The sequence below is a fragment of the Strix aluco genome, chromosome Z (assembly GCF_031877795.1).
Source record: "Strix aluco isolate bStrAlu1 chromosome Z, bStrAlu1.hap1, whole genome shotgun sequence".
In the NCBI taxonomy this organism is placed as follows: Eukaryota; Metazoa; Chordata; class Aves; order Strigiformes; family Strigidae; genus Strix; species Strix aluco.
The window spans coordinates 5,955,591-6,427,533 of NC_133971.1; the positions used below are offsets into that span (position 1 = coordinate 5,955,591).

Consider the following 471,943-nt stretch of genomic DNA (forward strand, 5'->3'; position numbering starts at 1 on the left):
TAACTTCTGTGGTTTCAAATGCATTTAGCTTATTATAAAATATCTGAATTTAAATAATCTTGTGTTTCTTCAAGTGTTTACTTTTTTTTCAGAATATTTGATAACACTCTGTGCTGCATATATCTACATTATGTTGCAACTATGAAACAATATAGTTTGTATTGGAAAAATGGATATATATCGACAGAAATGTGTTACAGAAATGGGTTTACTTGATAGACTTTATAAATACTGTGTGTTACTATAGGAAACTTTGTAACAGAAAACGGCTGGGTTTAATCTACTTTTATTGATCTTCTAGAAAAAAAATTTCAAATATTTTCAAATTCATTGAGCCAAACCTAAGAGCTTTAGAAATCTCATTCGACCGTCAGGGCAGCACACGAGAGAAACCAAATTGTCTTGGTGTGTCACCCATTTGCAGAGGCTGTTTCAAGATACTCTGGCTTTGAACCTATTCTCCTTCTAATCCAGGGAGGGACTGATGTTTATTTTCAATGTAAAGAAAATAAATCAACCGTTTCTGTATGATGCAATAAAAATCAGTAGCACAACATGTCCCTTTTTTATCTATAAGGTCTAACACTTTCTAAAATTGCCCTGTGTCTTCTGAATACCTGAACTCTCGCAAACACTAACTAAATGCAAAAAGTAAATCTGTAGAATATTATCAAACTACTATATGCAGAGAATGGAAGCAATACTTTAGACAGAAAAGCAAGATGTAGTTGTAAATCATCTTTGCCTAAATCTCAGATGTTCCCCAGGCATAGATTTGTAATTACCAAATTACGGTTATTGCATTTTTTTAACACAGTGTTCATAGCTAAAATCTAGAATCCTCTCTGCAAGAGAATTTTATTTTCCTGCTCGATTTCAGTCCATTTCACTTGGAATCAAATTATTTTCAAAATTCCTGAGAAACCACAGCCTAAATTTTCAGCAGCCCAAAGCAGAGGTTTTTTGGTAACTTGGGTTGCCTCATGGTGAAATCTTTCAATGTATTAAATGCCTAATGGTGTGGGTGAGTGTAAAGAAGAAAAAGTCAAGCATACCAAGGACCAGAGGCAAAGGATGCAAACTGAAATATAATAAATTCTACTTAAACATAAGAAATGTACTTTTAGGGAGATCAAATATTGTAGCAGATTGTTTGTAGAGCTTGGGGAGTCTCCATTCTTGGAGATATGCAAACCCTGACTGCACATGGTTATGGACAATGTGCTCTAGCTGACCCTATTTTAGCAGAAGAGTTGGACTAAACATCTGCAGATGTCTCTTCTAACCTCAACAGTTCTGCAGTTCTAAGAATAATCCATTGACTCCTGCAAATAATTTGAGTTGTGCAGTTTTTTGAGTGAGGAAGATATCTAATCCTGTTTTAAAGATTACAAAATGTCACTCCATCCTTGGAAAGTTCTTATTTAATTAGTTTTGTTCTTGTGAATAAAATTTATACTTTATTCCCAACCAACATTTTTGTAACTTTAACTTCTAAGTACGTGATATCATAACTTTTTTCAAGAAATATTATGTTAACTATTATTACCATTACTTTCAATGGATTCCTGATATCATTCTAGGTTTCATCCAGAGAGGGAAATGCTCTCATCTTTCAATAAATTCTAGATGGTTTTTCATCCTGTCCCATCAATTTATCCCATAAAAGATGTAAACAACCTCTATTTTTTTACACACAAAATACGAGCATACATGCAGAATGCAGCCATATATGCCAAAACATTCTGCAAGAAAATATTTTGCTTTATAGTGATTCAACAGATAGCAGCTTCTTCATGATTTTGTAGTATAGCATATACATATCCTGTCTTGGCTGAAAGGACAACTGAGTTACGCGTGTTTCCCAATCTTTTCAAAATTAGGCTATCAAACTGATGCAGTGGTTAGCTTTGGAACCACGAGGCTAACTGCCCTAATCTCCACTGGATTTTGAACTCTCAGAGTCAAAGGCCATCCATTCAAAGTTAATGTATGTTCTATCTCAATTCCACTCTATCAGGTTCCCTGAAATGCTTTAGTTCCCAGAATGGCAAGAAATATATCGGTAAAATGTAGGAAGATATGTCTTTTTCAGACCTTAGGTTCCTAATGCAAATCACAACCCTTAATAAAATGTTTGTATTTAATGTGTAATGGAGATACATACAGAATATAACCTTGCACCCAAACAACTGACTGACTGTATTTTGAATTTATTTTCAACACACAGATATTACACAATGTTTTTGAAAATGTTATCTCACTTTTTCCAATGGCGCATCTTTAATTTTCTTTTAAAGTTCATAATAAACTTAGACATGTAATTGTCCAGGTTCTATTACTATACAGAAATAAGATACAAATTAAAGAACACCTTGTGTAGATCAGCACTCAGTTTTAATCTCTAGAGAGCTATACTAGCAAAATGATCTTTCTTAATGATGCTTATAAAACTCTTTTATTTTTTCAAATTACTGCAGAAATATTAATCAATCAGTAGAGGAGTAATTTAGAAAGCTACTCAAGGTGGGGCTTTTTTTTAAGGAAAAAAACCCTTGAATTCCATAGACAAGATTTTAAAAAATTCAGAATTAATCAGAAAAGCTTTTTGCAATGAGAATGAAGGACTACAAAGTGAAAAAAAAAAAAAAAAAAGAAATCTGTACTTTCTACAGATTAAAATTCTTGTTACTATATTTGAGTTCAGAAAATCTTCAGCTCAGTACAGCTTCCAAACAGCTACACTTTTGTACACAACAGCTGAAAAACTGGCTCTGCTTACTAGATTTTCTTTTTTCTTTTTTTTTTTTTTTTTTCCTGTCTCATGGACTTTTCATTAAATATTATTGTACTGCTTTGGCACTTAGTTGTGATAACGTGAAAGCAATATAGATAAGAAAGTAATTTGTTAAGGATGAGGGATTCTCCTAATTGGAAAGGAATAGTCCAAAGAACAATGTTTTGTTGACATGAGTTTAATACCTGACTGGCTTGATAAGGTAAAAAAGACTCCAAAAATTCTAAAAGCTGCCAAAATGTAGGCTTCACAAAGGATATGGTTGAATTCAGCTGAAGTCTATGAGATTCTAATTTTAATTTCAAGAAAAATACACTTATCTTTTAGCACATCAGATGTAATTGTCTGTAATCCACTCAAATGCTGAAGTATTGTTATGCTATAAAATAAATTTGTCATCACTCATAGGTCTTTTGGCCTGCAGAACTTTTGTTCTTAAAATATGCAGTTACAGTTGCAGCCAAATGGACAGGCCAAATAAAAGAAATAAATAAATAGGTCTTTTTTTGGTCAATTACTTCTTATTCGTTCACCCAAAGCTGTCCAAAGAACAGATCGGAAGTTAAATTGTATGAGCTATAGGATATCCTTGAGGCTGGAGGTGAATATTGAGGTTAGAAGTTTGAATGATTGCACATGTTCAAGTTTGTGTGTGAAGGGAGAAGAAAACCAAGAGTAAGGAAGTAGAAAAATGAGGAAGAAGGTGTTAGCATACTTGGGAGGAACCAAAGAATTATAAACTACAGTTTCATGTCAAGACAGTCAGCAGGAATACTACCCTAAAGTATTGCATCTTCTTTCTTACTGTGAGTATTTATTGGTATTTTCCTACCATACTCCCACCACAGCTGTAATGAAAGAGAGGAAGGGAGGAAGAGAAGCATTAATTGATTCAAAAAAGTCTAGGTTTTTTTGCTTTAATGAAATATAAAATAGCTTCATTTTTCCAAATGACTGACTGAAAAGGAAGACTTCTTTTCTGAAGCTGACTCCTGTTGATATTTCTTGAATGCGTTTCAGTCAATTTAACTTCACTCAGACTACTGCAGTGTGGAGAATACCTGCAGAACTCAGATTCGGTAATATAGTCTTTTAATTTTCCACCAATATGGAATTGTCTGGTACTGTTAGCTTTTAAATACCTTTATATGTGAAAAGACTAAGTTATTGATTGTTCAGCTACATATTTTTAAAGTTTAGCTCTAAGTTTCTTTTCAAGCTTGCCTTCTTAACTAGAATTAAATTATAACTTTAAAATGTTAAATGATTAAAAATGAAATTATTCTTAAAGTCTTTTATCCAAAAGCCAATAAGTTAAGAATTCGCAGTATTCTAAGTACTTCTTTTGTTTCAGGAATGTAAGGAACAAACAAATTGATCTACAAGATCTAAATATAATTTTTTAAGAATATTTCTTTTGATAACTAACCAAGCTTTCCTAAAACAAAATAAAAAAACTCAAAACATCAATCTCCATGCATAAGTATCTGATTTTTAGATCAGCATTATTAGCTGATAAGTTAAAATGCAGAAACTTGTTTGCAGGTATCTCTGGCAGAATGTACAAAATATTCAGACCACTAGTGAAAATGAGATTTGGGAGAGGAAAAAGATTAATTAATAACTTCAGCAGTAAACAGAAGTATCCTATTCTATGAATAAAGAACAAGAAAAAATAATTTAACCTGTGCTGCTGATCAAGGTGAATGAACAGGCGAGGATGTGTTTTGTACTGGACATGTAGGATATTCAGGCTCAAGTAATACAACTACTGCACCTGGAAAGGCTTTCCATAGAAGTTGTAAAACATGGCACTACAAGCTGACGTTCGTTTTTACAACATAGTTGTTTATCAATATGCTACAGTTTTGATGCATAATAAAATTCCTGATTTAATTCACTGGAGTCATTCTGAGGACCTGTGAAACGGATGAAATGAACACTTGTTCATCAACACAGAGTGCAGACTACAGCTGCAGAAACCAGCTCTCAATAGATTGCAGGATTCAGAATTGATTGCTAGTGTTATGATTTATCCCAATGTTAATGGAAAAAGCCTTAGAGTGGACCGAAGGGACTTTTTTCCCATAAATCCAGACTTAGAACTTACCAAAGAAATGAATTTTTTTTTTTCAAAAAAACAATTTTCCTCTTGGCCCAGTGCTTCACTCAATTACACAATTTGAGGCAATTTTTTTTCAAATGGGCTATAGTCGTAAACAGATTAACTTTCTTTCAGAGATTAAAAGTTATATTGTGTAATGATCTGAGAACTGCAGTAATAAGGAGGAAGATGGAGAAATGAGTATTTTCATGGGTTAATCTCAATCACAGACAGGTGGAACCTCCACACTGCCTACAGTCTGTGGCGTCAGGGTGCACGGGGCGTCAGCTGACATGTAGGACCTGGGTCAGCATGGCCCATGGCCAAGCAGGACAGGCCAGTGGCATCTCATGGCATCACTGGGGAAGGGGTTGATTGCCCCAGACTGGGATGAAACAGGGTCCTGGGCCATGGGCAGAGTATGGGGAGACCCTGGGGAGGCTGGACAGTAGCAGTGACCCAAGACCTTACCTATGGAGGGAGATAAATCCTTGCAGAAGGGAATTCAAAACACCTGAATTAAGCTACTGCTCTAAATTACCAGCCAGGAAACCAATGCCTCTGTATGCACTGCATAAGAACTTAAAGCAGACTCACCCACAGTGTCTAACCAACTATAAAATATTCGTCTATAAAATAGTCCAATCTGACAAACAGCATTAGAGACAAAAAAAAATCTTCTGGAAGGTAAGTGAACATGACACTTGAATGAGACTAAAAGGCTTCATTCTGCTTCTAAATGAAAGGCAGATATCTCAGTATAAACTACAGAATGAGAGGAAAAAATATTTATCCCAGTTAAACAGTGCTGCTGGTCGTACAGTGTCAGTGGCTTTATGGGATTCATTTGTAGACATCTTCTCTCCAGAGATGCTGATGAGTGAGGTATTGGGAGACTGGGAGAAGGCACTTTCCAAAGCAGGTTTTTGGTGGGCTTGGGAAACACAGGTGCCTGCTGTTCTGGCCACATGGCATTTTGCTTTATGGCAAGCATCCGACAAGCAAAAGCAAGTGCTTCACAAGCACAATGACTTGTTCAGTCCTGGTTCATCCCACCAACAGTGACTTCTCTGCCAGTGTCTTCATCGTGAGATCAGAGTGCACCTTTGTGCAGAGCCCTCTGGGCATGGAGATGGTGCCTAGCAGGGCAGGGTGAGATAGAGACATGTGGCCATGCTGTAGAGGACTCTGAGGTTCAGCATGGAAGGACAAGTGGACATTCCCTGTTGGGTGCCATTGGGTTGAAGTAGAAAGTCAGCTCGAGGTTGGATTTTGCAAGTGACTCAGAGCCTCAAGACCTGACTTTCTGCTAGTGGTGCAAACCCTTTGTCTGCTTCAGTCTGCTTTAGACTCCAAACCTTAGCTTGGCTCAGAAGTTAAAGATAAAAAATTAAACTGTCTTTACATGATCTCCAAGAATATAGTAATGTTATCCTTAGGTTATTGTCCTGGTTTCAGCCAGGATAGAGTTAACTTTCCTTGGGCTGAGAGGGACCACAGCTGGAGGGCTGGGCCCCAACTGGTCATTGGAGTATTCCATATCATGTGACGTTAGGCTCAGTATATAAAGGCGAGAAGTGCTATCTCATTTCCAGTTTCTCGGTTGGCATGGGAGGATTTTCGGTGCAGTTGGTATTGCTGCTGGGGGTGGGCTGCGTGCTGGTCGCCGAGAAACTGCATTATATATTACCTGTTTGGACTTATTATTTTTACTGTTGCTTTGTTACTATTACTAAATTTTTTTTATTCAACCTACAAATTTCTTTTTTTTGTCCCTCCCCTATTTCACTGAGGGAGAGGCAAGGGGAGTAAATGACTGTCCACGTGGTGATTGGCTACCAGCAGAGTTCAAACCATGACAGTTATGAACATAGGCAAGAAAACATTTACACTGAAAAAATCTCCTTCACATCTCTGCCTAAACAAGAAGAAAAAAAAATGAAGTGTTTGTTTGTTTTTAACTTTTTCATTTTTAACCTAGGTTATATTTATCTGTACAGCTGTGGTGGTTTGACCCTAGCTAGACACCAGGTTCCCACCAAAGCCTCTATCACTCTCCTCCTCTGCTGGCCAGGAGAGAGAAAATATAATGAAAGGGTCGTGGGTCAAGATGAGGATAGGAAGAGATCACTTACTAAATACCTTTCGACTCGACTTGGGGAAATTAATTTATTATAGGTCAAATCAGAGTAGGTTAATAAGAAATAAAACCAAATCTTAAAACACCCTCCCCCACTCCTCCTTTCTTCCCAGCTCAACTTTGCTCCCGATTTCTCTATCTTCTCCTCGCCAGTGGCGCAGGGGGGCAGAGGATGGAGGTTGTAGTCTGTCCATCACACATTGTCTCTGATGCTCCTTCCTCTTCAGGGGGAGGACTCCTCACACTCTTCCCCTGCTCCAGCGTGGGGTCCCTCCCACAGCAGACAGTCCTCCATGAACTTCTCCAGTGTGAGTCCTTCCCACAGGCTGCAGCTCTTCACGACCTGCTCCAGCATGGGTCCCTCCCACGAGTTGCAGTCCTTCAGGCACAGACTGCTCCAGCATGGGTCCCCCACAGGGTCACAAGTCCTGCCAGCAAACCTGATCCAGTGTGGGCTCCTCTCTCCATGGGGCCACAGGTCCTACCAGGAGCCTGTTCCAGCACAGGCTTCCCACGGGGTCACAGACCCTTTGGGCATCCCACTGCTCTGGTGTGGGGTCCTCCCCGGGCTGCAGGTGGAGATCTGCTTCCCCATGGACCTCTCTGGGTGCAGGGCACAGCTGCCTCACCATGGGATGCACCAGGGGCTGCAGGGGAATCTGCTCCTGCACCTGGAGCACCTCCTCATCCTCCTTATTCACTGACCTGGGTGTCTGCAGAGTTGTTTCTCTCACATATTCTCACTCCTCTCTCCAGATGCCATTGCACAGGGGTTTTTTTCCCCCTTTTTAAATATGGTATCCTAGAGGCACTACCACCGTCACTGATGGTTCGGCCTTGGCCAGTGGCAGGTCCATCTTGGAGCTGGCTGGTATCAGCTCCATCAGACACAGGGGAAGCTTCTGGCAACTTCTCACAGAAGTCACCCCTCTAGCCCCCCAGCTATCAAAACCTTGCCACACAAACCCAATACAAGGGCCTTGAAACTGGAATTGGGGGAAGAGGCACACAGAAATGGTGTCATCTTTGTGAAATGTGTGCACTTGGGAAGGGAAGGGAGGACAAGGCCAACAATAAGGAGCCTGAGCGTTGTGCAATGATTGTAAGAGGTGGACATGCTGGGTAAATTCAAATTTATTGCTACAATAAATTAGAGTCACATCTCCAAGGTCAACTCTGCGGAACATTCATGCTTCCTTGGCACAATGTCCTGGTCTGGAGCCAGTTCACCCTAAGGGGAATTAATGCATAATGTGTGTGAAGACTGTTTCAGGTTATGACCATACACATGAGCTGACTCAAAAATGATACTAATGCATTGCCAAACCTGGGAACATTTTTTCTTTTCAGTTGTTTTCTTTTACACTTATTGACAGATATATCCCAAAGTCTATCTTTGTAAAAAATTTAACAGCAAAACAATATGTTGTTCCCCATAGTCAAAGGCTGGGGGACCATACAGGAGTGTTGAATGTTTCTTCTGGGCTCAGAGTGTTGACATGCCATAGGTGGCTGTGCAAATGTTAGAAGATATATGAGTGATTTGGGAAGCTAGTAGTCTACTGAATTGGTGGTTTGGGTATGGAAAAGAGTTACACTGTGTGCATAACAAGCAGGAGAATACCGCTAAGCCGTTTGAGGCAACACATGCACAAATTTATGAGCAAATTGAGATTTTTTTGAAAAGAATCGTTACACTGAAACCTAAAGCAAGAGGTGCTTTACTGGTTCGTGTCAATGGACAGGCTAATGCTGTTTTGTTTTGATTTTGTCTGTATATTCAAGGTGCATCTGGTTTCCTCGAATTGGTCTCTCTGCACTGGTTGCTGTTTGTTAGGGTTGTTTCACCTCTTGTTCAAGAGGTTCAGCAGTGTTATTGAAAGGTACATATCTTTTCCAGGAACAGGAAGGGGAAGAAGATTGTTACTCTTTCTGGGAAGAGTAATGACCACAGCTATAGTGAAACTGTCTTAAATCACTGCATTCTCAGCAAAGGTAAAAAGCTACCACCTGTAAAGTTTATTAACAAAATTCGTTTTGGTTTCTGTGGGACTAGGACAAGGCTTTGCGGAATTATCAGCATCATAAAGAAGTGTATTGATCAATGTGTGAAAAGTCACTTGCCATGCTTCTTTTTAAGTAAAAAGTTTTTTTCATTCTTTCCTTGTGGAACTGCAGGTTACGTTCCTTGATTGAAGGAAACCTGCCTGTTCTGTTGCTTTACATTAGTACCATGCAGATTTTCATCCTGCTGGTGCTGTGTAAAGCTCAATGTCCTTCATTTTCATCTGAGCAAGTGACTTGACACTAATGTGAGATTCCTGCTTTTTGCAGAAATGCAACAACAGAACACCTGCTTATGAAAGGCCAGCAGAATTCCAGCAGGTCCCAAAGGTTTGTAAGTGTTCAACGAGGGCAAAGCATTAGAAAATGAATGAGTTAATGAACTTTTACAGGTCTCCAATGCCTAATTATTTCAAACGATGTCCCTCTCATAGGCTAATACTGAAGGAAGTTAACCAAAGTTAATTAGCATGTACTTTGGCAGTCTGCTCAGTTTAATTATTTTGCTACATTCTGTTAGGGCAGAGTATCCAGATAGTAATAATGATAAAAATGCCTTGTAAAAGTGCTTGCTTGGCTGAGGAGGTCCATACTATGAATGACTGCTTTTGTGCCATTACTGCTGAGTGGTGTATTTTTTATACGTTACCTGAGCAGACTCTGTCGCTAGAGCTGCAGCCCATCACCTAACTGCCAATGGAACCTAAGGGGTTAAATAATACTGGGATATATGACCAGCAATTGTACTTGATTGGGACAGTTGAAAGTAAAAATAATACCCACAATATTTCATGTGTTGTAGTCTCTTAAATTAAATGGAAGAAAGGAGTGGTGCTTAATGACACAGTACTCTATTTAGAGTTTCAGGAGATTATGGCCAAGGTCTTTCTCAGCATTTTTGCACCACTCAGAAGGGCCACATTTTGGGGAAAAAGGAAGAAACTGCATGTGACATACAATATGTGTACAGTTTAGGGCAGGATGCAGCTACCATGGCTGTTAGAAAGGTATGGCTAATGTAAATCCCAGCTGTGACATCTTTTTTCATATATAAACTGAAATCCATCTTTTGGTTATGGCTTTTTCATGAGGGTGAGAATTCAGACCAATTGGGTTTTCTGCCAGCCTTAGAAAAAAACACTTGCATTTTTCTTTCACTTGTGAACAGCCCACAGAGAATGGTTTTCAATAGTTAGCAATAAATTACATAAGAGTATCTGTTTAGTAGGAAAAACTTAAAATAAGGTAATTATGGTTCTTATCTGTTTTCTTCTGGGTCACAATGTACATGCTATATTGAGCTGAGTTCCTGATTTTCTTTTTACTGCTGTAAATCAAAACCCTTGACATTTTAGACATGCATTCATAAGGTCAGAGAGGCACCTGAAGACTCCCCAGACAGGCTGTTTTTATGCTACATCTCTTCTCAGGGCAGGCAATGTGCTCGTGTAGCAATTATGGATGTTCACTATTACCAGCACACATCTATTTAGACCAAATAGGCTGCAAGATTTTTGAAGAAGTTTGGTGAGCTGTAAAGCTTGCCTGGCTAGATAAACACTATCCAGCTTTGGGTCTCAGAGATTCAGTGTTGATAGCAAAGTGTCCTCACTTGACTGCTTTTGTTTTCCAGTGAGAAATGTAGAATTTTTTACTGAAAAGATGTCTTGATTGTGTGTGTGAGAATTTCCTCAGTCTCTCCTGACACACAAGCTGAAGTGACAATTTTTTTTTTCCTTTCTGATCCCCAAAACCAAATAAATGGGGATAGCTAGGCAACATGTCTGCACATACAACATTGCATGCAAGATTGAGGGCAGAATGCCAAATGGTGCCAAGATAAAAATGTTCTGTGTTGTACAACAGTAATAATGGCAGGAAGTTAAAACTTTTGCTGTTGTGTTACAACCCTTCAGAGATGAGAATTGATGGATTTGGATCAGAGTATAGATGGCAGTGAAAAGATATTCACCACTGTATGGATCTGCCTTTGTGAGATGATTTATTTCCATGGTCTGCAGCCATGAAGTCTAATACAGCTTTCATGTTCAGAGACCCTCAGGGAAGGAAAGAAAGATCTGTCAGAGAAGTGGTCTTACAACTGGCCACTTGCACAGCTCAGTGTTGAGTTGTTAAATAACATTACTTAGTAAAGTTTGCAACAGTACTTGGAAGGGCTGACAGAAGAAAAGGCACAAAGATGCTAAAGTACAATGACAGATCTGAATGCAAACCTTGCTCCATCCTATATTTTCTTCCTTGTGTTCGCTTTGCCACCTGTCTCTTGCTGATCTATCTCTGAGTGAAGGGTTCACTCATCCCAGGGTAGGCTCACACAGGTTTTTTTTTTTGCTGGTAGAGGTCTTGAGACTTTTGTTGTTTTTTCTGAAATGATCAAACAAACAATAAATAACCTGGCCAGCTCTTCCTGAGAATCAATGATTATGCATGTAGTCAGGAAAAGTGATGAAAAACACTGTCGGTGAACCTGACATTTTCTATTGGGAAAGAGAAATATTTGTGAAATAGACATATTCTATTCTATATTGTGAAATTTTACAAGTGCACAGCAGGAAAGGCTGTGTCTTTGGAGAGCAGGGCTTCAAATCTAAAATCAGTGCATTTATGAGGTAAATACTTATTTGGGAAAGCTTTTCTCATGCTTTAAGAAATTTCTTAATTCAAATATAAAGTGACCCAAACTTTTTTTTCCATGCAAAAATATTCTTTCAAAGGCCTCTGTCAGTGAAAACATGTCTGCTTTCCACCCTGCAGAGCTCCTTGACATTCCCCACCAACCCTGCAGATAACAGCTAAAAGGACTTCTTTTGGAATATTTCCCATTAACTAGCCTGGGGATGTTTTTTTTTAATTTCTCTCCTGTACTTCAGAGATGCTCTGCTCGGCTCTCATTCTCACCTGCAACGCTGTCATTTTTTGAGTTTGTGCCTCAATTACCAGAATGCATTTTCTTTTTCTTCACATTCAGATCCCTTTTTCCATTTGGCAACCATTGTAATCTTATCTTCCTTGTTCTCCATTAACAAAACACATTAGGAAAACCTCTGGATACTTTTAGAGAACAGTATTGATTTACAAACTTCAATGGGAAAAAAATGGTTTCCTTCTGAGAAAACAATCTCCTCTGAGATGTCAGACTGTTTCGACACTGGGTTGAGTGGCAACCTTGCTCTACTCTAACAATTACATTCTAAAAAGCCTCATTGATTAAAACCTGATTCCTCCTAATTTTGATTTGGGACTGCCACACGTCTATTATTCACTCTTTGCAATGGAGCCATTGAAAGCCTACATAAATACCCTTGTAAGTTTGAGAAGAACATGCTTGTAAATTTCCTTTGGGTCAAAAAGATTAATTTGTTCTATTAATTAGCATTCAGGCCACTGAGATTTAAATACAACTTGTAGAATGCTAAGCAAAATAGTCTACCAGGATCTAATATCTACTTTGTTCTACTTGATTAAACACAACATAAGTGCCACTGGACCTCTTGGAACTACATAATATACTTTTATACCCAGATGTCCCACTTTCTCCTTCATTTGCATTTACCCAGACTTTTAAACTACGGTACTTGCTATCAAATCTCCCATGCAGAGAGAAAGTCTGAAAGAAATTAGTTCTCTGCAGACCAGTGTTTTTTTCTTGCCTTTTTTTTTTTCTCTTCCTTTTTTTTTTTTTTTTTGTCCCTCTTTATGGTCTAAATCTCATATAAACTTCAGGGAGAACTGAGAAGCTGTAGTGTGTTTTATTTGTATCATAAATGAAGGGTCAGATATCATCATGCTTATTTACTCCAAGAGGTAGTTTAACTACTCTGTAATAATTAAGGACTTTACAGAGAATACGGTATTACTGAGAGCGAGTGTATATTATCTGGTTCTTAAAATATGGTTCTAAAATAGTTACTTTCAAAAAGCATATCTGATGGATGTGGAACAGCACTAGAGTTTTATTTTTATTTATTTTTTATTTTTTAGGGTACTATTTATTTTTTAGGGTAGAATACTAGTTAAATCTTTTTTAAAGGAGATTGAAAGGTAAGAAAAATCATGTTTGAATTGAAACACTTAATATCAAACTGGTGTAATTTTAAAATGAAACACTGGAATAATTGTTAAACTGAGTAAACTTACTTTTATCCCAGTATTAATCACCTCTGTTGTAGAAATATCAAAAATATTATTCATGAATATTCTTCAAGACCATAAGCCTTCATATAAGTAGAAGTCCAGAAAATAATATTAATTGTATAATAAGTATAATTGTGACAAGCCACCAACAACCGTGTTTCTAATAGGCAAGATGCACTAATTTTCCAAATCACGAATAAGGATAGCAGTGTATCCAATTTTCTCTATCACTAAAAATGAGCTCCTATGTGTTTGTTCAAAATGTGCCATCAAATAAGGAGTTGGCATATCTGTATGAGAAGTACCTGAGAAGACTGAATTATTGCATTAACAGGAAAAAGGTCAACAAGTACCTAGACATGAAATAGCATCATTATTATCAAACACATATGTATGAAACCTTTTAGAAGACATCCATAAAAGAACTATATTGTAAAAGTACAATGTATGATCCCAATTAAATAGCTGAGTTATTGAAACCTTTTGGAAAATATTTTTTTTTCCAAAAATAAGTGACATAACCTTGTTAAGAACACTGATGAGCTTTGCAAGTAGAATATGAAATGTGACATGAGTTCTGTTTCTTATTCATGATTTGAACTTTTCAGCTACGAATTTTGTATTTCTTTCCTGATGAAAGGCAAGTATTCTTCTCTGTATAACAAAATGGAGAAATTGAATTGCAAATAAATTGAACTTACAGTCATACAAGACCTGATCAATGCTGGAGATGAGAACACTCAAGTATTCCATTCGACCACATTAACTTCTGAGGAACACACATCCCATAGTCACCAGCTCTTCTTTCTTGCTATGCTATAAGCATTTTCTACTACTGAAAATGTAACATCAGAGCACCCTTTTTAAAATAATATCTCATTAAACATTAAATAAAGTAATTTAGGCAATGTATTTCCTGTTTAAAACACAATCCAAAACCCAAACATGTATGTTTGTGCATAGGGGAGGGGCTTAGGCAGTTTAGTTCATTCATTAATGTAATGGAAGCCTGGTATAACTCAACAGTTGTGCAAAAAGGACTATAGCTTTTATGATTTATGGGAAATGTGATCCCTCTGTGATTCTGTTTCTGTACCTCGTCAGACATAACAGTCATGGAGGCAGGTGCTTACCATGAAGACAAAGAGACCAGTAATATATCCCCATTCTCTAAGGTCTTTTCATTAGAGTTGTGCATGTCTGCAAAACCACAAGGAATTTATTACTGTGTTCATCCCAAGAAAAAGACAGAGAAGCAGAATGAGACAGAAAAGAAGTGATGGGAAGCTAAGTGGTTATTGGAGAAGCACTCTGTTGGTTATAGTCTGTTTCTATGCTTCCTAATATGAGAAAGGCTGTCATTATTTTTGCTTGATTTCTTTGGAAAAAAATCAACATTTCACCTTCAGATTCCTCATCTTTCATTAACATATAATATAGTCAATCACTAGCATTCTTTGCTATTTTTTAGTTGCATGCAACTTCTGCTTGTAAGATCAGGTAAATCCTTTATTTTTTTTTCTCTGCTCATGTCTCCAGCTGTTCTACCTACACAGCAGAAATCTCTGCCCTACTTTATTCAGACTCCTAAATCCAACATCATCCCTTTTTAACAGCTTGTGAATGGATTCCTGGGAACACACAAAATAGGCCGATGATATGGGGTGAGCCCCTGGGCAAGTAACTGAAATGACAAATCACAAAGGACTGAGCTGGCGAGAACATGTCTGCTGACATTAAGGACCAGGATATGACAAAATAAGTGTGTATATTTAGGAAAGTTTCTGAAATTATAAAAATGTCTTCTATTTGGAGAGTGAAAAAAGACCGTGTGCTTATAAATTTGAGGGACTTAGGATCTTGTAGGGTTAAGGTTGCATTTGTACATTTTCATGGTCATATACATCAATCTGCTATGCACAAAACATCTTCATGAATTACACTCATTATAAATACATTTTTTATTTTTGGTTTGCTAGTCATAATCTATAGTTTTGGAAAATGTAACTTAAAATGTTACAGAAACAAATATTAATTAATTTTTAATGGTCAAATAAAACTGAAAGGTAAGCACCTCATCTACTAGAAACTGAATTTGTCAGTGAAGGATGCAGTCACTACTAAGTAACCTAGGTTTCCCATTGTTAGAACATAAAAAAAAAAATCCCTTATTTAATTAACAACTCATTCATGTCAGTCCAAGTAGAAAGTAATTTAGAGAAAATTGCAGTGTGTATATTACACGGTTCGGTTCTGAATCTTAAGTGAAAATGTCCTTGGAGTTGTACTCAAAAAGGCTTAATCTTAATGTTTTACTGGTTTCTAGAGCTGAAAGATAATCTGGGCAAGATCTCAGGTGGTATAAATAGGTACAGTTCTATACTGTCCAGCCTGTGATTCAATAAGTTGAGAGTAACGTTGCTTTCTGCAGACCAATGCTTAAAATATAATTTGTGTGATCACATATGAAAATCAAATTATGTTCACCAAAAACCAATATCCTTTTGGTCTTTGAGAGTCACAAACTTTGCACAAATGTATTTGTTAAGTGTAAACTCTTCTTTCAAGAAATACAAGAAGTACAAGAAGTAAGTAAAAGAACATTCCCATTTTTTCCAGCTGTATATGTTTTGTGAATTTTCACTCCACCAACAGCAGCTTGATTAGTCTGCTGATCTACATTTCACTTCGTAAAGCTAGCAAAAACGGAGAAACATTGTTTATTGATGTATTACTATAGTTGCTGCAGTGACAGCTTTAGTCATACTCTATGTTGAAAGTCATTAGCCAAATGGAAATCTGAGGCTAGAAAACATTCCTGATGTTCAACAAGATAGTTCAGTTATTTGAAGAACAGTGTGTATTTCATCATGAAAGTGTCAAATTCTTTCCCAGGATAATTCATTTTCAATCAAAACTTTAAAGTTACCTACACTTCCAATAAATCCTAGAAGGTTTTAGAAATTAAAGTAGTGCTACCCAAGTCTTCTCATTGCTTCTCAGTATTGAAATGTGTTACAGTAGTACGTTCTTGCTGTCCAGATCTCTACACCTGCAGGCCCCGCATGAACACAAAATATGTTGCTTGGACACTGTCATATCCACTGCATTCCAGTTCCACATTCTTACACTGGTTTTATATATGTGCGAGAGCAGATAATCAGACTGTAAAACTTTGTATCCTGCTGTAATGTCCGGTGAAATTAGTTGGAAAGACTGTCATTCATTTCATGAGATTTTTTGATTTGGTTTCAATATTTTTTCTTTGTGTGTTAGTAAAGAATATCACCAGAGCATAAACTTTGGAAGAAAAGTAACTAACAATCTATTACATCTACTGCAATGTTGTGAAGCTGCACAAGACTAAAACTGATCTGAAAAAGAAATAGACTCTCAACATACTGTGCTGATACAACCAACACACAATGCCTCTTCTGATTGGTATTGCTACTAAATTAATTGTGTTATTCTATTTTCTGAACATCTGAAAAAGTCTTTTTACCCCAGTGACCCCTGACAGTCCTGTCTTCCTTTGCAACACTGGATGTTTAAATACCATAACTTTTAATTCCAAAATCATGCCTTCCTTTCATTTCGACATTTCAATAAAACTGATCTTGAATGCTATTGCTTTGGATTGTGTTTAAAGAAGAAAAAACAGCTAAGAACTTTTATCAAAACAGTTCTCAGAGACCCATCAACTTTTTGATCCAAATGTAATACAGAAACAGTTTCTGATTATCATTCTCCTTTAAGGTTTAACAACTCCCAAACCAATTTCTCCTTTTTCTTGTCCATATTTTACTGTTAATTTTAATATCTACACTAGAAGCAGAGTGTACATTTTGCCTTTTTACTCCAAAAATGCACATATGACTTGGGCATTTGTACTAAAGCAATCACTGAGCACGGTTCCAACAATCTGACTACTAGAACTTGCATTTTGCATCAAGTTTAATAAAAAACAGTGCAGAAGAAGTCTTTCCTTCTCCTTCAAACAAAATGTAGTGTTTAATGTAAAAGCAACCATTGGTATTCCCATATCAGGAATCCAAGTATGCAGAAAATAGCATATTTAAATTGGTCAAAATTACTCATGTTTTTCTTTCCCAAGTTCCTTGGTACACTGCATTCCTCAAGTATATTTTCCTTAGTGAGATATATATCTTCTTTTACCTGTCAGGAGTATTGTAGGATCATGTTGTGATTACAAACTTTGCATCATTCTGCACTAGAAAGATTTCAAGTTCACTGAACTCATTTCAGATGTTCATTAACCCAGATTATAAAACCTCCAAGATTTCTGAGGTAAGAGTCTAGTGTGTTGATCCATTACGACACATAGACTGTGCATGGGAAAATTCTTATGAATTTTCAAGGCTGATGAAAAATTTCTTCCAAGATGGCCCTTCTGTCTTGTTCAGAAAATTCCAGGAACTTCATTTCAGACATACTCCTGGGCTTTCCAGATATTTGCAAGAAGCATCATAGTATGATCTATATAAAATATTAACATTTATATTAGAGCTCCTTAGCAAAACAGATTAAACAGTAAAACATCAGCCAAAATAAGAAGCTTAGGGTCTTATCCAGTAGAAAGCAGATGTTGGTATACAGAAGCTTAGACTCTCATACTCCCAGGGCCCACTGCTCTTTCAGACAGACCTACTGCTTTGACATTTTTCATATAATACTATACTACTAAAGACTGAAAGCCATTTTTCCCCAAGTGGTTCTTCCCCATTTCACTCATTAGGTGTACAAATCAATTTATGCTTCAGAATGATGTAAATAGCATGTCATAATATATTAAGCTGCAGATATATGTGGAATATCATGTCTTTTTCAGCTGGCTTGACTTTAAATGCCTTTAATTGTGAGGCTTAATAATAACTTATCACAGGTTTACAGAGATAGGAGGAGAAAACGAGAATGTGTTAACATCAAACTGGGAACTTCCTACTACCTGCGGACAGAAGACAGAAGCTCCCAAACCCACCCTACCCAGTCACCCACCAAGACACCCAGCTAGACACAAGCTTTGCTTTAAATGGGTTGTGAAGACCAGCAGTTTATCGACAGACTTCAACACCTTCTCTTTTCTCTCCCTTTCAACCTCAAGACCATTCACAAGCATTCTCTGGAGGAAGTGTCACGGCAGCCAGCTACTCACCCTGGTGTGATAGGATCTACCTGTTGCCTTGTACAAACAACGGTTTATTCTTCCAGTATTGTGCCTAGTACCTGACTTCCATATTTACATACTGGTCAAGGTTTACAAAACCCTGTTTCTTACGTTATTTTTCTCTCAACTATTTTCCAAAAGATGTAAGCTTTCTAAAGTGAGAATTCCCATTTTATTACTGTCATCCTTTTTCATTACTGTCACTTCCAAAAATAATTGAGGGAAATAACTAAACAGACCTCCAGAATGTTTTGTTTACTACTTTTGTGAATATATTTTAATAATTTTATGGGAAATGCAGTTTTTACAGGCTACATTCACAAAACTTAATCAATAGATATTTATTTATGGTGGATTAAAATTTTGCTAATTCAGTGAAACTCTTACCAATTGTTAATTTACTGTTTTATGTTAACCTGCAAAATTAGTACATATTTCTTAGACTGTATTAGAAAATATTTTTAACGGAATGGTGTCATTGTTGTTAAAATTTGTTGAGATGTTTATTGGAAACCTGTTTCTGAAAAAAAAAAAATGTTCTGCTATTAAAATAAATGTCAGGGTAAAATTTGGCAGGCATTTTCTTTGTCCATTAGTAACATTCCTTTTAACATTCCTTATAACTGGCTTGCTTATTACATTACTTATCTTTTATTAATAGTTAAAATACTTTCATTTTCCACAACAGAAGAGGCACATATGACTTATAAAGAATCAAAACCACCCTCAAAGAAAGGTATGCAATCCTGCTGATTTCAGAAGTAGCTGCAAAAAAAAAAACCAACCCAGATATTGTGAGCAAAATTAAACTTCCATATAGTAAATGAAAGAAAATTTCTAGAACCTTGCTAACAGGGTGGTAAATTGAACAAGTTTAAAAGAGAAACCCTGAGGCTGTCCAGATTATGTATTTAAATTCATTGTTCTGGTATCCTTTCAGCAAAGACAAACAAGAATTTTGCTTCAGAACCACAGGAGGTTCAGCATTGGGCACAGTGGCACATTTAGTATCAAACAGAAGTTGGCTTACAGTGCTAGTATTCACCCAAAACTACTTTGTTTTTTATTTCAGTTTAGATGTAGTATAAGGTTAAGGATTTTTTATGTGACTAACATCTCTGCATGGGCATCTACAGGGAATCTTAAAGTGGAGCAATTTATGAAAATAAAAATGAATGAGAAAAAGTTAATCAAAATATGGCAATCTTCAACAAAGGCTTGACCTAAATGAAGAAGCAAATGTTTGGGTCAGGCTAATCAATTTTTTCTTAGTTCTGTCGCACATTCACAGTGCCACTACTTAATCAGTCATCCTGTGACAAAGAGCATTTTGAAATCTCTAATGAGGACAGAGATACAGGGGCTGTCAAATTAACATCCATCTATTTCTCCAAATTTGTCTAAAGCAGCAGCATAGCAGCAAAAGAGCTCAGTTGCAAGTGTACACGATTTATATTGAAGATAAAGACTGTGCATTATATACTAAGCTCCAAGAGAGCACAGCAGCATCGGGTTGACTCATTTATCCCAGTCCTGTCCAGAAAAGCAGATTCCTGCATCTTTCAGCATGCAGCTACATCTAAACAGTGATGTCCCATCCCGCTGTCTCCCCCCAGGCACACCACAAAGAGCTGACCTGCTCTCCAGAGGTATGACGTGCTTGTACTAATTACACAGCTAGGCGCAGCCCTGCGTGAGTGCTGGGAGAAACCAGCTCAGTTTGATTAGTTACAGGCTTTGCAGTACAAATCACAGAAATAAACTACCAAGCCTAAAATGTTCTGACGGCAATATTATCTCTCAGGATGGATTCGGAGTTCTTAAAGAAATATGAGAAGAGGTCAGAGACTCAAGTGAAACTTGAGAAAAGGAGGTGGAAAAATAGTCCCGTGAAAAGGTGCAATGCAAAATAGTGACACCTCTCAGGCTATCAACATAAGGTAAGGATGCAACCCCAAAACAATGCAGTTGGTCTGTTCTTCCCACAATCCTCTATCCTGAATTACTTACTAAGGGCCCCAGGGATTTACTGTAAAGCCAGGAATTGCTGGAGCAGAAAAGAACCAGTATCATCCATGTTTCATTTTTCCCCTGTCCATAACCCTCGTAATTATTATGGATGGAAATAACATATGAGAGCATCTGTGACAGTCTTGCATATTTAAGGACCTTGCTACGTAAAGGATACACTCCTGTGCTGTAGTGGTACTATAAATCTGCTTTTGGGGGACTATTTCAGCATACTTTACGATAACATTGTCAAAATTTGCTAGATCATTGGGAAGTTCTTCAAGGCAAAGTCCACCCAGTTTTTGAAGTTAAAAATTTTAGAATGTATCAGGAGAAAAGAAAGGCTTTGAAAGAAATACAGTTACATAATAAAAAATTAATTAAAAATGTAATTTAAAGTAATTAAATAAAACATTTATTTACAATGAGATATTTTTGTGAGTTTCTCCACTTTTATAAATTTTAGCATTAGTTATATATATTTGAAGTAATGCTTGTGTTTACATGTGTTCAGTAGTTTTCTGAAAGCATTGTTTTACTATAGCTTTTCAATATGACCGAAGTGTAAGCTTAAACAAGGTAAACTATTCAAGATGGACTCCAGAAAAAACATGCATGCTTTATCACAGCTGAGTTCAGCAGAGTGAAGATGGTGTGTCCCTAAGCCACAGAGCCTTTGACACACATAAGAAATACAACGTTTTTCCAATAATCCTATAAGAAATAGAGAGTAAGGCACATTTGACTATTTAGCCACAAAATGCTCTGGCTTTCTGCTGAATGGTATACCTTCATTAAAGAACTTTCATGATCAGAAGTCTGGTTTCAGGAGGTTCTGACTTCAGCAAAATAAATCACCTACCCAGCTGGAAGGACACCTCACACCTGCAAGAAGATTAATGTCTGTCCTCTCTTACCTAGACACTTAGTTAACAAAAAGTGCTGTACAGACTACAGAATGAAGGCCTGATCCTCTATCAGGCCTTTTATGGCAATAAGGCTTTTGTGAGAGTAGAACTTTTCCGAAGTAATGATTGTGAATAAGGCTTAGCTTTATACTTTTAAGGATGCTACACAACTTGGGAAAAAAACAAACAAACCAAAAACAAAGAACAGAGAAAAAAAAAAAAGTAGCCCAAAAAGTTTGTCTATAAAAGTTACTGCATTGTAATACAAGAGAAATGTCCAAGATTTTTAAGTGAGGAGTGTTTTTTTTTTTTAATTTGCATGCTAAGCCTGACCTTCTTCCTTCTTCTTTCATATTGTGGTTTGTGGCACTCCTTAAAGAAGCAAAGTTTTATTACCAGCAGTGGGATCTGGGTTTAGGAGATGGATCACAGGATATGAACTCATGTATTATTCAGCATGTATGAAATGGAGTTTTCAAACGGGTTGAACTCTGTTGCTCCAAGTGGGTTGAATTCTGAAATGAGTGGAAAGTTTATCATTGACTTCAGTAGCAAATGCCTATAATGAAGCTGAATCACTATGAAAATCCCACAGCACATTAATTATATACAGTAAACTGAAAGCTTTTGTTTTTTGGATTGGGCATCTTTTTAATATGCACATGCAGATCACACATTTGGATCTTCCACGTAGTTCTCTTGGTAAAACTATGATGGAAATAAATGATGCTACTAAGAACATTATCAAGATATTTTTATATTTTCAGAAAAAAAAAGAAGAAAAATCTTTTCAGTAGTACTATTTAGAATGGCAAGAGGAACATAAACTTAAATTATCTATAGTGAAGGAATATACTGTTGTACTGGGTGTGGCTGAGCCGGAATTTTTTTTCCCCTGTAGCAACCCTCACAGTGCTGTGTTTTATGTTGGGAGCTGGCAGGGTGTTGATAGCACACTGGTGTTGTGGCTACTGCTGAGTAGTGCTTACACAGCACCAAGGCTCTTTCTGACATTTCCCCCCCCCCACAGTGGGATGGGGTGGGCAAGATCTTGGGAGGGGACACAACCAGGACAGCTGACCCGAACTGACCAAAGGGATATTCCAGACCATATGACGTCTGCTCAGTATAAAGTTGGGAGAAAGGAGGAAGGGGCTGGGGTCACCCTTGGTCCTCCGAGGCAACCACTACACGTATTGGAGCCCTGCTTCCTGAGAAGGCCCGACATCGCCTGTTCATGGGAAGTAGAGAATAAATCGGTTTTCTTTTTTTGCTTCCGTCCGCGGACCTTTGCTTCGCTTTGTTTATATTAAAAGTGCTGTTGTTTTACCCACAAGGGTTGTTTGTTTTTTTTTTTTTTTTCCTATCTTATTTTCTTTCCTCTCTTTGCCCTGTGAGAATAAAAGGGGGAAGGGGGGGGAAGTGATAGAGCGACTTGGTGGGTACCTGGCATTTAGCCAAGGTCAAACCACCACAACTGTGCTGTGAACCCTAATAACAAAAGAAAAAGAATATCAAAACAACATCACCATCTAGTCTACAATCTTATTTGCAGAGTCTGACGTACTTAACAAAGAAAGACACAATTATAGAAGTACTGAATTCTGATTACACACACTTTGAGCCTTGTTGCTTGCTTGTATCCTTACGCATATCACCAGGGTGCTTTCCAAATCACATTTTTACAAAAACACTACAAGAGAAAATCAAGGACATTTCAGATTATTTACTTTAAATGTTAGCAAAAGCTAGTTGTAAAATCCAGTACAAGATTCATTCAAAGCATATCATTCTTACTTTTAAAGAATTAAGCTGAGTTATCACTGTGTCTTGTTGTGCTGAAACAAAGAAGTTACAAGTCAAATAACTCAAAAGATCTTTATTTTCTTTAAGTTTAACAAGCTTTGAAGAAATTTATTAAGATTTTTATTCTAGTGATAATATCTAAAAATGGATAGATAAAGCTTCAAAAGTTATGTAATTAGTTATGGTTAAAAGCTTAAAATACTTTGTCTTGCCCTCTTTTTGTAACAGCAGACCTGAAATTGGTCATTTTCTTACTTACTCTACAGAATTTCAATATCCTGGAGAACAATTTGAGGCCTAACTTTAAAAGTTTCATATCAGAAACAGGAAAATTATTCTGAATATTTAAACCAGTGAAACATAGATCACAAAATTTCATCTGAATATACATTTCTCAATAACTTAATATTACCAGAAGACTAGCACATAACGGAAATAAAGGTATCTTGCAATAGGTGGACCTATGCTCAAATTAGCACATTTTCCCTTAGCAAACACTATTATACATTGCTTAATGCATGGCATGCACAGTCTATGTAACTGTAATCACTCGCAAATTTTCCATGTCAGGACATCTCAAACTGAGTATTTTTTTATTTCAAGATTTTGTCCAAAAGTAACCATAATTTCAAAGAATAACCTTAGGGAGAAAATATGGCTTTCCCCACTGTAGAAGTTCCTCAAGTCATCTGAACCCAAGAAACCCCATTAGAACATAGAACATAGAAATATGGCAAGATGGTTGACCTGGGCAACAGGGGCATATCTATGTGCAGAAAAACTTTCACGTCTGACCATTCTGAAAGCTTGTAGTCATCATACATGAAGTGTGTATGCTTTTTAATAATTAGTGGAAAATACCTGAACCCCTGTGTTCAGTCTATGCTTATGGAGTTAGCAGCAGAAATTGGTGCCCAATTTGGAGCAGACAATGTGTCCACATTTTCTGCACTATCTGTACAGCAGACTTGCACAGCAGAAATAAATTCAGTGGCAGGTCCCAGCACGCATGCTTTGTGACGTTTTACCTGCAGCGCCCGTGCTACAGATCTGGGTGCAATAACATAGCAGGACCTTCTCAGGAGCTGCTACTCACAGCAGAAATGAGACCAGCAAGCCTATCCTTTCTTGCTTTCAATATTCTCCTGCTAAACCAAACCAAGATGAGACAGAAGGCAGCAAACAGGGGTGGGGGCAGCAAAAAAAAAAATATAAATCCTGGAACTGCAAAATATGGGAGGGTGGACAAACAGTTTAGAAGCAAGAAAATTATTGCAGTGAAGCTCGTTGCTGGTTCCTGATGGGACTGAGTCACCTGGGAGGAAGAAATGGGAATAATTGAGCAAAGAGAAGGGGAAAGGAAACTGAGGCAGGTGACATGAAACAAAAGATGATACAAACCAGATTGGGCTTGACTGGACAAAATTTCCCTAGGATTACAAGTAAAATGAGATGTTCAAAGACTAAATTTTGCTGACCTCAGACTCATCAGTGTACGCCCTACTTGTGAAATCTTTTTTCTCCTTTTAAATTACTGGAGGAAAAGTTATCATTCTGATATTTATATAAGTGAGCTGAGAACAGAAGGAGGATTTCTGAGGGTGGGATAATCATGCCTGAAGCACATTAGGAACTTAATTTTTAATTTCATTCCATCGTTTCAAATAAGCTATTTCTCATGGAAGAATATCCTGCAAAAGAAAAAATCAAATGTCAGAAGTCCTAAAGCCAAATGGTTTTAATTCAGCAAAGGCATCAAGAGAAAGAAATATTAATGCAAAACACTTTCAAGTAAATGTGATAGATATTATGTTTAGCAAATATTATTCTGACAATAAGTAAAATATTTCCAAACTTCAGGGTTGATATTCCAAAACAATCAACCAAACCTAAATTGTGAAATGTGTTGGAGTCATTAATTCCATTTTAGAAACAAAGAAAAGAATCTCAGACTTGCAGATGAGCCCAACAAAAGGGAATTTAAGAAGGATTTTCTAGATTTTATCTTCAAGGTTTTGATTGTCTGATTAATTAAAAAAGCAGCAAGAATTCAGTAATGATATAATGGCCTATTTAAAAATCTTTCAGCATTCAGCTTTCCTTTCCCTCTCTAGGATGGTCGGTTTTGTGATGCGCTTTTTCTGTTTCATTTTTAATTTTGCCTGTGCTTTTGCTTCTTCGGACACAAACTTTGATAAACATATAAACTTAAAGGGATGAAGTTTTGTTTTAGGATTCTGTCCAAAGATTTCAAAGGAAGATGTATTAAACATCTGTTGAGTCAGAATCAGTTCAGAATGATTGATGCTTTTCTTTCAAAGTATATCCCAAAGTTACAGACAGGGAGAACATTTTGGGTCTGGTTCTTTTTTTGAGATACTGAAGATCTTTGGGGGACTCATAAACTCCCTTGATTCTCAGGGGCTGCAGAGCTGGACCATGGTTTGTTTTATAGATTACTGCACAGGGCTTGATCCCATCAAAGCCCCATAAAGTGAATAACAAAATCTCCCTGCCAATAATGGGCTTTGAATAGTCCTTTTGCCTGAGATTGCTAAAACAGATTCTAAAAAAACACGAACTGAAGATTTTCCTTGCAAAGTGCCTTTGGCGTGCATTACTGAGATGAATATCTCAACAGTGAATATTTAGGGACTTTGCCAATGAGGAGAAGCCACTCTGTAACATAGATACAGGCGCTCTGGAAATGGATTCACGAAATTAGCAAGGATCTGCTTTGACTTATCAGTAAGAAATGAAGAAAGGGTACATAAGAACAGCCTTACTGTGTCACACTGAATATAAAGAATAACGACAAGGATAAACTATAAAAATATCTCATCGTGGCTAACCATGCATCCTGTCTCTGATAGTAGCCTGTAAGTGTTTCTTCAGAGGAAAACAAAATCAGGTCAGGCAAATAAAGGGCTTACCCAGCTTTTAGCAGACAAACTTCAGGGTTTTTTTGAGGCAGAGACAATATTACATCTTTGATTTTAAGTTGTTTTTAATGAACTTCTCCACCATGTGTTTCTTCATGTTTGTTTTGGTTGTAGGTGTACAGCAGCAAACTCACTTCCTCTGTTTCATCCTAGGGTTGTCTGGGTCTGTTGCAGTTTGAAGAATGACATTGAAAAGCAAACAAAATGGGTGATGATTTAACTTAAAATTCTGCTCACTGGGACTCACAGATAGGGTGATAACCTTAGTGCCTGTCTTGAGTGTAAACTGACCTTGCCCATCAGTCAAATCTCCTAAGAGTACGAGCACTAACTTGGGTTACAGCAGTTCGAAAACCTTCCTGTTCTCTGACTATATGCACAGATATTTAATTTCAGCTCTCATCACATATTTAGCAGCTAATAATCTGAAAACACCTGACAGATCAGCACTCTCTCGTGAATTTTGCTGGAATTCAGCCGATGAGCTGGCCATGAGGATTTCCTTTACTGTAGATGGTGAGAAAAAGGGAGCAATTCATCTCATCCTTAATCTAAAAGCTCATCTAACCTAAAGCAGATTAGATGATTTAGATGTCTGTGTTCTGCAAGTGACTATTTCTCTCCCTTGGCTAAAAAGGGGAATGTTAGTACCTAACACTGCAGGCTTATTAAGTTATGGATGTGCTGGGGACAGTGAAGTGTGGAAGAATTATCTATGTTTTTTCTAAATCATTTTATTGCTAAAAACATTGTAAAAACTGATAAAAATAATGTAATCTATTGCCTTTTTCTGTCAGTGACCTTACATTTTTTCATATGTTTTTGTATTTGTGGTTTGGTAAGCAGTTATTCACATATATGCACACACAGACACACATGCGTGTACATGTACACACACACACCACTGTATATAAAAATTATTTATGGCAAAACACACTTGCACCTAACCTTTGTTTTGGTTTGGGTTTTTTTTTGTTTGTTTGTTTGTTTGGGGGTTTTTTTGGCTTTTTTCGGGTTTTTTTGTTTTGTTGGTTTTTTTGGTGTGGTTTTTTTTTTTTTACCAACTGTTACTGTATTCTGAGAATAGAGGAAGAATGAATGTTTCTCCTCAGACAAAAATCATTCTGACTTAGTATTTTCAACATAGTATGTTGTTAATTATTTATTACATTTTCTGAACAAGTAGGTAGAGTAGATTTCTTTTAGGATTATTTTAGGCTTATTTCCTTCCCTGGAGAAACTTTTGTAGGGGGACACATGCTTGTAGGATAATAACATTCTCTAAATTTTATTAATAAATTTACTATTTTTCACTTGTTATACCACAATTAAGAATCTTAAATAATTAAACTCAAGAACACTATCAACAATTATGCAAGTTAGGATACAATTACCAGAGCTTCCTGACTTCCTAAGTCCAATTCCACATGGAGAGTTGAAGAGGTCAGGGGAGATTTTCCTCCACAGCATGGGATGTTCCAAGCTCTGCCCATCACTGCTTGGTTTATGTTTTTCTCTTCAGTCTCCACTACCATGTTTGATACCACCCCCAAGACTTGCACTGACAATATTTGTTCATTTGTTTGACAGTCACTGAGGCCTTTGGTACCAACCTTTATGGGTTAACTTCTTCTAACTGACAAATTATCCAAAGTAGAGTTCCACAGTGTCACACCCTGTGTCCTGAATGACAGTCATTTGATGACTGAGTTTTCTTCCAAAACCTATATGTTTTGTAGGCCATTATAAGTTTTTCCCACAAATGGAATGAGATATATTCACTTTTCTGAGCCAAGTCATAAAATTAGAAGAACCAATGTTTTGAATAATTCAAAATTTATCAGCCAAACAACTTTTACAATCCTAAACCAAAGCCTGCTGAAGTGGATCAGCATTGATCAAATTCATGTCAAAGAAGACAGAGGGGAATACATGGAAGAAACAGAACAAGAAAGAAACTCAAGGTTCCTATACACACCACAGAAGAAAAAGTGTTGGAAAGTGATTTGCAATATTTAATTAATGTCACTAACTGGAAAAGAGTCATTTACTTAGGTAAGGTTAATTTAATAGGGAATAAGATGTTTGATCCTGTTAACAGACTCTTTAACATTATGAAGTATATCATACACAAAGTATTCTTGATTATTAAGTCAATAAAAATGTTAAGAGGAAAAACGTAGACAGAGCAGTGAAGAAATAAGCATGAAAGATTTTCCGTCATAAAGATTCCTGACTGTGCATAAATGAGGATGTGTTTACCATGCACACTATAGGCAAATCTGCATTGCTATAGCAGAACTGCTTGTGTTACTTAATTTAACTCATTTGGCATTAAATCCTCTATCCCTACAGAGTCAGCATATACTGCAGACACACCCGAAAGAAAAAAAGTGATTTTAATTAGGGTTTGATTTTCCAGTGACACCCTTTATGGACATAAGCTCTTCATCCCAAAGTTCTCCAGTTATTAGACAAGCAGTGGCAGTGGACTCATCAAGATCACAACATATGGTCTGATTCATACAGTAAGTCACAAAACCTGCATTAGCATCACTGAAAGCTGAACTGAGATACTGGATCACAATTTCTAGATCATAAGCTATACTGAATGAAGTATATTTTTATTTAAAGTTATATCAGCATAGGCGTTAACATTATGTTATCTAAGTTTTTCTCATTTATCAGGAAACAAGCCCTCCATTATATTTTCACTCATAAAAAGAACACTCTTAGATAGCATGTTGTTTGGGCATTTATTTCAGAAATAGTTTTCAGAAAATACTTAATATCAGAGCTATTATAAAGGAAGACCATTTTTTATTGTCCTTAACTTCAGGACATCCTCAGAAAATATTTATTTTCAGAAGTTATGTTCAAAAGAAACTGAACAGGGGGTTATAATGTATTTGAGAATTTCTTATCAAAGTTTTTCATTCAAATTTGATACTAACCAAAAATTAACTTTCATAAAAGTTTTTTATTTCATTTCCCTTTTTACATCCATGTCACAGTCTGTCATGGTTTTCGAAATCACATCCAGAGACCTGCCATTGTACAACCACAGGTTTCATCTTGAGAAGGGATCTTTCCAAAACAGGATAGATCATACTAAAATTACATTTGGTAGAACTTCTACTTCATTTCATAACAGCAAAAGGGATTTTAATTTCCAGTGCTGACAGGGATTTTTTTATGTGGGTTGTGCTTGCAGCGCTTCTGAGAAAATGAAAACTACACAAAAGCAGAAAAATAAAAAAGTAAAAAGACTTATTTTTGTAGTAATATAATCTCATGAAATGAAAAAAACCTTCAAGTATGAAACTTAATAAGTAGGCACTAATAGTATGTTCTGGGATTTTTAGGTTGCTGAAATACCATTTATACTCCACTGCCTACTGCAAAGGGAAAAAAGCTGAAGTAGGAATTTCCTGATGTCAGAAGTTCATTTCAGGCTACCTTCAAAAAAATATGATATTATGTTTCACTAACTGAGTTTGAGTTTATCTGCAATTATTAAAAACTCATCTGCTTTCAGATAAATTGATTTAAAATTCACACAGATGTGTATGTTTAGGATGGCTTACAGTTTAAACCACACCAACCCCAAGTCTTCCCTTGTGCTTAAGATTCCCAGACAAAATGCTAACTTGTAGACTATTCAGGACTTCACTGAGACAAGGGGATGGATCTGTACAAAATCAGTTTGATTCAAACCGTGTTCAAACTCTGCTCTTCAAGAAGTATCCAATTTTTTTCAACAAATTCAAGATTTTACTTTAAATACTCCTCCAAGTGATAGCTATCCCCCAGAAACTTCAATTCAGCCTCTCTTTCCCCTCCAAGAGTGAAATTTGACTGAGAAAAACATGACAGACTATGCATTACAAAAGTAGCTAAAATAGTTCCAAATCCACTTTACTTTCTAAATAACTTTCCTGAAAAAAAGACAGGTTTAAGGAAATCAGCGGTTGAGGTAGTTAATACCAAAATGCATCATCTGTAGCAAAAGGTTAATGAATTTGTTTAAAAGTCTCTGGCAATTTGCCCCATAAGTAGCAATTAACAACTGGTCCTTGTGGCTGTTTGTGTAATTTCTGTGGACATGTATTTTCCACAATTGTCCTGTCATAAGTTCAATAACAGTTTACAAATTCAGTTTGAAATATGCACCATATTTTAGGGGGAAACGCACTTTAAACATTGATAGGCACAAAGACAATGTTCTAATTAGGTTTATATGGCCAACAAGGGCCAAATCTGGCTCAGTCATTTATTACAAAATGATTGATTATCTATTTCATAATGACACAGTTAACATTTTTTAAAAAAAAATTAAAAATTTAATAATACCCTAATAAAAAAAACTGTTGTTTTCCTCTGTGCCAAGAAAATTCTGAAAAACTCAAACAACCATTAAGTACTTAACTCCTCCTGATTTTCAACAAGAATTATGTCTAACTTAACCCTTTTGTTTCTGCTTTTCCTTTCTTGCCTTCTTAGTAGATGATATGTAAATTCCTAAGTTGTCTGACTTTTCCATGAAGCAGAGATAAGCAACTGTCCTCCAACTTGGATAAAAAAAACCTTCTGCAGGCTACTGTTCTGGCACAGCATGGAAATTTGCATGGAAATTTCACCAGCTGAAAAACCTTATGAAAAATAGGGAAGGGAAGAAGGGAAGGGAAGGGAAGGGAAGGGAAGGGAAGGGAAGGGAAGGGAAGGGAAGGGAAGGGAAGGGAAGGGAAGGGAAGGGAAGGGAAGGGAAGGGAAGGGAAGGGAAGGGAAGGGAAGGGAAGGGAAGGGAAGGGAAGGGAAGGGAAGGGAAGGGAAGGGAAGGGAAGGGAAGGGAAGGGAAGGGAAGGGAAGGGAAGGGAAGGGAAGGGAAGGGAAGGGAAGGGAAGGGAAGGGAAGGGAAGGGAAGGGAAGGGAAGGGAAGGGAAGGGAAGGGAAGGGAAGGGAAGGGAAGGGAAGGGAAGGGAAGGGAAGGGAAGGGAAGGGAAGGGAAGGGAAGGGAAGGGAAGGGAAGGGAAGGGAAGGGAAGGGAAGGGAAGGGAAGGGAAGGGAAGGGAAGGGAAGGGAAGGGAAGGGAAGGGAAGGGAAGGGAAGGGAAGGGAAGGGAAGGGAAGGGAAGGGAAGGGAAGGGAAGGGAAAAGGGGTCTATGAAATCATCTGGTTTGCTCAAAGGAAATATTATTGGACAATAACCTGTATTCCTCAAAGTCTCATAATTCAATCAACTGTGTAACTCATCTACTCTACTAAGAGTTACTGTGTCACAGGAAGCACCATGCTGGCCACTCGTGGGAACATCAGATCCATCTTAAAGAACAGTTATGTCCAGCAGGTCAGACAGGTTCCTGGAGGGCCATGCTCATGTGGGCTGATACACCACAAACATGACCATTGTGCCTGGTTCCTAAACTAGATGCAGTCCTGACACTGCACTGAACTTGATCTAAAAGGTTGAGCCAAGAGACAAGACATCTTAGAGGAAAATCAGTGGGTTTTGTCCTGTATCTGGCTTATATTTATCTGGTCTGAGACATCAGATTCTGTACATCTACCCATACTATCAAACATCTTTCCATTTTTTATGTTGTCTATCTGCAGTTGCACAGGTATTCAGCAGCAGGAGGCCCAAGATAAACATTTTTACTAATAGATTATTTTCCTAAAAGAAACTTGGTATTCCACAGTTCTATATGTTCTTTCTAACACAAATTTCCAAAATTACCGTAAAGGCCTTTGGCAGAAAGTATTTATAACTAAAGCACGATGCTGGGATAAGCCTAGCTGGGATCGAGTTAATTCTCTTCACAGCAGTCCACATGGTGTTGAGTTTTGGATCTGTGAATAAAACAGTGTTGATAACACACCAGTGTTTTGGCTCTCACTAAGCAGTGCTTGCACAGAGTCCAGGCTTTCTCTGACACTCTGCTCCTCCAGCAAGTAGGCTGCTCCAGCAAGCATTTACTCTCCAGAATATGAGACACAGACACTTTTGATTTACAACACAAGGGGCATACGTAAGACAGTATCTTGGGTGGGGTTTTTTGGGTTTTGTTTTTTTTTTTAAATCAGCTATTATTTTGGTACAGCAAGATCTTTCATTAAGTGATGCACAGCCCAGACACAGTGTCAACCCACTACACAGAGGAAAGACTTCATCCTTTTCTTGGCTTAAGAAGCAAAGTGAACTATGATATTTCAGATGTTTATATGGAATCAGGTCATGTGTCTAGCATGAACTCTGTAGCCTAGATATTCAAGATTATTTTTTCCTTTGTATTTATCCATATTTATGAGATAGATAGTTTGGATCTGGTTCTGACTGTCAAAGGAAAGAGAGAACATTTTGATAAAATTCTGCTTTAAGTATAGTTCTTACTCTTTTTAATGTGTTTTAGCACACTATTAACTTACTCAGTTGGCTAATTAACATTTCCCATGGAAAGTAATTAAGGTCTATTGATTACCCTCTATTCTGCAGGCATAGGAGGGAGCAAAATGGAAGAGAAATCCTAATACAATATACTCACTGTTCTCCAAAGCCATTCACTGGGTATTGGAGGGTTCTCAATTTCTGCAGTTATAATGATGGTAAGAAAGACATCTGACCCATACCAGATATTCTGCTTCAAAAAAGCTCACATTATAGCTTCTGCTACTTAATTCTATCCCTTACTATGAAGATACTATTTCATCCCAAGACCATTATAAGGACATCAGTGTATCACTGTGTTTGAACAAATGCATTCTTCTGAAGTGTTCATTAGCCCGAATTAATGGTAGTTATTTTATTAACTTGAACTTTGCATTCTACAACAAGGCAGTCTGCTAGTGCTGCTGTATTGCTTTCAGTTTGGGAAATAGAGTGGTCTCTTTCTGGCTTGGGCAGAGTGGGATGTACTGTGTAAAAAGCAAAATGCTCTTGTGGTTGTCACAGCATTAAAATTCCAAGCAGAAGCCAGGACAGGTGTATCTGGAGAAGAGCATACCTACATTGGAACTTCCTACAAAACCTGAGGCATCAAGGTGTTAGGAAGCATGTATTGCAGAAGCTGTATGATAGTATATAAAGGAGCCTAGGACTCTGGGATATCACATGGCTAATTTCTAAAGATTATTTGAGAGGGAAGAAGAGGGAGGATTTTTTTTTTTTTTTTTAATTAAAAAGAACCTACTCCAATAATTTACTTCTAATTATCAAAATGTTATGATCCAAATAGGAACAAATGGCAAATTAAAGCTGGAAGAGGCTGCCATATCTTCTCTCTGTTCAATAAGAAATAGAAAGCCAACTTACAGTACATTTGTAAAACTTTTAAAGTAAGTAATAATGTTTTGTCACTAAGATTCTTTTCTATTGTATCTTGCACCACTTAAAATACAGACATAAATCTTTTATAATGTCTATCCAAGTGACTAAGTATCCTCCAGCTTCTAGAGGGGGAAAAACACCTTAAACAGTAAATACATATAATATTGCTCTGTAGAGACTAGTCCAGCCTCAAGGAGTAAGGTGCATCTGTGGTTCTAAAGTCCTCCTCCACAGGGTAACAGGAGAAGAAAATACTCTGTTTAGCACTAGAAATACTAATGCATATAGTGCTACTTTCCCAAATCTCAGGAACAGCTCCAAATTGCATTTTGAACTCTCAAATTAATGAGCAATTGTTTTATGTGCTTGAATAAGAGCAATCTTTATCATATTTGATATTTGACTTCACAATACTAGATGTTTACAGCTAACCTGAAACAAAATTCATTAACGTGTCCTTCACAGAGTGCATCCTTCAATAAGTCTGATCCTCAAAGTTTTACTCAAAATAGTAATTCCCTTTAAAGAGAGCTAAGCAATATTCCTAGGATTACAGCTACAGATCAGGCTCTTTTCCTGAACATATAAATACTGGCTGCTGTCTATATTTTCTTATACAGCAAAAGTAATGCCTCATTAGACTCTGACGTCAGTGAAGACAAGATATTTCCTTATCTAAGCACACTGAATTTTTAGAGGCCTGGGAATTGTTTTCTAACCTGAGTGATGGAACTGTAGGTTTCAGAAAATACGTGTGATTCTCAATGAATTATTCAACGATAGGAAAGAGCAGATAAGTTTTGCTACAGATAAGTTTAAGAAAAGTTCTAATTTTTTTTTTCTTATCAATGGCTTCCAGGTTGCATTAATTAATTGCTATTAAAAGCTTCCATAATCTTTTAATGTCTTCTACAGAGCCAGTATTTCTTCTCATATTGAAAGGACTTAGACTTTTGTCTTTATTCAGCTGTGGGGGAGGACATGTTTTTATGTGCTTTTAGAGACTTTTTTGGGGGATGTGAGGTTACTTAGGGTGAATCTATCATATGGTGTGAATAGCCTTATATTTTCCAGATATCTACTTTTGATTAAGCAGTATCTTTATAAAAAGTAATGACTATTTCTCTTTGCTTTTATGGCAAGCATAGGTCCAGTATGTTTAAGCTTTAACTTTCTTTAAAGGAATCCATTTCTCTGTCATCCAGAGGAAACCTGCAAAGTAGGACAAAATGGCATGATAAAACTAATGAAAATAAATGGTGTGTAACAGATTTCTGTGCTAAAAGTCTTCATGCCATACACTTCAGCAGTTTATATGGTCCATGGGATCATGTGAAGTTAGAAGGTGCAACTGAGGGGGGAAAGGGAAAGGGAAGGGGAAAGGGCAACTCCAAACATAAAACCAAAAAGATTGAAGTATCCTGTTCTTTTTATACTAGAGCATGGTGAATCTTTGCAAAAGTGTGTGTCTAAAAGATGAAGGGACAAAGCTTGAAGGTTCCTTCAGTATCCTTCAGCTCTGCTTCAGCCCACAGAAAAAAATAAGTCTTTTATCTGTGAAGTCATTTTGGGTTTGGGTTTGTTAAGGAAAAAAAAAAAAAAAAGTATAATGGGAGAAACACAGAAGGAAGGCTGGATGTTGGATGTAAAAAACCTAGGAGAATCCATAGTTTGTGTTCACATAGAAGATTACCAAATAATAATTACTGAATGCCTGAAAGAAAAATGTACAGGTAATAACTTGTCTCATCCACACTAATAAGGTGTTTCTATGTTTCTCTGTTATTTGACTTCATGACCGATGACAAATTTTAACAAGCACAGCCCAGGGTATTTTGCCAATTTAAAGCTGTGTATAAGATTTTACCTTTGCTTGTCTCCTTCCATGTGTTTTTACCAGCAGCAACAAAATCCTTCCAAATGAGTGAATCTAATGAAGAACTCTCAGCCCAAATCTAGTGTAGACAATATCATGGTGAACAGCCTGGAAGTATCGAAGTGTATTTACCAGAAGTACTTTCCTGCCTTTCATAACAACTACGAGGATCTAAGCAAAAGCCTCACATCCTATTCTCAGAGAAACGGTCCAGACCTGTCACAGAAACTATTTTAGTGCCAGCAGTGACATCTCTTTCATAGCTTTGAACAAAATTTTTGATTTTTATTATTCTTTAGTCTTGGAAGAGGGTCAACCAAAAAAAAATAAGGCAAAGAAACTCATGTTTTAAGCCACTTTTCTATGATGTAAACCATTTAATAATTTCCTTGTTCTAATAACTATTTTTAAAAGTAATAGAAAAATTTGTAATTTCATACTCTACACCACATTATCAATAGTATTTAGTTAATGAAGAATTGTTGCATTCTCTTCTGCCATATGTTCAACAAATAATATACAAAATAATTTTTTTTATAAATTTCTGAAACTGTATTTAGCATGCTGTCTGCCTACTGTTTGACAAGACATAACAAAGAATCTTAGAAATCATTAACTGAAGATACATTAATCATACATATAGGACAGATGGACAGAGAGAAAGATATTGATACTAATGCATGAACCTGCCAGCATTTTCTTCTGAAAAAAAAAAAAACCTTCTCTCAAAGAGCACAACTGATTTTTTAGCAATAAGCTTCCTTCTTATTTGAAAGTATGGTCCTGACTAGTAGCATCTACATGCTAACAATAGCAAGAGTCATGAATTTCATCTTAAATTCAACCTAACATGTTAAGTTTATTTCAAAGAAGGCACCAACTAAGGATTAATGTTAGTTAATTTCTCATTAAATAGAAATATAGGTCCTTTTAATGCTAGATGATAATTTCAGTTCAGTATTTGACAATACTTACAATCTCCTCTTCCTGCATTGCCCCAGTTCTCCTAATGTTTTTGCAATATCTATTAAAAGCTACTTCTGTGTTTCATTTAATGTAGCTTCCAAGAGTCTCCTATGTATCTATCCCACCGCAAAGATCTTTGCCTGGTCACTAATCACAGAATCACAGAATCTTCTAAGTTGGAAAAGACCTTGAAGATCATCTAGTCCAACCGTTAACCTAACATTGACAGTTCTCAACTACACCATATCCCTAAGTGCTACTCTTAAACACCTCCAGGGATGGAGACTCCACCACCTTCCTGGGCAGCCCGTTCCAACACCTAACAACTCATTCTGGAAAGAAATGCTTCCTAATATCCAGTCTAAAACTTTCCTGGCACAACTTGAGGCCATTGCCTCTTGTCCTATCGCTTTTTACTTGGTTAAAGAGGCTCATCCCCAGCTCTCTGCAACCTCCTTTCAGGGAGTTGTAGAGGGCGATGAGGTCTCCCCTCAGCCTCCTCTTCTCCAGACTAAACACCCCCAGTTCCCTCAGCCGCTCCTCATACTACACGTGCTCCAGACCCTGCACCAGCTTCGTTGCCCTTCTCTGGACACGCTCGAGGAATTCAATGTCCTTTTTGTAATGAGGGGCCCAAAACTGAACACAGTCATCGAGGTGCGGCCTCACCAGTGTCGAGTACAGGGGTAAGATCCCTTCCCTGTCCCTGCTGGCCACGTTACTGCTGATACAAGCCAGGATGGCATTGGCCTTCTTGGCCACCTGGGCACACTGCTGGCTCCTGTTCAGCCGGCTGTCAATCAACACCCCCAGGTCCCTCTCTGACTGGCAGCTCTCCAGCCACTCCTCCCCAAGCCTGTAGCGCTGCTGGGGGTTGATGTGCCCGAAGTGCAGCACCTGGCATTTGGCCTTATTGAAACTCCTCCAGTTGGCCTTAGCCCATCGCTCCAGCCTGTCCAGGTCTCTCTGCAGAGCCTCCCTACCCTCGAGCAGATCAACACTCCCACCCAACTTGGTGTCATCTGCAAACTTACTGAGGGTGCACTCGATCCCCTTGTCTAGATCATCAATAAAGATGTTAAACAGGAGCAGCCCCAAAACCGAGCCCTGGGGGACACCACTCGTGACCGGCCAACTGGATTTAACTCCATTCACCACAACTCTTTGGGCCCGGCCATCCAGACAGTTTTTACCCAGCGAAGCGTGTGCCCATCCAAGCCTCGAGCAGCCAGTTTCACCAGGAGAATGCTGTGGGAAACGGTGTCAAAGGCCTTACTGAAGTCAAGGTAAACTACATCCACAGCCCTTCCCTCATCCAATAAGCAGGTCACCCTGTCGTAGAAGGAGATCAGGTTTGTCAAGCAGGACCTGCCTTTCATGAACCCATGCTGACTGGGCCTGATCATCTGGTTGTCCCACATGTGTTGTATGATGGTACTCAGGATGAGCTGCTCCATCAGCTTCCCGGGCACTGACGTCAAGCTGACAGACCTGTAATTTCCCGCATCATCCTTTCGACCCTTCTTGTATATGGGTGTCACATTGGCCAATTTCCAATCTGCCAGGATGCCCCCAGTCAGCCAGGACTGCTGGTAAATGATGGAAAGCCACTCAGTACCACTCCCATTTACAAAAAAGAACAGAGGATGCATTTATTTTGTCCAGAGCAGGGTGATTTGAGTACATGCTACAGCACACTTGTCTTTCTGACCTTCATTAAGCAGCATGGCTTCGAGCGTTGCTTCTCCTTCCACCCATGGGGTAGCCTGGGCAATGCTTGACTGCACCTTAGTACGCATCCAGGCAGTGTTGACCATCCCATGATGCATCTGAAGAGCCACAAAACATCATATAGAAACTCAGCACTTGTAACAGTCTCCAGCTTATTTCCTAAACACTGAACCAACTCATCTGCTGGAATTAAAGTTCTCTTCTTGTAAATCACCTATATTAGAGACAAATACTCATGCTAAGCAGCTAGACAGAAAAACTATATACAGACTACTTTGAAGTGCAGCATTTCCAGACCTCCTGAGAGATCAGAGGATGATGCACATTTAGTTATGCAAGAAATGCAGCATTTGGCATACTTTTTCCCATGTATCCAGTCATGACAGCTTGTCAGGTACAAGAAAGGATCAGTCTCTTAATTTGCATCATGGAAGAGACCATCAGTGCTGTGTAGGCAGCAGGAAGAGGTAGAGAAGTTAGGCATGGACAGTTTGCTTTTAACACAGCTTAAACACTTCCACATTTGGGGCCTAGTACAAGTAAAGCAAGTGACTGAGCTGTGAATTAACTCTAGAAAGCTATTACAGTATATTTCAAGCCCAAAAAGAAAGGGACTTTTATTAAGATAAAAGGAATTTTATTAAGATAAAATATTTATCTGGCTGCATAAAATGTTACTTAAAATATGTGCATTTGAAGACCGTCAGTTATGTTATGTTTTTGAAAGTGCTCTAAGGTCCTTGAAGGAATGTTTGTTATCAAGTTAATAATGGAGGAAATTGTATGATGCTATGCTGGAAACATAATAGGGAAAGACTGAGCCAGGAATCTAAGTTCCCAAGACTTCATCTTCTGTAAAATGTCTGTGAATAAGGAATTCTGCCTTAACAAACAAACAAACAAACCAACCCTAAACAATACCAAAATCAAAACAAAACACACAACAAACAACTAGTTTGGTAACCTAAGAAAACATGACATGAACTTATTAGCGCTATCTAAACGATTTTCATTTAAGAGACATTTGTGTTGAATGATGGAACTGGGAGAAAAGCTATCCAAAATTTTCCTCCCTGATGGTTTTAATTCAGAGCTATACTTGAACACCTGCAAGAGAATGTAAAAGGGTGCTGCAGACTGAAATCCCTTTATTATCCCTCCTGAAATGGCTTCCAACACAGGAATCTGTGTGTCTCAGCATTTCAGTTACTTCAGGTATTATGGTAGAGTGTTGCACTTCAGTATAATTCCCAATACATAATATTAGATACATGGAAAAAGTTTTGTAGGATAGATGAAGATCTCAGATCATTTTCAGGCACCTCACAGCTACTAATTTTCTTCTTATTCAGGATGACTTTTCACACACCTAAGAGCTAAAAGATAGCAATGATATTTTTTAAACAATTACATCCTCTTAGCAGTTTTTTATGAGAACTATATAGCATAAACAAGTTACAATGTTTATGATGTTTCATGCTTCTGGGAGGAATGTCCTGCATTTCTCACTTATGTTTTCAGTCATGAGTAGAATAGCCACAGCAAATGAGGAACAATTAGGTCTTAATTCGCTTCAGGAGATGCCATTGTGAATTCTCTCTTTCTGTGCAAGAAACTGAGAAAATCTGAGAAAATGTAGATTGCCCATAGATAATCAACTCAAGGCACACAAAATTTAAAAAAAAAAAAAGTAGAAAAAATAATTTTAAATAAGCACTAGAGAGTATTTTAAGAATGGCTGCTGCACTTTTAAGAAATGAAAAAAATCCCAAATTGTAAGTACACAAGGAGAAAATTGCTGTTATCTAAAATTGTGCCTTTTTTTTTTTTTTTTTTTAAATAAACTATCAGAAACTTAAAGCCATTTCTACTTCAGTGGTAGTAAAGTATGCTTGAGGTGGACCAGAAAAATTTTTTCATCAGTAATTAGGTTTGATTGAGTTGGAGGTTTTCTTGATGAAGAATCATTGGATTTTTGTAGATTGTTGTGGAAGGATCTTTTACTTCTAATTATTGTTGAAGACAAACAGAGTGTTTAAAAAGACAAATAATTCTTGTGTAGAGATTGGGAGTTGATGATATATTGGAAAGTAGCGGAACAGAGTTCTTCAAGTTAGAGTTGAGAAAGAATATATTTGCAGTTGAAAGCTTTATCTGTTGATCAATATATCACATGGTGCCCCTCCCTCTTCTGAAGAATTCAGTTTTTATTGAAAGATTTTTCTTAATCTTGTTTTTCTGTAAACTCAGCTCCTGTCTATGATGGTTTCATGGAAAAAGGGAAGATATTGACCACACAAAATGAAGGAGAATAAATGTGAACCAGTGGGCATTGTTTTGCTAGTGCTAATTAGCTTTTAAAACAAATAAGACATAGGATTTCGTAATGCTACCTGGTTTTATAGCAGATGTTGAAGAATGTCTTTCTCTTTTATTAATATACTGTATGTATGTCATAAGCATCCTCAACATTGTCTAGTGGAAACAAACTATGGTTTCCTACATGAAGTTTTCTTGTATTTGTTTTTAGTTTGATTGAGTGCTCTGCACAGATTTTTTAACACCATGTGTTACAATCATTTGTGTCTGGATTAAGAGATAACACGATACAGCCATGTTAAGGAAGGCTATCGATCAACTACGGATCAATCAATCAATCAGTCAATCAAACTATCTTTCAAAGAACAGCAGAGATAAAAGGCTGGCAAATCATAGGTGTAAATACACACTCTTTAAGCAGGGTGTTCTCTACCTTGGTGCAAGACTGATCTCCTTGAGTTACTAAATTAGTGTATATTACTTAGGTAAAATCAAGTTTTTGTTCTCCATTATTCCAGCTAACTTCCATGGTGTTGAATGTAAAATAATTGCCTGTGTTTAAATTCCAAGAAGGAATTTTGACATTTTGTTACACAAATACCCATCTCTCATTTTGAAGTTTGGTTTGCTTTATTATTTGTAATAACACATATCTCTTTCTTGCAATCAACTGTAAAAGTATTCTCAAATTTAAGTACTGGGAAAAAGGATTAAAGATGTTGTAAATATCCCTTCAGTTTAAAAAAACCCAAAACACAACACTTTAATTTTTTAACCAATGTATACTGAAGAGACTGTCAAATATATCAAAGATGGAAGAAAACTGTGTTTTCAGACAGCAAACAAACACAATAATTGCTACTGTGTATGATATTGTATGCTTTGAAAGACATTTCTTCAAAATCTTAGTCAAGAATGTCCATGACTCCAACTCACTAAATGGTGGTGTTAAGTGAATTCTTGTCTTGGTTTGTTTACTTGGACTGCTGCCATTAAATATTACAAATCATTACAAATGGATTATAAATCACACTGCTCTTTGTACAGACATTTTTGGTGTAATAATGATCAATGTAAGTGAAATTCCTGAGGAAAGATGGCCTTGTGTTCTTATTAATGAAGTTTCAGATTTTGTGACTTAATCTGATTACTACACTGAAAAGAAGTTACAGGAACTGTTCCTTGGTTCATAAGAAAGTAGTTCATATTCTAGCTTCCTTTTTCCCTTTTAGAAAAGCAACCCTGAATCAAACAAAAACATATAAGGGGAAGATATCATCTTAAAATAATTATCTCAATGGAGAACTTGTTTAAGTGGATAGAAAGGAGAGGTGAAAAAACAAAAAAACAAGCTGCAAACTGAATACCAAAAGGATTTAAAGTTCATCCAGAATACTAACTATGGACGCTAGTAAATGCTGGTCAACTTTACTGTTACAGTAGTATCTATTATTTTTGTTAGAGATGATATCACCAACTTTACGTGTAATAGTTTTAGTCTTTAAAATTGCTGACAATGTATATTTCTTTCAAGTGATCAAAGTGTTAATATTATCATTTGTTCATTTGTTGTTGTAGATAAAGACAGAGACAAATGTTTATTTTGCCTTTTCTACAACCAATAAATGCATTTTTAAAATGTATTACATTTACATTTACAAAGCATCTGTATTAAAAAGCAATAAAAAAGAGAGTTCTTCCGTAAGCAACACAACTAATTAAGCCTAGTTTTCTACATGTGTTGCAGGGTCTTTTTGTTTGTTTGTTTTGTCAAAATGTACTGCAATATCTTCATGACACTCCAACCATGACAATCGCTGTCCTCCACTATAAGTCACACTGCAGTACCATCAGGTCATGCCCTTCTAATAATTCATTAATACTTCTTCTCCACACCACAGTATTTCAGTCTCCTTCAAATCAGTTTATCTCCTCCCTTTCATTTTCTCAGTCTTTGATGATATTTCTAGCTACTTTCTGTGGTCCACCAATTTAAAGGAACCTCTGATCCTTCTTCTGCTTCCCATGCTAGTATCTCCACCTTTTTTTAATGGAGACAGACCTCCTCACCCTTGTACTCTGATTATTCTGCACCTTCTCATCAATGTGAGCAATTGCTGTCTAAATTATGTGCATGACTTTCTGCCCATTGACAGAAAAATGTGTCTTTATCTGCAACTGATCTTCCCAAAGTTTTGGCACATGCATCCATCTTTCAAACAGATAGAGTCTAGAAGTTATTTTAAATGGTTGAAAAGAAAAAACCTGGAGTTATTGTGGGAACATGGTCTTTCACAAGTCTCATATTGAACAGGAAAATGGGTTAAGAAATATGGATCAAAGGAATATCAAACACTGGTCTTGCTCAAAAAAAAAAAAAATAGAAAAACAAACACCACCCCCACCCCCACCCCCACCCCCCACCCCCCAAAAAAAACCCCACCAAGGAAAACAAACCCTAAAGGAGAGAGGAATTTTGGGAATTTTGGAGGAACTAACCTAGATTAAAAAAGTTTTGGATGACAGGGAAGACTTCTGGGTAGGTCTTGGAGCCATTGAACTCCAGGTTTTCTAAAACTTAACAAAGAAATTCTGTGTTTGCAATCCAAACTGAACATGCTAAATCATGCAGATTTTTTTTTTTCAAGGATTGAAAGGAATTTCTTATTCAGATCATCATTGCTTCTAAATAATGTGAACTAGGTAGATGCAGAAAATTTCTCTTGTGCAACTCACAGTGTGGCAGTTCAGCTTTGGGAGGCTAGAGTGGATCAAATACAGATGTAATTTTTATTATCTCTGATGAGTACTTGGTTCATTGCACCTCGGTGTAAAGGGTGTATTTTTCAACCTTATAATAAAAGAGCAGCATCGGCAGATCCAAATGTACGGGATAAAAAAACCCCACCCATCTCTAAAGGATTGGTAGGTTGGGCCACTCCTTTGATCTTTAGGGAATTTAGTTGCTAGATGCAGGAATGATATGTGAATCAACAAATAACATTTGGCATTGAAGTACAACTCTTCTCCGTCCATCTAATAGAATGTGACTTTTCTTCAGGCTTGAAGGTCACATTTTTTTTTGTATTTCAAATACAATATTTTTGTATTAATCTGAGGACTGAAAAAGTCAATTTAAACCTTGCCTAGGCTGAAGAAGTTGTTTTGGCCCAGAAGATAATCTGGGTGTAAATGGGTCATTCTTACCTGTATGTATATATATGGTTGAAAAACTGGGGTTTAACCACCAACTTGTCAAAGGTTAATGATAAAAATGTTTTTGCAAAGTGTATCTTTGGCTACTCTTACCAGCTTCTGCCTTTTTTTTTCTCTCCTCCCCCCATCATTGTCCCAATCCAATGTAGGGGAGGTTTCAATATGATCCCAAGAGCGAGATTAAGACACAAACGAGGTCAAATGCCACATACCCAAAACAGTTTTTATTATTAAAAGTGAAGAGTCGTAGCAATAGGACAGAATGGAAGGAAAAGACAGAAATCAAGCAAGCATCTGGAATAGAGTCACAAGAATAGTCATCACCATGGATCCATCAGCATCCCGTTGGTCGTCAGTCTTCAGTTCTTAGGTGGTGCGTGCACACGCAGCAAAGTTCTCTGCCGCCTTTTAAGCTCGTTTTATCAGCTGATTTGCGTACTAGATGAGGAAGGGCAGATATTCCACAAACTCATTTCCATGAGAGACGAGGAAAAAGGTGGAGCATGGGTTCTGCATATGCACTGAGGGGGAAACGGGGTGCACCACCCCTCTTCCAATTGAGTTGGTGGTCATACTCACCCTGCCCACCTTTGGTTTTTCCTCTGTTCCCACAGGTTTTTGCAAGCTTCATGCTTCTTGAGCAATGATCCAGCTTCTGGGGCAGAAATGCTCACCTGTTACCAGTTCAATGGTGAAGGCACGAAGTCATTAGCAATGCAAGCATGGTGTCTGGCTTGCACAATAAAGCCACCAAGTATCGAGTTTACACAATGGAGCCAGTGATTAGCGGTAAACATTTGGTTTCACTTAGTCCATGTCTCCCCCTTCGAGGCTTATCTAAGGAGTTTGACAATGCAACTGCAAGGAAGTGGGGGGTGCATCCTTCCATACACTCCCGCTTCCTTGGGTGACATTCCTTAGACTAATCCAAAGGCCAGAGCTGGTCCTTGAGGTTTGTTCGAGGCATTACTTACACCACCCCGTGACTCAAAGCACACACACAAGCAAGCTTTGGGACAATCATTTGACATTTCGGTCTCTCACAATCATGAAAAGACGGATTTTGAGATTTAATATTCTTCTCCTCTATGGCTGTAGTGCTCCAATATTGGTTATTTGATTGTCAAAGCTACAAAACCTTACAGTTGAATAGATGTTAGACACCATTACATCTCTGGTGAATGAGTATACAAGATTTGTAAGAGCTACCTTAATTTGCAAGTTACTAAAATATTTCACTGCTTATATTAAAAAATAACAAATAATGTTTCCATATTATATCCTTCCATATTTTATAATTGAATTTTATAGCAGTAATTAATCTTTCCTATTAAGCTGACTGGAACCAAAGGACTTGAAAGAAAACTACCTTTCTGAAAATTCTAATTCTTGAGTACCACACTGAAAGTAAATACATACAGAAACATCCTTTATCACACTATTTGCTTTCATTCTTGTGTAAGAAAATCTCTTCAACAAGAGTCTTTTCCAGATTGAGAAAAATAGAGGTTGGAAATTGCCCTTGAAAGTGTTCTTACTTAAGAGACAAAACTCTCAATTATAGACATTAAACAAAGTTTTTGATGTGGCAAAACTACCTCTCCAGTAGCACTCCAGGATATCTAAAAGGAGTAAGAGGAGGGACATATATAAAAACGTTGGAAGAAAGAAAACTTTTATTTGGAATATTTATATATTTTAATGTTATTAAGATTCATCCATAGTATTAGAAACATGTAGTCATAATGCATTATAAATTCTGTTGAATAATATGGTCAATGTGCCCATAGAGTGATGACATAAACATTGTTTGTTCTGTGTGCCTATACTTAAATATATTTTTGCTTTCTGAGTTTCTTTTTATTTTCGTTAGAGGAATTATTATTACTGATACTATTATTACTATTACTGTTATTACTATTATTATTGAAACTGACTGCTAGTGGGGTAAAACAGTACTGCAGTAACCTCCTGCTCCAGGAAGAGACGTCCTGATTTTGAACTCAAAAGAGAAGATGTTGCTGGTGATCTGGGACCTGCAGGATCCTTAAAAGATTCCTGTGAGGATACAGATGTCAGTCTGAGGGCCGAAGGAGCTTTTAACTCAGACAACACAAGTCATCTTCAAATTATTTCTTTCCTGAGACCCATATCCAATACAATTAATACCACTAATAGAAAAATAATTGCATGGATAGATCTCCTTTCATCATAAAGCATTTTATTTGTTTACTTATTCTTTTGCCCATTCCCTTTGTTTCTCTCCTGCGCTTTGTGTTTTCAGCTGTGATCTTAAACTGGGAATCCTCCAGGGAAGGGGTTGTTGCTGCTGCACCTTGGCAGAGCCTCTAATGCAGTGCAGCCTCAAACCCCAGCCTCTACAACAGCTGTCTGGAAAATATGTTTTGACTGTCAACAGAGATAAAATCAAATTAGTCAAAATGAAGATTTCTCAAAATTATCATGAGAACAAGAATGCTCATTGGAAAAGTGCAGTCCCTGAGGGGAAGGAAATAGTCAAGATATTTTATTGATATACCAGAGATAAAGCAGCTGTATTGCTTGAATCAGAGTATGGGTAGGAATCTCAGCATCTCGTGTCAGGCAAGTTTTCTATCTGCTGTACCACTAACAATCGGAAAAGAAAAGAGGATCTTGTGTCTTCTTTAGATGAGTATGCCCTTTTCCATCCTGCACAGAAATGAAAAATATTACCTTTCAGAAATTTAACTGGAGCTAGCATATATCCTTTCCTCAACTATATTTTTTTGTGATGAATATCAATTTCTAACACACATCTCTGGGTCTTGACTCAAGAAAAAAACCCAAATGAACAAACCAAATAAAATTTTTAAAAAATAGGAAAGAATAAACCCCATAAACCCAAGAACATTTAAAAATAATTTTATATGACAAGGAAAAGTCATAAATTGAGACAGGATGGCTTTGTCAGTTCAGTGCAGTGGCATAAAAGTATTCCTAAAATCTCTCACATTGTCAAATTCCAACCTGAATGATTTACAAAATGTCAAGATAGGCTGTGAGTTCATCAGAAGAAGAAAGAAAAAGTTTTGGTTAGTTGTCTTCTTGTTTCACACAAAACCAGTAACTGAAATCTATTATGTATACGCAATGTTGATTTGAAATGCATTCCACCATGAGAGATCAGGTGTCAAAAGTCTCCTGGCTCTAATAATATTCTCTTATTTTGAAATCACAAGATCTTTGGCTCATTTTGCAGCTAAGTCTCTGAAATGCAGATGGCACAACTCCATTAAATACTTTATTGTGATTTAATGGTTCCTCCCCTGGGTTCTGAAATTCAGTGTGAATGAGCTGTTAAAACTAACTGCAATATAAGTGCTGAAAGTAAGAGAAAATAATTTTTAAAATTATGTTCCAAATCTCTTTTTCTCTCTCAGAATAAAAAAATTAACCAAAAAAAAAAAAAAAAAAGGAATAAATTCTTCTTATTTATTGGAACATTCTGCAACAGCACACTTGGGGAAAAGCAGTCTCACACACTGTAAGAGCTGCTTATAGTTTAAATGGTTAAAGAACATCTTTGCTAAGAAGGAAATATCTTTTGTAGTTATCTGAAACAAACTCTTTCACCAAGTTCATTCGTGGTGTTGTCCTTGGAATGCTAATATAAATAACAGTAGGATGCAGACCTACTGCTACACAGATGTGTAACACATTTAACTTTGCAAAACTGCAACTTTAGCATTTATGTAAAACTGAAGAAAAAAAAAAAACAAAAACCAAAAGAACACCTTGGTCATTACAGATTTAAGGTAGGAGCTTCAGATTTGCCTCTAAAAAGCTGTATCTGGAATGCTGTCAGCTTTCTTCTACTGCAGCCCTTGCGTATTTTGTAGAAATTCAGCTTCAGCCTCATTTGATCAAGTGGTAGCAACACCAGGGAACACAGATTTCAAAGACTGCAACATATATTGCATGAGAATGAATCCTTCAAGCTTCTGCAAACCTGTCTCACTGGGCTGCACTTCATAGACATTCCTGCAATGATTCAGAGTTCTAATAGGTCCTAATATTGAGGGATGACAGGCAAGGCGAACTTTGCTAGAGATTTCAAAGAACTGTTGCCCCCTTTCCTCTAAACAGCTGTTTAGAATGGCATACACGTTTGATAGTGACTTAATGCTCCTGTTAATGATCATGATTTAGCTTTGACATAAAAAGGAGCACAAACGAGCAGGGCAGAACAATCTTCACTCGCGCAAGGCAGCCAGCGTGAAAATGGAGAAAATAGGAATCATGCGCCAGTGGAGAGAGAGACAAACTTGAGAAGGAGAAAGGTGTGTGTTGACTTGTCTTTGTAAGGACCTGAAGTCTGTTCAATCGGGTAGTCTCTCTTCTGCTGACTGATTTCCTCCAAGTACATATGTTTGCAGCTGGAAGGGGGATGCAGGCCATGGAGAGCACAGAAACATAAAACCCGAGATGACAGTCAGACTCCTCACTACTGCATGCAAAAGCATTTTATAAACTGATGTAGGTAGCAAAGCATGGGGTTAACCAGTGTCACGGACAACCTGGGTGCTCATTGTCCTCTCAAGAACTGCAGGCACCCCGTAGCCAAGGGACTTGCGCTCACCTGAGAACAGCAATCTGACAGCACCACCGCCTGTTGGTGCACGATCTGGAGCAGAAAAAAATTTTCACCCCCATCAGACGACCCCCTATGTACAGCTTGCTGCGAGTGACACTTTACTGGCGTGCATCTTTGCCTTGTTACCTTAACATCAGCAATGCAGAGGAGTGACACTAATGTTTAACTCAGACCTTCCTATGTAGAAAGTAGAGGAACCACGTGGTGTTGGTGACGAGCTGTCTGTAGAGGCAGTGAACAGACACATGTGCGTCAGCACTCAGCTTCCACATGTCTTACTGCTGCCGGAAGAACCGCCGTTCACCATTCCTGTGGATCTAAATTGCTAACTTTCTTCCTTTCACAAGTGAGCAGGGAATAATTTCAGCTGAAATTAATTAGCATCTAGTTCCACAGCTTCAGTGGCGCGCAGAAGGATATGTAGAACAAAATGTAGGAACACCTCATTTCAGGGATTGCTCTCAGGCCTTAGCCTGTGCACCCTTCTCCTCTTTTATATTCTCATGTGCATTACACATTCTTACTATGGGTGGCAAAGGATTCATTTTAAAACATACTCAGACATTTAGCCAATGCATGGGATTCTTAAATATCTTTTCTCTGTAGACAGTAAAGGCTCATTTCCAAGATAAAAGAAAGGGACTCAAAACCAATTATGGCACTGATTTTGTTGCCCCCTCTCTATAAATAGTCAAAAAGAAAAAAATATGTGCTACAGAAGACTGGAAGAAAAAGTACTTTTCTTTTTGTTTAATGGATTTTGAGTGCTTCCTTGCGTTGCACAACCGCTTTTCTCCCTTTCCTGTGATGCAGCATTACATGACACTTCCTTTGAACCAGAAAGGTTTGAGGGAAGCAGGATCTTCCATGCTTTACGCAACAAACACCCATGTTGACTTAACCAGAAACCCTGCATGTTCAAGAACTGGGGGATCAAATTCTGTTTGGGAAGAGATAAAAGAATGAATTGTTCCCTTTTTCAGAGGCAGCGTCAACCAAAAGAATAATTCTGGCAGTGTTGTGGTGGTGGTGATAGACAGATGTAGTATCTGTTCTTTTCTCTGAGGCAAATATACGCTGATGACTTGCAGAATTAGAGTAGCCGGTTACGGTGAATGGTGTGTGACAAATCCCTGACGAACAAAGTACATATTATTAGAAAACATTATGGAAAGTTCTACAGCGTGTGTGCAGCAGTGGCTTTTTATAGCCCTAATTATAACTGAGGTGGCAATATAATCTCTGTCTGTACACCCTGGGCTCTGAGCTTGTCCTGATCTCTCACTGTAAGAAGGCTCAAATCTGGCCAGTGCTTTGACGGGAGCCAGTGATAAAGCTAATCTCCTAAACAAAGCTGGTATCCAAGATACCCTAAAGGTGTTACAGGGTAATTGACAGGTTCCATTTATGTTCACTAGATGACTTCTAAAACGGGCAAGAGGTTGGCGAATAGTAAGGATAAGCTCTTACACTTTTACTACTGCAGCACAGATGGGAGTGAGTCGGTTCATCTTTTGTGTAACAAGTATTAGACCTTATGTCACTACTACTAAACATTAAGAATTATTCCATTTGTTATGCTAAAAATGTGTTCATTTTATGCATTAAGATTTGATGCTGTTGTTCCTTTACTGATGGCTTTTTATCTAAGGGCAGTGTGGCAAATGACATGGCTGCCTACATTTCTAATCTGTTTAATGTACTGCAGGACATCAAAGGGTTAATTTGAGCATTTGCGGTAGGACAGGAAATAATGCAGACAAAAGAGGAGGAAAAATAAGATACTAGGAAAGGAAGATGAAGGAAAAAATGGGGACATTACTAGCTGTGGAATAGCTCTTGCCCAGCATCAAAGAAGCTGACAACGTTGTGTTTTCCCTTTGAAAGGCAGCAGTTGATCTGTCTCTCTGCTTCCATTCCAGAAGATCAATAGGGATCCTTAGCCTAAGCATGGGGCGTTGCAGATTTAGACAGTTTCCACAATCCCTGTCTGGTAATCCTGTTAGGCAGAAATTCATGGTAAACAATGCTGATCATTTAGATGGAAGAAGTTAAAAAAATTGGATGCAGAAGACTTCTTGACCCTGAGTGATTAGTAAACAAATTAAATATTTGGATATTAGAGTGAAGCTAATTAAAATTCAGCAGAAATTATCCTGAAGTGTGGAAACAATACGGAAGATGAAAAGTGGTCTTCGCGTCCCATGTTCATGCAAAGGATGGCAGAAAAAAGGAAGATAGGATGAGTAAGGATTAATATCCGGCAGCTTTTGAGCCCATTTCAATACTAAATTCCAGAAGATGAAGTGCATCATGAATTCACATGACAGAAGGAAGAATTTTGCATTACAGATAAATATCCAAATACAAATATAAAAATGTAATATTTAAATATTGTAGCTAAATATTAAAATTCATATAAAAGGTGAGAATGTCAGCTTGAGCTGCAATGGCTTGTGCCATTCCATTCCCATCTCGTCCATATTTCAGCCAAGTGCCTTCACCGTTGGGAAGTCATTAAGGATTTGCAGATATGTAAGCAAATAAGGGAAAGAGAACCTTCAGGATGTGTGGGGTCCCGGGATTTCCCATATGATAACGATGTTTACATACCTATAGTACTTAAAAATGATAGCAGAGTCAGAAGGCAGTTTTTCCCACTGTCAAGTGAGGCAGTTGCTTCAAGAAAGGTGTGTACAACAAATGACAAAAATCCACTCTTCTGAACTTCAGAGAACAATGAAGGACATCAGGTCAGCCTCTTCACCAAGAAGGTCAGGTCAGCGATCGGTCAGTGTAGGCTGTGACATGCTGCAACCACAACAACCCTGATGACAATGCTGACGATGTAGCACTGAAGAATTGCGGGCCCATAGCACAATAGCCCAGGGAGTCTTGAGTAAAACCCAGGCTAGCACAGTAAATAGCTTTGGCTTGTACATATCAGAAAATCCGTAGTAAGAAGACCTAGATACAAACAATTACTACACTGGCGTTGGAAGGAAGGAACAGTCTGTACCTCGGAGCCATTCTCACAGCTCCGAGCTGGAGCAGGGTACTGCATTGCTCTGTGCTAAGGAAAACGACTGGGCTAGAAGGGAGGTGCTGGCTGAAGGGGAGCTCCTGCAGCATCCCCGAGCCCAGGTCCTTCCCAAAACACAGCGGAGCAAGCCGGGGAGAAGCAGCCCGTGAAGTGGAGTCCGGCAGAGAGGGACAGGAAGAAAGCTGCTGTAACAGTCTGACTACTTTGAGGTGGGGAGATAGATTTTGTTGAATAAACTTATTCATAATCTGAAAACAAAAAGGCATTGCACTTTAGGTAAGAACCAAACATAAAAGCTTTTTGTTGTTTCATCCCTTTCGGCTGAATAAACAATGCCTGGCTTTGAAGAAACTATTTCTGTGTCATTTTAATCAGCTGCTAGTCACAGGCTCTCAGTGGAAAAAGGCTTCCCAGTACCAAATGTAGTTAGGCCCTTTGGATTTGTCTTAATTGGGGAAATAAAGGGGCTACATTATGGGATTATTCCCTCAAGAAAAATCAAAAAAAAAGGCAAGCCTGCCACTTGGGGGTGCAGGCATGCTGGGCTGCCACAGCAGCTAAAGTGCAGTTTGCCTTGTAATTATGACGGCTGGATTCTTGGTTGTAAAACAGAGATAAGCAGTGAAATTAGCACCGTTGTGGAAAAACGATGCATTAATATCAGAAGCTTTGTTAAGGCTTCCTAAATTTCCACTATCTCTGTATTGATAGTAAAGCAACCCTCAAGGAGAAACAGGAGTATTTTCTTTCCAGGCAGTAGTTCTTCAGGGAGATCTCTGGCATGGGGACTGACGTGTAAAATCCAAGTTGCTGTAGAAGTTAGTGAGGCAATTGCAGAGTATGCCTGTGCAGCAAAACGAAGGCATGACTGTAGCCCATGCAGGTGCTGCCAGGTGAATTACGCTAGCACACATAATAGTGAAGGCAGTGAAAGTTTTGGTGAATGCTATCAGCTACTGCATGTCCAGAGAGAGATGCTGGACTAAAGCCTGTGCCAACATATCTTCTCCACTACCGAGGATGTCATTAGTGTAGGGGATTTTTTTCTTTATCTGTCCTAACCTGCTGGATAATTTTGCAGTGCCCCACTACTGCTGGCTGAGTGCCGCCAGAGAGGCTCGCACCTCCCTGATGGTGAAGTGCATGCTTGGTGTGTGCACCTGCGCTCTGCACTCAAGCATAAAATGCTCTGGGATTCTGGGTGTAAAATGCTCTTTATCAAAGTGTGTTATTTCTGGTAATTTCATAGCTTAACCAATGCAAAAAAGCCTGAGCCTTTAAATTCTTTCCTGACAATGCAGTGTGTTGAAACTGAAATACTTTCAATGTCAGAGAAAAAATGCGATTAATTGCAAGCTCGGATGTTAAACTAGAGCTTTAGGGAAGGGCTGTCACCCCGCCACTTACACGCATTTAATGCTAGACAAAGGGCTTGTAAAATGAAATGCTGGAAACTATTGTGAGATGCTAGCCAAAGTAGCCAACAGATTATACGATTTAACGGGTCGTTTCCACTCTTTAATTTCATGATGTGTCTCCTTGTTGACATGCGACCAGCCCGGACATTCAGGTTGTATCTATAGAAATGCTTCTCAATAGCCTAATGCTGTTAAGTGCATTCTCTTCACTCAGCAACTGCATTAACTTTGAATATAATAGTAATCTGGGCTCTTTTACTATGAGGGCATGTAGAGGGGATGCAAATTACAGATATAAAATATCCGAAGAGCCTTTTGACTCGCACTGGGCAATCAGTACTTGCTTCACTCTTGTAGCTGTGTATACACAGGTAAGGAAAAGAATAACACCAAACCTGTGAGCAGTGGTCTGATACGGGACCTTCTTGTCCTCCACCTTGGACTACTGAAATTTCACCACGTCTTGCCTTCTTGCTTTGATTCCGCACCGGGCAGGATGACATCCTACCTGGGGAGGGAGGTGGGAGAGCAGACACTGACTTTTCGTGTAAGTTCCCAACGTGGGTGTTGAGAAAGGGTTTGAAGGCGGCAGCTGAAGCCGCGCGCAGCAAAGCGCAGGGCTTAGACGGTACCTACAAGAGGAAAGTTTGTGGAGGGTACCTGGGAACGGGCCGCGCCCCTTCCCTGAGAGAAGGGGGCGGCCACCCACAGGCCCAGCGACGGAACCACGACTAAACCACGCCACGGGGGCGCAGCCCTGCGCCCCTGACCGAGCCGGCGGCACCAGGGGTGGGGGGGGAGCAGGGGGACGCGGGGCTACGGGGATGGCGCTCGGGGAGAAGCGCTGCGCTTCGCCCCATACGCATCTCCCGCCGCAGCGGAGCGGGGGGGTGTGTGTGTGAGGGGGGGCGGAGCAGGTGCCAGGGTGTGTCGAGCGGCACCACCCGCCGCCGACGCCTCTCCCCCCCTTTCTAAGGAGCCAGTCGGGGCGCGCAGGAGGAGGAGGAGGCGGAGGAAGAGGAGGAGGAGGAGGGGGAGGCCCGCGGGACGCGGCGGGCGGGCCATGCTGGAGGCGCGGCGGCACCTGGCGGGCGCGCGGAGCCGGCGGGCGGCGGGGCAGCCTCCGCGGCGCGGGTAGGGCGGGGGCGGCGGCGGGAGGGACCGGACTCGCCTCGCCTCGCCTCGCCGGGCGGAGGCACCATCGCCGCCGCCGTCCTCCTTCCTTCCTCCGGCAGAGGCGGCGCGGCCGCGGGAGGAGAGAGAGGACCATGATGAGCCGCCCGGTGCTGGCGTGGCTGGTGCTCTGCGGGAGCCTGGCGGCGCCGCGCCTCGCCCGAGGTGAGGGGACGGGGTGCGGTGGGGGGGACGCGGGGGTCGGGGCCGCGCCGGAGCTCTGGCAAAGTCGGAGCCGAAGTGCGCGGGGGAGCGGGGAGGCGCGACCGGCGGGCGGCTCTCAGCCGGGTGCCTCCGTCTGGGCTTTGCCTTTCTTCTGTTTGAAAAAGAAAAAATACTTATCTCTACCTTTTAAGGAGAGGGCGGCGAAAGATCCGTCCTCGGGCATGTTACGTTTGGAAACTGCGCTCAATTAGGAGGGGAAAGAAATGCCGTGAGAGCGTAAATGTGATCCAGATGAGCGGCTGGGAAGATTTAATAATATCCGCAGAGCTGTCCACATCTCTTTTCCCTTCCTCCCCCACCCCTCCCCAGTCACCGCTCTTCATTTTAATTTGAAGGCTGTAGGCTGCGAGCCGCAGATCCAGCAAACCGCGGAACAGTTTGCAAACACGTTCGGGGGGCTTTGGCATCTCGGCGGCAGCGAACAGCTCTTGTCAGGCGACCCTCTTCCAGCCTCCCTCTAACTAGGGCATCTCCATCTAAAACACCAACGGCGCCTTCTCTGCGTCTCATGCCTCCCCTCCCGCAAAAAAAAAAAAAAAAAAAAAAAAAGAAAACAACCCAACAAACCCCAACCCTACTCCGGGAAAATAACTTCAGAGCTCTTGGAGTTCTCTTTATTATTATTTAGAATAATTATTTGCTGCGGGTTGGATGGGTTTTCCCTCCGCGCATTAAAAAAGTTGTCGGAGCTTCCTCTTGCAGCGAGCCGAACATCGTGAGGCGGTGCTGGGGGAGGACCGGCGGCACAGCAGCGGCTCTTGGGAAGGCGAAGGGGGGCCGGGGGTGTCCGGGCTGACTGGGGGGAAGGCGCCGGGAGCGGCGGGACTTCACCTGCCGCCCGTCCCGCCCGGTCCCGGTCCCGGGCGCTGCCGCCCCTGCGCCGTCGGGGAAGGAGCTCAGACCTGAGCAGAGGGGCCGCTGTGGGTCCCCTCCCCACCGCCGCCACCCCCTCGCCCCACAGCACGAAATCTTCCGTGGGTGGCCCTCGTCCCCCGTGGGGGCTGCCCGGTGCCCCCCGCAGAGCCTTTTCGCCCTCTGCCGGCTCCAGACGCGCCCCGGGGGGTGTGTTTGGGGAGGGGGAGGCTGGTTCTGTCCCCGCGTGGGCTACTCGGGGTGGGGGGAATCTCCCGGGCTTGGAGACCTTTTTATCGTCCTAGTTGTATCTTCCCGAAGCTTAGTAGAACAACTGTTATCCTAATGAGTAACGGAATGTTTCCATTGACTTTTAGACCCGTTCCCGTCATTATTCACATTTTTTATTTTAAAATGAAACCAATGTATCAGTAAAATTGAATATTTTATTAGATCTTAAATTATTCAGCACGGTGGCTTCTCAAAATCCAATAACATTCACACAGTTGCAGCGAGCATGTGATAGCTTATGCAATATGTCCTTGTACCTGCAGTTTATGCCCAAAGTCTTTTAAGCAAAAGATACTGTATCTGCCACAGAGTCTGGACTTGTCATAAATACTTTTGCATTGGGCTTGTGTAGGACTTCTCATAGTTCGCACCTGAGGCATTTTTTCATTTAAGTCTGCAGTCTTGCCATGTTTTTAAGGTAACTTCAGAAGACGGAGAACTTCACAGATTTTCTAGTAGAAGTGAAATAGGAAGGAAGAAAATCCATTTGCTCTGTGATTGCTTAAGCTGTAATTGTTGAGTTAAAGGCTTGTCCTTGACTTTCAAAATGAAGCAGAAGAATACAGAGTCTTTTTTTAATGCTGAAGCAGAGTAAAACGCTGCTTGACAGGTCTGATGTACTGGGTTAATTTTGCTTGCTGTCCTAACGTTTACTTTTAATAGATCCTCTCAAAGTTATGATGACTGTAAGCACTGTGAGTAACTGAAACTCTACAGAGAGCAGCTTTTAAACAGTACAAAACTTTTTGTGCATTGTTTGAACATTACTTGCTGATGAGTCCCTTTGTATAATGGTGTATAATGAAAACCTATGGTAGTGTCATCTATGCAGTGGCCAGTTATTCCCTGTCTTCTTCTGGGGTAAATTCCAACTGCAGATCAAAGTTAAGTCCTATAGTTCATTACTGACCTGTGTTTCAAGTCTACTGTTAAAGAAAAATGCCAACTGCTTTTTTATTGGAGCTCTGAAAAGTAATGAGGGGGGTCTAAATCCTGATTATTCATCATATCTTAAAAACCTCTTTTCCTTTTTGCATTTGGAACACATACATAGTATCAGCAAGGGTTTTTTGTTTTTCTTTTATTTTTTTGAAAGAAGAGAGACAGGGGAGTGGGAAGACAGGGAGAGAGAGAGAGAGAGATAGTGGTGATGATGAGAAAGTCATCCCAGTGGAAGACTAGAATTTTCATCTTGGTGTCCAGTCTGATAAATTTGCAATCTCATGCACTGTAATAGGAGTCCGATCTTCAGGGATGTGTTTATATACATGTATATGATGACAGTAGGCTTCAAGGGTGCAGTGACTTCTACCCCTTAGTTTGCAAGAAAGATGCAAGTGCATTTTTAATAAGGAATGTCCTTTTATACATATTTCTAAACAGCTGTAAGGTTTTACATACACTGTTGTTGCTGTTCCTTGGTCAAATTTGAACGCGAGCCAATCTGATACTCTACCGTGTACTGGACAGGCAGTAAGTGCAAGAGTGACTGCAGAGACTACAAGAGGTTATTTCAGATGGAAGAAATAGAGTGCATCTCATCTATAGTAATGCAGGTTCCTAAGTACCACTGTGTCATTTTTTAGGAACAAATAGGCCAATACCTTTCAGAACAGTCGGTGAAGATTGGGATCAAATGAAAGGGAAACATAATTTAAAAGTCGTGGCTGTTTTAGTCCCCAGGTTTACCTCATGGCATGGAGTAAGCTGGTCATCTATGGTAATGGTACTGTAAGTGCACAGTAATTTGGTATATTCCGCATCTATGTGTTAAATGTCTTTGCAACAGGATCTTCTGAATATTCACCATTTGAGTTGTCTTTATTGTGGAGTGATCCTTAAATTGTATCACGCTTTTTCGCTTGGCTTGTTGCTGAATTTTTATGTATGGTTTGTCTAAAAATGATATTGACATTGCCAAACCCAGGCAAATGTAGTTATTTATTTTATGACTGTGTCCTGTCAGCCTGAGATAAATATTTTGGAACTTTCAAAGAACTGTTTCAAAGCTGTTGCTTTTTCTCCATTACAGTGGGAACCTTCACTCTCTCTGAGGCTTAGAAGTTTCTATAAAGCCTCATTCTGCAGCTGGAATGAGCTGCAAGGAGTGAAAGTGCTGAGAAACGAGAGAGGTAAACTGTAGCTTTGTTCTCTTGTAACTATACCAAAGGACTGAAAAGATCACAGAGACTTTGAAAGACCAAGATTCTTCTGTTTTACCGAATGCCTTTGCGTCTTTGGACAGCATCTGCTTCTGTACAAACTGCTGACAGTGTGACCCTGCATAATGATTTTCACTGTTCTTTTAACAAATTACATTTGTATTCAAATTGATTTTCCATGACTGCTCATATAGCCTCCAGAAAGCATATAGCAGATATACTATTGCCTCCTGTACGTGTCTGGTCAGCCTAGGACAGAATTTGATGTCACGCTATGCCTTATTGTAACTGGAATTAACAGACCTGGTGGTATTAGTTGGATTTAAGTGTCCAGCTTCCTCTTTCTCTGCCCTTTATGTCTTTATCCTTTATCCTTTATGTCTTTTTTTTTTCAAAGGATATACTTCATACAAGGTTGTGTATCAATGGTAGCATAGCGAAAAGGGGCACTGTCTTATCTTCCCTCCTCCGCATTTTTCCAATTACCATCCAGTTGAAAAACAAGGAAATGGTCTGCTTTGGAAGTTATTTCAAAAGACAGCCACTTTTTATTGAGAGGTTGATTTTTATGCCTTGAATTAGCTGTTTATACAGCACGTGTCCATACAGCAGCAGTGACAAGCTCACAGCCTGCTATCCCTTCAGTGTAAGTAAAGCTATCCGGAGAAGCGACGGTTAAGAAACTGCAAGAGTCAGAAATAAATCTATGTTATTCTCAAATTTATTGTGAGTCACATAGGAGTTAGAATGTTACTGTTTTCTATTTTTCACACGTTTCAAACTTATGTAAGCCACAGATCCAGGAGTATTTCTGGGATCTTAAAGGATGGTCAGCATTGTATTACCAGTGATATTTGGCTTCTTTGTAGCATACTTGAAACCCATACGTGAGTTTGAAAGAACATGGGTTGAACATCAAAACACTATTAATTTATTTCAACTTTCCAAATCAGTTCACAGTGAAAATATGAGTTTAATTTTTCTTGGTTCAGATGATATATTAGAAGATAAAAGATGAGTTAAAAGATTCAAACCCAAATAAGGGTTGTAAGAACCTTAACATTTGCAAACTTAAAACATCTGGAAAATACTGTCTTATATTGGACGATCGACACACATTTTTCATTTAAAGGGGGCGAAGGGAGAACATAGAGGGAAAGCCAACATCAGCCTGAATTCAGTGTGTTACATCAGCCCAAGGAATAAGTGATAATGGGTCTAGGTTTCCTTCTTTATAGGAAACTTAGGTCTTACATTAGAGGGAGAGCTACTCACTGTGTGTAGTGACAGTAGCGTATGGCTAATTTTCTAATGATATGGTGTGGAGGGGGTAAAGCAGTTTTTGTGCCATTCCTATTGCAGGACCAGAGTATGGACCTGTTCGAAAACAGTAACTGCAACTGCGGAGCTGGATGCTGGATATTACTGAAAGCAGGGGCTGAGCTAGCAGCTGGTGTCTCAGATTTGGAGGCGCAGAATTTATGCATGTGTTTTCATGATTTGGGATTTTAACAAATCTTGATGTTGTGGGAATATACTTGTGGGGTTTTTCTGTTCGTTTCTTTGTGTGGGTTTTTTTTCTCTTTAATCGGCAAGCTGTCCTACCTTTCATCACAGTGGGGGTGTTTTTTCTATTTTAAGTTTTAAAAGCTGAAAAATGAAACAGCCCATGATTATCTAATAAAGTCTCTAACTAATCTAGCTAATAATTACAGTATGTGGCGTGTGAATGCATTATATGAAACACACATGAAAACAATTTTACATACTATATACATACATACTATATTGTGGGTATATCCACGCTTCAGATAGTGTACAGAAGAATTACATCCACACATCTAGTCTGACACTTCTTAAAAGTTTGGATAATGTTAGATAAGACTTCATCGTCCTGTGAACTCAGGATGCAGAGCTCCATATTTCAAGTAAAAATTTGTTATATTCAACAAAACCAATGAACACCTAAGACTTTTTTGAGATTAACAACAGTATTCCTCACTTCCCCCCCCCCCCCCCCCCCCCCCTTTTTAATAAGGGGCCATTTATAAGCAAAGGTTTTTATGACTATAAAAGTTTGTTGAAGTTGTTTGAAAATAGAGAAGAAAGTACTCATTCAGTTATGCCATTCAGATGGAGGATCCTGGAGTATCTTAGTTATACCACTCATGCCAGCAGAATGTCAGGTTTTCAATTTTAGGAGTTAGGATTTTAACCATATTTAAAGCAGTAAACTCAAGCATGCAGATGACATCAGGGAGGAGCAGCAGATGGATAAGCAGGCGCAAGAAGATCTGCTCTCCTTGCGCAGAGCCCGGGCAGGAGCTTTGCGCATCCCAGCAGGAATCCAAAGGTGTGAGGGAAAGAGGTGCGACTGCTCCAGTTTCACCGGTCATATGTGACCTTGGAGGCCACAGGGAAGAGGGTGGGGGGGAGTTGGGGCCTCCATGGGAGGAGGTGGAGAGGTTTGATGTGGGTGCTCCCTGTGGCCTCTCACCACGGGTGGTGTGTGGGAGAGCAAAGGCAGATCTGGAGGTGACACCATGCAGTGTCTGCATCAAGTGGCTACTCCTGATTATTGAGAAATTTGCCAACTAAAAATACTTTATCAGAACATTGCAATTCTGTACATAGAAGAGTTCAACCAGTAGTCAGTCTTCCCTGTTCTACCTCCGTGTTTAGCTTGCCCACCGGGGACACGGACAGCATAGGTTCAAGGTGACTATTAACTGGTTCAGACTATGGATTTGAGAGTTTCAAATTTTTTTATTTTAATACAGAGCAGGCCTTTTTCAGTGTTTTGCAAATAACCTTTCCTTCCTGGCCCACTCCCCTTGCAACTGATTTTCTCCTTAATTATTTTTGGTTTTAAACAACACAAGGCATTTATGCATAGCCAGATTGTGACCCTGCTGTAGGGTAAAGCTACAGTTTAGACATAAGCTTTTTCTTGTGTGTCTTTGAGTATTCTCACAATAGTAACTTTTTGACAGAGGAAAAAAAAAAGCCCTGAAAGAGATGATTGCTTTGCCAATTTTTAGCTGCAGTAATTTTATTTGCCATGCTTCTACGTAGGGAGGCTGACAAAATTTCTACAAAAACTGCTTTTTCCCTATCATTGTCAAGATGCTGTGTCAACCTGTATAATTATGTAGAACAGTGACAGCAGTGCGTAAATAACAGTAATTTCTGCCATCTGATTACTCATGTCTTAGGTTTCTACAACAGTGAAGCTACAACAGACAATATAGGAAATACTTTTGGATAAGACATATATGCCATGTGTGAGTGTGAAAAACAGAAAATAAAAGACGTTTGATTTATTTTATTTTTAACATTTACATCTTTCAGTCCGTCTGTCCCTCATGTACGACAGTCTCTATCACTGCTGGATATCATTGCAGACAACCAGCCCCTTTAATCCAGGCTTCCTCTCTGATTATTCTCTATTACAGTCCCATAGACCATATTGCTTTAGTCTGTTTGCCAGTTTTTTGTTTTTCTAGTTAAGTATTATGTTTGGAGACAGTGGCGTGGGCTCTGAGACTGATTTATTTTTTTTCCCCTCACTCACACCCTTTGCAGCTTGGGCTTTTGAAATAGAGATGGAGAAAATATTATTTGCTATGTAACTTGTCAAGATTCCTTACTTGTGTGAGGAATTGCACAGGATTGCCTTACAAGGGCTTTTCTAGGTTAAAAATGCAGACCTAGTAGCTGATTGCTTTCAGATACTATTTCAGAACTATTTTAAAACCACAGAATGTCCATTTATTTGAACAATTTGAAGGGAAGATTAGATTAATACTGTGAATAGTGTACAGTGTGGATGGGGAAATTATGTTCTGTTGTCATGGGAAGTAGCTAAAATGACCTAGTAGCTCTCTTCCATGGTACATCCTATATATTTCTTTAATGGTGCTTTTGTCCGATTTCTTTGATGTCTTTTTTTTATGGCTTACCTTCTGACCTCATACAAAATGATGCATCATTTATAGGTAGTCCTTCAGGATAAAGATCAACCCCTTTAATAATGGCTTTCATTTTCCTGGGTGTGATCAAGCCCATCCTATTGTAACCTTTTGACTTTCTTCACTAGGCTTCTCATTAACCTGGTGTCCTCATTTAGGTGCATGTTTTCCTTTAGAAAGTTCTCTAAGAAATGCTGTGTTTTGTACTGTTGCACACTAAATGTACATTTACACTCTGGTTCCTTCCTATGGCAGTTTTTTTTAACCTCAAACTCTTCTCCAAATCTGAGTCTTGTGGTTCAGCCCATTTCTAAAGTCACAGTGGACAACCAGAGATCAACAAAAACAGGTAATTGAAGCAATGTCAGACATACTTAGGAATGTAGTCTCAGAGGCGTATCTCTTCTTTCATGAAATTGATTGGGGGGAAAAAATCAAAGCAACATTTGGAGTAAGAACCCTGAAATCAGCTGGAGAAAAGAGTGGTTAACTATATATACTGGCTTAATATTAAGACTACATCTATATTGCTTCACACAGCAAGAGCAGTTATTACTCTAGTATGCCTCAGTATCTTTCACTATAGTTGAATAATTATGTGATAATATGCATTTAAAATGCTGAGTGTGAGTAGAAGTAGGGTAGTAAAAGGTGCAGCTCTGACCTGTGCAGCAGAGCCTCTTGGCCACTGGAGGGGTGAAACAGGGGTCTAGTCTGTAGGAAGCTTCCTAAGTCTCAGTAGTTTGGTACAGCTGAACATCAGCTGAGATGAGCAACTCTGCCGTGTGAGATTTGACAGTACGGCCAAGCCCATCTAATTGCTCCTTGCCACTGACTTTTCCCTCATTTCAGCACTGGTGATGGTCATGCAGAGCAACAGAAAAATTCACTTCTATGCCATGCTAATTTGGTGGTAGTTTAGCTTGTTGGGATGACTTAGGGCAGGACCAGGCAAGCCCCAGTGCTGGTGCAAGAAGGGTGATGGGAAGAGGGAGGGAGGAGCGAGTGGCACAGGGCTCCTCCAGGGGAGGATGTGTCCTCAGCTCGTTCTTTCAGGAGGAAGTTACAGATAGTTTTCTTGGTAACAACTTAAGCATTTTTTGCCAAGAAAAATGTTTCTGAACCTACCCCTCCAGGTGCTTGCTCGCTGTCAATGTGTGAATGTCCAAAACCATTTTGAGCAGGGAGGCAAGCTATCCCACTCTACCCTAAGGCACAGAATGCCACATTTCTCCCTCCTTTGTCTATCACCCACTGTGGAAACCAGCTACAGAAATCAGACCCCTGAGTATCTATTGCATTCTTGTCCACGTTGCCTTGGCATGGCTGCAGGCAGAGGAGCAAATTCTGCATTTCTCCTGCCATCTCCCAGTCCTGAGTGTCTGAATGCTGCGTCACCATCCTGGGGCTAATCAAGTGTTGATTAACTAAACTGTCCTGGTAGGTTATTTTGATGAGTACAGATTACAGTGTTTTTCTTCCCTAATTATTTTATGCCCAATGTTTATCTTATGGATAAGGATTGCTTCTTGGCCATGCAAAGCAGGTGAGGCTCAGGAGCTCCCTCTGTGCTCTCAGTAGAGCAGGAGGAGCTGCCTGCCTTAGAAATACTGTCCTGACTTACTTCCAAGCAAGTAAACTGCTTTAAAACTACTGGTAAGTAGATGAGGTTCTGGATCCGCCACTCAGACCAACTGAAGACTGAGCAGGAAGGAGGAAGCCAAAATGAATGCGTAAAACTGTTACGTCAGGAGGAAAAGGAGAAAACTTCAAAATGTTAATACAGAATTTTTCGGTTATTTGTTTCACATGTGTATGTGTGTGTGCTGAATCTGGCTGCTGGACTCACTTAGACAAAGATGCATCTTTCAGCAAGTAAACAACCTGATCAAGAATGTTGTGACCTTCCCAAGTGGCAGTGTCCCTGCCCTATGGGAGTTGTGCCTCTTCCTAAGGTCTGAGACCAGTGATTGACTAATTTTGACCAAGTAGTCTGCTGCTTGATTGGTTTTTTTTTTGATAGACAAGTTTTCTTTTTGTTTTTAATTTCCTGGAGAAAGCAATAAATAATTAAAAATAGGTACATTGATTTCTTTTCCAGTAATGAGTTGTGGTTATGGCATTATACTTGTAGAAAAATCTGAACAGAATTTTAAATCCCTACTTAAAATTTCCTTTTAAGGCAGAGGAGGGCAGGAGGAATATCCCAAAACTATACCCCAACTTCACTGGAATAAAGATCACTCTGATTTAATTAACATTTATTTAATAACATTGATTTAATAAACAGTTTTCTGAACTAGGCTTTTCTTCTAGAGCAACATCATTTTCAGAACTGAAGAATTGTAGCAAGAAACATAAGAAGTTTTCTTCTTTTATGTTTTTGGAGATTCAGGAAGCTACTCTTTCACCCTATAAATGTACTAGTCTGGCAGATAATCATAAAGTCTTGTGCTAGCATCTTTCATAGCAATCTTTTGTCTCTTGTGTCACATCAAGCATTTTTGTTGTTTCCCTCTCCCCCCGCTTTCTTCTTGAAGTGTGTGTACCTTCCGGATGATACAAAGAGCATCCCTGAAGTCTGAAAACAAAGGTCAATACATCACATAGAAAGGCATCTACCTTTAAGAGAAATAATGAGATTTGATGAGTTATGTCTGCTAAAAGCCGTGATGTTAGGTCTCCTGTAGTGCAAGCTCCCACATTGCAAGCATTGCAGCTGCTTGCATATACATTTCACTGTGTGTGAGAAGTGTTAGTATACTGGTAATATTTACCCAAAGAGTTGCAGGGATCTCACAAACAGGTAATCATCTGGAATTGCTGTTTCAGGAGAACTCTCAGTTAATGTTATTCAGTGTTCTCACTTTATTACTGTATATGCAAGAGATTCTCATTCCTTTTTCATTTTCAAAATGAGGTGTTAGAAGCTTTTAAAATTCAAATTGCAAATGCCCAGTCTGTTTACAGCATGGTATATGAATTTTGTAACAGTTGGAATAATTTTTAAAAGCCTTTAATATAGGATCTCAGAACAGATTTTCTGTAGAAAAAGCAGCTTCAGAAAGAGTATTGTTTTGTTCTGCCCCATTTTCCTGTTAAGACACAGCAATAAAATTACTGAAGATTTTAGACATATTACATCTGTTCTTTGAAAGAGAACAGCGTAAAGACATAAAATTACTGTTCTAGTAGATTACAAGCCGTAGTGTGTATCTGCTGAAATTGGCTTTATGGAAGGTGCTGCTTCTAAGCTGATGTAGTTTAAAAACAAAATACTAACTTCTTTTGGATCATACTCTCCCTGAGCAGTGGAATAACTCTCTATCGCCTCTGCTTTTCAGCCACATAGGCTCTGCTCAGAGTTTGGGCTTTGGGGAGCTGCCTGAAGGCCACAGATGGACATCACTCCACCATGACTGATGAAGAAGTAGGGCCAGTCCTATGCCGTGTACTTCCTGTTGCTGTGTGTGTGGAAGGGGAGAGTATTTAGTCTTGACCCTCTTTAAGACATAGCAGACACATTTTCCTGGTGGAAATGAGGACCTGGAAAAAATTCTATCTGTATGGAGTTTGTGGTAGGTTGGCAGTGTTGTTCTTGGAGCAGCATAGATGTCACCACATGGTCCTGTCAGAGCTCATGGGTAGGCTGGTTATAAATGACAGTGGCATGAATTGTAAGAGGGATGTGCTGGCTGGGGAGGATGGGTCATTTCTGTACTACCATGCCTTTTTTTTGGTGGCTTTTGGCTTTTTCTAATGTTTCTAGAAGTACTTACACAGGACAGATCTTTATCTGGTATTTATGTTCTGCAATATTCACCAAAAAGTGAATGGTGTGATGTTTGTAGACAAAACAGGCTTTTGCGTTCAGTACAGCTATCTCAGGCTTTCCAAAAATTTTCTGGGAGTGTTTCCCTGCATTAGAAATGACTATATTTATCCTTGGTATCTATGTAGTGACCCAGATTGTTTATCACTAACTACCTTGAATTTTTAGACTACAAGTACTGTTGTCTGGAAGAGTAAAGACGAGATTTTTTTTTTAATTATTTATTTATATATTTTTGTTGGAAGAGGTGCACTTCTGTTTGGCTGGATTTTTTGCCTCTTCAAGCTTGAGGTTTTTATGATGTCCTACTTTCCTTTGCACAAATGTTTTACGTTAAGTTCTTCTCTTTTCCTGGAACTCTTCTGGTAATTCAAAGCTTTCTAATAGTTCCAAAAATTAGCAGTGTTACAAGTTGTAATGGCCAAGAACTGGAGTCAGCTGCAACCACAGTACACTCAGGGCAGGAAACACAGACAAAAAGGGTTCGCTGTGTCAAACACAATGTTAATTGAAAGTGTTTTTCAGGTTTATGATTTGTATTGTACCTTAACCTATTGCTTCTTTTCTCAGGACTATTATTTTATCCCTTTTTATTTTCTTTTTTCCATTTGTAATGTTGAACTGACTTGAACTTCTGGATTTTTGATTTTTCAGTTGATGCTTCAGAGACCATGGGCCTTGGCAGATGATAATGCAAGTTTGATATTGAAAGTAGGTTGTTCTTCAGATTTAACTCTTTCAGGAATATAGATTTTTGTGGCTTTTCTTGATTTTTTTAATAACACAAAGACACCTCTTGTGAATATAACAGAATAACTTTGCACCAAAGCTTCCTTAGATTAATGTCTGCAGCTTTGCCAAAACTATTATCTATGTTGCCAGCTGTCACTTCATGTCCAAACTGTGTAATTAAATCTTCAAATCAGATGTGCAGGTTTTTTATTATTATAAACATAGTTTAGGATTTTATGGTTTCAGAGAACCTTCAGGAAAGAGCTGTATTACATCTCATTAGAGTAAATCTCTGAAATTTTGGTTTGTTATATTACATTTTCAGATTTGGATTCCTGTCTCTCAGGCAAAAACAGAGAGAAAAACTGCCAGCACTGCATTAGGTGTGTTGGTGCCTTCATCACTGCAGGTCTTTTTATGCGCTGATTTGGGGCCCTTAATATGGGTTGCTTGCCAGAAATTATATAAAACACCTATCAACTCTTTTTAATACTAAATGGTGAAATCATCCTTTTGCAATAAGCCAGTTGAGTAACACTATGTGTACCTGAAATGAACACCATTGTCTTTCAAATGTAGGTGTTGTAGATGGCCACTTACTCGTGGGAGAGCATGGTTCATTTATGTTTATGTGCCAAATTAGACTGCCTCTGGTATGGGCTGGACCAACATACATCAGAGACAGTTGATGCAACTGCCCCAGCCTCAGGCTGCCAAGATGCTCCGAGTGGTGACGGTGATGGCCTTGCCTGTCAGGGTGTGCTGCCTGCCACCAGGGAGGACAAACTGGAGATTGACAGGGTCTTGCAAAGTCCCCACCAAGCCAACAGCTCAAGTCCTACATTGCAAGGGAAGAGGGAAATCTAGAGGACCACCTCCAAACAAGCTGTGGATAGAAACTTCCATGATGGGGGAAGCTGGAAACTCATCACTTCTGACATCACATCTCAGCCCTCTTCTCCACCTCTGGTTTTGCAGTTACAGGTATCGGCCAAGTGACTGAACAAAGAAGAAATAAAGGAGGGTGATAGCTAATGGAGACTCCCCTGCAGGGAACAGAGGCACCTGTCTGCTCACCTGACATCTTGTCTTGGGTTGGCTTAGGTTTGGGATGATGCAGAAAGACTGTGACCAGTGATACTGCTGGGCAGGCCTGGCAGAGAAAATGTAGGGTCATTGTTGAGTGGGGTGGGTCATTTGGTGTGTCAGTGGGCACAGAAGGCAGAGGCACTGAACACTGACATTGCAGCAGTCCTGCCCAACCAGTCCTGCCAGACTGCACTTGGAGAGACAGGTCAAGGAGAGGAATAACCAGCACTGGGTGAGCATCAGGCTTGGGTGACTGGACACAATCTCACCCATGGGCCAATGGGACAAGATGAACTCCACCTGAGGGTGCTGAGAGCTGGCCAGTGTCCTTGCAGGGTGAGACATCTATAACCTCTGTGAAGTCATTGAGATCTGGGGAGGTCCTCAGTGACTGAAGAAAGGCAAATGTTGCATCCATCTTCCAAAAAGACAAAAAGGGTGACTGAAGGGAAAACTCCAGGCTGGTCAGCCTTGCTTGGTCCCTGGGAAAATCATGGAGCGTGTTTCTGGGCACGTGAAGGAGGAGGTGATGGGGAGCTGTCAGCGTGGGTTTACTGGGGATAAATCACACCTCATCCACCTGATGGCCTTCTGGGAAGAAGTGACTGGTGTGTGGATGGGGGGAGAGCGATGGGTGTCATGTACCTGGGCTAGAGCAAGGTTCTTGACACTGTCGCTGTTCTCACATCCAAGTTGGGCCGTGATGGTCTGGATTGATGGACAGTGGGTCAGATAAAAAACTGGATGGATGATGGAACTCAAGAGGGTAGTAGTTGATCAGTAACATCAGCGTGGATCTTGGTAACAAGTGGGGCATCGCTGGGTTCTGTCTGGGACCTCACCTGTTTAGCATCTTTATCAGTGGCCTGGAGGAGGTGACAAAGAGTGCTCGTCCATCAAATGTGCAAGTTACACCAAACCAGGGTGACCAGTGACCTCAAGGGCAGGGCTGCCACTGGGGGAGGCCATGCTGGGCCACGAGCCAACAGGAGCTGTAAAAAGGACAAATGCAAAGTCTTGCCCTGCGCAGGGAAAGCCCCTGTGAGGGCATGGGTGTTTGGTTTTTGGACCCCCAATTCAAGAAAGACCTGGATAAATGGGGGTGAGGTCAGGGAGACTGCCACATTGGTGGGGACTGGAGCCCCTGCCCTGCAAATAAATAGAGGGACTAGGGCTGTGTCAGCAGGCAAAGGGGCAGCTTCAAGGGCAGAAGAGCGGCCCCCGCTACCTCCAGGAAGGGGGGTCAAGGAGATGAGGGCAGACCCCTCACAGCAGTGCATGGCAGGAGAAAGAGAGTCATCTAAGTGTGACCCTTACTGGGGGGTGAGCATGAAGACTTGTGCCCCTTGTAAGCCCCGTTTTGAATAGCTGTGTGAGTTTAAGAGTCTTCAACTAGCCTTCCACAGAATAACGATTACTTTTTTTTTGCATTTCAGTGTAAAGAATGGGATTATATTTTATTTAGATGCTAGTGAAAATAAAATCCAAGATCTACAGGGTACATCTGGTGTTTTTTGGGTTTGTTTGCTCATTTACTTTGTAATTGTTGCTTATCATTAATAAAGTAGACTAAGCAACATTAAACAAGCTGCAATTTTCAATGTTAAGTTTTTTTGTTTTGCTTTGCAGTTTTCACTTTATAGACTTGCAGTTGTGTGGGCTGGCAGTAAGAACCCAAACCCAAAGATTTACTTCCATTATTAACTTCCTTTTATGTTTGTTTATGAAATACAAATGGAAAAAATGGGTAGCAATGTGTAGTGATTCTTCTTGAACATTTTCCTGCTTGAGATGGTAATAATAGAAATGTCTAATTTCCAGATTGTGATAGAAAACCATGGCTTCCAAGCATATTGGAATGAAGTTATGAGTCTGCATTTTAAAATGCAATCTGGATTTGGCACAAGAGATCTCAGATGAAAACGTCCTGCTGAGATGATGAGATTTATAGATTTAAGATTCAGTGATCATGCAAAGAGTTTAACAACTCTGCTGATATGAGTGTTAAGGGAAGAAATTAAAATGAACTGAATTGGTGATTCATTTTGGTTACACTCTGGGGGAAGAACAGACATTTTCTAATAATTAATTATCTAATTTAAAACCTCCCTGTTTCTTGGCTGAGGTAAGAAATTAGATATTTTGTATAATAAAACAGCTGATCTTTAAAACTAATGGGAAGTGCTGTTATATTTTTCACAAAAACTGTAGTCGCTTTAGTTCATTGGGCTCTGCCTCAAGAAATTAGTTTCAAGCAAATTAGCCAGTAAAATGAATCTACCCTGCACTAGTTTATTAATAAAAGCGGTGTGTAAACATAGCTGATCAGTATATGGCAATCTGCATAAGAAGAGAAATAAAAATATGCATAAATTAAATGGTCTTGATTACTGACCATTAATCATGAGCTATGTTTCTCTTAGTTCAGTATGAAATGTTTCTTTTACTTGAAAAATGAAGACATGTTGGTCGAATAAGCTGGGCAGATTTCATCGCCTTTGATTGCCTTCATTACAAATTGAGAGTGCTCAACAGAATTTGGAATAAAAAAGGCGCAATCTTGCAATCTATCGATTCTGGAAAATGTATTCTGAGATGTAAACATTTCACTCTTTATCACAAAAGTCATCAACCGTGTTCAGGGTTAATGTTCAGATGCCTGTATTTTCCTGTAGTGCCTACACAAGTGTTCTTTCCCAGCCAAATGTACCGCAGTGTGAGAGCCCCAAGTTAAAGGAATGCTTTCTAGTTTAACTTTTTCACTAGGATCCTGAAATAGTAACAGTGCTGCTGATACAGCACGGGTGGCATAACATGTGCAGGATGCATAGATGAAGCAGGACAGTTGCTGATTTCAGTTACTCCTACTTAGTAACCTGGCTGCAAGAATCAGGTGACTGTTTTGTTTTTGAGCTTGATGTCCAGTTGTGCAAGTGTCCTATTGCTGCCTCTGTAATTTCTGATCTAGAGCATGAAACTCCTTTGCAAATATTAAGAGTGATAGTTGGGGTAAGTAGTACATCCCTCTCTTTTTGTAAGAAAGAAATTGCATCAGAAATGAAAGAAATTGCATCAGAAGCAGTGGCATGGCAAAAGTTTGCATGGCAAGTCTTTGAACACCATGGTTAAGTAAGGCTGTCTAATTCTGTTCTCACAGTGTCTAGGGACATGCTGTCTGGCACCACAGCATTGTATGTAGCCAACCGCACAAAAAAAAAAAAAAAAAACCCAAATCTTGCAGCCTCAGGATAAGAGAAAATGCTGCTTGAACACAGATGGAGACTAATGAATTATGAGACTATGATGGTCAAAGTGGCGGTAGTGCTTGTGATCCCCTGGTGTAACTAAAGGTCAGCTGTGTGGTGTGACAAGGGGAGTTTTAAGGATGGGTTTAGAGAAGATGAAAGGCAGCTTTGTTGAACTTCTCAAAGTATCTTTCCAAAGCTAAAGGGCGATGTGGGAGAGAATAAAACACAGGGTGCTTTGCTGACTAATTTTCAAATACATGGAAGGTTCAGCTGGACTTCTTGTTACTGAGTAAGAGATGATATGGTAAGAGACATCCTTTCAAAGAGCTTTGAAAACACAGAGCAGTGACATATGTTGGATGTGATAGGAAAGGGTGAGAAAATGGAGCTATGAAAGGACGGTAATGATCTAGTTAAAGCAAAAGGCTTGTGTAATGCTCTGCAATAGCATTTGGAAAGTCACTGTTCCATTTCTGAAAGCGTGAGTGAAAGATGACAAATTAATACAAACTCAAGCAGATGAGAACCTGGGATGATTAGCTGTGCCAATGGATAGGAAAGGCTGTGTCTTAGGGGTATAATTAAGGAAAAAATTGGCAGAATGTCAGCCAGCATAGCTCCTCACTCCCACCCCTTTTAGAATCAAGCGGCAAGCAAAGTAATAGTGGTCAGTATTGGAATATTATTTTTGTTCCGTATAAGCTATTGTAATTCAGGATCCTTCATATAATGACAGGAAATCAAGGTCTCTGAAGACTCAGAGGGAGTAGTTTATCTGTTAGTGTGCTTCTCGGAGAAGCTGAAGATTAAGGCTCAAATCTTTCTTCTCCTTTATTCACATCTCTTCTTTCTGTCCAGAAATTCAGGCATTCATCAGGAAGAGCTCTTCTGTCTGCCCGTGGGGTGCAAATGCAGGAAGTAAGTGGTCAGAAGGGAAAACCTTTCCATAACAAAGTTTCGAAACCAAGTGGTTGAATCTAGTTGGCAGTGTTTGGAAGAAAAATATGTGTCATAGCCACAGTGCTTGAGCTGACAAAGAGTGAAATGGAAGTTTGAACAATCTGTTATAAAGATCTTTGAGAAGAAACGAAATTCATTCCAGTCTTAAGATCTAGTGCATGTTTTCCTTCAAAAGAAAAGGGTATGCAGGAGAGTCTCTAAAATGAGAGACATGGGGAACTTCCACACTCCCAGACCCACGTGCATGTACAAGCATTATGCTATGCTGGGCTGAGGTCTGAAACCCCTTTACCCTCCATGCTACCAGCCTCTTTCTTTGTACAGGTTTCCAAGGACAGGAAATCCAGCTGCCTTGATCTGGTGTGCTCCGTAATTACTCCAACCTAATGTGGATAATTAGGGGACTGTAGTCTTGGGACAAATCATGTAGTCAACTGAGAGATCATTTCAGATTTAGTTCATGAAGGTCAAAGTGTAAGTCATTTGGAAAAAAAGCAATGAAAGAAAGAAGTATTTTTTAACACTATCAGTGCAAATAATATGCAGAATAGAAAGGCTGGATAATTACTGCATGCAGATCACACCAGTATCATCAGCCTTCAGAAAGCAGTCTGGTGGATGATTTAATTGAACTGACTTAGAAAAGTATTTACCTTAGGCAATATCCACGAATGTTTTAGATGACCATGTGTAATGATTCAATGAACTCACTGGGTACTAGAGCATGTTTTGTGAGAGAAAGAGAGAAACGAATGTGATTTTATGTTAGGCAACATTAGTCAGCTCCAATTTATCCTGCAGGAGAAACAGAACATCTCTGGAGTCAGTTGTGATGAGCAGGAAATCTTGGTAGTTTGAGGCACTGGTCTGCTAACGTAGGCCAAATGGAGGTCATTGGTCCCCATCAGTAAAACTTGTTTGTTTCTTTGTTTTTAACTATTACACTTGCAAAACTTCTTTCTCTATCCTTAGGAAAAAAAAGCTGTGCGGCTCTTTTAAACATGAAAGAAGCAAAGTACTTACGTTTGTTGAGACCATACAGGATCATTTTTGTGAAAATAGATCTCTATCAATTTTGTAAGTGAAGAGTCAGAATTGTCAAGTGGGAATCCAGACTTGTGAGTTAATTTGATATGGGACTGTGACTTCCATTCGTGTTCTATTTGCAGAATCTGTGTGCTACCAAAGGAAGAGGAGGAGCTATCCTTTTTTCTCTAGCTCCCACTTTCAAAATGTTTTAGGTGTCTTATGGTTAAACGGTATTAACAAAGCAGCATGTATTAACACTTAAAAATAACAGAACATCAAGAAAGAGAATCTTCTTACATTGTGTCCCCTGTCTGCACAAACTGAGGAGGGGATAGCATGCTCAGAGAACTGTACATTAATTTGCTCAGTTCTTGAAACAGTTGAAATTAATTTATATTTCCTCTTAAAGGTAAAAATGACTGGTCTTAAGCTATAGCTAAAAATAAACCAGATTAAAATATTTGTAATTTTCTACCTGGGGAAAGATGAGGAGACCTGAGACCTGACTGAAACATAGAAGTCTTTTTGTCCCCTAGCTTTTTGAAGTCTCAGATTGTAATAAGATTTTAGGTGAACATTATTTACATAAATTGAATGTAAGACAGATCTTGCATAGGTTACATTTTTGTTCAGTCCTACTGAAAAAAAATGGCAGAACATCTTTGTAGAAATAGTGATAACAGTCTCAGAGGAAATGAGGTACAGAGGTAAAAGTAACAAGGTTATTTATGCTTTGTCTCCATATCTTTCTGCCAGCAGTTGCTGTTTTCAGAAGGAGCCGTGCTTGCTTCTGGTTGAAAGCCAAAGCCTGGTTCTTGGGCAGTTTTGGAGCAGCTCTGTCTTCCACCAGCTGAGAGTTTGGCCCCAGGCTTTTGAGAGAGAACAGCACCTTAGAGCATCTGCTGTTTCTTTCCTCTGTTTTCTTTTATGGTCATGAATTGCACAAAGTTTTGGTTGCTGCATGAGTAATGACTACTACTTGCAGGAGGTAATGTTTTGCTAATGTTTGCTTCCCATTGCCATTTATATGCTTCTGTTCCTGAGCGTCTGTCTAGCTCATGGATAACAAAAAAATATAAACAAATAATGTTTTGAAATAATCCCATGTAGCCTTAAGAGAAGAGACTGGAAATAGAGTGAATAGCTGTAAAACATCAAGCAATACTATCATAAAGCCAAGATGCATGTGAGTATGATGATACTAGGAAATCTTACTCTTTGAGTAATTTTTCAAGCATCTAGATACGATATTTATTAGTATGAGCTTGCCTGGGGAGTTCCTGCTTGGGCTACATTCCCTGGTTTTTTTTTAATTGACTCTCTGTGTGCTTGCTTCTCCCTCTTCTAATAATGTTGCAACTGAGCTCGTAACTCAAGAGCCAGGACACATTTATCTGTGTCATTCTCAGAAATTAGCAAAGATGAATTGTGATTTAGCAATAGATATGACCAGAGCTGTGTCTTGTCATAAAATTCCTGTATTTTTATTTATAAAAACTCCTCTTATTTTAATAGTAAATATGCTCTGGTTTTAAAAAAGTCTTATTTTTTAATCATATTTCAGGTGAATTATGTGGCCACTTTTTGTTCTCATGGAGCAAGATGGAGCAACCTCTCTTTAAGGTCATCTGTATTTTTGAGTTCATTAATGCTATCAGGGTACAGACTACATGATGATGGTGTACAGCCAGGACCACTCCAGTTTTACTGGTGATGCTTGTGCTGTGGTCACTGGAGCGACCTTTGAGATGAAACAGTTGAAAGAATTAGTGCCATGGAGGAGGCATCTATGGAGATTGTGAGAATGTATGTAGGAGCAGGATCCCTCTTAAGCCAAGCTGAAAGTCTCTCTCCACTTCTCCTCTGTAAGACTTTAGTTTTGTTATGGCTGGGTTTTATTTTTGTTGGTTTGTTCCCCCACCTTTGGTAATGGTGCTGTGTTCTGGTGGATTTGGTTGGAGAAGAATTAGGATTATGTTCATAAGAATTCCACTAAAATTACTGAAACCATGTATCTCAGTGAAAAAGAGAGAAGTGTAACCTTTGATGAATCCAAAAGAAGGAACTTTCTCTGGTTTCTTTTGGAGTTTCTGGTGGTGTTCCCTTCCCACCCCCCTTCCCACAGTCACCAAAGTTAGTAGATCCAAGTAAAACCATCAAATTGCTAGTCACATAGGATAGTTTCAAGATTAGTACCTGAAGGGATTGTTTCTTGATCACCAACAGGTTTCAAATTTTTGTCCTTCAGAATAAGAGGTTTTAAATATACTCCATTGATTTCAGCTATGTTACAGTTATTTTTAAGCCATTTCCCATTTCCTTCATTAACTTCATAGCTGCTGAAGTTTTTAGGAGTAAGAAAGTAAATCATGCTGATTACAGGCTTCCATTAAACAGAAATAGTAATTTTCAGCGCTAGAATTGCATGCATTTTTCGTTTTAAAATAATTAGATGTATATAGTGAGTCAGCTTAAAATTTGCAATTAAAACCACTGAGTAATATAATAGAAGAAATTCTTGAGGCAAATGAGTTTCCAGACTTTCATAACTATCTTCAGAAGAAAATGAATACATATAGTATATATTTTCTTAGAAAAAGATGGAACTGTGCTCTTCATACAAGGCAGAGAGCAAAGAAAAGATGAGAACTAGTATTACTTGTGCCGTAAGAATTGGCTGTTTCCTGAATACAGTGGCTAGTATCAGAAATGTTATCGTCTCTCACTAAGGTCTTCATGATTATCAAGGTATTTCAGAGAAATAAAAACCTAAGGAAAATTGTTAAAATCTGAGTATATTTAATCCTAAAAGTAAATGCATACATTCCTTCTCACATTTGTGAACAAACACCCAGTCATTTCAGTATTCCCTTTGCTGTTTTGTAGATGGAAGCTGGATTTTTGGCTGCACTTCAGCAGCGGCTTATTTAACTGACAGCCTTCTGTGTTTAGCAGTGATGTGGCTATCTGAAATGGGAATGATGTATTTTCTTTCACTAGTGTTGCCACAAGAGGATTTAAATCATCTGGCACAATTTCAGTCGGGGACTATTCCAGCAGAAAAGCCTAAGGACAGCAGAATCATCATAATGATAGACTAGGATAGAGAAGTCAAAGGGAAAAGAGAACTTAATGGTATAGGCAATAATAATATCATCTTAGGCTTTTAAAGAGTAAGTCAAATGCTTTATTAGCAAATGCGGTCCTTAAAATATGTGTACTGGGCTTTTTTGGCTTTATCCAGAAACTCTGTCATACGAACATGTTTGAGAATGAAACTATATCTGTTAAGAAAAAAAAAAAACCTACCAAATGAGTCTATAAACAAATTTGGTAGGTTTGTACATAAGACCTTCTGTAGTACTCCCCTGTAACACAAAGGATATCGTCTATGTGTTTGTTAATAGATCAGGTACCAGCAGATGGGGCTCAAGGTTACACAGTTTTTATAGATTTTTATGAAGACTGAGGACATTTCTGTTGTCCATTGTGACTGTTTATAAAAATGGAGTCTTTCCTGAGTAAAAGTCAACTCTAATGAAATATTGGTTACATTTTTGGGACATTCCACATCTAAATTGAAGTATTCAAAACAGGGTAATTGATGAAAGTGTCCTTTCACTGCATGAAAATTATATCCTGGGACTCTAAATATTTGCATCTGGGAATACTTTTTGTTTTGTGTTCGTAAAGCATTTGGCATGATGAAGACCTACCTCATGACTAGTAAACTGTTTAGACAGTTCATTACCCAGAGCGATAGATGTGTAGAAGACATCATGTGGCTTCCCATGGTCTGCTTAGGGGACTACAGGTGCATGTACTTCGCAGGTCTTTGTTGCATACTGGTTACTTGGGGTCTAACTTTCAAGAATATAAACTCTTGGATCTCCTTATACACATTGCAGCCCTTGCTCCTAGTAAGTCTGTTGCCTCGTGCAGTGCCCAGCTTCTTGTGCAGTCAGAGGAGAAGAATTAGGTGGCTTTGAATTGGATTGACTCAAGCTACCAGTGTAGGCATGTGGAATTGCCAGGGCAATAAACTGAAGTCAAAACCCTTTTCTTGAAACTTTGTCAAAAGTCTACACAGAAGAGATTAACCTACATATGACAGGAATTTTCAGTCCCAGCTGGTTAGTGCTGGCTGCCCCAGTCCAAGCTGGCATGTGCACATACATGGTGTAGCATGATGCTATGTAGTGGTACACCTGCAGTCAAAAAGCAGCACCATACCAACACAATGTGCACTATTGTGTCCTTACTTTCAGCACTGGTGTGGATTCTGTTGCCTTCAGATCTACCTGGGCAGCACAGAACTGCTCAAAATAGATTTTCATGCCTGTTGCACACATGGGTTTTTTAATGTGCTTTAAAAAAATTGCCCAATGAAAACATGAAAATAATCTGGAACGTATAATTAGCATTTATTGTCTCTTAGCTGCACATAACTCCTAACATTATCTAATAACACCTGGACAAATATTTGACTTTATTTAGCATGCTCTTTGCGTTATGTGTAGCTTGCCTGCTAATTAGCCAATGGTCTGGAAGATTGCAGCACTGCTCTAGGATCTGTCACACCTGCAGATAGTCTGTGTGGAGCAGGTCGTTACTTAAAAAAGAGAGCAGAAGTGTCATGGCACACACAGGGAAGTTTTAGAGGCAGTCAGGTTTCTTCAGTTTTGTTTTCTTTAAAGTCAGGGTGTGCATGCACACATATGCCCACTGGAGTGGGTAAGACTATGCATTACACATACAGTAGAGTAGGAAAACTCAGCTCGCTGCTGGAGCCATGGGTGGTGGTGCTCAGCACTGCTTGTGCCAAAGGCACACTGCAGGTCCCTGGAGCAATGGGGCGATGCAGAGGAAGCAGTCTTATGCAGGGTTGTGTTATCTGCAGAAAGCATCCCAGTGTTACTCTTAGCTCAGGGCTGTGCCAGAAGGCACAGACCAGTGCCAGGATTTTGTGTTCTGTACTTTCTGCTTTCATGTCCCTTTTCTTCCTTTTTCCCTGGTTCCTTTTCCTTTCCTTTTTTATCACATAAACACACACATCCTTGGTTTAGTAATGAAATGCAAAGGGTGTTTACTGGGACAGAAGGAGCTGGAATGGCATCCTGGGAGGAAATTTGAAAGCTGCCCTTTGCCAAGTACTTATAAGCCGTGAATCAGCAGGAGAGAGAGGGACTGTCATAAAAAGATCACCAGGCTGTTTCATCTGTGTAAAATCAGAGATGCTTGTCATGTTACTGAACAGCCAAGTGTCTTTTGTTAATTCCTATAGTGTTTTGCTAGGTATTCTGTACTTGGAAACCTTATCAGAATATAAAGTATCTAAATGACACCATTGATTTCTGTGTGGAATTAACTTTTTCTTGTTTGTTTGAATTGTCCAATTAGTAACTAGTCATTTTTTCAAGTTTACAGCCACATTTATAGTTGTGAAAAAATTAATCTTAATTGTTACTGCAGATTTTTTTTTTCATTTAAGAAAAATTACTTAATCTGATAAATGCATTTTTGAATTATTTAGTTCTTCATAGTGGAGCAATGATTTGTGTCTTTGTGAATATGTAAGACTCATTGTCTTATTCTTGCCCTTTCAGTCAACTGATAATCTTGGTCACCTGAGGGTTGAGATGTCAAAAAATGAGAAGAGTTTAATAGTCTGAGTGTGCTTCTCACACAATTCTCTAGTCACATATGGGAGTACGTGAAGTGAATAAAGTAAATACTCAGTAAAATTTTTCATTTTTAAACATGTGGGATTTCTGTTTTTTTTTTTTTTTTTTTTTTATGATGGAAATCACTAAGTGAATTTTAGTTATTCCTGTTAGTCATGTCTGAAGTTGAAATGCTAAGTAGCCAATGTGTAAGTTAAAGATATCATTTTCTGAAGTGTAAACCTCTTAAGTATTATTATGTAAGTTATGTATAGTAGTCCAATTAATAATAATTGATTTGGTAGGGTAGTTGTATCTACTTTAGGAGTTTTGGTATGCGTATGGAGGGAGGTTATGGAAATGAGTGTGTATTTTGACCACTGCATTCAATGACAACCTTATGTGAAGCTTTGGAGAAGGTCTTTTAAAAGTCCTTTCTGTGCTGAGGGCATTCTGTCATTTTGTTTGAAAAGACTGAAATTATTCTGGGAGCTAGAATTTTAGGAAGAGTGCAGAATGCTTTCATTTGAGTTGCTTTGTCATCAATCCTTAAATTGAACGATTTATGTAAGTCTTCCTTGTGAAGTTTAAGTAGCATATATGCCTACATCTCTCCTCCAGTGCAGCTGGAAAGCTAATGATTAGGTCTGCTGTCCGCACCAAGACTAATTGTTTATGTGCCAAAAAATGTGCATGTGTGCCCTTGATCAAAATCAACTGCCTTAGAGAAGATTGGGAAGGTAAAAAAGGTATATGTATTTCATTGAGCTGTTCATTGGAGGTGCAGACTGAATATGACTTAGAGTTGTAGATTCTTTGAGTAGCTCCGTGTTCTCCATGTTGTAAAATGGGGACTGTAGTACCTGCATTGGATATATTTCTCATTACATGGCTACCAGTTGCCCGATTAAGTAATTTCTTTGTAATATCAGCATCAATAAAACTGCTTAGGAGTAGAGGTTTTGAAGGCTGAATGTAACTCCAAGTGTGAGGCTGTGTTATCTAAAACACTGGACCATACTTTTGAATGCACAGTGAATACAACTTTAAGGTTTTTGGTTCCAGATCAGAGCTTCCCAGCTCTGAAGCAAAATGATGCCCTAATATAGACCTGCTCCTTTTGTTGGTGTGTGTTTGACATAAATTATGTATCATTTGCTCTATCTGACATAAAAGAAATACAGTCCTGCCCTCACTTGATTTGTTTAAAATGTGTTGATTTGGTTAAAATGTGTACTGACTGGTAATCCAGCAGTTTGTAAGTCATCATTGAAGTAATATGCAGACATATTTTCAAATTTTCAGACTTTATATATGAATAATTTGCATACATGAGTACTTGTGTTGGTACTGACACTTTAAACATGTAGGAAGAACATCAGGAAAGAACAGCTGTTGAAAGTAATAGGAATGTGTTATGCTCTGCGTTATTCTGAATGCCGCTTGTGTGGTAAGGTCTCTACTCCTCTGTGTGTGCTTAAATTCACTTTTTTTAATGACCATGACTGTATATAATGATCCAGATGAGAGCTCGCTGAGATCTTACAGAATGATACTTTCAGGTTTTCGCATCTCTACCAGAAATGCCTCATCTGATACATCCTTAGTGTGCCACTTGCCTTTTTCATGGAGTGGGAACAGTATGGATCATATGATTGATTAGGTGTTTGATCCCACAGCTCAGAGGAACCTACTAATCCCTAGATATTGAGAATTGGCATGTTGTTCTGGTAAATGCTATTCCATCTGTATTATTGCATTCCTTGAGTTCATCCAATTATTCCTCTGCTATACCAATCTGCCTCAGTATTGATAATATTACCCAGCTTTGTATCACCAGCAAGATTGCTAATGGAAATACTAAAAGACCTATTCAGTGACACGTTTCAGAAGCAATCCCGGTCTTTGCTGGAGTTACTTTTTTTCAGCATGCTCATTATCCACATGAAGTCTGTATTCACCTTACATTTCCTCTGCTAATGATGCTGACAGGAGGCCCCGCTAACACTGGGTTGGTGAATATAACTCCTCCAGCATGTTGCATGAAGACTAGCAGTTACAATTAAATCATATGGAGAACAAGGATATAGTTGACCTGTTACGATAATGATGTATTTCTGGGTCTGTTGTGAAGATGATGGTTTTAGACATGCATTAGACTCATTACAGTTTCGCTGCATAGTGTCTGAGTCCAGAAAAATGACACTCCTAATTACGCAGGGAGATATCTGTTGTCATGGATGTCGGCATACCTGTGATAGGTGGAGCGTGCAATGCAAAACTGAGGGTTGCTGATCATTCTGGAAGAGACAATATCCACAACATATGGCTGTGCCTCTAGGTGTCCTGTGCAATTATGGCATAAGCTTGAGAATTGGTAGGAAAAAAAAAAAAAGAGCAGTTCAAACATGCTCATAAATGCTATTGTCATCTCCATTTCAGTAGGGAATGGTATCAATACAAAATGTATTAACATCATAGAAGATTTTTTAGAAGTGGTTTCGAAGGCATGTTCAAGACAGTGATACAATAGAATATCTTTCTAATCTTCAGCTCGCTTTTATTTTTAGCTTTATCTGTTAGTTTGTTGTTTAGAGAAGAAGAGTCATGGGTGGAGATGGAAAAAGGAAGACTATTGTTCTCTTTCCTCAAGTGAAAGAATAAAGGAGTTTATGTAGAAGGTGGTTGTGAGCACAATAAAAGATATCAGTCTGAAAAAGTACTTGGGGGAAGTGTCAGATGTTCACCAGTCCTTCTTTAGATAATTTTGAGCCTCCTTTTTTGGGCAGTGATAGATTTGTAAGGTTCAGTCGTATTTCATCAACAGCCCTGTCTTTTGCATATCTTCACCTGCCTATCCTGAAGTGAGACACACATCATTTACCAAAAGGAAGAGCAAGACAGAAATTGGGTAGTTGTGGTGCTTGAGCTGATAGACCTCTGAGAGTTCAGGAAGAATGCCATGGGGACACACTTGCAGGGCTTTCTGAATTGCAGAGGACTGGTATTTGGCAGCTTGAAGCACAAACACAGAGTTTATACGTGTGTAAGCAAAAAGTAATGTACTGTGTGGTTTAATACACTCAAACTGTATACATGATGTAGAGAATATACTGATGAGATGTTTATTAGAATACGCTATACACATATATTAAAGAATGTACTATAATAGATATTGAAATAAAGATACAACAGAGATCACATTTTTCTTTATTAACACATCATGTTTAACATAGGAAGAAAGGGTATTTTGGACCCAAGGAGTCTGTGTTCTAATCATAGCTATAAAACCTGTGAACATACATTTGTAGGTAATTTTATTTATGCATATTCAGTTTGTGGGTGAGTTTTGGTATTTCCAAGGCGAGAGTTTTCAAAACACTGTGTGAAGTTAGTCCAGGCTTTCTGGAGCAGGATTATAGACTGTGGCTCCCTACAGCCTCTTTGCAAACTGCAGAAGGAAATCGTTTACCTTAGAAAGGGTACAGCAGCAGTGAATCTGGATCTGTGTCTTTGACTCTTGATGTAAATTTTCAGCATATTTTTTTTTTTTCCTCCAGCTGTTTGTGTAGATTGTACAGCACAGAGTTCAGGAAAGGTTCAGGAAACATAGTGTGAAGTAGATGAACATCTACCTTCCATCTTGTACATTCACATTTGCTTGAGTATGACTGAGCATACTTTTGTTTTTACCCTTTTTCTGGATCATAGGCTCTTTGTTTGGTTTCTGGCTTTCTGGTGTGGGTTTTTTTCATAGACTGTGATGCAGAACCCCAGTCACATCACAAATTAAGTTACTAAAGTGATTGATGTGAGGTTGAGGAGCATATAAGCTTGTCTCTGTAGGTCACTAATGTTGGTTAACTAGGGAATAAATGGTAGAAGATCTTTTTTTACTGGCACCTGCAAGGTCCACTCTTTCCTTCTGTAGCGTTGAACGTTCAGCTGCTTTAGGAATGGGGATGCTGCTTAACTGTTTCACCTAGTCACTGAAGCCTTCAGGCCTCACCTGACCTATTATGTAGTAAATCCTTCATGAAAACTGGGATTAAAAGGAAAACAACAATTAAGTCGGAAACTTTAGCTCAGGAATTTTACCTGCTGAAACTGAACACATTTATTCTGCTAGCTGTTCAGCTTAATCATCTAGCCCATATCGCTCTCACCATGTAGGATTATCTTGCTGCTGAACATGCATTGGTACTTAATGAGGTAAGTAATTTTTAAAATTTAAATCATGTGGCTGCCACTGTTCTCCTTCAGAGACAGTTCCAAGACTTGATGTCAGCAGAAGTCTTTTGATTTAGCTCTGAAAAGACTGGCAGGTTGAGAAAATCTGCTTCTGGTCATTGTAATAAAAATGAAGAGTGGATATTAAGAATTCCTGCACACCCCTTGACTGGTGCTTCATAGACAGTTGCCAGAGAGCTAGTAACTAGCCACAGTATTTGTTTTGAGCTTCCATGGGGTTCAGTTGCTTCATTTAAAGATCAACAGTGTATCCCCTTCCATTTAAATAACCATATCATTTCAAGTGTCATTTTGTGGGTATTGAATGTGAATAAATTAGCTTTTTTCCCCCTATTTTTAACCAAGAACTCGTAGTGTACATTCTTCTGTGTCCTCTTGTCATGAAGGATTTTTTAAATATTAAGTAGTTTAGCGAAAACTTCTCTAATGACATCTTTTGATTGTAAGAACAGATTTTAAACTCTTACTGGTATTTAGCATATTTATAGAGTGGGCTGGCTGATACCTGATGATGGATGATTGTGCTGCATATTTTGGCACAGGGATGGGATGGGACAGGGAATAAATTATCTACAGCCAGCTATTTTCCCAAAATTCCTGAGAAGGTAACCATCTTTGTTTCTTAATATTCTATTCAGTGAATTGATGCACATTTAAAAATTAATTCAAGTAAATGGCATACATCTTTTTGTTTAGGAAAGCAGACAAAAACAATCCCTGGAAATCAGAGTGGTGCAGGGGTGTCTGGCCAACAATACCAAAGAGATGTTATTTATTCCTTGGAAAGAAAACACCAAGAGGAGTTGTAGGTCTGAGGTCTAGGTATTTGTGTGGGCAAAGGAAGTTGCACAAGGTGTTCATGTTTCCCTTTCCTTTTCACTTTGGAACTTTCCTGGAAGAGGTAGATTGAGTCTGTATAATGATGAAAATGGGTCCAATTTCCTCCTTCCTTCTTTCATCACTCAGGAAGAAGGGCTGGTTATTGGCAGTTAAGGCCTGAGGGAAGAGAGGTATGAAGGAAGAGCTGAACTGTGTAGGAAGAGAGGGCACACCTTTCTGTAGTGTATTTCGAAAAAAAAGGGGAAATCAAAACTGTTTTTTCCCCCATATGTATTTGATGCAGGAAAATCATGGGAGAATACTCATGTACCAGGTCTACCCAAATTAAAAGTTCTACCTTGGAAACTTAAGGAGAAATTGAGCAATAAGGAAAAAACATTTCAAAGAGTAAGAGCTGAGACACCTGGATTCAAGCCACTGCTCCTTCTCAGAGAATAGAATAGAATAGAATAGAATAGAATAGAATAGAATAGAATAGAATAGAATAGAATAGAATAGAATAGAATAGAATAGTTTAGTTCAGTTGGAAGGGACCTACAGCGATCTTCTAGTCCAACTGCTGCTGCCTTCTCAGTACTTTCCTCCCTCTTCCTCCTGTTCTCTGTCCTCACTTTTGTATAAGTCAGATAATACTGCTTGCTTAGTGCATAGTGCTAATAGTTCTTCTTTAGCGCTGGGTGTAAATAGGGCTAAGAAAATTAAACATTTTCTCTTTCACAGTAAAGAGGAGCATGGCCACACGGGATAGATTCCTTCCTACACATGTCTCATGATGAATAATATTTCCCATCGGAATGGGAACTAAAAAAACTAATATTTGAAAGTCTGAGAACTATCCTTCTGTTAACTTTAAATTTGCCTTGTGATACAGAATGCAATTACTTTCTTTCAGCGGCTGCAGTGGGAATCAGAGTTTAGAAATTCACTTTATTATTTAAAACGGCTTTGAGCGATAGACAAAGGTTGTTTTCTCTCTCTGAACTGCTAAAGTTAATAGCAAATGCCTTCACACAATTAGCAGATTAATAATCAAGGATTTTAAGACCACTCAAGATTAGGAATTTATCTCTAGGCCTTTCGAGTTCTCAAATGTAATCAGTTTAATTAGTTAGATGATGCCACCTTGAAGAATGTTAAAATTCATTGAGTATTGGGCTGTTCCTGCTCTCTACTTCAATTTGCCTTCCTTCAGAAATGTGTTCTCAGCTGAGTGCTTCATTCCCAGTGAGCCATGCAATAATAGTAAATTTTAGAGATTATTTTAATGATTTTTAAATATTAGTCTAAAGTTAAGGCTTACAGAAATAACTAAGTTTGGAAACTGAGGAAACTTTTAATTTGTTCTGTCCCTGGAAGAAAGCTTTGTGTTTGCTGTTATTCAGCTTCCTAAATAAGTCTCTTCATTTTTTATAGCATTTTGTAATGTCTGAGTTCATACATCTCCTTTCCTGTTCAGCTGCACTAATTTGTGTGGTTAGGAAGAAAAAAAAAATCTAAAGGAATGTTAAATTTGCAAAGTCAGGGAAGCACTGCAAAGGAAGGAAAGAATTAATGTTCTTTGAATGGCCTTTATTTAGCCCATTTTTGTCTTGTGATGCAATACGTGATTACATACTCTTTTCTGTCCTAGAAAGACAAGACTCTTCCTTGTGGCACAAGGCAGTGGTGGGTGTGTTCACATAGTAGTGTATCTCCTCATTCAGTAGCAGGTGGCTCTTCAACAGCTTTTGAACTATCATGCAATGATCTCAACGGTAATGCAGAATTCTGCTGGAGAATGCAGATAACAGTATAGTGAGTTGTTCATTAGTTTGTTGAAATGTTTTGTATGATGATATTATTTGAGCCTAAAAGGACACTGTTAGAGAAGCTTAGAGAGAAGTAACACAGTGTCTACACACAGATACAAGATGCATAAGATACAAGTTGTATGTAGAGCTTACAGATACAAGCTGATATTTTTCCTCATTTTCCTTGAAATATGTAAGCATATGTACCTGCTGTTGAGGTTTTTATGGTCAGTTCAGGGGTTAAAAAAAGTCAAATTTACTAGAAGTTCTTCCTGGATGGAAGATGATCAAAAGATTAAGCAGGGCTTAAAGATTTGCCAATAAAGATATATGTGCTAAGACATCAGAGTGGATTGGGTCGTCTGTGTTGTGGGCATGTTTTGTTCCTCTGCCCGTGCTCTCAGATGAGGTGGTCTTACCTTAGAGTGAATAGATAGAAGTACTTCTTAATCCAGTGTTTTGGTAAACAGTGATGTTTTGGCATGTTTTATTGACACAGGTTCAAAAAGCAACATGGACATACTCATAGAAGAAAATCACTTGCAGGATTTTTCCGAATGTGAAGGCACCTACTCTCACTTGAGAAGTCTTTAATTGTAAATTTCTGGAAACTCAAAGAGTGTAATTCACTGGTTTTGTAAACCTCTGCTGTGAACTGCTGCTAATTCTGCTGAGCTCTCGGATCTGCCCCAGCATGCCTATTCTTATACTTAGTTCCCTGCTACCTGAGCATTCATTTTTCAGCTCCATCAAGACGCACTTCTCAGGCTGCTCTTTGGACCATGCTGCCTGTGCAGTTCTGGTTGGCAGACTGGGAAGACAGAAGTCCAGAGCCCAAACCTGTATGAAAGTTGGGGTTTTTCTTTGTTATTTTTCCCAGAGAAGAGTTGTGGTTCAAAGCCTGTTTGCCTTGTAATCACAGCAGGGTTGAGTATTATTTATTGCATTCTATTCAAAACTTGCTCCTGAAAGAGAATGATTAATTTCCTTGCAGGCTCATCAGTGTTCATCCTTGTAGTACCTTTGCAAGCTTCGTGAATGTGTCTGAAAATATTTCCATAGCAATTCTCTGAAATGAGACGATATCATTGTCTTTGCAGAAGTAGGAAACTGAGGCAGGACACTCTAGCTGTCTGATACTGTCACAGTATTCTGTTTCGTTAAAGAGAATTTTAAGAATTCAGCTCACAGGCCATAGACTTATTGTAGATTTAAGTTCTCATCAGTTTTGCTTACAACATCTGGAGTTCACAAAATGAGCAGCACAGGTAGCAACCAGTTACGAGCAGTCTGGGTGAAACAGAAGGTACCTCCGTGGTTTCATTTCACTGTTTTAACCATGAGATTGTTTCTCCCTTTCCTGTAATTACCTGTGTCACCCATTATGTACCCTGCAACACTTCCAGTAAATGAAAAAACAATGGTATCTCTAATATCTTTCCCTGTGTACATTCCCGATGTGACCTTTGTGAATAACTGTTTTGCTGATCAAAATGGAGAAAAACAAAACAAAAATGATGTTGAGTTCAGACTGTAAATTCATGAGTAACTAATCTGTTAATACAATATAACTGAGCTTGCTCAACTATGACGCACACCAGGTCCAGCCTTATGCCTTCACTGTGGCTAAACAAACATCCCTTGCCTCATTTGCATATATGACTTAAGTATTTTCTTTCCTTAAATATAGTCTGAAGTAGAAAAGCTGAAAAATTTCAGTCCAGTGGAAAGCAGGGTTTAACAGTTGTGTATGAGTGATTAATTTAGCCCAAAATAGCAGGATTGCCTGTTGGAAGTATATGAACCCATATTTAACAACTTACCTTTGTAGAACTGCTGTTGTTGCAGACAGTGGAGGTTGCTTCCTCTATTCATTTTGACATATAAATGATTTTAGGATGGAGAATAATTGACTGGCACACCTTCATGCTAAGTGCTTCTGCATTTCAGAATTTGCAAACAGTAACTCGTTAGTGTCAGGGCACTGCATTAAAGTCACAACATCTTACCACCGTATTCAGATTCTTCTTCTTTCTATATATTTGTGACTTGTCCTACATAAAATCTGGACCTGTTTCCTTTTAAATATTCATTATCAGTACTTACTTGGCAGAAATCTATAGTTTTTCAAGGTGTTTCCACAGCCTTTGGACTAATGTTGTGATGAATGTTACAGCTTTTAAAGCCAGTCGTTTTACTGAGATTGCTACCTTTGCCTCCTTCTATACTGTGTTTCCTTGTGTTCCCCTGAGACACCTCTGTCAAGAATCCCACACTTTCGGTGACAATTGACTGTCTTGACATCCAGACTGTTTCAGGTAGTGGCACTGTGCCTTAGAGGTACCCACCAGCTTCCAGATCCAGAGTGTTCAAGCACACAGACCAAAACAACTCCAGAAGGTGCGTATGCAAACTCCTACCTTTTCAGTCAGTTTGAAATACCGAACAACTACAAAACCAAAACCATGCTGCAAATGGCAGAGCTCCATCCAAATCTCGTATGTGGAAGGCGGTTTGTGTTGCTACATCTGTCTGAGTACATAAAGATTTTAAATTTGTCTTTCCGCTTCCCCAACTGAGAGAGTTGGTAAGTGTTTTGACTTTGTAGAGGCTGTTATTTCCATAATTATCTGACTAGTGCCAGAGCTATACTAGAAAACAGGTAATACACATTTTGATTATTATGAAATTAGCAGGAAGTATAGAAAGGTACTAAAATCTGCTCTTTATGCACATTTGACTGTGATGAATCTTTAGAGGCAGATTTTGGAAATCCACATATTTGATGCAAATATTTCCGCTCATAGTAAGTATCTCTAGTGTCTAGATCCAGAACTAAGAGCTTATTTCTTGCAATATGCTTTCTTTCATCTAGCTATATACATTTATCTACTCAAGTAATGCCAGAAGGGAATAACCCCCTGTTTTTCAATAGAGAAAAAATAAACCATATTTCTTACCAAGGGTTAGAAGAATGGGAGAGGTAGGGGAAGAGGCAAACTGGTAACAGGGGTGCTGGGAGGTTGGAATCTGCGGGTTCAGATTCTTTACAGAGGAAGACTTCTTATGTGTTTTTAATGTGGGTATAAGCCAGCAAATCTAGAAAAATAACTGAAAATACAAATCCTGTAGAATTACTTAGAGATTAGTATTTCCAAGCTCTTCTGGTTAATTTTATTGCATATCATTTCTATTTTAAGTTGTCAAATTTCATATTACTATATAATCAACAAAACGCAGTAGTAAACAGAATGTATTTTCTGTATTTGCATAACAATCTACTTCTTTTGCTTCATCCATTTAAAAAAGGTTCTTTCAAAGACTGACGATGGACAATTACTTATCTTAGCATCAAGGGATGTAAGTGTACAGAGAATAGGGAAAGGCTGTTGTGTGTCTCATCATGCTGAGGAGTTCTCTGTACATGAACTTTTATAGCAATAGCTCTTACAAATTAATCTAAAATGAGTGAAAGTGCCCATGCATGGAGTTATCTGGGAGTACCTATTATAATTAAATTAATGAGCTACTTAATCATGGTGGACTTGCAAGTGTGAACAAACTGTGAGCTCTAGCAGAAGCACTGTATATAGGTGATCTCTTACAATGTGAAAATTCCAGGAAGGTGTTGCACTGTGAAAAAGGAAAATGACATTTAGATAAAGTAATCATGGGACACTCTGGCTGCTTCATTAGTCGGTGCCAACCAGAACCCCATTTTATTCTCAGGTGGCAATTCGGAGTGTTGCAATAGATCTTAGCCATTCAGATATAGGATGTACCCCTCTGTTTTCCAACAGATTCCAAAGGATACGGGAAGCTTCATAAATAATAAAAAAATGTAAGAAAATGCAAAAAGGCTCTCTGCTGAGAAGGTGCCACTTTCAGAATGAAACTTATGGAGGTCTAAGAATGTTAGTGAGGATGAATTTACTCTCTTTGACTGGTCCAAGACTCAGGATTGAAAGGATTTCTTGTCTATTTGGGCACTACCACCACCACCAAAAAAAAAAATTTTAGAGTCTCTGCAAGAAAAAACTTGAGCATAGATTTTCCCGGTGAAAAAAAAGGTGCAAAATGTGGGGAAAAATGTCATTTACTTAGTGGAGATGGGAAATAGGAAAAAATAGTAAATATCTAGAAGCTTGAGCTGAGGTTTCCAATATAGATTTTGTGATAACCTCTAAGGCGGAGGACAAGTGTTCCTTTACAAATGTACTTCTTTCTGAAAAACCCAGCAGGCAAGGGCAGAGCAAGTAATCTGAGGAAAAAGCTATGAAAGCATTTTCTCTCCCTCCAAGGATTTTACTAGTGTCTGTTTCTCTCGAATTAGATGTTTAAGCATTCAGTCAGGGGGATGGAGAGATCTTACTCTGCACTCAATATTCCTTTTTGCCCTGCGCTGCTGAGATCTTTTTTTCCCCTCATCATTTTGTCTCTGGTGACAGGAGGTGCCCAGGCAGGAACCTAATGAACCACATGAGAATGACCACGATTATTATTTTTTTAAAAATCAGGTTGCCTTGCAAGCACCATCTCAATTTGACACTTTATTTCCTTTCTCCCTGTGCCTTTTTTTTTGCCTCTGTAAACAGCAGTTCTGCCCATCCTAGCTCGTAATCCAGGAGGAGGCATAGCAAGAAGGGTGGAAGCAATCTTCTTAGGGATAGCAGCAGGAATGGATTTGAACACTTACTTTCTTAGACTTAGTCTCTGAAATGGGAGGTTTGGGTGGTTCAGTCTTTGATCTATGTAGACAACTGTATAGGCATACAAGAGGGAATGGGGACAGGCAGCATTGCAAGGGGCAGAGAAACTGGGTTTAAGACTTTGCTTGTAAAAATTACTTATCTTTGCAAATATGTCAGTGTTCATAATAGTTTTGCATCTTTGTTTCATGTCTGTTGGCTGTGGTCTCTATTATATGTGCCATTTCACTGCCTTTGAATGTTGCACATCTGTTGAACTGAAGGCATATTTAAATTTGAATTAGTGTTACCAATGCTTTAATAATTCTAACTACATGCAGTTTTAGGTTATTGTCTGCTTATATCTTCATGTTTGTGTGGTTTTTTGCAAATGGCAGATTGAAAGAGTGAAGTTAAATAGCAAGAATCACATCAAGCTGCTTCTGGTGATTTGTATTCAGCTATACTTTGACCAGTCATCTGCAGACTATTACCAAAAGTGAAGAAACATTGAAAGGTACTTTGTTGACATCACTGATAAAAATAACAATTGAGCAGAGAAGTGTCATTTATTTATTGGCTTTATAACAGATAGTTCCTCTAGCAAGTACTGCAATATCAGTGCTGCTCCTGACTACATGGTTTGGATTTCTTATGCACTGAGTCATCCACTTGCATCCAGTGGCTGTTACTAGAAGATAGAAAAAGAATGTAATCTTCAAATAAATGGATTTAGAGGGGGATTTTTTTTAGATAGCAGCACCTGAAGACTTATTTGACTGGTAAAAATATCCCTGAAAAGGCAAAGCAGTGTTGAAAATGTGGAGTGATACAGCTCTGAATCTGTGCTCTTGACGAAGGTCAGACATGTCAGAATTGTAGCAAGTGGGAATCTGTGGAGAGAGATACATTCTTCATGCATCTATTTTTAATTTAGGAGTTTTGTTTGTATTACGACAATTATTTTGAGTAGACCTGTATGAGTTTCTGTTAGTAAAAGAAGATTGGTTTTGCTTGCGCAGTAATGCCCCCAGACTCTTCTGTAGAAGTTGTTTAAAAAATATATGAACCTGAAAGCTTGGCAAACCAATGTGGGACTTAAAAGGAAGTAATCCATTTTAGAAGCTTTTCAAGATGACAATGATAACAATAATTAAAAATTATACGTCAGCTAGACTCTATTTTCTTATGGACCTGAGAAGTGGTTATTACCAGAGACAAGCCCTCCCAGATCTTCTGTAAGAGGTATGTAAGAAGGAATTGGAAGGCCCCAGATTTCATTTGAAGACTTCTCCAATGTCTTCCAGACCTGTCCAGTCTTTTCCACATTCACACTTACCCTTGAAAGTGAAAGGATGGCAGGCAGTGACTGGTACAGTGGAGCCTGTTCTCATCTGCTCTTCTACTTAACTACAATTTTTGGCCATAAAAGAGGAGGGGCAGGTTGGTTTATCTCAGGTGATGTAGTGACTTATTTCCCTGGTGTGACTGCAGGGAAGCTATCCCAAGGCTCAGTCCTTCCTGAAAGAGTTCCTGCCACCATTTAACTCTTGATATATCCCTGAGTAATGCATAGTCCAAATAAACTGTATGCAGTGCTTAGTAGGAATTGCATTTACACATAGATGAGAAAACATGCAATTTTATCCACCTAGGTAAAATGATGTTGTGTATACGTTTTAAGAATAATTGTCTGTTTTTAAAGCTGAAAAGTTGACACAGAATGCAATCCAGCTGAGTATCTGCTAATTAAGCTGATTTATGCAAGTCTGGAAAGCTCCTAGGGAGTAGTTGGTTAGAAGCTGTGGAAAACTAAAAATAGAGAAGTGAGTCCAATTTCATATGTTTAACATATTTAGGTATGGAGAGACATTGGTTCCAAGCAACTTGTGAATTTTGATTAGAGTATGTAATTATTATACCTCTATTTGAAATGTTCAAGCTTGTATAAATTTACCAGATTTACTATTTTAAGAGCTATCTAACATTTTAAAACATGTAACATAAGTACATTTTATATGCTAATATTTGTATGTCATCTAAGAATTACTGGTAGATAGATTTTAAAAATAATCTGTATACAACTATTTCTTATAATGCCTCATTTTTTAAAAAAATATGCTTTTTCACATTAAAATAATAAGAAAACAGTTTAATATCTAGTTAAGACTAAATATTCTCTTTGTTTGCCACTCATCTTGTAGAACTCTCACAAAGTTGTCACCCAAGATTTTATGATAGATTGGGTTGTAATTGTCTGTGTCCTCTTTACTTCCTTCTCAGTGTTCTTCCCCAGTATTCTTAGTGGAATCTAGTCACTTACCAAAAGAGGAAAATATGTTAAATTTGGTTTATTTATGGATAACATATTTTGTTCCCATTAAAGACCACGAAATAATAAGAGATGCTTCATTGGCCATTAATGAAGGTGGTTAACATCAGGTAGTTCAATATATTTCTCTGAAAACAGGTAGAAGTTCATTTTCTCTGTTTCAATGGTGTTAATTATCTAAAAAGTCAAATGTGGAGGTAGTTAATATTTATATGTTTAATATAAATCTTAGATTTAATATTCAGCTCTTCAGTTACTTAACCTTTTACATAGTTCTCATTTCTTAGAAGCTAGAAAGCATATCAATGTGGCAATAAATCTCTAGTACAAAACAGCATGTACAGCTTACATGTTCAATATTTGCGGAGCACCTGGGACCTAATTTCACATCTGCACACTATTTTTGTGTGTGCGTGCAACTGCCTAAAGTGAGTTATACAAATGAAGATGGGGCAGCTACTTTAATAAACATTAGTTTTCTAACTACAGAAAAAACAGGCAAAATTGAATCAGGAAAACATTCAATGTAATCTTTCATTGTGTATATGACTATGTAGTGATTCCAAGATTTGATGCAATTCATTATCGTTATCTTCATAACGAAATAATTCTTAAAAGCTCACAAGACCTCATGGCCCATATGTGCTCAGAGTAAATTATGCTTTTTGGCAGTGTCGGATGTTTTTAAGAGAGAGGCCGTCACCGCCGGGGTGCTGGATGAAGGAGGGCTGTACTCTGCAACACGTGCATCAATTTAGTTCTGCCTGTGGATTTTGGGCAAATTGTCAGACTTGCTCTCAGTTCTGGAAACTAGTTTTTGTTCCAGCTGTTGACTGAAGATAGTAAATCCATAAACACACATCCCAAGTAGGACTTGATGAACTGCCATATTCCTCTTTTTTATTATAGCTGGCTCCTGCCTCTCTTTACTGAGCTGGCTTATCTGCAGCCAAATAACAAGGACAACAATGTAAAAAAAAACAAACAGTGATTTATGTTTGATAGTTCTTTACAGTATCTGTGTTTTACTTGGAAACTGTTTTGACCTGTACTGAATGCTCACATAAAAGATCAAGTCCAAGAGGGAGCTTGAGACCAGTGACTTCTTTGGCAAAGTCCCGATCCTAGTTTTTTTTTCTTCTGATATCATATTTAAACACCGCTAAGCAAAATTTCAGAAATGTTAAAAAAAAAGAAAAAAACCTAAGTTGAAGTAGCAAATCAATTAAATTTTGCAAACATTCTTTATTGCAAAATTTGAGGACAGAAAATAGCAGGTGGTTAGCTGTAAACATTGCAGCATAGACTTCTGAAGTTAGGTGAGACAGATAACACCCTAATGTCATGATGAAAGGACTCTGCCCGAACACTAGGCTGCTTTACAGGAAAATCATGTAGCTCACTGAGTCATTATTGCAGATGGGACTCTTAATACCTGGCAAGCAATGTCATATGTGTTTTTCTACATTCCTAATTCCACTGTGTGATAATGGTTCTTAGTTCCACTGGAATGTAACTGTAAAACTGATGTAATATTTTTGGCTGCCTGGTGAGTTGGGAGAACTTGAAACAGTTCTAGATTCTAGAATTTATGGGGCTCTTTTTTGTGTATGAAAAGACCTGGAAAATTGCTCACAAACAATGTTACACATTTTTAAGGTTTGTTGGGTGAGTAACCACTTCTGTGGTCATATTAAAATTACCTCATAAACCATCTAAAGATGAGAGTGAGGTCAGAGAGTCAGTCACGATCCTGAGCATCTGGATGTGTATTGATCCATCTTTAAAAAAGGTCGTCGCTGTTGTGGTAGCACACAGAACTTTGGATCAATTCTACATTTTGTACAAATACATTTAATGTCATCTTGAAAGAAGAATGGAAGTTTTCAGATTAACTTGAGTAAATGTGGTTCTTCGTTCTCCACTGAATTTGAGAATAATAGATTCTCAACAACTATTTTCTGAGTTTCTTTGAACTGCTTAAATCTGTGCTTTAGTGACAGTTTCAAAGCCATGAGACACTTCTAATTAGAAAACCTTCTTAATTCTCTCACGATTTTTTTTAAATTGTGAGTGCTTGTACAAAAATAGCGAAACAATGAGTGACATCTGTGGATTCTCCTGCATTATATCATGCAAAGTTCTGATGTTCTGGCTGGGGCAAATTTCTTCATTCCCTTAAGGAGTAGCACCGTCACGTAGATGTAGCTATGTGGATTCTGCTGTGCATTTGTAACCAAAATGTTTTAATTTTAGGAAAAGATCTGAACTTGTTGGTGGCATGACTCAGTTTTGTGGTGTGTTGAGATATCATGTTGATAATATCACATTGATATGTCAGTATATCTCCCTTCTGTTTTCCTGGGTTTTTTTGTTTTAAAGGAAGACACTTTAATGGTGAATTAATATTGTTGCGTATTAGTATGGTAAATTTTTCAGAAGGTATTTTCTCCAACGTACCTGCATGCTCCATGTGCATTCCAGACAGTCTGTGGAAGTCTTCAGTTTGCAAAAATAACGCAAGAAGAGGTATTTACAGCAGACATTTCAAAATAAATGCTGTATCGTAGCACGAAATATACAGTATTCATATTTGCGAGTAAGCTAACTTCATAATTAAAGACACTGGTCCTTGAAATTCACTATAGGGAAATAGTTTCCCAAAGGGGAAGATGTAAACCTCAAAGCAAGCTGGCAAAATTTAGAATGGATAAAAACAGTCCGATTGAAATGTCTAGTGCACAATCCTAAAATCCAGCCTGTAAGTTTGAAGCCTTGTCAAAATCTCATTAACTTTAATGAGACTTATGATATGCATTCAAGGAGACAGATTGTAGGGTTGAAGCTCAAATTAATACTGTGTTGTTGTATGACAACTTACTAATAACATTAATCTTTCCATGACCTGTTCCGACAGGTTATTTTGTGAAGAAGACAGGACTTCACATTTTTTTCATTGGAGGAATTTTTGGCTTGCACCTGATTGCCCAGAGAAAATGTGTCAGATAACTCCTTGGGGCTTGTGGAGACATCCATTTTATCTCTGGCTCTATGTGTGTGTGTGGTTGCATGAACATGGGGGTTTTTCTTCCTGGAGGACACAAAGGTGACTTGTGCTGCCTTTGTGTCCTTTATCTGCTTTCCTACTGATTCACTGTATTTGCATAAATAGCATGCATGTTGAGAAATATATTTTTATATTTCTCCTTTGGAAACGAGAATTTTTTGCCACAGAAAACACAGGTCATGTGAAATGATTTTCCTCCTGCTGTTTGGCATGCTGTTAACGTTGGCTCGGTCAGCTGGACTGCTTTGCACCATGCTTGTAGGTTTTGTTAAAAGCTAGATGTGTTTTCGAATAAGAAACAGCACTTATAATTGGGTAGAAGTCTGTGCATTAATTGTGTAATGTAACATGTGAAACATGGTGACTGAATGAAGGCTTCTACTTCTATTTTATGTAAAGTCAGTTCTATTATTTTTGAGAAAGTCAAGTTTTGTTTTACAGAAAGTCAGACTGCCTGATGTGTTTTGATACTGGGCATCTTTGAAAGCCACTTCATCAACCATGGTCTTCCAAGAAAAGTAGATAGAAAGGGGTCACTACAAGGAAGGAAACAGGAAGGAGAAAACACATTTCTAAATTATATTATGGATATTACAAATAATATCCTGGCAAATAGCAAATAACAATATAGGCAAATAACAAAATTCAATTGACATTATTTCCTCAGAAACTCTGGTAGCATTTGCTGGATAACTGATAACACCATATAATCAATGCCAGGACGCCCTTTGTAGCTTTAGAGTGGAAGCGAATATGGGCCCTTTAAGGACCATCAATATAATACTCAGAAGTCAGGATATGATCAGCTTAATCATTCTCCCAGTTTTTCCATTGAGTTTTGATTTCCCCAGTTTGGAAATCTCTGGTTCAAAATGGGAAGTGCTAACCTGAGTAGCTCATCAGTGTGGTTGTTTGGGTGAAACGAGGGATTTGTCAAAGCTGCTGGCTGCAAACTATAGCTTGCGAGTTGGAAAGAACAGCCAGTAATACAAGCATTACAAGAAGGACAACTGTCAATTATTTGATTTTAGTTCAATTATTCCTAATTTTTTCCATTTTTTAAATTGCCAACCCAGTTTTTCCTGGTTGTTGACTGCAATGTTGATTATTTAGGTTTTTGATCTGAAGAGAGAAAGCAATGGGTTTTGCAGATATATGTTGCTTTCCTCTTTCCTCTTTAATGCAGTTTCAGTAACATATTTGCACTGCATGTTTGAAGTAGCCTCTAAATTTTAGAAATTGTTATTGTAAAAAAATTAATTGCTGGCTTGTTGTGAAGTAATTATTAAGAAGCAGGCACACAGGAAAGTCTCCCTGTTGTGAGTGTTTACTGCTGGCTTGTTGCTATGAGTTATTCTATATAACATTCCCCAAAGCTGTTACTTAATGGGGATGGACGAAGCGTTAGATAAATTATATGGCTTGGGCAGTTGATTGTTTATTTGACTCTTTGGGCCTTAGCAAATACAACGAGTAAATTTCAGAAGTATTTTTGTCTCTGCAAAAAATTAATACTTTTAAGTGTTTGTGTTGGATTTTTTTCTGCTCCTTTGGTACATGGCTACTCTAATACTGCTCTTCGCATGTTTAATTAGCACCAGAAGAGTTCAGTCTGTACATAATCCATTGTACATCAACAGTGTTTCTGGTAAAAACTGAGATTAGAATAGAATGGTACCCTCTACCTTAAAGTTTTTGAAAAATCATAATTTCTTTCACATTATGTCTGAAGCCTGAGTCCTGAGGTGCTTATTTTGAAAAGCATAGTTCTTTTAATGTACCTTGGTTTTCTTTACATTCTTGATTCTATTTATGATCACCTTTGTTCTCCAAATTCACATAAGCTATAAACTTAATTTTATAAAGCAGACTCCCAGACTTGAGAGGTTCATCTAATTCCTTGCTTGTATTGAGGTATTTAAAGAAAACACTAAAACCTGTAAAATTTTTGACATATGCTTGATGACATTATGTGGGAGAACAGTCTGTAGCTACAGCATGCTTTCATTGTCTTGCCTGACAAAGAATTGAGTCATATCTATATTTCAGTTTTGTCAAAGTGGTGTTTGGAAGTTGCATTTTCTTAGGTTGAAGCTAGAGTGTGATGGGATGTTTTTTTGTCCAACAGTACCACATTCCACTTGTTCTATAAAAGAAGAAGACTGTCTTAAGAGGTCTGGCTTAAATGGACAGTTAAAACAGGCTCATCTGAAAACTGGTGTTAAATTTATATTAACCATGCAAATGCTTTTAGTGGTAGGATCATCTGTGTAAGAAAATACAATATAAATGTATGATAATATCCTTGTCTGGAAGTATACATTGGGTAAGTGGACTGAGAAGAAAAGGGTATGATATTTCTATTCCAGCCTGTCTTTTAGGTTGGATGGTACTGGGCTACACATTAAAAGAGCTGGCATACTAGCATTAGTAGCCCCCATACTGCAGGTATCATGGATTGTCAGCGAGAACCATTCACGTACAATGGATAACACAGGTTAGATTATTTCTTTATGCATTCTTGCTTGTCTCTTCAAAAACAAATGACCCCCAAAAAACCCCCAAATCCTAAAAGATATAGGAGCTAACATGTGCAAAGTTAAATAGTTTAAAAAGTTCTACATCTGTACCCACAGATCACAGTGGGGTGTGTTACACAGTATTTCAAGGATTAGGAGTTCATGTGAAGTAGTTTGAATAGCTTAGAAATGTGGTTAATGCTGTGCTTTCATCTCACACATCAGGCTTTCATGGAAGTCCTGGAGAGTTATGAATTTCATCATAAATTACTATGATTCATCATACTAATTGTATTTCATCATAAATTACTGTGATTGTTCATTATTTCAGCTGTAGCTTATATGTTTTTCACTGGAGATGCAATTACTTACAGAATGTCACTTGTCACCCCTCACTGTATTAATGATAAATTAAATTTTGGAGCCATTGCAGTGATTTGTTTGTACACTGGCTACTCTTTGCACAATTGAAATCTGGAGAAAGCTAAGAACTTAAAGTTCCCATAGCCTAAATCAAAGGCAGATGTTTGCATCCTCTAGGACCTTATTTGAATAGCTTAGACATAAGGCCAACATTTCTACATTCCCAGAAGCCATATGAGTATTTAGATGCTATTAAAGTAGTTAATTATGTCTTGGAGTGATGCTGTTTCTGGTAACATTCAGAGGTTTTATTAATTCAAATGGTAAGTCAGTTAGATTTCTTGAAAATTAACCTATCAATTTATTTATTTGTATTTATAATACTATTAAATAAAAAACGTTTTGATTTCTATGACAATACACATTCTTTACAGACCAAGTGTGGTTTTCATTTAATTAATTTCTCAGCAACGTGATCATCTAACTAAAATTTCTTTCCATCTTCAGTTTTTGTTATAGTAGCTCTGAATTAATAACAACATCAACACAAGTTCAGAGTAAGATTTTTTTTTTCCCCCAAAAACCAAAATGTGGTAATGATAATTTAACGTCAAGTTTAAGGGAGAAACACTGTTTTCCAAATCATTTCCATGTAGAACTTTATACTGACTGTGCATGAAGTACATTGAGCAATATTGAATTAAAAAAAGGAAAATACATCAGACAAATGAATGTTGTATTTAGCTTTATGTTGTGTTGTAACAACATTTATAGCCATGACAATACAAGCTACCATTCCCTAATAATGACTTTTCCCACCAGCTTCTGTGTAATAAACTTGTAGTTTGATTTTTTTAAAAAAATAATCCTCGTTGACCTTTTAAAGGAACAGAGAGAACAACGTGATCTGATTGCAAAAAGCAAACACTTTAGAATCTTTCCCTAATTATGGGCCAGATAATCCTTTTTGATTTTTGCCATGGAGTGGGTGATAATAACAACAAAACTATTAAATGGCTGAAAATCTGTTGGTACTCAGAGTTTGGCTTATCTGATGTTATCTTTTACTGCCTTCTAACTTCTTCCCCCTTTTTAATTTCTATGCGCTTGAAGAAGAATTGAGATTTGAGATAGGACTAGAGATGAAAGAGACAGGTTCCAGGTGAAAATTATGCTGTTGGCTCATGAGATGAGAAATATTCAGGGATTATGCAAATAACATTCTTCATAGTTTAATGTTCTGGCTGGCAAGTATTCTTGGAGGGACTGAAAAAAATGACCAGGTGCAAGTATGGCGAGATGGCAGCATGACTGAGCTGGAACAGGAGGAATAGTCAATCAGGCAGGGAGTAGCCATGCAGAACCCCTTTCTTCCAGAATGTGCCGAGAACTTCATAATTAAAATAGTCTGTGTTTACTACCCTGTGTTTCCCAGCTCCCCTATCATGCAAACAAATATTGTTTTATGTCTGCTGCAATTCCAGAACGAAAGTTTGGGTTAGGTATGGGTATTTGCCTTCATCTAGCTTTTTTTTGTAAAAAATCAAATTCCTGTCTTACTGTAATTGTTGGAAAAAACCTTAGACTGTACCATGCAGTACCAATGCAGGTAGGAGTGAGTCACTTGTCTGTCATAGTAAACTGGAGTCATCACCTGAGCTTTGTTACAGGTTTATGTGTTTGGCCAGGTTCAGGTTTATTTGCGCTAAACACATGCTTAGTTACACTTGCAAACATCTTGTTCACTCTGTAAGTGTTAAGAGAAGGGGCTTAATTACTTTCCTCACACCACATTTATTCCTGTATCAACCCAGTGACTTCGATGACATTTTTCCCACTTTATTTTGATGCAGAGACAGATAAAAATCAAGGCATGGTAAGTATAGAAAGGGCATGTGTCTGTATACAATTTGAAATGAAAAAAATAAGGATTTATATTGCACACTGAAAAGGAGTTCTCCTTGAGTTTATTCTCAATTGAATAAACATCTTATTTATAACTTGGGTTAATTAATTCATCAGGCTGTTGCACGTAGGCACCCAGCTAAGGAATCACTAACATGTCAGTGATGTATCCCCAAAGCCTTTTTGTGTTAATTTTTTTAATGCCTTTGGCCATGAAGTGGAAGGTAACGACAGGCTTATAAGTCTATCATGTATAATCAGCACTTCCTGGAGGTAGTAGTAATAGTGATAATTTTTTGCCATTTAACATAAAATATATCCCATGATATTTATCTTTATTGGAAAAAAGTCTCACAAGAGTATCATTATTAAAAAACATGTTTCAGGAGAGTCTCACAAACTCTCTAGTCAGGTTTTCAGTCTCACAAATAAGTCATAAAAACATAGGCACGGGCTTCTTAGTGCATTTCATATTTAGAAACTAAAATTATTATGACTTTTCCCAGTTTTTTAACATGCTAATCATGAAACTCCAAGAAAGCCCTGCAGGAGGAAATTTTATTTCACACCTACTACCTCCTGCCTTGAGAATGAGAAGTGACAGCATCTCTTTCACTGTAGCACGTTCCTCTGGTTGCTGGTGGCTTGACAGTATGCTGTGCACAACCTGTGCGCTGGGCTCGCCCCTCTGTGTCCCTGCTGAAGGCCAGGCAGCAGCAGACACAGAACTGGTCACTATGCTGTGCTGGAATTTTTCACAGGACAGTTTTGTGCGTCATTTATCACGCCTTCATATGGAATTTATATGCTCAGATCACTGTGAATTTACTACATGGCAGTAGAGCATTGCAAGTTAAAGATGGTCTGGAATTCTTTCACAAAAGTGAATTTCATGGGAAAATGTCGGAAATTCAAAACATAAACTCTTTGTGGAAATACCGATGTTGAAAAAAGGTTGACCAGAGGGCAAGGTCTGTACTTGTTTCATTCAAGCTTAAATGTTGTATCAGTTTAGACATGAAACTATAGCATTCTAAATCCACTTTGTAGTATTGAAGGTGGAATATAAGATGTGCTGCTTTTAAGGGAGCATGCTCTTAATGCAATACCTGACTGTACAATGTGGTTTCCATGCAGGCTGGTGGGAATTAAGAAAACAAGGAGAAGAGCAGGACACAGTGAGAAGGATGAGAAAAACGTGTTCTCTCTGAACAGCTTCAGACAGGAGCAGAGAGATGCTCTAAATTTAGAGATAACTGTAAATTACTAATTTATGATACTGTTTACCAATTTGTTACTCCAGTTCTATTTTTGGTTTTGTAATCTGGAGTTCAGAATACAATCCAGTTTAAAATAAGCAACTCATGTTTAGCCACATAGATGTTTAAAGTCAGTCATGATACATCCTTGACAGGTTTTTTTTAATTTAAAATTTAAAAAAGGGAGGAAGGAGGGAAGTAAGAAAAGTTTGTTCTTGAATACATGTGTGCACATTCCCGTGTTCAAACAGTTGGGGAAGATACTGGCATTAGCTAAATGGCCTGAATGTGAAAATGGTAATAGTAATAGATGATAATTTCTGAAGGATTATGAATTTGAAAACTAAAATTAGTCATGTGTATGTAAGAGTGGTTAAATGTAAGAGTACCTGTGATTCTGGCTTCTATTTAATTTGGTGTCCCAAGACCCGAAGCACAAAGCCTGCAAGCTGCTCTACACAGAGAGGCTGCTTTGTCTTTGAAGAGCCCCTTTGATGTCCGTGAAGCAGATTACACTTGAAGTCGGGTAAATCTTCAAAATGTTAGGATTATCATAACCCTTCCCATTCAGAAGATCTAAAACCTAACATTTAAGAATCACTTCTTTAGGGCACACTAGCATGTTTTACGAAGGTGCTGTGCAGTTTTAGGATGATTTGCAGTCTGTGCAGAACTGTTAGTATCTGTGGTTATCACAAGGGAAAGCATTGACTGCTTGCCTGGTACAGTGGTTGATCTTCAAGTAGTCCAAATATTTTTCATTTTCATGGGTCAAGCCCTCTGGCCCACTGCTGAGGCATCTAAACCCACTGAAGTGGTCTTTCTTAAAGGCTGAACTCCAGATCTTCATAGAGGAGGATCTGAAATAGCATTCTTTGAATAACCATCTAAAATAATGTGTTTGGCTGTGGGTGGTGTTGTGGGTTGTTTTTTTTTTGTTTTTGTTTTTAATTTTCTGTGAATTCTTACCAGTTGGTAAGATCTCTCTTTTCCTGCTTGGATGGTAGCAGGGCAGTAGGCCATATCAAAGTGTATTGGCATGCAGGAGAAAACATGGTACACTGGCTTTTAGCTCTTAATTCTAACAGATGTTGTATTTACCCCTTGTCCCCCTTAACAACAACAAAAAATTTTTTACTTGCCAGTACTGCCACGTTCAGTGCTAGCAGTACTCAAGTTCAGCCACCATCAGTTTAACCTAAAAGATTCAGACTTTTCCCAGGAGGAAATGAGGGCACACATAAGAGGTGTTCTCACCGGTGCCCTGTGATCTCCTTTCCTTCTGCCTAATGAGATTTTCTGGTCTTGCTTTGCCCTGAGAAATGGCCTACTCAGATTCTCTGCTATAGTCTGTCATTGAAAAGATGAGCGTTTGATACTTCTATATTACATTCATCTGAAACCTAGACCTGCATGGTAACAGTGAGGAGCAGGCAAAAAAACCCCAAAACAAAACAAAAAGCAAGCTAACAGAAAACATCTAGGCACTTGCCAAATTTGTTTAGAGGGGGAAAATCTCATTAAGATCTATAGGTTTCATTATATATAGCCTGGATAGCATAACAAAAGTGCTTAATATACTGCTAGAAGGTGAATGTAGGGAGTGTCAGTCACTTCTCCCTTCACCACAATAGCAGCAAGAAAAATTGGAGATAGAATCATAGAATAGTTTGGGTTAAGATAAGATAGAGAGAAGGAGGTGGGATCCAGCTCCTTATAACTACCCCTTCCCTTTTGACCTGTTGGTGATCTCTATTTGCATCTCCAGCAATGGAGGACAGAAGAGCCAAGCCTTCCCCTCCTACCAGAGGGTCTCTGCTTTCTCTGATGAAGTAGTTCTCATTGTTCAGATGCTGATAGTAGAGGAAAGGGGATTTTTGACATTTACAGAATATGTGTCGCTCATAATAAAACAGGTCTACCTTATAGAGCCAGGCACAATCGCACAGCAGCCTGCACTGCTTAAATCTTGATCCTCTCCTTGGCGTAGCTTTGAGGAATATCAGCTCTTGGACAATGCTTGGTAAAATCTGGAGAATGGTGGGATTTAAAGACTTGGTAGAAGACAGATTGGATGAGTCACCCATGGGGAAAGAGATTTATGGGCCTCATAATGTTTTTGTGTTTGTCTTTTTTTTTATTTAACATTGCCATAGGCCAAGATGTATTTGTTGGTTCTGCACACAGTTTTTAATAATCTGTGGTTTGTTCTGCTTAGTCAAACTTGTATTGCAATAAGAGCAGGATTTCATACAAAAAGCTAATCAATAAGCTTTGGACCTGATGTATGAGAAGAGATCTGATTTCTTTAGGACTAGGTATCTGATGGATTTATGAGGAAGCAGATGATTATGGAGGTAGTGATAATTTTCCTGTTAAACATAGAAGCAATACAGTACCCCAGGAAATATAAGTTCATGGAACTTGAATTTCATGCTACTGAATAGATAAGCATTTTGAGCAAATGCTTACAGCTATGATTTTCAATCAGTGATTTTGAAGATAAACACAGAGGTCTCTAGCACTGATAAATAATCTGCTTTCTATTTTTTTACTTTAACTACTTCGTGATCATGGTTTTTACTCTAATTTACATGCTAATATGTTTTATCTGAGAAGACCTGTTGTCTTCTGACAATGAAACCTACCAGTAGATTTCATGTTTACTTGTATTTATTTATAGCATGTTTTGAGAAAAGACTAGTGAAGTGCAATAGTGTCTGGCTTTGATCTGTGATTATTCAAGATGCTTTCTAGTGTGATGCCTTGTAGATTACTTTCAATAGTTAAACTTTTTGGACAATGTTGTTAGGCTTGCTTGGCAGCTGCTGCAAGGAAAATATTCATATTTCATTGTCTTCTTTTCAGTCACCTACGAGGGTAGATGTATAAAGAAGAATCAGGTTGCAAAATGCTGAAATTGTTGTTTGAAGTGACTTGTCTTGAACTGTGTGCAATATCCTGATGCTTTGAATGCAGCTTTCATAATGTAAATCAATTTATTTCTGAATAACATAGCAGGAGACCTCAACAAGTACCTTTGTCCAGAGTAATAAATGTCTGACCCCTTTTAGGCTTTTTTGTATAACACAAATGCAAATAGAGGATAAATATTTTTTATTGATTTCTCTTACATACATCTTGAATGTTTGATTGAAGCAAAGCTAACAGGAGTTATCTGCAGCAATTTCTGGCTTACTAACTGGGCAATTGGGAATACAACTGAGATAAAACTGATATGCCACTAGAACACACTAAAGGGCTCCAAAGTTTCTAGACACTTCTTAAAATAATAGCTTTAAAACACTTAGCAAGAATATCATAAAAGGCTGTACACAAATAGAAGAGCAAACACTACCAACTGAATGAAGTTCAAATAAAAATAAATTGGGCTAAAAAAGGAAGAACTAATCTGAAATTTATGAGAAATAGAAAATGTGGTTTAAACATTGCTGGATTAAAAAGTAAATGAGACAGGAAATTGGAGGAAAGGATAGAAGCTATACTACAAGGAAATAAAATCCTAAGAAATTGTCTTAATTGTTTTGGTGATACAATATAATTAAGCAATGGAGAAAACAATTCAAATACTGCTTCTGTGGACAATATCAAGCAGGAATAATGCCATCAAATTAATGGAGTTACTTTGGACTCGCACAAGAGTGATACAAGTAGCGTTTAGATTTAAACTGATTCTGCTGATCTTGTTAGAAGTTTTTGTGTAACAGCTCCTGACGTGGGGATCTTGAGCAGCAGTGGCCTGATCCAGGTTTTTGGAAGAGTTTTGCTTTTAACTTCCCTGGGAGATTTATTAGGCCTTAAACCTGCAGGAGCGCCAAGTGTTATGCAAATAATGCTTTTATCATTCAGGATGTTCAGCAGTGGTGTGTGTTATGTACTCGGTCTCTTTGCCAGTAATGAGGCAGTATAATCAGGGGTAGCACTGCCTGTGTGCATACTGGCTATGGGGGCAGCTCTGATAGGGAGAAAACCTAAATTAGAGCAGGGATAATGTCCTAGCCACATAGCGGCAACAAACCGTGGATGTAACTGTCTCATAGCAGGCAATGGTCTGGGGCAGCTTTGTAAAAAAATATATTTCCAGGGAGTTAGTTTGAGGTCAAGATCAAAACAGGGAAATGGCAGCAGTTAACCTGCTGTGATTCTGGTCCGTGGCATGGGGTCCCTGGGCAATACGGAGGCATGCACAGGGCTAGTGACAATAATTTGAGTTTGGGGAGGGATCAATAGCTGTTAAAAAAAAATAATCTAAGCCTGTTCTTGGGGAAAAAAGGAAATTAAAAGTGCCAGTGGCAAACACACAATGCACAATACCATGCAATGCAAACATACCATGCACAAAATAACAGATGATTCCTTTAATGAGACCCACAAACAGAGGGAAAAAAGAAGGAATTCCCTAATGAGCCTCAGGGTTGTTTTTAATTGCTTCATTTGATAAGAAATATGTTGAATTTCAGACTCTACTGTTATATTCTATTTATCGGTCTTCTTTATTGTAGTCCCTTCATTTGTCAAGTTCAGGCAGTAGCAATCTATTTGTGTACCCACAATAACTCTTTTATATTTCGTGTTGGTGAATAACGAGGCTTCTCTAATCACCTGTTTGTGCTGCAACTACAGTGTTCTTTGGTGTGGGCATATATTACTGGATACCAGTGGCACACGATAAAAAATAACATTTTTAAGTTAGGGCATGGGACTGAAGCAGGGGAATCTGGTCTGCATTTTGTGTTTGGGCAAAGAGAGAACGAAAACCAAATGAAGTTAATTGTGTGAACACATTTTAAATAAGTTGATGTATAAGGTCAGAAAGAAGTAGGAGGCTGGTGGGGATCTTGCCCTGCTGTGTGGATCTCGCCAGTCACTGTCGATCAGCAGAATAAGCTGGATTCAGTCACCTGGAGTTTTACACTTGTATACAAAAATGCATTCAGCCCCCAAAGTGTACACTTCTACACTTAAAGCTTTATGCTTTTATGTGCTTTATGTGATTGTTTTCTGTAGGTGTCCTTGCAGAAGAATTTATGGTGAATTGGAAGGTATTTTTAGGTACCTTCTATGTAATAGAGGCAGTATGTGAGAAAGAGCAGCTGTTCTCATTAGAAGGCAAGCTTTACTTCTCAGGAGTATTCCACAAAACATTTTTGTGTCAGCAACTGTTGATTTGTTGAAACTGGAAGACTTTGTAGATGTGTAATATGACAGTTTTGATTAGGAAGTGTTTTATTATCAGTATCAGAAACTCAAATGTGTCATGACAAAGTGTACTGAATTTTCCTTGAAAATCATCTCTAATTTTCAGATTAATCTTTTTTTTTGTAGAAACAAATTCAATAAGATCCACCAACTGAATTTCCAACTGCAATAATTACCATAAATAATTACTGAGAATTGAACAATAAACTCAAATACAGTTGTGAATTGTTTATTTGAAAATGTTATACCTCCTCAAGCTCTTTCAAATAATGCTATTTCTGTATTTTGCAGGATTAAAAACTCTTCAGAGATGACAAAAATTCTGGAAATACCATCTATATCCTTAGAATTTAAACTAGTTCTCTCAATCTGAATCATTCTTTTTTTAATATATTTATTTCCTGTGCTACAACAATCAAGCGGCTTGAGCAGTCTTCCACAGTAGTATCCTGTTGCTTTGATTTAAAATGTAATAATTTTAATCTACTTTTATCTCATACTTGAGAAGTCAAATCATCATTCCTTCATCTTTTCAACTTGAAGGGCTGTGATGTTTTACAGAGTAAAGTGAACTTTCCATGAATTTTTTCCATGAGAAACTGTACTTGCATGAAGTCTTCTGAGAGAAAAAATATTCATGTCGATGAGTGTTTTCCATTCTGGATCCTTTAGTTGTTTCTGAAGATGGTAGTGATCTAGAATTTTATTTTGTATACTTTACGTATTATATACTTTTATGTACCTTATATGCATATGTATATGTGTATTTGTATATAATACATGTGTCGTATTGGTGCAGTGCTAGCACCATACAAATCCATGTAAATATCTTATTCTTGCTCTAAAAAAATAGAGTCTTCTGTTGTGGCATCCCATGTTTACAAATGGTAGGAGTGTGGAAAGTGGAAAAAAGATCAGAAGGCATTGATGTACAGTGACAAAGGCTTATGACTTTAATTGTACCTATTAAATTGTAATTACCTTCCTCCCTTTGTTTCTCTATGCTTGATGAAAAAAGGCATTGTTTTTTATAGATTATATTTATTCATATTACATATTTTTCACCTGCTTTTTAGTATTTTTCCCTTCCTTTGGTATTTGCTGTCTGCCTAGTTCTGTTTTTAAAAATACACACTATACATGCAGATATAGTATTCTGTTAAGTGGCAAAGAGGAGCAATTACATTTTAAACAGTGTGTCATGGTCATCCTATACATAATTAGCCACGTTAACATTACCTGGATGCAGTTAATAAAGCAAAGCTGCAGATAAACCAAAAAAAAATAGCAGGCCAGTTAGGCAAACCCTCCTTTTTCCTACTAATTAAACCAGAGTGGGAGACCAGCTTTATTTTCAGGTCCGCTTAAGACATGCTGTTGAATCTCATGTGTCTGGGATGTTGAAGGGCAGGTCAATGACTTGGCCTTGAGACTAGAAGCAATTATAGTGCACTTCAGTTCTCCAGATTAGATATTTTGGTTGTCTTGCAATGCCAGACGAGAAAATGGTTGTTATAGGAACATTTGTCTGTGTTCAAAAGCTGAAACAGTATAGTTCTTTAGCTTAATAGTCAAGGATCTATATGTGCCATTATTAAAATAACAGTTAAGGTCCCTCTTACAATATGGTGTACTAAAATCATCACATTCTCCGCCACCCCATTTGTGAATTTCTCTTATTTATAGTATTCTCTGCCAGACTTTTTTTTCTCATGCTTTTTCAACTACTATTCCCAGTTCTTCATTTTCAAATCTTATTCCATACCAAGCAACAAGCAGCAAGCACGTTAAAGCTGCTAGCTATCTTTGTTTAGGTTTAGGTTACAATTTATACTAGCAAATAAAAATAAATTAAAAACCACTGCCAAGAATACAGTTTGTTAGTGCAGTGTGGCCATCCTGAGACAAGGTTTTGGCATATGCAAACTGTTTTCTTACTTAACATTCCTGTAAGCCGTCATATAGTAAAGTGGCTTTTAAAGTCTGAGGCAGTCCTTGCAGCACAGCTTTGAGTGCTTGGGTGGCAACAGTGAAAGAAAAACTGGGGAAAGCTGCAGAGCGGTGAGGCTAAGTGGTTGCTTAAGGTCAGGGCTATGAGTGAGAACAATGCAGATGTGCGTGGCACAACTGTGACCATCAAACGATTTTATGTAACCCAATTCACCACGTTGGCTAAGTCCTTGTTTTAGGTGTCTTTGTGTCACATGCTGCTGCATGGAGTAAGTGCTCTCAGAGGTTCACACTCAGTTTGATGCCCTGAGTTAAAACGTGCCTGGTAGATACGTTGTTTCATCTAATTTCATATTGTATTTCAGGAAAATCTAGGGCTAGAAGAAACCTCTTCTACAAGTAACAGAATGTTATACAACCTATTACAGGAGTCTTTATATGTGCAAAAGTTTCAGTTTTTATTCTATTTCTGAACAAGTTCAAACAAATAAGGTAAAAATTGCATCTGTTCATCTTTCCAGAGACTCTTAGCAAAAATTACCAAAAGGATTTGCATCATTCATCCACAGAGCTTGCATCTTACTGCCAGCTGCATCATCCAAAATAAACAGAATCACTTCTTTATTGTAGCTGACAGCTGTAATGCCCTTATTATTTCACATCTTTTACAGGAGGGACACATATCTTCATTACCTAATTATTATTCTGAGTGCGATCAGTAACATCACCTTCCTGTAAAGTCAGAAAGAAAATGATGAAAACCAGCAATACTGTTGTATCTCCTTAGGTGACATGTCTTTTTTGATGGTGACAGAACTTTCATGTCGATAGATTTAAATATCTGTGTGGCCAAAAAATGCATGAAATGAACCTGGTAAGATCAGCTAATTATAACAACGGAAACTTACAGAGTATTCTGCTTTATTCTCTTCAGCTGCAGGGTTTGGTATAATAGAAGAGAAGAGCTCATTGTAGAAAAAGTTCACGTAGGAAAGAGTGTTCAATGCTGGCATGTCTGTTAAAGTGGTCCTCTAGCGTGCCGGTGGGCTTTGGAAGTGAATCCCTTGATTGCCTCCGCATCCTACGCTCACATTGCTTCTGCCTGCAGAGGGATTTTGATGGGCATGAGCTGGGTTCGTTCCCGAGGATGTCAGACTAGAAGCTGTACTCAAGTTGGAGACCATAATGGTTACTTAAGGGTCTGAACCAACGACTGGTCGTTTGCTCACCTTCGGATTGGAAGGGGAGGGAAGTGATTAAATCTGAAACAATATCCACAGACTTCATATAAAGCAGATACAGAAGCCTGACTGCTGCATGCTTTAGAAATACTGATCTGCTCACGTGTGCCAGGCTATTTTCTAATTTAGGCGTAGACAATGCTGACTGCTTCACATGGCATATTTTCAAATATGTTTTTCAGTCTGGAATATAGCTTGAAAGCAGAAAATATTCCTTCATTTTCAGTGTGCGTTCTGAAACTGTTGATGGAGGTGACTGTGTGTATATTTTTTTATAAAAGTATATATGTTTGTATATGTAGACATATTTAAGCGACTTTATGGGATGCACTTGGTACTTACAGGATTTTTCAAAAATTTGAAAAGTGAATTATAAATTTTGCATGTTCCGTATTTTGGATGCCTAACTTGAGATATTAAATGATGCCTATTTCTTCAATAGTGTTGACATGTCTTGTAAAAAATGTGACCAAGTAAGGTATTTAAGAGTGAATATAAAAAAAATAGAAGTAACTAAAGATTGATGAATACTTTTCAGACTGTAATGAGAACATGTTTAGAATTCGTATCATTTTAAGCTATTTCATTCTGGTGAAGATAGGATATCATGAAATGTAATTGGAGTTTTAAAAACTGTTAATGATGAATTTTTAATTGCTCAGCTCTCAAATTTGGATTTACACAGGATAGGAAAAGATGAATTCACCAGTGCTGAGATTAATAATTGCCTAGCAACCAGTGCCTGAATATATCCAATATAGGACAAACAAAGGGAAAACAAAACACATTCATTTCCATATATATAAAAAGTATGAAGCTAAATATATGTGTGTGTATTTATACACCTAGACGCACACTCTGGTGCTTCCAAATTGCTAACCTCAAAAGCTGTGGAGCATAAAAAAGAGAAATGGAAAGGTAAAACTGAGATGTAAAGTGTGCATGAAAATTGGGGATACTTATTTAAAAGTGATAATTAAGTGTTTGTTGGGTTTTTTTAAACCATCTTTCTTCACTGATGAAGTAGAAACTGGAAGGATAACTGTCAAGACCAGTAAGAATATGTGTAGCTGAATTCTCTCAGTCCATAAGAAGAGAAGGAAGGAAGATGTTACCTGTCTTGAGAAGGTCATAAACACTTATGACTGTTCATTTTAAAGGTCAGTCTTATGACTGTACTGCTGATTTGACTGTGTGCGTGGATTTTCTCTCTGTGGAAAGCAGGGGATGGGCAAGAGAGAAGATGCTGTGTGTCTGAGTTGTCTTCTGATCAGGGGGTTGAGGCATTTCCAGAGCCTCGGGAAACATGAATATCTTGAAGAAAGATTTAGGAAGAGCTAATGGTTTAAAGCTCATGTATAGGTTAAGTCAAACAGGAAATCTAGATCCCCATATTGACCACCTGGTGGTCATGGATATAGAAGTGGAGCCTACTAGCAGTTAGTGGAGAAGCCTGCAGTAGCCCAGCTGATTTTTGACCAGTGAAGCTGTATCAGGAGATCTGCAAAACACAGTAATTTCTAGCAAGAAATGTGAAGATTCTATTAACTGAGAATTTTCAAGTGAACGTAGTACTAATATCTTCTGATCAGCTTTAAAAACAAAGGTGAAGTGACTGGAAATGATAATGTATTCCCATCATGACTTGGTATCTCTCTGAAAGTTTTAATTGAATGAAACAACTTAATGGAGGGACAGTTTAGCCTAAGTGCCTTGTACAGAAAGTCCCAATTTAAGCTCTTATTCTTTCCCGTTTCATAAAGCTCTCTCACCCCATAGATCTGAACAGGAACAGACATGCAGGTTGATTCATGTAAGTGTTAGAGAGTTAGAAATAACTGTATAAACGTGACTGACATTAAATGACAGCTGAAATCAAATGAGTATGTACAAGGAGTGCCTAGGTAATTTTTGCCAGCTTTGTAGAGTCTGCAGAGAGAAAAAATGTTGTGGAAGGTTGTGTTGATAGGGATTAGGCCACCTTCATTACAGGCATTTATCAGCTGCTTGTGCAAGAATCATCATTGCTGTTGGCTGAGGTTGGGTGCTAGGGATGGTGTGCCACTGGTACCATCAGCTGATCAGTTTGGGGGAATATATCTCTTTTCCTTTGATGAAACAGTGTCTCAGCTGATGACAGCTTTCCCCAAATCCTCACGGTAGTGTGTGCATGAAAATCTTACACAAGTTGTAAAAATATTCAGCAGTGCGTTATGTAACGATATTCCTCCTTTAATCACTTTTGATCCACTTTTTACTAATAAAGATTTGAAATGACAGGAATAGTTCATCTTTCTCCCCGCAGAGCCAGTTGGCATAGAAATGAACTCTCTCCAACCTATGAAAGAGAGAATAGTTTACTTTTTAAGCTGTTTTCTGTTTCTACTTGTATTTCATATTGTCAGACATCAGATGCTTAAAAATTCTGCAAAATTCAGCAGGCTGAAGTACAGGGACCTACTGCTCTTTCACATTCAAATGAATAAAGTAGCTCATACTGTAGACCTCTAGAAAGGGAAGAGATTATACTTTTTTAAGGCAGAAGGGGATTTATTATGATAGAAATTAATCTCTGCAGACATTACTTTAGGCCTCTATTCTAACCCTGAAAGTAGGGACACACTTTTACAGTATTGTACTATTAGACTACATCCAAAGCTTAAGTCAGCACTTCATCTTCACCCAGGATTAATATTTCAGTCCAGTCCCAGAGTGGTATTCAAACGAGAATTCTCTGGTTAGAATAATCTGATTTTCTTTTTGTAATACCATCTCAGCTTTTCAGAAATCAGCTGGTGCATCCCCTCAGATTACACGACTGGAAAAAGTTAAATTTGGAGAAATGTTTGTGCCTAGTTTGTACAAGTGTGTTGCAGTTCTCCTCCACAACTACAAGGTACTGCTTGTTTAAGTGTATACAGTCTCTTGATCTCAGAGGCTTTTCAGGAGAATCAGCAACTACCTCAATTTTCATGAGACCTGTGGCAAAATCATGAGTTTATTATTCTGAGATTTACATTCTCCTGTAAGTTTTCCCATCCAGTTTATATGCGGACATTTAGAGTTGATATCAGTTTACTCATTTTCTAACACTATTTAAACAGTCTGCCATGAATATTCTAGTTAGAAATTTAGCTGAATCTTCTACCTGTTTAGTAAGCAAATCAGCGTAGAGAACAAGCAGAAAGAGGTAGATGAACTGTTACTATCTAGAAACTTTAACTTCCCTTTCAAATAATAAGGCATACAAGTTAATTATTCAACTGTCTTTTTACCTTCGGAAAAACAAATTGGCTGCCTTACCATTAAATCTGGAAAAAAACAGTTTACAAATTTCTTAAAAGAACTGCAGAGCTCATCTGTTTCCATGTTCACATTTTGCATCTCTGCACAGGTGTGTCTTCAATATGATTTATGGTTCTGCTTCTCAGTAGTGGTTCAGCTGTGGAGAAATAGATTTGAACTTGGACACTGAACAGATGACTCTGTAAATCAGAAAACTATTAAAGCTTTTTTTCTGAAAATTGACTTTAATGTGAAACTACTACTGGTAGCAACTACTTCCTCAGTCTTCTTCTGAAGTTTAGTTGCTCATCTGGGCTTCAGAACTGAGGCTTATTTTCACTATCTCTAGACCAAATTTCTACTGACTGGCTATTTTCTGGGCTGTTTATTCTTTGGTGCCACCTGGAGATTTCTTCTCTCTATCGAGTTTTATTCTCATGAACAGGAATACCTATTCATTTTATTTCTTTAGAAAGAGCTTTTACAATAAGTCTTATTTCACATAGCAATAAAGGAAATTCATGACAAATACAGCTGATGTTTTAGGTAGGAATGATGGTCCATCTCTTCCCATCAATGGTGAAACCAAATGCTTGAGCTATGAAACACCCATTGTATAGCACTCCAGTAAAGACTGTTGTACCTCCCTAACAACATGTGTGGATAGCACCCTGAACTCTTATGTCATTACGTTTGCAACTGTTTACCCGTAGATTTCATCATGCCTTTTGTTTCAATAGGTGTCAGCATCTCCTTGGACTCCTACAGTATCAGTATGTTTACCTCGGTATCAGCTTCTGTAAATTTCACTACATCAGTATGTAATACATAATAGATGTGTTCATATTCATATTTGATGCACTATATATAAAAGAATAAATAGGGTTGAATTTTTCTATGCTCACTTCTATTTCACAGAATATGCTCTATTCTTAAATTATAGAAAATGTGCCCAAACACCCAAATCATCTTTCTTCTATCATTTCTTTCCTTCCAGTTTTGAAAACTTGTGAATCCATGTGGTTTTCTGAAGACATGTTTCTTTCTCTGTCATCATTATGTTGTCTCAAGCAGATGTTTCTTACAGTAACACTTTTGCCAGAAATTATAACAGTTATTCTAGGTGTTATAGTTGAGGGAAGTTGTATTCATTTCAGGCTAATGATTTTGTGCATAGGGACTGAAATGCTTCTCCCATGCCTAATTCAGGATACTGTACCTTACCTTTTGGCAGGTATTCCTATCCCAGGATCTGTAGTGTTAAAGAGTAAATGGTTTTAAGATGGAGTAAATAATTATTTTTCTTTTTTTTTCATTGACAGATGTTAGTGAAATGCAAGCTGATTTGCAGTAGTAATGGTGGCAGTCTGGTGTGTGTGCTTTTACAACAGAGAGTGCTTTATGATGTAGCGTGTGCAGGTGGTTGTGGATGGTGCTCTTCTGTTTGCACAGTGCATCTCCTTTAGCCCTCATACCACAAAAATTGTTTTCATAAACTCTGTGAATTTCTGTTCCTGACAAGGATTGATGGGCTAACTGTTACCATCATGGTGTGCTGCATTATTTATACACAGCAGTTGAGTTCCTTTTTTCAGGTTGTCCTTTGCTGTCAAGCAAAGTATTGCACTCAGTCAAGAATCACGTAACATTTTGTGGGGTTTTATAGGATCAAAAAGTATGCTATATAAAAGTCTAAAGTTTGACAAAGAGTGGATTTACAATTTTTACCCTCCTCCCCACCATTACCTGCTTGTGGAAAGAAGCAATAGTTGTACATTCAGTATTTTGTTGCAAAGGATATGGTTTAAGAGTGGTTATGTGAAGGTATGTCATGGAGCATGATGGACTTAAAGAACAGTTCCTCTCCAAGTGCTTTTAATAAAAGAGATCAAGGTTCACTGATTGAGTTACTCACCATGGACAAAAGCTGTCACAGTCTTTAAAAAAAGCCCAATTCTTGCTATAGAGAGCAAATAGCTCACCATTTTATTTGAGTTTTGCTATATATCTTTTTATGAGTTTGGAGAATTAGGGAGGGTTCTTAATTGAAATTCTGATTTTTAGTATGTATGGATCTCCACTTAAATTTTACTCTTTCTGTCTTGCATTTTTTATTCTTAAACAACTGTGTTTTCCAAAGAGAGGATGGACAATTCACTCAAGGACTTCTTTGATTTAAGAATGTTCTGAAGAAATTAAAGATGTGAGGAAAAATAAGAATTAAATAATCCCCAAATTTAGTATTCTCTAATCATGTAAATGTTCTGTTTGCTCCTCAGTACAGTATGGTCTGAGATGATGTGGATTACATTTCTGCCTTAACTCTTCCATGCATGATGTCGTGCAAGAAGTGGTCATGAGTTCTGGCAGTTTAGGGGTGGGGGGAGAATGTGAGCGTGTCCTTTACTGATTCTCTTTCAAAGATCCTTACACCAAGTCTCAATAGCTTGATGCTATTTTGCTGTCTGATATTTTCCCAAAGATGAAGTAAAAGGCAGAAATAGTTGTAGTACATATTTTATATACAGTCTTGAGACATACTTTAATGCTTGAGTAATCACATAATGAAAAGTGCAGGGTTAGTCAGACATAGTAAAGAAAAACACGAATTATTGTTTTTATTTGACACTTGCATTCTTACCGGACCACTTTCAGAATATTTTAATAAAAGTACAATATTAATTGTCTTTTTTTTTTTTTTTTTTTTTTTTAAATAATGGACTTCCTCTTAGAGGATTTGTTTAATTTACAGAAATTTGTGAAATTGCACAGGCTGTTGCACAAACGGCGTATTACCTATCACTATGGAAAGTCAGCAGCACAGAGCACAGTTCTGTAAGAGTTACTGTAGAGGATATAATTCTTCCTTTGGGTTTATTTTACTCTTCCATTCACCATGACTCTTAAGGTTAAATTCTAACACTACTGTTGTGTTAAAAGTTGTGCCATATGCAACATAGTACTTTAATGGTAACAAACTCCTTAATCAGTTGTGTTAAGACAAAGTGCATCCATATGAGCTTTTCTTAATAAGAACAGAGCCTTTAAAATTAAATTATGTTCATCAAACTCAGTAGAATGTATAACAAAATAGATTTCAATTTTTCAACATGAATGGCCTGTCAAGAGGCACAAAATGTAAATTGAGGGGAATATTGTTGATTCAAAGGTGCTATTTATTTTGTTCTGCACGATTTCACAGACACTTAAATCACAAATAAAGGTGCTCATATTTTAAGTGAATTTTACTAATTTAAGTGTGCTAATTTGTACAGCCTGGTATCTAGTCTTAAGTAGAATTATTGCACGCTTGTGTCTGTGCAGTTACTCATTTCTTTGCATCATATTTGACGTCATACTATGGTATTATTTTAACCATTGTTGTTCAAAGTATAGATTTTCCCTTTTTAGCCCTCTTTAACATTCCGTGAATGAGATAGAGTCACTAATTTTTTGTTGGAGCTTTTTGCCTTTTTTTTTTTGTTTCTGGGTTTTTTCCCCTGCATTTTCTTTAGAGATGTGCTGTACTCATTTTATTTCTGTGATGTGATATAATGACAATTAAAATTTTACACCAGTGACTGACAGTAGAATTTGGGTCAAGGTAGTGGGTCAAAAGAGCACTTAGTGCAGCTATTTCCTGAACATGGACATAAATGACTGTTGTTAGAGGACAGCATCTGCTTCATGAGTCCCAAACTGCAGGTTGGGTTGGTCACTTCAGACTGACAAAGCCAACGTGGATTTTCATACAAATGAAAACTACACAGGTAAGTATGCACACTTTGGTCATAATAGGAGATTTCAGTTTCTGGAAATATAATGGAAAACTGGGGACGCGTTCTGCTTGTCAGTCAATATAAACTTGCAAATGGAAAGAGTATTTTGTCTTTTGACCTTTCTTTTTCTTTCTTATATTGCATAATTGAAACCAGAAGAACACTGAATGAGGAAAGACATAGTAAAAATGTCCCCTCTCATTTTAATCAGAATATCGATACAGATTTGCATAGTAAGTGTTCCTGCTCCAGGTGCTATTTAATTTATTAATTTAATTAAAGGTATGGGAATACAGTTGTCAGAGCATTCAGTTAATAGTACTTGTTCTTTCACAACCAAATGCTGAAGCCCTGTGAAATAAAAAACAAACATATTTTGCTACCTCAGTAATGGAGCAAGCACTGGAAATGAGAAGTCTTGACTTATTTAGATACAGTTAGGAAGACAGATAATTTCTAGTCATTAGATAGATAATGTCTTACATCATTGAGTCTTTTCAGATAGATGTTCTCTGTCACCTGGACAATATTCAAGACAAAACAATACAAAGTACGTAGACACATGACAGTTCTCTGTCATGAAGACAACTTAAAGCTGACAGAATAAAATTAAATAAAATTAAAAATAACCCAGCAAACTAACCCACAACTGGAGTTTTTTGCAACTGATGCACAGAATTCATGAAGGCAGTTTTGTACATCAGGTAAATTTCTTAAGTGATTGTTAGATTTGAATTCTCACACCAGGCACTAATCTCTAGTCTGTCTGCCAGAAAGGTGTTAAAAAATTTTGAGTTCCCTTACCACCACTATAGTCCAAAATGTATTACAATGTCAGTACTACTGACATAAACAGGTGTATTTCTATAACTCTGTACAGTTGCATGGCAAAAGGCTGGCAACTTTTTCATGTAAAAAAGCATACAAAATAATGTACTTAGTTGTTTACAATCATCTATCTTTAGATGTTGCTTTAAGTTGCATTTGCAAAAAATTTTACGAAACAAAACTTTACTGTACAAATTGTTATTATTTCTAAAAACAATACTAGGCAATAGAGAGCACACATCTGTCTTATGAAGCTTGAGATAAATTAAAAATGCATCTAAATATATATTTAATTATATGAGAAAAATATTAAATTGAAGCACACCAATCTTTAGGACTGCTTTCAGTTATCCCGTTGGGGACAGGATGCAATCCTATATTTCCATATATTTGTAGAACTGTGACAGGGTGGAATTCTTCAAGGGTGTTAAAATAGGAGTTGCAAGAATTGAACAGACACTATGCTGTCACTTTTATATCTCCTGATGGCCGTTTCAAATAATACTAGATAGGAAATCACAATAATGTGTTGTAAACTCTGGTAATACTGGAGACACGTTCAAGTTCTGACCATATGAAGCAGCCCTGTGGAGTATCTTTCAGATTTTACATATTACAGCTGTTGATCACCTTGATGCTAATTGATGGAATAGGGTGTCTTCACTGAAAAGAAATTGAAGGGTAAGCAAAATCTGCTTGCTTAGCATTATTTAGGCAGGCTGAAACTACCTACTGTGCCAGTGCTTGCCCCATGTCCCAGGGAGTTTTGAAGCTGGTTCATAGCATAGCATAGTTTTGAAGCGAACTGATTTGTTCTGATTCTGAAATCAAAATGAATTATGGGAGAATTTCACAAAGTTCCTTTGGGACTTGGAGGGGACTGTCGAGGAGCAATGAGGGAGTGTGGCTGCTCAAGTCCTTTAGCCTCCACCCCTGCCATGGAGTTGGTGGGTCATAAGTCCTCGCGAAAGCCTCTCTGGGGACACAGAGTGAACATAGAGCAGCTCTGGTCATAGGGCTCCATATCAAAATTCATTGACTGGGTGTAAACTTACCATTAGAATTAAATTGCTGGAAAGACTTTGATGGCTTTAGTCTGTACTGTCTGTCTGTCAGATTGTGTGATTGATCTTCATGTGACTGACATACAGCCAACGTAGAAGCACTCTGCTGGCCTGAATGCCATGCTTCATGTTTAGCAGAAATACAGCTGTGTGCCAATGCCTGTTCTGGTTCAAATCTATGCTGTTGAGTGATTTAAGAGTGCGTAACTCTGGTGCACATGAGGATGTAACCACAGCCACAGTTCTTTTCTTACAAACCAGGTGATAAGCCAATAGCCTGAATGGAAACCACCATTCAGCTTTATGTTGAAGGGAACCTGGAGTGGTAAAATCCTGGGTAAATTCCTTTCCAAGTATATATCCTGAATTACTTCAAATGAGAGAAAGAAAAAAAAAATTTTTGTTAAATTTTGTTGTCTTTTGCAAGTGAAGAGCTGTCAGTGTGTCTAAGAGAATCACTGCTATACTTGGAGCTTGTGCATAACTTTTAGAGAGTTTTATACAGGAATCTTTTTTTTTCCCCCTTTAACCCTCAGGGGACGTGTGTGACTCCAACCCATGCAAAAATGGTGGCATCTGTCTCTCGGGGCTGAGTGATGACTTCTACTCATGTGAGTGTCCTGAAGGCTTCACAGACCCCAATTGCTCAAGTGTTGTGGAGGTTGGTAAGTGCAAACTTTAAATGCTAGAATAGTTGTCTGAGTATCCCGTTAGTCTGTGGCTGACCAACCAGTGATCGTGTCCAGGGCATTTTGTATAGTGCTGTAGTCATTACATTGTTCATTATTGATTTCTTAACCTTATCTGTGCATCATAGATGTAATTAACAGACAGTTAAAACAGTATCTGACAAGTGTATCTCCAGAACATAATCACTCAGAAAAATTCAGTGCTCTTCTTCACAAAGAAAAAAGATCATAGTTGTGATTTTAAGTGACCAACATTTCTCAAAGATCAATGTAATTAGATATTTCTATATATCCTTTTGCTGATCAATGACCATTTAAAGCTTAGTTTCTGATAGTTTTATGCCTAGGTCCAGAGTAAAGAGTAATTACTTAAACAAGTGAATTTATAGAAACATCATAGGAGAAACCCAAGTAATACATAGTAGTCACTTGCTTGAATTTCAAAACAATTACCCAGCTGAAGGTTGTAATTAATCATTATATGAGTGCATAGAGTGCAAATCAAATGTACTGAAATTTTGTGACATGAGTTTGACTTGGAGTAAACATAAATATGAGTGGTAGCTCTAAAACATCTGGCAGGTCAGGCCTCCGTCTTAAGAAAAATTAAGGAGAAAATCAAAGTGCAAGGGAAAAGATGGCAGACAGCTAATAGTGTCACAGGCCATCCCATCATTTTTGATGGAGCAGAAAAGCTGCAAATTCACCAAGTTCTGATATTGTCCAAAAAAAAAGTATAAAAGAACATATGGTAGAGCAAAACAATAAATTTTCTACCAATCTGTTCCATGGCATTGTGGGAGTTAGGATAGGAAGGTAAAAGATACAGAAAAGCACTGGCTTACAGAAGACATGGCAGTGTCTCTTACTTTGTTAGTATTAGGAAAATACGTGAACGTGGAGGTTCTGTGGCAGTACCTCTTACCTGAAGGCTTTGCATGCCTTGCCTGCATTTCTTCTGATGTCAGCCAAAGGATTTGAAAGCAGTATGACCCTCCAGGTAGTTCATATCGTACGTCCGTGTCTGTGATTCGTCAGCCTGGGTTACGCTAACATGGTTCAGTCTGTGACAGCTGAGTAGTGCTCACGTGTTTTCCTTCTGCCAGCTGTACTGTAGGACACCAGCCTTGGGCACAAAGGCAACGCCAACAGCCTTGCTTCCACATATGTCTCCTTGAAACTGTCACAGCTACACTCAGCACCTCCCCAACACCGCAACCATCCTAGAACTGTGTGGTTTACATTTTTTAATAAATAAATAAAGGCTACTCCAGCACAACCTGAATACACTGTTCTGGGGACTAAGTATATTCCTCTCAATCATGAGATGAGGCAAGCAGAATTTAGTCCAAGAACCCAGGGTTGGTTTGGTTTTGGTTTCGGTTCCTGTTTTTCTGTTCTGAAAATTACGCTACCATTGTTCTGGGAGTGAATTCCAAGTCTCCACAATGTAATTGTAGGGGAATTTGGATTGAATTTGATTTCCCTGAAAATAAGTTTTTTTGCAGACAAATAAGAGAGTGACCAACTTCAGTCTGACACCAACTGCATTATTTTCTGACTGTAAAATGTCATAGTAGCTGGTTATTACCTAACATTTGAGTTGCACAAGGAAATGATTGTTCCCTTGGTGCAGCCACAGAAGAAGCTGGAAGACACTGCCTCAGAATCCTGTTTTCCATCCCTTTCCCTACCATTTTTATGCATGCTTGAAGTGTCTGAATTTAATCTACAGCTGTATATTATGCTACCCTAAAATGGCCTTGACATGGATTTACTGCAGGAAACTTTTGGATTTATCATGTGCTTGGTTGGCAGGAAATTACATTGCACATAACTGGGAGGATGCTGATCATGAGTGGATCTGAGATAAGAGTATATTGTGATAATTGGCACTGTAATTTACAGCTAAATATGAACAGGGCTTTAAAAAAGACACATAACTAAATTCTTCAAACACTTCCAACAAAACCTCAGTTTGGTAAACAGAGTAAAACATAAGCAAATAGAGAGCTTGAGAATATGTGGTAATCACAGCACTTATGCAGGCAGACTATTACGTTTTTAGTTTGCAATCCAGAGGGAGTATCTACTGGACAACACTGGTTAAGTAAAGGACTTATTATTACTCCTGTATTAGCTAAATACAGTGTTAATTTACTTCGTGTTTGTCCTGTATGATTATGCTACATGTATGGATTCAGAGACAAGCTGTTACTTTTTGAAAACTTTAAAAGTAGTTTTTAAAATATTCTTTTACTTTTTAGTAAAGGCCATCTGAGGCTTATTCAGCATTATATTCCCCTACTTAGAGTGATACAAACCACTGAAAAAAACGGCATTTCAAGATAATATTTTGATTTTTCTCGTGAAAATAATGATGAATAGTGTAAGCTATTAGTCAATTAGACTCCATTAATTCGAGCACTGGAGTGTTTCAACTAAAATAATCACTTGAAAGGTGGGTCTGTGAGGAGCCCAGGAGTGCAAGACCCCATGTGATCACTTCTCTCAAGAGTGTTTATTAGCAGATGTAAGATTGAAGAAGAGATGCTAAGAAAGGTTACTTCTCTTTGGCTTTTTAATGAGTTATTGCCCAAAAGCTATTTCTCTTAATCCTTAGTATCTCAAAAAAGCTTCTTGACAATTTCCTGTGTAGTTGAAAACACTAAGTTGGCTGAAAATTAGGCATTTAGGATGTCAGGAGGCACAGAGTAAGAAGAAAAGAGAAGGGTGGGGGAAAAAAACCACACAGAGAAGAGCCTAAGTCAGTCTGTCTCCCCTTGAAAGGGCTGTACAGTAAATTTTAAAAGCAGCTGCGTGTCCTGTGTGACCCTCTCATTAGATGTTCCACTATTAGACTTTATTCAGTCCTGGTGACAGGATACTGTTGATCTCTGGACACTAGCTGGAAAGTCACAAATTTTCAAGGAATGTACCTCAGACAGGAGGATTTCACAGCGAAAGGTAATGAGGATTTTACTTAATCATGTATTAAAGTGAGTAAATTAAAAAAAATGCCTTACAGATAGGAAGTTACAAATTCATGTAAAGGAAAAAAGATAGATGTATAAAAGTACGTAAAGGTAGGAAGATTAAATATTTAAGTAGAAGTCTTACCTAAGTTGACAACAAAGATTCAAGACAGTTTGGGAGCTGCATGAATAGTTGAAGGACTTAAGAATGTAACTCCTATTATTATTTTAATAAAACTAAGATGTAAAACATGTTCACAGCATCTTATTTCAGTCTAAGAAGATTCATTACTGCTGTTTTTTTCTAAATTTACTCATGGAAAATCCTGACTCTGCTGCCATACCTTTCCACTATTTTCTGATCCTGTGAGTGCATCTAAACCAAAAATTTTGTAAGATGTTTGCAATAGTAATTTATACATTTTAAATCAGTAATCCTATTCTCATCCTATTCTTTCTCTAATGGTAATCCTGCCTTATTTCCTGTTTCCGTACACTAAATACTATACATAGTCATGCTTAAAGAATTGCGATTAGACGACAGATGTATAATAATCACCCTGTTTGTCACCCAGGCAATTTCAATGCTCTGTGTATCCTAACAGATTCTAAACATCTGATAAACTGGCAGAGAATAAGGTAGAGGCAAGAAGGAAAAAGTACATTGTGGTTCTTTTCAGTACAGAACATCCTCCAGTGAGGTAGAAAAGGATTTAGCTAAACAGATAAGAGTAAAAGGTAATTCTATCAAGCTTCACAAATAGCAGGATGTTTTCCAAAGATAATAAGGACACTATGGCCTGAGTTACCTCTTTAGCAGACTCCTGTCTATATCTTTGGAAGCACGGATTTTAACCTAGATTGAGAAAGATTCACGTCTAATTAACACTGGTATTGACATGCATTACAGACGAGAAGTTGACAGACTTTACATCATTTAAATAACTCACAAGTGATTCTCAGAAGCTGTGTAATTTACAGAAACACCATGAAATAGAATTGTTAGATACAATTAATAGAAGTCTTTAATACATACTGTTCAGGAAAACTATTAACGTGCATCCTAATCAATATGGGTAGTTGAAAGAAAAGTAGCTTAGTCATGGACAGTGCGTGAGGGGAGCAATGACAGTGTGGCTATATACATTGAACTAATACTGGGGGAAAGTTTTTTGGACATAAAAATTATTCCTGTTTTCTCTGGTGTGTACATAGGGGAAAACAGGAAGAGAAATACATGACTGAACATAAAAGATAAAGGAAGTTTAGTATGCCATAAGGCTATCGCAGTATGTACCGTGAGTGACCATGTTGTTCACGTTTGAAAAATGAGCAACTTAAAACTATTCAGTTTTGATCTTCCAAATCTGAAATTCAATAGCTGTCTGAGAGGATAAACTGGCGAACATGTTTGGTTTATGTAAGTGGAAAAATAAATGATGTACAATGGCAGGGAGGGTAGAGGAGCCACGAGCACATTAGAGAAGAGCTGGGAATGCTCACCAAAGATGCATTCAAATAGGCTGTCAGTACCCTTTTGGAAAGTGTCTTTACCTATTGTGTCAGCTCTCAATAATCACTGAGAGGAACTCATTATTGAAAAACATGGTAAAAATGTCTAGGTGCATTTTAGAAGAGTGGAAAGGCAAGTTAATGATCTTATACAGATAATACAGGAAACTTGGGTCTAAGTGCAGCATGGTGGCTAAGAGAAGGGAGGAGAGCTGAAAGGAAAAAATGAGATACCAGTTTTGCATTACAACTTCATTCTGCCAAGTGATTAAAACTGATTGTGGGGTTCCTTGTTTATCATATTGCAGTGTTTTCTGTATCAGTTTAGTCTTTCCAGTATCCAAAGGAAACTATTGCTTTGACAGCTACTAACTCTGAGCCTGGGACACAGGAATCAAAGGGGTTCTTCCCTTTTTGTAATGTTAAATAAAAATTCAGTAAGAAGGATTAGACCCAGAGTGCTATGATCTGCTGGCTTTACGTCTTTCTTTGCACAACCTAAGTCTCTACCTTTGCTGTCCTGACCTCTGCACTGACAGGACAAGTGCTTGTAAAAAAAAAAAAATCAGTAAGGATAAAATTCTGTCATTGTTTTCCAGTCAGTGTTACAAATGCTTTTTAATGCCGTGAATGGAAGTGACTGAATGATTTCAAAGATGATTTTAAAGTCCTGCAATATGTGATTTTTAAAGGACGATTGTTTGTACCGCACATTGAACATACATATTAAGGGATTTTCTCTCTAAGATAGAAATAATGAAATTAATCCATTCTTACAAAAGATTTCCAATGGCTTAGTGTCATGTGTATCTAGTCAGCAATTGATATCAATGTAGCTGCCTTAGCTCTATATTAGATAGCCTGAAATAACGCAAATTAAAGCACTGGTGATCACAAAATCAGAGTAGTTGAGGTGGGGAGGCATTTCTGGAGGTGTCTAGTCTAACCCCACCTCTCAGGGGAGGGTACAGGTTTTTCAGGGCCATGTCCAGTTGGGTTTTGAATATTGCAAAGGATGGAGACTTCACAGCTTCTCGTGGCAATCTGTGCCAGTGTTTGATCACCTGCACAGTGAAAAAACAACCAACCAATCAAACAAACCCAAAAAACCCAAATATGTTTAAGTGGAATTTTGTGAATTGTAGTTTCTGCTCACTGTGTCTTGTCCTGTCACTGTGTATCATTGAAAAGACCCTGGCTCTTTTATCTTTATTTCTATGAGACTTTTCTTCTCCAAGCTTAATAGCCCCAGCTCTCTTTAAGTGCTTCTCACATGTTAGGTGCTCCAACTCCGTAAAGACTTTAGGGAAATAATCATGTCCCTTACCCTGCTGGCAGTGTTCTCCCTAGTACAAAACAGTACTCACTGAGGATTTTCCAGGATACTAGGAAACAGAGTGTGGACTCCAGATTTCAGGATCTGCTGTCACTGCTGTATGCGTAGTGTCACCCAAATTCACTATATTTATTTCTATCATGACAGAATCTACTTAAGTGACTTATTCACTGTGTTTCTTATTGCCAAGAGGGAGATTTTATTGTATGGCTGTAACTTCTTCAGTAAAGTGTCATGTTTTGCTCTTGATACTGATTTATTATTTGGAAAAATTGCAAAGGAAAGGAGTGTTTCTTTATATTTTTGTTCTTGATATATAATAATTTCAATGGTTCTGTTGGTATAAAGAAACAGGAGAATGGTGAGTTTGGCCCATGTTTATTTGAGTCTAGGAATAATACTCAGGTTTCATGGCCAAAGGTTAGTCTTTTCTGGGAAAAGCGTGAGATGGTGTGAGAGGGGGGACAGAAAGCAAGTTATTCCCTACTGAGTTCTCTGCGGATTTCTTTCCTTGTATGCAAAGAGGGAAAGTGCTAGTTTTCTTGAGCAACAGCTTATTGCTGTAGAGTTCTTAATAATGTCCCAGTTTCCACTTCTGAGCAATGAAAGAAGTTGTTGAGAGGAGCCCTATCAGCATGGCAGCTGATTAAAATGAAGTTGATTTTGTGCGAGTCTGATTTTTGTTTGGTTTTAGTGAGAAATCTCCCCAAGGTATTTGCTAAACTATTTGAAGTGCACTCCTGTACTACTTTCCTTATGATTAGAATTTGCAGTATGAGTATGGACTGCTAAACTTCCTCTTAGTAAGGCTGTAGCAGTTGTATGTTCAGTATGTTGAGGGCATTTCTCGGTGTTGTGTTCTGAAGCTTGTAGCCTATAGTTTCATATTTCATAGCAAGTGTTTTACATGGAATCACTGTAAAACAGGAACTATCACATAATCAGGGCACTTTACGCTCATTAGGAGGTGTTCTCAAAGGTTATGGAATTCTGTTGAAAGGCAGTCAATAGATGTTAATAAAAATAATTTGAAAAATTAAGTCTTAATTTTTAGTTTCTCGGTAGCCTGAAGAGTGCATACTGCACAGAAATCTAAATCGAGGAGACTAAATGAATTTAAGCAGGATGGCTTAATAAATGGCATTAGATGCAGTCCAGAAAATGTTGTAAATGATAACTGTACCATATTTGTGCCAAAACAATTGTCTTTGGTGTTGATTGCTAGTAATCTGTTGTGAAAATATGGGCTTAAGTCAAAATTGGTGACAATGCTAAAATAATGGATATTCACAGAATCATAGAATCCCAGGTTGGAAGGGACCTCAAGGATCATCTGGTCCAACCTTTCTTGGCAAAAGCACAGTAGAGACAGGATGGCCCAGGACCCTGTCCAGCTGAATCTTAAAAGTGTCCAGTGTTGAGGAACCCACCACTTCCCTGGGGACATTAATCCAGTGGCTGATTGCTCTCATTGTGAAAAATTTTCCTCTTGTGTCTAATCAGAATCTTCCCAGGAGTAACTTGTACCCATTACCCCTTGTCTTCTCCATGTGGCTCTTTTAAGAAGAGAGTCTCCATCTCCTTTGTAGCCACCCTTTAAGTACTGGAACATGGTGACAAGGTCTCCCCTAAGCCTTCTCTTCTCCAGGCTGAACAAACCCAGTTCTCTCAGCCTTTCCTCACAGGACAGGCTGCCCATTCCCTTGATCATCTTTGTGGCCCTTGGCACCCTCTCCAGCCTGGCCACGTCTTTTTTGTATAGCGGGGACCAAAACTGAACACAGTATTCCAGGTGTGGCCTGACAAGTGCTGAGTAGAGGGGGATAATGACTTCTTTATCTCTGCTGGTGATGCCCTTGTTGATGCAGCCCAGCAACTCATTGGCTTTCTTTCCTACAGCAGTACACTGGTCACTCATGTTGAGCTTGTTGTCTACCAGGACCCCCAGGTTGCTTTCTACTGGTCCCCAGCTGGGTAGGTCCCAGCCTGTGCTGTACTCCTGGATGATGTTTTCCCAAGTGCAAGGCCTTACACTTGTCCTCCTTGAACTTCATAAGGTCCTTGTTAGCCCACTCTTCCAGCCTGTCCAGGTCTTCCTGCAGGGTGGCTCTCCCTTCCCAAGTGCCCACTTCCCCACACAGTTTGGTATCACCAGCAAACCTCATCAGGGTACACCTGATCCCATCATCCAGATCATTTATGAAGATATTAAACAGTGTTGGGCCCAATATTGATCCCTGGGGGACCCCACCTGTGACAGGTTGCCGGTTTGAAAAGGAGCCAGTTCCCCACCCACCACACAGACCGCTTGTCCAGACCATTCCTCTAGGAAGGGGCTGTGCAGAACTGTATCAAAAGCCTTGTAGACAATGTCCAGCACTCACCCCACATCAACTGGCAGGTTACTTTTTCACAGAAGGCCATCAGGTCTTTCAAGCATGATTTTCTGTTGGTGAATCTGTGCTGATTTTTCCCAGTCATGTTTTTCATTTGACTTGGGATGGCCCCCAGGAGATTCATTCCATAACTTTCCCAGGGACTGAAGTAACACTGATGGGCCTATAATTTCCTTGGAAAAACTCCCAGCACTCGCTAGGTCCTTTATCCTCCATGGAAGCTTCCCACGGAATCCCTCCCAAGTGAGCTCTGAGTGAGCTGAAGTTTGCTCTTCTAAAATCTAAAATCTTTGTCTTAGTATGAACCTTCAGTGTGCTCAGCAGAATCCCAAACTCCACAATATTATGATCACTGCAGCCAGGGCCATCACTAGCCGAGATTTTACAAAGCAGGTTTTATTGGTTCGTGAGTAGCAAGTCCAACAGTACCTTATTCTTGGTTGTCACATCTAACATATGTATGAGGAAGCAATCCTCTACTCATTCCAGGAACTCGATGGATGACATGTGAGCTGCTGTATTGTTCTTCCCACAAATGTCTGGGTAGCTGAAGTCACCTGCAAGAACCAGGTTCTGTTGACCCAAAGCTTACTGAAGTGATCCAAGTATTGCTCTGTTGGCCTTATTGTCTTTGTTTGGAAGTTGGTAGCAGATGCTTACTGTAAGATCCCCCTTGGAGACAACCCCTCTGATCTTGACCCAACAGCTTTTGAGAGGGCTTCTGCAATTGCTGCAGTTGACTTCTGTACATTCAAGGTTCTCCTCAACATAGAACATGACTCCTCCTCCTAATCTTTTTCCCTGCATGTCTTTATGAAACAGCCTATGGTCATCCATTGTGATCATTCAGTCATGTGAGTTGTCCCACCATGTTTTAGTTATTCCTTATGATATCATTATTTTCCGACTGGGATAGGAGCTTCAGTTCCTCCTGTTTGTTCCCCAGGCTGTGTGCATTGGTATACATACACTTGGCATGGTTGGTCTGATTCTCATCCTGGGAGGCAGCTAAGGAACATCTGTTGCTGCTCTGGTTGGCCTGGCTTTTTCCCCAGTTGGTTGCAATGGCGTGAGTGTTGCCATTTTGGACTGAGCTCTCCGAGTCCTTCAGTTTAAAGCCCACCTCGCCAAGCTGGCCAGACTGCTGCCAAAGATTCGCTTGCCTCTTCTAGAGAGGTGGATCCCATCCCTCCCTAACAGACTATAATCATCCTGTTGTGATAAAAGCCAAAATCTTCATGACGATGGCACCAGTCATGAAGCCAGAAGTTGATTTGCATTGTTTGTCTATTTCTGGCTGCACCCTTTCCTCTAACTGGCAAAATGGAAGAAAAGATAACTTGGCCACCAGTACTTTTTGCTGTACCCTCAGGGCTTTGTAGCCTTCCTTGATTCTGCCCAGGTTCCAGCTTGTGGTGTCATTCATGCCCACATGAAAGAGTGGCAAAGGATAGTAGTCTGTACTACTGACAAATTGTGCCACCCTCTCAGCTATATCTCGGACCTTAGCTCTCAGAAGGCACCATACCTCTTGTGACTCCTGTCAGGCTGGCAGATGGGCACCTCCGTGCCCCTCAGCAAAGTCACCCACTACGAGCACTCTGTTGTTTCTTTTTCTGCTGTCCTGTGTGCTGCTGCTACAGTTTCTCCTTGCAGACCTTGCTCATGGGTGTCTACAGCTGTTAAAGCTTCATACCTGGTTTTGGCTGTAATGTGGGAGGGTGAGGACTGAAGCTGAGTCCTGCTTTTATGGGTCACCAGGGTCCAAGGTGCGTCGTTCTCTGTGGTGTCCACCACAGGAGCATAGTTCTGAAACCACTTGTCTATCTTCATCTCAGCCCCTCTAATACTGCACAGACTTTTAACTGTTTCCTGCAACTCGGCCACCCAACGCAACAGATCATCACCCTGTGCGTGCCTTTTCCAGGTAGTTACATTTTCTCCAGGATAAGGGTCTTGGCACTCGTTTCAGTCTAGTGTGTTTACTGAAATCGCTTTTCTTACCACTTTCATCTGGCTGGAAGCATGCGACATATCAGGGGCTCTCTCTGTAGAAACAACAGGTTTAGCTCTAAGGTGAGTGCTCACCATCACGGCAGACACCTAGAGCTCTTTCCTGCCCTGTGGGACTCCAAGCAGGGTGCACAGCCCTTCTTGCACAAACTGCAGCTCAAACCACTGTGCCCTCCTGACCCCTGTTGGCACACCCTGTGGCAGGGCTCCTGGTCGCAGCGCTCCCCGGGGCAGTTCAAATCTCCCATGCCAGCCTCTCTCGCGAGAGCTGCCAGCTCCTGGCAGGGATCCCTGCTCTGCCTTAGTATTCCTGGTGCTGGGAAACCCCTGTACACCTCGATCTAGCACCCAGCCACAGGACTTACGTTGCTGCATCTGTGTGCCTCGCCAACGAGAGTGCTGGTTTCAGTTTCACCGCATTTAAGAAAAAATGAGTTGTAAAATATTGCATCAGCATCAGTAAATTGGGCAAGTAATCCTTGAAACACTTTTCCCGTGAGTGATGCACAACCATGTTCATTTAGACTGGAGCTAATACTTTGTTAAGGGAACCTCCATATTTGAGTACTGAAGCTGAAATTCACTGGAATAGAATCATAGAATCACAGAACAGCTGAAGTTGGAAGTGACCTCTGGACATACCTAGTCTTAATCCCCTGCTTAAGCATGGTCAACCAGACCATGTCCAGTTGGGTTTTGTCTCAATATGAGAGGTTGCAATAGAGACTCCACAACCTCTCTGGGCAACCTGTTCCAGTGTTTGACCATGCTCACAGTAAAAAAAGTGTTTCTTGTGTTCAGGTGGAATTTCCCATGTTTTAAGTTGTGCCCATTATCTTCTTGTCACTGGATACCACAGAAGAGAGTCTGGCTCCATCTTCTTTATACCCTTCCATCAGGTATTTTTAGGCACTTGGGTGAGATCCCCCTGAGGCTTCTCATTTCCAGGCTGAGCAGTCCCAGCTCATGCGGCCTCTCCGTGTATGAAAGATGCTTCAGACCCTTCTACATCTTTGTGGCTCTTTGCTGGATTTGTCCCAGTATGTCCATGTCTCTCTTGTACTGGAGAGCCCAGAACTGGACACAGTACTGCAGATGTGACTCACCCATGCTGAGCAGAGGGAAGGATCACCTCCTTTGACCTGCTGGCAACTCTCTGCCTAATGCAGCCCAAGATGCTCTTGGCAATTGAGAAAAGGTCATTAATACACTCTTGTGTTTAATCAGAATGTATCTTTTATAAAGTATTTTGAAGTATATGACTAATCTTAAAAGTCTATTTAGTACCATTGGTCTCGAGATGACCATCCACAATGTTTAGGGAATGGAAAGTTTAGTACCTTTGTGAGAAACACCCTGTCAAATAAACCCTACACCGAAAATCTTACCACACTTCTTTTTTTCTGTTTACAAATTTGTTATTTGAAAGTACAAACTGGCAAGGAATGCATAGTTGTAGTCACACACTAGAGCATTTGACAAAAGAGCAGTGGAACATACTGAGAGAGATTTTATGCATTTTAGTCTAATTAAAAAGACAAAAAACATCCAGACTCTTGTTGCCACAGCTACTGCTCAGGATGAGACCTTGCTAAGATAAGTGAGGTTTGTGAGCATGGGTTGGTCTGCAAAACACATCCCCAGCCTCTGTTTTCAATTGGAGGGATGAAGCTCTCAGTAGTAGATAATGTTTTGATTAAAACTCCAATACTGATGCCAAGCCTTGCATAGAAAATGTTCAGAAAAGCATGTATGTAGGTCATGGAGAACTGTCACAAAATGGTGAGGTGTGGACTCTCAACCCAAGAGCTACTTAATTGGAAATTCCAAGTATGTGGAATCTAATAAAAGCGTGATGCTCCAGAAACAAGACTTGCAGATCAGTCCTGTCTGGGCTGTGTGTACTGGCAGGAAAGTATCTCCTCGAAGCCAGGTCCTGTCTGCAGCTGACCAGGATTTTTGCCCTGCTTAAGGGGTAAAGAAGAGACAAGAAGGAACACAAAAGAATAAGAGTGGTTTTCCTAGTAATGTGTCTGTGGCCTGACATGGTTTAAACTGGCTTCAAACAAGTAGGTAGAATAAGCCAATTATGTTTTGCCACACCTGCCAGTAAAATAGGCAGCACATAAAAATCTGTGGAGAGCTTATGTTAACACCCAAGGGAAATTGCTCTTTGGATAGGTACTCTAACACTGGCTGTAAAAAAAAGCCTGCAAGTAATTCAACGACTTTGAAAGGAAGAGGTCTTGGTGGGCAACAGCTGTAGCAGATTAAAACAGCTGAATCCAATACATGACACATTGAGATCTAATGGAATAAATATTCTGGTACACAACTTTATGCACATTTCACACCCATTAGTACCTCTGAAGTAGCCCAGTGCCTGTGAGACTTGCTGACATTGCTGCTAGGCTGTTTGTAGTGAAGTTCCATATTATGTTGACTTTGGTGTTCAGTGTTGTTTATTTTTGGATAGTGAGGAAAAGATCTGGAGATCCGTAGTTTCTGTGAGGCCATGCAAGGTCTGGTTACTGTGTTGGTGTTTTCTGCAGAGTCCCATGTTATGCTTGTCTGATGCTCATCAGCTACAGCACGGACTTGGCTCTGTCCTGGACTCCTTGGTTCTATATAAGCTTGAAGAGCTAAGTGTTTAAAATAGGTGTCTCACGGCCTTTTTTTTTTTTTTTTGTGTGTGTGCGTATGTGTGGTTAAAAACATGGAAAATGTGCATGGTTTATGTTTTAAATTACTAGTAGATTGTTAGTGCCCTTAGATCATTTTATTAGATCATTTTTATGTATATGCCATTATCTTTGCCAAATACTAAGTCAGAGATCTGTACGTTCTTGTCCTACTCTTAAGAAATGATGAGTTGCAGAACTTTTCATAGTTTTAAAATACAGCACTCATTAAGAATTATCAGTAAGGCTCAGGGATTAATTACTCTTCTGTTTTGCTAGAAATGGGGTGGTAGCTTTATAGATTCACTTTCTTGTTCCTTTAGTTTCTTGACTAATGTAAAGTAAGTAGTTTTGATGTTTTTGAAGAGAACAGATGACCTACTTTCTCATAAAATTTAGACTTAAGAAATAAATGTTCTTAAAGCACCGCTTCTGTTTGTGTTCCCATTTTATATAATATAGTGCGCTCCTGGATTTTATGCAGAAGGATGTGACTCAACAGCATGGAAACAACTTACTAAAATAAAAATGCCAGAAGGAAGCTGATTCTTTAGCTGAAAAGGCAAATTGGTCTTTAATGAGATGATAATTCTGGCATCCTAGGAGATTCAGATTAGAAGATTTTACACTTCTTAGGCAAAAAACGATCAGATGGAAAATCTGGTGGTGTTCAGGTTAATGCAAGTTCTAAATGCAGTGCAGTTCCAGAGTAAAAGAAACAAAAATTAAAAGCTGAATATTGAAACCCAGAGACAGATGGACATTACTGTTGTTTTTTTCTTTTCTCCTCTAAGTTATTTACCAGATGTTTTTTACAGAACTATTTCTATAAGGGCTCATTAAGCAGAGCAAAATTCATCATGATTTGAAATCACATTTGCTTACCTTCTTCCCATGTATGTTTACTTATATTTAAAATAATGAATTAAGGAAATATTTTTGATACTATACAGAGGTTCATAAACCCTTTTTCTTTACTCCAGTAATAAATATTCTTATGCTCAGAAGCAGAAGAATGAGTGCCGAAATGTTTCTCTGAATAAATTTAATCTTTCTAACTGAAAAAAGTTGTTATTAGTAGCTCAGAAATTTCGCTCTGTAACTCTGTGGGATGTGGTGCCTTTGTATGCTCATTCCCTTTTCATTTAAAATCTTTAAGTCATTTGCTTAAGGGTGCAAGATCTGATCTTTGCTGTTCAGCACTCCATTCCAGATGCAAAACTCTCTTAAGCATTTAAAGCAGTGTAGAATAACGTATCGACTCTGCTCTCTTGCCATTTTTTCTGTTCAGTTCCAGAGAATTAAATGAACTTGTTAAGATTTTTAAACTGGAATATATACCGCTTGTATTGTCTTGAACAAATATCCCTTGTTCTTAAGTATGTTAAAGACTGCGATCTGTTGTTAGAAGTGCACACAACTTTGAATGTGGAATTGTGCTGGTATACACCAGATGAGATTTTTATTTTACTTTTTTCATCAAAGGAGTACCCAAAGAATGCCATTTTACCTGGGTGAGGGGAATAACTAAATGTTTTAGCTCTTAATTGGTTTGGTTTATTATTGTGTTTGGGTTTTTTTCAAATATAAATGTAATTACAGGAACTTCCTAATAAGTTTATGGTTGAAAGTTTTTCCTATTAGACTGCTGAATAAATGCAGGTTTTATTGCAAGGAGTAAACAAACCAGAGGAATTATACGAGACAGTCTAATAAAATGGGAATCAGAATTTGAAAGACCAAAGTTCATTATCGAACCTCTATGAGAATTATCAGTCAAAATAACAGGAAGAAAAAAGTCCTTTCAGTTCTCAGAGAAACACTTTTATTTGATGACCCTTCAGCATAAGTTAATGAGATGTTGGGGTAATGTGGATAATGAATTAACTGAAATGCTGCTATATCCCAGCTCCAGCTGGCTCATAATGAGTCATCTGAGGCATGTCTCACTGATCTTACCTCATGCCAGGGTAAGGTCAGCTTTTTTTCTGGACTTCTTGTTATTTAGTCAGAGGTGCCTGAACTTCATCAGCCCATATCAGCTGTTAATAACCAGGCTGAAGGACCCCCACTGGTTCCTCTCCTCTTCCTTTATCTACCTAGCAAATTATCTGGGATGGTTGAAAAGACACCACATGCCATGTGCTTATCTTTACGTGCACCCCTGGCTGCTGGATCTTGGCACACATAGGGAGAGGTACAGCCACTCTGGTGTGTCACTGGGTGTTATTCAGGATGGGTTTTCACACTTCAGCTAATTAATAGCAGGTAGCCTTTTTCTTTTCTTTTCAGTTTGGCCCCAGAATGGATAATAAGGACTTAAGTGAAACGCTTAGTATATGGAGCATATGAATAATTTTATTTAGAGATACTGGGAGTTTTTCATGTTGTATCACACATGCTTTCTTAATCTGATAATGCTAAAAAATAATGATTAGTGATGATTCAGTCATATTTATGTATAATACTAATGACCAAAATGATTAGGGCATGAGCTTCCATGCTAAATGATAGTTGCAGAATTAATGTTTCAAATGTATTACTTGAGCTGAACACCTGTTTGAGAATTGGCAATGCACCATGAGTTAGGAGAGTCAATATATTATTTCCTATGTTAAAAAAAAGTAATCAATGAGATTAAAATTAATATTTTCAGCTGGTCCCCTCTGTCTATATAATATTAATTTGAGGTACAAACTCTCCAGTCATCCATACCATCGTCATTTTGAATCATGTACTGGACTGTTCACACTGTAAACCAGGCAGTTCTGAAGTTTGGAAAAGCATATGTGAGGGGTTGACTTGGGCATGAGCTTGATTTTTTTTTGTCTCTGAAACTATACAGGGTGACACAGAATTCAAGCTACATGATTTGGTGAAGCCACACTTCAGCTTCCTTGGTATTTATGATGCTGCTCAGCTTATGTGTCTGTTCATGCATAATTGGTGCAAATATGCATAGTTCCACTCTTCTGATCTATGCTTTCGACAAATATCTAATTCAAATATGCATGAACGCATGCAAGGTTTTAATGTTTTTTTCAAATGGGTGGGTACAAGACATGCATATATAATCTACTTGGTTTATCTGTCCATATACAGAAAACTCAGATATCCTGCACTTATTCCCTCCCCCTTTCCTAACAGACTAACAGGGATGGTCAAAATAGCCTGGAATATTTAGGTTTGGCATACAAGCATTTTTGACATAGAGAATGAGATAGAAATAGTCAGACTTCAAATCCTCATGGGGATGCTTCAAATATTGCATTTCAATCTATATACATCTTTTTCTTGCCCTCCCTCTCTACATCAGTGCATCCACACAAACATATACCGTTGCAGAAAGATGTGTAACTATCATTTGGATAATACATTTGTTAGTCCTTTTACTCACCAAAAAGAACATGGAAAGAAAGTACGAGTTTCAGCTATTTATCTTGTGTAACATCTCTCACTCAGGAAGATGGAGTTGGGAGCAGTGCACGTGTGCGTGGATTCGGAACTTCTATTTCAGAGGGAAAATACAAGATATCTGTAAATGCCAGAGTCCTTTCTCTAAATCCCAGCCAATATGTTTTGTAGTTACTCATGGCTTTGAATAGCAATAACTATTTGGCTTCTGTTGACTACGTTTGCTCAACTGGTCTTTCTAGCTGCAAGTGTAGGAAAAACTAGAGAGGAAAGCATAGCTGGTGCTATAACTGCCCTAAAGTTAATTTTTCTTCTAAAGACAACAGTTTTCATGGAGTCTGGTGCCTTTTGTGGTGTAAACAGAAACAGGACAGAAGTAAAGTTTCTCTTGTCCATGCAGGTATCTGTGTATTTAAGTGGAGTGATGCCCATGTTGTGTGAAGTGCTTCACTCTAAGTTTAAATCTGGAAGAAAAAGAGTTGGTAGGAAAGGCAGACAAAACGCTAGCCAGAATTGAATTGATTCTGCTAAATAAGGGGAATCTATAACAAATCAGTAAGTCAGGTACTGCTCTGGTATCGTAAAGATTTGCTGGTTTCTTCACTGTATCAGAGGATGTCTGGATTTTAACCTAAGTTGCAACACTGCCAATTCAGTTAGCTGTTAGAGTTCTGCCGAGGTGTTTGAGTCCGGTTAGATGCTAGTTCATGCAAAGTACATTTTTCAAACACAAAGGGAAATTTTTTTTTTTTTCAGATGCACTGTGAGTCACTTCTAGTATGTATTTGTTAAACCTTTCAAAGTACAAACAACGGGAAACATGTTGAGAGAGTTATTAGAGGCTATTATCAGAGAAAGAGGTACGAATTGTTTGTTGTGAAAAAAGAATAGAGGTGGTATAATGAGATCCATGTAAAAGATGAATAAATAATGCAAGGGAATGCTAAGTTTTGAAGATTATGTCTATATTCAAATTGTGAATTCTTTCTTATTTTTCTTTTTTTTTTTTTTCCTCTTTATCTTTTAATCGACTTCTGTGCTTGTAATGCTACCTTTAGAAACATGTGCTGACAATGACCCAATCTCATTTCAAACCTAGTCTGAAAGCAACAACAACTTAAAATGCATACTTAAGGCTAAGTGAACTGGCTATGAATCAATAATTGATGTGCTTTATAAACAAAAAAAACCAAACAAAAAAAACCCAAAAAAACAAAGCAAGGCAAAAAAATGATGGTAGTCCCCAAACTGTCAGACATGTGGTAGCAAAAGCCATCAATGGGGAAAAAGGCGAGTGAGGTATGTTCTAATTCTCCTTTCTTTCTCTGGTCTGGGGAGCTGTCAGAGAGGTTTGATCCAACCATAAGAAGAAGGTGTTGCTGTGGCATCTCAGGCAAAGAGAGCACTGCTTATCCAGTGAGAGAAAATGGAGGGTATGGAGGCTGGGACTAACCAATACAACCAATTTTCTGATGTTAGGATACTTAAAAGAATCCTTCATGAAAATCATAGAATCACAGAATGGTTTGGGTTGCAAGGGACCTTAAAGATCATCTAGTTCTGACCCTCCTGCCATGGGCAGAGACACCTTCCACTAGCCCAGGTTGCTCACAGCCCCATCCAACCTGGCCTTGAACCCTTCCAGGGAGGAGGTACCCACAGCTCCCTGGGCAACCTGTTCCAGTGCCTCACCGTCCTCACAGTGAATAATTTCTTCCTTATATCTAATCCAAATCCACACTCTTTCAGTTTAAAACCATTACCCCTCATCCTATCCCTACACCCCCTGATCAAGAGTCCCTCCCCCCTTTCCTGTGGCCCCTTGAAGTCCTGGGAGGCCACTCTAAGGTCTCCCCAGAGCCTTCTCTTCTCCAGCTGAACCCCCCCAACTCTCTCAGCCTGTCCTCACAGGGGGGTGCTTCAGCCCCCTGAGCATCTTCGTGGCCTCCTCTGGACCTGCTTGAGCAAGTCCGTGTCCTTCTGATGTTGGTGCCCCCAGAGCTGGACACAGCACTGCAGGGGGGTCTCATGAGAGCAGAGCAGAGGGGGAGAATCCCCTCCCTCGCCCTGCTGCCCACACTTCTCTTGATGCAGCCCAGGACATGGTTGGCTTTCTGGGCTGTGAGCACACATTGCTGGGTCATAGTCAGTTTTCCACCCATTACTATCCCCAAGTCCTTCTCCACAGGACTGTTTCTTAGCTTCAAGTTTGATTTCACCAGGAAGAAGGCCGTGCACATGTTAACCTTGCTGTTTCAGAAGTTTATTCTGCAAAAAGACCTGCATTCCTTGCTGTAACTCATAAAGGATTAAAGCTGTAAGCAAAATTAGACTATGTTAGCTACTGAACTGGTCTTGTGGTCTCTGGCAGCTTGACATATTGTGCCATTTCTTCAGAAATTACAGAAGAGGGACACTGCCTGTGAGGTTGCACTGGGGAGGCCAAAGAATGTGTCTGCAAAGTTGTTTAGTTGCAACATCCAAATGCTGCTTCCTAATGTGCAACTTCCAAATTATGCTGTGTGGGTGTCACCAAGGCTTTCCACCAAGATGTGGTGAACAGTCATGTGCTTTGACAGTATGTCAGATGGACAAAGACAGGTACGTGGTGATCTTGGAAATGGCGTGCCGTGAGATGCAATGAATGATAAGTGCCAAGAAAAGGTGTAGCTGAGGAGAAGGTAATACTTTATTAGAAATGTACCAGAACAGGAGATTTGAGATCTTTTATGTTCAGTTCTTCTCTAAAATGATAGTAATATAGGCATTTATTAAAAAATGCTCATTTACTAGTTTATTTGCTAGTTGCCGTGTCTAGAGTTTTAGGAAGAGTGACAAGCTCTGTTCCAAGATATTTATATACAAACCAACTTGCTGATTTAATTAAAGTGAAAGTTAGATTCTCAGGGAGAGCTTACAGTGAGTACAGGCATCAGTATTTTGGGGCTCAGTGGAATATACTCGTCTAAGTATTAATATTGTTTAAAAGACATCATAAAACCCAAACCACACAATTTTCAGATACTCAAAACCAGTTTTTGTGTTTAGTTCTGCACACAAAAAACATATTCTCATGGTAGATGAGTCCTTCCATTACATAAACCAGCTTTCTGCTGTTGGGAGAATATGAACTAGTAACATGCCTACTGTGGCAAAGAGAGTTACCATCAGTAGTTGGGGTTCTTAGCTACACAGCTATGCCTGAGCAAAGGTTGTGAGAAGTTGTTGCAGCCCTGCGCTGGGACAAGATCTGCATATGCACAGGCACTGGTAAGATCAAGGCTTGTAACAGAATCATGATTGTGGATCAGGCTTTAAAGCTCTGAGAAACAAGTAAATATTTTTTTAACAGCTAAACCCCAGTGTATTAATTACTATTATCTAGAAATATAAACACCATATCCAGTTCTGAATACGGCAAAGTAAATTTGAATTGGCATTAGACTGAACAAAAGGCATTCCTGAATCTGTCTTCTTGGGTTTCTCCATGTGTAAGTAAGGTGGTGGCAGTACGGGTGAAGGCAGAGACATGCCAATGTATTTAAGTACAAATGTACTCTTGTTGAAAGAGAGAGAGAGAGGCATGTCCTGATTAAAAATTCTTATTACTTTCCTCTCCTTCTTAGGCAGGTCAACTTTTTAATCATCAGTTATATTATTCATTATGAACAGTCTAATGAGGCCAGAATTTGGTCCTGTAAGATTAATTTTTGCAGATAGGAAAACTGCGTTGTCAGTGTCATTTGATTTATTCAAAAATATGACTGAATGGGCTATAATTTATAAGGGGAACTATAATGGTCATAAAAAGAAAATATTTAATTTCAACTTCTGCTTTTCCTGGCATGAAATAAGAAACATCTGCAGGAGTCATTAGCTCGTAGCTGAACAATACATTAGCCTAAATCAGCACAAAAGTAAGCAGTGGATTAACTTTGTCCTCACCAGTGGTGTTGCTAGGATCAGTCTTAGTTATACTAAAACAACAGACCCTGACCAATGTAGCATAAACAAATTAATTAAATATATCAATCTCAATGCACGTTGTGGATACTTTCAAAACATCAGTACATTCATCACTTGCCCTCTCAGGGTAGAGGAAGGACCTGAGAACTTTCAAAGAATCCGTAATCCGTAGATTAATTACGTTTCAAGTATTGCGACTGAATATATGAATGCCCAAAGACCATGAAATAAAAAGTTTCCAAAATAAGGAATGTGAATATTAAACTAGCAGGCTATGAATCTTGATATCATTTAGAATTGGGATGTGTTAAGCATTTCTTTCATGCATCTTACAGTTAAATACAGAAAGAATTAAATTACACAGTTCTTGACTGGCCTTGCTGAAATCAATCTGATAGCAATACTTTTACAGAAATATCTGACTCTTGTTTAGGAAAAGGAATATTAAAACGACAATAGTCTGGTTAATCAGAATTGAACTAAATTGCATATTTTTAATACAATTTCATTTGCCACTGACTTTAATTTCATACTCTGTAACAAACAGTATTGTATCTTTGTTTCTCATGAGCTGTGTTCATTCAAAGATGGTCCATAGTAGCGCCACTGTTCTTTGACTTGGAAGCACTAAATCACAGCCCTGTTCATTGCCTACCATTTGCCCATCTTCTCACAGATTTTCTTGTCTACTTCAGCTCTATAGGACTGATTGTCCTGTGAGAAATGTGATGTCTCCGAATGCCTTTGGCGTGCCCAAGAAGAAAGCTACATTTTGTGTGCTGAAGTCACTTAGTGTGGTGGGACAGGTCTTACTGAAACCTGAGAAGTCTACTGCTTGAGTGGGAGAGGCGGTGGGACTTAGGAGTGTAACTTAACAAATCTAGTTTGTACCTTTATGGTCTTCACTACCATATTTGGATAGGAAGGAGACAATTTAGCTTTATAAACACAGAGGTTTTTTTCATGTCGTTACCCAGCATGTGGTACATGAAACACAGTGGCAACAGTCTGTCTGGTGAGAATTGGAGCAGCAAAGAGAATGTGATTAATAGAAAACCAGAGTGCCGTACAGTGAAACATAATGACAATGGCCTACCTGGTGAGAACAAAGTGATGAAGGGAGGATGATTAAAAGGAATCAAAACAGCCTAGCAAAGCAGCTGAGTAGTAGCACCAGTGCGGGGGAGGGAACTGATGCCACAATTCAAGTGAAACTTCAGGAAAATTACGTTTTGCTGATTCGTAAGTGGCATGTGTAATCTGTAGGACTGTATCTGTAGGACGACACTTTTCCACTCTTTGGGAATACAGAAAGTATTGAAGAACCTGGAGAAGAGTCCTCAAAACCTTTGTCAAGGCAAAATGGTGACGGAGGAGCTGAGAGTACAGGTGTCATGCTTCAGGGAGAGAAGAAAAATATGCTCAGTTTATGGGATTGTTTAGTAAACAAAATCATGCCACTCTGTGTAACTACACTTACAAAAGAAACAGTGCATTTAGTAACTGATGATTTAAGCATTTTCCAAAGAATTGAAGCACATTCATAATACTTCTTTTTAAGTTTTTTTTTTTTTTAATGTATGTGCACTATAAAATTTTGAACAAGTATTCAGAGTCCATTATTCATAAGCATACAACTTGAATAGAATTGGATTTCTGATTAGCTATGAGGATTCATCAGTGTTAGGGCCGGAAGCGACCCTTAGGAAATACAGTATGACCTCCTGTAAATCACAGCGTGTCATCAAACCCAAATACTGCTGCATGAAGTCCAAGGAGTCAGACAAAATCTTTGCATTTCTCGGGAGGCTTACATATGTGATATAAACAGAAGGAAGAGGGGATTTTAGAGTAAGGAATTAGATGAAGTGAGAGAAGCCCAGCTGATCTAGTTGGCAGTCTCTACTCTAAAAGTAGCTGAAAAATGCCATTGTTTTGATTGTGCATATTGCAGGGTAATTTTTTTTTTCCTGACCATTTACCTGACTACCACTGTGGTACAACAGAGAGTTACACTTTCATCTAGAAACATCGCTTCATGTTTTGAGGTGAATATCTTCAGTTTACTGAATTTTATTATCTTAGTCAGTACAATGTGTTTAAAAAGAAAACAAAAAGCCTTTCAGCATCAGATTTATTTCCTATATGTAGATAGTGCTCAGGTGCTTCTCCATTTATGTTTCCATCACCTGAGTAACAGAACTCTCTAACCCTTATTTCTGATTATTTCTAGTGTTTGTTGTTCAGGTAACATTTCCGAGGTGTTAATTTTGTCTTTCTTTGATATTTTCAAGTACTTGCTGAACTGTAGACATAAGAACTGGATACCTTATTCCAAATCTGGTTTAGCAATGAAGCAGCAAACTAATGGGGTTTTTTTGAATGGGTTTTTTTATGTTTGTTGTGGGTTTTTTTTTGTTTTTTGTTTTTTTTTTAAAAAAAAGTTTTGTTATGTTTCTATATTCAGGAATCTCATCTACTGTGATATTTACTCATAATATTAAAGAGGAGTGGGTGAGATGATAGAAAGTGGACTGTATGACACACAGCAAAATAATTCTTTGATCAGTGGGTAAATATAGATTGCTGATGAGAAAGCCATGGAGCAAGAAAAGATACTAATCTGGCATTCAGTCATACAGCAGAGTCATTGTCTCTGTCATAGTCATAGACAGGTGGATATTGCAAGCTGTACACAGGACTGGGCAGAGTACGGTATCAACAGTGGTCCCAACTTGACAGAGGAGGAGAGTGCGGGTGTGTGCGTTCGAGCAAAATGTAAGGTTGTGTAATTCAATGTGATGAGCACCCAGAGAGAAGCTGAATATAGAAATAAATTTCCCATAAATATTCCAGTAGTAATGTTGATGAATGAAAGGATGAGCAGTACGAAACCCCACAGTATTTTGATATACACCAGAACTGATCAGCAGCTTAGTGTCAAGGATAAACTGAGGGTTCTGCTTTTACCCTGGACAACTGCAGTAGTTATTTAAAAACATACTAGTACAGGCTGTTATATAATGTAGTGTGCCCCTAACAAAACTGGATGAGAAACGATGTGTTCTTCTGGATTGTTCTGACCATCTTCAACATGTTTTTGGAAGTTGTTCCTCAGCATGGACTCTTTGTGGGTCCAGGTGTATCCTTGGTTAACATAACACCAGATACAGCTGGCATTGTTACTGAAAAGATAAAGGAAGAAGCAATCCATGATAATAATATGAGGTGGTGGCAACCTGTAAATATAATTTTTTGCAGGGCAGCAGCAGGTAACAGGCTCATACTTGCAAGAGGTGATGCAGATCACAGGGACGTGTATGGGATATCCTTTTGAAAGGCTTATAAAAACCTTATTCACCCTTCCCTTTGGTGTAGGAGAACTGGAAGAAGTTTGATATATGAACAACCTAAAGAATTAGTGTCACTAGCATCATAGATTGGAAATAAATCCCCGAACCACATCTAAACTATTTGGGACACTTATTCGTGGAATATCATGCTTGAAGATGTACATAGCATACAGAAGAAAACAAAACAAGGAAGTTTATATCTAGTAAAAAAATCTAATTGATTTGCACAATTTCCATCAGGAGTTTTTTTGAAAATTAATTTTGGCTTTTATTTTTTAAAAAAACATCGCACTTGTCACCATGCAGTGCACAACAAACAATACAGAAAACAGACAAGAAGTACCCTTTAAAGGCTTCAAGGTGACGAAGAAGGGCAAAAGGACTTTTAGAAGATGGAGAGGAAACATGGACAGAAAACATGTTCATTTTCTTGTTTTCAGTTTACTGGTTCCAATTTTTATGGATAACATGGATTTACCGTTAAGTTCTTTAGTCCTCAATGTTATTAGGAAACAAACATGTCTGCCATTCCTTAGTTTTTACCAAGTTCCTCAATCCACCAAAGTGACTGTCACCTTTTAAGTTGCCTGATAAATCAGATATAAGACTATCTGAAGGAAAAGAAAGCTCATTGAGCTGTCCTCTCCCCTGAGGAGCACAGAAGCTTCTGCCAGCATAAAAAAAAGGGAAAAAACCCCTTTCCTGTAACAAGTTTGACCACCTTAACGCACAGTAGCCAACCACAGACCTGCAGCTACTGACCTTCCCCAGACTTGTGAGTCCGCATGTGGAGTGAAGCCTGAAGATTTTTGCACTATAGTATGTTTTGGAAAACAGCTAGGACCTCATTAAGCTTCTCACTCATTGGGGTGTGCATTTGTCATGGCAAAACAGTAGCAAGATTTACATGATCACTTTCTGCTGGGAAAGCTTGACCTAATTACAGAGGAATTAATTATCCTGAAGTTGTAAACTCAGATTTTGTCCTGACTAACTCCAGTATTTTCAGTAGAGTTTCTATCTGCATTATATAGGTCTGAATTGTCCCTTAGTTGTGTGAGTGGCCATTAAAAAAATTCTCAGACTTCAAGATAGTACAGTAAAAGAATCACAACCAGTGGAAGGTAATATAAATGTGTATTTGATTGATTTATTCCAGGTCACCAGGAGACAATAAATTCAGTCAGTCACTTTATAAAGTGGATCTCATGTAAAGACCTTTATTTCATCCAAAGAATCAATAAGAAGATACATAAGCGAAGGAAATTCAGTCAAACATTGGCCATTTCACTTTAGTCACTGACTGCAGATAGCAATTGGACATTTTGCTCTGTCAGCCTAGAGTAGGAGGGCATATATGTATATGTGTATTGTTTTTACATATATAGTGTGTCATCTTGTCCTTTAATGCAGAGTCATGTCTAAAATTCACTAGGTTTAAACATGGAATATTTATGAAGTAGAAGAATTTGATCACCAGATTAATATTTCATTACTACTATTTTTTTTCTATACATCTGCAATGTATCTTGTATTTAGTCCTAATAATCTTTGATGTAGAAAGCTCTTTCAGAATGCTGTACATATTAATTAAAATAGACTTTAAAATACATGGTTTAATTTAAAATTTAATATTCTAGCGAATTTTCTTAAGGGGATTAATTTCTGTTCAGTGAAGTCATCATAAAATTCCTAGTGAAAAAAAGGTTTTGGAGGAGAAAAAACTTAATTTTGTTTGACAAAATATTGTGGGAATAATTTTTGTCTTTTAGTTAAGTCAGTGGACTTATTTCAAGTTTACTTTGTTATTAGATACTGGTATTAGATACTATTTTGTGGTAATGTTAATAATGCTGTGGATGAGCAGTTCAAAACACAATAAAACTGCATCTGTTAGCATTATAGGCATTTAGATTGCCCATCTTTAAACCTGAACCTTTTTTTGTGTGACTATTAACTGGAAAATGCCATGGGGGCCATGCAAATTATTCATGAATGCGAGTTAAATTCAGAAGGAATATTTTACTTTTAGAACTAGCACATATGTATTTGACCTAAAAACTAACAGAAAAAGTTTTAACTGAAAAACTTGGGGAAATATTAATGAAAATACATGAATGAATTTAATTTTTATTTTTATGAGACAATGTTTATTCATGTCTAATTTTGAAATTTTACAAAAACTTTCCAACCATTTAAAAATTGTTAGGTTTTTATTTTGTATCTTGAAAAGGTTGAAATTAAGATGAGGTATTTCACTACAAGCATGAAAGTTTTAGGTTGACCCAAATATAAAGTTTTTCACTTCTGCTTAATATATACTATTTTTTTCCCATTAGGTGAGGAGAAAAAAAACCCAAAACCAAAAGATTATTCTTCAGGTTCTGTCCTGAAGAAAGCAATTAATGATGGAGAAGACAAGCTAGTAATTTCTTTGCCTTAGTGCACTTAACTGAAATGAAAATCAATCACGTTTCAGTGACGGTTTTCTCTAGTTCCTCCAAGTTAAGTATGTGAGTATCTGCCTGTCATTCTCCCATCTCCAGAAACGTACACTTAGAGCACTTAAATACATTTACCTTGAACATTAGAGATGAAGACTATGGAAGCAGTAGGGATTTTTCCATCACTGTTGTCGTAATTAGTCCTTTAAATGTAATGTATTTCAATAATGATAGTATGACAGTCAACATTTCATAAAATGCTTGTTATATTGCTACGTAAAGAGATTGAAAGGTGGCAAATAGTTAAAGGAAAAAAGTTGAGTAACTGTAGAAATACATTTTGTTTCTCTCCCATTGCACAGCCCTTCTGATAATTGTTCTTTAAACACAATGTGATTCAGGGAGTCACAGCAGTGTTGAGGTGCGAAGTGACCTTTGGAGGTCCTCTGATCCAGCCCCCCCTGCTCAAGCAGGGCTGCCTAGAACTGGTTGCCCAGGACAATGTTAAGATGGCTTTTGGATATCTCCAAGGAGGGGGACTCCACAGCCTCTCTGGTCCTGTAAGAAAAATATAAAAATCTTAAGATATTGTCCAATGTCGGGATCTGAAATGGTGAGCACTTTGACATCCCCAGTGAAAGTGCCACATCAGCAGGTAAGAGGTAAGACTATGGGTCTTGTACTCAACAGTTCAGAGCACCATACAGCTTTCTCTGTTTATCCTCCATTTCTGTACGCCTTTTTACAAAGAACACAAGGCATTATGAATCCAGAAGCAAGGATCAAAGTATTGATTTACATTATTCTCACCAGAACCGACCAAGTAAAAAGCATTTGCAACATCTCAAATGCTGAGGAGAACAGATTATATGAATAGTAATCCTTGTTTTTGTGATGGGCTGCAGCGGCTTGTGGAGATGCCAGTGTGTAGAAGTGCTCTAGACTCCATCAAACATCAGTTGGAAGTGGGTAATGCAAGGAGAGGTTTTGGCATCTGTTTGCAGCATGGAAGAGGAAAAATCAAAAGGAATGAAGGGCAGATATTTAACACAGCTCGCCAGAGCCTGACAGCTCTTATTTCTCATGGTGGGTGGTGCTGTTTGGGATTGCTTTTGAATGCAGCCACTGGAGAGGGTGCTAAGCATCCTCTGAAAATGCAGAACTCCACTTCTGACGGAAGGTGCATGGAAAATGAATAAATCTGCTCTGAGGAATGTATGGGAAAGTAGGGGTGAGGTGGGTTTCAGAAAATCCATATACTCAGGATGAAAAAAAACATAAAAATCAGCCCAAAATCAATAGGCTTGGCTTCTACATTAATGAAAATTGAAAGGCATGGAGGAACACCAGAGTGCTGACTGACGGCTGCTGTGAAAATGGTTCTTACGGGATGAAGTCACAGAGGTTGATAAACTTTTGACTTCTAGTGGCTTTATTCATTAAGGTAAAAGAAAAATCTATATAGATTATCTTCACTTGCTCATGAGAAAAAGCCTTGAGTACTGAAGTTTTAATTATTTTCTGAAAAATTAAGAATAGTATCTAGATGACAAATTACGGGGAAGAAATGTAACATTTCTGAGAAGAATAAAGAAACCTCCTGCCAGGTGTATTTTTTTATCTCATATCACCGTGATCTCTCTTGCCTTGTTTCACTGTGTATAGCAAAGGCACGTTAGTGTCAGCAAGAGGGCTGTTTTTACACTTATGTTTAAGCATGCTTCTCTTTTGGCATTTCTGTTCGTTGAAATACAGTTGTCATCAAAGAACTTCTCATGCTCGGTAAAACCAGTCTAGAGCACAGTCTGTTGTTCAAGCCTCCCCAGATTTAAAGGAAGCTTCTTTGTCACTCATATTTTAGAGCAGAACAATGGGCAAGGTTTGAAAAGGTCCAAGTTCAGTACGGGCTGTGCAGACACCCTTAGATAAATTGATATTTTCTATGAGTCATTGTTGCTGGTTTTGATATAGACTTATGATAATAAATTCTTTGAGATCTAGATGAGGGCACTGTTTTATTGAAACTGGATATTATTGACACTGTTTTGCCACAGTCTACGTCATACATATTTTTCAACATATATTTTTCAATATATAAACAATAATGCATTCAAATATATTTATTCCAGTTGTACTGAAGTTAAATGTAAAGCCAATATTAGCTACAAAGGTTACAGTATCTTTCTTCTTTCTTCCCAGTCAGAAAAGGTAGAAGTGAATACTGGTATATCAATCATTCCTTAAGCAGTATGTTCCAGTCTCCAAGTTTTACCTGGGCAATCAAAATATTGTTTTATTCATTTAAAAATACCTGCTTTGCCTTTCTTGTACCAGGACTCAAGTCTTCTCTTTTCTATAGCCATATTCATGCTGGGGAGCTTTATGGTAGGATATTTCCTGTTCCTCATTCCTAAGTTACTAAAAAATGATTAAGAACACATACCACTCCAAAGTGATAAGTCTTCCTGTATTCAACTCCTCTAATGCAACATCCTTCATTTTAGCTGCCATCTGCTCCTTTGAATTCTCCTCTTGGCATGTTATACAATTTACAGCTCAAATTTTCTGTGATGAAGATTGTGTTGCATGGAAGTCATCTCAGTAAAGGAGTATACCGACTTTCAGTCATGCTGAAAAGAGCACTATAGACTTGGATTTAATTTTTTTTTTTTTAAAGTTAATTCTTCTGTAAGGCCTATGAACCAAGCAAGGCATTTGAACTGAAAACTGTATGCCCCTGGTCCTATGCAGTTTTGTTTAATATGTTGTATTTTCTATGAAACAGTGACTACTGAATACTTTTCATTTTGTCTTGATGCAATCTAAAGACTTTTCATATGATGATAAAGTTGTTTTCTGTTTGTTGGTTTATAGAACTTCATTTTCCAGAAAGGATGGCAATACAATCTTTGTAACTGGCATATTAGAAAATTTGTCAAAAACCACAAAGTATTTGGGGAAGCACTGAAAATTGCAGGATACATATTTGTCCTGAAATTTTAGGGTTTGAAAGTTGTTGGGTTTCCTGTGTGTTTATTGAACTTTCTAGTATGTGTTTTAGTGAGGCAAGCTGATCAATCTGCATGTAATTTTCTGGTAGCAGACTGGCTGGTTGAGGTTAGTCTGGGGTGATAAATGGCACAATAGTGTCACAGAAAGTTCATGCATTAAAGTTGGTATCTGGTGCTACAAGGCCATGTAGAGTTGGGGCTTATTAATTTTAACTGATATTTCTTGCTCTGTTTTGAGCATTATTTATTGTCTTTTGAATCTTTCCTCATTCTATTGGATGTGGGATATTGGATATTTTCAAGTAGTATGGCAGAATTCCACCTTCTTATTTCTGATGGAAGAGTTGGTGATGCTCAGACCCTGTTCAGCCTTCACTTATCCTAGTCCCACTTTGTGTCAGCTTGAATTTTTGTACCTTTGAGAAAGCCTTGCTCCCCTCCCTTCCACAGAGAGCAAGTGCCAGGAGTTTCCCAGCTTTGAGTAAACTGTTCTTAAAAGCAGTTCAAACTGCCCTCTCTGTCAGCCTCTGTCATCCATGGATTGAGATGCAACACATTTTCCACCCATAATACAAAAGAATGGTATATCTGTCATGGCACACAGGTACCTTTGACTTGACCTGGATCAAGTATTTGGGTACACATCTGCAGTGAGAGAGCTAATCCAAGTCCAAAACCAGACTCAAACACACCGTGAGCATCTAAGTGGGCTTTTACTCTCGGTTGTGGGTTTTTTTCCCCAAGAGGGAGAATATCCATAAAATAAAATTATTATCATCTTAATTGTTACTTTACAGTGTGTTATATTATTTTAAGATTCTCCATTCACATAGAATAGTCAAATTTCCCTTGAAACACACAAAACAACCAAGTGTAAAAGCTTCAGGCAAGTGACTGAAATAGGAAAATATAAAATTGTTTGGCTCAGAAGGCAAAGCTTTCTGTGTGTAACTATGGGGATATCCTGGATAGATTTTTGCATCTGTAAGTGTAACAGATGCCAGCAGGTACCAACTTAACCATAACTATATTTTACAGCTTTTTAGTATTTAATTTTAAGATTATGAATTTGGATGTTGGAGAATGGTCTTTGACATTTAAAGAAGCAAAGACTACTGTACACTGATTTATGGTCTTAGTCACTTAGCTATTTGCGTACACTTGTTTTTGTACTTTAAACTGCTAGGATATTTTCTGATTACATTCTTTGCTCTTTTGGAACATGCACATCTTCCCAAAACTGCATATGCCAGCATATGTGTATGTATGTAAAATCATGTGATATTTCAAGTTATGACAGACTACTCCTTGTTTCAGGATTACAACTTTAAGTACTGTTGTGCCTTTGGCAGCACTTGAAACCTTGGCAAGAACTGAACCTGACTAAGAACTGAATAATTGTTTTAAAGCTAAATCTTTTTACGCTGTTTTCCTTAAGAAGGACATCCTGCCAAATACTGGGCTCAGTAGATACTCCACTGACTACTACCTTGTTCCACAGAGTTGTAAATGTGAAGACACTAACCACAAAAATCATTACCTAATCTTGTCTTCTGCAAAATATAGAATTTCACTTAGATAAATATTTTATTTATTATTTAAATATATTCTCATTCAGCACCAGGCCCTGATGCTTATTAAAAAAGGAAGACTAGTGAGAATGAATTAGGCGTCTTTATTGGAATGTGTAACACTGTCATTTTAAGACACTAGTATTCTATCTAGATTTTAATAATACCTGAAATTTTGCTCAGATACCCACTTTATATTAGAAATTTATTTCTTGAAATAAAAATTAAAAGAGATGAAATAGTAAGTTTTTCATAGGCTTTAAGTGCTTAAGTGATTACAAACCTAGTTTTCCTCTATTAAGTGCCACAGGCATTTCTAGGTTTTCTTAATTAATGACTTTGTTTTTCGTTTAACATCTGTCATCCAAGCAGTTCATAGTGAGTTATCTCTGACATTGATAGTGAGTTGCGTGGTGTCTTCCCTCTTGTTTTGTTTGTGTTTTTTTTCAAGAATAGTTGGAAACACAACTTAGTTGGCTGAAGCTAGAAGGAGGCACAGCTGTTCCCAAGGGCCTGTAAGTGGTGAAGGATGTGGGCTGGTGTCCCAGTACTACAATTACAATTAACACACAGTAACAGAACAAACCCAACCTCACTGTAAAACTGAGAGATAAAAACCTCTTACTCAGACTAACAGATGTATCTTTGACCGACTGGCATAAATGGGGCATTTTCCAGATTCCTCAGATTCACACATCTTGAAAACAATCTGTTTTTCTTAGGGTTTGCTCCACCTCCTTATAACTATTTGACAAAATAACTGTCAAATTATTTATATCAGTTGTTGCGGTGACAGCCAGTTGAGTTGGTTGAGTTAGTTACTGTGAGTTGGTGAGATAGCATTAATCATCTGAGCTGGGGATGGGAGGTGTCTTTAGGACATTTAACCTGACAGTGGGGGACAGAGTGAGGTTGGGTGCAAGGGGGGCTTTGGTGGAAACACAGCTTGTTTCAGCTCTCTGCTTGACGATGCGTTGCCTCATCAGTCATGCCAATACTGCCCACAGGGCCATGTTGAGAGCCAAAGAAGACTGAGCCAGTTTATGGAAAAATGAACTGAAGACTGTTGAATGGAGAGCGGCTGAAAAGGCAGAGTTCTTATGTGCGTATTTTCAATGAAACATCTGTACCATTAAAATCACATTCTTAATGACTGATGCTGAGTTTTTGGAAAGTCAGTCAGTCAGTCTTCATAGCGTGCAGGTCCTCTGAGATCCTGAGATTTGGTGCTGAGCAGAACATAATTTATTTTTGATGCTGCTTTCAGAAAAATATTACTTGCTCTTGGATCCTACTGTTCACAGGTGGTTCATTTGGATAATGTTGTAGAGCTCTTGCATAGCCTTTTCCATAGAGATAATGTCATATATCTAAGTTTATTCTTTTATATATGAGTTGTACATTTTATTTGAATGTTAAAGGCAAACATATTTCACATTAATGTAAAATTAACACAAGCCTTAGTATAAACACAAAACTAATGTAATGTGTCATGGTATAGAATGTAGTATAGCACACTGTTACACTGAATCTGCCTTCTTCAAGTTACCATGCCTGAAAGTTCAGATTTTTCCCAGACCTATCAAGGCTTCTACCACTGTCACAGAAATAATCAGAAGTTGGGCATAGGTATTCAGTTACTCTTCAAGCATTGGCTTCTTACATTATCTCTCTTAAGCTAATACCTTTTGGACAATAGGTATCCAAATGCTTTCCAAATCTTCCCACGTCTTCTCAAGTTTTTTTCCCCAACAATATTGCAGTGTTGCAGTATTATTCACCTCTAAGGAAAACATGATTAAGTTTTCACAAGTGAATATGAGATTTTCTCTAAGAAGATAAAAACTAATGTTTATGCTGCCATGTGTCTTACTGTATTTTGTCACTGAGGCATTAAAAGGGGAAGAAAAATGTTCTTGAAAGTGCTTTAAAGCTGCACAGTAGTTTAATGTTTAAGGTCATGCTATGCTGTTTTCAGACCTTAACTTGGGGATGTCCGTGACTGTTTTGTCTTGTTTTTTTTTTTTGTTTTTTTTTTTTTTATCAAATACCTGACTCATCTGTGTGAGTCTCACCATTCTGGAGTCAGAAGGAGAAAGCCAGGCTGATGGTGATCCACCAGACAGTGTAGTGAGTCACTAGCTTTTGGCAGCTGAGTTGAGCAAGGCAATTCCAGCTTACTCCCTCTCCACCCCTCTGAAATAAGTAAAGAAAGTAAATTGCAGATAATTACTATGGAGATGAGTCACTGTATAAATAGCTTTTTAAAATAACTTCAAGTTTTAAATCACTGCTGATGGGGAAAAAAAAACCAAAGTGGTATTGTATAGAAAATTTTTGGTGTGGTAATTTAGTGCATTTACTTAATGAGTGGAAAGCAGAGAGCTGACACTGCATTTGAGCTGGTATGGAAAAGCAAAAATAGTGTATTCTTTGAGTATTCAATAGCTTACTGAAGGCTGTTTTGTTAAACATGGTTTATCAAGCTATGGTGGGTGAAAAAAGTCCTGTCAAATACAGCAAGAGATAAGTTCATTTGATTTTTTAAAAAACTGTGCATGAAGTACAAACAAGTTCATAACTGCTTTTTTGTATCTGTTTTTAATACGCATCTTTAATTTCTGTCTACAGTTAAGAAATACAGTGTTGACAAGCAGGTCTTTTGCATTTTACAAAAGCAGTTCTCACTAACTCTGTTCTAACTCAGACAAGAAATAAACATAGTCTATCCCTGAAAGAGCCTAAACCAGCAATCAAATAGTCAAAATTAATTAAATAAACAGAAAAGTAATCGTTTTGGCATTGCTGTCTTGGCATCTGAATGATTTACTTCAGCTGAGATTCAGCTATCCTGTTTTGTTTAGATGTATACCTAAGTGCAGAGCAGTCACACTGAAACAACCATCAGACTAATAACAGAATCCAGTTTTGAATTGCTAATGCTGGTATTCATCCTGATAATTAAGTCTAAGAATATTATTCAAATAGCAGTCTGAAAAAAAATTGTCACTGGAATTAATATTCTTTATGTATTTGGACAATTTTGTTTAATCAGTTTTAATGCACAGTCAATAGTACTTTTAATTACTTGTTGCTCAAGCAGTAGTTGAGCTTGTAGCCAATAAAGATTTTGAACATCTGTAAAATTTAATAACGGAACTTCTAACTGTCATATTCTGTTCTGTTTGTGTAGTCCTCTCTGGTACCTTGAGAAATTGCAACATGCTTGATTGACTTAGTTTGTAGTTTTTCTGTTTACTTCGGATTCTGTTGTTCTTAAGATTGAAATACTCAGTTTCTTTTTTGTGGAATCAGCTGTTATGTTGGTATTGAACTAATGATGTGTCTGATTAGTTCAGTTTAAAGGCAATAGGATGGTATTTTCCCTTTCTTTCATTGTCTTGAAATCCTCTACTGTTACGAAGACATTTTACATAAATGCAGTAATTATACAGTAAAAGAACATGTTATTGAATGTTTAAAAGCTTGATATGATCTTTACATATATACACCTCAAAATGGGTTAATCTAGTTTCAAAATATACATCTAGACACTAAATGAGAAGTTACAAAAGGGAAGGGTTAGCCAGTTAAGTATCCTGTTTAGGCCATTTTAGTTTATGTGTTTCCTAATGTACTGTTCTTGTAATGTCACCTTCTTAAGTATTTTTCTGAACAACAAGTTATAGAGATAAAAATCACCTATTTACCTCAGGAAACTAGTTAGAGACAAGGTGGTTGGCTGGTGCTTCAGACAGTAATTCATTATTTTCTATTGATTGAATTTGTCATCCCCCAAAAGGACACCATGCTGCTCTGCAATTAGAAATAACTGATGTGTCCAAAGTTAATTGTCACATACAGTTGCATATAGAATATTGTACTGAATTATCCAAGGTTTATAGTTGGTCTCAAATGCAGTTGGTGTCTGTTGACAAGGTCTCTGCTATGTCTGATGAAGTTTCATTAAAAAGATGAAAGATCTTCCTGCTCCTTTCCTAATTTCTCACAGCATAATACATGGAGTGATATTGAAGGCAAAGAAATTAATTTCCCAAGCATGGCACTGATCTTTGAGAAAATGTTTGAAATCTTTATCCATGCCAAGTGCAAGCTCTGAAGCCGTCAGGGTGGATCAATGTTTGCCATGGCTGTAGGAGTGTTGTTTGTATGGAGCTTATTCTGCAAGAAATCAAACAGAAGGAGCTTCCATTTCAACTGGTAGAAGAGACTCCTTAAAAGTGAAAAATCAAAAGTTACTAAACCTGTGTTTAGTATCTAAGAGGGTCTCTATATCACATTTATGGAGAGTCCTCTCAGACTTCTAGGTGCTTTTAGAGTATCCAAGTGAGAAACACTTGACTGCTGCTTTTTCTGTCATTGTAAACTTTGCAAGACTGTGAGAAGACCATTTTTATGATGCATGTGTATATAAAACACACTGACTGCAAGGAGAGAAAGAACTAGGTCACTGATGTACTGTTAAAATACAGTTTTGCTGTGAATATGTCCGTTTCTTTCTTTTGAATGTACGGGTAATAGATAGTCTAAAGTCACAGGTGATTTCTGATGGTAACTTAAGGCAATTTAATGGTTATCTATCACCAGAAGGGAAAGGTTCTAGTATGAAGATACGGATTTTTGTTGCTTTACTCAGCCAAAAAACATCTGGAATGGAGAGTCCATCAGGCAACTGCCCCCTGCCCCAACCCTACCAGAAAAACAAAACCTAACCCCAAAACTGCCATTTTTGCCCCATAACTACTTAATTTCAGGATCATTAATTCATTACTGCCTGCACCACGTTGGGAAGAAACTGAAGAGAATAGATGGCTAGATGGAAGAAAGGTGTGGACCATGCCTCTCATTGACTGCTAACCAGCAGCTGCCTTAGCTGTGTTGTCAGATAACAGTCTTCATCAGCTAACCAAATAACTGGGTCCTGCCGTAGATTTTTTTAGCAGGCTTTGCCTTACGAACAGCTCCTTTTTAGTACTGCAACAGCTAGCTTTGGCAGTGAATTTGACTGCAGAGAAGTTGACTGAAACTCTTCTGTTGAGCTTTGCTATTGCAGTATTTGGCCTATCCTGCTAGGTAGATTAGAGGAAGACGTTAAGAATGGAATGTTATAAATGTAAGCTAAGATCTTAACTCATTTTAGCTTAGTTCTCCACTAAGGTGAAACATCAGTTACTCAAGTTGATCAAACTATTTAGGATAAAGTTTTTCATGATGTCATATTGCTCATATATTAAGAAAATGTAAATAATATAACAATTAGAACAATACGGATTTCTTCATCTGTATTTTTCCCCCTCTCCCTTCTCTTCCCTTCCCCTTCCCTTTCCCTTTCCCTGTCCCTGCCTCCCTCCACCCCTGCTGCCTTTTTGCACAGCCTCGCTTGAAGAAGAACCAACATCAGCAGGTACGAATAACTTATGATTACATCTGCATCATGGTAACCATTCCTTGCAAACTACCTTTTTTAAAAAGTCGTTTTAACCAAGTTTATTTTGTGTATAACACATGCTAAATAGCCATCAGTGTTGAGTTCTTTTCTCCTCTGTCTGCTCCCCTTCCTTTTGTCTTTTTTTCCCTTAGTTTGGAGTCAGTAGGCGATATACTTATTCAGTAGTAGTTCAAAATCTTCTCTGCCACACGGTCTTTCCTTTTTGCTTCTTCCTTGGCTAAGCTGGCACATCGGGCTTCACACAACGAACCAGGTCAAAAACAATTAGGAGTTCAAAAAAATCAGTGTTTATGCTAGTTTTTTTTATCTGTCTTTATGCTGGTGAAGCATAATCATCTGCATGACCCCCAAAACTGACATCCTTAAAGACAGTGCAGCCTGGAAGCAAGCAGTGAAGGAAGGGAAGAAGAGCAGGTGCAGAAGCATCCTGCTCAAAGAAAACATTCTGCAAACTATGACCACGATACCTGCTCAGCGAACTTTTATTTCCATTGACAGGCTGCCAAGTAGTGAGAATGGTTAACAGCACAGTCATAAAAATTAGTTTAGGAGCTCCCCGAGAGATGCAAACTTGTAGTGTTTATTCTATTGCAAAGTTTAACTATTTCTAATTAATTGGCAATCCATTAGCTTGGGAGTATTTAAAGAAAAAGAAGACAATATACCAAAGAAGAATGCCCCTAAACAGCTTAACATGTTTGAAATGGCATTGAGTTGTATAAACTCAGTGAGCTAAAACATCAAATGAATAGGGAGTCACTTTATAGTGGCTTGTTAAAAGAAGTAAAGGTCTCCAGAGGACCAAAGGAGAACAGGTAAGGAAAGTGAATGAAGAAAGGAAGACGGCAAGGAAGGATTGAACACTGTTTACAACACTAACGTACAACTTGGGAGCAATATAAGTAATTAGAGTACGGTGGAGAATAATAAATGAAAGGACGGAGAACAAAGCCAAGAGTAGAATGTGAGAGAGGGAGAATATTTAAGACTAGCACTGAATAGAGAAAGAAGCAAAAGGGAGCTTTTAACAGGAAGATAGAGGTGGAATGGACAGAAAGCATGACTGAGATGAGAAGAACCACTGCGAAATAGAAAGGAAGAGTTTGGGAAAGAACTGTAGAGTAGTAACACACCCCTGAGGAGGAATATATATTATAATAATAAAGCATCAGCCTTTAACTATCCATTTCTTGAGACATCTGTCAGTTCTGAAATTTTTGTGAAAAATATCTTAATAGAAACCTATTGCAGCTGTTCAACAGAAGTGTCAGTTACAAAAGGATATTTTTTTTAATAGGAAAGAAAAAAAAAGCACCCTTTTTTCACTTTATGGTATTGGTTTAAGTATGCACATTTTGTAGAGTTAGAATTTAGAGGCATATATGAATACACTGCGGTAACATCCAAGACAAATCTTGCTATCATTGTGCATTGTAAAACCATCATTCCTGTTGTGACCAGTGGAGTGTCTCATGAAGATGTGGCCTCCATTTTTGCGTTTTGAACATCACTGCCGTTTTTGTGAAAGCCCGTAACTGTGAGCTGGCCAAGCTAAGCAGATGCATTAGCTGAAATGGGTAGAAGGAGAGAAGTGGAATTTATAGGACAGCCACCTGGGCTCCACTACAGATCTCTGTTAGACTTTATCAGCTGAAATTTCAATGGTTTCACAAAAGCCTACAGATTCTGTATTCAGTTCCTCAGGAGCCCTTGTCTTTTGGAATGTCAAGTCACATTGTTTGTTTGTTTTTGTATTCATTTAAATGGATTATCCACCACAGAATATTCCTAAATGTTCATAATCTCCCTGAATCCCCCGTTATCTATACCAGCTTTTACACCAGTATTTTTTCAAACACTAGATCAGATACATTTCAAACTCAAATCATGTACTTACTTGTGGTTGATTGAATGAGCTGCACCTAATTGTTAGCCATTCATTTTATTTTACAGTCCTAATGTTTCAGGGTTTGTTGTCATCTAAAAACGTACCACAGTTTTTTCTGCAGTAATAGCTATACCAGTGTAACTTTCTGTATGAAAACTCTTAATGGGAAGATTGGTGACCTTTTCGTGTTAGTTATTCCATGGGAGGATGCTGTTTGCAGTAAGAGTACACGTGGGAGTTGCACTGATACAGCAGTGCAGATAGATATTCCCACACAGACAAATCAACAGCTAGAATTACACAAACATACAACACCAGAATGTTTTTGTTCTTTGATTTGGACAGATGAACAAATGCCTCAGGCATAAATGGTACATGGTAGATCTACAATATGAGACAAAACACATATTTGTAATTATTTGTGCAAATACATCTCAACTGCTCAGAAATTGTTACAAAGGAACATGACTAAATACCTGCAAAAGTAAGTGAATTAATGTAGCAGTGACGCTTTCTGTTATTTAATCTGGTTCTAGGACATTGATATTTCACATCATTAGATTCTTTGGGAATTATTTCTGAAACAATTATTTTCTTGGGAAAAATTTTGATTAATCTGAAGCTTTTTGCAGGAATTAATTTGGCTAAACTTCTCCAGGCACAGAATCATGGTTTTTTCCTATTCAAATTAAAATTTCCACTTTTGGGAAAACAATTCTAATATCTGCCTTGAGTAGCAAACTTTGAATCTTATACTTCTCTGCTAGATATTAATAGAGTATAACCCAACTCTACATTTGCATGAAATGCCACTATGATCAAAATAAGCTATATTTAAGTATAGATACTAATTTTTAGAAATTCCATAATTTAAAACAGTTTGAAACAAAGCAGTGAAGTATGTAGTTAGTATTTGAATAGTCAATATATAGTAGACCTTTGTGAGCATGTGTTTAAGCATGTGTTTGCTAGGTTGGAGCCTCAGTTAGGTGCAGTGAAAGCATAGCCTAGAAGTGTAATATAAATTTTAACAATAAAGTGCACTATCTTGCTCCTGAGGGAGTCAAAATCAAAACCAGACTGTTGCATTAAGAGCAGGAAAAAAGTTTTAATTTAGTGATTAAGGGCATGCATGTGAAAATGAAGTTATTTTTAAACCTTTGTTATAAAGAGATTACTTTTTCTAGCTTTTCCAGAGGAAAATCTATTAATAAAGTGCAACTGTTCTTTACCTAATATTAATTTATATTTTAAAATTTAATAAGCGATACTAGCTCATCAGATGCTTTATAATTTATAGTTTCTATTGATTTTGCTTTAAAATATGACTAGATGGTGTTCTGAAAGTAACAGATTAGTGCGTTCGTATGGGATTGTTTTAATACAATTTATTTCTCTGACTGTATTGACATTTACAAAGCTCTGTGTTCTGCTTAAAAAAGATACCTCTTCCTCAGAGTAGGAAGGCAGTCATGCAGTTTGCGAGATGCAGTGGTGATGAAAAATAAAAGGAAACTGCATCCAAAGCATCATGCAGTCACATAGAGCCTTCCACAGTAATTTCCGTGGGATGTGCCATGTATAGGCAGAATGTAAGTTCTATCAACTACCAGATTTTGCTTTTTTTCCAGAAAAAGCAGCACGTTTTATCCAGTTTGTGACATTTGTCTTAGTGGAGTGTAATTAACCTCCTGATTCCAGTGCTGATCCGGTAGTGTTGGGGAGGAAGTGTGCACACACTTCCAGCTGCAAGGCCCAAAAGTCATCACTTAGTGTTCAGAGTCATTAGAAGTACTTTATGATTGTCTTCTGTGTAACAGTTGAAGTTGAAGGGGAGGAAAGATGAGAAGATTAATTGGAGGGCAATGTAGTATTTTTCCAAACAATACCTTTACTTATTAAAGAATATGAGGTAGGATTAATTGAAGTTAATACACTAATCTTATGAAGATTCTAAACATTATTTGAACATTTGATGAACATTATAAACTTTTAATTGACCTCTGATCAGGATCAAAACTAGAATTTCTTTTCTATCCAATCAAAGGCATGAAACAATACTAGTTCCCATACTCTGCTCTTTGGGATAGTCTAGCTCCCCTGACAACACTCTCCATGAGTCATCTCATAGAAGTGAAGTTACTAAAATTTTACTCTGATTGTCGTAACCAGTACGTTGAAGATAATAATCCTGAAATAATAAATGCCCCTTGAGTATCTCTCCATAGCAATGGTATTTCACAGGGGTTCCTTCAGTGTCAGAATGCTTCAGTCTAATGAACTGTAACTATAACTCATCAAGCATATTTTGTCTAAGACAAAGCACATTTATTTTTTGCGTGCTTTTTAACCAAAGCTAAACCAAGGAGTTTTGCAAATGATCCTCACAGTTTCAACAAGGTTTTCCTTAGCCTTACTTCTGAATAAGCATTGATCTAGATCTCTTTTTCCATTCCAGTGAAATACCTATGGCTTTATGCTGTCATAGACCTCTAAACACGCTCTTTTGAGCCACTTCTGCATGTCTGTTCATTTCTTTTCAGTTTCAGATCAGTTAAATAGTTTTACCAGAAGCTCATGCAACCTGTGAAAGCAAGCTAGGAAAATGTCAAGGCAGTGCTCTTGGAGATTTGTTGCCATGTTTCTTTTCCCATCTATGCATGTAGCATAAGTCTTTTAAAGCTGTTTACTGAAATAGGAGGAGGGTTTTTTTGTTCAAAATTGGTTTTAAGCCTAATGTATCAACTTACGTTTGGTGTCCTGCTGTTTGAAGCTTTGCATCTCAAAAATGTTTCCGCATGGTTTTATGTATTCCTCCCCTCTCCTCAAGGAGTCTGGAATAATTTTTAAAGATATCAAAGAGTAATTCTTCCAAGACACAATGAGACAGAGTACAGCATAACATGTGGCACTTTCTTCAATTGCCTTTACACTGTGACTTTGACTGAAATAATAAATACATGCCCTTTGAGATCATCATTTAACTGAAGCCATTCCTTGCTTTTGTCACTGATTTTTTTTTAAGCTTAGTGTTTCAGGTAACTGGCATTTGTGCCTTTTTATTCCATCTATATACAATATGCAAATGTATTTAGACTTCCATGAGAATAAAAGCTCCTTTGCAGTTTGAATTTCATATTTTTTTGTTTTGAAATTTAGGTGTTGAAGACATAGTAGACTCAATATATGACAGAATTTTCTTCTTCAAAGACATTAGTAAAATGTAATCCCTGCAACAACCTTGTGGCACAGTATGTACATGTGCAGACAGCTGCATTGTATTTCTGTGTGCAACTACTACAAGCAGCCTATTTTTTCCTATAGAAAATAATATTACTCTTCTACAATTCTGTGTGATATTTAATCTGTTGTCTTCCTTGTTTAAAATTTCATGCAAATCACAGAATGGTTTGGATTGGAAGGGACCTTAAAGATCATCTATTTCCAACACCCCTGCCATGGGCAGGGACACCTTCCACTAGCCCAGGTTGCCCAAAGCCCCGTCCAACCTGGCCTTGAACCCTTCCAGGGAGGGGGCAGCCACAGCTTCTCAGGGCAACCTGTGCCAGTGTCTCACCACCCTTACAGTGAATAATTTCTTCCTTAAATCCAATCTAACTTCACACTCTTTCAGTTTAAAACCATTACACCTTGTCCTATCCCTACACACCCTGATCAAGAGTCCCTCCCCATCTTTCCTGTAGCCCCCTTTAGGTACTGGGAGGCCACTCTAAGGTCTCCCCAGAGCCTTCTCTTCTCCAGCTGAACCCCCAAACTCTCTCAGCCTGTCCTCACAGGGGAGGTGCTCCAGGCCCCTGATCCTCTTCGTGGTCTTCTCTGGACCCACTCAGGCAGGTCTGTTGGTACCCCCAGAGCTGGACACAGAACTGCAGGGGGGATCTCACAAGAGTGGAGTAGAGGGGAAGAATCCCCTCCCTCGCCCTGCTGGCCACACTTCTCTTGATGCAGCCCAGGACATGGTTGGCTTTCTGGGCTGTAAGCGCACATTGCTAGGTCCTAGTCAATTTTCCACCCACTAGTACCCGCAAGTCCTTCTCCGCAGGGCTGCTCTCAATCCATTCATCGCCCAGTCTGGATTTGTGCTTGGGATTGCCCCAACCCATGTGCAGGACCTTACACTTCGCCTTGTTGAACTCCATGAGGTTTGCACAAGCCCACCTCCTCAAGCCTGTCCAGGTCCCTCTGGATGGCACATCCCTTCCCTCCAGTGTGTCAATTGCACTTCAGAGCTTGGTGTTGCCGGCAAACTGTCCACTGTCCATGTTGCCAACAAAGATGTTAAACAACACCAATTCCAATACTGGCCCCTGAGGAATGCCATTCATCACTGATCTCCACTTGTATAGAAGTTATGTTAGCAATTTTTTCCTAAAGAAGTAAAAAGGGAAAAAAAAAACCCTTTTAAGAAACAACAAAAGTTGAAGATGCCATATAAAGTAGAGAAGGGACTTACATTGCAAAGTCTATAGAGTGAAGTTTAATTCAGAAAAAGAAATGAAAGGAATAGAACAGAAAAGCACTGTAGCAGAAGTTCCAGAAAGAAAGTTGTACTAGAGATAGCACTTAAAGAGTTACCAATAGTCATAAAAAATAGACATCTAAAATCTTAAGATTTGCTCATTAACCTTATTCTGTGACCACGGTGTTAAGCCATAACTGAAATCTAAATTGCTTCCGAGTTACATATTTTGTTTTGTTTATGTTAGGAAACCTCCAAGTTTCTCTAGCTATTAACACTGGTGCTTGTTTCTCCCCTGGACTTCTTGTTTTTCAGGAGCCTTTTAAAGCAGGGCACCAGAGTATCTTGCCTTAGAACTTATTTGCAGAATAAGGAACTATGGATCAGTCATTGTTTTTGAAAGGAAAAAAAGGATTAAAAATGATGAAAAATTAAAAGTATTTATAAATTAACTAACAGGTATTTCAAACCTGTCTTACTGGACCTGCCCAGATATTTCTTAAGAGAGACCCTATTATTTTTCCTATTGGACATGCTCTAGACTTCTGTAGTAATAATTGATTTCTGTTTTCAATTTGTTTTTTAGATGTCCCTCTTTTATTCATGTAAAACTTTAGATAAATTTTATTTAGACTACTAGGAAGAAATATTAGGAAGAAATTATGTTGCTTCCCTGAGCTCCACTACCTGCCAGGGACTCTCCCTGGACTCAGTCAGAGCCTTACTGTGCAAGGGGCAGTTTCTCATGGAGCTTTCGGACTCGCAAGCCTTTCCTTGATGTAGTGTCCCAGTGCTCACACACTGACTGGTCTTGTGAGTGGCATGCTGAAATGGCAAAGCAAAGCCAACAGCTACTGTCTAGCTCATAATGTGTGATGGAATGGAAGTTATAGACTTGCTCCCATTAAAAGTCTCTTTAACCAAGTAACAAACGATAGGACAAGAGGTAATGGCCTCAAATTGCACCAAGGAAGGTCTAGACTAGATATTAGGAAGCATTTTTTTACAGAATGGGTTGTTAGGCGTTGGAATGGGCTGCCCAGGGAGGTGGTGGAGTCCCCATCCCTAGAGGTGTTTAAGAGTTGGGTCGACATAGCACTGGGGGATATTGTGTAGTTGGGAACTGTCAATGTTAGGTTAATGGTTGGACTGGATGATCTTCAAGGTCCTTTCCAACCTAGATGATTCTGTGATTCTGTGAAAAAGACGTCTATGTCACGGGTTGGCTTTCCCCTTATGGATCTCTGAAATTGACAGGAAAGAGACAATAAAGAAACATATTTAATGTGCATTTGCCAGGCATAAGTACTCAACATTACTAATGTGTAGATTTAAAACCAATATTCACTCTTTTACTAGTTATGAGTAGAATTTTTAATCAATTTTCTGGTGAAATTATTGTTTCCTCAGAAATAAAATTATTCAGGGAACATGGTAAGTTTAAAAAAACAGAATGGAATTTATATTGTAAAAATATGAGCCACATTTTTGGCAAAAAATAAGTGCTTCTTCTTGTTCTAAATATCCTTTCATTTAAAAATTGCCTGAATTATCATTTTTAATAGATTTAAAACACTAGACATAAAATTATTAAAATCCCAGGTTTTCCCTTGTCAGTTTATTTTGAGGTAAATTCATAATATCAAACTTTTAAGGTTTTGATTTTTTGTAACTATTTATGAATGTAGGAAGGTTCTACTCAGCACCATATTAGATAGCTTTACATTAGATAGTTTAGAATAGTTTGATATTAATTTAGAAAGCGGGTAGATTTAAATTGAACATAAAGAAGAAAATTTTTACTGTGAGGGTGATGAGATGCTGGCACAGGTTGCCCAGAGAAGCTGTGGCTGCCCCCTCCCTGGAAGGGTTCAAGGCCAGGTTGGACGGGGCTTTGAGCAACCTGGGCTAGTGGAAGGTGTCCCTGACCATGGTGAGGGAGGTCAGAGCAGATGATCTTTAAAGATCCCCTCCAAACCAAACCATTCTGTGATTCTATGATTCAAATATTAGATAGGTCTTCTGCTTGAACAGAGGAATATTGTCATCAATTTTTCATTGTCATTCCTTCCTCCATGTCAGCAAATGCCTTTCCCATTTGGTGTTGCACTGTTCATCAAAGAGTAGAAGAGATCCAGTTGGTTAAAGTGCTGGCAACATGTTGTTGATTCTCAGACAACTATATTATGAGTTCAAATGAGAAGCAATTGAGACCTTACTAAGATTTATATTTATATAGGAATTATCCTTACATCCTTATATGCTAGCTATACTATGTATTTGCCTTTAAAATAGTTAAGCGATTGTGGTTATGAAATTCGATTTCACAAAGGGTATCTCTTCTTCCTGAAAATAATGCCCTAATGACCTTGTATTGATTGCAAGAAGTTGAAATTGTAACTCCTTTGATGATTATCAGAAAAGAAGAAATAAACAGATGTCCCTAGCTTATTGAAATGAAACTTTCCAACAAGTTCATGAGGTATTTTATCTGCTTACTCCCTCACACTCAAAACCCCAAAGATGCATCTGATCTAGTCTCAAGGACTTCAATTCACTGTCCCATGTACAGCAGCGTCCGAATTATTGTAATTTTGTGACAGCATGCTCTCAGGCTGTCTTTTGGGGCACAATAATTTTGCTGCGGTATGCAAAACTATTCTGTTTCACACATTTCAAAGAGGAAAAGCATCTTTCCATATTATTCTAAGGGAAAGGATTTGCTGTTCCCCCAGGGTCAGTAACAGAGATTTACTCTTTTGCTTAACTTGGTTTACACATTTGTAACAATTCCTTTTCTTTTTCTTATTGAAGTGCATGTTTTATTTTTCAGTGCCTGAAGCTAACTTTTTAATTAATTTTCCATCTATTCCAAGCAAAATATAGACTAAACCAGAACATTATATAAAGGTCATATTGAACCCTATTTTGATGGAAATGAGGCTTATGCTGTAAAAATAGCTCTAGATGCCAGGTGGCACTGAAGGCTATTACAGTAGGCTGTCACATTTAAAAGCTGGAAATCTTGCTTAGGTCAGGAATGGAAATTAATTACTATTTTCAGCCTATCCCTTAGTGAATGGTTGTCCATATATCATAAAAATAACTCAGTTCGGCAAAATCACTCACTCCTTTTCAGGATTAGACAAAAAGGGTGCTAAGGAGGTTGAGATTAGCCTGCAGTGCTGGCAACTGCCTGAGAAACTCATACATGGCCATTTTTCCATAATCTGCATAGTTTTAGAGAATAGTATTTGTGGTGAGTATACAACATCCATCCCAGTGTACAAATACAAGTGGAAGATAATATATAACCCCTAAACTAGCTGTTGCTTTGTGTCATGAACATTTTATTTTCATTGCTTACCACTTTCTCACCTGAACTTTGAGATGGAAGTTTTCCATGCCAGACATCTGCCTCAGGCTGAACTCAGCTCAAATCGTTTCACTATTTCTCATAATGAGGTTAAGGAAAAAAGGTGTTCTGCTGCCCATTTTGATTCTCAAAGCTGTTCTACTGAGAAACCTTTCTGCTCCGATACTTTGGAGCTGGGACATGCAATTTCACAGAGCGGTGTCAGAGGTTACTTTTATTACTGCCATGGAAAGGTCCACAGAGTCAGCCACAGAGGTAGGTTTAGTTCACGCTTAATTAGCAGAGATGGCTCCTAACCTAACAGAGTTGGGAAGTCTGTAATAGGGACACCAGCAGTGCGTCCTGCTGTCTGCAGGTGGGTGAAATCAAGTCTGACATACCAACTACCAGTGCCTTTCTGTAGCAAGGAGAGCAAGGAGCAGAACAGATGGAGATGTCACCCTGGAGGGGAAACACAACACTTTTGTCTCAGGCTCCAGGACTGTCAGCACTGGTTGTTGGTACCAGGTCTGTATCAAGAGTAGCTTTACTTAGGTGCTTTTCTATCTGGGAAGCAGTGTTCCCCAAGAAGAGGCTTTGCAGGTGTGTAGACCTTGCTTGAACAAAAAAGGGCAGAACTATCAGTTAAGAGATGGTCATGTGAATATAATAGTCAAAGGTTATTATTTGATGTCCTCTAATTATTATCTTCTGAAAATGGAACAAGAACAAACAAGGTGAAGAACTACTGTTCTTGTTGCTCCAGGGATCTCAGTGTACTCTGTTGCTTCTTGAGTTCTCTATACTTCCAGGAAGTAGAGCTGAAGCACAGGAGAAAATATGGCAAAAGGCTAACAATGTCAGAGAACAGATGACAAAATCCTGTACTGTTAGAATGGACAGATTTTCATCTGAGAAGTGATGGAAACTGAGCTGAGAAATTGCTGAGGGAGAAGGGAGTTGACAGGCAAGGAATTTAGATTAATGGGTTGCACATGGGCACGGAGTGAGTGGGTCTGAATACATGCATACAAAGGGAAAGGCTGCAGCGGGATGGTCTGCATTGGATCGGCTGCTGTTGGAAAAGCTGTTTCCTTCACACAGGCCATATATTTCTGATTCCTTCTTCCAGCCTACTCATGCTTTCTTGCTCTCTACTTTATGCTTGTGCTAGCAATTGTACAGCTGTGTCTTGAACTGCATCAGGTGGCTGTTTCAGCTGAAAGTAGCCTCTTCCCTAATATAATTTCCCCAATAGAGTTAGTGTTCGTTTGGTTCAGCTCCTTGATCTGATTTGCTGTGTAGTGGCATGTGTGCTCTCAATGGGAAGGAGAATATTGGAAAAATACAGTGAAAGCTAGAGTGAAGAAAGAAAGCCAGTCATCTTTGGTGAGATACTGTAATTAAAGTGGATTCAAGTAGTCAAAGATTGTCATCTAGGTGTAGAAAGGCGAAAAAAAAGCAAATACTAATGAAAGGAAAACAAAACAGAAGTAGTGGTTGGTTGAGGAATTGGAAGCAGGTTAACAAGCCTGATGAAAATGGTTCTGATCAAAAATAGCATCCCAAAGAGGCTTATTTCGTGCTTATTTTGGTTTTAAACTGTCTTATGACCATCTTTAAAACATTGGGTTGACTGTGAAAATAGTACTGAGTAAGAAATTTTACTCATTTTGTTCAATGCAAATTTAAGTGGTTTTTATTTTAAAATTTTAAGATTTTGTGTGCCAATTCTTGGTAATCTTGCACAACAAAGAAAAGTGTTAATTCTTACAACCAGAATCCTTGTCCTACCTTTTCAGCAGTTCATATCCTATTATGTAAGAGTGTTAAAGAACTTACACATGTGCCTAAGCTTAAGGAGGTTGGATAGCTCCTAAAGCAGGTAAGGAGGAAATGCAAAGGAAAGCTCTCTGGCAGATGTCAAAGTATCAAAGAACATGGCTGAACTGAGAGAATATGGTCCTCCTTTTAAAATCAGGCTGCTTTGCAACCGATTTTATAATCAGGGGAAGGTGGGATGTTTAGGATAGTTTCCTGATGTAGATACATAAGTTGCAGGAAGGGTATAACAAGGAAAGTTTGTATGTAGGGGTAACATATTTTATTGAGCCAGCTAATAGGTGAAATGGACAGGCATTCAGACACATGAGTTTCTCTTCATGTCTGAAACAGCAGTATTTTATCAATCATGATCATGGTAATGCATAGTACTGTTACATTGCTGTGGATTTGTAGTGGATCAAAGCCCAGGAAGTGTTAAAACTGACAGATAATGGAATTATTTGCAAATGGAATTAAGTTCCCTAGAAGACCAAGAGCAGAGTTTAAAACAGAGCTGAGGTGAGTTGTTTTCTTCCATCTGGTCTTTCTTATTATGAATCTCTCCGTCTCCTCAGCTACTCATCTGATGCTCAGTTCCCATCCAAATGAGTTTCTTCCTGCATTGCACTGTGTTTACTGTTCTTCTGCCTGCTACGAATGCCCCCAAGCCCCCTACGAAGTAAAAAAGCCCTGCTATCCCAAACTGTCTCGACTCTGGCTTCAGTCAGTACTGTTTGCCAGTAAGGGATCAGCTAGCTGGACACTGAGTAGCTGTATCACTGAGGTGAGAGAAGATTGTTAAGTCTATCCTAGCTTGAACAAGGAAAAAAAATGTTGAACGTAGATTTGACATTTATATTTTAATAGTCACAGGTTGCCTGGCATTAACATTGACCAAGACTAAATGGCCCTCTTTAAAATGTGTCATTGAAGCAACATTACAGGTGAAATCCAGGTGTAGTTCATATCATAAAGAGAACATAAATTGCTTCAGGGGCATAGAAATACCAAGCAAAAGCTTAACTAAGTTCACTCAGACAGGGATGTGGGTATTTCTGCATGTATGCAGCAACTTCTTAGACTATTTCTTGCAATAACAAATATCTGCCACTTCATTCACATCTACTAATTCTCATTGTTGCTCTTATAGATTGTCTTTCTATATACTAATGACCGTTTGCCAGAGCCAAGACCTCCCTTTTTTCTTTTGTCTTAGAAATTGAATAGATTTTTTTTATTGTATATTCTTTTGAAGCCACTACTACTTCAATTAAAATGCGTTTCGTTTTCTCCCACTGTAAGTCTTTTAGATAAACAGTACTTTACCTCAGAGCATGAATGTCCATTATTAGGCTTAAAAAAAGAATTACATGTAGTATTCAGCTACCTTCTGCTGTATTTTGTAATCTTAGCTATACAATTGCAGTGTTTCAAAATTTTTTGGAAACAACTTTTTTTTTTTTCTCTCTTTTATTGCACTTCAGTAGTAGTCCTTGGGAGTGAACACTTTGTGACTTCAAAATTGTGGCAAAAATATTTGCATAAGATCCACAGTACTCTAAAGTAATAAACTGCCAAATTAAAATTATCAGTATGACAGCAGATAAGTAAAAGAGTGGAAGCTTTCACAGTATAGTCCAGAAGTGTATATTCATTATTTATTCAAGACACAACTTCCACTGGCTGCCATGGGAGTTGTGGTTGTATGACAACTGTTCTGATAAAAATAACAATTATGAAAATGTGACATGCTCCCATGAATGTCTAGTTGTCTATTACTAAAAGATTTTAAGATGCATTGTACTGTTGTATACTTCAGGAGTTATTTGAATTGTGTCAAATAAGATGAGAAAAGACTGGGAATTCATGAAGTTTTATTGAAATGACTAGTTAGAATGAAGAAGCCATAGCCCAAGAACAAAAAGGTCTGGATATAGATTTATATATTCAATTTGCCTGCAGTGCCATATTTTAACATTTACTTGCAAAGCATGAATTAACACTCTACAGCAATATTACAAGTCTTTGTTACAGTTATTCATGAATTCCATTAGTTTCAAGCTTTCTACAGTATTTTGTCCTGTTAAAACTGCAGAACAGTATTTATTTATTAATATACACTAAGGGAAACATGACAGTATTTCAATATCTGATTCTTAATCTTTCCATATTGACCTGGTATTTTTCAATTTTCTTTTTTTAATCCAGCCTCCTAGATGCTAAAACCATTCTAATAATTTTCTCTGCAAAACAGTAATACTGGGCATTTTCTGAAACAAAATACAAATCCATGATCCCATCAGATCAGCGTTCTTCTTCAGCCTTCCTTGAGTAGGGGCAGGGACAGAAGGTATAATGTAACTTGTTTGTCATCAGGTCTTGTTTCTATCTAAATTTTTGGTAGCAGAATATAGGCAGTATGTTGCAATATCTTAAGAAATTCCAAATAAATAATTTGCTTCAAACTGTTTAAGTGATGTAGCTAGGGATATCCTCGATGAAAGTACACATTACATTAGTAAAGTAGTGGGTTTGTTTTCATAGCATATCCTATTGGTCATTCAGAACCTAACTGCAGCATCCACATTTTTCAACCAGATGACCTTCTCTGTGCCTTGACTCCATTCTATCAACAGATAAATAATATTATGGATTCCCTTTCAGGAGCCATATCCAGCTACCGATCAGACTAGATTGGAAAGAGAATATTAACATTCACTCAGGTCGTCTATCCTAAGGTGAGGGGAAGTTAATTAAGTCTAGTTCATGCCTTCATCTTTTGAAGTCACTCAGGTGAATATGGCCATCATTATGCCTGTGCGCAGATCTGTGGATCTTGCAAACCAGAGGAAGGTTGGATATATCTGATGAGCTACCCATGCTAGAGCTGAGGGTGGACACCAGGAAAAGAGTGTGTGTCTCCAGAGGAAGTCTGACATGCCATTGCCAAAAGGACTGTATTTGTGGCCTTGGGAGTGCCGCAGCTTATGCCCCAGCCCTTGCACAAGGCTCCGCTGAAGGCAAAATTTACCTGTGCAGAGAACTGTGCTTGAACGACAGCAATGACACCTGCATTGTGTGCAATAATACAAAATAGAATTTTGAGTTAAAGCATTCTGTATCAGAAAAGACTCATCTCCAGTATTGCTGTGCAGGAATTATTACCATTACCCACCAAAAGAGATCAGTATGTTCCTCCACGTACAACTAACTGCGTGTGAATCACTAATCAAGAGCAATTAATTTGTATTTGTGCTGTGGATGTAGCTGGTGCAAAGGAAGCAGACATCCAGTGATTCCACTGTGTGTCTTAAAAACTGAAGGCACATAAATGCAAACATGGGTTGTGATTTTAAATTGGGTTGTTATGCAGTGTAGCAGTGAGTTGACAAGAGACCTATATGAAGCAGGAATGGTGGGGTATGAGAGGAAAAGAATTATGATCTGGCTAAGAAGGGAGTAAGAGTTGGAGAATCGTGACAGAATCTGGAATTCAAAAGGATTTAGGGTAGGGTACATGAAATCAGGAGGGTTTGATGACAGCTGGAAAAAAAATGCAAAGAGGAAAAGATATATTTGCTCTGTCCTACATCCTAAGGGAAATAAATGACTGGAGTGTGAGTCTTGTCTATTTCTCTTGGTTTCTGCTGTGGACAACTTTATGCCTTTTTGGACTACATATATTTCACATTTAGTAATTCTCTTTCATCACTTTTTAATAATATTTCGTGTCCTAAGGATAACCACCCTCTGAGATTCTCTTCTGCTCTTTCCATGTCATTAATGCGACACTAGTAATTAAGATCTGACTCATACAAATATGAATAGCATAAGTTTAGGCTGTTGCATTTTTTAGTTCCCACTGGAATGCTCAGCAAGAGTACTAACTGGATTTTAATCTATTTGCTGTTATAATTAAGGTTCACATAATCTTTTCAGGTTTTCTCCATTTCCAATAACTAGTGGAACACGGCAAAAAAGGATGAGAGGTCCTGTTCATTGGCAGTCTAAAGTGCAGTGAAACAATGAAATCTGTCATCTTCATATATGATGACAAGAATTACGATCATAAAAATAGCACTTTTGTACAGAAATCTGAACTGGCAGTGAGGTTTTGCATTAGGTACCAAACTATGTATAGTTTCCTTATTGCTGGGTATATTTTACTTAAGCAACAGACCAATGCAGTAAATGCAGAGTTGTATTTGTTTCAGCTATATAGAGAATGGATTTGGAGAGTTTATTTTAATGTAGAACCTGTAGACATTAGTGTTGACAGATTTTGAACTGAACCTTTTGAATGTCCCAACTTATAATAATTCTCTGAATATTTCAACATACAAAATTCTTCAAGTCTTTGCAGTCCTGCACAAAATTTTTACAAAATACAAGATTCTCTGTGTTTGCAGAGGTTTTGCTGTTTGATGTGAACCAGAATCAACTAAAAAATAGATTTAGAAAATATTTCTAACATAAATTGGAATATTAATATGGATTTAACAATGATACAAAGTAAATCACAAAAAATGGAGTGTGGCAACCAAGCCCCCATGCTTGGATCAGCAAGAGTGGGAGAAGTAAGTGACAGAAACAGTATAATCTAGGAAAAAAATAATGGTGATTCTGTCTGAGTGTAAAGTTAGAGAAAGAGAAGGAAAAGGCCCTGAACCTGGATTTTTTTGTAAACAAAGCAGGTATTCTTTGGAAAGGTAATACCCTCCTGTGAAATGTCATGCAGAGATGTAGAAGAGGTCTCACATTATTTTGCCACAGTAGGAGTATGAGAAAACTGATGGGGGGAGAATACTGTGGGCTTTATTCAGAAACACATATGTAGGTGACAAAGGGCATAAAGAGCTGAAAAACAGCATTGAAATCAGGGAAAGTTAGTTCTCAAGCTTGGAAGCTGAAGATTATGAGGAGAAATAATGAGAGAGAACTTGTGGAAAATGTCTTGTAGTACATTAAACACTTTCTCCAGCTTTTGGAGCATTTTCATGTCTCACACTGTGTAGTATCACTACATTGCCCATGCCTCAAATTTGGGTATAATCTGTCATTCTCAGTTGATGGAAGCGTTAGGTGAGAAGTTTAGGACTATTTATTAAGGAAAGGCACTGTATAGCCTTCAAGTTTAAATAGCATCTTGTCAGAAAATACTCTTTATTTAGTTTTAAAAATGCTGGAACATGGCTGGACAATCAGTTTAAACTTCTTCTCTGTAATAGAAATCCACAGAGCTGAATTAGAGGAAAATGTGCCAAAATGACCTAAAGCATTTTGCACTCAAGGGGTGAACCTTAGCTTTTGCTGCATCCAGATGGAGACACCTTGATCATTATACTCAGCATGCTCCATTAGCTGCATTAAAAACAAGATAAATATTTAATCACAGTGCAATTAAGTCTGGATCACTGCCATTAGTTTATAATGAAAATATAGTTAGATAGAATCTAATACCGTACTAATTCACTTATGAACCAGGCTGAACAGATTTTTTTTAAAAAGCTGATATTTTGAGAATGTTAATGTGATGAAGGTGTGTGTAGCTGCTAATTATTTTTACTACTTTCATACATTAACTGGAATAACACATAGCTATCAGTTAACATTATCAATATTCCACATAAACTGTGAATGATGTTCTGCAATGCCTATTCTCTTCAGGTTAAACTAACCTGTAGGTATAATAAATATTTGTTGAATCAAAATTACAGAATCACAGAATCGCAGAATCACAGAATCATCTAGGTTGGAAGGGACCTTGAAGACCATCTAGTCCAACCGTTAACCTAGCACTGACAGATCCCAACTACACCATATGCCCAAGCGCCATGTCAACCCGCCTCTTGAACACCTCCAGGGATGGGGACTCCACCACCTCCCTGGGCAGCCCATTCCAACACCTAACTACCCGTTAAATTAAATTACTTTGTTTCCTAACAGCAAAATAGAATCAACAGTGGCAAATTCCAGAAGGAAATCATATGAAATATATTGATCTGTAGGAGCTATTGTGGTTTGGTGTGGGTTTTTTAATTTGTTTTACAAATATTCAAGTATGCTGGGCAAGCAAGAATTTCTTACTACACTTCGGAAGACTTGAAGGATGAAGTGGTTCAAAATACATGAAGTTTGACTTCCATGGGTTTTAGTTAAAAGGAGAGACTCCTTTGTTTTCTTTGAGCCATGTCATGATGCTCCAGTATAATGGGAGTTGGGCCCTAAAATGTCTAGATATTTATGTAAATTTTGAACCCAGAATGACTTTTAAAGGCAAAAAAATGTATATCTATGGCTAAGAAAGAGCAGATAGTGGACTACAATGTATTCATTCATTCATTCACGATGCTTTATACCTAAGTGGTAGAACCAGCATGTTGACTAGAAGAAACCATTTTCATGATTACAGCCCCTTCTGGCAGAAGGTCAATAGCACAGCTGCTGGGAAGGCTCTCTTCAAATGTCCTCAGAACCCTGCACTGCAGGCAGCTGAGATGTACCTCAGATATTTGAAGAAGTGAACAAACATGCTGTTCTTCAGACCCAGCTATGTTGAGAGTGTTCTTGGGAAACAGTATTTTTCTTCTAAATACAGTTGAAATCTACAAAATAGTTGAGCAGAAGCTTAGTCTTAGCCACAAAGATGGTGCACAGGCTCAAAGTACCTGCACTAATGAGACCTAACTCCCTGCGCTGTGTTGCTGGAGTGGATATGTCATACTTGTGTGCTCAAACCTGTAGATAGGCTGAGACATAAGTACGTATTTCGGTATGATTTAATGATCCCCAGAACTCAGCAGATGCGGGATCATTTCTGTCAAATTGTTAAAATGGTCTCTGAAGTATCACAACTCCCACACAGACACACAGCTGGGGGCATTCAAAACTAGTCAGGTAAGCTTTGCACAATCATATTAAATTAATAGGCAAAGTAGTAAATGTGAGGAAGATCAGAGACCCTCAAAAACTTTTGTTATATTTGTGCCCTTTTTATGCAATAAAGCAGTTTTCTGTCAGAACCTGTAGGGACATTCCTGCTGGATTTGAATGCTCATTTATGTGTCTGTGTGGGAAAAGGTCTCCTTCAGATAGGATTATGTTATATTTTGGATTTGTGTCTGCTGAACTTTGAAATCTATAAGCTCCCATTTTAGGGGCACACCTTTCAGAAATCCATTTAATTGAGTTTTTAAAAGGATGATGAGGAAAGAAAAAGGTCAGTATACTTTTGAAAAAGAGGTGGTCTCTCATTTGTGCATATAATTTTTTTTTTAACTGTATGGAGAAAACAGACATATTAATTAGAAAAGAATGTCAAAGATAAAGATTCTGAGATTAAGCTCATCTCAAATATCTGTAAGACACCTAATGCAGATATTTAATTATTCCCACTGGAGGATTCTTCAGCTTTCTTCTCAGGTTGCAGGAAATGATCACCTGCAGGGATAGGGTGTTGGATTACCAGGACACTGAGTTTAATTCAGTGTGATAATCCTAAACTTCTTCATCGTGGGAAGCTTGTGACATTCTGCTAGCTCCAGCAGCAAGGAGATTAATTCTTCTTTTCCTGTAAAGATGAAAGAAGTAATATGTGCCACTGGCTTCTTTTACACATACTCATTTCAAAATATAAGAGTTCTAAGTGAGCTCTGTCACAACTTATTTTGAAGACTTTGCTTTGGCGGAGGAAGCATCTAAAGTATTATGTATTATCAAAACATAAGTGGGGGGAAGACTTCAAACTACTGATGTTGAAACCATGTGAGAGATCTCTAATGAAGATTTCAACTTACCAGAGGGGGAAGAAACCCTATTTGTCTGACATTCATGCAGAACTGAGAGGAACTTAAGAAAATCTAGTGGTATGAAGGCAAGCAGCTAGAGAGTATTTTTCTTTCACAATGAAATGAAAAATCATTTGATACCTTTTATTAGTTTGATGGTAACTCCAGTATTTGTTTTGACGGGATTTGGAGCTTGCTATATCATCGGAGTAACATTATCTATAGTCCTACTTTAGTAATATTCCACAAAATAAATGAAGCAATTAGCTTTGTACCTAACAGTATCTTCATCTTGATATATATCAAGGTGAATATCTAATTCAGTATTTTTCATTAAAGATGCATTATTTCTGCGTGAAGAGAAGATGGATAGATATCATCAAAAGTGTTAACATTTGTATTGCACTGCCTTTAATTTTACTTTTTTAAATGTGATTACTTGGCATATGTCACTCCATTGGAGTATATTTTTCTTTCTTTTTTCTCTTTATGTTTTTCATATTTCTCATTTTATCTTCTAAGAAATGATGGTAATAAGTAGATAGTAAGATAGTAGGAATTGATTTTTTATCCTCTTCCTGTTTTAGCACAGCAGCAAGGACACTTGAGTATGGGGCATCAGGCTTTGAGGAAGACATGACTGATGTAGAGTTCTTGTTTAACTACATTGCTTGTAACTGCCTGATATTTTTGAATGTGTTTTCCACCAAAGCAACATCAGATTTTATATTTGACAAAAAATGCTTATGCTGTTTGATGGAAGCATAAGAAATGGCTTGTTTTATGGGTAACTGTCACTGAATTGGGGAGTAGTAAGAGAAAGAGTCATTGAGGAGAGGTTGGTTGGTTTTGTTTCCTGTTATGGCTTCTGTTTCATCTACTTTCTGATTTCTCAGATTTTGCTAAACTAAAGCTACACAACTCCACTGTTAGCTGTTGTACTTCAAAGTTGACCTTTGTCACATTTTTAAGTCCTACGTAAAGATTTATCAGAAAAAAGTTTGGCAAAGTGTCTCTAAACTTCTTGATAATGGACTTCAGTGCATTGTACAAAATGTGTTCATTGTGTCGCTGAACATCTGCAGAGCTGCCCTTTCAGATGGGCACTGTGTGTCCCTGGTGAAGTTTGCACTGGCACTGCAAATGAGCTCCTGTACGGCGCTTGCTGTCCTCCGCTGGGTGAGGAGTGGGAGGGCTACAGTGTTTCATCAGCAATGCTCTGGAAACATAATATTTTTTCTTTTTTTCTTAAAATTCTAACGCATCCTGGACACTTAGAGGGGACAGTAGTTTGTATCATACCTTACACGTACAGATTCAAACATAAGCGGGTAAAACACCTTGACAGAGACTAGAGTTAGTCTGCCACCAGAGTAAATCTACCACCCCCTTCTCAGGAAGGACACTGTGTGGGCATCAGGTCCTCAGCATCAGCCCTCTTGCTCTTCAGATCCCTTCCCATTGCACTGTGCAGCTTGCTCATGTAGATACAGCCAGTCTGTAGTAAAACTAAATAATTGAAATCAGAACAGTCAGAATTTTAGGTAATGACATTCACATACACATATTTAGATGTGCTTTACATTTGTCAATGTTTCTAGGCCTTTTTTGTTTGTTTATTTGTTTGGTTTTTTCCCGTAAAATAGAAGACCATGTGAAAAAAAAGAACCTCAAAATAATACTAGGTATTTAAAAAAAAAAAGTTCCTCCAGATTGTCAGGGGAAAAGTGTAGAAAGGTATTTGAACACTTCTTTCTATTATTTCAAAACAATTTGAATATCCTATAAGACAGAATGAAGTATCAGTTTTCCTAAATAGGCTAATTCTCTCTTTCTATATATTCTCATTGTCAAAAATTACATTCTTACTGGTGAAATGATGCTTTCCTTGTCTTCCTGGCTTTTCTTGCTATAGACAAACTAATGGTTTCTCTCAAATATGTACTAACACTTCAGCATTGCATTATACAACGTTTTATTTTTGTGAAGTTACAGTTAACTGTACTTGTCAAAGAAGAAAACATAACATGGTTCTGCCTTGAGCCCCTTCGCAACTCTACTGAGGATGCATTTGTTTGATTCGTCCATCTATAAAATCTCAGAGATTTTAGTAAGAGCGTCTAAAAAATTTAAAATCTGCTATGCTTTAAGTTAACTTTCAATATTTTTTCAAAGACAGCATGGGATTTCAATTGAATAACAGAATGATGTATTTTGGACTATACTTATTATGTTGGCTAATACCACTGGAACTGCACAAAGAAGGACTCAAAAGAGCAGGAAAGTGAATAGATCTATTACTTTGAGTGCACAATTAATCTTGTTGACATTGTTTTATATGAACATGGATAAAAATGTCCGGAAAGCATACCATTGAATTCCACTGCTCATTAATATTGATCAAATGTTGTTGTTCTCTTTGTGTTGGAAGCCACTTAAAGATTACCTGCAAAAGTATTACAGTGCTATTGATTTAAAAAAACAAATCCCCGAAGTCCACTGTTTTTTGAAAATTACTTGACAAGTTTTCTTTTTTATTTTTTTGGTAAAGAACAATGTTCTTGAACTTGCTGCTATAGATCTGAGAAACTGAGAATATTAATCAGATTGTCAGGGAATTAATTATCCAGCAGTCAATACAATGTTATTTAAAAGCCTATACGTCCGTATGGAAGTTAGTTGGGAACTCTCATCATCTGGCAGCAGTGCCTAGATTTTACATACCATTTTTGATGCTTAAATGGAATGATGGCAGGATTAGGGCTCAGATCCTTCAAGACACTCTGACCTACATAACTTGCATCAGGGATACTGTAGACTCAGTAAAAAAAAATAAAAATAATACGCTTGATGGTTCATGCAATTTAAATATCCTGAAGATGTGTGAACTCACAGGTGTGGTCCTCTGGAGAATTAGGAGAAACAAGGTGTGATGATACAGGCTTTTTAAAGTTTCAATCATTCATTCTTTTAGAATGCAAATGAGTCTAATTCATGTTCTTCTTAGGAAATGCATGTTAGCTAGTGAAAATTAGATGATTATTGTTTACCAGTTTCAGTGCATTTAATGAGATTGTTTCATTGCTGTCAAAATAATTTTTGAACTACAGGTTTCTATTAACAAAAAAAAAGGCAAATCAGAAAGTAAAATTACTCAACATTTAGATTGAAAATAATTTTATATGACTATGACCAAACCAGAATTATAATCACGGAAAAAAAAGTGTTCATATTGTTGATGTGGAGCTTTTTTTCAGTGGGAAGGTATCATAGAAGACTAAGATTAGTTAGAAATACTGGCATGCACCAGTATATTTATTACTGTGCACCTCAAATGACCTTTTAAGCCTTTGTACTTTGGACTGATCTGAGAAAATGCAAAATCTAAAGAAAATCAATGAAAGTATGCTGAACATGTGCTCAACAAGCCATATGGAGAAAGCAGCAAGCAAAATGAGAAAGTAATTATTAAAAGATTTATTGTTCTTGGAAGATTAGAGATCCGCTTGCATAGAAATAATTAAGATATGAGGCTACCTGCAGGTACTCCCAAAACTGCTGCACTGTGATAGAGACTTGAAAAAAAACACACAGCTCATATTCATTGGGAGACTAAAAGTGCAAATTATTAGAACATGTTCCTTCCCAAAATATTGCAAAGGAGAAATAACATGAACAGAAGCTGTGATACTTGAAAGCCATGTGTCTTCCTAGACCTGTTAAAGGAGTAATATATGTTGTCTGGAATGAAGAATGTAGTGTACCATTACATTTAGAGTGCAATGCAGAATGTGGATGGGGAAAGGAAAAAAGGCAACAGCCAGTCTCCTTTTTATCTTCATAAGTTTTGCCTTTTTTTACTATTAATTGCATTTAGAGTACGCTGCTATATATTCGTGTCTTTTATTTACTGGGTTCAGTGAGACATATCCCATGTTTAATGATGTGCACAAGCGTAACTTCTGCGGGCTTGTGTCCTGGAATAAACTGATGACGTAAGTTGTAATAGAAATGTGTACATGGATAGTTTCCTAAATTGCTATAACCACCCAGGCAATTCTAACCGGGGAGTGTGTTCTAACATCCTTGTCATTCTGTTAATTTTTATCTTTCGCAAATTAGTATTTTTTTAGAGAGTGCAGTTTTCACTAATGTGATGTTCTGAATGAATGCTGTTGCTGTGAACATCTGTCAAACCTTGGGTTTGTAATTGCAAACATAAACTAATAGGCAGACCCTCAGAAACGTTAAACTTGTAGCTCTTTTAAGTTTAAATCATTCAGTTCCTAGTGCTGATTGTCAGTAAATTATGCTGTGGAAAGATGTTATTTTCTGTTTTGTTTGGGGTTTTTTTGTTGGTTTTTTTTTTTTTAATTGCAATTTTAAGTGGGTGAATAATTATGACAGTGCATTTCAATAAGTGAAGATTAACACCTTTCTGTGGACATGGCAATGGTTGCAAATAATATTTTATATTGAATTCACAAATATTTTCACATACAAACTTGCACATGAGGCTTTCTAATCAATGATTACCAGTTCTTTAAAGTGAGATTGGAAGAAAAAGTCATCAAAATGCTAAAATGTTTTCTTCTGGTAGGAGGTATGTTACAGATAGCGTTAGTAAAATAATAAAATGTAAAACGCTTTTAACACATGCCATTGAATGAATAGACTTTAGACCTCAGTTCAAAACATGCTGTTATTTAAATGTATGTGTAGTGGTTGCTAACCTAACAAATTAGATCTCACTGATGAAATTTTAGGTATCCTAGCACATGGTTAGTTGGGAAAAAAAAGCTTAAGTCAGAAGACCTTTCTGAAATCAGTTTGAAGTGGATATGCTAAAAAGTCACTAAGTGGAAAAGGAATCGTTAGTGTAGTAGCTGCTAACTGCTGGCCCAGATGATAGTCACATATTCAGAAAGTCACCCAAAGCCATAGCAAAGATCTCAAACTACTAACTTGACATGTAGTGATTATTCAGAGATATTGCACATGTCACTCTGTGCATGATAGGCATGTTTGATTAATACATATTTCCTCAGTGGTATAAAAGTTAGAATGCCTGTTATCTTTAATAGGAGAGCAAGATTTAGCTTCTCTGTCTCCTGTCTTCTCTTACATTAAAAAATAATGTTGTGATTAATGAGTAGTGACATGCTTCATATTTTTTCTTGTTCATAAAAATCTATGCTGGCAAGTTATCTGAACTAAGTGAAGGGTATATTTTAGTGGGTTAGTGGAATATGAACATCTACATAAGGGATTTTATTTCTTTAATGAACACATACAAATGACTGAAATTATTATGGCTGTTATTAGGTATGTATGTATGTGTATATACTTATCTCTTTTTTTTCCCCCCTTTCTCAGGACCCTGCCTTCCTAATCCATGTCATAATGGCGGGATATGTGAAATCAGTGAAGCGTACCGAGGCGACACATTCATAGGATATGTTTGTAAATGTCCGGATGGATTTAATGGGATTCACTGCCAGCACAGTAAGTTCCACATGGTAACTTTTATTGTATTTATAGATAGGAGCTTTTTTATTGCTTGCAGTGATGTGGATTAATATCAGATCTGGTTTTCTGAGGTGTATCAGTCTTTGACCTTTCTATTATGAGCAAGCTAATACTACTGAATACTACTACTACCTTCAGAAAATGACCTTACTTCAAACTTACTGGACACAACAGTGCATAATTTGCTAGGCATATTCTAGAGCATGGTAAGGAAAAGTAAGCACATTTAGCATGGCTTTAATGAAAAAGCATATTTGAAAGAGTGGGGAACTCTTCTTATCTTGGACGTTTATGTGTTTGTTTTGATTAATGCTAGACAAAAGTGGAAAGAATAACTGAATATAATTTGTGAATAAATGTATGTTTTAGAACTTTCTTTCCTATGCATTTATGAATTATGAAGAAATGTTTTGAAACACTGTACTTAGATTCAGGGGCAAAGGTTCCAAACTTAAGTCGGATGTACATTGAATCCTGTTTAAAATACAGTATCTGAACCTCTTTGTAATCATTATAATTTATTTTCCTGGTTTCAGGTCAGATTGGGAACAGCAGGTCAGTATCTTAGTCTTAGAGTGTGTAGTTACAGAACTGACAAGTAGCCATATGGGAAAAAAAAAATCTTGAGATTTCAGTAGTATCTCATGGTGGGATTATATAGCAAGATCTACACTTCACCAACCAAAAATTTTAAGAATACATGTTGCATTTTTTGTGCTCATATTGAAAATTACGGGTCCCTGTTTCTCCAATTAATGTCACCAGAAGTTCTGTGTGATCAAACCCAATTAGTAAGAGCTATGCGTGTACATCTGCAAGTGACTGATCAGATCATGTTCTAACCTATAAACGTAATTTGCATTATCTATTTGTCACTTAAATAGAAGCTGGGTTTTTTTCATATGTAAAACTCATTTAGAACAAGTGCTTGCCTAAGGAGAAACTTGTGTGCCAAATTTGTGTTTTATTTTGTGCAATAAAGCACAGCATGGTTCTTAAAATCTCATGTTATTGATGCATTTGGAAGCCAACTGTTAGTCAGTTAGAAGGTTAAAAACTCAAACAAACAGTCAAGAATCCAGTTCCATTTGCACATGAAAGATAAATCCAGTCATTCAAATCAGAGTGAATAAGCACTGAGTCCAGTCTACCTTAATTAAGTGCCCCATTTGGATACTTGTCTATAATTTGAAGTGTCAGGAACCAATACAGTCCAGCTCATATAACTACTTATGTTCATTATGTTCCTTATATACTCAATGGAAAGTGTCTCCGAAGACCTGAATATGGATATTCAATTTCATTAACTTTGGCCACACTCTCTCTCTCAGTTAATTACTTAGGTAACATAGGCTGTCCCACTGACTTAATCTAGTTAAAATATGTGTCTACCTCTTCTACTGGGAACATGGAAATGTTGGATATTATCCATTCCTTTGGGATCTGTTCTGTCTGGCCCTGATTCTGAGGATGGCCTTCTAGTGGAGCTGACTGCCAGCAACAAGTCATACTGACTTTCTTCTGGTTTAATGGTCATATCATTAGAGCACTCAGTCAAGACAGGGGACTGAGTTCATCATGTAAGCGTGATGGCAAAGGGTAGTCATTGGCAGCCTTTAAATCACATAGCCAGGAGTTCACGAGTCTCAAGACTAGGGGAGCCAGCAAGATTATGGCTAGCTGTAACTCAAGAGTTATACCAGCTTAAAAATTATCCCTGGGCTAAACTGTGAGTGCAGTACCTTGTGGTTCCAGACCCTGGTCCTTGTACTTGCATGCATTTTACATGAGTCTGCCACCTGACAAGTGAAATAAGTCATTGGAGAGTGGAAAGACAGAAAGCTGTAGCTTCAGCCTTGTGAGTGCTGTAAGTGAGCATACAGACAGTCCACTTCTTTGTGCCATTGATGTCTAGTCATATGGAGGAGCTCATGTGAAAACATCCTTATGCAGCCTAACGTTCGCAGGCATCCTCCATCATGGGACCAGTCACATAGTCAATATGTGATGCACGATGCTTCTCCTTCCATTTAATGTCAAAGAAGGGACCTTTGTTAAAGAGGCAATGAAATGAGTAACAGCGCAAATTTTCATCAAGCGAAATGCATGCTGAGCATGTCCTGTCTGGAAAATATCATCTCTTGTTGCCTAATTCATGAAAAAAACATACAGTAGTGTATCGTAGAGTGATTCATTGTAGTTGCTTGCTGGGTCACCAGTATCCTTTTAAAAATATTCAGGTATGTAACAGTTAGCTAATGATCCTGATAATCAGCAACATGTATTTATACCAACTTCAGAATAAAGCAGAGTTCTCACATGGGTGATTCAGATTCATTGTGGAGAGACTAGAACCCAAGAAGGCAGCTAAAGTGATCTGAGATAAGACAAGTTTATGTGAACAGTTACTCTTTGGGGGGAGAATGAAATTCAGTCCTTTTCGGATAATCTGATTTAAGATGTGATAATAAATCGTACACAGTATATAGGTGTTCAGAGGGTCTCTGAGGATGTCAGCTATGAGAAGCAGTGGAGGAATTCTCTGCAGTCAGGAAGAAGTATGGGACTTCCAGTGATGGACTTAATATAACTCTTTTGTATGATATCCCTTCAGCCCACTTCACAAAGTTCCTTTGATACAAATTCCTCTGCTTCATAAAGTTTAGCAATTCAATTCTGAACTCACTGTAAATCAAGTAAGAAGTCTGTCAAAGTAGTTCCATCATAAAAAGGTAAATTAAAATGACCTCATTGCAGGACATGTATCTTCATCTAAACTGTTAAGAGTTCCAAAAATCACATTATACTTCCCTTGTACAAGGTTTTTTATCTTGGATTTCTTTCATGTCTAATATTCTGTTGCTAAATCAATTAAGCTAGGTGATTGATTTGGCAGTTGAGATACATTCCCAAAGCTGGTATTCTGTCATTTGCATCAACAAACATCCTGTCAATATTTCTGAGATTCCTTGACCTTTTACCCATGTAAGTAATTAATATGTAAAGTATAAAAGAGATCATTAGCAATTTCACTGATTGTATATTCTAGATTTATTGCAAAACTGATATTAATTGGCAGTGGTTGTCTGAAAAGATTCTGATTCCCCAGTGGCAAAAAAGGAAACAAAGTTTCCCCTTTCAGGGCTCATAAAGTAACCAATGTTTGGATTGGAAGGTCTACCTCAGGTGGAAACCTGGGCGGATTTTTGTGGTAATACCCAAGAACAATATGTTCTTGAATTCTTCCTCTGTTATTTAAGAGGCATTTCATATCTGATTGGTATAAAGATTCTTCCCAAACTCTGTCCAGATTGCAGTTTGTCATACTGTTAATGTATGGTAATCTGGCTCTCAAATGTGCTATTGACAGTATCTAGCGACAAGAAGAGTTGTTTGTGAAAACTACCTTGAGGCAAGGCAAGTCTCCCTACAGTCTAACTACACTGAGAAAGAAGCTCTTCCAGAGAGTAGCTTAGAGCACTTAAATTCCTGAAAATAGCCTACAACTCATGCCCAGGAAGAACAAGGCATACTCTGCGGTGGTGATGCTCATTCATAGGAGCAGCAAATAATTCTGTTCTTTCAGGATCCCTTTGACTGAAAGCTATGTAAATACATGGCCCTGTCATTCACCAGAAAGAAGCATGAAATCATTGGGTGTTATAATTCCCTTTTCTTTAGCCATGGATTTCAAGTCAATATTCTGGGACCTTTTCAGCTTTTATTGAAAAAAGCCTACTGCTATTCATGAACCAGCATCTGTTGTTACACCATTATCAACCTCACTAGTCAGTCCTGAGATGACAGATGAAAATGCTGGACAAACAGTTGTTTTTCAGATAAGTAATGCCTTCATCTACATATAGAAGGATTATACTGTCACCTATTAAAATAACTTAGAAATACAGATCTGCAGAACAACTCAAAATCTATGGAAATAGCCAGAAGAATGAAATAGACCTTCCATCAAAAAAAAAATTCTGTAACCTTGAGAGGTATCGACAATATGCATTATTGTGATTATCAGATAGAGACTGCTTGCTGAAAAAATAGGAAACTGAGTCATTAGTAACAATATATGTCAAAGTGTGGGTTTCTGGCTGCCACATAACTAACTGAAATGACATGGAGATCCAACCAGAAAAAATCAAATTTGAAACAATAAAGAGTTCAGATTTAAGAGTTTGATTTGGATGTGGTTTTATATTCTGAGGATCATTAACTCTGCCAGCCATAACTAAATGCCTTGCAGTCCAAGAATAAAGGTTATTAATCAAACACATTTAATAATGTAAGCAAGCTCTTCTCAGTGTTTTGTAGAGTTCTCTGCTTTCTACCTCCCTGTCATAGATGTTCTGTGGTATTTACATCTGCTATATTAGTGTATTGGGAAACTGCACAGATGAGGGGCATGTGGCAGAGCATCAGCTCACATTTTGATTGTACATTGAGGCATCATCCCAACTACGCATAGGGCAGTGGCTATTAACTGTGGGGTTGCAACTAGAAGGGCCAGTGGCCATGCATTTCTGGCCAGTTGATGAGATGCATAATCTACAGCTTCAACTCTACCAGCAAATTCAAATCCTAATAACTTTTCCAGGTACTAGGAAGAAACACATGTGAGGAAGCTGTTGAACATCCTGTGACATGGATTTGGTGTGTTACAATGAGTGAGTGTTCTTGCTAAACCATTCCTGTCTGCAGTTTGGTGGCAGAGCACTCCAGAAGCCATTCCCCACCAGTGGTTTTCATGCAGCTTTCGAGGCTAAAACCAGTTGTATCTCACATAGATGCAGCTTGTTCCAAGCCAGCCGTCCCCCTAGCTGAGTAGGCAATTTTAATGTACTTGGGTACATACAGTTGCACCATACCAGATGTTCATCCCATGCTTCTGCTGATAAGCGCTGACAATGGTTTCTCCTTTGGGAAGAAATATCTGTTTGAGGAGTTCTAAATCAAACCCAGATGTTCCTTTTTATTTCTGGAGGAGGGTTAATTTTTGTTGAAATTAGCAGTATGTATAGTTTTAACAAATTATACTATCAGTAAGTTAAATAATGGAGTAGTAGTAAGCTATATAGTATATTAGTAGTAAATTACATGTATAATCAGTATGTCCTGGGGAGCTTATACATCTAAGCATTGTTGATCTGAAGTCTGAAAACAATTCCCATGTCTAACCAGTAGCTTAGATAAGAAATGAAGCTTTGAGGGAGGATATACCATTGCTCATTTGCGAATCTTCTAGAATTTTGCTTAATTGAAATCTAAGAGGAAGTGGGCAATTTGAAAGACACCTAAGAGCGATCACCAATAAAGAATAGAAAAGCAAATAGCCAGTAAAGGTTATTGGAAGAAAAGTCAATAATTATTCCTAAAACGGAAACTGTGTAAGGTGACAAAAAGGAGAGCACAGAAATGGCAGAACCACCAGGTGTGGGAGCACAGCAAGTGTTTGCCCCATTCAGAGAAGTCCAGGAAAACTTTTGTGTGACACTACCTAGAAAAACAGATGCCTCTAATGAGGTAAAAAATGATGAGTTTGTCAGTTGAAACCACAGAAAGTTTTGATAATTAATCTTACAACAAATGTGTTGTGGGATTGTACAACAGTAACAACAATTTTTGGGCTATTGGAAGTAGCGGTTTGTTTTCCATGAAATCCAAATGAATAACTTGGTTAAAGCAGTAGGTGACTGAGCTAAGACTACCTGAAGCGCAGAAAGAAAAAGCATTAAATCTCAGGTAATAGACCAACACTGAATACTTCTCAGAAGGGGTCAAGACACGCTCGCTATGAAAAGATGGGACATAACTTGCCCCCTACTTGGAGATGTTATTTCATTCTGTAATAGCCAGAGATTGGATTAAATTCCCAGGTAAGTGGTATAATATCCCCTTCAGTTTTGTTTCACTCTTGTTGGCATTTGCTTATATAGCACTGTTTATTCTTCTCAATCCATACACACTTCCAGTAGCTTTTTTTTCATGTTGAATTACTGACCTTAACGATTTCCTGACGCATTGAGTTTCATAGTCTAATTATGCTGTATATTGAAAAAAAATCTCTTTACAATTTCAAACCTGCTGTCTTTCAGCATCTTTAAGTGTTTCTTTGTGTATTATAAGACTAGAAGAAAAGCAGCTTTTGAGTGCCTTCTGTATGCCACTTATTATTTTGCATACATTTGTCATGCTCCCTTTTATTTTTCCTGTAGAAGCAGTTAAAATTGTTTCCTTTTCTGTTTCACATGAGAGTTTTTCCAGGACTTTTAAATGGTTTCTCAGTGGCCTTCTCAAAACCTTTTTTGTTCTGTGGTATATTTTACTGAGACAGTGACCTATACTGAAGACAAAGCTGTACCATTTATTTGGCAGAATATCCTTACAGTACTTTCTATATTCTTTATGCAGCATTTTGTTGGAAGTCTCTTTTCGATTTTTCCTGTTTTAACCAGAACTGGGTGTTAAGCTGAGGCTTTTATTAAGCTGCCTTCTTTGATGCCTAAGTTTCTTTCATAAGATGTCATAGTGGGAGGAAATAGATCTTCCCGATTGCTTTGGGGTTTTATGGGGATATTGAACAGAGGGGTGGATTTCTTATGACCTATACACTGACTGAACTATACAATGAATAGTACTTTTAAGAAGTTTCTATGGTATGAAAGTCACTTAGGTTGTCAATAGCCATTATAAACATCTTGTGTAGGAGGGTAAAACTCTCTTCCCCTAATCACTGTGTTTCTTAAGGATTAGTATTATTTTACTGTGGAAAGAAATTAATGTTCAAAAAATGCATGAATTGATGTTTGATTGTCAAAGAAATTAAATTTCTTTATGTTCTGTGTTAAAAAGATAACATATGGAGATATTTTGCATATACAGGTTCCTCTTTATATTTGAATTAATAATAAATGCTGTATTAAAAAGATCTCTTTAAATTCAATAATAGTTATCCCATTGTAATGTCAGCATCACACATTCTCTCTTTTATAACATAAATATTATAATACGCTTTTTCAGTGGATTTCCTCAGACTGAGAGTAACTGTTTATATTCCTGAATACATTACACAAAAATATTAGCAAAGAGTCTTGCAAATGTTGCATGAAAACACTTTTACAAAAAAAACGCACAAATATTCCCTTTCAGATATTCAATAACTAGACTGCTTTTTTGAAAGGAATGTGTAAGTAGTCTTACATGGCTTTGTAAAATTAGAATGTGGAAGAATATATGGATTATGCTGTTACACTCATTTTGTAGAAGATAAATACTGTAAGAAAATTATGAGTAGTTTTAGGACTTCAGTATGAGAAGTTGAACTATGAGGTTCTTCAGTAACAGACAGGGAACTGGACACTGATTCATCTGGTCTCTTCCACTGCTACTTTCATCAGTTGTTTTTTAACTTAAGCTATCATACCAGCATTTGAAGTTTATATTTCTTACATATAATATCTCAAACAGATAGGGAATTTCACATAAAGGCATGATGATGCACTCATCATTCAAACTTCAGTTTACATCAGTAGAAGATTTTCTTGGATAAGAGCAGTAACAATTAATTCAGTGTCTCTTAATGTGTTGCACTCATTCTTTATCACTTAATACTGCATTATTCCATGCAGTATCTACTATATAAATATTTTCAGTGTTCTTCAAGACTTCACATTCAAACAAGCAAAAGCTATTATCTAGGACCTCAATGTAATTTTATTCTTTTTTGTTCTCCTTTTTTGGGTTCCCTTTCACACTTAGCAAAAAGTACATGTTCATTTCAATCCTGTTACAAAAAGTGGCACAGTTTCTTCACTGGAAAAGGTAATTTTGTAGTATCTAAATGCTGTTCTTTCCTTCCCTTTTCAGAACTTGAGTTGAGAAAATGAGCATTTCTTACTGCTTTGTTTTTTGTATTTCATTTCCTAAATTCAGTATTCTGGTTTTGGCAGCTTTCCAGAAGTGTGACAATTATCCATTTTCTTTTCGTTCAGTCTTAGCCTTCTCCATGGGAATGCCCTCAATGCTCTCTTAAAAAGGAATTGGCATAGAAAGGCTCTGCAAAGGAAAACAGAGTTTAAAGGGAGTAACAGTGATTGGAAAACCTAAACTCATCTTGTTTGTTAGTTTGGTCCTTTAAATAGCATTACTGCTCCAAACAAATTTCTGTTATTGTAAACTTTTACCTTCATGATTGTCAGTTTGACAAACAATACACTTTGTGAATGGGCCTGCTTTCCATGTCTTTATACGACTCCATCTTTCTAAGAGTCAAAGAATGCTTGTTATGAAGGAGAAATATCCTTGGCTTTCTGTATGGTCATAAGTCCTTTTCTTAAAGCTTTGGACATGAGTTTCTTTGACACAACCTTGAGATGCTAAGTGACTTATAACATTGAGATGTTTCCAAATTGTCAGGTACACAACTTTCCTTCAGGACAGTGCATCAAGAAGAAATTCTTAAGACAGTGCGTTAGCCACATTATTACATCACTACGGAATAATTATTGTTGAATGTGTTAATATTTGCAACCCTGATCCAATAGATGATACAGATCACAGAATCATAGAATGGTTTGGGTCGGAAGGGATCTTCAAGCATCGTCTAGCCCAAACCCTCTGCCATGCACAGGGACACCTTCCACTAGACCAGGTTGCTCAAAGCCCCGTCCAACCCAGCCTTGAACACTTCCATGGGGGGGAGCAGACACAACTTCTCTGGACAACCTGTTCCAGCGTCTCACCACACTCATTGTAAAAGTTCTTCCTAATATCTAATCCAAATCTACCCTCTTTTGGTTTAAAATGATTTCCCCTTGTCTTGTCACTGTGGGCCCTGGTAAAATGTCTCTTTCCACCTTGCTTATAAGCCCTCCTTATATCTTGAAAGGCTGCAATAAGGTCTTCCCAGAGCCCTCTCTTCTCCAGGCTGAACAACCCCAACTCACTCAGGCTTTCTCCATAGGAGGGGTGCTCCATCCCACTGACCAATCTCGTAGCCCTCCTGTGGAGGAGGATCCACTCTTAACAGGTCCGTGTCTTTCTTGTGCTGGTGACCCCAGACCTGGATGCAGTACTCCAGGTGGGGTCTCATGAGAGTGGAGTGGGGAGAATCACCTCCTTAGACCTGATGACCATGTTTCATTTTATGTAGCCCAGAATATAATTAGCTTTATGGGCTGCCATCGTGCGTTGCTGGCTCATGTCCAATTTTTCATCCACCAGCATCCCCAATCTTTCTCCGCAGGGCTGTTCTCAATCCATTCATCATCCAGCCTGTATTGATATTGGGGATTGCCCCAACCCATGTGCAGGACCTTGCACTTGGCCTTGTTGAACCTCATGAGGTTCACATGGGCCTGCTCGCCAAGCCTGTCAAGGTCCCTCTGGTTGGCATCCCTTCCCTCAAGCATGTCAACTACACCACTCAGCTTGGTGTCATCTGCAAACTTGCTGAGGGTGCACTCAATTCCATACAAGAGAACAATCGATGAACTGCAATAGAATTATGGATGGTTAGAGGAAAAACACAGGAAAACTGGAGCTGAACAAACATCTGTTCTCTGTTCCTTCTCCACACTTTTTATGCCCATTTAGGTAGATGCAGGAAATTATAAGACAATTCAGCCATTGTGATGGTTTAGGATCAACACAGCCACACCACAGTTTTTAAGAAAGGATTGCTATCAGTCTTAATGGCATTCACAGATTCATCACAGATAGACTGACACATTTCTGTGAGGAAGATAATGAAGATAAATGAAACCTTGAAATAAAAGCTCTTTATTTAATGAGACAAAACTTATAATTTAGAACTTAGTCACACAGTGGCATGGTCTGATCCATCTGTGTAGGAAGCAGCTGTTAGAAAAAAGATGAGTTTTTTCTTTTGGTTGTTCTACTGCTCTAAGAACTACTGTGCTCAACCATCTGTGTGTGTAGGTGTGTCAAGGATGCAGGATTAAAATACTGTATTTGTGCTGAGAACTCATGCTGACACAGGGCTGTGCAGTTCCCTGCTATGTAGAATATTAGTATTTCCATTGTTCATTGAACTAGTTGAAAATTATATGACTGACTTTAATGTTTGGAACTTGAACAATTCATATGGCAGTTTTTCTAAAAATTAAAGAAAGCAAAAAATTAGTCATCAGGTGTTGTTGTTATACTACAGACCCAGTGAACAGTTTGAAGAAGTCAAAGAACATTTTAGAAGGAAGATCCAGAAATATATTCAGTAGTCAAGCTACTCTTTTGAAATTATAAGTGGTATATATTCATGTGGATACACTTTTGAGATCAATGGGTTTATTTGGAAGTGGTATACAGAGGTACAGAAGGATATAGTGTCAGACTCATTACCTATGTGTGCAAAATTTGAAAAAACAGTACTTGGACTTGAAACTCAATATGATGAGATAATAGTCTAATAGTATATACCAATCTGCATTACAAATGTATTCCCTTTGTATTCATAAAATATCTCAAGCAAAACTCATGGTGCTGTCACATTTGCATATGAATACCCAGGATATTCTTCTAGCTTGCATTTATTCTGATGTGTTAAATAACATACAATTATTTCTGTAGGGCATCTGGATGAGTGTTTTAGTTTGAACCAGGACTGCATTTTTAAGGAAAAACTCTTGATCATCTCCACTTACTGTGCTTTGCTTCATGTGTCAGCAGTCTCAGAGCACAAGAACTGGATCCCTTTGAGATGAAAATAGTCTAAAAGAAAATAGTATGGTAGTCTAAAATTCCTCATGTACACACTAGGAATTGACATAAAACATTCCAGTGGGTAAATGGGCATTCTGTCCACGCAGCCAGCCTAGAATTTGTACAGAGAAAACATCCCTGAGATGTGTGTAGGGACATGCAGACACTGTCTTCATCTCTAATCATTTCAGTCTACAACCATAATTCTGTAAGACCACACTACTTACAACGGTAGGCATAACCTGTCTGTACCTATGTTTTTCTCCAAGTACACTGAAAATATTAATAGATCTTGTTTATCTTCCTTTTCTTATGACTTGTTAATGCCTGACATTATGAGAGGCACCTGGTTTTCTACAGTCTCATGATCTGGCCTGAATTTTGTTTAATCCTCTGGTGTGATTGCCTGATACTGCCAAAAGTGATGATGTCCATCTTCCCTAAGAATACATCCCCATCAGACTTCAGTCTGAATCATCTCTCCTGGCTTATCTGGAGATGTACAAACTAACCAGAAGAAGGGATTTTCAGTGGGATCAGGTCACTGAATGTAGCCAGTGCTAGGTCCTAGAGAAGTGGGGAGATGGGAACATGCAGAAGGACATAAAAGGTGGAATTGGCAGCTCTACGTTTCTAACAGATTAGATATAATGCTGGAACTGATACATCCCTTTTTGGTAACTGCTGTTAATAAAAGCATAGATACTCCTAAGGCTTTCCAGAGGAACTTATTTGTTCTTACTCTAATACTTTTCTGCCCAAGTTCACAGAGCTTCAGTAGTTGCTTATCATCTCAGAAGGACTTCTGCTGAGATTGGTGCTTGGCCATGAATTGAGCAAAAATTATAGCATTTAGGAATTGTCCCCTTAAAGCACAAGCAATGAATTGATGGTCTGTGGTCCAGATGTGTATGCATTACACCATAAAAGAGAATTTAAATTGCTATTTACCTGCAAATAATAGATAAGGTTTGTAATCTTGTCAGATTTTGTTTTATCCTCTATACAAGTCAGTAAAGCATCTAGGTCTGAAAATGTATTCTGTGTGATCCTGTTGTGTATCTAGCAGAACTGGTTATGCATACAATCATTACTCTCATGTAGTTTTTAGAGTTTATTTAAAAGCAATATTTTCTTCCATACCAGTAGTTTCCATTGTCAGAGAGAAATCAGTCTGCTCTTTTCGCATCCTTTCTATTTTCTTTGTCAGTCATACTTGATATTTAAGGAGCTTCAGAATAACACTGTGGAAGACATACAACAAAATTTGGAAAAAAGTGAAAGGTAAAAAGAACCTTTGCCTGAATGTAAAACTTGAATGTTTACAGTATTTATTTCTGACTTCGTTATTTCAGTGCTCTAACAGAGAGAGAACCTCCTTCATCTTTTACAGGGATTGTACCACCTGAGGCCCTAAGTTACGGTACAGATTATATGTCTAGACTGGAAGGCAATTCCTTAGCTGGTAAACATAGTTGTGGAAAACGCACAGACCTATTTGGATAGGTCTTATTTGATGCGATCATCAAGCAAAGGTGACATTGCCTGAGCCAGCTGCCATAAATACAAGTTCCAGTTCTGAGAGGTGTTTTTAGTGCAGGACATATAACTCTCTGTGAGTCATGAAGAGCAACCAGGGTGTATGTGCCCTGAGATAATAGAGCTGTCAGTCAGGTGAGACAGAAGTCACTGCAATAAATATTTCTCTTCCCGCACTAGGCAGTCATTGGTGATGTGAGGAAACTACTTCATACACATCTTGTATCTTTTATGGGCAGGGAGATGTGGTCTTCCTTTTCACCTTTGCAGATGAGACAAGGAAATTACCATAGTCCAAAAGATAAAGTGATTGAGAAGTGATTAGCAAATAAGTGTATTTGCCACAGATAATACATACTGTATACGTGGCATATATGCCATATGCATATATCACGGAATCACAGAATTGTTTGGGTTGGAATGGAGCTCTGGAGATCATCTAGTCCAACCCCCATCATCAAGAAGCATCAACCAGAGCAGGATTTCCCAGAACCATGTCCAGTCATGTTTTGAATATTTGCCCAGATGGAGACTCCACAACCTCTCTCCAGTGTTTGACCACTCTCACTTTAAGAAAATATGATCAGATGGAGTTTCCTATATTTTAAGCAGAGCCACTGCCTCTTGTCCAGTCAGTGGGCACCACTGAGGAGAGTTTGGCTCTTTGGTCTTCATTCCCTCCCATCAGATATTTCTACACACGGGTAAGATTCCCCCTAGCCTCCCCTTCTGCAGACTGAGCAGTCTCAGCTCTCTCAGCATCTCCTTGTAGGTCAGATGCTCCATTCCCATAGTCACCATGGCTCTGCACTGGACACACTCCAGAAAGTCCATATCTTTTGTACTGGGAAGCCCAGCACTGGACACAGCACTGCAGCTGCACCGTGCCTGGAAGTATCTAAGGTTAGGTTGGATGGGGCTTTGAGAAACCTGATCTAGTGAAAGATGTCCCTGCCCACAGCAGGGAGGTTGGAACTAGATGGTCTTTGGAGGTCCCTTCCAGCCCAAACCGTTCTACGATTCTGTGTCTTCCCAGTGCTGAGTAGAAAGGAAGGATCACCTCTGTTGACTTGCTGGCAATGTTCAGTCTAATGCAGCCCAGGAAGGCTGTTGGGCGCCTTTGCTATGAGGGTGCGTTGCTGTCTTATGGCCAACTTGTTGTCCACCAGGACCCCCAGGTCCTTTTCTACCAAGCTGCTTTCCAGATGGTCAGCTTGCCAACATGTACTAGTGCATAGTGCTCTTCCTCCTCAGGGGCAGAGGAAAGACTTTGCATTTGCCTGTGTTGAACTTCATGAGGTTCTTGTTCAGTCCATTTCTCCAGCCTGTTGAGGTCCCTCTGGATGGCAGCACACCCATCTGGCATGTCACCCACTCCTCCAAGTTTTCTGTTATCAGCAAACTTGCTGAGGGTGTGCTGTGTCCCAGAGCCTCGGTCATTGATGAAGACGTTGAACAGTGTTGGCCCCTGTGTTCACACCTGGCATACACCACCAGTGACTTGCCTCCACCTGGACTTTGTGCTGCTGATCACCACGCTCTGGGCCCGGCCATTCAGCTGCTTTTTAATTAACCTCACTGTCCACTTATCTAACCTGCATTTGTCAGCCTGCCTATGAGGATGTTATGGGAGACAGTGTTAAAAGTCTTACTGAAGTTGAGGTAGACAATATCCACTGGTCACCCCCATCCACTGACCCAGTGACCTCACTGTAGAAGGCCATATGCTTGGTCAAGCATGGTTTCTCCCTCAGAAATCCCTGCTGACTACTTTCCATCACAATTTTGTCCTTCATGTGTTGGGAAATTCTTTCCAGGATGGCTTTCTTCATCACTTTCCCAGGGACTGAGATGTGACTGACCAACTTGTAGTTCCCCGGGTCTTTCCTCTTGCTCTTATGTTTATGTACATATACTATAAGCAAATGTATAATCCTTATAGGACTAAGGATATACCTATGGTGTAATGAACATAGTGATTTTCTATAGTGAATAACAGACATTTGGGTAATCATTTATTAAGCCATCCATTCATTTATTAACCCTCCATAACTCTTAAGTGATTTATAAACGTGGTCTTAATCTAATACTTGTCCGTGTATGTTAAATGTGATACTCTATAGCCACTAGAGGGAAAAAAAAAGTTAGAGATCTGTGCCAAAAGATCTAACCCATTCTCCTATTTACAGTGCTAGATTATTTCTGTGATAAACATTCATAAACAGTAAAACATGCATATATTTATAAGCAACTAGGAATATAAATTTGAAAGATATTAGCAAATAGAAATTACCTTTACACAATGCATTTTTGTGCATTTATGCAACATAAGTGCACTGAAGTCCCACAGACAACTTTTTATGAGAGCTTAAATGAGATGTATATAGATTGGCCATAAAGGAATACACTTCACCCCATGTATATCAAATACAGACATGTGAACAAATATAACCATCTGGTTTAGTCATTTTAGAACATCCATCATCATATCCTCCAGGACTTGTTGGTCTAATAACATTTTTCAAAACATGCCATAACTATACTCATGTGAAAAAGATACATCCCTATGCTCAGTCTATTCTGAAATGAATAAACAACGGCATTTTGAAAGAATACAATTATTTTGCATTATGTGAAGGGAAATATGTTAATTTACTGATCTGGGTTCAAACTTCCTTTGAAAATAATTGGACTTCTTGTCATGAGACCACCTATGCTATTTTAACAAGTAATCCAGTTAGACGTTACAGTCTAATGCTGGATAATTTAAGTTTACTTGTGAAGTTGAGATTTTTGGATCATTTCTTGTAATAAAAAATGATTCACAAGTTGATTCACTTTTTAATAAGATTTTTTTTTCAACTACAGTTAAAATGATTTGTCAAATACTTGTTATAAAAATAGCCTATTATTTTAATAAGGTTCATTGGAAATGATAAGAATTGTTGCCCTGAAGACATGCTTCTACAGTGTAAAATTAAATGGTAAGTTACTTAATGGGACGAAGGTTTTCATGCCAGTATACATTAGAAGTAATTAAAAATGAAAAATCTGCTTCAATTTGTATAAAAACTTTTAAAGTACCAACTCATAAGGAAGGTCCTGGGAATGCTATTCCGAAATTCTATTAAATTTAAATTACCTCAGATGAAAAGCCATTAAATATGTATTTGAACAGGTAAATAGAATATCCAAAAATACTGACATAGTCCAATGTTGGAAGTGTGACTCCACAAAGATTTTAGTGGCTATAACTAACAGATAAAAATTTTGCAAGTCAGGCAGTAGGCACCTATGTGCATTCAAATTTAATTGTTTGATCAGAGCAATAGTCAGTTTTCTCATTTATTTTATGGGTGTTTTCAAAACAGAAATAGGGATAGAAAATTATCCTCAAAATACACAAAAAACCCCATGAAAATAAAGCCACAAATATTGCTGTGAATATGCAAGATGTATATTTACTGCAGCAAAGACTTCTGTAGAGCCCTACCTTATTTAGCATCTGCTCAAAGTCCTTTGAAGTCAACAGGCACTGTTCTACTCTGTGTAGAAGCTCATGTTAGACTTTTACAAAATTAATTCTGTGATCCACTCTTTTGCATAGTTTCCAAGAGTTTCTAAGGAAAACAATTGAAAACAACTTTTGGAGTGTAAAAATACAGAAATAATTAATATTTGCTCTTTTGCTGGAAAACCTATGCATTATAAAATGTGCATTGCATATAAAATGCTGAATGTGTATATTGGAGTGATGCATAAACTTTGCAGTCTTCACGGAGGTTACCCCTGTAGGTTCCTAGCAATTCTTAAATTGACTAATAATTTTATTTATTTCTTCTTCTGGCCTTAATTCAAAGTGTCAGAAGAACAGTCTTCTGCAAAATATTTCATTGGGTCTTTTTCTTGATAATTTTTTTATTGTTAGTTTTCTAATAGTTCTACAGTTAATGTTAGCATTCTGAAAATTGTGGTTATAGTTACTGTTGTATAGAAATGTATTCATAAGTGACTTGAAAACTGAATTTGGAAATTTTTGTTTACATGAGGGTTGCATAGGGGAAATGCCTTTATAGAACATGAAGAAAGATTTTACAGATAGATGCTACAGCTGATTCACTGATACTATAACAACATTACTTTGAACAGAGGTGTAAATTATACGTGGAAAAGATGATAAATGAACTGGAGGGGAAAGAGATTAGTCATAATAAAAAATGTTGTTTTGTCAAAATTAAAGATGATTTTACTTGCCACATTAAATTTAAGAAAATGTCATTTTAAAAAACTTCAAAATATGCTTTTATTTTCAGTTTCTCAGAACTCGATTTCTTTATGAATCAAAGTGCTGTATAGTGCAATTTTTCATGAGACAAGTTGACCTGAAATTATTTCAGAAACCACTAGGAAGGAAAATTGTTTTTTCCAAACTAAGGAAAAATATCAGTGTTTACAAGTAGCGTGAAGTCTTCTTCTTCTTTTTTTTTTTTTTTTTTTTTTTTTTAAGAGGGCTTGTTACAGAGACATAATGAAAAAAGTATCAATTAGTCTAAAGAAGCCTAAGAGGAGATAAAATTGTTTCGAAAGGCAGGCCTGTTGTATTAGGAGGATGCTTAAGAAGCAGTTTCTGACAGAACTCTAGATAGAAGCAACTGAACTCTTTTCAAAATTGTTTTTGTTATGTGTTTAGACAATGTATATTGCTGGTTATGAGAGAATCTCAAGCATTCATGCATAGTCAAGCCAAAAGTTCTGATTTGTGTCTAGACATTATTTCCTTGGCTTGCTTGTTTAGAATGCCTCTTTTGGGTTCAGAACACAAGTTTAGTAACACTCTTACTGACTTACTCTCTTCTTTATAGAATAATACTATCTGAAATTTTTGTACTGAATAGTTCAGGAAAAATTATAATAGTCAGCTCTGCGATGAGTCATTCTGCAGTACATTTACCACAGTATGTTGTACCAATTACGTGCAGGAGAAGGAAAACTTCATATAGAATAATGAGAGTAGGGATAATATAATGTTTAGCCTCTAAGGGTGGGGAGCAAGAGGCTTGTACTTTTTCAACTCAAGTGTAAAGCTATTTTCTGCTCTTTTTGAAGATCAGATAATAAGGATATCTGAACAGTGAATCACTTCAGTATGACATTATAGTTGAAATTTCCTGCAGGTTATTTGGCATAGCATTTTTAGAGCCTGTTGTGGTCAGGAAAGTAGCTTTGAAAAAGCAGTCAAACCACTGAATTTCAACTGTCCTGTGTTGAATATGCATTGAATGCATACAGTTCAGATTTAATAATTTATACTAAATTATTACTTTTCATGGGAATGTGCTCCAGTTCTTTTTAAACGTTTCACAGCAAGGTTGTACCAGCAATGCATGAGTGCTTGTTTTTGTATAATCCTGGCTAAATCAAGGAACATTTATAGCTCAAGTTACAGCTTATTTTTTGCTTACATTAGTTACAGCCGAAAACTTCTTCAGAAACAGCTTAGAAACTTTCTTAAATCTATAATTAACAATAATAAAATGAATTATTATCATAATAATTACTTATTTCTTCTGTTCCTTTAAATCAAAAATTGAAGGTGACCTACCGGTGCTTGCAAAGTTTTTGGTGATGCTTGTTCATTCCGTTTAAATGCTATTTTATTCTTTTAGCTTCTTAGAAAAAAAATAGGTTGTCCTCATTTAGGAGACCTTTACAGTTTAGGATTGTTTTAGTAAACCATAGGAATATGAGAAAGAACATTTTCATTACTTTTTTCTTCTTTTTGTAAATGTTTTTCCAAAAGTCTTCTACTCTTAAAGGAGGTGTGTCCTTCTATATCTGAATTCCTCGAATCCTTCAAATTATATTTAACTGAATGCCTCAGTATTAAGGTAGCCATATTAGATTCTATTTATTCTCTTCAGTCAGATTCTTTACCAAATAAAACTGTTATAATTTTACTCTTTTCAATGAAGCTTTATCATTTAATGTCATAAAAAAATATGGTGCTTGAGCAAATTGGTACAAATCTGAACCAGTATATAAAGAGTATATAATCTAACTTTCATGGTATTTGTTAGGAAAGTAATAATGAAAAGTTTGAATATCTGCAAGCTCATGTTTAAACAATAACAGGATATTACAAAGTCCTGCAAGCAAGATCACAGACTTTGTGTGGTCTTACTGATACAGTACTTATTCATGTAATTAAATCATTCAGGATCAATATACAATAAAGAAAAAAATACATATAATGCATTTAAAATATATCATCAAGAACGATCAAGCAACTACAAGAAAAGCCTAGACTAAGCTCCGGCTAAATTATGATTATGCCATACTGTGTGTTTCTCCACTTTCTGCCTTACCAGTTTCCAAATGTAAAGGTATTTGAACACATTGTTAGTTATCAACAACTTTTATTTTGAAATAGAACTGGGTAGGGAAGTTTTTAAGTTTTCTGGTTTTCTCTGAAAAAATAAATTGTGGGATGGGGGGAGTCATGTTTCTCAAATTGTGATGATCTTTATCCAGTGTATAGTTGTGGGTCTTCGTAGAAGCCAGTTATGATACAGAGTTTATAACCAGTTGATCTCCTGTTCATGTCTGTTTTCTGTATAATAAATTGCGTTTATTGTGGAAAAAAATATTTGCAATATTAGTAGGGCATAACTGGGTAATGTCTAGTCCCCCCAGTAAGGGCCAAGTTGACTTCCAGTATGGACGACTGAACCTAGATCCTGTGGCTGTGAGGAGCCAATCATGCTATCAAGATAGATATTATCACGACTAATTAAAAACATGACTTAGACTTGAGATGAGCAGACCAAGTGTGAGCAGGAAGCCAAAATGAGTATAAAATCAAAGGACAGGGAAAGAATGTGGTTGTCAGCAGGAGGGAACTTCAGAAAGTCTGTACTGCAAAAGGTGGTCCTGGATCAGAAACAAGCGTTCAGGTGGCAGGAACCAGGAATTTGGGCTACGTAAAGAACAAGCAAGCAGGGAACAGGAACAAGGTACTGGTGTGCATTTGCAGCCAAAACACAAGCTGTGTTGGCAAAAACAACTGATTGAGCTTATCAGTCCCTTCATCACAAAAAGTCAGGTTTACACCAAGTAGCTTGCTGAAGATCTCAAATTACTGGAAGTAATAGTTAAATTTTTGATTATAAGAGTTACATAATTTATATTTATATTTGTAATTATGTTTGCAAGTACAGTACTGGTTTTTATTCATGTTTTATTAAATACTTAGAGGATTAACAAAAATATATAATCCAGCAAAGGAGAAAAACCCAGAGCTCTGCCTCATGATAATTCTCCAAATAACTATGTAGTATAGCAAAGTTCTCTTTTGCTTGCCCAGTTTCTGACAGCATACTTCTGTTCCAAGGTGCACAATGACTGTACTCTGAACAGAAGCATGCTTAATATATTTGTACTTCTGGTTTGACCTTAGGAAGTAGGAAATATAATGTAATCATCTTCAGCATAAAAAGAAACGTTAGCATAGCCTTTAATTCCTAATCAATTGTCTTAGCCCTTCAAGCTGTTATTCAAGGAACAATCCATTTTCAGAAAATGGTCAGCATTTCCTTGTTCCTGCACTACTGTCAGTTGGGTGGGGTGGCTATTAGGTTTTTTGCGTTTGGGGTTTTTTGGCGTTTTTGCGGGGGTTTTTTAGCTAACCTGGACAATATTTAGAATTACAGGCTTTTCCTGTGGTGGCACTTAAACCTCTTCAGGACACCATTTCACTCAGTATTTAACAGTTTTATTAGGTCCCCCTGTGAGGAACTCTGAATTCTCTGGTAGTACCCAGCTATCTTGTGTTTTAGTGACTGCAATGCTTAAGTTTGTTATCTGAACTACACTTCAAAATCTGACCTGGCATAAAACCTAAGCTTACCTGAAAAATCATGAGCAACCTGCAGTGATTTTGCTTTGTTTTAGTTAACTTATGTTAAAAACACATCCTTATCATGTAGGTAGGTTGATTGCATAGTCGGTGAAGAATTTGTATCTGACAACATACAGAGAGCTTTTCTTTAGGAGCCTTTATTGTCTTTAAGAGCAACTAATGAGAAACTCTGGCATTTTAAATTTTCTACTCAAATTTACTTCCAATTGTGACAATATAACAAAGTTTAAGAGGGACTGTATGTGTTTCAGAAGAAAGAAACACACCAGCTGATGTAAAGTTTAATGTCATAAATGACACACCTAGGAATTTGAACAAAATCTGACCAAAATTTGTAGGAACCGCTTTTAATTAAATGTTATACAGCTGTTCATTCAATCAATTGAAATAATGAATAGTAAATGAAATAATTCTGTAGAACTTACACTTCTTTCTTTAACACAGTTCAGTTCAATATCTTTCCAACTAAACATCTGTGCTGGTGTCAAACATGATGCTACAATGAGCTAGTCTTTCCTCATTCATCAAATATGACATATTTGAACTGATGGAACGAAAGGTTCTCAAATTACTGGGAAAAAAGTCACTGTGGGATCCAAGTAACAAAGATGATAATAAAAAACTTCCATCTTTCTGCACTGATCATAGCTAATTGCTCCATAGGGATAGAATATGAGGATTGCTTTAAAAGTATCTGCTACTTAAGGTTCAGTCTGTTTTCAGCATCATCATATCAACAATATGAAATATGCTGGAAAGCTGTGCATTTTTTCTATGTATTTCAACAGGAATGGCATATTAGAAAAATTTAAATATCTTGAGAAGATATTATCTTTACACAGAAAAGCTTTTAAGAGGATAAATTACTACCTTTATTTCATGAAGTAAGAGATAGTTCATATGTTCACTTAATGTTTTTTAGTTCACAGTGACCTTGATATTTTTTTCCCACAATTGTGTTAGCCTGTATTAAAATGATTAATAACCTCATGAAAATGTAAGGTTAATGGGCTGTGCTTAAAAAGGCAAATAGGGAGCTGAAGAATCTTGTTAAATTTCATAAATACATATAAAGAATTTAATTTAGAATTGAGCAGGTCTGTTCATTGGTCATTTCCCTTGACAGGTTTTATTTCTCGCACAATAAGCTGTTATTCCTCTTCTTCCTCTTTAATAGACAGAAATGCAGCTAACCCTGTGAATTTTTATTAGTCCAGTATGTGATATCTTTATAGGCAACAAAAAGTAAGACATGAGGGATTAAAAAGAAGCTCAGAGATCAGTAGCCATCGTCAATTTGAGTATAAAAATCTGAAATTTTTCCAGTTCAAAGAACTAAAACTAGCTCTACATTTAGCTGAAGATCTGTCCCTGCATTTCTGTTCACAGATTGTCAAAGAATCACAGAAGGGTTGAGGGTAAAAGGGACTTCTTGAGGTCATCTGGTCCAGCCCCACCTGCTCAAGCAGGGCAACCTAGAGCTGGTTGACCAGGACTATATCCAAAATGGTTTTGAATATCTCCAAGGATTGAGACTCCACAAATGCCTTGGGCAACCTATGCCACTGCTCAGTCACCCTCACAGTAAAAAAGTGTTTTCTGGTGTTGAGATGGAATGTTTCAGTTTGTTCTCATTACCTCTTGTCCTGCCACTGGCCACCACTGAAAAGAGCCTGGCTCCATCTTCTTTGCACCATCCCTTCAGTTACTTATATACATTCATGAGTTTCCTCCTGACCCTCCTCTTCCTTAAGCTAACCAATGCCAGCTCTCTCAGCCTTTCTTCACAGGTGAGGTGCCCCAATCCCTTAAATCATCTTAGTGGCCCTTTGTTGGACTCTCTCCGGTATGTCCATGTCTTGCTCATACTGGAGAGCCCACAACTGGACACGGCACTCCAGGTGTGGCCTCACCAGTGCTGAGTAGAGCGGAAGGATCACCTCCCTCAACCTGCTGGCAGTGCTCTGCCTAACACAGCCCGGGAGGCTGTTGGCCTTTTGTTGCTGTGACATTGCTGTCTGATGGTCAACTTGTTGTCAGTGTGTACTGGTGCATGGGGCTGTTCCTGCCCAGGGGCAGAGGCAGGACTTTGCACTTGCCTTTATTGAACTTCATGAGGTTCCTATTCAGCCCATTTCTCCAGCCCATTGAGGTCCCTCTGGACAGCAGCACACCCATCTGGTGTATTAGCCACTCCTCCGAGTATCATCTGCCAACTTGCTTAGGGTGCACTCTGCCCCACCATCCAGATCATTAATGAAGATGATGAACAGGATCGGACCAGTATTGGCTCCAGAGGTACACTGATAATTGCTGGCCTCCAATTAGACTTCATACGCCTATCAGCACCCTCTGGGCCCAGCCATTCAGCCAGTTTTCAACCTACCTCGCATACATTGCACACATACCTTAAAAGCTACACAGCTTTTTAGATCTGCAGAAAAGACGGAAGGTACAGACTTCCCTGGAGACATCACAAAATCAATCAGATCTAGGCATGTTGTATGGATTAAAACACTGAATTTTTGTACGTTGATTCATAGAAAATGTAAAAAACATCAAACCAAAGTACAAAAGTTACATACTCAACTACCAGAAATTGAGCAACGTTTTTGACAGAGCTGTCTTCTTCTGCATAAGCCTTATCACATCAGGTTTAGACATTTATGTAGCATCTTCTTTAGTTTGTAAATGCCAGCACAAAGTGGGTTTGCATTTTGGGGACAGAAGCAGATTCAACACAACAGTGAGGAGTATTACTGCAATTCACAGGGCGTTTCCCCCACCAGTGAATGCCGCTAGACACAGTTAAGTGTCTTCTCATTTGAACTTATTTCTGTGCTATGCACGTGTGCGCTTTATTGGTAACTGTATCCAAAATGAATATGCATTTAAGCAAAACTGAGTGAAGCAAAATCGTAGTACAAGTCTGCTTTTCTGTTTGCTGTTTACAGTGTCTAATGCAACAGGACTTTAACTCTTAATGAAGCTAGTGTGGGCTACCATCTTTTAAATATTTAACTGTATGCATTGATGAAGCCTTTTGAGACAAAGATGTATAAAATCCATACAGCATTTCTACTCCATACAGAATAAACATAAATGCAGAGAGAGAATTTTAATTATGATGTACTATTATCTTTCACCTGCCTATTTATGATGACTGAAAAATACCATATTTAATTTGAGAAAAAGAATCTGATATTATACTTGAAGGTTACTACATGGAAAAACATAGGGGAGTATTATTCTTGCAGCATTTGACAAAGTGTACTGGAAAAGGGAAACTCAAATGAAATTAACCACCTTTTCTGTCTTCTGAATTTAATAAAATTTGCAAGTTTCTAGATCAAGCTATTAGTTTCAATTTGCCCACTAACTCATGCACAGAAAGGAAATTTTTTAGACGGTTAAACATCCTTGTCAATTAGATGTTTAATGAATTAAGATGAACTGAGAGACATTCTTAGCTGGCATCTGTTGATAAAGAAGTAGCTACATTTCTTGAAGTTGCAAGGATCATTAATGAGTACTCTGTAAGAACAAATTGAATTTGTTTATTTAAGACCAAACTGTGACTTTTGGCCCTGATGTCTTCTGGAAATTATAGTGAAAATCCCCGAGCAAAACTTTAAATACTGTTGTGTGATTGGACACAGTAAAGCTTTAGTAGATATATGAAACTAGCTAAATTTATATAAGATTGCTTTGTTTTTTTCCTAAAGCATGCCCTGTTTAATCATGTCCTTTTCTAAGCGTGTTTGCTGGGCAAAAGACTGTATGTCTTCTAATGTCAATTCTATAAATACATTGTGTTTTAATGCTTTAAAACGTGTGCTTATTGCTTTTACAATTTCTCTTTGCTAATCCTGACATTACTTTGTGTGCTTCCTGCAGATGTAAATGAATGTGAAGCTGAACCCTGCAAGAATGGTGGAATCTGTACAGATCTTGTTGCTAACTATTCCTGTGAATGCCCAGGTGAATTTATGGGAAGAAACTGCCAACAGAGTAAGTATTGCATGTTTTTATATCTAATTTTTAATATAAAATAAATAAATATTTTCTTTGGCAAAAGCAACTATAGTATACTATGGAAATATTTCTCTACTCTACAAATACATCATGGTCAAAATAGCCATCTTACTCTTCTCAAAATGAAGGAAGTTTAAGAAACCTAATCTGTCACGCATCCAAGCAAGGTATCTGATATGATGGAAACACTTACAAAATACAGAATTATTGTCTAAGAGTCAAACAAGAAGGAGTAAATAGCGTAGAGTAGAAAAATACAAAAACTGATTAAGGCTAGGGGTTCATCTTGCCAAGTAGCTTGTCATAAACAGCAATTGTTAGCAGATATCAACAAGTGTAAGAGGAGGGCAAAAATATACGTTAGTTTCTTTGATACGTCTCTAAACTCTGAAAGTTGGACCACTGGTTTACAGAGAAGACATTAGTGGAGTTCCTCCAGGATCTGTCCTGGGAACAGCGTTGCATGATTTTACCAATAACATTGACTACAAATGCACTATAAAGGTCTGGTTCCTGAAGTTGTTACTACAAGGGAGTTCTTCGTGTATGAAAGACTAGGTAATCTTCAAGACCAAAATAACAAAAATAGAATAAACTGCTATAGTACAAAATGCAATATACCTTAACAGTTAATAACGGATGTTAGAAGCTCATGGATTTGAAATACTGCAGAGAAATACTGCCTGTGTGTCTTAGTCGAACAAAGGATGCTAATACGATGATGTTGTGGAAAAAGCTAATATAGTCCCAACATATATCAGGCTTGGTACCTTAAGGAGAAAAAGGAAAGTATTTGTGTATTAGCATTTGTAGTATTAGATACTACATTGAAAATACCTGAAATACTGGAGTCATCCACATTCAAGAAAGGAGATTTCTAGTTCAGGGAAGACCTATCATGTGTAGAAGGAAAAATTTTTAAAAAATGTTTCAAGTTGAATACTAAATAAATAAAACAATTACAAAGTTGAAGAATATGATTCATTTTTCTGTGTTCACATTGTGGATGCGTGGGGAGGAAGGGAGAAGAAAACAACATAGACCAATAACCATAAATGACAAGCTCAAAATTCTCTAAAGTAGCCTCAGTAAATATCCAGATCTATATATGCAACAGGCAAAAGATTTCAGGCATGCAATGTAACATGAATCATTCTAGATAGAAATAAAAGATTAAGATTTGCTTTGAGAAATTTTACAAGCCTATATGGCTACTTTAAAGAATTCGTAAAAAAATGATCATCTATTAAAGTTTTCTGTAAAAGTTGCTGGTGAAATACTTCATGTATTTCCATATAAGGTGCAATTGAATTACCATTTAGAATCCTACCAGGAATCTCATCCACATCTTCAAGGTTTATCCCTTCTGGTCTTTTGGCTGCATCTTGAACACTGCTCAGATTATAGATCACATAACACTAATCTCCTGTTTTGCTAGAAGCGAGGTAGTTGGATTACTTGAAGTGATCATTGCATTTTCTGGATCATCATCTGTTATTTCATATTTATTTTTCTTTTTATAGATGTATACGTAATTACATGCAAATATTAATTTTGTGAAGTGGTATATATTACATATTGTACTGGATTTGGTTTTATGTGTATGTATATCTACACATACATATTTCTATTTTGGAGAGCATATAACAAAGTATATGTGCACAAAAAATATAAATATGCAGTATACTGAAACAACTGCTAATGCCAGTTACTGAATTGCAAAATATGCTACCAACAGTCTGGCTTTCTGGGTCATGCTTGGGGTATTTCCACTGGTAAGCCAAACACCTAGCCAAATGATCTTTCTGGAGATGCTTCTATAGATAAATGCTCACAACTGTGACCCAAGACTCCATTGTCTAACCCATAGGGAAGAACACTAAGGTATTTGAAAGGATAATTCTGTTGAGAGTTAAATTCTTTTTATACTTGTGATATGGTTCTATACAACAGTCAAATTGCTTTGGTGTAGAGATCAAGGACAATGAGTTTTAAAACGTGCTTTGCAGAAACTATTAATTTGCAAGCTGCAGAGCATGTATGGTGTGGTAAATGGAAGGCATGGCAATGCAGCACTAGAGTGTAGTGGCAAAAAGCTCCTGTTCTGTATCCCTCTGCATAGGGACCCGCCAATGTGGTGTCACAGGACGTTATCATGGGAGGAGTGTGAAATCAGATGTGCTTTGCAGACTTAAAAGTAATATATTACTTAAATCAGTAATTTAAAAATGCTACGCAATGTAGATATTTGATTACTTCTGTTATACCACTCTTTAAACTCATGTTAGTCAGCTAAACATATGAAGAGTCATCAATAAATGACAAATAATTAAGGATGGGAATAATACTTGTACTGACTCTAATCATTGAACTACCTCTGTTCAGGGAAGTCAATTCATTCTTCTAGCACTACGGCACAGTTCACAAACTTCTAGCATTCATTTACTTTTGAGATAGCTTTAGCACAGCTAGCGTTAAAATGGCAACTTTTCTTTTTATGCCACCAATATAATTGTGTACTACACTGGGTTCCTATAGCTGAGCTTGTAAATACCCTTTTTTTTTCATGAGAACTTTGTTTATGTCATCACCTAATTATGTAATTACAAGTAGTAATTACACATTCTAATTACACCATTAGAGTTTTACACATATTTACAGTAATCATGTAATTAAATATTGTTATGCTAATTATGTAAATTACTGGTTGCTGTCTCAGAATTACCTCACAAAGCTCAAAGATTGCAAATCCATATCACAGAATATGTGAAATATCCTAGACAGAGAATAAAAAAGGCAAAAATACCTCATGCAGTCCATTCTCCTGTCATGGCAAGCTTGTCCTCCAGGATGCATTTTCTAGTAGTATATCTAGTTTGGTATATCCCAAATACCAATGCTTTGTAATAATGACTTATCATGTTACTCAGCAGCTTATGTCAGACTGTTTTGGCTAATGCTCCAACTGAATTTTCTCTCTTTTTTTAATTCCACCATTTCATTTCAGCATAATTAATTTCTCCTAACTAATCTCTTAAATAATTCACTTCCGTTTTATCTCATGTGTAGCATTTTCCAGGTGTGAGACAACTGTTGTATTACATACAGGTCCTGTGAGCCTTTGGGACATCCACAGAAAATCCTTCTGACTAGTCCCAAGAGCCTCTGCTAATAGCTAGTGCAGCTGAAGTGAGAGGAGAAGGCTTCTCTGGAAGTGAGTCCTAAAATAACAGTAAAATGCCTAATGAGCTTGGAACCCTATTTGGACCACCTTGACCATCTTCTGAGTCTCCTTCTGGCGTGGATGAGGTTTAGAGTTTCTTTCTAAGGGCTCAACCATGAAAGAAAGTTCTCAGAAGACATGGAGGTGATCTCCTGGCCAGCTGATGTGCTTCACACCCCAACAATGCTTCTGCTCCTTTGGGGCTGCCTTCTGTTCTATTTACATATCCTTTTCATTTTGAAACACTGGCCTGACCTCTTGGCTTTTTTCTGGAGAGACTTAAATTCACTCTTCTTTCTTTCTTATTATCTACTGCTATCTTCAGCCATTCAGGCATAAATGATACTTAAACCAGCTGCTTCTCATTGCCAGAAAGCACAGGATGGGGCAAAGTCAAAATAATGTGGAGTGCAAGAGCACTGACGGCTTCAAAACATATTCAATTGTTCTGGAATAAGCTTATCAACCTGTTAAGAGATACTTCACTGAGCATCTGGTATTTACAAAATTTGCCTGCAGATGTTTAGTAAACACAGAATGGAAAGAGAGCACCTTTTCCCATCCTCTGAAAGCAAAAGCTAAACTACATTAATTCCATATTACTTTTCAGATTTCTTAAGGCCTCAGCACTTCCTTGACGCAGCTGCATCTCCTTCTGTTCTTGCACTCTCTGAACCTATTTCTTGCTTCTGCTGAATTCAAGCTATTCATTATGATTACCTCTATTACAGCTTTCCTTAGTCTTGGAGTCTCTATAAATAAGTACTGCTTCTAAGACAGATTCTCCTGGGGTTGAGGTTTTTACTTTCTGGATCACAGGCAACAGGGAGCCACTTTCATCAGTGTCAGACTGTTTGCATTATTCAGTACAAATCTGTATTGTTAAAATCTCCCATGAGCAACATGTGTTGTGAATTGCAATAATTTGTGAGGACTTCCACAGGTAATTTTTGATCACTTTTTTTTTATCTAGCAGATGGTAATATACACGTTAAAATTTCACCATTGTGCATTTTAGAGCTATATTTTGCTGATTGCCAAGAGTTGCTGCCATTAAAGCATATGGCAAATTTTCGCATGCTTTTCTTTAAAGATACAGATCAAACTAGTCACTGTAAATATTTTTTATATATGCTGTTGCCCCTTCACCTCCTTTTCTGTGTATTCAACATGCCCATATGTAGGAGGACTGCATTCACAGCATGTGCACCAATTTACCTTGTCTCGCATGTAAGAAATCCTGATAAAGCAGCGTACCTTCACATTATTTTCATTTGTTTCCTGTGCTTTACGTTTTAATACACTAATGTGTTTATACTGCACTTGGTCATCTTCTGACTTCCCCTCTAGGGGAATCAAAGTGGAATTTTTTTATTTAAATGTAAATGCCTCTCCTTTCAGTGTCATTTTTAGTTTAAAATTATTTAAAGATCTGACAGATTTAGGCATAAAGAGACTTTCAGGACTTCTGCTTACATGCAGCCTTATACTCCCAGGCTAGATGGTGTCATCCAAAGCGTTCTGATGCAATGTGATTTCAGAATTTTCTTTCTTTAAAAATTGTTCCCGGGAATACAGAACACCTGCAACTTGCATGATTTATAGCACAGGAGAAATAACTAGTTTCACAGTATTTTTTGAAAAGACTATATTACTTCTTTTGGTGTCTTGCGTATTTCACTTCTGTGTTTTCAAGGCAGTGTTCTCACTTGCTGGGACTTTTTGGCTTCAGGTCTTGTCCTTTGAACTCCTCTGCTTGATGTTCACAGTCTTCAGTGAGTCTTTGGTATCTCTGTCTTCCCCAGCTCCAGCTCTTACCAGCCCTGGCTCAGCAGTGTTCAGGGTTCAGAAAGACTCCATGCTTAAGTTCAGAAAAACCCTATGCAAAACAACCACCACAGGGTGAGGGCATAAAAAGTGCACAGGCAAAATAAAACAATTTATGAAACAGTTTAAAACTTTTCAGGGGGGAAGCTTTACGTCTGAGTATAATTTGTCTTCCAAGAAGTCTGTGTTTTCAAAATATGGGTAAGAATCATAAATTAACTATTTTCTTAAATTAATAAATCTGGTAACAGGCTTCTGGTGAATTCAGCTTGTGAAAATGCCCTGTTAAATTTAAGCTGTTAAGTACTGGAATGTTGTTGAATAGTAAACTTGATCCCCTTACAATCATACCTCATTTCCAGATTACCTGCCTGGAGACCTAGGCATGAGATTTTTTTATGCACTTCCAGTTGGCAGTATGTTGTGGCTTAAAGCTTGTAGTGAGCCAGTGTGAAACACTTTATTTGACAGGAATCAACATGGGCTTGATTTCCCTAAATTACTGATTAGTATTAAAATCTCTTTGAGATTTAGAAGGACCTAAGTTTCCCTATAGCTCAGAATATCACTTTGACTAATTCTGTGAATAATCCAGTATGAGGTTTGTTTTTAAGCATATTCTTGATTGTTTTGAATATCTGACAGTTTTATGATCTGAAATACTGCTGTTATATAAAAGTATATAGCAAATTTCTGTAAAACAAAGCTGGCCAAACATACTAATTTTTCTATTGTGTTCTTGAAGTTTCTCTGTAGTTCAAGATGTCAATAATTTATGTTGATAGTTACCAACCTTTCGTGTTTAATCAGTTGTTTCAGGTTTTCAACTTTCATGAGGAAAAATAAATGAACTATACAAAGAATTGTAGTTTCTGGAAATACAGACTCCTGTATTTAAAGTAAGGGCATTATAATCATGTGGAAAAGAGGATACACATTCATTGGTACAAAAATAATTTACTTTTTTATATTGGAGTTTCTGTTCCATTTTTATTCATCTTGTCAGTATGTACTGGAAATTCTGTCAAGGCACATGCTAAACCTGAGAGATTTCTAGATTACCTGTAGATTATGACCTTAAACTGAACCAGAACAAGTTTCCTGATTTGCTCTCTTTCCAATTATTAAATAGGTAAGTTCCCATAATTGCCTTCAAATTTGATAAATTTCCAAACAGATTTTCTGGTTTTGTCAGGGAACTTTGCATCATACTGTAAAGTAACATTTCCTTGAAAACTGACATAAACCAGCCCTGCTGGTGCTTGAAGTAGTCTTGCTTCAGCTCTTCTTTGCCTGTCTTGCCTCTTTTGTGGCTGCTCATTCAGGGCTGCCGTTTTACCCTGTTGCCTTGTAGTACCAGCAAAAACTGACCCTGGAAATAAAAAAGTAATTAATGAACCAGATCATTTCTTTGATCCATTGACCTTCACAGCCACACAAATGCTGGGCTGGTACAAAGGAATGACAGAGCCCGTGCATGAAATCAAGACTTAACACCAGTTAAAAACGTTAATCAAGTCTAATCAAGAGAGTAGAAGCTGTTCTCTAATTCATGTTTAAGGCAAAGGTAAGAATTTATTTTAGTTTTTATATTTTTCTTGGTTTGTTTCTCTTCAAACACCATAAAATTTAAAAGCTAGAATTCTAAGCTCATTTGCCAAGGTCACAGCAGATAAAAATTCAGTAAATATATATGTTCCTATTTGTCATTATTTAGATGGTAAGTTCAAGACTTGCATGGAAAAATTAAGGAGATTTTATAGGTATGTGTATACAAGTGTCTGTATAAGTATATGTATACACAAATACTACCCTTAGAGAAATTAATTAGCTTTTTGTATGTATTGCAGGTAGTTATATTATCATTCTTATGGTGTCCTTACTGGTTTAGGGAATAATGTGTGGTTCATCTCAGACAAAAAGAAGAATGGAAAAAAAATTTGTCACTAAAAGAAATGTATCAATTTAATATAAAGTTAATGCTAATACTCAATTTATGACCTCCCTGGATTATACAAATATCCTAGAAGAGAAACATATTAGAAATACATTTTGAAAGTGCAAGAGGGAAAATTTTTACATGTTAAATGTGACTTTAACCCAGGTAATTCAACTCAATCTAGGTAATTTGTCATTTTTTGGACATGCTCTAAGAATAAAAACAGAAATTGTAAGAGGTTAAATAAATGCTGAAAGACAGGCTAAATGTATCCTTAGTAAGGGTGATGGTTTATATACATTTTTAACTATTTCAGCTAATCATGGACAGAACACAATTTATATATTTGCATTGGACAAAACCCATCTTGAATGTTTTGCTGAAACTAATGAGGTTTGCTGAGGCTACACCATTCTTGTAATATTGTCTGGCTAGCATTTCTGTGTAGTGTATTGGTATGAAAGTGCAAAGAGGCAGAAAATGTTGTAGAAATGACAGAACACGTTGTTAATATTGAAATGTTCCCCCAGGCATTTCAATGACCTAGTGAGAAATGTTAATCGAACTCTAACATTTTTAATAGAGTCTTCTAACAATAAAGCACACTCTGGCCCTTCTGTTGCAGACGTTCTTTGTGCAGGCATCCCATGTAAGATGCAAAGGTGTGCAAAATTAGGCTCAGCAGTTCAGAATTGTAGTTCTTCCTTTCAACACAATAGGAAAATGAGACTGATCTCTCAGTGTTTGATGTTGAAACATCAAGTCCTCGGCCCTGTGCCTTTGGGTACATTTTCATCTTGCTGCAGTTGTACTGTACAGCAATGTCTCCCTTTGAAAATTAATTTCACAATATCTTACTTTGATTAGGCAGTAGAGGATACAATCTTTGCTCAGACACCTGACAGAAACTCCTTGTAAAATATTCAGACAAGCCCTTAGGACCCAACAGGCATATTTTACACATTTAATCAACTCCTTACTACATGAGTCATCGAGTGCAATAGTAGCTTTTAGGTTTTGTCAATAGCTACAAGATGAGCTCAACCCTATATTCAGGCATCTAGAACTTGACTTTGTAACATCTCATTTTAGCTTGAACCACCTTGTTGTGGCAACTATCTTGCCATGTTTTCTTCCTTAAACCTACTGATCTGCTTTTCTCAGGTTTTGTGTCATTCTTGACTTATGATGCCCCTCAATCACCTTCAGTAAGGAGGCAGGAAGGTTACATTGGGGTCATGGACTCCTTCTACCTGTCTTCCACCTGTCTGTTCTTCCTACTGAAGGAGCAATATGACCCTGCCTTTTCAGTAACATAGAATCATAGACATTCACAAAAAGTAGAGGAGAAAAAATACTTACCTTATAAATATAATCCACTGTTCCTGTTTTGGAAGAACTTTTATATGCATTTTTATGCCTGGCAAAGCCTATGACAATGCATATTTCAGCATTTGTAAGCCTTAAAAGAAAAATTACAGCTCACTGTTATTCTCAAAGTAGCCTCTATAGCTCTTAAGTTTCTGGTCTGGTCAATAATACACATTCTTTTTTTACATCCTCACAGAAATGAAAAATAATTTGCAGGTAAGGAATTGGTACTATAAAAGAAATAAAAGCCAGACTGTAGCCAGTAGAAGCAAGCTCAAAACAAATCACTGGTTATAACCAAAAAAACCCTTAAAAGTATGGAAAAACACCTTCAATAAAAGCACTAATGATTATAAATATATGAAAATAATAATTTACAGCAGCAGTAGGCTCAAAAAAGTTCCCAATAGCCAAGTCACAGGAACATTTTTTCTGTTTCAGGTACTAGTCCAATTGAAAAATACCTTGTTTCAAGTCATAGTATTTATTTCAAGGCACAGTATTTATTTCAGAATAGATTATTCATAGAGGGTGGCTAGTCCAATTGGAAAATACTTTATTTCGAGGCATAGTCATTTATTTTAAAAGAGATTAATCGTGGAGGGTTGCTTGCTATCTGAGTCAGTCTGGTCTAGTCTGCTGCTACCCTTTGGCAAACACAGGAATGAGCAATGAGAGAAAAATCATCTTTAGACCCATACAAACTCCTCATAATGGAACTGCCTTGGGGTTTGCAGTAGTTAACAAACCAGGCACAGAGTAGAATTACAAGTGTGTATGGTATAAACCTTGCAAAAGTTGGAGGTTTGCAAGTTGATTCACATTTTGGAGATTTATTTGGACTTGGAATTCAAGCCAAGTTGTGAAAGATGAAAATCCATGTGAACTAAAGAGAAAATGGAACAAACCATGGTTACATGAGCCCTACATGAACTAAAATCTCCAGGCTCGGCACAGCTCCCACCTGCAGTTTTCAGAAGGGGAAGGAAATGTAATATGTTCAGTGATCATCTTCCCACTGAGGCAAGATTCACAGCTCCTGCTGCTTTAGACAGACGGAGAGTCCAGCAAAGCTCCTGTTCCAGGCATTGGTGCAGCGATGTGTAAGATACGTAGGAAGGGAATGAGCCATGCTAGTAGGTTACATCTATTTTAGTACCTGACCACCACCATGCTCATTTGTTGCATTCCATTAGATGATCCAATGACTTAAAAGAAATTCAGAATATCTCCAGCATCTTATCCTTGGTTGTGTCAGAAGCAAAAGTGGCATGTTGTTCATCACAACTTAGTCTACTTCCTAGCCTCTTCAGGGTTCAGCACAGGCATGGCTGCTGTTCATTGCCTGTCAGACCAGAGGCAATTGGCAAGTCTCAGTGGCTGCAGGTCCCGCGCAGGCAGCGGGTGCACCCCTGCAGCCTGGAGGGTCAGCAGCCACAGTGCTACTTGCTCAAGGGTGACGCTGCTTCAAAATAAATGAGGATATGAACAGAGATGAAAAGTTTGGTGGCCATGCAATACTGAGAGAGAAAGGCTTCGTGTCTTTCTGTCACGGTGTACATAAACTGGGACTCGGAAGGGTGCGAGTGAGTTTTTGAAATGAAGTAGAGTTAAAACCTCAAAAATTCACAATCATAAAGTACTTTGCCAAGAAAAGCTGATGGAATCACTCTTAATTCAAACCCTTTTCCTTTGTATCAGTGATTGTTTTCTAGTATTAATGCTAAATGTGATTTGGCCAGCTCTTGATTTGGTGTAGTTACTTAGAAATTTTGTTTACAGAAAAGTATCACACCTTTAAAACTGATGGACAGATTAATATCCATTATTGATCCAGCAAAATCTGTTTGATAGAGCTCACCCATAAATATGATTTTACTTTGTTGACAAATCTGTACAGTTGTTGGTGACATTGCATGCCTTCACTGAAGATCAGTTTCAGTGTGCAGTTTGTAATATTGTACCTATTGCTATTCTAATAATATAAATACCCACTTATGCTCCTGTTGCTGAAACATATTTTCATAATTACTCTGTTCCTATTTTTATGCAATTCACTTTTACCTCTACGTGTTTTGAAATTCCATTCTAGGCATAGTGTAAAAAGTAACCATGTTGTAATTCATTATATCAAAGTTAGAGGAAAGCAAATATTTCTGGGAAAAATATTCCCCAGTATTCTTTTAACTTTGAAAGCAATTTTGAATCCTTACATACAGTGTGCAAATAAGATTCTTCCTTTTTCTTCATTGTTTCTAGAAAGTGTCCTTTCTCTCCTGGATAGCAGTAAAATGTCTGTGCAGGAAGCTGTGATTACTGCAACCTCTTCCTCTTCTTTTTTTTTACCTCCTGGTCCTTCCACATTTTTTTTCACAATATCTTTAACTTTGACATCAGGTGAGAATTTGAGTGAGTATTGGGTTTTGTTCATTTTTAGACATAGGAAGTTTTTTCCTTGATAAAAAGTGTCAGGTGGAAAATCCTCAAGAATTAAATTCCTTTCCCAAAGCACGTGATCGATCCATGCAGCCTCTTCCCATCTCTGCTGGAGGTGGTGGTGTGTTTCCCACTGAATTCTCTGCAGGCAAAATGGGGCACAAGTTACATGATGTCCTTTAAAAGCTGTGCTTTTAAACTATATTTATATGTCTTAGACTATAGACATGTCTTAGACATGTAAATATAACTGCTGGAAGTAAAATATGATTTATTAATGAAGTGTTTGTCCCCTTCACCTAAGTTAAATCTCTCTAGGATTAATTGCACATTAATTTAAAGATTGAAACACTATTTTTTTAATGCTGTTCATTAGTCGTATTTAGTGATGGAGAATCCAGACATCTTAATACACTTTAAAAGTGGGGTTTCATTCAATGTGGAAAGCCTAATTGTTACTCATCATCTAGCCTAGTGATATGCTGTGCCACATGTCTGTAAAGTGTAAGGAGAAGCAGACCCCAAGGGATTCACCAAGACAGGTTACTGGATAGGGAGTTGGAAAAGTTATCTATTATGAAAAGTTGAGGAAAAATGTAATTTTTAAGAACAGCAATAACTGAACCTGCCTGCAGTCCCCATGTGTATGGGATGTAAAGCAGAAGAGTGTTTCCTTTTGGGAAAGCAGAGATGTCACTGTACTGTTCTGTGACTGAAGAACAGGCCTGAGAAAAAGCAGATTCTGGTCTCTGATGTAATTGGCATCTTTTATGCATGGTGGAACACCTTGAGAAGTCAGTGTGAAAGTTGCAAGCCATAATTCCCAGTACACCAAGGGCTAGGGTATGAATAACGTGATTTCAAGTTTGATCTTGAAACCTTATCTTCCTTTAAGATAAGGAAGGACGTTCTCTTATAGTAGATGCTAGTCTTGTTCACTTAAACTTTACAACTCCTGAAAGACATACAAACCTTTGACTCAAGCTGCTCCATTTTCCAAACTGCAGTTCATTCTTATTCGTGGTGTTAGATGCAAATGCATGCCTGCTGAAGAGATACTGTAGTTAAGTGCACACATTCCTCATTGCAAGTTTTGCTGAGATTAGGTCCTCTTGCGCTAGGCAAGAAGCTGAGAAATAAATTCCCCTGCTCTGTCAATCCTACTGCAGTTAAATTAGCAGATCAGCATCCAACATTGCAATATTCTGGTCCATGTTAAGCAAAAAGGATTTGAAGTCACAAGAAATTTTACATAGGGAGACTTAGACAAGAAACACATTAAGAAGTTTTCAGGGTCATATGAGCTTTTCCCACTGGCACTGAAGGACATGGCATGAAAAGGTTATTGGAAATTTAAACTGAGATGTGTAAATTTTTATAACTTAAAATTTTTTGTAAGTCATTTGGATAAATAATAGCATAGTTTTGTGCTATTGCTACTTTATTGAGTCAAAAGAATCAAACAACTTGACTGTGGTAACTGCCCTGTAATTTTGTCATGTGCAACTTTATCTGGAATTTCTTAATACAGACATTGTCAGCACACAGGGGTCTCCTGGCTCTTACTCAGCCATCAGTGTCTAACACATCAAGGTGAATTTGTAAACTGAGTTGTGCTCATTTATGTATTACTGACAGGTAACTTCTCATTTGCCTTTTGTTACAACATTTTGTGAATACTTCTCTTTACATAGTTGTAAGTGAAAGTTTCTAAGTCAATCCATACCTTTTTCAAATGTAAATTTGAAAATGCATTTTGTAAATAAGGTGAGAAGATTTTATCCACAGTAAATTCAAATATTTATTTATGCTTTATTTATGAAAGGAAAAGCTAAAAGATTTGGATTTTGGTGACTGGATGATGTTCTTTAATACCTTCCATCTCTTCTCCAAACAGCTGGAATGAAGAAGTCACAGCTATCTAGTAGCTTCATTGACCATGTTTATTTTGGAGGAATTGCAGGAAAGGGGATATTATAGTTTAGAAATACAAATATCTTCTTGGCAGTCCCCTAACAAACTTCTTTGTTTTCCATATAATATTAAATTATTGGATAATTAGGTTTCCTACAGAATACCGAGTAAAGAGCCTATAAACAGTATTAAAAGGTGATGCCTTCTGAAATAATAGCTTTTAAAGTCTAGTTTGTGTTCTTAATTGAACTACTATACTTGCTTATTATGTATGCAGTGTGTTTTCATGGAGATTTGTTTTTAAATAGACTATTTACATGAATAACATACTGGATTCTTAGCTAAATTTCACTACCATTTTATTGGTAATTTCTTAAGAACACAAAAAGCCATCATACTGGGACAGGTTGCTCAACAGTCTGGTTGTCTGACTGTGGCAATGACGAACATCATTTAAGGAGAGAAGGTAGGCATGGGCAGTTTCTGTCATTTGTTCCCTTCGTATTTCCTCCAGGTCTACAGTTCCTGTAGGAATATTAGAGGGTACACCCCTGGTCAGTCTCTTTAGTATCATTTATGTACCTATTGTGCCTGAATTTTTCTAATTTCTTTTTGAATGAGTTGATGCTGTATCTGCCTCTAGAAGGCTCCAGAAGATCACTACCCACTGTGCAGAGAACTACTTTCTTTTACATGTGTTAAACTGATTTTGTTTGAATTTCAGTGAGTGCTCCCTATTTTCAGTAATGTAGATGTGATGAACAGTACTATATTCATCTCTTCTATGTGTATGTAAACTTCAGGCATATCCCTCCTCGGCCTTTTCGTCTCCAACTTGAAAAATCCTATTTTTTTTTCCCTTTTCATATGATACCTGCTTTTTCCTTTTAATCATTTGAACTGCCATTCTCTATACTTTAGCTCTACACCTTCTTAGGATGCAGACACCTGAATTGCATGTGGTATGTAGTCACACCAGCATTTATATACCTGGAAAATAATACTCTATGTCTTCTTCTCAATGCCTAACTTTTTTATTGGCTTTTTTGGCTGCCACTACATTTTGAGCCAGTGACTTCAGGGAACTGCTGATGATGACTCTGAGATCTCTATTTACAGTTGTAATGGCTGTTTCCAAGTTCAGTATTGTGCAGGCACATTTTAGGGTTTTTTTTATAGATGCAGTATCTTCCATTTGTGTATGTTGAGGTTCATCTGTCACCCTTTTGACCAGTTACTCAGTTTTCTATGTCCTTCTGGAGCTGCTCATCATCAGAGTGGCATTTGATCAAGAGAGCCTAGTAGCTTCAAAGTGGATAATTTCCCCATTCGTACTTTCCTCCAGCTCACTGATGAGTAAAACTGACTCCAGCAATGATCCTCGGTGAGTCCCACTGCTGACATTTCATCCTGAAAAGCCATTTCTTTTTCTTTAATTAGAACTCTGTCTATAACAGGGCCTTTTCCTCACTCACTGGTAAGATCTTTATCAAATGCTTTCAAAATCCAAGTGTGCTGTTTCCACTGTATTTCCTTTATCCCTATGCATATTGTCACCATTAAAGAACTCCATCAGGTGAGGCAGGACTGCCACTTACAGCAGCCATGTTTGGCTCTTTTCCAACAGATTGTCTTTATCCAGGTACTTAGTGATCTTAATTATAGACTTGGCAGTTTACAAGATGTCGAAGTAGACTTACCTGCCTGTAGTTCCCACAGTGCACCCTAGAGCCGCTTTCTGTAGATGGGAGTGGAGCACTGATCTATTGGTGCAGCTCTGTAGTCCCTAAATCTAGCTTTTTCATCTAGACACAATTCCTAAAAACACTGCATCATGAAATTACATTACCACTGGAAAATACAAGTCATTTTTAGGTGCTGGAAGAACTCTAAAATCCTTTTGCTTCCATTTTTTAAATCCTCACGCTACCTAAGAGTTGCTTAACTTTATTTTCACTCTGTGTTCTCAGCACAGAGCTTGTAGAGCAAGTAAAGGCCAGAAGTGAATTTTACAACCTTACTATAAAAGAATGAAGAGAGGACTTGGTAATGGAAGCACATGATAGTCACTTAGCAGTAGTGGCACTGTTGAGAAGTAGAACATAACATCCAATTTCTTTATATTTGATTAGTTCTGATAGCCATTGCTTGCACACATGAACCATGTTGACCAATATGATAACAGAATAATGTGCTGCTGTTGGCTTAGGTGCTACATCAGCATAAAAAGCCTTTAATCTCTTTGGACATATCAGCAAATAGGTAGCAATTCTTCCCATTACTGTCTGAAAAGCTGTCTTCTGTTTCATGGAACATAACTAATCACTTCATTTTCATGTCACCTTCTAGAGGCTTGAAGCTTAACACAACATCATTTGAGAAGTTTGCTTGTCTGAAAGTGTCTGTGTGCTCATTAGCTGCTACTGATGCAAATTGGTAAAGATGTTGCCTTTGACATACAGTATTTTATGTGAAGGCAGGAAACAAGATTAATCATGTTCTTGACCTCAGTGCTGCAGTACCACACTGGCTACTAACACACTTGGAATCACACTTCAGAAATCAAATAATAATTAAAATGTTAATAGGTCAAGAAAATCCATTTTGTTTTGTTTTAAATCTGTGAAGCAAACTTACAGAGATAAATGCCTTCTGTTAATCAGATTTCAGAGCTGAATGGCTCTATAAACTTAGAAGGGCCAGGCAAAAATGCGCTATTCCATTGTGTAGTTAGGAGTCACAAAACTATCTGAAATAATCACTGACATTGTGTGTTCTCTAGGCCTGCTGAAGAGCAAAATAAAACGGGAGTCTGTAAATTCTATTTTGTGGTTTCATTTTGCATTGTGATGGACTAGAAAGAGGAACACATGATCTGTTACCTTGTCTCAGTGGAAGTGCTGATTAAAATCCTTCAATGGGAACGAAAACATTGATTTGGTCTTGCCCGTAGGATTAGACTTCAGAACAACAATTAACATGAGTTGCTACAACTGAGCTCCTCAATATCATTCAGATCAGAACATTGGATTCTGGAAAAAACACTTGAGCTACATGAAGTAAGCAAACAATTCGATTGTCTGCAGAATGGTTAAAATAGCCAATAGCTGAAACGTGCGAAGTTGAGCTTGTGGTCTGCAGCTGTGTCCCCCATATGTTATGCTCACCAGCAATCTTCAGACTCCAGTCCATATAACAAGAGGTTGAATACCTCCAGTCCAAAGCATCGCTGCACTTAAGCTAGAGATTTTCAGTTATTGGTAAAGATCTGATTAGCAAAACTAGATTTATATGGATGTGGTAGTATACCATCTCTTTCGGGCAATGGTGATTTTCATATTTATATTAGAGATCTGCAGAGTTAAATTTAAAAAGTCAGTGTTCCATACACAGCTCTCACACAATTTAGATTTCATTCTAAGTGAAAATCAGCTTCTGTGTGGAAGGGACTGCAGAGGGCTTAGGCTTTGCTTGTACTTAAAAGTGATGTTTTAAGAGATAAGATAAGAAGCAATAGCTGCTAGTGGGGGGAAAAAAAAAAAACCTGTCATGAACTCTAGAGCAAATGAGATGGCAGTAAGAATGTACTTGACAACAAAAAGGAGGCCAATAAATTTAAAAAAAAAAATGGGTATGTAGGAATATACCTGCTGTGTCTGTGTAATCTCCAGCTGTACTGGTACACAGTAATTGGTGCTCTTTGACTACTGAAGCCAAGCCATGAGGCAATTAATCGGATAATGATCTGGGACATGTGACTGTCCTTCACAATACCTCCACACAATATGTTTGCACTGTGCAAGTATGACTGAAGTAAACCGAATTTACAAAGCCAAATAGGGTACTTCCAGTAACTTAAGATTTTAGCTCTTCTTCAGTCTGTCATAGCGTACATTTACACATATGGTCTGCATATATATGCAAAGAGATCATCTTCTGGAAAATGAAAAGTCTCCTTGGGCCTCTACCTTCTCCTGGAAATTAAGATGTAATTCCTACAAGTAGCAATTATTCTACTTTTTAAAATATACTAATTATCCATGCAGCTAACAGCAAGAATTTGGTTTGGTATAGGAAAACAGACAGAATTTTTGTATGTCAAGTATCATTCTAACAGACTGATTGGGACTGAAATATATGCGTAAAATGCTCTATTTATGAATGTCTCCCAAGAAGAAAAAAGTGCTAATGAACAAATTATTTATTGTTGTTGTTGTTGTTGTTATTATTATTATTGTCATTATTACATGTAGCACTGTATAATACTGGATAAAGTGAAGTACTTCAGGGTCAAATCCTCACCCACTGTAAGTCAGTAACACTCAAAAGTCAGCAGAACAATGTTGAGATTGGCAGCATCCTCTGAAGGTCATCTAGTCCAACCACCCTGCTCAAGGAGGGTCACCTAGAACCAATTGCCCAGGGCTATGTCCACTCAGGATTTTAGTATCTTCATAGACGGGGGTCCACAACCTCACTGGACAACCTGTCCCAGTGTTTGACCCTTCTCACAGTAAAAAAAGAAAAGAACCCAAAACGCAGATGGAATTTCCTCAGTTTTAATTTGATCCCGTTGTTTCTTATCCTGCCAGTGGGCACCACCGAGGAGAGTCTGGCTCCTTTGTATTCATTCCCTCCTATCAGACATTTATACACAACAATAAGATTCCCCTGAGCCTCCTCTTCTGCAGACTGAGCAGTCCCATCTCTCTCAGCATTTCCTTGTAGGTCAGATGCTCCAGTCCCTTAGTCATCATGGCCCTGCGCTGGACTCATTCCAGTAAGTCCATGTGTTTAATAGTGGGGAGCCCAGCACTGGGCACAGCACCCCACATGTGTTTCCCCAGCACTGAGTGGAAAGGAAGCATCACCTGCCTTGACCTGCTGTCAGTGCTCAGCCTAATGCAGCCCAGGAGACTGTTAGCCTTCTTTGCCATGCTGTCTCATAGTCAACATGTCCACCAGGACCCCCAGGTCCTTTTCTGCCAAGCAGCTTTCCAGCTGGTTGACCCCCAGCATGTACTGGTACATGGGGCTGTTCCTCCCTGGGGGGCAGAGGCAGGACTTTGCACTTCCCCTTGTTGAACTTCATGAGGATCCTCTTCCGCCCATTTCTTCAGCCTGTTGAGGTCCCTCTGGGTGGCAACACACCCACTTGGTGTATCAACTACTCCTCTCAGTTTTGTATCATCTGCCAGCTTGCGGAGGGTGTGCTTTGTAGCAGTGTCTGGGTCATTAATGAAGACCTTGAACAGTGTTGCCCCCTGTGTTGGCAGCCTGGTGTTCACCACCAGTGACATTAGATGTAATACAGACAGAATAACTCGTCGCTTGGTATTTCTATAGCAAATTGCTTTCTGAGGTTTTATGTGGGTATTTCAGGTTGAATCACCTGGTAATTCCAATTGCAAAGTCACATCAGCCTTTTCGTGATTATTTTTTTTAACAGAAAAATCAGTCTGGAAAGTTGTTTATTTGCTGTTATGCTCATCTCTTCCTTGGCATCTGTTTTTAAAAGACCTTTTCCCATAAAGCCCAAGTATGTTAACTGTCTAATAAATCTAGCTTTGCAGAAAGTATCTTCATATATTTTTAAAGTAATCTCTTTTCAGTGTTTTTAAAACTTATTGGATGCATTTCACTTAATTTTAACCTCTTAAACCTAGGCACTAAGTTGAAGATAGTGCTCTAGGCTTGTTCCTTGTTCCGTAGACACAGGAAAGATGATTATATCTGTCTTAAACACTTACTTAATATATGATGGAATAACAGAAATCGTGGTTTAGAGTTGCCTGTTTCTTCCCACAGGTGACAGAAAGAGCCTAAGTAGCTGGCTCAGGATAGATATGTAACTTTTAGATGGCTGAAGCTGGGTCACCTGGATTGCATCCCTTATGTTTGCTTTGTTTGGTTAGCTGTTTCTTAATATAAACACTTTGGAATAATGTCCTTTTTATGGTGGAAAGAAATGTTGATAAGGAAAAATAAAGGGATGTAAAGAAAAGTATATGTACAGATTTATGTTTAAAAGACATCATGGATTTACAAATATAACATCATTTTACTGCACTGCTGTAGTAATGAAAGACCTCTTTTACTGCACATATACAAAGATAACTTTCTAAACTTTCATTCTGAATTTTTTTCCACCCCAATAAAAGCCCATGACCTGTAAATTAATTCTGTGTTTTTAACAGGGCTTCAAGCCCTGATTCTTAAAGCTGCTTTACATGAATATAAGGTTATACCTACATCAAATGGCTTCCAGGAACAAGATCTAAATGCCGATATCTGAATTTCCAGTTATTAAAAAGTTAGATGTGTTACAGGAGAAGATGGAAACAGCTTAGAGACCATAAGAACTGCTGTTTCTGTGTAGTCAGATTTAAATAACAGTCGTTTGCATGCAGTTTGTGTTCAGTACTGTGGATATAGCTCATATTTAGCATATCGCTTCAGCAGTATATTGTAGGATATTGCCATCTTTTTACTTCTTTCTGAAGAATATGTATTCCATTGTAATGTAGAACTCATATTAGTGCCGCTAGTAGTTTTTAAACAAATTCAATGAATACATCTTGTAACAAGTAATATTGTCATTTCTAGGAACCATTGCTGGTCTTATGGAAAAAAAAAAAAAAAAAACAAAAAAAAACCAAAAAAACCCCAAACACCAAACCACAAAGACAGAAAGAATGTCTCTAGGCAGCAAAACGAGATGTGCCACTTGAAAAGCACATACTCCTCTTCTGGCAAATGAACATTCTCATTGTCAGGCTGGTTTGCAGGAATGCTAATTACATTCATGTTGTAATCCCACTGATTGCCATTGTAGATGTGCTAGAAAAATGCAGATTGTCTTTCAGTGTAACTATATCTTGTCTTTCCAGTTTTACTTCCAAGAGAAGGTTTGGGTTTGTTTTTTTTTTTTTTTCCAAAGTTACTTTTTGGAACAGCCAGATTTTGAGAAGAAGCAGTCATTAAGCATGTAGATACATATGTCATGAACTGCCTTCAAATTAGCAGTAGCTGGTTAGCACTTTAAAAAAAAAAAAAAAAAGTAGTATCAGCATATGGTTCCTGTAACTAATTCAGAGCATCAGGCATATCTTCAAAACAGTCAGCTGGTCAGAATCCAGGTATTTCACCTCTCCTCATAGGATTTAACAAAAGTTATAAAGTAAATCAGTGAGATTTCCTGTTCAATTAGCACCTCTGAAATGAGCATTCCCACCAGCCAGCATGACTGAGTGTGTGTGTGCATCAGCAGGATGAACTTTCCCTGTGGTGAACCCCATTTCGTAGCACTGGTATGAATATTCTTGAGCTTGCACTTTTTTTTCCTGTGAATGCTGACAACTCCTGGATATTGTAATATTATCAGTTTAAGATATATTCATCCACTCTATGTTAAAATTACTAGGTTTTTTAGTACAAATGTTGCCCTGTGACATAAAAATCAAGTCCTTTGGAGTGGACTTAGGGAGAAAAGAGGATACACTACAATAGAATGCATTTTCTACATATGTAAGTTTTTTGTCTGTGTTGCATGCTCCATAAACTAAAGAAACCCTAAACTGCATGTCACTAAAGACAGATGAATGTAAATATAAAACCAAGGAATTCTGAAAGAAGTTGTCTATAGCTATCCTAAAATCAGGCTGAACTTCCTCAAAACACTGTGTCTCATTAGCAAATTTCCTAACATAGCTGGAAAGCTGCTGAGTTTTCTTGTATTCTTTGAAGAAATATTTCTGTCACTACCCAAGGAGGGGAGAAGTGCACAGATTGTACAAGGTTCAGCGGCAGCAAATGAAAAAGATTATTTTTAAATTCAGTTGGGTTCCTAATTTCATTTTTACATGGTAAATTATGCTTAAATTGTTAATAGGCCATACTCTGTGCCACAGCCATAAACAATGGCTACAAGTAAAGGGAGTAGTGAATAAATCCACAGCTGCACAAATCTCCTCCACCACAGCTGCCCAAAATCCACCAAAAAGTCTTGGGATTGGTACATAGAACTTGGAATCATATATATTTTCATGTCGTGGCAAACTAAGATGATGATAATAATAATAATCGTGATGGTAATTATAATAATAATAAAAAATTACTGTTATGCAGCAGTTTGGTTAGGGGCTATGATTCCTGTGTCTGCCATGCCTTAAGTGTGCAAGTATGACCACATGGCAGTTGTTTTATAGTGCAACTTGAAAGCTCCTATGAACGTAACTTCTATAATATGAATCTAGGTTAATTCTTGTGAGAAGTTTTTCGTCTTACTCCATAATTTCTGTTTTATTCTGATTAATTCTAGTAGTGTTTAAATGGCTATGAGTTATGTGAAACTGGTTAATGTCAATACTCAAACATGGCAGAAATGTTATTTTTCACAGTGCCAACTTGAAGGCTAAGAATCATTCTTCACATAAAGATTAATATATTTCTATATGAGAGCTCAGCAGAGGAGTTTCAGGAACTAAACTCCTTACTGCAATATGATTTTTTTTTTTTTTTGAAATCGTAATTGCTGCTTGAAAACAAAATAAAATAAAGGTAATGTGTATCAATGAATTGTTGAATGCCTTAACTTCAATAGTAGTATAAACTCAGAGGAAATATTTTGGTTTTGGTAGTTAGACAGTGCTGCTCGTCCTTTCTGAAATCACCATGGAGTGATAGTAGTTTTCTGCTGTGACTGTAGATTGGCCATATGGTGCATTACAGTTAAGGTTCAGCCAATCATTCTTCTGGGTTGTAAACTCTCCCCTGGATTTGGGGTCGTGCCTTCAGTTAATCCAGTAACCCATATGGCAAGGACAGCTTGTGCTCCTTCACACTTCGTGCTACACTGTGTGGTTGGTTTAATTTGTGATTATTGGGCATCCCCCATTAGAAAAGAAAGGAGAGGAGACAAATATGCTAAAGACTATTTTAAGAAGAGGACATTGTTGTCCACAATCATAGTATCAGGGCAAGAAATAATAAATGGAATAAGAAGGATTCAAGTTGGACTTCAATCAAACACCAAATGGCACTGTTGAATGTTCACTACTACAGCTTTTGGAAAAAGGCATTCAGCAAACATTTGTCAGGAATGGTGTGGCTGTAATGTAGTTGACATGTCTTGGGATACAAACTTTTCCAGATCATTTAAAACCATAGATTTCTCTGGTAGGGAGCCACAAACAGTGGATCTCCCAGGCTATTAAAAGCAATTTGAACATGCCTAGGGATGCCTAGGGATATCAGTAACATTAATGTGATGGAGTTCAGCACATACATAGCAGCATCACTTCATGCAGCAATGCTAAAAGAGTGATTTTTCTGGTTACAGCTTTACAGATACAAGATTTTAGATGTACCCTTCTTTTTGAGCATGTAAATAACCATGCTTGGTCTGATGACAGTCCAATAGTTCTGCCTTGGACAGTGATCTGAAGTGAATGCTTAATGAATGAGTGTAAGAATAGGGACGAGCACTAAGTGATGGTTCTCTCATTGTATTTTCCCAGCTTCCAGTAGTTTTCAGTTTAGGGGTTCCTAAATCAGAAGTTGTATCTTTCTTTAATTTTATTTCTGTTGGATAGGTCCCCTCTTCAACTGTGCTGTATGTTGCAGTTCCCCAGATGTTAATCCCTGTGCTTTTTATGTGGAATTTACAGTCCTATACATTCTACTCAAAGAGCAGAATGGAGAAATTGCCAAACTAGAACTAAGCAAATTAGTCCTGAAATTCAGACACATCACTACATAAAAAAGACCTAAATTGCTTTCAGTGTCTGAGCTGCCGTTTCCATATGTTCCTGTACTATGCTGGAAATGCAAGGTTTTGCAGATTTGCTCAGTGTAGAAAATCCCTTTGGATGACCATCAGAGGAATGTGAATCCCACCCAGGGGACTGCAGATCGTTGTGGGAAAATGCTATAGTCAGAGGTGTAAAGTCTCTGTGTGAAGGAACAAGGAGAAATAGGAGGCTGAAGCCTAGATTGGGTGGTGAGAAGCTTGCACATGTCTCAGCATTAATTACTACAGTGTCAGAGGTCTTCTGTAATCCGATTGCACAACAGCGAAATTGGCAATTGGGGACCATTGTGTCACTAAAACCGTAAGAGAGTCCACTGACACCTGTAGTAGGAAGGGAAGCTGGGTCCCCCAGTCACCTCTGCAAAAGTTGCTTACGTAGTATTTATAAAGAAGAGAGGATTTTATCATTATCGAGGCATGGTTGTGAAAAAACAAGCCCTACAGGAACATCGTTTCATATACTGCACATGGATGGACACTTTAATAGCAGACTGCTGAATGATTGTCCATATACATCTAACCAGCTCCTATAAAAAAAAATTCACTGTTATCTGAAGAGAGCGATCCTTGTCAGAACAAACCGGGCAAGGATGTGTGGGTGACAGGAGGAACAAGAAGACATGGGAGGCTGAAGCCTAGATTGCGTGTTGGGGAGCTTATGCATGTATCAACATTAATTACTGCAGTATCAGAGGTCATCTGTAATCCCATTGTCAGGGTTTGTGTTCAGCACAATTACCATGCTATGCTAAACACAGCCAGAGTAATCTCGTTCTAGAAAATGAGGTGCTTGGAGAAAGACAGGATTGCAGATGTCTAAAGCAGATTTGTTTTCTGCATGCCTTCAATTTCGCATCTGTTTGTTTTGATGACGTTAGCTAGCGACAAACCAACAGAGGAAACGAAAGCTATATATTCATGGTGCAAAATCAGGCATGTTTCATTGTCAGTAACAAGAAATCTTTTTCTTCTGTTTGCAGAGGCATAATCCTCACATTTTCAACCATTTGGAGCTTTTGCTTAATTTGCGGACTTAGATAAATGTAGAAGTCCAAACTCAGTATACTCGAGTAACATGTCTACCCAGTGCTTTCTGCTTATTACCTCCTACTGTAGTAATTCTTTATCTTAAAATGGTTTGTCCTTCCCATGTTAGAGGGGGAATCAGTGACATATTTCCCCACTGTAATTTACCTCTGAAGAGGTATGAATGTAAAATACAGTAAGCTAACTGTCATCTTCTATTTCCTTTTGCACAAATATTTTTGCTCAGCTGGAGGGATTTATTGTTGTAAGAACTCATCTTTTGTCTGGGAAGCTATTTGATCTCCATACACTTGGTCTACAAGTGAAATCTGGACTAATGATAATTTGCTTTGGGATGCAAAATGGTACATAACATTTCAGATCTAGTTAAGTCTGAGATTGTAAAAGAAGCCTTTGAGGCAGTTTTATAACCATGCCATCTTCATGTGAGCTGGTGGGGATTCTTAGGAGAACTGAAAAGCTATATATGAATCCTTCACTTTTCCTGTGTTGTTGTCTTTTCCCATCCTTCATTGGATCCATTCACAGTTATGTAGCTGTTGATATATCTTTGCATTCTGTCATCTTCATGGACAATGGGACATTCTGGGCATAGGCTTGTGTCTGATAAGAGCAAGAGAAGCATCAATCAGGTTTTATTTAGTGCATACCAATTGTCACTATAGGATTAAAAACTTGAGTTAGTGTTTTGCTATCTAATGATACTAAAATAACAGCTCAGGATGACAAAATCTTCCTTGTGAAGCTGTATTATGAGCCTGTCAAGCAGATTTTTAATTGCTGTTTTATTTTTTTAACTTTCTTACATCAAGTTGATTGTCATACCCCAGTGTGTCAGCATTAACTAATAAAAATGGTTTTCTGTTTAATGACTGACATTGACCAGACTGAATTGTACAGAGTCACTGTAGTGATATTATTACTCCTTTGGAGACTGCAGTTTCCCAAGCTGTCATGATTTTTGTTAAATGAACTGTGGATTTAACAGAAGCAGATGTATAACAACAAAATATAATACAGTTTGTACTTGTTCTGCAAAATATGTATCTTGTTTTATTAAAAAGACAAACAAACTCCAAAAGCTGCATTTTCTTGTTTGTGTCTCAAATTGAGTAGCTTATGCAGAAGCTAGTCTTATACTGATACAACATGTTTGATGGAACCTGGGATAGGTTATTCAGCTGAGAGTTTTCAGGCAAAGTAAATTTCTTGGGAATTTAGAGAGTTATAGCCCCATTAGAGCTTTTGTAAAGAGAAAGCATGACTAACAAACCTATTGGAGTATTTGGAAGAAATTAATGAGCATATGGCTAAGGGAAGTCCATGTGCTGTGTGGTATTTGACTATCTGAAAATGTGTTCAACTATTTCCTTTCAACTGATAAAATAAAGTAAATTGAAAGGTTTTCCTGTAGAATGTCTGAGTAAAAATAAAGACCTAAAGGACAGGTACATGGGCAGTTTCAACAGTGGAAGGACCTTAATCAGAGTCCTAGCAAAGCCTCTGCTGGGGTCCTTCCTGACTGTTCAATAAATAAGAAGGATATCAAAATGTTCAGATAATTTAAGAAATGTACTTAGCATTATTAAAAAGGACAGAGGAGTTTTAAAAATATCTTGAAATACAGAATGGCCTGGCTATGAAACCTAGTTTTGATTTTTAGGAGTGGTAAATTTTGTGTTTAACTCACATTGAAAAACTGATGAACATGGCAAACCAAGACTGGAATTGCAATTAAAATAAGAAGCTTGTACAATGAAGTACCTATTCCCTGAAGGTAGAGATTTGCTTTGGATTTCAGGAATAATCCTCCTAAAGCTAAAGAAGGCAAACGCTTCTGACCATATATGGTCATAGCTGACAAAGTAGAGTTAAGTGCTGTTAAGTGCATCAATTTAGAAAGGAAAATTCACCTTTCTCTTGTAAGGAATTCACACATATTTCGAATACCATTTAATGCATCTGTACTGGGTCTAATCTGTACTGGTACTAATGCATCTCAGCCATGAGAACTAGCATGCCTTCAAATCAAATGTTTCCACAATGTCCTACACCTTAAACAGAGACTGATAAGCAAAAAGTGGACATCCATATCTCTTCCAAGTCTGCCAAAACTGGGATGTCTACAGGAGATCAAAGGTCTTGGCATCAAATATACATTACTGTTTTGAAAATTACCTGCTAAAGCCAAATACCCTTATTCTGGACCCCACTCAAAACTGTCCCTGTCCTCGCGCACACATTTTCCTGTTAGGTCACTGAATAATGGCAGCAGGGGGGGCAGGGCCCTCATCCCTGTGCTCCTCACCATGAGGAGAGAGAATACAGCTGCATGCTCCACATCCATATTAAAACAACTGCCATGCCTCCCTTTTAAGCTCCTCTTGGAAACCTCTCTTCTGTTTTCTCACATCTCTTATTTTTAAATAATTATCAATCTAAGATACCAACTGTTGGGGGTGGTTGATTTCATGGCAAGCTGGAATCAGTCCTTTATGTATGTGTGTGTGTATGTGAGTTACAAATACGTATAGACATACCTGTGTGCAATTTCTTTTCCATTATGAAGTGACAAAGAAATTTTAACAGACAAATATAAGAAACTTTTGAAAATATGCAATTTTCTCAGGAACGTAGAGTAGTTTACCTCTGGCTTGCAAGCAGATATGGCAGTTTACACACCAAAGGAATTTATTCTAATTAGATGAAAAGATTTCAGAAACAGAGCTAAGATTTGAATAGGTCTTTCAATTTTTAAGTAATGCTTGATAACACAATGAAAAATGTCACTTTTCCAACATACGTGGGTTTTTTGAATGCATCCTGTATTGTGCCTGCCTGTGCTAGTGACAAAGAATTTGTTTTCTTCTGGCTACTACACACCTGGCACAACAGCAGGAGAGAGCTCCATTTTGTTATATTTTGTGCAGCATGAACAGAGTTATTAGTCAAGTGCTGAATGCACCGCCTTTGTTGTTGGGTGATACATGGCACAGAAAAGTAGCACTAGGACTTTAGATTCTAGCTGAGCTTCATGGATGTTAAAAATATGGGTGAAATGATAGTATGGGGCAAGTCAGTCACTAATTTTAGTGGGGCCAGGATTTCATTTAAGCCTATCCTGGAAGTAAGTCAATTTTTGCACTTAAGAAGGAACACATTCACAACCCCACCTGTATGGGGGTTTTGGTTTATCTTTTCAGAGCGCAGGCATGTGCTTGTCGATGGCCCTTGCTCCATAATCAACCTAGAACTGTAGTTTAGTTTATATTTGTCTCCATTATCAGTGACACACAATACCTGGGGACTGTATAGCCAGTGACTCCCAGCACTGTCTCTCTGCCTCAGCTTCTGCCAAGAGGAGCAAATTGCACTGGTCACTTTTAGTCCTCTGTACCTTTAAATTAATGAGGAATTAAGTGACTTTCTGCCCATGCGGGGTAAGGATTTCGTAGCAGTACCATTTCTGAGTTCATTCTTGGATACTGCTTGGGGTGAAACACTGCCAGGCTTCTGATAAAACCTAAAGTGTAGGTAAACGTCTGTCCTGTTGTGTTCAAAATTGCTGAAGTGCAGTTGACCCACAAAGCAGAAGATCTTTTGGGCAACTAAGCAAGATCAGCTGCTACAGGAGTTCCTACAATTAACTTCTCTTTATACATTGTATCAGAACTGAGCTGAGAAAAAAAAATCTCGTTTACTTGCAAGTAGTTGGGGGTATTCAACAGTAGTTAGACTGCCAGCCACTTGTATAGAATTAATTTTCAAAATTTTCTGTTTGCATTGCTTGCACTCACTGCACGCTCTTGTTCCTGTACCCAAATGGAGTGGCTTCAGAAAAAAATGTATGCAGAAGCATCTTGACTTTAAAAAATATTACATCTACAAGTATTTCAGGTGAATAAATTACTACCACACAGAAAATTATGAAAACCTGAACAACACAGTTAAATGCATACTTTGTGGCTTGCTAATTGAATATATAAGACATTTTAACTATTTTTAATGTAACTGAACAATATAATGTGTCTAGTTTCATATTTCTAAAGATAACTGCAGTAACAGTTTGTAGTGTATTGGCTAAATGCTAACCTCTATGGCAGGAGCAGCAATATGGAACTTTGCAGTAACTGCAGAACTTTAAATTTGCTTTTAGCAATTGTTTCAATATTTGAATCTAGGGATCATTTCCTTTCATTGTATCCATAAAACCCAAAATCACAACTCTTCAGATAGAACAAACTAAAAGAAAACTATATTTCATTAATTTTGCAATGGGAAGAGTTATTTACAAGCAATATTTTGCAACTTTTTTTTTCAGCTTTTTTTTCATTTCTACAAAAAGAAGATGCTACTCCACTACTTTAAATCTCTTCTAATAATGTATTTGACATGATATTTTGGATCTGTTTGTACGCTATTTGTAATTACAGCCACTTGGGACTCAGAAGAGTTGATCATTTCAGTTACATTCATTTGTTTTCTTGTTTCCATTTTCAGGATGCTCTGGCCCACTAGGGATAGAAGGAGGGATTGTGTCAAACCAACAAATTACTGCATCATCCACTCATCGAGCTCTTTTTGGACTCCAGAAATGGTATCCATACTATGCACGACTTAATAAGAAGGGTCTTGTGAATGCTTGGACGGCTGCAGAAAATGACAGATGGCCATGGATTCAGGTAACAGATGGAGCTGAGAAGCAAAAAAAATCTCCTTGATTCAATTGCCAGAGTCACTTAAGAAACTGATGAAGACAAGTGGTAAACTAACAGCTAGGTTCTTATTCACTGTCAGAAATGTAGCCTAGACTAAAAGGGACTGTTTAGTTGCAAACCAGTAATAATCTTGGCTTTACAAATGCACAAATCTTTGTATTTAAAAAACGTGTGAATATGTTCCATTGTGGCTCTAAACCGTAGAAGCAAATTTATAAAGACTTTTCAGGGAAGTTGCTTTCCACATACGTTGCATTTGCTCATTAGGTCCTTAGTAGCATTTCGCAGCAATATCTCTTGGTAGAGATACTTTGACACATGCAGCCTTCCTTGGGCATCATTCTAGAGTGCTTTAATGCAGATTTGGCTGTACTAGAGCCTTCAGGAATAGCTTTTCCTCTGCTGAGCTGCTCTGGGCACACAGGTTAAGCATTGTGTGCATCATGCTGGAAGTAACAAGAACTACTTTAATTAAGGTTGAAATAGCTGTTAGTTCAGCCACATCCATGGGGCTGAAAATACATGTTTTTTCATTCCCACTCAAGGATGTTATCTCGAGAATGATTCAAATGGCAGTGCCCTCATTGTGGACTGGATTTCTCTGCACCCAGCAAATGACTTCAGTAAAAGTCATGAAGCAGTGAAGTCCTGTGGCTGCATTTTAATGGAGATAATGATTATCTAGTGATTGCTGTAGCTCTTTACTTTTATGGTGTTTTCTTTTCATGATATATGAATTGGGCTAAGCTTTGCCATTTTGAGCTGTTAGTTAAGAAAGGTGATGTTGGGTACTTTCGGGAAAACTTTTTCACTCATCAGTATAGTCAATATGTGTAGAGGGTGCTTCCCTCCCAGTGAACCCACCACAGGAGTAATATGAGATGGTACCTGAGCATCTTGTCTACCAGTGCTAGGTTGAACTGTCCATATGTCCCTCAGGTATTTCAGATACACTCTTCTTGAAGATACCTTCATGCAAATGGCATAAATTTTGTTCGTATTCAAGCTTGTGTACTGACTGCCACTTGTGCTTTGTCTCAGTGGTTCACAAATATGTGGGGAAAAAGCATTCAGGATTATGTGTTCATTTTTCTTGTTTGGAGAGCAGGCACCGGGTGCTGTTTGATGAAGTTTTCTAACACTGGTGTGGTGAGAGTGCTGCATTTTGTCAGTTCTGAAAAATGAAGTCGGTGTTACTGTTTGTTATTCACTGCAGAGTGAAAACACAAAGACCCTTCAATGTATCTTAAGTCAGCTTTCTTCTGTAAAGACCAGAGGGGTTAGGAAGTCTGTAAAATTTATACATTGAAAAAGAACTGGAAAGAATAACGCTAAGGGACTTGAGCAGAATTATTTTCACAGGAGTAGAAAGCTAATGTAACTTTAATGGGTAATGAAAAAGTCAGTGTTAGAGTAGCTTTTGGGCTGCTTTTGAGTGTGGGCTTTATTAAATGAGCTGGAGAAGAAATTCAGAATCATTTAGCACAGGCCCCCTAGACGTGTCTTTACTAGGAGATGAACTGGATGGGGATGGTTAATGGTCTGTTGCTTCCACGTTTGTACTTGGCAAAGCCACCACGCACCGTGGAGGCAGCTGTCGGGCAGCTGCGGAGGTTTCTATCCAGACCAGCGTTAGGATGGACTTTGCTCCCAGGGAGGTCTTTGCTCTTACCTGAAAGGAAAGTTGGACCAATGGAGAAAACGTGTTACAATCTCAGCCCATGGCGTCGGGTTTGAACAATTTGTTCTTTTTTGGAATTAATGATCTAATCTAGGTCTCACCAATCCCATGCAGGTTATTCTGTAATTTTGACAGCCAGAGTATTTAAGGACTTTCACTAATTAAGTGATACAATTAATGTGGGCTAAGTGCGTAGCATTCCCTTCTTCTCATTTTTCTTTTAAAATAAACTTTGGTCTATAATTTTCACAAAACTTACTGAGCATTTTATTTTTCTTTTTAGCTCAGTGCAAAATTAAAAATACTTTTTATAATTTAAAAACAAAAGTTTAAATCTTAAGGATTTTTTTTTTCCTTTTCTGAAGACTTTTCTCCTTAAAACACCAAGAAAATAAATTTTTGCAGGGAGATGATAGTTGTAGTGAAAAAGTGCTTTTTAGTGTTCTGCAGAAATCCTGTTTTGATTTTCAAGGATACAGACCTCCACAAACTCACACTTTCTGTATAGCAGTTCTTTACATCAGAGCACTGTCTTGTTCTTCAAGCATGAAATACACTGTAAGAGGCAGACACTGCCTGACCCTTATATGGGTGAACAGTTTCTGCTGAGAGAAGAGGAGAAGCAGAAATCCCGTATCTTATTTCTGCACAGCTTCTGTAAGGGCCAGGGAGATACTTCGTAAGTATTTGTGGAAGGTTACAAAAAGTCAGCCCACTCTTATTTGTGCTAAGTTTCTGGCTACCTTCCTCTGGTCTTGTGGGAGAAATGCTCCCTCTAACACAGCCTACTCTGAGTTTTTACTTTCTTTGTCATGTCACCAGCTTCTTCCCAGATCCTAATGTGAGGGGTCTGTGTATGGGACGTTTTCCATGTTGGTCTGGGTGACAAAGCAGCTGGTCCAGAAAATGGCTCCTGAAAAAAAAGTGTGAATGTTCATCAGAGATTAAGTGGAAAGTTACGAAACCAGAAACTCTGTTTTTAGGAAATGTAAATTAACATTTAGCTCAATGAACCTGAAGCAGTAGCCTGTTACCCTCTTATAGTTTCTAATGCTAGATAAATTCTGAAGGAAACTGTGTCTATGGGCAAAGCCCCCCGAAGTATAATTATGTACAGGCCTGTGGCTATTTTTGCCTTGTTCCATCATTATCAATTTTCTTTGTCATTTAATTTCTTTATTTATATGCAGCTTGGCAAATGGAAGGTTTGAGTGCTTTGCTTATAACTCACTTGTAATGAGTACAGAGTTTTTTTCTCTAATCTTTCAGGTGTCTGACACACATGAACTAATTAGTATGCATTTTCATTTTCCTGCATTCTCCCAATGACTGAAAATTGAAATTGCCATTTTAAATTTACACTGTCACATGTAATTAGTAATGGCACTACAATGCTTGTAATTGGCTTGTGATTTAAAGAGTCAGTGACCGTGTTTTTGAAAGCAAATTAAAGTCAGAGTAAGTCATATCTGCCTTTTAAAGTTTTGCTGACCTCTGTTTCTCCTCATACGTTGGCTGTGATAAAATAGCACCTATAATGTTTCCAAATACAATGAGAAGAAATCCCACAGTTCATTTTTCATTAATTGTTCCTGAGATATAACCAAAATGGTCACTTTGCCTGTTATAGTAACAAGTCTTTTTTGTCAAAACTTTATTTAAGAGAGCACTGGTTTCTCTTTTCCCTTTTTTCCTTTCGCATTTATGGCTTTAAAATATGTTGGTTCTTTTTATTCTGATTTCACTTCATCTCTACTCCTTCCTTGCATGTGTCTATATTTTTCTATTCACATATATTTTGTCAAGGCAGTATGGATCAGAAAAGAGATGACTATGGGCACGATTGTTTTCTATTCTCTCTCTACCATATCCAAAGTCACAGTAACTGTTAATCTCTAACACAAACTGCTGACAGGACCTTCTAAATGTTACTCTCTCTAGTGATTTCTAACCTAGGGATCCATGCCTATACCCTTACATTTCTTCCCTCCCAGTTTCACCACCCAGCCTAATATTTCTTAACTCATTTTCATGACCGGTTTCCCTTTTGCATTCATAAAATGTTACCCTTTTTTATATCACTGCAGTTGTTATCCCTGTAATACACAATGCTTTAGCCGTGGTGGATGTGTCAAATATGCATTAACTGAAGTGTTGTAAAGAACACTGTAAGATAAGATAGAATAATTTGGTATAACTATCAATGTAAGGACTGGCTTACAGTACTGAAATCATAAATCATGCATTTAAGATGTATAAATAACTTAAAGATGAGAGAGCAAGGTGGGTGAATATTGTCCTATAAGATAATGTCTTTCTTCTTCAGTCTTTTAAAGTAGGTATGATCTTTTTGTTATGCAAATAATACCAGTGCAATGGGTTCTTTGTCAACAGATGAACCTTCTTAAATGTTAATTCGCCCAAGAACAGTAAGAGATACCACCTACATCAGGGAGCCTGAGTGGAGAAGGAGCTCACAGCAGTGCTTTAGTGGTCTGGGTTGGGTGGTCAGTGTACCAGGGAGTCCTAAGAATATCAACCTCAGAAACACATGTTTGTCTTTGAACAAACTAAGAAGACAGGTAAAGGCACAGAAGAGATATAGGGTAAAAGGTATCAGATTTAAGGCTGGACAGCAAAAATCTGGGTATACAGTGAAGCCTGGTAGGAAACATTACATAGCACAGATTGGTACAGTTGGCAAAGATAATGTTTCGTGCCAGGAGAGGTCAGGGAAAGTTTTGATTAAGGAAAGGATGGGTTAAATTTGATTTCCTGGTCCTGGCTGTGGCCAGTCAATTAAGCAAGGAGAGGAAAAGATCAGGGCCTGCTGGTTCCTAAGCAGTTGCTGCTTTTGCACCATGACTGAGCTATCTCATCTGAGAACAAGAGAGACCTTCATTTCTGGTTGTCTCCTGAGTGTGATTGTGAAGAGGATCCCTGCCTGATGATGCAAAAATTTTAATGATGTACAGGAGACTACCATCTCTTTTTAAAGTGCTTTGTTGTCTTTTGAACATGAAAATTGTTTTTACAAGGTCAGTATTAATCTACAGCCACCAAGAGCAGATTTCAGCAATCTGGAGATTATTAAGAAAATGAACTGATTACTGCCTATCATACCACTGTCTGGGAGCTATGATTGAACTGTTGCTGGAGACTGTTGTATATAAATGTAAGTTATTAAATAGAAAAATAAAGAAGCTATTTCATTATCCCTCATTAAAATAGCAGGAACCACCTCTCCAGAGACATCAGTATGGTTACCAATTTTTTTTAAATAAAATATTCAAATATTTAATTTTGTTATTGTAAGAGGGAGGCAGATTCATTTACAAAAGAGTTGGACTGCTCAGTTTGGTTGCAGAATCAAAAAATGGAAAATAAAGTTGGTTCAGGTTGAGTAGTTAGCTTTTTCCCCCTAGTTTTTGTTGAATACAGAAATATCCAAAATATTTGGTTTGGGGTTTCTTCCTCTCCAAATAATTCATCCCTTTCCACCTCTATTTCTTATCTTTATTCTTTTTTGGGGTCAATTTTTGAATGTCCAATACGATCTCAAAATGGAAAAACTAGAAGTCTTATTTAGAATATATGAAAAGAGCATTCTGCTTCTAGCATTCTTCTAATTTCCTCCCTAAATGGCCTTTCTAAAACTGAATGCTAAAGTTCAGATGAAACTCCATATTTTGAGATACAACAGTTTGATGGAAAAGGTACCCAACTTCTAATTGGTAATTTGAATATATTAGTATTCTAGTACAAAATAAAATACCTAGGGTTTATTTAGTTTTACCTTCTCAGTGCATCTGGTTTAAGTACTACTTTTTTCTTTTAATAACTTTGCACAGTTTTAAGAAAAAAATCTTCATTATATTTCTTGAAACTCTGAGTAAATAGTATTCCTGTAGAGACTTAATAAAAAAATGTGACCAGTAATGGAAAGTGATCTACCCCAGGAGCTTCAGGGTAAAATTTTTCCCAAGCCCCAGTGTAATTTAGAATTTTAAAGTCAAGTAAGTACAGTTAGAGCCACAAAAATGTAGTTCTTACAAAGCTTGTTCCCACAGCTGATATCAGAGTGATTAATGAGGAACCAATACACTGGGCATCCATGAAATGCATGGAAATGTCCAGTGCTTTAGAGGGTGTGCACAGAGTCAGCATGCTGCACGGGTGATGGCCACGTTTATCCAGAGAAAACAGAGCACGAGGGTCTTCCTTAAGTATTGCCCATACACAGCATTCACCAAAAATATATCTGAGGACTAAATAGCATAGTGTATTGATTTGTTCTTGGATACAATATTTACATTAAGATAGTCTAAATCATCAGGATAAGACAAGAATTGTGCAGCACAGTGATTAGGATACTTGTTTCAGAGACTCTAAACTGTATCTTCTACTCCAGAAGACATGTTGGTACTTTATTTAGAGATTAATGAGAGTGCTTCTTTTTATTTTTCCTTTATTTTCTTTTTAAGTCTAAATATATTGGAATAATGTTTCTGGTAGGTAGAATATATGTTTTTATTTGTGGCTTAATTTGGCTTTTACATAAGTGTCTCCCACACCACTTGCAGTTTCAGTCCCACCTCAGTGCTCAGCCTCCCATTTTGGGGGCTTGCAGTCCCTAATACTGCCATGGTTAATTGTCTGTCTGTGAATCTCACAAACCTGATCATAACTACAGTGACACACAAAAAATGTACTTACAATAAAGACTTTCTAACTTCCATCATTCTTATCCACAGGCAGGAATCAATAAAGTGTTGGGTTTTTTTCTCAAAAAAAGGCAAGGAAAAAAATTAGCCGCTTCTACATCAAGAACTTCCAAAGAGCAAGTATACACCAGGTGATAGCTATTTGCTAATAAAATGATAAAACCCAAAATACACAGAGGTCTTGCAGAACATTCATTCAAACATCTGTTAGTAAGAGCTCTAAGCAAACTACCATCTGTCAAACCATTCATTTTGTCAACGTTCATTTCCTCATTCATGAGTACTGTTGTATCAGCTTCCAAAAATACCTGTCATCATAGATTAAATATTTAATATTACTTAATATAGCTCTCAGCTTAGTATAATGTGGCCAAGTGAACCTTATGATATACAATTCAGAGTCATCATGTAAGGTGACTCAAACCATATAGGAAGACTTAATCTGCTAAGTTAAATGCTGAAAAAGCCATTAAAACTCTGCATTTTTTGTTGCCACTCCAAAATTTGACTTAATATCATAGGAGGATTTCCTTGTGGGATATTGACAAGTGGCAGTAAGTACCTGAAATCCCTTGGCAGGGGAGAACAGAATCTAGTAACAAAAGTGCAGTTGAATTCTCTCAAAACTGTCCCACACAGGAGCTTTGAACTGCAGGAATTAGAAGAGATCTTCAGTTAGTCAAAGTCTGCCATAAGTTCACTGACTTCATTGAACTCAATACCAATGTTTGCTAGCTGCGGGTCTCCCTCAACATCTATACATTTAGCTTACAGGCTAAACATACAGTGTATGTACTCAAAACAGACAAGAAAACAAAAGGACTGGGAGTCTACTTCTTAGTGTGATCATCCAGATACTCACTCCTGTCCCGTATCTTGGTATCTATTTGATACCATCTTGTATCTCCTAGTTTCATTTTTTGTACACACAAACACCCACACACAGACATATTCACACAACTTTTGATTTGAGTTTTCGGATACACAAAAGAAGTCAGTTCAGAGTTAGCATCCCCATGGCAACTGAAACTTGATGCCGTTATGAACACTATCTGTAACATGCTCTGTCAGCCTGCGTGCCAGCTTTCCTTAATTACTCCATGTAATATGGCTGAACAACTGAAGTAATAGTACTTTTAAACACATTGCTTCATGCATCTATAACACCATCTATTTTGACTTAATGGCTTTTCACATTTACCATCCTGATATTAAAACTAATCAAACCAGCAAGTGGTGACACACCAAAATGAGCAAATGTGTGTCCGTCTTGGTTTCTCACATCAGTAATAAGTTACATGTGGAGTTGCACGCCCCAGTACCTATGTGGTGGCTCACCAACTGTAATGGAGTGATGTGTGGGCATCACAGTCCTCCTGTGGGGAGGACAGCTTCTAAATCTTTAATATGATGGTATGCTAATGTGTGATAGTCAAGAAAGTCATATTTTATTTTGTAAACACTCACTTTCAAAACTGTCAATGCAATGATCCTCACTCATGATTACTCTTCTGCTAGGCCTGGCTTCTAGCAAAAAGCTGTTTCAAGTTACTTCATTACAACTAAGGTTAAGGAAACAAAGGTCAAGAAAAAGTAAAATTACATGCCAATATATTAAGATTTTTTTCTGTGTGGCACAGAGGCATGTGTATACACTTACCTCTGTGTTGATGGGCCCCGAGCATTACACACGTTCTGAGTTCGTATGTATGTAGGTGGGTCACAGAAGTGCAGAGCAACCTGCAGGGTGAAAAAGAAGGTACAGCTCTAGCTGTGGAGAAGCAAACATGCAGTCCCTGGCTGCCCCTTGTGTCTCTCTGCAGTTTTACAGCTGGTGGAGAAAAGTTACCATTTTATATAGGCTCTTGGAAGTATGGGAAGTCACCAGCACCATGATACTACAGCAGAAAACAAGGGCTAAAGTAAACTCATACTCCTTGACCTCCTCTGGAAATGATGACATGTGCTTCTCATCTCAAAAACCTTCAAGTTTCAGTGGAACATCATTTCTGTGGCCTGAAAAATAGGAGCCTATTTTATTCTTGCATTCTTAAAACCTTCTTATTCCACGAGTGGTTAAGATAAAGAGACGTTGTTCAGATTTTGAATCTTTCAGTGGAGACTTTTCAGATTTAGAGGGCTTTTTCTTTGTTTATTACAAAACCAAGCAACATTTAATGTTTTTAAACTAATCTATTTCCTGCCATTTTTTGTAGAAGGAAAAAGTATTTTGGGGAAAAATGCATAGATAAATGAAATGATTGGAAAGTCTCACTGAAGGGTAACTTTCTGTGTTTATATACCAACTTTTTTGTCTATTGATTCTTAATTTCAGGACAATGAAAAATATGAGCGTGTCTGATGTGATTCAGCCAATATTCAGCCAATTTCTTAAGGTTCAGGAGAGATTAATCATTTGAGCCAACTTTTCATTTTCTGTAATAGCTCTCTGGGTGGAGAAATCATTTGAGTGGCATAGTCTTCAGCAATCACAAAGCCATCTGTCCCCTGTGTTCTTACTAATCTACTTCTTTACTCCACTTGTGTCCACCTAAAACCTTGGCCTCTCTCCCTACGCAACCAGTCTCATAGCAACTAACAAATTATTTGCAATGATGACAATATGTGGGAAGGATTGCTTTGACATACTCTTATTTTCCCATTTGTCTTTCTCCCACAGATTTTGTCATGATGTGAACACAGCTAACAGTTGCCCTAATTATGAGCAGCATTACCAGATCACTCAGAAGTTCTAGCTAATGTCAATGTTCTTTGGGTCTCCTATAAAATGATAACTAAAAAGACTGCACAAACTAGACAAGGTATTTGCAGATACGTGGAAAGAGCAAAAGGACGGTATGGTGAGCATGATAGGCAGCATAAAGCCAGCTGTGGCTGTCAGGCTCTTTGGAAAAGAAAGTTTTAAGTAGGTATACAATGATTGACCAAGAAAGAAAGGGGTTAAATACATGTATTTTATTATTAGTGTTATGAAAATTGAAATACTGTGTTGTGAGTTATTTAGCAACTGAAAACATCTCATTACTGGCTAAGGAAGGGTAGCTAAAGTGTGATAGCATAAGAAGTAGTTACTCAGCAGGAATCTGCAAGCACAGATCTACTGTGTCACTTGATCCTCATGGACTCCTTGCAAAAAATCCAGACCTCGTTTGAATAGTGGGATTTGCAGCCAGCGTTACACAGGAAAGAAAGACTCCCCATTGCACAGCCCAGGATGATCATGCCCTGTGGAACCACTCCTCAGGTAGACTCTTCCCGTTCCTTTACGGTAGTAACCAATAATTTCTGAAGATAAGCTGCACAAAAGCAAAGAGAAGGTAGTGAACTGTGGTTAAGAAGTACTGTCTGCATAGGTTGTTTGTGCACCATTTGATAGCACTATTATCACTTACTGAGTTTATTCTGGCAGAGGAACTAAGGAGCTTTAGTTTCCCAGTGTGTTAAAATAAGCTGGGTGTGTGCAATGGTCGCAGACCCCTGGTATAGGGATCTCACACTGTCAGGGAAGTCTAATCTGCTATTCAGTTTTTGCTTTACCTCCCATCTTTCAACGGATGGGTTTAATTCCAGGTTCAGCTTTAACATTCAAAACTAATGAGAATGTCTTCATCTGGGCAATAGACTTGTCATTTTTGAGCACATTTCCTTCTTATTTAACATTGATCTGAGAAAATAAATAGGACCTAGACAAAACCCAGTTAACTCAGAATGGGAATTCTTCCCAGTTGTCCTTTTTGGGCTTGAGGGCAGGTCATATTTGTTACTAGAGTTTCTACCAGAGCACATCTACCAAAGTGCCTTAAAAACAAGTGGAAAGGATGCAATAGAAAGTACATCTGAAATTTGCAGTGGGCACATTAAGAACTTTCCCTGAGTATATTTTCATAGTGATTTTAATATATTACCTTTTGAATTTACTTCTTTTCCCTAAAGAAGAGGGTTTTCATGTAGGATTAAAAGAAAAGTGCATGTTTGTTTCTGTGACCTGAGTCTAACATCTTATCTTTTAAACTCTACAAGCTATTGATCAAAGCTATTTTACAAGTGGAAATACATATATATATATTTTCTCTGACATTTTTATTTACACATACTTTGACCAATACTTTAAGAAATATTCTAGACATTTTGGGCAAGTTCTTTCTGGCAGATACTAGCATGCCAAGGACAGGAAGAGAATTCACAAGTTCAAAGTATATGAAGGAATTCATAATATCAATAAACGACCCTAGTGTTTCTTAGCTAACCTTAAATTGCCAGTAGTTAATACCCATATAATCAATACTTTGTAAATGAGATGGAATTTTACAGAGCTACAAACCTGTGAACAATGTGAGATTGATTATGGGCCTCTTCTTGAGATGACAGTCTAAACATGCCAGTATTTGAATAATTCATATAATCCAGTTAATGGCATTCATAACAACTACCTTTGGGACTAAAATAATGGCTTAATAATAAGAAGAAACAGACCAAGCAAGTTTTTAGTCTATCTAATTATGTAAACTCTCTGAGGCATAAAGTGAAAGTTCTCAACAAAAGCCAAATGAAGTGTGTGCTTTTTGGTAATATTCATAACATATGCTCCTCCGTATTAGCATTACATGGGCCAAACAATCCCTGCATTTATGTTTTCCATACAAGTAGGGTTTAACCTATATTCCGATCTTTTCACAGAAGGGCAAATTAAATTAGTGGGCCAGTTTGGGTCTCTGATTCAGCATGCCTAACTTGAAGCGTATAAATAGTCTTACTGAAAATAGCAAAGGTAATGAGTTGCTTTTAGATGGTTGACTAGAGCTAAGATGTGAGTACAGGGAAGACCTGAGAGGTGTTTGTTGCTACCATAAGGTATGATAGACTGGCAAGACACTCTGGGAATAACAGTATTGGGAGGATGAGTTTGCAGAGGATTTAATAGCAAAGTTGTGAAGAGACTTTGCTGGATCTGCATCCATGTAAGAAAAAAAAAAAAAAAAGGGGGTTGAGATCAGAAATAACTGAGTATTTAATTGGTTTGTCTGCAAGGTACAATCCCACAATCACATTCAGAATTACTATTTGTAAAATGAGTGTGTTAGTTCTCCCAGACTATCACAATTATAAGATAAAACGTGTTGGCTTTTCTCCATGTAATAACCCCCTTACAGCATGGCAGCAACAGCTGGAGTGCTACCACAAATAAATCACTGTGTTACCTAATCTGGGTGCTAGTTAAAATACATATCGCTGCTACTATGCTGACTGCATTAACGCCCTCAACTAAATCTGGAAAAGCTCTGCTGACAGTGCTGATTAGGGAGTAGCAAAAAGCCACAGGCAGGCAAGATATATGAGCACCCTACACTCGGGTGCCAGCAGTGCTTTGCAATGGGGAAGATAATAGTAACGGACCTGCTCTGACCTTCCTGCACCTCATCACAGGCCGAGTCCTGCTCTGCAGCCCCTTGCTCTTGACATGACGTCAGGGTGAAACAGCAATATACAAATATTTCCATTGGTGGGTGTCCCTATTTTTCATCAGAAATTGTTTCTGTGGGTGTTTTCTATCTAGCTTTATCAGAATTATGACTTTAAAAAAAAAAAAAAAAGACCAAAAAAAAATTAAATTTCAGTCCTTCAAAAACTGATTAAATCAGCAGGGAAGGGTTGCTGTAATAAATCTTTGAATTCCAGTATAACCTTGATCCCTTATTCAACCCTATTTTTATATGAGTAATAGCGAGTATTAGTAAAAACAGATATATTTTGTGCTAGAAAAGATGGAGAATTATTTATCGCAACACTGTTTTATCTCATAACTGAAACAGATAAACACCATAGCTCTCTATAAACTGCATTTCTGTTCATGAATGAAGGCTCATGTAAAACGACATTTACAGTCTCAAAGACACAAAGCTTTGTGAAGGCTTTATTCTGAGCATTTCTTGGAAGGTTGCTCTTCAGGTATACTTCAGACAAACCTACTCTATATGAAATGTTAGTGGTGTTATTGCTAATGGTGCAATAACAAATGGGGGGAATATCGTTATGTATTCTGCCCAGGAGCATCACATATGGTGTCTTCCTAAAGTCACTCCATCTTCTCATCCCTCTTCTCCTCTTCTACATGTAATAATGCAGATGAGACAGATGCAACCGGTTTTTTTATCTTTTTTTGTCAAGTACATAGCTTCTGCATACTGAATATGCTAGTATTTGATCACAAATCGAGGAAGAATATGAACTTATTCCACTGTCCCTAATCTCTCCTGTTCTGTTATATTGACATATTATGACTATGAATTTAGTCTACAATTCTAAGGTTTGTTAAGCGTGCAGGGAAGTTATTTTTGGTCTTTGTTTTGCGCGAAACACGCATGAAGCAGTTCCCTCCAGTCTTACATTTACTCACACGTAAAAGTGAAGCTGCACACTGACACCATGCAGATTTGCAGGACTGGTTCTGAATTGCCTTTGAAAATGATGCACTGTACAATCTACAGGAACTTGTAAAATAACCTTGCTCATATTGCCACTTTCTCTCAGGAAAATACTTTTTCATTTGTTTTATTTCCTTTCTGATACAGATTTTTTCAAGTTCCAATAAAATCTTCATTGGCCATGTCTTCATCAGTGTAAACAACTGAATGATTTAGCATCCTAAAACAGATTTGTGTGAATTACTGCAGTCAAAAACACTAGTGAAATTGTTTAATAGATAATTACTCCTACAGAATCAGTGCTGAGAGCAGGAAACATGGCATATTGGTTACTTTTCCCCTCCTGTTGAAAGAGGCTGCGACTCTATAACCTGCTGTGATGATAAAAGTGGTCTAATCATGGAGTCAGGATGATTGTGGTGGTTGAAAGGAACAAAGTTAAAAGAAATTTCAAGGACTGCTGGGAACTTTTTAAACTGATAGTGTTGATTTTATTCACCAGCTCCTGGGCATACACCGCACTCGAGGGAGTAAGCCTCAAGTGATTTTCTTTTTATTTAGTTTTGGCTATATAACAAAGTACAGAAGGCACCGAGTGACTGGCAGTACATGAATTTAGCCTTCAACAGTGTGTATACAGCACTGACTCTGAGGTGTTTTATCTTGTCCCTCGGCACTGTCTGTTGAGTTGACTGCTGTGCCTGTGCTCTAGCTGAGCTTTTCTCAATATCAGCACAGTGAATTTACATCATTGACCATATATTGTGTAGACATAATCTATTCTTTGTAGCATCAGATTTAAGTGAATTGATGTCAGACTACTGGCTTTCTTTTACATGCAGTTTTACCTGAGTGAGTCAGCATTCATCATTTATTCTAGCCCCAGAAAACTTCCTCATTGAAATTCAAAACCAGTTTGAGGCAGTTTCCATTACCTGTAGGTGTTAAACGGCACCTTACCCAAGTTTCATAAAGTCTTTCACGCCATGAGGATGTAGGGAAACAGGCATCCTCAGATCAGCTTGTGAACATCGCAGCCAAATCCCTGATGTATGCTGGGTGAATTAGGTCCCATCGAAGTTGCTGGATGCAGGACCCCCCCCTGAGCTGGGGCTGAATGCAGGTCCATGGATGGGATCTGAGAGTCAAGCCTGAAGCCATTACTCTCAAAATAACCTTAGATTTAAGTGGGGCTGATCAGCCTTTTTTTTTTTTTTTTTTTTTTTTTCCTTTAAGTAGTAGTTTCCTCAAATTTCCATACAAGTATTCTCTTCTTACAAGGTCTCTACCATGCATTAATACTTAAATTATTGGGGTAAATCCCTCAAAATCCTATTGATCTTGTGTCATCCTTGATTTTTTCCAGTTAATCTAGGTAATGATAAGGAGTGTTTTATAACTGAATAAGCTATTACCTTTTTAAAAAAGATGCGTTAAACTCTTGTTCTTATCCTGGTGACTTTCACCTCTTTGTTTGTTTTAAAACACAGTCACCCATGTAATTAGAATATATAACATTCTGTCCTAGATCTGAATGCACAACGCAGAGCTTCCTAAGCTGTTTTTCTTCACAATTGCCACAGAAAAGTACCTTTGAAAATGCTTTTAGTGCTAAAAGAGATAGTTCACATTTCACATGGGGAACTTTGCTTCCTACTGAAGTACGTTAAGAAAGAAAGATTTCAGCACCTGTTTCGTTATAGTCATTGCACAGTTGTAGTATTTTAAGTTTTGCTAAGCTCTGACACAAAAAATTTAAAATACATAAAAAGAACCCAGACACAAAGGGCCAATTAATTCTTGGTGTATCCAAATGAACTGAAAGGAGCTACCGCAGGCATGACGTTGGCCCCATGGGGATCTTGCATGTAAGCAAGCTGCAGGGATTTGAAAGTGGTTTTTTCCCCCTTCATTGGGATTTTCCTGCAAATGTTGACAGAATATGTAGATCTAATTGCAAAACACAGTATCCTGTTGTTATTTCCTCTGTTCTATCAAGCTCACTACTGCTTAAAGCCAAACTCAAAGCTCAGTTTGTGACTCAGAGTATGGATACTGATCAAGACAGCCTCTAAAAGGAAATGTTCTGTCTGTTAAAACAAGAGAAAATTGTACAGATTATCAATACAGATATCCAGATAAGGGTATAGAGCAGGCTGGTATATAGCAGAAAAAAAGGAAGGCTTTTTACCTACTGAAACTCAAAGACCACAGGTTACAGTATGTATATTAAATGAGTATTTAAAACTTAAATTATTTTTGTTTCATTTTTATGATTATCTGACCAAATCTTCCCTTCATTCAGTAGGACTTTCTTTTTCCAAGTTTTGAGTTTCAGCTGTAGTATTAAACTCTGACAGATTACTTTTGGGTGGGTTTTTTGTCATTGTTTTCTTCCTGAAGTGCAGTGGTTGATTTGTTGTACCTTAGAGATGGAGGCTGGGGGATGGAAAGGAGCCATTGTGGGAATATAACACCCAGGGGTTAAAGCCATGGTTTCATTAGAAACTACTCTTTCTGAGTAAACAGGGGGAAAAAAAATTTCCACATAAATTCTCATTGAAAAAATCTCCTCAAGTTTATTATCTGGAAAAAGAAAAATTGGGAATGAAGTTGAAAGAATATTAGGTATATACATAACTGGATCAAAGAAAAATTATTTGGTGTTGCATTAGATCTTCCTTTTCCCAAACAGTGAAATGTGAAGATGCTACTAGTCAGTATATGCAAAAGGCAAACAATCAATGACTGGTTTCTGTCTGACTGTGCTTTCTAATTTGTTTTTGGAGATGGTGTTCGCTTAATTATTAATAAATTTGTAAATACATGAAAAATTGTTGAAATTTCCTGTTTATTAATATTTTTAAATTCCATATAAAGAGTGAAATCTGCATAAGAGACCTTCAGAAACCTTTATGTCTAACTGGTTACTATTCTATGTTAACTACATTTTTAAATGTAGTTAGGGGGCTCATAGTAGTCTCTGCATCTATCCTGTTACAAGTACGTGTCTTATTTTTTTCTCTGGGAGACCTGGAATGAGGGAAAACATTTCCCAAGATTGTAAAAAGGCCTGAATCTCTTCTAATTTATACCTGTCTAAATTCCCGGTGTGAGTCCATTCTTCCCATTGCAATTGCAAATGTTCCTGAGTTTTCCAGGTATATGTGAGAAAGGTTCTGTAAAAAATCTGATCTTTTATAGGCAGTTTCTCCTCTCTCAGTAGGTCTAAACCTCTAAAATACCCATTATTACTCTAAAGGTGTATGAGTGTTTCTTAATTTCTTATAGGGAGAACTATGTTAAAAGTACACTGAAATGTCTTTTGCCTCAAGCATAAAAATATCAGAGGCCACCCATTTCAGATAAGTAGCAAAGAAATAGCTAGAGTCCCTCAAAAAAAAAACCAAACTAGTGGTAAAATTCTGTCTTTCTCCACTTTCCCATTGTGTAGGGATATTGAAACAGTAGGATATTGAAACATTGAAGTTTGATCGTCTTACATCATTAACAGAGGCTAGATAACATTACCAAGTGAGAGAAAATCTTGAGACCACACTGTAAAGCATAAAGGGATTAAAGTATTTGGACAGCAGATACCTGATCTGTCTCTGACTCCCCATATTCCTGTACTGGGGCTGCTATCCCAAATAGTAGGGATTGCACAGGGTGAGCTCCACTGACTGGGGAGCAGAGATGAGATTCGTTTGGAGGAGGCAAGTGCTAATGCAGTTTAATGTATTATTTACATTGTCCCAGTGGCTCACTCTAGTATTTCCATTCGTCTCCTTTTATCACACATCTGCCTGCACCTTCACACAATTCTCACAGTATGACAGCTCTTCGTTAAGCTTCATTTGGTGCAAAAGTTGCAGGCTTCAGCTGTCTACCAGTGAGAGAGTGGGCGGGCAGTTGCCACCGATTGCTTCATGGTTGACTTCATTGCAGGGACAAGGCTGACAATGCCGACATTGTTTTATTTGAATATCACATTCTGAACTTTGTGAGAATACAGTTGGCTTTCCCATATCATAGATGGATAAAGAAGGCAAAGTTAAGGTTGTCTGAATATTGTTGAACTCTCTGTACATCTTCATTTTGTACTTCAAGGTGTTGAGGTCAACTTAGACAAGTACACAGGGAGTGTTTATAGCAATTGATAGCCATTGATATTTTGCTGTTGACTGTTTTGGGATTAGCATTTCAACCATTATCTTTACATATATGAAATTTCAGTGAGAGTCAAGCAAAGGTCTATTTGTTTGCTGTACAGAACATCCATGTATTTTTTCTTTTACAAAGACATTTAACCTGAAGTTAACTTAGGCTCTTTGGTGTGGGATTGCAAATTGGCTTCTAATGGAACAGAAGATTCAGCCTTTGATAAATTATCACATTGTTGCATTTCCTTTTTAGGAAGGAAATATACAGTAGTAGTCCTATATACCACTAATATGCTATATCCCAGTAATATGCCAGTGATAATCTATATATCAGTAATATACATGTATGTGTGTGTACACATACACGTGAAGACATAAGCATACTACAGGCTTTTGGTTCAATCTTTTTTATTTATTTATGTGCATATGTACCTGAAATGAATGAAAGATAAAAGGAATTAATGCAAGTGTAAAGATAGTAATTTAAATGCTTACAGCTATGGTTTTTTCCTTTCTGCTGTTTACAAAACAAAAACCAAAGGAATCTACAATCAGAATTGTGTCTCAGATGGTTAGTGATAACATTGTACTGTTATTTCAGATAAACCTGCAGAAGAAGATGAGAGTCACTGGAGTTATAACTCAAGGTGCCAAGAGGATTGGAAGTCCAGAATATGTAAAATCTTACAAAATTGCATATAGTAATGATGGAAAGTCGTGGACAATGTACAAAGTAAAAGGCACAAATGAAGATATGGTAAGATTAAGCCATCTGTATATGAATACATCTTATGGTTTAGCTGCCTTCAGAAGTATGAGGTATCTCTAGTAGATAAGCATAATTGCCTGACAGTATGATACAGGTTGCCTTGTTATTATTTTTCTCTGAAAAAAAAAAAAAATCAATAAATTTACACTTTCTGTCTGCTAAGAATTTCTTATACTTTAATTGATGGTTGTATAAATACTATGTCCCAAGGCTAGAATAATCCTGTTTATTACACTTAACTGATTTTCATTTTAATTAGTTTACCAGTAATTACTCATTACTCTGTTTTGAATTTAGTTTTAGTACATTGGCAGATTGGTGTTAACCCTTAAAAGCATAGAACCCATTCATCACTGCTAATCTGTACTGCACAAACAGTGTCATCCAGTGGGAAGTATGTGTTTACAGTTTATAGTTACCACGTATTTTTTATAGAGTTGTGCAGAAGCAGCAAAAATCCCTTTACTGTGCAAGTTAAGATAGAACTAAGGCACTTTGCAGCATTAGACATAGTTTCTCTATGAGGAAATTAAAATGCTGTATGAAGAGGTATATAATGAGGGAAGAAAACAAAGTACAAGCATATCTGGTTAGAGTGAGGAGTGAATGGAAGAATGCTTATAGGTTTAATTCAGCTCCCCCTGCGATCAATGAGAGGGTTACAGTGCATTTCAGTGGGAGTTGGATCAGGTTCTTGAAGTAGAGGGGAAAAAAATAAATATGTCAATCAGCGTAAATAATTGCAGACTAAATTGAATTGGGACTGTTTAATACACTAATTAAAAAAGAAGACATAATTTAGTTTCATTAGTAGCTTCCGTTTCTAGGAATGACAAGGAAGAGGTCCTGATTCAGCGCAGGTGGCAAACACGTGCCAATGCAAGCCAATGGCAGTATGTTTTGCTTAAAAACTTGTATGTTAGGCACTAGAGGTGATAAAGCAGCCTCTGAGAAAAGCTTGTACAGAAATGTGCAGGGACGGTCAGAAGAACAACACAGATATTTTGGAGATTTGGAAATGAACTGAACTTTCAGTAATCCTCCTGACACCTTTTTACAAATATGTCATTTTCTCACAGGTGTTCCGTGGAAATGTGGACAACAACACCCCATATGCCAATTCCTTCACCCCTCCCATTAAGTCGCAGTACGTACGGCTGTATCCTCAGGTGTGCAGAAGACACTGCACGCTGAGAATGGAACTGCTTGGCTGTGAACTCTCAGGTGGGTTTCTGCTGTCGCCGCCCCTCAGGAGTCAGACATCAAGCAGCGCATTTTTGTGCCCGAAGTCTAAACTGTTTCAGTTTATTCCCGGTGAAATGCAGTTGGCAATCCTGAGTTTATCCAGACTCAGTCACTTACCTCTTTTTATGTACGTTATATAATCATACATATATAAGCAGCACCACTTACCTAAATGATGTAAGTGACAATAGTTGCTTGCAGTAGGGCAGTAATAGTAGTAAGGTAATGTGGTAGCAACCTAATAACACTTTGTAAATTTTTCTGTGCACATTGGCCTCCAATTACATACAGCCTAGAAAAGGTCATTTATAGCAGTTTTAATAAGTATCAACAGCTATCGGAACCCGTAATGTTACATACTAAGTAGACCATAAGACAGAGAGTCTCTAACTCACAGTTACGCTCAGCACAGCCTAACTAAGCGCTGAGAACAGTTTCTGAGAGCCAAAGCTGTTTGTGCAGTGCTGTACAGCAGAGTCACAGCAGAAGCGGGCATCAAAACTGGTTTGAGTAATTTCTCCTGGCTGTTGGGTGACCATGCTGATGTGCGATGTGACATCCTCAGAGGGACAAGGGTGCTTCAGCTGCCATCAAGGACCACTCAAAGTGCAGTAAGATATATTTTGCTGGATTGTTTTAGTCAAGATTTCAGCTTAGATTTGTTTTGTGGATTTCTAGCAGAACCAGGGATTGCATCTCATAGCAAAAAGTAAATGAACAAGTGAAACAATATAAAACCTCTTAAGGTTTGTAGTAGCAGAAGTTATAGCTCATAAATGTAAAGCCTGACCTCTAGCCACTCTCCATGTTCCTGTACAAATTCAGTAAAGCATGTAAATTTTTTATCTTTTTCAAGAAATCAACCTTTTACCCGTGGGAGCGCTCCACTGAATTCATTTAAGAATGATTTTTATGTGGCTGCCTGCTTACTGTACAAACAATAGTTATCCAGTTCACGAATGATATATCAGAACAGCTGGAGTTAAATAATTCTCATTCCTCCAGTGGCATCAAAACCAGATTCAGAAATGAAATGTTAATGCATTAATCTCACTGTAGCCCTTTTCCAAAATAGATAGGTTTGAGAGTAAATAGAAAATTCTGTCTAGCTGCTTTAGTCTATTAGATTTTTTTTTTTATGTCTTCCGTTTCTGGAACCACAATTTAGAGTAAGTCCTTGCCAGAATGACCAGGAATTGTTTTGCTCAAAGAACTGTGAAAGCTACTCAAGTGAATTCATTTCAGTGGTCTCCTAACAGTTTCAAGGTCATAATTTCTTAGAACTGCAGGCAGCCAAGGCTCAGCCGAATAATTTCAATCTTACTGAAAGAATAGTATAATTATACGTAATGACAGACTAACTCACTCTAATTCCAAGTGGTCTGTCTTAGGCTGAAAAACACTTTGAGAGGTTTGGTTTCTCTAAGAAGTCCTAGTGCTAGAGAAGAGAGTCACTATAGAAGGGAGGGAGACTGTCTTGCAGCACCAGTTCATCACAAAAACTAATTCTTTCTTAGGACAAACTTCAGCAAAATTTTCTATATAATCTGCTCTAGGCTTATAAAGAGCTTTACATGCCAGGACCCATGGTCAGATCTTATTGAAAACCATAATCAATGCCTGTGGAGCTGCCCATCAATAAATTAGGCATTGATATCGTGGCCTTGTGTTCCTGCCTTACTTGTGTTTTGCACATCTCTGTGTTGTAATTCCTTTCCCTTCATAAGGTATTGCTGGGGGAGGAGAAACAGATCTCAGCTACTGTTTATTGGAATGCCTTTATTCATTAAGCTGTTATTAATAGTAGCATCAAGCTGTTGTTTTTAAAAACATGTAACTTCGCACAACACAGTGACTTACTCATGCCATTCACTCACTCGCCTAAACACGTGCACGTAGCAGGCCCAGCCTTCTTGCATGCGGTCCGTGTCATACCTTATTGATGCTCGTGTATGTTGGTGGCTGTGCACCAGGTTCAGGAAATTCTTGGTGTTCTGAGTTTGTCAGTTCTTGTAGAGGGATGCTGGTGCTCAGAACTTAACGATCCATGTGAGACTCATAGCGTCTTCTGAGCAAGTAATTTTGCTCTTTTTGGCATGTTGTTCTCTGGTAACTTTATCCTAAAAGCACCTATAGGTACCACTCACACACAAGTGGATTTTGTAACATCTGCATTTAATACTACATTTCCCTCCCCTTGTTTGTCTTCAGCACTATCTAATATGGAAAGGAATCCTGTATTCATTAATAGGAAGAAAATTTTTTAAATCTCTTGATTTTCAGAAAAGAATAATATCACAGTATTAATCAAAATAAAACCACCTTTGCCCTCAAGTAATTGACCTATGCTGCTTTTGCATATACTGTATGAATCCTGGCCCAAGACAAGATGCGTGTAGACCTTTGCATGCAGATCCATTTGTGGGTTTGCCTCCACTGCATTCGATATTTAATATTTCCTTTGAGGGTTTGAGCTTTTTGAAAGAAGAGGTAGGTGCGGGATATGGTACAGGATACAGACTGAAGAGTAAAATAATGTGCCCTCAGAAGAGTCAACAGAGAGTAACTTTTGTGTGGATTCTTTCAGTTTTCAGATGCTAATACACATCCTCATTATTTCACTGCTCCTGTTTCATTGAGCTACACCAAATAAGAAGTAACTGCAAACTTATACCTACATAGGTTTAAACATACAGAATTATCAGATATCATTTATCACAGATGGCGATAGCCAAAGCATCTCAAACATTTTGACCTAAGATGCTCCACTGGGCACAGGTGTAAGTATGTCTACATCAGCTCTCACTAACTTTAACAGGTTGTAAAAATGGAAGGGGAGATTAAATCCTTTCACAGGGACATTACAAAACAAATTTAAAGAAGATACAGTGCAGTGAAGAAGTCCCAGGGAGTCATGAGCATTATTATAAATACACTTCTATGAGGGATGACTATCTGTAGACACAAGGTTTTGTACTAGTTAATGATTCTGTCCTTTGAGCTCTAGGTTATAGCTCACCTATCAAAATAAACAGTCATTATCTTCTGTCATTGCAGCGGGGTGCCGTAGGAGCTGGGAAGTGACTGGGTCTGCTGTTGCTCTCTGTGACACAGCACTAAGACATTGTTCTGCCACCCATGTGCATCATGTTCATCTCTTCTGGTTCTCATTGCTTTTCTCACTTTCTCCTGTTACCTTTAACAACTATCTTCCTCTTCCCTTTGGGGCAGTGGAGAAGGAAAGCGAGTGTAAAATCCCATTAGTGCATGCACACATGCACAGACACACAAGCAGATATATCTGTTGTTTCATAAATCAATAATAATACTATTTTTGATGGATTGGACCAGCACTGAAAAACAATTTTGACAACCCATGTTTTTGTGTCAGGAACCTCCTTCAGACTCCTCAGATGAAACATTCCTGCTGACAGCCCTTGTGATCTTGGAGCGATACTTCAGAATTGAATAATAAGCAAAGTCCTTCTTTAAAGCAACAGATGACTCTGTCTCATTTGTGCTATCAGTTGCTCCCTCCTACTCCCGGGAAAATTGTTTTGTTGTTGTTTTGAACTAGGTAGTTCATTCTACAGACAAGGCTGTGCAATTTCCATTTGTGCACTGAGAATCAGTTCTGAAAGTTGCGCTTTTTTTCAAAAATTAATTCCATTTTCTGTTTATTTTTTAATTTAATATGAAATATGTCAGTATTTCAAATTTCAAATACAGTAGTTACTACATTAAAGAGCATATTATTATTATTATTATCTATCTCTGGTAATATGCGTTTGCTCCTGCTGTTAGAACCCCCACAAAGGGCTTGGTCTTACCTTCCTGATTTGAATCCCTAATAAGTCCACTTATTTCTGAGTGTTAAACCTATGGAAGAAACAGAAAGTAGAATCTGACAAAAGGTCTTTGCTAATAATATCAAAGAAACTTAAAAAAAATCAGTTCTTTAAATCTGGGTAAACATACTGTGGAGGAAATTGACTTTTAAGAAAAAGAGAACTAGCTTTGATATCTATCTCAGATAAAATGAAAAACAAAATAAAAACTTTGAAGGTGTTTTAAGAGGTCACGCAGTGCTCTGGCTGTATCAAGAGACACCAGCTGAGCAGGGTCATGGTCCCAGCAGGAAAGGCTTCACGACTTAGATGTGTGCTTTAAGAAACACAGCTGGTGACTCAGCAAATGATTACCTGATAGGAATCAGCTCAGCAGTGTGGGATGTGAGTGTCAGGTGGAAAACCTCTCTTTTCCCACTGATACATAAAGTCAAGGTTGTGTGCATTCACAGTGATGATGCACTCCTTGCAAAACCAGGTTTATAAGATCTGGGCATGCTCTCACTCAATGAGTTAAGAGTATGTTAAAATATTATTGTCAATTTTACTGAGTCAAGTCAGCTACTGAACTGAGTAGGATCTCTGAATTTGTGAAGTGAAAACTTTAGGATAACTGCACATATGCAGGTTTTTGACAGCTGGGGCAGGAAGGAAATGAGAAGATGGCTTCTTATGTTCCCATCTCCATCTTTCACCTTTTCCTCAACCATCAAACATTACTCCACCCAGCCGTACATCCACCTTTCCTGACTTCTTAGCAGCCCTCTTGCTCAGTCACTCGACTCGTCTTTTTTTTATTTTATTTTTTAAAATCTTAAAACCATGCAGCTCATCTGCCTCCCTTGGCTTCTAACACTGTTGTTCCAGTGCTGCTATCAAAGGGTGTCTCTCCTGTTATCAGCTTGCTTATTCCCTCTTCTGGGTCCAAATGTACCTTCCCGGTCTACAAGAGCAAGGCAGAGGAACATAGAGTCACTTATTGATTTTTTTTTTTTTTTTTTTCATGGACACCCAACAGAGAAAGGAGGAGCCCAAGATCGATCTGTTGCTACTGTCAAAATAACTTGATGTGGGACATCCACCTGGTTTAAACAAATAAGCCATTAACTCTCAATTTCTCTTAAGCGATTATCTCCTACTATTCTCCCTCCTTCACAGTTGTTTTTCCGTAGTCATCCACTCTTGTCAGTGAGTGCTGAGGCTTTCTAAGTTTTTGCCTAGATGTCAACTAACTCAAAAATTTAAAAGAGCTCAGTGCTTGTTAACATTTTACTTCAGCAGTGGCATTAAGAAAAATTAGTTTTCCTCAGTAGACAAACACATGGTGGATGTGACATGGCATGAAAGCATGAGAAAATTGAACTGAACAGGGGAAACAATAGCAAGCTGCTGGATAGGAAAATAAAAACAAGATAAGAAGAGACAAAAGTCATCTTTTCTGCTTGTTTGCCTTCATAAATTTATGCCAGGATAAAATATGTTGAATTCTCTATCTTGTTTTTGATTCTTCCAAGGTAGTGTCGAAATAAAGTTCCTTGAATTGGCTATTTTTCATTCGTTTGCTAGCGATTCCTCCAACAACAGCCTTGATTAAAGCCTTTTCTTCAAGAACTGCTAGTTTTCTTTTCCATAACAGAAAACCTAAACCAGTTACAGAGTTAAGTAAGTAGTGTCACAGATCTTATTTTGCTGTTCCAGGTTGCTCTGAACCCCTGGGGATGAAATCAGGACATATACAGGACTACCAAATTACTGCCTCCAGTGTTTTCCGTACACTAAACATGGACATGTTCGCTTGGGAGCCCAGGAAAGCCCGTCTGGACAAGCAAGGCAAAGTTAATGCCTGGACCTCTGGCCACAATGACCAGTCACAGTGGTTGCAGGTAAAGTTTCACATACGTTTTCCCAAATGTTTATCTTCTTTGTGTTTCAGGTATGGGGATGGTTGGCTGGTTTAGGATTATATCCATATTCTTCGGTTTCTGAGTGTAACCATCCTGTCTCTGCCACATGTAGATGATGAAGCTATGAAATCGTATCTTCATGTCTTTGGTACCTCAGTTGCAGAAAACGCCGCTCAGGGAAACCTTCACCTCCACTAGCCAAACCTTATGAGTTGCCCACAGCCATGAATTTTCCTTTGTTAATGGACACACATAGTAGATGCAGATCTGTTTAATGGCTTCTCCTCTTTTGTTAAGAGAATTGATTTTTCTTCCCCCTTTCTGTCCTTCCAAAGTTCCCTGGAAAAACGTATTTACTTCAACTTTGTGCATGTTAGCAAATCTGGCTCATAGAAATTATCTTTTTCTACTTGAGACTGCTCAAAATTACCGTCTGACATCACTCTGAAGCTAGCAAGACTGATTCAGCACATGAATTCATTATAAAGCTGTGCACAGGGGTTGTTTTCAGCCTGGGAGTGATTTATAAAAGTCAGTAGTACGCTAATGTGAAAGACTGCCATAAATCACCAGTATGGAAGCCTATTCAACCAGTTGCTGACACGTTTACATTTTTTGAACTGTTGAAAATAGCAGTGTATTGAGTCAGCTGCCAGTTTGCAGTGCAGTTCTCAGTCGGAAGCCTCAATAGTGCTAGATGTGGCTACTAACACCCTGCAATCTTTTCACATATAAATTATGGCATATTAGCTTTTTTACCCACAGTTCCTAAGCAATTTTGCAATATGATTACTATCTTTTCTCCAAGTTTACACACGTACAGAAAGGAGAAGTTGCCTTGTCTATTTAACTTTTGAATAACTGAAGATCCTGGGATTTGCTGAAAGTTTTTTAGAGCAGCTTGTTGAAACAGCAGTTAGTAAATTCTGGAGAGGAGGAAAATTTTATTGCTGTGTTTCATGGTGGAGAAGCAGATGAAAGTGTTTCTCCATGTAAAAGAGAGGCAGTTCTATCGTATTTAGCCCCATCAGTGACACCAAGAAACCAAGGGTGTGCAGAGACTCTACAGAAATATTCTGTGGTGTGTTATTCCTCCTGTGGGTGACAGAGAATTTTTAATTAACTAGAGATGGCAAGGGGCTGCAGAGTTAATTCTTATATTCTAAAATTTTCCATTGAAAGTCTTGCTATATTTGAACCTACCTGAACCTGCAAATTTAATCTGATTACCTGCACAATCTCTGCAAGTCCTTGAAGTATCAGGCGTACTCTTTTTTTATCTGGTCAAGAAGAAAGTTGTGAAGAAATACTCATCTTTCAGTTCACTTGTCATATGGCTATGATATGAGTTTGGTAACTTCACAGGAATATGTCCAATTTACCCTTTCCAGATAGTCATTATACTTAGGTTATTTCTCCAAAAGAGTATCATGACATTTCTTGGGGTTTTTTTTAAAAAAGGAGACATTAAAATCACTTGTTTTTTCAGTGCTTAAGCTGGTTGTTAACTTCTGCTATAGGCTGATTATTCTGAATTCCATCCATGAGTAGAGATGGGCTCACATGCTTCAAGTCTAGGTAATGATTCTGTGAGAAAGACTTTGCCATTTAAATTCATCCGTTCATTGTTGTTCTTTTTGCTGGTAGTTTTCTTTTTCCCTTAAAATACGGAGTATTGTATTGTAACCTTTTAACACGCTTACTGCAATTTTATTGTCATGCTGTTTTCATAGAGTTTAGTCAAAACATATTTGTAGAAAAAGCGTGTGAAAGCAGACTTATCTGTATGCCCTTTTCCCTCAGCAATTGCATATTACAAGGAATGATCCCACTAGCAATTCCATGGTATCCTAAAACAGCTTAAAGTAAGACATAGATTTCTGGATTTTGCTGAAGTAGCTGGCCTACCTGACATTTCACAGTGTTAGCTTTCCATGCCTTTTGAATTTTCTCCACACACCTTACTTTGTTTATCTTCTATAATTTTCACTAGAAAGCCTATAATATTGTGTAAAAGCCTCCTGAATACCTTTAAAAATTATTGTTATAGTGTGTGATACGTGGATGACTTGAACAGATCTGTTCTGACTGACAGTTTTTTTGGGGGATCCTTGCCCAGATGCCATTGCTATCAACTGTTCCTCTGTTTAAAAGCTTTTGTGCTGACATCTCAGAGCGCCTGCTGTGATAATAGTTGCTGAGAGCTGATGTTTGCATTGTGCATGTTACTTGCTACTTATGGGCAGTTCACAGCACTTTTGCATGAAACCTAGAGATAAATTCTTTTCTATCATAACCTGGAGTTGTTTCACTCAGTTTTCTCTCAAAATGGAAAATTCAGCATATTCTATGTATTTAAAAATGCAGCTGTTAACAAGTATGCTCTTTGTTTTAAAGTGTTCAGGATTGCTACATCCATAATAGAGCTCCAGAGGCAGAAATATGAAGTATTATGTGGCTCCACACACAGACCGTGCATTTTTGGGTTCAAGAAGATTACTCACCTCACTGGTGCTGCAATTGTTGAAAATCTGTTGTGATCTAGACTCTGATCACTTACAAACTCCAGGTTTCCCACACAACACTCCTTTAGACCAAAAACCATCATTAGCAATAGAAGAAAGTATTTTTGTGATGTGGAGGAAAATTTAATGAGGTTAGATGACTAAAATTCTACTTTTCCAGCTCAGTCATAATCTGGGTCTGAATTCCCCCACGTGCTCACCCATGAGCTCTCTTGCCATTCCTTTAAAAATGATGCTGCAGAAGCAGTCAATTACCTGGCATAATTCATAGCACAGGAGCTTCCATTAATTTAGGTAAGCCTGTTTAGTGCCTCTGTACTCATTGCAGTTGAAATCTATGCAGCTTGGTGATACAGAACAACGTAGCTGATCAGGTTTGGTATGAAATCTAATGGAGTAATCAGTTCCAGCAACTCTCTCTGCTCCTGAATACTTTCTCTGCGGATTCCCTTCCTTTTGGAGCCAATTCTGTGAAATCATCTGAATAAAATTAAAGATTAGGGGATTAGGGGGAGGTGGGGAAATGAAATTTAAAAAAAAAAAAAAAAAAAAGTAATGGCTTGCTTCCCATAATTATGTATAAACTTAGCATAAACTAAGCAATGTAAAGCATTTCAAATTAGAAGAGAAAAGACAGAAAAGGCTAAACTTTACTTTCTTTCAAGGCAGTCCCTTTCCCTTATTACTTTGATTTGCTTGTTAGCATCATTTGCCACCTTGAACCAGTTCACAGGCTTCTCCCCGGATCTCTTGCTGAACTACCGTGACCAGGCTGCTTTGCCAGTTTTGGGAGTGCTTCTGCTCCTCCTGGACACAATCCAGGACTGTCATTCCAGCCAGTCACCCCACTCCCTGTTTCTTCAGTTACTTTACATTAAAGGAAGTGTTAAAGAACTTCCCGCCTTATGCCCAGAATGAGGCACTGAGGCTGTAAAGATTATTGAAAATGATTCCTACTGATCTTTCAGATGCTTGATAACTGCTCTTGTAAATAGATTTTCACCATTCTGTATCTCATTTTCCTAGCCGAGACTATCATTCAAAAGAATTAAAATTTATCTCAAAATTCATTCCCACACTACTACTAATTTTCTGCAGTTATAAATTATGAAATGAGGACAGTCATTTAAACTCTCTTTTCTCTATTTACTGTTAGTTAAGTTTTGGTGGTTTAAAATATTTCCTTATTTCTGCTAGATCGACAGAGGTACTATCTGTCATTGTATTGATTTCCCACTTTCTCTCGCTGTCTAATAAAGGACAGCAACACCATCTACTTTAATGCCTTTGCCCATTTGTCCTTTGCATGGTGCTTCAGCAAGTAATTTCTCTGATCTGCCGTCCTCTGCAATATTCCTTGGAGCTGAGGTATCTCGTTTCATTTGGTGTCTCCAAATAGCTGGAGCTTTCTTCTCCCTCCTCAACCATCTCCTTTGCCTAAATTGTTTCTAAGTTACCCTAGTCCTAATTTAGTAATGATACATAGGTATTGGTAGTGTTCTATCTTAAAACCAGTGATAGGCTGGGTTTTTTGAAGGCTTTTTATAGGCCTTATATATATATACATATGTATGGTTCCTTTTATATCTCCATATTATCTTCAGGTCACCAGCAGCACTGCAGTAGCTTTTTGTTTCTAGTTGTACTTGAAAGTTTAAAGCAGTTTACTCACTGCAAAAATTACTTCTGTCTGGTTGCTTAGCCTGCATTTTACTGCAAAGCTACTGGAAGGTTCTGCAGTTTGATGTGCATGAATGATAAACCTGATGCAGTTTATCCACAGTTATTTTATATATCTACCATTGAGTTCAGATCATTTAAGAAAATCATCCTTCCCTTCAATAGTAGAGTGGAGCAACAAGCAATGCCTTATTCTAATGTTTCTCTTGCTGATTGTATGTGATGGAATCAGCTAGGCACTATTAGGGAAAAAACAGTTGCTGATAAAGATAGCAGGTTGTTTGAAGACTGGCAAAGCAACTTTTATATATATACCTACACATTTTTAAAATGTGATGATTGCCAGTAGTATAATACCTTTGGGTTGAGTATTTTCCTGCCAACCTAATCTCCAGTATTAGACAACATTCCTAAATTTTTTCATCCACACCATTAGAAAACAATTGTCTCAGTGCTGCAATGGAGTTATTCTTTCAGTTTAATACATGACCATCTTTTTTACATCACAAAGTCTCATTTGAAAACAAAGGCAAAATTGTATTCCAAATAATTACTCACTGTTATACTTACGCAAAAACATCTCTATCTACAAAGTCTCATGCCATCATAGGATCTACTTATATTCATTTTCTAGCATTTACTTTTTAAGCTTCTAAGGGATCAAATGAAAGAGTTGTTATTTAAAGGCTAAGCCAGACCCAGCTTCTACTTAGTTTTTCTTGTAGAGTACTCTTACAGAAAGCAGACTTTGTGCTACATTTCTCCAGTATTTACAAAACTTGACAGTGGTACATGTTGTGCTTTGCGCCACCAACAGAAGTCATCTGCAATTGTATCAATACTAAGACAAAAGAGGATTAAGAGAAGACAGAGGGTAATCGTGCCTAATGCTATGTTGGCTCCAGCAGGCTTGTGCAGAGCGCAGCTAACATGGCTTTAGAGAGACAATCCAGACCTTTTTTTTTTTTTTTTTGCATTTCACCAGGTTATTGGCTATATAACCTGATAAAAAGGGACTAAACTACAGCAATTTTTAATTTTACGGATTCTATATATAAAATTTATATATGCAATTTATAGATATCTTAAAATCTCTACTTCTAATTAGTGCTTAGGCTCTTTCTATAGTCAATGGAAAGAGGGCAGCACTATCAGGGAATCATTCATCCTACCCCAGGTAAGTGTCTTAAGTTTCCTGTTATGAATCACCCTGGAGATAGGCCTTTACTCTGTTAGCCACAGAGAGAAACTATTAGCTTTAACTAGAAGATGTTGTTTTGAATTATGAAAGTTACGTGAGGTGAATCCTTCCCTTTTTTAATATGGGAAGAGAATGTTATTTTTCATCTCATATTGTTTAGCTGGGCTTATTTTAATGTTGGTGTTCATTCTGTCACTAAAAAAAAAAAAAAAAAAAAAAAAAAGGAATGTTGTTTCCTATCTCTCGTGGTATTTGCTTCTTGTTTATTATTGCACCTGCCTCTTTCTCCCCTTCTTTGTAGTATTTACCTGTTTATTTGTAATGAATTCTGCAGAGGCTTACTAGATGGGAAATCATGATACTGTAGCACTTCCTAAATGCTGAAAACAACTCATAAGGAGAAAATTGTGTGGATCGTTTAATTATCTTTTGAATTGTGTCATTAGCAAAGCAAGCATTAATACCAATACTGGTTAAAGTAGCCAAATAAGTGGTTTCTGTCTGGCCACCAGCTTAAATATTTTAACACCGGCAGTCTGGGAAAAAAGAAAATGTTTAAAAACATCTTAATTAAATAAGGACTTGAAAGCCCCAAAATTGGAATAGTATGAAATGTTAAAGACCAGTCCAGTAATTAACATAATGAGGAAATTACATCACTTCTAGAAGGCTTGGACTTCTAAGCAGTGTCTTGTGACTGGTCTTTGAAAGATACAGTGTTCTGTGGGAGTTATAAGCCTAATTATAACACATAAACAAAGGGCATGTATCTTTCTCTGCAGCTTCAATAAACCACAGCCATCACCAACAGATCAGGAGAGGAGTCAATGTCCTTTACATTTACAGCCACAAAAGGTCTCTCTCATTCTTCAGTTGGTAGTGTCTTTTGATTATACAAAAGCAAAAAGTCTCAAGCAAAAAAGTGAGTTCTCAGATTTCAGATGGCAAAAAACAAGTTGCGCAGAGATCAACCTTTCTTTGTGCCATGCTTTTTACTGAGATACTGAAAGATATTTACAGTCAATATTGGTCATTTTACCTTTTCAACTCAAAGTCATCTTTTTCTTTTCTTGTGGTTCTTGGGAAGGCAGGTGTCAGTTCTGCTTGAAGACTTAACTTGGACACTCAGCTTTGGCATCTCCTTGATCTTATGCTTACCTCGATAAGGAGCTTCACAGAGTAATATTCTGTTCACACAGCCTGATAGTTCACAGGACGCAGCAACATAACAAGGCGGGTTGTGATTAAATTATTAATATGGATCTTTCCTTTCCCATACGTTGCCAGAAACTCACTATAGATAAATTTATCTATAAAAAAAGACAAAAAGAGGTAGAGAGAGATACCCATTTCTAAATTGCACACTGTTGAATTTACCTACTTTGCACTGCCTAGGCTAGAATGCCAAACAGCTCACTTTACTGACTTCTTCACTTGCCCATAAACCATAGACTTAAGCTTGCAACTAGATGATCATTATTTGTTTTTAGGACAGTGTGTAACTCAAGATGAACAGCAAGCTTTTTTACCTTTTTTTCTTTCTTTTTTTTTTTTTTTTTAACTCTGATCTCTCCGTATGTTGCCAATGCTTTTTTAACACTGCTAACAGAAACATAGCTCAGAGAAATGGTATTAAGAGGTTTGCCTTGATTTCCCAGTCGCAGTTACCTGCCAGCAAATATTTGATGGCTATTCCAGAGGTCACTCTCTAACCCAGGTTTTTCCCCAAATCATTTCTCATTAAATGCATTATTCACATTAATAATGTTACTAAATTGTGCATTTCAGCATTGCCCTTCCTAAATTGCTTTTGACTTTCCAAAGCTTTCTTCTGCAATTCATTTTATCGAAATGTTTATAGTGGTAATTGAATTTAAGCCTTGAAATTAAATAAGGCAGCATAAAATCTTCGTTTATTTTGCCTTTTCAATGCTGTATTTAGGCTGTATTTTATTATTTAGGTAGTGAAGTTTAGAGCCTTGGTAGAATCACTGATTTTACTCTGGCCAAATACAAAGTGATTTTTAGAAGGACAGGCAGAGAGTACATAAGCTCTTTGTTGCATGGTGTCCAGGAAATAGGCAACAAATAGACACGGCATGATTATTTCCTGAGATAAAAATTTGTATTAATGACACTTTCATAAACAAGTACAAAGGAAAGAGTCTGTCTGAACTGTAAATTAGCTATGGTTAAGATTTTATAGGAGAAAAATGTTTTATTGAACAAAGTCCTACTCTGTTCAGTGAATTATATTCCCTACTCTCCCTGTTAAGCCTTCAGTAAAAAATGAGGGGTTAACTCAGTGTACCAGAGCTGTCTTTGAAACATAACAAATTCATCATCACTAACAAAAATTACTTGAGAAGATTCCATAAACAGTTGAATCATGTCTAGCTTTAAAGCATTGCAAGAGAGTACTGTCAGTTCCCTTACTGACTTGTAGTTTTTCTCTGTGTATCACTCCCCTGCAGATGAAAGTTAAATTGAATAATGACCCATTTCCTATTACAGTAACAGTTTTTGATCTTGCTTTAAAAAATGTGGGAGTGTAAGTGAAAACTCCCTGGTTGTTCTGAATCAAAAATAGGATTTGAGTCTGAAGTTCTGAATCAAAAATAGGATTTGAGTCTGAAGTATTTTTTGTTACTGTGTATTTACAGTGGAAATTTTGCTCTTACTTGATGCCAATAGCAGCACCTTCTGAAAATGGCATGCATTAAATTTTAATGGAGAGATGTTAGTTTTTCATTGTTTTAAATTCCTGCCTATTTTACCTAACTATGCTTTCCACTGATTTGAAATAATGTTCTATTTGTGAAACAAAACCCTATAAAATAACAAAATGGCTCAAAATTGGCTAGGTAGGAATACAGAAGGAAAAGGTGCAAACATGTTTCTTATTCATGCCTTCTTCTTACATGGTAGTGTTTCAAAATAGCATCCACTTCTTCCTATAAAACTGTTCATTGTTTTCATAGCTACATCTGAATTAGTCTCAGACTCAAGCACAATTGGACACAGTTGTTGCCCCACAACACTTTCAGTCTCGACAAGACAAAAGGATGACAAAGAAAATACAGATGACGGATAGAAATGAAGCAACCTTGACAAGGTCAAGTATCTTTAAGCAGCAAAAAATACCTGATGTGAAAACAGATGAAACAAATGCCAGTGCAGGATGAAAAGAAAAGAATAAAGTGGAACTGAGTTTACTTCTGTTTTCTGATAGCTTGATGCTTTATTAACTGTATTGTGCTTGTTTTATTAGTCCTGCACGTTTGTTCCCAAATGTTACTTCTTGACTAAGCAAGACACTTACATTTTCTTCATGTTTCTGTCAAGACCTTATGAGTAAAGTACACAAAGGTCTTGGAAAGCTATTCTTCACTGAATAGACCTCTCAGTTTTGCATTTGTATCATTTTAGTCTTTATGCCACTTTAAAAGCACAGTGAAGATGCATTAGGAGATTCTGATTGACTTCAGAACATGTTTGTTCAAAATCTACTATTCATTTTCTTACTCTGTTCCCTACATAAAGTGGACAGAAACAGATAGGTTCCTAGCTTGGCAAATGGTGAACAGAGATTGTATCTTTTTTGCTAAGTAAACAATGAAATTGTGACACAAGCACAAAGAAGTAGTGGTGGCAAAGGAAACTCAAATTAATCTAAGTTAGAAGGCAGCAAACTACCTTGCAGCCTTCTTCAGAGGAGGGGGAAATGTGATTAACCAGGCTGACATTACCTAGGAGTAAGCAGAAAAATGAAACAGTCCTATCTCAGCATGTTGAAGCATCACAGAAAGTAGATATGGACATTTCTCTTGCTGTTTCTGAATCTTAGCCTATTCATTGGTTTCATCATGTATTTTTTCCTAATAACATCCCACTCATAGTTTAGTGTTGGTCTCAGCACTTAATAGTTCAGCTTTTTTGAGTTTGGTTTTTATGTTAACTCAGGTGTGTCTATATAGCAATGTAGTGTGCAAGACCCTCTTTCCACTCTGCTTAATAACATTCATCCTGCTTGATCCTCAAGTAACGCAAGAGCAGTTTCCCTGTCAGAAAACATGACATAAGACAAAAATCTTAGCAGAAAAGGTGAGAAAGAGAGAAAGAGAATTTAAAAGGGAAATCACAGTAGACACAAAAATACTGCAACTAAACATTTCTTCAATTATCTGGGTCTTGTTCAAGAGCACCTTGAGACTTGTAATATAGTGTCAAAACAGGCTCTCTTTGGAATTTCCTCAGTGGTTTTGGGCTTGTGTCTGTGTGTACATCTACTCACAGGAGCTGAGACTTAATAGGCATAAAGATAAAAATAGAGGCAAATTTTCTCAGAATGGAGACATATTTTTTTAATCTATAATTCATCTTTGACATCGGGACAGAGCTGAGAAGATATCTGAGTTGACAATGCTTGTACCCACTTTTGATAGTTTTCTCTAAAATAAGTCAGATAATAGGTTATTTTAAAGGAATGCATGCTTTAAAATTTAGTCCTTGGGATTACAAGAACTTCACGCCTAATTATGTCCTATACATAACCAAGTCTTAATTGCTTTTGTTGTTGGAGTGATCTCCTTAGAAGCTTCATGTTTAATTAACCACAAGATATATTAATCCTATTTCAACCCAGCCTTGCTTTGTTGTATAATTAAGCAGAAAAATATTTTCACAATTAGAAGTTAATTCTATATATAGCTAGTAAAAAGAAAACACCTCTGTAAAAACCACAGATCTGTTATTTCTAATGGCAAAAGTAAAAATGTTTAGACCCATCTTAATGGGTCATCTTTGTTAAGGGGTAATGAGAATTATAACACACCAATACTGTTTTCAGCTGAAGAGTACTAAGAAGAAAACTATCAGAATGGTTTTTTAAAGGCCTTACTGCAGATGGTTAATGATCTCCATTTGGCAACGTCAGAAGTACTACAAAGGCTTGATACAGTATTTATAAATGTAGGAACAGACCCTCACTGCGTATTCCTTTATCTGAATTTATTCTCATTGACTTGACTTTGAGATGTTCTTCAGTTTGTCTTATTTATACTTCCGTTACATTGAACTCAAACACTGCTGCTATATACCAGATATACAAATATTGTGGATTCAGTTTTGTGTTTTGCTACATAATGCTGAGCATCCTGAACTTTTAGAAACCACATTAGCACATTGGAGGAGTAGCTGAGACTTGCTTTTTTTGGTGAGGTACCGGACAGCTTCAGCTAGTGTTTCATGGAGCCAAAGAATAGAAGTAAGAGGTTTTTAGAGAGTGTTTTATTGACTCACTAGCTAACTTGGATGACAGTGTTGAGACTGAAAACCTCACTGATCAGCTGAATTTGCAAAGCACAGATAACTCTAATCTGAGTAAGGTCATCAGAGCACAGCAGTCACATAGCTGGAAGCAGCACACAAGTCCACCACAGAAGAGACGCATGTTGGTTTCAGCATTTCTCATTGACACTTGGACTGTGAAGGTTCTTCATCCACTTCAGCAGGATCTCTGGAAACACCATGATTTCCTTCCATATATAAATAAGTGTTGCATGCTAATACACGTACAGCGAATGGGGTGAACCTCAATCAAAGAATGTGGACATCACAACAATGAGGGATTGCACGTGAGCCAAATCCAAAATGAGCTAATGGGAGTGATAGCCTGACCATCAGTAGAGAGGTGCCTGGTGACTAACAAACAAATGATACCTTCATTTTGCTCCTTAGACAAGCTTGCCTGTTTCCTGCCCACAGATCTATCTCCACTGGGAGGACTTCTTTACTCAGAGTAAACCTCAGAGCTGCTTTAAAACAGCTGCCAGTTTAGTTATTAGTGGCTGACCGTTTTTCACAGCATCTGCCACCAAACCGTTTATTCTTTTCACTTCCCCCGAATGTACACTGATATAAATTGCAGGACCACAGCAGGATTTTCTTTGTGTTCTGAAATACATCAGAGGGGTTGTTTTTATTTGAGAGGAGCTTAGAAGTCTTGTTTTTGAAGGTTCATAGCAATAATTCGTAGTCCTAGAAAGTCTTTTGATATTAAAAATTAAATCTCTGTTTTATTAGAATTTAAGAGTTATATGGGGGTTATTATCAGAGAGTTTTAACATGGTTCCCTTTATTTTCTTTATTCCCCATCCTACTGTATGTAATTTTGTGTTGCTAAGGCAATCTGACTCTCTCTCAATATATATATGCAAATTAACTTTTTTGTAAATCTAAGGTAATTTTCCAGTTAAAATATATATCATAAATAAAACACAATAGAGTGAAGGAAGGGTCTTTAGAGAGTTTTGCATGTCTGAGTTACTTTGTATCTCTGCAGAGGCACATGGGGAGGTTGCAATCTTTATCCTTTTTCCACTATAATTTTTAAATTTTTCTTATTGCATTCCATTCTTCTGATAAAATGTCATAAAATGTTATCTGGTTTTAGTTCTAATGGAACAATAATGACGCCCACTATCAGAACAAGAGAGGACAGCTAGCAAAGGACCACAGCGTTGTATTTTTTGACCCTCTGAAAAGTCAAACTTCAAATGGAATAATAGCATTCTGGGAAAAAATAGAGCAAATGGAAATAAATGTTGTCATGTTGAGTAACATCTAGCTCCGTGATTTTAAAAAGTCTGTCATCTATTATGGAAGCTTACTCGGAAGGTGGAAATTGTGGCTAATCAATTTACATAGCAGTCCTCCCACATTGCGTGAGCATTTCCATTTCATTTTGACTGAAACAAGAACTGAATTCTGGGAATTAGATTTTATTTCTTGCATTAAAAGATATAAGCAAGTTAAACTTTAATGCACAAGAAAATAAATGAAAACATTAAAATTAATTATTCAAATTTAATCTGTTCCTCAGTTTTACTGAGAACTGTAAATCCCATTTTCACATTGCACTTCAGCCATTTAGGCAATGTGGTCTTTAAAACTGGAATAGAGACTCGACAAGGAGCTTTCCAGACAATTTGATCATCTGTCACTTTGCATTGTATCACCCTATTATTTCACAGATTAAAGGGAAATGTGTAAAAAGAAACTCAGTGCCATGATTCTAAAAAGGCATTGTTTGTAAAATACAGGTTTCTTCACTGAACTGCACTTGATTTTAATTGTCATGTAACAGGAATAAAAACAAAGGCAGGCAGTTCTGTTATTTTGTTATATTAATTAGTTTATCACACCAACTTTAGGACCACATTGCAGTAGGAGCTATTTGGGAGGATTTTTACAGCTCCAGAACTGGCATTAACTAACCTAGTACAGTAACATAAAATGTTGGGGCTTTTTTACACAAAGGTTAATATCCAAGGTAAACAATGCCCACTTGAAGCAGAAGTAAAAGAAGCCAGCTAGCATATGTTCAGATATGGGTGGCAGCACACTGATCTTTGCTCTTTGAGTTAAATTCGAGAATCAGTGCTGTGATGTTTCAAAAATAAGTATCAGAAGTCTGATCCAGAATGTGGCAGAGTCAGTGTAAATGCTGGTATTTATTTCTTTCTATCTTTGACACAGTACATAGGATGATGACTGGAAGTAAACAGTGTTATGCACTGCAATCCCTAGTCATACACCTCTACCTTACCAGAGCAATTTCTCCTTTTCAGTGCAGGATTCATTGTCCCTACCATCCTGTAAATGGATTTCTAGCTCAGATGCCTACAGTACTTGACAGACATTTACCAATTTGGTTTTAGGTTGCGGGTTTTTTTAGCTTTCAGTCAAATCTTCTAAGTTCTCTGTATGTAACATAAGAAAAAAAGAGCAGAGTACAGATGAAGCAGGTTGGGAATGCAATAGGCAGTATTTTTCACAGTATAAGAATTAAGTGGAGTCACATGAGATTAGCAGGTGGAAGGCTATACAACTAAAAGGGAACATATCCACATTAAGAGCTAGCACTGAGCTCAGTATAGCAGTAGCCCATACCACTAGCTACCTATAGACTCTATGAACTGAGGATTTAGGAATTTCATGCTTTCTGCACCCGCTTTTATTCTCTGTACCGTCCATACGAGGTAATAATATACTGCCTGTTGTGCCTGCATAAGGGAAGTATGAGTGACAAGAACTAAAGGACATCAACAGTGAGAGTCAGATTTTAGTATGTGGTTTTACACAGTGCGTGTTAGACTAGAGGAACTCTGACAAATTATTTCGTGTCTATGAGAAGTTAATTTGAATTCAAGAGGAGACTGGATATGAACTTATCTAGTTCTTATAGGAAGAAACCCATTAGAAATTACTAAATAGACAAAACACGAGGCTCAAGAAATTCCCTTATCTGAAAGTTAATGGACACTTCTGGTGTATTAGGGCAACATACATGTATATATTTTTCTTTTTGTATCTACTTTTGGAAAGCCAAATACTGGGCCCTTGGTTTGCACTGGCAGAACTTGTCCTTTGCCGTCAATCTTCTACAGAGACATTTGCCATACAAGCGAAGGTGCAACAGTCAAGAAAGGGGAAAAATAAACTGAATAAGAAGGTTGGGACAGCATAATGATATTTCATTAAAATTTTTTTTTCTTTTTTTTCCCCCAGATTTCTGTGTAATTCTACTGTTAGGAGAACTGCTTTCAAAAATTCTGTTTCGTTTAGCTGGAAGTAAATGCTCAGTGCTTCAGGCCAAATATGAGACACATGTCTCTGTAGTCTGACAATCAAAATAGTTTTTTCCAGTGAACTTCCATAATCTGACTCAAGAATAATGTTGAAAGACTAATTTATGGATGCTACTCTAATTTTATAGGACTTTCAGGTTTATTTCTGCAGAATCATATCCTGCAACTGTTGCTCCAGTTTACAATAGGACTTTTCCTGTTTATAATCCTATAAAAAGATCATTTTAGTATGATTCTTTACTGTGCACAGGTGTGTCTGTATTTTTCCTAAATCTATTTAGCCAAAGCTAAGCAAGTCACTGTCACTCCATCTCTAGTCTCTCATAAAGGGAGGCAAAGAGCAATCGCTGCTTTCCTGAGATGCCTAACTGGGAGATACAGGACGACTGACCCTCTGGAGGAAGCTGTTCTCTCCGTTGACTCTCCATTCACTCTGCTAAGTTGACATGGCTAGCTTTGGTGAGGAGCTTACCTTTCAGAAAAAACGTTAGTCAAGTTTAAGTCTACCCCAGCTTGTCATTCAGTATTTTTATTTGAAGTCATTTTTATATAATTATCCAGCTGATTTTATTTCAATGTTATTACCTGAAATACATTCCTACGCATGAATTTCAATGCTAAGAATGGTATTGTGCGAGCATGCTGTCCTCTGAAATTAACACATGCCTTTTACAGTTAGCCCTCAGGAAATGCAGAAATTCTTGGGGGGTTGGCAATAAGGTAAAGCTGATTGTGTGGACAGATAGTATGAAGTATTTGGAATTTGTTTTTAACAGACCGGCTGGTTACATCCATATCACTAAACTGAAAAGGTCCCTCAGGCACTGTCAAGTGGACAAGGAGGACTGCTTTAGAAAAGGATGATAAGTACCTGAGGTCTGCCAGGAGGATTCCTTATATCTTATAAATCCTCTATATGTATGTCTTCCTCTTTCAAATTTTATATATTTCATCTCAAGCACTGTGCTGTGTTTCACACTACATAGCTGAAATATTTTCACCATAGAATGAATTGCCTACATAAGCAATTAAGCAAGTAGCCAGGAGAACAACACATTTTATGTTATCACCTAATTGTTACATTATATTGTTTCAATATTTCTAAACTCTTAAATTACCATTATGTGTGATAGTGTTGAGCAATCTTCACAATATTGTTTCTGTTATTAAGTAAAATTGCACAGAGGAGTTTACACTTCAAAAGGGAATAGAAAAGCTGTTGTGTAAGTGGACAAAAGATGGTTTTCCACAGAAGAGTTCTGAAGTGTTACTCCTGGTCAATGAAATTTTAAAGGTACTGACAGTAGCTTTGATTTGTATCAATGACAATATTTTTCGGCCTGGTTAAATAAGTGATTGGAGAATAAGCAAGATGCTGATAGCAAGATATGTACTGAAAGCTTAACTTACAGCAACATCCAAACATGTTTGTGACACACTGATGAGTAAGTAATTAAGGCATAGAACATAATTAGCTATGTCCACTGTAAGTGTTAGCAGGGGAGAAAAAAATAGAGATTTAAAATCTGATTACTCAAATCTGCATGACTTTCTGAGTATCAAAAACACCATTATTTAATGCACCCGCTCTAATAGTACTTGTAAGATGTCATTGTCAGAACACACTATAGAAATAAAGAAGACATGCAGAAGTTAATGCTGGATTACAAATATCACAGGAAACATACCTGAGTGAATTTAGAAGCCTGAGCACTGTAACATGTACTTAAGAGTAACTTCATGAAATAAGAGCTTCAATTTATTTGCGAGAACTTTGCTCATACAGAAGCTGAAAGATTTTTCACTCTGCCATGTTTCACTCTGATCAAGGTCAAAGCGTTTTGTATTAGCTGAAGCTTGCAGTAACAACGTGTGATTTAGACTAAGATGTTATGAGGAAACACTGAATGCTTGGCACTCCATTGTAACAGTATAAGCTGCTGTAGTAGTTATGGGGCAACCTGATAGGGAGCAGAAGAGGCAGTAGGAGATTGGCGTGGAAATAAGAGCTTGTCCACCCAGCAAAGAACAAATAGGTGGTTTTGTATTGTCTGTTCTTGTCAACACTCGAAGGAGGAGGAAGTGTTGCCTACACGATGTACTTTTTCTAGGTGTTTGGGGTTTTTTTCCCAGGATGAAGGGCTTAATTTGTACAGTAGGTCAATGGATATTGCATGGATGCTTCAAATTAATGTTTGAAGATCTGTTTAGATATCTTACTTTATAGGTAATCTTTTCATTGTATTTATTTTGTGTTAATTGTTGTACAGGTTTCCAAATTAATACATATTTGTGCAAAGATACATTTTTACAGATTTCAACAAACATATAAATATTTATTAACATATTTAATCTTTAATAACCATTATCAGTGTATTTGCATTTTATTTTTACTGAGTTTTATACACACAGCAGTGATTACATTATCCATCTCACATACTCAATAACGTCTAGCAGCGGCTCGGCTTTCTTTTGTTTTTGTTGTGAGTACATGTGCTCACAGGTCTCACCACAAACAAAAGTTCCAAGTGCTCTCCAGAGTATTTCAGGCAGCTCAGCCTTTCTGAGAGCGCCTGAGTCAGAAGAGGCCACTGCCTCGAAATTCAGATTCGTGCAGAATGACCTGATGAGGTGCTCAGAGCTCTCAGCAAAAGTTGTGTTACCTACTTTTCACCAGCTCTGCAGACTGAAGTCGTTCTTCATTCTGCTCACAACCCCTCTGCAAGAAAAATGGCTTGCTTGTTTCCCTGGCTAGAGAATTGAGTTAACAGGGTCTGAATTTCCTTTCAGAAGTTCCAAGTGACTGTGGCTGCTGCTGGCTTCCTCTGGGAATTAGAAACATGTTGCAAGACCTGATGAGCTGTTCTTGATTAGCTGCATCAGAAAGGGTGAAGCAGTGACTGTTGCTTTTGCAGAATACATCTAAAGCCTTATATGATGTTCAAATTGATTGATCTGATGCATCACATGAGATTGGATGATACATTGTAGTCATGCACTGGTCACACTGCCAGAATAAAAATTACACCAGAATTACCCATCTGAGGGGGGGAAGTGTTGTCACGAATGGTGTCTGTATTTCTTTTCAAATTTGTGGAGAGATTTTGCTCAATAGCTGTAATCCACACCTTTGCACTTCTGTCTACCCTGCCAAAATTGTGGGATTTAGCAGGCGCATAAGGTGCATATTGATTTTATAATGTAAGTATGTCACTTCGAAGACAAAAAAGGGCAGAATCTTTTAAACATTTTACCAATGAAAAGTAACACAGGTGCCAGACTTGTGTTAAAAGTTAAGTCAGTCTCACTACAGAAAAATTCAATACAGCCTACCTACCTTGAATAATAATTCATATTAGGATAACTAGGCTGCCTTGAAGTCGCAACAGTCCAAGTCATGTTGCCAACATCCCGCTATAATTTTCTTGTGGATGTTTCATCCCCTTAAAATAAACAAAGGTTTTTGCATTTACACATCTTTACCACCTGTCCTCTTGCCTCCAGTGCTTTCATCCATCTCCATCACGCCAACATTTAGTGCAGGCTCCCAGTCGTAGTGTTTGTCAAAGCGTCCATGCTGGAAGCTGTGAAGGGAGGTTGGCCATCTGTCTCTCCTCTCCGTATGCCTCTGCACGTGGATGGCAACCCTATGCACAGGCCACCACCTTGCTGCTGGACATCTCTTTTCCAGACAGATATCTGATGTTTCTGTGGCTTCAATGTTTTTCTACTGCAGCCCTTCCCAAGTCCTTCCGCTCGTTCCATGATGAATCAAGAAGATCATGGACACCTACTTATTGCAAGCAGGGGGCAAATATTTCATTTTAGTAATAAAAGCTGCTGCATCATTTGGGGCATGTACAGTGTGTAGGGCATGGCAGTTTGGATGCAGTGCTCAAGGCATCTGCGGCAGTGGAGTCATGTATCACTAGTTGGTGTTTATCACTGCAGCTATCCAGTCTGCAAGATTTCCTCTCATTTTGCATTTGCACAGTCACAAAACAGCCAGATGCCAAAATTTCGAGTCGCCCATGCTGCATGCACTGTAAATATTCCACATTGCTATGCATCTAATGCTTATATGTCAAAAGAGGAGCAAAATGATGAAACTAGAGAAGTCTGAGCATTCGTTAGTTCAACACAGGTAACTTGTGGAAAAAGATTTGATTCTGAGACAATCAGTTTAATATCAGGGAAACCAACTACAGCATCTTACATCATAACTGATTTCTCTTTTACTGCACCTAAGTTTGTTACTTTAACAATCAAATGCAGTTATATGTATTTAATCTCTGATTATGTTAACATCTTTCTAATCTGTACTTAAGTGCAAGAGGGTGCTGTAATGATCAGACCTCTGCAGGACCGTTTCTGGTGGTGAGCTTGTTACAACTAACACATTCTAAGCAGTAAGTCAAAAAACAGTATACTGCTTTCTTTTAAGAAGTATACTGCTGATTTTACTGGTCAGCGGGGAAAAAAATACAGAGGTTAATTTGTAACATAATGAAGCAGATTGCTGTATGCACAAAGAGGACTAGTTTTTTACGTCGCTACCTTTCAGTGGTAAAACTGATTTGGAAACAAATTATGAAACAAATAGTCTGACGAGAATGCTCCTAATTGGGCAGCTGTGGGAGCTAAACCTTTATTTTGTGCCAGTCACTGGTGGTGTAGCTGCTACAACAGCTCCCAGCTTGGTGTCAGACTGTAGCAGTGGAACAGGAGATGTGCAAGGGTAATCTGTGTGCTGCTGGGAACTGCGAGTAGGGCACAACATGCTCCTCATTGGAGCTCATGAAAACTACACTAATTTAAGATCACACCTGCAAAAGGCAGAAGAAGGTTCTTGTCTCACTGTTCCTTGCATGAGCTTTCAGATAAGGCAAACTTCAGCATAGTTGATACACGTCCAGTTTTGAAGAGCTGCTATTTTTAGTTTGCTATGGATGAAAGAATAATTTCTTAGGATGGTCTGGCAACACATCAGCTAGAGTTGGACTGTCTGCATAGCCATGCATCTTGTTTGCATGCATGCAGAGACACCCTTAGAACAACTAGGGTATAATTTGGTAGGGATAAAATTATCAGCATTTAGGGAGAGAAAAACATATTTCATATCCCTTCTTATTGATTTGATATCCTATTTAGAAAAGGCTTAGCTCCTCCAGGAATTTGTGCAAATAAAAATATATATTGCAGAGCTCTACGTTAGTAGTACATAAAAGTACTGGCAAGTCCCATCTCATTTATTTTAGTTCAGCACTTTCTCCTCAGAAAGGTTAGTTCCATATTTCTTCAGGATCATTACATTTCATCTGCTGTATAGAAATAAGCCTAACTTCTCTGATATTCAGCCTGAGAAACTATGAACGCTGTGAGCAAATGAAATACAGAGTTTGGTATGCAGTATACTTCTCACTGTCATAGTGGTGAATTTAAGGCACATATGATGTGAGTTATGAGTAACAATGCACTTGTCAACAGGTTAAATGCATTTTCAGTGCCCAGTAAAATTTTATGAAGTCATTTTTGTCTTATTTTGGCCTAAATTATTTTTGTTGATTTTCAGAGAAGTCAGAGTGGGTTGAATAATAAGAGTAAGTGCATGTAAAATGGTGCAGAAAGCAATGATAAAAGAAGGATATTCCTACAATACTCCAAAAATTTTGAGGAAAGACAGATGTGTATAACCAATAACATATCATTTGCGCGCATCAGTGAGAATGTAGCTGAGACAAAGTTTGCAGAGAAAATAGATATTCCTTATGTGGCCAGCTATGTATTTGCTATCATTAACAGGAAGATCACATTCTTAATTTTGCCAGTATCCCCTACTTACAGGGCATACTGAAGCATTCCTGGTTGTAGCTATTGGGCCAGCACAGGACTGTGTGTGTCCTGTTGCTCTTAGATTTGCTCTGAACAATTTCCATGGGCCGAAAAATGAAAATAATTGAGAAAATGGAGCTGCACTGACAGGTTAATGTGGGTTTCTAATAATATTGAACTGTAAACTTGTAGAATATTTTGAACTTGTCAGGTAAGGTGTCAGCTGTGCGCTCGGTAGATGTGCTGTCACTGTGGGTGCTCAGGGGTAGAAGCTGTCATCACAAATGTTCTCTAGAAGGTTCTTTCCACAGTGAAGCTCTAAGGCTCAATTATTTATCCCGTTATTGGCAAATACTGGAACATGAAAAAGGCTTGTGCCTGTGCAAAGTATTTATTCCTGTGTGATTTCATGTTTTGTTTAGACCAGGCACTGACAGCTATTTAAACCTTCTGAATGCAACTGCATTGTTTTGTGATAGCATATGGCTATGGCATGCAGAGCCTACAGAAGGAAACATTAAATGTAGACTAAATAAAAGTAATGTAGATGCATGTTTTTAATGACTTTGGTGAAAAATATTAGGGACTTAATATCATCCAATATCCATGTTGTTGGCACCATAATGAAAACGAAACTTCCTCAAGCTATGAGTGCGAGCTTTTAGCTACAACTGCCCCAGATACAACAGCCACAGCATCCTGCAGAGTTTTATTCCCATTTTTTCATTAGATCACCTACATTGTATCTCCTGGTCTTTGATTTCCTCTACTTAAAGAAATTCCCTTTTTCCTACTTGCTTTCAGCAATGGTTCTTTTTTTTTTTTTTTTTTTTAAATTTGTTTCTTCTTCCACATGTGCTTACACCGGATCACAGTTGAATTTATTGTAAATAAATTTGTGTATCTATATGCATATATATAGATAGATATAAAAATCGCTATATATATCTCCCTGTATAGGGACACACAATGCTATGGTAAGGGTTAATTTCAGTGGACAAATAATGCATAATTCAGAATTTTGATGGAAAATGGAATTAAGGAGTATGTTTGGGAGTATGTTCATGTAAGCCAAATAGCAGTTTCACAGATCAGGAAATGTGAAAACTGTTAAGCAAAAATGCAGTACGTTTTGAGTGTATATGTCTGTGTATATGACTATCTATATGCGTGAGTGTGTGAATAGATATATATATGTGAGTATTTCTATAATGGAGGAACACTTTTTGGTTACAAAGGACTTTCAGCTTACAAAAGAGAACCAAATGTACGCAAATACGATGAGTTGCCTTCTTAAAAAACCAAGGTCGTCTTTCCAAACTTTGTACAAGAATTTCTTTTAGAGTTTTCCATAGGCCCTGCATGAGTCATTTGTGTAGTGTCAGGAATGAATCGCGTTCCTTGCTACCACGCACATCTGTGAAGTTTTGCCATGTTCTGCTGAGCTACAGCCAGCGATATAGTCTCTACAGGCTGCTCCTCCCACCTGCTGTCAAGAGCTGGTGCCATCTTACAACACTTCAAATAAAAGCTCTTTCAAAATCCTGCCCGTGGAAAGACTCTGATTGGCTTCTGAGCAATCAAAAATGCAGCCAGACTTCTACTTGCATATAATTTCACTACCATCTCAGTCAATGAGGCTTTCATGAATTACGTGAAGTCCTGAGAAAATGGAAGGGATTTTGTGGGGTTTCTTTATTTGCTTTCTAAATGGCCATTGCCCATTTCAAATGTGCATTATTTGGACAAGCAAAATAAAACTGCTTTTCTTTAAGGTTCTCTTCTGCAGTTGGATGTGTAATCAAAAATAAAAGTAAAGAAATGCAGAGAAGCTGACTTTAAAAGCCCAGATGCTCTGCTCTGATTTAGCCTCTGATCTTTATGCTCTTGTGCCAGCATAATTGCAGACATACATACCAAGTTTCTCTTTCAAACCAAAATACAAAATGTGCTGTCATCATAGGATCATCATCTCAACCTCAGAAATAAATTACTGAATACAGCAGATAATATCAGGGTTCATACAACCTGATTGCATTTGTAATTCTGGAAAACTGAGATTTAATATATTGGCTTTTTTGTTGTGGTTAATTTAGGAATTATTTGTTTCACCCACAGTACTACAAGTGAAATCACTGCTGTGAACAAAGTACCCACTTTATATTAAGAAAATCAATATTTTTTGTAGTAGATAGTTTCTCTATTTTTTCCCGTCTTCCCTGTTGCTCTTGTTCAGGATAGAGTACAGACCATTTACCTTGGAGAGTCATAAAGTACTTTTAAAGCAGGGTAACACCTAAGTGTTTATGTGAACCCCCTTGCCTTCTGTTTGGCAAGGTCCTTCTAAGATCAAAAGTATGTGTAGGAGAAGCTTCATCTGCCTCATCCATGGCTTTGCAATTTTAAAGGGCTGAAATATCTAACCTGAAGAGTCTTTTGGGATGATCTGTAGTTTTGGGGTGAGACCTCTGGCCTGTGATGTAAGAAGGTCAAGTTCACTGAGCCAGTAATTTCTTGTGAATTCAGGATCTCTAATGCCTGTACCTGTGTGCAGAGCTTAGAGCCAAGGTTTTCATTGAAGCTTATGGGGATAAGCGCATTAGTAGACATAAAGAAGGTTAATCAGGTCCTTTTTTGTGTTTTTTGGGGACTAAGATGAAGGCACTGTTTAATCCCAGCTGAAATGTAATGCAATGTTTGCTCCAAGCAGAATATTCTCACCCAGTTCCACAAAGCCTTTAATCTGGTCGGTTTAACATGACATGAGGGATAAACAGGCCAGTTATAAACACTGTGGGTATAACCTTAGGAGTGTCTTTCTAACCTCACCTTGGCAAGACCTTTCTGCAAAGACTTGCTAGGTATCATTCAGTAAGGAAAAATACTTAAGATGCCGTTTCTCTAAAAACCAGAAACATTTTATTAATGCCTGTGTTTTTTAAAATACAGTTTTCTGTGAGAAGTATTAACATTTTCACTATTGGATACCATAGCAAATTTGAAAATTATGTTCTTTCACTCAATCATCTGATATAAGCACAATAATCTGTTGCAAGTCAGTACACAAAATACTGCTGATTTGCATTATAGTAAGAGGTATATTTTCTGCTCCCTACAGAGCAAATAGTTATGAAACAGTCCACTCCATGGAACTGCAATGCATGAGTGAGAAACATCTACTTACAGTCAGTGGGAAAAATCCGTAAACTGCATAATGGTAATTTTTTACTTGAATTCTAGATAGAAAACTCTACTTAGCAGACAGTCTGCTGCAGTGATAAGCCAAAGATCTTTTATTTCTGTCTGCCAGCCAATGTAATGCTTTGCTTTCTAGTAGCAGTTAATTTACATTAAAATATGTTTTTTATCTAGACTTTTTCCTGGTAGATGCAATTGGTAGATGTTCAAGTTTATTTCTCTGATTTATAAGTTTAAAATTACATTTTAACCGCAAAGTATGAAAGTAGATGTGTCACAACATCTCCCACATGCTTGAAGTTGACTGAAAAATTCTGGTTTTGCCAAGCCTTCCACAAGGGTTCAGAGTCTTTGACAGTAAACACTGGGTTTTAATAAATTAGGCTTATACCCACCTGACAGAACAAGGGCTGCAAGAGCCATTTAAAAAATTAATCTTTGAGAAGGGAGACCTGGGAACACAAGGGAAAAACAAAAAAGCAAGAAATATCTGATGGATCTACAAGGAAAACACATCGACCAGAGCTGAAAATATGTTCTTTTCAGATTTCTTAATGCTGTGATTTCACGGACTTCTCTGTGTGTTGGTGCTCAAAGCTTTTAAGTTAAGATTTCAGCTTCATTAATAATTGATCATCTCCTATCTTTCTGCTGTTTCATGGCAGACCAGACTTCACCCTCCATGGTATGTGTGCAGCTCTTTGTTAGCTGTAACAGATGTCAGTAGGGGTTGTGTGGGTATGTGCAAATGTAGAATTTCACAAATATTCTGCTTCAGATACTTCTTTCTTTGGGATCCAGCCTTGTTTATTATAGAAAATAGTTATGCTTTTGAGAGGACTGTATTTGCTTTTCCAGTCATAGCTGTACATTTCTCTTTTGCTGTTTTTGGTTCAAATAAACGTTGTTTTCTTCTTTTTCAAAAATGTTAGTTGCAATTTTTGTAGCCAAAGTATTCCTAGGGAATTTTGGCACTCTTCATATATTGAAAAATGACTGAAATTTTTTACTAACCTTCTCTGTGTGAACATGACATAACATTTGCTGTTGTCTAAATCTCTAATATGTGAAGCATAGAAAGCAACAAGCATGATGCTTGAAACATATGTATGGTTACTTATACTGGAAAAGGTCGTAATATTATTTAATACTTTTAACATAGCTACAATGTGACTTTCATGTGTCATCTCAAAGATATGAAGACTCTTCATACTGGCCTTTAACAATCATTGAGGTCATTTTTAGTTCAGGAGAGCTTAGAGAGGCTTGAGGTGTGTGGGTTGTGTTTCAGTTATAAAAAATATGTGCATGTGGTTTCTTTGTTGTTTTCTTCAGGGGAAGTACTGTAGAGCATAATGAAGAACCAATTGAAGGTGAGTTAAGAGAAGGGTAAAATGACCAAGCAGGCTCAGAAAATCTATGTGTGCCTTCCCAGAAGGTCCATTACATCCCATTTGACCCTTGAATGGTGGAGATTCTGGTTACTGCCTGACCACTGGTGGCCTCTGGAGGTATCAAAAGAAAGGCTCTAGCTGCAGATCCCTGTCTATAACCCTGGAAGTGTTTTGTCCAGTGTACTTTGTGGGAAGCCATCAGTTTTGAAATTGTTTCCACCCGCAGTCAGATAGATCCTAGCTTTCTTAACCTTATAACAACTTTTTTTAGACCCCGTTGTAGTGTTGGATGAGAGGATGAGATGGATATATTTATGTGCCAACCTTCTGCATTATGTTCTTTTTATGTTCTCACATGGATTATGGTGCAAAAGTAGGAGTAGTTTCATTTTATAAATCTGAAGAAAAATAATAAAATAATAATATTATTCAGGGCTACTTTGAGTTGTAGGGGCCAGTCACAGAGAATCAGTCATTTTCCTAAGGAATATGGTCTATTCAGGCATAAGGAGAAAGACTTAATTCTAAAATAGACGTAACTTCAACCACCAAGCTCCATGTCCACAGACCTCCAGTCTTCTATGTCATATTCTTTTTCAAACTGAGGACAGTATGGGTAAGCTTAAGAAATAATTTATCTGCACAAATTTACCCTGTTGCCTATGCCCCAAAGCATCTGTACACCTTTGATTACTTATTTAACAGTACAAAGGATGGAATTGCTGTCAATTCTTTAAAAAATGAAAAACCTTTCCACAATTGAGATGCTCTTTCCATTTTTATGAAAAGATATGGAAAACATTCTAAGTGAAACAGCAGATTTTTATTTTTTGCTATTAAATTAAAATTAAAATATTTTGGAGTTCATATTTTTGCTTTTATACCTGTTCTTATGAAAATGAAATTACTTTAGAGATAATTTTGAACTTCCTCAATAGAAATTCATACCACTATTAAAATGGTCAAACTTTTAATTTTATGAAAACTGTAATTCAAATTTCAGAGACAAATCAAATTTTTATTATTTCTGAATACTAATGCTCTGGTTCCAGATCAGGTTTACTTAATATTTAATTTAATATAGAGCAGTTTGAATTAACTGCTGCTACATCTGTGGATTCCAGTTTAAAATCTGTGTTTGAGCTGTTTGGAAGTTCATTTAATCCAAGTTCCTTGTTGAAAATTCCTATGATATTTCCCAATCAAGCAGTTTTTGTGGAACTTCTATCACGAAAGCTGTAGAATGAAATATGTGGTAAAAATGGTAAAAGTTACTCAGTTGTTACTTTTATCTGCAATGTGGAAGTCCACTCTCATGATCCTTCTTTTCCTTACCCGGATCAGAAACTGAACCTGGGATGGGCAATCCTAATGGCCAAGATACTGATCATCTGTTTCAAAAGCATACTTCTTCATCTTGTATCTCTCTTACATCTCTCAGGCTGTTTGGTTTTTGTTTTTTTTTTTTTTCATTTCTGGGGTGATTTGTGGGGTTTTTTTAACTTTGGGGAACAGGAAAATGTTTTTCCATTTAACTCCAGGCTTGGTCAACAATTTTAGAAAACTGTTAATCCCTTAAATCAGTCATGCCTTGTGCTTTCCACATGCTCTGCAGTAGGTGCAGAGAGCCGATAAGCGTTACAGGGTGTTTTGAAAGCCAAGAAAATATATCTGTGTCAGATCAAAGGCAGAACCGATTCCCAGGGCTGGATATGTCCTGCCAGTAGCCTAGTCTTATTTTGACCAGAGGTCTATTTACAAAGCTCTATAATAGGGGCTCCAGGGTGTCCTTTTGACTAATAACAGATAATCTTTTTTATGTCCTGGAGAATGAAGATTAATAGACCTTTTAATTGTATTCAAGCTAGTACATTATGAGATTATTGCCTTAGAAGTGCCCGGCCATTTAGTCTAAAAGGAAAAAGAAACTTGATTTCTTCTGTAAACCTGGAAAAATAGTTCTCTAGCTAAAAAAGCCAAAACCAGTTCCTACATTGTAGTGTACCGATTTTGTGTATCTGTACTGGTCATTAACAGTCTATCACTGGAAACAAATGCCTGTCCTATCATTTCAGGGGGGAGTACACAGAAAAAATAAAAAAGAAAGGAAAAGAAGCTTACTGTTGTAAGCACACTGGTAGCACTGGTAGCACAATTTTGACATTATTAGTTTACAGCTACAGCAGCATAGCTGTATGAAACAGTTTATGCATAATAATCCTGGCTGACAGATGGGCAAAGTCATTCTTAAAAAGAATGGCTGAATGATGCTGTCTTGGCTACATTTCCTGTGAAAATACGAGTCATGTACTCAGAGCTTTTAAATACAAGGAGAAACTTTCAGCCTAAACTCCACTTATCTTCTAGGCAGGTTTAACTTTGCTTACAGGCAGGTTTTTGTTAGTATTTCAACAGTTCAGTAGTTATATTAATTATTAGTCTCTTTGCAGTATCTTGTGTGCAAGCTTATCTTCAGTTTGTTTGTTGATCTATTGCCCAGATACTCATAGATTATTGGGACATTTTTACATACTGCAGAAAATATTTGCAACATTATTAATCACCTGAGAAAAACCGACCAGGTGAATAATGAACTTTCATATTACCACCATTATTTTTCATTTTAAAAATAAAATGAGCTGCTCATGCATAGGTGAGTCCATTTATGATACCAACATTTTTACAAAGATATTTATCAGTCCTCCAATAAAAGGTGTCGCATCATCTTCCCTAGTGAAAACCAAGCAGAAGTTGTGGTAATTCATTTGTAGGGAAGGATTTTGCTTTCCCAGGCATTGCATCACCAGCCTTTGATTTCTGTTTAAAACCCATAATGCACTGAAAACCTAAGATAAATGAAATCTGAGATACCTAGATTTCTCCTCACTGCAGTTCAAAAGCTGACGCTGTTTCAAAGCGCGGGTATAAAATGTTAACTTCCTCACTCTTCACATTTCTGGTTTTCAAGTGTCATTCTGAAATTTACAGTTAAATAGACCACATTTCCCCGTTTACATTCAAAGTTTTCTCCTATTTGCCAGCATTTTGCTGCAGTTTTACCCAATCCAGCACCTGAGATTCTCTGCAATGGTCTTTAACAGAAAACTAGGGAAATCCACACAGGAATAGAGCCCACAGCACTGGCAGGCAGGAAATGTTACTAGTAAATTTAGTAAAATAAGGAGAGGTAACAGAACTCCCTTCTTGTTCTCACAGTCTGAAGAGGGTGGAGCATGCCTGTCTAGCATCGCAGGATGATTTGTTCCTTATTCATAGATCAGAGGAAAGACAAGGAGAAATGCAAATGGTCGATATTTTTCATAATTTTTTTTCACTTTGGTGATTCTGTGGTTTTAACAATTTACTTTAGTTCTTTTCTGTGTTTTATTTTCACCTTTAGTCATAGTCAAAGGCTTTTGATCAAAAGTTATCAGCATCATTATTGTTAGCATAGCAATAACTGCTTTAAATTATATCTTCCAGAAATTACACTCCTGAAAGCTACTTGTTATTATCATCCAGTTTTATGCAATTTTTGCTGTTAAAGTCATGTCCCATTATGTAAAGAACTGAACATAATAGAAATTTTTTCCCATTTCTATATCCATTTCTATCCATAACTAGGTGCTAGGATCAGCGAATTGTACTGCACAGTCACTGCTTGCATTACTCTTCAGCTGAAGACCTTGACAGAAAGGTAGCATAATACACTGTCAGTGTGTTGTATCATGAACTACTCACAATCATATTCAAGTTTTGTTGGGTTTCTGTTTTTTGGTTGTTTTTTTTTTAATGGACAAGCATTGTTTTGTCCTTGGTTTTTCCACAAGAACTCCGATTGATTGATGTAACACAGAATGGTATTACAGATTTTATCAACTCTTGAAGAGTACTAATGCAGCTCAAAAACTTCTAACTCCGCCAGATGTCTAAGGCTGCTTAATTACTGGTTATTTAATGGACTATTTTTAAATGTCTTAGCATCATCATGTACTGATAAGTTTTGACTATTCCATAGCATATAGAGGGACTACTGCTGTTTTATTAATGGTTTCTTGACTATTGCTGACCAATGCAAACAACTATGTCATCTCTACTAAAATCCTCTGATCACATTTACAGCAAAAATACTCCTGTACACAGATGTGAAATATTCAATGTTAGGAGAAAAGGTTATAGTTTTAATCATCACTGATGTTATAATTTTGAAATAATAAATTTGCTTTTATTTCAGACTGTGTTCAGACCTGGACATACCAGGTAGTGCCATTTCCTGTGAGGATATGAATGCTCCCCTATAAGTTGTAGGAGTTACTGACACCCACAGAAGTCTTTCCAGTTTGCAGGATCAGTATGAAAACAGTATTATCTTGTGTGTGCTGCAGGCGGGATTTACCAGTGTGCTGATACGATGTGGAACATCAACTGCCTTTAGTTCCCATAGGAAATGGGTAGCAATGCTCCCTTTGGCACTTCTGAAAATCCAGATCCTAAGGCTAACGTTTGCCTTTTTTTATTTTTTTTTTTACAGTTTAGGTTTGAGATGTCAATAAAATGAGATTAGTCATGGTTTAGTAAAGTGTGGTTATAAAAAGTTTCTCTGTAAGAAATAGATACTGCTCTTAAAATGGCTATGCAGTTGATCGTATACATCTGATTTATCTGAATTTTTATTAAAATGCTGAAAAACTTATATCGTAATTCAGGTGTTTATTCTCTAAACTTTTCCTGTAATAACTACGTAACAGTGATTGCTAAGTACCTAAATATGTTAATGAAGGATTCACACAGTCTGTGCTCTTTAAGAAGTAGCTGCTCACGGAAATGAAGTGACATGTGAGCTTGTGTGTGTGTTTCACTTCAGAAATTTCAGAATAATGGCCCGAGATGTATTTTTGGCAGTCCATGGAGACTTCAAGCAACAGGCCTCACACCTCAGTTTCTCACTTTTAAATTGTACTGGGGACAGCTGGTGATACATGGTATTCTTTCTAACTTGTTTCTTATGTGCAGTTGCTGCAGTCATAAAGCAGTTCGGAGGGAATGTGCTCTTTAAGAAGAGGCAAATGAGAGTAAATAAGAAAATAGGAGTCATATATATTATCTTAGCCTAGCGGACTACAGACATTAAAAGTATAGTGGCACAATGTTAAAATAATGTTGAAGGTCTAAGCTTAAATTGAAAAAGAAGCAAGCAAAACAAACCCCACATTTTTAAACAAGAAAAAGACTGACACTCCAGTCTTACTTCATCTGAAAACAGCCCATCTCTACCTGAGTTCATGAGAAGAAGTTTAATTTAAACATACGCTAGCTAATACAGACCCAATTAAAACTAAATTTATTTTTTTTTATTTAGAAAGAATGAAAATCCTTTACAGTGGAATATTGAACAAAACACTCTGAAACACTTCTTCCTATCAAATTATTATGGCTTCTTCTAGAGCATTTCCATTTGTCTCATAACTTCTTTTCTCACTGTAATTTTTTCAGGTTTTATTAATATGTGTTTATCCTAATAGTGTATATTTAAGTTACTATACTAAAAACACTCTGCTATGCATGATGCTGTGATGGAAATTAGATTTCTCTACCAAGAGTGTAGTGGTTGGTTTTTTTCCTTTGAAGTTTTTAGATGCAATTAGGCATGATGGATTATAGTTTGATTTTTTTTTTTTTAATATGAGCCTTTGGAAAACAGCCTGAAATGCTAAGCTTCATAGTTTACAAGCAAGAAATGCTGCTGAAATGTTGTTAGAAACATATAGATGTTGCACATCTGTGGCAAGCGTACTGTACCGTCACCAATTTTCCTTTTATCTCCTGTTTGGGCATGGAGGAGAATGCTAAGCACCTCATCTGATGCAATAAGATAAGGAGAGCTGCAGTTCTGCCTTTATGCTGTAGACACTGCAAGCCAGTCCCTTCTATTTTAGGCTTGGGTGTAGATAGCAGCTATCTGAGTGTGCATTAGACTGTCTTGGTGGGGTTCACGTGCCCAACCATGAGTCTCTAACATTACCTTAAGCATCCCAAAATATTTGACCTCCTTGCAAGGCCAACATATGTGATAGGCAGAGCTGTAGCTTGGTGAAGCAGCAGCTGGAGACCATGCAGGCCACCTTTTTTCAATCTTTTAAGGGTCAGCACCGCCCCCACCCTGGCAGTGCTTCCTTCTTATTCTCACATGCATTGGATCCAGGTTTCTTTCTTTTTGGTCCCTGGTGCTTTTAGTCCCAGGGACTCTTTTATCTCCCAAATAGAGTAAGACTACCCAGAAATTCTTCAGTGTTATCTGCCAACAAGTGATAAAAAAAATCTACAAAAACCACAAAGGTAAATAAAAGTAAACCCGGCAGAACAATGACATCTGTACAATTACAAGAAAAGCTGGGCATAGGATTAGCTATACTGGGAGCAGAAACGGAATATCTGTATAAGGAGGGGACTCAAATGAACATTTTAAATGATTATTAAAAAGCATTATTGAACTAACCTTAACCCTTCACTCTCCTGAAATCTTCCACCCCATCTCTCTTCTTTGCATCTTTGAATTGAAGCTGAGATTGTATGTCCTGAGATGAAGAGATGCATAGCTGAAGGTCAAGTGAGCCAACTTACCATTGCCTTCATTGTGAAATAGGATCCAGTGCCCCCGGATTCTGAGGGTTCTTTCTTCTCCTTTAACATTACAGTGTAAACAAGGAGTGTGTTATTTTTAAAGACTGTCTTTAGTTTTCATGCTTTGGTTCACATGATGGAGTATCCTCACAGAGCATGAAATGGATTCCTTTCAGATGAAATTAAGCCAAAAGACGTGCTTCAAAAGTTGGTCCAGACTAGCTGGAAGTAAAAACCGTGCAGCATGCACTGTGTAGACATCCTGTCCTCTACATCAGCTGCTTTGCTTTCCAGATCTGCACCCACTGCACTGTGTTGTTCGTCAATATAAACACAGCCTACCTGTGCTTATTGGTTTCCCAGTCTCCAATGCTTTGAGCAGTGTGGCTGGGTTTTGCTAGCTATCAGAGAATCACAGCTGTTAAGGTTGTAAGGGACCTCTGGGCATCATCTGGTCCAACCACCCCCAGTCAGGCAAGGCCACCCAGAGCTGGTTGCCACGTATGGCCATCTAGATCCACCTTCCCTGTTAATGTCTGAGGTGCTGGAGACTTCTGCAATTCGTGTCTTCTTTAGGCTTGTCTTCTTGTAAGCCAGACTCTCGGTGTGTGTTTCTGTTCAGAAGAGACTACTTGAGCTGTGTCGTCACTCAGCTTCTACATGTCATCTTATGAAAGCTACCCACTTCCTATCCTGAGTTCTGTCCACACATGGCTTATCATTCTTGTGCTGTCCTGCCTCCTTAATATTCCCAGCAAATGCCTGTAACTTAATATGTTTCCACCAAGTATGCAGAAGAGGGAAAAGGAGGGGGGAGGGGATGTTCAGACAGTCATGGTTCATATGGCTTTAAACTCCAACAGGGGAGGTTCAGACTGGGCATTAGGAAAAAATTTTTCACAGAAAGCGTGGTCAGACAGTGGAATAGGCTGCCCAGGGAGGTGGTGGAGTCACCATCCCTGGATTTGTTTAAGGGTTGTTTAGATGAGATGCTGGGGGATATGGTGTAGGGGAGAACTTTGTAGAGTAGGGCTGATGGTTGGACTCGATGATCCCAAGGGTCTTTTCCAACCTGAATGATTCTGTGATATTTCATAGCACATCTACTCCACTTGTACTGAACTTCCCAATATAACAGAGACCCAAGCCAGTAGGCTGTGGTAGACCATTTATCACCATGAGGACCATCTTGAGTCCAGAAGCAGTATAGCTGTGCTGAGGTGCAGTGCATGTAAATGCAGTTTCACTGCTTGCCAGATCCAAACTGGTTTATGGGCAGCTGTGCCAAATGTCTAGAAGTGTACTTGACCTTATGTTCCTGCTCCTGGGAGAAGTGAATGTTGCCAGATAGAATGTCTCTGCATCTATAAGTTCCAATCTCAAGAAGTTCAGGTGCAAACCTGGCTATTTGAAGATTGGGCATATCTGCATAGTCAGATACTGAGAGTTGAAGTTTATTAGCTCCAGACTACTCAGAGCAGGGACAGAGCATGCATGTGCCTGTTGTCTCCTGATCAGGAAGACCTACTTATAGTACAAGTACTAGTCACTCCATGTTTGACTTCATACTGACACAGAGTTCATGCTGCACATCCGTGCAGAGCTTCATTAAAAATTTTTCATACTCAAGTGGATTTATCTTTGTGCTTTTCTTAAATTAATTCTCCTCCAAATCACACTGAATTGTCTTTAACATCTGAAGCAAGGTGGGAAAGGGGAGTAGCTATAGCCCAAGAGAGTTCTTTCAGACACAAGATGTTAAACTGCTTTTTGATCAGCTGCTTGTAGAAATGTACATTAAACTGTAAACCATGGTTCTTCTTGTAACCAGCTAATGATCCTATCAGTCGCAGACTAATTACCTCTACCTCGTTCTAAATTCTGCTGCATTGAAAAAGCCAAAGTCACATTCTGATCCTGTTAATCACATTCAGCTTTGAAGAGTACATAGTGGTTGTGTGTTAATTCAACTTCTCTCCCCGGTAATTTGTTTGATTGCCTGTTACTTGCAATCTGCACTAACTGAATAAATGTGTTGTGTCCTGATGGGAAATTATGACTTTTGTTTAAGCTATTTTAATGCAGATGTTTTGCCTAGAAATTGGTGTAAATTCTTCTCGCCTTTCTGCTTTAAAGTACTTTCAACAGGAAGAACGAAAAGGTGTTAACCCTTTGTAGAAGGTAATAAATCAACAGGGTAAAAGCTGTATTTCTTCAATGCTAGGTTAATAGCCTGAAGGCTTCTCATCAGCTTATGAATAAATAAGTAAATAAGATAATAAAGTATGACAAGGAGATGCTGGTGCTATATCCATTTATTCTTTTCCTCCATCTCCAGCAATATGTATTGTCTGCATTGTCAGGACCTAGAACAGAGTCTGCCTATTCATTACTTCTTCTATTTATTTTTTTCTTTAATGTAATCACACACACACAAACACACACACATATTCTACATAGCTCTATGTGAGTCTTTCAGAAAAAGACTGAACATATGCCAAATTACCTTTCAGCTTCCCACATCATTTTTCTGAACAAGAGTACAAGGCTACTGGATATGTCCTATAAGCACAAAACAATTGTTACGAGGACATTTTTATTAACATTGGATCTATGTGATAATAAAGATTTATTGTGATTTTACCTTTGAAATCCCCTGAATCTTAATGAGAATTTTTTCTCCCTGTTCTGAATTCCAATGATAAATACTCTGATTGTCATGGCCATGTTAAATAATTGTTAAATCCTTTTAGATTACTTTCAACATTTTAAAAATAAACAACTGATTTTATGGAGGCATTTTTTCAAGTTAAGGGCAGACATTAACTTTTGGTATAAGAAGCATTCCTGCTAAAAAGAGGTTACGCTTGTAAAATGCTAATGTCGAAATTATTTATAAAGAGAATCTAAAGTTGACTCTGAAATGTTTAGTTCAAATGCTGCCTGAAAGTGTGGACCAATTAGTGATTTCTTACCAGATCAGCCTTTTTGACAGACTATTCATTTAGGCTCGAAAATATTTGGAAGCAAGGTCTGGAGACCTGATGTTTATTAATTCATGAAAGACTTATACTAATTAGCAGTGTTCATTTCCCAGAGGCTCACTTAGCCTATGGAAACAAGCCCCTCTGCGCTCCTTACAGAAGAAAGAAATTCCTTCAAGCAGGCCATAAGAGCATCCAAAGTGGACTCCTCTGAGTGATCATTGATTGAATTCCTCTCTCTCCATTGACCAAAGAGACAACAAAAAGAGTTTTGCCTCCCAAGGATACTTCCCTCATATTCTGGGGTGCTTCTCTGAGCAACATGGCTGCCAGCAGATGGCAATAAATTAATTCATTCTGGTAGAACCAAAACTCTCAGACCGTCTGCATGCAATGACATTTTCCACTTACTATTGTGGTATCTCAGTATTGAAGTTTTTAGGTTGTTCATTTTCTTAAAAGGATTTGCAGCACATTATTTGCTACCTCTCTTCAAATGTTCATAGACTCATAGAATCATAGAATCCCAGGTTGGAAGGGACATCAAGGATCATCTGGTCCAACCTTTCTTGGCAAAAGCACAGTACAGACAGGATGGCCCAGGACCCTGTCCAGCTGAATCTTAAAAGTGTCCAGTGTTGAGGAACCTGTCACTTCCCTGGGGACATTATTCCAGCAGCTGATTGGTCTCATTGTGAAAAATTTTCCTCTTGTGTCTAATCAGAGTCTCCCCAGGAGTAACTCGCACCCATTACCCCTTGTCTTTTCCATGTGGCTCCTTGTAAGTAGAGAGTCCTCTCCTTTGTAGCCACTGTTTAAGTACTGGAACATGGTGACAAGGTGTCTCCTAAGCCTTCTCTTCCCCAGGCTGAACAAACCCAGTTCTCTCAGTCCTTCCTCACAGGACAGGCTGCCCATTCCGTTGATCATCTTTGTGACCCTTCTCTGGACCCTCTCCAGCCTGGCCACATCTTTTTTGTGTAGCAGGGACCAAAACGGAACACAGTATTCCAGGTGTGGTCTGACAAAGGCTGAGTAGAGGAGGATAATGACTTCTTTATCTCTGCTGGTGATGCCCTTGTTGATGCAGCCCAGCATCCTGTTGGCCACAGCAGCACACTGGTCACTCATATTGAACTTGTCTATCAGGATACGAGGACCCCCAGATCCCTTTCCACAGAGCTGCTCCCCAGCTGGGTAGGTCCCAGCCTGTGCTGCACTCCTGGATGATGTTTTCCCAGGTACAACACCTTACACTTGTCCTCCTTGAACTTCATAAGGTCCTTGTTAGCCCACTCTTCCAGCCTGTCCAGGTCTTCCTGCAGGGTGGCTCCCCCTTCCCAAGTGCCCACTTCCCCACTCAGTTTGGTATCACCAGCAAACCTCATCAGGGTACACTTGATCCCATCAGCCAGATCACTTATGAAGATATTAAACAGCATTGGACCCAGTATCAATCCCTAGGGACCCCACTTGTGACAGGTTGTCAGTTTGAAAAGGAGCCATTCCCCACCACCCTCTGGGTGCAGCCTGTCAGCCAGTTCCTCCCCACTGCACAAACCACTTGTCCAGACCATAACACATCAGCTTCTCTAGGAGGAGGCTGTGGGGAAGCGTATCAAAAGCCTTGGAGAAATCCAGGTAGACAATTGCCCCACATTCCAGTCAAAAATCTAGCTTGCTTAGGGACCCTCAGCTTCCCAAAACTGCAAGACTGGATCTTCAGCATTTGATCAGCTGTACATTCTTTATTTCTTCACCTTCTCTTTTTAATTTTTTACTGTAAAAACATATCACTCATTTTCTCATGGACTTCAGCACTCCTCTTATTTTACTGTAATATTTTTACTATTAGTCTCACTTGTCTGATTTAACAGACAATATTAAAAATGCCGACTGGTTCCCAGCCATTTATTGTTTGAAATAAATCTACCTCTTTTCTTTTTTTACTGGCTTGCCGTATTGCTGGAGGACACAGAATGAAGTCTCAGTTTTACCTTCACATTTCAAGAAAATGTCAAGTTTGATAGGGAATTCAGCTCCTCCGTTCTTCCTCTAAAATTACGTTATTAGGTCAATTTACTTCTGTTATTGTGTTCTATTCCTTGATCATTTTAATTCAAGGCATCTGGCCCAAATCTGTTATATTCAGTGTGGGGTTCTGGTTCAAAAGAACTGATCACAGATGTGCTGACCCATGTGAAAGCCACTTGAAAACTCAGATTTTATTAGGCTTTAAGTTTTCTGCCTTGCATTTTTAAAAGTCATGTGCTAAGATTATAAAATCAAGAACTCAAAAAAATCAAGGAATGAGAAAGAGCTTTAGAGGTAGAAAAAGAAATGAAGGCTTATAGAGAGAAGGAAAGTTCAGGAGGAAAAGTGTGATATTAGTGAAACACAGGCTCTGTTACTGCAAAGGAAATGGAAAGACATTTGGGGAATCAACCTCTGGCATGCTGTATTCTGATTATTAGGAGCACATGGGAAGTGGAGACTGCTGTTTTGTTGGGACCATGTATGGCACCTAGCACAATGGAAAATGGTACGAGATTAGCCCTGTTGAGCCATTAGGTGGTATAAACAATAAGGAACAAACAGAAAATGAAAATAAATTGAGATGGAGCTTGGAGAAGGAAAGTGACTGTGGTGTCAGCATGCGGTGGGCACAGTTGCAAAGCAGTGCAAAGCCACCTCATGGACTGGGTCTCTCTCACCAGGCACTAAGGAGCTTCTTAACAACCCTGGGTTTTCCTGCCTCCATCCAAGAACTGTCTGTGAACAGTGTGTGGCATGCTGTGCCATTTCGCTTTGGTGTGGTGTAAAGTCAGACTGCAAACAGAAACTGTTCTAATTACATTCTCCTATGGTTTGTTTTATTCCTGTTTTGTTTTATTTAGGTTGACCTGCTTGTCCCTACAAAAATCACTGGCATAATTACTCAAGGAGCTAAGGATTTTGGTCACGTCCAGTTTGTGGGGTCCTACAAGCTTGCTTACAGTAATGATGGGGAGCACTGGATCATATACCAAGATGAAAAACAAAAGAAGGATAAGGTAAAGCAAAGAGAAAATTGGTATTTTAGTTGCATTTACAGAGAACTACATCTGTAGTAACTTCAGTGCTGGACGCCTGTGGATTATTGCATGCTGCCTGCTTTATAGGGTTCCATATGCATAGGATCCCACAGATAAAAGTCAAGGTGAATAAAAAAGAGTCATATAACACAATGACATTCACAGTGCAGTAATATCATACCTATCAGTGCAATGCACCTGATTTAACGCTATTAAAGATGGGACATAAAACTTTACAGTTCTCCATTTATTGGAATTATTTCTTCCTTTAACTCTAAAGAAGAAGGTTTATAAATATCAGTTTATTTGTATATTCAAAAACAGTGTCCCAGTGCATATTTTGACAAGTATGCACTATTTTCTGTAATTTTCTGTAAAGCACATCTTTAGTGTACCTCATTACCTAGCCATTTTCGATTTTATTTTTCTTCTGGAAATTAATCACTTAGGGTTTCAAATACCCAATGGAAAGATTATTTTTATTACACTATTAAATGACTACAAAACATAAAAAGTTTCACAACTTCCTTTGCAAATATTTAATGAGAGGTGTAGAGAAAGTACAGGTTTGCTGATTGATTTACCTGGAAGCATTTAATCTTTCTGTTGTTATTTAGGATATTATTCATTATACCTTTCCTTTAAACTGTGTAACACCTTTATACTGCAAATACCTGAATTCATAATATCATCTGTTAAGAAAGAGATTACACCGTATGCATTGCTTAAGGGGAATGTTAAGCAAGCTGACAAAATGTGAATTATTTATTAAATATCTTAGTGGGATTATGTCTGACTGAAACAAAAGATACATTAATAAAAATACCAGATGGCTTATATGTCTGATAATGCATCTTTAAATCCAGTGGTTTTAACATCTGTATTCAGTGATAAATGTTCCCACTTGTACCTATTTTCCTAGAATAAACAAAAAATCTTCAGTAAAAAATTAATACCCTTCAATATAGATTAATTAAATTCATTTTTTGGAATTAATGAGAAAGCTTTTGATATGAATTGATAAGTGCTGTATGAGTACAGGTAGATCTATTGATGATGGGTTAGACAGCTGCATCTCTTAAATTTCACTGATTTTAAATGATTGGTCAAATATACACCCATTTGTTAGGGGAAGGTGTGCTAAATTACTGGATTAAATATGTGCATAACTGTATGTGTGTGTCTGCATAGACATGTTATAAGTTTCTTATTCAAAGATGACACTGCAAAGTCCCACTCTTAAAAGCCAAATGGCAGTTCACTGTGGTTTTATCCTGAACTGAGATTTTTCCCCATCAAATTCTAAAGGATTTTAGATAGGGAAAACAAAATCCGTTGTTTTAGCCATCCAGCTGAGAAGGTCCTGACACCAATGATTATGGATGTGTCTAGTATAATTGGTTGTCAGATAAAAATTGGAAACAAGCAACTCACCTTTTGTAGACGTACCATAAATGCATTCAATATAAATGACAGATAGTCACTTCAGTACTTCGTACACATCCCATTTTAAATCCCTGGCATTTAAAAACAGAACCAAAAGATCTGCTGCGAAGGAAATGTCTTCTCCAAGCTAAACTTCTATTAGTGAACTGTTACATTCATTTATTGAAAAAGAGAGCGTGTGTTCAGGTCCCATGTGAGAAACACATCAACAGTCACAAGCAAATCTAAAAGAAAATGCACTGTCACTTAACAGCACTGTTCCAGTCTACACTTGTTTATAACATTTGCCAAGGCAATTAAATTCTTTTTGCTGTCATCAACTGGATTGTTAATAACACATATTCCATTAGGAACAATGGAAATCTCTTAATCATTGTCTTATTAAAACATCTCACATCCTGTATTAATTAACATCCTTAAGAATAAAATAGGTGCATATTACAATGATTCTTTAACAAATCAAGAGCAATTAAAAGCAGAATGTCATCAAATGCACTTAGCTGGAAATAAGTTATAACTTCTGAGTTTAAATTTGTACAAAATAAACAAGATCATTTGATACAAGTCTAGACCTGAGTCTTTGATACATAAGCATTAATCAAAAATATCTTTACTATTTTTAATTTTTCCCATATGACAAAAGTCTGGAAAAGTCAAAAGTCTGATAACACAGTCTGACATTCCAGAAATGCTACCTGTTGGTCAGTGAACTTGGCAAAGCTTTAGAGGGGGTAGGAATGGAAAGGATCTCGAGACAGCCCCTAGACATATACCTCCTGACCTATGAAGAGACTACGTTCCTCTCCTCCCATCCCCTCTCAGGTCTTCTCAGCAGAAAATAGGATTCAACAATCCCCAAGTCCCTTCCTGCCACCCTAGGAGTAAGTGCAAACAGCTCATTGTTAGAACTAAAGCTTAGTTCATTCACCTGTCCTTCACTTCATACAATGCTCATATCGTGCACCATTATATGTTCACAGAAACAGCCAGTCATGAAAATTCTATAATCTCAGCAGTCTACTGCAGTGTTTAAATATCCTTAAAGGTGGAAAGGCTGCTTATCCCCCTCCCTGCACTACACCCACCTTGTCCTTAGAGGACTCAAAAACCTGACTTTATCTTCATCTTTTTGGACAGTTTGTTTTGGCTGAAGCATGTTAACTATTTCTTCTCACTTTTTCTTGGGGGAAAAATGATCTTTGTTCTTTCAGTCTTTCCTCAAAGGGTACGTTTTCTCAACCTCAGATCAGTCTTTTGTGTTCTGCTTGGACCAGCTCTTCCTGAAGTGTGGTTTCACAAACTTGTAGTGTTGCAATTTTTAGCACAGAACTACTGCCTACTCCATCATTCTCCATCTTGTACCTGTGACATTGGATATGACTTCCTAAGGTTTGGCTTGCTACTCATCATTGTTAAATTGCACCATTGATCTTCTGTGCCTTTCTCCAATTTGTCAGGACTGCTCTGAATTTTGATCCCACCTCTCAAAATGGAAAAAGTTTGGCCACATCTGCACTTTTAACAAGAAAATCTATTTCCATCATCCATTTCATTACTGAGAATACATAAATTGCATTCGGCCAGAGACGTGGAGCATCACCCAGTAAAACCTTCCAGTTTGACACCAAACCCTTCATCACCGCTCTAGCTAGGTCTGTGTCGATGCAGTGTGCTCTGATGGGATTTGCCCACTGGATGTGTATACCACCAGAAATACTGCCTGCACTCTTACTCTGGCCTGTGTTCAGTGGAACAAAAATATAAATGGAAAATAAAAACAGCCAAAGAAAAATCAGTGCTGTGCCTCATCCATGGGGAGAGGAAGAGAAATAGCATCATTGGTCCTGTCTGATAGTAATGTCTTTGCACAGGATCCACAACACTTTCCTTAGCTTAAGTTAAGAGACAAGATTTGGCCCAAGATGCAAGAACAATGTAGAAGAAACCATGTTTTCACAGTTTCATTAAATGTTTCTTCTGTCCTCTGGAGATGCATAAGGAAGAGAAAACATAGATCCTGTCAACTATCAACAGCAGCAAGCATAAATTATTCATAATTTACCCTCATTTGTTCTATTAATTAGCTGAAGATCTTGATTTCTTCTATGAAGGATAGAATATATAGATTTCTTATTTCCTCTGCAGGAGATTTATTCATCCTATACTTGTCCTGTGATCCTTGCACAATCATCCAATAATTTAAGAGAAAGATGGTTCCAAAAACTCGCAGGGAAAGGAAGACAGTATAAAAGAAAAATAACTACTTTTAAAGTCCTAACATTTTACATTCTGGAAAAGCAAAGATTAAAAGAATGTCTCAGACACAGAAATTATAGAGATACTGGTAGGCTGGTAATAATGATTTGCGAATGAATAGTGTGACTTTACAAAGCATTGAAGTAAGAGTTGAGAGCTTAATCCTGTTTGGTACTGAACATCTCACTGCTCAGCAGTTTACAGGATGAGTCCTAATGTATCAGTGGATCTCAGTGAATTCCTGAAGCTCTTCACTTCTGCCTCTTCATCATTTGTTAAGTTATTTTAGAAAGGAAAAAATACAGGTATCTTGTATTCCCAAGTGCACTGTGTGCAGACTGTATCTTTGATCAATCCGCAACAAATTAGTTGTTTCAAACAGAAGAAAATAGGGTCTTCAGTTTCCTTCTTTGCACCATTTCAAAAGCAGAAACTGTTCCATGAACAGTGGCTCCTGCAGCTCCTGTTTGGCTTCTGCTGTTTTAACAGCCAATCATTTGAGTTCACATTTGTGCTGAACTTCTGTGAATGCAGACAAAAAGATAACTGGGGGAAAAAAAGAATGTCTTTAAAAAATGAAGCCTTTCTCATTCATTTTAAATAGTTTGAATGAGTTGCCTGGAAAATATGAAAGCTTTTCCTGTTGTCTTCAAGAAGCAAAATAAATTACATTGCAGTCTGGCAAGTAAGAAGAAAATATATTTTAGAAAAAGGACCAGAGCTAATAGCTATCTTGTTTTTCTCAACTAGAGGTCAGTAGCTCACTATGCCTCCAAAGCTAAGGACATCCAATCCAAATTTGACCTTTTTTTTTTTTTTAAATCACATTCCACATGTGATTTATAAATTGCACAGCCTGCTGTAGATAACTCAAGGCCAGCTGCCATATCAAATGGCATTTTAGAGGCTGGTTTTTAAAATAAGTTGAGAACATTTGAAAGCAGTCTAAACAAGTCTAGCAGTCTGCAGCACTGTCAGTCATTATTTGCCATCAGCAGTGCAATTAACTGCAGGTAGGCAATGTCCAGTATGCAAATGGCCACTGTATTTGTGCACAAAATTATGAACTAGTTATAAGTTATATGCTTTGCATGTCTAGTTAATTGCCATAGCAACAGAAGACAGGAACCTACTTATAAATGAAAAGTTAGATCATGTCAGGTTAAAAATCTTTCTGCTAGATTTGCTAATGGTTTTTCTGTATGGTGTTTATTATAATACGTGGTTTACATTGATAGATTCAACTCCTACATATAATCTACATACTTGCACAGTTAAAGAACATTTTTTAGTAGTATTATTTAATTTATTCTTATTATTTAATACTATTATTTAAAATAACGTTTCTAATCTAACATTTGACACTTTTTCTGTTTAAATCATGAGTGACTTCTATTACTCTCACCTGAGTTAAGACGATTTGTATCAGATGAAGATCTAGCTAAGCTCATTCTAGTCTGTGCCTCCAGCACACACATCTCCCTCCCTCATACCACACTAAGAGCTGAAGGAAGACAACATGCTTATATTAACAGTCTCTACCTTGAATTTCGATATGCATTTCTGGAGGAAGGTTGGTCTTCAAAATCTTTCTCTTTGCTTGGCTTTGAACCTTCTATCATCAAGCACTTATAAACTACGTACAGTGGAGTAAACTCCCATTTTAGAGCATCAGTAGATAGAGCAAGTTGAAAAAAATAGCAAGAATGTGACAGTATGTTTCACAAGTTTAAAAGTTTTATCTGCCTGTATCTATTCTGAACTCGAAGGTCATGTAATACATATTCTCATTCTTGTATCACAGAGAGGGAAAAACAGTCCTTCTCCTGGCACTGGACTCTTTTGCATAGCTACCAATTCCATGCCAACCAACTTCTGACTCTTTAGCCAGTCCCGGGAAAAGTACTTAGTAGACAAGAAAGGAAGATAGCTAAGATTGAGCATGGAAAATTTACATCCAGAAACTCTGTGTATACCAACTAAAAAGAAAGAATGTCTTTTTCCTCCTCTTAATCACACCAAAAACACATGTGCACACACACACACATACATATGTTTATACATGTATGTCTATTAAAAAAACCCACCTCCCCAGTCTTTTATAGTGGAAAGCATCTTCCAAGGGATGGAGTATGCCTGTAAACAGTAGCTCTACTTCTGGTGAGAAATCAAGACATCTTTCACCGTCTTTTACCTAGTGTTGTTCACTTGTAACTCTTCATGGTGAAAAGGCTACTCCACCACAGAGTAAAAAACTTCAAAGCAAGTAAATGGGCTGTTCAAATCTGTGAATCCCCTCTCTTGCTTAAGAGGGATTCTTAAGTAAAGAGTGAAGTAGCAAGTATTCTTCAGTGAATAGTAATGAAGAAATAAAATGTTTCCAAAATAAAGGAATATGACTGTCAAAAATTATTTTTCATGAAGCTTCTTTTTAGATTTTAAATGAACAGTGCCCCCTTTATTTGTCTGAACACTGAGATGTTCTGTACTGAAGCAAACTCCAAATAGAAGCCAGGTCTAGCTATTCTTTTAAAATAATCTGCCTCTAATATGAGCAGGATTAACTGCTCCATGAAATAACATGTTTAAAATACTCTGCTCAGGATAAAAAATATAGTTAAGGTTCAGCGGACAACATAGTGACTTAACCATCTGAGGCGTGGCCTCTCCGACATTATCATAAATAGTAGAAACCAATAATGCTGTGGCCAACACAGACTTTTCATGTAATTTAAGTTTCTGCCAGACATGATCCAGAAAGATTCTCTGCGGAGAATTGGACTCCCTGAATTTTCATCCACCATGCACATCCATTGACACAGCACACAAACAATCTTACCTGATGCAGCCTCCTATTTATGAGTCCTGTAGATGTGCCCTAAAACCTGATTTCCAGCTCGATGTTTGGAGCAAAGCAAACATCAGTTGTAATAAAGTCCGCCTTTCCTGAACTGCTATTCTTCAGATATTTTTTCTAAATTATTCTGTCATAAAACATACAATAGTTTTCTTTTTAAAGTATGAATCAGCTTACATTGTCATTATTCAGATTTGCTGCTTATGCCATAAAACACTTAGTTCTATTGAAAAATCTCAGTGAATTTTTGAAGGCAAAACATCCAAATTGCTTGTTGGACATAATTATAAACAAGACTTGTTTATATTTCAGAAATCTTTTTGGCAGAGAATACCAGCACATATTTTCCAGGTTTTTGTTCTCTTTTGCATGAACTGATCATAAAATAAGTTATCATACCTAAAAGGACACCAGCATGCATTTTCTACTTTTTTAATAGCAGCTGTAAGAGACTAAGCTACAGAGGATCTATACATATGTGTGTGGGGTGTGTATGTGTAAACTTGCTGAAGCTGCTGAATAAATGTTTTAGCAACTTACACCTTTTAAGTATGCAGGCTGACATAAATAGATATATCCACTGTAAAATTCTACAACAGGATTGTCCAAAAGCAGGAGCTTCAGTCCACTTTTACCAACAGAGGCACCTTGTAGTGTGGGAGCCTCTGGGCTGGGGGAGGCTCAAGCTCCTTCAAAGGGAGGGAGCGTCCTGTAACAGATGACTAGAGAAGAAAAAAATGTAGGGCTGTTATTCTTCCCTAGTGTACTTTCCCAGCCTCTGTCTTTCTTCTAGCTCTATCTTTAATAGCCCCTGCTGATTTTGCCCCTAACAATTTATCTGATCTTGAACAGTAGTTAAAGGCTGTGGAAAACGTGCCACAGTTTAATTATGTGTTGTATGGGGAACCATGACCTTTAGGTGGCTCAGGACAAACCTGCTATCATTCCTTGTCCCCTCGTGGCTCTGCTAAGGGGACAGTGCAATATTGCCCGCTATTGATTTTCTCCATGCCACTTACAATTTTACAGACATTTATCATATCTCCTTTCAGGCTGAAGAGACTTAGTCTGTTTTATAATTTGCAAAAGGACAAAATTTGGTGCTTGTGGCCATCCTGGTACTTCACTCTGTATATTTGCTGTTTGAGATAAGGCAGAACCAGACAGATCTGCACCCACCCAGAACTCAGAATGAAGATATGTGCTGGCTTTATGCAATGACACGTTAATTTACACTGCTCTTTATTCCTTGACCACTAATCACCTTGGGTTTTATTGCCATTGGGCATGTTTTTCATCTGAAAAATTACATAGAGCTATGGAGTGTAACTCAGCATCAGCTTCTTGAATGCTATTAAATCGTTAGTCTTTAGAGCTGTTGTATACAGAAACAAGCTTCTCAGAAACAAACATGAAGAGTGATCATCTATGGTACGAGGGTGCCAGCTCTTTGAGAGCTTTTAATTGCTTAGGTGGTTCATTTAGTATTGACTGTTTGGGCATAAAGCAACAGGTAATTAAAGAAAAATCACTTTTGGCTACAGAAATAGCTTTTTTGTACTGGTAAGTCAGATGTACAGTTTGTGTCCTTTGTCCTCCCTGCTCTTTCCAAGTTTCTTGACTCCATTAGTGAATTCAGGATGAATTAAAATGAAGACTGACAAAGAATATATTTTTCCAGTAAGAAATTTGCCATGGGTCCACAGCAAAAAAACCCAGTAAATTTGCTCTTAGAATGTTATATTGCATGCAGGTCACATTTGGGGATGCTGACAAAGGTTCCCTCACTTTCTGATATTTCCCTGTATTTCTGATATTATTTCCCTAAAATCCTTTCTCAGATCTATCATGTTTAGTTAATTTCTTGAAACTGGATCTTGAATTTTGAGGGAAGGTGAATTTCAGATTTGCATAAATTAACTTCTGAAACAGATGAGTTTGACTTCAGGTGCTAATGAAATCATGTATGAGTTAGAAATACAATTTAATTCTTGTTTTCCTGCTCTAAGTAAATGACATCACCCTACTTTCTTCAGCTACATTTGCTGCTTGGTTTGCATCACATAATTTTATTTATTTTGCATAGCTATATGTGGATATGAATACTGGGGCTGTAGATGGGTTCTTCTGGTAAACAACAATTTTTTGTTCTAAGCCTTCATTTAAATGTTATCTCTGAAATACATCTTCCATAGGGAAAATAAAATAGAGAGTAAAAGAATTTTCCAGTAGTTCTGCACCAAGAATTGTCTGCAGTTCTGCATCGCTTATCATCTGGCATGGAAACAAATATCAACAGATATATTGCATGCATGAGCAGGATATCAAATGAAAAGAATTTGCTTTTAAGCTTTCCTAGCTGCATATTGTACGTTGGGGGGTGCCAATCTGTAATTTTAATAATTTATTGTATGCTATATTGCCACAAATGAAACTCAAATTCAGGCACATTCTTGTTAGAAAAAGCTCCAACTGATTTATGTAATCAACACTGCACTTGGGCAACAATCAATTTTTTCCTGCGGTAAATACATTCTTTTCCTTAGACTCCCAATACTGTTGTTTCTGTGGTCAGTCTGTCTGCAATTTTATCCATCTATCTTAACTCCTAGGTGCTTTAATGTTCTCATCTCTGTGTTAGAGAGATGCCAGATGAGAAGGGAAATTTATCACTTGTGAAAGAGCATCACTTGTGGAGGATACGTTTTGTTCAAGATGCCAAATTGATAGCACTTGAGAGAAGCTTTTGAAATTCAAAGAAAAGGTGCAGCACAGAGCCAAAAAGTGAAGATTTTCATATAGTGCTTTGTAAACATGTCACGAAAGAACCAGCTTAAGGGCTAAAATAGTAGATCAGCCTCTTCTGAATTCAACGTCTGACATTTTTCCTAAGAACTTCTAGGAAACTTGTCATTCTGCACTAATTCAGTCATATAAGCACTTCTTCAGGAGGTCCATATTCCTTCTCTGCGTGGTGCAAATGAAACTCATTCATTTCAAGTTGAAAAGCCATCAAATTGAGTTTTTACAAATGAAAAGTGAATTGGCTGACATTTGAAGAGAATGAACATTTCCCATAAAAACTGAAAATATCCCAAGAGAATAATTTGATCATTTTGCCAAAAAGTGGTGCCGTGGCCTTTGAATTTAAATAGCGGCTGCCAGGGGAAAAAATCCAGCATTATTTTAACACAGACAGAAGTTTGGGAATTCACTTATGTATTGGTTAACTCATACTCCTGGAGATAACATTGTACCATGTAGGATTTTTTTAATTTGATCACAAACTGATGCTCTTAATTCGTATGCTGACTTCTGTTTGACAGAAGATAGTATCCTTGATAATCACTAACTTTACAAGGGTTTATATAGTTGCATCCAAGCTGCATTCATAAGTGATACAATAAAAATTCTTCTTAACTTTAATTATTAATGTTATTTTGTTGGAAACAATAACAGGATCTTCTGGGATTAATTTGACGTGATACAAATGCCAAGTAAGAAGACATGAAATTTTTTAAATGTTAATGATTTTTATGTAGCTTTTAGAGCAGGGCCCTCGGTGTTGGCAGAACAGCAGATTAAGCTTTGAATCAAATGTTAAATCTGCACCAGGACTGAGCGTGCCACACACATACCCAGCTCCAAGGTCGCTGGCATGTAATGAAATCCCAAGGTCTTATCAAAAGCAGGTGCTCTTTGCAGCAGCAGTTGGGTGCTCCGATGATCAAAATTCAGCATGGAGAGGTACCCAGGGATATCAGGGGTGTACCACAACTGTTCCTTAAGCCACACAGACTTAAATGTTCTCGTTACTTGCCCTTCAGGTGTTCCAGGGAAATTTTGACAATGACACGCACCGTAAGAATGTCATCGACCCTCCGATCTACGCCCGGCACATCCGCATCCTCCCTTGGTCGTGGTACGGCAGGATCACCCTGCGGTCGGAGCTGCTGGGTTGCATATTGGAGGACTGAGGTGGATCTTCGTTAGGCATCGCAGCTCTTGGTGTAGCTAAAAGTCCCTCCGTAGAAGATACTGTGCAAAGCCTGTAGGATGCTCAGTGGGTTTTTCATGAACAAGTGCTCATTTTGTGGTAGGCCGCTAACTGTCTTTCGCAAGGAGGTCTAAGCCTGCCCTTTAAATGATCCAATCCGATTTTGTCCTTGAAATCTGTTAGTGTTGTCCCTTCTGCTGTGGAATTATCTTTCTAATTTTCCTTTGAGTTGTCACACTAGTTGAAACGTGTTAGGGAAAAACAGCAGCATCCTTTTTACAAGAGAAGCGGAATAGCATGACAAAGCTCATTTGCAGCTTTAGAAACATTGGGCTGACGAGTTCTCCATAAATCATACTTGCAAAAAGTGATACTGCAGCTTTTAGCAATAAGTTTACTTGGGGATGACTGCATTATAGTAATTGTGCCTATCAAACACTGTCAGTATTTATGACATATATTTTGGAAGATACTCTGTGGTACTGTAAAACACAGTACCTGTGATATTACAAGCTACCTTTCATCACTTTCATCTGAACAGCAGAGTCCACACACCCAAAGGGTTTTCCTAACTAACCCCATTTTCCTTCTCTATTTTGCATGCTGTAGACATGACCTCCATCTTTTCTGTTTAGTATCACCGCTAATGTTACTTTCCTTGAAAGAGGTGACCTGTTTGCATATGGAACAAAATCTGCTATCAGTGTATTATGAAGTTAATGATTTTGCCAAAGTTTATTAATTCTGCTTGAGATGTGCTTTTTCAAGGAGGCTGAGATGAGACGCCAGGGTATTCATCTTAAGTATTCACATGGGTAAAGGCACACAGCGCATCAGAAATCCTGAGCCCGTTTCATGACTTGCCCAGGGGTGAGCGCTCAACCCTAGACAGAGCTGTCTGCCCAATTACTTCTTTCAGAAACCTCCTTAATTTCTGTGAGGAGGTAAATGTGGGGTGAAGGTGCTAAAAGACACACAGGAGGAATGACTCTCTTACTGCCAGGAAACCCTCTCGACAGGCTCTTCTTATGGTAGCAGTCACAGCCTTCCTCCCAGGCACGAAGGCAGGAGGTGTCGTAGGGGTTCATCAAAGCTGGGCCCTTGGCACCCTCCACTCCCAACTATGTATTTTCAGACATAGGCCAACGAGCTGCAAGGAGGCTGCTTTTTGTCATGCCTCATCTACAGAAAAGCTTCAGACATGCTATGTTGTTTTAACAGCATGATAGCCAGCGAGGACCCCAGTTTAAAAAGTAGATTTTAGGAGGAAAAGTGGAGCAATAGGGGGGACATCCTCCCCTATGCCTCAGTTTCCCCTGATGATGGAGATAAGGATACCAACCTTTGTAGAGCACTCCCAAGTTTCCTTGGAATAAAGTGCTCTATGGCTATGTTGGAGTAGCACCTAAATCTAAAAAAATCCTGGGGCAAGGAGTGAGGGGACATTTTATCTGTTACCTGAAATAGCAGCATTTGGGATTACTGCCACCCTTTTAATTTCATAACATGCTGATGTGGAGAGAGATAGATAGATAGATAGATAGATAGATAGATAGATAGATAGATAGATACAGCTGCATGTTTTAGCAAATGTCACTGAACTTATTTTTTGTCACTGTTACATTCTCATCGAAACACTGAAGTACGAACCTGGGCACTGCTTCCCAGGCAAACAGCTAGTTAGCCCACAGTCTGCAAAGGGCAAAGTTTACTTTGGAAACAAAATGGTTTGGATTTCAAAAACCTGCATTTAATCACACATTCTCCACCACAGACAAAATGTATTATCCATTGAACTGTGAAAGACTCTAGAATAGCAGCCAGGAATTTTACATACAAGAATTGGGGATATATTGGTGGCGGTTTTCTGATAGTGTCACTTAAACTGTCACATTTTAACAAACAGAACACCCTGCCTCTATAAAATGACTTAATCCTTAAACTGTATTTATACAAGTATTTATTTTATAAGGCTTAGACATTTAAAGACTTCTAAAGAAGAGTCTTGTAAAGGTAAAAGTATGTGTAAGAAATGTTGAGGTCCTGTGCAACACTGCTAAGTTTGTTCTTTATTTTTTACTTTGTGCTGCATAAAAAAAGCCACTAGACTGTTACTGTCTTGTCTGTAACTGTGTTAACAGCATTCCTTAATGATGTATATATGGAGTGGTCTTCAAGCATAGTGAGTGATTTTAAAGAGAAAGTCAATCATGATGGTATTTCTAAAGAGCAAAAAAATTCTGAATAATGGAGGATAAGTGTATTCCTAAATTACTTACTGCCCATGTTTTGCACTTTAGGCTCTACAATAAAAAAAAATTTAAAAAAAAAGAAGTAAGATTTATATCTGCAGGACACACAAACTATTTAAAGAGGTCCAAAAACATTTTCCTGTTGTGGAAGAACAATTGACCCTGAATTCAACTACAAATATGAAGAAAAGCATGTAACTATTTCATTAGTCGACTGTACCCAAAAAATGGAAGGCCATTTCAGAAAGTTAGGGTCCCTAGTTTACCAACTTGTTTTAATGTTCTTTTAAAATATTTATTCTGTGTTCTTAAGTGATTTTTTTTCATGTTATTCATCTTTTGCAACCTCAGTTTTGGTTTTGAATTAATCTTTCTCGGTTTAGTAATCTAATTATTGTCTATTCACCTGCATATGAAAAGTGTTGTCATGATACCTAAGACAGTAATTTTATTTTGCATTAATTTAGAGTTAAGTATTTTCATCCTTAGTCCTGTGTCAGATTTCATCTGCCAGCAGTCTTCACAACCTGCAAAGACACTCCATACATTGTGATAACACTCTGTGATGATTTATAAAACAATCATATATGTGATGCCCTTACAATTTCAACCAACTTAGTGGGGCTTTGTCTAATGAAATTATTCCTTAGCTACCAAGAAGCTTTCTTTAAATGGCATTGTGCAGCCATAGTACCAAATTCTGCTCCCAGTGTCAGCAGTATATGTCTGAAATAACTCTTGATTTCTGTGGAATACCAGATTTAACAAAACAGATGAGAATCAGATTATGGTCTAGAATTAAACCTTTTCTCTTCAATTTTATTTTCTTGCCTTGGTGAACACCATTGACATAAGGGACAGGTTATAAGTTAACACGACTGTACTCTCACAGTGAAAGCAACTGGCATTCCAAAATCAGAAATAAGTGCAGGACATGATATGTCCCTTTAAGAGAGGAAGGAGAAACACCCCGAAATGATCCTTGACTTCTGTATTAATTGTAACAATGGCATTGAACAAGACTGAAAATGTTGTCCTAATTAAATTTCACCCTGATCCAGTTAAGTATTTGTAGGCAGACTTCACCTTTCTGTAGCTCTGTAAGTGCTGCGTTTATAGCCTAGGAAATAAAGCACCGGCACAAGGCTCCGTTTTATCTGTGTTCTGTTAAGGGCTTATCACGTTAACTGGCTCTGGTTTTGAGGTTGACTTTCTCTTTTGGAATGGCTGCATACAAATTCATGTCAGTTTTGAAGACTAAGGATACTAAATGAGTGTATCTTTGCTATACAACAAATATGAACTATAATATTCAGTGCTGGCTTCTGATGTGTCAGTAAGTACAGAAGTATCTCGGACACAATGACCTTTGCAACCTTTCAAGCTGTGTAATATTTAAATGGTTTTGTATATACTTAAATCATGTAGAACGATGTAAAACCAGTATGACCTTGTCTAGTCTTCAAACTTAACAATAAAACTTTTGAAAAACGAGGTCATTTTTGAAGCACTTATATTGCAATACCTTGAAGGAGATACAACTTATCTCAGCCTCACTAGCAGCAAATGCGGAGCAGAGATATGATGTGACATTTTCCTGGATTCATTTGTGGGGTCTTTGTGGTAGGTAACTTTGTTTCTGGCAGAATCAGCTGTGGTGCTGTGCTCCCTTCAATGTGTTCCCTTTGTTCTTTCAGATAAAAAAGCAAAGGTTTGAATGAGTCTAAAAATATTTTTGTATCTTACTGGTCTCTGAATGAGCACCAGAAATGTAAACTGACAATTTCATTTCCTTTAAGTCAAATTTCTTGGGATATTTATCAATCCTTATCCTCTCTTCTCCACTCCTGCATAGGCAAATTAATTTCCAAAAAGATAAACAGTGACTACAGCGCAGACCCACTATGAGGCTTCCAGCGGATATGCCAAAGTAGGGCCAGTGCTTGCTCACACTCTCACCTCTCTTCACTTTATTTGCTGCACAAAAATTTCCCCAAAATTTCTTAGTTTCATTAACTGTATCATTTTGATTTCTGAAGAAGCCTAAAGGTTAAAGTAGTGCACGGAAAAGCCATTTGCTCATGATTTTAAACTGAGATTTTATTAAAAAATTAGTTTTGTGTACCTGTGAGAGATGGAGCTTCAGTGGTTTACTGCTTAGTGATCCAGAATAAGCCCATAGATATCATCGTAGAATCATAGAATGGTTTGGGTTGGAAGAGACCTTAGAGACCATCTAGTTCCAACTCCCTGCCACAGGCAGGGACACCTTCCACTAGCCCAGGTTGCTCAAAGCCCCGTCCAACCTGGCCTTGAACCCTTCCAGGGAGGGGGCAGCCACAGCTTCTCTGGGCAACCTGTGCCAGGGCCTCACCACCCTCACAATAAAGAATTTCTTCCTTATATCTAATCTAAATCTCCCCTCTTTCAGTTTAAAACCGTTACCCCTCCTCCTATCCCTACACCCCCTGATCAAGAGTCCCTCCCCACCTTTCCTGTAGCCCCTTTAAGTCCTGGGAGGCCACTCTAAGGTCTCCCCGGAGCCTTCTCTTCTCCAGCTGAACACCCCCAACTCTCTCAGCCTGTCCCCATAAGGGAGGTGCTTTTGTTTCATATCCCATTTCAGCTTGTGTCCTTTCACCAAAAATTGTCATTCAGAGATAAAAACCATCCATGAGTATGCATTGATGACAGGTACCTTGTCTGCTAAATGTGCAGTCTGAACACTAAGAGCATATCTTCATTCAACAGAAAAGTCAGAGAATTGATGTAATTTTTTCTGATTGCATATCTCTACCAGTCATAAAAATGAGAATATAATGGTGCACACAAAAAGGATTACTTTTGGTGAATGATGGCTGAATATTAGCGCTTCAGTCATAAATTTCTGGAAATACACATCTTGAATCTTTCTGACTTTTAATTATAAATTGCAACTCTTTCATGAAATACGGGACCTGCTCCTGAAGAAATGAAAAGTGCTTTTTCCTCTCATTCTTCATAATGTAGATTCCCCAGGAACTCTAATGAAGACAATGAGAGAAAATAATGAGTAATTCTCTTCAGGCTAGCAACTATTTATCAATGTCCATCCTCTCATACGTGTTGCTAATGAGCTCGAGGGATTAACATGCATATCAACACTCTACATCATTATGAAATATGTGGTCTCTGATACTTCTGTGGTAAATATAATGACACTTACTTTGTACCTTAGATTCAAATAGCAGGATGTTAATCTGTTCACTTAGTTATCACTAAGTGACATGTGATCACTTATCCATATAAAATAAAATAGGACAAAATAAAAGATAATTTTACTCATACAACCCTTTTATTTTCTTTTTCAAGATTTGCATAATTTTCTTAATAGAGAAATACACTTTAAGATGCAAAAGACTGCTTTAGGTGAAGAGTATAAAACAGAAGACAGACTCATATAAGTCTTTGTTGTGTAGATTTGCATTTATCACAAATTATCTTTCAATGATACCTATCAGTATCATTTGGGAAGCTGTAAATATATATATATCTAAATGCCTCTGAAGAAAAGAACATGGAAACATGTCTTGGTCTCACAATTTAGCTTGTTAAGAGTGCAGCAAAATATATTTTACCAATATATGTTAGTAACAATACCAGTTGTGTTTTTATATAGTATATATCAATTTGGAAGTAGGATCCACATGTATGGGACTGTATGGAAAGCACAGAGTGATGTTTCTGATGCTGCTTTCTCAGTGCTTTACAAGCCAATGCATTGTGGCTATCTGAGGTTGCACATCAGATGGTAAGTCAGTAGGCACACTTCCGATGGCCACATGACTAGATGAAGGATATCAGCCCTCAAAAGATGGTAGGAAAGGTCATTCAACATTTCAAAATCAGACTAAAATCAAAAGCAGACTAAATGAACATCTTGAAATGTATTGGTTTTCTGGGATGCTGCAAGAGATCAGTAGGAGCTATAGAGAAATATATTGTATTGACCACAATAAATACGATTAAGTACACAGACTGTTCAGCATAAAAATATATCTGATCCATTGAAGCAGAACCAAAGGCCCCTTAAAAAGTGATACAGTATGTTCTTATGAAAGTGTCAGACAATATGATGTAGACACTATGGACTTTGTACTATGTCTGGCTGGGATGGATTTACCTTTCTTCACTGCTGGGAAGAGGCTTTACGGGAAGGTATCCATTGCTCAGAGACTGGCTGGGCATCAGTCTGCTCGTGGGAAATGGTGACTGCTTTTGCATCACATGGTGGCTTTGGGGTGGAGGGTTCCCCCTCTTTCCTTCACTCATTAAACTGTTTTTATCTTAACTCACAATCTTTCTCACTTTTGGCCTTCCTGTTCTTTACTCTGTCCCACTGTGGGGCTTAGCTGATGTTTGGAGTCAATTCACTGGAACTTTAAACACAAAACATAAATCATATCTGGGATCTAGAATTATGCACACTGAATTGAATAGAAAAATATTTTGTCTGAATCTTCTTTCCTCACTTTTTATATCTGTCCTATTTTTCTCTTGAATGGTGTTATCTTTACTATTTTGACTTGGAGAAATTCCTTTATTACATGTGACTCATGTTACTGTAACAGGTTTAGAACTTCATTAGAAGAGGCACTGATGGAGAATTCTTGAATAAGCAATTAAAGCATGCACTGCTTATGTGAATATGGTGTGGTGTATACATATATATAAAGGGTGATTATGCTTTCCATGTTGTTGCAATACCTGTCACTCTCTAATATTTATAGAATTGCCCAAATAAATCCAGTGTGCATCAGGAGACCTATTACTGAGCCTAAGAGTTCTCACTTCTAGTGAACCTTTTGATGTGAGTAAGATCTATGATGGTTTGAGTATATTGCCCCTTCACTCACTATTTTCTTCTGTTTCTTGCAGAACAGGCCAGAGAATTAGGATTTGTTGTATGGAAACCATACATGTTAGAGGTCCTGTTTCTGTTTCCAGGATTTGTGGGTGTTGTATAATTTGGGGAGTAATTTCCTGTTATGTACACACAAAATCATAGAATCACAGAATGGTTTGGGTTGAAAAGGATCTTCAAATGTCATCTAGCTCAACCCCCCTGACACGGGCAGGGACGTCTTTCACTAGATCAGGTTGCTCAAAACCCCAACCAACCTGGCCTTGAACACTTCCAATCATGGAGCATCCACAGCTTCTCCAGGGAACCTGTTCCTGTGTCTCACCACCCTCATCATAAAAAATTTCTTCCTTATGTCCAGTCTAAATCTACCCTCTTTCAGTTTAAAAACATTGCCCCTTGTCCTGTCACTAGAGGCCCTGGTAAAATATTTCTCTCCATCTTTCTTACAAGTCCCCTTTATGTATTGAAAGGCTGCAATATGGTCTCACCGTGGCCATCTCTTCTCCAGGCTGAACAGCCCCAACTCCCTCAGCCTTTATTCATGAGAGGAGCTCCAGCCCTCTGACCATTCTCATAGCCTTCCTATGGAGGAGGATCCACTGTAACAGGTCCATGTCTTTCTCATACTGGGGACCCCAGAGCTGGATGCAGTACTCCAGGTGTGGTCTCACAAGAGCTGTGTAGAGGGGGAGAATCACCTCCCTTGATCCGCTGGCCATGCTTCTTTTGATGCAGCCCAGGATATGGTTGGATTTCTGGGCTGCGAGTGCACATTACCAGCTCATATCCAATTTTTCATCTGCCATTATCCCCAAGTCCTTCTCCTCAGGGTACTCTTCTCAATCCCTTCATCCCCCAGCCTGTATTGATACTGGATATTGCCCTGACCCATATGCAGGACCTTGCACTTGACCTTGTAGAACTTCATGGGATTCACATGGCCCACCTCTCAAGCCTGTCAAGGTTCCTCTGGATGGCACATCCCTTCCCTTAAACATATTGACTGCATCACTCAGCTTGTTGTCTTCTGCAAATTTGCTGAGGGTGTACTCAATCCTGCTGTCTATGTCATTGACAAAGATATTAAATTGGTCCCAGTATGGACCCTGGAGGGACACCAGTCATTATTGTTTTCCACGACACTGAGCCATTGACTGCAACCCTTTGGATGCAGCCATCCAGCCAATTCCTTATCCATCTAACAGTCCATCTGCCAAAACCATTTCTTCTTTAGTGGCAAGAATGTTGTGGGGGACTGTGTCAAAGGCCTTACAGAACTCCAGCTGGATGACATCTGTAGCTCTTCCCTTGTCCTCTGATGCAATCACCCCATTGTAGAAGGCCACTGCATTAGTCAGTCATGTTGGCTGTCCCTAATCACTTCCCTGTGTACCATATATTCTGACATATCTTCCAGAAAGATCTGTTCTATGATCTTACTAGGCACGAAGGTGAGGCTGACTGGTTGGTAAACACACCCACTACAACTTCTTCTGTCTAAATGGAAGTGAGAAGCAGGACTAGTGACATTGCCTATAGTAAGTTCTCTACATCCAAGTCTGTATAATTTCTCCTGAACTTTAAAAATCCCAAAACTGAAATATGCCATGTTACTTTCTACTTTAGGCTCAATTTGGCATTGAGTAGCCTTCATAGCAGGGATGTGCCCTGTAAGGAACTGAAGGAAGGAATGCCTCAAACATTCATCGACACAGAAAACCTCAAGGACTTTGTGATTATTCTAAGGAATGTCACCCAAGAAAGCAGGAGTGTATCGAAGGATGCAATCCCCATTCCCTTGCAGTTGCATTGTCAGACTCCTTAGATAAGCCTCAAAGGGGAATCACTGGCTCAGTTGTGTAGACCTGATACCATGCAGACCTTGCTAACTACTTCACCATTGAAGAGGTGATAAGAACTGATAAGAGGTGAGCATTCTGCCCCAGAAGCTGGATGATTGCTCAAGAAGCAGGAAGTCAGCAAAATTCTGTGGGAATTGAGGAAAAAACAAAGGTGGACAGGGCAAACACGACCACTGATTCAATTGGATGAGGGGAATGGTGCACCCCATTCCCCCTCAATGTATGCACAGAAACCATGTTCCACCTTTTTCCTCGTCTCTCATGGAAATGAGTTTGTGGAATACCTGCCTCTCTTTGTCTAGTATGCAAATCAGCTGATAAGAAGAACTTAAAAAGGAGGACAGAAAACTTTGCTGGGTGTGCACCCACCACCCAAGATTACCAGACCTGAGACAACACTGGATCCAGGGGTGGTAACCCAATTTCTTTGACTCTTTTTCTCTCCTTTATTTTTCTTTCCTTCCCTTTCTTTTCTTTCTTATACATTTATAGACCACATTGCTTATTATCCTTTTCCAAGTTTAAGTTGTTTCTACCGCAAGTAAAATATTTTAATGGGTCATTTGGTGTCGTTTCACCTTAATTTAACTCGAGGGGATCACAGAACCTTTATGACTCTCTGGGCTCCCAGTCCAGGTTGTAACATGCCCCATGAAAATTACCCCATCTCTCCCAAGCGTACACATAGATTATATACCTGCACAGTACCTTTTTCTCTTTTAGTATTTCAGGATGCCTGTTCTTGCACCAGTGATATATGAAATAAATGAGCAGCACCAGGTCTATACTCCCAAGGCTGAAAAATGCATTGATCTATGAACTGAAGATGAGAGCTGTTTCACAAATGCTGCCAGTGAGACCCAGTCTATGTGAGGGACAAAGTCCTCTGCTTTTGAGTATGGAGAGAATAAAAACTACCAAAGAGAAAGGAGAACTGCAGACTGATGAGATTAGATGAGAATGAGGAAATAATTTTGGAATTTATAAAGAGGACAGGTGCTTTGGGTTACCAGGGCTGCCTGGGACCAGATGAACAAGATTACATAGAAAGGCAGTTAATATATATGAACCATATTGAATTTCCAGCACACTGTCCTTGGTGTTTCTCCAAAATTAATCTTTATTTTTTTTAACCTGACCCCTCTGCTCTTCCCTTCAGAGGATGCAAAGGAAAATAAACAACCCTCATTTCAACAACTGCAGTGTGAAATTTTGCAAAAGTCATACTGGAAACTACCATGTCATGAGGATGAAAGGTCCTCTGCTGCACTGCTGAAGAGCTGCAATTTCTTCTAGCATAGCACCCAAGCCTACAATCTTGGCACAACCCATCCCTGCAGCCACTCTGTGCTTCCCAAGGCAGTCACTTGCAGTGGCGTAAGGCATCCAAGCATCTCAGTATAGGTCGATGATGTGGTGCAAGTCAGGGCAAAGCCTTAGCTCAAGGCAGAGGCAGGATCTCTGTGAGGGCCTCATCCTCTCTCCTTGGTAAGCTAAAGCTGAGCACAGATATTGCTGAAACTTGACATTTTTCCTCATGGTTAAAGCCTCAGTAAGCTCCCACAGACAGGCGCCTGCAAACCAGACAAGTACCTGATTTATAGCTGTCAGTTTATACCAGCTGTGGCTCCAGACCTGTACATTAAGCAGGGTAATTAGTCTTTTTTTCTAATTTTCTTACTCTTTAACATTTTAGAACTAGCATTTCAAGGCTGCTAATTAAGTTCATCAACCTAATCTAGCCCTTTATTTTATGTATGCTGATAAAATTTTCTTCCATTTAAGAGAAATAAGTGGGGAAGGGGGGACAGTGCTTGTTTGTGGGTATTTTATTTATGTTCATGGTTTATTTAATTATCTTGGCTTAGAGGTTCACACAGAAATGGAGTTTTCTTCACATGGGAACAAGCAACACTACTTGAAAGTCAGAACCCCTTCTTTGTTTTAAAGTCATTTTCCCTTTACTGAGTGATTTGCAAGTATTTTATTTAAAAAGCCCTCACTGACCAGTGACCAGAATAAGTAAAAAGGTTTTCTTGTTCAAAAAGATATTCAATTTCTAGATAGGAGTCAGTCGATTCCAGAAGAATCTGACCCAATATTTATATAATATACATATATAGCACATGTCACTCAGCACTTGCATTGGCTGCTCCACCTTTCCATTTCTTGTCACTTTCTGAGCTGTAATAGAAAGTGTTGTTTAGCTGTGGGAATGAGACCATCTATTCACAAATGGCTTTTCACTAAGAACATGTTTAACTGTAACGGTCACATTCCCCAAATATTTCTGGGAGTCTAAAGCCAGACTTCCAAACCATAGCAGCCCAAGAGCTAGGTGTGATGTGGTGAAGGAAAATTTGCCCAGTCCCAGTGCAACTTCTGAGCTGACTGAATGGCATGCACAGTTTACATCTGTAAACATACTGGGTAACAGGAATGGCTTGGTAAACATGTCCCAGTTAATCCCTTCGTGGTATAAAAGAGTGCACTTCAACTGAAACGGTTTGGATATTTTTAAACATTTAGCAATCTTTTCCCTACCCTCTACCACAAACATTCCTATGGCCTGCAAAAAATGCATTTGTGGTTAAATTCTTCTCCAATGGGCTACATTCTATTCTGATTAATGTCTGTAATGCATTTAGATGCCTGAATGAACTAATATGTTCTCAAAGTCAGATAATGGACTTCTAGAAGCCCATGACAAGATTCACGGTACTTGTCTACCATCCTCATCATACCAAATAGAAGGGCTGCTTGGAACATCCTTGATGCCAACAGCCCAATAAATTGTCACATGAGTCAACACCTTGATTTCAGGCAACCCATTCACAGAAGTAAGGACTTGCTTAAGATGAAGAAGAGTGAAATGTGCCAACAGTGTTCCAGTACAACCGGTAATGTGCTTTCTGACGGGTGCCATGCTCCCTTTAGGTACCCAGGCAACAGCTTAGTATCACCAGGACTCAAAGGAACAGTGTTTAGTTCTTACATGATACCTCTCATGAGTGACTGTGAAATCATCTTGCACTGTCTTGTGAAAATTCTCCATTGGTACACAGTTTGTTAGCAAATTCCTGAGGACTTTGTCATAGCTGCTTTTTTTTTTTTTTTTTTTTCCTTATTTTGAGCCCACTATATATAGTGGTGAACCTTTTGGTTGTATTCCAATGTCACGGTGAATCAGCTGAATTCACTGACATTTTTGCAGCCCAGATCATCTCCTGAAATGCAACAGAGCAGTGTTTTGATTGAAGAACAGGCAAAGGCTCATCAGCACTCATTTATTGTCACAAGACAGAGTGGACTGATTGTTCCTGGCCAGGGTAACATGACTTTAAACCAGGGAATGTATACCTTGAGCTGTGCTGGAGAGGGACACTTTGATGAACACAACCCTTCTTCCATTCATTACTCCCCCTAAATAATGATCCTCTCCTTTAGCTCTGCAGTAAAAATGTTGATGAGACCAGCCCCCAATCCCAGTGGATCTTACACAGATCTTGTGCTTGCAGTTCAGCACTGGAAAAAGGCAAGGTTTCAACTGTACTTCCCTGGCTGCACAGCAATAACTGAGTTTTCATCAGTAGGGCTCCTGGCACTGTTTTTAGGACCAGGCAAGCAATGATGGCAAAGTCATGTTGGAAGGTGACTCCAGCTCCCACTTTCTTCTGCGTCCCTGACCCTTCCCATGGTGTTGGCTTGTCCTTCTTTCCCCAGTCTGGAGCACACAGAACCTGAAGTAAATGTGGAAGGAGAAGAGGGGATTTGGTGTAGCCCTGCATACAATGATTCAAATCACAAGGCTCTATGAACTATGAGCATCACTGCCAGAAAGAGCATAGACAGTCAGCACCTCCCTTTCAAAAATGGTGCTCCAAGTCTGTGCAGTGTAGGTTTGTTTGTATAATTTTTTATCTAATTTATTGAGACTGAATATTCATTATGGAGGCACTGGAGGGAAAAAGGGTAGATCTGAACTTACCCCGCCAGCACATCTGTGACTCTTCCAGTCTTCCAGACTCTAAGATATCTTCTAAGCATGATCTGACTCCAAACAGTTGAGTTACCCTTAATGAAATTGAGATTAATTTTATAACCAACCTGGTTGAAAGACTAATTCATAAAGTTATTTCAAATGTCAATGTTGTCTTAATACACATCTTAACTATTTCACAGGGGCTTCATCTGTTTTCATCATGAGACAATCTGATTACATGCAGTGGAATTAGTTACTTTGAGAGTAGGAAATATCATACCCATGAATACTAATCCTCAGCCTTTATTAAATTGAAGCTAAGGTGGGGGCAGAGGAGGAAGAGAAAAGCAGTACCTGAAAATGCAAGCAAGAATTTGAGATATATTTGCACAATCAGGAGGAACAAAGCTGTAAGAGGTACTTTTTTCTCTGTGCTCTCCTTAGGTCTAATAAGGGCAGTACAGCACCGCACATGTGCATGTATGACCAGCTTTAATCATGGGTAGGTGCAAAGATTTGAATGGCACTGCTACATAGACTATAATATGCAGAAGCGGATGCGTGACTGGTATCTTTGCCTGTATCTTCACCATAACCTTTTTCTATTCTTATTACATAAAAGTCTCTTAACTGATTAAGCAGGATCTCAGCCTGCTATGTGAACCTGTTACCTTCAGGCATAATTGCAAATGAGACAAGAAATCTCAGCTGTACTGCTTCTCATAATGGCATTCATTCTTTGTCCGACGTTAATTATTCCTTACAGCTGACAATGAAACAAAAAGACCAAAGAGTTAATTTTCAGTATAATGAAAAATCAGTACATGCTAATATGTTCCATGTTACTTTGCTTATTTACCTAGAAAAACACTATTTTGTTTTGCTCTGTGAATACTTAAAAGTCAGGCACTAAATTAAAGGTGAGAACAAAAGACACAAAGAAAAACATCAGATTTGCTCGCAAACCAAAGAGGACTTGACACAAGCTCTTCTCAGAAAAAGCAGTAACTGAGCAGAAACATTGTAGGTTTTCTTTCCATGGCCCTACAGCTTTGATGGTGCCTTTCCCCCTGTGGAACAGCCTGTTGTTGTCACCACACCGTGCAGCACAGGACGTGTAGGTGTGCGACTGACCTGACAGCCAGCAGGGAGGATGGAGACACCCTCATGAACCCCACCCTAACCCTTCCCAATGGCCATGGCAGAGGCAAGAGGGAAATCTGCCCTGGAGGTAGCTGACCCCCCTTCTCACTGGAAAGTCTGCAGAGGGCTGCAGGTGGAGCGCCCTAGTGACACTGGGGAGAACCAAAGGGAAAACATCAGGACTTACTGCAAAATAAGTCTCCTGGTGTCAGTGAAGCTGTGAAAAGGATCCAGCCCATCAGATGAGGAAAAAAGACTTGTAAATTATTCCTCCAGTGCACTGTGGTACCTGCCTTGCTCTCATAGACATACACGAGTGAAGAATGCAATTCATCATCTAAAACTCTGATTCTGCAGTATAGCCAAACAGATATTTTGCACATTTGTAGGTATCCATTGTGCTTGGACTTCACCATCAAACTCAAAGACAACAAAATTTAGCCTTTCTCTACTTGTACGCTATTTAGCTCAGTATTTTTGTCAGATCTAGGAGTCCCTCAAAGACACACATTTTTTTTCCATCATCCTCTGCACTGACTGCAGCTCTGTGTTCATCTGTTGATATAGTGCTTTGTTTTGTCCTGTTTTGTTTTCTGTTCAAATTCCATTAACTTGCATAGAACTTGTGTAGTGTCTCATATTCAGTATGTAGTGAAGTGCTTTAATATAGTGTGGTCCCTAAAAAGTGTTTGTGGATGTTAATCCAAGCAAACGGGAAGTGAAGAAGTAGAATTACTAGGTAACACCATAATTTTTTTTTTTTTTTTTTTTAGAATATTGCCTAGAACTGGTGCATCATTCAAATGTATTAATCAAAAATTAAATGTGGATCTAATTCAGATCTTCCACTTACTTTCAGTGATGCAGTTTTAAATTCATAAAGTCTAAAATTTGCTAGTCAAATATTATGCAGACACTATTTATTCAGAGGACAACTCTTACAGTTTTGTGGAATGCCATATGATATTTGAGGATAAGGCTTACTCAGTCCCTCTTATTGAAGCTATTCCTTTTCTTCCATTTTTCTGCAGCCATCTTTTGAGAGAGAAGGAAAATGAATGTGATAAATGCAGCAAACAATTACCATCAGGAGAGGTTATGCCTTATCCTCACAGCCAGAGGGAAGGCAATGAATGCTGAACACCTCAGCCTTTTTGTAATTTAACTCCCTAATCGAGGCAGAATTTTGTTCTGTAGAAGATATATGAAATGCAGTTCATAAAATTATAGTCATTATTTGAAGAAAATAAAAGAAATACCCTATACATGATCAAAAGCACTCAAAAAATAGGGTCTTCTCATGCTTAATTTCTATCAGTGTAGAAAACTCAGAAAAAACTTTTTTAATTTCAGGTTATTATTTCCCCCTTCTAATCATAATTTTTAATTGCATACATTTTCAGAGGTCTCTGAGTTTGTATATTTCACCTAAAAGTACTGGAGTTTTCTTTAGAGGAAGTATCTGAAATAATGGGAAGTGATACAGATGTCATGAATTTTTTTCTGCAAGATGCTTCCATGGATTCCTCATTCTGTGGAAATGATGTCATTGCCCTCTAAAATGAGTAATCCTGGATAAATTCCCTGCCTCCTTACCATGGGAAGGAAGGTGAGAGTCCCATCTGACCAGTAAGATCATGACCAGTCAATATTCAGCAACTCGAATCTATATTCTTGATAACTGTGATTCAAACTGGTGTCTCAACTGGAAACTGAGCAAGTTTCTCTTGTACTATGGATCACCTGCTGTACTTTTGCTTGAGTTTGGAATAGATAGTGGCTTAAAACAATGATACGCTCTTTTAGGAAGTTACCATAGAGATCACCTATCTTGTTTTTGCAGGGAGTGCAGGCTTCCCATCTTAAGTCATTAAGGTTGTTCTTAATTACCTCTGAGACATAAGAAGCAGAAGTAACCAGGCCTTACATTTAAGGACACGTAACTCCCTTGTAAGAACAAACATAAAGTCTAAAAAATAGTTAATACACATTGTTTAAAAAATAGTTGATGTATATTTATTGGGTTTATATGACCTTGGCTTCTCTGATTTGACACAAAGGAAATCTCACAAGATTCATACATCTGAGCTAGGTTTCAACATGAACACTTTTCCACTTGTTTCAGATAAGTTTTAATATAACCAGGTGCTATCCTGTTTCACTAAACTCAAGTTCTGCCTAAATAATAATGGAGTGTATATTTTACAGGTTTATTTTTGACTATTGACCTTCTTTTCACCATTTATTGTTCTGGAGTCACAAGGAACAAACCTCCTCAGCAGAGAAGCTTAAACCAGAGACTGTCAGCATGTATTAGTCTTCATTATTTCAAATCTTATACAATTTTTTTATGAAATGTTGAAGCATTCCCACATGGCCAGCTGAAAACATTTCCCCTCAAAGCATAGAAAATGTCTAGCATCATTTGCTTAATGTTTTCATGCACACTCGCACTTTCACAAACACACGCATAAACTCAGGGGGAGGCAGGGTCAGAAATTCATCTGTTCTAAAATGAACAATTTGTGAAGGCCATGGGACTTTCAGACAAATAGGGATTTATTAAGCAAGCACAACTGTAGGTTGGTCATTAGGAAAATGTTCTCAGTACTGAAACTGATTAGACCATGTGGGCATGACAAGTCCCAGGTCAGAGATCAGTGTGTATAACCAAAAGTGAAGTCTTTATCATCTGCAGTATCAATCTGTTGGTTTGGTTTTGGGGGGAACACAAATGTCACTCCAAGAAGACCAGACTCAACCCACACAAGGCAGGTAGCTCCTTTGCTCTGACAAGGGCAGACATGCAGCAGTCTTGGACTCCTTTTGGCAAGAAAAATGCCATATGATCAGTTGTGCATCAGCAGACCCATTTGGTGATTGGTTTATGTAGCAGGTGTAATTATTGACAAAAGGCAGTTAAGCTGTTTTACGTCAGAGGATTTCATTCGAAGGTAACTGCCACTTCAGCCCTCAGAGTACACAAAATGGAGAGCATGTTTCATTTTCCCAAGGCACATTGTGCCATCAGGCTCTCTGAAGCACAAGGTAGGCTGCCATCATGCTTAGCTTGGACTGGTAGTAATTAGGGTGACGTGGGATTTCTCAGAACTACTACATCTTCAGAAACACAGCTTTACCTCCGTTCACCTTCTCCACAGCTGCCAGACTGAACAAGCACTATGGGACTAAAAGCATAAATTAACTTAGTGACTCCTTCAAAACAGTATTGATTCAGGAAGTGCAATAACGGACAGCTGCTTCCTCAAAACCTTCACTCAGTTCAAATCATTGAACAAATGTATAGGAGACTATTAATTCTGGGGGTATTTAGAATGTGATTTAACTAATATAACAGAAACTTAAGCCAAGCCATTTCAAACACATGCAACCTAGTATAAAAAGGAGTGTTTTTAAAAAGGGTGGAGTGTTGTATTTCACGTTATTGTGACACTTTTTTCTCTCTTTTTCTTTTCTAAGAAGGCAGAACTATGTTCTTTCATTCTAAAAAAAGTTTAGTACGAAAGCAAACTTCATCAAGGAAAGAGAGCGAATAGGTTGCAAAGTCAGAAGGACAAGCAAAACAGATACTAATTTACTGAATATCACAGTGGATTCAAAATTTGAGAAGATTTAGGACTGATAGACACATGTCACTTTGATGTACAACCCATGAAACTGTTTTTTTAAATAATATTAAACATGCAAAGGTGTAATTACTCACTCTGGCCAACTTACCTGTTTTAGACAATGTATTTCTATCTTCAGACTTCTCCTAATTATTGGAAATTTTGTGAAATATATAGTTTCAATGAAAGTAACTTTATGCACATGGTATTGTCTAGATATAGTTACCTACAAATGATGAGACTATAAATCTTGTTTAAACAGGCTGCATAAGAAGTAGCTCAAGGTTAGTCCCTGCAAAACAAGTATGTTTGTTCTTTACAAGACCTTCCTTCAAAAATATCCATATTAACATCTAGATTCATCACCTCTGTCTTTTCACACACCTTGGGTTAGCACAGAGTCTTCAAGACAGCAGGCTCTGGGAGACAAGTTGTCACGCTGCTGACAACACTGTCACGCTGAACTCCGTGACAAACCACCCCCAAAGTACAATGGACTTCTCCAGCACAGGCAGAAAGTGACCTTCATGCATAATGCAGGATCCTGACACACATCTACTGCCCGTGTGGCTGCAAGTCTCCAGCTATGTGTGGAGTTCTTAAAATATCAGCTGTAGGAACTTCTGTCAGCTCGAAAGAAATATGATATTGTAATCAAGTTACTGTGAAAGCTGTGGGAGACTGGGACTGGTGTGTACCTGTCAATATCCCATGGTGGCACTGCAGAGCCTCTGGCATCAGGTTAGTGAAAACAGAGCTTCTTCCAGTGTTTTAAAAGTATCGATTTTGATAGTCCCTTAATGTGGATCAGTTTACACCAGGGTCACCTGAACAGGCATCAACTGCATTACTTTGATGTTATGCTGATATGAGTTGGGAAACCTTCTGATACTTCCCTTTTCTTGACAAGAACATCTAGATGGAAAATGTCTGTGTGAGCAGCAGCAGGAAGAATAGAGGCAGGTTTTTGCTTGTTTGCTTTTGTTTTAGTGCGATTGCATTTCTGATTTGGAAAACTGATTACTTTTGATAGTAGTAATTCTGAGGATAATTGCTAAATACCTCTATCTTGAAATTTTTATGGTATTAGGGTTCACCCCTCCTTATACTCTCCACTCCCTAAAGACAATGAGCTCAGAGGACATACTATGCGCTACTTGCTCTTTGACAAAGAATTGAAAGAAACTACTAAAAGAGATGCAATTCAACAGATCCTTTCAATTGTCAATATGATCTCCTTTTATATGAATATATAATGCTTTTAAAATCTTTTTGGGAGATAAGTATACAATTTAGAACTACAGGAAACTAGAGGCAGAGAAAACTAAAAATAATGGGGATGAGAAGAACACTGGAATTCTACTACAGTGGGATTTTGAACAACAGTAATGATACAGATTCATTTGGATCCAAGGGTTTACCACTAAAATTATCCTAGAGATAATCAGGGAGTCTATGACATGAGGGTAAAAGATGCAGCTCTCCAGTTCATACCTCTCCTTAGTTTACATGTCATTTACATCTTTATATTCTTTTTTACATGCTTTTTATTTTCCATTATCAAAAGAAGTATCTTTCTTTCAGTATTTTTTCCTGCATGCTGGACAAGATGCAAAAAGTGCCAGTGTGTATTTAGCATTCGCAATAAAAAGAGAAAGGGTCCTGCATGCACAAATCGGTTGCAGTCACAAACTGTATTTACTTTAATTTGGTTCAAGTCTTTTAATAAGCTATTTTCTGGAGAATTTTCTTTTTTAACATAGATTTAATACAGAAATGTGAAGACTGTTTCCCTCTTGAGACACAGCTCCTAACTGCATGCAAAGCACCTCTCTGCTGTCATCACGTAGGTTTCCTGTATTTGTATTTAAAGACTATATTTAAAGTGGTTACCCTTGAAATCTCAACTACTGACACTCTGAGACTGTAACTCCCTTGTGGAATAAGTAAGGGCACTACTGTCCTCCCCCGAGCAGCAGGATGCCCACAGTTGGCACTGTAGGGCTTGCTTTTGGTAACCTCAACCTCTCATGGTGAGTATACACATGAACCTGCACTTCCCAGGTGCAGACGGCCACGCTGACTTTGTGTGCTCAAGCAACGGGGTTGTTTGCATGCCTGCACCTTTGTTCAGGTTCGCCAATAGGATACATGCCATCAGTCTGTGCTGTGCTTTTCTTGGGCACAAGCGAAGGTTATAGAGGCAGCCACAGTATACTGCTATTCCCTGATGAAAATGGGACTGAAGGGTCAGTAAATTCACTTACAAAAACTTCAGCACTAACTATCCTAGCTGAGATTCTTGTCCACTACAGATAAGTGACAGAAAAATATTAACTGACAGTAAGGAATGGCTGTGAAGGATTACCAGGATGACTTCTATTTTCTGCTGGAGCTCATCATAATGTGGCATCACTTTTTTCAAGTACTGAGGAGGACTGGGGGAGCTGAAAGATCTTGTGGGTGTTTGCTTACAGGTTTACTGCCCAGGTGAAACCTTGTGGTGTGCCAGGCTACTGAACCTGCAAACCTACTGCAATGCTTAAGTGCATCAATTACAACACTCTAAAATTTGTATACTTTTCTGTAAAACCCTTTTCATCTTAGTCCTGATGAAGGATGAATCAGAAATCTGGACATTTTAACGGCTACTCATGCATGTCAGTAAATGTTGGCACTACGACAATAGCATGGGGACCAGGAGGTACATTTCATCCAGTGCAAGCACAGGACTTGCTTGGGAATGGAACCTCCCATCAGGCCCCCGTACACTGGACAGCTGAAGAGGGAAAGAAATAGGGCAGTCCTACAAATAGCATTAGGTCCCTGCTGTTGCTGACAGTGAACCATCTCCCTTGCCGCTTGCCCAGCTTCTTAAAACTATTTTCCACTGCAAACTTTATTAGTAGCTTCTGTAGCAGGTCAGCACAGAATCTAGTGTAAAGCCCTTCTATTATCCTGTTGCAGCATGAAAATGAAAAGCCTGCTGGCCATGATTATTTTCTACAACTTGAATATGTGGGTGAAAGAAATTTAAGAAACGGTGCTGACAGCTCCTCAGATGATGAGAAATAACTGTACTTCAATAAAATTATTCTTGGGTGTGCATATCACTTTCTAATTACTTACAATGAGGACAGAATAAAAACTTAGATTAACAAAACTGGCTACATAAGAAATTTGAGATGAAAAGAGAAGTGAACATTGAATCAAAAGGGTAATGATCCCACAAGCAGCACAATGACTGCTGCTCTGCAGTGTGGGGAGACTAGGTTTTGATGTCAATCATGTAACACTAGAAATGATTCACCATCTTTTTTTTTTTTTTGTAATTCCTTCTTTAATTAGTAGGACTTAACCTGTATATCATACATGCATGTAAATCACCTGTCTATCCATCTGTCTGAATATCCATCTAGTTCAAACCTCTTCTTCCTTTGTTATTATTCATAGCTGTCCCTAAGGGTACCATTGAAGCAGAACATTGCTGAGTAAATCGATGTATTTTAAGAATAAGCTTTCATGCAAGTGACACTAATTATCACGAAATAATGAAACTGCATCTTCAAACCACCTGACCATATATACTGTACTGTTTTATGTTCCGCTATCTTTTGAGTGTCTCTGCTGGTTCCAGTAGGTGGGTTGTTTTTTTCATCACTGCTCCCACCAGCTAAAATTAAACTGCCTCAGTCTGAGAGGAATTATGGATAATCAGTCCTTTCAGACAGAAGCAGCGATAGGGACATTTTAAAACTTTCAGAAATTGTCACTTTCCAACTGTGTGACTTCTTCTTTTACTCACAAAGGAAACCAGCAAAGCCTACCTGCTCTGTTTTCACATGTAATCCCACGAGATTAGAATTTTCTTAGAAGCAGATGCTTATTTTTAGCTTTATTGTGGGAGCCAAAGACAAGACTTCAATATTACAAAGGAGAGGGTAGTCTTCACTGATGGCACTGTGCTAATTGCTGTCAAAATCATGTTCTTGACAGACAGAAGTAGCTTCAGAAGGAAAATAAGTACAAACCCATGTCTATTGATAAATTGCTGTTAAAGCAAATGGCTTACCTTCTCTGGACAGTACCCTCCAGCCACTGGAAGGGCTTTGCAATGCTCTTTATCACAGCAATAGAGTTTGCTGTATGAAGATAGCAAAAAAAAAAAAAAAAAAATATGCATAGAAGCTTGTAAGGGAACACAGTGCATGGCTTTGTGAAGTTTGTAGTGCCCTCAGAGATGTTTGGCAATAGATGAACATCCCATATTCCCAAAAGCAAGAGGAGAGAAGAGGTGTGCAAGAGCAGCTGCAGCTTTGAACTTCAGTGTGCCCAAGCAAAGACAAATCATGGCACTACATCCAACTAATACATTAGAAAATGTCCTTCCTCATATGTATGACTGTCATAGCCTTGATGAAGGCTGAGAGGCAAATAATTACCCTGCCTCTAAGAAGTACCTTGCCTGCCTATAGTCCCTTCAGAGTTAATCACACAAAGACATGGCTTAGCAGCCATCAGCTTTGCAAACCTCACCCCCTTCCTATTCATTACGAGCGGAAAGATTACATGCCCTTCCTTGTTCAAAGACATAGGACAAGAAATGGTGGAAGACAAGAGTTTGCAGACTACATGTGTGTTAAGTGTTGGAAGCGTGAGAGAAGCAAAACAGTGAGAAATCTGTAAAACACACATTTCCTTGACACAGGGTGCCCAGAGCAAACACAGGACAGGATGGAGGTCCAGAGGTTTGTGTTTGTCATGGCACCAAGGAGAAATGTGAAATGAGGTGTAGGCTGCACGGTCCCATTTTTCACTTGTCTCAAGGATTTTTGCAGTAGCCAGCCGGCCTTGTTTCTTATCCTCCCTTTTTTTTCCCACAAAAAACAGCTGTACCCCTGGCACCAAGGAATGTACTGTGTCGCTGCTCAAAAGATAATGGCTTGACTACAGTCCCACCCACTCACACATACATACTAAGAGAAACACTACCCTGAGTTTCTGTCTAACTCGGAGGGACAATAATCCCACACCAAATCGGAGGGACAGATCAACGGGTTTGTGCTCTCGCCCCCCGCAGAAGGGATGCCTTTTGGTAAGATGTGAGCCCTCGGCTACACTGAGTGATTACCTGGGAATTAAGTGTGTGTGATTGCAATTGTTTTTCTTTTATGTAGTGCTATAGAGCCAACCTGCAGTTTGTGCATTTATCATAGGCAGTCTTAAGGAATCTGTAGATGTTGCATAAAAATAAACTGTACTATTTGTGAACCTGACTGCTTCTCTTGAATGCAACCAGACCTACAGCATATGGGCTGTTCGTGCATCTGGGTCAGACCTATAGTTAGGCCCTAATTGGCATACCTATTTAGAGATAAATCCAGTCACCCCTAGCCCCTCTAATCTCTGAGGACTGGCTAGAACATAAGGGGATTCATCTGTTACCAAATTATTTCATCACCTTAAATGCAACAACGTGCAAAAGGCAACATCACAGACCTTGTTATTGTCTCGTTTTATAGACTACAAATATGATGTAGTAATGTGACAGAAGTTTGTGGGTCCAATCCATCTTGGCAAGTCACCTATTTATTCACTGGTGTTAACAGCAAACTGCCACACTAGAAAATGTTCTCCTGGTGTAAATAATCTTCTTAGAGTTGTAAAGCAAAACAAAACCTAAAGAGACCTTGAGGAACATCAGGAATAGCCAGTGAAATACTCATCAGTGAGTACACTGTCAATGCACAGATGACATCTCTCACTGCTGTCTCTGCCAGTAACAGACAAAGCAGAGACAAAAGCACAGTCACCATAGCATCCCAAACACAACGTGTGCATGTGTGTGTGTGTGCATGCACAAGTGCAAGTTTAGGATTTCATATGACCTCTTCATTCAGTATTTTGGGGATCTGAGCCATGCAGATGGCTTCAAAGCTACAGCCTTCCCCATTGCCACCTCACCAACCTGCAGAAGAAACATACACCCTGCCTGTCTGATGACTTATGACATTCCTGTCACCTACTCACCCTCCTTTAGCTTTAGTTGTTGACAGAGGATTAGTTTTTCATAATGATATTCACCCACAGGATGGCAAGAAGAGTGGAATGAGCTTTACTTTTCCTTAGAAAAGCTGATATCCCTAACACATTAGTATGTAAAATACATACCTGGTGATGTTTGCATACTCCTCTGACTCACAGGTCTAACCATAAACTGTTATTTTATGGGTTTTATGCCAGAGGGACTGACACCAAGTGTTAATTCAGGATCATTTATAAATTTAATAAATGTGTTTTCATATTTTTATTTCAGGCAATTAATTACTGAATTTATTGTTAATCCTTTTGATATCCCAACAGCAACATTCCAACACCTTAGCACATTACTGTTTATCATGGCACTTTTTAATGATCTTCTGGTAATTTTCTCTTCATGTTTTTCCCAATTGACCTGAATTAATTTTTTCAGGTCAAATTTTATGAGCCATTATATGAAATGCTTCACTGAAATCTTTATATACAATCATATTATACACTTCTTTGCATTATTGAATTCTGCATTTGCTAATGCACAGATTTTCTTGCATTGTCTTGCCCATTGTCCATCTGTGACAAATCTTCCATTTCCAGCTAGAGATTAAGAAAACCTGTTGTCCCTATAAATTTCAAAAATAGCAACAAAAGAACAAAATAAGTCAAGTGCAAGCAGGTAATTTCCTTTTCTTTAGGAGTGAATACTTGAAGTAATTTTCCTTTGATGTCATGCAGCTATCTTATAGTGCAACCCCTTAGTTGTACACTTCACCCCAGGCTTGTCCATACTGCAGCTTCAGACATGGTTATATCACATGCATTTTATCCTGCAATAACAGCAGGGGAAGCTGGGCAGTGTGATGCCCCACATAAACCTACATGTACGTACCTACTGGTCTGCAACCCAGGCTGGAGTCCATTTTGCTGTGTGCTCCCCATGACTACTAGCTCCCACATGCCTAAGCACACACAAACCACTTACAAATGTTGCATTGCAGAGGAGAGTGTTAAGGGCCCTTATTTCCCACATTTGTATAAAAGCTGCAGCATGTTACAGTTAGTTAAGATCACCCGAAGCAGAATATTGTTGATGGCCTCCTAACTCTCCTAAAAGTCACAAGTTACATTTCGTATGTTAGTGCTCATAGTCTGCAGCAAATATAACATGGTGCTGAGTAGATTTATATTACCTGAACAGTCAGTTACAAGTGGTGACTTCAGGTGACTTCTGTTTCCTACCGCAGAGCGTTATATTGATGTTCACGCTCTTCATCCTCACAAGTAGCTGAAATTTATTTCTTGAAGTACAACTGTGTGTGTAGGGCTGTACTACTCAAAAAAAGTTTTGCTTGATGGAGAAAACAGTGGGTGAGAAGATTCAGAGTACTATAAGCACGTCTGACAAAGGGCTGCTTCTCTGCTGCAGGTTTTCCCAAGGGCTGGTGCTAATAACTATTTTTAGATTTCATAATCAAATTGACTTCCTGAATGCTGAGTAAGGTGATATTTAACCTTTTGAAGAAAATAGTGACTGGCATCTTCATAACTTAATGTTTTATACCTAGGCTGGCCAGAGCTCAGGGCAGAGCTCAGTAGGGAACAAAGCTGCCACAAGAGAGAAATGAACTAAAGGTCACAACAGATATGCCTTATATTTTATGGCTTCTATTTTATGCCTATAATTCTTTGGGTTTTTTATTTTACTGACTTATTTCTCTAAGCATTTCTAAAGAGTATTTTGCTGAATGTACTGAACACCAACACAATAGAAAGTGACCAATGTTTTCTAGATTGTCATATATATAGTTTTGAATTCCTTGGCTCCCTGGAGGTAATTCATCACTAACAGTGTCTTACTGTGATGTGCCTGAAATTCATGTGAACTTATCACCAAGGTGATATTGCTGTACTGAAAACATCCTGAAAGATACCGCATAAATAAATTTTTAAAATTCCAAAGGGAATAAATGTATGTGACACACAGCTCGGGTGGCTAGAAGTTTAAAAGCTATTACTTTCCATCATTAGTAATCCCTGGGGCTAGAGCATTCAGCTGTGAAGACTACTTTGTACTTGCAGTGACACAAGGTCATCATAAAGAGATTATTTCCTGTGGTGCTTAGCTGGAGTATCTTTCCTCAAATTACTTCCATGGCTACAGGTAACCGTGTTCTTATCACCAGAAAACAAATACAAACCAAACAAAATAATCCAGGCCCAAACTCCTGTATCTTCGCAGAACACTGAATGTCAAGAGTCTAAACTTCTCAAGAAGTACAGATTTCTGAATTTGCATTCTTCAAAAGGCACTTACAAATATTCAGTATAATGTATTTATCAGCACCTGCGAAATACTTCAGAAGATATAAAGAAATTGCCTATTATGTACCAATTTACTAGTTCATTTCACATTAGTCCATGATTTATACCACATAGCTTCAATGGGATGACAGAATAGAAGGAGTAAAATGATGAGATTTAAGCTTTAAAATGTATTATGAAGTGGACCAAAATAATAGTATTTAAAAGATGACTTAAAAAAAATCTTCCAATCCCTATGCAAAGAAAATTGAAAGATAAAATGAAGTATAATTGTAATCTTTCATTTTTAACTTGATTTTCCTTGTTTGCTTTCTCCTCCAATACCACTGTGTTCAGTACTTATTCTCATGACAGCTAACAGTAAGAGTAAAAGGACTGGAAAGATGATATTATTATTAGTCATTGCTCATTGTCAATGTCTTGGCAATTCAGAGCTTTACAGAATTTCAGCTTTTATTTTCTTTCCAACTACGGTAATTGTGAAAAGCAACGCTTTTGTTATCCTGGTGAAATCTGAAAGTGCACAGCTGTAAACCATAATCAAAATACTGTTAATAATAACAGCCTGGAGTCTCCCAAATGCAGAGATCATTATTGTGTTCAGTCAGCATGAGAGGCTTTAGCAGAAATAATAAATGCTAATGAAGTACAATTTTACACAACTTCATGGGAATACTGGCAGGGGATGGAGCACCTGCAAAGACTGCAACCAAATTTGAAATCTTGAAAAATCAGAAATCTTTCAGTGGTCATTCAAGTTGTTATGCTGACAAAGAATTCTTGTTTCTTTGAGAATAATTACTGATTAGACACTTAGTGGGATGCTTTTGGGCAAAGCAGGAGAAGATTTGCACTAAGGACACAAGGATTGCTACCTGCTGGCAATGTCTGTGAAGAAGGACGTGGCAAAAGGAGTACCAAAGGGACAGGGAAATATACGGGGGCGGGGGGGGGGGGGGGGGAGTACAGGGCCACAGATTTTTCTGCTTCCTGTGGTTCTCTTTGAGATCCTTCTTGGTCTTGACGAGCCCCGTAAGACTTTCACTTTTTGATGTGCCAGAGTTTTGAAATTAGCACAAGTATAACATCACCATAAACTTGTATATGTATGAAAATATGATTAAGAAATGCTGTTGTTTTGAACCCACATTTTTCCTAGGTATTTTGTCCTTTCAAACTTGTTTACCACAGAAAGTTACCAGGGACACAATTCATTACACCACTTTTTTATTCCACATTTTACCATTTTCTTATATGGTATTTTAACTCCTACACAGTCAGCAATTACACTACATCATGTTAAATCCTGCCAAACTGCTAACATCAACTGTGGCAAAAAAAAACATTAACAGAGGCCACTAGTGAAATCTTAGAGACTATAAAATAAATGTGTGTTTATGCATGTATGAAAAAAATAAATGTATTGTGAAATATTTCTAATGGACTGTTTCACTAAGGAATAACCATCTGTCTTACTGTACTTGGGTTATGATAAAACAGTAGAAAAAAGCCTATCTTTCCTAACAAGGAATTTCAAGTATTAATAGATCTTTTCTGCTGCTGCCTTCCTCCTGCTCCAAGCTCCTACATTATCAGTTTCTCTTTGGCTAGACATGTAAAGTTTTCAGGCTGAAGGAATATAACACATAACTTTAAACGCCTAAGCCCAAAGCAGTGGATACAGACTTCAGTCTCTTTTCCACTGAGAGTAGTTTTTTTTTAAATAAGAAACACAAGATGCAATTATTTATAAGAAGTTGGAATAGTTAATGTTATATTCACAACATACATCCACTGAAAACAAATTTTAAGACTGACAAATGCCTCAGTCTTTTGATGGTCAACTGCACAGGAATGAATTTCACTCAACTCATGCACAGAATATCCTTCACTTTCAGATACTCAGTAAAGAGCACAAAATCCTTAGGAAGAAAAAGTGCACCTTACAAATATATTTAACTTGTTTCCTCAAAGGAAGAATAGGGAGGAAAAGTTCCCTTTTGCTTTTCTGGGGGTTATTGAATAAAAATATATGTAATTTATCTCATACAAATTACGATAGATAAAATTTGCAATAGCAATTTAGAGTTATTAACAACGTTTATTATTAGGACTTGATAACACAAAGCAGGGAGCATCACTGTAAAACGTTGCTTGAAGGCATAAGTATTTTCTATTTTGCAGGCAGTCACAGCAAAAATGAATTTTAATTGCATATTAAAGGCTTTTTATAAGGGAAAACAAGAAAGAAACAAAGTTGCTATGTTTTAACAGCCTACTTCCATTCTCCTACAGGAATAGAAAAGAGATAATTTTGCATTACTGGGAATTTTTCCCAACTTTGGGAATAACCCTAATAGTGTTGACTGACTGGAAACCAGTGTGGTTTTCCAGCCCATTGCTGCAATTACCTCAGTAGATCTGGGTATTAAGAATCTTCACAGGATGTGTATCTTACACAGAGGTACATCTTCGAGTTATGCAGAAAATTCTGTAAGTCAAATTTTGAGTAAAGCTTGAATTAAATATAATTATGCCCCTGTAGCCATACAAGTAGCAGCTACTACTTCCTGAAGCAATAATTAATATTAAATTAATGCATAATGAAAATTCATTTGTATTAATGAATGGTACATTAAGTAGGCATTAATATTACATTAATTTTAGATTTTAAAAATCAGATAATATGAACATTAAGAATATGACCTGTCCTTTATTTCTTTATAAAGGTCTGTGGGACTCTAGACAAAAAAATATGCAAACTATTCTTATTTGAGGAAGATACATAATCATGCCTCCAAAGGGCTCCAAGGGTATTGTAATTGACCACAGCAAGACAAAAAAGAAAGGGGACTGACACAGGGTAGAATCATGGGTGGAAACTGAAAGAATAATAGCATAATTAATGACAACCAATATTTTTTTTTTTTTTGCAAGTAGACTTTGTAAATTCTGGTTTCTGATATAGAAAGTCAAGCTGATCAAGGTGCCTGAGATGACATAATATCCTTCAACACCACTAAGGAATTTGCTGTATGACAATGTGCAATAATGTGATAAATGTCCCGTGCAATACTACAGCAGTTTAATGGATTAATGATAGAGCTCAGAAAACACTTTAAAAAAAAAAAAAAATAGTTGCCTTATCCTGCAGAGTTAGTGGAGTCCTGGAAGAATAAAATGTAGCTCAATGGAGATGTGCATCTTGGCTCATGGAGAGTAGTGTAGTGCCTCAGCAGGCAGTAAGTCCTGGTCTCCAGATAAAGCAGTGTGAATGGCTATGCTCATACTCCTCATCAGGTAAAGACCCTGGTCTACAATCTCCTGTCTGTTACTCAGGTTTCCCAAGTCAGAGAGTTAATTTGCTCATTGCAGATGGGAGCAGAGGATCTAACTGACTGATGGATGATGTCCATGGAAAAAAGTATGGAGGCAACTTGATACTAGAAATGCACGCAGCATCTTCAGCAATGCTTATGAAAGGAAAAAGAAAAAAAAAAAAAAAAAGATAGCAACACTGATATCAAAACAAGCGACAGCAATTGTGAAGTGGCAAATAATGTATCAATGAATTTGGATCACCTGGTGTTTTTGCACAATGTGTATTATGTCTCATTCAAAGGCAGGAAACTGTCTCCTGCAACAAAGTGACCCTGCAGTAGACCTGTGGATTACATTACTGGCAGAGCACAGCTACAGCCATTATTCTCAGAGCCCAGAGGGGCAAACAGTACCCAGTCTGATGAATAACCAAGAAGAAAATTTGGACGAGAAGAAATTTTTTAGCTCTGTGTGTGACTTCATGTTGAGGTGAGCCTTGCTGCAAAAAAAGCTGATTGGGAAAATGATTGAAAAGTTTGGAAAATATTCAGATAATTAAAAAATGTAATACAAAGTCTGGAAAGCACACTTCAAAAAAGGTTACTGCTAAATGAAGTTTAGGTGAAGGTTGAAAATAGACTTGGTCATGGTTTATATATAAAAAAGTGAAAATTACACTTTTGAAAGTGAAGGACCCATAAGACTACTGTAGAAGAATATTCTGTTGTTGAAAGAGGACAATGGACAAATATGAAAAGGAGAAAGGGCTACAGATGAATTTATAGTATTTAACTACTAGAAAATATAGAAATGTTATCGTTCTTTTACAAATATATATATTCAGAATATTTCTGTGGACTTCTGAAATGTTAACTGGGGCATAATTAAGTAATGTACATAATTAAGAGGGTCCAACCTGTTCTTAGCTCTGCAAAAAACACAAGTCATGAAGGCAGACTATTTGGCAAAGCAATATCACAATATGAACTGGAATAAGGATTGGAAATGCAGGGTTTGCTACGTGGTTTTTGAAAAACAAACCTGAATTGTAAGCCCTTGGAAAGCTGTGGTTGGAAGTTTTTTCATAGTCATAAATAGTTAGAAGATCCTCTGACCTTCATAAGATTTAATCTTTGAAGTATACCTTGTTTTAAAACCAGGACATGCAACTCACTCCCACTCACTCCTTATATCGAAGTACTCAAACTCTACCTAAGCTCTAAGTCTATTTTACAGTTTCAAAATACCAATTCATTTGACTCAGACAAGATTTGCCATGTATGAATTCTGCACTAAAGTTGAGGCTAGTCTTACAGAAAGGTTTAATGCAGCCAAACAAAATAAATATACCTGGCTTGTAAGTAACTACTTTTTATGAACTGTAGTGTGATGTGACCAGGTTGCCTCCTCATCACATGTAGCACCCGATGAACAAGCTGCAAGCACGTTGCCTGCAAAATGACAGATCTGACCACATATTCACATTTTCTAAACCACTCAGCGCTGGCCTCCCTCAGCTTCCACTGAAGTTGATAATAAAGCTTTCACTGATTTCAGTGGGAGCAATCTGAGGCCAGCACTTAGTGCTTTCAAAAGCTTTTTTCTTGACTATCTTTCTTTTAAATTACCACCCAGATATTTAGCCATGTCCTGTACAGGCATCCCCCCTCCCCCCCTAAATGTCAATACAGAGAGGTACGTAAAAATATTGTGCTGCATTCTTCTAAAAAATATTTTGTAGTGTTTACCTCAGTATGACAGCTGGTATTTTTGGACTTAGCCAAAGAAAGAAAAGGCATGAAAGTAGGAGCATTTTCTCTTGTAACTATCAATTCTATGGAATAAATAAACTCTACAAAAATACCTTTTAAGCTACTGGAAAATAACCTTAACATACAACTTCTTCCACAAGAGGCCATTCATTTAACTGAGACATTTTGCTATATTTTATATAAATGAAATAAGATGGGGTATTCTTCTGTATTTGTACCTGAACCTCATGCTCACAATGGCCACATAAGTAATCAGAAAAAACTGCAGGTAATACTTTGAATGGCAAGAATACAATAATAAGTTCCTTTATTACGGGGAGTATATTTCTTACAAAAAAACCCAAAATAAACCAAAACCAATGTCCTATATACAAAGAGCTAAAACAGTGTTAAATGAGTTACGAGTCATAAGAATGTCTCTAAATTACTGAAGGTGAGGCATTGTGTGGATACTACTCCCCACTCCAGTATGGTCAGCTAATCATCTCAATACCATAATTTACAAGTCCCAGGAAAACCTTACTGGATATGTTGAACCACCTGTCCAGTCCATTTGAAAGCAGTTTGGATTCATGTGAGTATTTAAGTTTAAAAGTAGGAACAAATAAATCAACACTTTTGTTTAGTTTGAAGCAACAAGACAGACAGAGAAGCAATTTCCACTACTGGGATATATCACTAAAAATTCTTCTCCTGGGATCTAAGGCAACAACTTCAGCAAACAAATCTTGGAATAATTTTGTGGGGCTTTTCTCAGTGAATGAGTGCAAGAATACACAAACAAATGTTTGTTGTTGAATGGTGTCCATGCATGAAATCCCACCAAGAATTTCTAGGAGTTGTGATTCTTCCTTGAAGTTTGTTGAAGATAAGCCATAAAACCTAAAATCAATGAAAACTTAAGTGCATGACTTGTACTGAATTCATTGGCTAACTAAAGGCTTCATTACATTCCAGTGTACATGTGGGACCTCAGCTAAGACCAGGTGTACTTCAATGTTTTTATTACCTTAGGAATATTTGGTTACAGGAAAAGATAACAGCGGTACACCTGAGGTTGGCCTCAACCAAATTATGCTGACTGGAGAGAGTTAAAAGTGCATCTGAAAAGCAGTAAAACTGCTGCATCAGTGAAAGGGATTTTAGGACTCAGATCTAATTGCCAGTGGGGGCAACTTTGGGGTCCAACTGATAGAAATATTTTTAAAAGTTACTTAAGAATTTAGTTTTTCAGTTGTTGTTTTAATGATAACTTTTCAATTTAGTAAAAAAATACCATATTGTTATCAAAATGCACTTAAATAGCCTCCCTGCTCTTCCTAGGCACCAAAAAGTAATAGAACATAAGGCACTTTAAGCTGTTTCTTAACTTTAAATGTCTGAAATATGCTGAGTTTAGATGAACAACAAATTTCCTCATGGTTGCAGCCCATGTTTTGGAAAAACTACAGGTAGTTCTGTGTTTTGTTTAGGATACTGTTCTCTGCTATATTTTGAGGCATTTTCCCACCATCTCCAGGAAGATGGCTAGTTACACTGTGGGGAATTCAAGGACATTCAGATCTCAATTTTTCATTCCTTTCCTCTCCCAGAGTATGTTCCAGTTCTGAACTACTTGATGTCAAACCATTTATTTTATACCATACACACTTCTTTATCCCAACTCCCTCTCTACTGCATGGTTTATACCGGCCGTCCAGAAGCAGTATCTCAAATTTGCATCTGACGCAGGTAACTTCTTCTTATCAAGTGAATATGTCCTTGCAATTTTGCCCTTCATCATTGTTGTCATTTAACCTCAGCCATCAATAAGCCATGCAGCCTCTTGCCCACTCTCCCCACCCCCAGTGGGATGGGGAGAGAATTGGAAAAAAAAAAACCTCGTGGGTTGAGATAAAGACAGTTTAATAAGACAGAAAAGGAAGGGGAAAGAATAATAATGATAACAATAATAGAATACAGAAAAAAAGTGATACACAATATAACTGCTCACCACCCACTGACCGATGCCCAGGTAATATCCAAGCTGCGATATCCCCCCCAGTTTACATACTGGGCATGGCGTCATATGGCGTGGATTGGCCAGCTGGGGTCAGCTGTCCTGGCCATGCTCCCTCCCAGCTTCTTGTGCCTCTCCAGCCTTCTCACTGGCAGGGCAGCAAAAGAAGCTGAAAAGTCCTTGACAGTATAAAAACTGCTTAGCAACAACTAAAACATCAGTGTGTTATCAGCGTTATTCTCTTCCTAAATACAAAACACAGCACTGTACCAGCTACTAGGAAGAAAATTAACTTTATTCCAGCTGAAACCAGGACAATAGTTAAGAAGAAGATGTTATGACTTAAAGAAAAATGTCCTTTGCTGGTTGTGGGTATTGTCTTCCAGAGGCTGCTGAGTTGGAAACAGTCATTTCAAGATGCATGTGCAGCACCACTCACTTGGAGGGATCCAGAAGCCAGAAGGCATTTTAAGAGGCAACTTTATTAAGGCATCTCATTGCTGAATTGTAGCAGAAATATCCTGCCAGTATGCACTTTCCCCAAAGCTTTCTTACATGCCAAAATCCTCAGCTGCCCTCCTCAACTGTCAAAATCTCCAGTTTCTCATCTGAAACCTGCTGGATTTTAATTATTTATTTGTTATTGAAACTAACTTCTGCATCATCTCACATAAGTGAAAGTACTACATAAAATTAACTAAGTTTAGTCTAAAAATAATTTATAAAATTAACAACAAATATATACAAAACAAAATCATGTGGTAAGTGATGGTAGTAATCATGTAGTAGTGAAAATAAGCAGCCCATTTTCCTACTTAAATTGATAATACAGAATCCAGATATCCAAATATATTTTACGATCTAAGCCTCAGTGTGTCCTCTGTGGTCTTAAGCATGAGCTATGGAGTATTTCTAAGCTCAGGCAGCCTCAATTCAACCCGAGATTCAAACCTTGTAATAGTGACATGTATTGGCATCCATTGACACTCATATACCAATTTCAAGTGTGTCCCAGTGTAGTTAACACACATTTTCTAGCATTTTTTCACCTCTTCCTCTTCTCTTTCTCGACTCTTTTTTTCCCCCTTGTTCTCTTTTCACCCAAAAATGAAAGGGGGGGTGGGGGAGTAGGAAGTGTAGCTGTTTCATTTAGTCACTGGCCTGTCAGGGGAAAAGAAGCAGTGTCTTTTTGCTATGAAAAATATAGAGTTATTCTTTGATTACTGACTGAAATCTCATAACTTTTGTGCCGTGAGGCATGAAACTCATCCTGTCAAAAGAATAGCACCTTCAGTGTAGAGTTACTAAATATTTATTTCAGTGGCAATGTTCTGTAAAGCTTCGACTGCTTAGATTGAGTGCTACTCCCAGAACTTTTCCTTTTTATTGATTACATTAACACTTTTAACACTCTGCCTTCATAAATAGTCGCCAGAGAGTATTCATTCAACACTCAGTGAAACACTTTTGCATTGAGTAGCATTATATTTGCACATGCGTAAATCAGATTAACTGTCTTTATCCAGTTGGGGTCACAGAGTGTTCAGTTTACACGCTTGATACCAGCCAGTCCCTTGAATGAACTCTCGATGAAATAGATGTTTTTTCTGCCTTTCCTAGAGCTATATTAAAAGCTTTCAGAGACCTGTGGAATCTCTTGTTCCAGGCCCATCAAAAAAGTAAAAGCAAGGATGTAGAGCAAACCTCCTGGGAAAAAAAATGTTCTCAACACAGCTGCTTGCCAGAAAATATGCCCACTTTAAAAGACAAGATAATTTTGTCAGAGGTAGACGAAATACTTTCAACACAATGAAATTTTGTGGAGCTAAGTCATTTCACAGGCATATGAATAAAGATCACAAAGTTTAAGGAAGATGGGAAAGATGGACCCCCTGAATCTGCCTTAGGATTTGAGTTTGTCATGGTCAGATTTAGCATGAGTTGTGAGGGAAAACTCTGCCCAAACCATAGCAAGGTCTTGAGCCTGGCTCTCCCATGGCTGTGACCTGTGTCCTGACCACTAGCATGTAAGCACTTAAAGTAATTTTGATAAAATATCACCAAAAATGTACTTGTCCATCAAAAATGGACTTTTGACACTAGTTGGACTTGATCTGCTTTTTTAACAAAAGCTTTGGCAAGAGGTTGCCCTGATACAATGTGGAAATAAAATAAATTCTGCGACTTTTTGAAAGCTAGTATGAAGGATTATTGCCTTCCAGGTACCTCAAGAATTTAATGTTGGCAGTGCCACAGGAGGAAGTGTGTGGTTACATGAAGAAGTCCAAAGGCAGGTTTCAGCCAAGGGCTTTTATTTCATTAATGCATCAGCAATTACTGAATGAGATCTGGTTTAATGCCTTATGTGAAAAATTGCTCAACATGTTAAATTGTCATGCCTGTTATATCCATGTGGTTGCCTTAGATAACCTTAGGGTCCACAGGATGGCACTGTGCCACAGTAGATGCAATCATCCTGATGATGCTAAAATGACTATTGGAAAGTACAATATAGTCTCACCACAGCATTACGACCTCTGCTTATAATGAGAATCATTCCCACTTGTAGATACCAAGAGAATTGCTTCTTGAGTGATAATGCTTTCCCTTCCTTTTAGTGCTAATACATATGGTTGAATGTAATACATTTTTGGCACCTTATGTGATAGAAAATGTTATTGAATGTGATAGTCCACTTTTTATCCATTGTCCTTGGCTAGTAGTGTTTAAATCAAAACAGTGAGAACTTAATGTTGTGAGTGGAATATATATACAAAATAAAAAGTGTCACAAAGATGGGTGATATTTTGAAACTCTGGAAAACAGTAAATAAGGTGACTTCTATAGGAGTCAGTAGAGGCTTTTGTGATCAAAAGGCTGGCCTACAAAGTGTACAGATAAGAGGCACTTTAGAAAAATACTTATTCCTATAATGGCCAACTCAATCCATTTATTTATTTGTCTATAAATACAATTTCCAAGGTCTGTTTTTTGTTCCAAAGGAGAGAAAACCAAAACTTTCTGGAGCCTGTTCAGATAAATCAGGCCTAATGATGAGTTCTGAACACTCCTTGAGAAAGTCTTGAGGAATTAAATATGTCCATATAATTTTTGCACTTGTCTGGACACAAATGTGCTGCTGCTTTCATGAAGATGAAATATTTCTGGAAAAGCTTAGGATACTATTGTTCAATATGTTTTTTTCATGCCTGGCCCATATCAAGATTGCACTTCTTGAAACTTATGGCTTCTCAGAGGAAACAGGTTCTTCATCATTTTACAGATCATTCATAAGGGCTCCTTTGGAACTTTAAATGTAATTCAAGTCACTTCGAGTCAAAAATAAGGTTAGCTTCAGCTGGACTTGTACAGAGAAGGACTACCAGAATAATAACAAGAATGCATAACTTTTCTTATCTGGATAATAAAACTGCATCTGAAGCCCAGAAAATAGAAATTAAAGGGAATATGATTAATCACTGAATGCTTGTAGAAAGTAGGTATAAACTGACCATGAATATTCTAACCACCAGAAAAGTAGTGTTTGGGTACATATTTTAAACAGGGCATTTGGGATCAAGAAACTTCCACTATAGCAAAATGGAGTTTGATAAATTAATGTGTGGAAAAGACAGCAGTAAAGACATTTTGCACCTTTCAATACACTCACAGCATTACTTGTAAGCTAGTCTCCATTAAATATGCATGTTTTTAAGCTTCTGTTAACTGCCTGTGGGATCATGGGACAACTCTCCCTTATCACTGACAAATACTAGGGATTTTTCACTACTGAGACCATACCTAGACACAGGGTGTGTCTTTTGGATGGGCTGTTGCACTTCCTCAATTTTGAAAACTTTTCTCACGTTTGATTCCTGTGCTTGATTTATGCACTCAGAATTACACTGTTCAACAGCTTTTGGGATAAGGAAGAAATTCTCAATATTAGAATAAACCATTTTGAACATTTTTTTGTCTTGTTATGCAACCTAATTCCTTTCTTTGTCTCTCTCCTAGTGTCATTTTGAAATTTTTGAGGCCTTCAGACTTCATATTTTGCTAGTTTTATATAATATGGTGGTTTCAGGATGTTTGTAGCAGAAAGGATGTGGAGCAGAAAGGATGTTCTTTAGAAACATTGCAATTTCATATTTTACTTTATTACCAATGAATTATTGCCTACAATAGTGAAGAACAGTGACTTAATGCCTTTACACCTTGCCTTCCTCTTGGTAAAAGGCTGTAACTTAGTATAACATTTCTGTAGCACTTGTCTCAGTGGCCACCCTTCTCTGCTAGGACATCACTTTCCACTGGACACAATCTAGCTGGTGCATGTCTCCACAGGACTCTCTGTTTAAGTTTCTTACCATTAACTAAGGTGTCTTAATTGGTTTTGTTTATAAGTAGACAGTAATTCACGAGTCCTCTGTGTTTCCTCAGGTGCAATCTATGGGGGCTAAACAGACTGATTTACTCACATGAATGCTTCTCATTCCTTCCTTTAAATCCAGCCAGGTATTTCCCTCACCCAGTCTTACATCATTTCTGTTCCCCAACTGCTCCCTCTTGTTATTATTTGCTGATGGCATGGAGGAGCCCTAGCCATGAATCAGGACACTACACTGCTCAGAGCTAATCAAGCACCAAACAAAAAGGCAGCCTGCAAAGAAGAAATTACTGCAACTTCCTATGTAGAATATTATCACTAACTTCTGTTCATGTGTGAATATCAGTCTAAATTTGACAAGAAAGCTGGTGTTTATTTGCTACCATTCAGCCATAAATTTTCACCAATTGTAGGGGAGCATTCCTCTTCACAGGTCCTAAGACTCATAAAATTCACTTTTATTCCACCTTGAATCCCACTTTGGTATGTAGAGTTTTCAAAAAATCCTGAAGAAAGAAATTTCCAGAGACAGAAATGCAGAAGTCCAGATCATGTCTAGGTGGTGAGTTCTCACGTTGTTCTTACACATCTCACAGCTTTGGTAAAGAGCTTTCTCTACAGAGAAGAAACAGTGATCTCTCTCCCATTAACTTTCCAAAGAACCCAAAGTTGGTGATACCTAATGAGTCCCTAATTAATTAGTTTAGTGAATATTTATGAATGAGGACGTTAAATAAGAAAGTTACAAGCAAAAAGAAAACTGATGCAAAAAAACAAACAACTGATTTTTTTTTTTTTTTTTTTTTTAACTACTGGGAAGCTGTTCTTCTTCTTCCACCTCCTTCTGTTATCTTTTCTTCACCACCTCCAAGAGCTCTTTCTCCCTTTTTGTTATTCTGTTAACCAAAAATTATAAGCCCTTATACCTAACAAGACCCCAGATCATGAAATACAGCCACATGTATCCCTTTTTTTTGCTGATGAGCTTGCAGGGTGTGTTCCTCTAATTTTTTTTTTTTTTTTTCCGTTCTTCAGTTCCCACCTTGTTTGTTCTCAGTTTTTTTTCTGTTGAGCTTGTTGTCCAAAATTTTAATACTATTAGCATCTGATTATATTATAATGTCTTTGTCATGAGGAAATCCAAGAAAAATAGGTTTCTGTTTACTCTTTAAGTTCTTTCCCAAAATCAGTTTGCATCTGCAGTGCCTTGCTTTTGTCACAGTATGAATCACACCCTTGTTTTACATTGTCTCATAACTATTTGTTTTCTACATCCCATCTACAGCAATCAGGGTTGAATTGAATCTATCCCTCTTTGTGTTGCTGATTAACTGGGAGAGGTAAGAAAAAAAGAGAAAGAATACAGCACATGATGTGTTCGTTTGAATAAAATGGAGGCTATATATATGAAATTACATTACTTAGGTTATTCCCAGAAATGGCTGTTTCCTTAAAGTACACACTTCTCTTAGACACACTAGATAGCATTTACAGGCAAAAGGAAACACACTTCCCTAAGATCCAGCCAGAAGGTGAAGGGGAGGCTGGACCTGAAGCAGATCATGGCATTGTGCACAGACCCTACAAACCTTGCATAGAAGGTGCCAAAGCAGAGAGTCTTTGCATTCACAGTGTATGTCTGTTTTCAGCTGGTGGCATTGCAACGGTCTTTCTAACCATCACAGACTTCCCACTGAACCCAAATTTGTTTTGAAAGAACTGGGTTCTTTCACAATATTTTGTTCATGGTCTGGGACTCCTGGTTAGAAAGAAAAGCAATTAATGTTTTTTCTTCACAATGTCTCAGTAAATTTCCCTAGGTTCCTGGCTTTTTGCAGAGTAATCCCAGAGAAGGGCAATACTCCTATTGCCTGCTACACTTGTGCTCTCAAGCCTAACAGCCTTGGCTGTTACAACCCTGTAAGACTACGGAAGTATGAGAAATAGAGTCTACATGACAGGTAAATTAAGTATTTTAATTCTATTTCCATTCATATTCCAATTATTCTTAAAATTAGTGGTAACTATAAATTCATAGAAATCTGAAGTCCATCACATAAGGCATGACTCACCTTTTCTGTGAAAACAGCCCACTTATGTGGGCACAAAATCTAGTCAAGATTATGTCACTGATTACAGATATACCTGAGATAAATTATATGCAAAATTTTGTAATGGACAGAAAAGGAATTCAATGGTATGTAAAATCAAGAATTGATTGTCTGGATAAGTAAAATATTAATAGCCTAACGAAAGAGCTATTAATAGTCCAGATTAATTATTTTTATATAAGAAAAGAAAAAAATAAAATAAATACTGTTACCAAAAAAAGTCTCAATACTAATCATATAGTTAAAATTGCATAAACATTTCTAGATTGTACCCTTTTTCCAGGAGTTTTGCTTATGCTTTCACCACTCCCTGGGGTCCTAGTGGTGAGGTCTTCAGTGTGGTGAGGAGTACAGCAAGTTGTCAGCGTCCCAGGTCGTTTGCTTGGAGCAGCATGATGACAGTGAGGGTTTCTTCTCTACTCTAGGATCTACTTGGGTGTTATATTATGCTTGCTAACGTGCTTTACACTTTGGTCTTTCTTCATTGGTCTGCAAGTCATATTACATCCAAATTTACAATATATATGGGGCCTTTTTCACAGTATACTCTAGTTCTTTTTTCCCTTTTTTACCCCTGAAAATCTGACTTTACCCAGGTCCACGACTGCATTTATTTAACTGATCAATGATGAGTTGTTTATAGCTGTAGGGTCTCCAGTTCTGGCCTGTACCTTGCCTCTTATCGCCCCATCCCGCATCCCCACTTCTCAAGGGCTCTGCTATCATACCAGGACTGTATTCCTCTACACTACGTCACCATCTTAGTCATAAATACTTCATTTTACACAGAATAATGGCTTCTACATATCTATCTACATAAAAACTATGGTTGTACTACACAAAGATAAGCAAAAGTAAAATAAATTAGGTACAGCCATCTGGTCTTTAGAAAAATTACTGCTGTGGATAAACCATGGAAAAACAGAACTCCAGGCAGTCCAAGAAAGTTTCAGACAAAATTAGCCTAAGAAGCCTCAGTCTTGACGTCTTGCAAACTCACTGTAACGCCTGTGGCATATTAATAACTGTGACAGTACCGTACTTACTGGGCTAGAGAGCTACAGGTAAGTGGTACACAAATGCCCTAATGCGTTAGTGACTGTTAATTAGTATGCAATTAGTAATGTGTTATTTTGCATTAAGAAAGACAGGACATCACAGTTGTATTCCACAACAAAGAATGGAGTCTCTAGAACAGAGCTATGCATCCCAACAGCACCTAACAGAGGAAATACTGTACTGGGCTCCATCACAGCAGCCAGTCTGTGGATAGACCACTCCACAGAACCACAGAATCACAGAATCATTCAGGTTGGAAAAGACCCTTGGGATCATCGAGTCCAACCATCAGCCCTATTCTACAAAGTTCTCCCCTACACCACATCCCCCAACATCTCATCTAAATGACCCTTAAACACACCCAGGGATGGTGACTCCACCACCTCCCTGGGCAGCCTATTCCGCTGTCTGACCACTCTCTCCGTGAAAAATTTTTTCATAATGTCCAGTCTAAACGTCCCCTGTTGGAGTTTAAAGCCATTCCCTCCTGTTCTATCATTAATTACCTGTGAGAAGAAACCAGCACCAACCTCTCTACAATGTCCTCCTTCAATTTTCAAGGCTGTCAGTCTTGCAATGCTCTCGAGCACTGCATTGATTCCTTTGCAAAATGCATACACCATTTTGAAGTTGGACAATCATGTGTGGATAATGACAGCTAACCTTGTCCATTTTACTATTTGGAGGGAAAACATATTAAAAGAACTAATTATTTATTTCAGAAAAGTGGTTAGTTTATTGCACTGCAAAGACCCACTTCTACATTTTGACTGGAAGGGTAGAACAAGTGGTAAGAAACACTTGCCACCAGAAATTACTGTGTTAGACACAAATATGCTGCAAGTGGGAGACTTTGGGAATTTGAGGTTCCCTAGCCAAGTAAGATGCTTTCAGTAAACTGGTGCTAGCTCTTGGTTTTTTATCAAAACCTCACACAGTAACAGGTACTTTTTGCACTAAAGCCAAAAGAAAACTCCCACTCATTCCAAGTCTGAGAGATTAAACACATAGCAATGAAAGATTCACTGTTGCCCTGGGCAAGATTAAACAAATTACCCAAAACAAAATTTGTATAGAATTTAAGTGCTAAGACTGAAACAGTGAAAACACAGCTCATCTCTAATTATCTTGAAGAAACCTAATGTGGGTCATGTTGAACATCATTAAGATGCAACAAACACTTTCCCTCAATTAGATTGCAGACGCTGAGCATCTTCTTTGGTCTCACCTGTCACTCAGGGCAATGTGTCTTCCCACGGTGTGAGACACGAGAAAACCCTCCCAATGAAGAGGACTTTCCCAGTGCAACTAAGATGAATTTTGCCACCAGTCAGATTTGTCTGAAAGAGGTCAACGTAACGATTAAATAAAATACTGATTTTGAACTATCCAGAATTTCATGGTCAATATTTTTATATTTTTCATCATTTCTGGCTTTTAATTTTGAAACCATTGTATTTATTAAAAGTTGAATGAAACATGAGGTGAATAAAAGGTTACATAACCCAAAAAGAAAACAACACGTCTTTTTCTACTGAATAAAGTATTTCAGGCTGACTTAATTTTCAATTGTTTGTTATTTAGTTCACCAAAAAGCTGGAAAAAGTCTAATTTATTTTGCCAATATGAAAGTTTTCTCAATGTTTTTATCCATTCACAAAATTTGAAAAACTCATTATTTGCTTTTTAAGTTTTCCTCAAATAACAGACCATATGTGTTGTGTTATTTTCCTTTGTTCCTCAGTGATTCACCTATATTTTTATTATCACTGAGGTCTTTTGATTATTAATAATTCTGATCTGCTAGCAAATTTAGTTACTTAAAGTCTTACAAGCCCAATGTATATTCATCAACATGTGTATTAAGAAGAGCACCATTTATATAGTATTAATGCATCATCTACTGATGAAGAGAGTGATAACGCTATCTGGGCAACACAGTATGAAGTAGTATTTCAAAAACATGTCTGTGTATCAGCAGCTAATATTACATCAGGCAGATTTACATTAGCAGAAGGCTCATAAATTCAAACAGTAATCAAATTAACTATCAAGACTGTGGGTTATTGGCAATCCCCTTGGGGTATGTTTATACTCCATAAAAGCCTTGGTGAGAAAAGCAGTTCATTAAAGACAGATTCTGTCCTAAGTCAGAGGCTCCAACTCAGGAGAGATGATGCCAGATGGATGTGGCTCATTAGAGGAACTTGGTCCTAGCTCTAACAAGCTACAAATCTATCCTATCAGCTCTTGGGCAAACAAGCAGAGTGGAGGCAGGAAATGAAGCCAAGTACAGCTGGCTAATAAGGTATGTAATTGCCTTGTTTCTTGGCATTCGCTTTCCAAATGTAGCAATGACGTTGTTGACTTTGCCCTTTAGTAGCTTAAAATTCATTTTGTTTTCCATCAAACTCTTGTGTTATGTTCAGAGTGACTTAACTGAAGGCAAAACACAGACCTGTGGCCAGTGTGCCTCTCGCAGGTTCTGGTACCCATTGTCAAGGCCTCATTCTACTAAGCTGCAAGGGCTTGCAACACAAGGTGTTGACCATGAGTCTTAAAACGGTAGAGAGGAAATTCCCTTCGTTAAAAGCTGGAGCCTTTGTGGCCTGTAGCAAGGCAGCAGCAAAGGGAGCTAACTTTTCACATTAAAATATCAGCTTATGGCACTCACCTAGTCCTATTCCTATGTTCAGAGAGCCAATCTAAAACATATCTGGTTAAGGAGATGATACCACCCCTCTACTCAGTACTGAAGGAGAGTACTAACTTCCCGACCCAAATGAAGATGAGAGGAGTGCTACCTGAGGGTCTTGCTCTGAGTAGTATCTACATCTGAGGAACGGTAAGGTGCTAGATCTGAGCTGACCCCATGTTGGTTAGCTCCATCCAGTTTCCCTGCTCTTTAGCTTGCATTCTTTCCTGACATCTCCCCACAAACTCAGTCGCTTGGGGTTTCACTCTAGGCAGAAGGCACCTAAAAATTACACGTGGCAACACTCAGTACCACAGTACCTGAATCCTTTTTTGGAACAAATTTTTTTTTTTTTAATTTAATATGCAATACCTACTCTCCTCAGAAAAAGAGAGCAAAAGGGTGGTTATTGCTAGGAATTAAATTTTCATTGTGTTCTTTGGGAAGCACAAGGACACCAAACATTATTGCCTTGACAGGCACTAGAAGGGTAGCAGAACGTGCATGCACATCCACCCTGGTTCGATATTTTTCTCAACTAACAATGAAATTTAGTTCCAGTTACGTTACCAAACTACAGGAAAGGAAAAACTAAGAGAAATCCTTCCGCCTTTAAGCTTTACTGTGAATCTACAGCAATTGTTTTTGTTCTTTGTATTTTTTCACAGTATCAGATAGTATTTGCTAAAAACACTGAAGTAAAAACTTTCCTTCACTCTTCAGCCAGTAACTCCACTAAAATCAAGACTCACACTTCTGTTGAAATGGTTAATATGACAAGAGAATGCACACTTTATGCAAAAAGTCTGATTCAGATGACAGCTGAGGAGTAAAGCAAGTAGAATCATTGCCATTTAAATTTTATATCCCACTGGAACAACATTTTAGTGCAGAAGATGCTTCAGACGTAGGGATTATTGTTTAGTTAAAAATAATTATGGAAAGACCTGAGAGCAAAACTAATTCCGAGGGATAGAGTGTATATTATTGTAGCCACTGCACTGATAAATATGACTCTGATTAAAATGTGCTCAAGCAGACCCTGGCAAAATAAACTGCCATAGATTTAAAGAGAATGTAGATGTAGAAAAATGTAGAAGCAAAAATACTTTTCACAAATAAGTGCCCCACTAGAACACAAAATGAATGTATTGCACCAGAAAATCACATGACTGCTGTGTCCTAATTTATATAAGTGCTGTGATTCTCCATATTTTTTTCCTGCTTTCTTTATACCTTTTTTTTTTTTTTTTCTGAAAGGAAAAAGAGAAACTCTCACCCAACTTCAACTGAGCTATTTCAGAGTAACATTAAAGCTTTAACTTAGGCTGACAAATGACCTCCCCATAGGGATCTCTTTCTCTGCACAAAACTGGCCATTGAAAAATATTGTAATCAGACATGGTGGTGATTTTATTGGAATAAGCTTATTCATTCCTGTTGGCTGTCAAGCAAGATTCTGCATGAACCATTTATCAAAAAATCAATGGAAGGCTTTTGAATATCATTTTTCTTGAAAACATATAGAAATACCTAAGCTTCATAAATGTATTGATGTGTGTCCCTGTGTGTGTGGGTGAGTGAAATGAAACTGTGTCTGGACAATGAAAAACAGTAAGGAGCTCTGAAGGTCTCTCAGATGAGGTCCCAGTGTGGCAAGGAAATCCCAAAAAAACTTTCCATCAAGTAGGGACACTCTGTGGAAATTTTCCAAAGCAATGGAACAAATAAATGAGCAAAATGACTTCTAGAAATGTGAAATGTAAGATAACTGTGGTGATAAAAAATGAATACCACTCAATGAGATTTTCTAAAACTTGGACTGTATCTTTCAAAAAAAGGCATCCTCATCATGTCCTGTTCTGGCTGGATTCTTTGACTTGAGCAGCTGCTACAGACCACTGTCAAGAAAAGGGATATGAGACAGACAGACCTTTGTTCTAAGTATTAGATTTATTCATATTTTCCATTTATAAAACAGTAAAGAAGGATTTAGATAATTTAAATATATAACAAACTTCCGTTGCACAGACAGAAATAAGGAAAAAAAAAAAAAAGTTAGCATTCCTAGTTAATATATGTAGATAAGTTTGTTCCATGAGATTCTCAGATATTCAAAAAAGCACATCAAAAGTATTATTTTCTTTATGCCAGCAGCACAGACCTGTCATTTCAAGGATCATGGGAATCCATGTTGAATCCTGTAGACTGGTCCTGCAACCACAAGCACAACAGGGTTTGTTCACTGAGCAATGACTCAGGGATTAACCCCAGCCCACTGAAGGACTTCAGCCGTTGGACCTCTCTGACAATACTTACTGTTAATTATCTGCATCTTGATCAGGAATTCCACCGCGAAGGAAATTACAGGAGATCTGGAGTATGATGACCTCAGGATCAGAAATAGAAACAAACGTTAGGTCTGCTTGGACCTACTCCACTATCCACTAATGTATTCTGGTTTTCCTCTAGTGCACATATGAAGACACATCTGAGTTCAAACACAGCTCAGTAATTTTTTGTTCAGGCTCACCAAAAAATTGTTTTGATAAAAGCCTACAGAAGGACACATTGTGTATAAACAGAATAAATATAATTACACAGGCAGTGGCACCACATTTGTAACGTGCATAAAACAGGAAGGTAATTTTATGCATGGAAAATTAGATGTGCAGAAAAAGAAAGGAGATCTCATGACACTCCCTTCTAATGAAACAAGGTGTGTAGAGAAAGACTGCCTCATTTCCATGCATCTTGCAGTGTGTGCAGCCCAAGGGACAAAGTTTCACAGGAGACCTCACCTCAGGCAATGTGCATTTTACCTCAATTTGAGGCTTCTGTTAATGTTTCAAACAGAGCAGTGAAAAGCTATGTATCCCAGTATTTTCACCTTGCATACTGCATTTTCCATCCGTGGATGATAGATGATCACAGACATTTCATTTGGTCTGCCAACTGAGAACTGTGAAACGTGGTGTGTCAATAAAAGAGAGAACATTTCTGAAATTAAATAGCTTTAGATCTGCTTAAAACACTGGAGAACTTTTAAAAAATACTCTGATGTCTGTAACAATTTTTTGTTAAGTTCTGGCTATAATACATATATGTGGATGAGATGGACAGATAGATGGAGAAAAAGACTATTGTGATCCCTAACTAGAATGATAGGAGATAGAGATAGGTTAAAATAGCATAAAGTAATAATGTTTGAAAGTAAAGGTGGCAAAACCAAAAAGGATTAATGTGATGCAACTGTAATAAGGAACGTCAGAATAAAGCCATTTGTTTCAACATGACACTGATAAAAAGGCAAGGAAACACACATGAAAATTAAAAAGAAAAGAAAGTTAATGAGGGCTTCAGGAAGCATTTTTCATGCAAGGAATCTTAATACTCTAGCCTGCATTAAAGAGCAAATTGTAAGACAAAAGCTGTGTGATAATTCAAGAAAGAGATATGTAAAATGTCATGCTGTTATGCTGATTACTGGCTAGATTTATGATATAAACTTCACAAATTACAGTATATAGAGTGGAGAGGCGGAATAAATATTCTTTCTAAAACTTAATCACTTTCTAACATGAAAAAGCTACAAGGTGATTCTTCAGAGACCAAATACATAACCTGCAAAATCATTAATTTTTTTTTTTTTTTTTTTTTTTGTGGAGGCTTAAGCTTAATAAAAGGAAACTGGAGTATTCAAATCCATCTGAGACCACAAAAATATAGTATTAGCAGCGTAAATTACTCTCATGTTCAAGCTGCCAAAAGCAATTTAGCCTGTGTATATAGAAACAAAATAACAAGATTAAATCAATATGTTTTTCCCATGTTTGTGGAGAAAAGATAATTGATTAGAAAAGCAGGTCACATCTATACTAATGTACCATTCAGTAGCTGACATCATCTCTCTATCTTTGAAATGAACACCAGCTCATAATACTCACTTACATACCTTTTAATTACTTTGCTTTGTAGCCAGAAAATGGAAGGCTAACTCATTAACCTTCTTTGTCTTTCAAGAAGGTGTTTTTTTCTTAATGTTTATGCCTATTTGGACCTGCAGTTATTCCCATAGACTGCAGAGGTATCTATTAGCAAACCCGGTCAGCTGCAAGTTCCCTTTCATTGCTTAATATATTCAGCAATCTGTTCTTTGTGATTCAAACCCATATTCCAGTCTTATCAGTAAATAGAAATTTCATATATTATTTTTCCTATTTCTAGGTATGAAGCAGTTTTTGCAAATGCTAGAACTATTCTATAGATTGTTTTGTTGATGGCAGATGATTAAGAAAAAGTCTTATAAACAGTGATATAAAATGCTGATTTAAAACTGAGACATTCCAATTGTAACAAGCATTTCTCTTACTTATGAGTAATGACTCCTATTTAATGCATTGTTAATGCCTTCCTAAAGCAGAAGCATCAATGTTCCAGGAAGAAAAGAGAAATAGATTTCCTGTATCATTGTAGAATTTTTCAAAGTCAGGACTACAGAATTGAGTAAAGACAAAGAAACCTAAATTAGAGAGGAACCATCAGAAAGCAATAACTCTGTTGCCATTAGGGTGTTGTGTTTGTTTTCCTATAAGAAGGCCTAGAAAAAAAAAAGATAACCCTATAATATAAATTTCTCCAGCAAATGAAGACATCTTTGCACCTTTCTGCAGGTTGAAGATGCATCAACCTGCAAAAGGTTACATCACAAGTGTGAAAAAAAAAATAATTAGAATTTGTTTCATCCTCCCCCACCCCCCAAAAGAAAAATGCCTAATCATTATTAAAGGGGGACATAGAGGAATGTGACTGCACCAATTTTGGTAGGAAGCTTCGATAAACACAAGGGAACAATTCTGCACTTCAAAGGAAGCTTTAAGTGATAATAGGTTAAAACTGTCTTTGTCTAATCCGTTATTTAAATACTACTAATCACCCGGGCTATGTGCCTAGCCCAATGCTTTATAATTTGAGGGTCCTAAATCTTATAAAGCACAAAGCGTCACCTCATATTCAGATTAGTGACTCTATGTGCTTGCAAGTTATACAAATGGACTCCGAGAAAAGCTCACAAGTTTATACCTTCTAGACCTTAAAAAGGGGTTACACGCTGACTATGTAAATTACATGTTTATAAAATTATAATATCATATTTTAAGGAAGATACATGCAGGGGAAAACAGCCTGAAGCCAGGAACGCAGCAATTAAGGCATGTAGTAGAAATGTTAATTGAAAGTTCTTATGCAGGAGTGTAGAAGGAAATGACCTAATTCAATGACATACGGCCATGGCAGTAATTCTGCACTAGTCTCTCCACCTGTCTCTTCGACACTCATCTGCACCTTCTGCATTGTCCCCTCTGCTGTACCTGCACTTCTGCTTGTACTGCTGAGCAAGTCTGGAATATGGGAACTTCCTGATCTGAAAAATAACCCTTTTTTCTTATTTATCGCAAAATAAATTTTGCTGACTGATCAGTTCCACAGTCTAGATCACCATATGACTGTACAAGCAGTTGGACAGGAGCAGAAATTAAAGACCTGGAGAAGAATAAATTGTTTATGTCGATTCACATATTACTGCTGCGTACCAGAGCCTAAGAAATGAGGAACTCTTATTAGGAGAGAATAAATACCTTTGTCATTTCACTCTGGTGTAAAGAAACAGCTGGAGACTGAGCACACCAGCACCAGTAACCACCTTTAAGAAAGATTTGAGTTGGGAACTAAGAGTATACGAGAGGCCTGGGGCAGTTTGCAGGAACTAATCTGCCAGCCTCATAAGACAGGCAAGGTTGTGGAGCTGTGAGACAGAAAGGTGAGCCTAATAATGGTCTCCATTGTTTTATTGTCTGCAACATTCTTCTATTTTTGCCAAACCCTTTTTACAGAAAATACAGAAAGGCAAAGACTGGCATTTCCTACAACTGAACCTTCTGTGGAAGCTGCAAGAGTTTGAAGGGTAATCCACCAGTGATGGCAAAGACCTGAGTATAAAAAGGAAACAAAAGCTGCCAGGATAAGATTCAAAGACAAACTCCTAAACATCTGGAGATTTTATTGCTCCCCTAGTGATTGTGTTATTGTTACACAGGCTTACGGTGGTGTAACCCCAAAGACTCTCAGCAGGATGCAGGGATGAATCAATCTCAAAGCCTGAGCTCCTCAAAAAGATATGTCTAATACCCTGCAGTTTGGGCTCGGTATTTTATTGTTGCTGAAGCTGCTATGATGAAATTTGCCATCTTCCATCATCACAGCACCATATGCAAATCAAATATTAATGATTAAAATACATCAATGATTAAAATACATAAAATTATTTTTTAAAATTATTATTATTTTATAAAATTATTATATTAAAATAAATAAAATACTTCCCAGCAGGAGGGAACCTGTGGCAATACCTACCACAATGCTAGCCCACTCCTGAAACTGGGATGCTAGAATACCTGAAATGTCAGTAGTAGTAAAAATGAACCATGACATAAGAAAAACTAAATGTCTATAATCTTTTGAGGACAAAAATAAGGTTCAGATCATGTAAGATAACAGAAATTCCAGAAGAATCCAATGGGACGTTATGCGGCAAGAGACAGCTCATTTGAGAGCTGACAAAGGTGCAACTCATTCACTTGCTGTGCTTTGAGAAGCAGAAATTCTATTCCACAATCAGCTAGGAAATCAGAACTAACACCCAAATTAATGCTAAGGCGAATAGAGACCAAAACCAAGCAGAAGGATAGTACAGTGACATACTCCAGGAAAGGATGAAGGAAGGGATGTTAGAAACAACAGCAGGGCCCAACTTAAACTGGTTTTGTCGTTGCATCAGTAGCTGAGTATTAAGACTCTTGTTGTCAGAGTCTGGCTTAACTGAGCTACGTAGTAAGTGAAGGTTGCAGAGCCCGATGATGTAACTTGTTTCATTCCTCTGACTGATGAACTTTGATTTGATACTAAAGGACCTTTCTGCAGTAGCCTGTAGTGAATATCCACTCACTGCAATAACTGCTGTAACTTTATCCCTAGTCACAAAAGAAATTCACATTCTGTAATGACTCTTTAAACCAGAGTTAGGACGTTAAGGTTTTGTCTCCTACAGGGAGGGATAAAAAGAGGGAACTGAGTAATGACATTCTACTAGTATTTATTTATAAAGGATGTACCATGTATCATTCCCTTGATTAGTTCAGGAACCAAAGTCTTTGCCCAAAACCCTTGATGAAAGGCTACTACTTCTCTTGAGGATATCGCAATGGCTTCTCTACTTGTGTTTTAGTAATTTTTTCTGCTTTCCTATATCCTCCTGGGAGTCTCATTGCTCCTCTCACTCGTGCACATGCACATGCCTCCACCTGCGTTCTGGCTCTGCTTTCACTTTATCATTCACCAAGGAATAATCTAGTCATCTAGTCGACCTTCTGCTCAAAACTTCTCCCTTGAGCAGAGATATGAATGTGATTTCTTCAGCAGTCTGATTATGGTGAGGAATTTTTCCCTCTCCCCCCACCTTTTTTAGCTCTTTCAAAAGCTACTGTGTTACAGTTATTAGACACATATAACTTGACTGGAGAGAGGAGTTTTAGCAGTTTTAGCAGCTTGCACATCCATCTTCCTCTCCCACTAAACTAGGCAACTTTCCCTTCGTGACTAAGCAGTAGTCAAACATTTTTGTACTTTTGTAGAGAAATTCAACAATGATGATGGCTTTGACATTAAATAATGACTGTGTTGAAAGTACCTTAGAAGACAGAATCAGAATTCAAAATTATAACAACAAAATCCAGGAAGAAATTCAGCTTGGCAGAGGGCACTGAATTCACAATACTGAATAGGGGTTAAGCAACTACCGTAAGTCAAGTGGGCAGAAAAGGTCCCAGGGGTTATAGGCAGACCACAGATTTTAAATTATGTTTTATATTAATATTGCACTGTTTTACAGAAGATACAAAAAGCAATTACTCTGCTCCACAATGATTAGCAAACTCTCAGCAGGGATACTGTCTGTTGTATCATGCATTAAAGGATAGGTACACACATATCTGAGTGGGAACTGTTACGCTGTGGCAGGGAAATACCTGTTTTGGGAGGCTTAAATAAATTTAGCTAATCTCAGTGCATGGGAATAGACTGTATATCATCTTGAACTCCTTTTCAGCCCTTTTTACACTTGAAATTACACACTGTAAATTTAGAGAAACTAAAGGTAGAGCAAAATGTTCTTACAAAACAGTATTTTAGCCACGGGTCCCCTGCTTCAGGATAAGCCCTGGCAGCTCATAAGTCTTATGGTGTTGAATTTTAACCTCTAAACCCGTATGTGGTTTCAGAGGTGGTAAGCTAAGAGACTGCCTCCTTTTCTCTCATGCTCCACAGTTGTAATTCATATCAGTGGAGACAGTTCAAAATAAATGAAAAGGATCTATGGACTGTCTCTTACTATAGTCCAGATAGCTCTAATGTCTTAATGCTTTAGGTAAGATGCCAGGTCCACCTATTTTGCCATTCACTGGGGTGGGGTAGGTGCAAGGCTGGAGTGAATTGACTTTTCTTGCCTTCAGTGGGGGCTGTGTGACTTTTCTGACTGCTATGAAGAGGCCTTTTATAACTATGATGGCTGAAGCATATATTTATTTGGTGTTGGGAGAATTTCATTCACTAGGTATTTATAGCTGAGTTCCTGAGGAGCACAGTTTATCATATAAAATCTGAATAAATACACATTAAAAGTAGGCCGGTGTTCTGAATTTTGCTGCATATTCTTTCAGGAGACCCCTGACATTGAAGTAGATTTGGTCAGCCTTGGAGTACAGTATGAGAATGAATTCATTACTATTTAAGAGCTATATACACACTTGATCTTTGATAATGAAGGTCATGCAGGTTTTTCAAAAAAGAGAAAGCTCAAGCCATGGAGGTAAAAGTGACCTCTCCTTTAAAAAAAAAAACCACAAAATCAAACTCAAATAATTAATCCAGAAATGTGATTGTTACTAATTTATTTCCTTATCTCTTTAGTTGAAATAAAAGACTGTCTATTTAACTATCAACAAGAATGAGTGTTATTCTAGGCCATTATTCTCATCTTCATGCAGAAGACTCAATCATTCAATCATAATGATAAATGTCCATTAACTACTGCAAAATCACACCACACACTATTTGGAAAAGTATATGACCTCTATATGAAGTTTAAATGAATTTATTCTGATCAGCTTTAATCAACTATCAAATTAATTCATAATGTTTGGAATACTATTACTAAGCTCCTGGAAACCAAGTTCACTGAACAATGTCACATAGTCATTACTTTCTGAAGCATAATGAAACCTAAAGTGCTAGGAAATGATCTACAGTTATAATGGTGATAGAAGTTGACACTTTCCTCACCAAAGAAACTATTGCAAATACACAAATCTCTTCTTTATTATCCGGGAATCTTCTTCCATTGCTAACAGGAATTTTTATTTTATTTTATTTGCCTGTTTGCTTGTCAGACTGGGACCCAGCCAGTGACGCCACAGGAACAAAGGCTCTGACACACTGCCTTGAGCGAATGGCTGCAATGCCCCCTCCTCTGCCAGAGCTGCCATCCCCCATGATAAAACCTACAAGAAGAGTGAGTGCACCTGCATCTCAGCTCTTCCTCTCACCATAAACCCACCTCCATGGATGCTAGGTCCTTTTAGTCAACTTTGCAACGGGGTTAGCATTTTTGGAAGACTGGTAGGGCAGGACAGCTGAAAGCAGTAACATCCATAACCTCTGGAGCAAGATTTTGCTTGGAAAATAAATGCTAGAGGCCATCTGTTTTCTGCCTTACGTTCCTTCCAACCTGCAGGGTGGACCATGGGAGAAGCTTTGCGTTTACCTTCCCAGAGCAGGTAACACACATGAGCTGCTCTGGCAGCAGAGGTTACTGAAGAAGGATGCTATGGCCTGCCACTAGTCATCACAAGCAGGGCACTACCAGGTCAAGGAAAGTCTAGGGAAGGCACAAAGAGCGCCCTTATATGAGAAGTGATATGCAACTTCTTTTTCATGTAACTTGTTCTCCTGAAGTAGAAGTCGATTGAAATCTCCTAGCTTACTTGTTTCACCTAAGAACAAGATCAGGTGGTGAGATATTAGAAAACGTTCCAGAAATAATGTGTCAAAAGATGTCCCTGGGGTAGTGCTACCTTCTTATATTTTCTAAATTTTATTATTCAAAAAACTGCTTAAACAGTTTGCTGATTTGTTCCAGGAAACTGAGTACTGTGTCATTGGATCTAAGGGGCCAGTGTCACACTTATTTTCTGATTTTAGGCATAATTCTTTTTTATTATTGCTTTTCACTCAGTACAGCACAATATTTTAGCCCTAATCAAGCACATTGTCCCACTGAGCTGACTTTTCCGAGGCTGCCTTTTAGTTTACTCTGTGGCTGAGCAGGTCGTTAAAAGCATGCAGGAGTGCCACGTCGTGAATCACAGGATAGGAAGTTTTACTCCTTAGCACAACACGGCCAGTCAACTCCAGCTTTCCCTGTAGACTAGAAACTCAGGAACACTGTCAAGATATGACATTTTTGTCACATTTACTCTTAAAATGTCAGTTCACACTCAGATTTGAACACAGGCAAAGGGATGGGAGTTTGCTGGCCTTTTCCTTATTCTGCCTCTGTTTGATGTGAAATTACGCATTAATACATACAGCCGCATGACATTTCAAGATGAAATATTTTTCAGCAACATGAAAAGCGGGAAAGGTCTGAAAAGTGTCATAATTTTCCAAGCTTGTCAATAGAGTGCACAGTACATCTGATATAAGACCTCGCCTTGTGCATCTGTCATGATACAAACGGCGCTTCGTCCTCAGGGGACCTGCTTGGTATGTTCTAGCCCCTTTTGCCCGGAGATGAATTAGTGCATTTAAAGGAGAGCACAGAGGCCGCTTTCTGAGGCTTAGGCCTTACTTTGTTCTTGGTCGCAACTCAGCTCACAGAGAGCATCATTCACACGCACAGACACTCACAGGCCCAGGTTTATGATTAATCCCACCGCAGTGTGCTCATACATGTATAACAAAAATGGTGCCTTTGTGGAACCTGATGGAATAAAACAAGGGAACAGTATATTCAGTCAGTTTTTTGACCACTAGGTAAAAAGTTCAAATTCAGCCCAAACTGAAGGATGACTCAAGTTTCGTATTTGGACTTTCTGAAAATTTTCTCTAAAAACAGTACGTGTGAGAGAGTACACATGTACAGGAAAAAGTGATTACAGGAGATGAGGAGGTAAAGAAGGAGCATGCTCAGGAATTTGTAACGCATTTTCACTTCTGTTAGTAATAGCACATGAGATGCCACTTGAGTTCAGCATGTAATTGTTCTTTGCCTCACCGATGTCTTGTGGGAACATTCCCTTTAGCACCTTGATTTTGTTTTCTCTAAGCTTAAAAATGTATTGGCACCAGTAATTACCTAATCTGGTCCAGATACGATACGGTATGGTGCAGATTTATTATACTGCGACAACAAATTAGGAATGAAGCTCCAGGGAAGCAGTAAATCAAGGTTGCAGTAATTCTTCTCCAAGTGCCACGGGGAGTCCGGTGGAGCATCCAGAGTGCTGCTTCCCAGCCACCGCTAACACTGATCTACAGGAGGCTGCTCTTCCCAGCCCTGCCCGGGAGCTGAGCACAGGGAATTTAAACTGCTGGTAAATCTCCTGGCCCCACCCCACACTCCTCTCCTTTCCCTGCCTCTTGATGGGAGTTGTTTGCCCTTGATGCAAGGGGAGCGCTCCCCGGGCACCCTACACCCTCTCTCTGGCCAAACGAGGTTGCAACGTGTGCATTGAGCTCAGCCCCGGGACGGTGCTGTAAGGTGGGGCAAGGTTTGTTCCACCGGTTACTTCTCATACTGCAAACCCGGATAATCGGCTGCTCAAAGATATCAGAGATTCAGATATATTGCAGTGGAACTGAAGTTATTGATGGACGAACCAACAGTGAGACAACTGTGATAGCTTTACTGTATGAAGCCCATTATGGATGAGTTCGGCATTCAAAAACTGTTAGAATTTGGAAATGTTAGTATTTGTTCTTGACAGCTGAAAACAGTTACTGCAGGATAACTGCCATGCTTTGCCCCTCTTCTACAAATAACTGTGGGTTTATACATTGTGTTTTTAATTATGATGCTGAAGGGAAATGGATAATACAAGTATTTCAGTGAATATACACATGCCTGTTCATCTTCACTGATTGTTTCTCATATTGCAAACTGTCTTTGCTAAGATATTTGTTTCTGTGATTAATAAGCTGCTAAACTAAGATCAGAGGTGCCAGTTCTTGAAAGAGAGAAGAAATAACAGTGACAGTGACAGTTCATGCTTTGCTTACGTTTATGAATACATAAAGTTACACAGAAAGAGTAAGTCAGAAAAGAAGTGGAGAAGCAGAAAGCAAGCAAAACAACTGCACTGGATGGTGTATGGAAAGCACTAGGAATCATGAAACACTATCCTTCAACATTGCAAAGCAACAATTAAATGCTTAAATAGTTCTTTTAGTGTCTTTAACTTCAGTGAAACTGCAGCAGATGCTGAAAGAGATTTTTGAACTGGGAAATAAGGTGTTTTATTCACAGAAGTTATTACTAAGCATGAGTAACAAGGACTTGTTCTGAGCCTTAATTTGTATGTTCACTAAAAATAGCAGGTTGAATTTTATTTTGTTGCCCACAGAGCTCCTATAAATTCAGTGGAATGCCACAGAACGACATCAGTTTATTATTATCTGAGCACAAAGTAACTCTGTCAGTTCAGTGTGTTTTTTGAGTCACGCAGATGTTGACTTGTAATAGGTTGGCAGAAGACTCAGATTCACTTCTTAACAATCCTGTCTAGTACCTGACTATGACAGCACCAATTTAGGTAACAGATTGTAAGGACCACAGTCATATCTTGCTGTTCTTTTGCATAGAAAAGTCCTGTTGAATTCAGAGGAAGGTTTGTACCTGGAAAGACTGTAGTTCTCAATCCTCTTTGATTAGTGTCTTATAAGCTCGTGTAGCCAAACCAACCTTTGTTGTAACAAGTGTATCCTTGCTCTTGTGTGGATCCCACTGATTTTGTCAGGATGTCTGTGTCTGAAAAGCTAACATGACTGTGCCTAAAATAATTGTAGCTTCATACACTTTTGTCCTGGGACTCTTTTGAGTGGTAATTCTGCACTGCTGGTGGTGGATCGGATCCCATGGGTTTCCATGCCACTCCATTCCAGGTTCAGCTGAGATGAAGTGATGATAAGAAGTTGGGATGCTGCTATGTTTGTTTGACCCTACAATGCTGAACTGTTGCTTGTGCCCTATTCACAGCTGGCAGGAAAAAACAGTGGCCTTGTGACCCTCGTGGGTATTCTGGTTTACACCTACAACCAAAGCTGACACTTGGCTAATATAGGATTAGTCCAAAAGAAAAAAGGGGAAAAAAACACTATGTAAGGATATTTTTCACAATACCTGCTAAATTCAGGTTAACCTTCTGTCTAGAATAAAATCTGCACAGTTCTGTTTACATAATATGAGTTTTAACAAAAGCCCTCTGGATTTTCCACTGACTTTAGTAATTTCTGGAGGACCATTGTCCATAATTATTGGGATCCCTAAAAGCATTAATAGGAAGCACGTAAGTGTGTGTACAAAAACTACATGCTGTTCTCCTACCTTTAAAGGACTTCCAGTAGGTACTAAGATAAAACTTCAGAAGCCTGAAGACCTTTTAAGAGAGGTCATAGCCTTAAAGCAATGCTAAGGCTGTATCTCCAAAGGAGTGGCAGGTGAAAATCAGAGGAGATCAAAGGTTGTAACTAAGTGACCAACCATCTTAAGTTATCTACCTAGGCTTCTGAATTGTTTGTGGTTCCACCTTGTCTCTTTAACTCTGCAAAGAGACTTTCATTTTTTTATCTATTAAAGGTCTGGGTACTTAGGCTTTTTCTCAATTAAAGATCAATTCTTGTAAGTTTTATTGATTTATGATGTTCAGCAACTTTTTTTTCCTTTCAACTAGCAGAGGTTGAAAATATCATTCTACTATTATATACATTGACGTGGCTAACAATTTTTTTTTCCTACCTATCAAAATGCATTAAGGAAACATAAAAGAAAACAATCACCATCTCTTTCTCTCTCTGTATCTACAGCAACTTGAAAGAAAATGATGAATGGCAAAATGTAAGAGCAAAGGCTCCCAAAACGAAGGAAGTGGCATGATTAGGTTCTGTATTTTAAATTAGAAATAACTGCTCTGAATACATAAGCAATCACTCTTCCATTTATATCCTGGTTAGAATCTGAAGCTTCATTAATTGCAGTGGAATCACATAGAAAACGAAGACTTCCTCCAAAAAGCCAGACATACTCAAAGTAAAACTTAATGTTTTATGATAGTATTTTCCACGTTAGAGTCCTGCTCATGGCTAAATCATCATGGATAAACATACATATATTTAAACAGAGAAAGGATACACTCTTTTAGTCTAAAAAGTGAGCCATAGAAAAACCACTGGACCGAATACTGATTATTCATATGAATCATTAGTCAAACAGAGGTAAGAATCAAAAAAATATGAGTTACTATTTCTAACCTTCAAGTTTATGTGACATTTCTAAAGGCCTTTTTGTCATACCCAGTTGCTCCATGTTGTTACAAATAGAGATGAAAACTAGATCAAAGGATAGCCTATGTTGCCAGTACTCACCTAGTAAACATTCAGTCTCCCTTTTCCTTTTAGTCATATCCTTTTTTACACTAAATAAATCTGGGGTGATTCCTGTGTTTTTACCATTTAGGTCATCATATGATTTCCACTGGAGGATGCACCAAAATGAAGACAAACATGGGATGAATATTCAGCAAATCTGGATGAGATACTGAATATCCCCCAACTCACATTGAGAAAAAGCCCACTGAGGCTTTCTGAAGGACTTTATCCATGTGACTGAAGGACTGAAGCCGGGAGTACTCACATATGCAATTGTATACTCAGGACCATATTTTGTATGAGCCACTGTCATTTGTCTAAACAAAAAAAAAAAAAAAAAAAAGAAGAAAACAGAGGCATACACTTTATCATATCACATCATTAGAGCACCCATAATTTATACTTCTACATTTTATAAGCATTTTACAATTCATATTCAAGAGAAACACGCACTTCTTGTGACAAGTTATAGAGTGTGATCACTGCAGTAGTTAAGCTATAGAAAAACTGGGTTAAAAATAACAGGCATGCTGCTACACTGTGTTAGTAATGAATGTGGTTTTTAACTTGAATCTTAAAGCAGTACACTATTTCTTCCTTATAATCCTGCCTGAAGTTTGCAGAGTATGATTTGTTCTCCACTTACCCACTTTTGCCATAGTCAGTTCTTTTCCTATTACAAATCCCGCATAGTTTATCCAGGAGCTCGGGAGAATCTAGACAACAAATAAGCACTATGAGGAAAGATAGAAATATTAGAAACGTTGAGCTCACAGTAATAACAAAACACTCATTAAGTGACAAGTCAGACTTCTACTACATCTTCATTCAGTCCTCTGCCACTGTTGATGTCTTTCTAAATAAAAATCTGCATCACTAATGTTCTCAACTGCAGCAAACATTTTCCTATGTAACAAAACTCCTTTGAGTTCACAGTCCATATATGTCCTTAATAAAAGCAGTCTTAAAATGAACCTTCTGTGGCTCTCACCTTGCCCATTTTACTGTTTTGCTACCCTCTGCTGGCTTTCTTTCATGTCACATTAAGCAGAAGCTGCTGATTTTCACTTTGAAAGCCTTTCATAAGGCAACTTCAGGAACAGCGTTTGGTGTTGGGAAAAGGGGAAGGGGTGAAGTTAATCAGAAGGCACTGATTTCTTCCATCTCCATTGGTGTGAACAGGTATTTTCACCCAGATCACCAGTTTCGATGAAATTTCTTAAAATCAAGAACTCCCAGGAATACAGCTATTACGTGTGTTTAGCTCTCCTATGCAGTACATAATCATTGAGTCTGATGCTTATGGTTAGTAGTAACTATGCCCATATTTCTGACCTCTTGAGTAAAAATATGAAAACCCTCCACACATTTCCACACCATTTGGATGACAGCTCCATGTGCCCTTGATCTCCACATTCCTCTGAATCATTTTTTCCCATTCATAACTCCTACGGATGTCAGGGGAAAAAAAAAAAAAAGAAAAAAAAAAAAACAGTGGACATCTTGTAGCAAATTAGGTAATCTTGACAGCAAACAAGGGGGGAAATATATAGCTGCAGGGGAAAAATATAGTTTGCAGCTGCAAATACATCACACTTGAAATCACAGGTAAAATCATTCCCCTACAGTGTGTGGCTGCTCTCAGAAAATTGTGTTTAGCCCTGAGACTCTCATTATTGAGAAGTGTTGTAAATTGGAGAGAGGTCAGTGCAAAGCCACTGATATGATTAAAGTGGGCTGGAGGCACTGACTTATGAAGAAAGATGAAAAGATCTAAATAAACACGGCCTGGCTGTGGAATGCTTAAAAGGCATCAAGATAACCATTAACAAATAGCTGAAGGATATGAAAACTAAGCAGAGAAAAGCGATATCTCAGGTAGCATAAAGGAGAACAGCCAGAAGTAATGAGATTAAAATTAAGAAAGGAAAATCTAGGCCAAGTGTCTGGATAAACTCCTAGAAGCGGAACCCATCACGCCATGGAGCACTCCCCCAGGTATAACTGAAGTCCTATCAGCTGAGACAAATAAAGCTGGACAGACAAAACTGAAGGGTTGTACAATGGGTTTAACCCTGCTTTTCCAGAGAGGTAGGCCAAAATGTACAAACAGGTCTTTATCATCTCTAATATCTCTGAATTACTGCTGAGATAACTCAGCTATTAATGCAATTCCCTTGTGAATAAAACTGCTCATGCCTTGCAGAAAAAGTGTGAAGTCTGTGAATAGTGTGATTTCAGAAGATAAAAACGCTGCAAACAAAGCTCTTACACTGCTTCCCCAGAAATGCTCATGTCTTGTGCAGTGCCCATGAATTTCTGTCCTTCAGATGTACCAGACGTAGTGTGTCCTGTACAGCTGTGTTCACTGAGAACAAAACAGTGAAGCAAACCTGACAAGTTACTGCAGTGGTGATTGACAGAAGTTTTGTGTTGATTACAGATGGCCATGCCACAGAACAGACATGCAGTTCCGACTTGTTTAGACATTTGGAAACCTCAAATATTATTAGTCTGCACACAATCTGATTGACTTGTTAGGGCTACCAGGCATGGAACAATTGTGGACAAATTGATGAACACCTTAAATCTTCCTGAGCAAAATTTTTGGGACCAAAAGAGGATGTGCTTAGAAAAATCACATGTAAGATAACTCTTCCTCTGGCCATCAAGAAAATACAACCCAGGACAATTTTTACTCCTTCCATTTACTCCCAGTAGGAAGAGAAATGTAAGCAGTCCCTGTTTCCTGTTCAGGGGGGAAGTCACAATTTTGAGCGGGCTAAGCAAGAAAAAATCTCACTGCCATTCAGTTTTTGTGTTTTCAGCTGCAGTCACTGACATCTCTAGCTACAACAGTTTTTATTCCTTTGGGAGACTTCACATGCTCAAAGGATGCAACTCTAACCTGATGTGATTGATGGGCTGATGGTGCAGTGACCCCAGTGTCCACTGGAAGGGTGGGCAGTCCACACAGTACCAGCATGAAGATTATTGCATAAACCGATCTCTGCTCATTCCAAACAGGCCAAGTCTCATCGCTGCACCTACAGCAATGAGAATAAAACACTCAGGAACTGACAGGCATGCATGACAACCAAAGAAATGTGCACTCTCTGTGCAGCAGTCTTAGATGTGGAACAGCAACATGACTTTTATCCTATTCACACTTGAATAAACTGAGCTTCCTCCTGCACATATCTGATTTACCTCAATTGTGATGTGTTATTATCATCTCTCTTGTGATTCTGGGCTGCATTCCCACTTACCCACTCTTTATTATTTGTCTGCTTGATCCTACTGATGCCATGCCACTTACTGTGTGCTGCATATACTGTCACAGGTCTGAGCCAATTGCTGTGATTACAGGCATGACTATACTGTGAGCCTGCCCTTGTCTTCTAAAAAGTAACTAAAAAGCTACCTTTGCTTCAATTAGCTAAACTGCCATTCTTCCTTGCATAAGAGATCCACCATACTGGAGAGCACATTCAGTATTTCTGGTCAAACATATCTGGACAGATCCTACCTAGCAGGATGACACTAGCATTTAGAAGACTGTATTACTCAGAAATATGACTCAGTTGCACATCTTTCCATTTGCACAGTCTGTCTAGGATTTGGTCCTTAAAACATTAAGACCTTAATTTTATTTTTAAATAGTTCCATACTAAAAGCATAAGAAAGGAATGAGAAAGACTTTCAAGGAGAGATAAGTTCTCTGATAAATAACATTTCTAATTGAACTTCATAATAATAACCTTCCTCGGTTTGCATTTGTGTAGAGATTACTTCTGCAATTGTATTAGATATACATAACATCAGCTTTAGCAAATCAGCTATAAAAAACTTTCTAGTCTGAAACTCTGTACATAAAATTTCAGATACAGATCATTTTTTGTGTCAAGGCTTATCCTTTTCTATTTCACTTACTTTAGGTTACTTTAACCCTTATTGATTATCTTTTTGGCACTATATGCAGCTTAAGAAAACAAAATTATTTTCTCCCCAAAACACAGAGCTGCTGGAATGATACAGGCAGAATTAGCAAGAAAGACAGACAGAATCATAGAGTGAATTTGGTTGAAGTGACCTTTAAACAACATCCAGTCCAACCCTTGCCTGCCATGGCCAGGGACATCTTTCAACTAGATCAGGTTGCTCCTCATCCAACTTGTCCCTGAACACATCCAATGATGGGGCATCCACAACTTCTCTGCATAACCTGCTCCACTGTCTCATCACCCTCATCATTAAAAGTTTCTTCCTTATATCCGGTCTAAATCTACCCTCTTTCAGTTTAAAACCATTGCCCCTTGTCCTGTCACTACAGACCTCTGTAAAAAGTCTCTCCCTGTCTTTCTTACAAACTCCCTTTAAGTCCTGGGAGGCCACTCTAAGGTCTCCCCAGAGCCTTCTCTTCTCCAGATGATCCCCCCCCAACTCTCTCAGCCTGTCCTCACAGGGGAGGTGCTCCAGCCCCCCGAGCATCTTTGTGGCCTCCTCTGGACCCGCTCCAACAGGTCTGTGTCCTTCTGATCTTGGTGCCCCCAGAGCTGGACACAGCACTGCAGGGGAAGTCTCACAAGAGTGGAGTAGAGGGGGAGAATCCCCTCCCTTGACCTGCTGGTCACACTTCTCTTGATGCAGCCCAGAACACGGGTGGCTTTTCGGGCTGCGAGCGCATGTTGCTGGCTCATAGTTAGTATTTCATCCACTAGTACCCCCAAGTCCTTCTCCTCAGGGCTGCTCTCAATCCACTCATCGCCCAGCCTGTATTTGTCCTCGGGATTGCCTCGACTCATGTGCAGGACCTTGCACTTGGCCTTGTTGAACTCCACGAGGTTTGCACGCCCCACCTCTCCAGCCTGTCCAGGTCCCTCTGGATAGCACATCCCTTCCCTCCAGCGTGTTGACCACACCACACAGCTTGGTGTCATCGGCAAACTTGCTGAGGGTGCACTTGATCCCGCTGTCTATGTCACTGATGAAGATATGACATAGTATTGGTCCCAGTATGGACCTTGAGGGACACCACTCATGACTGGTTTCCACCTGGACATTAAGCCATTGACTGTAACTCTTTGGACATAGCCATCTAGCCAATTCCTTATCCATCTAACAGTTCACCCATTAAATCCATTTCTCTCCAATTTAGAGGTAAGAATGTTGTGAGGGACTGTATCAAAGGTCTTACAGAAGTCCAGGTAGATATACCTAGGCAGTACCAAGAAATACTAGTCCTGTGCTTAGAGTCAAAAGACACCCCAATGATAGAGAGATACAGACAACTGCCAGTGACTTTACTGTTAATGTGAATGTTTCTTGCAACTCCCCAAACAGTATTTAATGTGTTGACCTTCCTAACACTACTGCTGATATTATACATTTTTCAGGGTTTAGAGATACAGGAAGATTGAGATATGTTTTTTCATAGAGGGCCTGAGAGCAATCTCTTCCACACACACTTTCCTGGGGTCTTAAGCTGCCTGTGTTCAAATCGGCTCCAATACAGCACAGCTGCATAACTTTCAATCAGGCTGCTATGGAAACAGCTGTGCTGTCAGAAAGCCCTCTGGGACACCCCATCTGGGACTGCCACCTTTAGCAGGAGCTGCATTTCAGCTCAGATCTCTTTGTATTTGGTCCTTGCTGGAACTGTGATGTAGGCATGTTGGTGCCCAGCCTTCTGCCTCACATTCTCATCTTGCTCATAGGAATTCCCCACATTATCTCCAACTGGCCCCATGACCACAGAGCAGTCCGTATGGATATGGTGGGTCCTTGGAAGTTAGCACACTGCCTGGCTTCATGGTCTCCTGCCTTGCTCATGATGCTGTCTGCTACTAGCTTAATGGGAAGAATTAAGGTATTTCTCAAGACATAGATTCAAGCCCTGCCCTACTGGTCACTTCAGTCGAAACAATCAGTGGACAGGTCACAAAACTTTTCCGCTTAAAGAGCATTTGTGATTTTGGGGGCACTTGGACCCAAATCCTCAGAGATATGCAGCAGCTTAAGTCCCAGTATTTTCAGTTGGGTTATGCCCTTAGAAAAGCCTGACCTATGTGAACTGCCCAAGCTCAGGTGTTCAGCCTATTTCAGAGTGAGAACATGAAACTAAATCCCCCAAGTCCTAAGCTCTGATGTAGCCACCAGACTTCCCTGTCTTTAAAATGAAAGATCATCTTGATGTGAGTCTCAAAATGTTCAGCTTAGTTTGCTTGTTACACATTATGACTGTCAAATTAAATTTTTAAAAACAATGATGTGAGATGAATCATAGCCTCCTAGTTACAGACGATGACCTTTTGTGCTCGGATTAGCTAGATGCCTACTCACTTTTTGAGAGGGTATCTGTTTTGGAAGCAACACGCTTCAAATGCAGAATCACAGAGCCAAAGGGGAAAGGGGAAGATGGCAACACGCCAGCTCAAAAAAAAAAAAAAAAAAAAAAATCCCTTATCTGTTATATACTGAAGTCATTAACTATTTTACAGCTATAAAAAGTGTGTTAAAATGTCCCAGTGTGCTCCAAGCAGGGTCATGATTTGTTGGTGCCTGAGAGGCCAGCACTGTGCAGTTTGACAGGTGTTTAGGTCAGGATGAAATATGACATCTGTGCTCCCACTCAAGAGCTGATACCAGTTCTGGATGATTTGCCAAATGAAGATCTATTCGGAAGGTTTCAGTTTGACAGATAAATAGCCCATCCAAGATTTTTCAGTGCTAGGGCATCCAAGAGATTGCCCCATTTATGGCGCTTTGTGCAACCTACAGACATTTTAATCAGCTGTAGTGACATTTTAACAAACGGAGTTTGCCTTCGGTATCTCAGATACCAAGATCTGTACACATCTTAAAAGTAGAATCCAAGAAGAGGAAAGAAAAGACAAAATGCAGAATACTGCAAATTTCCCACTGAAAAGAAGTTATGCACAATGAAACTATCCCAAAGGAAAAGGCAGAAAAAAGGTAATGAGATCCTGTAAAGACCAACAAATTAATTTAAATTTTACATGTTCAGTATAGATGAAAATTTAAACATTTGGTCCTGGTGCACCTATGTTCATGAAGTCTGTTCCTGTCAGACTGGCTGATCAGACTCCAGTTATGCCCCTGTCACCTGTCTCTTAAATGTGACACTCTGAATGAAAGGTGGAAAGCTTTGAAAAACATAAAGCATCGTTTAGATTAGAAAGTTCACAATTCAACACTTAGCTGAAACCCACAACTAAGTAGTTGAAAGTGCCTATAGAGTATCTGTTGCTGAAGTACAGCATGTGCATAAAATGAAGCTTTCTCTATTCTTACAGGAACTGGCCTGATAAGATGATACTTCTAATGACACAGGGTCATTTGCCATCATGCTGGGGCATTGATCTCTTGTTGAAAGAGGAAATTATCAGGTACGAAAGATAGCCTTGCTTTGCTTTTTTTTTTTTTTTTTAATTAAGAATTTCAAAGTAGAGATGAGGCTTAAGCTTACTTCCTAAGCTTTCTGTGATGAACAACCCACAGAGGACTTTCTTCATCTTTGTTGCCATTTGGAATTATTCATAGATGACCTGAAAATAAACTCAAATGTCTACTCTCACGAAAAATCACATCAAGTCCGGTGTATTAAATACCTCAGTTATACTAGCAGAGCTAGAAAAAAGGGAGAAAAAACTTCTCAGCTGTCATCTGGATTTTTATTTTAGTAACTCATGGATTCTGTATCACCTCATACCCCCTGCTCTGTGCCATCTGAAAGTTTGATGGGCAAGGACTCTGTGATCTCCAGACCACTGAGGTGTACTGGGCTGGGCTGGGATACAGTTCATTTTCTTCATAGCACTTTGTATGGTTTAGTATCTTATGTATGTAGTTATGTTTTGGATTTGTGATGAAAACAGTGTTGATAACATGGGTATGTTTTAGATATAGATGATCATGCTTGCACAGCATCGGGGTCTTTTCTGTTTCTCACGCTGCCCCACCAGTGAGCAGACTGAGGGTACACAAGAAGCTGGGAGGGGACACAGGTGGGACAGTTGACCCCAACTGACCAAAGAGATGTCCAGTACCATATGATATCATGCTCAGCAATAAAGCTATAAGGAAGAATGAGGAAGGGAGGGACGTTTGGAGTGATGGCATCTGTCATCCATGATTTCCCACGGATTGAAGCAGGGCTGACCAATGCAGTTTCCCAGATCAACATTACTGCCTTTTTGGAAGATGGATGCAACATTTGCCTTTCTTTAGTCACTGGGAACCTCCCCAGATCTCCATGACCTACCAGAGGTTATAGATGTCTCACCCTGCAAGGACACTGGCCAGCTCTCAGCACCCTCAGGTGCAGTCAGACTTTTACTGTTGGCCCACGGGTGAGGTTGTCTCCAGCCATCCCAGCCTGATGCTCGCCCAGTGCTGGTTATTCCTCTCCTTGACCTGTCTGTCCAAGCACAGAGGCCTGGCTGGGGTGAACTGAGGCAAAGGCAGCATTTAGTACCTCTGCCTTCTGTGTCTGCTGTCACACCAAATCAATTAACATCTTAATCACAGCATCAATAATTTAGCTACAGAACAAATGGGACCACAGCATGTTTATTTCTCCCTCAGAAACAGAGATTAACAATAATTAAAATATTTCTTAATTAAGAAAACACTATTTTTGAATGGAAGCGTGTTAGTCTCTTTATTAGAAGTAGATATACGGTAAGGGTACAAACATACCCACTAAAACCACTAAATGGAGAAGATACAAATCTGAATAAATTCTGAACAATGTTTATTTTCAGTTTACTGTATTATGTAACATCTGGAAAGATATTCATTAACTATTGTATATTTGTCATACACTTGCTGAGCTGCGATTGCTCCATTGTGGAGCAAACCTGCCTGAGCCTGGCAGGAACCACGGAATCTGTGCACACCAAAAGCACTGCTTCAGGTACCACTGAAATCATTTTATTAACTTCTCACTTCAGAACACAGCTGATATTTAGTCTGGCTGTGTGAACCAAGATTACTTCTGAACCAACTTCAGTGATCTTCCTGTATACTGACAGCTGGGTTGCTGCATATGAAGCTGAGAAATCAGCCAATTCTGACCCAAATTAAAGCCATACTTATGCAGCACATCCTGAGCACGCATCTCCGACATGCTGGAGATGGAAGCTTCCACGTCTGGAGAATTTCATCCTTTCTGTTCTTGACTGAATAATGAGCAGCTAAAATCAGGGGGTCTTGAAGAGAACATATCAATTAGATTCCTTTGCCAATATAAAAAATAGCATTCATTGTTACTTACATTTCCTGAACTTTTCTTTCATATAAGAGTTCAGACATACTGATGATTTGCAATCTTTCACCTTTTTTTCCCAATTTATGGAAAGAGAGTAAGGTTTAGCTTTCACCTCAAGTGAGGCAATATTAATATCATATTTTTTTTAGTTAATGATCATTTGGGACAGTCAATTTACTCAATACATAACCTTGTTTTCATTGATTCAATTTTCAAATAGATTTTTTTGCCTCTGGAATAGTACATAAGTAGGTTTTCCACTCTCATTTGGTTCTGCTGTAACATTGAAACCCTCCTAATTTGCAATGTCCCTTTCAAAAATTGAAAACAACAATTTTCATGGAAAATCAGCCTTCATATACATAGGAGCTTAGTGACTTCATTTTAGATCACTTGACTGACTTTTTTGAATATCAATTTTTCAATGTTGTAAACATTTTCAGACTTCCAGGCTAGCAGTACTTTTAATATCATCCTGGCATGACAAATTCAAAGTAATTGAATTTGTTGCAACTGACAGTTAGCATGATACCACATTTGCCATGATGTGTCAGCACTATCTTATCTGCCCAAGAGCTTCTGATCTTCAGATTACAGTAGCTGCTTCTTACTACTGAAACAATTCCCTTCCATGCACAACTCACCATGTACAATCCAATAAACGTTTATAAATACCAATTCCACCCTTCATTAAGGGCACAAAACTGCTTATTTAAAATATATAAAGGTATAACAACCTTGTCTTAATGTGATCACTTAATGTTGATTTCTTTAGTCATTTTGAAACATCAAAGAAAAATTTTGCCTCTAGCATTTGCCACTTGTTCTGTAAACTGGCATCTTCTTGCCCCTTCCTGACCTCCTCCCTGCACCCAGGTTTTTATTTGTTATCTTCATTAGGATCTCTTCTGTCAGCACTGTCAAGAAAAGATACATTGCCACTACTCTAGGAGGTCTTCTATAGAGTATCAAGAGCATTGTGATGATGCAAAGCAAAACTGGGAAGTCTTCAGTGAACTTCTAATCTTTTCACTTGGGAAACTGAGACCATGGAGGAAATTCAGCTGCATATTAGTCAGAAGTCTTTCAGAAAGAAAGTGTATGATCTTCACAACAGGTCACTGAAAATATCCAGATTAGGAGGAACAGCAGAAAGCAATCTTCTCTCCCGCTCCACCCCTCTAAGATATGTGCAGTGAAAGGAATTTGTGTAAGATGAAGTGTTCCAGAAATGTAAGCAACACTGGATATCTGGCCTGTGGCTCCTTTAGTGGTGAAGATGGAGGAAGTCCAAAGCTACAACCAGCTGAGGTGGATTCAGTTCCCATGGGGTATGCAGTTTCCACCTCTCATTCCTGCCAATACCTACTAGGATGGCAGAGATGCACAAATTTAAGGGAAAGAACAAAGCTCTCCCTGGCTAGATGAAAAACGTTCATGATCATAGAGAGTCATCTCCACTATAATGGGATGCTCCTGAATGATACAGAAGGGAACAGTTTACACTTTTCCTCTCTATACTGAGAAACAATTACTTACAAATTTAGCTTTTATCCTCAGTATATAAGTACACAATTCTGCCACACCTGCTCTGCAACATTACCCTTCCTCCCCTTGTTAGCGCAGGCCCCAGAGTGAAGTATTCAGTGGCTCTCAATGACCAACTCTTGATAACACAGGTTGGACCCGATGATCTTAAATATCTTTTCCAACCTAAATGACTCTGTGATTCTATTCTCAGAATGTGTTCCAAGGAATTCACTGTGTGCAGAAATATACCTTTAAGTGTGATGCAGACAGATGGAGCAACAGAATAGTCTTTGCTCAAATCACCCCCTTAAGTACTTTGCCAATATTCCAGGTAATATGTTAACAGCAAAAAATATATTAAGATATAGACTTAAACATATACCAAGAAATAGTCCCAAAACAAGCACTCAGTAATAGGTACCATGGAAAACATCATGCACCATATACCTAAATACTGTAACATTCAGCCTTGTTATGGCTGAGGATGGATTATCCTCACAAACATTCTGAGAAACAGTATAAATATCTCTCATTATCCCTAGTTTTGACACCACTTTTTAATAGTGGCAAGAGCCTTATTAAGCTGAATCTCCTCTTTCTGAGACATTCACCACTGTAAAAACATCAGGAGGGGAACTGTATTCCCTGAAAGTCTAAACAGTGTGCATAGAGTTAACAGGAAATGAGAGACAGCAGAGAGAGCTTTAGCATGAAGGGAGCTGACTCTCCCCCTTTTGTGTGGACAACAATGTCATCAGTCAAATATCAGGTCATTCTGATTTCCCTGCTCTGAGGAAAGTAAGATATTTATGAAGAAAAAGCTCTTCTTTCATTTTAGGCAAACACCGGCTGTTTCTGTTTTCATTAATGCATTTTCCTGTGTGCATTATAAAAACTTTTTTCTTCTTAAAAAAAAAAAAAAGAGATCTGACTGACTCATGAGCAGGTGCCATTTTGGAGAGACTACTCCAGGCTGATGATCACTCCAGCAGCCCCATGCACTGAGATCTCCTGGCAACACGAGAAACCCAGGAAGGAATTACAGACTCCTGGGCAGACAGCAGGGCAGAGGCGTTAACATCTTTAGCCTTTCTGCAGGCTCTTTATGAAAACCCAGAAGACCACCTTGACTGCCACAAGCACCCCTTCACCACCACCTGCCAACACTGTGGCAGGTGAGTTCCAAAGCTCAGAATGATGGGGAGTGTAAAAGGACTTCCTATATAATTCTGGTGTTTGTCGTCCTTTCATTTCACTGAGCATCCCTCAGTCCTCCTAAGAGAGTAGGAAAGAGTCTGAGCTCTCTCCATTGCTCCATCTTTTGGTTTTTATACTATGGCCACAACCCTTCTGCACATTCAACAATGCAAGCTTTTCTCACTGTTTCAAGCTTTCTTCATCAGAAAAATCCTCTTAAGTCTCAAATAATGTACTTTGTACTTGAATCTTTATTTAAGACAGGATGACCTGAATATATAGATTTTCTCTCACGTTTATTTATGACAGTGCTACGGGAGTTAATACTTGTTCAAGTTTTAAGCACTATTTTTATGTAATAAAAACAAGGGTATAAATAAAAATAAAACTAGCTGTCATCTTTCACCTTAAAACCAAACAAAAGATAGTCAATACCAAGCTTGTATACCTGTATTTCCTGAAATACTGGAATTCCTGAAGCATTAAAATTCCTGAAGCATTAACCACAGAAATAAAGACAATGCATCTATACATGTAACAGTAATACTCTGATCTCAGTATCATTCTACATATTTTCCCTAATATAATCTGCTATCTTCTTTGCTTCTTTGACCACCATGGCACATTGAGCAGATGTTCTTATTGAGCTTTCCCCTGTGAGGCACAGGTCTTTCTCTGGAGTGATTAAAGCTAATTTATAACCCATCAAGGTATATGAAAAATTCAGATGGTTCCTCCCAGTGATGAGAGAGCTTCCAGAAGCAATGTCTTTGGAATTCATCTGAGAACAGAACTGGGATTATCTGATATTTCAGTACCACATTGCCAGCAGCTGTTTAATATTTTCATATATGCCATTTGCCCTGACTAGAGCAGCAGGCTTATACTTTGCTGGTCTAATTAAATAGACTTATATTTTGCTTTTTTAATTTCTCAAGGTCAGTCATTCTCCCACAGGATCTGTTCAATCTATTACTAAACTGATGTCACTTCAGTACCTATCTACAGAGAGAAAATAAAATGGAGGCATTTAAAGTACTGACAGTCCTATAACGAAATTTTAAGTAATTTTGAAGAAAGAAACCAAAGTACACAGTTTGTGGTAAATCACAGATATATTGAAGTCCAGCTATCAGGAAAAATATTGGAAGCTATAGCATGAGCCCTGTGGTGTCACATCGGATTCTTCTACATTCATGAAGGGACAAAGATGTGCTTATGAAATACACAGTCATCTGCATGAAAATAGTTGTCTGGAAGCATTTAATTTTCAAAAAAGACATGATTAACTGTTATTAGTTTTGTATTAAAAAACTACAATGTCCCTTGAATCAGTATATGGAAGAAGGAGTCCCAGAAATGCTTTCGGGAGAGCTCACAAAGATATGCAACACCGAATCCAGAGTTTGGAAGACGGGGGATGACAGGCAGGTAGTGATGGGCACTCCCTGGAGAGCTCAGCAGACTGGGAAAGGACTTCTTGGCTGATAGATTTAGCACACCTGGTGTAGTGGGGAAGGAGGTCGAGACTGGTGCTCAGTGAAAGCCCAATTAGCATACAGTGTCCTGTTAAAAAATATGCCCTCAATTCACAGAGCTTTCACTCCCTGCATCCAGTCAACAGTTCAGCGGCTGGTGCTTTTGTCTAAGCTGCAGGTTAAAACAATTCCACTGCCTCCTATGCCTGTGAGAAACAAACCACTGTGCTGTAACTGGAGCTCTGCCCTTCTTGCCATATCCATTCCATGCTGCATAAATAATTAAACATCCACCAGGACAAACACCAGCGCTCAGATGTTTCACCCAAATACTAGGTGAGTCAGGCAACTTTTCTCTCTCTCAATAATAAACAATACAACTGGAAAACAGAGGTAGATTCACACCTGGCTGCGTGCTGTGTGCAGCTGGTTTCATCAATGCACAGTGATTGTTCTGACGCTGTAACGCTTCTCTTTTCCATAAAATACTTAAACAGCTAGTGAGAATAGATAAGTGCCTGTGTCAGCGTGGTGGTAACACTTGCCTGAGAGGTGTGAAAGCTTAATTATTTATTCAAAGCAACAGAGTTTCAATGGGAGACCTAAGAATACTCTTCTCCACCTCTTCCCTCTCTCTCCAAAGCAGCCTACATTCGTTATAGAAATGCAGGCTCATGTCCTTCAGGAAATAAGAGAACTCCACTTAAGCAGTTGCTCTAACCCAAAGGCACTTGGAGTATAAGTGACACCTCCACCTGTTGACTTTAACCTGCATTTCAATTCTTTTCTTAATTTTTTAAGTAATGTTTGTTATCAATAAAATTATTTTGGGAGGATGGAGCTGTTTTCTCCACGAAAGACATGACAAATTATAGTTTCATTCAACATTACTTATTTTTTGCTCAGATACCCATCTCAGAAGTCAAATTTAACCTTGCTACTGCTCATTCCTCTTCCACCCTCCATTAAACTAGCAAAACTGGCTTCAGATTTATTAGTCAAAATTAAAATTTGCTAACATATTTGCTATACAATTTACAATCAAACAAATAATTTTTAATTGATACAGGGTAGCCAAATAAGACACTTTTTACACTTGATGTTATCTGCATGAAGCAGATGAACAACAGAGGGCAACTGGTGAATGTTGAGAGTTCAACTGACAAAGTAACGGGAAAAAAGTGCACCCAGTCTGAAAACCATTCCAAGTAATTGCAAAGCAGAATTCCAGGAACTGCAGAAAAGGTCATGTATAATGCCTGTGAAAAGCCTCAATGCATGCAAACATTAAACACCATTTTTTAACTGCAATATACAAGAAGTGCTCCTTCTGTTCAAGTTGGACAGAAAATGGTAGTAAAGTGGCAGTGAATATGTGTCTGTTCAGTAATTCCAGTAATACTCAGCCTGAAAAAACCTTCATTTATTTCTGGAAAACTTCAGCACTCTATCAAAACAGGACTTTATTACTTTGAAGGGAAATCAGCACAGAGAGAAATTACCCGGGGGAGTGACTAGGAAAGATTAAGACTGGTGATCCGGAAAGACCCACATGTATTTGAAGTGAACATACATCCCAAGGGGGAGTAACTACTTAAGGGAACCAACCAGAGAAAAGGAAATGGTAGGAAAACCATTCTGATTGCTAGTGAAATGCATCAGGTTGCTCACTAGTATTTTTCAGCATGCTCTTCAGGGTGAACTGAAATCAGCACCCAAACTTGAAAAAACCTTAAACATTGTTGTCTGAAGTTTGTTATTTAATGCAAAGCAAGAGCTTAACTGCAGCTTAGAATTTCTCATAGGACACAGGAGCATTTCAGGCACTGGTATTACACACTTGTTACAGGGAAATTGCGCATCTTGCATCCTCCCAAACATTATCCACCCACAGCACACACCCATGCCACTGACAGATCTGCAGTGCCATGCTACCCGTGCTGCCTCAGAACGCACTCGTCCAGATGCTGGAAAAAGTCTAAACATGGACTTCCCTCCAAAGTATAATTACCTCCCCAACTTAGAGATTGCTTAGTTAGCTTTTTGATAGTTAACAATGGCTAACTCAACTAACGATGACTACTTAGAAGGACTAGCTCACCGGACTTCCCACCGTACTGCAGTGTGGCTGCACCTTCACAGCCATCGACGCTCACAAGTTCAGAAAGCGGTACTTAATTTTACTCGTTGTAGATCTTCAGCTTTCAGTGAAAGATATTAATTTGCTTCATGCCTCCTCTTGAATTTTTCTTAATGCATTATCTCATTAGAATTAACTCCGCTGTCATCCATCAAAAGAATGTCGTGGAACTGAAATGCAACAGGCAATTCTTCTTAAAAGTGTATCTCACCATTCATTAAGAAAAGTCATCTTCAGGCAACGTTTCTCTGTTGAAAAAATATAACTCCTATTAGGAAGTCTGTATTGGCTTTCAGCTGTAGCACCCAGCCCTCTTTTGATCTTTTTTTTTTTTAAATCAAGTAACTCTTCATTTCCTACCTATAGTCCATAAAGTTCTTGTAGCACATGGTCCAGACCAGATAATTTCAGTAGGACAAATATTTTCCAATATGCAGAGATATGAGATATCACATTTTTTTAACTAATGTGTGAATTTGTTTGTTTTTGTTTAGTTTTTTTTTTAAAAAAAGTGCATTTGAGGCCACAAATCGGAAACTTTATTCAGACTGAGTTTGTCTTATTCTGTGAAACCACTAAGCTCATTTGCTCATGAAATAAGGTCTTTTGGCATTAATACAATTTTCAGAATGTGAACCTATGTATCCAGCAAGAAAGGTAGATCCCACCAAAAAATTTGAATACCAGTCTAATCTTAGCCATCCTGTACCAATTGCTCTTTTTGTTTTGAAAGTCTGGCACCAAAATTGAAGTATTTTTATAAACTTAGGTTGAATAATATTTATCGGATATTTAAAAATAACAACAGCAGTTTGCCCATCGCCTTAAAAAAACCCACTGTATGAATAGGGCATACTTTATGCAGGATTAGATGGTAAAGGCAAGACCCAAATCAATACTTTAGGTCTAAAAATAAAATACAGGTTAAATGTAGGTAGCTAAATTCAAAACCAGATGACCTAGATGCCCAATTCTACTTCCTTGTACCACCATGCCCAAGCCAGTACCCTCATTCTGATTTCCTGTTGCCTAATTTAAGTAGCCTGAAGGATCCCTCTCTGGATCACAACAAGAACATATCATTACATCTATTTAGGGTGCATTTCACTAGTTGGGCAGAAATGGCTACCTCTCACTTTACTGTGAATTGGCATCAAACTATGAATAGATAGGTATATTTTCTATTATATTCTATGTTATACCTTCAAAGTATACTGTAAAAGAAGTGGCTTCAGAAACATAAATCTATTTTTGATGAAGAAATAGTTACTTGAACCTGCAGAAAACAAAGAAGTTTTAGAATATGTGTGTAAAAATACTGAATTTTTTCATTCCTTGGGATCTGATCTGCCTACAAACATCAATAATCCTGCTGCACCCAATACCTCATAAACACCTCTTTGTTAAACAATGTAATTTTCTGGTTCTCTAAAATGGAAATTAGTAAACAACTTTTGGGTAACCTAGGAATTTATTTCATAAAGGCTCTTTCCTCATAGTTCTTAATATCGGAAAGCTGCCACTGAGATCAGTAGGTATTCTGCCTAAGGAAGGCAGGAGAAATTATTTTTATTTTATTGTTATATTAAAGGAACATGGAGAATCCAAAAATCAATATCCAGAAACCTACTTTTTTCAAACTGAGTTTATGTACAGTGGATTGCACAGATGCCTTAATCTGCATGGCTCAAAATTCTGTTGACATGAAGAAAATAGCATAATTTAAATGACATTTGAAAAATACTTAAAAATAAGATAATGTTGCCCTCACTGTTCATCCTTGTTCTAAGAATTTACTGTGACCATGAATTTTTTTCATTGCTGAAAAGAAGGATAAATCCTTTCATAAATTACTTCAGTAATGCCCTCCTGTTGCAAAGGCACCCACAGAAATATTCAGAGGACTGAAAAACACATTATTTCATCTCTGTTGGTATTATCCAATAAAAATCATGTACAAAGAATTGGACAAAAAGATAACATTACCTTCATCTGAAAATTAGTATGACACAGGAAGGTACTAAAGAAGTTTATTTTATTGACTATGGCATGTTTGAAAGAATTCTTCATTGATGAGGACAGAAAAACTGTCAGATTTTAAAAAAGACATGCACACATGTACACATTACACATAGCCATTATTTTTAAAAGTACAAATGAAACAAAAATTAAAAATGCCTTTTTAGGTATTTTAGGAGTGCAAAATATTTGTGAAGCTATGAAAACATCACTGTGATTATTCACTGCACTTTTCAACATAAAATAGTATAAGACCAACTTTTTATTTTTTAGTCTAAGCAGTTATTACAGCTTATCCCAGCTGGTCAGTTAAGCCAGTTATTTGCCTACCGCTTGTGGTGAATGGTTAGTGGTTAAGCTTGAAAAGAGCGAAGGCTCTCTGAAGATATGAAACTCTTTTCAAATGTCCTGATCCTCTTTATAGACCAGGGTAAGGGTCCCTATGACTGCAATTCTGCAGGGTTATATCCTGAATTGCTATTTTAGTTTAAATCCTCTACAAATGACAGAAAACCTCTATTCATTCTGTCTTTTGGCCAGCAAGGCTTCCTCAGATTTTTTTCTTTTACCTTTTCCATGTTTTTACTTCTGCTTCCCCTCTGGTAGCACCTCTACCAAGAGCAGTGATGTACCTTTTAAATCAGATATATTTTCATGTCACTAAGTATATATTCGCATTTGTTGCAAAAGTAGGGGAAGCTGGGCTAAACTAAAAGACTGTTACTATGTAGGGCTTGATTTTAGTCATGTGGCATAGCTGACAACTATAAAACTTCAGCATTCCAAAAACATTTGGCTCTCCTTCTCATATGAATGGTTTCATAGATTATTACTCAGAATTTATGCAGGTGAAGTTAATTTCAACCCCGGTGAATAAGATTTTTCTCCTATTTAAATTGTTTTTCTTAAATAACCATCCCCATTTAAAAAGGAAAAAAATCTTTGAATCTGGTCTTTTTAAGACTCTGCTTTTAACTATGCTCAGAAGATGTATTTCCATATGAAAAGCTAAATCAACGTTTTCTTATTATATTGATTTTCCACTTACAGTAACTGCAAAGATTTTCAATCTTCCTAAAAAGAAGGATCAAAGTCAACATATTTTTATAACCTGATGAATATTTTCCACATTGAATCACTCAACAAATGAAAAATAACAGTCTATAACATTTAAAATCAGGTTGAGAATACACTCCAATGTACAAATGCTGCACTTCTAAATACCGAAAATTATTAAGTTCTTGGCAGCCATATCTTGTGTGCTTATATGTGTAATATGGTTACACTGACAGAGACTCCACTTCAAAATGCTCCACCCAGATAGGAATCAAAAGACAGTATTGTAAATGATTCACTGGATCTTGTCACAAGTTAGACGAGGTTTTTGTCCCTCGTGGCAATTTCCCCAAAGATAAGTAAACAGGAAATTAGAATAACTACATCCAGCTTTCCCTCTTGTGTTAGTAGGTACAGCTACACTGACGAAGCCCTGCACAGAGGACTAGTAAAATTATCTGTGTGGGCATACACATATTGAAATAATTCTAGCACTTCCAAAAAATACTATCAAAGCCATGCATACAGGTAAAAATACTGCTATCAGAAAGGAGTATTCTATTACAACAAAACAGCAGGACAGAAAATTTCTTGCAGAAAACGATTTAATAGACTCAAAAGACAAAGTGAGTACTTTCTTTGTAGAGAATCATGCAATCCATAACTTTCCAATAGCACCACAAATAACTTCCACAGACTGCTGTGCATGACAGCTGATACTGAATTGCCTGAAAAGCTCAACAAGTCATTGTTATAGTATTATCCCAGAACTGTTGCCTATACAAACTGCCCCAAGACAATTCTTTAAAACAGAGAAACAAATGGCTGTCACGTTCTTCTCTTTGACCAGCTCATGACTATCCATCAAACTGTTTGGAGAAAATACCCCTTGATAGCTAGGTCACAAAAACATTAGTAGACTTCAAGACAATAATCAGCAGAGCCTTTTAAACTATGCAAACGGTGAAACCTCTCAAATAGCTTTATCTGGCATAAAACAATTTTCAATTAATAACACCTCTCATTTGAGGCATGTCCCACAAGAAAGTGATACTGGAGCTTCGCATGGTTATTAAAAGACATCCTAGCTATTATTGAAGCCACAGAGCTACAATCAAGATGATCCTTATTCAAATAAACTAATGAGATTTGACAGAATACGAATTTAAGCCTAAATACCAACAAAGTCATGCTGTCAGCAAATTAAATATATTAACTGAAAACTGTTGCATTTGATTTAAGGCCCTACCATGCAAAACGAGAAAAGAGGTCACCCTGGACCTTCAGGGAATCTGTTCTCACAGAAATTTTAATTTTGTTCACAACCCTTGGGAAGCAAAAATAATGCATTGCCTTGCTCAGAGATGTAAGAGGTGTACCAGTCACACACTGACAGTATTACAGTTCATACTACCTCATCTACCTACATGAAATATTCAGCTAAAATAGCAATAGTAATTGGGACTAGATAGAATGCTTCTGTATTCACACCAGAAATCCTGCCGATCTGAACAAGTGTCAATAATTTCCCAGAATAAGTGGTATACTGTGTCTGTCTCTTGTTTCAGTCAGATGCAGAAGGAACGGATTTTGTATGTTTTAAGTGTAATACAATAGCTCCTTACATAGCATGGAAGCTGCCAAATAAGGTAGAGTGAGCCATACATTCTTCAAAGGAGGAGTCTTTGGGTCAGCTACTGACAGCAACTTGTAAATGCAGACGTCTGAGCCTGTGCAGTTTTGGATGACAAAAATATTCACCCATCCAAACCTCAGACTGCATCTGCAAATCCAGGCAACGATATGTGCAAATAAAAAGTGACCCAAAACTGTGCGACACAGTTTCAGTCATACATATTTCTAGGCCAGCTGGCCTCAGAGCGTGAGCCAGCTTGAAGGCTTAGCTCTCTGCCCCTGGATAGCAGCTGGTCTTTTGCCCTGCTGTCCGCAGGCAAACGCAGTGCCTTTTGACAGCCAAGTGGCTATGGCTACTGGCTCCTGCATGGACTTCATGCTCCTAACTCTTCTAATGCTAAAATTTTTAGAGGCACTATTATTTGAAGTTAACTACAATTTCCCACATTTCCAAATGCCTCAGAAAACACCATTCAGCACAAGACAAATGCACTGTGAGGCTGCAACTCCTGCAGCACAATCCTAGCCCAGGGGTACAGAGCAGGTCACAACCGAACACAGGACTAGGCACCAGTTACCCAAGCTCACTAGCGTGCTCTCTACCTGCAGAACAACACTTGAAAACATGCCATTGGAAAGCTAAGCAGTCTCTTTTTATATTGGTACAACTGGCTGGTTAAAAGCTGTACTGAGATTGCTCAGTGGACATTTTGGGGACTGGCCAAAATCTTCTCTTCAGCTCTTCAATTCTGGTATTTGGGAGGACATGCAACAGCAAGCAAGAAACCCTACTGGTAGTGGCTTGGACTGCTTAGTAGTTCAGTTAAAAAGCATTTTTTCCTGTCAGAATGGCTTGAAATATGTCAGCACAATCAGGAATGGTGCTTCAATTTAGCAATATTTTGTTGATATTAGTCCAACACTAAGTGAAAACTGCCTTAGTTTTCCGTGTGAAAAGGCCACTGCTTGGACTCACTTCTTTTAGTTTTGTGAACACAATTACCTGAAATCAACCCTTTCATGATATCAAATACCAGTCATATTCATACAGATTGAAAAAATGTTATCTAGTCTGTGTGTGGGAGTATCTGTGATCTTTCTAGCATGATACATTCATCACACACAGAGAAATCACTGACTTTCCAATAGTCACAGTGGACGTTCATTGACTATTTCTGAGAGTCAGTTGACACTTCAGTCATACATACTACTTTTAACAAATGACTGTGGTAAAAGCAAATCAAGTAATGTACAGGAACTGATGATTTTTTTTCATCTTAATGGCTACCTGAAAAATCAGAATTTAAGACAACTGAAGTTGGTAGCTTAAAAAAGTATCTTATCCTCTACTGAATTTGCAGTTCGAAGATTACCTCCAATATTCTCTTTATCACTTCCTAAGACATATTTCAAGGGTTGGTTTTCTTCTATCTAATGGAATAAAACCTGCTTATTTATGGGGTGTGTAGTGCATGAACACTTGCGAGACCTTTGAGATCTGCAGGAGGTATAGGGTAAGTGCAAAGTCTTTTGCAAACTTGCATGCTGATAGGAAAAAGTTTCCTGCTTCTGCTTATACACAACATTACAAAGTCTTTCTTCTTGTCTTCCTTCTTTCCTTTCTGCCTTCTTTGCTTCTTGATCACACTCTATTCCTGTCTCACCAATTCATCTTCAGGGTCTCCCAGGAAAACAGAAACATAATTAAGAACAACACGTAGTGACCTTACAAAAGATAAGAAAAAACATAACTGGTCTGGTGTGTTGAAGAGGCACAACTACTTGGAAGATACAGCATTAAAAGAGCTCTCAGAAAGGCCTGGAGCTGGCCCAAGTTTATAATAAGTCCAATCAAATTCCAAGGCAAAGATAACATAGATCAGAAGACAAAATCAATGAATATTCTGGAGGGAAATGTGTAAAGATTGTGTGATGAAGTGCTAAGTCAAAAGTGTATTTATATGAAAATGATTCACCCGATATTATCGGGCAAAATGAAGACCATGCAATTCCTTTAACAGAGCCCATATGTCTATCTTCAGAGAAACTGATGTTAGAAGTGATATAATTGGTATTTTTTTATGAACTTTCTTTGGTGCTCCATTTTTTAAGCAGTAGAAATGAGAATATTGTAAAAAGGAAATGGTTATGTAGCCAGGAGTATTAAACAGCTATGAATGCCCAAACTTCAGTTTCATTAAAATCTGACAATTAGTCCGAAGAAAACAACCTCATACTGTTAGAAAGCCTAACTTGTGAAAAGAAAGACAAAACACTGTAGTCTGACAAACTATAAATAATCTCAAGTGGAAAGCCGGCTGTCTGGCTGGCATAAAATAATTTCCTTTATGTTCAGTCAGTTTGGAAAACTAATGTTTTAACACACTGCCTTTTGATTATGCTTGTATTTTCTATGAATGTTGCTTGATTTTGCCCCATGTTTGTACTTCTCTTTAGCACTTTTTTTCAGTAATTAATTTTCACTAATATGTAGGATTTGTTTTAAAATGAGTATGTTCCGCTGTTTTTTTTTCTGTAGATTTCTGTAGCTTTATACCGGTGAGTCATAGCGTCCATCCTGCTGAATTTTCCAAACAGAGGAAGTGCATAACCCACATTTTTCACCATATTATTAGCTTTCACCTTACGTGTTCTTCCTCAGAGGGATCAAGTGTACTTCATTTTTGCTGTTAAGCAGACTCCTTAGCAGCTTCCTCCTTTTCTGGCTTAAGACTGAACATCTCACTGTACGTGAATATATTATCAAAAAATAATCACTGTTAAGCTAAAACTACAGAGTTACAACAGTATCTTTGAATTCAATTAGAACTGAGGACAATAGCTAAGGTAAACAGAAATTTTTTTTTACACACACCAAGATCACGTACATCTTGTAAGGTTACTCCACCAAGTATTGCAGCATGGGAATAGTTCCAGAGCCCTGGAGTTTCAGCTAGCTGTTTATTATTCTTTTAAAAAAGTGATTCACAGTTATTAAGAGTGTCTAGAAAAAGAAGATCACTGTCACATGAACTGGAAGCTGAGTGAATGACTACAAACGAAAATCAAGGTGAGTGCCAGCAAACAGAACTGAGGGAGTGTCTGAAGGTGGCACTGTCTAAGGTGCCTTTGGGACCAGTATCATTTAGCAGATCCATTACTGATCAGGAGATATGTCTAAGAAGAATGCTACTGAAATTTGAAGAAGACTGTAAATAAAGGAGCACTAAGAACAAAAAACAGTTGCGTAAGAAGAACGGACTATACATTTCTTGTAGGACAGTAATCTTGCAGGAAGATGTGGCTTGCACTGTTCACTAACACCTGATTTTTTGGCAAATCCTAAATGGACTACATTGCAACACTGAGGAACTCTAATTTTTATATCAGCTCTGTATGTTTAAGGTTGCAATCCCTCCTCCCCCTCTCAAAAAACCAGACAGGCATCAATAGCTGTGATCTGAACTAAGGAGAATTTCAGGATGGCAGGACTTTTAAATGCTCTAAAAGTGGGTAACTCAAGAACTGATCAACCCCAAAATCAAGCAAGCTTAAGAAGTGATAAACCTGTTAAAACCAAACCAATCCCTTGAAACTCTTCCTCTCCTGCTCTCCTAGTTTATCAGGAGGTCTGTGTTTTAACTGCTGCTTTCCCAGTATGCTTCTCCTCAAATTCTGAAAAATAGTCAGCTTTAAGTGGTACCCATGAGAATTTCCAAATTCTTTTCAAAAGTGGTCCAAAGCAGCATGAATTGCAATATTCACTTTTGCAGAAAATGCCATCTTTGCATCCATATTGAAAAGGAAAATTCAGAATCTTTGGTACAGTGATACTGAACATTCATTTTTTGAGTTGTTGCCATGGTCTGAGGTCCTAGGAATGATAATCAGCAGCTCTGTGAAGTTGCCCATCATGACACCGCTCCCAGGTAAAAGCAAACACCGTATCCGTTCATCTTATCTGGGTTGGGTTTAAGCAAACAGCTTTCATTCTGCACGCTTTCATGACCAGAAACTAGGGGGAAAAAAAGTATAAACTATGCTTGGAAGAAAGGCAATGCAACATCCTTCATCACTCTTATAGATATGATCCTGCGTTTACTTATGCTTCCCAAAGACGGTGAATGTGCACGGAATGGTGATCTGCATGTGGAGCTGCTCTTCAGCTGGCACTAACTGAACATCTCTAAAACCCTCTACGGTATTTACACAGAAACATCACTACCAAGACACGCACATTAGGCCTCCAAATGTGACAGAACAATATGAAATCACTTTTTTTTTTTTTTTTACTTTTGTCAAGTGCTAATCAAAAAGTATCTCTGGTAACTCACACTGTGCTGTGTGGAGCTTTTTGTTTTTAACACGAGACTCCTGCAATATCACGACTGTCTTCTTAAGCGAAGCTTGTCGTTAACATTATGCTTATTTTGAACCTACATCTTTGCTCAACAATATGACAATATCATGCTAGAACTTAATACATGGAAGCATTCATACTGCCTCAAAACAATGTTCATCTAGCCCAGCACCTTGCTTAGCAGTATCTAGTAGTGGGGGCCTGAAGGATGAGCGTGAAAAAGTCAGCAAGGAAAAAATGAGTCTTCCACTGATATATTCTCTTGGTATCCAGCAACCAGCAGCTTAGGGACTTCCTCAACCACAGACTGTTTCTGAGTAAATACTCTGCACCAGACTTTTGGCTACACATCTATCTGCAATTATAAAGCCCCTAAATCTACTGTAGCATTGCATGTGGATTTCTGAGTTTAAAAAATGGCACAAAATAAACTGAAACAATGGAATTTTATGAGCTAATTCACTTTCATTTCCATTTGTTTCCAATGTATGTACTGAGCTGATACTTTTTCATCAAAAATTCGGGAGGAAAAAAAAAAAAAATTACCTTAATTTAGTACCCACTCAGGAAGTGCTATGGACTCCCCTAACAATGGACCTGGGAGGGTTTTCCACATGCCACTGCTTTCTTTCTTCTTTTACTAATGGATGAGAAAGTGGGAGTAGGTATTTCGCTCATGATGCCATGGGCTTTATACAATATCCAAGCATATTTTTCATATGTTTTTAGATGCACAGAGATGGAGTATTTCAGCCCCACTCAGCCCATGGTCAGCACAGGAACAGCTCACCACCTCTGTAACTGATAAAACCCCATGTTGTGTTGGTAATATTTAACACCGTTCCGTTAGCAAGCCTTAAAATGCCATAACGTGCCAGAATTAATTTTAAGATATACTAGGCAGCTTTAAGACTTGGTGGCATTTCATTCTCTATTTACCTGCACCTGATTTATAATTGGATATTACAGTGGAAATCCACACAGGTTCACTTTCTGGGACACTTCTGTTGTTTCTTTTCGTTTACTACCGTCTCATAAAGCAAAAATAGGGCCCCTAAAAGACTCACTGACATAAACCCCACAGCACAGGCATTAGATCAGGGCGCCGGTGGTGTAAATTAGCTGGAGTCTATCACCTCCCGGCAGCCAGCAGCCAGCCCTGTCTAATTGCCACAGCTTTCCCCAGACATTTCAATTTCTCAGGCTCTCTTCCAGTGCTATAACCCTTTTCAGCTTTGCAAGTATTTTGACTATTCCGAAGAAGGAATAAAAAAAAAAACCCAAACAAAAAAAACCTGTCGTGCACTGAAAACAAAATAACAAACAACCCAAAAACCCGTAGAAATAAAACAAACAAACAACCCGAGGCGAGAGCTAGGCAAAGAAAATAACGGCAGTGGAAAAACTCGGCGAACGCCCGTTTCGGGTCACTTTCGCAGCGTTGCCGGGAGCGGGGGAGCCGCGGGGACCCGCGTGTCTCCCCTCACGGTCCGCGAAGGGGGCGGCGGCGCCGAGCTGGGGGCCACCATCCCCAAGGCCGTCCCTCCCCCCGCCAGCCTCCCCGGGCAGCCACGCCACCGTGGGGCGGGACGGAGGGGGAGAAACCGCCGGGCGACGGGCCCCGAATCGGGCGAAGGGGGGAGAGGGCGCCCCCACCGCCCCAGCAGCTCCCTCCGCGCCGTCTCAGCCCGACCGTAGCGCACCGTACGCCGCCGCGCTATGGTCCCAGCGCACCCGTGTCCCTCCGCGCTACGGCCCCGGGGTGCGGCCCGGGCGGGAAGGCGATGGCCCGCCCCGGGGCCCCCGCGTCCCGCCGGCCTCCGCCCGCCCCTCGGCCCGCCGCCGCCGCCGCCGCCGGAGGTGTGTTTTCGCACCGTGCCCCATCAAAGCCCCCTCTGTTATTGAAATATGAGGCCGCTTCCTCCCCGGCAGAGGCCGCTGGCGGGGATCGGCGGGGCGGGACGGTCACCCGCCGCCGTGAAGAAACGTCTCTTTGTTCGGGCGGGAGGGGCCGGGCTGGCCCCGCCTCAGGCCGGGGCACCCCCCGCCCGCGTCCCTGAGGCGCCCCCTCCGCTCTGACCCCGGGCCCGAGGGGGGTGGGCGGCCGCGGCCCCACGCCGGGGTGCCCCAGCACGGAGGGAGCGCGGGTGCCGCCTCGGGACGGGAGCGGGAGCGGGACCGGGGCCGGGGCGGGGCGGGGGGGGCGACTTGTCACCCGGCATGGCTGGCGGGTGGCCACCTGTGCCCAGTTATTTTACATCGGAGGAATGCATTGCCCCTCTTTTATCCCTTTTAATAATAGCCACGAACCAGTACCCTGGTATTTCTAGTCAGAGTCCTCTTCATTTGTTTGTTTTTTTCTGGTTTGTTGTTGTTGTTGTTGTTGTTGTTGTTTTTCTCCCAGTGGGATCTGCTGTGAAGTAGCTGATGAGACACAGCAGTGGCTGACCCCTGCTTGGTGGCTCTGGTAAAACCGATGTCTTCGGATGTGCTTTTGCACCAGGATGTGTTAGGCTCTGGCATTTCCTGATCAAGTAGGATTGATGAGCTGCAGCCTCTTTTGATGGTGCAGGCTGAGAGTTTGACACCCACAATGATAAAAGCTTAGCAGGGTCCAGGCTGAAAAATGATGTTGGAGAGTTGCAGTGGATGTGACACAGTTGCATTCTTCTGCTTAGTACTGAAGAAGGGGGGTAAAAAAGGGGTGAAATGAATCCGCAAAACCAAGTTGCCTGGGTTACCTGCGTCTTCTAATCTAGCAAAATTTAGAGGTTGAAGATTCAGACATATATTTCCTACTGTTATTGGGAGATCAGGCATCAAGGACTTTATTTTTTTCAAGTGGAGGATGACCAACACCACCTTTCAATTCAAATAACATTATTTGGGCCCCAGTTTGCCAACCTGTATATATCATTAAGGCTTGGCTTTGTTTTTTCTATCTTTTTTATTGTTTCTTCTGTTATTGTTTCATTTGGGACTTTGTTTTTGTTTGTTAATTTTTAAATAACAGGCACATTTACAGATAAAACAATGGCAGCACCTTCTGTCTGCAGTTCTAAGAGGTGAGGTTTAATGTGTATGCTTCTCATGCCATGGGATTTAGGGGTTAAAGCCACATGTTGCATGGATTTTAGCAGACTCCTTCGGGGTTGTGTGCCTCCTGATGTAAAATGCACCATAATCCAGAGATTTTTGATGCTGGAGGAGCACTCTGGGCTGAGGTGGCGTTTAGAAATTGCGTAAAGACTTGGGGCCAACAGTTGCCTGATTAGGGTTTTGTGATGCCAGTGCCATGAGCAAGGCATGTTCTGTATTTGGGGTGTAATAGGAGAAACTGGGCTTGTTTCCTGGATTAATAATTCAATTGGAAGTTGGGGGTAAAACAAAAACACAACAGGATCCTGTTAGGTCCAGCTGTTTCCAGCCCAGTACACACCCCCTGCCTTTCCTGCATCACTTTCTCCCCCATCTGAAACCACGTTCCCACCCTCAGAGTTAATGGTAGGGTGGGGGGGTAAATAAGGAGCGGGGGCTGGGAGCAAGCAAAGGCAAGTGGTCAGAAGTATCATGTTTCTCAGGGTGTCACACACCCTAAATCCCTAAATTCAATGATCCCTTCACGAGGAACACTACCAACTTCTTTTTTTTACCCCCTTTTTTTTTTTTTTTTTTTTTTTTTAGCCCCGTGTAGTTTTTAGCTCGGGACTTGTGTGTGTTGCGAGAGACTTTTTTAGGTGCGGATCTGGGAGGGCTGGACCTAAGGGGCAAGGACAGGGACCTGGAGGGACAGGGCAGTGTGCTGGGGCTGGGACGGGGTGGGTGAGTGTGGGTGTGTGTGAGAGAGAAACCGCGTGTGTGGGTTTATTTTTTCCTCTCATTCCTGGGGTCTGAATGGAAAGCACGTTGAGCTGTAATTAAGACATCTTGGAGGCGTACTTAACTCATGACGTGTTGCTTTTCTTTTCCTCTCGGTGAGAAAGTGGCTCTCTCTTCCCTGAATCAGGTCCTCTGCCACCCAGAGCCACAAAGAGACATTCGGGACATAGGCACACACACACACACACACTGACTTAAGGTGAGCACCAAAAACTTCCTCCGCACTTCGCTGTCCTCTGTTTCAAACTGCTGGAGAGTACTGAGAGCATCTCAACTCGGGAGCTCTTCGCAAGGTAAAAAAAAAAAACAATCAAACTTTTGGGAAAGGTTTTTACTCCTTTATTTTTCTAAGTCGGATGGGGAACCTGTAAGCAGTGCCTGTGGCATCAGCTCCAGGACTGCACTGAAGGGATTTTCAAGCGATCTAATTTGGCAGCCGAGGCGGGGGGTGAGGGCGAAAGACGGATTGAAACTGGCTAACTTCAATGTGTTTGACTTTTAAGTGTTCTGTGTTACCAACGGAGAGATCATATTGCAACTGCAGATTCCGCCTGAAAGACAAAAGTTGTATACTTCTGCTCTGTGGCTTCCTCCTACGGGATTATACATTTCACAGAGATTTGTCTTTCTTGAGGGATTTCTCCATCCAGTCAGATGCTTTAGAAGTTTTTAGGACATAGGAAAAGGAGGACGGTAGACTGAGCAAGAATTTCAAGGGCTGGAAGTAGACTTGCATAAAGTACTGTCCATCCACTTAGAAGGAAAAAGATTTTGATAAGATGTAATAAATTACATACTGATGTCATTTTTGGCTATTTATTGTCAGAGAAAGCCTGAATAACATTTGGCACAGGTTTCTGTATTGTCTCCACTCACCAAGAAAGTTAGGATGCCACAGCATTTTGAATGTGTAGCTGCACATTAGCTGATCCATGGCTGTGATAACTATCATTTTACTGGCTGTTTATTTCGGGTTTGGAGGTCAAATACATATGAAGGTGTCATTCAAAATGTTTTTTCACGGCAAAACTACTTGTGTGGTAGGTTTAGATATAAAGAGTTGGAAAACTTTTGCATATTTGAATTAAGGAGGTTTATTGCTATTTGTATATCATTAGAAAGGGGATTCATTACTGCTAGGATCTTTCAGAGCAGAAAATGTTGCCATATATGTTGCCATGTGATGTCATGTAACTGATAAAACACTTTCTAGAGACTCTGGGAACCTGGCAATGTGTACAAGAGAATTGTGTAGATTGTTAACAGCGATGAGTTTGTATTAATGGCTAGCAAGACTGTTTTAATGCCTAAATGTGGAAAGAAGCAATCTGGAAAGATTGCTATTGTTAGGAATATGTATGATGTGGTAGTTGAAAACATAGGTGCAGTGAGGCTGTGTAACTATGGATACACACCCGCTTAATAAACTTCTAGAGGCAGGGTATTTTCAGCACGTGGAAAAATGTATCATAAACAGGTAAATTATTATCAGCTCCAGTGGAGGGGGAACCAGGAGTCAGCATTCTCATGCCAAGGCGTGTCATGCAGAATACCAGATCCTCGTGCTGCAGAGAGACAGCTCATGCTTCCTTGTTTTTTCATATCTAATGGAGGCAGAGCTTCAACTCCCGTAAAGCATAGCTATGTGGAGTTGCTCTGAATGCATTGCCTGAGACTCTAACCCGTAGATACTTACCTGTATTACATTTAGTGACAAAGGGAAAGGGAAGAAGGAAGAATGCAGGAAGAAAGAAGGAAAAAAAGGTTAATTTGTGATACCTTTCAACATAACAGTTAAAGCAAAATGGGAAAACTGACTTTGTAGAGAGCAGCTTTTTCAAGTTAGATAAAAAAAGGGCAGTGTAATAATCAAGATACTGCTGGTCTGCACTGAAATTGTGCCAGAAGGCCTGTCTTCCTAATAAGATTCCTGAATGTATAAGCATATTCTAATAAGAAGGAGAAAACCTGTTGCATTATGAAGTATTATCCACAGCAGTGTCCTCTTTAGAGACATGACTGACAGTGTAATTCACAGCAAAGCATCCTTTCATTATAAACCTAGTGGGTTCAGTTTCCTCTCATTTTCAGTTAGCATGGTTAAAAATACTAGCAGCTGCTAAAAAACCCCTGAGTAGTACAAAGGGTTGGGGCTGGGGAGGGAGAGGTTTCAGAAAAGGATGGAGGGTTTCTGTGGCATGCTGCAGTGCATCTTTGTTTTTACAGTTTGTGTAAGGATAAGAAGAGCATTTTCTACTGCAGGTCCCCAGTCTCTCTGATTTTATGCTGAAATGTGACTAAAAGAAATGTTTTTGTCCAGTATTGGTCGCAGTCTGGAGCCAAAAGAACTGTTATCGATACTCAGTTAATCAAGTCACTTAACCTCCTTTCCCCTCAGTAAAAGTCTGGAAATAATATTGACCAACCTTTAAAAAGTGTTTTGAGATCTTCGAGTGAAGAGTGACTTTGCAATTGCTTATATTTAAATATATTCAAAGTTTTCCAATCCACTGCGAGGATTAAAGTGAGAACTGAAATGAGTATTTTCTGCTTTTCATTTGCCTTTTCATTGAAGCGGTAGTTAAACTATCCTTGGAAGTTGAAATACTTTGCATTTCTGTTTCATTGTAAACCTGACAGTGTGTTTCATTACTTAAAACTCTCTGAAAATGAAGTTTTGGAAAAAAAAGATTTTCATATGACAGGCTGCTTCTGTTGCTTGTGAGGAAGTATTAGACATTCTGTCTCCACTGTTAGTAACTGTAGCGTACAGTACTGCTCTTGAAAAGGTAGCTTGTAACTTGTAGGTAACAAAATGTTCTTTGGGGTAAAAAAAAAAGTCTGAATATACTTAGGATTTCAATCAATGGTGTTTAAGGAGGATTAGAGGAAACAGCTGGCTAAACAAATATTAGGTGTAGAGTGGATGCAGTGGTATAAATTAATAATGCAGTTCTTTATCTGCTGTATGAATGGGAGGTTTTGTGGAGATAAGACGACCTAAACATGGTCACTGTATGCCACCTAGTGGATAATTCAAAGAGTCTTTCAAAAGATTTTTCTTTTATTCAGAGCATCTGTAACTAATCCAGGTGCAATTTATCTGTAAGTAGTTAGTTTTATTCGGTTTTACCATTAAAAATGATCGGTTAGCTTTTTTTTTTTTTTCCCCATAGATTTTTAGGGGAGGTTCTTTCTGCTTTTTAAGTACTTATTAGATCTGACAAAAGTCAGTTCAGCTTTTATTTAACATAATTTGCCACTAATATCTATTTCCAAAGACATTAAATCATTCAGTAACAACTAGTCACAAATTAACACTTATTTTGACACACTGAGCTGTCACCGTAAAAGTGAAGAGATTTCTGTACAAATATTGTGGCAGGAGAAGCTATGCTCAGCAGTAAGGATTTCAAAGCTCCTTCCAAAACTCCTTTAACACGTAGGATGTGCTTTTGTTAAACCCCCTTTTGTCTTGTCCCTGAACATTTTGTCAATGATAGGTATAGACAAAGAAAATGTCAAATTATTTCTGATGGCTAATAAAAGGTCATAAACCCTCTCCATCTTCTTTTTCTGTGCATGTCATTTATCTCTGCCTTCCTCAGACCTCACACATGCTTATTGCTTGGACTGTCCTTTCTCTTTATTAGGGAAAAGAAAATTGTTTTCTGGTCCACTGGATTGTTTATTCAGTAGTAGATGTTCAGGTGCTATCAATTCTTATAACTCTAAAGGATCCCATGAAATGACAAGGTTTCAAGGCATCCATCAGTCTGGATATACTTTGTGACTGTTTTTATGCTATGTGACCAGTTTACATGCTTCCACTTCCTAAGTTTTTTTGAAATTTCACCATCATCATAGTTTCCACTGCGGTCATCTCCTAAGCACCTAAACCAAGTGATGAATCTATGGCTCTGAAAGTACATTTCTCAAGTAAGTGCTGCAATGGCTACTGGAGCAAAGAAGTATTAAAATACTCGGCAAACGGAAGCCCCCTGTGCTTCGCTTCCTTCTGACTTTCATCACTGTCTGAACAGTAAATCAAATGGCAACATCGCACTTAGAAGAACAAACAATTTCCATGTCCTTCTCATTCACTTAGCTTCTCAAACACATGTCTTTGTTCCCTATTAATGACTACAGCAGAATGGAAATCTTGAACGTGATCAATAGCTCTGAAAACAAACATTTAAAACATGCATTGAGAAGTCACAGAGTGGTAATCTGCACCGACTACTTCAAAAAGTTTTCTCAAGAGTTATATGAAATTTTACCATAGGAGGTTGTTAACATGATGCATGGCTAAAGTGAGAAGGAAATCTGCCTTTCCATTAATCAGGCAAAGTTTACAAATGAAAGTCTAGGAAGGTAAAATATCAGAGCAGCAAGTGGACTAATTGATTTGATGCTATGCTTCACGGGTGGCTACCTTTCTTTTTAGCTCTGCCTGGCCTGGTACTGTGAATCACAAGAGCTACTAACGGAATCAGACCCAAACTGTAGTAATGAGAGTCTTTGCAAGGCCGCAGAGTCTCTCCTGGGACAAAGCTTTCCACTAGTGTCACTGGACACACAGAGTCAATGCCATTTCCTAGAGCAGGGGCACATCAGATATTATGGCAGAATCTACATCGTTAATTGTCTGGCATAATAGAAATAAAATCATGAGACCGGAAGAATGTCTCTGGATATATGCCTCTTGCTTCAAAAAATGTCATCTTGGCATTTGTCTAACAGCAGAAGACCATTATCTTGAGACAGCTTTCCATTAATAATATCACCTAATTACTTTAAATGCTTGCAGCCTACAAGGAACATATGGGCAATGGAGATGGGTTAGATTAGAAATGTGTTTGGCAGAAGTCTAGGTAGTAGAAAACAAATCTTTCAGACTACTCCAGGGGAAAAAAAAAACCAAAGGAAAAGTTACTTAAGAGATAGTTCAAACTTGGGTCTGATCACTTTTAGTCTGTATTTCTGCAAGTGGATGTATTAAGTTCGGGTTTGTTTGGGTTTTTTTGTTATGTCATATCACTACTTATGTCATGGTACCTGGTAACATCATCTAAAGTGTATCACAGAATCACAGAATCATCTAGGTTGGAAGGGACCTTGAAGATCATCTAGTCCAACCGTTAACCTAGCACTGACAGATCCCAACTCCACCAGATCCCTCAGCGCTGGGTCAACCCGACTCTTGAACACCTCCAGGGATGGGGACTCCACCACCTCCCTGGGCAGCCCATTCCAACGCCCAACAACCTGTTCTGTAAAAAAATGCTTCCTAATATCCAGTCTAAACCTTCCCTGGTGCAGCTTGAGGCCATTCCCTCTTGTCCTATCGTTTGTTACTTGGTTAAAGAGACTCATCCCCCCTCTCTGCAACCTCCTTTCAGGTAGTTGTTCTCCAGACTAAACAACCCCAGTTCCCTCAGCCGCTCCTCATATGACATGTGCTCCAGACCCTTCACCAGCTTCGTTGCCCTTCTCTGGACATGCTCCAGTCATTCAATGTCCTTTTTGTAGTGAGGGGCCCAAAACTGAACACAGTCATCGAGGTGCGGCCTCACCAGTGCTGAGTACAGGGGTAAGATCCCTTCCCTGTCCCTGCTGGCCACGCTATTTCTGAAGCAAGCCAGGATACCATTGGCCTTCTTGGCAAGTATTAGCGCATTATACCATGATATATGCCAACACTTATTGTGACTGACATTTCTTTAGATTCAGAATTCCTTACAGTAATGTCTATATACAGAGAAGAGACAGTCTGTGCATCTGTCTGTATGTATATGTATGTATGTATATAAATATATGTATATATGTATGCTCCACATGCCCTGTTAGAATGTGTAATTTATTTTTTGGAGTCTGGTGATTGAAAAATTGAATGTGTAAAACGACACGCTGCTGTTGATTTGTAGTTTTTAGCATACAGACTATTGCAGTCCATTGTTTTAAATGTGGTGATTCATTGTTCTGCTAGTTAGTGGCTATCACTGCTTGGCACTTGCATTTTGGAAGATCATATACACAAAAGACATGGTTCAGTACCACTGTGCTGTGAGATTCTGATCCAGCAAAACAATATATAAACATCTTTACTTACATTAGTAATTCAGTGAAATCAATAGAAATTCAGACAGGGCTCAGTGAATAAAACTATTCATCTGTTTGCAGAATGGCATCCATAATATCATACATGGCTGATCAAAAAGCAGTACATAAAGCTCCTACCCTGCAAATTTGTTTAGTTTTATAGACATAAGTACCTCAGTGATGTCAATAAAGCGTTAAGTAAAACCGTGCATGTTGGCTAAGAGTAGAAGAATCAAGACCTGCACCTATTTAATCTGCTTAATGTAGGAAAAAAACTTTAACTGCTAAAACAACTTCCCAAACTCACCAATTGGAACAGAGTAACTACTCATCTAAAATATATATTAATATTTGAGAAAATACATGCTACACCCCAAAATATCTATGCAGTGGTTGTTTTTTTCCATAAACATATTTACAAGCAAAAGAAAAGCCCAGCCCTGAGTCACATACAAAAATACTGTCTAGAAATGGGAAAAGTACATTGCAAATTTTCCTGTTTTGTAATAGTTGTGAAAACATTATAGTGTTGGGCCCAACCAAGAGATTTATAAGAACCATATCAGAGAAGAATAATGTTACAGTAGGTGCAGTAGTTCTTGTAGTGAAATGTCAATGATACATGGGTGTTGCAACTACAGTAGACCATAATGGTGCTGACACATTCTGATACATGCTGCTTATTGTCTAAGGTAATTTACTCCCATTTTTGAACACCTGAGATGCTGTGCATGCAGTAGTGAAGCTCTGTGTTTTTAATTTCATGCATAATCTAAAAGATTAATGAGCACATTGTTATTTTCAGATAAACTATGTTTCCAGATTTCCAAATGTCTGAAACAAAATGTCAAGTTTGGCTGAGTCTTTGTAACTTGTTTCTTTAATACCTTTGATTATATACATTTAAAATAAGTGTACAAAGTGTGATTCAGCGTTTATCGCAGGCAGGCAGGCAGATTTTGTTGTTTGGTTTTTTTGTCCAGATGTTGCTGTATTTATTCACTGATTAGTTTGATTAAAACACATTTTCACTGGTGTACTGAAAGAAACTATGGTTGGACTCAATGATCTTAAACATCTTTTTCAACCGAAATGATTCTAAAAACTGTACTAATGAGTATTGGGTTGTGCATGTGGTGGTGCGTCTGGTCACATACATCATGCAATGCTGTTTTGATAAACTTTGGGGACTTAGTGGTTATCTCTGTGAGCCAAGAACCAATGAGAGACCATAAAGATGTTGATCTCTCAAACATTTTCCAGATTTTGCCCAACTGAAACAGTGAATAGAGAGGATGGTAATTTAGCTGTTATTATTGATAAAGATAACTATAAACTACTATCTTTTTACTTTTCAATATTGATTAATATTTTTAATTTTTAAATATTGATTAATACTTTTAAATACTGATTAAAAGGCTTGGTAAACCAGATTATAATCTGGCCACATTGTACTGCAAATCCATTCTCTCAAACGTTGTTGCAAATGAGAAAAGACACAGAAATCAATAGATTAGCTTTAGCTTTTGCTAAAGAAGTAGGCTATCAACACATTTGAGTGCCAGGGTAAGAGGCACCATACCATGTTCAGAGTCATTTACCCAGTGGCTTGTGCCTGGTGTGGCACAGTGATGCGACTCTCCATGCTGGTCTGAAGTGACCTGGTCCCTTATGCCCCATGCATAAGGGAGTGCATAGTAGGAGACAGATAGAAACACTTGGCTGTTGCAGGGGTTATATGTCTTTCAACACAGGTCCTTTGAGGCTGTAAACCACGTGCCAGAGAAAAAACAGTTGCACTCCAGATGTGTGACATGCTGGTCTCATTCTGACGATATAAATATAAAAAGCAGAAAAGAGCAGGTAGAAGTAAAATGTCTGTACAGGAGCCAAAGGTGCTGTGCAATTAAATAAACAATTATATGGCCTGGGAAATCAAGAAGGAAAAAAAATGCAGTTTTTAACCAAGAATCTCTCGGAGTAGATCAAAAGAATAATAAAACATTTGTTGATGTGCCTGAATGGTTCTCTTTAATACCAACATCTGGTCGTTTAGCCAATGAATGGGTTGTTACATCCAGTTTCCAGGCATTTCATTCTGTTTTCCCCCATGAATAGGCTAAGAGAAGTATGCAACTATTACATTTTTCCAAAGCAACCTCCATATCTGATTGCATCTGCATTTTAATGTATGTTCCACTCTGATCAAATCAGACAATGAGAAAAACTTTCAAATCCAGGACATTCCCCAATAGGATGGAAGAATGATAGTGGCATAGTATAACATCTTCATAAGCAAGCTAGGAAGATATTGTCTTCATAAAACTAGTGTGACATGTTTTCAAAACTGGTTAGGAAATCAATAGCTCACTGTGAAAATAGAAGCACGTATCAAATGGGATTTTGCCAGGGCTAGTCAGCTTTGGTACTCTTTAATATTTTCATTCATAACTTGGATAATGGAATGGAAAATATGCTTCAGTTTTTAGAAAACACAAAATAGGGAGAAATTGAATTATTCTGGAAGCTATGCTTTGAAATGAAAATGTTCTTGCTAAACTGGAGAAAAAACTGCAAAAAAACCTTATCAACAAATAAAATGTGGTAAACTAAGGCAGAAAGAAAACAATCTACAAAGATAAGTAAGGTTTTAAGGTTTCGCTTGAGCTTCTTCTGGTGCCAGGTACTGCATTTTGAGAGCTGTATAGACCAGCTAAAGAAAGTCATAAGGAAAATAATAAAAATTATATTTTAGGAAGCAGGAGTTGGAGGAATCAATTGAAAAACCTAACCTAGTCTAGTCTAGCCTAAAGATGAATACACTGAAGGACAGGCATAATAATAGTCTTTAAATCATAAAAATGTACTGCAGAGGTAAAGTAAATCATCCACTCGCTATGTCTATAGCAGAGGAAAGGAGAAGTGTGAGTACGTATTGGAGGAAGAAAGACTGGAGAAAGAGTTTTCCAAAAGGTGAGAAAACTCGGGCATATGTTGCCTGGAAAGCCCGTGAAGTCCCATTGTTTCTGTTTTAAATACCATGTTAGACAAAATGGATAGAAGTATGAAGGTGGTGACTCCTTTTAGTTCTCTGTTGGACAACTTTTCTACAATTCTACTGAATTTGATTGTTTGGGAGAAATACTTCTGAAAATTGTTACTTGTTTCAGCATCTAAACAAGCAGAAGAGTTTTTAACAAAATCTGAAGAGGTTAATGAGTTTTCACAGTTTGTGGCTCATGAAGGTAACTCTTTGTTCTTGAGTATAGTAATTCAAATACATGATCTTTGCAGTTATATTTGAGTCCAATCTGGCTTCAAATCTCATCTGGGTAAATGGAGCTTGAGAATTACTTATTTTTAACTGTGTGCTGCAAATCTGAGACAAAAAAAGCATCCTCACCAGGCGTATCACTGCACTGAGTGATTCATTTTAGGTACCAAGTTGACAGAAATGTTAGATTTACTGTTTTTCAAGAAGAATCAAACAGCAAAAAATACGCACAGTATTATGAGATAATGTCATATTTCCAAGGCATAATAGTTGTCTATCAGAAAATTAAAGCCACCACATTTATGGAAATACTGGAAGTGTCAAGGGAAAGCACAAACATTTATTTCCAGACCAGGAGACATAGATCCTGTCAAGTCATATTGTGAGGGTGACTTATTTTTGGTGCATCTGATGATTGATTGAGATTCTATTATTTTATCTGAGGAATGTTGGTTCAGGACTGCACCATTACTGAATTAGTGTGATCAGTTTGTTTGGACTTCAGCCTTCTCCTGGCATTATATTGGGGAAATGTGACTTTTTATTTCCAGCTGATTTTGAGTTTCAGCAAATCTGTATTTATTTCTGTGACTTGCAGTGTGCAAAATGATCATCTCAGAAAACAACCCAGAACCTTCTACAGACAATGATATTCACTGATTCATTTTTATTTTTCTTTGTTACTCCTGAAACTGCCATGGAGCTATGATTTACAGATTTTATGCTTTTTTTATATATATATATTACTACCAACTGTCCAGTTTATATTGAGTTTCTCACATAAAAGTTAAATAAAATCTTACAGATGTAGTGTAATAATGAAGACCACATGTCAGAGGGCAAGAGCTCACCCTAACAAATATATCTAAAGAGAGGGAGATGGGAGTCTCCACTGTGAAGGCACACTGTCTTTGAGTTCCTTTGATACCAAATAGCCAGTTTAACATATTTCTTATATCAGTCTTGACTATGCCCTAAACTATGACCCAAAGTCATTAGAAATCCAGGATCTTGGTTCAATAAATTTTGTCCTTCTGTCTTCTAAGTCCACAGAAATGCCACCTATGAGCAATGTCTCTTTTGGCAATGGACTCATAGTCCCATTGTGCCTACTTCAGGGAAATTTATAGATAAGTCTTTGTAGTCTGGAGTAAAACCAGCAGCAAGAATACCCCTCTTCTTTTGCAATTAAAGGTTTACAAGTTCAGTTACTGTACAGTGTGCAAATAAATACGAACAAAAGGACAAATTAAACACTCTACGGGACAACAGCTGTAACTTTTTATTCCCATGTTTTTAGGATGCATATTGCCATTTTAGTAAATCTTGCAGATCTGAAAAAAAAAGTAAAAGGCTATTCTGGTTCTCTATAGGTACATAAGCTCTTCCCAGACTTCAGTAAGGACAATATAGCACAAAGGAAATACGTGTGGGTTTACCTCAAGGAGAATTTGGTTCATATTTCTCTGTCATGGAAGCTTAAATATGGCAGATGGCCTAGAAAACATAACAGTCTACTCTTGCCATTCTCATAACATTCTGTGAGTTTGTTTTATTATGTCATCAGTTTTAAAGTCATAATATTAGATAAGAGTCTTGACTCCCACTAAGAAAAGTCGTTTTGGCCCTTGTGCTTACAATGGAAAGCTTGAGTATGTGAACTGCAGAAGTAAATTAGAGTCATAACTGCACAATTTGGTCTAGAAATTCTCTATATCACTGGGTTCAGTGAGGCTAAAAGGGAAATTTTTGTCTCTGTGGTGCCCAGTGAGAGGAACAGGAGTCAAGGGGCCCCCACAGAAATACCAGAAAATCTGTTTAAACAGAAAACGCTGGGACAGGTTGCCCTGAGATGGTGTAAGCTTCTCCATTCTTGGACACAGTCCAAAGCCAACAGGACACACACCTGAGCAACCTGTTCTACCTGACGCTGCTGTGAGTGGGGAGGTTGGACTAGACGGTCTCCAGAGGCCTCTTCCAACCTCAGTGAATCTCTGATTCTTTCCTAAAGTTAAATTCATATTTGCTCATATATCATATAGACTCATGGTACTGAACAGAAGAAGAGTCATTGATTTTAGCTAATAAGAGCTATGGGTTCTTTCTTGGCTGCTCCAATATACAAAAGCACAAGAATAAAGAAGGACAAGATATTACAAAATTATGCCAAATCACCACTCTAAAAGCATTTTCCGATGCCATTCAAGGAAAGAGGAAGAAGGGCAAAAGTAGTGCAGAAAAAAGAGTAAAAATATCAAAATTGCAATATTGCTTTTCCTCAAACAAAGACAGCAAACAGAAAACATGAGGCTCCTTTACACTGTGTTTCCCAGCTGACTCTTCAATTTTCTATCATGCAGCCCTTAATTGCTCTTGGCTTTGACCTTTAATGCAATTCTCCATCTCTAAACTGATCAGCATCTCTAGATTGACTCAGGAAGCTATGGGTACTTCATGGTTGATTCAGTGCTAGAAGAGCCTTTTGAAGTGTTATCTTTCATCTCAAAATTACTTCAAATATAATCCATGTAGCGTAGTGCTTGGATAGTGAGGAATGAGCCAACGGATTTGCCTATGATGCTGACCTTTGCTTTCTTCTTTATGAAATAAAATCACAGCAGAGGATCGCCAAAGGTCCACAGGCACAAAATAGACCATTAGGGATAAGTCAGTGCTTGCTGTATGCTGCTAGTATAGTTTATCATTTCACTGCTGCAGGAATTCTAGTATGATTACAACTCAGGCAACTTTATTGTGAAGCTGAAGATCAGCACCTTACTGCTTATATCTCCCTGCCACTGAGACTGAGAATTTCTCGGTGCATAATGGAGTGCCCACAAAAGATTTACAGGGAATCATTATTGCCATCTTAACTCCTTGCTGTTTGAAGGGAAGAACTGTGACTGCTGTACTAGCAGAGAGAATGTAACACAATATCGATTTGAGAATCAGGCATCTGAAAACAGATATTAATTGCTACCTTTTAATTATGTATTACTTGCAATAAGGAAGAAAGTATTGCTGAGTAGTTAAGACATTTTACTGTAAAGATGCTTTACTGTTGCTTGAGAAGGATAGTTTCAGTTCCCTGCTCAGACTTAAATCCCTGAGTGACCTTGAGTTAGTTGGGAGCTCTTAGTCCTTCATTCCTCCACCTATAAAAATGTGGTGAGAAAACTTCCTCTGTTCACGGGGATGGTATGAAGAAACAAGTATTCATGTAGGCACCCTCATCAGTTTATCTCTTAGTGGTATAGAGCCACTCATAAAATGTGGCTGTGCAACCAGTTCTGTCAAGCAAGGCATATTGTTACCTCCAGTTCAGTGCCATGTATATGTTTTCTTGTGACACTATCTCAGAAAGTGTATATCTGCCTTCATGCAAGTCAGTCTAATCCTGACCATCTCCAATGTCTATGAGAGGGATTATAATGAAGGAAATTCAGAGGAACTGCATGGAAACTACATCTATATCATCAGTTGTTGCTCAGTTGATACCACGTCATTGTTTTTATGCTAAACTCATGAGCTTTGGTGCAACACTGAATCGCAGCAAGCTGAGCCCAAAACAATTCCTCTAGAAGCTGGAATAGTTCTCAGCTCTCATATTGCTTGGGGCTGTCATCTTCTATAGTACTTAAAATAGTTATTATTCCAAACAAAGAAGAGATGCCTGCATGTTAGAGACTACAAGTAAGTAAGAAGATGAAAATGGAAGTGTAGGTAAAGAAAAGAATTTTGATAGCCTGAGAGTACTGGGAATTGTATAGTTTTTAAAAAAGTCATCTTCTGCCCCAGAAACTTTTCAATTTGCTTCTAGAAAATCTACAAGCTACACAGAGATGATGTGGAAACAACAACAAAAAACCCTACAAAAAATTCAAACACACAAAAATGTATTGATACACATTTTATTGATCAAAGTTAAAACAAAGAATACATATAGTAATAGAAATTATATATGGAAATTTGTGCACCGTTTTCAATGCAGGGGAACCCCCATTACTTACCTTGTTTAAGATGTATTGTATGTAAATGCATTTACTTTACAAAGATATAAGTGACTACACAAGTAGAAGGCAAATAATCTAATCAAAATGCTTTGAGCAATTAGATTATTGTTCCATATGAAGGTGAAAAAGACAGTTCTGGCTCATGCCATGGTGAAAATACTCATGTAACTTTCCATTGTTTACTTTTCCAAAGGTTAATGCAGCAGCCTGAAAAATGTTATATAATTACAGTAAAGATTGCATATGCTAATGTCTTCTGGCTCATTGACTCAGATGCCAATAATATTTCTTTTGATTTTCTGACTTCATTCTTCCTTTAAAATATATATAGCCTCTGAAATGATTAATTTATAAATTCATAGACTTAATTTAGGTATTTCTTCCTGCCTATTCTAAGCAGGTTAAATTATTTCATATGCTGGCCAACATTATCTGTCATCTCAATATGTCTTCTATTCCATCCTAGCTCCTTGGGTTAGGTGGATTGCTCCTGTCATAAAGGTTTTATTCCTCCATGTGCTGAAGGAAGGATTCAGTTATCAGAGTATGTGATCTTCTCTGTGTGAAGGCACTGGAAGGTGGCAAATTCAAGTTGGAGAATGCTAAACTTGGGAAGCCAAGCTTCCCACTGCACCAGTAAGTTCTTGTCTAGCCATACCACTTCTTAGGCAGTGACAGGCTGTGAACCCCACACTGAACTCTAGCTTTGGGCAGGACTGTGCCATCAATCTTCTCTCAAGCAGTTTTCTCTTCCCAAAACCTCTTTGGCAAACAGTGCCATCGATCTGACCAGCTAACACATGTCCAGGCCCTTGGGTTGACTCTCAGCCAGCATGTCAATCCTTGCTCTGCTGATTTCCTGATTATATTTCTGTGGATATGTGTTGGATAAAGATGTCACAAAGTAAAGGTGAAGTTAAAATTATTTTTAATTTTTTTTTTTTTTAATAAAAACTTATGTTCTGGAACACATTTAGCAGTTTCAAAGCAAAGAGAAATCTTATGCCTTTTGCTTGTTTGTACACATCCACTACGCAGAGAATCCTAAATATGCCAATATGTACAGATGGTGACAAACTCCATTTACAGTGTCTGTGCAATGACTGCATCCTGTGCACTGCTCAGAGATATTGTACAGTCACCATGAGACTCAAGTAACAGACCAGCAAGGAACACATTGCCAGAAAACATTTTCAGGTCAGGATATTGCCTCAGCTAGCTTGCACTGCTGAAAATGTTCACTGAATTTATAGCAAACCACTACAGTAAGCTGTGGATGTCTCTTGTGAAATTAATAACCTTTGCTTCAATGACCAAGAAGTATAGACAGTGTTGTTTAACCATTACTCTTGCATGCTAAAAACCAAACAGTATTTGTCTTTGACAGTACCCACTACTCTATGTTCCTAACCCCAAAAAGTTAGATCACCTTTCCTTTTTCCTGGTGGCCAGGAAAAGGGAAGCTGTGCTTACACAGATGTTATTGTCTTTTTCTTTATTCTTTTAAAACATTAAAAACCAGAAGTCTCAAATACCTTCATACACTTTAGAAAAAAAAATCTTCGTTTTTTTTTATTTGAGTAGTTCATTTTTCATAGATATTTCTTTTTCTTCCAGGTAGTATCATTGTCCCAGATCTAGGGGATCTATTTCTAGATGTCCTAGGGAACACTAGGTTGTTAGATTTTATTCTTTTATTTTCTTACCATGTAAACACAAGAAAGGAGAATTTTTAAGCTGGACGTGAACACGCAGGTGGAAGCACAGTGGAAAATTGTTAAAACTTTTCATGAAAGGAAAGAAGGCTTCTGAGGAAAGGTGAAAAAAATACTTTGGATAAAATCACAATTGACTGACAAAGTGGAGGTGCTTAACAGCCACAAAAGTTTGAAGTGAGCACAGAGAGGTTGGATATTAAATCGAAGGATTCTGGACCATAGTCCTGGTTGTTCTTTCTTCCTGGGATTTACTGCTTGTTATGCCATGACACAGCAAGGAACTGCACTGTATTGCTCACTGAGCTGCAAGTGTGAGGCCTTTCACTGCAAACACATTTTTTATTTCCTGTCTGAATAATATTATGGAAAAAGTTTCTTACAAAATTTTATTAAAAGGTAAATAAACAGTAAATAAAGGGTAGAAGTGATGAAGAATTATAAAGAAAGAAATCAGCTAAAGTCCAAATATTGTCTCTGGATTCAGAGCACACAATGAAAGTCTATGTTGCAGTCAAGGTGCTATTTATAGGTTGTACGTTCAGAGTTTACACTAGAAATGAGTTTATAACGGAAAGTATGTTGGGTTATGAGTGTGCCTGTATCTTTTTTCCAACAAAATCTAATTTGAGACATTTAAACAGAGGTGTTTGCAGTAGAGGAATAGTGTTGAAGGCTTTTTTTTATTTTCTTATGACCAATTTGAAATCCTTCATAAAATATGTGTGCCAGTCCTTTTATAGTAAAAATGAAGGGAATTTCTCGGCTTTTAAATAGCATCTGGTTTTACAGCCTTTGATGTCCCAGTTGTTAAACAGAGGTCACTCACTAACTCACACAGTAACTGTAAGGAACGGAGCACAGCCACAGCACATTCTCAGTTCTTTCTCTGATTTTGGTTTTCTCCTCTTGCTCTCACTCTGCTCCCAAGAGATGCAATCTGTTGCAGCCACCCTCTGCTTTATGCCAAATGGTCTGTTGACTGGTGATTTGTGGGTATGAACGTCAGACTTGACTCAGTCTCCACTCCTGTTACACTACTTGTTTCATCAGGGAACTTGCAGTCCTTCCTGCAGTCATACTGTTGCCATTACTGCCAAAGTCTAGACTACAATCTGCTTTGCTTAGTATAGCATTTATACATTCGGAGCTGCATTACAGCTGAGGAAGAGCTGTCTGCCCTTGGGTGACCCATGTAAAGCACACCTAGAACTGAAGTCCCAATCTGACGCTCAGCCAAAAATTGTTCCTCCTCTCTCCCCCAGCTCCTCACCCACATTCTCAGAGAAAAATCTTGTTTTGTTTCTGCGATTCCTCTCCCCTTCCTATAGAAGAGAAAGTATCACATTTCTTTAATTGTTTTTCCCTGCAGCACATCTGAGACACTGTGACTCCCTGAGAGTAAAATGTCTCTGGTATCTAATGGCAGGAGTTGTTCCATCTTGACACCAACAAAGATCAAAGCTAAATGCCGCTAGTTAGTCTAGAAGTGCAAGGAAAACGGTCCTTACTCTACATGTATATGAAACAGATCCATGACTATACCTCAAAAGATGTGTCATGTAAATTTGAGATGAAAATAGCAGGGTTCAAAGGCAGTAATTCTATATAGTGTAATCTTTTAGTGGCATGTTGGAGGTGTGAAATTGTTCTTCATTAAATGCAGGCTTTATAAGCATGTTTTTATATCTATGTCAGATTTAATTAGAGCAATGACCTGATTTTTTAGAAATAGATTTCTACTGTCTACAGCATTTCCAGTGAGACTAGATTATTAAAAATCTCATTTATTATATTTATGCTTTTCAGATTATTTCGTTTTGACACTCATGAAAAGGCTTAAAATAGTATCCATTGCTCAAATTGACCAAAAAGACAAGGGTATTTTATAAGATTATTACCATGTGTCAGCCAATTAAACCATGTTTTTTAATCTTCTGCTAATTTCAGTGACATTTTCTTTACTACTTTGTGATATCATACTAGCTATGGCACCTATAATGACAAACTCTTCTCCCCTTGGATGTGCAGTCCCTGTGAGAATGTTAAAATAGCTGTTGTACATGAATAACCTATTTTAGAAACCATTACACAAGTATGAAGGAGGAATGGGCATAGAGTTTGCATCTGGGACCTGCTCAGGTCCATCTTGTGAGTTTCTGGTCCCAAAGAACAGCAAGTTAATAGTTTGTGAATAAGTGTTCACTTTCTGCCAGGGATCCATAATACCTGTGTAAGTAGTCATTCTTTTTTTCAGAGCAGATAATATGTCTTGATGCTTCAAGAGTAAAAGAGAGAAAACAAATTATTTTACTGCAAATTTTGTGTTTTGTAATTTGTCTCCTTGTCTTATGTAGACCTCTGTAGAAAGGGGTTGAAAAAATTCCTGCATGCTGGTTTATTTTACCAGCTTTTACTGGTGCAGTTATGTCAGCCAAAAGCATATCTTGCCTTATCAGAGTATGTTAGCAGTCAAAGTTTAAATGGTCATCCATACATATATACATGTATATATATACACATATATAAATACGTGTGTGTATACGTGTATATATATATATGTAGCATCTATATGTGCAGTGGGGGACCTAAGATGGGTTTCACCTTTTTTCCTGTTGTGGCTCAGGCAGAGCATCTGTCCTCTAGTTCACAGTAGTAGCAGCTACTGCAGCAGCAGAGATCCCATAATGGCCAAAACAGGGGCAAGTTGCTGGGCTGGTTCAAGCATGCAAACCGTAAGTTTTCTGCAAGGCAGCCATGGGCACAGGACAGCAGGACTCAGGGTCTGTAGTTGCTCCATAGGTCATTGTCCACTGTCTCATGTACCACTGATGCAATTGCACAAGTGTGAGAAACCTGTCCTTTCCATCATAGAGTGTACTTTGCTCACCAGCTGCTATCAATTATGCTCTTGGAGGATTTTTTTCCTCTTACAGCTATGCCTACATTAGGACTGGCCTGTCAGCATTGCTCTACCTATCTAGCAAAATCAACAAACCTTCTTTAGTGTAGATTAAATTTAATTAGGGATTAGCAAAACTCTCAGTCTCTTGTTTGGCAGCCCTCAGGCTGGGAGGTGGAGCTCTGCTAGTTTATGGAGACCTTTACAGAGATAGGTTTGGGTGTTTGGGGCTTTTTTTTCTACCCCTGCTATTTGTCTCTTTAAAAACCCTGCCTTGGCAAAGCAGCCTGGAGAATGGCATTTAGACTGCCAACCCTGACATTTGGACATAAGTGAATCTGTGCACTTTGCCTCTGAGAAAGAAATGAAACTAGACTGACCCTACAAGATTGAAACTGCTGGTAAGTCAGAGATCCTAAAACAGTGTCCCATGTCCTGTGTGCTCTGCAGTTTATGTAGCTTGGGAAATTTCTACAAATCACTGAGATGAAAGCTGGCTTAAGTAGAAGCCCGAATCTCAGTTATTTTATTTTATAATCTGTGGTCCTAATTGAAAATCATGACCCTATCTTCTAAAAGCAATAAGGAAATGGTAAACCTTGCTGATGCTTGGCACAGATCTCATGCTCTGGCAAATACTTAAGGCAGATGATGTTACTTGTCGTGTGGAGAAAAATTACAGTCATTCCATAATACAGACTGTGGAGAGAGAAAAAATGAGTAGAAAGACCAGCTTTTCAGGGCAATGCTTAGTAGATTCTCTGGTTCTCTCCTTTTCCCCATGGGGCAGCAGAGGCTAGCAGCAACAACCACTGCCATTAGCACACCAAAGGGTAAACCAATCCTTTTTCCACTAGCAGCACTTTGGGGCAGGGAGTCTCCACTCAGACAATTTCAGAGTAATGTATTGTTTCCATTACTTTTCAGTTTTTCACCTCAGGCCACAGTTTTAACACCTCTATTTGCAGCAAGTGCAGCTTACTATGGAAGTTTTCCTTTTGTTCTCACAAGCAATTTGTCACTCTAGTCTCTGGGACAGGTACTTGGTGTGAAAGTATCAGTGGATCTTTGTTAACTGAAAAGAAAGAGCATGAGGAGGGCTATACTGTGTGGAGGCAAAAGTCAACCTTGCCCAGTGTCCAATGATCACCTACATTAATTGTTTAGGGAAAGAATATATTTTCAAGAAAAAAGGGAAGCAATAGTGCAGACCTTCTCTGTCTCGTGTTTCCAACATCTCTGTAAGAGATCCCTATCTGTAGCATATGACCGCTACTAGGATTCTCACCATCCTTCGCAGCGTGGCAAACCCTGCCTCATAAGCACAGCTTCACTTCAGATGTGAGGATGTGGGTTGGGTGACAATGGTTGGAGGATGTTCAAAGCTTTGACAAGTGCTATTTGAGAACTGCGAATTATGTCTGTGAAGTTGAGACAGCCTGCATAATCCTGAGGACATTAAAGCACAAACAAAAGCCTTGCATTTATTCTGTATGACTGTAGAAATGCTGATCCCTGTAATTAACTTGGTTGAGTGGCACTTGCAAAGAGTATGTGAATCCTATCTGTTTGCCATTTATTTAAACGGAATATCCTACTTACGTATCTTTGAAACCCCATTCATTTTCATCCTACCAGTGTTGCACGTGTTCTTATTATTGCCTAAGCAAGGATATGGTCTTGTCTGGCATAATCCAAATTCACACAATTTCCTTGTTAACTGAGTTTTCCATTTCAGAGATTGTCAGGAGGACCTGTTGTTGGGTCTGTGGGTTTTCTTCTGAAATCTGCACAGGTTTACTTTACCTGAAAGACTGACCAAAAACCAGTAGATATTGCTGGAAGCCAAAATAAATGTCAGAAGTGTTCAATTAATGGCATTGATTTTTTTAAAATGTCTTCTGTTTCATGTTATACCTCAACAAATTAAAACCTGTCCTTAGCCTTTTTTTCTCATAATCTCCTCTACCTGTGTATATACTAAACTCAACTCTATGATGTCTGTGGCTTTCCACACATTCTTTTTCTTAACATGTGCTTATATGTCACTTAACTTTGTAATGCAAAATATAGGTGTTTCCTGCATATAGATTCTTCAGTCATGTCTTCCTACATCTGAATATATCTGAATCTAAAGTCTGATGTGCTTTTCTTCTTGTACGTGGTGCACTAAATACTCTGCAAACTGTTTCGCTTATACAACTTGAGAGTTTTATTTACCATGATATGTTCTGCATTATGATTTTATCAAACAGTTAATCTTAATTCTATATTTTACATTTTCTGAAATTTACTGAAACCACTATACTGTTTCCTTAAGAGGAAGTTAAACCAGGATAATGTGTTTGGAAGAAGTCTTGTGTTCTTTTTCACATTACATCTTTGATTTACAAGTATGTGTTGAAATTATCTTTATTTTCTCAAATTTAACATCCTGAGTCATTCTTCTTAGAGGTCCAGAATGGAAATGGAACTGCCATTTTCCTTTATTTTTACATCATCCTAAATCTCAAAAGCATCACAACTGAAATGCTTTGTGGAAAGGTTACATTGACCTACCACACCTCTGGAACACAAGAACTGTCTTCTTCACGTTTTGCACATAACCACTGCAGCAGACAAAGCCAAACCTTCCATATGACTGAGCATTGCAAAAGTCAGGCCATTAAGCCAGCCACATGTGTCTCCATTTCATTTGCAGATATTTAATGATCTGTATCAGGGATGATAGCATTGTTAAGTAAAGCATAGAGCCTACTTAGGAAATTACAGAAGTCGGATACCAAGAACATTAAAAACTGCTTTAAGATATCTCTCATAAGAAGTCCCAGTGATGAGAAAGGTGGTTTGCTGTCAGTGCTGAGTATCAGTGAAGCGGGTTTGTAGCTGTATGTGGAGCAATAGGAAGCCCTGTCTGAGTATATTGAATCATATTCTTAATAGCAGTAGCCACGAGAGTTTGGACCTGTCATAAAAAGAAAGAAAAAAATTTCTGCTTGAAATAGGAATTGATTAACCTACTTAAATTGAGGCCTTTGCCAAAAGTTAGGTATACAAGAATAAATAAAAGGGAACTCCTGTGTCATAACCTAGTCCTCTTCTATCCGTGTTCCCCTTCATCCCAGGCAGGTTTCACAGAGCAAGCAAGTTCTGATTTAAAACTAGCTGTGTTTCTTTCCTCCCTGCTAAAATGTCTTTAAGATGACTCTGATGTTTTCCTACAGCTCAAAATAATTTAATTTCCAGTTTACACTTATTTATGGCCTCACTTGTTCTGTTCCTAAATTTTAGCTGAACTGTTCTTTTTCTTCTCTAGCATTTACTCTGTGATATATTTATAGAGAGCAATTATATCCTTGCTCAGCTGTGTTTTGCCAGACTAACCAAGACAAGCTCTTTCGGTCTTTAATAGAACAGGTTATAATAATAACCCGTTATAATACAGGTTATAAACAATAACCCCTGCATGCATGTATTCCATTTTAAGTTACTAGCTCTTAGTCCCATGGGACCAGGGATAAAGACATTAATGTCTGAAGGTGTTGACAATGGCATGGAGTTGGAAAAGAGATTGCCAAGGCAATGGTGGTACGAAGTGGTCAGTCCCACTCTGCGATGCTCCCTGGCAGCTCCGTTGCCAAAACTCCCAGTTTCTATTGTAGCACTCATAGTGGCCATCTAGCTAACCATCCCCTTAATCCGGTACCACGTATTGATTCCACCCCATACAGACAATGTCTTCAGCACTTTTTCATCCACAGATTAAATTGGTATGTATCTACTTTCTGTGCCAGCTCATTAATTAAAGTACTCCATGTAACAAATCTGGTCCTGAGATTGCTCCTTGAACTTATGTGGTGATGCCCTGTAGCAAAATTTTGGGTGTTAGCACAACTATAATACCATATCTACCTTTCTTCAAATTCTTTGCCTCCTTATACTAGTCTCTTCCTTTTCTATCCTAAATAATAATTTCCCATGTAGAGTCACAGCCAATGTTTTGATGCTTTCCTGGAAAGAAAGTAGTGTAGTGGGATCATGTTCTTATCTAGACACAGAACTAGTCTGGTGTATTCTACCTGTAACAAAGCTTTTTTCCTTCTTTGGCACAACATTTACTGTTCACTCATCACTAAGAACCATTCCCAGTTGTATTTCTTCAGGACTGCCAGTTTACAACTTTAGTTTTCAAATTATTCTCTTTTCCTCTTGAATCCAGTAAAGTCTTTTCCTATTTCTTTCTAGTGTTACTGTTAAGTTACTTAGTACAAAGTGTGGAACTGCAATCGCTGTTTGCCAATATCTGCAACTGGTAGATATATGGAGTCTGAATCTTTGAATAAAGACTAATTTTTGTCACCTTTCTCACATCTGACTAACCAAGGATGTTTGTTATCATTGTTGTAAACCAGCAAAGAATATTTTTTAAATAAATAATTGAGTCATGCACTATTTGACTCAAAATAAAAAGTAGGTTTCAGACCATAATTTGAATTTGTGACATTCTCCCTATTGTTGATTGTTTTGTAAACCAAAACAAAAAAAAAAGTGTATGCATAATACTGAGGTGACACTGTTTATCAATAACATTTGAAAGTGTTGCCTTTATTTAGATAAATTGTCTTACAAACATCCATGATCTTAAAAGTGTTTATTATTTGTTTTCAATGGAATTTAACTAACAAGAAGTTAACTAAACAATCATATGACTCGTGTTTTTCCAGTGCTCTCAGACTTAAGATATTGCAGTGAAAAGATATTTATGAAAATCAGGGGGAAACTTGGTGCACATAGACCTCTGCATGGTTGTCTGCATGTATACATATGGTCAACTATCACACGGTGCTTCAGCACAGGGAAGTGTGTAGTGTTTCTAAGTGGTCCCCTTATGAAGAAGTTCCCCTCTGTTCTGGATACTGATATGCCTCATTGCAGCAATGTGAGAGGTCCTTAAACTGTAAATACATTCACTTTCACAGTACCCTCTGAGCAACAGAAAATATTGGTACTCTGTGTCACTGATTGTGAGCTAAGATAACGAAAACTAATCCTCCTCACCACTTCCACACCCCACAAGGTTCCACATGAAGGGCAGAGAGGGCAGAGTTGAACTCATGTCCCCCAGAGCCTGAACTCATGCCCTAACCTCTAGACCTTCCTCCTCTTTAGAATAATTGATCTCAGTAGAAAGTATGTTTTGCCATTGATTGCTGATTAATTCAGTTAAAAAATTGTTGAAAGAATTGTACTTTTACAAGTGATCGCCATGTGGCTTTGATCTGGCTGCACCCACAGCTAATTCTTCATGACCGAATATCCAAAGAAAACTTACGTATCATTGCAGTAGGAAGCAGATGTTTGATGAAAACAGTGCTGTTGTAAAATTGAAGTGTTTACCTTCTCAGAAGCAATGATTCAATGGGGACTTGCACTGGCAATGTGTAACAGCAATTTAAAAAATATGCAGAGCATTATATCACTGTTATTATTTCTTTAGGAAACTGAGTGGCTTGTTAAAGTCATTCTCAATGACATTGAGAGTGCAGACAGTGCAACTCTCAGACCACAAAAAAGAGGGAGGACAGGACTAAGCACTCATGGGTGGCTGGACAAGGAGTCCCGTTTTATGCTTTGCACCAGGATCCATGCCAAAAATGGTGAACTGCTGGTAATTACTTACAGCAGGCTGGCACCAGGCTCCTACTCAGTAAGTCTGGCGGTGCATCTGTTCTTTCACATAGTGGGATCCTTCAAGGGTGTGAAAGAACTCCTAATGTTTTTAATTTTTATTTTTATTTTTATGTCGCTGGTACCGTCAGCTGGGGAAAAGAAATGAGAACTCCACTGGGAGTTCGGAACAGTCAGAATAGGGGTGTTGCACCTCCCTTAGATAAAACAGATAGGATCTGGCCTATTTGCATATCTCAAGGTATTATCATTACATGAATTGTTTCTTAACTTTACCGTGCCAATAAATTTCACAATATTTCCTAAGCAAAAAGCATAAGACTATGTTTTAAGTTGTGTTTAGATCATTTGGCTTGAGCGACCTATCAAAAAGTGAATGAGTTTAGAAAGTTGCTGTCTACAATGACACAGAATTTCTAAATAGAGTATCAGCATGTGATTTTTCTGGCTTCTCTTGAATTCATTCCTTTTTGCCATATTTCCAGAAAAGAAGATTCCTTCTTTTCTTTGTCCTTATAGGGGGGTTGTGTTTGGGGCTTGTTTTGTTTTTTTGCGTGATAACAGTTTTTCCACCAAGTTTACAGTTGTACTTGGTGGAAACTGGAGAAGACTTAGGTCATGTAAATGCATCTTCTAGGTCTGCTTCAAAACATTAGAAGTTTTTAGGTGGCTGAGACTACAGGAGGACCCTTGGGGGAGTCCTGGCATGGATCATAGGATGGATGAGCAACTATTCACCGCAGGAAACTATGAAATGAGACTAGTATTTAGAAAACTTGTTTCTTGTCATCCTGTGTCTGGCAGACCTTAGTAGCCAGGCAATAGTCAGTAACGCTGCTTTAATGCTTAGTAACCTGAACGTTACTGAACTAACAGTCCTAGAGTCTCCCTGGTCAAATGTCCCAATCTAATGCTAATTAATTAAATGTCAGAATGTCCGCTCACTTGAATGGACTTTGAGTAAAATTCTTTGCATTTTCACTGTACATAAAAGCCTCCACAATTCTGTCCGACTGCTTAGAATGGTCCATGGGTTGGACTAAACATTGACTTGAAAGCATGAAATCTAGCACTGCAAGTTTAGATACAGAAAGGCAGTTCAAACTCCCAAAGACATCAATTATAATAATAAATAATAATATAATCATATTATTATTTAATATTATAAACAGGCCAAAGAACAGTTTGTAAGAACCTGTCTAATGCTATATCATATATGAGATTTTTTTTAATGATCCAGAGAAGATAGGCATCTAGCTTTCATTCACTGTTGGTAAGGGAACAGAGCACTGGAATTTTATATCATTTATGCCCCTGTAAAAATCCAAGCATTCAAAAAAGAACTGGCAGCACTGGAAGCATCAATAGGGTGAAGGTTAGAGAAGCTGGAAAAAACTCTTGCAGAACTTCCCAAAGTAAATGGCCTTGCAGAAGGTATACAGGCAACGGGGAACCATAGCTGCAACCAAGAAGACACCTTGAAGAAGAGGTCTAGGTAATTGGAGGGGGCCTGAGAAGCAGTGAGAGCCTGATGAAAAGCTAGCTTTGTAAATATGACCAAAAGGCAAGAAAAATGAGGGAGAGCGATCAAGTTTTCTTACTGACCTCCAGTGACCTTCAGGCTCAAGGCTAGAAGAGGCTTTTTGATGAAGTCAGAATACAAGCACAATCAGTCTGGAGAGCCAGCTCGAGTGGGATTGCAGAAATTGTTTGAAGATCAGTGATATGTGGAGATTGCAGTGAGTACCTTCACTAAAGGAAGGGACTACAAACAAGTGGATCTGCTTTATAAAGCAAAAAGCAGTTACCTTTCTATGGCATAACACTATGTGTTATCAAAGAACATCCCATTGCCATACTTAAAGCAAAAACATTCAGATTCCTGAACTGAAAGCATATTTATATAGTCCATTATAAAGAACAAGAAAGAAAACTACTGAAAGCACTGAGTGACCAGTGATGATAGACCTTAAATGCAGCACATTTGCCTTATCCCTGTTTGCATTAAACCTACAGTACCATATTTTCTAACTTCTAGTCATAAAGCCAGGCCACATGACCTTGGCTATACTCTATGAATAATGTCAAAAGTGTTGTTACCATTGTTGTCCTGTGTATCTGGAATAAATTTCATATCTAACACAACACAGATACTTCAAGGACTGTAAAGATATTTTCTTTCTCCCTGCAAGCAATTTATCAGCATTCTTCCCAGGGAATTAATAGGCTCCAGGGGATCCCAGATGTCTTTGAATGGTCATGCTGCTTTTCCACTGAACTGTTCTGCCTATGGTTAGGGAACTACTATCACAACCTGTTCTGCAGACATTGACCGTCTGTCACTCTAGATGGCCCCAAGACTCACACAGTCTCACAAATTTGCAAATTGCCTTAACTAATGAAGTAGCGTGGGAGGAGGTCTTGGAAAGCTTGCTCTAAGTCATTCTAATAGAGCATGTAAACATTATCATTCTTATGCCATCAATTGTTCTTTCTTTTCCATGACATCGACAGGATTGCCTTTGTGGGAACAATTTAGCTTGGGGACCAGTCTGCTGAATCTGTCTTGCCTTAATTCCATCAGCCTGGGGGGCGTTTCCACTGAGAAGAACCTGTTTTAGCAAAATAAGTGAAAAGTAGAATCAGGATGAGATGGTGTAAGGGCATATCAGGACAAGAAGTGGATTCCCATTTGATTTTACTAACTGAGGTCTTAAGTTTGTAGCTGGAATTGAGTATTTTAGTGTTGCCTTTGGAGAATGGAAGATCTGTGAAGGAGACTGTGAATACTTATAAGAAGATAGGTGCCCTTCAAAAGTAAGGGCTGCTACTTTAGATGCCTGCTTTTGGCATCCGGACATCTAAAACAAGTGTGCTACCAGGATGAGTCAGAACACTCACCCTCTTTCTGCAGTCAATAGAGAGATTAGTATTTGTTTCTTCAAGTGTTGCTTACTATGCTGAGTGGGAAGCTGTCTAAAGCTAGCCAAAAGAAATGTTAATTACGAGAGAGACTCTGAATCCCCCACTTCTAAGGATCCCCCTAGTCAGGTCTGCACTTCAGACATCTCTGTCCATTGCTGTCCCTTTGATCCTGAGTGATGAGTCCTTGACTAAATGAATTTGCATCCTACCTTGTTTGCAAAGCAGCCTTTTGTTGACCGCTCAGCCAAAGAGGCCATGCAAGATGTGCCCTCCATGTCAGTATGCAAGATTCAAGCCCACAATTTCTACTTCTCCAGAGCGGTCACACAGCAGATAGAGGAAGTTACTTAAAGACAAAACTGAATAGACAAAAGTCATCCTAGGTCAACTAAACACACATCTACCTTCCACTGACTAGATTGATTAGGTATAAACTGACTGTGACAATAGCTTGGTCTCCTAAGTGGAATGTAGATGTTTTACATAGACACGTTAACTTAGATGTCCACAATCTGGAGCTGAATTTTATCCTTATGGCTTGACTCAGTTGCCTAAACCTAGGGGTCTATACATATTATATAAGGTATGAACTTTAGGAGACTTGGGCCAGTCATTGACTACCAGAAATCTGTCTAATCAGCTAGATTGAAGTATTCTACTCCAACCTCCCAGTTTTAGGAAAACTTATGGAAGAGAGTGTGTTAGTACTGCCTAGACTGGTCTTCATCCTATTCTGTTGTCTATTAGCAGTGTCAAAGGATGAGAGACTCTGTTACTGCAGCCAATACCCTCTCCCCGAAAATACACAAATTTTGTTTCATCATAGGTACTTCTCTAGTGCTTAACACCAACTCCCAGATGGAACAGAGCTCCACAGAGAGAGGGCCTGTAAAGGCTTGTATTATACGGTAGGTTTGTGCACAGATGTGAACAGTCCACAGATTTGGGGGTTGTTTCAACGCTAAATAGTTTTACTGATTCTGTTACCTGGTTTAGATATCACTGATTACTACCTTTACTTGCTGGGTCTCACTGTATTAAATATTTGAAACTCCACAGAAAGACAGAACCTTTTATGAAGTCCCCTTGTCCACCCTTGGAGTTTGGTTTTCTCTCTGTCCCTATGCACCGCTACCTCATCGCCTTCTTCCACAGGTATCTGCTTCTGCACCGTGAAGTTACACACATGAGAAGATGGCATAGTATGTTGTTGCAATACCCTCTTCTCTGAGGGTCCTGTGGATACCTGGGTAGCTGTGAGGCAATCACAGTTCTGCAAGATCCAAAGCAGCAGGGGTGCTTCCACAAAAGCAGCCAGATTTTTGCATGAGTTAGATAAAATCTAGTTCAAGCACCCATCTTACTAGGATGACAGTGTCAGCAGCTGGATCATAGAAGGTGGTACTTGTATTACCATGTGCTCTTGACCCTTTGTGAGTTCAGGTTTCCATAGGTCTTTCTTCTCAGGGAAACAAGCATTTGATATAGGACATCATCATGTCTTAATATAAGACAAAAATTAACAAAGGCATTCCCCAGGTTTTTAACTACTGTCAGAGAGAGAATATTGTGCTAGGGGGACCTTTGTCCTCACACAGTGGATGCTCTTATGTTCTGCATCTAGAAAGTGCTTGAAGTACTAAATAAGAAATATTTTATTAAAAACAGAGATTGGTATGTAACATTATTTTTCAGTACTCTGTCCTTTAGAGAAATGCTTGTTATTTATGCATCTGAATTACTTGAAGGCATTCTGTTAATTTTCAGAATATGATATTAAAATACAAGGCTTTATAGCCTTTTAGATTTACCAGTAGTAGATGAATTATGGCTGGGTAAGTATGACAAAATGGTGATTAATGTCAGAATTTCAAATTGTATCTAAGAATGAACAGTTCTTGAGAATTCAAAAACTGAATGTACAGTCACCTTGACCACTTCCCTGAGCCTTGAGGTCACCCTTTAAAAACTACCTTTCAGCTTCTTTGTGTCCCTGTCCAGGGAGATAGCAGATTCATGAACTGCAGTAATTGAAACCAGTGCGAATTTCTTGAGTATGACTAATCATTACCATTTCTTACCGAAAATTCACTCACTCCCAGCCAAGATTTTATTAATTTTAATATGAAAACATCCACACCTATCATTTCTCCCCTGAGGTCTTCCTAGGCTGCTGCAGAAATAGAGTTTGACTTCTATTGCTTTGGCTAGAGTTAAGGATGTGAATTCCTCTGGCTAATTGCTTTTTGGATAACCTACAAAACACCAAGGGTCAGATTCTTGGCCTGGTAACGTTGCTTTGCACTTCTCTGGCTTGATGCCATAGCTCCCATCACGGGAAATCCCAGGAGGAGAGTGGTACGAGGTCAGGGTATTCCTGTCCTCAGGTAGATACCCACATTTTCTCAGCTGCTGCTGTATATGGCAATAAAGGGAGCAGCCTTAAAACTGCTCAGACTTAAATGGAGAGTTGAAATGGCCCCCAACGGGATGCTTCTGCCCAGCTAAACCTTTACTCTCAGTTGATTGACCTCAGGTGTGAAGCATCTGGTGACTTAAGCAAAGGTACGTGATGGATATGTTTTCTGAAATGTTGACCAGGCATTAGCTCCCCTGGGAAATAGTTTTTAAGTTCTTGCTAGTTTTGTGCAGTCTGACAAACATACCTTAGCAGTTCAGATGAATATTACCAGAGTCAAAAAGAGCACAGACGTGCACACACATGCCATTAGTGTATGTGCTCCTGCACTTAGGCTGCCCTTTCTGTCTGTGGCAGTTAGGGAAAACCAAAACCCAGCCACTCTAAACTTTGCCTATTAACAAAGCTAAAGTATCACCATCTTGGGTATATCCCTCAAAAAAAAAAATGTCGATCTGTAACCATAAGGTTGTTTTTGTATCATGTCTGTGGCATGTGACATGAAATTGTTCAGCTGCATCCAGGAAATTGAGAAGGAAAAGCAGATCTCCAAGTCTTTGTTGACCTGCCTCTCATTCCGCTTTTGTGATGCTATCACACAAACTCTATAGAGTAACATGATATTTGCCTGCAAGTACAGGCAAATATCTCTAAAAGGTATATCCTGCCCCCACAGTGCACCAGGCTAACCCTGAAAATACTTGTTCTGACAATCATCATCTGATGATGTCACATGGAGGACTTTCCCCCATCATATTAGGGAGACCTTGATGAGGAAGGGGGGCATGCATGGAGTTCTCCATCCATGTAACCAGAAGGTAAATATTTCTCATTCCACAACACAGCCCCACAGAGTTTGGTGGACATGGGGATGCTGTCCCCAAAACAGGTAGTACTACCTGTCATCTGGTTATGTGGCTGTTTCTTTTCACGAGTGCCACGTAAGAGAGCAGGTTTGTGGCAAGAGGTAGAGGCAAAGTGTTAATGAGCAGCTCAGGCACTCCCAGAGCAGGTCTGTAGAGCCCCTGTGGGCTTTACCCCCACTCACTGGGTCCAGGATATTTTGCACCCAGCATAGGCTCCAAGTTATGGTGGATAGAGGTGGGAATACCACCATAAACTTTGCCTTCAAAATCAAAGCTTCTTTGTTAACCAGACTATTTCTAAATCAGCAACACTCTCCCCCTCTGATAAAAAAGTGAATTGTCAGTTGTTAGTCAACAGCCAAAAAAAACAAACCCCAAAACTGAAGCCTTTTTCACCCAGAGGAAATACACCGGGTACCTGGTCTGGGATTTGTGAGGGACAGACCAGTGTGGGTGCACACAAGTGTGCCCTGCTCTCTCAAGCATTCAGGCTGGTGGTCCCGTGGTGCGGGAGGAACACCCAACTACACTTGTGTGACCCTGTGCTCAGCCCAGGCCTGGGCTGATGTGCCGTAGGGGGAGCCACATCTGTCCTTGCTCTGTGGGAATGGAGGTCATCAGCCTGCCAAGCTTTCCAGGAAAGAGGGAGTGGCCAGAGAGTCTTGAGTTACTGAGCATGGACCACCTGGAAAATAGTGTGCAGCAAGCACTTGTCCTACCTCTAGACACTCCACAGTAAGGAGTATGGAATGCTGAATTGGCTTTGAACTCCCACCCAAACTCGCTTTGAAGAAATGGAAGGGCAGGCAAGTAACATGCATGTTCTGTTGTGAAAAAATGGCAATAGCATTTCTGCATTTTAGTCTGTAGCAGAGGCTGGTTCGGATTACAATATTTGGATCTAGACTTGAAACGCATATGTGCTTGAGTCTATTTGGGGACTGGGACTGTTTGGAAAGCTCGGACTTCTGACCAACAGTACCCTGCAACTTTGATGTGTTTCTAGCTCTGATAGAGAAGAGGGGAAGAAAAAAATAATCTCTCTGCATTAAAGACAAAGCATATTAATAATGCTGCCAGTATTTGATGATTGGGGAAAAAATCCTAGTATCTTGAAAGGCGAAGTTGGGAAATAGCTATCTTTTATTTCAAGAAATCAGGGTCATAAAAATTATAGCTATAAAACACACAGCAGCCTGAACCTTCTACATAAAACCTCTTGTATTTTATGCCTCCTTTTCTATTTCAGGTCTTCATTTGCCTAATTACTACTCAGAGGCTGGCAGAGATTTTCCCTGCAGCGCTCAGCTCTGCTGACTGCAGAGACCCTAGCTGGCACACTAAGTTAGTGCATCAGCATTCTAGGTAGAAATGAATGAAAAATCAATCAGGGCAACTGCAGTGGTAGCATATACAACTCTAACCTACTTTGTGCATGGTTTTGAACATTTCATTCTGTATTTAGGCATCTTTTAAAATGGTAAGTGGATCTGAAATAAAATAGATCTTTCTAGTCAGTTTAGGAAACGTTTTGTCATCTTACTGCTTAGCTCAAGCAAACTTACCACCCTGACTGATAAGTTAACTTGCAGTCTTGGTTGAAATGCCAAAACCCTACGAAAAGATTGTTTTAATCTTGAAAATCTATCACCAGCAGACTGCATCATACAGTGGATGCAGATGTAGTAACAGCTTTGATTGTTTTAACTGTATTTACAGACCAGATCCCGAGGAGGTCTGGAAAAGCAAAAGTACACTAGAACCTTTTCTGAAACACAGGTTATTGCTTACATATGGTCTCACAAGGAGTTCCGTTTATGGATATTTGTGTCTGTGCTTTTATTTTTTCATGCTGTATTTCTGCATAGGCAGAGTTAAATATGGATTGCCAGTTTCATTTAATGAAAGTCCATGATAAAAAGGTCCAGTCTTCATGCCTAAAAAATCAGTAGCTGTTGTAACTTTTTCAGCTGAGTTAAATATGTTATAGATCCCTCCTAAGATCATTGCTGTAACAAGTTGTGCAGTGCACAGGGTTTCCAAAAATTCACAAGCTTCTTTGTATCTGATGCCCTTACAGTGAAGAAGATTCTTTTGACTATAAAGATGAAGAGTCTACTTTTTCTGGTGCTGATTTCTGTCTGCTGGGCTGAACCTCACCCTGACAACTCAAGTCTGGAGCATGAAAGAATTATTCACATTCAAGGTAAGGAAATACATGAGAAAATACCAGTCTCTTCAGATTGCTGAGGGAAACAGAATGATGTGTTTAACAATCCTTAAGTTTTTTATTTTGCTGCACTGTTTTTTAAATACTATTATTACTGGTGACCAAACCTTTTCTTTTCTGCTTCTGTTGCATTATTATTACTCCCAAGGAAAGTTAAAAAATGAAAGTTACACTGTTTAATAACACTTAGTCACAACCTTGCAAAGATTAGGGAGTAAAGTACAGCATGATTTAAGATAAAGAAAAAAGCATGCATCCTAAAGTAATAAACAACTGCAATGGGTTGAAATACCTTTAGTTTATTGTGGAATATATTCAATTTTAAGAAGACTGTCATACATAGTTCTTCACATTACAGAAATTTACTGCTGTTTATTATTTAAAAAGACTCAGCACATCTGAGATCATAATTGCGCAATTTAAAAGAGAAAAAAAATATAGCTTACCCCAAAAGAAATGTGTCTTTCCTCATACCTTTAATTTACACTAAGTATTATACTGGCCTTCTGCGTAATCCTGTTTGGTTCATGTCTGAATCCTAGAGTTTATAGTTGTAGCAGGATTCGAGTCTGCAGTACAATGCAGCTGTTTTCTCAGTCCTAGCTTCAGTCGTTGAGGGTCATCCTTTATAAGAAAAAACAGGGGATATATGCAGTAAGGACTGGCAGAACTAACAGGGGTTTTCCTGCTTCTATTTATATTGAGACTAAAATTAATCTTGCAAAATTAAGAGACGTGGCATTATTGTGCTCTCTCTTTAAAGTTTGATTCCTTTCTCTCAACAGCTGGCAAATTGTTATTTGAGTGTTTGTGTAAATATAGATTACCAAGTTAGGGCAGGTTACTAAGAAAGCCTGAACATTTAAAAGTTCACAGAAAAGTCACAGAAGTTAAAGGTACCCTGCACCTATTAAAACAGGCACTAGGATTGTCAAGGTCAAATAAGGAATAACAGATAGCTGGTTTCACTCTAAGGAAACTCACATGATGAAGGTCAAATGAATGTGTTACATATCACTGTTGTGAGATGATGAGCATTCATTCCCAGAGTAAATTTCAAATTTGACACCAATGTCTGATAAACATAGAGTTTGCCTTTCCTTATATAGTGCAGTTTCTTATCTCTGAGCTTCATTAATCTTTCTGGAAGATTAAATTAGTGGAAATAATTAAACCAAATCAAAATTATTTTTCCTTAATCTGTGTGTTAAACTTGATTAGTCAGCAGTTTAGTGTAATTTGCAAGTCATACATGTTGCTTATTGCTAGTCCTTTGGCATGTGTACAGTGCAGTCTACAAATGCTAATAGTTCAGAGATGATAAACGTTTCAAGATGGACCATTCTCCTTACCCATGAAAACTCACCTGAACCTCGAGTTTATTCCTTCAAGGAAAGATTGGACAAAGCTTAAAATTGAGCTCTGCCATGAACTTTGTACTTCAGCTGATTCAGGCTCTGAAATACACAGACCATAAATCAAAAATAATAAAACTGCTTGGAACTTGGTATTTTTACTATTACATTTTTTCATTTCTCTCTACATTGTGGAATCCCATCGGGCTTGGGATTCTGCTCTGCCCAAACACATGCAATGATCTACACCTGGAAATGAGCTGGAAATCAGGGAAGCTTGTGGAACATGTGTTATAGCTTCATATAAAAGGTATTTTATATTGTGTTACAGAATATAGCATCCCTCTTCACAGCTGAAATCCAAGAGATGTGTAGCAAACTCCTCCCGGATTGAATGCTTTGGAATGCCTTGGAATTACAAAAGGTGTGGATAGATGTTGTATAGTCAAGTACACAGAGTTGAAAAGGATCTCCTGAGGCAATGAACTAAACTGCCTTCTATTCCCTTTTCTTTACACCAAGTAATCTCCTGAAGGTTTACTCTCATTTAAAAAAAAAAAAGCTGGATTTCAAATCTCATTACTGCAAGGCAGTTTGGGACCCTATTTTTCTGATAGGAAAAACACTCTCCTAAGGCTCCATGTTTATTCACAACCATTGTATAGCCTGATGCTTCTTCTAGGATTGCTCCTTAGTTTCAGATAACAATTTTTTTGTCTTTAATGTTCACTTTAAAACATTAAGATAACATTTCTCACAGCTATCGTTTAAGTAAACTTTTTCAAATTCTTCTCTAAGTATATAACCTCTAGTTACCTGGTAATGTTAGTTCATCTCTACACTGGTTCTTCAGATTCATACTTCTTGAGTGCACTCAGATAGGATTTTATTCCAGATTTTAAACTGGCATTAGTATTTTTGTTTTTCAGCTAACAGTGCTTTGTTTTCCAGACCTTGGATCAAATTTGTACTTTTCTCAGCCATGTGGTAGTGCTGATCTATAGTCTATTGTGATAGACAGTATTTAGCAGTCGTTCTCCCTCATTATCACTTGCAATTAACACATACAAGGTTTATATCAGTAATTCTTCATACCAGGCCTTAAAAATCTAGATTATGCATTCAATATTAAATGTTATCATACTTTTTCCACCCTTCTTTCTTCAAACATTCTAAATATCCATTCTCCTCCTTTCAATGGTGCTTAATATGCCATGTGAAAACTTTATTAATTCAACAGCCACATATATTTTATAAGGTAAAAGTAGTGGAAGTATTAAACAGTCTCAAAAATTATACTGGAGAGAGTTCAGTGGCTTTTTTCTGGGCTAATCATTTATTCTTCAGCCCAACCAATTGCAGTCTCTGTATCTAGTTCTTAGACACTTAGCAAAGTTTCTGCCAAAACACCTGTTTTCTCCATCCTGTCTAATTTCATATTTTTCCCATATCACTCACTTCCTTGTAGGAACACCAGTTCTTCAGACTGTGAGGTTTTCTACCCTTTTTTTAAACGGGATATGCTTTCTGAGTTCAGCTTTCATCTTTATGTTTTCATTTCATATCAGTGCATTCATGTACTTTAAACAACATCATACTTTCAGAGCATCAAAACCAATGCTGTTAAAAAGAGAGGATTTGTTAATATAGCACTTGGGTAATTTCTATATTACCTCCCACCTTTATCTGTGTAGTGACTCCATACTACAAAATGAACCTGTGCCTGTTCAAAAGACTTTTTTTTCACTGCTACAGTAAGATCTACAGTCTTTCCTGACATGCTTTTGATCCATGCTCCATTTCCTCCTTACTATCATTTCTTATTTCTTCACAGCCTGCTAAAGCACTAATGTACAGTGTCACCTCATCACCTTTATCTTTCATTTGGCCTTCCTAAAGAGCAGTCACCTATTAATACTGTATTACAGTCTGACGGCTATTTCAGCGTGCTTCTGACTCCCTTAACAACTCTGTGTCAGGAACTGGAAGATCTAGTTACCCCACTTTGCTGCCCCTCCATTTGTATAAAAGCTCCTGCCATCTCTTTTGGACTCAGCATTTGCTAACCAAAATTAACAGTATTTCATAAATTGTGTTTTTCTCTGGTTACACGGACAGGTCATTGCTTTTATGAACACAGAGCTCAAATGTCCACTCTCTTGAAACTGTGGATTTCTTTAGCTTCACTAAACACTTGCCAATCTCCTTAACATTGCAATAGGAATAGATATATTGTCTCGTAAATCTTTTAATTTTTCTTAGAAATGAGTCACTGGCTTCATAAATATCTCTGTTCTGCTCTCAGTGTCAGCTCTAGTTCCTGGTTCTCCCCTTGTTGGTTAATGCAGTGGAAACTGGACCTCAAATTTCTCATCTGCCAGACAGTTTTATCTCCCTACCTTTGCCAGTATTTTCTGCTTCTTTCCTCTAGCCCACTTCTTTTGTTTAAATCTTTTCTTCTTTGGTTTTATTCCAATATCTATGAACAAAATTTATAAAATATCTAAAGCTGCATTTTATCTCTTCTGTGACTTTATTTTCTTTCCTGAAGCTTGTGGTGGATTTCATGCTTTTGGTCAGGCTGCTCTATTAGCCCAGACTGCTTGACCATATCACCTTTCTCTCTGGTAGTTTGTCTGCATACAAAGTCATTCCAGTTTAACTTTTGTGAATTAAAGCAAATGAGAGAACTATATTTAAGTAAGATGTGTTGTTCCCCTCATGACCCCACCCCAGTAAACTGTGTGTGCCTTAGGGGATGCCAGTTTCACTCTTTAAAAAAAATAAAAATCCTAAATGAAATCATCTGGTAAATGTGAAAATGGGACAAAAGTATACCCTCACCACATAAGCATCCACAACAAGAATACAATACTAGTCTAAGCATATCAATGTAATTAAAGACTCATAGTTTTCTCTGAAGTCAAGAACTGCAAAGGACTCTGTGACCCATGAGAGAGGAAGATGGTTCTTTTCAGTGCTCAGCTTTGAATATCTCTCTAATCTATTCATAGTGTTAGTTGCTGACCAATTACTCAAAGAGGCAGAGTACCCTTTAGAGATAAGAGCATTCTTCTGTGTGTAGCTGTTCTGCAAAATAAAGAGTTGACTAAGCCATTACAGTAATTGCTAAGTTAATTACTTAAAGGGTGGCAGGACCCTTTAACATGTCTCCAGTTTGGTCAGGTTTTAGAAATACAACAAGAAAGGCTAGTGAACAGAATACAAAGTCTGGTTTGTGAAGGATCAACCTTTAACTTTTTAGCTTTTCCTTGAATATAAGTGAATTTATATTGTGCAGCATTTTTTTACCTTTCAGATACAAGAATATACCCATTTGCCTATCAAGATCTCTGCGCAGATTTATTTATACATACCAAGAAATACAGCAACATGGAATGAACAGAAAACTTTCTAATACTGACCTATTTAAAAAAAACCCAAAAAGTTAAATCAATTAATCAATAACAAAAGCAGAAAAACTCTTTGCCCAACTTGTTCTACATGATAATGAGTTTTATTTACAGTCCTGTTCTTCAAAACAAGCCAGGACCAACAGAGAGGGAGCAGCTGCATAGACTTGCTGGACTGTCTAAAAACATGATAAGAGTTTAGATGCACTACTGTTTTGACATCTCATAACTAATTCTTATCTTCCCAAGTTTCATGTTTTTCCACTTTCCTTCTGACTTTCTTCCTTTGGTCCACCTTTCTGCATTTTTCCATTTTTAGTGATGTTACCTATTGTTTCTTTCCATTTTCTTGCATTTACCTTTTCCACTTAAAATTTCTTACCAGTTTTGTTGACATTCAGGGCACTTTAGATTATGTCATGATCCATTTTGCAGTCCCTTCTTATAATTGAGCTGCTTCTTTTACATCAACCCAACTTGCTTTCCTCTTCAGAGCATGGCATGTTGCAACAGCATGTAATAGGAATGTCAGCAAAGAGCAACCTCACCTCCTGTTGGCATGTTGGTTTCATTAAAGGAATTCAGGACTGTATATTCTGGAACAGACCTTAAATGATAGATACCAGTATATTTGGGTTGCAAAAAATTATTGCAGAAGCAAAAGGATTCACGTTAAACATAAATTTAACTTACTAATTTGCCTTTACTTGCTACACTCAGTCTAGTTCCCTGTATATAGCATTTAAAGGTAATTCAAAGGCAATTTAAAGAACTGGAAAAGATCCTCACCAGTGCTTCTGGTTTTGTCAAACAATCTTAGTGCCACCCACTTCTGTGCAGAAGAGGTGCAGAGACATTGTCATGATTTCTGTTCTATTCTGCTCTATGAGGCCTGATCTTCCTGCAGTTTGTCTATACTGAAGTAAACACATACTTAAAGTTTGTTTAAGGCAAAAGGTGGCAATACTTTAGAAGAGCTGAAATTTGTTATTCCCTGATGGTTTTATGTGCTGTTAGGTGTCTTAGAGACCTCAGCTTGAGTTAATACGGCCAACGTGTTACTCAGGTTAAATAGATGGGAAAAATGTTTTACCTCATTCTTGTCATCTCTGTGTTGGAGAGACAGATTTCTTTTCTGCCATTTATAAAACTGGTATTTTTAGCTCTACTATTATTTGGAACCATGTATCTGAACTTTTTAACTAAAATTTATCTAGCATCTCTCTTACCAGTTGTATGTCAAAACTTAAAAGTAATGTGACAGGAAAAAGGTAATTTTATCCTGTCAGTTTAGAAGTAGGAACACAGGAGTTTGATGCTTGTATTTTCTTTCTCATGACATAAACAAAATTACATTAATGCTTGGGACAAATAAGAACAGCTTTTCCTAGTTTTACAGCTGATATACAAAAGTTTAATTTTTTTTTTCAAAAGCAAAAGTAAAAAGGTAGGTAGTTAAAACATATTTAGGAAAAATGTAGTAGGAAAAGTATGTGGAAAAAAGTGTGTGCATAATTATTCCTCCTGTTTATGTTTTTACCTTTGGATTCTCAGAGTAATACACACATGTGTATATCAATAATGCATTTCTGTACATATTGTAGCAAGTGGGAATTATTGTTATCACAGAAATTATTTTTGAGTTTTCAGTAGGGATGATGGGATGCCACTGTTACAGGAATAGTGAGGATACTTTAGCATGAGAGCTCAAGCCCCTGGTAACACTACAGGAAAGCAAGAAACAATTCTGTGTTTATTTAAAGTAGGATGGCACACTGTGTTATTAACCTAGTGGCTTGCTAACAGTGTGGAACATTTAGGCAATACATGAGTTTATCTGACAAAACACATCTGTGATGTGATCCCTGACTTATGATTTTTCCCCTCTAAAAATGCACATTTTTTTCTCCACTGTTGCTCTTTTAGTCCATTAAAATGTGGGAATAATCAAGTTTCATAGCCAGGTCAGCATAAGCCTCTGGACAGTTCTGATGGATAAAGTGGATAAAGGTGTTTGCCAAGGGTTGTGGCATGACTCATCCTCTCTGCCCCACACAATGTTCTTGGCCTTCCAGACTTGGCTTGCTATTACTCTTGAGTGCAGGAGCCACTTAAGAGGAAAAGGAAAAAAGAAAAAAAAAAAAAAAAAAATCCCACACCAAAAAAAACCCCCAAACCTAAAAAGACAAACAAATCTGAATACGTGTCCAGCAGTAAAATTTGGAACTAATCCAATAAGCCAGCAGGTGAGACTGAACTGAGAGCTCTAGCAGCATGAGAGCATGTCCACTTACTGTCCTTGAAGTGGGAATCACACTGAATTCAAGGTTAGTTGTGTACAAAGTCATGACAACCAGAACAGCAGTGCTAATTGCATAGCATTCAGGCAAGGGAGAAAGAGAGGTGGAGAATAAAACAGAGGTGGATAGCATGCTGCTGCCTGTGGGCAGGATTACTTAATAGGGTAAAAAATTAAAAAATGGGGATTACTTAAGGTAGCAAGATACCCTTTAGCTTGCAGTATGTGCCTGCTTGATTTGTCACTGTTGAGATACAGCAAAGCCGACCTGAATAGCAAGTTTCCAACCGAGTTTTCATTTGTGGCAGGCAGTCTTTCCCTACAGGTTGGAAAAGCAGCTCCCAGAGTTGTGTGTTATCCCATGCAGCTGGACAGCTTCTACAACTTGGACAAACTCATTTTTAGATAACATAGCTGTTTTAGTATGATGTTGCCTTTGTCATCCATCTAATTGTGCCAAGAGGATTAATAGTAGAGAAGCAGGAGTGGAAAAAATAAGGCAAATTAGTCACCAGTGGTGCCTGGTTCTGTACTAACAGCTGAGCTGCTGCCTGTTTTACAAGACAAAATGTGCCTGGAAGGGTGAAAACCCCACCAAGAAAACCTTTCTCATCCCATTTCTGACCTGAGCTGAAACCAGGGCCAATAATCAGGTTGTTGCCATCTCTGTTCCCAACAGAAGGAGAAGATGGATGTTGCCCAGCACATTCCTCACCATTAGTCCACCATCCGAGGCTCCTGAGTGACCATGCATGTGGTCTGTCTTGTCTCTAGCAAAGATCCAAACTGTCCTGTTGCAGACAACTCTTTAGCGAGGGATTATCAAGGGTTTGCAGAGTTTACAGTTGTTTCGCCATTCACTTTACAAATTCTCTGATGGTACATCTGAAGTTCTGGGTACAAAGAAGTATTGTCTTCTTCAAGTAAAATGCTGGACTCTGTGATAACACTCATGTGTTCCATCATTTTCCTTCTTGCACTTATCTTTTAGATATTCCTGCCATTTTGATACAGAGATAATTTTATTCGGAAGGAGCAGCCTTGTCAGAAACCCCATGAGGAAAGCAGCCAGGGAGCCACTCTGACAAGCATTTAAAACAGTGCTTACCCCATCTTCTATGATCAGATCACTGTTTCACAACAGATCATTGCTCGTTGTATTAAGGTAACCCAGGAAGCAGGATTCATTCCTCATTTAAGATGACTTTTGCAACAGTAAGCTAGAAGGCTGCATCCAGAGTGCTAAACATATCGTAAATGAAGGGATTCTGGTTTGCTTTGTGTTTGGGCATTTTTGTGCGTTGTGTGGTTGGTTTTTTTTCTAGCTCCTTCTCAGTCAAATTCAGAAAGACCAAGACAATTCATTTTGTCATGCTCCCAAAAATATGCAGTTAGGTGAATTTGGCCATCATTCTCACTGGCTGATGGATAATAAAGACCTCTTGGCCTCTTGCCAAACCGCAGTAATCTCATTTTTAATCCCAAATCCCTACTGCCTGCATGTCTTCTGCATGTCTTTTAGTCCAAAAAGAAACTATGCAGCATTCCCCAATCTGACATCTGCTTTTCCTCGAAAGCCAGAGGTTCTTTCTTCATCCCCTCCTAGGTCTGGGAGCAGCAGCAATGTAATTTTCTGCTCCACTATCTTTGCCAGAGAGAAGGGTACATCATCTCTTTTTCTGTAAAAAATAATTGGCTTCTATAAAACTTGAGGGTGGTTGCGTCTCCCTTTGGACAGCCAGGCACACAGGAGATGTTCCAGGCTGAGAAATGCCATGCTTTTCTTTCCTTTCCCAGGTTACCATTCCCTCTGCTTTTTACACTTACTGAGATATAAGGTAATGGCTGCTGCAAAGGGCCAGAGGAGGTGGGAAGCAGCGGGAGAGAGGTACACCACCGCATTAGGATGCTAACTCTGGAGTCAGAGGTGACAGTGCTCTGGGCAGCTCTCCAGCCTTTGCTGGCACAGACTAGCTGTTGTTAGAAAGAGTGAGTGTTAGCAGCCCGAGTCAGACTCTCCCTCATGCCCCAGTCCTTTCTGCTAATATTTATTAACTTGACTATTTCAGTTTTAAAGACCCAACATAGTTGAGCTGTGATTCAGATTTCTTGGTAATAACCACCCCAAAGCATAACATTTCTCCTCCCAAGGTGGACAGAAGTCTGTGGAACGTCTTTGTCCCTGAAGGAAATAGGGAAATTCACAGACAAACTATCCTGGCTGCCTTCACTTTCTTCCTTCTCCTTGTCCTGTGGAAACAGTGTTAGCAACACTTTCCATGGTGCCTTGCCTCAGGTCACCTCTCTCCTTGGATGCTCTCTTCTGAAACGCGGAAGATGGGTTTTCAGAGCAGCCGCAAGGCTCTGCTCACCTTTAGGAAGAAGGGCAGTGAAAAAGAACAGCAGTTATATGGGGCTGCAAGTGATCTGCTCTGCAGTAATGTTTTTTCACTAGGTAAGAAGGTCTCTCATCCTGGTAAAACTACTTGCAGTGCTCAAGCTTGCTCATTCTTGAGGAAGCTGATGTCCTGGGTAGGCTGTCCTGTGCAGGTAATAGCAATGCTCTTGACACAGCATTCCCTGACAAATAACTACACATTTATGATACCTGTTTTTCTTAAGCAAATGCACATTTGCACTGAGCAAGCTTGTCTTCACATTTACCACCCCTCAATGTGTCTGCATAATCATAAAATGCTGCATACCCTGAGGTTTCTTCTGCTGCTTAGTGTGGCCAGAGTGGATAGATAGTGAAGTCAATCTGAAACTGGAATTTAGGTGAATTTATCATTTAGCCAGCAGACCTGTCAACAAGACTGAGAAGCCTAGGACTGTCTGGAGACATTTATGAGCTACAGATCCTGATGTCTCCCTGCACCCCTCATGGCTGCAGACACACCATAGGTTTTTGCAGTGCTGTGAACAGACAGCTGGCTGGGTGGGATACTCCCTGGTGAGCTGTTACGGAGGCTCCCAAATGAGCAACCAACCACCAAAAATAAAAAAAATTAATTATTAACACAGTTAACTAGCTCTCCGTAAATTACAGGTTCGAATGTCTGTGAGAGGAGAACAGAACAACTTTCTAGGGTTTAAGGGCAACCCAAAACGCATAACAAAGAATTCTATGGGGTTTAACGGCAACCCAAAACACAGAACAAAGCACCACTTCCTAGGGTTTAACAGCAACCCAAAACACTTTATCACTCACCTGATAAGTGAGGGCTCTCAACCTCGAGGACCTGCTCAGGGCAGCATCCCGACCCAAGGCACCTCGAGGAGTTTCCTTGGGCAGCATCCCCCGCAGCATGCTGCTCCAGGGGACGAGCTCCAAATGGCTCCCCCAGGGGACTCCATTTATACCCAGGCCCAATCTGACCTGTAGTCAATAGCAGCAGCCAAGAAGCTCTGCTTTCATTGGGCGGATGCACCTGCCACATGGGCTTGTCACTGAAACTTCATCTGTCAGCCCCTCTCCATCCCAGTCTTTCTCTCCTTCAGTCATCCACACCTCTCTCTGGCTGATGACATTTTTGCATGCATTTCTGTGGTTTTGTCCTATCAATCCAGATTCATCCCCACAGACGCCAGCAAAAAATTACTGCTAGCCTTCATAAGGTCAGCCCCTCAGCAGCCTCCACATTTAGGGACTTAGTCTTGGCTTCTGCTGAATTTAGAGAGAGCCACACTGAGCCTTAGAGTAGGGAATCACGTTTCTAAGTGGTTTCATTGACTTGCTGAACACACACAAACAGGGAATTACAAAGTCTTTCTTCTCAATCTGTTATGTAGACTGAGGTTGGTAATTCTTTCCCAGCGAGCAGAGCGTTGATGATTCATTTCTAGTTTCGTTCAGTGTCTCAGTGATAGAGGATGGCAATATCTACAGAAGCGCTGAGCTTGCTAAATCAATTTTGCAAACTGTGCATGAGAGGAGTGGCAAAAGGTACTGAAAGAAGGAAATATTCTCGCTTTTAGATACATCTGATGACTGCCACCATGAAATCTGTGTTTTCCAGGGTTTTCCCAAGGCAGCACAGCCTGTCAAAGAAGTCCCAGAGACTTAAGGTTGGAAGCGAGCACCTGCTCAAGCTGAACATAATGATTTCATAGAGGAACATCAGCTGTAGTGACCTATTAGAGAGAAAAGAGAGAAAAGAGAGAAGGAAGTCTGGGGCGAGGGTGAGGAGGAGAGGAGCCAGCCAGTTAAATATGGGGTTGTGTGAAAAGTGAGAGCAAAATACTAAAGATAAAATAGTGACAAGTTTGAAGGAGATGAGGAAAACAGATGAGAAAAAAACAGATTGAGATGATAAGAAAAATGGACAGGAGAAGAGTGGATTTTACATTTGAAGATAAATTGGACTTCCTTACTTTGGTGAAAGTACGTCAGAAGAGGAACTCAAACTCAAAAATTAGAATAAAATACAAATAGAAAATGAGACATTTTAGGATTATGCTGACATTTTTTTTGTCAACATAAATAGTGCTATTTGATACAGTAATGGCTTTTCTGTTTTGTGAGTGTGATTCACTGCATCCCAGATCACGAGGGGCTTTGTATGCTGCTGCCTGAATAAGCTGAGTCCATACATAAAAATTGAATTATGAAAAAAAATGTCTCATTGATAGACAGCTCTTGAACAACCAGTAAGGAAATACAGGATGTTTGTGTGGAGCCTTTCATGGATGATGGCATTCATCCACCAGCTGTATAACTCTAAATATAACTCTAAATATAGCTCTATCTTCATGACCATGGAGTATTTAGGATGGCCTCTGCCTATATTGGGGGCAATGCTGCGAAACAGTTTGCCTCTCTTTCTGTTTGGGAGTGTACACACACAGACATACTTGCAGCTAAGTAAATAATTATATATAAAACTGGTTTATACACACTACAACTGCATAGGTACAAAATTATTTCAGCGAAAAGATCCTGCAGACCTGAGGTACAGTATAGCTGATGGTTGTTATGGCATTGATCATATTCATTCTGTAAAAGGCAGATTGCAGACTAATTCTTGTTTTTGTTTTTCTCTTTGAATCCTAACAGAAAATGGACCCCGTCTCCTTGTGGTAGCAGAGCAAGCTAAAATCTTCTCACACCGGGGTGGCAACGTCACACTGCCATGTAAATTTTACCATGAACACACATCAACAGCTGGCTCAGGAACCCACAAAATCCGGGTCAAGTGGACCAAACTCACCTCAGATTACCTCAAAGAAGTGGATGTCTTTGTTGCAATGGGACACCACAGAAAGAGCTACGGAAACTACCAGGGCAGAGTGTTTCTGAGGGAAAGCAGTGAAAACGATGCCTCTCTTATAATCACAAATATAATTCTGGAGGATTATGGGAGATATAAGTGCGAGGTGATTGAAGGATTAGAGGATGACACAGCAGTGGTAGCTCTGAATTTGGAAGGTAGGTAACACCTGAATTATACTAAAATTCAGATTTGCGCAGTGTTAAGGAATACCTTCTTTTTTCTCCTAATACTGCTGATACTGTGTTATCAGTGATATCATCAAGCTGAGAAGTGGGATTCATTGTACTCAGGGGATCTTGGCCTGACAGCCCATGACAGCAATCATAAATTAGAAGAACATTAGGATTTCTATAATTTATACTAGCCTACAGCATATTCAGTTTCCAGGGAGACCCGGTGTGAGGGGAGCCAAAAAAGAATGACCAAACATAGTATGAAGAACTCCGTATGTTTCTAATTTCTCCTATCACTTTAGAGAAGCCATTGCACGTTTTTACAGTAGACTTAGTCAAAATTATATTAAATATTCCCTTAATAGCCATTTTACAGAACTTGGGGACATTTTAGATTATTGAGCAAATACAAATCTTCTTACAAAGAGGAAAAATTTTAAAGTAGTTTTCCAGAGACAAGGGGTTTGTTTTTTCCAGCCTTATAATTACATAAAATAGATCTTTATATTGCCTGCCAAGAAAACTCCTACATATATTCTGTAGTCATTTCCCTCAGAAATATTCTTGAAAATAATAGAGTACAAAACATTAGAAAAATCAGTGAAACAGGTTTAAAGAGAACCAAAAATTCAGCTTTCCTTCACTCTTATGAAATGCAGATAAATTTTATGAGATTCAATGCATGTAAACGACCATTTAATCTTTTTCCCAAAGCACTGCACTGAATTCAGCCATAAACTAAAAATTGCATGAAGATGTCTCCCTTACTCTTACCCTTATACTTACCAGCAAGTGTGTGCCAGAGAGAACTTTACAGAAGCCACATATCTATGAAAACTAGTTAGGAAGAAAAAAAGAAAAGAAAAAAAGACCCCTGGCTCTCACACCTGTAAACAGATGACATGTATGACTCTTTCATTGAGGGTTATTGTACATTATGATGGTTATATAGTTACCCAGTGCAATAAGACTGGCTGAGTGGTTTTTGGACCCAAATAGATATCATGGGCTTATCTTACTTCTTTACATCTATTTTTCCATTCTGGGTTGGAGGCTGCTGAAACCTTCCATTTCTGAGTGCAGAAAGACCCTGCACAGTTTGCATGCCAGCAGGATAGTTGATTTAGGTTGTTTCACCTCACATAATCCATCTTTAATAAGAATGCTTGCTGTTCTTTTCAAACTTAAGAGATAATGAAAACTGGACATATACACGCCCAGATTAAGTTGTCTAAAACAGTTGTCAGTGAAGACAGAAATGAGTAGGAGGAAAAAGCATTTTACTTTATTCATCTCTGCTAGCCAAAGTCTCTCATGTGTTCAGTCTCCTCTTCGCTCAGGCAGGCACTGCAGTGGTTGCTCGTTGCAGCTGCTGTCATTGAGATGAACCACTGAAGGCAGAGCAGCTTCTGCTTGGCATGCTCAGCTTTACTAAAGGCAAGGCTCTGGTCAGCTGCCCAGGCTGTAGGTATGGGCCCTGTGATCGGGAGACATGTTACGAGGTGGGCAGCCCCAGGGGACAAGAGTGATCCACCTCACAGGGTGGTTTCCAGACAATAAGGATGTAAATAAAAATGCAGTAAGTGCAGCTGTTTACTGCACATGAGGAATAGCAAGCACCATGTCATCCAGACCAGAAACGTGCAGCATCTTTAACTGTGTTTGACCCCAGCACGTCTCTTCTCCTCTTGCACTGTTGTGCAGACAGCCCTGGAGCCCACCCCTAGGTTGTGAGGATGCTCAATAATTCAGAAATATTCTTCTGACAGTCTCCTTACATCCTAAGTACATACCTCTATCAGGCTTCAAGGTATTCTAGATAAATAGCTACACATCTTGTTGCCCATCAGATACTGGGATTTCCGTGTCTTACAGCATCATGGTATTTTTGCCAGTGTAAAAGGGTCAGAGCCAGGGTAAAGTCTTTAAAGTGTTCATCACACCACACATCTGGACCAGATACTTGTCTAGTGCCACTTAACATTGTGCCTCTGAAGCAAAAGTTAATTAGCTTTCTGCTATTAAAAGCAAGGAGGTTCCAGCACAAATGTTTCCTGCTGTGCCAGGAATGCTTGGGAGTTGCTGACGGCTGTGGTGGCAGATTGGAAAATTTTGCCTGAAGTATGATACAAATACTTGTGCACATGCAGAGATCCATGTTAGAAAGACTAGATTTGATTGATACTAGGGTAAGAAAGCAATGAGAAATCTTTTCTTTAATGCATACAGTAACACAACTGAAAAAAGGAAATTTTCTGCCTTTTTCACTGTGACTGTTTCGTGATATAGTAACAGTCCACTGGATACAAGGTCTGGATCCCACCTCCTGACATGTGCCATCCCCTCTAGCTTACTGCTCTTACTCTAAACAGTGTCTCCCTCTGAAGTATGCCAACTCCAGCCCATCCTGTACAACAGCACCACTCCTTCCTGTTTTCCCCCACCTCCAAAATAAGGAAATTCATAAGGATAAGAGGAATCATATTTCTTCAACCAAGTATGTTCCAATCTCTGCTCAAAGGGAAGTTTGTATATTTTAACTAGTGTCTGGCTAACATAACAAACAATGTCTTTTCAATCATTTTTGTCAGACATGGGACACATGTAAGACAGTTCATTTCTGATGTTATAGAGTGGTGTTTCCTAAGCTGGCAGGAAAATTTCATTTGTGAAACCTCATGGTAAAATGTAACCTTTCAAGTGATATAAGACTGGTGAGTGTGTCAGTGTCAGTCCTGCTGAGTCCTCTAAGTTACATTGAAGTTTCCTTCTAAAATGATAATGATTGAAATGCACTTATATTTACATGGACATACATAGTTGATGGAATGTATTACTCTGTTTGCATGCCCCTGTGCTTATTTTTTCACCTAATCTGCAGCTTTATGTAGTGCTGGCTTTAACTGCTGTTTCTTGTATTTGAGCAATGCAGAACAGATCAAGGAAAAAAAAAAATCAGTCCTTGGACAAAATGAAAATATATCAGCCCATTCCAACATTCTACATCTGTTATAAATAATAAGGTTAATCTCACAGTGGGAAGGATTTGCATCAATAGCCTCATGTCCTGAGATGGTAGCCCTAAGGATGTTAATTGGCAGCAAGACAAAGCCATTTATATCCAGGAATGCCCACTAGCAGTGCAAAACAGCTAGTGGGCTCACTGTACAAACAGTATAGCTTTGGCTAGGAGAAATCATGTATCGATATGAAAATAGTTGACCTCTACCTCAATAGACCTTTTTTCTTCGCCGAATGTGGTAGTGTTTTATTCTTATTAGTCTCAAAGGCCTCCTGGGATTGTCATAAAATAAACTGTTCATAATAACTGGGTACTTTTAGCTTTGAAAAAGCAGTGGAATTAGATTCAGTCTGTGTTTGTTACATACGTGACATGTTTTTGGTATGTTTTCTTCACTATTATTTAGTGCAGAGCCACACCATTTTCCCCCCATATGCTACCAAGACAGTGCTGTCTAGCAGCTAAAACTCAGGACTAGGATTCGCTGCAGTATTTCACAACCACCAGCTGTGGGAACTATTCAATCATGTCATGATTATCATCCTATTTGTAGCCTTAAGTACAAGGACTGGTCTAAGGACAGGAGGGTTGGGCTGGGCATGGTGGTTGCAAGAAATGTCAAGTACTGCAGAGAACAGGACACTTTATGTTGGCCTTGTCACCAAAGCCATTTTCTCACTGAACTGGCCTTACTCTCCTGCTGCACATAAAATACGGATCATGAGTTTTACACTCTTTTTCTAATGTTCTGAGAATCAAAAGCTTAACAAATTAAAAGGTCTCCTATGTCAGGTAGATATTGTTGCCCGAGTCATAAGCAAAGAAAGAATTCTCAGCTTACATTAAATTTTCTTTATGCTGGTGTTTTACTGTTCTACACTAAATTTTCTTTATGTTAGTGCTTTACTATTTTCCTTTCTTAGGAATACTAGGCACAGTAATGAATCTCACAACATCAGGATTGTGTGCTTCAGCTTCCCATGCATGCAAAGGCTCCATCACTGGCCCTCAGTTATACTGCTCAGACACAGATTTTGTGTACTATTCCTTCATGAGATTCATGGGCCAGTTGACAAAGAAAGTAGAACAACACTAAACTGCCAAAGGCAGATTTTCACTCTATTAGAATTTTTTTTATAGTTTCTCTCTTCAGGGAGAGGTGATAACTGAACACATTAGTTTTGCAATATAGGCTATAAAATACTTACTTCATCGTACGTTCAACAGTACCGGAAATATGCAGATCTAGATAAAGCCATTAAAAATTTCCGTAGAAAGCTGCCTCTAGATAGAAGCTAACTCTTTGGGTGGCTCCACACAAACCAAAACCCATTAGGTTTTATGATCTTGCTTAGAGGTACGTTAGCCATTATGTCCAAGACAGAGTTAGAAAAAGAACAGGCATCTCCTTCAAAAACAGACTATAGTTCAGAATAGATCAAACAAATCCATAGGCTTCATATAAACAAATTAGTCCAAATTGTCACAGCAGTCATTTTCTAATCTGGTCATTTACTCTTAAACTGGGTGTACGTAATGGGGAATTCATAGGTGAAACCAGTGAAACCAACCCCATGCTCTCAACAGCAGGAGAAATCAGATTTAGCCTAACACTGTATGTCATATTTGTTTCTTCTGTGTGTTGCTGTTAAATTTATGCACCAAAAGCTATGTTAATTATCCTTTGTGTGACAATCTGTTATACGCTCTACTATAAAACTGATTTTATAGGACACACTTTGTGAGTCCCTAGAAGACGACGAAAAGTCTTGTAAAAGGCAACAGGAGTTTGTCAAGAATAAGTCATGACAGACCAGTGTAATTCCTTCTGTGACAGGGTAACAGGGCTTTGCAGACACAGCTGTGTTTGTCAGTGCTGTGAGAAATGATATTTGAAAGATGCAGGTGGAGTAAAAAGTTCAAAATACAGCAACAAAAAATTATCTGGAAATGATGACCCAAAAATAAAATGCTAAAAGAATTTAGGACTAATTAACCTAAGGAGATCAAGGAAAGACAACAATCTGCAATTTTTTGTAAAGGCTGTAGAAAAATAAGGGAATAATCTGCCTCCAGGCCAGGTGAATCTAGTTCATGTGCCTGTATTGGTCAGAAATAAGCAACCCCACTGTCAGCTTAGCTATGGGATGCTGTGGGCTGCAGGGACACCACCTCAAACTTCAGTTCCATTTTTAGGGAGACTGATACCTGCTGACAGTTAGTGGCCCACCCATGGAGTCTGTGCTGAATGATCAGATATCTGACAGTCCTGCCAGGCATAGACATGGAGATAGAGTCTCAAGGAAAATGAGGGACTTTACCACTTTTTACAGAATTTTAGAAATCCAGCATGGAAAATTTCTCCATCAAGTGTATGAACCTGCCAGCATAAAACTGTACCCTACAGTATAGTATATAGCAAACCCTACTGTTACCCTGTGTTTACACTGGCTACAAGAAAACTTACTTTTCTGTTTGGGCTAGAACTCAAGGAAGCCCATTTCTTTACTCTGGCTGTAAAAAGACCTTTTTTTCCATATGGGTCAACAGAAATTTGTGTTATTTTGTCCTATGTGTAAATACTCTTAAAACTGCTAATTGTGTATGGTGCTGGCTTAATATACACCCATAAATTATTACAGGAGTTGAGCTTTCTAAGTTTATTTCCTCACCTTGTTGTCTTGGGTAACTGTTATAGCTCCTTGCACTGACAATGTGTCTGTAGCAACTAAGCAATTGCAAAGCACTTGCACTGAATTTTAGGGATTACCTGCTTAAAAGGTTCTGAAATACAAATAGCTTACAGAGGACACACAAATATCATCTCTTTCACATTCCCTAAAACACCACAGTAACTGAAGCAGAGTAGTACATTGGTGGAATTGAATGTAAGGCATTCATGGAAATTCAGGTGTGCATATGGGGAGGATACGTTACACATCTGGTTCTTACGTTCCGATTTGGTAGAAATCCTAATTTCCATTACAGTAGTCATTTTCTGGACTGTGATTGCGTTGTCACAGGTGCATATAGCAAGCCTCACCTGGCCCTCCTCTTTCACTAACAGATTTATTCTCCACTGAATTGATGTGTGTCAGGTTCTTCCTCTCTTGCTTGGAGGAAAGGAGGTCCTTCCCCGGGGGTAGGACCTATTCCAGAGATTTGAGTGTTTGGGAAAGAAGCCATTCCATGAAGTCTATATTGCAAATTAATATTCCCCATTCAGGCTCCACAAATGGCTCAGCTGCTTCCTTAAGTAGGGAGCTGAATCACTACGGTCAGGTTAAGGCTCCTCAGGTCAGTCTTCCCACAAACTAACCTGATTTTAACCATCTGAGGCTGGAAGTTTTATTTTCCTCCACTTTTTAAGCTGAATTTGTTAACATTTGGAAGTGGGTGTTTTGTCTAGTGGTAAAACACAGAGTTGGAGTCAGGCGTTTACATTCAGTCTGTAGTTTGGGAACAGCGACAAGCCTCAGGACAGCTTTTGTCCATTCAAGAACAGATGGGATGGATTATCTTTCAATGGGTTGTAAGTCCAAGACTGAAGAAGATGTTTTGCAATTAACTAAAGTTCAGCACTGCTAAATTGTAACAAGAGGAAGATGAGTAGTAAGATCTAATTATGAATTTCAGCTAGGTTTGATAGGGAGATGAAGAGGAAAATATATATCAGAAAAGATGCAAACAACACAAAACACATACCCAGTCAATTTCGCTCTACAAAATCACGAATGGCCACCCCCATCTGCAGGGTGAAGTTAATGCTAATCAGTTGCAGACTTGTACTGCAGATGAACTCAAACAAAAATCAGCTTCTATGCAGTCTACCCAAATATAGCCCAAAGCTAATATTACACTTTTGTGCATATTTATGTTATTAAAACATTATGTTCCAAACTGTCAAACTCAAATAGTTTTGTAACAAATTTGCATACATATTTAACCTCTTTTAAAAAGTGATTTTGGAAACCTTAAGAAATGAAATCTGAGTGAACAGTTTCAAATTAATTGTTGCTCAGTTTTTAGAAGTGTGTAAGTTTATATCTTGATTAAAAAATACCCACCTCTGATGTTTTTAGGAGGTTTTTTGACATGTATATGCAAATCAGACATGTACTGGACAAGGAGTCACTTGTCTGGGGAAGTGTAGTTCTGCAAAAATAATAAGTATTGGATTTCTAATAAAGTAATAAAGCTTGGACTCCTCTGACATTTGCTATATTTTTATTATAGCCAGTGATATTTCTATCCATTAGTACTGAGGGGGAATGAATAATTTTTTAGAAGAGACGTGAGGAGGAGGAAGGAAAAACAGAGATCCAGAAGAATAGAAAACATCTACAGCTTCTTTTTTATGAATTTACAGTTAACAGCACATGTTGTGTTACATTACATTCATGCTTTATAGTTCAGAACAGCTAATAACTGAAAAGCCCTTTAACAAAGGATTTACAAAAGGAAAGAACCTCAACAGACCCTCTAGCTAATTGCTGAAGGAGAGCAAAACATTGTTTATTATTACCCTGCCAAGTTTACATTTGCATGCTTTATTTTCTTGGACCAAGTCACTGAGGTTTAGTAATAACAAAGATTTTGTTTAACAAAAATAACACTTCTTGGACGATAGATGGGTGAGGGACAAAAGGGAAAGAAAGAACACATTAAGATTCTCATGGAATAGAAACTGAAGTGGGTTTGAATGTTTGGAAAGAGGAATGGCTTCACTCCATGGTGAGAGCCTTGCATGACCATACAGTAATTTCTCTATCCTATGCTACATTGCCCTGGAGACAAGGAACTTGTTATGGGACAGAGAATTCATCAGCAGGGAGAAAGTAAAAAGAAAGATGGATGTTTATACCAGTGTGAAGTTTTTGGCTCATCTCATGTGTTATCTTGTCTTCAGTCCCTCTGCATCCTACAGCACTTATTCTACAGAGATCTTTGAGAATAAACATTCTGAGCTGGATCTTCTGTGATGCCGTCTTATTTCAGTTTATTTGACTGGGCTTAAGCCAACTGTAAAATTTAGATCTGGGTTAAGTCTCTAAACCTTGCCAAAGATTAGGGTGGTCTGGTCCAAAATTTTGTTTCAAGTCTTTCTCTTCTCTTTTATCAGAGCCACATGGGGAAGTGGTTCTTCAGCGTTTTGTGAAACATCTTTCATGCTCCAAGAAGTAATCTTTAACTACAGATCCTTTTCAGAAAACAAGCAGAAAATATACTGTGGAAAAATCTGTCAGATAAGGGCAATGACTTTGATTAAATGTTGCTGCTGAAATAATTCTGGAGTTGTCCCCACGTTTCCCACCTCCACTTGCATGTCCTCTGTTATAAGAAGGTATCTCTGCCATACCTGGCTCACCACTGACAAGCAAGAGGCAGGGCTTTGGGCTGGCCTGTGGCTGGTCCTCAGGGGTGGAAGGAAGCATTTGGCAGGTCCATGCTCCTTGCACAGTGCTTCTCCAGCAAGCGTCCTTTCGTTAAGCCAGCAGTGCTTTTGCCAGCCATAGGGGCAGCAAGGGAAGGTGGTGTCTCACATGGCTTCCTACTAGGGCTGTCTTGCGTTGCTTCATGTTGTGTGCTACATGGCTCACCATCTGCAATTGGGGAAACCTGTCTTCTGCTCAAGGAGGCGTGCTCCCTGATGCCCTCTGTGAGAAGCTCTCCCTCCCTGAGTGGTGACAAACTGCCAAAAACCAGCTGGAAAGTAGCAGAAAAGTCTCCCTAAAACCACACACGACTTCACTGATTTTATTTCCCTATAGATTTCCTACTTTTAGACCTCAGGACGCTAAATTTATGTTTCCCACCAGTCTAGCCTTCAAATGTAGTTATTAAGCTGGGCATGAAATACCTTCCTGTTCCTAGGATAATGTGACATAAAAAAAAAAAAAAAAAATCAAAAAAACAACTGTCTTGAACCTCTAAGCTGGGCATGAAATACCTTCCCGTTCCTAGGTTAATGTGAAAGAAAAAAAAAACCCACAAACAAAAAAAACCTGTCTTGAACCTCGCAGGAAATCTTGGGAAGGGTCCATGAAAAGAACTTAGCTCTCTTTTATGTCAATCAAAACACTTAATTTTAATGTCTATGTGTAAAAAGAAATAGTTCATATGCCTCTGTACTACAATTTCTTCTTTCTAAATGACTGCCAGAGAAATCCCCAAATTCCATCCCACAAAAATGGAACTAGGCTGGGATTTAATTTATTTTTTAAATAGAGAAATTGATCTTACAGATGGTAAACTGGAATTTTCTGATGAAAAACGTGTAGTTGCAAAAATTCAGCCACCTCTGCTTGTCTTTAAGTACTCTCAAAGTGCACGAGGGTGAGATCACAGTGGGGACAGCAAAGCTGCAGATGGGAGCAACGTGCAGACCTGGCACAGTTCCCATTGGAAAAGGGATGAGGTTACGGGGAGAGGAGCCAGCTAGGTAAAGCAGCAGCCCTATCCTCTTCTCAAACCTAATGGCTGATGTGCTGACAGTGTGTTTTCCCCCAGAAAAAAAAAACAACTTTACAGTCTGACACACATGATGGGATTAACCTTTATTTCTCCTTCTGGTGACTGTAAATGCTGTTTCCCTTTCTTCTCCTCTTTCGGTGTCCAGTAACTCACCCTCTTTCTACCCCTTCAGGTGTCGTATTCCCTTATTCTCCGCGGCTGGGTCGTTACAACTTAAACTTCCACGAGGCTCAGCGAGCGTGTCTGGACCAAGACTCTGTTATCGCCTCCTTTGACCAGCTCTACGATGCCTGGAGGTCAGGGCTGGACTGGTGTAACGCCGGCTGGCTCAGTGACGGCTCCGTGCAGTACCCCATCACCAAGCCCAGGGAGCCCTGCGGAGGGAAGAACACAGTGCCTGGGGTCAGGAATTACGGGTTCTGGGATAAAGATAAAAGCCGATATGATGTTTTCTGTTTTACTTCAAACTTCAATGGTAAGAGTCTTCTTCACCCCTACCTTGTAAACGACTGTTTCTGTGCTTAGGAAAGAAACTCCAATGGCAGCAAGGGATATTTGATTTGTCAAAGCTTATGTTACGTTTGGAAAATGTTATTGTTGAGTTTACAAGGACACATGCACAGAGTAAAGTTGTCTTTGCCATATGTTCATGTAGATCGTTTTTACAACTCAGAACTTGTATTGGCAGAAGTTTCTAATATGTCTGCTTTCACCCCGTTAAAATTTATATGTACTCTTTTAATGTTAATATATGCCCAGTTTATTTCAGTTAAAGTGATGAAGAAACCTGCGATTCATTAATTGAGCTTTCCTGTTGAATCAGTTATAATTATGTTTTACAACTTAAATATATGACCAGAACAAAATTCTGATGACCGCTTCATCTATGCTGTTGTTTCAAGCAGCTCCTGCTCATGTACCAGGTCTAAAATGACTAATACTTCCTTATCACAAAGCTATTTCTGGCTTTTATGCCTAATAGTTTAGATTTCTAATCTTTTTACACTGCCAAAAAACCCTGTTAACTTTTGCTCCAAGCTTGGTCTGCTCTAAACCTTATTAGCTTTTTTGCTACTTGTAGATGTTAATTTAGGTATGAAAGGATCTCAGCTTGCTATCACGCCAGGTTTAATCTAGTAGCTGAAAAGGATTTAGAAAGCATTGCTGTGAATGAGAGGAACACTGCAAGTAAACATGTGCAAAAGCGGTCTACAATCCGCTACAGCATCATACCTGTGGATAATGCCTATGCAACTTTGCACATGTTTGGCTTGCAACCCAACCAGACCAAGGAGCATGGCCTTTTTTGTTTATGTATGGGTTACTTATCCACAGTGAAGCATTTTTATCTTACAGCACACCAAATAATAAGCATAAGCCTTGCTGTCAGAAAGTATGTTCTAGCACTAAGTCTGCTCCACCCTCTGAAAAAAATCCCAAATACTCAAAACCAACAATGTTAAATTAGGCTGGATGCAGTCTGAAACAAAAGTTTAGCTGATTTTTATGATGCTGCATCATTCCATGTAATGCTGGCTCATTTTTTTCTTGTTTCATTTATCCAAGGAGAAATCCTATATGAGCTCATCTCTTATATGCAGATTTAACCCTGTGCTATAGAAATAGCACCAAGGAATAAAATAAACAAGGAAAAAGAACTAAAATGTGATAGCTGCACTATTTATAATGCTTGCAGAGTAAACGTTTGCAACCACTGTTCACTAATCACGAGCCTTTTGCACACCAGCAGCTGGACAGTATCTCTTAGGAAAGAGAAAAATAATTTCTGAGGAAAAAAAAAAAAAAGTACTGACAGATAAATATTTTGTCTGCATTGATACATCAATAAAGAGAAAGAGGGAGAAAGAGGAATGAGGTGAGGTGAGGATAAGGTATACAGGTAGTAGAGAAATCAAAGACAAGACACCAAAATGAATCTCATCCTTGGTGAGTCACTTAAACCAACCTGCAAGACAGAATACTACACAGCAATAGGATGATATATAAAGCTGAGCACCATCTTCTCTAGTTCCCTGCAATTCAGTGCCATGTAAGTCTCTCAAGGTGTCAGCAGAAAAATCTGGACTTCTACTTCTCTCAGCATCCATTTCCTTAAACAGCAACTCACCAGGTTATATTATCCTCACATGTCCCTGCTGTATTCTCTGCTATTCATGTCCCAAGCTCACCTTAATATCCACAATAAACTCAGTCACTCTCCCAAAATGACAACCTCCTGTTTTCAGCTCAACACTTCAGAGAGCTTATGCATGCTTAACAGCATACGTTAGCTTTCTGACTGTAAAGGGAAAAACCAGGTCGCAATTGCCAAAGATAGTGGCTACAGGCAAAGAACTATTTCTGCATCACCCAATGTTGATTTTCTCAGCTCAGAAACGGCCAAGGAAAATGAGAAGTGGTTAGGACACCATGCATTTCCAGCAGTGGCAGTGACTGCTGGAGTCTCCCAACGGTATGAAACAGAGAAGCCTTCAGCTTTATGTGAGGGATCTGGAAAAATGCCAAGGGGAGTATAAGGCAAGCTCAAAAAAAAAAAAAAAAAAATTCTCAAAGAGTGCCAGTTGTGGGAGCTGCTATGAAGAAAGAGGGTGAGGTTTATATTTCTGCTAACTGGGTTCTTTTTAGGGAAAGAAATCTCCCAAATACATTATGATCTCAGGGATCATTAAAAAAAAGAAAAATGGCTCAATTTTGAAAAGTTCAGCAGACAAAGCAAAAAGTCTTTGTCTAGAATACATGCAAAGCTTGTTTTTTACCTGAAGAAGAAGGTACAAACCAGTAAAATTACATTCAGTCATTAAGGTGAAAAATTAAAATGTAGTCATCAATGCAGTGAGTTCAAATCCAGGTTCAGTGTTTTCACTCTGGAACTGTTGGATTCCATCTGTGATGAGTTGAATGCACCAAAAAATACTGATAAAAAAAAGTGGATTTTGTACCATTAGTGAAGAATTCTACATGCATTCCTGTTACCTGCACAGGGAAATGTTTTTAGCAAAGCTTGTCTGCAATGCAATATAAAATAATCTTAGTACTTGATGAAATTACCCTCTACAGTGTCTTTTCTTAGACTACTGCAAGTGCAATTCTTGAACATTTTGTTCTGCCTGTATAACTGCTTCATACCCAAATCTTTCTGTTGGTTCATAGAACTGTTCATGATTTGCATCTATGCAGGCAAAGCCAAAAACCTGAAAATTTTTCATACACTTTGTATATAGTAGTACCAGCAATTTACCAGTTTATAAGAATATATAGTGATGTTTCACAAAACAATGCAAAGAGTGACATTAGCATAATGCTATCCATTAAATCCACAAAAATATTGTGAAATAGCATAATTTTTCTTCCTGCATAGAGATAATTATTGGATGGCAACATGTTTCCCAACCTGCTTTTGCATTCCTTGTGTTGGTAATGGCTATTGAAAATGAATATACAGATGTGGAAAGTATCTAACTTAAATTTGGAAATTCCATGTTGGAATTCCTGATATCTGAGGGTTCAGCTCTGCTCCCTCATAGCCAATTTCTCCTCCACTTTTCCTTCACAGTAGGAGCCACTTTAGTCTGTGTTCTCTTTAGAAAAGCTAAAGGTTCCTGGCCCGTGTCGTGGGACAACCTGCCATTATCCAAAGGTTTGCAAGGGCTGCAGACTCCCTACCCTGCCCCAAGGAACGGGGATGCTCCTCTTCCACATTCCCTCTAGAAGGTCAATTTGGGCTTCTACACACCTATTTGGGAGAATAAATGCAGATGAATCCTTTTGTTGCAGTCTTCCCCACAGAGCCCAAAAGGCGTAGGACAAAGAATATACAATGGTAGAGCTGAGTAGTTATTCTTTGCTTAATTTCAAAGGGATTCTGAAGGACAACAGTGAGTTTCTTGAAGGAAAAACCATGAGAATATTTTGCGCTGAAAAGCATTAAGTGAGATAAATATAAACATCTATCAGCTCCTCTATAATTAAGCATTTTCAAAAAGAAAAAAGGTAGAGAGCTTGGATCATGCTTTCTGCTCATTAATATGCATTTTGTTACATACTTTGCACACAGAACCACAGTTCATAACTGATTTATTATGAGCTCTAGCAGAATAAAGTAAAAATCTCATGTTAACAAAGTTAAAGATACAAAGAATGAATTTTAAGAATCATGTTAAAAGTGCAGCTATGAACCACCTGTTTGTTACAGTACTGCATGTGATAAGCTAACCACCTCTGCCATTTAAATTGGAGAAAGGTATATAAAGTCATCTCTGAATAATGCATGCCGACTGCTCATTTGCCCATTTCAGAATATTTCATCGCTGGGAACATGTAGCCATTGTTCCAAAAAGAGAAACAAACACACCCAAAATAAAATTATGTACCTTTTCTTAGAAGAGGTTTCTTCTGAGTCATCAGAGTCACTGCTGATAATGGGGGGGACAGAAGAGGATTTCAAAAAATTATTCCCACATATTTAATGTAGCAATTGAAAATCACATACCTGAGATGATCACTGGGTATCAAATTACTTAGCAGGTCCTTATGATTAAAGGAATGGAACGCATCTCCCTTCACATAAATTTTTAACATGTTCTTCAATTTTGAGGAACAATGGCCTCGCTCAACCATTTAGTGTTGCTGTAAGATATACTGAACTGAGTCTGCTGGGCAGGTAGTAGTGTCTACATGTTGTGCAAGCTACAGATATATCCTGCTGGCTGCTGAGAATGCCTTTTATGGCCATACGGAACCACAAATTAGAGCAGTTTTACACAGTGAAACAACTTAACTGATTTCTGTGGCCTAGCTCTCCTAGCAAACCAGTAAGCTGTCGGGAGTAGTCCTAGGGCTGAGCCCGAGTGCTTAGATACTTCAATGGCTGGCTGCATGTGGAAGCATCCTCTCTGAGCGCTCCACCAATAATAACCAACCCTCTTTCAAAGGCATTGCATTAACACTTTATGCAGAAAATAGTGAGTGGGGTGGTACTGGTTTTCTGTGCCTCTGAAGATGATGGCTCACTATCCAGCATACCCAGCTGTGATATAAAAACTTACTAATAAATCTCTCAATTTAGAGCTGAGCTTGGAAAAATCTCCAAGGGTGGTGCATCCCTCAAACACCCACAGTCACAAGAGTGTAGGATATTTAGGTCAAGTGCTCAAGTTTTCCTCTTTAAGCTATTATCTTAAATGCAAAAGCTTAAAATAGCTATTATAGATGGGGTTTGATTAGGTTTGCATAAACCCTCTGCCCCATGATTTGGATGTGAGAAGTCAAATCAAGAGCACTCATCCTCTGTAGGAGTGACCCAACTTCCAGATATTAATGAGAGAGAGACAGTTAATGCCTCCCTGTCCTTCCACATCAATTAATAAGTACTAAGATTGAACAGTTAGGAATTCTTCTAACCTATTAGCAGGGGAAAACCAGCAAATCTGTACTGAGTTTATTAACAGAATTTTATTTAATCAGACATTCTGGATACACATTGCACCCTGTGGGGTTTACTGTTAAAGTTCTCCTATTTAAGTAAGGAGCAGAGCATAGGAGTTTTTTTTTATTGATGTCATATGTCAAAAGCCTGACCTCACTGCAAATCCCTAGGAAATTGCATTCCATTGACATATGGTTTGAAGAGCAACTAATAAGCTAAGTGAAGTTTGCATACTATCAGTCCAAATCCCCGTTCCCCTAAGTCTGAAATCCTGTTTGCTTTGGGGAAACCTCTTAATAACGTAGTAGGAACAGGTTTCCACTTAATAAACATTCTCTGTAGCAACACCTTGTAAATGCTCTCAACTTGCTGAAATGAAGTTAAGCAAGCATTTTACAAAGGGGTAGATTATCTACTCGCAACAGTTTTCTGTGGAAATACTGTAGATACCGTCTCTGACAGCAATAAAATTTTTAAGTTTCTTCTCCACCACAGCTGCAATATAAATGCCTTTTTTTTAATGTTCTTGCCGTCATATACAATTTCCAACCATTACACAAAGTTGATTCAATTATCTTTATACTGTATTCTGACCTGACATTTCTCCACTTCTTCGAAAAAAAAAAAAAAAAGCTATGTGTTTTTTGCAGGGATCTGATGTAACTCTTCATCTTGCTCACCACTTTTTCTTCACCAAGAAAGTAATCTGAAATTGAGCAGAATTCTGTTTGTGTGTTTGCCTGGTTTTTATGGGGAAGAAAAAGGATATTATTTTGGAGTACATACCTAAGAAGTAAAGAGTGTGCTCTGGAATTACAAGTTCCCCACCTGAATAAATTCCTTTGTTTTTCAGTTAACTTGCCTCGTACAGGACAGTCAGATTGAAAAGTTGTGAATTTGTTTGGGAACTACTATTCCTTCAGATAAACATTATTCCTCTGCAATCCATTTCTACCTCACACTTGGTTAATTGTCAAATCAGTGATGATAAATAACCCAAAGTAGAATGAATAAAAGGCTTACAATGAATTTATATTGTCTTGATAAATTAAATTAATGTTAGTATTACTGCTGCTTATGGATTAGTAGGGGGGACTTCCTTTCAGAGCTTTACTTGCTGGCATATGTTTTCATTACCTTGAGACAGAGGCACATTTTCTTAGCAGCATTATCAGTTCAATGCCGTCTTATGGTGAGGATATACCCTTTGATGCCTAAAGAGAAACAGAGCTGCAGATCTGCTGCGTGTGGTTTTGACACTGCTAATGAAGACTTAATGACAGGCATGGTTTTGATCTACCACAGAATCAAACCCTGATTCTGAGAAGCTGTGCAATATCTCAGCTTTCTTACAAAAAACACAACAAAACAAAAAATTGTGTTTGTACTTAATCAGAAACAAGGTCACCGCCTTGTCAGAGAGTAAAACTGCATGTGTTACCTCCACCCACCCTCACCCAAATGCTATCAAAGGCCAGATCTTGCTATGCTGTGCTTCTGAGAGCAGAACTCATAAGGGTTTTAAGCTGATGTTGGGAGCATAATGTAGAAGTGCACTGCTTTAGATGCTTAACTGATTTCCCTTCTCTGACAGTAAGCCACAGCTGTATGAGATCTGCTTTGCTTGAAATCTACAGGGTTCCTCAGATGTTTCGCTGGGTTGTCATCTTCAACATGTTGGTAAATGCATCTGGCACCATAAAGTTAGATGCAGAACAAGGGCCCTTCTCCAAATCCCAAGGTGTCTTCCACCATCCCTATCCCCCCATTTTTGTCTTCCTGTTTTTCTGACTCTGAGGATGAAAATGCATTGTAACAGTTCAGTTACCACTGAATACAAGTGAGGGTGGGGATGCCATCCTGTGCTAAGTTAGAAGAAATAAATATAGCAATTTTTTTTTTTTTGGTTCAGATAGTCTGTTTTCTCTATCTGGTGTTTTGGGTTTTTTTGACTTCTGATATTTATCAACTCACCATACAAAACATAAAGATATTTTTACTATCTAATTTAATATCTATTTAATGTCCAAACTGCACAGTCCCAAATCAACCACTGTTTGATATGATTCTGCAGTGGAACATCTCCTCTTCTCCTCAAAAGCCACCTTTATGTTATCACATCATCTTAATCATGTCGCTAATGACCCTTTTTCCTTCTCTCTCTTACTAGGTCGTTTTTACTACCTAATTCACCCGACCAAGCTGACCTACGATGAAGCCGTTCAGGCATGCTTGAAGGATGGAGCTCAGATCGCCAAAGTTGGCCAGATATTTGCTGCCTGGAAGCTCCTAGGGTACGACCGCTGTGACGCCGGCTGGTTGGCTGACGGCAGCGTCCGCTACCCCATCTCCAGGCCAAGGAAACGCTGCAGTCCTAACGAAGCAGCGGTTCGCTTTGTAGGCTTTCCTGATAAAAAGCACAAGCTGTATGGTGTCTACTGTTTCAGAGCATACAACTGAAAATACCTAGAGCACAAAAGTTTTAAATTCATTAAGAACATGTGAAAGATTTCTTTTCGATATGAACTCATGCAAGTTACCAAAACTGTGATAAACCCTTTTTTACTCACTGTAAAGAATCATTTTCATAAACCCAACCCATTAATTTGTTTTTGGTTTTGTTTTGGGGTTTTTTTTAATATTTTTGTAAAAGTATCATTCCATAGATATTTTAAATTAATATAATTTAATGGAAGCTCTAGGTAAGGAAGTTTTAGAGCCAAATTCTTTAAGCTACATCATCCCAACAAAATATACTTTTCATGAATGGGGCATGCAATAGAGCTTGACAATTGCTAGGGCACAATTATGGAATGTAAGGCTACTCAAAGCAGAAGCTTTTAAAAAGCACAGATTTTACATATTTGTACCAGTTTGAGAAACACTGCAAATTGATTATATCAGGAATTTTGAAATAAGATAATCTTTTTGTTAAAGGGGATCAGTGAGGTTTTGCAAAAAAAACCTCACAACGTAGGTTAGTAAATAACTTTTTTCACTGGTTTCACATGGGAACAACATAGTGTTTAAGAAAAGCAGCTAAAACAGTCCTCAAAAATAGGACTAGTTTTACAATTTAAAATCTTGCCTTTCTGAAAAATAAGCTTATGGTCCCATGCATAGGAACAAGCACAATTAGTTCTCCTGAACATTTCAATTGTGTTTTTGTTGTGTATAAATCATTGATGAGGGAATGAATAATTAACTAATGAGAAAACTCTGTTTTCTTCTTAACTCCAATTAAAGACGCCTGAGAAGTGTTGTATTACCTTTGAGTAGCTTTACTGAGTTATTTTTAAACTCTTAAAGGCCATTTGCTAAGCAGCATATAGCATCTACTCAGGGCAGTTGTATAAATGAACTGCTGGACAGAGAAATTGTAAACTTTAGCAGCTTGATTTTACATTAGCTTTTGAAATGTTATTGTCTTAACGAAAGAACATTACAATATTTAATATTTCTTACCTATTTACACATCACAAGAAATAAAAATTAGAAAAAAAAAATAAAATTATGAAGTCTTAGAACAAGGTTATTAAATAAAATCTGAAACCAGCTATTAAGGTTTAGAAGAGAAAAAAACACTTTATTTCCTTACACCTTATTTGTATCTAAAAGTACATCTGTTTTTTAAACTATCAATGAAAAAATAGTATCACTAGCCCTGAATTATTTAGTTAATCCTCCTTAGAGTTAAAAACTATTGAAATAGTTCTTTTCACTAAATCTGCAGTGGTCTAGGTGGAAGATGTTTACCTATATCTGCCAGTGTCAGAGATAAACACGCACTGTGCATGGTGCTTAGGATTTTCAGAGCTGCCTAAAGCACTATGTCCTCCCTAACTACCAATTTGAGGGAATTTGGATTTCTGATGCAAACATATTTTGGATGCAGCAATTCTTGGTGCTCATCTTCAGATACCTTAATGCAATCAGTTTTTCAGAGAGTGGGTGCTCAAGGCTCTCTGAAAATTTACTCTACTTGTGGTGTCTCAAGCTGGCTATCCAAAAAACAAAGAGGCCACTGATTAAAAATATCTTGGTCTTGAGTAATCTCTGAGGCAGTTTTGACATTCTCTATCCAGTATTGGTTCTACCACTTAAAAATGGAGAACTCTTTTTCCTACTCTACGCTTGCTGACTATGAAGATTTCAGAGGACCAATATTTGTATTATGCAAAGTTTTATAGCTTCCCATTGTTTCCATATCTAAATGAGACGTAGTGGTATTTATCCAAGTAGGACACAATTGGTATGCTTTAATGAACGATTTGGTGTAGTTATTTTCCCATGGACATGAGTAAATAAATCTCTTTCCCAGAGTGGTTGTGGTCCTGTTTTAAAACTCTGTGAACAAACCAGGAACAACGTACAGTAGGATTGTAGTGGAAAGATGCCATAGTGTAAGAGGTATTTTATTGGAGTTCATTCCCATCAAGCTCAGAGGCAAATTTCCATCCTCCTGAGGATATTTACATCCACTGTGGATATTTGCTCATACTATACAGATGAAGCAATCTTGGTGCCAAACCCCCCCCCTTTTTTTTAATCCACTAGGAATTGGATTTTCTTGAAACTCTATCACTTATCTATAACTAGAGACTTATAACAGGTCAAGCCCCTAAAGCCATGTAATCTTTTCTGAACAGCCATTGTTTAAATCAATGTCCATTTCACACATTTTCTCAGGCCATTCAGAACCTTTTCTGAGCACCTTGGAGAAAAAGTGGAAATGGAAAGAGAAATAGAAAATATCCATACAGGATAAGGAATGGGGTATGCAAGACTGGACCATGACCAAGAGGAATACATGTTATTCCCCCCATCCAACCTTCAGAAACATGGAAGAAAGATGCAGACTATTTCATAGTCTTTTCTGAAGCTTGGACAGGGAGGTTGTGGGATGGGAAAAGCTTTAGGGAATATCCCAGTTGTTACCCCAGCTAGATCCAGAGATGCTGTAAAGAGGGAAGCCTTTTATGCAGCTGGCTCTATCCTCCCCAAAGATCTGCTAGATCTGGAGGAGGCTGCATGGTTTTCCTATTGCACAGAGGTGAAGAGACCCTCCTGAAATTTTGTTTTTTTTACCTCTCCAGGGAAACCCTTCACAGGGTTTCACCCAGACACATCTTTTTTTGCAGGACTGGGGATTATATTTTGCCTGCATAAAAAATGTACACATCCAACCCACTCGTGGGGCTGGCTAAAGTGCCCTCACTGCTAGACCAAAGGCACTGCGGGAAAGGCAAATTCAGCCTTTCACCAACTTTGCAACGCTCTGGAGATGGCTGGTCAGGTCCTAAATCACAGCAATCTCAGGCTTGCGCTAGCTTATGCCTTCTGTGTCCATATCTCCAGGCTGCCGCTGTGACAGCCCTGGCGTAGCATCCCCCCAACCCACCCCTGCTTTGTGCATCTCCCATACCCCAGGCCGGTGGCTGAGCAGGCTCTGCACCACCCAGGTGATCGCTCAGCTCCGGGGCACGCCCCGCAGCTCCCAGCTTGGCAGCACAGAGAGGCCACAGGGCAACAAGGAGTCAGGTCTCCAGAGAGACACCGAGCTGGCACGCGATCACGGACGGCCAAATTTATCGTTCAGTTACGCCTGTAAGTTCGCGTTGAAGATACTGCTTGCTAGGAATCATATGTTCAGGTAATGGAGTCACAGTATGTGAATTTGCATTCATCGTGTTACTTATGAAGAGCCCAATAGTCTAATTTGGGATCAGGCTAGATTTAGATCTGTGTATTGATATACAACATTATGTATTGCTACAACAGATACATTTAATTGGATAGTTTGGTGAAAATATGTTTGTATGAAAAAATAATTAATTCTAATGTAAACAGGTATAAAAACTATAAAAAGTGTATGATTAAGTGAGAAGTGGGCACAAATAGACAAAAAGACACGTATTATATTTATTTTTACAGCTACTGACTCCATTTCCTTTTATAATGTCAAGTGTCAGGATGTGTTCTTATTTTCTACTAAGCTAGCTAGGTGCTTGGATAAAAACTTTAAAAAGCAGCTTAAGAACTGGATAAAAGTCTGTGCTATTTTCTGTTCATGAAAGAATATTCTATCATTAGAATCAATTCATGTTCTCTGTCATTATCTTGTATTTCACAATGTATCTGAATTTTAATGCCCATGAATTGACAACAATTAAATCATGTTGTTCTTTTCAATATGATGATTTCTCCTTATTGACTGGCCATTCTTCTACTTCTGTCCCAGAAAACACAAAAAGGCAAGGAATAGATCAAAGTATGAAAATATTTACTTTGCTGTAGTAAACAAAGTAATTACAAGACTAAGGGGAAAAAAAAAAAAGACTACTTTGTGAATATGATTTACAATTAAAATAAAGAAAACTGTATTCCAAAGCCTTTGTTTATGCTTCTTTGAAGCATTTTGAAAGTAGAAATGCAAGTACCAATTTCTTCTTTGTGTTCTCTGCCATCTTCTAAAATAAAATAAAGCATAAATAAAGAAGGCTTTTTTTTTTTTTTTAATATGGTAGTTGTTACAGTGCATATGCATCATTGGAAATTAGATGTAGAACAGTGTTTCAAGTATGGGAAAATTTATTAAATTCTTTATACAATCCTATGGCCTTAGAAATTAAAAAACAACAAAAATCACTGTTTGTAATGGGCAACAAGAAAGATTTCTAGTGTCAAGTAAAGAATTAGTTATTCAAAGCACTGGGCCAGCTTTTCAGCTTCTGTAATCACACTATTTCTGCATTCTTGTATTGATCTGTGTCAGAGAATTAACCCTGAAAGTTACCTACACTGCACCACTTCGCTGAGAAATACTAATCTTTCAGATGCTTTCAGTATGTTGGCCGTGTTTTAAAATAGATGAAAAAGTGCTTAGGAAACCTTGTCACTCAGAATAAGGGAAATGTCTATTATCATTAATACATTATTGAGATGAACAGACATAATTCTAACAATTTAGTTAAAACAATTTTAAAACTAGTAACATTTTCATTTTGCAACATTAAGCATAAAATTAAAACTGCCTTTGGTAGAAACAGTCCCTCAATAACTAGGATTTTCATTAATAGTAGCAGCTTCCATTGAATGACATCTCACTCTTCAAAACAGAAACACTGTCTTCATGGTTGGAAGTGATGGTATTTAGGACTTGATGGAATTACCACAAAACCAGAACTGTCTAGATTTTCACCTAAAGACTTAGTAAATGAAATTGTAGGCTGCCATTTTATTTAGTCATTCTCTCATTTACTCACAAAGGATACCAGCAGCCTTCTGTTCAACAACAACTAGTTGTTCTTCTTGAAGGTTTTAAGAAGCTGAATCTTACACATTTGTCAGCCATTTTCTCCGTTTTTCAGAAGCAGTTACAGAAGTTGAATACATGCTGCACAGCAGTAGAATTCCAATGACAGTTAAATTTCTATATAAAAAGAGACAAGATTTCTCTGTGTCTCAAATCAAAAATACAAAAATAACAGTCTTAATTTTAGGAGAAAGGCAAGGTGAACTGATGAAACAAAATTACTACTGAAAAATAATTAATATTTAGTAGTGAAAAATAATTACGCCTCTTCCCATGCAACGAACAGGGATGGTCCCTTTAAAACAGGGGTGACCTGAAAGATTATTTAAGAAGAAGAAGGAAAGAAAACAAAAAGCAATACTTCAGCTCCTGATCTTTCACACTGAGAGTGCCTTTGTTACATTTTGCCCAATAATTATTAAGGCACAAGTTTAAATATATAATTAAAACAAACAAACAAACAAAAAACCCCATCAAATTGCTAACAGACCAAGAGTTCAGAAGGGATTTCTTCTTTTTCTTCATGAAGCCTCAAACTGGAAGTAGGAAATTCTCATTAGAAGTCTTTTGAGTCTAGTGTTTTCCCCTTTTTGCCTGAGAATGTCTCAATCCATAAAGCCACAACAGGGTAAAATCTATCTATTTCTTCAATATTGTGCCAGAGGCAAGCAATCGTTTGACTAATAACAGCCCTAACATGGGACTCAGCTAATGAATTATACACTAGCATATTTTCCAATGTGTCCAGTGGGTATTTAATGGATTCATTTTTTTAAAGGCCAGCAAACAAAACCAAAATGGTATGCCTTGATACTAGCTGAAAGAGAACAGTTTGGGTTTTATCCTTTACTAAAAAGATATATTGTAAGGCATTTCAGCTCCCTACTTCCTACGCTGCTGTTCACTGTACTTACATGCATGATGCCATTTGCTTTCTCCTTAATTTCATCCTGATCTCTTTAATAACTAGGAAAAAAAAAAAAGTTTCTGGTTTTCTTTTATGTAGAAAAATATCAGATTTCAAAATTTTAAAGTTCCACTTCAAACACAAGATAGACAAATTAAGAAGTCTTCATTTCATCAGAACTAGCTTTTGAATCAGTACCTGCTTCTTACAGTGTCAAACTTCAAAATCCCAGCATTAAATGAATTTATACTCTGCGTTACCAGACATGAGCCATCGGTGACTATTTTTCTTGACTTTCAAGCATCATTTTTTGGAGGTTTTAGCTCTTTGTTAGCAGTCCTGATTTGGAGTTTTTTATTTTCACCACCAGTTTAAAAAAAAATTAACAAGAAAATTATCCCCCCAAAAAACGCACATAAATGACAGAGAAAGAGGATGACAGGAATAAGCCAAAAAACTAAGAACACAGCAAACTAAGAACAGTGTATGACGGTAATATCTTAGTAATGATACTGAAGTATAAAAAACAAAGAAATAGTACTAACAGGTAATTCCATGGTTCCTGGTCTCAGAGAGTGGCGTTGCTCCCTTCTGTTGAAGGTTGCGAGCAGACCCAGGTCCTCGCAGCTCCAGCACATCCCCCTGCCAGTTGCCTTCATGCCATGTTGCTCTCCGTCCTGCACCTTGCTCCATCCCCTAGAAGGAGAGCAGGGATGGGAATACCCGTTGGATAACACGTTGGATAACAGGGTGCTTTCACTATGGGAAGGGTGAAGTTGCAAGCGGCACAGCTGTCAGGAGCTCTGAATTCACTCTGATTACTTGTAGATTAGGAGAGCATCTCCTGTGTAATGCCCCAGTAAGCCCATTTACTAAGGTTTTGTGAATGAACATCAGAGACAAGGACACTCACTTGCACACCAAGATGTCCCACATGCTCAGGCAATTTCTATCATGTTGACTTTCATATTTATGTTATTAATGGTCTCTAGTGGAAGAAATAAACTTCTCACTTGACCCTGCTTAGCCCTTCCTTGAACTTAAACATCTGCTAGATAAGTGTTTCTAAATTTGTGAATATAACAAAAATAACAATGATTTCTTTAGTTAGATGACAGTTTAAATGCTGTGCACGCAGGCTAAGGTCACAGCTACATATGGCTGCATGTACATTAAAAAAAAAAAATCAGTGCAATTAACTGAAGGCAACTATGTGGTTTTGAAGTGTATCTTCAGATCATCTCCACTTCTTGCCCTCTGGTTTGTTTTAGAGGGTAATTTTGATGTGCATGAATTAGGTTCGCTTTGGAGGAAACCCCAAATGGAGTTTCTCTAAATTGGAAGCTCAAGCTGAGGTGGACATCAAATACACCCCACCCATAAGGGGAATCTAAGGGTCTGACCCAATCCTCGATCCTTCAGACATCTTCAAACCACATCTATAGTGTGGATTATTTGTGTCAGGGTCTGAACTAAAATCTAGCCTGATTAAAAAAGCCCTATAACTCACACTGTGCAGACGTAGGAAACTCAGCACTAACTGCTCCATCCTACCGAACCACTCCTGCTGCATTGAATTACTTGGCAATGCAGTTATAGCACAGATGGACAACTCAGAGTGCAGTTTACAAGCATGTGGCCACAGGGAAAATGGTCCAATGGTATTTCATAATGGTGTTAGGTCTCAGCCACCCGAGTGTTGGATACAGCATGCATGTAACTGTAATACAGAGTTCCTCCAGCTTCTGGTGGAGTTGGCAAAGGTGCCTTCATATCCAGTGAGGATTATGGAGGCTTTTGGCTTTACATGTATCTTTACACCCATAAGTGCTTTGTGTACAGAAATTAATAATATTTTCTCTTCTAAATTTCATAAAAGAACAAACAATATGCATTGTTGTGTTTGAGTGGTGTGCCTGGCTAGAGACACATGCTGGATCCTCCCTTCTGCTCTGGGTCTTTCATGCCCAGTAAAAGGGACGGAGAGGAAGGAGTGGTTGGCAGTGGTCAATGCTGAAGTATCAGGCAGTGAAAATTGTTACTCCAGTGCAGGGAGTTTGGAGGGTCATCACAAGACTGTCCTCCACAGCCCACTCTCCCTTTTGCAAGGTCTCTTGTAGGGACATACCATGGGGGGTGAAATACGGTGGCAGTGTTGGGGTCAGTCTTGGACACTGAGCATACCTCAAAGTACATAGGCATGAACAAAGGATGCAGATTGCTTTCCCTAACTTCTCTCAAGCTGGACATCAAACTAAAGAGCTCCCAGACACTATCTCAGAGCTACGCAGCTTCAAAAATACATTTTAAAATGGTTTGTGCACAGCCCATCAACATGACAACACAAAAATAAAGTTTGAGAGTAGCTTTCAGGCTCACGACACTGTGTCCCAACCCGACAGCACTAAACTGCAATCATACTGTTTTCATCAAGTTATTATATCCTAATCAGCTCCAAAAGATCCAGGTAATCTGGTTCCTGTCCATTCATTATAGAAAACTAACAATAAATTTCTTTGTTTAGTTATCAATGCAGCACACCATTATTAGCATGCACCAAGTGTTTCCTGTGTTGAAAGCCAGTTGAAATAAGGTTTTATGCTGTTACTGACTGCAATCAAGTATAGCTGAGCTTTACTGCATCGGCTTGTCTCAAGGGAGTTTATTGGGATATTTAGTTCTGAAAAATACAGTACTCAGCACAAAACTAACATTCGGGATATTTTTAACCCTTCTTTTCATCTCTCTGCATCTTCGTTCTACAGTAACATGTTCACCTTTATTACACCAAGAGGTGACATCCTAATGCACAAGAATGGCCTCAGCTAGAAAAAACAGAGCTATGGAAAGGTTTTCAATTCCCACAGCTTTTCCAAACATCAAATTATCTCAAAGATAATTATCATAAAAGGAGTGCATCAAGGACTACACCAGGAAAGCCTATCTTTCTGACTTTTAAAACATGACCTTCAAAGCTGAGTACTTTCAGAATAATTGTATCTACATTTAAAGATTTCTAAAGATAGCATATAAATCTTCATCTTCTCTAGTGAAAGGAAAATAATTTGTACATAAACCCTAAAAAAAGAAACACCTTACAAAAGAAGAACGCTTTCTTTATGAGAGTTCTCTATCACAATTAACATTACTGAAATAGGTGTTCATTTTTCTAATGCATTTTTTAACACTGAAGTTTCCCCACTGATCCACAATACAAATTAACTTGATCATTTTCAGCCAATTCTATGATATATTCTTTAAAAAGACTTCTCTCAGGTACGTGTAAGCTGCAGTAGCAATGCAGTAATCAGGCATGCAAGGTTAACTGTACATGGAATTCAGTCAGGTTTTTTAGAGGGAATTTTTTATTTCTCACAGACTAGCAGATTTTTAAGTAACATGTATAATAGCACTAATTTCAGAAACATGGGAGATCAAAATAATTAACAATGTAAATTTGTGTTTGGATTGTCTTCACTTCTAAAAGGCTATTAGTCCTCAAAAAAAATTAATTATCCCATGTAATGTTAAACTAACAGCTGAGAAACTATGGATGGAGGGTCACATGGGGATCAGGGCACTTCCACATGAGTTCTGTTGCCCCAGCTGGGTAAGTGCCCAGCATGGGAACAGATATACTGAAAGACCCTCTAATTGGTAAACTCAGTCCCCAAGACCTGCCTTACAGTAACAGCATCAGCAGAGCAAGAAACACATCAGTATCAAAAGCTGAAGAGAAGAGCTCTTAGACATCTCCATCACCGGAAAAAAAAAAAAAAAAAAAAGATAAAATATCCAATATAAACCTATGTGTTTGGTTTGGACACAGACAGGTTAATCACTACTTTTGCTTAAAATACAACTAAAGCAAGAGGAGTTGCAGCGACCGGTAAAGATGCAGTATTTCTCCACCTTAAACTTTTTCATAGACTGATGACCACTGGAGACTAAATTACAAAAAACCTTGTCTGAGAGAGAGCCATCAAGCCACTCAGCCCAGACAACCCAATGGTATTCCAGACCTGTGCAGCAGTAGATGTGCAACATCTTTGTGGGCTTTACCACAAACTGCCTACTAGAGCTGCTTAAATATAACCCTTTATGAACACAGGCCTATCTCTCCGTGTCCTTTAATATAATGGCATAGCCATAATTTAAGGCTTTGCAGCAAATCCCGATGGGTTAATACATTATATCCATGCACTACATAAATTCAGATGGAATCGCTCACTAACACAGATCACTGTGTCAGAACTCACATCACATGGGGTTGCTCGAACATAAAAATAAGTATTATTGGCCATTAACACAGCCAGCAACCCACGGAAGAGTCAGTGCCTGCATTGCAAAAAGCACTGCAGTATGCAAACTGAGCATACATGTCTCTGTCACCCCTAGTGTGACAGAGCTCTCGTGTGTACCCTGGAGGCATGCTGGTCCCAGGTGAGCTCCCAGGTGCTGAGTTAGGCTGTCCCTTACCCAACTCCCAATGCCAAGAAGAGGAATGGCTCAAGAGCGTGCTTCTGAAGAGGCAGTGCTTTGAACAGCCAGCTGCCTAACCTAGGAGCTGCTGAGAGGGTGAAGTGATCTAAACTGCAGGAAACCAAGCAAACCACATTTGCAAGCCACTCAAATATAAGCAAGTAAATATGTAAATTAAATAACTCAAGGCACTCACCTAATCTGTCCTGTTATGAAAGTTACCTGCCTCAAAATTCCTGTCACCTGATTTGGTGTTAGGATGTAACTTAATTTTTCTGTTTTTTTCCTAAAAATGCCCTATCAGGAAAAAGGGAACAAGCAAAGTCAGAAAGACTGTCACTCAACACTAAGGGGACAAGGATGGAGATAGATGGATGCATTCAAGTACACATGCACCTACTGACACTGCTAGGGCTCTCCCCACAGTGGTTGTACCTGGACAAAAGGCCCTGTTTAAAACTTTTCCTTAACTTGGCTTAAGTCAGGGCTCTGAGTGACATGGAGACATCAGAAAAATTGCGTTTTCTATATGCTCACCAGTAAAAATATGTCGTCAGCTGAGCACAAAGGACAGTCCAAGTCCCTCGCTGATTCGACCAGTGGCCACGCTGAAGGGAAACAAGACTGCCCTTCTTGGCCAAGGCAAGGACCACTTTAGAAGAGGAGAGTGTTGTCAAGCAGGAGAGCAGAGCTAAGGCACAGCCCCCATGCAGCTGCAATGTACAACACCTTGGTTCATAAAACAGACCAGGTGGCTCATGAGATACCTAGAAACATGGGGCATGTAAGTGTTTTGTGGACCTCAGTGCTAACGATTCATGGGTCCGGCAACGGCACAGATGTCTGCTATAGAGAAATCCAAGATATTTACTGCAATTTCAGGATATCTGTGGCCTTCCCCAGCAGAAAATTCAGTTTATTCTAGAGAGCAAATCCATCCCTCTCCATCACTTTTGGTGTTAGAAGATACTGACAGTTACAAGAGTGAGTTTGAGCTATGTTGAAAGGTTTTTCTGGAGATGAGCACAATCTCTATCTTGGTTTCACAGATGGATGCAGACCTCAGGGCAAATCTTAGAGAGACTTTATAAAGCCTCATCCACACTTTTCTGAATAACCTTCCTCAGGTATGGAAAGATGAAGAGAAGGCATTGGGAAGAGCATCAATACCAAAAGATAGGTTTGGGCAAATGTTCAGACAATCGCATTAAAAGTTGTTGAAAATCCGCCCAGACAGACACACTGACAATTTCTAATTATCCTCCCGTCTCCATCTCCAACCTCCTCACAATGAATCTTGTCTGCCAAGCAAGACAAAGGTCTGGCTTGCCTGTCCATCTTTATTATTTTCTAAGTAGACCAAGTATTGCAGCAGTGAAGTTGCAGCAGATAAGGACCTGGACTGCCAGCCACCCGAAACAAGTCTGGTATGGTTTAGGTGTGTTCTGCTTCTAAAGGGAGCCATCCAAACCACCAGCCCTGCACATCCATCCTAGGTCAGAAAGACAAGAAAAATGAAATAATATTTATACGATCTGTATAAAACATTATAGACATTATTAGAAAATGCATGGAAGAAAAACAAGAGAGAAAAGCAAAAATACAAATGAGACTGAGAGGTCATACAGCTAGACTTGTCAGGCTTCACCCACTGCATGCCAGATACGTTTGCACTTTCCTCGTTTGCAGCTGGTGGCAGGGCAACCCTTTCCTTCAGTGAGCAGAGCCACACACACCTCAGCCTCCCATCTGCACATGAGCTGAAAAGGCCTCTGCTCAGAGGTATATTTCAGAAGAAATTGTGAAAACTTGTACCCCACAAAATAGTGATTTACATGCATATGGTAACAGTCTCCCTTGTGACTGCTCTGGGGACAAAATTTATGCATGTCAGTGGGAAGACAAGGCCATGACCGATTAGCAATTCATATCTACTCTTGCATAGTTTTTAAAACTTCATTTCCATTACAAATTAGGCAATCATTTCAGCCCAGCTTTGAAGCAGAAGTCCATCTAAGCCATATCCTAGAACATAAACACTTTTATTAAAAGTATTAAAAACTGTATTTAGCAGACTAAAAATTATGTCCAGGAAATGTGACTTAGATTTATGAATGAGAACTCTGAGATCAAGCATCTGAACAGCACTGCTGAATATTTCCATCATGGCAGGGATTAAAAGTCCATGTTAATAAATCCACCACATTTCCCAAATGCAAAGTAATGGTTTATTAATCAGAACTCTTGAGTAAAAATTTGTTGCAATGATTTGTCATAAAGGTATAACATTTGTTCTGCTGTTTAAAGATTCCCTGACTGTTCAGTAAATGCCTCTTCATAAGCATTAAAAATGCAAAGCGGTATGTATATTTCAGTGTTTCTTTCTTTGAAACTGACCTAAATTACTGAGTGAAAAAAAACAAACTCGCTATTTCAGTAACGCAAGGACAAGGACTCAGGTATCTCTGCCCCACCAAATTGTATTCCTGCACAGATTACTCAGACTTTTAGCCCTGAAACACAGGAGTAAGTGGCCACCCAGCTTGGAGAAAGTCAGCAGATGAACGTGAGAGACACTGCTTTTTATGGTTAGACATAGCTGTCGTTGGAATGGGGCAGCAGCTCATTGCACAGGGAAGTAGCCACAGCCCCTCCATCCCCTTCTCTGCAAATATTTGCTTGTGCAACCAACAGGAATGTACAGACAGTGCCCACCACCTCCTCCAGAAAAGGCTGCGAGCAGACAACATGCATTGTGCACACCCAGGGCTTGTGTTCACGTGGGGGCTGGCACCTCTGGTGAGGTCACATGGGACAAGGAAGGCTGGCGCACGATGTCCAGAGCTGTGGGATCACCCTGCACAGCCCACTGGTTCAGCAATAGCTTCAGAGTCGCAGTTTTCTCCTCAATCACTCTCACTGGAGGCTCCTCCAGGTCTTGGATGAATCATTGATTTTTGAGCCAGAAAATGAGGTATTCAAGTTTTAAGTCCTCTAAAAGTAATATTAATGAGTTATATTGAACCAAACATAACCTCCTTACAACTCTTCCAGTATAACATCACATTTCAGTCTTTTTCCAGGAACCGTGATGAATGACATTTCTCAGGATAATTACAGTGAAGCTTCACAGACTTCACAGAACAGCCGAACAGAAACCTTCAAATAGAAGAAAAGGTGTTGACTCCTTTGGGGAGAACATTATGTACATCCAAGTATTTAAGTAGCTTACAGAGAACACAGATAGGGAGAGATGCTTTAAGGCTCACTAAGGGCAGCTAATCAGCTAATTACACAAAGCAATTTAGGCCTGACTGGTAGCAGATATCTGAACTGTTGTTTCCTAATAAGAAGAGTAAACAAGATAACTGTGAAGTAGTGCTTGTCTACAGATTAGCACAAGCAGAGAATTTGAAGAGAGACTGCCATTGTCCAATCCTCCCCACTCATCCAAAATCTGTGCAATTAAGAGAAACGTACCAGACTGCTAGAAACCAACACCTCCCATCTCATAAAGCTGTGGGTTTTGTTATACTTTTTCCTAGAGTTTTTCTTTAATTACATAAGACATTATAATTCTTGGCATTGTAATTCTTGGTACTATGTTGAATATAAGAAATAATATTTAAATCCAATTTACAGATGGCCTAGACATACAAAGTAGTTTGGCCAAACTTTTCTGTGACATGTATCCACCTTATATGACCATCATCAAAATAGCAACCTCAGTTTTAATGGTGGTGGCAGGATGAGAAGAGATGCCTTCACTCCTTTACATCACTTTCTCAGATGCTTAACCAGGAGTGGAGGCCCCCTGGTAACTCAGTGTGAGGACATCTCTAGTATCCCCACATACACTGCACATATTATGGGAATACAGAGAAATATAACCGTTTCCTTGCACAACAAAGACAAAATATACTATTTTAAAAGGAATTGTCTGTTCACTTTCAGGTTAAAATTCTTTGTGTTCTCAATTTCAAGCTGGGACAAAATCATTTTAAGTAGGTAGCCAAGCAACCAGCTGCCATCCTTTATAAATGTAATTGGAAGGGTAGAATGAGCCACCTCCACTTCCTTGCAAAAAGCAGTCTTTTCTTGACTTTCTGTATTTGTGACAGGGTGAATGGGGGTCACAGCAAGGAGGATGAAGGGGAGTCTCAAGGGTTACCTGCAGCGGGAGGGCTGTATCCAGTGCACACAGACAAACCTGGGCCAGTGATGCTGGGGATGGACCTGACCTGTGCCATCACGTTGCAGCCCAAAGAGTGGTAACGTTACCAGTGCTGGTCCACAAGCGTGAAGTGTAAGGCAAATTCAGAGCAGCGAGGCCAGCCAAGATCATTTTTCAGTCTCAGTTCTGTCTGAGGCAGTGAAGCATCTAACTGCAGCACTTGGGAATGGGTCACTCGATAATTAACCTAACCCAGTAAGGGACAAAACAGGCACAGGTCTAAATTCAACACACAGCTCAGTACCGTTCTCCAATACTGAATTTAGATTTGTAACTGGTTTTTCCCTTTGCTGAGTTAGGAGGGGAGAGCACTGCCAGAGCTGGTTCAGCTGTAACAAACCCAGCAAATCCAAATCTTTAATCCTCTTACAAAAGAACTCTTTATTTTGGGGAAAAAGTGCTTGCCGTATACATCCCCTTTGTGTCTGTGATGCTATGCACAACTTTTTTTCCTTAGGGTATCCTTTCACTATTCTGCTTTTCAGTGAGGAGGTAGAAAAGGACAGCAGGCTTATTTAATGTGCCCTCCCAAGGCAGTAAAGCATTTCCTCCTCTCCTTTTCCAGCGGTTCGTGAGTAACAGAGACAGTTTGTGAAGATGTAGGCTAAAACTTCAGGGTTTTCTGTAGGGCCGTTTGTTTGACTCAAAACCCACGATGTATGCCAAGCCCACGACATCATGTTCAGAGCCAGCAATTTAATGGAAATTGTTTTAAGTTTTTATTTCCTACCACAAAATTTCTGAAGCACTCTCAGAATTTTCCTTTCAGGTTAAGTTAAAGCTGTTCTGTATAAATATTTATGTAAGGGTGTGAAGGGGGAATCACCTTCCGCGCTCCACCCAACAAAAATGTTGGAAAAAATGATGCATTTTTGGTAGTCCATTTTAAACATGTGGACAAGGGCAGTCTTTGACTTTATTTTACTCAGTTGCTGGCTGGCATCCACTGCAGTCTTTGCCAAAATCAAAAAATACAGAAAATATTATATTTTTTAGAAGCTAAAGGAGAAAATATTTTCCCTGGCCCCTTTAATTTTTTTTCTGAGTTTAAATGTACGGCTGTCTGTAAAAGTACGACTTCTGCTCAGGAAGTCAGATCTAGACATGAGTAAAACACTTCCCCAATCAATTACAAGAAAAATGCCTTTTAATGATATTTCCACATCGGAAAAATAAAACAGGCTGGTTCTGTAACGTGCTACAGCAAGCAGGGATTCCTTGTTGCCTGTTTCTCTCTGATTTCTCAGAAAAGCACGGGGAGGGAGAGCTCATTGTTAGGAGCCACTGAGTCAAGTGGGCATCATTTCTACAAGGGGAGGGGAAACCAAAGGCCAGTTCTGCACAGTTTTTACTTGAGATCTGTGGTGTTCAGTATCCTGACACTTCTGTCTCCATACTTAAGTCTTAACCTATTTTCCTTTTTATTTTCTTTAAGTTTACACCATCACAGTAGATTGGCATTATCACTCTGATACTCAGTCAGATGAGCAGCAAAAAGACTCAGGTCCTGGAATTCCTCAGTAGATAAAGATGAGTCCTTCAAAGCAAGGTCACTACAGAGCTCAGCACTATGACACCCTCCAAAGTGGGCTCAAAATTGGTTTTGTTGTTCTTTTGTTATTTATGGAAGGGGAATTTGGGCAGAAAATTCTCATAATTGCAACTGCCAGATGACACCACAGAGCTAAATTAATTCTGCCACCTTCCAGGGTAACTTTGAAGCCCTGTGTTTGCTGTTACTCTTTTTACCCTGATTGTTGCATTGCACAGGATGGCTTTTGAATTAGTGATGTTCAGAATCTGTCACTGAAATGTAAATTTGCTGAGACACATTGTCTTGTCAGACTGCGATTGTCCATTGGACAGAGTCATGATATAATCCTGTGACCTTCCTGAAGGACAGCAGAGTCCTAATCACTGCTCTGATCTCCGTGTGCTACCAGACCTATCATACACTCTGCACTTAGAGGGAGAGACATATGCACTGAGGCTAATGAACAAAAACTGAGTCAGGATATGCCATTTAATTCCCACACTTCATTTATTGGCTTAATTTATTTTTGAACTCACACAGCTGTAACTCTATGTCAGTTCATGCTCATAATGAGTTTAGATCAGTATTTAAGAACCTCACTTTGAACACATTTGAAACTCCCATTACATTAAGTTTATATTGAATTAGTCACTGACTTCCAACGTAAAAAGTAATTATAATGAAAACCTGGCAGTACAAAACTATAGTTTCAAGGCAAAATTTCAAAAAAGAGTCTGTTCATTCCTCCCTTCCTCCCCAAAAGAATAAATATTATGCCAAACAAATTCTAAAGTATTGTTTTAATCAGATTGAGGCTGATGAGTTTGATGAAATTTGTCATTTGTGGAAATTCTCCATCAGCTTAAATTAATTTCCTAGACTTTAAATGAAGACCAGATGACTTCTTAACAAATAGCACTTAACAAATAATTGGGATAGAACTGGAAGTCACTAGATTAATTTTATGGTTTTGTGGAGTCCAAATTCTACATGAAAGATAATGGCAATTGTCTCTTCTGAATTGAATAAAGGCCCATAGCCCTAATGGTGTTTATGATGGCAGTAGGCATTCCTCAGCTGACATCTTTCTGTCCAGCACTGGGGCTTTCCAAGCAAGTCAGGTATCCACAAGGACCAAAATACAGTGGAAATCTGTCAGGACTGGGCCAGAAGAAAGGACCTCAGAATCACAGAATCACAGAATTGTCTAGGTTGGAAAAGACCTTGAAGATCACCTAGTCCAACCATTAACCTAACAATGACAGTTCTCAACTCCACCATATCCCTCAGCGCTATGTCAACCTGACTCTTAAGCACCTCCAGGGATGGGGACTCCACCACCTCCCTGGGCAGCCCATTCCAACGCCTAACAACCCCTTCTGGAAAGAAATGCTTCCTAATATCTAGTCTAAACCTTCCCTGGAGCAACTTGAGGCCATTATGTCTTGTCCTATCACTTATTACCTGGTTAAAGAGGCTCATCCCCAGCTCTCTGCACCCTCCTTTCAGGTAGTTGTAGAGGGCGATGAGGTCTCCCCTCAGGTCTGCAAGGGAGTACATAGAGGGAAAACTGGTCTGATTGGAACAGAAAATGTAAGTCCACTACTGTCATAAAAGTGGCAAAATAAAAGCCTAATTCACCCAAGCTGAATCCATGTTTCCATACCTAGTACAGGCAATCTGTGAATCAGTATTTCTTTGCAATGGCTTTTCTACCTGCAGCACTGAGCTAAACACAGTCTGAAAGCAAAAAAAGAGACCAGGTTGAGAAGGGAGTGAAAGTTCATGTGTCATTAGTTTTATTTTTAAAAAAAGAAATTCCTGTTTTCAGGAATAATTGGACTTTTCAGACTCAAAATTTCTCGCTCCCCTCCTTCCCATTTTGGGAATTTGTCATAAGAGGGAGAAAGGATTCCTGTAACTTCTCCAGTTCATGAAGAAAGTGTATGTTTATTACAAACTCATCTGTTTGATGGCATCTCCAAATTTGTTATCCTGATTCTTACATGTTCTTGAAAGAACTGAGAAGAGAGTGTACACATTTTTATCTATCCTGGCTGCAGACAATTTTTCTCATTACCGTACTGGTGAGCTCTTTGTGCAGAGGTTTGTGCTCCAGACTGCA

General features: G+C 38.3%; 2 protein-coding genes across 4 annotated transcripts; both read left to right on the top strand.

Moving 5' to 3' along the window:
• Nucleotides 1–53,722: 53,722 nt before the first annotated feature.
• On the top strand, nt 53,723–308,684 carry EDIL3 (EGF like repeats and discoidin domains 3). Of its 2 annotated transcripts, XM_074812243.1 has the most exons (11): nt 53,723–53,978; nt 118,785–118,913; nt 155,005–155,034; nt 179,790–179,918; nt 204,022–204,135; nt 232,228–232,409; nt 250,058–250,213; nt 251,305–251,449; nt 257,017–257,201; nt 294,206–294,361; nt 304,769–308,684. In XM_074812243.1, exons 1-11 carry the CDS (start codon nt 53,909–53,911, stop codon nt 304,916–304,918), a joined length of 1,446 nt encoding a protein of 481 aa, XP_074668344.1. In that variant the 5' UTR covers nt 53,723–53,908; the 3' UTR covers nt 304,919–308,684. The 2 variants fall into 2 exon arrangements, with proteins under 2 accessions (XP_074668344.1, XP_074668345.1); XM_074812244.1 differs by lacking the exon at nt 155,005–155,034.
• Nucleotides 308,685–423,767: 115,083 nt separating this feature from the next.
• On the top strand, nt 423,768–454,178 carry HAPLN1 (hyaluronan and proteoglycan link protein 1). 2 transcript variants are annotated; one of them, XM_074812689.1, is made up of 5 exons: nt 423,768–423,867; nt 424,851–424,853; nt 436,015–436,386; nt 446,073–446,375; nt 453,517–454,178. In XM_074812689.1, the coding sequence occupies exons 1-5, from the start codon at nt 423,768–423,770 to the stop codon at nt 453,804–453,806; spliced, it is 1,068 nt and encodes a 355-aa protein (XP_074668790.1). In that variant the 3' UTR covers nt 453,807–454,178. The 2 variants fall into 2 exon arrangements, with proteins under 2 accessions (XP_074668790.1, XP_074668789.1); XM_074812688.1 differs by lacking the exon at nt 424,851–424,853 and adding an exon at nt 433,419–433,421.
• Nucleotides 454,179–471,943: the final 17,765 nt, after the last annotated feature.

What these genes read in the sequence shown, in the direction of transcription:
- EDIL3 (XM_074812243.1), top strand. Translation starts at nt 53,909, where the DNA reads ATGATGAGCCGCCCGGTGCTGGCGTGGCTGGTGCTCTGCGGGAGCCTG. An exon ending in GGCGCCGCGCCTCGCCCGAG is followed by an intron (nt 53,979 to 118,784) that starts GTGAGGGGACGG and finishes TTTAACCCTCAG; the next exon opens with GGGACGTGTGTGACTCCAAC. An exon ending in TGGGATTCACTGCCAGCACA is followed by an intron (nt 179,919 to 204,021) that starts GTAAGTTCCACA and finishes TGCTTCCTGCAG; the next exon opens with ATGTAAATGAATGTGAAGCT.
- HAPLN1 (XM_074812689.1), top strand. Translation starts at nt 423,768, where the DNA reads ATGAAGAGTCTACTTTTTCTGGTGCTGATTTCTGTCTGCTGGGCTGAA. An exon ending in GGTAGCTCTGAATTTGGAAG is followed by an intron (nt 436,387 to 446,072) that starts GTAGGTAACACC and finishes CTACCCCTTCAG; the next exon opens with GTGTCGTATTCCCTTATTCT. An exon ending in TTTTACTTCAAACTTCAATG is followed by an intron (nt 446,376 to 453,516) that starts GTAAGAGTCTTC and finishes CTCTCTTACTAG; the next exon opens with GTCGTTTTTACTACCTAATT.